Source organism: Dasypus novemcinctus, chromosome 1 (genome assembly GCF_030445035.2).
Source record: "Dasypus novemcinctus isolate mDasNov1 chromosome 1, mDasNov1.1.hap2, whole genome shotgun sequence".
Taxonomy (NCBI): Eukaryota; Metazoa; Chordata; class Mammalia; order Cingulata; family Dasypodidae; genus Dasypus; species Dasypus novemcinctus.
This window is the reverse complement of record NC_080673.1, coordinates 151,461,022-151,984,966: the sequence shown is the minus strand read 5'-3', so window position 1 is coordinate 151,984,966 and position 523,945 is coordinate 151,461,022. Positions and strand designations below refer to the sequence as shown.

Below are 523,945 nucleotides of genomic sequence, written 5' to 3'. Positions count from 1 at the left end.
AGCATCAGAGTAAACTCACCATCATATTAGATGACTAGACATCAGCAAAAAATTACAAGCTATACTGGGAAAATGGGAGAAATGGCTCAAACAAAGGAATATATCAAAAACCCAGTAGAACACAGGTTTTAAAGCAACTGATCAACAAGATTCATACAAATTTCCAAAATCATAATGATCTGAAAAACAATATGGCTAAAGAGATAAAGGACATAAAGAATACACTGAGCACAAAGAGGAATTTGAAAAGAAGAAAAGAAAAATAACAGAACACATAGGAATGAAAGACACAAATGAGATTTAAAAAAACAGAAGAATAAAACAGCAGACACAAAATGATAGAAGAAAAAGTAATACAGAAGACAGAACAGCTGAAATTGAAGAGAGAGAACAGAGTGGAAAAAATAGAGCAGGGCCTCCGGGAGTTGAAGGACAACATGAAACACAAGAACGTACATGTCATGGGAGTTCCAGAAGGAGAAGAGAAGGGAAAAGGGGAACAAAGCATTTTAAGAAATAATGGCTGAAAATTTTCCAACTCTCATGAAAGAAATGAATGTGTATGTCCAAGAAGCACAGCATACCCCAATGAGAATAAATCTGAATAGACCTACTCCAAGAAACATAGTATTCAGAATGTCAAACACCAAAGATAAAGGGAAAATTCTGAGAGCACAAAGGAAGAAGCAAACCATCACATACAAGGTATGCCCAGTAAGACTCAGTGCAGATTTCTCATAGAAACCGTGCAGGCAAGAAGACAGTGGTATACCATAATTAGCCTGTTGAAAGAGAAAAATTGCTAGCCAAGAATTCTTTATCTGGCAAAACTGTCTTTTTTTTTTTAAACTGTCCTTAAAATATGAAGGTGAGTTTAAAATATTCACTAATAAACACAAACTAAACTAAGTAAAAAAAAAAAATCTTTGCAGGAAGTATTAAAGGGATCCTTACACCTTAAACAAAAAGACAGGAGAGAGGGGCTTGTAGGAGAGTGTAGAATCAAGAATAGCAGAAAGGATAGGAGAGCAGATACAGCTCAGTGGTTGAGGACCTGCTTCCCATGTATGAGGTCCTAGGTTCAATCCCCAGTACCTCCTGAAAAAAAAACAGAGGAAAAGAATAGCAAAAAGGATAATCAAAAGAATAAAAAGACAGATGAAAATAAGATATGACATAGGAAAACAAAATAATAAAATGGTGGAAGTAAATAATACATTTATAGTAATATCATTGAGTGTGAATGGACTAAACTCCCCAATCAAAAGATACAGGCTTGGGAGTGGATGTGGCTCATGTAGTCGGGTGCCCACCTCCCACATGGGAGGTCCCAGGTTCGGTTTCCGGTGTCTCCTAAAGATGAGCAGAAACAACAAGCTGACAACACAAGCAGACACAAGAGGGAGCAGATGTGGTTCAAGCAATTGGGCACCCACCTTCCACATGGGAGGGCCCAGGTTTGGTTCCCAGTGACTCCTAAAAGAAGATGAGCAGACACAATAAGCAGAGACAATGAGCAGGCATATACTGCTTACAAGAAACTTGCCTTAGACCCAGGAATACAAACCAGCTGAAGGTGAAAGGTTGGCAAAAGATATTCCACACAAACTGAAACCAAAAAACAGCAGGGGTAGCCATATTAATATCAGATAAAATAGACTTTAAATGCATTATATATTAATAAAAGGCCATTATATATTAATAAAAGGGACAATCCATCAGGAAGAAATAACAGTCATAAGTATCTATATTCCTAAGCAGGGTGCCCCAAAATACATGAGGCAAACTCTGGCAAAACTGAAGGGAGAAATAGACATCTCTACAATAATAGTTGGAAACTTCAACACACCACTCACATTATTAGATAGAACACCTAGACAGAAGATCAACGTGGAAACAGAACTATAAATGAGTTAGAACTAATAGACATATATAGAAGTTTGCACTCAAACACAGCAGGTTATACATTCTTCTTGAGTGCTCATGGATCTACTCCCAGGCTAGACCACACGTTAGGTGACAATGCAGGTCTCAATAAATATAAAAAGACTGAAATACAAAGCACCTTCTCAGATCATAATGGAATGAACTGGAAATCAATAATAGACAGGAAAGAAGTAAATTCACGAACGTGTGCAGGCTAAACAACACACTCCTAAATAATCAGTGGGTCAAAGAAGGAATTCTAAGTAAAATTAGTAAGTATATTGAGACAAATGAAAATAAGAACACAACTTACCAAAACTTATGGGATACAGTGAAGGCAGTCTTGAGAGGGAAGTTTATAGCCCTAAACACCTATATTAAAAAAGAACTAACATCAAAGATCTACCTGAACAACAGGAGAAACTAGAAAAAGAATAGGAAATCATTCCCAAAGCAAGCAGAAGGAAAGAAATAATAAAGATTAGAGCAGAAATAAATGAAATTAAGAAAGAAAAAAAAAACAATAGAGAAAATTAACAAAACCAAAATCTGGTCTTTGAGAAGATCAATAAAGTTTTAAAAACCTTAGCTGGACAATAAAGAAACAAATGAGAGAAGATGTAAATAAATAAAATCAGAAAGAAATGGGGGGAAGTTACAACTGACCCCACAGAAATAAAAAGGATCATAAGAGGATATTATGCAAAACTGTATGCCAACAAATTAGACAACTAGATGAAATGGACAAATTCCTAGAAATGTAAAAACAACCTACATTGACTCTATAAGAAATACAAGAACTTAAACCAATCACATTTAAGGAGATTGAATTAGTCACCAAAAATCTTCCAAAAAAGAAAAGTCCAGAACCACATAGCTTGATAGGTAAATTCTACCAAGCATCTTGAGAAGAATTAACACCAATCCTGCTTAAACTCTTGAAAAAAAATTACCCAACACATTTTATGAAGTCAACATCACTCTAATACCAAAGCCAGATGAAGATACAACTAGAAAAGAAAATTACAGACCAATTTCTCTAATGAATATAGATGCAAAAATTCTCAACAAAATACTTGCAAATCAAAAACAACAGCATATCAAAGGACTTATACACCTGGACCAAGTGGGATTTATTCCTGGTATGCAAGGGTGGTTCAACATAAGAAAATCAATTAAATAATACACCACATTAATCAGTTGTGGTGGAGGCTGAACAATACACTCCTAAATAACCAAAGGGTCAAAGAAGAAACTGTAAGTGGAATTAGTAAATACATTAAGATGAATGAAAATGAGAAAACTGAAGGGGAAAGAAAAACATGATCATCTCAATCTATGCAGAAAAGGCATTCGACAAAACCCAGCATCCTTTCTCGGTAAAAACACTTTGAAAGATAGGAATAGAAGGAAAATTCCTCAACATAATAAAGGGCATATATGAAAAACCAACAGCCAACTTCGTACTCAATAAGAACAGGTTGAAAGATTTACTTTTAAGATCAGGAAAAAGACAAAGCTCCCCACTGTCACCACTGTTACACAACATTGTACCAGAAGTTCTAGCTAAAGTAATTAGACAAGGGGAAAGAAAGCATCCAAATAGGAAAAGAGGAAGTAAATCTCTTACTGTTCACAGATGACATCATCCTGTATGTAGAAAATCCTGAAGTGTCTATGACAAAGCTACTTGAGCTAATAAATGATTTCAGCAAAGTGGTAGGATACAAAATCAACACCCAAAGATCAGTAGTGTTTCTGTACACTAGTACTGAGCAATCTGAGGAAATTAGGGGAATAAATTCCATTTGCAATAGCAACAAGAAGACTCAAATACTGGAATCAATTTAACTGAAGACACACAGGACCTACATTCAGAAAACTACAAAGCAATGCTAAAAATCAAAGACGACCAAACAAATGGAAAGACATTCTGTGTTCATGGATTGGAAGTCACCTATGACTGAGCAATTCCACTCCTATGTACTCCCAGGTAGTAGACCGCAACACTAAGTGCACATTAGAATCACCTGGTATGCATGTAAAATACAGATGCTTGGGCTCCACCTTCAGGCATTAAATTTCAACTGGTCCACGGTGGGACCCAGGCATCTACAGTTTTACAAGCTCCCCAGTGATTCTGGTACCAGTGAGTACTGAAACCCAGTGCCATAGAGACTCATATACTTATGCAATAGGACAAATTCTTAAGAAAGAACTTTTCACTGATATTTGTAATAGCAAAATCTAAACAACCCAAATGTCCAGCAACAGCAGAACGGATAAATGAAGATATATTCATTGAATGGAATACAAATATTATAATGAGAATGAGTGAATTTCATGTATCCACAACAATGTTGATAAATTTCAGGAAATTTTCAGGTAGTATTCTATTCAGTATTCAGGAAATTTTCATATAGTATTCTATTAATATAAAAGTTCAAAAACCTGCAAAATCAAACCATATGTGGTTTAGGGTTACAAATTGGTAAAATAATGAAGCAAAGGGAATGATCACAAAATTCCAGAGAGTGACTGGGAGATAGGAATGGAAGGAGATGGTGTCTGGCAGAGACATACAAGATTTTAAAGGCATATTGTAATGTTTTTTATTTTGTTTTTCTTTTAAAGATTTATTTGTTTTTTATTTATTTCTCTCCCCTTCTTCCCCAAACCTGCCCCCCGCCCCCATTGTCTGCTGTCTGTGTCCCTTCACTGTGTGTTCGTCTGTGACCACTTCTATCCTTATCAGTGGCACCAGGAATCTGTGTTTCTTTTTGTTGCGTCATCTTGCTGTGTCAGCTCTCCGTGTGTGCGGCACCATTCCTGGGCAGGCTGCATTTTCTTTCACAGTGGGCGGCTCTCCTTATGGGGCGCACTCCCTGCGTGGCATGGCACTCCTTGTGCACATCAGTACTGCGCATGGGCCAGCTCCACACGGGTCAAGGAGGCCCAGGGTTTGAACCGCATGGTAGGTGGACACCCTATCCATTGGGCCAAGTCCGTTTCCCTGTAATGTTTTTTTACCTACACTGGGAAGTGGGTACATGGATTTCACTGTATCACGGCATTACATAACTTACACATACTTTATAAATCATATTGTATATTGATTCAACATTTAATTTAAAAACAAAATCAAATTCATGTGAGTATGTATATATCTTTATTGACATATAATAAAATATGGACATTATAGATAATGATCTGGAGCCAAAGGTTAGCCAATGACTTGATCAAGGTCCAAGCCAGGTATAGACCAAGCTGATGGTCCACATGTTAACGCTCTCAAAGTGCTGGATGTTTTGTTTCTTCTCTATTGATAGCAGGAAAGATACAGATATCTAAATATACATCACATCCAAGGCCCAAAACTGTCCACTATCAACATTAGCAGACAATGGTTAGTTTTAACTTAAAGAACACCTCCTGATGAAAAAGTACTGATGAGCACATGTGGCTCAAGCAGTTGGGCCCCCACCTCCCACATGGGAGGTCCCGTGCTCAGTTTCTGATCCCTCCTAAAGAAGATGAGCAGACACGGTGAGCAGATAGACAAAGGAGCTGTCTCAGGGGTGAGGGGGCTTTAAAAAATAGAAAAGAAAAAGTACTGAGAAGGTAAAACTAGTTAGGCCAGGAATGTTACATTAAGTAATATCAAAATGGTATCAAGGAAGTAATATGATTAATTTTCATAAACATAATTTTGGGGCTCCTCTGTCGGTGCCTCTCACACTTTAATGTGCATATGAAACAAATGAAAATCCTTTGAAATGCAGATTCTGATTCAGCAAGTCTTGGGTAGCCCCAAATCCTGCATTTCTTACATGTTCCCAAATAATATCAATGCTGCTGGCATGTTGCCCACAATTTGAATAGCAAGGCTTTACAAGTTAGAGTCTATATCAGTCATATGTCTGAACACATCAGGATTATTTGTTTTTTCTCCCCTGGGAGAAACTGACTTTTAACACTTGTGGTTAAAAAATGCTCTCAGGTTGTTATGTATGATGGTACTGAGATTCAAGGCTCACTTACCTAAATTCCTATAGTACTAACTAGCAGTACATAGAAGTAATTCACATTTCCTAGAGAGGACAGGGGTGTATGTCAAAAGACATTGGGGGAGAGAGAAAGGGAAAAGAGGAATATATGAAAATAGATGGGGAAAGGCAGATGTAGCAGTTTGATATTATTGATGAATTCCAAAAAGAAATATTGGATCATGTTTATAAACTGGCCTTTTCCTCTAGGCATATTAGAGTGTATTGGATTTAGAGGTTTTACTTTTACTTGATTAAATAATGATTAAAGCTTTGCTTGGGCCACATCAGTAGGACGTTGAGTCCCTGCCCCTTGATGGGCGGAGACTCGCAGAGAAACTGCACTGCAGAGAAGGGAGGTTGGAGTCTTGAGCTGGAGCCCGGGGAAGTAAGCACAGAGAGGAGCTTGGTGGTGAGGAAAGAGAGAAGGTCCAGGGTAGAGAAACAAGCCATTCACTTAATAATCTACAGTTGGCCTTGTTGCGGTAACAGAGCAGCTGAGCCCAGAGAGAGGCAAGCCCCGGGAAGAGAGGAACCCAGGAAGCCTGAACCCTTACAGACGTCAACAGCCATCTTGCCCCAACACGTGGCAATAAACTTTGGTGAGGGAAGTAACTTATGCTTTATGGCCTGGTATCTGTAAGCTCCTACCCCAAATAAAGACCCTTTATAAAAGCCAGCAGATTTCTGGTGTTTTGCACCAGTACCCCTTTGGCTGACTTATACAGTGGGATAAGAGATCATGGAGAATATGGGGCAAAGTGACAACAAGCCGTGAGCAAACTCCTTACCCAACAGTCTGGAGAAAGCTGCTTCTCTGAGATCAGCATCTCAGTCAGTTTCACTTGCCTATCTGAATGGTGGGTTTTTCTAGAAATAAAATATTTTGCCTAATTGATTAGAGGAGAGTGTAGTTAAGAAGAAATGAAGAGACTGAAGGAATGTGCTCTAATTTGAATGTTTTCAGTTGTTTCTATTTAATTTTAAACAGCTTAAATTACATTGCCCCTGTAATTCTCTCATAAGAACCTCTTATTTCCTTTCATGGCACTTATCATAATTTGAAATATATTGATTTGTCTTTTTACTGCTTCACCATTTTATGTTCCCCACTAGGTTGCAAGCCTTATGACTAGGATCAAAACTGTTCTGCCGACCAGTATATATTTAGTGTAGCGCCTAGTACATGTATGGACTTAATAAATATTAAGTTTAAAAAGTACAACTGGAGGGGGGGGGGAAGGGGAGAGAAATAAATAAATAAATACATCTTTTAAAAAAGTGGAAAGTGAACAGGTGAGACCTGAATTATTAACTCATGGAAGGAGGAAACTATGCCTCACATTTCTTTATTATTTCCCTAATATCTAAAACACAGCCATATTCTAGAATGTAATTTCCATTCGGGCAGAGGTTCTGCCTGCTCGCTCACTGCTTGAGCCAATGTCCAGTGTGCAGCCTTGCTGTAGGTGCTCAGTAACCAAATGGAGAATGACTAATACTCATTCTAGGTGCTGAATTACTGTAAGGACGAAGGCATTGTTAATAAGGAAATTGGCTCACAAGGTAAAGAAAAATTGTTCTCTGCTCCTGGTTTTTACTTCATACAGCACCCAGCACAGGGGCTTGCATGTACAAAAACTTGTTGAATTGAATTAAATTTAGGGAGGAACATACAGGAAGGATATCTTTTGTAGAATTCGGATATATTCTCTTTGGAAAAGGGTTTTCTAGATCTACTTTTATAAGTTCCACTGGTAGACACAGTGAGCTGGGGGATTGCCTTCTCTTCCTTGCTAACAGAACCGTACTTTTTAAGGGTAGGAATATGAACAAATTAAAGGAAGAATCGAGATTGACATACACCCTTGGTTCTCAACTTAAAGCATATTAACACCACTGGGGAGGGGTTTAAGAATACTGATATTTGCACTTCACCTCGGCTAAATAAACAGGAATCTCTGAAGGTGAGACTCAGATTTTTCACAAACTTCTCCCCAGGTGCTTGTTTTGGGCAGCCAAGGTCGCACTGGCTAAGTGGCCATGACAGTCCAGTTCTCCATTATCCTTGTTTGCTTTAGGAATGTGAATCTGTGTGACCCAATTCTGGTCAGTAAAATGTAAGAGAAAATCTGCTAAGGGACCCTAGAAAAGATTTTTTATGCTGATCAAAGAAGAACTCTATTAGACATACAGGGCCTTTTGCCTCCATCTCTTCTTCCTTCTTGGGATGTTGTGATATGAGAAGATAATTAAAGCTCAGCAGTTTTGATTCATGAGACATGGCCAAGCACACTGAGGCGGCAGGGCAAAAAAGCAGGAGTCTGCTGGAGGCTCAGTATGCCTCTAGCCTTTTTGTTATACGGGAGGATTCAACGTCTTTATTGTTTAAGCTGCTGGTAGACAGCTATTCTGTGACTTGCACTGCATATAACTCCTTTTCTCTTGCAACTTAAACTATAACCCTTTGTAAGGCAGGAAGCCCAGGGAGGTTGACTGAATGTTTCGATATTCCAAAGAAACCACATGGGAGGTCACCAGGAGGAGACACACCTTTAATACTTAGAGGACTCGTCGGCAGCCAGGAGGTGCTGCGCCACGCCTGGGGCGGGGGTGGGGGTGTAGGGGCTTATAAAGGTATTACAATGGTGGGGGGGGGGGGGGCGGGAGGCAGTTCCCAGAACAGCTACTGATATGCTAAGGAAATATGCTTGTGCTTCTGATTCTCAAACATTCTCACCATATCCTTGCTCTTATCTTCAAGGACAGGGCTGCTGGCAAGTTCAGCTCATCCTTTTCCTCAGTTCTAATCAACAGGAAGGAAGAGGGGAAGGGGCATTTACATCAACCCTTCACCCTTATTAGTCCTTTCCCCCCCACACCCTCATTTACTCCCTCCTCCAATTCCCTGTCACCTCTAATCTGCTCTCCATCTCCATGAATTTTCTATTTATTGTCATTTCTTATAAGTGATATCATATAACATTTGTCCTTACGTATCTTGCTTGTTCAATGAGCATAGGGTTCCCAACGTTTTTCCATATTGCAGCATATCTCATAACTTCATTCTTTCTTATGGCAGAATAATATTCCATTGTGTCTATGCACAACATTTTGTTTATCCATGGTTTTTCCACCTTTTGGCTATTGTGAACAATGCTCCTATGACATTGATGTGCAAGTATCTGTCTGAGATCCTGTTTTCATTTTCTTTGGGTATATACTTAGAACTGGAATTGCTGGGTCATATTTTAATTCTGTATTTAATTTTTTGAGGAAGTGCCATAGTGCTTTCCAGAGTGGCTACACGAGTTCACATTCCCACCAAGGGTACACTCAAATTCCAATTTCTCTGCATCCACTCCAACACTGATTATCTTCCATTTTCTTAATTAATAGCCATTCCTGTGGGTATAAAGTGATATCTCATTGTGCGGTTTTTTTTCATTTTTAAAGAAGCTTTAGATTACATAAATGTTGCATCAGAAATAGAGAGGGTTCTCATATAGTCCATCCCCTACCCCTCCCACCCTTTCCCCCCATTAACAGCATCTTTCATTAGTGGGGTACATTTGTTCCAATTGATGAGCACATATTAAAGCATTGCTACTAACCATGATCTATAGTTTACACACTTTGCATTGCACACTTTTATAGGTTTTGACAAGATGTATAATGGCCTTTATCCATCATTGCAATATCATGCTGTCATTGTAGTTTTGATTTGCATTTCCCTAATGGCTAATGATATTGAGCATTTTTGTGTGTTTAATGGCCATTTGTATATCTTCTTTGGAGAAATGTCTTATCAAGTCCTTTGCCCACTTTTATATTAGGCTCTTTGTCTTTTTGTTGATCTTTATAAAGTCTGAATATCAAGTCCTTCTCCAATACATGGTTTGCAACTACTTTCTCCCATTCTGTAGGTTATATTTTCACTTTCTTGATAATGACCTTTGATGCACAGACATTTTTAATTTTGATAAAGTGAAATTTATCTTTTGTTTCTTTGGTTGTTCATGCTTTTGGTGTCATAATAAGAATCCATTGCCGAATCCCAGGTCATGAAGATTTGCCCAAATGTTATCTTCTTAGAGCTCTATAGTTTTACCTCTTATATTTAGGTTCTTGATCGATTTTTTTTTTTGTACATGACTGTTCATAGTGGCTTTATTTGCAATAGCCAAAAACTGGAAATAACCAAAATGACATCAAAAGGCAAATGGCTATACTCACTGTAGCACATCCATACCATGTAATACTTAGTAACTAGAAGGAATAACCTTCTAGTTACATGTAATACATGTAACAAATTGGATGGATCACAAGGGCATTATGCTGAGGAAAACACGAATTTCAAAAGTCATATAATGTATGGTTTCATTTATAAAATATTCTCAAAATAACAAAAATTATAATAGAGATAGATGGAAAACAGATCACTGGTTGCCAGGCATTAGGATTGGTGGCTGGCAGAATCGGGAGCTAAGGTTAACTACAAAGAGTAGCACAAGGGAAATCTTCTTGGGGAAGGAGTGGTGCTGTACTCTGACTGTGGTGGTGGTTACAAGAATCTACACGTGATATATGGCACAGAATTATATACACATTTATACTGATGTCAAATTCTTGGTTTTGAGATTGTACTATAATTATATAGGATGGAACCACTAGAGAAAATTGGGTTTGGGTATATGGAACCTCTCTGTATTACCTTTGCAATTTCATGTGAATTTATAAATATTACAAAATAACTACTACAAAATAATTGACTATGATATGCAATAAAATGCTAATAAAGTTACTTGAAGAAAATAAGTCCATTGGTTCCATAATCTCTATCTTTTGATTTTGGGATGGAGAAAAGAGTCACTTTTTAAAACCAGGCTTTGAAAAACCCTTGCTGATGTTTTCAATCATCCATTTGAAAAATTTTGTTATTACTATCAGCACAATGTAAAAGTACTTTGGATTCCTTATGCAAAGTCACTTAAAAAGTTAAAAATTGGTATTTAAAATACACCTAGATTTTACTGCATACTGTCTTTCTTTGGAGATTTAATTACTTCCATGGCTAATTGAAGCTAAATTTAATTACATGTAAACTTAATTCTATCAAGCACATCTCTTCAAACTACTTAACATTATTAGCTTTCACATTTGATATAGAAAACATTTGCAGTAGCAACAAAATGGAAGCAAAAGTGAAATAGAGGCCATTTAAAATGAATAAAACATAATTCCTCAAAAATAGTTTAAATAGTCTTATGTGTTAACTGGAGATACTTCAATACCAGAAAAAAATTATACAAATACTAGCCGATATTTTTATAATCCACAAAACGAACATATATGTAAAAAGTGCTTTCATACCAATTACCACCTAAAATAATGCATCATATAGTTTTCATAACCTCTGCTTTGCTCCTTGTTAATGGTTCCACATTTTTCCTCACAAGCATTTTTCCTGGACTCTTCTGCTAATCGATGAACAAACAGTAAACAACTCAGATATACCAGTGTCTCCACTAGTCTCCGACGAGGCTGAGGCTTTTGCCGCTTGAAGACGCTTTAGGAAGGGCAGCGGGGGCTTTCCGTTTTACCTGTTTCCTCTGGGCACCGTGGTGGAGAGCGACACCCTCTCCCTCAAGCACCAGCTGCTACAACTGCCGAGATGCACTCGCGCTCGCGTGCGCTGGAGCACGCGGGTCTAACGACCCAGCCCCTTCGAGGTGTCTTCAGGCCTCCGGAAACCTGGCCCAACATTTGAATCCGCCTCTTGATCAATTTTGAGATGATTTTTATATGGTATAAGGGAGGGGTCTAACTTCATTCTTTTGCATGTGGATATCCAGTGTCCCCAACACTAATTATTTAGGAAACTGTTCTTACCCTGTTGCATGTACTTGGCACCCTTCTCGAAAATCAATTGGCCATGGATGTGTGGACCTATTTCTGGACATTCAATTCTGTTCCACCTTACTAATTAAATCCACACATGCATTAGTTGACCAAGTTGCATCCTGGTTAAGAGCAGGGGCTTTATAATCAGACAAATGTACGTATAAATCCTAATCCTACTTTTCTGTTACTAGCTACATATCTTTTTAATTGTTTCCTCTTCTGTAGAAACATTAGTGCTTATTTCAGAATTCTATTGGGAGAATTAAATGAAATAATAACATGGAAGGCACTTAGCACAGTGCCTGACACTGTACTCAATATTAGCCACTAGTATTGCGTGCCGGCTCCGTGCCAGGAATTTCACTTGTTCCTTTAAATAAAAATAACAAAAACTGGTTACCTACTCTGATGTTCGAGTCAATTTGATTATTAAATGCTATCTCAGGATTTTCTCCGGCATGATAATCATAATTAAAAATCATATTCACACATTATACTTTAGAATTTCCACATATGTCTCAAAGTATGAGATCAATGACTAGATAATGCTTTGTTTTCTAGATGCACTCTATGAAAAGAAAAATATTCTACCATCAGTATTCTGGCCCTAGCCATTTGAAATTAAAATTAAAAGGTGAGATGTGGTAGCAAATATTCTATTGTAGATTAGAAGACCAGTATTTTGTTTCATTAATTGTTTTGTAAAATTAATTTTACAACTCAAGGAAGTAACAAGTTCTTGCTTTCGAACTAAATGAACTAGCACATTAATTGTAAACCTATGTGCCTATTATTACTTATGAAGTACACATGAAGAAAACAAAAGATGTCACCTTGTTTGGAAAAGAAGGGGGAGCTAAAAAATTTTAGTGGATTAATATATGGATACCTTGTTGAACATTCTGAAGCAAGAGTTATTAGATTGCTTTCCACTCTTTGCATGTGTCCAATATGAGGAGATAGGAGAATTATATTGAGTAATCAAAAAATATAAATCTTAGAATGCTCTTTGTATATTAATAGCAAATAAGTGAAATGATATGAATATAAACAGTAGAGGGAGTAGGTGCAATTATTTAAAATTTTAGGGAATTGGGCTTAGTTTCTTTAATTGTTACAGAAATATTACTAGTAATCATGAGAGTTCGCTATTTAACATTCATTGAATAATGGATTAAATATAGGATGAAAAAATTTTTGTCCAAACTTTCACACTCATTTATTGGGTTACTTTAGGCAAGTGATTTAACATTTTGGGGTCTTGAGAAGCACAATCATGATCTTTTCATGTTCTGTAAGTGACTTACATAATAAAATATACAGAAATATTTGAGGGTCAAGAAATTTTACATTGCTTCATAAGAATTTAACGTATCAGGCATTTTCTATATTCTAAAAGAGGACTTTGGCGGCGGACTTGGCCCAGTGGTTAGGGTGTCTGTCTACCACATGGGAGGTACGCGGTTCAAACCCTGGGCCTCCTTAACTCGTGTGGAGCTGGCCCATGTGCAGTGCTGATGCGCCCAAGGAGTGCCCTGCCACAGAGGGGTGTCCCCTGCTCAAGGAGTGAGCCCCGTAAGAAGAGTCACCCAGCGCGAAACAAAGTGCAGCCTGCCCAGGAATGGCACCGCCCACATGGGGAACTGATGCAGCAAGATGACGCAACTAGAAGAGACACAGATTCCCGTGCCGCTGACAACAACAGAAGCGGACGAAGAAGATGCAGCAAATAGACACAGAGAACAGACAAGGGGGGGGGAATAAATAAATAAATAAATAAATAAATCTTTTTTAAAAAAATGAGGACTTTATTCTTGAGTAGTTTTCCTGGACCAACAGCTCTTATTAGTGTATCCCCCAGCTTTTGCCAAGCAGTAACTAAGCTAATATTGGTTATACTTCAGCTACTCTGAGGCCAGCACTAACCAATCAATTATTATAGCACTGAGGGAAGGGAACTTTCGAAAAGGATTTCTAAGTAGTAGGATAATATAATATTTAATCCAAAGCACCACATACTTTCATAAGAAAGCTTGTGGGCACTAAAATTTAATTTGAAAAATAATATTGGAGTAATTAGTATTAAAGTTTACTTATTATACCTTTACTCAGAATTTATAAACCAAGTATACTTTAACTATAGCTATAAATGTACTACTTCTAATCTGTACTCTTAAAAACTCATGTCCTTATTTGTTTATTTGGGAAGAGTAATCTGCTGTAAGATTGTTCAAACCATAAAGTTTATAACATTCAACAGTACTCTAGAAGAGAGAGGAGGGACAGTTAATGAGAGTATAATAGAATAACTACTTTGACTTTCGCTAATGAAGCCTGAAGTGATGTGTTCCTCCCTTGGCATAATTCTAAAAACTGAAATTTCATGATCCTTTGTCTTTTTTTTTTAATTAGAGAAATTGTAAGTTTGGAGAAAAATCATGTAAAAAATACAGTATTCCCATATGTCCCTGCTCACCATGATTAATACTTTGCATTAGTGTGGTGCTTTGGTTATAATTCATGAAAGAACATTTTTTAAAAGGTTTATTTATTTATTTATTCTGCCTCCCCCACACACACACACCCTGTTGTCTGTTCTCTGTATCCATTTACTGTGCATTCTTCTGTGTCTGCTTGTCTTCTCTTCAAGCAGCACTGGGAACTGATCCTGGGACCTTATGGACTGGGAAAGACGTGTTCTATCTCTTGTGCCTCCTCATCTCCCTGGTCTGCTGCATCTCTTATTATCTCTCCTCTGTGCCTCTTTTTGTTGCATCATTTTGCTGAGTCAGCTCTTCACTCTGGCCAGCTTGCCACACAGGTCATTCTTGCTTTACCAGGAGACCCCGGGAATCAAACCCTGGACCTCTGTAGCACTTTGATATTATTGATGAATTCCAAAACAGATATTGGATTATGTTTGTAATCTGATCTGTACCTGGGCATGATGGAGTTATGGGGTCCCCACCCCTTGATGGGTGGGGACTCACGATAAAAGGCATGGCAAAGAACAGAGTTGAGGGTTTCTGATGTTGGAGTTTTGATGTTGGAGTTTGATACTCAAGTCTTAAGCTGGAGCCCCAAGGAGAGAGACAGGGCCATTTACCTGATGGTCTACAGCTGACCTTGTGGAAAGAGGTAAAACCTAGAGAGCCTCATAGTCTACAACTGACCTTGTGGAAGAAACAGAGGAGCTGAGCCCAGAGGAACCCAGAAAGCCTGAACCCTCACAGATGTCAGCAGCCATCTTGCTCCAACATGTGAAAACAGACTTTGTTGAGGGAAGTAACTTATGCTTCATGGCCTGGTAAATGTAAGCTCCTATCCCAGATAAATACCCTTTATAACACCCAGCAGATTTCTGGCATTTGGCATCAGTACCCATTTGGTTGACTAATACAACCTCCCACATGGTAGATGGGAGCCCAATCACTTGAACTACATCTGTTTCCCACGAAAGAACTTTTTATACTTGACTATTAACTATAATCCATCATTTACAAAAGGTTTCACTATCTTATATATAGTCCACAGTTAGTTCTATCTTTTAATTTTTATTCTGGTAACATATATGACCTAAAATTTCCCCTTGTAACCAAATTTTACATATGTAATTCAACGCTGTTAATTACACTCACAATGTTATGCTGCCATTACCACCATCCATTTCAAAAACTTTACAACCAACCCAAATAGAAACTCTGTACAAATTAAGCATCAGCTCCCCATTCCTACCTACAACCCAGCCACTGGTAACCTATATTCTAGCTTTAACTCATTGAGTTTGCTTATTCTAGTTATTTCATGTCAGTGAGATCATAAAATATTTTTTGCATGTGTCTGGCTTATTTCACACAACATAATGTCTTCAAGGTTCATCCACATTATCACATGAACTAGAACTTCATTCATTTTTAATGCTGAATAATATTCTATTGCATATATCATTTTTTATTTATCCATTCATTGATTGATGGACACTTCGTGTGCTTCCGTCTTTTGGCAATTGTGAATAATGCCACCATGAACATCAGTGTGCAATATCCATTTGAGTCTTTGCTGTCACTTCTTTTGGATATATACCTAGTAGTAGGATTTATGGGTGATATCGTAATTCTTTATTTAAGTTCATGAGGAACTGCCAAACTGTCTTCCACAGAGGTTTGCACCATTTTGCTAGTCCCACTAGCAATGAATGAGTGTTCCTATTTCCCAACATCTTCTCCAACACTCGTAATTTTCTGTTTTTTTAATAGTAGCCATTCTGATGGCTGTGAAATGGTGTCTTGTTGTGGTTTTGATTTGAGGTTCCCTAATAGCTGATGATGTTGAGCATACTTTCATGTTTCTTTAGCCATTTGTATATCCTCTTTGGAGAAATGTCTATTCAAGTCTTCTACCAATTTTTTATAATTGGGTTGCTTTTTATGGTTGAGTTATACGATTTCTTAATATATTCTAGATACCAAACCCTTACTGAATATGTGGTTTCCAAATATTTTTTCCCATTGAGTAAGGTGTTTTTTCACTTTTGTCATAAAGTCCTATGATACAGAAAAATTTTAAATTTTGACGAAGTTCGATTTATCTATTTTTTATTTTGTTGCTTGTGCTTTTGGGTGTAAAGTCTAAGAAACCATTGCCTAACATAAGATCCTGAAGATGTTTGCTTACATTTTCTTCTAGGAGCTTTGTAGTCCTGGTTCTTATATTTAGGTTTTGATCCATTTTGAGTTAATTTTTTTATATGGTGTGAGATAGCAGTCCTGCCTACTTCTACTGTATATGGATATCCAATTCTAGCACCATTTGTTGAAGAGACAACAAATTGAGTGCACTTGGCATTGTTGTCAAAAATCAGTTGACCATAGATGTGAGGGGTTATTTCTGAGCTCTCAATTCAGTTCCTTTGGTCTATATGTCTATCCTTGTGCCAATACAATGCTGTATTGACCACTGTAGCTTTTTAAAAAGCTTTAAAATGAGGATACATGAGTTCTCCCACTTTCTCCTTTTTTTTCAAGATGGTTATGACTGTTCGAGGTCCCTTACCCTTCCAAATAAATTTGATAATTGGCTTTTCCATTTCTGGAAATTAGGGTGTTGGAATTTTTATTGGAATTACATTGAATCTGTAAATCATTTTGGGTAGAATTGGCATCTTAACAATATTTAGTCTTCGGATCCCATGAGCATGGAATGTCCTTCCATTTATTTAGACTTTCTTTGAGTTCTTTTAGGAAAGTTTTGTAGTTTTCCATGTATATGTCCTTTACATCCTTGTTTAAGTTTATTCCTACATATCTGACTCTTTAAGTTGCTACTGTGAATGGAATGTTTTTCTTAATTTCTCCCTCATATTGCTCATTAATTGTGTATAGAAACACTACTGATTTTGCATGTTGATCACTTTGCTGAATTTGTTTAATAGCTGTAATAGCTTTGTTGTAGATTTTTCAGAACTCTGTAAATATTGGATCATTTAATCTGCAAATAGTAAAAGTTTTACTTCTTGCTTTCCAATTTGGATGCCTTTAATTTCTTTTTTCTTAATTACTCTGAATAGAACTTTCAGCACAATGTTGAATAATAACGGTGACAGTAGGCATCCTTGTCTTGTTCCAGATCTTAGAGAGAAAACTTTCACTCTTTCACCACTGAATATGATAGTAGCTGTGAGTTTTTCATATATGCCCTTGTCATGCTGAGGAAGTTTCCTTCTATTCCTACTTGTCTGTTTTTATCAAGAAAGGATGCTAGATTTTGTCAAATATCTTTTCTGTATTAATTGACGTGATCATGTAGTTTCCCCACTTCATTTTGTTAATATGGTGTATTACATTACTTGTTTTTCTTGTGTTGAACCACCCTTGCAAATCTGGGATTAAACCCACTTAATCTTGGAGTGTAATTCTTTGAATGTACTGTTGGATTCAATTTACAAGTATTCATGGTTTTTTTCATCTATATTCATTAGAGAAATTTTCTTTTTTTAGTTATATCTTTATTTGGCTTTAATATTAGGGTGATATTGGCTTCATAAAATGTGTTAGGTAAATTTCCCTCCTCTTAAATTTTTTGGAAGAGTTTGAACTGGATTGGTGTTAATTCTTCTCAAATGCTTGGTAGAATTAACTACAAAATATCTGATCTTCTTTGGGAGATTTTTTATAGCTGATTCAATCTCTGTAAATGTGATTGGTTTGTTGAGTTCTTGTGTTTCTTGTAGAGTCAATGTACATTGTGCATTTCTATGAATTTGTCCATTTCATCTAGGTTGTCTAATTTGTTGGCATACAGTTTCTCATAATATCCTCTTATGATCCTTTTTATTTCTGTGGGATCAGTTGTAACATCCCCCCTCCCATTTCTGATTTTCTTTTATTTGCATATTTTTTCTTTTTTTCTTTGTTAGTCAACCTAGGGGTTTGTCAATTTTATTGATCTTCTCAAAGAACCAGCTTTTGGTTTTGTTCATTTTCTCTATTATTTTGTTGTTGTTGTTCTCAATTTCATTTATTTCTGCTCTAATCTTTATTGTTTCTTTCCTTCTGCTTGCTTTTGGGATTGGTTTGCTGTTCTTTTTCTAATTCCTCCAGGTGTGCAGTTAGAGCTTTGATTTTAGCTCTTTCTTCCTTTTTTTTTTTTAATTAAAAAAAAATTTATTTCCCCCCTCTTGCAGCTTGCTTGCTTCTGCTCTCTGTGTCAATTTGCTATACATTCTTCTGTTTTTGCTTGTCTCCCTTTGTTGCGTCATCTTGCTGTGCCAGTTCAGACCATCAGCTCTGCTCAGGCACTGCCGTCAGTTCTGCATGGGCGTGGGCCAGCCTGCCTTCACAAGGAGGCCCCAGGATGCAAACCCAGAGCCTCCCATATGGTAGATGGGAGCCCAGTCATTGAGCCACAGCCAGTACCCTCTTTATTCTTTTTTAATGGAAACATTTAGGGCTATAAATTCCCGCTCAGAACTGCCTTCACTACATCCTATAAATTTTGATATGTTGTGTTCTTGTTTTCATTTGTCTAAAGGTATTTACTAATTTCACTTGCAATTTCTTCTTAGACCTACTGATTGTTTAAGAGTATGTTATTTAACTTCCATATATTCGTGAATTTTCCAATTCTCTTCCTGTCATTGGTTTCCAGCTTCATTCTATCATGGTCAGAGACAATGCTTTGTATAATTTCTAACTTTTTAAAGTTATTGAGGCTTGTTTTGTGACCCAACATGTAGTCAATCCTGGAGAATGATACATGTGCACTTGAGAAGAATGTATATCCTGCTATACTGGGGTGCACAGGGACCAAGAAAAGAGAAGGCTCCAGAAGAAAGTGTGGTCAACAATACCAGTGGGCAAGACTCCAACAGTGGTTTAAACAAGACAAAGACTATAGGTGTCCACTGAATTTGGCCTTTGATTGATCACTGCTGACCTTGTTCAAGGCATTTCAGTGCTTCTGTAGCAGAGAGGGAGACTGATTTTGGTGGAATTAAGTGCAAATAGGAGATAAAGGAAAGAGTATGGCAAAGGAAGATTACTCTTTTCAGAAGCTTGTTTATGAAGAAAAGAGGGGAAGCTGGGTAGCAACCCAGAAAAATATTCACTGTCAAAGCCAATAAGTTATTAAAATGATCATGAGCTAGTATATTAGTCAGAGTTCAGTGCAGGAAGTAAAGGACATTCTAAGTTAAGAACTTTTTCAACCCCAGAAAATCATGTTCTTAATGTTAATCCATTTCTGTGGGTGTAAATCTATTATAAATAGGACCTTTTGAAAATTACTTCAGTTAAGGCATTGTCCAGGGTAGGTCTTAATTTTCCTGCTGGAGTCCTTTATAAATAGGAGGAATACTGAGAAAGAAATCCCTGGAATCAATAAGCTGAAAACAACAAAACCTGAAAGGAAAAGGAGAGAACAGCAGACACTGCCCTATGCCTTGCCATGTGACAGAGGAGTCTAGGATCATCAGCAGCTGATCTTTGGGAAGAGAGCATCACCTTTATGATGCCTTGATTTGAACATTTTCTCTACCTCAAAACTGTAAGCTTATAAATTCCCGTTGTTAAAAGTCAGACCATTTTATGGTAGCTCTTTGAGCAGCTTTATCAAAGTTAAACCTAACTATTTAGAAATTAAAGAGATCCTCCATTAATGTCTAAGAAGACACTTTAATCACAGACGCAGCATTTCTTACAAAAAATGTTTTACCAAAAAGTGACCCAGAAGTTTGAAGAAGTTCTCCACAAATATGATAATGTTTAATGACTGGACATTGAATTGTGGATTCTTTTCATTTTATGAATAATTTCTACAGCAGAATAAAAATTGTTATTGAAACTATTGCTGTTATTGTCAGCTATTAGTGGTCCAAGGATGGATTATCTAAGAAAGAAATAGTTAATACAGTTAAGTAATAGAAACAGTGCCACACTTTGTAACTAAATTATACCATGTATGCTTACACTACCATTATAACTTTTGAAATATATAGTGATTATACTATTTGCCTTATTGCTTTTTTTGTGGGGGGGAGGGGGATTTAATTCATGAAATGATGTGCTTAGAAAATCAAAGGCGTGACTGGAGATCCAGAAGTCAGAAAGCCATTACTGAACTTTTGGTTTCAAGATCATGTCACTACATCTGCAAGCCATAGCGTCTACTCTGTTGCTCCTGTTACTACCGCCACCAGAGCCTCCCCACTCCACATCTGAGACAGTGATGGGGAAACAACAGGTACTGGTTTGGATGACTGTAGATGTGGAAGCAGGAAGTGGAGGCCTGCTCCTTCTAGTAGCAACCCGAACATATACTGGCTAACAGAGCCCTTATTTCTAAATGGCCGGTAGTCTGAAGTTAACCTTGAGCATTATGTGCAAAGCACCATGGTTTTATTATCTAATGTGTATTATCTGGTATAATTCTTATAACAAGTCCATGGTATGGTGCTTAAAGACATTAAACAGATTTCCAAAGGTCATACTGCTAAATTGTGATGGAACCACAACTCAAACTCAAGTCTGTCTGACTTCAGGTGTATTTCCCTGCTGTAGTCACCAGAGCAGAAAAATTTGGTATGTACCCACTTGGGATATAGCACAGAATAAGGGTGTCTGTCCTCAATTGACCTTCAAAGAAATGGTTAGAATCCTCCAAAATGACCTAAGGAAGAGCCCGATTCACTAATCCTAGAAAATAGACATGATCTGAATCCTGTTTCTTATTCATATGCCAATAATCTATCCACTAGACTAGCATGTCTCTTCCCCATTTTGATCAGATTGCCAATGTTATGTCTTCTTTAATTGAAAAAAAAAAGAATCACATTATTACCTTTTAAAACACTGACAAATCCAATTGATCAATCATTAGTGCATTCCATTTTACTCTAGCACATTGGAAAACAGCAGGCTGCATTGGCTTTACTTTATAGCACATCAAAACTCAAATAGCCATAAAAGCTTCAGACATTACTGCCATGTTAGATAAACTACATAAAAACCTTAAAAGCTTTGATGAAATGCCTTGTCATAACTCCAATCTCCTCATTCTATTACTCTATATAAGAAGCACTTAAAAGAAAACGATAAATAAAGCCTAACAATTTAATCTCTGTTCTGTTTTTAATCAGATGCCATCCTATCAAGAAAGGTAAAAGAAAAAACTAGGTAGCATATTAATAACTTTATATAAAAGAACATTTTTTTCTTGAGGATACTTAATTTACTTTATATATTTGATAACTACAGTCATTCATTCATTTATCGAATCTTTTATGCATTCACCAAACATGTATTGATGGCCTGTGGGGCTATGGAAATAAGATCACTGACTACAAGAAGTTCATAGTGTAATGGGGGGATGAACAAGTGAAAAAATCCTATCAGAATGTTTTTAGTGGTTATCTTTAGGAAAAAGAAAATGGGGGCCCAGGAGGACTTTCACTTTGTAGCTTAATACTTTTATCTATATGATCTGGATTCCTCTACAAGCATATATTAGTTGACAGCCTTGAAATATACTAAAATGTGATCTTAGAAATGATTGATAGGGAAGCAGATTTGGCTCAACTTACAGAGCGTCCACCTACCATATGAGAGGTCCAGGGTTCAAACCCAGGGTCTCCTAAACTGTGTGGAGCTGGCCCACATGCAGTGCTGATGCGCGCAAGGAGAGCCTTGCCAAACAGGGGTGTCCCCCACGTAGTGGAGCCCCATGTGCAAGGAGGCACCCCACAAGGAGAGTCATCCCATGTGAAAAAAGCACAGCCTGCCCAGGAGTGGTGCTGCACACATGGAGAGCTGACGCAGCAAGATGACACAACAAAAAGAAACACAGATTCCCGGTGCGACTGACAAGAATGCAAGTGGACACAGAAGAACACACAATGAATGGACACAGAGAGCAGACAATGGGCAAAAGGGGAGAGAAATAAATAAATGAATCTTTTTTTAAAAAAAGAAATGATTGATATGATTTTTCTCTTTTATTTTTCCTTACATGTGGTATATTTTTCCTTGTCAGTCCAAGGCACCAATCTGTCTCAGAAGGAGATGAAGGTTTTTTAACAGAATGATGACATTTACTGCTTACTATTTGCCAGGCACTGTTATAAGTAATTTACATGTAATGCAAAGAGAAAGATAGAATTAATATTTAGCTTACAACTTTCAGAATAAGATCATGAAGCCACACAATAGCCTTGAAAACCAGAATGGTATATTGGGAAAGGCTTTTCCAAATTCCTTTCTTTTTTTTTAGGAGGTGCAGGAGATTGAACCCAGGACCTCATACATGGGAAGCAGGAGCTCAACCACTGAGCTATAGCCACTCTCCCCAAGTTCTTTGATTCATTTCATCCCCTATCCATTAGAAACTAAATCCGGAGGACTTAGCAATTAGAGTTCTCTCAGAGTACAGAGAAGACAAGTTCCTATCAGCAGCAGGGCCATGGGTCTAAGGCCTCTATGGTGGAAGGAAGATCCGTGCTAGCACCAAATAGGGGATTAGGAAACCATTCCCCTTCAGCCCTGGGATTGTGGGAAGTGGGGGGACGACAAAGCAGCGAGACCTGTCCTGACTGTGAATTAGGACTGGGAAAAACATCAAGGGCAGTGCCCGTTTGAGACTCTGGGAAGAGACCTCACTGCAGGCTGCCCCATTTGAGCCCCTAGTGGGGGCAGCATGGTCAAGCAGAGGGGAGGGCATGAGGTTTAACTTTCAGACCACCTATAATTTCCGCAGGGGACTGAGCCTGGTGACCCAGCAGTATCTGAGAATCTGGCTAGGAGTCCCTCGGCGAGGTAGATGAGGAACTACAAGATGGGCCAGGGTAAATGAGAGGCAGACCTCAGAGGGGTATGTGGGGTTAGGAGGAGCCCAGGGGAGGCAGACTGAGTCAGAGAGCACGGCCAGAGGGAGGCCAATACGGTGGCTAACACCAGCCACAGCCTTCAGCAGTGATACCAGCAATGCCGAGAGCACCTGTGTGGACAAGGTAGAAATGGGGAACACTGCCACGAGTCTCCCTCCACCACAAGGTCAGGCAACCCCACACCTACCCCCATTCATTCCCCCAGTTTCCATCTTGTTGCTGAAAGGGTGAGAAATTTGACAGACTGCACATTTATTTCCTGAGAGAAACTAACATTTCCTAAAGGGGGCTATTTAAACTATTGCATCAGACTAAGTTTAAACCAGATGGAATTTAAATATAAATTGTTTTGACTCCGAGCCAGCAGGTGAGGACCCAAGAAGGCTGGATTTATTAATAAAGGGGCTACATTATCTCCCTACTTTTGAGATGTGTGTTAAATTTACAATCCTACCAAACAAATTCAAAACTCCATTATAGATCCTTTTGTGGTCCATAAGCATGATGAATGGGTATTCACGTGTTTGTGTGAGATGTGCTTCTGTCAAACCTTGTTACAACGTCGGCACATGACCCGTCTGATGTGAAAAGAAAAATAAAACTCAATTACAATGCAGAGTAGTAAATGCTATGGAAAGAAGCAGAGGGTGTTATGGGAGTTCAACCCAGCAAAAGTACTTGCCATATTTGGGTGGGACCCACCGAGCATCCAGTACAGGATCTGGTCTTTGCAGTGAAGCCTGGGGACATGTGCTGAGGTCCCCCTCAGTGAGGGAGTGAGGGAGCCTGGCTGATCCAATTATGTCACCTGCTCCTTGAAATATGACTAGCTTTTCATAATATACCATTATGTATTAGGCATCTACTGATTTCTCCAACTCTCCTTGAACGTGTTTATACATTTGTACCACTTCTTGGAAGCTATAGGTCTTTGTAAAGAACATTTCTGAAAGCTCTGTTTACTATGGTTCCATTTTGGCAAGGTGGGAAGGGTGAGGTAAGGCTTTGTCTGTGTTCAGAATCTTCCTCTTCGGATTTTTTTTTTTTCTCTCTCTCTCCCTTTGAGGAAAAGCTGCATTTCTGTTCAAGGTTTAGATAGATAGTATGGTTTGACTCAGAATGACTGAGAAAATTAATTTTGTACTAGTTAACACAATTATTTCTTACCCTCACCACGGGATGAAAACTCAGGCTTCTCTCATGACTTTTCTGGTTTCTCTGAAGTAGAAAAAGTCCTTGGTCAGTAATGAAAATACCTCTTTCCTTGCCATCAGAAAAGCCTAAAACTTAGCTTAGCACTAAATCTTCTTACTCTCCCCCAGCTTGGGTCTGCTATAGGCAGAGAAGGAAAGGGAAGTGGTTGCTTGCTTTACTTCTTTGCCATTGACACTTCAACCCTTCCTCTCCCCAAATTGCAAATAGAGGGAGAAAAGGTAAAGGGGGGCAGAAAAATTCTTATTGGACTGGTTTGTTGTGAGCCAGAGCCTGTTCTCCAGCCCTGGCAGGTGTTTAAACCTCTTTCTTTTTTGTTGTGAGTTCTTTGGAAACCATCCTCCTTTCCCTGAGGATCTCTCACCTGCAACTCACTTGACAAGAGTAAGCACATCTGTATTTCCAGTGGTATCTTACTCCTTCCTCAGCCCCTGGGGATGGCACTGCCTTCAGCTTCTCTCAGAGACCTTTCTAGACAGGACTCTGCTGTAATTCTATAATTGTGGACAACAGAAACCTGTCAAATGTCCTAAACAGAAAGGGACTTACAGCCAGGTTGTAAGAGGCTCACAAAATTGTTTAGAAGGGCTGAAAGAACAGGCTCTAGGCAGAGCTTCCAGAAATAGCTCCCATCCCCAGGATCACACTTCCACTGTGGTCAAGAAAGCTTCCACCAAGGTTGCAGGAAGCTCCTCAAACTGTTTCTGTCACCACCCATCCCAGCCAAATGGATGCCCCACCTCCTGCCATTCTCCCTGCTCCATTCAGGTCCTCATTCAAGTCTTCTGTGAGTGCAGAAGGTGGTGGAACTTCAGCTGCAAAGGAGTCTGTGAATGCAATGTTTGGCTCTCCAGCCTCTCCCACAGGAAAGCACAGCAGGGGTGTGGCAGGAACCAATCTACAGGATCAGTTTCAAGAACTAACATTGTGTCTCCTGTGTAGCCCATACCTGGTTGTGGAAAAGATCATTTTGTCCTAACAAACTCAGGCAGGCATCCTCAACTCAGCATTCTCTCCTTCACTCAGGGGACACATATTAAGTCATCTCTTTAAATCTTCTCTCTGATAATTTGAAATGAAAAAGAAGTTCTCCAAATCTGGATCAGATTTTAATGTTCTATATCCTTGCTAACATAACTCTCATTTGGTCCGGGATAAATCTTAACTGATTCCAACCACCTTTGCCAGTGACTGCTCTAGGGTTGTGCACAGAACTCGGTTCTGGCCAACAAGGAGAACTCTACATATTTCTCCCTGGTGAGAAAGAGGCTTATGAGGCAAACTTTTTTTTTTTGATCACACAATCCTTGCCCCACCCCTTGTTTTGGTGGGTAGGGGTGTATGCAGGCCTATTTTGTTAGAGTTGTGACACCATCTTGTGGCCATGGAGCAAAAAGTCCGAGGCAAAAAGTCACCCACTGAGAGAGGTGGAAAGGATAGCGCCATTGAGCCAGCAGACCGACCTGGGACTAACCAATTATTTGTTAGGTATGCTGACACTAGGGGAGAAATGCACCTTGGCTAATACCCAGGCTGAGTCCCTGGAACCTGTGATGAGTGAGAAAAAGAGAGGAGAAGTCGGTCTAGGCCTGAGAAAAGGCTTGGATCAAGCCCGAGTCTGGAAGTCTTTTCATACTCCTGCAGTTGGGCCTTCTGAGCAAATTTTATTGAAACCTGGGTTACAGAACTGGCTTTGGTTGTTAAATTGTTACCAAATAAGGAGTGAGAGAACTCTGGAGAGATTTGCCTCCCCCAAGGTGTGCGCTTACATTTCAAAAGGGGGTAAAACCGGAACCATGGAGACATCCCAGGAATTGTAAATCCAGAGAGGCTTGTTCCTTATCTTCCTCATGGAGACATTTATTTATGTTCCAATAAGGTAAGAGACCCAGGGACTTTTCCCTTCTCTTTCCAAGGAAAATAAGTTTACACTAGAGCGCCAAGGTTTCTCTCCCTTACTCAGGAGAAAACCGCCCCTCTTAAATAAAAACTCCCAGATTTTTCTGGGGACCTGTCCGTATTTCCTCACTGGAGAATATATGACTCGGTCAGTCAAAAGGCTAATGTGATACAAGACTTTGTTGATGTACAATGAGTGGGCTGTACAGATGGAGCAAGAAAATTAAGTACTGAGCCCTGATGCTTTGCAGTCATTTCTGGGTATAATTGTTAACAAGAAACCTGCCCCCGAGCCCCCCACCCCATCCCCTCCCCCCAGATGGCTCCCTTTTCTGTTTGCTCTGTTTTTGCTCTTTTTCTGCTCATTGTCTATTTTGTCTTTAGGAGGCACTGGGAACCGAACCCAGGACCTCCCATGTGGAAGGTGGGCACTCAACTGCTTGAGCTACATCTACTCCCCCAACAAGAAATGTTATTAAGAAAACTAGTGTGTATCTAGGGAGAAAGCAATCAGATGAGTGATGGGCCTGGAAACCAGGTCGTTAGAGCAGACATTGAGGATCCGGGCTATTTAGTCCTAAGGGTCATCCCATGCATGCCAGAAAAGATTTGCTTTCTTTTGATTGTTTGGAACAAATTGCTCATATCCATGGAGGGGCAGATTTTAGCTTCATAAAAAGGAGAATATTTTTAACAAAGATTTTCAACAATGCAGTGAGCTTCTTTGAAAAGTAGTGAGTTCTCTTGTCATTGGAAATGTTTGGGTAGCAGCTGGAATGGTCATCTGTTGGAAAGGTTACACTAAAATCTGTGCTTTATGTGGGAAGTTGGTCTAATTGACCTTTTCTGTACCTGGCAACTCTCCAGTTCCACAAAATCTAATTTATCATATTCTGAATATTCCTTTTTTTTTGGTTATTGGCTGGTTGCACTCCCTTCCTTCGCAATTTTTGCCAAATTCACAGAGTTGTTCTTTACTTCCAGAGAGGAAATAGAGGCTCTATCACTTACTTTGTGACTTTTGGTGAGTTACTCAATCTCATCTGTAAAATGATGTACCAATACTTCCTACCGCATAGGGTTATTATGGCAGTTAAATAATACATGTAATGCATGTACTGTGTAAAACAGCACTTAGAACAGAACCTCACAGGTATGCAATACACAGTGGCTATTATTAGTTTATTAGTATCTTAGTTTATTGTTTTTTCCATCTTTCACTTGACTACTTAGCTCATTCTTCACATCTCAATTAGTTTTCACTTACATGCCTCTTATTTTCAGAGAGTTTGACTCTTGATCCTATGGGTAAGAGCCATCTGACAAATGATCTTTTCATTTCTTTGCCCATTTAAAATTTTTTCTAACATAGAATGTGGTTAAAATATGGAAAGCTGAGGTTTAATTTGTGCAAAGTTGATAAAAAGTTGTTTGTAACTGTTGGAAATGAATGGAAATTGTGAAAATAATCAGGATTTCTAACTAGTAGTGCTAACAAATGAGTATGATAGTGATTTGTTTTTTTGTTCTTTTTCTTTTCTTTTTTTTTTGCAGTAATAAAAATGCTCTAATATTGATTGAAGTGATGAATGCATAACTTGGTGATCATACCAAATGCTGTTGATCCGCACACTTTAGATAAATTATATGGTTTATGAACAAAAAAGTAATAGGGTGGGTTGGGGGAAAATACATCAAATGTATATGGGGTTTAGTTAGGAGTAATACTTTGACAATGCTCTTTCATAATTTGTTACAAATGTTTCACAACAATTTAAGGTATTTGTGGTGAGGTGATGTATGGGAACCCTGTATGATGTTATGCATTTTTGTTTTGTAAGGTCACAATTTTTACTGTACACTTATTATTTTTAGGTATGTTCATGTATGAATTATATACTTTAATAAATTGTTTTTAAAATGAAAAAACAAAAAAATTTCTATCATATATTATTTGTTAGTCTTTTTATTATCAATTTGTAGGAGTTCTTTATATATTAGGTCTATGATATGAGTTGCAGAATTTTTCCTAGTTTATTCTTTGTCTTTTTACCATAGTACTTTTTTTAATTTTAAAGAAGCTTTAGATTACATAAATGTTACATCAAAAATATAGGGGGATTCCAAAATACTCCACCCTTCCCCCTCCCATACTTTTTCCCATTAACAACATCTTTCTTTAGTGTGGTACATTTGTTACTATTGACGAACATATTGAACATATTGAAGCATTTCTACTAACTATGGTCTGTAGTTTACATTATATTTACACTTTGCACTGCACAATTTTATAGGTTTTGACAAAATGTATAATGGCCTGTATCTGTCATTGCAATGTCACATCCCAAAAATGCCCTATGTTATACCTATTTTTCCCTCTCCCTCCTCTCAGAACCTCTGGTGACTGCTGCCTTTATATCAATGTTACAAGTTCTTCCATTGCTAGAATAATAATAAGTCTACTTTAGTCCATAGTTGCATTTCCCGCTTATGTTTGTACATTCCTCAATCTTGAGGATATGGGGTTGGTGATTCACACTCTGTGTCTGATTGAGAGGGGATTAGATCCTACAGGGCAGATGGATGGAACTCTCTTGCTTGCTTGCAGTTGTAGATACTCTGTTTTTGGGGATGGGCATTGTCCATCATCATCCTTTTGTTAGTTGTTGTGGGCAAGTCCAATGAACTGGAGAGTAGGTGTTGCAACTCTGCTTAGATTCACAGCTCAACTGGCCTATGAACAGACCAAAGATTTAAGTCTTTGGGACATATATTCTACAAGCCTAGTGCTAAATATAGGTTCAAGAGGCAGAAGAACCATGTGAAGGGAAATTATAAATGAATCTACTCTGTTACATTGGGGAGCATATATTCCAAAGTAAGGTCCACTGACAGGGTGCAAAATTCCTGAGATTGTCTGCCCTGCCTGTAATGTCTGGGTGTCTCTAGATCCCTCAAGAGCCCCCTGCCTGAGGCACTATTTAGTGTGGTAGTCAATGAGATCCTCCTGAGACATGCATAAGCATAACCTCTGGAAAGACCTCCCAACTCACTTTGAAATCTCTTAGCCATAAAAACTCCTTTGTATTTAATATTTCCTTCTTTTAGCCAAGGTCTTTTTCCAAATGTATTGCTAGTTGGTTCTTGGCAATAATCCCTCAGTGCCAGGGAGTCCCAGGGATGAGAGTCATGTCCCATGCTAGGGGGATTGTAGCGAGTTTATATGCTGAGTTTGGCTTAGAGAGAAGCCACATTTGAGCAAAAAGGAGAATTTCAGGAGATAATTCCTAGGCAATATATAATACTAGGCTAAGTTTCAATTTCATAAGAACAAGGTTCACAAGTACAACATCAGTATTAAGAACCTGATGTATTGGTCTATTCTTCTTCTCTGGGCACTGCCCATATACTCTTGCTGCTGTGTAAGAGAATGTAGCAGGACTTCCAAAATGGGAATTCAGTATTCTTTCAGTTATTGTGTGGTTCTCCATCCACTGAGACAACACCCCATGACCACTTCACATTCACATCCCATAGAGGCATGTAGGTGTACCCCTCCCCAAACATCCCCCCATCACTATCACCCACACCAATGATCCTCCCTTGCCATAGTTGCAACCCTTCTGCAATCTAAACACTCTTAAAAACAAAGCCAAAAAATAAATAACAATAATAACAATAAAATACAAAAATTTTTAAAAAATTATCCCCTGTGTCTTTCATCAACATAAGGTATGTTATCTTTTACGTACAGTGACAATTTCTTCCACATGTTCCCCCAGTGTCTTATTTTTTTAATTTATTTTCTAAGTGTTAGGTTACATACAGATTAACCATGGTACTTTTGACATGTAGAAAGTTGCTTTTTTAAATGTAGTAGTGTTTATCAAAATTTTAATTTGTGCAGAGCCCCAACTCTTAATCTCTACTCTTATTGACTCCAAAAGTTGATTTAAAAATGTAATCCTTTGCACTAGCATTATGGAATGAGAATTCCTGATGTCTTCATAGACATGGAAAATAAACTGCTGTATCATCAAGATGCTTCAGCATTGTGCCTTTAAAGGTGACCCTTTCTTGTGAATAATTTTCCAATGTCTTTGCTACTAAATAATAGCTTCTATTAACCTCCAACCACTTACACAGCTTGATTGTCATTTGTAGGCAAGTCACTGTGGCTCGGGATAGCCTGGGACTATTGTGATCATGTTCCTTATCTGCCAGTAATCACCAATTGCTAACTAAACCATACAGCTGTGGCAATAAGAAAATTGAGTCCCTGCTGCTTAAATAAAAGGGGCTGCAAAGTGTTAACATTTTGGCCTCTTCTCTGGGCCAATCACTGTAGAGAAGCAACTATGCTATACTGGAGAGACTACTGGAGTTAGTGTTAGAAGGTCTGGTTCATTCAGTTCAATTTAACTCAATACAATTCGACTCAGTGAAACTGAACTCAATTCAACTCATCTCAGTTCATATTTCTTGACCTGTTAAGTCTCAGACATTCTGGTTTGTGTATGGGTACAAAGAACACATTAATCTTCTTTGTGTCTTACGAAGCTCACAGTCCAATGGGGAAAACAGGATAATCCATGATTACAATAGAGTTAACAACATCCAGATGTACAGAATATGTTCAGAAAATACAAAGGAGAAAAGGAACCTCAATATATCTCTTAAGTTTCTCCTGAACGTTACCTGCATACTCAGCTACTTTAGGACATTTTTGTAATATCACCTCAAGTATATTGCAAACTAGACATATCATTGACTGCCTTGTTCTTTCCTACCCCAGCACACTCCAAGCTGGATCTAGATTATGCTGTTTCAGTGTCTCTATGTCAGCACATTCTTCAGTCTCAAAACTTACTCAAAACTTGATATCTGCCTGGATTCTTTCCAATCCTTCACTCATAAAGTCTGGTCCATCACTAAGCCCTGCCCATTCATTCTTTGTAATATTTCTCACATCTTCCCTGAGGCTTTTATCACACCATTACAATAGTCTTCTAACTCTCGTCCTAGATAACATCATTATCTGCACAATTCCATCCTTCTGCTACCCAGATTAATTTTACCCAAACTAATTTCATCATATGACTTTCCAGTTTAAAATCTTTCAATGATTCTCCATTACTTATTGAATTAAAGTCAATCTCTGTAATCTAACATTTGATGAGTCCTTTATAAGCTGACTTCACTTTTCATTTCCAGTCTTTTTTTTAAGATTTATTTTATTTTTGTTATTTATTTATTTCTCCCCAACCCCTTGTTGTTTGCATGCACTGTGTCTGTTTATCTTCCTTGTTTCTTTAGGAGGCACTGGGATCTGAACCTGGGACCTCTTATGTGGGAGGGAGGGACCTAATCGTTTAAGCCACCTCCATTCCCTGCTTTGTTGTGTTTCTCATTATGTTTTTCCTTCAGTGTCTCTTGTATCATCTTGTTGTGTCAACTTGCCATGCCTGCCCTTTGTGCCATCTTGCTGTCTTCTTTAGGAGGCACTGGGAACAGAACCACAGACCTCCCATATGGTAGGCGGGAGCTCAATTACTTTGGCCACATCCACTTCCCTCATTTTCAGTCTTGTCATCATCTGTGCCACTCTGCTTGTCCCTGTCCTCATTAGACTGCTGTGTTTGTTATTACAACCAGGCTTCCTCATCAACATCTTTCCCATCATGTTATCTCCTCTCCTCTCTTTCCCCATCCCCAAATCTCTTTCTCCCTCTTCTACATGCATACAAACTTTAGTTTTTTCAAGGGCCAATCCCAACTCCCACCTGCTCCATGCAACTTTTAGTGCTTGCTCTCATCCTAGCATTTAAAATTTTTTTCTCATCTTCTGTGACATTTATTCTGGACCATCAGCTGGTACTTAAACATATATATGTAATCATACATAATGGAGTTACACCACACATGCATTTTACTAACCCAAATTCAGCAAAATGCTCTCAGCCAAGAAACAAAATAATAAGACAGGAGAAGGAAAAAAAAAAGAACTTGAATAATTTGGGTAGCTTTACCCAGTATTTTCCTCTCTGCCCCCTAGTTGAATTGAGATGGAAGATGTGATTCTGCTGTTCATGCAGTCACAATTTCCTTGTGCCTCTTGGAAAGTGATCATTTCTTCACACTGGATGTGATTCAGGTGTTTAAAAATACATATTTAAAAATACATTACATAGGTAATGTCTGTCTTAGAGGCTGAAGTTAGAATCTCACTCCCAATAAGAAACTATTTCATGGGCGGCGGACTTGGCCCAGTGATTAGGGCGTCCGTCTACCACATGGGAGGTCCGCGGTTCAAACCCCGGGCCTCCTTGACCCGTGTGGAGCTGGCCCATGTGCAGTGCTGATGCCCGCAAGGAGTGCCCGCCATGCAGGGGTGTCCCCGGCATAGGGGAGCCCCACGCGCAAGGAGTGCGCCCCATAAGGAGAGCCGCCCAGCGTGAAAGAAACCGCACACACGGAGAGCTGACAAAACAAGATGACGCAACAAAAAGAAACAGATTCCTGTGCTGCTGACAACAACAGAAGCGGACAAAGAAGATGCAGCAAATAGACACAGAGAACAGACAACCTGGGTGGGGAGTGGGGAGGGGAGAGGAGAAAAAAAATAGACACTATTTCATAATTCACTCTTCTGTTACACTGTACACCATGGCAAAATAATGCCTTTACACTTCATGAATTCTTTCACTTTTACCTCCACATCTTCCCCATCCCACCTCCACCCCTCTACCACAGCTAAATATATAAAGTCAGAAAATTACTGGTTTTTAAGAGAAATGAAAAAGGAAGGACAAGGAAAGAAGAAAAAGAGGAATGAAAAATCTTTCTGCAAGTATAAGGTTCTATAGGATATATGACACAGTCTGTTATCTTCCTGCTTCCCCAGACAAAATACGTGTCAAGAGCTGGGGAGGATGAGAAGCAGACTTGGTCCAGTGGTTAGGGCATCCATCTACCACATGGTAGATCCATGGTTCAAACCCCGGGTCTCCTTGACCCGTGTGGAGCTGGCCCATGTGCAGTGCTGACGCGTGCAAGGAGTGCCCTGCCACGCAGGGGTGCCCCCCGCATAGGGGAGCCCCCACGCGCAAGGAGTGCGCCCCGTATGGAGACCCGCCCAGCATGAAAGAAAGCACACACACGGAGACCTGACACAACAAGATGACGTAACAAAAAGAAACACAGATTCCCGTGCTGCTGATAAGGATAGAAGCAGTCACAGAAGAACACACAGCGAATGGACACAGAGAGCAGACAGCTGGGAGGAGGGGAGAGAAATTAACAACAACAACAAAAAAAGCTGAGGACGAAAGGTAGAGGAGGGGCCAGAGGGACTTAATGGAATCAGCATTGAAGTTCAGAGCCTAGGAATTCCCTGTTAACACTCCCTGCCCTGAGCAAGCAAGGTCAAGGAACCGCTGGGAAACAGGCCAGTCTGTGCTTTTATATCACCTGTGTCTAGGCGTTTTATCAGTTTTCTTTCTCATTACTGTCTGGAGAGACCCACATATGATAGCAGCCAGCAAACGGCTTGGTGATATCTAGCATGAATGAGGTCTGTCAGTGCCCAGAGAGTTTGCTTAGCCTGAAATTGATCCATCCAATGAATGGAATATTGCAGAGGACACCTGCAGAAATAGTGCAAGTGAGGAAGACTAACTTGAAACTAGATGGAACTAGCTCAAGATTTCCTACAGAACAGGATAGTGGGAAACACGCCTTCCAAAAACAACCCTCTTGCTTTTAGCCCCACATTCATTTTCCCTTCCAGAGGCACCTCATGCCAACTTCCTTGGCCTCTTGAGGTTTCTGCAGAGTAATTGTGTTGCTTCTTATTTTTGCTCACTTCTGGTTAGGGTTCAGAATTTTTAGGACTGAGAAGTCAGTTTCCAGATATCTAACCGCTTTTCAGCTCCCAAGTGACATTGTTTTCTCTTCCATTCTCTTTGTCCTAATGCCTTTTTAAAAGTACCTTAAATGGTAATGTAGAATGGTACAGCCACTGTGGAAGACTGTTTGGCAGTTCCTAAGGAAGTTGAATATAGACTTGCCATGTGACTGGGCAATATACCATTACTAGGTATATACCCAGAAGAACTGAGAGCAATGACACAAATGGACATCTGCATACCAATCGATGTTCATAGTCGCATTATTCATGATTGCCAAAAGTTGTAAACAACCCAGATGTCCATCAACTGATGAATGGATAAACAAATTGTGGTATATACACATGACAGAATATTATGCAGCTGTAAGAAGAAATGAAGTCATGAAGCATATGATAACATGGATGAACCTGGAGAACATTAGTTTGGTAAAGCAAGTCAGACACAAAAGGGCAAATACTATATGTTTGCGCTATTATAAACTAAATATATTAGGTACACTCATGGAATTAATAATTAGAATATAGGTCACTAGAAAATAGAATGAGGGTAGAGAATGGAAAACTGAGAGTTAATCTGTGCAGAATTGGTAAAAAGATTGTTTTTAAATATTTGGAAATGAATGGAAATGGTGAAAGCATATCATAGTGTTTGTAACTAGCAGAGCTATTATATGGTTATGACAGTAGCTGGAAGTTAAAGTCTAAGGTCATGTGTATTACTAGAAGGAAAGCTAAAAATGTAACATGGAATAGTATAACATAGTGAAACCTCAGGAAAATATGATTTTGCATACATTTACAAAGTATAAATACAAATATACTAGAGAGAAGGAAACAATAGCATCTATGTATGGAAGGAAAGCATAGAGAGATTTGAAAGATGATGAGTTTTGTTTATTTGGTTGGTTGGTTTTCGTTTTTCATTATTACTGGAATAATGAAAATGCTCTAAAAATCATTGCAGTGATGAATGTGCAATTATGTGATTATACTGAAAACCACTGATGGTACACCTTGGATGGTTTTATGTTTTATTATTATGTATCAATACAATTTGTCTTTTTTAAAAGTACCTTTAAAGGGTAGTGAATGTAGCTCAGTGGTTTGAGCACCTGTATCCCTTGTACAAGATCCTGGTTCCATCCACAGTACCTCCTAGAAAAAACAAACTTAAAAATCCCTTTTACCATCATTTTAGGGGGAGGGAGCAGAAGCTAATACATTTGCTCAACCGGCTATCTTTAGTTAAAATGATGCAAACTCTTTATCAAAATTTTTGTGCCTTGATTCAGTTCTGGAAAATGCTTAGATGTTCTCTCTTCAAACTTTGCTTCTCTGCTGTATTAGTTTTCTGTTGCTATGTAACAAATTACTCCAAAATTAGCATCTAAAAACAACATAAATATATTACCTCACAGGTCTGCAGGTGAAAAGTCCGGGTGGGTTCAACTGGTCCCTCTGTTCCTGGTCTCACAAGGCTGGTATCAAGGTGTCAGCCAGCCTGGAAACTTACCTGGACCTCTGGTTGTTGGCAGAATTAAGTTCCCTGCAGCTGTATGGTTGAGGTTCCTGTTTCCTTGCTGGCTGTTAACTGGGGAGCTCTCCAGGCATCTTTAGGACACCTGCTTTTTTCATCACACTGCCCCACTTTCAAACCAGCAACAGAGCCCTGAGTCCTCATGCCTCAAATCTCTCTGACTTCTGCTGTTGCATCTCTTCTGCCTCCAGTCAGAGAAAGTGCTTTTAAGGACCATGTAATTATATTGGGCTCACCTGGAAAATCCAGGGTATGCCCTCTATTTTAATATCTGATATCTTAGTTACCTCTGAAAAATCTCTTTTGCCATGTAAGATAACATTCACAGGCTTCAGGATTTGGAGTGTGGACATCTGTGGGATGCCATTCTGCCTAACATATGCTTTCTCCTCTAGTACTTTCTTGGAGCCCCTCAAGCTATTGTTTATATTTATTAATTGCTTTTTCATATATTTTATATCTTTGCACTGGGTTCTAAGTGAATTTTCTAATTCCTTTAACTGTGTCAAATCTACAGTTTATCTCATTTAATAATATTTTAAAATTGTGATGATTGTATTTTTAATGTATTTTTATTGAAGTATATCCTTCATACGTGAACATGAATAACCAATAAAACAATAAGTAAAGATTGTGAACTTACAAAATAGACACACGTAACATTATCCAGTGGTCTCACACATCATCCCTCCACCAACACTTTGCATTATTGTGAAACATTTGTTACAAACTATGCAAGAGCATCGTCAAATTATTACTATAAACTATAGTCCCTATCTTACATTTGGTGTATTTTCCCCCAACCCACTGTAGTTTTTAAAAACATATTTTTATTACAGAGGTTGTAAACTTGCAAAACAATCACGCACATGTCGAATTCCCATACAACAACCTTTCACCAACATACCATACCACGGTGGAACATTTGTTAAAGACTATGAGATAATATCATCAGACAATTACCACCAACCATGGACCATAGTGTATATTCAGCATACTTTTTCCATATGCCTTCATTATCAACACAGTACATCTTTAGCACTGATGCAAGAATATTATAGTATTGCCATTAACCACAGTCTATAGGTCAAACCAACTGTAGTTCCATGCTTCTCCACATTCCCACCACCATGCAATAGTGATGCACATCTACTCTAGCTCACAGAAGGACACTCTTACGTTTGTACCCTTAACCACAATTCTTATCCACCTTTGGGTTCACTGTGTTATTCAGTCCCTAGATTATTCTTTGGCTTTCTTTTCAATTGACATTTATTTCCCCAGACTACCCTGTTCAACCACAATCCCATTTATATACCAGTTGCTACTCACTGGAATGTGTTACCATCAACTCTATCTATCTCCACACTTTTAAAGTCAAGTTAATTAAAACTTCTACATACATTAAGCATCAGTAGTTCTTCTCAACCCTCCTATTATCTCCTAATAACCAATACTATAGGTTTTAAAACCATGTGTTTATTCTACGTATTTAGTTCATATTAATGAGACCATGCAATATTTGTCCTTTTGTGTCTGGCTTACTTCACTTAGTATAGTATCTTCAAGATTCATCCATGGTATCATATCTGGCCCAATTTCATTTCTGCTTACTTCAGCATAGTATTCTATCATATGTATATACCATATTTTGTTTATCCATTCATTAGTTGATGGACACTTGGGTTATTTCCATCTTTTGGCAATTGTGAATAATGCTGCTATGAACATCGGTGTGCAGATGTCTATTCATGTCATAGTTTTTAGTATTTCTGGATATATTCCTAGTAGAGGAATTACTGGATCATATGACAGTTCTATATTTAGCTTCTTGAGGAACTGCCAAACATTCTTCCACAGAGGCTGCACCATTGTACAATCCCACCAACAGTGAAGGAGTGTTCCTATTTCTCCATATCCTTTCCAGCACTTACTCTTGTCAGTTTTTTAAATAATGGCCATTCTATGTGGCATTAGATGATATCTCATTGTAGTTTTCATTTGCATTTTCCTAATAGCTAGTGATAAGGAACATGTTTTCAGGTGCTTTTTGAATATTTGAATTTCCTCTTTTGAGAAATGTCTATTTAAATCTTTTGCCCATTTTTTAAAATTTGGATTGTTTGCTCCTTTATTGTTGAGTTGTATGATCTCTTTATACAGAACAGAAATCAAACCCTTATCAGATATGTGGTTTCCAAATATTTTCTCCCATTAAGTGGGCTACCTTTTCACTTTCTTGATGAAGTCCTTTGAATCACAGAAGTGTTTAAGTTTGAGAAGGTCCCATTTATCCATGTTTTCTTTTGTTGCTCATGCTTTCAGTGTAAGGTTTAAGAATCCAGCACCTACCACCAGGTCTTGAAGATTTTTCCCTACATTTTCCTCTAGGAGCTTTATGGTACTTGCTTCTATATTTAGGTCTTTGATCCCTTTTGAGTTAATTTTTGTATAAGGTGTGAGATAGGGGTGTTCTTTCTTTCTTTTGGCTATGGATATCCAGTTCTCCTGGTACCATTTGTTGAATAGACTGTTCTGTCTGAACTGGGCAGGTTTGCCGACTTGTCAAAAATCGCTTGGCCATAGATGTAAGGGTCTGTTTCTGAACCATCACTTCAGTTTCATTGGTCTATGTGTCTATCTTTATGCCAGTATTATGATTTTTTTTCCCACTGTACCTAGGTTAAAGGATTTAAAGTCTGGAAGTGAGAATCCTCCAACTTCTTTTTTCCTTTTTAAGATGTTTCTGGCTATTCAGGGCCTCTTACCCTTCCAGATAAATTTGATAATTGTGTTTTCCATTTGTTTAAAAATGCTATGGAATTTTTATTGGGATTGCATTGAATCTGTATATCAATTTGGGTAGATTGACATCTTAATGATATTTAGTCTTCCTATCCATTTATTTAGGTCTTTTTAAAATTTCTTTTAGCAATGCATTATAGTTTTTTTAATACAAGTGCTTTACATCCTTGGTTAAGTTTATTCCTAAATATTTGATTCTTTTAATTGCTATAGTAAATAGAATTTTTTTTCCTGACTTCCTTTTCAGATTGCACATTACTAGTGTATAGAAACACCACTGAATTTTTGCATATTGATCTTGTATTCTGGCACTCTACTGAAATTGTTTATTAGCTCTAGCAGCTTTGTTGTAGATTTTTCGGGACTTTCTAGATACAGGAGCATATCATCTGTGAATAGTGAAAGTTTCACTTCTTCATTTCCAATTTGGAGGCCTTTTCTTTCTTTCTCTTGCCTTATTGCTCTAGCTAGAACCTCTAGAACTATATTGAACAATAGTGGTTGGGCATCTGTGTCTTGTCACTAATCTCAATGGGAAAACTTTCAGTCTTTCACCATTGAGTACAATTTTAGATGTGAGTTTTTCATATATGACCTTTATCACTTTGAGAAAGTTTCCTTCAATTCTTATCTCTTGAAGTATTTTTATCAAGAAAGGATGCTGTATTTTGTCAGGTGCTTTTTCTGCATCAATTTATAAGCTCACGAGATTTTTCTTCTTTGATTTATTAATGTGGTATATTACCCTGACTGATTTTCTTGTGTTGAACCACCCTGGCATGCCTGGTATAAAATCCACTTGATCATGAAGAATAATTCTTTTAATGTGTTGTTGAATTCAATTAGCAAGTATTTTATTGAGGATTTTTGCATTGGTATTCATTAGAGAAATAGACCTATAATTTTCTCTTTTCATGATATCTTTATCTGGCTTTGGTATTAGGGTGACATTGGCTTCATAGAATGAGTTTGGTAGTGTTTCTTCTTGTTCAGTTTTTTGGAAGAGCTTGAGTAAGATTGGTACTAAATCTTTTTTGAATGCTTGGTAGGACTCACCTGGAAACCACCTGGTCCTGGGCTTTTCATTTTGGGGAGCTGTCTGATGACTGTTATAATATCTTTACTTGTGATTGGTTTGTTGAGGTCTTCTATTTCTTCTAGAGTCAGTGTAGGTTATTTGTATGTTCCTCAAAATTTTTCCATTTCATCTACATTGTCTAGTTTTTTGGCATAAAGTTGTTCATAGTATCATCTTATGATCTCTTTTATTTCTGTGGAGTCAGTGGTAATGTTCCCACTTTCAGTTTTTTATTTCATTTATTTGCATCTTCTCTCTTTTTTCCTTAGTCAGTCTAGCTAAGGGTTTGTCAATTTTGTTAATCTTCTCAAAGAATCAACTTTTGGTTTTGTTAATTATCTCTATTGTTTTTTTTTGTACTCAATTTCATTTATTTTTGCTCTGATCTTTGTTATTTCATTCCTTCTACTTGTTTTGGGATTAGTTTGCTGTTCTTTTTCTAGTTCCTCCAGCTGTGTAGTTAGGTCATTGATTTTACCTCTTTCTTCTTTTTTAATGCAAGATTTGAGAGCTATAAATTTTCCTCTCAACACCACCTTTGCCACATCCTGTAGATTTTAAGTTGTATCTCATTGTCAGTCGTTTCAAGATATTTATTGATTTCTCTTGAAATTTCTTCTTTGACCTACTGATTATTTAAGCGTGTGTTGTTTAATCTCTGTGTATGTTAATTTTCCCTTTTCTGCCGCTTGTTGATTTCCAATTTTATTCCATTATGATCAGAGAAAGTGCTTTGCGTAATTTCAATTTTGTTGAACTTGTTGAGATCTGCTTTGTGACCCAACATATTGTCTATCCTGGAGAAAGATCCATGAGCACTTGAAAAGAATGTATATCCTGCCGTTGGGGGATGCAGTGTTCTGTATATGTCTATTAGGTTTAGTCCATTTATCATATTATTCAAGCTCTCTGTTTCTTTGTTAATCCTCTGCCCAGATGTTCTATCCAATGCTGAGAGTGGTGTATTGAAGTCTCCAACTATTATTGTAGAGATGTCTGTTGCTGCCTCCCTTCACCCCTCCTCCTAGCCCTTGTTATCTCCCTTTTCCAGCCGTTGCTATCCTTCCCGCCAGTCCCGCCCACTTAGCCAACTCATAATCTGCCCCCTTCCTTAGTCACCGCTTACCTCATAGCTGCCTGCACGGCTCCGCCTATCCACTACCGCCCCGTAGTTAATCCGCCCCAGCTCCTACCCCTCCCTTAACCCGACCCTATATAATCAAGTGTATTTCCGCAATAAAGTGGACTAGCTCACTCTCACAGGCTGTCTCCGTGGTTTTTACGCGCGTCCCCCACACCTGGAGAACCTAGGCCTACGCGCTGGCCTAGGGGCTCACCGCCGAGCCGTGGAAGCCCGCCCAGTCCTCGTGGGTTGCTAACTTAAAATAGCAAGCCCACAGCTGGGGGCTCGTCCGGGATCCTTTCCTTCCACCGCCCTCCGGCCCCTCTCTGCTGCTGCTGCTGCTGTCTACAGGCGACCATTTCAGCTCTCCAGGTAGGGACCCCATCGCCGTCTTTTCTTCTCCCACTATGGGCGCCTCTCTCTCCTCACACCATACCCCTCAGGTTCGGCTTTTAGCCGCCCTGCTTGATACCAATGGAGTCCGCGTTTCCCTGAAACAGCTCCAAAAATACTGGGACCTGCTACTCCCTCTTAATCCGTGGCTCGCCACCTGCCAGCTCTGGAGCCCAGACACATACTCTCGACTCATAGATCGAGTCACCTCCGCCATAGAGCATGAAGAGCGGTCTTTTCCGCCCGGCCTGCTGCCTGCTCTAGTAGCCATACGCGCCTGTCTCCTTGGTGCGCCATCAGAAGCCATCCGAGACAAATCAGTTAAGCAACCCAATGACTATGAGCCCGACGATCCTGGCGACACAAATTCTCTGTCTGACCAGCTTGCCGCCGCTCTCAAGCGCGAACCTCCCCGCCCGCGCTCCCCACAGCCCGCAGAAGCTGCTTCAGTAGCTCCTCAAAATAGCGGACTTTCTCCTTCTTCTTCCACCTCTGCCCAAAATGGCGCACTTCCGGCTTCTTCTTCACCTATATCCGAACCCGCCGGCGGGAACAAAGGCGCTTCCTCTCACCTTTACCCGCCCCTCCCTGTCCCATCATCTTCCGGCCCTGCCCCGGAAATAATGCAGCCGCCATCTTGGCCGGCGCCCGGAAATGACGCAACTTCACCGCCATCTTGGCCGGCGCCCGGAAATGACGTGACTTCGCCGCCATCTTGGCCGGCGCCCGGAAATGACGTGACTTCGCCGCCATCTTGGCCGGCGCCCGGAAATGACGTGACTTCGCCGCCATCTTGGCCGGCGCCCGGAAATGACGTGACTTCGCCGCCATCTTGGCAGGCGCCCGGAAATGACGTGACTACGCCGCCATCTTGGCAGGCGCCCGGAAGTGATGTAGCCGCTCCGCCATCTTGTCCAGCGCCCAAAAATATCCCGCCGCCAGTTTGTTGCCGCCTTGACGCTGCTAAGCCATCATTCTCTCATCTGTTTCCCGCTACCGTTCGTCCCTCGCCACCACCGTATGGCAGCCCCCCACCTGCTTCTAGCGAAGCACATTCTCCCGCCCCCCAGCTATACCCGCTCAACCCACTGCCCACGCAGCAATGCCCTCAAACTTGGCTTCCCTTCACAGCAGAAGAAGTTAAAACTCTTCGCAAAGCCGTTAAAGAAGACGGCATTGATAGCCCATATGTTCAACAACTAATAGAAGAGTTAGGGGTTCAGCTTGTCCTTCCTTATGATTGGATCTCTCTAGCCCGTTCCATCCTTCAGCCAGGCCAGTTCCTTGAATGGCGCGCTCACTATCAAGTGGCTGTTGATCAACAAGTAGTGGAAAATGTTCGAGCGGGTGTCCAAGATCCAGCTGATGCCTACACAGGGGTTAACAACTATGCTGACCCTCGTTCCTATGTGAACATAGACCCAGGGTTTTGGCTCCGAGTGAAAGTTCTCGTTCAGCGGTCATTCTCTTTAATTTCCACCAAACAATCCACCAAGTTCGTGCAAATGCTTCAAAACTCGCAAGAAACCTTTCCGGCATTTGTTGCCCGCGTTATCGAAGCATGCCAACGTAAAATTGCTAACGAAGATGCTCAGTTTGCGTTAGCAAAAGAACTCATTCTCGATGGGTGCCTCGCACCCTTCCGAGCTGTCATCCTTCCTATCCGCGACAAGCCGATGCACGAATGGGTCCTAGCTTGTCGAGACATTGACCCACAGACTAAAGCACTTACTGCTGCCTTCGCTTCCGCCATGGCTGTCTCATCTGCCTCCACTTCTGCCTGCTTTCGATGCGGTCAGCCCGGTCATTTTGTTCGTGAGTGCCCTCAACCGGCAGCTCCCCACCCTGCTGTAGCACTGCACAGACCAAGAGGTCCCCCCACGCCATGCCCGCGCTGTGGTAAAGGGTATCACTGGGCCCACGACTGCCGCTCAGCGCAACGTTTTTCTCAGCCTTTAAACTTCCAGTGGGGCAGGCCTCAGCCCCTCCCCCAAGAGGCCCTCCACAAAGCTCCAAAACCCTAATGTGGACCATGCCTATCAAACGTCACCAAAGACCTTCACTAGAACTTAAAATAGAGGGACAATGGCTTGACGGACTCTTGGACTCGGGTGCCGAAATCTCTTGTATTCCCTTCGAAATCGCCGCTTTTAATCACTGGCCCCTCGAAACTGGCCCTCAAGTCATCAGCGCCACGGGAGCTGCTACTTCTTGGAAAACATCTCAGCCTCTGCATTGGAGCGACCGAGAGGGTAATGAAGGTCAAATTCGTCCACTCGTCCTCTCTTCAGTCCAAACCATCCTGTGGGGAAGAGATGTACTCAGCCAGCTAAAAGCTCAAATCACTACAGAAGCCTTCTTAGCTGCGCCGCCCCCCCCCCCTTATAGGGGCCACTGCTCCCATTTCAAGACCTGACCCTATCCCTCTGGAATGGGACACAGAGGAGCCCATCTGGGTCGAGCAGTGGCCCTTGCCAACTCACAAACTACAAGCTCTCTCTGCCCTCATTGAAGAGCAACTACAGGCAGGGCATATTGAGCTGTCTACCAGTCCCTATAATTCGCCAGTTTTTGTCATCAACAAAAAGAACACAAGCAAGTTTCGCCTCCTCCACGACCTTCGAGAAATTAACAAGCATATTAAGCCAATGGGGTCACCTCAGCCTGGTTGCCCGCATCCCACTGCAGTCCCCCAGCATTTTTATGCAGCCACTATTGACATCAAAGATTGCTTTTTCTCCATTCCTCTTCACCCGCGAGACTGTCCACGGTTTGCGTTTACAGTCCCGCGTACCAACAATCAAGGAGCAGCACTCCGATTCCAATGGCGAGTACTACCACAAGGCATGTGGAACAGTCCAACTATATGTCAGCTCTATGTCAATCATGCCATTGAGCCGCTACGCTCTAAGTTCCATCCAGAGCACACATACATCATCCACTATATGGATGACCTTCTTTTAGCAGCAAGTTCTAACACACTTCTCAATGATTTACTCTCTGCAGTTATGACGAACCTCTCAAGTCTTGGATTAACAGTGCAACCTGACAAAGTTAACCCCCAGCCACCTTTCCAGTTCTTAGGCTTTCATTTTCATCAATATATTCGGCCCACCAACCCGCAAATCCATGTTTCTGATCACATGACGCTGACTGAGCTCCAACGGCTTTGCGGACAAATCAATTGGCTTCGATCAGCACTCCCTATCACAACAGCGCAAATGCAACCCCTTTTCGAGCTCCTGCAGACTAAGTGCAGTCCATCCGCTGCAGTCGTTCGCCCCATCACCATCACCCCAGCTGCCAAAGAAGCCATCCAACAAGTAAATGCTGCACTCCAGCAATGCCGCCTAGAGTGATTCTCTCCCGATCTCCCAATCCTTGCCTTAGTTTTGCCAACACCAGTCACCCCAACGGGTCTCCTATGGCAAGATGGTCCTCTTCTCTTTCTACACACGTCAAAAAGTAAACTCCCAAAAATCTGCCCATTTACAAGGGCTTGGATCACATTAGCCACTGACTTAGTACTTCTCTCCATACAAACGTACGGCGTCCCGCCACACACCATTGTTTGGCCCTTTGATGCAAAAGAAGTTACTTCCCTTATCATGAATAATGCTCAAATGCAGAGCCTGATAGAGTTCTTTCGTGGCTCCTTCGACAACCACTATCCTCATCATCCACTGCTGCAAGGTGTATCTCAATTAGCATTTTTCAACCCGTTCCGTCCGCTGCCCGCAAGAAAGCCAATCCCCTTTGCCATCACTGCTTTCACTGATGCCTCAAAAAGGGGCTTCGCTGCTGTCATATATGTGCCAGGAAAGCTTGAGCCACGACAGTTGATGTTTGCCAATCACCTTTCTGTTCAAGTGGGTGAACTCTTAGCTGTCGCTGCAGTCCTCAATCTTTACCCAGACCAGCCTCTCAACATCTTTACAGACAGCTTGTACACCTTACAGGTATGTCGCAGCCTCCCACTTGCTACCTTTCTACCCAGCGACTCATCTATAGATCAAGCACTCGCCTTTGTACAGCGACTGCTTGAAGAAAGGCAACAACCCTGGTTCATCGCTCATATCAGAAGTCACTCTGGCCTGCCAGGACCACTGACTCAAGGAAATGCCCTTGCTGACGCCTTAGCGTCCGGCCGCCATGTATACCCAGCTGCCATTCGAGAAGATTCCATTGACAAAACAAGACTAGGGGACTTCATCAACCAAGCCAAACTTTTACACTCTCAATTCCACTTCTCTGCGCGATCTATCCAGAAGCTCTTTCCAGACCTTCCCATCGAAACATGCAAACATCTTGTGCGTTCCTGTCGAACATGCGCACCTTTGCTACCCCTTGGACCCTTGCAGCCCCGCGGAGCTAATCCCCGCGGCCTGCGGCCTAACTCCCGCTGGCAACTAGACGTCACCCATGTTAGTGCTTTTGGGCGCCTTAAATATCTTCATGTTGCAGTTGATACCTTCTCGCACCTATGCTATGCCATGCCCCTCACAGGAGAGAGTGCCAAACATTGCATCAAAGCGCTTCGGCAAGCCATTCTATTCATGGGAATTCCCTGGGATCTCAAAACCGACAATGGACCAGCCTACCGCAGTGCCACCTTTGCCAGCTTTGTGCAGATGTACCACATCACACACCATTTCGGCATCCCCTACAACCCGCAAGGGCAAGGAATTGTTGAGCGCACTCACCAACAGCTCAAGCTACTCATTCAAAAAGAAAAAACTTCCTCTCCCCATAAAGCCCCTGCCGACATCATTACTGCTTGCCTTATCCATCACAATCTCCTGACCTTCGATGACAAAGGACTCTCCCCAACCCATAAACATTGGGGACCCATGTGGCAACCTTCGCAAGTTCCCCTTGTTCATTGGAAAGACCCTGCCACAAGCCTTTGGCAAGATCCAGCTCCCTTGCTAGCACAGGGGAGAGGTTTTGCTTGAGTCTTCCCAGACTCCGAGCCACAACCGCTCTGGGTTCCTGGGCGCTACATCAGGCCTGCCACCGACCCCAAAGTTCCACTGAATGACGAGTACACTGTGCCCTCCGTTAGAGACAACATTGACTGCGGAGGCCCAGATGTCGCCCCATTCGCTCAAATTCAACACCAACCAGCCCCTCCCTGAAATGTTTATATTTAAATAAGTACTCTCTCCAAGTTTCTTTCCACTGATTGTCCCTCCCCTATGAGGGCTCTCTTCTCCCTTCTTTGTCTTTACAGATTCCCCAAAAGACTCGACTCTGCACAATTTACAAGAAGAGCCTTATTGCCGCCTCTACAACCTGCTGCTGACAAGTGCCTGACCTCCACCGAAACGTGCCTTACAACTTATCAGAGAAGAACTCTCAGTGCAGATGCTCTTCCCACTCCCCTCGCACCCTCACCCACTTTTATACTTCTTTTTTATAGTCTTCATTTTTTTAACAATCTTTTCAGCTGTCTGTCTCGCGGCTACAGCCCCAGCAGATTGGAACCTCCGCCAACGCTTTCTCCTTGCTGTCGCCTTTCTACTTCTAATTGGCGTTTTCACCTCCCTCGTCGCCCTCCTCCCATGACCACCATGCGCCCCCAAGCAAATTCACTCGAGCCTACCTCTCCAACACCACCGTCCGCAAGAACCACACCAGCTCCTTCTCGCCGCGAACGACATCGACAACGCTTCCTTGCCCACCGCCTAAGCCGTCTTTCCCTTGAAGATGATGACCCCATCGAGCGCCAAGTTCTCCAGCTCCTCCGACAGGCCCGCTCTGTTCACACCCCCGCCTCCTGTTCCCCTACCCTTCCCTACCTCATCCATCTCCTCATTCTCATGTTGTCTCTAGCCTCCTCTGCCCAAAGCTCCTCATCCCATCAGCCATTCAACTGGACCTTGCAGACATTCCCGGAAAAGCGCATTCTCGCTTATAATGTTACTAGTGTCGCTCCCTCCTTTCTCACGCACGTCTGCCCTCTTGCTGGAATTTCCTTCCGTCCCGAATGCCAAGTAAGCAACATCAGAAAAGCGAAGGTAGGCCACCACTCCTCCTCATCCTGTCGAGGCGGGAATACAGCATGCCTGCTTTCTCGAAACAACCGTCTCCTTGGCCCTCAATTCAACCCTGTGTCTGGTTTTTACATCTGTCCTGCTAGTGCTCGAGGTTGTCATGACCCATCACACTTCTACTGCCCCTCTTGGGGATGTGTGACCATGGCCCATGGATGGTCCGGCGCCCCCAACAGAGACCCGTATCTCTCTCTCCAGGTAGCCAACAATTCCCGTTGGGACTTTATTTGGCTGACAGTAAAAAACCCAAACGATGATACATGGCTGGCCGCTCGCCCCTATGGACTCCGGTTGTATATGAGCAACTATGATCGTGGCGCTTTGTTTGAAATCCAAAAGCGTGTTGTCTCCACCCCACCCTCTGCTATTGGTCCCAACCACATCCTTAACCCTCCTCCCTCACCCATTGTTCACCTTCTTCCGTCCTCATCTACCCCCCTCAAAATCTCTTCCACCTCGGCCGCCGTCGTCCCTTCTACAAGCCCCACTCCCCCCCCCCCCCCGCTTCAGGTATACAACCACATCCTCTCATCCCCTCTAGTCCCTACTTCAAACTCCTAAACGCCTCCTATTCCTCTCTCAACGCCTCCCACCCCAACCTCACTCGCTCTTGCTGGTTGTGTCTTTCCCCCAGCCTCCCCCTCTATGATCCACTTGCTATCCCTTCACCACTCTTTACTTCCTCCACCGATGATTCCCCCTCTTCCTGCAATTGGAATCAATCTACTCATGTCCCACTCACTTTTACGCACATCTCTTCCAAAGGTTTATGCATTCACCCCCGTTCTTCCCACACTCCTAGCCTTACTGCCTATACCAACTATACCTCCCCAAACATCTCTGCCAAATACTTAGTTCCCCTAAACACCACCCAATGGCTCTGCTCTTCCACCGGACTTACCCCATGCTTATCTGTTGCCACACTTAACAAGACCAAAGAAACGTGTGTTCTCATCCTCCTCACGCCTCGAGTCATCTATCACACTCCTCTACATTTCTTTGAAGCCTTTGACCACACTCAAGAAGCTATTTACCTCCACAAACGCGAACCTATTACTGCTGTACTCACTGTCACTTCCCTCCTAGCTACAGCTGGAGCTGCCACTGGTGTTGCAGCCCTAGCCACACAAGCCTCCGCCCTCCAAAACCTCAGACAAGCAGTAGACTCTGATATCATCTACCTCCGAGAAGCAGTCAAGTATCTTAGAGACTCCCTCAATTCCCTTTCGGAAGTTGTCCTGCAAAACCGCCGAGGCCTTGACCTCCTCCTCCTCAAGGAAGGTGGCCTATGTGCAGCTCTGGGAGAAGAATGCTGCATCTATGCCAACTATACCGGTTTAGTAGACTCCAGCTTAAAGGAACTTGAAAAAGGTCTCAACCAACGCCGACTTGAACGAGCCCAAAATGCTGGTTCTTGGGGCTTCCTGCAGCCCCTCCTCCCCTATCTCCTCCCGTTACTAACCCCAGTTCTGTTCATCATCCTAGGTCTCACCGTTGGCCCTTGGGCCATTCGACGAATCATCCGCCTTGCCAAAGATCACGCTGACAGTGTATTTTCCTCGTTTGTTCAAATCCATTACCACCGTCTTGCTACCTCTGATCTCGCTCCTCAATCTCGCCCTTGTCCTCGCCCCCCTTCTCACCGTACTTCCCGCCTGTGAAGCTGCTTGCTGTGAAACTCCCTGACCTTAGCCGCCGGCACGGGTTTGTTTCCCTCGGCGTAAAGGGCTTGGGTGCACCCTCCGCCCCCCTTTATTGCTATACATCTGAGAGTCCTTCGCGGTTAAGCCAGCCACAGCGCTATCCACCCCAAAAAAGCGTGCGCAACATCATGTTAGATATTTCGTCTAGCACCGGCTCGCACCAACCCTAAGGGCTATGCATACATTCTGGCCAAATGATATGTCATTTGCCCATCGCCAGTCAACTCTACCCCTTTTTTCTCTCACCCTCCACAGCCCATCCCTCTACTCTCTCATGCCCCTTCTTTTTTTTTTTATAAAATAAAAGGAGCAATTGTTGCTGCCTCCCTTCACCCCTCCTCCTAGCCCTTGTTATCTCCCTTTTCCAGCCGTTGCTATCCTTCCCGCCAGTCCCGCCCACTTAGCCAACTCATAATCTGCCCCCTTCCTTAGTCACCGCTTACCTCATAGCTGCCTGCACGGCTCCGCCTATCCACTACCGCCCCGTAGTTAATCCGCCCCAGCTCCTACCCCTCCCTTAACCCGACCCTATATAATCAAGTGTATTTCCGCAATAAAGTGGACTAGCTCACTCTCACAGGCTGTCTCCGTGGTTTTTACCGCGCGTCCCCCACACCTGGAGAACCTAGGCCTACGCGTTGGCCTAGGGGCTCACCGCCGAGCCGTGGAAGCCCGCCCGGTCCTCGTGGGTTGCTAACTTAAAATAGCAAGCCCACAGATGTCTATTTCTCCCTTCAGTTTTTCAGTGTTTGTCTCATGTTTCTTGGGGCATCCAGGTTAGGTGCATATATATTTATGATTGTTATTTCTTCCTGGTGAATCATCCCTTTTATTAATATGTAATGTCCTTCCTTGTCTCTAATAACAGTTTTGCTTTTAAAGTCTATATCATCTGATATAATTATAGCTACCTCAGCCTTTTTTCGGTTACTGTATGCATGGAATATCTTTTCCCAATCCTTCACTTTCAATCACTTGGTAACTTTGGGCCTAAGATGAGTCTCTTGTAGACAGCATATAGATGGCTCATATTTTCTTATCCATTCCACCAGTCTGTGTCTTTTGATTGGGGAGTTTAATCCATTAACATTCAATGTTATTACCGCAAAGGCAGTTTTTTTTTCATCCATTTTGATCTTTGCGTTTTATCTGTCATTTTGTTTTTGATACTTTTAATTACCGTTACTGATACAGTCATCATTTCTAGACTTTCTTCAAGCCTCTCTCTCCAGGCTTTTCTTTTCAGGCTATAACATTCCCCTTAGTATTTCCTGGAAAGCTGGTCTTTTTGTTATAAACTCTCTCAGTTTCTGTTTATCTGTGAATATTCTAATCTCGCCCTCATTTTTGAAAGATAATCTTGCCAAATATGAAGTTCTTGGCTGGCAGTTTTTCTCTTGCAGTATCTTAAACATATCATACCACTGCCTTCTTGCTTCCATGGTTTCTGATGAGAAATCAGCACTTAATCTTATTGGGTATCCCTTATATGTTATGCATTGCTTTTCTCTTGCTGCTTTCAGAATTCTCTCTTTGTCATTGGCATTAACATTCTGATTAGTATGTTTCGGAGTTGTTCTATTCAGATTTATTTGGATGGGAGTACATCGTGCTTCTTGGGCACAGATATCTATGTCCTTCATTAGGGTTGAGAAATTTTCTATCATTGTTTCTTCAAATATTCCACCATTATTTCTTCAAATATTCCTTCTGCTTCTTCTCCTTTATCTTATTCTTCTGGGACACCCATGACACATATATTTGCATTTCCATTCTTTTCTTCATCTCCTCTTTTGTATATTTGCTTTCAGAGGCCATGTCTTTGAGCTCACTGAACCTCTCTTCTGCTTCCTCAAATCTGCTGTTATGCCTCCACTGTATTTTTTATTTCATTTATTGCACCTTTCATTCCATAAGGTCTGCTATTTTTCTATGTATGCTTTCAAATTCTCCTTTTTGCTCCCCCATTGTCTTCTTAATATCCTTAATCTCTTCAGCCATCTCATTGAATGTATTAAGGAGAATTGTTTGAACATCTATGATTAGTTGCCTCAAATTCTTTATATTATCTTCAGGCTTATCCTGTTCCTTTAACTGGGCCATATCTTCCTGTTTTACACTCCTTTCTCCCCTACCTTGGGTAAGATGGAAGTATAGTTGTGGGCAGCAATCTATGCCATGTGGGTCTAAAATGACCACAGTTGCCCAGGTAATCTGACATAGCCCCAGACATCCTCCCTGCTGGGGGTGGGAATGGACCCTCTGGAGTGCCCAACAGTCTAATCCATGTGGGCTGAATATGCCTGCAGTTGCCTGAGAGGCTGAGGGAGTACTATCCCTTCTGTGCTTTAGGGGTGGGAGTGGAACCACCAACACCCAACAGTTCAGTCCTCTTGGCCTGAAGTATTCACCATTACCTGGACAGGCTGAGGAAACACCAACTTCCTCCTATCCTATTGAGTGGTGGGGGTGGTTCAATGGGTGTCCAACAGTTCAGTCCCTTTAGGCCAAGAATACCTGCCATTGCCTGGAGAGGCTAAGGAAACACCAGCCCACTTCTATCCTATTAGGGCATGGGATTGGATCTTCAGGCACCCAAGTTGAGTCCCTGTAGGCTGAAAGTATCCATCATTGTCTGAAGAGGCTGTGGAAACACCAGACGCCTCCTATCCTATTGGGGGGGGCGGGGAGTGGATCCATAGATATCCAACAGTTCAGTCCATGCAGGCTAAAAATGTCTGCTGATGCCCAGAAAGGCTGTTGAAACATCAGCCCCCTCCTTGCCTATTGGGGGTAAGGGTGGATCCACAAATACCCACCAGTCTAGGCTATGTGGGCCCAAAGCAGTTACCCAGCGAGGCTGGCAAACATAGTCTATCTCTTGTCCTGATGGGGATGGGGATGGAGACACAGGTGCCCAGTGGTTGTGTTTGTGCAGGCCAAAAGCACCTGCAGTTACCCTGAGAGGCTGAGGGATCACCAGCCCCCTCCTATCCTATGGGGGGACAGAGGTGGAAATGGACTCGAAGGCATTCAACAAACCAGTTCGTGTGGGGTGAAAATGCCTGCCATTGCCAGGAGAAGCTGAGGATACCCAACTCCTCTCTTATCCCATTGGGGTGCAGGCATGTAGCCCCAGATGACCGACTATTCAGTCTGTGCCATAGGAGAGCACTTGCAGTTTCCTGGAGAGCCTGGTGCAGGTCCTGCCTGCTTCCTCTCTCCTGGAGGTGGGGTTGGAGCCTAGACAGGCTGATCTTGGTGGAAAGAAGCCAGTCCCTAACTTCACTGGGTTTTCAATCAGCCAGACTTCCCCTCATGCCGGGGGCAGAGACAAAATGGTGGCTACCAGGCTCTTTCCAAACTTGGACAGGCTCAAACCCTGGCTGTTTTCTAGGATTATACTTTAGCCTGCTAAATTTACTAATCAGTAGCTGAAGTTGGTGCCACACCATGTTTTCCTCCAGTTTTCTGGGAAATGGAACTTCCAACTCTAGCCACACAATAGTTCCCGAGGCAGCTTGCACCACTGGCACTGACTTCCAGGTGTGGAGTGCTCTACTCATGAATCCTCCCTGCTCTACTCACAAATCCTCTCTGCAGATGGGCAGTGTCCTCCTTCCATACTTTCAAGGATGTTGCAGGATACTCACCTGGTCTCCTGGGGCCCTCAAACACATGCTTTAGATAGCTCCGCGTGTTTACTAACTGCCCTGTAGCTGGAGCTGACTCCAGGAGCTCCTTACTCTGCTACAATCTTGGCTTCCCCTGATGATTATATTTTCAATTTCTAAGGTTTCTGACTGGTTCCCTTATATTCATCTGTTCATTAATAATTCTTGGGGGTTTTTGTTTTGGTTTGATTTTTGGTTTGTTGGGGTTTTTTTTACTTTCAACGATTTCTTTGCTCAGTCATTGTCCTTCCACACCAAAGAGTATCCAGAAAACACCCCCACATCCTTTGGCATTTAAAAACTGATACAGCTGACCAAAGTGCATGTGTTTTCCTCTGGCTCTATTAACATTCAACACTTTTTCTTCAAAAATAAAAAATTTTCTTTGTTTTTCCATCTCATCATTTGTACCATCAAAAGGAATATCTTCTCAATGGCAAATTAAAATTCTCCTCTAGTTTACTTTTCTGAGTCCTGACCAGAATTCTTCACAGGCACTTTGTGAGCCTTCCACACCATCAACACTAGGTTTCCCAGGCATGCTAAACCCAAATAAGGAAAGCTCCTTCACCCTCTCTAGAATATTCTTACTTTTGCATTTGTTGTAGATATGATGGCTATAAATCCAAAGTCACATGAGAATGATGTCTATTGACTGGGCTGGGCATCCTGTGGTGGTGGACGATGTGGTATCTCTGCTGACAAGCCAGAGGTATGTTCTCTAATCCATTCTGTGGCATTCAGTATACATCCAGTCTGCAACAATTCCTTTGCAGGTATGCGATCAGATCTCTGTTCAGTTGAGTCTACTGGGATCTACTTCATAATACAGCAAATTCAGGCAGAACTGCAGGGTATTTAAAAGGAAGAACAGGGAAACGGACTTTGGCCCAGTGGTTAGGGCGTCCGTCTACCATATGGGAGGTCCGCGGTTCAAACCCCGGGCCTCCTTGACCCGTGTGGAGCTGGCCATGCGCAGTGCTGATGCGCGCAAGGAGTGCCTTGCCACGCAAGGGTGTCCCCCGCGTGGGGGAGCCCCCACGCGCAAGGAGTGCGCCCGTGAGGAAAGCCGCCCAGCGTGAAAAAGAAAGTGCAGCCTGCCCAGGAATGGCGCCGCCCACACTTCCTGTGCCGCTGACGACAACAGAAGCGGACAAAAGAAACAAGACGCAGCAAATAGACACCAAGAACAGACAACCAGGGGAGGGGGGGAAATTAAATAAATAAATAAATCTTTAAAAAATAAAAAAATTAAAAAATAAAAATAAAAGGAAGAACAGGCCAGAGAAAACATCATCATTGCTTCCTCAGATACATCCAGGTTTATAATGACAGTAAAATAAACTTTTGAACATTGCCCCTCAGGATCCTCTTTTCAATAGCATTCAGTTCTGCTAAAACCAGCTGGTCATTCACTATGAATTGTTCTCACTTTTGATACCGCAAGTTTCTTCTCAAAGAGAATTTACTCTGTGAAATCAAACACCAGTATTTCACTCAGTGGTGTCTTCATAGTATTCTTTCTCATCTTCAGAAGATGCTACTCGGCAGCTACTGTATGTGAGCTTTATACATCATGCTTCCCTGGAGTTTTCTATTTAGTTTGATGCATCTCTTGGGTCATGGAGCTTTTATTGCAATATCCCCAAGTTTGTTTCCTGCACAGACAGCTCAGTACTTGATGTTGACCCAAAGCCTACAAATCGCTTCTGTGGGGTGGCCTCATAGAAGTGAGAAAGGGAGCTTCTGGCTTCAATTCTGGTTCTTTTTAATGGTAGTTAATCCTTCATCCATCTAGACAAGTAGTTCTCAACCTTGGTGGATTTTGGCCACTTCCCTAGTACATTTGGAAATGTCTAGAAACGTTTCTGCTTATTACAACTTGGGGCAGGAAGCAGATAAAACTCAAGTGATTGAATGCCTGCTTCTCATTACAAGATCCTGGGTTCGATCTCCGGTACTGAAGCAGGCTAGATAGGGAATCAATACATGGATCTGGAACCTGGCAAGAAGTCGACGTGTCATTCGGTACCCCCAAGATGGCTGCTGGAAGAGTCTCATGAGATTCTGCCATTAGGAATGAAATTTCCTCCAGAAGCCAGGAGAAGCCCTGGATATGCTACAGGGCTTTATCAATGAACTCTCCTGGGGGGTTAATGGATGAGTAATCAATAAAAACAGCAAACAGCTGCAATTCCTCCCCTGTCATTAGCAAAGGGGAGGAATAATTAATGATTTTAAATGTAAGCATAGGGAAACAGATGTGGCTCAACCAATTGGGCTCCCGTCTACCATATAGGAGGTCCAGGATTCAATGCCCAGGGCCTCCTGGTGAGGGCAAGCTGGCCCATGTGGAGTGCCAGCCCATGTGAGAATGCTGTCCAGCGTGGGAAAGCTGCCTCATGCAGGAGTGCCAGCCAACGCAGAGAGCTGGTGCAGCAAGATGACACAACTAGAGAGACAAAGGAGAGAATATAAGAAGACGTAGCAAAACAGGGAGCTGAGGTGGCACAAGACATTGACCGCCTCTCTTGCACTCCAGAAGGTCCCAGGATTGGTTCACAGAGCTGCCTAATGAGAACACAAGCAGACACAGAAGAACATACAGCAAATGGACACAGAGAGCAGACAACAGGGGGAACGAAGGGTGGGGGGAGAAATAAATTAAATAAATCTTAAAAAAAAAAAAAAGTAAGCACGAAGGCCTTTTGCTCTCTCTTGCCTTCGCCCTGTCCTGGTGCCTGTTTTTGCCTTATTCTGGCTTCTTCATCCCCACCTGGATCTATACGCAAGTAAAGTCAGAGATTTATAATCTATAATGGGAATTTATGTTCTATAAATCATCCCTCTTTATCACTCTTCAGCCCCGTCCTCTCTACCTGGGGCCCATGATCTGTTATTTTCTCCTATTTCTCTTCTCACCATTCCTTAATCAATTACTGACCTAACTAACTCAACATGCTCTTGAAATTCATTTCTTGTAGCATAGTCAAGAACCTAGACAAAATTCGGTTATAGTACCTCTTAAAAAGAAAACAAATAAATAATTTGGTATATATTGGGTAAAAGCCAGAGATGCTGTTCAACATTCTACAATGCACAGTACAGCCCCCCATAACAAAAAAAAAAAAAAAAAATTACCAGCACAAAATGCCAATAGAAGTTTAAGAAAATTTGATCTAGATCATCTTAAACATATTCATCTGTGGTTTAGTTTCCAAGGCTGCTTCAACATGTTTACCACAAAACGGGATGGCTTAAACAATGGAAATTTATTAGCTTACAATTTTGAGGTAGAAAAAATGTCAAAATTAAGGCATCATGGTGATGCTTTCTTCCCAAAGACTGGCTGCCAGTGACCTCTGCCACATGGAAAGGCACATGGTGGAGTCTGATGGTCTCACTCTTCTCTTCCGGGTTTTGTTGCTTTCAGCTTCTTGCTTTTCTGGCTTTCTCTCTCATTCTGAGTTCCATTCTCTTACAAAGGACTCTAGTAAGAGGTTTAGGACTCATTCTGATTGCATTGGGTCATACCTTAACTGAAGAAGCCTCATCTAAAGGTCTTACTTACAAAGGGGTTACATCCACAGGAACAAATTAAATTTAAGACCATGTTTGAAGCAGGGGTACATACAGCTTCAACCCACTACAATTTTAGAGCTTTTGTCAGATTCATTAATTTCCCCTGGAGAGAATTCATACTTTGATTGTTTATTTTGTTGACTATCTTTGCTAGCAATAGATTTCTTCATTGTTTTTGACATCTTGGGGTACAGGCTCATTTTCAATGAGAGGTTACTTCTTTGTTGTATATTTAGTTCTACCTCTTTTCTACTGTTTCAATTTTGAGGGCAGCCCCACAGGGACTTCCAACCCCCCACTCAAGAGCCAGGTCTCACAAGGGTACTTCCTGGCTCTTATCCCACGATGATATTGGAGTACTATGGACCCTGGACAGCTGGTTGCAAGACTGCATTGGTTTCCTGCTATCTCCCCAGCCCTAGGCCATGGGTGGTGGCCAGTTAACATTTTGTTTTGTTTTTCCTTCTCCAGCTCTTTCCTGTTTCAGGACTGTGATTCCAGGACTTGGAGTCCAGCAGTAAGCCTGACTCTGGTCTGCCATGAACTTGGAGCACTTAATGTTCCTTCATCCCACAGAAGACAAAAATTCTAGCTACATCATCTGCTTCTGATCAAGAGCAAAGCACACCTGTGACTTCAGTGCCACTCACCTTTTCACATTTCTTTCTTTTTTTTATTTTTTATTTTTATTTTTAAAATTTCTAATTCTGTGTTTGGAGCAAAGAGAAGTCAAGGAGTCATCTTAACTGAATGGCTGTTGCACAGCCATTTTGCTATGATCATTTTTTTATGGCTGCTGCTTTTCAAAAGAGATATTTGTTGTTTACCCCGAATATATGTTTCATTCGAAATGTGCAAGATATCGTACAAAAATCATCTACATAATCCAACTCACCGCATCCCAGAAATTCCATAAAACAACTCATTGTGCTTGCAAAACACTGACAGAGCACACGCAAAATGGAACGTTAAAGCAATACCCAAACTGATGCTAAGTAATTCACAGCCTAAAGAGCAATACATGATACACAAAGAGTAAGCTCATTTTCAGAGTGAAATAACTACTTGGAAGGGAGAGTTTTAGGAATTAAGCTTCTCTCTGATGATCTAAATTTTTGGGTTGTGTTCTGTTGGGTAATGGAATTCTAGCACTTGACCATGTGTTTGCTATATGTGAGCAAGATAACCAGTTTATTTCAATTTAACTCTATTCACAAATGTTTATCACATGGTATTGTGTTACAGAAACATCCCTGAGTAAAATGATCTCTGGCCCAAGTAATTCGCAAGTTACGGGTCGGTAGGGAGAGACACATAAATATATATAATACTGATGGGACAAGTTTTACAATATGGGCCTTCTCAGAGTGTTTGGGTACAAGGGTGTGGGGGCAACAATTAATTGTGTTGAGAGGTTCTCGGGGAAATTTGCATAGAGAACGTAATATTTAACCTAGGGATTACTGGTGAGTAGGCATTCACCTTGCAAATGAAGCCTTAACCGCTACAGGGAAGAGGACTGGGGGCAGCGGGATTTTTTGCCCCGCACACGGTACGTGAGCTTCCTGATAGGAGACACCCTCTCAGGTACCAGCTCAAGTTCGAGGTTGGCCTGCAGCGGGCCGGTCCGCCAGGAGGCGCCGTGGCCTCGCGACCTCCAAGCCGCTTCGCTTCCGGGCACCACGGCCCCGCGTAATCAGCGCCGCCCTCGCCGCGGTACACGTCCGGGCCGCGCGCCCGGAGTCCTCTGCCCTTCCGGTTACCGGGGCAACGGCGGCGCCTCCGCTGCGCCAGCCGGGTTTGTCTCTCCGCGCCATTTTCAAACTGCCCGAGTGCCGGGGCTGGCGTCCGGGGCGGAACGAGCCATCGAGGGAGGCGAGGTCCCGGTGGGAGATGCGGCCGTGGGCGGAGGGAGCGGCGGCCGGAGCTGCCCGTGAGTCCGGCGGCGGAGAGCGGGACGGCCGGGCGGCAGGTGGCGGCGGCTATGCCTTCTTCCGGGCGGCCCCCGCGGGCCGGGCCCGGGCGCTGCCGGAGGCCGCGCGGCTGCGGTAGGAAGTGGGGCTCAAGCCGGGGCCCTGGATCCCGGGCGGCGAAGCGGGGCGGGAGCGTGCGGGGAGGCAGGAGCCGAACGGGTGAGGCGCGGAAACTCCTTGCGTCAGACGCGCTTCCAAGACCCCCTTCCCTTCAATACCCGACTGGGAAGCGGCAAACCCGGAATTTCCCTGGGGTTGCCTATCTCCCTGACTTCTCCCTGCCCAGGTCGTCCCGGGGCGTCTGGGATGTCCGTGCGGACTGGGCTACTATAGATTGATTGAGTCACTTAAATTTTAAAATTCCCTCTTAGTATAATAATCACACTTTCCTTTTGTCAAAGCAAAAATGCCCTAAGTGTGGGACGATTGCCTTTGCTCAGCACCTTTGAGAACCCCGCGTCCGCCGCACCCTCTGCTATTTAAACTTCAGTAAGGAAACAGCAAATGTGGTTTTACGAGACCTTTTCTTCAATACCAGCATTATCATAATCTTCATGGCAGTTTTATTTTAAACTTCTTAGTTCATGTACAGTTCAGTTCTTAAAACTACCAAAGGACTACCACAACTATGGAATGGGCATAACCTCGTTTTAGGAAACTTTTCGTTCCATCAAGTCCAGAAACAGAGAGCAAGAAGGCTACCGTATTTTCTACTATTTTAACTTGTAATTTTAAAATTAGCTTTAGCGTTCTCTGTAGATAAAAGAAAGTATGAGCCAACATTTTAACGTTTAAAAAAAATCACCGAGTCTTCAGTTATCTTGAATGTGTTGTTTTGATTATTCTTTCTGTTTCATTGATTCCAGGAATAGTAATTCACTCTTTTCTGTGATCAGGTCCCCCACCCCCACCCAGATTTCACTATTGGGAGGTAACCCTAGTTAACGAATTTTTTTTTTCAACCCCCTGTGCATACATGCTGGTGGGATGTTTTTGTGAAAAGTGCTGACTTTTTCGGGTCAGACTCCAGAGTTAGACAGATGAATAATTGTAAATCTTTATGCGCTTGGGACCCGAAATCTAATCTTTATGTTGTGTTGCTAGAAATTTTTCCAGGAAGTTTGGGGAGCCATATATTCAATGGCCCATGGGTAGGGAAAGCATAATACAAGTATTGTCCTTCCCAGGAAGATTTTCATTTCTCTTAATGTGTTGAGGCCCAGACATGATTTTTTTAATTCTCTTTTTCTCAGAGCAGGATTCCCCACCCCCTCACCCTGGGTAACCAGTTGGTACCAGCAAAGAGGAGAAATGTTTGAGTCCTGCAGCCTCTGCTAGTTTTTGGTGTTCAGGTGCATATTTCTATTGTCTGCAGAAGTTTCTCTACAACACCCTGAGCCAGTCAGGTCCCTCTTATAGAAGGAACATAGAAAGTCCATGGGGAAGTCACTCAAAGAAAGGGTTAGCAAGAGCAGAGAGAAAATTTGTAGAAAGGAATACCCTTTTGACAGGAGAGATACTAATTAGAAGTGATAGGGTAAATTGAGGCGGCATGGTATGGAAACCAGGGTACAGGACCGTGACTCAGGCTTTCAGTGACTGCCCACCCACTTTGTGACCATGGGATTTGGGAAAAGTTACTCTTGGGGAAGAGCCTTTCCTCCTGTTAAATAGGGATGATAACATCAACTCCCATCTCCCTAACAGGGTAGTTGTAAGTTTAAATTTTGCATATATTCCTAGTTTATAAATTGTGAAGAAATGTAAAACAAACTTTTTATTCAGTTTAGAAATATGAATACTATCTTAGATTTCAGGGATGCTGTAACAAAGTACCACAGGTTGATTTAAACAAAAGAAATTTATTGTCTTATGGTTCTGGAGGCTAGAAGTCTACCAAATCAAGGCGTCGAGACCATGCTTCTGCTGAAGACTGGAGGGTTCTCATAGTGGCTTGCCGGCAGTCCATGACGTTGCTTGACTTGTGGCATAACCCCATCTCTGCCTATGTCAGACAGCTCTCTCTCTCAAATGCACAAATCTTAAGTGTACAATTTGAAGAGTTTTGATAAATGAATACACCCCTGTGTAACCACTACCCCAGTCAACATACATGTGTTCCTTACTCTAGAAAGTTCCCTCTTAAGTTTCAGTCAGTCTCTACCTCACAGGCCCTCTACCCTCACCTTCCGGCAACAGCGATTCTCATTTCTATCCCCACAGTTTAATTTTTTGTGTATGTGTGAAGGTACTGGGGATTGAACTCAGGGCCTTGTACATATGAAGAAGGTACTCGACCACTGAGCTATACCCACTCCGCCCCATAGTTAAATTTTGCCAGTTCTGGAACTTCATATAAATGGAATCATGTAGTATGTGCTCTTTTGTGCCTGGCTTCTTTTGATCATTAATAGTTTTGAAATTCATCCATGTTATTGGCCTGTTTGAGTAGTTCCTTTCCTTTTATTTCTTAATAGTGTTACATTTTATAAATATATCATAGTTTATCCTTTCTGGTGTTGATGGATATTTAGGTTGTTTACTGTTTGGGGCTATAATGAATAATGCTGGTATGAACATTCTTGTAAAGTCTTTTTGTGGAAATTTGTTTTCATTTCCTTGGTTAAATATCTAGAAGTAGAATTACTGAGTTAGGGGTAGAAGTGTGCTTAACTTTATGAGAAACTGCCAGACTTTTTCCAAAGTGATTTTACCCTCCTGTTAGCAATGCATGAAGATCCCAGTTGTTCAATATTCTTGCCAACATTTGGTCTTGCCAATCCTTTTAATTTTAGCCATTCTGGTAAGTTTGATATTGCACCTCATTGTGGTTTTAATTTGTATTTCCTTGGCAATTAAAAGTATCGACACCTTTTCATATGCTTATTCCCATTCAGATATCTTTTGCAAGGTGCCTGGTGAACTTTAGGCCATTTTCTGTTCATTTTATTGTGATTGCATTGTAAGAGTTCTTTATATATTCCGTATATGTTCTGAATATTTTCTCCCCCTCTTTGGTTTGCCTTTTTTTTTAATAGAATATTTTCATGAGCACATGTTTTAAATTTTGATGAAGTTCCAATTTATCAAATTTTTTCTATTATATTTAGTGGTTTTGAAAGAGGCCTCAAAAAAAAAAAGAGGACTTTCTAAGAATCTGCCTATCTCACAGTCAGGAAAATAAACTTCTAAAAGCTTTATTGATTTTGCTTCTACATTTAGGTTTATGAAGAGATACTTAATTTAATATAGCAACATGATTATCATAAGCACTGGATTTAAATTAGTCTTAATGTTCCAGAAGGCTGCCTATCTGAACAGAAACAAGAAATTGCCTTGTATTACAAAAATCTTTTCTTCTGATCATGAAACAACAATAATAGCTACAATAATATAATGATGTGTTATTCTTTTTTTTTAGGACTTTAATTTTTAGAAGTGAATAAAACTGGTTTTAGAAGACAAGATGACTACAGCTGCAGAGAGAAAGTATATTAATATTAGAAAAAGATTGGATCAGTTGGGATACCACCAAACTTTGACAGTGGAATGTTTACCTTTGGTAGAAAAACTTTTCAGGTAAAGATGAAAATACAGTTCTAAATATTCGTTCCTTAATCCCATTTATCTATTTTTTCACTGAACTTCATATTTCTGTAAAGAAATGGTTTGGTTTTTGAAAAGCTCTTAAATCACCTGAAGCTCATCTATTCTTTAGCTCCTACTCCCCTGTCAACAGTTCATGGTCTCCACATTGCAGAACTTAAAGGATCCCAATTAACTATACCATTAAAAGTAAATGTTTCTAGGAGTTTTCTCAGTGAATAAAACTACAGTGTTTTTTAATGTGGTTTTCTGATGTAGTTGAGAGATACTTTCGCCTTTCTTAAGTTCTGTGTGTGCTTCACTTTATTTTCTATAATATTAACAGTTCTCAATTTGTTGGTCATTATTTTTTTTTAAGATTTATTTTTATTTGTTTTATTTATTTCTCTACCCTTCCCCCCCCCCAGTTGTCTGCTCTGTGTGCATTCGCTGTGTGTTCTTCTGTGACGCTTCTATCCTTATCAGCGGCACCAAGAATCTTTATTTCTTTTTGTTGCATCATCTTGCTGTGTCAGCTCTCCGTGTGTGCGGTGCCATTCTTGTGCAGGCTGCACTTTCTTTTGCACTGGGCGGCTCTCCTTACAGGGGCTCCCCTTGCACGTGGGCTCCCCTATGCGGGGGACACCCCTGCGTGGCACGGCACTCGTTGCACGCATCAGCACTGCGCATGGGCCAGCTCCACATGGGTCAAGGAGGCCCGGGGTTTGAACTGGGGACCTCCCATGTGGTAGCGGATGCCCTATCCATTGGGCCAAGTCTGCTTCCTGGTCATTACTTTAGCTGTTACATTAACTTTATTTGTTTGTTTGTTCGTTTGTTTATTTTAGGAGCTTCCTTCCTTTCTTCCTTTCTCCCTCCCTCCCTCCTTTAGCATTAACATTTTATATGTTTACATTTCTTAAGGCTTTTTAGAAATCTATTTTTAGTTATTAGGAATTCAGTGAAATAATTTTGCTTTTACATTTCCCATTCTTTAATTTTAGTGACCTAGTTCATACAACAGAGAGCCTTAGGAAATCAAAATTATCTGCTGTGAAAGCTGAAAAGGAAAGTGCCAATTTTGATTTTGTTTTGGAGCCCTATAAAGTTGAAAATAAAAGATTGAACAGGGAAAATAATGAACTATACCTGGAATTAATGAGACTGAGAGAACACTCAGATCACCTTATTAAAGGTAAATGAAAATTTGGTAAATTTATTTAATGCTAAATATTTGCCCTTTTTGTTTTATATGTATGGAAAAGCTAAAGTCTAATTTTACACCTGTTATTTAGAAAATTTGGTCATCTTCCTGATAACATCTCCTGAACTGCTATAAGGTATGTTGAAGAATTCCTGAGAAGGAAAATAAATGTACATTCCATAGGTCTATTTATCCTCACTGTGGATTAAACTTTTAGAATTACATTTGTAATAGAGAATATTAAATGCTGAAATTGAAGAAGCATTTTTGAAATAAGTTTTATTTTTCCCTTATTTAATATAAGAATAAAAGTCAGATGAAAGCTAGGTATCACACTGAGTCTTTAACAACTGGTCTTTGAGTTGAAAAGTAAAATAAGATGAGTTCAGCGGTATTTAATTATATGACTATCTTATGCATAAATTCTTTTTAATATTCAGTAGAAAGCTCTGTCGAATACCTGGCATGAATTCCTAATCCTTTAGCTTCTACCCCATTTACTGAATTAAAAGCCACATTTTATATTAGGCTCATATAACAGCAGAAAAATATAATTCCGGGAGCAAGTATAGTTCAGTGGTTGAGCACCTCCTTCACATGTATGAGTTCCCGGGTTCATTCCCTCATACCTTGTTAAAGAACAAACAAAAACAAAAAACCGTTTATATATATATAATTCCCTTTTGTCAGTAGTGGCTTATTTACAATTTTGTTAATCATGGTAGAAAAGGTAAATAGGCTTTCAAACAAAGCAGGCATAAGAAAGGTACAACCTGTCCAGTTATTGTGCTTGTGTTTTATTAAATGTAAGAAGTTTTTAGATTTCTTGATCTCTAAAATAGCGCTGACTCTTTTTCATTTTAAGATTTGAAAACTACGTTGAAGAAGTGTGCACGTGAAACAGCTGATCTGAAATTTTTAAATAACCAATACGTTCACAAACTTAAACTTCTAGAGAAAGAGAGCAAAGCTAAGGATGAAAAAATTCAACACCTTCAAGAAAAAAATTTGCATGCAGTAGTACAAACTCCAGGTAAGTATTTCTTCTCAAAACACAATTTTCACATTTAATCTTTTAAAGCTATTAAAACTGTTGACTGACAACTATGGACTGTGAAGACCCCTGATGACTGTGTGTGTGGAGTTGCATATGCACCAGCCGAGGCCACTGCAGGATTTGAAACATGAATCCTTTCCTCTTTCTCACTGCCTTTTGCTTGGGATTAGTCTCAGCTGCTACAACATTTGATTCAAGTTTAGGTGCACAATGACATGAGTGGAAGGCAATGCACCAGAGACCATATGGCACAAATGAAAAAGGTTGGAGGGCAGTGTGGGAGAAGAATATGAAAAAGCTTGAACAACACAATCTGGAATATGCCCACGACATCACAACTTCATGATGGAAATAATGCCTTTGGTGACGTGACTGATGAAGAATTCAGGCAGGTGATGAATGGCTTTCGAAGCCAGCACTACAAGAAGGGGAAAATGTTCTATGAACCTCCATCTGTTTAGGTTCCCAAATCTGTGGATTGGCATAAGAAAAGGCATTGTGACTCCTTTGAAGGATCATGGTAGTTCTTACTGAACTTTCAGTGCAGCCAGTTTCCTTGAAGGACAGATATTTTGGAAAACTGGTAAACTTGTTTCAGTCAGTAAACAAAACCTGGTGGACTGCACTCAGGCTGAGGACAATGAAGGCTGCAATGGTGGCGTCATATGGACAATGCTTTCCAGTATATCCAGGATAGCAGAAACTTTCATTCAGAAGAATCCTGTCCATACATTGGAAGGGACACATACTGTCACTGCAAGCCTGAGTATTCCACTGCCAGTGACACCAGTTGGTGGACATCCGTCTGCAGGAGAAAGCACTGATGAAAGCATTGGCAACTGTCAGTCTCACCTGTGCTGCTATCAATGCAAGCCATGACTCCTTTCAGTTATATACATGAGGCATTTCCTGTGAACCAGACTGCAGCAGCAAAGACCTAGATCACAGAGTTCTCATGCTTGGCTTTGACTATGAAGGTATAGATTTCAGATAACAATGAATATTGGCTTGCCAAGAACAGCTGGGGTAAAGATGACCAGAGACCAGAGCACTTATTGTGGAATTGCCACATCAGCCATCTATCCCATTCTGTGACCTGAGGGATATGTGGTAAAAATGAAGGATTCGAAGACAGCATACCAGAGGAATTTTTTTTAAAAACTGACCTAGCCCTTGTTGTGTGGGATAAAATGCTTCAATCATAGAGGTTCCAAGTTGCAATTTAAAATTGTGACATTTTTACAATGGAAAAATGTTACCACTATTTAATTACTACTTTAAAGAGCTTTGAAATATTATAACTCATTGCTTAATGCTAAGATTTGAGTTTTCTTTTTTTTTTTTTTAAGGGGGTATAGTTTTACCTTTTTAAATAAAACATAATTTCATAAGTACAAAAAAAACCTGTTGACTGAAATAGGACTTTTGATTTTCAGGCTTAGAATTTAGTGTTTGCAAAGATATCTTTCATTAATTAGAAAAATTTCTTGGGGAAGCAAACTTGGCCCAATCGATAGGGTGTCCATCTACCACATGGAAGGTCCGCGGTTCAAACCCTGGGCCTCCTTGACCCGTGTGGAGCTGGCCCATATGCAGTGCTGACGTGCGCAAGGAGTGCCGTGCCACGCAGGTGTATACCCCGCATAGGGGAGCCCCATGTGCAAGGAATGTGCCCCATAAGGAGAGCCACCCAGTGCGAAAGAAAGTGCAACCTGCCCAAGAATGGCGCTGCACACACAGAGAGCTGACACAACAAGGTGACGCAACAAAAAGAAATACAGATTCCCGGTGCTGCTGATAAGGATAGAAGCAGTCACAGAAGAACACACAGCATATGGACACAGAGAGCAGACAACTGGGGGGGCGGGAGGGGAGAAGGGGAGAGAAGTAAATAAAAAATAAATCTTTAAAAAAAAAAGAAAGAGAAAATTTCTTGATTTATTTCTAAAAATCCAGAGAGTGTTTTTGACAGCACATGTGCTTGGAAACTTGTTTAATAATAGTTTCTTGGATACACAGAGTCTAACTTCAATGCCCAGAATTTAATTACCCTAATCATTATTTTTAATTATATTTTTCTCTTTTTATTAATAAAATTAGTTATAAAAGCAATCTATAATCATTAAAGAAAATTTAGATATTATGTGCTTTTTTAGTTTAGTTTACTATTTTTATGCTCAGCAGTTCTAGAGCTTGAGAAAAGAAATGATGGGGCACATCCTGAACTGGTGCTTGTACAGGCATAGATTACTAGAGTAATTTACAGTAATAACTGCAGTATCATTGAGAAGTCAGAACCATGCAGTCAAGATGATAAAAGTAAGTTTGGCAGAAGAGCCTGCTCCTTTATGAGACTAGTTAGGGACTGAGGGATTAAAGGGAATGTGAGGACTAAAAGTAATTTGTTGGGGAACGAAGATTGTGATCAGAATGGAATATCTGAGTAGTAATCTAGAAGCTGGCAGAATTCTGAGTGATCCAAAATCCAAAGCACAGTTATGCTATTGGGTGGCTGAAGCTGAGTGGAGAGGAAACTCATGGGAGTTGAGGGATTAGCACCTGAGAGGCTAGGGTGTGGGAAGAATCAGAGTTCATGATGGCAGCAAACGAGAGGGAGACGTAGATTCTGAGGTGAGGCAGAAAAACTGGAGGAAAGTGGAAGAAGATCTCAGAAGTAACTAGAAGATAATGGAAAAAAAGAATCAGGTTTATTGAGGACAGACTGAGACAGATTCAAGAAAAAATCAGGAGATGTCATCATTAGAATTTAGTTAACACAATGTGGTAGATTTGGGAAGTAGAAGAGTTCCCAGATTTCTGTTTCAAGTGAATGAGCAAGTAGATAATTGTACTGTTTCTCAAGGTAGAGAATATTAGAAGCAGAGCAGAGTCCACTTTTGGGTATTGTATTAGTCATAGGGGTGCTGATGCAAAATACCGGAAATTGGTTGGTTTTTATAAAGGGTATTTATTTGGGGTAGAAGTTTACAGTTACCAGGCCATAAAGCACAAGTTACCTCCCTAACAAAATGTATTGCCACATGTTGGAGCAAGATGACATCCCAACATCTGTAAGGGTTCAGGCTTCCTGGGTTGTTCTCTTCTGGGGCTTGCCTCTCTCCAGGCTCAGCTGCTCTCTTATCTCCAGAAGGCCAGCTGTAGACTATGAGGTGAACGACTTGTTTCTCTTCCCAGAGCCTTCTCTCTCTCCTCACCACCAAGCTCCTGTATGTGCTTACTTTCCAGGGCTCCAGTTCAAAACTCCAACCTCCCTTCTCTGCAGTGCAGTTTCTCTCTGAGTCCCCGCCCACCAAGGGGCAGGGACTCAAAATCCTCACGTAGCCCAATCAAAGCCTTAATCAGTATTTAATCAAGTAAAAGTAAAACCTCTGAATCCAATACACTCTACTGTGCCCAGAGGAAAAGATCAGTTTACAAACATAATCCAATATTTCTTTTTGAAATTCATCGGTAATATCAAACTGCTACAGGTGTGTTGAGTGTGCTAAACCCATGGGCCAATCACTTGGAGATTTCTCGTAAGCAGTGGGATGTGTAGATATATTCTCACTAGTTGCAGTTAGAGATTCAAATTTGGGAGTCATTGGAGTATCATGGTAATGGAAACTATGTGGTAGGAATCATCTAGCGAGGTTATATATACTGGGAGAGAGAAGAACCAAAGATGGACCCTAGGAAAATTCATAGTTAAGGGATTGGTGGAAGAAGAGGGGCTTTGAAAGAAGCTGAGAAGGAGCAACCAAAGATGAAAACCATGAGGTAGGGGAAGAAAAATCTTTGAGAAGGAAATGACTACATTTATTTATGTGTGTACAAGAAGGTCATTTGGATGCTTTCTACCTGTTTCTTCATCCTTAAAACGAGAGATAGTGTATGCAAAATTTGTTAGGATTCTATTGAAGGTAAAGTTGTGGGTTATTTTTGTTCTTCTTGAGGACCTATCAGTTTTTCAAGTACACTTCTAATCTTGGCCAGATGCTTATTCTTTCAGCTTGGGCCAAGATAGGATATATCTACCCTGCTACTTTTAAGGATGCTTTAAAAAACATTCCCTGTTTCAGGTTATAGCATGATCTTAGAGTACAGTTGACATACCATTATATACTACTTTTGCTCCTTAAAATTTCAGCTGTCTTTTGACACTGCTTAATAAACACGTGTATTTTAGTTCTCACTGCCTAAACCTCCACATTTGAGAGTTCTCTGTCAGTGATGATTTCTTGAACTCATAATAATGAACACCACAAGGCACACCCAGCTTTTAATCTTGCCAATGCCTGATCATTAGAGGGGCAGAGTAAATCTGAGCATATGTGCATTCAGGCAAATAAAACTTGTTTTATAACCATGTTGAAGTTTTCAGGAATGCATTTTTTAGTTAAAAATCAGAGTGGGTATTTACTTATAAGGGGAAAATATTTTATTGATATGTAATATGAGCCAGAGACACACTTTATAACAAAAATATTAGCGTTTTTACTTTGTTTCTTCTTGATTTTTTAATTTCAAATCACACTTGCTTTTTTAGGTGGCAAGAAAAGAAGTATTGCTTTCAGGCGTCAGCGTATGCAAATTGATGAGCCGGTCCCTCCCTCTGCTGTCCAGTCATATCCAGTCCCTCAGCCAGAGGACCCTTATATTGCAGACCTCCTGCAGGTGGCTGACAACAGGTGCATTAATAATGTTTTGTTGGCTTTAGATAAATGATCACTCAGTTAGCTTTAAGTGTCTTGATCATAGGGCTTTAGTCTGGTTAACTTTTGGGATCCCAGTGCTTAACAGCAATTTGAGAACCCTTGCACAGATACTCAATGAATACTTGCTGCATAATATAGAATATTCCCATTTATTTTGAAACTTTGATTTCAAATAGGTTGTATATCTGGTAGTTCTGCCCATATTTACTTTAAAATAATTGAGTACCATCTAGAACCTATTTTGGTAGAGTTGCTTTAATATTTAATTTTTTTACCAATTAAGAGTTATGGTTCAGAGGAATCTTTATTCAGTTTTACATCAAATGCCAGTTGAACATGGATAGATTTGGAACTGGCTTTGAAATGCTCCTTTGATGATTTTCTAGCCCTGTATGTTTGTATTTCCTTAAATTGGAATCATAAATTCCATTTAAGTAAAGCCTCATTAAGCCCCCATAGTAAAAGCACTAAGTAAGTGCTCTGGGGATATAAAGATGAGTAAGATGGTATTGCTGCTTTTGAGTAGTTTGCAATTCAGTAGTGAAGGTGAGATGAGAAATGCACAAATTGCCATTAAGAAAATGATAAGGGGAACAAAGGAGTGAGAAAACACTGGTGACTCTGGTCATAGCTAGAGAACATTTCAAAGTGAGAAATAGTGAAAATAGTTAATGCAGGTAATTTTTCATTAACTTTAAATTAAGCAGAGAGCATGGGGGAGTTTTTCCACTTTTTTGATCTCAATATAACAATCTAGAAAAGAACATTGGTTGAAGGTATTGATTAGAGTCCCTTCTCTTGGTTATTCTCACAATATTATGTACTTGTACATATATCTGACCTTATCTGTGAAATACTTTGTGTTTTGCTCTGTTAAAGTTATAATCTAGGACTTCTCAGACAATGTGTTAGTATTATATAAGAAGTTATTTGGCTCCATATGTATCATTTTCTCTTTTCTTTTCTACCAAACTATCAAAGGCAGTGGTCTCTATTTTTATTATTATTATTTTTTAGTGGTCTTTTTTAATTATCTCGTTCACTTTAGTTTGTACATGTGCATGTTGTTTATATTCAGAATCATTATGCATCTATATGGATATATGGGTGTAGTTGCATTTATACTCTTCTCCTAAGCCTAGATAACTAGAAAACTTTGATTCTAGTAGTAACAGGAATAAGCTGTGTCCAGCTTCATTTATTTCATCATGGGAAATATCTCTTAAGAACAGTCCTGACTTGAGACTTTATTTTGCAGTATGAAAATGGACTGTACCATTTTTTTTTTAAGATTTATTTATTTTATTTCTCCCCCTTCCCCCAACATTGTCTGTTTTCTCTGTCCATTTGCTGTGTGTTCTTCTGTGTCTGCTTGTATTCTCATTAGGCAGCTCTGGGAACCGATCCTGGGACCTTCCGGATTGAGAGAGAGGTGATCATTCTCTTGTGCCACCTCAGCTCCCTGTTCTGCTACATCTCTTTTGTCTCTCCTCTGTGTCCCTTTTTGTTGTGTCATCTTGCTGTACCAGCTCTTCTACGCCAGCCAGCACTCACGCGCGGGACAGCATTCCTGCGTGGGGTGGCACTCCCGTGCAGGGCGGCACTCCCACATGGGCCAGCACTCCACGTGGGCCATCTCACTGCACAGGCCAGCTTGCCTTCACCAGGAGGCCCTTAGTTTCAAACCCTGGGCCTTCTGTATGGTAGACGGGAACCCAACAACTGCTTGAGCCACGTCCGTTTCCCTGGACTGTGCCATTTGCACGTTAATGTTTAACAAACTTTGATGTCCTACAAATAGACTTAGGCAATTGTAAAATTCTGGCATTTTGGATAAAATCTTGATTCTCTTAGAATTAATTGGAGTTCAAGAAAGGACTAGATATTTTTGTGCTAGTTACTTGGAAAATTTGCATCATTTCTTGATGCTTTTCTTCTCAATCATGTTTATACAGTTTTGTTTTGTTTTTCGAGGGGGGTGGGGAAATACCTGGTAATTAGGGCCAGAAAACATATTTCAGTTCCTCATTTCTTTTAATAAAGTTGTGAATTTTGGTTTGACCTTCTGGGCCCTAAATTTCCCGGACCTAAAAATTGGCAGCAATACCTCAAAGAATTGGCCCAGGGATGAAGATGGTATAGTTGGTGTTTTATTGCATAATGTATCTGAGTTTCAAATTATCCATTCTTCTAAAATTAGCTTTCTAAGGTGACATACTGTATTTAAAATGTTGTGGCCTTCGAACTCTTGGGCAGAGCACGGCAAGGAGCAGAAAATACAGAGTTTATGAAATAACATTTAGTTTAATTTCTTATTATTTTCTATTACTTAACAAAATCATATTTACATGAGTTATGAATGTGTTTTAGGATTCAAGAGCTTCAGCAGGAAGTCCACCAGTTACAAGGAAAGTTAACAGTGATGGAAAATGGAGTGAGAGATTATAACAAACAGGTAGGATTTTTATGTACTTGCTTAGTAGAGACTGAGTTGGATAGGCTGTGACTGTGATAGAATTAAATTATATTTAATATTACTGACTCTGATTTTTATACAGCTTTATCTTTTCCTTAAGTTTGTTTATGTAAGTTAAAGAATTAGTAGCTGGAATGGCTTAGATGGCTTTAGGAACACCCTGGTGCATTCCCTTCATTATGCATTAAGGTAAATAGTAGGGGTCTTTTTTTTTGTAAGTAAATCACATATCTCCCCTAATATAATTTTACAACTATATTACTGTTTTACCCAGGAGCTATTTTACTGAATACTTTATAATAGTATTCCTTATAGTTTTAAACAAAATTCCTAACTGAATATATATTTTTGTCATCTTGAACATGTTCTTTTGAAAGCTAGTTTGCAATGTTGCCATATTTTTTTGCCCTTTCTATCATAAAACAGTTTTCTGAAGAAACAGGGGAATCAGGAGAAGTAGAATTAGTTCATAAGTCTAACAGGGTCTTTATTGTGTCTTGACTAAATTCTAATTTGGGTAATCATAAGCTTGCTTTCTTTATATGCTCACTGAAGTTTAAATTGGTTAGCACGTTTTGCTTTCTACATGAGTGGATTTTTTTGGGGGGTGGTGAATTTACTACATAAAAATACAGATGTAACATGTTGGTGTGATCATTAAGTTTATAAAGTATTTTGAAAATTTTTTTTGGATAAAAATGGAGTTAAAAGATTAGGAATAGTAATAATATCAACAAAAAATTTACTTTATGAAGAGATGTTGAAAGTATCAAATATGCAAATGGATTAAAAATAATTAGTATTTTTCAATTCATAATCACTTAAATCACTTTTTTTTTTCAGAGTACTTTATGAACATAAACTGATGGGTGGTCCTTGCCATCTCTTTGAGTTGGCTAAGGCATATGAAGAAAATTGTCTGACCATTTTGATTGAAACCACCAGTTCATAGTGGTTATTAATCTTAGTTTGAGCCCATCTGCTGCTTATCATTTATTTTTTACTTGAGCATATACTATTTTAGTTTTTGTTTCTGTCAACACATATTTCAAATTTTGCTGTGCTCTTTCCACAAGCTATAATACTTCCCTTCTTGAAATATTGCCTTGACTCACCTTCCTGTCACTACCTTTAAAATAAGCAGTATTTATACTCAGGTTCTCCTTAAGACTTAAAGGATAGGTAAGTTGTTGTTCTTCCTGTTTGAGACAAAGTCTTTCTTCCTGTGCTTAAGGCCCTGTTTCTTCTCTTCTCCTTAGGACCTTGCTTAAATCAAATATTCTTTCTTTAACAAACATTTATTATAGCCATTTTACAATTACTGACTCTTAATCCTCATCATATCCTATGAGGAGGTACTATTATTGTCATCCTTAAGAACTTTTTAAAAAATATTTTATCTACCTCTCCCTCTTGCAAAGGCTTTATCCTTCTCTCTTCATCCTCTGAAGACTTGTTCTTAATTAGTTTTTCCATTTCTTTGCGCCTTGTTCATTATTTAACCTGTTACAGTCTTGGCTTCTATCCTACCCTCATCCCCACCCCCACACATAAATTGTCCTAGATCATGCCCAGTGACATTAATTACTAGATCCACAGTCTTTATTTTCTTGACTTACCCTGTGGTATTTGACATTATTGATAATCTCTGAAACTCTTCCATAACTTGATTTTCTTTTGCCTTTTTTCCCCCATCTCTTATTTCTCTTGCTTTTCCCCCTTTACCTATTCCTTGAAATATTACTGTTTTCCAGGATTCTGTCTTTGATTCCTCCTTTCCCTATATATTTTCCACTCTCTTGGTTTAAATATTGTCTTTGTGTTGATGATTCCCAAATCTCTCTTCTGGCTGAAACCTCTCTGCTGAGCTCCAGATTGATTCACCCAACCTTACACTAGGCATTTCTACTGGATGAAGGCTCTTCTTACTCATATGTCTAGTACTAAACTTGTTAGTTCTGCCTCAATTCTGTTTTTAACTCCTATATTCTCTGCCTTGGTTGGCAACATCACCATCTACACGTGCCGACATTCTGGAGTCTATTGGACCTCATTCTCTTCCCTTCCCTTCACATACCACTGACCAAGGTTTGTCCATTTTCTTTCAAACTATGTCTCACATTGATTTCTTCTGTTCTACCCTATACTCTGTTTTATTTTAAACTGTAATCATCTCTGAAACAGATTCTTTCATTAGGTCTTCCTGCATCTGGTTTTATTCACATCAATAAATTTATCCTTTAGTCCATAGTAATTTTTCAGAACCTCAAATTGGATCATGTCATTTCTCCATTAAAAGGAAACCTCTTTGTTTCACGAAGTCTAAGTGCCTTAGTAAGGTATCCCATGCTTGTCATAATTAGTACCTCCCTAATTCTTCAGACTTATCTCTAACCACTAGTTGCACTTTATAATCCAGTTAGACTGAGGTTCCTCATACATACCATGTTGTTTACTGCTTTCTATATTACTTCCTGGAATATCTCCCTCCTTTCTTCTCATCGTGTGATTATTTATAACCTTTGGGGGTGTATTTCTTTGGTAAGGCCTTCCTTGATTTCCACAGGCACAACATACCTTGCAAAGAAAATCACTTTATTCCCTAAACTACTTTGGTGTCATGTTCTACCATTGAGCACCCTGATGTATAGTAATTACTGATTTACCTGCTACTTTGCCCCGCAAATCTGTGTCTTCCTAGAGGTCAGGTATACCATGTTTTAGTCATCTTTGTATCCCTAACACCTAGTAATTATTTGTTGAATTGAATGATTGGTTTTTGTTTTAAGTTTTTTGGTAAACATACCAAAAGTGAAAATGTGTGGGTTTTCCATATTCTTGCATGTGAATTAGTGTGAATTCATAGTTCATAGTAATCTTTTTTTATTATATATCTGTTATTTTCTAAATAATAGATAATTAAATTCACTCCAATTTCCTGTCTTTTTAATACTGAATTTCAGTAGTAATTCGCTTTTCTTAGTGTGATACAGTCATTCATTTATTTTGTATTTATTCTACCAGGCACTGAAGTAGTTGAGACTCAGTTCCAGTACCTGAGTATGTATGTTATCTGCTAGCAATAATTTCCTTTTATATAAACATTGTTAGTTTTAAAGGAGGAAAAAAACCTGCAAATTAAATTAAGAAGACTGTGGTCAATAAAAATACTTGTGGAAACTATGTTGACAATATTTGTGTTGGCATTTTCTGTGTTGTTTATTTTTGCTCTGTGCATATGCATTTCATAATCCCTTATATGTGTAGGTCTGTTTATGAATGTCAATCTCTTGTATAATTGTGGGACAAAAGAAAAAAATAGAAGTATATTCAAATAAATATTAGTCCAGTGTTAATCATTTGGATTCAAAACAAGATTTTTTTAATGATAGTGTGACTTTATGTCTTTAGATTGAACTAAGAGAACGAGAGATAGAACGACTGTCTATTGCTTTGGATGGTGGTCGCTCCCCTGATGTCCTCTCTCTGGAGACTAGGAATAAAACCAATGAGAAACTTATTGCTCATTTAAATATCCAGGTAATGGCTTTTATTTCACTGAGTATTTATAACTGTAGGTGTTTTAATGGTCTGTGGGTTTTAAAAGTAACAGGATTGTTCACTGAGGTGTTACTCACAGAGGGAAAAATTCGATTGAGCCAAAGAATCCAGAAATAGGAAAATTGTTACATGTTAGGTACAGTGATTGGAATATCTTGTTTTCAAAGAATATTTGATGAGCAAGAACATATATACATGTAATGTTAAATATTTAAAAGAGGGGAATAAACTGTACGCCAATGTGATTTTAAATTTGCTTCTTAAAAATGTATATAAGGGGAAGCAGATGTGGCTCAACTGATAGAGCATCCATCTACCATATGGAGGGTCCAGGGTTTGATCCCCAGGGCCTCCTGCTCCATGTGGTAAGCTGGCCCACACTCAGTGCTGCGGCACATAAGGAGTGCCGCACCACGCAGAAGCGTCCCCATATAGGGGAGCCCCGTGCTCAAGGAGAGCTGCCCTGCATGAAATAAGTACAGCCCACCCAATGACGCTGCACACACGGAGAGCTGACACAGCAAGATGATGCGATAAAAAGAGACTCAGTTTCCCAGTGCTGCCAGATAATGCAAGCAGATGCAGAAGAACGCACAGCAAATGGACACAGAGAGCAGACAAAGGGGTGTAGGGAGGGGGGGAAGGGGAGAGAAATAAATGAAAAAATAAATCTTTTTAAAAAAAGTATATAGGGAGCGGATGTGGCTCAAGCCATTGAGCACCCACCTCCCACATGAGAGGTCCCAGGCTCAGTTCCTGGTATTTCTTTAAAAAAAACAAACACAATGAGCAGAAATGAAAAAAAAATGAGCGCAAACAATGAGCAAACAGATGAGAGAGCCATGTCGGGAAAAATGTATGTGTATATTCAAAGAGAGAAAGTACTGGAAAAGAATACACAAAACACACCAACTAAGTTTATCTTTGGGTAATGGGGTAGTGTTCTTTTTGGCTTTCTTTATTTTAAAGTTTTTTATAAATATTTTATAATGGAAAAATAAGATGTTTTTAGAAATGTGAAAATTAAATACATAGCTATTTCTGCCCATGTAATGTATTTCCTTGCCACTCATTTGACCTAACAGTGGGGGAGCAAGGGAGCTCAAGAAAGCATGACTTAAGGACTTCAGAATTTAGGTATATCAGAGTTACCTAGGTTGCAGCCAGAATAGAGCATGTCAAAAATATCAGCTAGTAGTTCTAGAGCAGTGCTGTCCAATGGAAATATGATATGGTACATATATAAGTTAAAAATTTCTAATAGCCAGATTAAAAAAGTAAAAAATAGGTGAAATTAATTTTATTGATGTATTTCATTTACCCCAATTATCTCCAAACTATTATCATTTCAATGTGTAATCAGTATTTTAAAATATCATTTATATATTCTTTTTGTTTGTTTTATTAAATCTTTCATATCCTGTGTATATTTTACAGTTACATTATATCTCAATTTGGACTAGCCATATTCAAGTGCTCAGTAGCCACGTATGGTTGCTAATAGCTACTACCTTGGACAACACCGCCCAATATTATCATCATGCTGATATTCTGGTAGTATTTTTAGAACTTTTCAGAAAGAGTTCACACAAGGTTCTTTTTTTTTTTTTCAGATTTATTTATTTATTTCTCTCCACTTCCCCCCTCACCCCCTATTGACTGCTCTCTCTGTCCATTTACTGTGTGTGTTCTTCTGTGTCCGCTTGGATTCTTGTCAGTGGCACCAGGAATCTGTGTCTCATTTTGTTGCATCATCTTGCTGTGTCAGCTCTCAGTGTGTGCGACACCACTCCTGGTCAGGCTGTGCTTTTTTTGCGCGGGGAGGCTCTCCTTACAGGGCACACTCCTTGCGTGTGTGGCTCCCCTACATGGGGGACACCCCTGCATGGCAGGGCCCTCCTTGCACGCATCAGCGCTGTGTGTGGGCTAGCTCACTACATGTGTCAGGAGGCCCTGGGTTTGAACCCAGGACTTCTCATGTGGTAGGCAGATGCTAATCAGTTGAGGCAAGTCCACTTCCCCACACAAGGTTCTTATCCATTCTTCTATGCTTGAAAACAAGCCAGTGGGTGTATATTTTTATTGAACCTACACATTGACACTTTTGCAGAAAAGCTTGCGAATAATAAAATAGCTATGATTTTAATTGTTGATCAGTTCTTAAATGTAATCTTTTAAATTACATTAATTGTGGATCTGTATTTATTTATTTATTTTTTAAAGATTTATTTATTTATTTCTCTCCCCTCCCCCCACCCCAGTTGTCTGTTCTCTCTGTCTATTTGCTGCATGTTCTTCTTTGTCTGCTTCTGTTGTCAGCGGCACAGGAATCTGTGTTTCTTTTTGTTGCGTCATCTTGTTGGTGTCAGCTCTCCGTGTGTGCAGTGCCATTCCTGGGAAAGCTGCACTTTCTTTTGCACTGGGCGACTCTCCTTACGGGCTGCACTCCTTGTGCTTGGGGCTCCCCTACGTGGGGACGCCCTGCATGGCATGGCACTCCTTGCGTGCATCAGCACTGCACATGGGCCAGCTCCACACGGGTCAAGGAGGCCTGGGGTTTGAACTGCGGACCTCCCATGTACTAGACGGACACCCTAACCACTAGGCCAAGTCCGCTTCCTGTGGATCTGTATTTAAAATGTAAGATGTGCATTTCCTTTTTTAAAAAAGGGGTTATTATGGTTATATATAGATAGATAAGTATATGTATACACTTACACAAAATTAACATAAAACTTGCCATTTTAACTATTTTAGGTATACAATTCTGTGTCATTAATTGCATATAAAATGTTGTGCCACTATTGCTATCATCTATTACCAAAACTTTTTCATCACCCAAAACAGAAGCTGTATACCCCAAAAGTAGTAATTCCCCTTTCTCCTTTCTCCCAGTTTCTGGTAATCAATAATCTACTTTCTGTCTCAATGAATTTGCTTATTCTAGCTGAAATATTATTTTGAATTTTCAGCCTTTAGAATAATATTCCAATTCATGTATATTATGGATCATAAATTCTATTTATTTATTTATTTAGTGTATACTAATTCATTTTAGGTCGATTTTCTTCAGCAAGCTAATAAAGACCTGGAGAAGCAGATACAAGAGCTTTTGAAAACCAAGGAAACAGTGGCTACTGAAGTTGTTGATTTAAGTAACAAAAATGAAAAACTCTGCCAAGAATTAACTGAAATAGACCAGTTAGCACAGCAGTTGGAGCGGCATAAAGAACAAGTGCTGGAGACAGCTGATAAAGAACTTGGGGAAGCAAAGGTAATGATGTGTTAGGTTCTGTGAGATTCATTAATTCTCCTAGAACACAGTGAGCTTGAGCCCTTTGGAGTACTCAAGTCTTTTTTTTTTTTTTCCATTTTTCTTTTGTAATTCAGAGTTTTCTAAAGTGTTGTTTACACCCTTTAAATGATTGCATTTGTCCCAATTCTTTGGCTGTCTTTCTCAAGCACACCTATTCTTAGGTTGTATCTCCAGACTTTGTCCTCTTTCCCTTTAAGATTTTTATTTCTGTCCATTTATCTCTGCATTGTGCGAGAGCTTCTGAATTTTGTCCTCTATGTCATTTCATGCTCAAAAACCCTTTAAGACAGGGGTTCTTAACCAGGTGTAGTCCGTGGAAAGATTTTAGAGGGTCCATGAGCTTGAATTGAAAAAATCAATTTATTATCTTTATTTTTTCTGACCTTCAATCAATGTTTAGTGTCATAAAACTATCTTCCTCTACATTTTGAGAAGGGGTCTTTGATTTTCCCCTGACTAGCAAAGGGGTCCATGGGACAAAAAAAGGTTAAGAATCTCTGCTTTAAGGGAATTTTTTGAAGCTTTGTTTGTCCTTGCACATTTTTAGGTTGGTAGCTAATGTTTTTCCTCTTTAAGTTTAAATAGATGCAAAAGATATAATTTCCATGCTGTTGTAAATGTCCGTTTATCTTTAAAATAAAATTTATATTATTGTTTCATATATAGCAAATAGAATCTAAGTGCCATAGAAATTTGATACCTTTCATCATCCATATAGAACAATACATATCACTGAGTTGTGTCATAATATTCAGATATTTTACATTATTTCCCTGTCTCCTTGAAATCCTATTTCCATTTCACTCCCCCACAAAGTTTTATCTTATTGTAATCTGTTTTTATAATTGAACATCTCTTTTGATCAACCTATTAAAGGTCTTGCAATAAAAATATTTATCAGTTGAATTTCCTGTGATTATAAGGTTTCAAGTTTAAATTTTTCCTCTGAATAGGGTTGTCATTACAATTATTAGTAAACTATGGCTCAAAATATTAGTAAAATATGGCTCAAATGTTGATAAATGATTATTAAACTAAAAATTTTACTGGAAATTTATCTTCTAATGAGATAAAATGGAAGAAATTAGTGTTTCAATTAGAGACCTCTCTCAGCCCCAGCATTTCAGATTATCTCTTTTTTTCTGGTGCTACAAAAGTTTTTGTATCTCAAGACACTGTACCATTATGACATGAATGAGAAATATGCTTTTTTCTCTTGAATAGAGAGAGAAAGGTCATTGTGTAAGCAAGGTGGGAAAGGAGAACTCATGATACCTAGACTACAAAAATGTTCTCAGATAAATGATTTTTAAGAAGTGCTATAAATGCAAGTTAAGGATCCAGATAATGATTCCTTAAAACTGTGTGCAGCATATTATATCACTTGGGAAGTCTTCCTTTTATCCCAGAATAAGTATAGCCCAGTTTGAAGACTACTGCTCTGTATCACTGAAGTGATTTTTTGCAATGTTACCTCCACTAATTAGTACAATTTCAATTCTGATTTTGTGGGTTGACTTTCATTGCAATACTTCTTTATCTCCTCTCTCTCCTTTGCATCTTGGCCTGTCGTCTGTGCTTGTGTACATAAGCAACTGAACACACCCTGTTGACAGTACTCAGGAATGACAACTTGTCTTAATAAAAGATTTTTATTAAGTCATAATTTTTTTTTAAGATTTTATTTATTTCTCCCCCCTCCATTGCCTGCTCTCTGTGTCCATTCGCTGTGTGTTCTTCTGTGTCTGCTTGTATTCTCATTAGGCGAACTCAGGAACTGATCCTGGAACATTCCAGAGTGGGAGAGAGGTGATCATTCTCTTGCACCGTCTCAGCTCCCTGTTCTGCTGTGTCTCTTATCGTCTCTCCACTGTGTCTCTTTTTGTCGTGTATTCTTGCTGCACTAGCTCTCTGGTTGGGCCAGCACTCCACGCAGGCCAGCAGTGCACATGGGCCAGCTTGCCTTCACCAGGAGGCCCTGGGTATTGAACCCTGGACCTCCTGTATACTAGACAGGAGCCCAATTGCTTAAGCCACATCCACTTCCCAGGTCATAATATTTTAATCTTGGCATTTTGCTCTCTCAGTTGTAGTATAGTGGCTCTAGGTTGGTAATGGCAGTTAGGGAGAAAGCAAGTAGGATAGTAAAATCAGGAATCAACTGTGCCATAAGGTGTATCATAAAAATCAAGACTCCAGAAAAGTCCTAGAAGTAGCAGACCAAAAAAAAAGAATAAAAGATGATTGCCAAGTGGCCCTCTTACTTCAGGTATTACAAAAAGTTTCGTGGGAACATTTAGGGTACCAGGAGATTATAGAGATAAGCCTCATCTTTGCCTCCTTCTCATTGAACTTGAGTACTAGGGCTAAAGCCTAAGATCTCAGTAGTAAGAAGGAACATGAACTATTTGAAAAATTACTTGGTGTTACTTGCTTTGTGACTGAGTGATAAGTATTCTTAGACTTTTAGGTGTTTTCTAATAGACTCTTTATTCCTAGAAAGAGATTAAAAGAAAACTCTCTGAAATGAGAAATCTTGAAGAAACAATTGCAAAGCTTCAACTGGTAAGTAGATATGTTGAAATGCCAGCATTTTCAGTAAGAAATGTTTTATTTTATATATATATAAATATTATATATAGGTAAGGTATAATTTGTATATACCATAATATTCATCCTTTCAAAGTGTGTAGTTCAGTGGATTTTAATATATTCAAAGTTGTGCAATCATCACCATTACCTAATTCCAGAACATGTTCATCAGCCGCAAGGAACCTTGTACCCATTAGCAGTCAGTCTCCATTCCCTTCTCCCCCAGCCCCTAGCAACCACTAATCTACCTTCTGTTTCTATAGATTTTTCTATTCTAGACATTGCATATAAATGGAATCATAAAATTTGTGGCCTTTTGTGTCTGGCTTCTTTCACTTAACATAATGTTTTCAAGATTTAACCATGTTGTAGTATGAGTCAGTACTTCATTCCTGTTTATGGCTGAGTAATATTTCATTGTAGGGATATTCTTTTTAATATTTTTATAATCCTTTAATTTCATGTATAGTAGGTGTCAAGTAAAATTTAAATTTGGAGAACCTATTAAAAATTTTATATTCTTTTAAGAACTTTGTAACTTGTAAGTTTACCAACATAAAAATTAGAAATTGTTAATTACTTGATAAAGTTATTGATTATTAAGGAAAGTACTCAGCCTTCTTTCAGAACCTATGTTTGGCAATACAAACCATTATTCTAGTCAAATAGTTTGTTCTGGTATTCTTGAAATGAGAAAGATTTTAATTATCCCAGTATAAGCCTAAAGATAGCATATAGTCTTACAGTCTGAAACTGGCAGAAAGAACATCTTGCTTACAGATAGAAACTCCTGGTGATCACCCAAAAGATTATTGATATTTGCTGCTGTTTGGTTTTTCTATAGCCTGTTACATTGAACTTTCCTCTAAGGTTGTAAATGAAGGCTAATGTTAATTTGCAAGTTTCTTGTTACATATTCTTTTTATACAGCCTAGCTGTGATGTTCTGATGGTATAGAACAAATTAAAAAGAAAGCCATTGTGATATGCTGGCACATAGTAAGTGCTCACATACTTGTTGATTTTTCTATGCACACTATAAAAGGCAAAGCACATGGCTTCCTTTTCCTTCAACTGTTTTATTCAATATCACATAATTGAATTACCTAAACCTGCTGAGTGTTGTCTACTCATGAACTCATATATATGGTAAAATTCTCCCATGGGGTCAGTAACTGTAAAGTAAATGTTTTCATGAGAATGTAAGCTCCATGAGGACAAGAATTTTTGCTCTTCATTGACGTTGTTGACTGAAACATCACTAGAACCGTGCTTGGCACATAGTAGGTGCTCAGATATTTGTTACTGACTTTTGCATGCTCATATAAAAATTTGAATGTGATTCATAAGGCTTATCTCAGAGCCTTGTGACCAAGTTTCAGGATTCTTGGCTTTTAGTAAGATGTTGTTGCTGTGACTACTTTCTGATCTTTCCTATTTTTTCTATTGGCCCTATATTTTATGTATGTAAAACATATATTAAGTACTTATTATGTGCTGGGTACTGTGCTAAGTGTGTCACATCCATTGATTTGCGCACTGTGCAAGGTGAGACTCATGAATCCTCAGTGTCTAGGTACCAATGAATCATCTTCTATAGGAACCACTCTTATTTTCCCCAGTGTGCAGATAAGGCTGAGAGAATAACCAATGTAGTTAAAGGTACACATTGGTAATGTTAAGGCACTATATCTTACTCTTGCCATCTTTCAGAATTAAAAAGGATTTTACAATTTTTATTGCACATGTGCATATTCATTTAGGAAAAATATACAATATGCTAAACAAATTCAAAGAAAACAAAATCTAGTAATCCTACCACCCTGAAGGAGCACTATTGATATTTGGCTTTTATGGTGCTTTTAGCCATTGTCAGTAATTAACTTCTAATTAGAAGTGTGTGTGTGTATAAATATGTAAAATGTAGGTAAATTATTATATGGGTGCTTATGAAAATATCTATTTTATTTTTGTGTTATAATCTTTTATAAAGTTATTAGAAATCTTAACTAAAACATTAAATTCTGCAGGAATTAGACTTATGCCATAAGGAAAAGGAGAGACTGAATGATGAACTGCGTATAAAAACAGATCTTGAAACTGTTGTTCATCAGCTTGAACTAGAACGGCAAAGACTTACCAAAAAAGTTGAAAGTTTTGCAAATACCGGTAAGATGTAAAATGTTGATAAATTCAAAGTGATTGTGATTGTATCTTGATGTATTTTTTTTTAATTGGTGATCTTTTCATTCATTCAATAAGTATTTGTTTAGTGCTTGTTATGTGTGCTCATATACAATATCATGTGAGGCCCATAGATACAGTAGAAGTCTCAGTCTCTCAGGGAACTTATGGTATTCTTTTATATTTTGACTAGTTGCTACGTGGAATCCTCTTTGAATTATTTTTCAGTAGAAGTATATCCTTATTTGAAGTTGACTGATATAGAATTCATTAAGTCTAAGAGGAAGATCACTCTGAAATAGTGTAAAATCTGAAGTACAGAATAATCATTTTTTCAAAAATGCAGTTGTGTCACCTTAAAGTACACACACACACAATTGGAATAGGCTAATTATATTTTCTTCCAGGTTCAAGTCCTAAATGACTTGACTTAAGGAACATGTAAGAATTCATCGTGCACTCGTTTAATAAATGTTTATAAAATGCCTGTTGTGTGGCAGGCTCTGTTTTGGGTACTGGGATATATTTTGATAACCAAGATGCATAAAGTCCTCTCTTCTGGAGCATTTATGTCTAGTTAGGGAGACAAACAAGTAGCACGTAAGTGAACAAGTTAATATTAGATGGTTAGAGGTTATTAAGATAAAATAGGGGAGTGTGCTGAAGACTGATTGAAGGGCTCAGTGACAAAAGGACACCAGTTATATTAAAGTCGGAGTTTTCCAGGCCCAGGGAGTGGCAAGTGCAGAAACTTGGTGCCCTCAAACTTGGTGTGTCTTAGGAGGTGAAACAGGCTATTCTAGGCCCTTTAGAATTCATGTGAATTATCCTCTTGAACCCTTCACCACTTGCTAACAGTGAGACGTTGAGCAAGTTACTTAATCTCCCATTGCCTCAGTTTCCCTATCTAAAATGGTAATAATGATGGCACCTACTCCAAAAGGTAGTTATGAGGATTAAGTCAATTAATATATTAAAGTGCTTGGAACCATGTATAAAAGTTTGCTATTTACTTCCTTTCATACTATCTATGGCCTATTTTCTCAGCACAGTTTTTCAGATGTCTCAAGCCCCTTGTTTCTCAGAGCTTTGGGTACATCCCTCTGCTAAAACCCCAGCCATGGATGCACCAAATCATTTACCTTCTACATACTTTCATGTGGACAGCTAAGCATGAGAAGGTAGCAGACACATTGATAATACTGTAAATTATATGTCCCCAACCTCAGCAGACCTTCAATGTTGAGTTTTACTCTGTTTCTCCGGGTGCTCCATCTCCCACTCTGCAGGCAACGTTTCAGATATTTTCCATTTTCGTCATACCTATGACTCTCTTTCCTATGCTCATTCTGAGTGGATGATCCTGCCTCTAGTTGAGAGAATGGAAGCCATTGGGCAGCATTCCCTTGGTCTCCTGCCCTCAATTTTTAAACCTGCCTATTTGAACCTGCTCCATCCCTCCTGTTACAATGGAGGAGTGCCCCTCTTATGGAAGACCAGTGCCTCCATCTGGGTCCTGTTGCCTCTAATTTTAAGAATCTTACATATTGATTATCTCCTTTGCCTAATTTTAGTCTTAGTAGTTTTTCCCCCCATTAGCTTTCAAACATGTTGATTCTTCTCCCAATCTAAAACAAAAAACTCTGGCTCATTCCCCCTACAACCACCCTTTCCTCGTCTTCATAGCTTCAACATCTGAAAGGTCATCACGCTTGATATTCCTGTTTGTTTAACCACTATTCTTTGGCTCTTCAGTCCATTCCACTTTGACTCTGTCCCCACCTCACCACCAAAACTGCTCTTGTTAAGGTCATCAGTCACCTCCATTATGCTAAATACAGTGGAAATTTTTCATTCATTGCTTATTCAACCTCTTAGCATTGAACACAGTTTCCGTTTAGTTGGCTTCTATGATGTGAGCACCCTCTCCTCGTTTCCTCTTAAGATCTCTGGTCACTCCTGCTTGAGATGTATTTGCCAATTTATCCTCTAGTTTGCATTACGCACTGTTCTTTTTTAGCTTTTATCCTACAATTTGAAAGAATTGTTTGACCTTGGTTATGTTTTTCATACTGGTATCCTTAACAGTTTCAGGCATGTAAATGCCCAATAAGTACCTGTTGAATGGATGAAAGAAGAGTTGGAAATGAATTAGAATGTGTCTTGAATATCAGGCTATGTCTCAGAGTTGTAATGAGCGTCAGTTAAATTAGGCTGAACTATATGTATTTGCTGATATTTTACTGTTTTTGACCGATATGAAGGGAATTTTTATAGTACAAGCTAATAATTGTGATCTTTTGGAGAAAGACTTGAGTTGTTTGAGCTTTTATTTATATATTGTATTAAATTCAGGTTTAATGTAAAAAAATGTATAATAAACTATTCATAGATTTTTAAAAATCTGTTTGGCTAATTATACATTATATATGCAACAGTTTTTTAAGATTTGACCATTTTAATTTGCAGAAAGAGAGCTTACTTTGGAAGTTGAGAGGATGAGGATAGAACATGGAATAAAACGTCGAGACAGGTCACCTTCTCGTTTAGATACATTTCTGAAAGGTATAGAAGAAGAACGAGACTATTATAAGAAAGAGCTCGAAAGACTCCAACATATAATTCAGAGAAGATCTTGTTCTGCAAATAATTGTTTTGCACGTGAAAAATTTCCAATTTTTAGAACACCAGAGAAGGTAATATTTGTTTCTAAGAGTAACAAGGCAGAAGAATATCATAAACAAACTTTTCTGGTTTATTATTATAGTAAACACAACTTTATTCATATTTGCTTTTGAAAACTCTTTCTTAATTTTAATTTTTTTTTCTTCTATGACCTGTTCCTTGAACCTTTCAGTTTCCTATAGGAACACTGCATTAATTAGGAAAACCACTTAAGCACAAAGGGCAACATACTTAATGGGTTTCTGATAATTAAGGAAAGGTTGAACAGCTGAGTCACAGGAGGCACGCAGAAACCGGTATCTGGGCTTACAGAAACCGGAACCAGGAACTCATGCTGCTGGACATTTCCTTTTCTCTCTAACCTTTATTTCTTTCTGCTTGAGCTGCATTTTCTCTCTGGTAGCAGAGTGACTTATCCACATGGTGGGCAACATGGCTTCCTGCAACTTGGGCCAGTCAGGAAGGGCAGACACATTGTACTAACCAGGCATTTTCTATATTAACCATGTGTTGGGAGAAGGGTAGGAACTGGAAATAGGTGCTGGGCAGATCATTCCATTTGTCCACTACAACCACATTTGCAGGCTGGTAGTCTAAAAACCTTCATTTTGTGTGTCAGCCAATCACATCTTCCATCATGAGTATTATTTAACGTTAACCATGCTTCATGAGAGATTAGAAATATGTGCCTCAATTTTAGGTATTAATTATTTTCAGTGTTTCATGATTATCATTTGAATTCTTCACATTTTTCTCTTTTTTTAAGTTTTGGAGTTACAAGGGTCCACAGAGACACAGAAAGGCTTATTTGATCCTAGCATTTTACACATATTAAGTGAAATTGGGGGAAAAGTCATTAAAATGCAGAACATTTGATTTCAGACTTGTTTGAATTTACCAATCCATAATTTTCTCCCTGAAGATTGTGTCAATTGTCAAATAGGTTGAACTCTTTTTCTTATCTGAGTCTGATTTTTATTTGATTTACAGCTGTCAGTGTAAATATTATGCTATGTTATCTATTATAAACAGAATTAATAGGTGGAAAAATATAGTGTATGTTTCTTATATGTTTTTTTGTTGGTTTTTAAACTCTATATTTACTCAGGACTCAAGAAAAGTAAATCACTGAATGGATCATTTTCATTTTATTGAAAAATCTTCTACCTAATAGTTGATCAGTTTAATTGAGTATCAGGTGCACTGAGTAGAGAAATATCTCAAAACTTTTAACCTAAATATTTGATTCACTTGCTTTGTGTGTATTCACAGTAGAAAGACAAGTAAGAGATAGTGGTAAAATATTGGAGGAATTAGGCGAGGCTCTTCTTCACCTTCAATTTATTTACTCTCCTGAAATATTATAATTTTACATAGATAAGAAATCCATTTTCTAAAGCTCTGAAATTCCAAGTGTTCAACACATTTTAGGGACCCAGCAATAAAGTGCTTGTATGGTAGTGGGTTATAGGTGAGTAAATGAGTGAAATGGTGGGGCAAGACAATCATGAATGCTGGGAACTAGAGGGTTCCGTCTAAACTTAGGTATTTTAAACATGTTTAAAACACTGTGTTAGTTCCATCTAAGGATAGATTTGAAACAAGCTGTGAATTTTTCAACCCCCACTTTATAGTAAACCATTAGGCATAGTTTCTTGAGATTATAACAACTCAGAAAAAAAATTAACACTTTTAATATCAATTATCTTTACTACAAGACACCTATTGATCTGTCATCTGTCTAGAGAGGGCACAGTCTTCTTGCATCTAGTTCTCACTTTGGTTGCCACTGTGAGTTTTGAAAACAATCTGCTAGAAAGTGCTTTGGAGTTAGAGGCCTGGTACAAATTTCAACTCCACAGACTGGCTTTATGACATTGGAGAAGTTACCTAATTTCATGGAGCTCTGGTTTCCTCACCTACAAACAAGGGAAAGCAACTACAACCTCTTGCAAGGATTAAATAAGATCGTTTGTGTAAGGTCCCAGCACACCACCTGATGCCCAGTAAATGTGTTGTTTCCTTATTATTTGCTGGATCAAAACCATAAGGTCTAGGTAGTAAAGTTAGGTTCTATTCAACGGAGATATACTGAGGGCCTGCTAAGAATGAGGCACTGGGGATTCAGAGATAAAGAAGACATGGCTTCTACCCTCGTAACCTGCAGCATTGTGCATGTGTGTGTGTGCATGTGGCATGTGCTGGGAACAATGGGGTGGGAAAAGGGTGTTCAAAACAGTTACCAGTAACACTAATATAAATATCTACTTGCAAGATTGATTTAGAGAAGAGTCAGAGTTCTTAAAATCAATCAGATGTTCAGGGGATTCATACATTATACCAGATACTGCTAAGTACTGAAGTTGTAGTGAACAAGGCCAGATAACTACTCTGTCCCTCAAAGAACTTACATTTTTATGGTGAAGATGTACATTAAACACAATCATGTAAATAACTTTATAATTTCCTTTATGATAAGTAGTAAGGAGAAATACAGAAAAGATTCAGGATTTCATGAGAGTATATAAAAGGAGATCCAAATTCTGAAGGACTCCTTGGAGAAAGTGACATTTAAGCTGAGACCTAGACAGTAATGGAAATAGACTGTCAAATCCTTATTCATTGAGCTCTCCTTTATTTGATGCTGTGCAGACCACCTCCTTTCTGTAGGATATTTTTCTTTAGATAATGCTAATACTATTGCTTATGTGGAGTCTCTTTTATAGTTATGTAACCCTTGATTAAGTCCTCCAACAGTAATCTGCTTTTGTCCTTTAAGTTCTCTTACAGATAGCCAATTTCATCCTTTATGCCTTTATTTTGCTTGTTTTTCTAAGAGGATAACTTATTTCCAAGTGGGAGCTGAGGGGTACTTCACAGATACCTGCCATTTACCAACATTGCGTGGACATGATATATGCACAATACATATTGAATAACATAGGCCAAGATTCTTCATAGTGTATCAAATTATCAAAATATCCCTAGGTGGGGCTACTGCATTTAATTCTTCAACATTAAAATATCAGTAGAACCCAGGTCTACATTTACCATCTTTTTTTTCACAATCCAATCACTGTGATGATAATAGATCTCTTGAATTATATAGGAATAATAGATGTATTCTTATTTTAGAAGTTTTATTTTGGAGTTATTTGCTTATATGGTAAATGTCCTTGATGTACTTTAGCTGATTATAAAAATAGACCTTAGATTTGAAACTGGATGGTTGGGTTGGTGTGCCCAAGAAACTGATCTTAGATTCAGTCCCAGAAAGCACTAAGGAATGTGCTAGGCTTTTTTGTTACTTGCACCGGGAGAGCAGGCACACACATACCTGGTCCCTCCCCTGGTGAGGATTGTGAACTAGCACACCTCAAAGATTAGCATGCTTCAGAATCACCTGGAAGTCTTAATAAACCAGTTACTGGGCCCCACCCCCAAAGTTTGATTGCATAAGTCTGGGCTGGGTCCCATATTTTGCATATCTGTTGGGTTTCTTCATACTACTGGTCTGGGTACCACACTTTAAGTACCACTGGTATAAACAACTCTAGGAGAAGGACAGTTGGTGGCACCTGATGAGAAGTGATCAAGTGGTATCATTGACAGCTAGGTCCCTTCTCAGGAATGTGAGGGCCAGGAAACTGGCCCCAGTATTCCCAGTGTTCTTTTCTCTTACTGTCATTATAGATTTAAAAATTTTGTCTTCCTTAATTATACTAAAGGAACTTGAGTGTTTTTATCTGCTAGCATCTTCAGTCAGTCTCATAATTTTGACACCATGTGGTGATATTTATAACAAATGATAACATCTCTTTTTTCATTATGTTGCAGGGTGATTATAATTCAGAACTTCATCTGATCACAAGAGAAAGAGATGAACTTCAGTGTATGCTAGAAAGATTTGGAAAACATATGGAAGAAATACAGTCCAATGTTAAATTATTGACAGCAGAAAGAGATAAACTAAGTGTCTTATATAATCAAGTAAGAAATAGATTATAAATCAATTTTATAATTATATAGAATCAGTTAACACTAATGGAACTAGTATATATCCTTCAAATTGCATAATATATGTACCTGTTTCATAATTAGAATTATAAGTAGTAGTCTCTACTGTCATCTTGCTCACAAGCAGAGATTTCTTTTACTTTTCCATATTTATTGTTCTTCTTTTCTATCCATCCATGTAACAGGTCAGTTAGAGATAATCTCCTTAAACTCCCTGATAAAGCAGGTTTCAGCCCAACTCTGACACTTTGGATATATTAAATATTAAAAGCATAGCGTTTTTTGAAAGTAATCTTCTCTAGGGAAAATGAAATCGGTATAGATTGGCCCAGTTACAAAATCTTAGTTTTCAGTGACAGTCTGAGCAAAGCATGGTGTCTGCCACCTAAATAGGTTCCCATACCAGTCACCTACTATTTTGAAAGGGGGAGAAGGACATGCAAATTAAAGGTCAAATAACAAGAACTACTTTCTTCTTTTTGGGCATTTCTGGGGTTCTGCAATAAAATTGATCCACTTCTGGGCTTTTTCCATTGTTGACTTAGGTTTCAACTTTCATGGTTCTTCTTACTTAATTACTACTTGCTAATTTGTGTTTAGTTTCCAAATTTTGTGCCTGACACTTCCCTCAATCTCCTTGTATTTTTGGTTTTATTATTACTATTTTAAGCCTTTTACTCTCATTTTGTTGGGATTTGGCAAGAGAGCAAAGGTAGCATGTGTTCAATTTGTCTTTGATAATTGGGAGCAAATCCAAAGTATTTTTTATTTATGTCTTTTAAATCTTTAAGGCTCAGGAAGAACTATCTTCACTAAGACAGGAATCCACCCAAAGCACCATCTCCCATAATATTGTTAGTCTTCTGGAAAAAGAAAAAGAACTTGCATTATCTGATTTAAGAATAATTATGGTAGAAAAGGAAGCTTTAAGAGAAAAGTTGAAAGTAAGTACTTTTAAGATTCAGAAATTTTAATTTAAGAAGATTCACTTATTTATGAAAGGTCATTTATTGAGAAACAAAGAGGTCCTTGTGTATGTTCTTCTCTAAAGTTATTATTTAGAATGTATGCAACTAGGTCACAGGTGGACAAACTATGCCACATGAGTCAAATCTGGCCCCCTGCCTGGTTTTGTATGGCCCATGAGCTAAGAATGGTTTTTTACATTTTTAAATGGTGGGAAAATTTTTCAAAAGAAAAATAATATTTCATGACATGTGAAAATGATATGAAATTCAAATTTCAGTGTCCATTAATGAAGTGTTACTAGAATACTATGCTCATTCATTTGCATGTTGTCTGTGGCTTCTTTTGTGCTATACTGGAAGAGTTAAGCAGTTGTGACAGAGACTATAATGCCTGCAAAGCCTAAAATATTGATTATCTAGTTCTTCACAGCAGAAGTTGGCCAACCTCTGAACTCAGTAGAAAGTTCTTCATGTGTAGGGACATCATCGTTTTTTTAAAATAATAGCTTTATTAAGAAATAATTTGTATACTGTACAATTCACCCATGTAAAGTTTACATACAATTCAGTTATTGTTTTGAGTATATTCACAGGTATGTGCAACCATTTCCACAATCAATTTTAAAGCATTTGATCATCTCAAAAACAAACATTAGCAGTAACTTTGTATTTCCACCCAACTCCCTTAGCTCTAGGTAACCACTAATGTACTTTCTGTCTCTGGACATTTCATATAAAAGGAGTCATACAATATGTGGTCTTTTGTGGCTTACTTCTCTCACTTTCCATAATGTTTTCAAGGTTCATCCATGCTGTAGTATGTATCAGTACTTGATTCCTTTTTATTGCTAAATAATATTACTCTAGAAGGTATACATTTTTTTAATTCATTCATCAATTGATGGACATTTGGGTGGTTTATACTCTTTATTATGAATAATGCTGCTATGAGCAACTTTTTATATAGATGTTTGTTTTCATTTCTCTTGTGTATATACTAAGAATGGAATGTTAGGTTGTATCACCTTTTGTGTGTTTGCTTACTTTAGCAGGTAATAGTCAGTTCTATGTTTAACATTTTGAGGAACTGCTGATCTGTTTTCTAACATAACTATCATTTACATTTCCACCAGCAGTGTATGAGGGTTCCAGTTTCTCTGCATCCTCACCAACACTAGTTATTATCTGTCTTTTTTATTATAGCCATCCTGGTGTGAGTATAAATCTCTATAGTGTGAGTATAAATCTTATTGTGATTTTGATTTGCATTTTCCTAATGGCTAATAATGTTAAACCTATTTTCATGTGCTTATTGGCCATTTTAATATGCTCTTTGGAGAGTGTTTATTCAGATTCTTTGCCTCTTCTACCCACCCCCCTTTTTTTTAGTGCTTTTATAACCATCACATAGTTAACTTCTTAATACCATTTTGAACTAATTAGGACATTTGGGTTCATATAAGTACTCAAAAGGAATTTTCCTATTATGTCTTTTGTACTGGAAAGAGTATTAAAATGCTAATTTTTGAAGGTTGCCCAAATTTAACACAAAGGTAATATTTAACTCTCCAGTTCCATCTGACCTTTGTAAGTGAATAATGTGGTAAACTGAAAAGTGTATTATATTTGGAACAGAAGGGCCCATTTTGAACTTTGCACATTTTTAAATTGGGCTATCTTTTTAGTATTGAGTTGTAAAATTTATTTTATATTCTTAGTACAAGGTCCTTATCAAATATATGATTTGCAGAATTTTTTCGTATTTTGTGGGTTGTCTTTTACTTTCTTGATTGTATTGATGGTAGATAGAACGAACGTTTTTAATGAAGTCCTATTCATCTATATTTTCCTTTGCTTGTGGTTTTGGTGTCATAGATGGGGTAGTATTTTATATTTCCTTTTATAATATCCAAAGAAATAAACATGTTAATACATGTAAAGCTCTTACATGTTAATACATGTAAAGCACATTATAACTATCCAATAAACAGATATTTATTAGATAATATTATGCTATTTATTAGATAATATATTGCTATTATTATGGAGTCCATACAATAAGTATTTTGAATGAATGCTTTGAAATTAGTAGCTAAAATTAGAAATGAAAAACACTTAAGCATTATAAGTACTCTACATGTCATAAATTTAAGTTTTACTCTACAGTCCAGTTTAAGAATGTTTTTAATTAGGATCCTTTGGAATACTGCCTTCCAGAAATGTTTTTTCTTATAAAAATAAGTGTTAACATTTCCAAACAGAAAACTTCTGTATAATATGACAGCTTTTGGCACAGGCTACTGATTTATCCTCTTCCATATTTACTAAAATGTAAATAGGACAAAAAATATAGTACTACTGAAGTCTTAGGAAAAATGACATTTAAATTTCCAGAAGCCTTTTAGGTTGTGGGAGACTATTTCTTTTTTAAAAATGGGTCTTTGACTTGAAAATGGAACTGAATTATCTTGATCCTTAAGCCTCCTCCAGCACTGCATGTGGGCCAGCTCACCACATGGGCCAGGAGGCCCTGGGTTCAAACCCTGCAGCTCCTATATGGTATGCAGACACTATCAGTTGAGCCACATCCGCTGCCCTCATTACCTATCTTAAGTATAATTATAAAGTTCACGAAATTTAACATTGATATAAAACATACAGTCTCTATTCCAATATTTTCTATTTTCCCACTAATGTCCTCTTGGGCATTTTCTCCATTTTCAGATCCAGTCTAGGATATCCTGTATGGCATTTAATTGCCATTATCTCTTTAATCTTTTTTTTTTCCTTTAATTGTGGAAACATATACACCATGGACTTTTCTATCTCATCCACTCCCAAGTATACCGTTCAGTGGGATTAAGCACATTCACAGTATTGTGCTACCCTTACCATCATAACCAAAATGTTCCTATTCCCGCAAACAATAATTCTGTTCCCATTGTGCATTAACTCCCTATCCTACCCTCCAGCAACCCCTTGTAACCTGTACTCTATTTCATCTCTATGAATTTGCATATATTAGTTTTTTCATATAAGTGAAATCATGTAGTATGTCTCTGTTTCTGACTTATGTCTCTCAATATGATGTCTTCAAGGTTTATCTGTATAGTAGCTTGTATCATAATTTCATTACTTTTTAAGGCTGAATAATATTCCACTGTATGGATATGGCACAGTTTTGTTTATGCATTCATTTGCTGGTGGACATTTGGGTTGCTTGCATTTTGGCTATTGCAAATAATGCTGCTATGAACACTGCTGTACAAATATCTGAGTCCCTGATTGCAGTTTTGGGGGGAATATACTTAAAAGTGGGATTGCTAAATCATATGGTATTTCTATATTTAACTTTTTGAGGAGCTGTCAAACTCTTCCATAGAGAGAGGCTATACCATTTTACATTCCCATCAATGTACTAAGTTTCCTGTTTCTTAGCATCCTCACTGGCCTTTATTATTTTACGTTTTGTTAATAATAGCCATTTTAGTGGATGTGAAAGAGTATCTCACTATGGTTTTGATTGGTATTTCTCTAATGGCTAATAATGTTGAGTATCTTTTCATGTGCTTTTGGGCATTTGTATATCGTCTCTGAAGAAATGTCCATTTGGATCCTTCGCCCATTTATTAATTGGGTTGTCTTTTGTTGTTGAATTATAGGAGTTCTTTTTAACCTTCTGGATATTAAACCCTTATCAGATATATGACTTCCAAATATTTTCCCCCATTTTATTGGTTGTCTTTTCACTTTCTTGATAATGTCCTTTGCACAGAAGTTTTTTAGGTTTGAAGTACAATTTATCTATTGATGTATAAAAACACCACTGATTTTTATTTGTGTGTGTGTATCCTGATCTTGTACCTTAACAAGTTTCTGAATTCATTTATGAGCTCTAGTAGATTCTTCTAATAGAGTTCTATTTCTATGGGGTTTTTTTTGTTTGCTTGTTTTGGTATATTTTACAATTTAGATGCCTTTTATTTTCATTTCTTGCCTAATTGCTATGGCTCTTTCAGTGCAATGTGAATAGTAATGGTGCAGTGGGCATTCCTTTCACCACTGAGTATAGAGTAGCTATGGGGTTTTCATGTGCCCTTTTTCATATTAAGGAAGTTCCCTTCTATTCCTGGGTTTTCTAAGTGTTTTTATCAAGAAATGATGCTGAAATAAAAGAGATTAAAACATTCTTTTAAAGAGGGGGAAAAAAAAGAAATGGTGCTGAATGTTCTCAAATGCCTTTTCTGCGTAGTGAAGTTGTTTCCTTTCATTCTATTAATGTATTATATTACAATGATTGTTTATCTTATGTTGAACTACTCTTGCATTTCTGGGATAAATCCCACTTGATCATGTGTATAATCTTTTTAATGTTCAGTGAAATTTCGTTTGCAAGTGTTTTGTAGAGAATGTTCACATCTGTAGTCATAAGGAATATTCATCTGTGAATTTCTTTTCTTGTAATATCTCCGTCTGGGTTTGATGTTAGTGTGATGCTGCCATCAGACAGTAAAGCACAGGCATACACATACCACAGTATGTGCACAGTGGTTACTCTGCTCCCTTCAGAACTGGAAATGGGCTCACACTGGGAGTGCAGGCCAGTTCATGCCAAGCCAGTTAGGTGGGGGAAGTGTCAGTGAGGATGCCACAAGATCCTATTGTTTTTTTGTTTTTTTATCCCCCCCTTCCGACTTTTTTGTGTGCTGTCTTCTCTCTGTGTCCATTCGCTGTATGTTCTTCTATGTCTGTATTTATTTATTTTATTTCCCCTTTCCCCTTGAGACTTGCTATCTGCTCTCTGTGTCCATTTGCTGCGGACTCTTCTGTGTACTCATTTGTCTCCCTTCTTTTTGTTGCATCTCCTTGCTGACTTGGTGCTCTGTGGCGTCTGCAGGCCAGGCGGCACTCCACGGCGTAGGGGAGAGCCAGCCTTCACAAGGAGGCCCCAGGACATGAACCATGGCCCTCCCATATGGTAGACGGGAGCTCATTTGATTGAGCCACAGCCACTTCCCAGATCCTGCTGTTTCTAAGTTGTCTCTCTTGATTCAGCACTTACCCTCTTATTTCAAACCTTTAACTTTATTTTCCAGAGCTTTGAGAAAGATGGTTCTGCCAGCTCTTATTTGTTGCTTACAGCTCCTGTGGGGTGATGGAGCCATGGAGATCTCATTCGACCATCTCGATTACATCCCATCTGAAACTCTGATCTCTTTCATGACCCCGTAGTATTCTGTCCCTGAGTCTTTATGTTCTCTTCTCTCTTCTTCACCCTATTCCTCTTATGTCTCCTCCTATGAGGGCACATTCCTGAGTTTGTTGTTACTTAACCTTCTGTTTTTTCCCTCTACAGTTTTGCTGATGGATTGATCTTCATAAAAGAATCCATACCAATCTGTCTCTTCTGCAACAATCACACATGGAAGTAGAGGGTGCAAAAGATGACAACCTATTGTGCTTATTTTTAACCAAAAAAAAAATCATTTTCCTAAATGTCTAATGATTTTCCTTCTAAAACTATAGATTTATGTTCCTTACTTTGGTATATTTTGTTTTACTGTCTGATATAAATGAATATTTCTATAAAATTCTCTTTCAGAATATCCAGGAAACAAATCATTTGGGAAAAGCAGAATTAGAGAAAACAGTTGAACATTTGACATGTGTTAATCATCAGGTAATTTATCAAAGTGTTTTCAGAGCATATGTTATTGTATGAATAACTATTTCAATTACAGTTTTAATTTGCTGAATATTTTTTAAATTACACAGTAGTATGCTTTGGGAAATTGAATAACTGTGGTTAGAAGTTTGTACTCTGACAGTTTGGAACAATTCTTACCTCTGTCACATAGGACCTTTGGGCAAATTATTTGAATTTTCTGTCCCTCAGTTTCTTTATTTGTAAAATAGTACTTATTTCTTAGGATAATTTTGACAATTATGTTGAAAGTGCTCCTCAGAATTGTCTTTCCATGGAAAGGAAGACTAGGGCATTTCCCTACTCACTGTTACCAGACTTGTCACCAGGGACATTACTTCCCCGCATTCCTGATTGCCTGACTCTGCCTGACTTTGCTGAATTAGCTCTTTTGAAAAAAGCCAGGAGGCAACAAAATAGAATCAACACTCAACTGAGGTGGAAATTGATCAGCATACATTAGGCTGCTTGAAGTTGCCTACAATTTACTGGTACTCTGATCAGTTGTGGGTTTTTTTAATTTCTTTTTTTTCCTTCCAGTTTTTTCTCTCTCTGGGTTTCATCTTGGCTAGTTTCTGTTACTATATCTTCAAGTTAATTTTTTTTTTTGTTATAACATCTATTTTAAAAGATATAATTCACCCACTATTCATTTCATCCATTTAAGTGTAGAATTCAATTGTTTTTAGCATAATCAGAGTTTGCAACCATGTCTACAATCAATTTTAGAACATTCTCATCATCCCAAAAAGAAACCTGGTATTGATTAGCAGTTACTTCCCATTTCCTCTCAACCCCCAATCCCTCCTAAGCCCCAGCAAACAAGTTGACCTGAAGCTGAAAGGGAATATTAATAAAGTGGAAAATGTATCTGAAGAAAGTACTTCAAGTCACTGGAAAGAGACTAGAAGATAGAAAATATAAAACAAGTTAAAAACCTAGAGAACAGAGTGAGAAAGTCTAACATATATTTAATCAGAATTCCACAAGGGTATAATAGAAAGATGGAAAAGGCACTCTTTTAAGAGGTAATGACTGGTAATTTTCTAGATATAATAAAAACATAGTAAGCCTTTAATTTGGAATACACAGTGAATTCTGGAAGTATGGGAAATCCCAAGCAAGATAGATAAAAAGAAAATCTGTGTCTAAACATACCATAATAAAACTTCAGAACACCAAAGATAGAAGCTCTTAAAAGTATAGAAAAGACCATTAGGCTTATAGTGCTAGCTGGTTTCTTAATATTTGTGGTGCAGCGAGAAGATAGAGTAATAATTTCTTCATAATACTGGGAGGAAATAATTTACAGTTACGTTCCGAATGAAATTGTTTTAAGAAACCATTTGAAGCAGGCCTTTTCAGGCAAACAGAAGTAGAGTTTACAATCAACAGGTCTTCATTAAAGGAACTGTGCAACAGTTGAGGAAGAAGGAAAATAATTCTAGGATTAAAGTCTGAGATGCAAGAAGGAATCATGAGCAAAAAAGATCGGTAGACATGAAGATAGTATAAAAAGAAATTAATTGTATAAAGCGATAATAAAGTCTAACTGAGTCTTAAAAACACAGACAATATGGGACAGCATTGTCTTAGGAATTAAGAGGGGCATTGGAGTATTTTTAGATGTAGAGTAAATCTGTTATTAACTGTAGATATCAATAGTCTAACAGTGCATGCTAAAATTTCTAAAATAACTAATAAAAGAGTAGAAAATAGTGAGTCACTTCCTAACCAAGATAAGGAGTGAAAGAGAATGAGAAAGTATATAAAGAAGGCAAGAAAGAGATTGATTTTCTTTTTAATTTAGCTTTATACTGTTATGAGAGCTGAACTAAAATTTAAGGCTTCAGAAAAATTAAAAGTAAAAGAATATAGCAAAGACTAACCAAAAGAAAGGCTAGATTACCACGATAATTTAAAATAAAGTAAGCATTAATGCAAAAAACTTTACAAGTGAGAAATTTAATGCTAAAAGGTTGTTTATTTAACAAATACATAATACTGTGCACTAAAAACATTTTTCATCCTTTACAAATTTTAATTCACTTAAACCCTTGGTCTAAACAACCACATGTTGTAGGTATTTTATTATTTTATAGACATGTGTACAATAAGGCTCAACAAAATTAAGTTACTTGCTCAGGAATACATTGCTAGTTGTGAAGCTGGGATATGAATTCTGGCAGTCTATCTCTAATTTAGGTGGGTTACATAGAATAAGATAAAGAAAGTAGAAGGAAAGAGTAAAGCTAAGAACAGAAAATAATGAAATAGAAAACTGTAATGGAAGATCAATAAATTAAAAACTGGGAGTTTTGAGAAAACTAATAAAACTGATAAACCTTTAGCAAGATTGAGCAAAGAATAGAGATGACAGAAAATAAAGGGTATGAGAAGGGAGAGCAATTAAAGTGATAGCAGATTAAAAGCATATGTGATTAATATGAATGACTATGCCAGTTTACTGTCAGTAAACTTGATAACAGATTAAACCAGGTTTTTTTTAAACTTTGTTAACATTTTTGGTCCAAATAATTTGTTGTTGAAGGGGCCATTATGTATCCTTAATCTCTACCCAGTAGATAACAGTAGCATCTACCTAATTTTGACAACTGAAAATGTCTCCAGACATTGCTTGCTGGAGTACAGAATCAACCCCAGTAGATAACCACTGGATTAAATGGATGGATTCTTAGAAAAATGTAATTTGCCAAAAATGACTTAAGAAAGAAAACCAAGGAGAACTAAAACCACTAAGAAATTGAAGCTGTAGTTTAAAAATCTTCCCACAAAGAAAATGCCAGGACCAGATTTTTAGAGGCAGATTTTACCTTCATTGATAGGCCATATTACAATCTGGTGGCAAACTATTCCAGATAAAAAGAAAAAGAGGATCCATTTTCCAATATATTTTATGAGGCTAATATAACTTTAATAATACATAATATACTAGATCAGTGTTACATGAGATAGTATAGGACAGTCAGCTTCACAATAAATAAATAATCATAAACAATATACTAGCAAAGCAGACTAAATTCATCAATATGTAAAATAGATAAACCATTATGACCAAGTTGAGTTTGTGCCAGAATGCAAGTTTGATTTCATATCAGAAATGACACATTTACATTTAAGGCGAGAAACACTCTCATCTCAATAAATGGGAAAAAAGCATTTTTAATTCAACATTCAGTCTTGACTTAAAAGAAATACTCTTGGAAAATTTGGAGAAGTAAGGAACTTCTTAATTTGAATAAACCCTGGAACAAACATCATACTTAATGGTAAAGCATTAGCATTCCCTTTAAAATCAAGAGCAAGCAGGATAGCTGTTTGATCATTTTTATTTAGTGTTATATTAGATATCATAGCCAATGCAGTAAGAGGGCAGAGATTGACTAATGGTATATATGTGGATCAAAAGGGAAGACATTTCGTAGCAGATGCAGTTTTTATCTACATGGAAAATTAGAAAGAATCAACAAATTATTAGAAGTATATCACTTTTCAGGGCTGTTTGATGTAAAATCATTATGCAGTAACCAATTTTATTTCTATATGCCAGTATTGTTCAATAGAAATATTATGTGAGCCACATACATAATTTTAAAAATTTTAATAGCCACATTGTAAAGTAAAAAGAAACATATTGCAGTCAGGATTTAAACATAAAATATTATTTCAACATGTAATCAATATAAAAAATTACCAAGCTATTTTGCATTCTTTTTTGTACTAAGTCTTTGAAATCTAGTGTGTATACAGCACATTTCAATTTGGACTAGCCATTTTTTAAGTGTTCAGTAGCTACATGTGACTGTTGCCTACAGTATGAGACAGCGCAGCTATATACTGTCAATAAACATTTTTAAAAGCAATGATTTTAAAAAGATACCATTTTAATATTGAGAAACAATATAAGATACCTATAAATAAATTTGGAGGGCCTTTGTAGAAAACATTATACGTTACTGAAGGTAGACTTAAGTAAATGGAGAGATGCATCATGTTTATAAAAAAAGAACAGATAAATACTGATATTTCTCCAAACTGATCTATAGATTGATGTATTTCCAGCTATAATCCCAAGAAGGTGTGTGTGAGAGAGAAAGAAAAGCTTGGCAGTAGAGTCTAAATTTTGCATGGAAACAGAGCCAAGAATTGCAAAGGTTTTAAAGGTTTTATCTTGCCCTACCAGATATGAAGACTTCAGAGTCATAATAATTAATACAGTGTGGGATTACACAAGGATTAAGAGAACTCAATAGAACCCCTTAGAGAGTTTAGCAACAAACTCACAAATATATGGAAATTTGATAAGTAAAAGAACTCAGTACAATGGTGAAAGGAAGGATTATTCAGTAATTGTTTCTGGAAGAATTGGCTAGCCATATGAACAAAATTCAATTGAATCCTCTCTTACATATATCATACTCAAAATTCAATTCAGGATTACTTGCAACCTTGACTTTTGAAGATTTTATATACTTTAATATTTTTAACAGAAACTATAGGAGAAAGTCTTTTGACTTTGGAGAAATAATAGCAGTCATTTGTATGGCATTTAGTACATATCACGCACTTTCCCCAACATTTTATGTGTATCTTCTTAATTCTCACAACTGCATGAAGTAAAAGCTATTCTTATCCTCATTTTACAGGTAAAAATTGAGGCAGAAATGGGGTAACTTGCTAAGATCACACAGCTAGAATGTGTGTGATTCTAGAGTCATGATCCTAGTCACTAGTGTAAAGAGATAAAAAATGTTCATTCCCTAAAGAAAAACAGGTAAATAAATCTACAACAAGAAGAACATCTTTTTTTTAAAGTAGCCACTAAAAAAATTAAAAAGACAGCCATTAATTGTGTGAACAACTTGCTACACATTTAACCCAAAGAGAAAATGAGTGGAAGACGTGGATAGTCACTCCATTGAAGAAGAAATTAAAAAGTCTAATAAACATAAAAAGGTGATCTACCTTAATAATAAGGGAAATGCAAATTAAATTCACAGCCAAATATTTACATTCATTAAGTCATCAGAAATTAACATTCTACAATATGTTGTCAAGTATGTGTAACCCCTGAGAATATAAATTGATACCTCTGTGGAGAATTTTTTGGTATTATCTAGCAAAGGCATACCCTGTGAGCCAACCATTCCATTTCTGCATATGTACTCTAGATTGGGGATTAGCCAACTACAGCCATCAGGTCAAATGCAGTTTGTACCCTCTTTTTGTAAATAAAGATGTTATTGGAACATAGCCATACTCATTTGTTTATATATTGTCTTTGACTACTTTTGTGCTATAATGGAGTAGTGACAACAGACAATCATAGGCTCACAAAGCCTAAAATCTTTACTCTGGCCCTTTGCAGAAAAAATTTGCCAAACCTTGCATTAGACAAACATTTGACTATATATACCTAGAGATATGTACAAGAGCTGTGGTAGTGTGATGGGAATACTATTTAAACAGCAAAAAAGAAAATGGTGTCAGTTGTAAGAGGAACGGTCATATAGTGGTAATTCATACAATGGAGTATTATACAGCAGTCAAAATGAATGAACAAAGCTACAAGCATCAACATGCATGAATCCTAATATTTGTAAGACAAAACATACAGTATGATTCCATTTATATAATAAAGTTCAGAAACCTTTAAAAATTAGACAGTATATTATTATTTAGGGATTCATACATATATAATTCACTGAAGAAAAGCAAGGAATGAGAAATGGAAGATTCAAGAGAGTGGTTCTTGTGGACAGAGAATGGAGAATGGGGCTGAGGACTGCTCACAAGTAGTTTCAAAAATTCAGGAGATATTTTTGGTTAAACCAGATGATGTATATGCACAAAGTACACTTTTAAATTCTTTATACTATGTATGTCCTTTTATTGTACAAAATATACCTAATGAATTCTGAAGGAATTTTAATGCAAAGAAGTTTCCTTCTCTATCTCCATATTCCCAAAACTACTACCCTCAACTCTCTAGCTCATCTAAATAATGTACTGCTTTGTCTTACTTGTTGATTTAAGCATGATTTAGTGACTTTTCCATGATGGTAAATGATGGCCTTGCACTCCTCCTTTTCTTCCCTCATTACCTCAACACAGATTTATTACTTAATTTGCTTAGTTCAATAGTTAGTGTTACGTTTTCATGACCACTAACCCTTCACTGCCCAGCCAAGTGGCAGTGCTCTCCTACCTTTTTTCCTTATAGATCTTTTTCCTGGAGATAATAATTGCTTGTTTTTGTTGTTGTTTTTTAATTTTCCTGTTTTCATTGACCATTGCTAATTTTTGGCAAGGATACCAACATCTCTGCCTCATGCTTGTCAATATTTTTAATATATTCAAACATATCAGTTCCATTTTTTTCTGCTGCAGACCCCCACTTCCTGAGCTTTCCATCTTCCTGCTCCATTGTGAACTTGTGTCTCTCTGTAGCTGTCCTAAAACTTTCCTCTTTCCTATGTTGAATCCTATGTTTTCTCTGTATTGTTTTGTTCCTTCAGTCCAGTATAGCACCTTCTCAGTGGTTTCCTGAGAAATGGTATATGGGAAAAAGGTTTTGGGGTCCTTTATATCTCTGAAAATGTCTTTATTCAACTTCCATACTTAATACATGATTTGGTTGAGTATATGGAAATCTAGATTGGGAAATTATTTTCACTAAAACTTTTGATAATGTCTTCTATTGTCTCAACTTTTTTTGATATATCTGACGCTATTCTGTTTCTTAGTCCTTAATACATGACATGTTTTATTTATGAGAGAGCTTAGGATTTTTCTTTATACCTGTTTTCTGAAATTTCATTGAAATTGGCAAATCTTTTTTTAAACAAGTATGGACTCCTTCAACCTAAAGACTTGTGTTATTTCTGATAATTAAAAAAAAATTCTTGGATAATTTGTCTTCCCTTTTTAGAACTTTTTATTAATAATTTTAGACTTCCTGAAGAGATCCTGTGAGGTTCTTATACTCTCTCCTTTATTTTCTCTTTGTCTTTTTGTTCCACTTTCTGTAAGATTTCGTCAAATTTATCTCCTAACCCTTCTATTGCTTGTTTTTTTTCCTGTTGCTTTAAAAACATTTTTAAAGTTGTATTTCTAATTTCCAAAAGTACTTTGTAGAAGTTCTTCTGCCATTCTCCTTGTTTCAACTCTGCTTCTGACCCCTACCCTCAACCTCTTGCCTCTAAGTATTGAGCTCAGAGTAGATCAATTGCTTGTTTATTGTTATTCTTTATTGTGGTCACTGTAGATCAGTGGTTCTCAACTGGGTTGGTCACTTCTGCCCCTTATGGGACATTTTTGGTTATCCCTACTGGAGGGGAGGTACTACTGTCATCTAGTGGCTAAAAGCCAGGGAAGCTACAAAGACTACTACAATGCATAGGACAGCCACACTCACACACACACACACCCTCCACTGCAAAGAATTATTTGATCCAAACACCAGTAGTTCCTAGGTTGGAAAACCCTGATTTAGATAGTAATTTTTTTCCACAATGTTTTTTGTCTTTGACAAGTTATTGAAATTACTTTTCTACTCTTGGTTTCTTTCTTGTTCTCCCTGTCCTTATGAGTTTATGCCTTTTTCACTCCTTTACTGTCATTTTTGTGGTGTTTCCAGATGGAGGAAAGAATAAAATAAAAAGTGTGATTGGTCTACTGGTTATGGTTGTTTCTTTTTAAAGCGTTCATCCTTTTCTCACTTCCCTAAAATCCCTATCTTTTCTAAATTTACATCTGTACATCATGTTTTCTACTTTGATCAGCTTCATGTATTTGCATGACCATTTGCTTGTTTTTTTGTTTTGTTTTATTTTGAGGTACTAGGGCCAGTAATTGAACCTGGGACCTCCTGTGTGGGAAGCAGGTCCTTAAGCACTTGAGTCACATCCTCTCCCCAGCCATTTTTTTAATTATAGTAACTTTGTAGCTTGTTTTGATGTCCCATAAGGCAAGTCTACCTGTACTCTTGACCCCTTCTCAAAATTATTCCTGATTTTTCTTAGCTTTTTTCATATGAGCTTGGAATCAGTTTATCAAATCTAAGACATTCCATATTTTAAGTTATGTGGGATTTTTATTGGAATTTCATTAATTTTGTGATTATTTGGGGGAAGATTTGATATACTTATAATATTGTGTTTCCATCAAGAAAATATAGTGTGTCTTTACGTTGTCATTTCCTTCAGGGAAATTTTTGCAGTTTTTTTGTACAGACCTTGCCCATTTTGTGTTTGGGTTACAGTCCTTGCTGCTCAAGGTTTTCCGTCAATTCAGTCCTGTCTACTTACTGTTTTTTAAGAAATTCTTCACAATTTGGATCTGCTAATGCTTTCCCTTCCTGTTTTCATTGCTGTTATGAATATATTCTTTTCTTTTATTTCATTGATATCAAGGGAGGGAAATTAATATGTATGCCCATTTTGACATCTAGAACCTAATGGGTACACATAACCTTTAAAATATTTTTAAATAAGTTTGATTTATGTCTTTAGTTTTCTTCCAGAAATATTACTAAAGAGTGCCTAAGACAAAAAGCACTAAGATGCATACCTGTTAATTTTTTAAATTATAGCTGGAAAACGAAAAATGTGAATTAAAGTCTAAATTGTTAATGATGAAAGAAACAATAGAGTCATTGGAGAACAAATTAAAATTCCAAGCTCAAAAACTTGGCCATGCTGCTGGTGACTCATCTCATCAGAAAACAGAGATGAACTCACTCAGGTAAGTTTATTAAGATATTTCTTATTTCACTTCTGGGAACCTATTTGTGGTTATGTAAGATTCATAACTGTGACATTTTAGACTGGGCCTTTGAGCAGTGGTTCCCAAAGTTGGCCTTGCTTTAGAATCACCTGGGGAGCATTTGAAAAGTATAGATTTAAGAGGTCATCTCTAAAGGTTCTGAATCACTGGTAAATCTGGGCGGGTTTTGAATGGATGTTTTTGTGTGTTTTTTTAGAGAATTAGATTAATATGATTGCAGGCAAGTTTTTCTGCCTAACTCCTTCAAAAATCCCTCTTTAAAGATGCTTTAGATCATTTGTCCTCCATAGTGTAGGGCTGCTTAAAATTACATAATATTTTGCTACCTATATAATTTTCTTTCTCTTGCCTCTTTCAAAGAAATGTAAGATCAGTATTTTTTCCCCCAATTTTTAACCTTTTCTAATTAGACTTCCTCTCTCCCTTTACCCTCATCTCCTCCAAAACTATTCTCTGCTGCTTCCATTTTATCCTGCTTTCTTCATTTTCCTTTGTTGTTGCAAGGGTGTTTCTATTTAGTACTGTAATATAAATGCTTTACTTTCTTGTATTCCTAGGTGATTCTTTAGATATTTTGAATGTAAAGTAATTGCAGAAGATTGTTAAAGTGATGGTTTAAAATTAGTTGTAAGGAGAAGTTATGACACTGTAACTATGAAGGAGCCTTTTGATCAGATGTAATAAGTAGTTATGCATTTTTTCTTCTTGCCTTAGTCACACAAAATTTAATTTTGTTTTAGACACAATAACCAAGAGTTAATGTTTATTAATCATCAAATTCTTATAGAGTTATTACTCAGTGTCACAGACTGGGTATAGCCCACAGTAGAATAATAAAAATGAATAAGACAGACCCTGCCCTCAAGAGAGTCATGTCAGTTGTAACATGTAAATGGATATATCATAATCTACTAAATATTAAATGCTATTTCATATAAATGAATAAAATAGAGATGTTCAGGGAAATGGACTTGGCCCAGTGGTTAGGGCGTCCGTCTACCACATGGGAGGTCTGCGGTTCAAACCCCGGGCCTCCTTGACCCGTGTGGAGCTGGCCCATGCGCAGTGCTGATGCCCGCAAGGAGTGCCGTGCCACACAAGGGTGTCCCCTGCGTAGGGGAGCCCCACGCGCAAGGAGTGCGCCAGTGAAGAGAGCCGCCCAGCATGAAAAGAAAGTGCAGCCTGCCCAGGAATGGCGCCACCCACACTTCCCGTGCGGCTGACGACAACAGAAGCTGACAAAGAAACAAGACGCAGCAAATAGACACTGAGAACAGACAACCGGGGGAGGGGGGGATATTAAATAAATAAATAAATCTTTTTAAAAAAAATAGAGATGTACACTAGAAAGAGGAACTGATAATCTGACAGTTAGGGAAGTGTCACTTTGAAGGTAACGTTTAAGCTGGTTCGCTAGTGATATTCGGAATCCTCAAATGAAGGACGTTGGTAACTCCATTCTAGGAAGAAAGAACCTATGTGCAGGGTCTGAAAAGGTCTGATGTGTATGAAAAAAATGGTAAGGTCAGTATGGGAAAATGGGCCATATCTACAGGTTAGAGTCAAATTATGAAGAACTTTGAAGAGTGCCTGAATTTTACCTTACGAACATACTCAACAAACAAATTTTTAACCAAAGAAGTGAGTGACCTGAGTAGCATTAAAGAAGCTAATTCTAGTGGAAAACGTGAAAGATGGATATGAAATCTTAAGATATTAATGACTCACTGTCAATACTAAGGGTCTGGACTGAAACAATGGCAATGAACTTGGAGAAGAGATGCCAGATTTAGGAGACATTTCTTATATGAAATCTGAAGGACTGTATGACAAATAATATGGGCATGAGAGCAATACAGAACTTTTACCATAGGAGACTGGATTGTTTGTTAATCATGAATCAATTTAGAAAACAAAAGATCGAAGTAAAAAAAAAAAAGACAACAAAGTTAGTAGCAGACTGAGTAGCCGCCATAAGTAAAATGAAGGTCAGAGAAAGAGGATCACTCTGAAGAATCATAGGAAGTCTCTCTCTCAAAATTATATTTATAATAAGATTGAGGAAAAGAATTTAGGAGTGGGGCCTTACTCACTGAGAGTTTATGAAGATTTGGGACTTTTTCCTTAACATTACTAATGACATTTTGATTTTCATATCCAAAAGTTTCTTTTCAGTTCTCAGACTACTCACATTCATAATGGTAAGTGCAGAAAAACTGACTAGAAACTAGTAAAAGGATTAGTGAGCTTGTAAGTCGGAAATTATAAATTAGTACTGATATAAATGTGTATATTTGTGTTTTCTCTAGCATTATGCAGCAGGCTAAGAGCAGGAGCAATTCAAATGTATCTAAAATGACTATCCCTTTCATTCGTAGGTAATTTCACAACTCAGAGGGCCCTTTCTTCTGCACCCCTTTCCTATCAGATGTTACCACTCCATGGTTAATTAAGGAATGCTCTATTAGTGGCTCATAAGGCTTTTCCAATTTTTGCTCTTTTGCTACTCTTAACTACAAGTCTTGATAAGTTAGGTTTTAGAAAGAACTAAGGTAGAAGCTTCTTTTTCCCGGTTTTTTGCAAGCACTGTATATGCTCTGTTAAGGAGAGACAGTCCTTTTTTTCATGTCTAAATTCAGCTCCAAAGTACAGATACCATGGTATATTTCTGTTGCCCAGAATTATTAGACCTTTTCCCCTTTTGTTTCCAGCTGGCTGGATTTGTCATTTAATCCATTTTGCTTTTTCCTTCAAATTAAGCCACAACTCCTTTTTCTTTTCCCCAGAGGAAGCCATTCCAGTCATTAAGGCAGAGCTTTCAGTGCCGTCTCTTGGATCCCCTAGCCTACAGCTCCTATGGAGTTTCTTTCTTATACTAAGGTTCATTTCTATGGAGAGCTCAAGCTGCCACTTCACTCACCTGAGTATTTCAGTCACCATGCTATAAGAGAGGATTGTGAGGGTTTTTCTCTTCTCCCTACTTTGCATAACCTGGGGAAATTGCATGCTTTCACAACTTTGTTTTGCTCTGCCAGAAGAATATGACTTAACTTCACATTTTCCGTGTCAGTAAATGTGGGTAGAACCATGAGTGCCAGCCTTTGGGTCCAAATCCAAGATTACACCCAGGACAGACCATAATACCAAGCACCCTATGGAAGCAAAGCCACATTTTCCAAACCTCATGCAACTTTCAATATGGTTACTAGCTAGAGATCTTACTAACCCTTTAATCATACCATGTTTTCTTTCCCTTTTCCTGAAGACATTTAAGAGACTGATAGATAGATTGGGCATATGCTTCTTTCCGTCTACCTGATAGACCAATCTTCTCTTTTCCTCAGCAGAGTCAGGCATTTTTCACTATATTTCAGTGCCCCAAACAGTCTTTTCTATAACAAGCAGTCTCTTCAATCTGGTCTTTGACACAGAATCAGAAGACAAAATATAAAATTCCATTTTCTGACCACTCTAAAATTAAACTAATGGCAATTGTCTCCCTTGAATTGTAACACTTAATAAGACCTGGCATCAGAATTCCATAATGCTATAAAGAAACTTCTCTCTACCTAGGAAGATAGTCTGTCCCAGAACTTGCCAACCGGCTTCTAGAGTAGTTGGCAAACATTTTCTGTAAAGGGCTAGTTACTGTTTTAGACAATGCCAGCCAGTTTCCTTCACAGCCTCAACACTGCCTTTGTAACAAGAAAGCAAACATAAACAATATATAAGTCAGTTAAGTGCAGTTGTGTTCCAATACAACTTAATTATGGATATTGACATTTGAATTTCATGTAATTCTTATATGTCACAGATATTAATCTTCTTTTGACAACTTTCTTTTTTCATTTAAACTTGCAGAAAATATTCTTAGCTTTCAAGCCTTACAGAAACAGGCAGTGGACTATAGTTTGCAAACACCTCCTTGAAGTTAAATTGTTTTCATCCCAGTTAGACAACTAACTTTTCTCAATCAGCTCTATAGTTAACAGCCTTAATCCACACAACAGCTAGATATGAGACCCTTAAACAATTAGATTTCTGCAGCTGAAAATACTGTCAGAATGTTTTCAATTCATCTTAGTCTAAATCTTCAGTTATCTGTGTACCTTTTTCAAAACTAGAGGTTTATATACTGATCCAGGATCAAATAAATGCTTTAATAGGTATTTCCTGGATATGGCCCATGAACTCTATAGTTAGATTTATGATTATGGTAACAGATAATAGTTGTACTAGGATTTGTTTAGGTGTAGCCAGAAAACTAAATACAGCTGGTCTCCCTTGAAAAGTGTTTTTATTGTTAAGGAAATTGGGAATTGAGAACCATTTTAGCTGAAGAAAAGAAGACTCATAGAGCCCCTAGGATACCTAGGAGCCATCTACTGGGCATGCCGAACGTTATTTCTACCAAGACAGGGAGAGGAGCCAGGGCCCTAAGCCAGGACAGCTGAGCTCAGAGCTGGAGTTGAAAGGGCCAATGTACCTAGTCACAGGTACAAATCTTCATCCCTTTTCCTTTCAGAAAAGAAAAAAGAAAATATCTTAACCCCACTTGCCCTCTTTAGCTCATAGAGAAATTATTCTTGTTTTAATAGCCTTTCTCAGTAGCTGTGGGCCATAAGCATAGACTTTTGGTTGACATGTAAAATAAAACACCACCTTGGTTTCTCCCATAATAGGCACTGAAATTCCAAACCTGCTCTTCTAGATGGAGCTTCAGCACCATTTTAGAACTTGAATTTCTAATGAATGAAGTGTCCTTTAGGTAGTTGTCTTTCTTTACAATATACATGATCATGAAGAGAAATAAATACTTTTCTCCCTAAAATTAGAGCATGCATACCTCCATGTAAGGTAATATGACTGAGGAATGTGAGGCTCAGAGAAGTGGACCTACCCAGTCACATGGCTGATAAGTAGGGAGCTAGAATTTTGGTTCTAAGTTCAGATTTATTCCTCTTCTCTCTAATGGGAAGCCATCACTTCCCTTTGCTGTGTTTATAGCACTTTCTTATTTAATAAATTGGTTCATTTTCCTAACAACTTGACAACTTGAGTCTCAAAAGTTTCTCAGAGGAGATCAGTGGTTGCGCACCTGCTTCACATGTTCAATCCCTGGTACGTCGTTTTAAAAAAAATTTTTTTTTTTCAGAATTTCCTTTCAGAACAAATAATATGGTAGTCTCCCAACTACTATTCCTTAAAAACTTTTACACCTCAATTCTTTAATTTAGAAGACCTTTATCTTTGTAGCAATACTTCTGCCAGAAGGGTCTTTTCCAAGCTCTGGTGTACAATCCTTGTCCCCTTTCTTTACGATACTAAAATCCAATAAGGCAAAGCTATTTTTAGAACTTACCCAAGGACCTCTTTTAGTTGTGGCTTTACATATCAACTAAGATGATTTTCTGTCTTCCTTTACCAACCCTTTTTTCACTGGGAAATAACCCTAGTAATTATTGTTATAAAGATATTTTTATATTTCTTACTGGGATAAAAAGTATTTTCACCCACTCAGTGCCCTTCATTAGGCACTGCAGGCCATTCTGTTTGCTAGGTTTTGTTTTTATTTTTAATTTTGAAATACTTTCAGTCTTACAGGACAGTTAGAAAAATAATACAATCCTCATACAGAGAATTCCAACATATCCCCTATTCCTTCAGATAACCAGATCCACCAGTATTAACATTTTGCCACATTTGCTATATCATTCTATCTATCCTACAGTATATTAATCTGTCTGAATCCAATTGTCTGTCCATCTGTGCCTATGTATTTATCAATTCATTTTCTGGACACTTGAGTGGTTTTATATATCTTATTCCTTGAATATGTAAACTTCCATGTACATTTCCTAAGAACAAGAACATTCACTTAAGTATCCACCTTAAGTACAGCTATCAAGTTCAAGAAATTTAACACCAACATAAAACATATAGTCTCTCTTGCAAATTTTTCATATGTCCCAGTAATCTCCTTTGTGTATGTGTGTGTGTATGGGGGGAGAGGGCAACCAGCTCGTGTGTGATATTTTAGAATTGTACAATTGTTTTGACACCCTGCCTACTCTATACCCCACATTCAGTCTTTTAAAGGAAAAACAGTCACAGGTTGAACATGTTGAATAAGTTTCCCCTTTCAGTTCCTATTCATAGACCCCCGCATTCCTCCAAAGTACCAGACAGACATGGCAGTAGCCAACAGTAGATTTCAGACCCCTCAGATATTAAAAGCTTTGGTTCTCTGACCATTCTGTATTGCAGTGGCACTTGTCCAGAATTGGTACCTCCCTACCCTTGGGGAACATTAAAAGTACCAGTGAAAAAGTTTTTTCCACTTCAAGGAGAAGAGAGAAAATCACAGCAGATATAGCCAGGAGGTCCTTCCTCCTGTCCCCTTTCTTCAGGTGTTTTTTTTTCAGTGAAGCAAGAAACCCAAACCTAACCTAAGCTACAAGAAATGAGACAGTGATGGCTATAAAAAGAGTGACCAGGAGCAGCTCCTTTACCCCCACATTCAATGTATATGCTACACAGGAAAACAAAAATAACAAATCCACAATTTACAACAGCTAGATTTACAAAATCCATTCATCCAAGGATGGTGGAAGGCAGGAAGTAAAGGTAGGAGGGTCAATAAAATTCAGTTCAGCCCATGCACAGGGCTGGCACATACTAGATAATAGCTGCTGAAAACCCTGTAGTCCTCTCAGACTCAGGGTGGCGATAAAAATCCACATACGGGTATCAGGAGATTTGCCTTATGTGCACCAGAGACAAAAATTCCAAATCCTCAGAAAGAAGGGAATAAGCGGAGGGCCCTTGGCAGAGTGGGATCTGCCTCCCTGGGAAGAGGAAAGTGGAAAAGATCTCCCACAGCCTCCAATCCCACCACCCCCATTGGAGGACAGGAGATTCAGTGGCCTGCAGCAGCCTTTAGTTTGGCAGGTGATGGATGTGATGAAGAGAACTCTGCAGAATTTGAGTTACTCAGGGCAGACTGCAGATGGACTGTCTTGTGGAAGAATCTGTTGCTTAAAAAGACCACCAAGGAGAAGATGTGGAACTGGGAATATGTGCTTTGCTAGGGATCTTTGCTTCTTTGGTGCTGATAATGAATAAAGGAAAGAAGATAGAGAAGAGGCAGTTCCTGGTAATGCGTGATGACTGCATTCCTGTGAGAAAAGCCCAGGGCAAATCAAACCCAAAGTAGTAAGGCCAGTTCCTTCCTATATTTGACAACTGCTGGTGCACTTCAAATCCTTTACTGAACCAGGGATATTAGAAGCAGTAAAGTGAGTAGAGAAGGGACATGTGCAAGAGACAAACCAGCTGACCAACGAGCTAGATGGGATAGAGACCACAGACATCCTGGATGAGGAAAAGAGCCTGCAGCAGAAGGTTGAAGAGCATAATAGCAATTACTTTGCTGGCACTAGGGATTGGATGAGGCTTCCTCCCTGATATTCAAAGGCGAGATCAGCTGTATCTTGAAACCAAATGGCACTGACAACTCTGCTGAGCACAAACGGGGGAAGCACCCAACGAGCACTGGAAACTGACATGAGGAAGAATCCCAACCACAACCAAACATCTCCATGTGGTGATGGATCACCAATAATTTGTGCTGTTACTGACTGAAGCACAGGAATAAATATTCGATAAAACAAGGAGACTGAACTCCACCATTCCAAGTGCAGCCCTGGAAAATTCTACTAACGATACATGGGTTACTCTCCTGCTTCCAGCTCTGGGCTCTGTGCTGGGCCAACGCACAACTTTCTCTTCTCTGACACTGCTCCTGTTTTGCTGGATTCAAGCATCTAGCTTTAAGATGATACAAATAACCTAGATGGAATCCTTGATTCCCCTGCCAAGGTCCTAAGGAAAGGTTTTAATACTGTCAAAACCACCCAGACTATCAACTACACACAGGGAGAAGCATCCCAAAATATCTCATCATAAAGGACCTGGCAGCTATGCCATCAGGCCCCAGCCTGGCCCCTCGCCTGCTGTGGGCCCATTTGGCTGCTTGATGTGCAGCCACATGCTCTCCCAACGACCAGGTCTGCTCCACCCACACTGTGCTTGTGCAGGCTGCACTGGGCCACTGGGAAATCAGGCAGCCTGAGCCAAAGCCATGTGGGAGGGTGACGGGGGTGGAGCCTAAGAGCTGTGGTCCAATAATGTCCTTTTAAGCTTTCTTTTCTCCCTGTTAGATTTCTTCTAGGATCATGTATTGCCTTTAATTATCATTGTCAATTTAGTTGTTTTTCTTTCCCTTTTTTTTTTTTATTGTGAGAACATATACAAGATAAACATTCCCATCTCAGCCACTCCTAGGCATATCATTCAGTGGAATTAACCAAATTCATTATGTTGCAGTATCTCACCACCTTCCATTACTAAAACTTCCCTATTTCCCCAAACTATACCTATTTTCTATTAACTGCCCATTCCTTCTGCCCCCTACCCCTGACAACCTGTACTCTAACTTTTGTCTCTGAGCTTGCACGTTGTCCAATATTTTTTTGTAGGGGTTTAACTTCAATATCCTAATCTATAACAATTTTGTTTACTGTGATAACTTAACTTCAATAATATATTCAAACTATGTTTCTATATCCCTCTGCCCTCCCACTTTTATGTAGTTCTTATCACAAATTACATGTTCATACACTATGAATTCAAAACCATTGATTTATTATTATCCCAGGCATTTGTCTTATGGATCAGGTAGGAAGTGAAAAGTGGGATTACAAACCAAAAATACATTTATATTTATCCCTGTTGATACCCTTGCTGAAGATCTTCGTTTCTTCATGCAGCTTTGATCTGTTATCTAGTGTCCTTTCCTTTCAACCTGGAGTCTCTTGTCATATCTCATAGGGCAGGTGTAGTGGTGACAGATTCCCTCAGTTTGTTTATCTGGGAATGTCTTAATCTCGCTATCAATTTTGAAAGACAGTTTTGTGAGATAAAGAATTCTTGGCAGTTTTTTTGCTTTCATCACTTTAAATATGTCCTATTACTGCTTTCTTGCCTTTCGGATTTCTGATGAAAGATCAGCACTTAATCTTACTGAGCATCCCTTGTATGTAACATGCTCCTTCTGTCTTTCAGAATTTTCTCTCTATCTCTGACATTCGGCAGTTTGATTGTCATATGCCTCAGTGTATGTCTTTAAGTTCAGATTCATTCTTCCAGCTTCAATCTATTGTTGAATTCCTCTAGGGAATTTTTAATTTCTGATCCTGAATTTCCATATCTCTATTGATATTTTCTTTGTGCTCATCTGTTTTCCTGATTACCTTTAGTTCTTTGTCCCTGTTTTTCTTCAGCTCTTTGAGCATATGTAGGGCCATTTTATAAAAAGTCTTTGTCTGCTATATCCCAGTTCTGGTCCTCTCATTGATGGTTTTTAATGTTTTAATCTTCTCCTTTGCATGGGCCTTTGCTTCTTGTTTCTTTGACCTCACTGTACTCTTCATGGAAGGCAAAGCAGTGTAATAGAAGAACATTGATATCAGGTTAAACTAGCCTGGATTTACATATTTCCTTTGCCTTTTTACTAACTTTGTGACCATGAAGAAGTTATTTTTTCTGTGAAATTGAGATAATAGTTGTATTTATGGAATTGTTCTAGGATTATAAGACATAATGTACATAAAGCATCAAGATGATAAATGTAGTGTGCATTCAATATTCGCTATCTTCTTTTTCCATTCCCTATAGTTAAGCATCATAGAGTATTAGTTGTAGCTTTTAGGAACAGCTTGAATATTGTTGTTTGAAGTTAGTGTCCTGAGAATCTTTTTGGTTGTTCATGTCTAAAAATGTTAGTCTTAGTTTAACTTTCTTCCCTACGTCTCAGGCACTTGGTTTTTTTTTGGAATCGTCAGAATCATAACTTTTGTCTTTCAGAATATCTCATTGCAAATAATATAACTTGATTTCTTTGGAGATGTACTTCCTATTAGTGGCTTCAGATTCTTAATCTCCTTTCCATTAGACAGTTCTAAGTTAAGCCTCCTTAAGATCTTCTTCCTTGTATGTTCCTCACTTGAAACCTGATACGGAACCTGCAGATGTTCCTGATAAATACCCTTGTGTAAGAACACTGTCTTTCCAGTGAGGTAAGAGCTTCTTGGTCAGGGCTAAAAGTGTTCTGAAGACTCCATCATATGTCACGAGAGCAAATGCCTGCTTTCACAACTTCCAGGAACACTACTTCTGAAAAAATAACCTGTAAGCAGATTTCTCTGAAATTATCTGTTATTGTCCACCTAGCCTCTGTCTGTCCTTTTTTCTTTTTTCCATGAAACCCACCTTTAGTCTTAAATCCACATTGCACTACAAGAAATGCCTGCTTTCTCTACTTACTATGACATCTAATTTGACTATCCCCTCTCTCCCAAAGGAGTCAGAATAGAAAGCAAAATTAAAAGCTCACTGGTCTGGATTTATAGCTAATCATTTGAAGTGCCAAGCTTGTATGGTAGAAGTTTTAAGACTTTTCCTTTACCTCCACAATGGGAAGTAGATTTTAAGGGAATTGAATATTGGTTATTATAGAAAACTAAGGGCTTTGAAGATGCCCAGGAAACCTCTAGGAAAGATTTGATTTTTATACTTTATTTTGAAGAAATAATTATATGCAATATATGCCATGGATTACACTGGAAGAGCCTTGAGAGAACTATAAAAGTGAAAATATTTTTAAGATCTCATTTTTCAAAAATAATTTCTATCACAGATAAAAAATGACATTTGTATTTGTCCAATGGTTCTTTAGGATGGTAAATGAGCAGCTACAGCGATCACTTGATGATTATCAGCACCAACTTTCTGTAAAAAGAGGTGAACTTGAATCAGCCCAAGCACAGATTACAATACTGGAAGGAAAAATAGGTACAGTGTTTTTAATTTTGTTTTTGCTGATTCTAGTTTATTTTGTCTAACAAACATTTCTTTTTGTTTATAGATAAACTCAACCTTAAGGTGACTTCACAGGATGAAGAAGTTAATGTAATGAAAAATACCATTGGTGTTATTGATAAAGAAAAAGATGTTCTTCAGGAGACTGTAGATGAGAAGACAGAAAGGATTGCAAGCTTAGAAGAAAACCTTGCTAATAAAGTATGTGACTCTTAAATATCATTATCTGTTGCCTGAACGGATATTCTGTGTCATATGCAGTTCTAATCTACCAAGTAGAAGTTCTTAAGTTCCAAAACCATACCTTTTTTCATTTAAGAAACATTTATTGAAGTATATCATTCATACATGAGCATACATAAACAGTAAATGTATAGTAAAAGTTGTGAACTTACAAAACAAACATGCTTGTCATCATACCAGGCTCTCCATACACCAACACATTGAAGTATTATGAAACATTTGTTACAAACTATGAAATAGTTCATTATCAAGCTATTACTACTAACTTTGGTGTTTTTTTTCCCCCCAACTCACTCCAATTATTAACACCCTGTATTAGGATTATATTTGTTATAGTTCATAAGAGAATGTTCTCGTATTTGCTGTTAATCACAGCCAAGACCATATCTTTAAATATGTTCAATTTTATTTTATCCCAATAAATTTTATTTTCAATTTTCAAAAGTTCCTCCATTTCTAGAATATATTTTCATATAACAGTTCTTGATACAGCAAACATAAGGAAATATCGAGATCTTTGGGTAGGAGGAAATATACCAATATATGAAGTATAGCTGGTACATGGATGTATATTCACATGGAGCTTTCTTTTTTTTTTAAGATTTATTCTTCATTTATTTCTCTCCCCTTCCTCCCCCCACCACCCCTACCATCTGCTCTCTCTGTCCATTCGCTGTGTGTTCTTCTGTGTCCGCTTGCATTCTTGTCAGCTGCACTGGGAATGTGTGTCTCTTTTTGTTGCGTAATCTTGCTGCGTCAGCTCTCCGTGTTTGTGGTGCCATTCCTGGACAGGCTGCTCTTTCACACAGGGCGGCTCTCCTTGTGGGGCGCACTCCTTGTACATGGAGTTTCCCCTCACGGGCAACACCCCCGTGTGGCACAACACTCCCTGCGCACATCAGCACTGTGCATGGGCCAGCTCACCACACAGGTTGGGGAGGCCCTGGGTTTGAACCTTGAACCTCCCATGTGGTAGGCAGATGCTCTATCGATTGAGCCAAATCCTCTTCCCGGAGCTTTCTTTTATGGCATAATTTATATCGTTGGATTTGAGCTACATAAATGTAGTAAGTTGTATAAATTGAACTAAAGACACATCTGTATGAATGGTTTAGAATCTTATATAATTTTGTGATTTCTATAGGAAAAAGCTATTGTTCATATGAAGATAACAGTCTCAGAATATGAATCATCTGTCAAGTAAGTAATTAATGAAATAGCAACTACCTTTTTCAGAAGTTTTCATTGAATATAGATAGATCTATATATACATAAATAGTAGGTAGGCAGTAGGAAATTTCCTTTTTCAACTTCTCCATTTTTGCTAGTGGCAGCATCATTTTCTCAGTCTTGAATGTTGCTGGAAAATGTGCTATCCTCTTGAACTTTCTCCCTTTGTCTATCATCCACATCTAAACACTCAAGTCTTATTAATTCTTTTACATACCTCCTTGCTCTTTATTTCTTCTGGAAATCATTGACCTTGAGATTACTTTACTCAGTTTATTCTCCAGCTAAATGTATCTAGAACACTGGTATAAAATTTTACATTTATTTGTAGTCTCTCCAGAAAGATAGTAAGCTACTTCAAGATAAAATTCATTAATTATAATTATTTTGCATATACTTACAATGTTTTATATAATAGTGGGAACTTAAACACTTAATATATACTTGCTAATTGGATATTTTGTTCTACTCTTAGCACTTGAAAGGTTTCCATGGTTACTTAAGTTTTGAGATATTGCATTTATTTTATGGCTTGATTAACATAGAATGATTGTTAGGGGTCTTAATTATACAAATAACTTTACTTTTAAATAATTACTTAGTTTCTTAATGTTATACTTATACTTTCTTAGATTCTTTGTATTCTTAAATTAGAGTACAACAATTTTAATTTTTGTAAGATGAGCTATAGTTTTTTCAAAAAGCTCTGTTATTTACACATTACTCTAACAGCCAGGTAAAGGATACTTTAAATAACCAAGACCGTGAGATAAGTAGCCTACGGCGCCAACTTGATGCAACTCACAAAGAACTTGAAGATGTAGGAAGATCTAGAGAAATAGCCTTTAAGGAAAACAGAAGATTACAGGATGATCTGGCTATAATGGCAAGAGAAAACCAGGTATGAGCATAGTACATACATTTGGATAGTTTCACAGTAGCTTTACATGGTTTGCTAACTTTTAAATCTTAAAATATTTTTTCTAAAATTAATACAACTGTCAACAAACATGAGAAATAATTCTTTAAAGAGAATATTGTTTATCAGGGTATTTTTAAGTGTGGCTTAGAATGTTGCTATATATTACACGGTGTCCACTGTGTATATCTGTTGTCTCTTCAATGTTTTGGTCTTCACGACAAGGAAACTAAAAACTGGGAATATAGTGTTCTTTGTGACAGAAATCATTGTCGCCTTATTTAGTAAGGACCTTAGCATCACTCCCAAGGCAAGTTTCAGTATTGTAAAGACCCATAATAACTTAGTTTTTCATGCCTTCTTCCATTGGCTTACAGAGATATCTATAAATAAATTAAGAAAATCTTAGAGTAGAAAATACCAAAAGACATTGGTTTTATTTATGCTGATTTATAAAGGATTATACTAAGAAGTCCAATCATGTTCCTTTATTAAATATTTTACATTTTAAAAAAATTGTCTTCAATACTATTACTTTTAAAGTATATCGCTGATGTATAAATCAGAAATGTCAACCCCTGACTGTCTGGTATAACTAGCCTTTAATGTAAATGCCAGATAAATGGTCAGGTCTGTAGTGGAGGATGTGTGGTAAAGTTAGGTTAAAAAGTCAAGATTAGCTAGGAAAATTATGTAAAGTTAAAATTTGGGGAAGAGTTTTCCTCTTTTTTTTCTCCTCCCTTCCCCAAATTTCAAAGAAGCTATTTGAATATAAATAGGACCCATTAGGTGCTATGTTCATTTCAGTGTTATCTTTAATTTTGTGATTTATAGGAAATCTCATTGGAATTGGAAGCAGCAGTGCAAGAGAAAGAAGAAATGAAGAGTAGAGTTCATAATTACATAACTGAGGTGTCACGGTGGGAGAGCTTAATGGCTGCAAAGGTGAAAAATAACATTTTTTAGGTTGAATTTAAGATTGATTTTTGAAAAATCTTTTGAGTTGTATATTGTTCCTCTATTAGATATTAAACATTTGGGAGTGGAGAGCTTTCATACTGTCTTTTTATATTTCCTCAAAGATTTTCATATAGTGTCTGCACAGATATCTTATACTTCCCAAAGAACAAAAATGCCAATGTGTTTGTGTGTTTATGACATGTGTGTTCCAATGAGATTTACCAATTTATGAACGATTTCATTCTGTTTAAACCAGGAAAAAGAAAATGAAGATTTGTTGGGTAGATTTCAGATGCTGCATAGCCGTGCCGAAGACTGGGAGGTCAAAGCCCATCAAGCTGAGGGAGAAAGTAGCTCAGTACGACTTGAACTTCTTTCTATTGACACGGAGAGGAGACACCTTCGAGAAAGAGTAGAGCTGTTAGAAAAAGAAATTCAGGAGGTAATGCATTCGTAAAACATAAAATGTTCAAAGACACTTTATTGAAATAGTTGTAAGCATTGATAGAATCGAGTTCTGATGATAATTTTTTGTTATCAATTCTAATAATTTGTGTTTTTTAAGTTGTGGTAGAATATATGGAACATAGACTTTTCCATTTTAAACATTTTTAAGTGTATAATTCAGTGGCATTAATTGCATTCACAGTGTTTTGCAATCATCAACACTGTCTAGTTCCAAAATTTTCATCATCCCAAACAGAAATTCTGTACCCATTAAGCAATAACTCCTCATTCCTGCCTGCTTCCAGTCTCTGGTAACCTCCAGTCTACTTTCTGTCTCTATGTATTTGCCTATTCTGTATATTTTATTTAAGTGGACTTATAGTATATTTGTCCTTTTGTGTCTAGCTTATTTCACATAGCATGATATTTTCAGGGTTCATCCACATTGTAATAGGTATCAGAACTTTATTAATTTATAATTCATATAAAAGGGAATACATGTGTATGTTTTATTTTGTTTATCCATTCCACCCTTTGGCTATTATGAATAGTGCTGCTATGAGGATTGGCAAATAAATACATTTGAGTCCCTGTTTTCAATTCTTTTGGGGATATGCCTAAGAGTTAGTTGCAGAGTGATATGGTATTTCTAGGTTTCACTTTTTTTTTTAACTTTTTATTTAGAAATACTTTCAAACTTAGAAAAATAATACAAACCCTATATAGAGAACTCCAGCTGGTCCTATCCTCACAGATACTCAGCTCCACCAATATTAACATTTTGCCAGATTTCCCTATCATACAATCTACCTATTTGTCATCTGTCAGTCTGCCTATATATCTGTCCATCTATCTACCTATCTATGAACCTATATTCTGAATACTTGAGTGTAGTTTTTATACATTATGTTTCTTAAACCCTTAATACTTCCAAGTACATTTCCTTATGAATAAGGATATTCACTTATATATCTACCTTAAGTACATTTAGCAAGTTCAAGAAATTTAACATTGTTAAAAAGCTTACAGTCTATATTCCAATTTTTTCCATATGTTCCAGTAATGTGCCTTTGAGCCTTCTCTCCTCCCTTATTAGAGTCCATCCAGGATCATGCATTACATTTCATTGTCATTGTCTCTTTGGTTCCTCTTTCTTTTTTTTTTTTTAAATGTGGAAACATATGTATAACCTAAACTTTACTCCCTCAACCACCCCAAACATACCATTCACTGGGATTAATAACATTACAATGTTGTGATACCTTCACCACCTTCCATTACTAAAACTTGCCTGTGTCCCCAAATAGGAACCCAGCACCCATTATGCATTAACTCCCCGAATCCCCTTGACAACCTGCTGTCCACTTTCTTTCTCTTTGCGCTCACACATTCTCCGATGTTTTTTGTGTAGTTACCATGGGGCTTAAATATAACATCCTAAATAAAAAAATAACCTCTTTTTTATTTCATACCAGCTTAACTTCAATAGTATACACAAACAGTGTTCCTGTATCCCTCCAACCCCCCACCTTTATGTAGTTATTAACACAAATTACATGTTTAAACATTGTGTCCAAAGCCACTGATTTATCATTTCATTTTTTGCATTTGCCTTTTAGATTCTATAGGGAGTAAAATGTGGAGTTACAAACTAAAAATTCAATAGTTCTGTCATTTATATTTATCCAACTCATTAATTACCCTAACTAGAGATATATTTTTTTATTATAGTGAACTCCTTTTGCTTTTTTTTTTTTTCCCTGTTTGCTTTTATCTTTAAATGTTTAAATTTCTCTTTCATTCTTGCGGGATATAGAATTCTTGGTTGGTGTTTTTTCCTTTCATCACTTTAAAAATGTCATCCCACAAATTTGGGATTTGGACTCCATGGTGTCATGGAAAATTAGCCGCTGGTCTTGTATGTTACAAGTTTCTTCACTCTTGATACTTTTAAGTTTCTTTCTTTGTCTTTTTGTGTGTGTTTTTTTGTTTGTTTGTTTTCAGTTATTTTTTTCTCTGGTAGAGATACTGTGGTTTACAGAACAATCAGGCATAAAATATAGGATTCCCGTATTCCATCCTATTATTAACACCTTGCATTGATATGAACTGTCTTTGTGTTTTGATGATTTTACTAAAAAGTGTCTCTTCGTAGATCTCTTTGAGTTCGTCCTGCTTAAGAGTTTATTGAGCTTCTTGGATGTATAGATTCATCAAATTTGGGCAATTTTAAGCCATTATTCATTCAGATATTTGTTCTACCCCTTTCTCCCTCTTCCCCCTCAGGTACTTCTGTAATGTGTTTGTTAATCTACTTGATGGTGTCCCAGAGGTCCCTTAGGCTCTATTCAGTTTTCTTCATTCTTTTTTCTTTCTGTTCCTCAGACTGCATTATTTCAGTTCTCCTATCTTTAAGTTCACTGATTGTTTCTTCTGCTCAACACTGCTGTCAAACCCCTATAGTAAATTTTTCATTTCAGTTATTGTGTTGCCAGATTTTTTCTGGGTTCTTAGCTAAGCTACAAGAAACGAATTTTAAGAGCAAGCCAGGTTAGTTAGGCCAGTTATTTATTAAGTAAGGGAGGGAAGAGAGACAGGAGAAAATAACAGATCATTGGTCCCAGGTAGAGAGGAAGAGGCTAAAAAGTGATAAGGAAGCTTGATTTATAGACGACAATTCCCCATTACAGATTACAAATGCCCAGGTTTTACTAGCATGTTGTTCCAGGCAGGAGATAAGAAGGCAACACCAAAGAGATTTTTGCTTTTGTGCTTGCTTTTTAAACGCTTAATTATTTCACCCCTTTGCTAATGTAGGGGGAGGAGTCCCAGCTGTTCAGTGTTTTGATTGATTACTGTGCCCATCAAGCCCCCCCCCCCCCCCCGCCCCGCCTCCATCCCCCAGGAAGGCCCAATGATAAGGCCCTTGGCAAATATCTGGGGCTTCTCCTGGCTTCTGGAGAAAATCTTGTTCCGAATGGGAGTTCTCACAGGTTCTTCCAGTGGCCATCTTGGGGTACTGAAAGTCACGTATTCAATGGCGGAGATTTTTCTTCCAGGTTCCAGATCTGTCTCTTTATTCCTTAACTAACCTGCTTCAATTGTGTTCTACCTCACGATTCTATTTGGCTTCTTTTTATAATTTCTGTTTCTTTATTGATATTCTTATTTTGTTTATATGTTGTTCCTGATTTTCTTTGGTTCTTTGACTATACTTTTCTTCAGTTCTTTGAGCTTATTTAAGAATGTTAATTTAAAGCCTTTTTCTCTAGTAAGTCAAATGTCTGGGCTCCCTTCGAGATGGTTTCTATTTACTTTTTTCCTTTGAAAGGGTCAGACTTCCCTATTTCTTTGTGTGCCTTGTAATTGTTTGGAGGAAAACTGGACGCTTGAACATTATAATGTGGTCACTCTGGAATTCTCCCCTTTCCAAGTGTTTGCTGTTCTTGATTGTTGAAGGCTTAGCTTTTGTTCAGTCAGTGTTTTGACAGAGATTTCCTTCAATGCCAGGAACTTAGAAAAAAAGAAAAACACCTCCCCCAATCTTTGTGGATTAGCTCTGTGATTGTACTTCTTTAACCCTTTGCCAGGCCTTTTTCAACTTTCCCTCAGTCTTTACTTCCCGCTTGCTTTAAGCCTCAGTATCAGTCAGTGATGAAAGCTTGGAGTCTTTTCACGACTTTTTTGTGCAGGCATCCTCTGCTAGGCATGTGAGTGGCTTTCTAAATCACCAATAAACAATTTTAATTGCCCTAAGTTTCCAAAGACGCTCTTTCCCTGCTCTTTCTCCCAGAGCTTAGGTGGTCTGTTGTATTTCTCAACAATAATCTTTTGTCCCAGGTGGCTCAGGTGTTTTTATTTACCTTAAAATATATTTGAACAATGTCTGCTACTTTTCTGACCTGGCTGACTTCTAAAGTATATGAAACAGATACAAGTGCCTTGAAGCAGTCCTTCAGGTAGCCCCCAGACAAATTAGAATAGGTAATACGATAATTTACAAATAAGGTCTACTCCACTCTCTCCAGACCCAGGGACCCAGGGTCCCATCCTGAGAACACCTATGGACATCTGGAAGTCTGCTGCTGCCCCAAGGATAGGGCAGAGCAAGGACAAATAAGAACACCATAAAGCTTTCTTACTGTTCTTTCTTCCTATTTCTTATTTCTATTTCATTTATACCTAGCACACAGTAAATACTTGGTAAATATTTGTTGAATAAATAAATTAAGGAATGTAGGTTTCCACTGATTGCTTTGATAGCCCCTTAATATAATAAAGAGGCTAACAACAGAAGCAAAGAAGGAACAGGAGAAGTTGTGAAACAGAAGTGAGATTTTAAAGAGATTAAAGAGAAAATAAACCATTAGAAAATTATTTAAAATATTAATGTTTTCAAAGGAAGAAGTATAAAGAGTTTTTAAAAGAATAAAGTGAAAAGAAAAGACAGGAGAAAGAGGCCCGGAAAAGAGTCTAGAAATGGAGATTATATCAATAAAAATAACTAAAAGTATCAAAAAAAGTGGTGAAAATAAAATATAACAGATAAAAACTCAAATAGGAATAAACTTAACCAATGATGTACAGCACTTGTATTCAGAAAACTGTAACTCAATGTTAAAAGAAATAAAAAAAGCCCTAAATAACTGGAAGAACATTCCATATTCACGGATTGAAAGACTAAATATCATTAAAATGTCAATTCTGCTCGAATTGATATACAGATGCAATGCAGTCCCGATAAAAATTACATTAAAAAAAAAATGGAGAACACAATCATCAAATTTATTTGGAAGGGTAAGAGGTCCTGAACAGCCAGAAACATCATAAAAAGTAAAAGCAAACCCTCATCTCTAGACTTTAAATCATATTACCTAAATGTTGTGGTAAAAACAGCATGGTACTGGCATAAAGGCAGGTACATAAGCCAATGGAAGCAAATTTATGGTGCAGAAACAGACCCTCACAGGTATAGTCGAGTGAGTTTTGACTAGCATGTCAAACCCACACAACTGGGGCAGAACAGTCCATGCAAGAAAAGGTGCTGAAAGAATTGGATATCATAGCTGAAAGGAGGAAAGAGGATCCCTATCTCACACCTTATCCAAAAATTAACTCAAAATGGATCAAAACCTAAAAATAAAAGCAAGAACCATAAAACTTCTAGAAGAAATTGTAGGAAAACATCTTCAGGACCTGGTGGTAGATGGTGGATTCTTAAAGGAGATCAGAGGAGGACTGAGATGGACTACTGATGTTTAATGTATGTAGGAGTTTTTATTAGCTTTACTGTAAAAGTATGGAAATGTATGGAGTGGATGGTAACACATAGTAATAGCTAGTTTATAAATGGGAATGTGGCTGAAAATGGTAGTCTAGGTATGTAAATGCCAATTGACAGAATGATAGAGAATAATCTAGGAACTGAAAAGAACAGTAAACCAAGAGGTGGATAAAAAAAAAAAAAAAGGTGGATGAGAATTGCACTTGATGGTACAGATGCAAGACTGTCTTTTGTGAGCTAGAGCAAATGTACATCTTACTGCAGGGTGTTGGGAATGTGAAGAAGCATGGGAAAAATATACCTGAAGTGACCTATGGACTGTGGTTAGCAGTAATAATATAATATTCTTGCGTCTATATAAAAGATGCACTGTGTTGATAATGAAGCAGTATAGAAAATGTGAGCCAAATGTACACTATGGACATGGTAATAATCAGATCATATTATCTTATCTGTAGCAAATGTTCCACCACAGTGTGGTGTGTTGATGGAATGGTGTTGTTTGGAAATTCTGCACATGTGCATGATTGTTTTATAAGTATACAACTTCTGTCATAAAAAATATATTTAAAACATAATAATAGGGTCAGTTGGAGGAAAACACATCAAATGTAAGATAAGGACTATGATTAATAGTAAGATTTTGACTATTCTTTCATAATTTGTAACAAATATCCCATGACAATTCGAAGTGTAGGTGGAGGGTTGATGTATGGGACCCCTGTATGATGTTATGCATGTTTGCTTTGTAAGTTTACAACAATTACTATATACTTAGTTGTTTACGTATGTTCATATATAGATTATGTAAAGATAATAATAATAGGATTGGTTGCAGGGAAAATACTTTGGTTGGTAGTAATATTTTGACAATACTCTTTAATCATTAGTTAAAAAGGTTTAATAACAATGCAAGTTATTGGTGGGAGGGTGAATTATGAGAGTCCTGTATAATGTTATATATGTTTGTTTTGTAAGTTCACAATTATTATTATACCCTTATTGTTTATATATGTTTATATATGAGTGATATACTTTAATAAATTAATTTTGAAATAAAGAATAAAGACAGTTAGCACATGTCACAGTAAATCCTATATCTAGAAGTTACTTTAGAAGTAATCACATTCTCTTTAATTTTACCAGTGAGGACTCTAAGGTAAGATAATTAAATGATGTGCTCAAGTTCTCTGCTACTTGGTAGTAGAATGTATTTTCTCATTTATAAAACAAGAATCATTGTATGGTAGTAGCTACCTCATAGTTATTTTGAGTGATTACTGACTTAAATTCTTTTCCTTCTGAAAATTTTTAAGCTGGTAAGCAATATAAATTTACATATTTTAACATTTTTGAGCTGCTAATTAATGGCATAATAACATGTCACTGAATCAGATAAGTAACATTTGAAGAGGAAAAACATAATTAGCCTTTAAAAAGTGTTGTAAAATTCCTCTAGTCTAGCAAGTCACTTGTGTCTTGTCTTGTTTAATAGAATAAGTGGGTGTTTTTAAAGTGCTTTATAAGATTTCATTTACTCTGTGTACTAAAGTAGATTTCTTACATTTTTATTCTTAGAAGGGAGCTTAGAAGGGGTTCATTGAATAAATTTCTGAGAATCTTTTCAAAGCTGGGCCACCTATGTACCACCTAAATGATAATTAAGTGTGCACTGGCCTATATAACTAGGGCACTAGAACTCTTGGGAGCCTAGGTTTGATTAAAACCTTAGCATTCATTTATTTATTAGATAAATATTTATTTCCCTTTTCCCTTTTATATAAGAACTCTTCAAAAGCATCATCTCTACTTACTATTGCTACTCTTCCCATTTCTTTTTTTTTTAAGATTTATTTATTTATTTCTCTCCCCTTCCCCACCCCAGTTGTTCTCTGTGTCCATTTGCTGCGTGTTCTTCTTTTGTCTGCTTCTGTTGTTGTCAGCGGCATGGGAATCTGTGTTTCTTTTTGTTGCGTCATCTTGCTGTGTCAGCTCTCCGCGTGGGCGGCGCCATTCCTGGGCAGGCTGCACTTTCTTTCGCGCTGGGTGGCTCTCCTTATGGGGTGCACTCCTTGAGGGTGGGCTCCCCTGCGCATGAGCTCCCCTACGCGGTGGCACCCCTGCATGGCACGGCACTCTTTGCGCATATCAGCATTGGGCATGGGCCAGCTCCACGCGGGTCAAGGAGGCCCAGCGGTTGAACCGCGGACCTCCCATGTGGTAGACAGACGCCCTAACTACTGGGCCAAGTCCGCTTCCCTCCATTTCTTCTTGGACTCATTCCTATCTGGCTTTTGCCCCCAGCATTTCACCAAAATTCTTTTATCAATGTCATTAATGACCTCCATTTGCTAATTCAAATGGTCAGTTCCAGTCCTTTTTCTACCTTACACATCAACAGTGTTCAATACCATCGATTATTCTCTCTCCCTTGAAACACTTCTTAGCTTCTAAAACATATACTCTACTCCTTCCTCAGTGAATGTTCCTTCCAAGTTTGTTTTCCTGTTTCCTCCTGATGTCACAATTTAAAAACTTTGGAAATAGTCCTTGGATGAGTTCTCTACACTTAAGTCCCTTTGTAATTTCATTTGCCTCCTGGCTTTAAAGATCTACTCCTGATGGTTCCCTGAACTCAAGGCTCATATATCCAACTGTCTACAAGTTTACTTGGATGACTATATCTCAAACTTAACCTTGTCCCAAACCTGTACATTTTCCTTACAAATCTGCTCTTCTCAAAGACTTCCTAGCTCATGAAATGGTAACTTCATTCTTCAGTTTCTTTAGTCAGAAAACTTGGTGTAGCCTTTGACTTCTTTTTTTCTCTCATGGCGCACATCCATTCCATCAGCAAATCCTATTAGCGCTAAAATATGTCTTAACCTTGGTCCAGGATGCTATCATCTATTGCCTGGATTATTGCAGTAGCCTCTCCTAATTGATCTTTATGCTTCTACTGTCACCTTCTACAGATTGTTCTCTACACAGCAGGCAGAATGACCCTGTAGAAATGTAAGTCAGATAGTGGTTTCATATCTCACTTGCAATAAAGGTGAAGTACTTGTGATAGCTACACAATCAGATCCCCCTCTTCATTCCACCTACCCCACTCTACAGCTGTTTATTAAATTCCTTGCTGTTCTTCCCATCTTAGAACTTATTCTTTTGAACTTGGCTGTTCTCTGCCTGGGAGGTTTCTGTCTTGCCATACCTACATGGCTCACTCCCTGTACTCCCTCAGATCTTAGCTCAAATATCAGAGGGGTCCTTCAGCGACCACCCTATTTAAAATTCACCTTCTTATGGCCAGCCTTACCTATTCCTTCCTCTGCTTTATTTTTCTCTATAGCACTTACCACTACCTGACAAATGGTTCACTGATTTAGTTATTGTCTGTCTCCCTCCACTAGATTATACTCAGTTAACACAGAGATTTTTATGTTTTGTTCCTCTCTTGTTTTTCTTCCTAATGCCTAGAATTCTAAACATTTTAACATTGCCTACTAATCCATGGTATAGTAAAATCTCCATGAATTGGTATTTGTTGAGTGAATTTATTGAGCCTCTATGCTATAGGTGTTATGCAAAATAAAGAGTTTGGAATAAGACATACCTCCTCACAGAGTTTACAATCAAATCGAGAACCATTGACTTGTTAAACTATATCCCAGGAGAAAACAAAAGGATTGATTGCTAGATTTTAAAACTTGTTTGAAGTCTCTCCTAGATTTGGACTGTTAAAGATCAAATTAAGTGATGAAATTTATAGCCTTTTAACGATTCCTGGCATATTAATATAGAGCTTAATAAACTACAATGGCATATAAGCAAATCCTCAGGGTAATGGTTCCAAGTTGCCTCAGTAACACGTGTTAGGCCAATGCATGTCATGAAATCAGTTTAGTGGCATTTTTTAATATTTACTTTGGATCTTTTGCACATTACATAAATAATATGTTTGAGATTTATACTGTTATTTTATCACACATTGTAAAAAGTAAATGGTTTTATGAAACTGTGTGTAAATATAGACAGATGTATGTTTGTTCAGAGCTTTATAAAGTTTGTTTCTTAGTATTATTGCATATAAAATATTTTCTTTTCTGGGAAATCATGACATTGTTAATTCTCTTTTTAAAACAAGTTACTATGTTTATGATATCACAATATTATTTCATAATATAGTTTGCTTCTATTGAATATGTAAAGTTTGAGAATCATAAATAAAGCTTTTGTCATAAAGACAGTTTTTTAAAATCTTAATAAAAGTTGGAGTTTAAATATAAAGTATGGAGCTTTTCCCAAAGGCTAGAAGTAGAATGTATACCTGTTTATATTTATCACTCACAGTTGTCATTTAAAATGTGAATAATTTTAGAAAATTAACTTTTATGTGTATTTCAAATTTTGTTCATTGTTTCAAATTACTAAAATTTTATAAAGTTGTGTTTTTAGTAAGTTAAATTTAAATAGGACTTCAGCCATTTAGTTTTAAAGCAGGCCCTTTATAAAAAATCTGAATTTACACTAAAAACAATTGGGGAGTGATAAGTTATACATTGCTTTTTATTGAAAAGACTTTATTATAACAAAGAAAATTTATACAGGAAACATTTAATGTAACTTCAAAAGTCCCTGATATTCACATCACCATAACATATGAATTTTTCATCTTTGTGTCTTCCAAATACATAAATGAATGTATTTAGTTACTGTGATTATTAGACACAATTCTTTTTGTGCAAAGTATTACAACAGACTATCTTTAAATAGCAGGCAACTTGCCAAGAACATTTTAAAATGTGTAAAAGTTGGCTGTCATATTTTTATAAAGTGAAGTTGTACCTGCACAGATTCAAACCTTAAAATTATTTGATTATACTTTAATTTTTTTACCTGTCTCTTTCTCATTTCTCAGCACATAAATGCACATCATGCTTACGAATCTCAGATCTCGTCGATGGCAAAGGCCATGTCTAGATTAGAAGAAGAACTTAGACGTCAAGAAGATGAGAAGGCAGTAGTGTTAAATGATTTGTCATCTCTTAGAGAACTTTGCATTAAACTTGATTCAGGCAAAGATATTATGACTCAACAATTGAATTCTAAAAGCCTTGAGTTTGAGAGGGTAAGAACTAAATAAATATAGTCATGGCATATTTTATTAAGCCCTCCTTTATTTGTTTTGCTTTATCATTCACTACCCAACATATCTTTTCCGCTTTAGAGGAGTTACTTTTGACAGGACTTTAAATTTGGCTACTAGGTTCTTTGCCAAGATTTCTCTGGCAAACATGGTAATGAAATTAGGTGTTCCCTGTTTGAGGTAAATGGGTATTTAGGAGAATCTGAATATTCTAATTATAGATTATAAATTGGCACATATCATACATTTCTTTTTCTGTTTGAAAGTAAGACTGCAATGAAGGATTGAGCAGCTTATTGGTTCCTAAGTTGAATATTTTTCCTGATAAAAATCTCAAGAAGTTTAAATCTTGGATTTTAAACTTTTATTTAGACTTTTATTTTAAAAGTCTTAACTAACTAGAACCTCCCATTCCCAACTGAGGTGAATATGGGTGTTTTAAATTTTCACTCACCTAGTAGTATATTTATTTTTAATTACTGAGAGTAAAGTACTGACTCAACTATGTAATCAGAGTACAGATTTTTAATAGATCAGAGGGGACTCATTGCTGATAAATTTTAGGATTTCATTGTAAATGACCTTCTCTTGAAAAGGTGGCCTGAGTGAAAACTCCTTGAGGATTGGAGTAGGTCTCATTGCCAAATAAATCCTTAGGAAAAATAGTAAAAATTATTTTGAAGATAAGGTGCATTTCTTATAATGTAATAGTTCAAAATCTTTAACCAGTATCCAAAATGGAGCGACTGATAGGTATGTAGTGCTGCAGAATTAAAGGATAAAGAATTTTTTCAGAGTAACAAATTGTGCTGAAGTAATCTTACTCTGTTTTTCTTATAGGTTGCAGCAGAATTAGAAAATGTAAAGGCAGAAGCAGAACTGTTAAAAAAACAATTGTCAAGTGAGAGACATACAATTAAAAACCTGGAATCATTATTGGCTACAAATAGGGATAAAGAATTTCATTCTCATTTAACTTCCCATGAAAAGGATACAGAAATTCAGATACTTAAAGAGAAATTAACCCTTTCAGAAAGCAAACTGTAAGTGTATTAAACCAACCTATATGAAGAAAAGAGCTTGTCAGAAATATTTTCTTTTGGTTTTGCAAGGGAGTGGAGGGGGTGAACAAAACCAAAGTATTTGAGTTAAGTGTCTGCTTCTTTTGGAAATTCAGGGAAGTAGTTAGAGATATCATGTATGGAGATGTAGACTGGAAAGCTTCAACACTAGTAGTAGCCATGGGAGTGAATGAGAGGAGTGAACTTTAAAAAACTACCTAAGTTTAAGGGGTGAACAGAGGAGTCATTGAAAGAGTATTTCAGAAGGGATAGTAAACTGTGTCCCATGCTATAGATAAGAAAAAAGAACAGACTATGAGATTAGATCCTCATTAAGTGTATTATTACTTGTAAGAGTTTGATGATGGTGTTTTTAAGATGGAGAAGTTTGGGCGTATTTTTTAGAAGAGGGAAGAAAACCAGAGTACATATTACCAGTGGGGCAATTAGCTTTTAAAAGCAGTTAAAAATATTTCTCTTTATGACTCATGAGTCAACAAAGAATAGATGAAGATACTTTACATCTTGATTTTATAGTTCCTGTCTTCTTTAAATTAGTATCACCAGCATTGCTCCATTGCCTAGCATGTATCAAGAGCTCAATGAATGTTTGTTAAATGAACCAGGTGAATAAAAAAGAAAAATATAACAGAAGCCTAGAGGATTATTACTTAAATACCTTTTTTTTTTTTTAAGATATATTTATTTCTCTCCCCTTAACCCCTCCCCCTGTTGTCTGCTCTCTGTGTCCATTAACTGTGTATTCTTCTGTGACTTCTTCTGTCCTTATCAGCGGCACCAGGAATCTGTGATTCTTTTTGTTGCGTCATCTTCTTGTGTCAGCTCTCCGTGTGTTTGGCACCATTCTTGGGCAGGCTACACTTTCTTTCGCGCTGGGCGGCTCTCCTTATGGGGCGCACTTCTTGCACATGGGGCTCCCCTACGCGGGGGACACCCCTGCGTGGCAGGGCACTCCTTGCACACATCAGCACTGCGCATGGGCCAGCTCCACAGGAGTCAAGGAGGCCTGGGGTTTGAACCGTGGCCCTCCCATGTGGTAGGAGATGCCCTATCCATTGGGCCAAGTCCACTTCCCTTATTTAAATGTCTTGATCTTCTTCCATTCTTAAGCATAACCTCCATTTGTACTAATAACAAAAAGAAAAATCTATAGGACTTGATTCTGTGAAACAGTGTTACTAATTTCTTTGATTTTTGTTTGTTTTTAAGAGCTAGTCAAAGCCGGGAAAACACCCTACTGAGAACCAAAATGGCACAATTACAAACAGAATCTGATGTTATGAAAAGGCAAATTTCAACTGAAAGATATGAACGGTAAGGAAAATTTTTATCACTGGACAGTGTTTTTATATTTCCTGTTCTAATTCAAAAAAGATTTAATATGACTTGTAAATAGCAAACTCTTTTTTAGCAGTACTTAAGAGAAATTCCTTTGGTGAGTCTCCCTAAAAAGGCAAAAAGTGCAAGATGGTAGAGTAAGATGCTTCAGGGCTCCATCCTTCCATAGAAACTTTGAACAACTAGCAGGAATTGGCAGAAGCATGCTTCTCAGAACTCCAGGAAACATTTAACAGGGTGAGCGCTGCGTCAAGAAAAAGATTTCTTAAAAGCAATAGGGGGAAGTGGATGTGACTCAAGTGATTAGGCAGCACCTTCCCACATTGGAGATCCCGGGTTCAGTTCCCAGTGCCTCCTAAAGAAATAAGGAAGATGAACAGACACAGCAGATGCAAACAATGCAGGACCAGTGGGGAAATAAATAAATAAAATAAACCTTGGGGGGAAAAGCAGTAGGATCTCATGATGCCGTGGCTGGCCCCTCCACCATTCTTTACTTTCTTGGTGCAGAGCCAGCCCACACTCCCAGTGTGAGTCCCTGGTCCTGGTTCCAGAGGGAGCAGAATAGCTGTCATACACATACTGGGAGCATATATGACTGGTGGTGGCCTGAGGGATTTGCACTTAGAAGGCAGATCAAGGAACTCCTTTGGAATGCTGTGGAAAAGCAGTCAAGCTGTGCTGCCTGGGAGAAGGGATTGTTGAATGTGGGACATACGGTACAGTGCTCAGGACCATAAGAAACTTTCCTAGGGAAGAGGGGATATTCAGAGCCATTTTAACCATTTTAACTGGAGAATTCCTGTTAAATTGGCCACCAGAAACACATGCCCAAAACTAGAGGCATGCACAGAACCCCAATGCTTTGGCCCCAAGCTATTCTCCAAACTCATTTTACAGATTAGCCCTGAAGACAGCACTTGTACTGGTAAATGTGTAAACTAGGAAAGGGGTTTTCTTTTTTTCTTCTTTTTAAAAATTTTGTTAGCTTCTAGCATTCAAAGAAATTTCTGTCTTAATGCTAACTTCTGAGTCTAAATTCCAACAATAACACATTGAAATATGAAAATGTCTAGGTTTCAACAAAAGATTACAAAACATACAAAAAAATAAGAAGTGAAGGTCCTGGCAAAGGAGAAGATTAAAATATTAGAAACCATCAATGAGAGAACCTAGAGTTGGGACATACCAGATGAAAACTTTTAAAATACCATCCTAAATATGCTCAAAGAGCTCAAGGAAAATAGGGGCAAAGACTAAAGGAGGGAAACAGATTTGGCTCAACAGATAGAGTGTCTGCCTACCACATGGGAGGTCCAGGGTTCAAACCCAGGGCCTCCTGACCCGTGTGATGAGGTGGCCCATGCGCAGTGCTGATGCGCACAAGAAGTGTGCCCTATAAGGCAAACCACACAGCATGAAGAAAGTGCAGCCTGCCCAGGAGTGGCGCTGCATACACAGAGAGCTGACACATCAAGATGACCCAACAAAAAGAGACACAGATTCCAGGTACCACTGACAAGAATACAAGCGGACACAGAAGAACACACAGCAAATGGACACAGAGAGCAGACAACTGGAGGAGGGGAAGGGAAAGGTAGGGGAAAGAAATAAATAAACCTTTTAAAAAAAGAACTAAAGGAAATCAAGTAAACAATAGATGAATTTAACAAGAACTAAGGGAAATCGAGAAAATGATAGTTGAACACAAAGAGTATCAATAGAGAGGTAGAAATTATGAAAAGGAACCAAACAGCTCTGAAGACTACAGTATTAAATTAAAAATTCCTTGGATTCAACAGCAGGTTGGAGTTGGCAGAAAAAGAATCAGAGGACTTGAAGATAGGACAATTGAAATCATACCATCTGTGGAACAAAAGGAAGAATGAATGGGGAAAAGTTGAACAGAACCTGAGGAATCTGTGGGACACCATCCAGTGTACCAGTGTATGTATTGTGGGAGTCCCAGAAGGAGAAGGAGTCACTGAAAACATCCAAAATTTAGCAAAATACATTAATATACAATCTAGGATGCTCCACGCATTCCAAGCAGGTAAACCCAAATAGACCCACCCCATGGTGTATTATAATCAAATTATCAAATGCCAATGATAAAGAGAGAATTCTGAAAGACACAAGAGAGATGCAACATGCCATGTATAAGGGAGCCTCAAAAAGATAGTGTCACTTTCTCATAGGAAACCATAGAGGCAATAAGGCTGCGGAAGGACATATTTAAAGTGGTAAAAGCAAAAAATTGCCAACTAATAATTCTAAATTTAATGAATCTGCAAAACTGTCTTTCACAAATGAGAGAGAGATTAAATCATTAAATGAGATTAAATGAGAGAGATAAACAAAAACTGAGGAAATTCATCACTGCTAGATCGGTCCTCCAAGAGAGGCTAAAGACAATTCTGCAGGTTCAAAGGAAAGTAAAATGGGCAATAAAAAGAAGCCACATGAAGTAAGGTTAGTCATGGGTAAATGTAAATGCTAGTAGTTTTGTGCTTTTTATTTGTAACTCCACTTTTTACTTCCTCCAGAATCAAAAGGAATGCATTAAATGTAATGAGAAATTAGTGGTTTAGAATGCATACTGTATAAATATGTAATTTGTAACAAGAACTACATAAAGGTGGGGGGGTATGGAGGAGTACAGGAACATACTCTGTATATATTCCTTTTTTTCCCCTTCCCCTCTCCCACCTTGTTTTTGCTGTCTCTGTCATTTGCTGTGTCATCTTCTGTATCTCTTTCTCTTTTTTGTCTTCTCTCTCCTCTAGGATTCACCGGGATTCAATTCTGGGAACCTCTAATGTGGAGAGAGGTACCCTGTCAGTTGCACCACTTCAGTTCCTGGTCCCTGCTGCGTTTCACCTTGACTCTCCCCTTTTCTCTTTTTTGTTGCATCATCATCTTGCTGTGTGACTCACTTGCGTGGGAGTCACGCGGGCACTTGGCTTGCTGCATGGGCACTGGCTCACCACACAGGTACTGGCTCACCAGGCAAGCGTGCTTTCTTCTCTTCTTTTTTACCAGGAGGCCCCAGGGATTGAACCCAGGTCCTCCCATATGGTAGGCTGAGGCCTTATCACTTGAGCCACATCCACTTCCCTGTATATATTCAAGTTAAGTTGATGTCAAAGCACATGAGATGGTTATAGATTTAGAATGTTAAATTTAAGCCCCACAGTAACTACAAAGAAAATATCAGAATATATAAATTCATAGAGACAGAAATTGGTATAGATCACCAGGGGAGTGGACAGGGGAAATGGGGAATTAATGCTTAATGGGTATTGGATTCCTGTTTGGGGAGATGGGAAAGTTTTAGTAATGAAAGGTGGCGAAGATACCACAACATTGTAAATGTTATTAATCCCAGTGTAAGTTGTACTTGGGAGTGATTGAGATGGGAATATTTATGTTCTATATATGTTCCCACATTTTACAAACAAAGGAAAGAATAAGGAGACAGTGACCAGGGCAATACATGATCCTGGATGAAATCTAACAAGGGAGGAAAGAAGGCTCGAAAGGTCATTATTGGAACATATGAAAAAATTGAAATATAGAATGTAAGCTTTATATTGGTGTTAAATTTCTTGAACTGATAATCATACATAGATGGATACATAATGAAAATCCTTGTTCTTAGGAAATGTTCATGGCAGTATTAAGTGTTCAAGGACCATGATGTATACAACCTCCACTCAGGTGATGAGAAAATGGATTGATAAACAGATTGACAGACCCAAAGATAGATTGATGAAAAGATTGAATAATAGTATAAACGTTGCAAAATGTTAAAATAGGGTGTCTTCAGGGTGGGGAGGAATAAGGTTATATTGGAGTCTTCTGTATGGGGTTTACATTATTTTTGTAAATGTCCTATAAGTTTAGTATTTAAAATTTTTAAATTTAAAATTTTTAAAAATGAATAAGGCCACAAGTGTTGTGGAAGTTAACATCCCTGCTGTAAACAAAAAGTAGCAAATACTGCATTAATGTTTCCTATACCATTCCTCAAGACAAAATGGGGCATTATGTCAGAGTTTAGATAAAGAACCAACAAGCTAGTGGGGTTTCTACAGGGGCTTAAAATAATACAGTCCAAGTAGGAAGCTCTAAATACAAATCATCTGATTAATCCTCCCAACTCTTATTATGCCTGTATTACAGATAGAGAAACTGAGTTTTAGGACTGTAAATTCATTTGCCCATAGTCACACAAATAGTAAATGGAGAACCAAGACTGAAATCTCAGTTCTAAAGAACATGCTCTTAACTTTCTTAAATATATTCCCCATAGCTTACTTGTATTTCAGTTTATTTGCTTTATTGTGTTGAAAAATTTATTTCCCAGGTGATACAAACAGGAATGAGTCCTGTTTTAAGAGTTTAAATTGAAGTCTAACTTGCAAATGAAGTGTCAAGTTGCTTCTCTTACATTAGTATTTCCTACTATATAAACACATGGATAGCAACATTCCTGAGATTTCATTCTCAAATAGTGGTCAAATTGATTATTAGATCAATTTTTGAGTTCTCTTATTCTAATCCATCTGCATCACAAACTTTTGAGTGATGTGCTAGATTTGGGGTAGAGAGGGAATCTAAGAAAACCATCTTTGGAAAGTAGATGTGGCTCAAGTAATAGAACTTCTGCCTACTGTATGGGAGGACCTGGGTTCGATCCCTGGGGCTTCCTGGTGAAAAAGAAGAGAAAGCATGCCCGTGTGGCAAGCCAGTGCCCACTCGAGTGCCTGCGTGGTGAGCCAGTGCCTGCATGAGTGCCCATGTGGGTAAGTCAGTGCCCCATGCAGCAAGATGATGCATCGAAAGAGAGACGAGGGGAGAGTCAAGGTGAAGCGCAGCAGAAACCAGGAACTGGGGTGGCACAATTAACAGGGAACCTCTTTCCCCATCAGAGGTCTCCAGGATCAAATCCCAGTGAATCCTAGAGAAGACACAGACAGCAAAAACAGCAGGCCAGGAGGGAGGGGAAGGGGGGGGAATAAATAAATAAATCTTTTTTAAAAAAGAAAGAAAACCATCTTTATGCTTCCAAAGATAAATGAAGCCTGAGATTGCAGCAATGAAATAAAAGCAGTGTTTTTCATTTCTTATAATTTAGAAAATCTAATTTCTGCATTTGCTAAACTCTCTCCATTCAAAGGTCCTAAATCAAACTCTGTAGCTCAGGATTAGAGACCTCAGTAGTTCCTTACCTTTTTCCATGTCCCTAATCCCCAAAAAGCCTTCAGCCACCTTCAGACTATATCTTTTCTACTCCTTACCATCCAAGTAGGTCATGATTCTTAAAGTGGGTAATATCACTCCCACTCCAAGGGTACCAAATTGGTGCTGGGGAGGGGAGTCAAAGAAAATCTTAAAAGGTGTGAATATAAGCTCAAGCAGTTGGGCACCTGCTTCCCATGTACAAGGTCCCAGGTTTGATCCCTGGTACCTCCTAAAAACAAAACAAACCAATTCCCATTGGGGAGCAGAGATAGCTTAGTGGTTTGAGCACCTGCTTCCTATGTCTGAGGTCCTGGGTTCATTTCCTGATACCTTCTAAAAAATAAAACAACTTAGGATAGTACAGTGGGCTGTAGACTTATAAAGAGGCACAGTACATAAACAGATATCTAGTGTATCAGTAGTAATAAAATGCCACGAGGTCAGGGATAATGAGGGGGGAAATATCTAAAATGGCTCCTTTGGGGGATGACAATGTAATTAAATTGTGAAACACTGAGTCTAGTTAGAAATCCTAGATACTGATGAATGCAAGGCAGAAAAAAGCCTATACCGGAGTTTATGATTAGCCTAAAACAGAATGGCAGCACAGTCACTATGCTTTATGGGGGGAGACCCAGACACAGGAAAGAAACGTAATACAGAGAGAATGGACAATTTCATTTCTGGCATTGGGAATTTTGAGGTAGAAAGAAAGGCTAGATTTATAGGCAAGAGGCAATGGGAAAAGAAGGGATAAAGGAGAGAAACAACCAACCTGGAAAATCTTTTCATAGAATGGGGGTAAATATGGTCCTAGGGCATAAGTTAGAAGTTAGCTAAGTACAAATAACACATGATCTATCTACCTCCTATACTAAGTATAAGTGATTTTCTTTGAATTAATAGGAAGAAGGTTGCCATGAAAGAGTAGTCTGACAGTCTACAATACCAAAGAATAAATTGAATACATTTTATTACTTGTCCAATATTTCTAAATTCAGCTTAATATAAAAATGCAAAGAGCCTGTTGGTATTCTGTCTATACAATAATCTAAATATTACTGTTTTCATTATGGGCCAGGCACTATGCCAAGTATCAGGAATACCAAATCAAATGAGGTGCTTGTTTTAGTTTGCTAGGCTGCCTAAAGCACATACCATAAAATGGGTTGACTTTGAACAGTAGGAAGTTATTCGCTTACAAGCTTTCAGTTTTGATACTGAAGAAGAGGTTCAAATCAAGGCATCACCAGGCAACACTTTCTCCCTGAAGAATGAGTACCAGCAATCCTGGACTTCTCTGCTACATGGCAAGGCACATGGCAGCATCTGCTGATTTCTCCTTTCTCTCCTGGGTTTCATTGCTTTCAGCTTCTTGTTTCTGTGGCTTTCTCTCTCTCTCTCTCCGTATTCATCTCTTTTATAAAGGACTTCAGTAAAAGGATTAAAACCTACCCTGGGCCATGCCTTAACTGAGGTAAACCTAATTAAACAGTCTTGCTTATAATTGGTTTACACCCACAGGAATGGATTAGCTTTAAGAACATTTTTCTGGGGTATGTAAGTTTCAAACCACTACAGTACACAAATGAAAAATAGACTCCCAAGGCATCCAGTATAATGAGGAAGACATACATACAGACAATTTTAAAAGTTTTGAACTTCAGAAATGGAGATGGATGTATGATTTTATGGGAACACCAAAGAATGGATCCCAGTCTACCTGGAATCATTATAGAAAGGTCAATGTAGGGAATCTTAGATACCCAGTAGAAACTTATATTTGTATGTGTAGTACAGGACAGGACTGGAAAAGTAGATTTAGGAGAGTCATTGGCAAATAAAGCATGGGAGAAGCAAATGTAGACCTAGTTCTGGGGAATGCCAATGTTTAAAGTGTAGGTAGAAGAAAATAATTAAGTAAAAGAACCAAGAAATTATCATCTAAGATGGTAGAAAGACAACAACAGAGGGTAGTGTCATAGAAGCCAAGAGTAATTAACATTGTCACCTCCCACAAGAAAAGTCAAGTAGCTTAGGAATTTGCTTCCTAATGTACAGGCTGATAGGTTCATTGCAAATTTTTAAAGTATGAAAAAAATAAATTATTAAGTTCTGCTTTCTGTAAACACTATTAACGTTTTGGAGTTTAATGTCTAGTCTAGTATTTATATGTGAACCTGTGTGTATACTTACAATCCTGTTTTATCACATACTTTTTCACTAAATATATTATGAGCATTTTGCTTCTAATATAATATTTTGATGATTGCCTACTCTTCCAACATGGTTTACCATAATTGTTTAAAACAATTTCTTATGATACTTTTTCTATTTTAATTAAAGTCTTTTAACTACTCAATAAATTATACACAGATGTAGAATTTAAAATTAGAAATACTAATTAACTTAATAGAAAATAATTAGTAACAGGTTTTTCAGGATGCTTGCCATTAACTCTTTTGTTTGATCTTTATCAACAGAGAACGAGCAGTACAAGAAATGCATCGACATGGTCTTTCTACACCGCCCCTTAGTTCTACTCTGAAATCTCCTCCACAATCTCCTGAACATACAGATTCATAATTACCAGAAAGGTATGTATGTGTTTTAGTCTGTTAGGCTGCCAAAAGCAATATACCAGAAAGGTTTTTACAATGGGGATTTATTAGTTTAGAAGCTTACAGTTTTGAGGCTGTGAAAATGTCCACATCAAGGTATCATTAGGTGATTATTTCTCCCCAAAGACCAGCTGCTGGTGATCCTGGACTCCTCTGTCACCTGACAAAGCACATGGTGGTGGCTGCTGGTCTCTCCCTTCTCTTCCTGGTTTTGTGGCTTTCAGCTTCTGGCTGCCCTGGCTTTCCCTCTTTTCCTTTCCATATTCATCCCATTTATAAAGAGCTCCAGTAAAAGGATTAAGACTCACCCTGGGCCATGCCCCAACTGAAGTAATCTAATCAAAAGGCCCTATTTACAATAAATTTACACCCACAGGAATGGATTAGCTTTAAGAACACGATTTTTCTGGGGACCATACAGCACTTTTTTTTAAGATTTTTTTTCTCCCTCTCCACCCCCCCCCCCCCCCGCCCATTGTCTGTTCTCTGTGTCCATTCACTGTGTGTTCTTCTGTGTCTGCTTGCATTCTTGTAGTGGCACCAGGAATCTACATCTCTTTTTTGTTGTGTCACCTTGCTGCATCAGCTCTCCCTGTGTGCAGCATCACTCCTGGGTGAGCTGCACTTTTTTCGTGCCAGGCAGCTCTCCTTGCGAGGCGCACTCCTTGCACATGGGGCCCCCCTATGCTGGGGACACCCCTGCGTGGCACGGCAGCACTGCATATAGGCCAGCTTACCACACGGGTCAGGAGGCCCTGGGTATCAAACCCTGGACCCTCCATATAGTAGGCAGATACTCTATCCGTTGAGCCACAACCGCTTTCCAGAACCATATAGCATTTAAACCATCACAATATCAAATACCAACAACAGGCAAAACTAATTTAATTTTCTGATAAAATTCAGAAAATAATTTCCTTTGTTTCAGGAGAGGAAATTTGTAGGAAAGGTCTTCAGGGAAACTTTCTGGAAAAATAGAAATGTTCTTTATTTTGATGGTAGTGGTTACAGGGTATATACAATTATTCAAACTCATTAAACTAAACACTTAAGATCCAAGCTGTTTATTGTACGTAAATTATGCCTCAAATTGAAAAGAGAAGACATCTACATCAAAATGTTAAATAATGTAATGTTAAATTCAGAGTACAAATAATAGATGGGAAAGTGTGAACGGTGACATAGAAACAAGAATGCACGTGGCAAGGTATAGATCCAGTCTGACAGGAATGGTAGGTTACGGAGGAATAAGAAGAGGAACAAATTTGAAAGGTAGAGTGGGATATGTAGAATATATTGAATGTAAGGCTAAATTAGAGATTGTAGGCTTGTTCCTGTAAATCATGGGGAGCCATAGACAGTCCTCCTGAGAACATATTGGGTACAAGCTCAGGGTAAAGATGAAGCACCGTTTCTGGTGGATTAACGTCACAACTGTGTTTGGGGCTATACTGGGGAGGGTTAAAACCAGAGGTAGAGACCAGTAAGTTGTGTGAAGTGATGACAGTTTAGAATCAGTTTAATAATTATTGAAAGCTAGGACAGATTTTTAAAAATTAAATTATTATATACCTTCAGAAAAGTGCCATATCATAGGTATACAGTTCAGTGAAGTTTCACAAAATGAAGACACCTGCATAACCTGCACCCTTCTACTCAGGAGTCTACTCTAGAAATAACAGTTACCCGTGAAAGCATAGATTCCTTTGCCTGTTTTTGAACATTATATAAGTGAAATCATACATTCTGGCTTCCTTTCCCCAACAGTTAGGTTTATGGGATTCATCCATACTTGGGTATACTTGTAGATTGTCCAAACTTATTGCATTATAGCAATCCATTGTGTGAAAGATTGCTGATGAGCATTTGGTAGCTTCTAGTTTAGGCTATTGCAGAAAGCATCATGATGAACATTCTGTCACTTGTCTGAGGGTGAACAGTAGTATGTGTTTCTTTGGGATATATACCTAGGAGTGAGGTTGCTGGGTCACTGGATATGCCTATGTTGAAGCTTTAGTAGATATGGCAAAATAGTTTCCCAAAATGGTTATAAAAAACTGGGATAGATTTAACTGAGGAAGAGCTGAAGGAATGTGAAGACTCATAGGAACAAATTGGAAAGCATTAGTCAGACCCAAGGTTTGAAATGTGGGTGACTGAATTGCAGTATCATTGACAAAAGTTGTAAACTTAGTCTTTTAAAAAGTACACATTTCTATGCTCCTTTTAATAGAATTATACAGAAGATAATTAAACATTTCCTCAATGACTCAGAATCCTCACTTTGAATATTAATTGTATGCAATGCTTTAGCATTCTGATGCCCCAGAGTTTATTGGTGTCTGTAAAGTTTAGGTCTAAATGATTCCAGATTGTTTGTTTTGTTTTGTTTTTTAATGAAAATAAAAATATTTGTTTTCCTTTTTTACTGCGAAGACCACTTCTTAATGTTGGCTATCATCACTGTGTTCTCACAACTTCTCAGCTGCTGCATTATTTTGAACAGGATTAGGTGGAGGTTCAGTTTCTCATTATAAAGACTTTTAACAGTTGTGACACAACATTTTCTCATGCTTGGTTGACAGCTTCAGTTTAGATCACATGTTGGCTAACTCTAGCATCTAGGGGATAAATTGTAAATTAAGTTTTATTGTCATAAAACCACACACTTCCATTTACATGTTGTCCTATGCTGCTTTTGTTCTATGGTAACAGAGTTGAGTAGTTACTATAGAGACCATGTGCAAAGCCTAAATTTTTTTTTTTAAGATTTATTCCCTCCCCTCCCCCCCCCACCTCCACCCTCACCCTACTGTTTTTGCTGTCTGTGTCCATTCCCTGAGTGATCTTCTGTTTCTATTTCTCTTTTTTGTTTTTTCTTCTCATCTTTCTCCTCTAGGATTCAGAGGAATTCAATCCTGGGGGCCTCTGATGTGGAGAGAGGTTCCCTGTCAATTGCACCACCTCAGTTCCTGGTCTCTGCTGCGCTTCACTTTGACTCTCCCTTTCGTCTCTCTTTTGTTGCATCATCATCTTGCTGAGTGACTCACTTGCGTGGGCACTGGCTCACCACGCAGAAATTCACACAGGCAGTTGGCTCACCACGTAGGCACTGCTCATCACGCAGGCACGCTTTCTCTTCTTTTTTACCAAGCGGTCCCATATAGTAGGCGGAGTCCTTATCTCTTGAGCTACGTCCTCTTCCCAAGCCTAAATGATTTGCTACCTGTCCCTTCACATCATGTAGCCTCAACTGTACAGCCGTGAGAAAATGAAAGTGAAAAAGACAGATAACTCCTTAGCTTTATAGAAACAGGTTTACCTTGCAGAACCCCTCATAAGAACCACTGATGTAGAACACAGTAGATTGCAGTAATCTAAAACTATGATGGATTAGAAAACTGTTCCAACCATTAACAAATTCACAGAATATCCTACTAAGATTGTTAATTGATCAGCCATTTCCATTCATATTTTCTAAATACTATCACCAAGACTAATTTTAAGGGATTTCCCTACAATCACTCAGAAATGAATAGAGCCCAACTATGAAATAATTTCCTGGTTCTGAAACAATTATATTTACCTGTGAATTACAGTATCTCATGAAATAGTTAAAATATATAATCCAATTCTTTTATACGGAACATAAAAATTAAGTGCTTTTTAATTTTGTTTTTATTCTGATTGTTGTCTCTAATATGTGCTCATTGAAAAAAACGTAAAATACAGAAACATGAAGAGGGAAACCAAAAATCACTTTTAATCCTAAAACTCGGAGATAATAGCAATTACCATTTTGGTATTCTTCCTTCCATATTTGTTTAATTTCTAATAAACACATATATGCATGTGTATACATATATAGTACTAATAAGGATCATACTCAAACAGTTTTTATCCTGTTTTTTGTTTGTTTCGTTCTTTGCGTTTTACCCTTAGTATTGTTGTAAGCATTTATTCTCATCATTAAAAACATTTTCAAAAATGCCACTTTAAAATAGTGATCTAACAGTTCATCATGCAGATATTCCATGCTTTATTTATCATTCTTATTATTGGACATTAAGTCAGCCAATGAGGTGCTAATGCAAAATACCAGAAATTGGTTGGTTTTTATAAAGCGTATTTATTTGGGGTAGCTGCTGACAGATACCAGTCCATAAAGCATAAGTTACTTCCCTCACCAAAGTCTGTTTTCACATGTTGGAGCAAGGTGGCTGTCATCGTCTGCGAGGGTTTAGGCTTCCTGGGTTCCTCCCTTCCTGGGCCTTGTGTCTCTTTCCTCTGTGTGCTTACTTCCCAGGGTCCAGCTTAAGGCTTCAGCATCAAACTCCAACATCAAAAACCCGCAACTCTGTCCTTTGCCATGCCTTTTATCTGTGAATCCCCATCCACCAAAGGGTAGGGACTCAATGCTCTACTGGCACAAGAGGTTTACTTAATTACTTAATCAAGTAAACCTATGAATCCAATATAATTTCATATGCCCAGAGGAAAAGACCAGTTTACAAACATAATCCAATATTTCTTTTTGGAATTCATCAATATCAAACTGCTACAGATGTGTAGCTTGTTTCCTGTTTTCTCCTCTTGTAAATAATATTTTGCATCAGTATTTGATAACTTGTCTGATAATTCCTTTAGTATATCATCCTAGAGTGATATAATTTCTTAATGTTTCCTTTGTGGGGTTTTCTTATTTTAATGTGTATGTTGTAATTGGCTAAGGTATTAGGTAGCACATTTAAGATAATGTTATTAGTCAAAATATTTGATTATTAACATGCTATTTGAAGACTCAAAACAAAACCTACAGTACTTGTATAAATTACATTATACTCAGACATCATATTATTCCATCTTTTGTGTAGTTTTTCTCAATTAACATGCTGTATTATCCCATTCTTTTCACAATGTTTGTATCATTAGTCTTAATGTACTCTGAGATACTTTTGTTAAGGGGAATATCTTTTTGAAATATAGAACAGTACTTCTTAACTGCTAAATAGAACTTTGTTGTGGGCACAGAGTTTTACTGGTTAAGACTATAATTTCAGTCAAAACGTTAATGAATGGCAGTTTTTCATGATAGTAACTTTGTTTACTGTTTTTCTTTCCACCTCCCCATTTTCAGAAGAAAGTCTGTATGAGTTGGCTCTGTGAACAGTAATAGAAATATTTGAATTACTTTGTTCCTGAAAATCATGAACATTGACACAGATTCTACCTCTGTCAACTTTTCTTTAAATCAGTGAATATTTACGTTTTAATGTTTGGTTTAACAGAACTTAACATACATCTGTATATTTTCATATATGTGACAGCACAAACTATGTATTAGTGATAACTGATATTATATCTGAATTTTTATTATTCCTGACTTAAAGTATTCCTCAAAGTGTGTTTAAACTGTGAATTAATATAATGTATTGTACACATTTTGCTTTAATAACCTGAGCCATGATATATGTATGCAAATATTTTTGCAGTGTTTTTCATTTTCATGCCTGTGTTTTTTAACCCATATTTTTAATGCAGTCATAAGAATTATCAGCTTTAATGCAATGCCATCATGCTTAGCTTTTTTTCTTCTAAGTGTAAAATTAATGATTCACAGATTTAATGTCTGTCATCAAGGGGAATATATTTGAGTATAGTTATATTAAAATAGCAGAAGTCTTGATAAAATAATAATTACCAGATATAATGTGCTATTGTCAGTGAGAAGAACTGTAATGGGAGGGATACATTTATGTACTGTATACAATATTTTATTATTTTGGTTATCACATGGATTCTTTATATAATACAAATTCTGTCAAAATCAAACTAAAAGCTACATCAGAGTTTTGTAAAACAGTAGAACTGAAATTTGAGACTTTCTTTTCAATAAATAAAATTCCTCAGCATATTAATCTAAAATTTCAGAGTATCAAAGTATATGGGGTAAATATAGTAAAAACATTTTGTTAAAATTCCAAAATGCATTCAGTAATATCAGTTTTTTGCTTCTAAACCTGTATAATTTATCAGTCCTCCAAGATTATATGGAAATACTGAACCTGTGGCCTAGAAATAGAAAATAACTTTTTATAATTTATTTTCAAAATTGTAGTAGTAAAATTTTAGGTATTATACATATGTTAAGAAAAGAACAGAAGTACAAAATAGAATGTCACATACAGAAACTAATCGTGTTTGAGCCATTCACATGTGAAGAAAATCCTGTTCTTTACAGATTTCATTATGACTGAGAAAGAACTTTAATATAGGAAAGTGTAAGAAGAGTCAAACCAATTACTTTGATATATTTTTATTTTGTCCTGTAATTTAATAAAACTGCATTTCTGTGTATGTGTGTATGTGTGTGTGTGTGTGTGTATCTGGGGCAGTGCTTTTTCTAAAACTAATATCCTTACATGTTCTGGTTATGGCCTTTGCATTAAGTCAATATGTATTTGGATGTGATGTGACTTGCTTTTCCACCATCTTTGTAATTTTATGTATCCTATCTCCTTTGTGTGAATTCATGTATTATAGCAAATTACAAGAGAAATGGGACTGTTTGCGATATCATATGGAAAATATTTTATTAAACATATGTAAATAAAGTAAAAAATATCTGCCCCCACCTTTTCCCCCAAAGCAAACAGTAAGACTTATTTTGTTAGTTATTTTTAATGTTTACAGTGATTTTAAAATGTGTAGCTTGCCATCATTGTTATTTTCATAACCATGATACAATTTTTTAAAATTAGTTTTCTCTTAAATTACTGAACATTATGGCCTTTTATAGATGTTTTTAAATTTTGTTTTAAGTACTTTTTAAAATTATGGATTTGACATAGATTTCCCAATAAACTTTCCAGTCAATTTATTTTCTCTTTCTTATAGTTTTTTATGGATTTTATATTATAATATTCTTTAATTCTAAAATTAAGTAGAATTTATTCAAATCAAACTTTATTATGGTAGGATATGGAGAAATGTTTGGACTTAGATGCCAGGAACCTTTTTACTGATTTCTTTTTCCAGTAAGTTTAGAATGTAAGAAGTAGAGTGAAAGTTTTTGGTCATAATCCATCCATAAAATGGTTGAACAGGCTTGTGCATGTGTGTGGATGGAGGGATATACATTTTTCTCACTTGAAAATGCTTTCTGTGATAACATAATTACCATTAGACTATGTCACCTACTGCCCTACCTTATAATTCTCTATCCTACATCAAAGTGCACACACACCCTCCATCCAGTTCTTAGAAATTTTTAGCACCTGGGTTACTCTCTCTTTCTCTACCATTACTTCTATCCTCATTCTTTGTGTGTCAGTATCTTCTTAAACCAATGGTTATTGGCCATACCTGCACGTTGCACTTTCCTGGAGAATTTTTCTATGAAAACCTTATGTCTGAAATCTACACCAGCCCAATTAAATCAGTCTAAGGGTGAAGTGTGGGCTTGTTTTGTTTAGTTTTTTGGGGGGTTCTGTAGGTGATACTCATGTGCAGCTAGGATTAAAAATGCTAATTTACAAATTAACCCATCAAATAATTTCATGACCCACTAATGGAACACAACCTGCAGTTCGAAGAACTCTGCTCTGTATCTTATCATTGCCTCCAAAATCTCAATTTCTAACATCCATAGCACCTTTCCAGGTTACTTCATTTAATATACCTATTGGAACAGTTCTTTGACTTGACTTCCAGGATCTGCGGACAATTGATTCTACCACCTATTCCTTGTCTATATTTCCATTGCCCCTCAATTTCCTTGTCCTTCTGATATGAAATTGTCTATATTGTTTATATTCAACTACTCTGCACCTGTACCTAAGTAGCTGAACATGACTGCAGAGAAACACAACCATGTTGACTCTTTTCACTAAATTTGTCACCCTGAAGCTCAAGGGCCAACAGCACTGATTAGCAATCCTTCTATATTTCCTTGGTCAATTCACTCTTTATTCTCCCCAACAAGTAATTCACATCTTATCTCTCTGAAGACTTTCTAACCTCCCTTCCTTTTCACTCTCAGCTTTTTTTTTAACTGAAAAAATAGAAACAAGAAGAAAACTTTCTCACCCTCCAAATCTATTATCACATTTCCTCCTATTATAAGATGAACCATCTCTACCCTCTAGCCATTTCCCACCAATTGTGAGCCAGTATCCATCCCTTCTGCTCAAGTCTCCTGAAATTAACCCCACATTCCTGAGACATTTTTGCTCTATTGACTTTTTCCCACTTGTATATATACCTCCCATATTTAGTTGTGCATTTTAAAACCCTCCTATACTCACAGCTACCATTACATTTTTTATACCCCTTTATAACAAAACTTCCTTGAAAAGAGTTGTCTAATATTCACTTCCTCCTCCTTCCACCCAGCTTTCTTTTTTTTTTTTTTTTAAGATTTATTTATTTATTTAATTCCCCCCCCCCCCCTCCCCTGGATGTCTGTTCTTGGTGTCTATTTGCTGCGTCTTGTTTCTTTGTCCGCTTCTGTTGTCGTCAGCGGCACGGGAAGTGTGGGTGGCGCCATTCCTGGGCAGGCTGCTCTTTCTTTTCACGCTGGGCGGCTTTCCTCACGGGCACACTCCTTGCGCGTGGGGCTCCCCCACGCGGGGGACACCCTTGCATGGCAGGGCACTCCTTGCGCACGTCAGTGCTGCGCATGGCCAGCTCCACACGGGTCAAGGAGGCCCGGGGTTTGAACCGCGGACCTCCCATATGGTAGACGGACGCCCTAACCACTGGGCCAAAGTCTGTTTCCCTCCACCCAGCTTTCTTGAATTACTCCAACCATGTTTTAATACCCATTATTCCAATGAAACTATTGTCAAGATATCAACAGCCTCAATGTTGTGAAATGCAATGGATCGTCATCTGGCTTCATTTATTCCATCTCATAGCAGCATTTGACATACTTTTCCCCTCCTTTCTGAAACATTTCATTTTACATCCCCAGTATCAAATCATTTGGGTTTCTTCCCTGCCTGCTGCCACTCACTATTGTTTGCCCTTAACTAAAGCAATTTAATTGAAGATCCCTTTACTGAATCTAACCAAAAGTTACCAGATAAAATAGGCTTACATGTACAGAAATGGGTTAGCTTAAGAACATAATTTTCTGGGGTCCACAAAAGACTAAAACTAGGACATGTAGGAATGCCCTAGAGCTCAATTCATGTATATTTACTCCCTTGCTGATAACTTGAAATTTTTTTCTTCATCCCTGTCTTTTTTCTGAATTCTAGACACATACATTTAAATGCCTATGTACTCAAACTTGTCATAGTCACACTAAACATCTCAGGAAAGTAGACCATTCTTATTGATGAGGCCCTAGTCTCTTCTCCTACATACCCCACATCCAATATATCAGTGACTCATTCTAGCTCTACCATGAACATATATCTAGAATCTGAGAGCACATCTCCCCTCCTCCAGCACAATTCTCTGAAACTAAATCATCATCTCCCTCCTGGACTACTGTGATGCCTCCTAAATAGTCTCCCTTATTCCACCCTTTCCCCTATGGTCTATTCACAAAGCAACCAGAGGGATTCTCCTTCAATGTAAATTAGATTAAGTTGCTACTCTGCTCCTCTCTCATAATGGCTTCTGAACACAGAATAAAGTCCAAAATTTCTTTTATTTCCTACAGGCTATTCCAACCCTTTTTGTTTCCCAACACACTTTTCCTCTGACTACTCCACATATATTGGCCTCCTTATTCCTGGAACACACTGAACACAATCCCTCCTCAAAGGAAGATATGCTCAATATTAAAAACAATAAAAAAGAAGCAAGTGGAAATAGCACAGTAGACAGGATAAACAGTACACATAGCTTAAAAATAAATTTGTGCATTAGAAGATAAGATTGAGGAATTCTTCAAGAAGGCATCAAAAAAGTATAAAAGAAAAGCTAAGCAATATGGAGGATATAAGTGCCAAGGTTACATCCAGGTAACAATTTATCTTAGAAAAATACAAAAGAGAACAGAGAATACTTTAAGAAACTAAAGGAGACACAAGAAAAAATTAAAATACCAAACACAAGGAAAGAAGTTATAAGAACTTCCAGAAAGGAAGCAAATAACATAAAGAACCAGATTTGCATCAAACTTGTCAATAGCTACAGTAGAAATGAGAGCAAAGTAGTATTTTTAGAATACTGAAATAAATAATTTTGAACATATTATTTTTATAACTAGTAATTCAAATCTGATAGTGTAATAAAAATATTCTCAAACATGTAAAAACTCAAACTTTGTCAAGTGAAGATCCACATTGAAAACACTTGAAGTATTCAATTAGAGAAATAAATCTAAGGCTGCAAAAGATGCAGGAATTCAAGATAATCAAAGAGCTTGGTAAAGTCTGATGTACAAGAAAAAAGTTTAAAGAAAAGAAAAGGAGAGAGTATATTTATCATAACTCAGACAAAAATTCAAGAATCTAAATAAGACCTACATGGTGGATGGTAAGGAGGAGAGAAAGAACATAAGAGGGTACTTCCTGGAAGATGGCAGATTAGAAAGACACAGGACTCTTCTGTCTCAGAAAAATAGCTGGAGGACAGACTGAAATGGCCCGAAAGAAAATGTAGGGTTTAGGACACCAGAGAAAGACTGGACACCACCCAGAAGAGAGAGAGGCAATGGAAAGAATTGCAACAGCAAAGCCATGAGTTAAAACATGCAGCTGCAACTGCCGGCAAAATCTGAGGCCTTAGGGCTGTCAACTACAGACAAAGAGGGCTCCAGAGATGCACTTCCCCAGGAAAGGGGAGAGAGAGGGACACTGCCTTAGGCTGATTCGACTTTTGACCCCAAATTTGGTCGGTTGTGTCCCACAAGCCCTTCCAGGCCAGGAAGGCAGGGATGCACCATAGTTTGCCTTGCAAGGGACTAAAGAGGTCTGAGACTAAAGAGATTCGATTCTCTCAAACTCCCTTTCTATTGACCAGGACTGTTTGTTGAGGATGCAGAGGCAAGTGGAATTATTTCCTACCCAGGAAAAGAGAGGAGGTTGCCAGAAAAGACTGAAGAACTGCTGCTGAGAAAGTTTGAATTACAAGGCTCTTAACCTCCAGGCAGGTCCTCTATCACCATGATCCAGTCTGTGTGGCAGTACACACACTCCAACCAGGCGTTAAACTTAGAGGGCTGCCAGAGCATGCCATCTGCTGGCAGACCAAGGAAGTGCACGTGAGGAAATTTAAGAGGATTTTACAGCCTCCCTCCCCAGAGCCCTAAGAAGTGGGTCTGCAACCCATTACTGGGTCCAGGACACAGATTTGAGCAACTACCAGGACAATCCTAGAGACCCAGAACAAGTTGAAACAAGACTTAAAGAACAGCAGTAACATACAGACACCTGCCCCTAAATCCTTACAAAAGAGAGAGAAATTGGGCATCTGGGTAAACTCACCATCCTAGTCAGATGCCTAGACATCAGCAAAAAATTAGTCATACTAAAAATGAAAGAAATGACCAAAGACTCTATCAAAGTCCCAGAAGATGGGAAGTGGATGTGACTCAAGCAATTGGGCTCCCGTCTACCATATAGGAGGTCCAGGGTTTGATACCCAGGGCCTCCTGGTAAAGGCAAGCTGGCCCATGTGGCAAGCTGGCCCACACAGAGTCCTGATGCAGCAAGATGATGCAACAAAAAGAGACAGGAGAGACAATAAGAGACACCGCAGAACAGGGAACTGAGGTAGCACAAGAGAATGATTGCCTTTCTCCCACTCCAGAAGGTCCCAGGATTGGTTCCTGAAGCTGCCTAATGAGAATACAAGCAGACACAGAAGAACACACAGCAAATGGACACGGAGAGCAGACAATGGAGGGGGGGGGGGGGAAATAAATAAACCTTAAAAAAGTCCCAGAAGAGGCACAGGATTTGAAACAAATAATCAATGAAATGCACACAACTTTTCAAAATCAAATTAATGAGTTGAAAGACAATATGGCTAAAGAGATAAAGGACATTAAGAAGACACTTAGCAAGCACAAAGAATTTGAAAACATGAATAGAAAAGTAACAGTTCATAGGAACAAAAGACATGATAGGTGAAATCAAAAACCCATTAGGGGGAAATGGACTTGGCCCAGTGGTTAGGGCATCCGTCTACCACATGGGAGGACTGCGGTTCAAACCCCGGGCCTCCTTGACCTGTGTAGAGCTGGCCCGTGTGCAGTGCTGATGCTCGCAAGGAGTGCCCTGCCACGCAGGGGTGTCCCCCGCGTAGGGGAGCCCCACGCACAAGGAGTGCGCCCAGTAAGGAGAGCCGCCCAGCACAAAAGGAAGTGCAGCCTGCCTAGGAATGGCTCCGCCCACACTTCAGTGCTGCTGATGACAACAGAAGCGGACAAAGAAACAAGACGCAGCAAATAGACACAGAGAACAGACAACCGGGGGAGGGGGGGAGTTAAATAAATAAATCTTTTTAAAAAAAACCCATTAGGGGGAAACAGACTTGGCCCAGTGTTTAGGATGTCCGTCTACCACATGAGAGGTCCATGGTTCAAACCCCGGGCCTCCTTGACCCGTGAGGAGCTGGCCCAAATGCAGTGCTGATGCGCTCAAGGAGTGCCGTGCCATGCAGGGGTGTCCCCCGTGTAGGGGAGCCCCATGTGCAAGGAGTGCGCCCCATAAGGAGAGCCGCCCAGTGCCAAAGAAAGTGCAGCCTGCCCGAAAATGGCGTCGCACACACAAAGAGCTGACACAGCAAGATGATGCAACAAAAAGAAACACTGCCGCTGACAACAACAGAAGCGGACAAAGAAGACAAAGAAGAACATGCAGCAAATAGACACAAAACAGACAACACGGGGTGGGGGGAAGGGGAGAGAAATAAATAAATAAATAAATAAATTTTAAAAACCCATTAGGGAGAAGCAGCTGTGGCTCAATCAGTTGGGCTCCCATCTGCCATATGGGAGGCCCTGGGTTCACATTCCAGGGCCTCCTTGTGAAGGCAGCCTCACCCACATGCTGTGGACAGCTGCTGGCCTGCAAGCACCATGGAGAACCAACTCAGCTAGGTGATGCAACAAAAAGGGAGACAGACAAAAACGCAGAAGAATGCACAGCAAATGGACACAGAAAGCAAACAGCAAGCAAAAAGCCACAAGGGGGGGAGGAAATTTTAAAAAAACCATTAGGGAAGCAGATGTGGCTCAACTAGATGGGTGCCTATCTATCACATGGGAGGTCCCAGGTTTGGGTTCTGGTGCCTCCTAAAAGAAGACAAACGGACACTGTCCCCACCACCATGAGCTAGATGCCACCCCCACAGCAGGCAGATGCCACAAGCCAGCAGACAACACAGCCCATGGGAATCAGCTGTGGTTCAGGCCATCAGGCACTCACCTCACATGTGGGAGTTTCTGGGTTCAGGTTCCAGTGCCTCCTGGAGAAGGTGAGCAAACAATAAGCAGACAGACAAGAGAACCATCTGGGGAGGGGGAATAAATAAAGAAAACAAAGTAAATAAATCTTTTAAAAAAACCATTAGAGGTATACAACAGCAGACCCTAAATGATAGAAGAAAGAATAAGTGATACAGAAGACAGGACAGCTGAAATAGAAGAGAGGACAGAAAGAAAAAAAAAGGAAAAAAAATCTGAGCAGAGGCTGAGAGTTGAATGACAACACAAAATGCAACAATATACATGTCATGGGAGTTCCAGAAGAAGAGAAGGGAAAAGGGGCAGAAAGAGTATTTGTGGAAATAACTTGAAAATTTCCCAACTCTCACAAAATCCTATCAGCTTTACCCCAATCAGAATAAATGCGAATAGATCTACTCAATGATACATACTACTCAGAATGTCAAATGTCAAAGATAAAGAGAAAATTCTGAGAACAACAAGGGAGAAGAAACCCATCACATACAAGGGATGCCCATTAAGACTTAGTGTGGATTTCTCATCAGAAACCATGGCGGTGAGAAGACAGTGGTATGATACAATTAGGATGCTGAAAGAGAAAAACTGCCAGCTGAGAATTCTGTATCCAGCAAAATTGCCCTTCAAATAAGAAGGTAAGTTTAAAATATTCACAAATAGAAACTAAGAGAGTTCATAAAGAAGAATCCACCTTTGCAGGAAATATTAAAGGAAGGCTTAGACCCTGAAGACAGTAGAGAGAGGCTAGGAGGAGAGTATAGAAGGGAAAAAAATGGCAGAAAGGATAACCAAAAGAGTAAAAAGACAGATGAAAATAAGATATGACGTGAAAACCAAAGAATAAAATGGTGGAAGTAGGAAGCAGATGTGGCTCGAGCAGTTGAGCGCCTGCCTCCCACATGGGAGGTCCCAGGTTCGGTTGCCTGTACCTCCTAAAGAAAAACAAACAAACAACAAGCAATGAGCAAAAACAGTGAGCAGACAATGAGCAAATAAAACAAGCAGACAAGGAAGAAAACAGTGAGCAGACAGTGAGCAAAACAAAAAACACGCAGCAATGAGCAAACAATGAGCAAACAAATGAGGGAGCCAATTCGGGAGGGAAACGGTAGAAGTAAATAATGCATTTATAGCAATATCATTGCATGTGAATGGATTAAACTCCCCAATCAAAAGATACAGACTGACAGAATGAATTAAACAACAACATGAGCTATTCTTATGCTGCCTACAAGAGACTCATCTTAGACCCAGGGATAAAAACCAGCTGAAAGTGAAAGGTTGGAAAAAGATACTCCAAGCAAACAATAACCAAAAAGAGTGTGTAGCTATACTAATATCGTACAAAACAGACTTTAAATGCAAAAAAGTTTATAAGAATAACTGAAAGGCATTTGGTATTAATAAAAGGGACAATCCACCTGGAAGAAATAACAGTCATAAGTATCTATTCACCTAACCAGGGTGCCCCAAAATACATAAGGCGAACTCTGGCAAAACTGAAGAGAGAAACAGACATCTCTACAATAATTGTTGCAGACATCAACACACCACTTACATCATTAGACAGAACTAAACAGAAGATCAACAAGGAAACAGAGAATGGTAAAAAAGCTAGAACTAACAGACAGATACCGAATGTTGCACCCAAACTCAGGTTATACATTCTTCTCAAGTGTCCATGGATCTTCTCCAGGATAGACCATATGTTATGTCAGATGCAGGTCTCAATATATATTAAAAAATTCAAATTATTCAAAGCACCTTCTCAGATCATAATGGAATGAAGCTGGAAATCAATAATAGGCAGGAAAGAAGTAAATTTGCAAATGTGTAGGGACTGAAGAACACACTCTGAAATAATCAGTGGGTCAAAGAAGAAATTGTAAATGAAACAAGTAAATATATTAAGACAAATGAAAACGAGAAAATGACTTTCTAGACTTTATGGAATACACTGAAGGCGGTCCTGAGAGGGAAATTTATAGCCCTAAAAGCCTATATTAAAAAGGAAGAAGAAGGGAAAAAATCAAAGATCTAACTGAACAAGTGGGGAAACAAGAAAAAGAAAAGCAAGCAAAAGGGAAGAAATTATAAAGATTAGAGCAGAAATAAATGAAATTAAGACCAAAAAAAGAAAATCAACAAAACCAAAATCTGGTTCTTTGAGAAGATCAATAAAATTGACAAATCCCTAGCTTGACTAACAGAAAAAGAGAGAGAAGATGCAAATAAATACAATCAGAAATGAAATGGGGGAAGTTGCAACTGACTCCATAGAAATAAAAAGGATCATAAGAGGTTATTATGAGAAACTGTATGCCAAAAAACTAGACAACCTAGGCAAAATGGACAAATTCCTAGAAATGCACAACCTACACTGATGCTACAAGAAACACAAGAAGGGAAGCAGACTTGGCCTCCCGTCTACCACATGGGAGGTCCGTGGTTCAAACCCCCGGCCTCCTTGACCCGTGTGGAGCTGGCCCATTCACAGTGCTGATGCGCGCAAGGAGTGCCGTGCCATGCAGGGGTGTCCCCGCGTAAGGGAGCCCCACGCGCAAGGAGTGCGCCCCGTAAGGAGAACCGCCTAGTGCCAAAGAAAGTGCAGCCTGCCTAAGAATGGCACCACCCACACGGAGAAATGACACAACAAGATGACGCAGCAAAAAGAAACAGATTCCTGTGGCGCTGACAACAGAAGCGGACAAAGGAGCCGCAGCAAATAGACACAGAACAGACAACCGGGGTGGGGGGGGGGGAAGGGGAGAGAATAAATAAATCTTTAAAAAAAAAAAAAAGGAAACACAAGAACATGACAAACCCATCACATTTAAAGAGATTAAATCCATCATCAAAAATCTCTCAGCAACGGAAAGTACAGATAGATTCACAGGTGAATTCTACCAAGCATTTTTAAAAGAATTAACATCAAACTTGTTTAAAATTAAACATGCCCGAAGATGTACTCACCAGATGCAATGGATGTGACATGATGATGGGGGAGAGTGTTATTGTGGGGGAAGTGGTGGAGTGGGGGCGGTGGGGGCGAATGGGGACCTAATATTTTTTTAATGTAATATCTTTTAAAAAAATGAATAAATTGAGTAGAATTTGGAAAAAAAAAATTAAACTCTTCCAAAAAATTGAAGAGGAGGGAAAATTACCCAACACATAATATGAAGCCAACATCACCCTAAAACCAAAGTCAGATAAAGACACTACAAAATAAGAAAATTACAAATCAATCTCTCTAATGAGCATAGATGCAAAAATTCTCAGCAAAATACTTGTGAGTCTAATCCAACAGCATACCAGAAGACTTATACACCATGACCAAGTGGGATTTATTCCTGGTAGGCAAGGCTGGTTCAAAATTTTAAAAAATCATTTATTGTAATACACCACGTTAACAAATTGAAGGAAATATAAAACCACATGATCATCTTGAGTGATGCAGAAAGGGCATCCAACAAAATCCAGCACCCTTTCTTGGTAAAAATACTTCAAAAGATAGAAATAGAAAGAAAATTCCTCAGTATGATAAAAGACATATATGAAAAACCCACAGCCAACATCATACTCAATGGGAACAGGTTAAATGTTTTCCCTCTATGTTCAGGAACAAGACAAGGATGCTTACCATCACCATTGCTATTCAACATTGTGCTAGAAGTTCTAGCTAAAGCAATTAGACAGGGGGAAAAAAAGGCATCCAAATAGGAAAAAAGGAAGTAAAACTCTATTTGCAGATGACATGATCCTATTTTTAGAAAATTCTGAAATGTCTATGACAAAGCTACTTGAGCTAATAATAAATGAGGTCAGCAAAGTAGCAGGACTAAGATCAACAAGCAAAAATCAGTAATGTTTCTATACACTAGTATTGAAAAATCTGAGGAGGAAATCAGAGGAAAAATTCCATTTACAATAGCAACTAAAAGTCTCAGGTACTAGGAATCAATTTAACAGAAGAAGTACAGAATATATAGGCAGAAAACTAAAAAAAAATTTGCCAGAAGTCATCAATGAAGACCTAAAGAAAGGGAAAGACATTCCATGTTCATGGATTGGATGACTAAATATCATGAAGATGTCAATTCTACCCAAACTGATTTATAGATTCAATGCAATACCAATCAAAATCCTAACATCCTACTTTACAGAATTAGAAAAGGCAATTACCAAATTCATTTGGAAGTGAAATTTCACTGGAATAGTCAAAAGCATTTTAAAAAAGAAGAGCAATGTGGAAGGACTATCACTGCCTGACCTTGAAATATTTTACAAAGCTACAGTGGTCAAAACAACATTGTATTGGCATAAAAATAGACATATTGATCAATGGAATAGAATTGATAGTCCAGAAATCTCATTTTTATGGCTAACTGGTTTTCAACAAATCTAACAAAGCATGTTAATGGGACAAAACATTCTCTTCAACAAATAGGGCTGGGAGAAATGGATATCCATACCAAAAGAAGAGAGAGGACCCCTGTCTCACTCCCCATACAAGAATCATCTCAAAATGGATCATAAACCTAAATATAAAAGCCAGCACCATGAAACTACCAGAAGAAAATGTAGAGAAACATCTTAAAGACCTGGTAGGTAGTGGTTTCTTGGACATTATATCTAAAGCATGAGCAAGAAAAGAAAAAAATAGATAAATGGGACCTCCTCAAATTAAAGACTTTTGCACCTCAAAGAGCTTTGTCAAAAGGGTGAAGAGGCAGCTGACTCAATGGGAGAAAATATTTGGAAATCACATATCTGGCTGACAAAGGTTTAATATCCAGGATATACAAAAAAATGCTACAATTCAACAATAAAAAGACAACCCAATTAAAAAATGGGCAACAGAACAACAACAAAAACAAAAATGGGCAAAGACTTGATAAGACATTTATCCAAAGAAGAAATACAAACCACAAAAAACACTTCAAAAAACTTTTCATCTTCACTAGTGATTAAGGAAATGCAAATCAATGATCCAATGAGATATCATTTCACACCTATTAGAATGGCCACTATTATAAAGACAGTGAGGGGGAAGCAGATGTGGCTAAGCAATTGGGCTTCCACCTACCACAGGTTTTCGGTTCCTGGTGCCTCCTGGAGAAGGTGAGCTGGCATGGTGGGCAGGGATGGCAAGCTGACGCAACAAGATGATGCAACAAAAGAGACACAGAGAAAAGACAATGAGAGACACAACAAACCAGTGAGCTGAGGTGGCTCAGGTGATTGAGTGCCTCTCTTCCACATGGTGGTCCCAGGTTTGGTTCCCGGTACCTCCTGAAGACAATATGAACAGACACAGAGAATGCACAGCAAGTGGATGCAGAGAGCTGATGGCAAGCCCAAACAATGGGGGCAGGGGAATGAAATAAATAAATAAAGCAAATCTTTAAAAAAACACAAAAAACAGCGAACTACAAATTTTGGAGTGGATGTCATGAGATAGGAACATTTATTCTCTGTTGGTGGGAATGTAGAATGGTACAGCCACTGTAGAGGACTATTTGGCAATTCCTAAAGAAGTTGAATACAGATTTGCCACATGACCCGTCAATGCTAATACTGGCTAAATACTCAGAAGAACTGAGAACAGTGACACCAACAGACATCTGCACACTGGTGTTCTTAGAAGCATTATTCATGATTGTAAAAAGTTGGAAACAACCCAGGTATCCATCAACCACGTATGGATAAACAAATGTGGTATATTCACACAATGGGATATTATGCAGCAGTAAAAAGAAATGAAGTCATTAAGCATATGGCAGCATGGATGAAACTGGAGGATATTATGATGAATGAAGCAAGGATAAATACTATATGATCATGCTACTATAAAATAAATATATTGTGTAATCTCATGGACTTATTATAATAAGTTGAGTATGGGTCACCAGAAAGTAGAATGAGGTTAGAGAGTGCAAAGCTGTGGGTTAACTTGTGCAAAATTGGTAAAAAAGATGTTTGCTAATCTTTGAAATTGAATAAAAAAAGTGAAAGCCCAACAAAATGTTTGTAACTAACAGTACTATTATGTGGGTATGAAATTGGTTTAAAGGGAAAGTCTAAGGTTATGTATATTACTAAAAGGAAAGCTAAAATGTGTATCATGGGACAGTGTAGCAGTAAAACCACAAGTAAAATATGGATAAAACTGCATATATCAGACCGTCTTTCTTTGAAACTGAACATACACGTTAATGTTACAAGATGTTAATATCAAACAAAAAAACAACAAACCATAATGCTATGCAAAAGAAACCACATACTAAATGCTACATATTGCATGCTTCCATTTATATGAAATGTAAATATAAGCCAATTTATAAAGATGAAATTAGATTAGTGGTTACGTAGAATTAGGGCAGGACTACTAAGGGGAGTGGAGTTTTTCTTTTTGGAATAATGAAATTGTTCTAAAAATTTTTGTGGTGACAGATGCACAACATTGTGATTATACTAAAAGCCATTGATTATACACTTTGGATAGATCATATGGTATGTGAATATATCTCAGTAAAACTGTTGGATATATAAAGAAATAATTGTGCAAGAATAGCCAGAAATAGCAGCTATGCACAGCACTGGAAGCATAGCGAGATTGAAAGGTGAAGAATTTTCTTGTTTGTTTTACTGTTTTTTGTTTATTACTACTATTATTATTGAAATAATGAAAATGCTGTAATAATGAATGAATTGATGAATGTTCAAATATGTGATTTTACCAATTACCATTGGCTGTATACTTTGGATGAATTATATGCTTTATTAATATGTATAAATAAAATTGATTTATTTTAAAAAAGAACATGAGAGAAGGTAAAATACTTGTCTTCTTGGCGAAGAAACAAATATGCATATGTTTGACAAATCAACAGGAATAAATGGCACAGTCATCATAATGATATAAAAGCAAATACATACAAAACTTTATTCTTATGAGGCACTATTCTAAGAGTTTTATATATATTAACTCATTCAAATCTCACAACAACCATATGAGGTGTTGATACCTTTGTTCTCAGTTTACAGATGAGGCACAGGCAAGAGAGGTTAAATAACTTGCCCATGGACATATAACTAGTAAAGGTGGGGCCACTTTTAGACAATTTTTATAAGTGATTTAACACTCAAACCAGCTGATCTCCACAGTAGAAAGCAAGGAAAAGGAAAAGAAAGAAACAAAATGAAAGTAAATGGAAATGGAAAATACAAAACAAATGACAAATCTTTATGTAAGAATAACATAATAGGGAAACGGACTTGGCCCAGTAGTTAGGCCGTCCGTCTACCACATGGGAGGTCTGCGGTTCAAACCCCGGGTCTCCTTGACCCGTGTGGAGCTGGCCCACGCACAGTGCTGATGCGCGCAAGGAGTGCCAGTGCCACGCAGGGGTGTCCCCCGCGTAGGGGAGCCCCACGCACAAGGAGTGCGCCCAGTAAGGAGAGCCGCCCAGCGCGAAAGAAAGTGCAGCCTGCCCAGGAATGGCGCCGCCCACACTTCCCGTGCTGCTGACAACAGAAGCGGACAAAGAAACAAGACGCAGCAAACAGACACAGAGAACAGACAACCCGGGGGGGGGGGGGGGGGGGGGGGATTAAATAAACAAATAAATCTTTAAAAAAAAAAAGAATAACACAATAAATATAAGTGTATAAAACTGGTCAATTAAATGGCAGACAGACTGGATTAAAATATTCAACACTGGCAGTTACAGGAGAGACATACTTAAAATGAAAAGAGAAAGTTTAAAAGAATGGAAAAAGGATTACCAAGCAAATATAAGCCAACAGAGAGCTGGAGTACCAACCTTAATATCATTAAAAAAGAATTTAAGAGAAAAATTGTATAGAATTGAAAGGAACAATAAAGCAAAAAGATATAGCGATCATAAACATAATAGCTATGTATGTATATAGATATACAATGCTTCATAGCCAAGTAAGAATAAACACTTTTCAAGCACATCTCTAACATTTAAAAAATAGACTATATTTTAGTCCTTGGAGGAATACCTAATTAATTCAAAAGGATTAAATCAAATAAACCCTTTTCTCTGGGTATAATCCATAAAATTAGAAAAAAATAATTAAAGGATAGGGAAAAAAAACTTCAGTGTTTTTGGACTCTAAATATAATTTCTAAATTACCCTTGGGTAAAAATGGAAATCATAAAGGAAATGAAATATTTAAAACTGATAATTAAATAATAATAAAAGTACTAGAAGTCAGAATTGTGGGACATAGCTAGAGTAGAAGTAATATTGTGAATGTAATGAACACCACTGAATATTTGAGTTTAGTTAAAGGGGCTATTTTAGATTATTTATGTTACTAGAATAAAAATTTTCAAAATTTCTTTTAAAAAAACAGTGAACCCCAACATAAATGATGGACTATAGTTGATAGTACAGTTATAATAATATGCTTTGTACAATTATAATAATATTCTTTCATCTATTGTAGCACAGGTACTATGCTAATGCAAACTTAATACTAGGAAAAACTGTGTATGAGTAGGGGTGGATATATTGGAACTCTATTTTCAGCATGATTTTTCTGTAAGCCTACAACTTCTCTAATAAAAAAAGAAACATTTTAAAAAATGTGGTCAAGTATTTTCCACTAAAAAGATGCCTACCTAGTTGATTTCATGAGTTGACACTAATGAACTTTCAGGGAACCAAACAATTCCCACGTAATGAATGCAAGTGTTTCAGAACACGGAAAAAAAGAACGATTTCTCCAACCTGTAATCTGTATAAAATTGTAGTTTTTCCTGTTCCATCTTGGTGCACTACACATTCAGAGAACTTTCTCTAACAATGAACTACAGAAATGATCCTGGAAGTATATTCTTCACACTGAGACACTTCTGAGAGTAAAATAATTATGTCAGGGCAATAGCTGTAAACCAAGGCTGTCCTGCATGCACCAGAGAGTGCCATCCCTAACGTAAATAAGTTATTTAAAAGGAAGTTTTAATAGGTAAAGTTTAATTAAATACCTAATAAAATAGGTAAAATAGGTAAAGTTTTGTTACAAATTTCTAATTTATTGAATTTTGATCAAAGAATGTGACCTGTGTGGTTATTGCTTTTGGAGATTTATTAAGGATTTTTTTTTTTTTTTTGGCTTAAAACATTGTTAATATTGACTGTTCCAAGTAATTTTATACAGAATGAATATTCTATTTGCTGGGAACACATTTCTTCATATCCTTTAGATCAAGCTTGTTAATTCTCTGTATAATTATCTTTACCTATTTGATATTTTAACTTTTGAGAAATGTTAAAAGTCTACCACTATAAGAGTAGATTTCTTATTTTTCCTTTTATTTTGGTTTTTGCCTGAAATAATTCAAAAGCTTTTTTTTTTTTTGTTACATACATGAAGTTTCAGGGCCATATTTTCTTTTCTTTTTTTCTTAAAGATTCTTTTATATCCCATTTGTTGTTTCCGGTTGCTGTCTGCTCTCTGTGTCCATTTGCGATGTACTCTGTGTCTGCTCATCTTCTCTTTAGGAGGCACTGGGAACCAAACCCGGGACCTCCCATGTGGAAGAGAGGTGCTTAATCACCTGAGCTACCTCAGCTCCCTATTTGCTGTGTCTCTCATTGTCTTTCCTCTTTGCATATTTTTTGTTGCATCATCTTATTTCACCAGCTCACTGTGCCTGCCCATCGCACCAGTTCACCTTCTCCAGGAGGTGCTGGAACCGAATCCAGGATCTCCTATGTGGTAGGTGGGAGCCCAATCACTTGAGCCACATCCACTTCCCAAGGGCCATATTTTCTGGTTGGTTTATATATTTTAGCATTATGTACAAATTTCTTTTTGACCCATTTGATATTTTTAACTTGAAATCTCTATCAGATACTAAGATCACTATGCATGCTTTCTTTTCTTTTTCTTAACTTTACTTTTAACATCTTTCTTAAGATATAATTTACATACCATACAATTTACCCACTTAAAGAATATATACAGTTCAATGGATTTTGGTATATTCACAGACTTAAGCATTTTCATCATTCAAGAAAGAACCTCCTACCTGTCAGCAGTTAGTCTCCATTTCTCTCCAATCCCCCAAATCTACTTTTTAGGCAATCATGAATCTACCTTCTGCCCCTATAGATTTGTCTGTTCTAGACATTACATATAAATAGAATCATACAAAATGTCATCTTTTGTGACTGGTTTCTTTCACTTAACCTGAGGTTTCAAGGTTTATCCATGTTGTAGCTGGTATCACTGCACTATTCCATTTTATTGCCAAATAATATTCTCTTGTATGGATATAGTGGCTAGACCACATTTTGTTTGTTCATTCATTGGTTGATGGACATTTGACTGTTTCCACTTTTTGACTATTATGAATAATGCTGCTATAACATTTGTGTACAAATATTTGTGTGGACATATGTTTTCATTTCTCTTTGGTATGTAACTAGGAATGGAACTGCTGGGTCATATGGTAACTCTGTTTAACCCTTTAAAGAACAGTCAAATTGCATTTCAAAGCAGCTGTACATTTTATATTCCAACAAGCAATGCACAAGGGAAATTTCTCCACATTCTTATTGTATTTTTTATTATAGTCATTCCAGTAGGTATAAAATAGTATCTCATTGTGGTTTTTATTTGCTTTTTCTTGATGACTAGTGAAGTTGAGCATATTTCCATGTGCTTATTGGCCATTTGTGTATCTCCTTTGGAGATATGGCTATTCAAATATTTTACCCATTTGTTAATTGAGTTGTCTTCTTAATTACTGAGTTGTATGAGTTCTTTATTTATTCTGGATACCAGTCCCTTATCAGATGTTTGATTTGCAAATAATTTCTCCCCTTCTGTACATTGTATTTTCACTTTCTTGATGGTATAATTTGCTGCAAGAAAGTTTTAACTTTAATGTAGTCCAATTTTGTATATGTTTTGCTGATTGTGGTTTTAGCATCATATCTAAGAAACCATAGTCTAGCCCAAAGATTTAACTCCTATGTTTTCTTTGAAGAATTTTGTAATTTTAGCTCTTACATTTATATCTATGGTCTATTTTGAATTAATTTTGGCGAATGGTATGAGGTAGGGGTCCTAATTCATTCTTTTGTATGTGTAAATCCAGTTGTCCTCATAAACTTACTTTTTTTTGTATTTACCTAATATATCTTTTCCCATAACTTTATTTTTACTGCAGTCTAACTTCGTAATTTAGAAGAAACAAATGTGAGATAGAACAATGAGCCCCATTTTACAGATTGGAGGAATATCTGAAGTTAAAGTATTTACCATGGACCCCTGATTAGGTATAGAAAGTTAGTATTATGGATGGGATAGGCCTTCAGATTCTTGCCCCATCCCAGGAGTTACTACCTGCCCTTTAAATAAGCCCACCTCATTCGCCTTGACTCTGACAATTTACAGCAGCTTATGCCCTGGTTAGGCCAGGAGGCATTGCTAACCTTCTGTCAGATTAACAGAAGCTTTCAAAATGGTAGTCAACTTCAATTTTTTCACTTTGAAGGTCCATGCTGTTGGGATGATACAATGGGGTTCTGAAGAAGTTGCAAGGGATATTTAAGCTAATTCTGACACCACAATATTTCCACTGCTTAAGCTTTTCCTAAGCTTTTTCCTATTTTTTTTCTTTCTTTATTACCTATAGGACTAAAACAGATATTGTTTAGAATACATAAGACTGAACAACTAAATGACACCTGTACTCACAAAAATACACAACCATATTTTATGCTGGTATATAATTAAAATGTTTATCAAGAGAAGCCCAGTTGAATAAGGCAGCATGCACTAGATTTCCCCAGTATCACAGATGCTTTTTCTAAGTCATGCACCTGCATTAAAAATTCTAGTTCTATTTTAAGCATTGAGGCATCTGACTCAAAACCAAGTACATATTAAATTTGCCTTTCATCTTTGTTTTTTGCTTTATATTAATTTCCTATTTAAGGATATTCTTAATTATTTTTAATTCTTTTAAAGACATCATTGCATGCACAGGGAGCTAAAAGTTCATCAGAAACGCATTTCCAAATATTCCAATGAAGTAGTCATAGCAAAAATTGTGGGAAAAAAGTCTGTGTTTCCACTTAGTCCACAAAAGGAAAAGATGAATAATTATTTTCCTTAAAACACTCAGGTAATAGTTAATTTCATTATGACTGGGGAAAGTAATGTCCAATGTCATTACTTTCAGATGTATAGCAAGCAGCTCAGCAATGCAATTTCGACCATTTCTATTTCTGGGTGGCATCTTGTAACTCGTTGGGCTTTCAGTAGTCGCAGTGCTATTTCCCATGTTTCGGAGCTGTGCAGGGTGAAAGGTGAAACTCCCTCTGAGGTCCATGTTGTCTCCTTTTAGTCCCTGGCTCATCCAGGTACCAGGGCTCGGGTTTGCATTTCACTTCGGGTGTTGATTGGCAGCCTGGTTTTTTGTTTGTTTGTTTGCTTAAGACAAACCAAAACAATTTTATTTTTTTGAATAAACATGAAACCAGGATGTGATCAATCACAGGAAATCTGCCAGAGAGTGCAAGGATAAAATGAAATCTAACTCAACTATATAGCTGAGCAAACAGAGCCCCTGCATCCATGTTAGAGGACTTGGCACCATCTGTCACGTAGTCCACATTAAATTCACCTGGTGATGTCCCTATAAAACTATAGGATAGTTAGAATTTGGAGTCTGACCCAAGATAATCCCAATGAAATGAGAGAAAGGTGCTATCTTTCTTGATGTTTACATTTCAGAAATGTCTCACAGATCCTTGAGACATTCTTGGGTTGTAAATGTGGCAAAAAGGTTATTTACCTTTTAAAAAAACTTACATACATATCAAACGGGAAAAAATGACAATAAGTTCTGTATAAAAAAAAAAACTTTCCCCCTTTTTGCAACTTTTATCCTTCCACAACTGATCAATATGCTTGTCATTTCCCTGTAGATTTGGGTCTCAGATGTATTGAATAATGGATTGTAACAGGAACAAGTGCTAAATGCTTGATGTATGGCTAAATTAAATGGCAAAGCGGTACTATAATATTTCTCCCTACGTTCCCAGGTTATTTGGAATGGACTTGAATAAAATGACCCGCAGGGCGTCGACAGCACTAGGTGTGAAGAGACCTTACTTAGATATTGACCGCTGATGGGCGCTTCTGCAGCTTCTTTAAGACAAAAGGATGGGGTGAGGACTCACTACCTCAGGACCCATTTATCTACACAGTGGTCAGTTTTTAAACAGTCCAAATCATACAGACTCGGAAAGGCCCTTTACGCGGAGGTCTAAGTAACTAACGTGTGATGGAACTTGAGCTCTGGGGGATGACTTGGAATTTAGGGCAGGCATGGCAGCCCGGGTTCTTGCCCCAGGCAGGATGCCCCTCGTTTTGAGTCCATCACAGCGACGTCAGAACCGGGGCACTCAGCACCCGCTCCGGCCATCCCAGGAGGTCGCGGGAAGGGAAGGGAACTGACCAAGCCCACGCCCGGCCCAGGGGTCGGCTCTCCGCTTCTGGGAACTCGCGCGGAGGGCGGCCGCCTGGGGGCAGGCCGGGGCGCGCCCTTTCCGCGGCGTCCAGTTCGCGGCGGCGGCCGCCTCGCGCAGTCCGGGCGGCGAGGCCGGGCGGGGCCGCGGCGCGGGTCCGAGCGCCCGAGCGCCCGGCGGAGCATGTGACCGCGCGGCGCGGGGCCGGGCGCGCACTGCCGCCCAACGGCGGCGGCGGGGAGCGCAATGGAGGCCGCGGCCGCCTGAGGGGCGGGTGCGCTGCTGCGGGTGCTGCCGCCGCGACCCGCGCTGCCGCTGCGGAGGTTGCCGCGGGCTGTGCAGCCGCGTCCGCCGCCCGCCCGGGGCCGCCCGTCGCTGTCCAGCGGCCCTGCTAGCCGAGAGGCCGAGGCGGGGACCCCAGGTGAGCGCCTTCTCCGCCAGGGGCCGGAGCCAGACAATGGGGGCCGCGGGCGGGCTTCTCCCCTCTCCTCGCGACCCGCCCCGCGGAGCCCCCGCCCGGGATTTCCGATCGTGCCCTGGGGGCGTGGGTTCGACGCCGCGGGCCGGGGACTTCGGGGCGGTGCCCCCGCGCGCGGGGCGCGGACCCTCCCCGAGGAACCTGCGCTCGGGGTGCGCGGCTTTGGAGCCCTCGGAAGGAAACCTGCCGACCGACTGCGCCCGGGGAACTTGCTGAGAGCGTGGGACTTTCTAAGCCTTCTCGCCTTCCCGCTCCTCGGCGCCTCGTCCCGGGCTTGCACCCGCCCGGCTCCCGGCGGCCGCGGGAGCCAGAGAGACCTGGCTGTCTGGGACCTCGGTCGCTGACCGGGCTCAACCCTTTCTCCCCCCCTAGAGCTGCAATGCTTTGTTTAACCTCTGCCGAGCCGTTTAGCTCAAACTCTTGTTGCCCCAGTTCTGATGAGCCACCAGTTTGATGGCTGTGGCAAGACAAAGGTTTTCCCTGTTTCCCAAGGACTGGAGCCGGGAGATTGCACCCTTGCCAGTGGCGTAAAATGTGTATTCCTTATCTAGTCCCCAGGGGTTGTTGGATGGTTTTCCTGGCTCTATAAGGGTTCTTTCTTGCAGAGCTCTGTAGCGGCGAGATTGGACCTGCTAACCCTACAGATACGGTGGGTGGGGTATAGCTTTTATTCTGGGTTATCAGTAAACAGAAGAGCAGGCGTTAAAATTTTCTATTAGGCGTTCTCAGGGGTACCGCAATCGTTTTTCTGAATCCTGGACTTTAAGAGAGAAAAATACATTTGAAGAGGCGTTGATTCGGTGGAAGGGAAGAAAACCTAGTGACTACCACCATGTGTTGTGAAATTTTAATAAGGTTTTACACATAATGGTCTGGAAACTGATCTGATGTAGGTAGGGAGAGTGTGTGCTTGTTTGGAGGTGGTGGTGGAGAGAGAGTGGTTAGAATACAAAGGATAAGGCGATTGTAATAAAAGCTTCTTAATAAATAAGCTGTTGCAGATTTTCATTTCATTAAGTGGTTAGTTAAATCAATGTTGCCTGTAAAAATCAGCTATAGCAGTTGTTGAATTATATATAAAATGGCTAACAATTGGCATTTATGTGACTCAGGAGTCTGAATACAACAATCAATTTTGAGTAATTTTTAAAAAGTCAACAAAGGGAAAATACCTTGACTACTACCTCCTTTATTATATGAAAAAACTGAATTCTAGTTCAGTATGTTCAACCGAAAATTACTTGTAAGAAAATAATTTCAAAGGCAGGATTTGTAAGGATATACTTTTTAAAATGCATGTTTATATAGGTGATAAACTTGTATTATACATTACTTCAACTCAGCTCCTTTCCATTACTGATTATTTAAAATGTGTTTTATTCAAAAGCTCATTTTATAGTCACCTAACAAAGAGAAACTTTCACTCTAAATACTTAGTATTTATGGAGCACTGAATTTAGAGTCAGGAAGATAATTCCTTCTTTGACATCCTTTGATCATTGGTGTGAGAATCAAAAGCTGTCACATAGTTCTCTATAAACTGTTATAATAAATGGAAGTTATTATTGGTAGATGAGGAAGCTGTATTTTACTATTTTATCCTACTCAGTGTTGGGAGGATTTATCTTTAAAATTAATATGGAATTTTCTAGCAAGGGATCATCTTCTAGTCTTTTTTGCAGCCCACTTTTCTAATCTGGCACATAGTAGGTGTACAACAAATAGCTATGGAAAGAATTAATGAAAAATAAAATACAACTGGGATAAACCGTACACAGAATTGATTTACATCTTTTGGTTTGATAAACGTTTATTGAAGGCCTACTGTGTTCCAAGAACTGTGCAGTTTATTTTTGCATACAGTTTATGAAGGCCTGGTTACCTTGCTTTCATCATATTTACTATATGCTTCTGTGAAGAAAGGGCCTCTTGGCAGGTATTAATCTCATGTAACATGTGTAGCACCATACAACATTCACATGTTATCTGTGCATATATGTTTCTCACCATGGCCTGTGGGAAGGCAGGGCAGATATTATCATCCCGTTTTGTAGGTGAGGAAATCCAGATACAGCAAGATTAAATGACTTGCCAGTGCCACACCACTAAAGCAACAAAGCCAGGGGAAGAGGCTGGATCTCATGCCTAGTGCTTTTACCCTATCATCTCCAAAATGTGCCACACGCCCCAGAAAGTCACATTTGAATTAGGCCTCATGAAAAAGTTGACCTTTTGAATATCTTTTATGTAAATAAAAGTTACCATTTTACAACCTTGTAGTTACTAGAGTGATTAATCATACACATTTTGGAGTCAGGTGGCAGAATATGAACCCTGGCCTTACTGTTTACTAGTTCTGCATCCCTAAGGATTTAATCTCTCTCAGCCTCAGTTTCCTCATCTGTGAAGTAATAGTACCTACCTTCTATGATTTTTGTGGGGATCAAATGGAATAATGTATATATACGCTTAGTACAATGTCTAGCAAAAATATTGTCAGATATTATTTTTATTCTCATTTTATAATGTAAAGCAGTGGCTGTTGAACTTACTTTTTGCACAGCCAGAAATGCATTTTACATCATCACCCAGTATGCAAACACATTTCAAATATGTACAATTTTTAAAAAAATTCATGAAGCAATGCTTAGACTTCCTATGTGCAATTCCTCCTTACATGTTGTATTATATTTTTTTAATATGCCAGTTGAGATTCACTAAATGACTTCACAGCCCATTCATGTGTCAGTACCCAGTTTGAAAAGCACTAATGTAAAGGCTAATCAGGTTGAGTGCATTAAAGAAAGCTCTGTTATTGAGTTGTATCAGTTAGTATTTGAATATTAAATTTTGCTTAAAAATAGATTCTTAAGCATTTCGTAGTAATTACGATCATTTATTGAGTAATATGATCTAGGTACTGTTTTAAGAAGTGTATCAAAAATGTTATCTGCGTTCTCGAAACAGTTCTGTAAGTTGGCCTTATATTCCATTTGATAATTGAAATTAAGACTCAAAAAGGTCACAAAGTTAATAAGGGATGAAGCAAGGATTCAAACTGAGTTCTGTTTGACCCCAAGCCTATCTGCCCTTGTAACCCCTACAGTCTGTTCCGATGTTCTTTCACAGCGAATTCTGAGGATCTTTCATTCCTTCTTTAATATAGGTTTGAATGGCAATATTGAGACATTTCAAAGAAAGTTGATTATGGCACGTCTTTTGTAGTTTCCTTTGAAAGGACCCATTTGAAGAAAATTTTCAACTGTTATAAAACAAGCAAGCACACTGGTTAGGCTGGTAATTGAGTTTGGCTTTAGCAGGTCTTTGATTTAAATATTTTGGAATAGCTTCTCAGGTTTTTGTGATAGGGTCAATGACTTGGTCAGTTTTATTGAGCACCCAAAGGTTTAATATATCTTCAGAAGACACATGAAATAGCTTGTAACTATAAAAAGACTTCATTATGAATGAATGTCGGCTTTTGTTAAGACTCAAAATGAAGACAAGGAGCCACAAAGAGTATTTTATAGTATATTGATTGGTCTCAAAATCACAAGGCAGTAAAAGTATTTATTTTGTCAAGTACTTGTAAGAAGCTACCACCAACAGTCTTAACTATTCATTTTTAAAATTATTTCAGTTCTTTACAGATGTTTCTTAAAATTTTAGCAGGTTTTTAATTTTTATTTCTGGGACCTTCCTCCTTTTTGAAAAATATTAGCAGGATGGGAAGTGGATATAGCTCAGTGGTTTCAGTGTCTGTTTTCCATGTATAAGGTCCTGGGCTCAGTCTCCAGCACTGCCTATATTAGCAGAAAGAATTAAAGAATGTTTCAAGGAAATATTTTTTATAAATAATACTTAACATACACAAATAGATCATTTTAAATGATAATGCTAAGGCAAATTTCCCTGTTTTTTTTTTTCACACTTACATTTTCTAAATTCAAACTCTTGTGTGCCTGGTTTGCCTTATTGTTGTTTGTGTAGGAGTGTATTTTATAAATAAGATCATTACCAGGTGCTTAAACATTTATAAATATGCTCCTGTTTTGACCCTATGATTTTGGAAATTTCTTTCTGCATGGAACTTTAAACTTTTAACTGTATAGACAGACAGCATATTTGTTGAATAAGCTGTTAGTTTTACAGTTCAGAATTTGTGTAGAGTTGAGGAAGAACAGCAGTTTCATGTTTTATTGATGTGGTTTGAAAATTTATTTCTGTTCATTAGTCATCATTTTCTATTAAGATTAGATAAAAGTGAATATAAGTTTCAGTTACTGTTGGACGTCAGATTTCGTCCCTGAGATGGCATTCAAAAAATAGAAATTGTGTACAGTTGTAGTAAGCCTATGTTTTATACTTATTTTATTAGTTTGTTCCTTTTGTCAAAAATGTAACTCTTAATGGGTTGGTATAGTGTTTGTGATCATAAATAAGAACTATTCCAGTTGTTGAATGGTCACTGTAATTTGTATGTTCAGGCAACTGCTGAACTCCAGTTATCATTACATTTTGTGCCATTATTATTTTTTTCTTATATACGACATAACATTTCCCAATTTAATGACTTTCAGTTTAAAGACTTTGAAGTATATAGTTCAGTGGTGTTAATTACACTCACATGTTGTGCTACCTTCACCACCATCCATTACCAAAACTTTCCATCACCCCACACAGAAGCTCTTGTATCCATTAAGCATTAACTCCCCATTTCCCACCCCCACCCCCTTGGACCTTGTAATCTACTTTTTGTTCCTATGAATTTGTGTATTCTAGTTGTTTCATACAAGTGAGATCATAGAATATTTGTCCTTTTGTGCCTGGCTTATTTCATTCCACATGCTGTCTTCAAGGTGTGGACCTTAAATGGAAATTTCAATAAACTTGCATTATAGTAAATATTTTTAAATTTTTAAATTATTTTTTGGCTCCCTTGTCAGTTTGCTTGTTGTCTCTTTGTTGTTTGCTCATTATTTTTGCTTTGTCTGCTCATTTGTTTTTTTCTTTAGGAGGCATGGGGAACTGGGACCTCCCATGTGGGAGGCAGGTGCTCAACTGCTCGAGCCACCTCCACTCCTGACTATATTAAATATTAAGTGTTTGAGGAAAAGATACAAAAATTGCAACCTCGAAACACTTTGGAAAATAGTGAGATCAAAGTAAGTGCATAGCTCACTAGATATAGGTTGTTAGAAGAGAATTTTAGAGCAGGTAGCCACAGCTAAGAAGAATTAGTCTAAGTTACAACCTGCTATAAAGGTGTTGAGCTTCTTACCTGGGAAAGTAAGAACCTAGGTCCACTGGCCTTACACTGCTCACCTTGGTGAAGAATTGACTGAGACTGCAGGGAAGTAGAATGGCACGCAGGAAGGGAGTGAAACAGTTACCTGAAAACTTGGTTATTATTTAAATCTGGGATAAGCCAGATTCAATGACTAGTCTGTGAAAATTAGTCTATAACTGTTAACCCGTGGTCTCCTCGTTTGGGAGAAGTAAAAAGCAAAGGCCGTGTCCCAAGATCACTATTTTTGGAAGTAGAAACATCATTACTCCCAACCCCATTGCCAAGGCCATTTATTGTCTCAGCTGATGTGCTTTGGGATTTTCTTTGTGACAGATCCAGAAAACTGTTAAGACCCTGATGCCCTGCTGGTGAATTCCATGCTTCCCTAAATGATTGCATTCAGACTTTTCCCCCCATTTTGTAAAGCTCTTTTCTTCTTTTTTTTCTCCTTATCAGAGGAAGATAACATTTATTTTTCAAGGGTATAATGTAAAGTTAGCATTTTGGAGGATTGATGGCAGGTTGAAATTTTAGAAGTGAAATCCATTTCTGGTACTTTTTAATTTTTTAATTTTTAAAGAAGCTTTAGATTATGTAAATGTCACATAAAAAATTTAGGAGATTCCCATATGCTCCACCCCCTCCCTCCCCTCCCACACTTTCCCACATTAACAACATCCTTCATTTGTGTGGTACATTTGTTACAATTGATGAGCACATATTGGAGCATTGCTACCAATGGTGGCCTGTAGTTTACATCTGTCCCTCACAATTCTGTAGGTTCTGACAAAGTATATAATGGCCAGTATCCTTTGTTGCAATGTCATGCAGGACTTCCAAGGTCCTGAAAATGCCCGCAGATTACACCTATTCTTCCCTCTCCCTCCCCTCAGAACCTCTGGTGGCCACACTCTTTTTATCAATGATAAAAGTTCTTCCATTGCTAGACTAGTATTAAGTCTATAATAGAATAATATTAAGTCTGTTTCCCTGCCAGAGTCTCAATGTGACAGATGCAGTGAGCTTTCTTGGAATTATTTATGCTGCTGCTCAGGCATGTTTGTGATGGGTTAACTGTTTTCTAGACTTAATGAGGTCAGGGTCACAGGTTCAATTCCTGGGTAGGCCAGTTAGCTCTGCTTTGTTCTATGATCTCATGTTGTACTCTTAACCCAGACCAGCCATCTGGCAAAGGCAGATCATTGATCACAAAGGGACTAATAAGCAAGACAGTGTGGGAGGAGCAGCATGAATTTGTCTCAGTAGATGGTGAGTAATTAGAGAAACAATTCCAAAAGCATGTGCAAATTTGTGTTTCATAGCATTATCTTAATATGTGGAAGATCACATGGTTATCGAATATTTTTCTTTGTCATTTCTGTTGAATGAACTCTTTGTCTTTCTAGCAAATCTAGTTAGGTGTTTTTTTTTGAGAAGTTCCTTCTGGGAAGGCAATGGGCAAGGCCAAGAGTGAATCCTGTGAAATATAGGGCTTCCCTGCGGTTGGGGTATCTGACATTAAGTGGAGTTGAGAATGGTTATTCTTGCTTTTTCCCCCATGTTCCTTCCCAAAACTTTGCTGATACCCTCCAGGTTTTTTTTTTTTTTCAAATGATTTATTTATTTTATTTATTTAATTCCCCCCCCCTCCCCTGGTTGTCTGTTCTCTGTGTCTATTTGCTGCGTCTTGTTTCTTTTGTCTGCTTCTGTTGTCGTCAGTGGCACGGGAAGTGTGGGCGGCGCCATTCCTGGGCAGGCTGCACTCTCTTTCATGCTGGGCGGCTCTCCTTACGGGGGCGCACTCCTTGTGCGTGGGGCTCCCTTGTGCGGGGGACACCCCTGCGTGGCAGCGCGGCACTCCTTGCGTGCATTAGCACTGCGCATGGGCCAGCTCCACACGGGTCAAGGAGGCCCAGGGTTTGAACCTCGGACCCCCCATGTGGTAGACGGACGCCCTAACCACTGGGCCAAGTCCGTTTCCCCAGGTTTTTTTTTTTTTTTAAACTATCTCTATCCTCTTTGATTTAGCACAGGTATTCTGCCTCTTGGTGTTCACCTCCTTTTTTCTGTCATATTTACTTTTGTACTAATTGTACGTTTTGCCCCAGGTACAGTCCTGGTGTGCCCATTGCTCGTGCCCGTGAGACATAAATCGACCAGTGGCTTAGTGAATAACAGGAGATGCTTTCAATCTGGTTATTTCTTGTGGGGATAGGATTATGCATTACAATTCCAAGTACAAGATATTTATTATTATAAATCTTTTTTTTAAAAAGATTTATTTTTATTTATTTAATTCCCCTCCCCTCCCCCGGTTGTCTGTTTTCTGTGTCTTTTTGCTGCGTCTTGTTTCTTTGTCTGCTCCTGTTGTCGTGAGCGGCACGGGAAGTGTGGGCGACGCCATTCCTCGGCAGGCTGCTCCCTCCTTCGCGCTGGGCGGCTCTCCTTATGGGTGCACTCCTTGCGCGTGGGGCTCCCCTACGCAGGGGACACCCCTGCATGGCACGGCACTCCTTGCGCGCATCAGCGCTGCGCATGGGCCAGCTCCACACGGGTCAAGGAGGCCCGGGGCTTGAACCGCGGACCTCCCATGTGGTAGACGGACGCCCTAACCACTGGGCCAAAGTCCGTTTCCCTTATTATAAATCTTTTATTTGCAACTACTCTATCCAACTTTCTCAAGAAATTTGCCTTTTTGACTGTAAATGTTATTGTTTGATTAGCTGTGGTGATCTGATGATGGTTTTTATTGTCAAAATGAAGAAAACTCCCTTTACTACTGTATTAGTTAGCCAAAAGGGTACTGATGCAAAATACCAGAAATCTGTTGACTTTTATAAAGGGTATTTATTCGGGGTAGAAGCTTACAGTTACTAGATCATAAAGCATACATTACTTTCCTGACCAAAGTCTGTTGCCTTGTGTTGGAGCAAGATGGCTGCCAATATCTGCAAGGGTTCAGGCTTCCTCTTCCTCTTAAGGTTCTGTGGTCCCAGCTTCTTCCAATATCAGCTGTAGGCTGAGATAAGTCTCTCTCTGGGGGCTCATTCTTCTCTGATCTCAGCTGTTTTGTTCTCTCTGAAAGGTCAGCTGTAAACTGTCAGGAGAACAGCTTGTCTCTCATCCGGGGGCCTCGGCTGTGTCTAGTGGAGCCTTCTCTCTTTCCTCACATATCAGCTTCTCTGTGTATTTACTTCCTGGACCTCCAGCATTAAAAACTCCAACATCAAAACTCAAAACTCCACTCTTTGCTCTGCCCTGTGGTTTTCTCTGTGAGTCCCAGTTCTTGGTGGGTGAGGACTCAATGTCCTACTGTAATGGCCCACTCAAAGCCTTAATCATAATTTAATCACGTAAAAGTGAAACCTCTGAATCCAGTACAATCTAATATCCCCACAGGAACAGATCAGTTTACAAACATAATCCAATATCTATTTTTGGAATTCATAAATAATGCCAAACTGCTACAACTATCTTCCAAGGTGTGCTTAGGACAATTGGAAGGAAACAACAATGTATACTTATTGGCTCTCTCAATCTGGCAATGACTACTTTGCAGTAAAATGTGAAACTGATTCAGTAAGCAAAAAACATGCAATACAGATTTTCAGTAAATCGTCCTTACAAAGTGATAGATGAGAATAACAAGTTTTCAGTAAGTGCTTCCTCTTCTTTAATTCTAGTAAGTAAAATCAGAACACAAGAGAACAAAACAAATTCTCTAGGAGATGAGAGTTATTAGGAAGTTTAGAAATAGTGATGTTTCTTGACCTGTCTTAGTAGAGGTAGGAAGATAGGAGATGAAAGTCTAACTTTGATATTTCAATCTTTATGAACTATGTAAATGTACGTATTTATACAACCAAGATCCAGAGTTGAGCTATGAAGTTATCTCATCTCCACCCACCATTTTTTGTGCATGAGATGGACTCCATCTGTAGTGGGCTGTGGAATTAGTACTGATAAATAGGTTGATACCAAAGCAGGAATAGAGCTATTGATCACATCCTCATTCCACTCCCAGGATGCCATCCTGGCTCTCAAAAATGGATAAATTGCATAATCCCTTTGTTGCACAAAGAGGTTAGTCAGCCAACATATTACAGAATATTTGGGGGCATTTTTGTCTTCTTATAAGAAGAGCAAGAGTTATTCTCAGATCCAGTTGAACCTTCATTTTTAGTCAGTGAAATAACATCAAAACTGCTGTGTTTGTGTATATACACATTTATATATATATATATATGACTTTGTTCATTATGCAGTATTATTTTTAGGTCGTTTCTCAAAATATGGTATTTGTATTTGATTGGTTAGAGAGCCAGTGCCTTTAAAAAAAAAAACCAAGAAAACAAGTATTTCCTTAGAGGATATTTCAGAGTTTTACTGCACCAAATAATGTTTCAGTATAAAAGAAATGAGCCATTTCTGTACTTAGCCTCAGGTTAAAGAGTCTTGCAGTTCTTTTTGGCCTCCTTCCTTCAGCTACAACCAATATGTTAGCATCTGTCCCAGAGTTAAGAATAGTTTAATATAAATATCATACCTCCTACCATCCTTGCAACAAGAGAAGAAACAAAGACTTTTCTCTTCTGAATAAATTTAAAGTTTCAGACCCTGGTCTTAGCAGATCTGATTTCTTCCCACATCTCTAAATATTTCTTCATTGTGTAAAGGTAGAAACAACATATTTAGACAACCAGGATTCAGGATTGAACTATGAACTTATAGGCTTATCTCCATCTACCAGCAGAGCTGAACTGTGGATTTCTTGTTCTAAGCCCTTCAACTTGGACCTTCCTTCTGTAACCACAATCTTCTTATCTTTTAACCCCACCATTTACTCATAGTGATAGTTTTTCTTCTTTGCTTCTTCTTTTTTTTTTTTTAAGGTGGTACCAGGTATTGAACCTAGGATCTCATACAGGGAAGCAGGCACTCAACCACTGAGCTACATCTTCTCCCCAATGAGAGTTTGTTTTCTCCTTGGTTTGTTTGTTTAGAAGGTACCGGGGATTGAGCCCAAGACTTCATATTTGGGAATCAGGTGCTCAACCACTTGAGCTACATTCACTCCCCTTTTCTGTTTTCTTTATGAGCTTTTCTCTATTTCCCTCTTCCCATTTTCCCAATGAGTCAATCTCCTTCTAGCTTTACCTACCTTCATACGCAACTCAGGAGTATTCTTCAATATTCCCCTCCCTAGTACCGATCATCCCCACCAAGAACCCCAGCTATTGCTCACCAGCAATTCCAAACCCCGGAATACTTCCCTCTGCCCCCAATCTCTTCCCTGGCTCTAGTACACATTTATATAACCTGGTCTGACTAAACCATCATTATTTCTCAACTAAAATGTTTCCATTAACAAAGTAATTACAAATTGGAATGACTTTTTATCACACATGACTCCTTATCAAATTTTTCAAAGCAATTAATTCAGACCTCTTCCATATTCTTCAGATGCTCAAACAAGTCCCTCCTCCTTCACTCGTGGATACCGTAGCATCTGGCTTTTCTTGGGAAACTGAGTCCATTCAGCGTGAACTTGCCCATCCCTCTTCCTCTCCTTTCTCAAATGTTTTAGTTCCCATAACTGCCTCACCATTTCAGGTTTTCTTTTTATCTTAGTTATTTTACCAGCCATTTTTTTGAATGCCTGCCTTATTGACGTTAGGTTGGTGCAACGTATTAATAACTTAAATTGGAGTGGATCAGTAACTTGACAAGGCACTTTCATATACATTATCTGTTTTATCCACGTTCTCCTCCCCTGTGTTTCAGTGGGAAAATTTTACTTTTTCCAAGGTCAACCTTTCTACTTGTTTTCTTAACCTTGGTACCTCCTACCTTCTCAGAAAATTGGGCTTTAGGTGATCTCTGTTCTCCTCCCTGGTTCCTTTCTGTCTTAATGTAAATATCCTTAGGCCTTTCCTATCATTAAAAAAAGTACTCCCAGACCTTACTTCCTCTCTGAGACCTTATCCTGTCTTTTTTCTTCCACTCATTCACAGGCATTTTTCACAAGTGTACCCTCAAGTAATTTAAAAGTGTCCACTTATTTCTTACCACATGCATTCTGGCTTCCTAGTTGCATCTGGAATTGGGCCTACTTTTTACAGAGTCACCAAAAATTTCTACCAGATCTAGAAATGTGGTGCCCTTTTTGCAATCTGTGTCTGGATGCAGGCTGGTCACAAACATCAGAAGGGATTCTTCACCCTTGAAGATAACTGAAATTATCTGAGGTTTGAGATTGTGCCTTGGGAGGTCCAGCTGTGGTCACTGGGCAGTGGGTGAAAGGAGACAAGCCAAATTCAAGAGGACAATAGGAGCTTTCAGACTGGAACCTCTTGCTGTGAGGCTTTATGACCACATAGGTGACAGTGCCCATTATTTTCCATGACTCATCACCTTCCTTCTTTAGTTCTTTTTTGTGACATGAGGCCACCGGCAGGTATACTTTTCCTTCTCTCATACCTCTAGAGGTAAACCTCAACTGCTCTGAAATACCTACCATATCCAGTGAGATAAATTACAGTTCAGTTCTTTTTCAAGCGATGTGTGTGCTGCCCCAGTTTACCTTCTGGGTTCATGGCCAGCTAGTTTTGAAGGTGCCCTTAGGATGCCATACAGTGCAAAGCAGGGCTTGTGCTTCTCTGCAAACGCCAGAAGGCGGCCATGAAGCTTCTTAGTTTCGGATATCCCATCAAGAGATAAGAAATCTGATCATTGTATTATTTCCATTCTGAAATTTTCTTCTGAACATTGTTAAATACATATAAAAATTCCAAGGTCTAATTCTCCAGGGAATTTTCCATCTCAGTTGGGATCAGCTGCTTACCTATAATTTTTTTTTTTTAGATACTGGGGCCGCTCAACCACTGAGGTATACTGGCTCCCCCAAGTTGGTTTTTTCATTTGTTTGCTTGTTTGTTTTGTTTTTTGTTTTTAGGAGGTACCAGGGATCAAACCTGGGACTTAGTATGTGGGAAGCAGGCACTTAACCACTTGAGCTACATCTGCTCCCCACTACAATTTTAATTGAAGTTATCATTACTTCAAATGTGGGGAAAAGTAGAGGGTAGTGGATAGTGATGGTGACTCTCTCTAGTAAACAGGATTGTTGTGCTCTGGCCCTGGAACACACAGTAGAATATACAGGAAGGCCTGTAACAATGCTGTGAAGATTGAAAAGCCAAATAAATAGCTTGTTGTCTCAGTGCATGAAAGACTCAATGAACAAGTGAGGAATAGAAGTAACTACCGGGTATTAAATTGTGACCAGAAAACTGCGTAGAGAAGGGAAGGAGACACTGACAGGAAAAATAAAGAAAAGTAAATGGGTTAAGACAAAGAAGAGTAAAGATTAGAGCCAGATGCATTAAAAAAGATTTAATGAGGAATTTAAATTTAGCTGAAATGATGCAGATGGAATGTTGCAAAATAGAACGAGGATTGCCTGGACTGCAAAATGACTTAAGATGCTTGCCTTTTCAGGAAAGAATGGAAGTGTTCATTCAGGGGCCTTTATTTCTTATAGGATATTAGGGGTGGAAAATAGGAATTCAGAAGAGGAAAAAAGGATACATTTTTTTAAAAACTCAGATAAATGATTCTTCTCCAGAGAAAAGCCAGAATCAGGAGGGCAGTTTTATTGGAGATGGAAAAGATGAGATTAGGATTAGGAGCCAATTCCCTTCCCTCCCTGAGGACTATGGTGGGCTATTGGTATAACTTGGTTAGCTGAAGAATCTGGCACATCCAAAACATGCTTTGTAATATCTCAAATTCCCATAAATAGCTTCACTTCTTTGGATCTGGACATCTGCATCTAAAGGGTTTCTCTTAAATATGCAATATTTGCCTGGGAGGGGTCACCCACTATTCGCAAGGATTAATGTATTTAATTAGCATTATTCAACTTATAGAAAGACAGACCTGTGAATAAAGGTCTTTGGCTTCTCTAAGGAAGAATAAGGAAGTCACTGCAGTCAGTCCTAGCTAACGGAGAGGAGATTAGGAAAGTAGAATCAGACTGTGTAACCTTGTGGGCCATTAGAAGAACTTTGGCTTTTACTTAAAATGAAATCAAAGCCCCATAAGAGATGCAGGATTTTGGTACAGCTAATCAGTGAGATGCACACAAATTTTCAAAATCAAATTGATGAGTTGAAAGACAATATGGCTAAAGAGATAAAGGACATCAAGAAGACACTTAGCAAGCACAAAGAATTTGAAAACTAACAGAATTCATGGGAATGAAAGACACGTTAGGTGAGATAAAAAACCATTAGGGGAAAGTGGATGTGGTTCAAGCAATTGGGCTCCCTTCCACCATATAGGAGGTCCAGGGTTTGATACCCGGGACCTCCTGATGAAGGCATGCTGGCCCACGTGGCAAACTGACCCATGTGGAGTGCTGTCCCATGCAGGGGTGCTGCCTGCACAGGAGTGCTGTCCTGTGCAGGTTTGCTGGCCCTCGTGGAGTGCTGCCCTGTGCAGGAGTGCTGGCCCACGCAGAGAACTGGTGAAGCAGGATGATGCAACAAAAAGAGAAACAGAGGAGAGACAATAAGAGACACAGCAGACCATGGAGCTGAGGTGGCACAAGAGAATGATCACCTCTCTCCCAGTCCAAAAGGTTCTAGGACCGGTTCCCAGAGGTGCATAATGAAATACAAGCAGACACAGAAGAACACATAGTGAATGGACACAGAGAGCAGACAATGGAGGGAGGGGGGAGAAATTTTTAAAAAAGGAGTATTAAAGGTGAAAATAGCCTAAGACAGCTTTGGGACATCATCAAGCACACTAATATATGCATTATAGGGACCCAGAAGGAGAAGAAAGAGAGAAAGGGACAGAAAGAATATTCAAAGAAATAATGAGAGAGAACTTCCCAAACTTAACAAAAGACATGACTATGCATATCCAAGGAGCTCAGAGAACACCAAACAAGCTAAACTTGAAGAAAAAAATACCCCGTCATATATTGATTACAGTATCAAATGCAAAGGACAAGGAGAGAGTTCTGAAAGCTGTAATTGAAAAGTAACATGTTACATTGTAGAGAGTCCCAGTAAGATTTAGTGCCAGTTTCTCATCGGAAACCATGGAGGCAAGAAGCAGTGCGTTGAAATACTTAAAGTTCTAAAGGAAACCAAATTCAGCCAAGAATTTAATATCTGGTGAGACACTCTTTCAAAAATGAGGGAGAAATTAAGACATTCTGAGATAAATAAAAGATGAGGGAGTATATTACCACTAGACCTGCCTATAATCTATGTTAAAAGGTGTTCTTCAGACTGAAATGAAAGGACACTAGACAGTGGTTCAAAGCATCATAAAGAAATAAAGACCTACAGTAAAGGTAACTATTTGAGTAATTACAAATGCCAGCATTATTGCATTGTATTGTTTGGTATGTAACTCCCCTTCTTACTTCCTACATGTGTAAAAGGCAAGTGCATAAAAGTAATGAAAAAAATTTTAAAAAGTAATGGGAAATCTAAGTCTTTGGATATACAGTGTACAAAGATATAAATGGTAACCATACAAAAAAATGGTGGTGGGTGGGTACACAAGGATATAGGAAAAATTTATATGCTTTTGAAGTTAAGTTGGTTTTAAATCAAATATAATTGTTATACATTTAGAGTATTAAATTTTGATCTTGAGGTAACCACAATGAAAACAGATGAAAAATAAAGAAATAAGAAGTCACTTGATATAGTACAACACAAGAAAGCCAATAAATATAAAAGTAGGCTTTAACAGAAGTGAGGGACAAAAAAGGTATGACTTACAAAGACTAAATAGAAAAATGGCAGAAGAGAGTCGTATATTATTAGTAATGACTTTAAATGTAAATGGATTAAATTCTACAGTCAAAAGACAGAGATTGGCAGAATGGATAAAAAAGCATGACCTAACTATATGCTGTCTGCAAGAAATTCACCTTAAAGTCAACGATATAAGTAGGTTAAGTGTAGAAGGATAGGAAAAATATATATCATGTGTTTTAGTTTGTCAAGGGCTGCTGATGCAAAGTACTAGAGATGTGTTGGGTTTTTTTTTTTTTATCTCTCCCTCTCTTAAAGCTATTTATTTATTTATTTAGGAGATACTGGAAATTGAACTTGGGACTTTATACATGTGAAGTAGGGGCTCAACCACTGAGCTACGCCCGCTCTTAAAGCATGTTGGCTTTTATAAAGAGTATTTATTTGGAATAAAAGCTTACAGGGAAACGGGCTTTGGCCCAGTGGTTAGGGCGTCCGTCTACCATATGGGAGGTCCGCGGTTCAAACCCCGGGCCTCCTTGACCCGTGTGGAGCTGGCCATGCGCAGTGCTGATGTGCGCAAGGAGTGCCGTGCCACGCAAGGGTGTCCCCCACGTGGGGGAGCCCCACTCGCAAGGAGTGCGCCCGTGAGAAAAGCCGCCCAGCGTGAAAAGAAAGAGCAGCCTGCCCAGGAATGGCGCCGCCCACACTTCCCGTGCCGCTGACGACAACAGAAGCGGACAAAGAAACAAGATGCAGCAAATAGACACCAAGAACAGACAACCAGGGGAGGGGGGGAATTAAATAAATAAATAAATCTTTAAAAAAAAAAAAAAAAAAAAAGCTTACAGTTCCCAGACTGTGAAAAGTCCAAATCAAGCTTTCTCAGCCAAGGAGGTGTTTTCTCACCCAAGTCAGTGGCCATGTGTTGAAGCAAGATGGCGAGCAATCTCTGCCTGGTTTCTGCCCTTCCCTCTGCGTTTACCATTTCCTGGAGCTCACTTGATGGCAACCAGACATAGGGCCTAGCTCTTACTGGGTATCTTCTCTCAGGCCCAGCTGTTCTGCTTTCTTCCTGATTTCAGCTGCAAGTTTTTAGGCAAATGGCTCGTCTCTCCCCAGGGCCTTGGCTAGTTAAGCCTCTCCTTTCTGTCACATGGCAGGGTCAAAAATGGCAGAGCTCTACTTTCCGGTGTCTCCATTTTTTATCAGACCCAGCAAGAAGGTGGAGACTCAACGTGAGTCATGCCTCATTGACATCGTCCAATTGAAAAGGTTGCTCACACCCACAGGAGTGGACCAGCCCATAAACATAATCTTCCTTTTTGGGGGAATTTCAAACTGCAAGTAGTAATCAAAAAAGAGCTAGGGTGGTTATATTAATATTGGGTAAAATAGACTTTAAGTCTAAAACAGTTACGAGGTGCATACTGATAAAAGGAACAATTCATTGAGAACACATAATAACTATAAATATATATGCACCTAAGAGTGGAGCCCCAAAATATATGAAGCAAATACTGACAGATTTGAAGGGAGAAATAGACAGTTCTATATTAATAGTAGGAGACTTTAACGCACCACTCTCAATAACAGAATATCTAGTCAGAAGATCAGTAAGGAAGTACAGGACTTGAATGATACACTAAACCAACAGACCTAACAGACATATATGGAACACTGCATCCAACGAAAACAGAATACACATTCTCCTTGGGTGCCCATGGATCATTCTCCAGGATAGACCATATGCTGAGTTACAAAACAAGTCTCAATAAATTAAAAAATAATGAAATATGGGAAACGGACTTTGGCCCAGTGGTTAGGGCGTCCGTCTACCATATGGGAGGTCCGCGGTTCAAACCCCGGGCCTCTTTGACCCGTGTGGAGCTGGCCATGTGCAGTGCTGATGCGCGCAAGGAGTGCCGTGCCACGCAAGGGTGTCCCCCGCGTGGGGGAGCCCCACGCGCAAGGAGTGCGCCCGTGAGGAAAGCCGCCCAGCGCGAAAAGAAAGAGCAGCCTGCCCAGGAATGGCGCCACCCACACTTCCCGTGCCGCTGACGACAACAGAAGCGGACAAAGAAACAAGACGCAGCAAATAGACACCAAGAACAGACAACCAGGGGAGGGGGGGAAATTAAATAAATAAATCTTTAAAAAAAAAAAAAAGAAATATTACAATATGTATTCTTTGACCACAATGGAATGAAGCTAGAAATAATAATAGGGAGGAAGGGAAAATTCACAAATATGTGGAAATTAAACAACATAAACAACCAATGGGTTAAAGAGGAAATCAGAAGCAAAATTAGGAAATATCTTGATGCAAATGCAAATGAAAATACAAAATATCAAAACTTTTGGGATGCAGTGAAGGTAGTTCTGCCAGGGAAATGTATAGCTCTAAATGTTTACATTATAAAAGAGGAAAGACTTCAAATTAGAGACCTAGCCTAAAACTGGAGAACTAGGAGAAGAAGAGCAAGCTATACCCAAAGTGTGCAGAAGGAAGGAAATAATAAAGATTAGAGAGGAGATAAATGAAATAGAAAACATAAGACAATAGTATTGAGAAAATCAAAAGTTGGTTCTTGAAAGAGCAATAAAATCAACAAACCTTTAGCCAGACTGATAAAGAAAGAGAGGGGATCCAAATAATGCAAATAAAAATTGAAAAGGGGGCTATTACTACTGGTCCCACTGAAATAAAAAGGACTGTAAGTGAGTGCTATGAACAACTATATGCCAATACATTAGATAACTTACATGAAATGGTCAAATTCTTAGAAACTCACAAACTACTTACATTTACTTAAGAAGAAATAGAAGATCTCAGCATATCAATCTCAGAAAAGTGATTGAATCAGTAATCAAAAGCCCAACAAAGGGTAAGCGGATTTGGCCCAACGGATAGGGCATCCGCCTACCACATGGGAGGTCTAAGGTTCAAACCCAGGGCCTCCTGACCCATGTGATGAGCTGGCCCATGTGCAGTGCTGATGCACACAAGGAGTGCCATGCCATGCAGGGGTGTCCCCATGCAAGGAGTGCACCCTGTAAGGAGAGCCGCCCAGCATGTAAAAAGTGCAGCCTACCAGGAATGGCACCGCACACCTGGAGAGCTGACGCAGCAAGATGATGCAACAAAATGAGACACAGATTCTGGGGCCTGCTGACACAAGTGGACACAGAAGAACACACAGCGAATGGACACAGAGAGCAGACAACTCGCGGGGGGCGGAGAAGGGGAAAGAATTAAATAAAAAATAAATAAAATCTTAAAAAAAAAAAAAACCCAACAAAGGAAAACGCAGGAGGAAATGGCTTTGTAGGGGATTTCTACCAAGCATTCCAAGAAGACTTAAGTTCAGTTCTGCTCAAACTCTTCCAAAAAATTGAAGAGGAGGGCTCACTCCCTAACTCAGTCTATGAGGCCAACATCACCCTTGTACCAAGCCAGGTAAAGATACCACAGGAAAAGAATACCACAGACAAGTGTCTCTATGAATGTAAGTGCAAAAAAACAAAATACTAGCAAATCAAATCCAACAGCATATTAAAAGAATTATATACCATGATAGAGGGGGATTTGCCCCTGGTATGCAAGGTTGGTTCAACATAAGAGAATCAATTAATGTACTATCAACAGACTGAAGGGGAAAAAACCACATTATTATCTCATTCGATACAGAAAAGGCATTTGAAAATACATCAACCATTTTTTTGACAAAAGAACTTAGAATACTAGGAATAGAAGGAAACTTCCTCAAAATGATAAAGGGCATATATAAAAAACCCACAGCTATCATCCTACTTAATGGTGAAAGACTGAAAGCTTTTTCAGGAACAAGACAAGGAGGCCCACTGTCACACTGTCACGTTTTTCAACATTGTACTGGAAGTTGCCAGAGCAGTTAGACAAAAAAAAAAAAAAAAAAAGAAAAAGAAAAAAAAAGAAATAACAGGCATCCAAATTAAAAAGGAAGAATGAAAACTTTTCCTATTTGCTGATGATATGATCATATATACAGAAAATCTTGAAAAAATTCATAACAAAGCTCCTCAAATTAAATGAATTCAGCAAAATAGTAGGGTACAAGATCAACACTCCCAAATCAATAGTGTTTCTGTACACAAGCAATGAACAATTGGAAGAAGAAATCAAGAAAAAGATTCCCTTCTCAAAAGCAACTAAAAAAACAAATCTAGTATCTGGGAATAAATCTAACCAAGGCTATAAAGGATTTATGCAAAGGAAACTACAAAATATTGCTAAAAGAAATTAAGATCCAAATAAATGAAAGGATATTCTGCATTCATGGATTGGAAAACTATTGTTAGGAAGTCAATACTACACAAAGCAATTTATTGATTTGATGCAATCCTAATCAAAATTTTAATCACTTTCTTTGCAGAAATGGAGAAGCCAATCATCAAATTCATATGGAAGGATAAGGGCCCCCAAATAGCTAAATTTTGAAAAAGGCGAATGAAGTTGGAGGACTCACACTTCCAATCTTAAAACTTATTTCAAAGTCACAGTATTCAAAGCAACATGGAAAAAAGAAACAAACAGAAACAAACAAACCAGCATTGTACTGGCACAAGAACAAACATACTGAACTCCATTTCCTTACCCATGGCTCTTTTGGATGACCCCTCTGCTGGGTGCCTCTGATCTTCCTCTCCTCCGTGCACGCCATCTTTCCTTCCTAATTCTTTGCTTTGCCTGCCATCCCTTCTATTTCCTCTTTCCCTAACCTGGTCCTTGCCCATTTTTAGGACTCTTAACACCACCTGTGAATTCTTTCCTGACCTACCTGTCCACTTTACTGTCTTCCCCTTTGAAATTCTCTAGCATGATTTCCAGGACACTCTGGGTACTGTAGCTACTAAATGGATTGGGGCAGGTGTGGGGTTGGGGCTGGAGGATGAGGGCTGAGGAGGGTGGAGGTGGGGGTGGATGAAATGCCATTAGCTTCTAGTCCTCCCTCCACTGTAGACATTTTCTGCCTGTGTTGCAGCACAGAGCCTGCTGGGTAAATACGTAGGAACCAGCCAGCCCGGAGGCTGTGCAGGGTGTGTGTGTGTGTGTGTGTGTATGATGCCTACAGGCAGGTGTACCTTTGGATTCCCAGGGGGAGGAAGAGAATGCTTGTCTTTTTCACTTGGTAGCCGCCCTGTTGGAGCCCTGCTGACGAGGCTGTACATTGTATCTGGCATGGCCTGTATGACATTATGCCATACATGATGACATTTTACCTGGTTGTAAAAAGACCTTGTAAGGCTTTTATGGGTGGTAAGAATCATGAAATTTTAAAGTTGGATCCTCATAATATTTTTTGAATTAAGAATGGCTAGAATAACAACTCAGTTTGTACTGACAACTAAGAATCAAATAATGTACTTCTTTTCACGTGACTTTCATTCTCCTCAAGTTTTTGCGCTAGGATAATCTTTGATAACCCAGGAAAAGGGGAAACCTATTCCTTGCAGAAAGATGCCAATAACAGTGATGTCAACCTGCAGTAACCTGTCTTTTTAGGTGGACACTTTCTTGCAGAGAAACACCAGTTTCCTGTGGTGACAGTAATGGAGTGATGGCCCCTTGGTGTTTACCTTTGCTCTTCCATCTAAAATTGTATTTACCTTGTCAATAGAAGATCTCGGTTGTTTTCCTCTACCTTAGTATGTTGGGACATTAACAGTTACTGTTAGCGAAGGTCAAATTTCTTTCTTTTATATTTAGGAAAGTTTCAGTATTGGAATATCTGGGCTCAAAGTCTGAACCCTAGCTAAGGTTGAATAGTATGAGAAACATAAATTGTGCTTCTGTTTATACTTTCACTCTCATAAATTATTTTTTTCTTTATTTTCCTTTGTTTTTTCTTTTATTTTTATAAATTATTTTTATATAAGGCATTCTATCTTGTGTGCCATAGAAAGCCATTGAAATTTTGAGTGAATGGATGGATTCATAATTTTGTATCAGTTGATAGCCTACCACTATTATATCTCTTCATAGTTTTTAACTTGCAACTATTTCAGTTGCAGTTGTTAATGTTAGTAAAAGTTTATCTTAGAAATATGGAGACTCATTTGCTTTAATGTCAGTATTACTTCCTATCTGATAACTAGCAGGAATAGAGAAAAAAATTTGCTTCTGTTCCATCATGTAATTTCTGCTTCTCTCCTCTGTATTTTAAAAAATAATAGCTTGATTGGGATATAATTCATATAATATAAAATTCACCTTTTAAAAAGTATAAAATTCAGTGGTTATTAGTATATTCATAGAATTGTGAATCATCACTACTATCTTAATTCCAAAACATCTACATCACCTCAAAAAGAAACCTTGAACTCATTACCAGTGACTCTCCATTTCTTCTCAGTTCCCCAGTTCCAGGCAACACTGATCTATCTTTTTTTTTTAAATAGATTTATTTATTTATTCCCCCACCCCCACCCCTTGTTGTTTGTGCTCGCTCTTTCTGTCCATTCATTGTGCACTCCTCTTTAGGAGGGAAGTGAACCTGGGACCTCCCACGTGGGAGAGAGGTTCTCGGTTGTCTGAGCCACCTCCACTCCCTGCTTTGTGGTGTCTCTCATTGTGTTTCCTCTTTGTGTCTCCTTGCTGCATCATTTTGTTGTGGCAGCTCACCACGCCAGCCCGTTGTGCCAGCTTTCTTCTTTTTTTTTTTTTTTTCTCTTCCCTTCCCCACCCCCCAGTTGTCGGCTCTCTGTGTCCATTCACTGTGTGTTCTTCTGTGTCCACTTGTATTCTTGTCAGCAGCACCTGGAATCTGTGTCTCATTTTGTTGCATCATCTTGCTGCATTACATCTCCACATGTGCAGTGCCACTCCTGGGCAGGCTATTGCATGGGGTGGCTCTCCTTACAGGGCACACTCCTTGCACGTGGGGCTCCCCTACGCGGGGGACACCCCTGCGTGGCAGGGCACTCCTTGTGCGCATCAGCACTGCGCAGGGGCCAGGTCATCACACGGGTCAGGAGACCCTGGGTTTGAACCTTGGACCTCCCATGTGGTAGGTGGATGCCCTATCCATTGGGCCAAATCTGCTTCCCCCAGCTTGCTTTCTTGCTCTTCTCCAGGAGGCACCAGGAACCAAACTCGGGATCTCCCATGTGGTAGGTGGGTGCCCAAATGCTTGAGCCACATCCACTTCCCTAATCTACTTTTTTTTTTTTTTAAAGATTTATTTTATTTATTTCTCTCCCCTTCCCCTCACCCCTGCCAGTTGTCTGCTCTCTGTGTCCCTTTGCTGTATGTTCTTCTGTGTCTGCTTGTATTCTTGTCAGAGGCACTGGGGAACTGCATCTCTTTTTTGTTGCGTCATCTTGCTGTATCAACTTTCCGTGTGTTCAGTGCCACTCCTGGGCAGCCTGCGCTTTTTTTTGTGCAGGGTGTACTCCTTGCATATGGCACTCCCCTACGTGGGGGACACCCCTGTGTGGCATGGCATTCCTTGTGCGTATCAGCTCCGCACATGTCAGGAGGCTGTGGGTTTGAACCCTGGGCCTCCCATGTGGTAGGCAGACACTCTTATCAGTTGAGCCAAATCCGCTTCCCTCAACTTTCTATCTCTATGGGTTTGCCTATCCCAGATGTTTCAAAGAACAGAATCACACAATATGTAGTAACTTGTGACTGATGTTTTTCACTTAGCCTAATGTTTTCAAGATTCATCCATGTTGTAGTATGTATTAGTACTTCATTCTTTTTTATTACTGAATAAATATATATTCCATTGTATGGATATATATCACATTTTATTTATCCTTTCATCAGTTGATGGATATTTGGGCTGTTTTCATTTCTCTTGGGTAAAGACCTAGGGAATTGTTGGGTCAGGTAGTAAACTGTATATGTAACATTTTAAGGAACTGCCAGTCTGTTTTCCAAAGCGATGGCACCATTTTTCATTCCCACCAGCAGTATAGAGGGTTCTGATTTCTCCACATCCTTGATTTCTCAACAACATCCTTGCTATTATAAATATCTGTCTTTTTGATTATAGCTATGCTAGGGGGTGGTATCTCATTGTGGTTTTGATTTGCATTTCCCTGAAATGCCTTTGGTAACACCACTTGATGACTTTCCCACTGAGTTCTAAAAAGCTGCCTTCCACATGCAAATTCTGGAACAGCAAGACCCTCAGGCCACCGCCAGACAGATTGAGCCAAACAGCTGCTCCTGGCAAGTGCAGGGGGGCAGCTCTGCACCCCCTGGACTCTGGACCAGGGTCTGCACTGGACGCGGGAGACCAGCCCTCTGTTGAGCTGGTGAGGACACTTGGGGGATGGGGCAGCAGCCAGGGCGCTGCAAGATCCTACAGCTTTTAGGAAGCCTTTTCCTTGATTCTGTGCTCATCCTGTTGCTTCAGTCCTTCACCTCTTTTCTGGGGCCCTGAGAAAGATGTTTCTGGCAGTTCTTGCTGGTGGTTCAGCGTTTCTGTGGGTGTTGGAGCCCTGAGTTGTCCAGCGATGGGGTGGAGCTCCAGGGTTATGTAGATTTATAGCTATGTTTTCTTCTAAGTGTTTTATAATTTTAGCCCTTACCTTTAGGTCCTTGATCTATTTTGAGCTAATTTTTGTATGTGTTCTGAGGTAGGACTCCAACCTCATTCTTTTGCCTGTGATATCCAGTTGTTCCAGTACCATGCCCAGTACCAAGACTTCCTTCCCCATGTCGAAAATGAATTGACTATAAATGTGAGGGTTTATTTCTGGCTTAGCAATTCTACTCCATTAATTTATATATCTAACCTTATGTCAGTGGTATATTCTCTTGATTACTGTGGCTTTATTCCTCTTCTACTTTTAATAAATCATTACATGGGGTGGGAAGTGGGGTATATGGGAACTGCTTATGATTTTTATTTTTTTAATTTTTAAATTATTTTTATAAAGGAAACTTCCCAGCTTTTAAGTTAATTGATTAATTAATTAATTAATCGCCCGCTCCCCCCCCCCCCCCCCCGGTTGTCTGCTCTCTGTGTCCATTTGCTGTGTGTTCTTCTGTGACCACTTCTATCCTTATCAGCGGCACCGGGAATCTGGTTTCTCTTTGTTGCATCATCTTGCTGTGTCAGCTCTCCGTGTGTGGGCCGCGCCATTCCTGGGCAGGCTGCACTTTCTTTCGCGCTGGGTGGCTCTCCTTACGGGGCGCACTCCATGTGCGTGGGGCTCCCCTACATGGGGGACACCCCAGGGCACTCCTTGTGTGCATCAGCACTGCGCATGGGCCAGCTCCACACGCGTCAAGGAGGCCCGGGGTTTGAACTGCAGACCTCCCTTGTGGTAGGCGGATGCCCTATCCATTGGGCCAAGTCTGCTTCCCTGATTTTTAATGTAATGTTTTGCATGATCTTTTAACTTTAAAAAAAGGTAATTTCAAAAAATACCTCATTACAGAGTACGGAATTAAAATTGTGTGAAGTGGAGTATCTCTTACTGGGTTAGGTTAGCTACTAGGAAAGGCTCAAAACAAACACAGGTGAAATTATCACAGACTATCTTTAGAAAGTGCCATGTTGGAGAGTAAGCACCATTTTTCAATGGTGCAACACAGATTTTCACCTAGTTGTTTCTTTAGTTGTATATGAAGTAAAGGAGTTGGCTTCCTTTTAGTGTCTCTGCTATATGAAAAGTACGTATCTTTAAACAGTAAAATTTCAGGACACATGGGAATTGGGTGCAAAGCAAATTCCCATTTCTTTTCCCAAGTCCTCGTTGTGCATAAGGTCATTGACTGAATGGTGGATTATTTTCATGATTCATCTAAATTGTTCCTTTCTTCTCCTCTTCTACTCTCCTCACTTTTTCCTTTGTCTCCTGCCTCTATACTTCTCTCTCTCTTCTCTTTGCCTCTCTTCTCCCTTCTTTCTCCCCTTTTCCTCTCTTTCTTCTCTTTTCCCTCTTCCTCACTTTCACCTAGCCTTCTCTCCCCCTGGCACATTTTGATGAATTTTTGTATGACTTATTATAATCCCAAATAAAAATTTATGCAAAATGAACCAAACTGTCTCTCATAGTTTTGAGAGAGCAGTTAAAGAAACTATGTGGCATGCAGTTTTAGACCTGATTCTACGCTACAGAAAATACTTCTAAGGGTCTCAGCTCCTGCTGGGCTGTGGAGGTGATGCTTTAGCCCTCTGGTGCTATTAAGGAAATAAACCACACTTGTACATGCACAATTAGCCAGTGAAGGGTTGCCCTTCTCCAGTTCCACACACGTCACCCTTTTGGTGACTTCTTTCCCAGTTACCGGCCTTGTTTATTTATCTTGATTTCACCCCCATGGGGATCTTTTGCAAGGGTAGAGCAGGGGCAGGAGAGTGTTATACAGTGTGATCTCGTTCTCTCAACACAGCCCTGAGGAACAGCTAGTAAGCAATTTTCTATACTTTTAACAATTTTCTAAAGTTTAATTCTGTTGAGTCAACAGTTATTGTGCCTGGCATCAGGTTACAAAGATCTTGAAGATCATTTTCAAGTGGGGAGATGGATGAACAAATAGATGATTTAAAAAAACATTTTTTTAAATCAAAAGGATGTAATCTAATTGTAAAAATGTATAAAACTCAGAAAAATATTAATAAAAAAGGTCAAAATCATCCTATTAGTCCCACTGGAGCCACATTACATTTTAGTTAAGAATACTTTACTCTCTCATGCCCTTTAGCTAGAAGTTGTTCTGGTTCTTTATTATTATTATTTTTTTAGGAGTTACTGGGAATTAAACCCAGGACCTTGTTCATGGGAAGCAGGAGCTCAAACCACTAAACTACACCAGCTCCCTGTCTGTTTTGTGTGGGGTTTTTTTGTTTGTTTGTTTGTTTTTTAAGAGATACCATGGATTGAACCCAGGACCTAGTACATGGGAAGCAGGTGCCCAACCACTGAGCCACATGCACACCCTCTTTTTTTTTTTTTAAATGTAGAGGTGATTTTACCTCCAAGGGGCAAAAAAAGAATTCTTAAACAGTATAATGGTTTGTGGCCCATCAACAGACCACATAAACAATACATAAACAGATACAGGGTATATCTTTGGTATTTGCATTTCATGAGGGGACTGCAGTTAGGGAAAAAGTCATGTCTGTCACCACTGAATTTCCAGCATCTAGTTGAGTGCCAGGGATAGGTTTGGTTGAAAGGGTACATATACAGTATATACAATATATTATGTGTAAGAACTTGAAGTTAGACATTCCTTCTCACTATACAATACCGGTTCTCTAATAATTCATCTGAATTATTTGTCATAATGGACATGGTTTGTCTCTGAGTATAACCAGTTAGATGCACCATTTCCTAGCCCTTTCACCTTCTGTTGGTGTGGTATGTATGTATATGTTTCCCAGGTGATTGAATGCTACCTATCACATTGAAAAAGCCTCAGGCAAGTTCTGTTATAGCTTCCTGGTAGTTTCTTACTGGAGACTGTGATGCAAACATATTTCTTCGTCCTTCTAGCAGTTGCTAGACGTGGGTATTGAACAGTGTTTATCATATAATATGGAGTTAGCAAAGATGAGTCCAAAGAGTATGTACATTACAATCGTAATTGTTTCATTCCTTCTTTCCACATACGCTTGGCAGTTAGAAGTTAGGTCCTGTGGATATAAAGGTGAATAAAAACAGCCTCTGTTCTCATGGATCATATCATTTATTGGAGAACTGTCATGAAAACAGATAAATTCTATTATGGTAGGGCTAGTGCTACGGTAGAGATATGAACAGAATGCTGTGAGAGCCTTAAGAACTGAGCAACTGCTCTGCCTGGAGATATTTTGGGAAGGTGTCATATTTTAGCTGGAGGTTGAAAGGAGAGTTGGAATTTGCCACCTGAAAAGTAGGAAAGAAAATTCCAGGCTAAGGAATGCACAAAGGCACTGATTTATGAAAATAGCTGGCATAAAAATGATTATGTATAGTTGGTATGTTATGATTGTGGAATTATGTGTAGGTTTCTTTTTACTTTTTCAGAATTTTCTTTAATGCCACTGCTCTATTGTTTTTATAACTAAAAATAAAATGAAATAAACGCCTAGCCAGTACCTACTGGATCAGAGCATTACAACAAATTAATCTGTTTTTTTAATTGCTAGTATTTGTTCTTAGTTTAACATCCTGACTAAAACACTAGTATTGCCCAATTTGCTAAAGTGTTCTTAGGTTTAAGAGAGGGAACAGAAACAGGATGCCATTTGGTTCCTGTTTTGGTAAACAGATCCCAAGTTTCCCTTTTCCCTTGAGTTTTCATCATCTGGGTATCATCTGGGAGACCAGGACAGGCCTGGTGGGGATTATCTTTTCCTGAAGGGCATGGGGAAAGGGTGTGTTTTAGGCCCAGAGCTGAGAGAGCTTACCCGGGATGCAATTCATGAAGTGAATCAACCCAGGAGGAGGGCCAAAAGGGCTGGGAGGCATCTGGGTGAGACTTGATTATCTATCAACACAAAGTAGCAGGGGAAGAATCCACCAATGGAAACTGCAGGTCCGGAGAGTGGAGCAAGAGCAAGAAGCGCTGAGCATCTAAAGTTCAGCTACTCAGGAAACAAAGTCCGCAGACAGTTGGCTGGGGGTGGAGGTTGCTTTTCTGAGGAGTTCAGCCTGTCTTGCCTGGGCAGGGAGGCCATTCAAAGGCACCAAGCTTGTCAGACACAGCGTCTGGAGGTTTTCCCGAAACAACTTGAGAGTGAGGCTGAATTGGCTTTTTATTTTTTTATTTTTTTTATTTTTTTATTTTTTTTTTTTTTTTTTTTTTAAAGATTTATTTATTTATTTAATTTCCCCCCCTCCCCTGGTTGTCTGTTCTTGGTGTCTATTTGCTGCGTCTTGTTTCTTTGTCCGCTTCTGTTGTCGTCAGCGGCCGGGAAGTGTGGGCGGCGCCATTCCTGGGCAGGCTGCTCTTTCTTTTCACGCTGGGCGGCTTTCCTCACGGGCGCACTCCTTGCGCGTGGGGCTCCCGCACGCGGGGGACACCCTTGCGTGGCACGGCACTCCTTGCGCGCATCAGCACTGCGCATGGCCAGCTCCACACGGGTCAAGGAGGCCCGGGGTTTGAACCGCGGACCTCCCATATGGTAGACGGACGCCCTAACCACTGGGCCAAAGTCCGTTTCCCTGAATTGGCTTTTTAGTTCACTGTCTGAGGAAGGTTGTGACTGACTCTAAAGGTGTATATGTTAAAATGTTTCTTTTATGATTTTATTTGTGGAAGAAAGAAAAAAAAAAGATATTTAATTGCATCAGGTTTAAGTCTGAACACTGTAGTTTTCTCTTCAGAGGATGTTTTGCCTCATAATTGTTTATTTCATCCGGGTCAAAACCAAACTTAGTTCTAATATCCCCCAATATTTTTTTCTTTTAATCCACTCTCCTTTCTCTAAAATGTAAAACCTTCAATGTTAACTGTGCAATAATAGATTTATTCTTTTTCCCAACAATAAAAGGCAAGTGTAGGCTTACCATTTGAACAATTTAATAATTTGAAGCAGAATTTAGGCAACTTTCATTTTTCCTTCAATAAGGAAAATTGCAACTTAGAAACATTGTTTTTTTAATAGCTTATACTTTGTATTATCAACTCAGTATTTAAGATATTAAAACATCTTTCAGAACTATGTTAAAAGAAATGGTGGTTAAAAAAAACTACAAGGGATTCTCTCACAGTGGTAGCATTTGCTTGCTTCTAGAAATAGGATCATGCTTTCTGGACCATAAAATGCTATTATTTTCCCCCAGAGATAGTTTAAACAATTCTAAATTTAATGTCCAGAAATTATCTGACATTATTTGTAGGCAACCAAGTATACTGGATCAGATTTAAATTGCACCAGGTTTTCTCTTGTCTTAAGGGCATGTTATAGTGTAAGTCCAAAGTCAGATGTCACTTCTGCCTGGGAAGTACTATATAATTTTTAATTTTTTTACAGTCCTGTTATAGTCCACACAAATATGTTACTGCATGGGTGATTAAAACATACTTTCTTTGGTCGACCACATAATCTCTAATTATAAACTAAAGAGTGACTCCCAGTTTTATGGAACTTCCTTTGAACCTGATTATTGCATATGCTGTGGTGAATGGTGGAAGCTTGCCAACTCATTAGTAAGGTCAGTTTTCTAGAAGATATAGTTACAAAATAAAGGCCCCTCTCTCATCAACAGATGGTTTCAGTGGCAAAGCCAAGGTGACAACACTTAAAATATTTATTACTTTTAAAGATACTCACCCTTTAGTGACCAGCAACTAGGATACCATACCTTTATTGACAGAGGTGACTGGTAAGTTTAGAAAAACTGCACCCTTCTCTCTAAAAACAAAATTCCTAAGATTATTTCTCAATCTCCTGTCTAGTCATTTTCTCTCTTGCTCCAGTTATCTGACCCTAGATCAAATTAAACACCTGTCTTTTGTTCAAGTTTTTTTATAGTTGCCAGGACTTTATACTTAGTACTTTTTTTGCCTAAGGCTCACCTAGTGCTTGACAGTCGATTCTTGTTAAAATGGCAGATTTTTGGTGATGGCAACATCAAGAATTAATTGACTGTTTTCTGCAGAATTTAACACAAATAGTTTTATTTTTAATGACCTGGACATTTGTACAGCATGGCACCCAGAAATATAAGATCCCATTGAGGTTGAATGCTCAAGTACAAGGGCAAATTAATTTTCTGGTAAACAATTTTTATTCCTGATATTTCATTCAAACATAAGAGGTACACATTTGATAATTGTGGTTGATAACGAGCACATTATGAAAGGCTAAATAATATATTAAAACAATAGAATAAGTGATATTACAGGACATTAAGAGTCAAATTTATACTATGAAGTCATAAAGGAAAAATATGTAGGCAAGGGTGGTAAGGGAAAGTGCTGAGAAGATTTTTATTCATCCACTCATTTATCAAATGTTTATTGAGTACCTATTAAGTGCCTGGAAACCTTCTAGGATACTGGGTGTAGAGCACAGGATAAGACCAGTCTGCTCTCAAGGTGCCTACATTCTGCTGAAAGAAAAATCCAGTAATGGCTCTGAAGTACACTAATGTATAGGGTGTGATGATAAAGAGTGTCTGGAAAGGATCCTATAGATTGTTGGTCAGCATGGGCTGCTTTGAGGAGGTGACATGTAAGATGAGACCTGAATGACAAGAAGGAACGAGCTTTCCAGCTCTCTGGGCATTCCAGGCAGAGGCAGCAGCCTCGCACTCAGGCCCAAGGCAGGAAGGACCTTGACATGTTTGAGGAACACGAAGATGATATGGGAAAGATTGGCAGGGACGAGATCCTGTTGGACTTGTGGACTTTTTGTTAAGAAGTTTGGATTGAATGCTAATAGCAGTGGTAAGCCACAGGAGGATTTAAGCAGAGGAGGACCGTGAGCTGGTTTATGCTTTCAGATTTCATTCTGAACATTGTGTAAAGAATGGATTTAAGGGGAAGCAGTTGTGGCTCAACTGATAGAGCGTCTACCTACCATATGGAGGGTCCAGGGTTTGATACCCAGGGCCTCCTGACCCGCGTGGTGAGCTGGCCCATGTGAGATGCTATCGTGCACAAGGAGTGCCGTGCCACTCAGGGGTGTCCCCTGTGTAGGGGTGCCGCACATGCAAGGAGTGCCCCCCTCAAGGAGGGCCGCCGCATGTGTAAACAACGCAGCCTGCCCAGGAGTGGCGCCACACACGTGGAGAGCTGATGCAGCAAGATGACACAACAAAAAGAGACACAGATTCCTGGTGCCGCTGACAAGAATACAAGCAGACACAGAAGAACACACAACGAATGGACACAGAGAGCAGACAACAGTGGGGTAAGGGAAGAGAAATAAATAAAATAAATCTTTAAAAAAAAAGAATGGATTTAAGAAAGGCAATCGCAGAAGCAGGAATTTTAGGTGGGAAGTAACTGCAGAAACTGGAGCAAGGGGGATAGTAGGTGAGATGAGGTGAAGTGGACAGATTTGGGATATGTTTTGAGTATCAAATCTATAGTACCTCCTAATGGATTTGAAATGGGATGTGAGGGAAATAGGAATCAAAGATAACATTTAGGTTTCTGGCTTAAGCAAATGGGAGAATGATGGTGAACTTTGGGAAAGATGAAATTTGAAGAAAAGGAGCCAAGAATTTCAGTAATAGAGATAGGAATAGAATTGGTTTACAGGATAGGTTTTTAAGATTTGGTAAAATCAGAAGGCTTTTATTCAATCCTTCCAAGAAGAAAGAACATCAAATTCTATTCAATAAGTGAAAAGACATTATAAATGTATAGTTGTTTCTTCATGATAGCCTGTCAGGAGAAAAAGTGGAGCAGGAAGCTTAGGGGAGATGAAGGAGAGGGATATAGAAATAAGAGGATTAAACAAGTCAGAGAATGAGAAGGACAAATACCAAAAAGAGAAAAATTACACACAGGAAGTGACAGACACTTAAAATTAGAGGCAAAAAGGACAGCTGAAAGTGAAAGACAAGCTTATCCACAGAGTTCTACATTCTTCTGCATTCCATATTTATACCCGAAGAGAGATGCTAGAGGCAAGTTGTAAGGAGGTCAGAACGTTTTTTCTTTATTGTAATTAACTGCGGAAATGATATCAAGAGACCAACCAAAAGCAAATGGGACCAAATCATTTTCAGAAGTAGGAAAATTGCTTTTATTCCATTCCTTATTATTAACGAGTATTTTGGACCCTGAAGTGTTTACAGGATGAAAGTGATTTTTGCAATTTATTATTAGCCAAGTAGCATATAAATAATAACCTGAAAAATATGTCATTAGCAGTGAATAATTACTCACTTTTGTAAGAAAAGAGGTTCTCTCTATTTATTGAAGAAATTGAGAAATAAACTGTCAAGTAATAGGTTGAGTTGCTAGAATAAACAAATAAACCAATATAAAATAAATAAACACATACTATCCATACCATGCTCAACTGTACCCTTCCCTACCCTAAACCCACCTAAATTGTCAGGAATTTCTTGATGTAATAAATAAGCTCCATTTAAAAAACAAAAACTTTTAGAGTTTTTTTTGTTTGACTTTTGTGAGTAGACTCTATAGCCTTCCTAGGCCCATTGTCAGGTTTCTGAAAAATTAACTGTTGGTTAAAAATGTGTTGACTAGAAATCTCCAAGAACCTACAAATGAATTAACAGTGAGAGATGAGGAACAAGGTTGTAGGCAAGTGTACTTACTATTCGAGGACAAAGAAGCATACCAGGTATATGTAAGAGGAAACTTTATCAGGATCGCCATACTGTTTCATCCCAAAAGACCAGTGAATTCTGATGTCACAAATACAGATAACTAAGAGAGTACAAAAGCCTTGAAACTATATTGGACTGAAAAGTGGGGAACTACTTTGCTTGAGGATTTTTTTGTTTTTATTCTTTCTCCTTCCTGCCCTCCTTCCCATCTTCCCTTCTCTCCCTCATTCTCTTTTGTTTTTTTTCTTTTTAAATAACTATTTTGAAATAATTTCAAACTTAAAGGAAAGTTGCAAACATAATACAAAAATAATACAGAGAACTCCAATATGCCCCCTACCTAGATAGCCAGATCTGTATATTTCATTCTTTCTTTCTCTATCTATCTATCTATCTATCTATCTATCTATCTAATCTGTCATCTATTTTCTAAACATTTGTGAGTAGGTTACATATATCGTGCTCCTCCTTCACCATTTAATACTTCAGTGTATATCGTCTACAAACAAGGATGTTCACTTATGTAACCACATCAAGTATAATTATCAAGTTAAAGAAATTTCACAATGACACAAAACATACAGTATATACACCAATTTTTTCACTTGTCCCAATTAAGTCCTTTTGGGTATTTTCTCCTTCATTATTAGCTCAAGTCCAGGATCATTATTGCATCTAATTGTCACTGTCTCTTGAGTCTCTCTCTTTTTAAAAATTGTGGTAACATATATACAACATTAAATTTCCCATCTCAACCACTTCCAAGCATACCATTCAGTGGTAATCCTCATATTCACAGTGCTGTGCTGCCATCACCACCACTGCTACCAAAACTTTTCCATCACCTGAAATGAAAAAATAAAAACCTGCACCCACTAAGCGTTAATTCCCCTTCCCTAACCCATACTATACTTTCTGTCTCTATGAATTTGCATATTATAGTTACTTTATGTAAGTGGAATCATACAATATCTGTCCTTTTGTGTCTTGTTTACTTCACCCGACAAGATGTCTTCAAGGTTCATTAGTGTAGTAGTATGCATCAGAACTTCATTCCTTTTTATGGCTAACATTCCATTATTTATATATACTGCATTTTGTTTATCTGTTCACGTACTGATGGATATTTGGACTACTTTTGCCTTTTGGCTATTGTGAATAATGCTAATATGTATGTTGGTGTACAAATATCTGTTTGAATCCCTGCTTTCGATTCTTTTGGATATATGCCTGTAAGTGGGATTGCTGGGTCTTATAGTAGTTCTATATTTAACTTTTTGAGAAACCATCAAACAGTTTTCCACAACAACTACACCATTTTACATTCCCACCAGTGTTCTTTGCATTTTCTCCAGCACTTGTTATTTTCCATTTTTTAAATAATAGCCATTCTTGTGGATGTGAGGTGGTATGTCATAATGGTTTTCATGAGCATTTCCTTAATGGCTAATGATGTTGAACATCTTTACACATGTCTACTGGCCATTTGTATATCTTCTTTGGAGAAAGATCTATTAAAGTCCTTTACCCTTTCAAAATTTGGGTTGTTTTTTTGTTGTTGAGTTGTAGGAGTTTTTTATTTTATTTTTTATATTCTGAACATTAAACCCTGATATATATATATATCATCCAAATATTTTCTTCTATTCTGTTGGTTATCTTTTCACTTTTTTGATAATGTTCTTGGCACAGAAGTTTTTACGTTTGATAAAGTCCAGTTTATCTGTTTTTTCTGTTTTGCTCATGCATTTGGTATCGAGTCTAAGAATCCATTGCCTACTACAAAATCCTGAAAATATTTCCCTATATTTTCTTTTAGGAGTTTTGTAATTTTAGCTCTTATATTTAGGTCATTCATCCATTTTGAGTTAATTTTTGTGTATGGTGTGAGGTACAGGTCCACTTTCATTCTTTTGCATATGAATATCCAGTTTTTTTCAGGACCATTTGTTGATGAGACTATTCTTTCCCCATTGAGTGGCGTTGACACCTTTCAAAAATCATGGTCATAGATGCCTGGGTTTATTGTGAACTCTCAGTTCTATCCTGTTGGTCTATATATCTGTCCTTGTGCCAGCACCACAGTGGTTTGAATACTGTAGCTTTGTAATAAATTTAGAAATCAGGGAGTGTGACTCCTCCAACCTTGTTCTTTTTCAGTATGGTTTTGGGTATTCTGGGTCCCCTGAATACCTAAATTTGATGATTAACTTTTCCCTTTCTGTGAAGAAGGCTGCTGGAGTTTTGATTAGTATTGTATTGAATCTATAGATCACTTTGGGTAGCATTGACATCTTAATGATATTAAGTCTTGCAGTCAGTGAACCTCAAGTCTTCCCATTTATTTAGGTATTCTTTAATTTCTGTCAGTAATGATTTCTAGTCTTCCAGGTACAAGTCCTTCACATCTTGGTTAAATTTATTTCTAGGTATTTGATTCTTTTAGTTGCTATTGTAAGTGGAATTGTTTTCTTGATTTCCTTTTTGGATTGTTCATTACTGACATATAGAAACACTACTGATTACGATGTGTTGCTCTTGGACCCCACCACAGTGTTGAATTCAACTATTAGCTCTAGTAGCTTCCTTATATAATAGATTCTTTGGGATTTTCAATTTATAGGATCGTATCTGCAAATAGGGATAGTTTTACTTCTTCCTTTCCAATTTGGATGCCTTTTATTTCTTTTTCTTGCTCATTTGCTCTGGCTAGCACTTGCAGTACAATGTTGAATAGCTGCAGTGAGAGTGGGCTCCTTGTCTTTTTCCTGATCTTAGGGAGAAAACTTTCAGTCTTTCACTATTGATTATGTTGTTAGCTGTGGGTTTTTCATATATGCCCTGTAACATGATGAGGAAGTTTCCTTTTATTCCTAGTTTTCTGAGTGTTGTTATCAAGAAAGGTGTTGAATGTTGACAAATGCCTTTTCTGTGTTGGATGATCATGTGTTTCTCCCCGTTCATTCTATTAATAAGGTTTATTACATTGGTGGTTCTTACTTTTAATGTACTGTTTGATTGCTAGTATTTTGTTGAGGATTTTTCATCTATATTCATAAGGGGTATTGGTTTATAGTTTTCTTACCTTGTGTTATCTTTATCTCTCTTTGGTATTAGAGTGATGCTGGCCTCATAGGAAGTGTTAGGAAGTATTTCCTCCTCTTATTTTTTGGAGGTGTTTGAAAAGGATTGGTATTCTTTGAATGTTTGGTTAAATTTACCAGTGAAGCCATCTGGTCCTGGTCTTGTCCCTTTTGAGAAGTTTTTGTGTACAGATTCAATCTCTTTACTTGTTATTGGTCTACTGAAATCTTTTGTTTCTTTTTTGTCTAAAAAATTGGGGTGGTGGTGGATGTGGCTCAAGAGGTTGAGCTCCCACCTCCCACATGGGAGGTCCTGGGTTTGGTTTCTGGTACCTCCTGAAAAAACAAAAAAAATGAACAATAAGTAAAACAAACAAACAAAAAACAACTCTAGAAAGCCAGTATGGCTCAGTGGTTGAGCACTGGCTTAACACATGACAAGGCCCTGAGTTCAACGCCTGGCCCCTGGTACCTCAAAAATATGTTTTTTTAATTTAAGAAATTGTAGGTTTACAGAACAATCATGCATAAAATAAAGTTTCCACATACCACCCTATTGTAAACACCTGGCATTAGTGTGGTACATTTGTTACATTGATGAAAAAAGTTTTATAATTGTAGTATTAACTATGTATGACTTAACATTAGGGCCCACTGTGTTGTACAGTCCTATTTTTAAAAAATTTTTATTCTAATAATGTATATATACACAACCTAAGATTTACCCTTTTAATCACATTCAAATATATAATCCAGTCCTGTTAATTCTGTTTACATTTTGTGCTACCATCCACCATCCATGATCAAAACTGTTCCATCACTCGTTGTTTTTCTTCTTGAGTCAATTTGAGTAATTTGTGTGTTTCTTGGAATTCATTTCATCCAATTCACCCAATTTATTGCATACAATTATTCACAGTATCCCTCTATAACCCTTTCAATTTCTGTAAGGTTGGTAGTGATGTCTCCCCGTTCATTTCTGTTTGTTTTTTTTTTTGTCTAACTCCCCTCTTTTCATTTATTTTTAAATTCTAATATGAATTTTCCTTAAGAATACATGGGAAAGAACACTCAATTAAGACATTAGACCTAGGTTCTGTCATTTGTGGGGATGTCCCAGTGTCTCTGTGAAAAAAACTTCACTAGTTTTCCTAAATCTGTTAACATCCTAAATCATTTAACATTCCAAAATAATACTTAATATTAAATTTGCATTTATCTTATTGTTTGCTCATAATATTGTTCCCGTTAGGGTCTGCACTGGCCAACTGCAGTACAGAATCAGATCATGGGCAGGGGGAAGTATCTGATGAAATGTGTTCTGATTTTTAAAGACATATAAATTCTTGCCACTGTTTCATAGTGAATGATACTAAATATTTCGCACAATAGGATTTTTTTTTAAATTTTTATTTTTTATGGATAGCCATTCAAAACCAAAGCAAAAGTGGAAAATATTCTGGTTAGTGTGAAACTTTTTATGCAGGGGTTATTACCTATCTCAATGTTTTCCCTTTGAAATTTCAAAGTTAATTTTGATTGTTACATATAATTTCATCAAAGGGTAGATGAATGGATTACATAGGAACCTGCCTTAAATATTAAAAGGGAGAAAAATTTGACCAGTATTATCATTTAAATCCCATGAAAATATCCTTCAGGAAAAGCCTTAATTGTAGGAAGTGTGTTGAAGGCCTGTGTAGTTTCACATAGCTCCACAGCTTGGCTTTATGTATGTGAGTGTGGGTGGGGATGGGTGGAGAGTATAAATAGATTGTACTTCCTGGCATACCTTCTCTACCAACATTCTTATCCAGGTAACAGAGATTAGAAGAGATTTCATGGGGCACACCTTAAGCTTAAATAGTGAAAATAAAAAGAGAGTAAAATATTAGTAGAACTCTCATTTTACAGTTTATTTATGTGGCTTTTATAGAAACCATAAAGACTTCCCCTGTGACCTTCCAGTGAAAATTATTGCAAGTGTATGTTTGGCTATGTTTGGCTGACAGTCCTATCAGAATTATAGTGTGGGTGGGAAAGTGCCCTGGACTCGGGGTCAGGAGAAGGAGATTCTTTCTTGAGCTCTGCTTCTAAATTGCAGTGTGTCCTAAGAAAGTCTCTGTCTCGCCAGACACCAGAGTGTTCATCTGTATCAGGGGTTGGCAAACTTTTTCTGTAACATTTGGAGAGTAAAGGTTTTAGGCTTCTCAAGCCACATATACTCAGTGTTGCATAGTCTATGATTGTTTTAATTTTTTTGTTTTTGATTTTTCTTACAACCCTTAAAAAAATGTAAAAATTATTCTCACCTCCTAGGTCCTCCCAGAACAGATTGGGGGCTGGATTTGGCCCACTGGCTTTATCTATATAATGGAAGAGGAAGGAACAAAAGTAAAAAGGAGTTCATCTGAGCAGCTTTAGATCTAGGACTCTGATATATTTATTCACTCTCAGGAAGGAATACCAGGCTAAAGAGTCGGTTCTGGAGGCAAGGGTTTTTGTTTTCATTTTATTTTAAACATCTGTATTTAAATATTAGTCATGGTATAATTTCCCTTTTGTAGCTTCTTTAGTTTTGTATTTGATTTCAGGCCTTTCTCCTATTCTTCTTCCACTCTCCAAGCAGATTTCTATTTACCAATTTTAGCACTTCCCAAATTTCTTATTGCATTCAAATTGCTCTAAGAACCAAACTGGTCACAGGAATGTCTTCCTTTGCAGTTGGAGATGTCAAAAAAGGAAATGGCCCCTGGAGGTCTGAGCAAAGATTGGGAGACCTAAGCAGGCAGACCCCTCACCCTAAAACTCCCCAATTCTGGGAGGGAGTAGGGAGAGAGGAAGTGAATGTTAAGACCCCAATCCTTTCTTCGTGATAGAGTCGAATCCTTTTACTCACACTTAGCAACCAGTCTAAGATTAAATTTTAAGAGTCCCCTTAGCCTCGATTGGAATGCAGTGGAATTTTCTCCCTGCACGTCAGTAATGGAAGGATGAGGTCCAGAAGAGGGCACTGTGGAGCAAGTACCCCAAACTTCCCCACTTTCCCTTCACACCACCCTCCTTCTATTTTTTTCCTCTTTCCGGCCCCTCTTATCTAATTTCCTTGACAGCCAGGAACTGCCCAGCCGCATCACTTTTCCAAAGCTGTCCACTGAGTGCCTTCTCATCTTTCCTCGGCTGCTGCCCTTGGCTGCTGCACTTGGCTAATCAGGCCAGCCCCATTATTGCCATGTGGTCTAATTACTGACTTTGGGGCTTTGATCCCGGAACCACTTTGAACTACTTTCCTTTTATCCTCAGGCACACTTCTTGAAAAAGATGCCTATCGTCACTGCTCTATTTTTCACCATTTATTCACTTCTCTACCACAGTAATTTGGCTCTAGCCCCTACCGCTCCACAGAAAATGCTCTCTCTCCCTCTCTTTTCTTTTGGAGGGATCACTAGTGATTTTGGAATTGATAAATGGAATGGACACTTTTCAGTCCTAACTGAACGCCTTTGTTGCATTAAACATTGTTGACTATTGACTTCTTGAAGTGCTTTATTACCAGGGTTCTTGGATCCCTCTCATGCACACACTCCTTCTTGGGCAGTCTTCTCTCTGGACTCATTCTCCACTATCCCTTTAAAGTTGTAATTTCCCTGGGTCCTTTCCAAAACTCTTCTCTACATGTTCTCTTTTGTTGGTGTCATTCATAACCTGAGGTGTTAACTGTCACCTCTATATTTATGACAAATGTGCATCTCCATCCCAGTCTTCCCTCCTAACTTCACTCTTTTAGCCTGCTGGACAAAGCCAGTTATATGTCGCTCAGGCATCACAAAATTCAATACATGCAAAATCGACCTCAATACCTTCTGCCCCAAAACCTGAAACTCCTCTTTTTATTCCCTGTCTAGTTAGCCAGCTCATTCAAGACAGAAATGTGAAAGCCTTTCCCTTTTGTCTACTCCCTTCCCCAAATTCTGCTGATTTTATCTCAAAACTATTTCTCTTCCATATCCTTCCTTCTCCTGTTCTGCTACCACAAAATTAGTTCAAGCCACAACCACCCCCCACTCCTGCTCTCCTGTTTTTCTCCAGTTTTGTCCTTGGTAAGTCCATCCTTTCCTCTGTAGCCATATCTAAAATGCAAACCTGTACCATGTCACACTCCCTACAGTTTTTCCATGGCAACCCATCACTTACAGAATAAAGGAATAAAGCCCAAACTTCTTAACCTGGTCTCATGACTCTTCATGATCTGGCTCCTCCACCTCTCCAGGCTCAGTTTTTTACCTTTTTAAAAAATTTTTTTAATCTACTTTATGTTCTTGGAGTTCTTGAAGCAGTCCATGCTCATTCATGCCTCTGTGCTTTCCCTTGTGCTGTTCCTTTTGTCCTGGGCAGCCCCACCTGTGCTTTAAGATTTGGCTCAGATGTGTTCCCATACGGCGTGTATCCCTCTCTTGGACCATTTTTTAAAAAAATCTTTATTGAAATAGAGTTCATATGTCAACAATTCACCCATTAAAAATGTATAATTCAATGGCTTTTAGTATATTCACAGATATGTGCAATCATCACCACAGTCAATTTTAGAACACTTTCACCACCTCAAGAAGAAGCCCTGTAACCTTTTCGCTCTCTCCTCTCCCATCCTCTCCCCACCCCCGGCTCTAAGCACCCACTGATCTATATTCTATTTCTGTTGATGTCCCTGTTCTGGACATTTCACATGAATGGAATCATGTAATACATAGTCTTTTATGACTGGCTTCTTTGACCTACCATCATGTTTTCAAGGCTCATTTATATTGTAGCATGTATCAATACTTCATTCCTTTTTATGGCCAAATAATAGTACATTATATGTGGATATAACACATTTTGTTTATTCACTGACCAGTTGATGAACATTTCCACCTTTTGGCTGAAATGAATAATGCTATTGTAAACATTACTGTGCACCTTTTTGTATGGACCTGTGTTTACATTTCTCTTGGGTATATACCCAGGAGTGACTCTGTGGGCCATAGGGTAATTATGTTTAGTTTGAAAAATTGCCAGACTGTTTTCCAAAGTGGCCACACCATTTTACATTCCCACCAGCGGGGGCTGAGGTTCTTGAGCCACTTTTATTGAAGTTATTTATTATATGTTTGTCTCTCTTATGAACTCTGCAATTTTCACGTGGGGAGTCTTGTTTATTCCTCTTTGTATTCCTTAGGCTCCCTTTTATTTAACATTTAAGACAACCTTGTGTGGTTGACATTATTATACCCATTCTATGGATGAGGAAACTAAAGGTCAAAGAAGCTAAGAATCTTGCACAATATCACGGAGCTAGTGTAGTAGGAGAGCTGGGACTTTCTCTATATTTGCACATACTAATTATATATAGCAAATGAAATAATGACTTGCAGTAATTGCAAATGTAAGAAATGCTCACCTTTATCAAAATTACCTTGTGGTTCTGAGAAAGTAGAAAAAACAATGGATTTCGTATTGAAGACCTGTTGAATTGCTGTTTTTGCTACTTCTAGCTACTGACTCATGGCAAATTATTTACTCCTGCTCCTTTCTTTTCTTGAAAACAGGCATAATAATAATTGAACAAATGATATACTCTATGTACTATATGTGAAAATGCTATGTAAGGGTTATACATGTATGAGTTATTATTTTAGTCAGTTTTTCACTTGATTTTTCACATGCAGAGACAGTCCAGAGGCCAAATTCTGGCAAGCTATTTTGGTCTTAACAGCATTGTAACTCAGCTTCTTCACATGTATGAAAGGTACTTTACTTTAGGCTTAAGGGTTAAATTAATTAATATTCAATATTGCCAGCAGAAGTCTCACATGTAGAATTCCTTATAAAAGTTTGGAGTGTAAATTTACTCACCTTGAAAACTTCATACCATAACTTGAAGTAGAATTTCATGTGCCAGCTAAATTGGGTCACTTTCTAAGTGGAGGGAGCTTGTGTTGCCACAGTCATAGGACTTATCCTTCCTTTTGTTAAGCTGTAAACACGATGCTTTCCTCTTCCCTCATTGCTCCCTTGCTGCTTTTGTTACCCGAGGGTTCACTTTGCAGATTTTTTTCTGAGCCCTATCGCTTTTCTTGATAGAATGTGCACAGTTAAGCTGCAATGGCATTGCTTCCTGTGGGGCACCCCACTAGCGTTTGTACGGGAATCATCTGGACAAAGTAGTTTCGGTCTGGGTGTTTTAGGATTTTAAGGTCAGCAGTAGTGGATTTGCGATTGAATGCTCTAGGTGCCTACCTGTAGAGGAGGCGGCTTTATGTTATGGATTGATAGTTTCAACCATCATCAGTTTGTGTAAAAGCTTACCAGGTAGGAGCTTTACATTTACTATTTATCTTCCCCTTAAATTTTCCTTTTCAGTTGGTTTCATTTATGTCACAGACATTTATCGAGGGGCATCTTTGTGCCAGAAACTACTTCCCTGTGAGGGAATGAAGTGCAGAACCACAGAAACACTCATATTTTGCCTTCGTTGAGTTTATGGCTTCACAGGGAAGGCAAAACTTTAAACTGGTTGTTACACTCCCATGTGATGAATATAATGAAGAAAGAAAGACAGTGTTTAGGGGCACTGTTGTGGGATTGCCTTGGGGTTGCCTGCCTGGCACCCTTTATACTCAACCATCCACATGGTTATTGTCTGTCCTTCCCCAGGGATTTTTTTTTTTTTTTTTTTAAGATTTCTTTATTTGTTTTTCCCCCTTCCCCGCCTCCTCCCACTCTGCTGTTTTTGCTGTCTGTGTTGTCTTCTCTTCTCATTTTCTCTCCTCTAGGATTCACCAGGATTCGATCCTAGAGACCTCTGATGGGAAGAGAGGTTCCCTGTCAATTGTGCCACCTCAGTTCCTGGTTTCTGCTGCACTTCACCTTGACTCTCCCCTTGCTTCTTTTGTTCTGTCATCATCTTGCTGTGTGACTCACTTGTGTGGGCACTGGCTCACCACACGGGCACTCATGCTCACCATGTGGGCACTCGCGTGGCCGAAGCTCTATCACTTGAGACACATCTGCTTCCCTTCCCCAGGGATTTTTGAAATGTTTCAAAAGGAGGCCGGAAGGACAGGGAATTTCTGGTAAACAGTGATGTGTAAAGCCTTGAAGCGTGTTAGGAACTGTTAGTGGTCCTGTTTCTCCCCAAGAAGCCTGGTGGAGTGGTGGAGGTCCCAGTACAGAGAATGTGAGGAAAACAAACCCAATACTCAGTGGAGCAGACACCGCAGATGGAGAGAAAGTGCTGGCAGCATTTGGGTCTCTGGTTAGAGGTCTTCTTAAGATCTAGCCAGAGTACTCAGAATTCTAACAATAAGTTCCTCTATTTTTGGCTTAAGCTAGCATGGGTTGAATTTCTGTTGCTTGACACCAGAGCAGTGTTTTCTAACACAGACCTGTATAGCGTGGGACCTCACCCAAATTAAGGAATCAGGGAAGGCCACTTGAAATATATTTTTTACACAAGCAGTGTTGTAATTGTTGGTTAGATATCCAGGATAGTCCACTAATAGCGGGAATTGATTTAAATTCATTCCCACTGAAGGCCTACTGTGCTCCAGGGCTGCTTCTAGGTACTGGGGAAGTAAAAGTGATTGCAGTGTCCCGGGCCTTTCTGGAGATTTTACTCCAGTAGACCACTTGCTGTCATTGTCATATGCCCTCCTGTTTCCTCCCAGATTATTTCTGTGGTAAATGTATTTCCTAATTTGTGGAGAGGAGAATTTGCGCCCTTTGGCTATAGCAGTTCATTAATTCAACAAATATTTATGAATACTTTCTATGTGTCAAGCACCAATTCTACAATTTGAAGAAAGATACATCTTGGAGCTTAAATTTTAGTGAGGGAGATGGACAAAAAACAAGTAAACAAATAAATGAGTAAGATAATTTAGTTAGTGATATGTGTTATGAAGAAGACACTGTGGAGAAGGGTGAAAAGTTGATACTTTTTAAATGTGATTACTAGAAAACCTAAAATTACATATGTGGGGGAGCAGATGTGGCTCAAATGGTTGAGCAACTGCTTCCTACATGGGAGATCCCAGGTTTGGTTCCGGGTGCCTCTTAGAAACAAAGACAAACAACAAGCAAACGAGAAAGGAAACCAACTCAGAGGAACCAATGTGGCTTGGTGGTAGAGTACCATCTTTCCCCTTGCAGGGTCCCAGGTTTAATCTCCGGCCCCAGTACCCAAAAAAGAAATTTTTAAAAATTACATTTGTGACTTGTATTATGTTTCTGTTGAGTAGCACTGGTATAGATGAATTAGCAAGTGTTTTAGAATCAGACCATTGTGGGATTGAGTGCTATGCCACTACTTAGTGTTTTGGTTTAGTTTCTGGTTTTTTTTGGTTAGTTTCTGTTTTACTTTGGGCAATTTATTAAATTCTCCTTGGTCCTTTTCCCCTATCAAATGGGGCCAATAATACTACCTTGTGGGATTGCTCGGAGGATTAAATCAGATTTGGTAATGTGACTACTCTGTGTTAGGCACTGGGAGATCATGCTAGCCTATGATTAACAAATGTTAATTATGTGGCATAAGTTGGTCAAGCCTGCCTGTAGGTGCTTCCGAATTGTGTTTGAAACTCAGAGAGTTGCTGCTGAGGAATTTATGTGCAAGTTCATGACACTATATTAATTTTCAATTTTGCCTTTTTTTGCTCGAGGTTTCCAAGGTCTTTATTTTTGTTAAAAGTTTTATTAAAGTATATATTTGTACATGAATATACATAAATAGTTAAGTGTATGGTAAAAGTTATGAACTTAAAAAACAAATGTGCGTATCATCATACAGGGCTCCCATACATCACCCCACCACCAGCACCTTGCATTGTTGTGCCGAGGTCACTATTATATAATGAAAATGATTATTTCCCACCTTAAATATAAAGACATTGAATTAATAGTCAAATTGACCCTGTGGAATTCCCTAGGCACGCAGAGCCTGGCCTCATGTTTCCTGCAGTCAGGCTATCTTCCCGTCCCATAAATGCTCTTGTCTTTCTCTTCATGGGAGACCAGTTCTTCTACTGGAAGCCCTGAATAAGAAATCTGGTGCCAGAATCCATTTCAGCTCTTCAGTGCCAAAGTGATGCCTTATCTTCTGAGTGTTTTTGATACTCTTGTTTCTACAAAAGTGACAAAGGAAGGTGACAATATCAGAATCCTGAAGACCTTATTTATGCTTCAAGGGATTAGGTAACCAGAAGCCCTTCTGGCCCAAGGCCATTTTAGATAGCGATTGGCTGGAAGAACATGCTGCTGCCTTTTATTTTGGCAGAATTCACAAAGGCCTTTCCTTCCCAGGTGGTCTTTATTTCCCTTTCATTAATGTATGCACCTGGGCCCACAGTTTCTGAACTTCAAATTGGGACACTGGCTGCTGTGATAATTTGGTTTGTATAAGGAAACTTTAAAATGGTATCATTTGGAGGACTGAATTTGCCTCCTTATTATGATAGTCACTAGAAATCAATAGCATAAGATTGAAAGGTTTGTCTAAATTTTAGTTCAAGTAATATTTATTGAGTAACCAAGTATCTTGTGAATTCAATGTTGGAAAAATGATTTGCTGTTTTATTAAATACCTGAGGGACTTTTAAGTTATATTTGAAAAATAAAACAATACAATATAAACTGGATTGGTTTATATTTATATCTTTTTTCCCAATAAAAAAATTGTTTCTTTTGAATCCTGGCTACCTCAAGATGCTTAAGCCTTCTTCCCTAACAAGTCAGTTTTAATGTTTGTGACTTCTCCTCCATTGGCTATTGCAGTCTTTTTGTTGGAAATGTAGGCATAGGAAAATATAGAAGGAATTTATATAGAGCTTTATATACATTCATTCATATGTATTCCATATCTTCATATACATTCATTTGTATACATTTAACAGAATTATCTGTCAAAAATTTTACAAATTTTTATAAAATTTTTGTAATAAAAGCAAAGAAATGTAATTTTTAAATTTATAGAAACATTTTTACCCATGAGCTTACCAATTAGATTTAACAAATAACTTTTTGCAATATATGCTTCAGATCTTTTTTAAAAATTGTATTTAAAGTCCCTTTTATAAAAACAAACAAAAAACCTACAGGGAGTGGATGTGGCTCCTAAAGCAAAAACTAACAGCAAAAACAACTCAGGGAAGCCCATGTGGCTCAGTGGTTGAACGCCAGCTTCCCACATACGAGGTCCTGGGTTCAATCACTGGGCCTGGTACCTCAAAACAAAACGAAACAAAAACAACACAAAACAAATGAACAAAAAAACTATGACGAGACATGTTCCTGATGATATTATATATGAGTAGACTGATCTCACCATGATGAACTTTTCAGCTACACAACTCAATAAACCTTCCTTTTTGCTTAAAAAAAAAGTCCCTTATATATTTCCCAGCAATGCAGTTTACATCCTTCTTTGTAGTGGTAACCACTGTTTTAAAGTTGGTATATATGCTTTTTTCTTTTTTTTTGTTTTTGAATACTTTATGTACATGTAGCCATAGTAATATATAGTATTGTACACATTTAAGATTTACATAAATGATATCACACTCTCCAGATCCTTATTCATCTTTGTATATGAGAGTTTGGCTATGGTCAAATTGTTCTTTAAAGTGGTTGTATACGTATGAGTGGTGTATGAGTATAAAATGATTTTTTGTAATTGTTTTCTTCTACGTTTTCTGATCAGCAGTAAAGCAGAGCACCTTTTCTGAGGATGATCCTGTTGAGTTTCCTCTTCTGTGATTTGCAATTTTTGTTTCTTTTTAGAGAAATGGCATAAAGGCATATTGGTATAGAGAAGGATTCTTTAAACAAGACATTAACTATCATAAATAATAAATGAAAAGGTTGATAAAGTAGACTACATTAAGATTAGAAACATAGTATGACATATAGTTTAAATCACATAATATGCTCATTTTATTGCTCATTCATTCAACAAATATTTTTTCCCTACAATATGCCAAGAACTCTTTTGAGCTCTGAGGATATCGTAGTTAACAAAAATCCCTGCTCTCATGAACTTACGTTTTAGTAGTGGGAGTAAGTAAAAAAAATCAAGAACTTGCGGCGTTTATCAGTACTATCAGTGTTGCAATGCAAAGTATCAATGACTTCAATAGAGAAAAAGCAGGGAAAAGTAATAGGGAGTGTTGCAATTTAATAATGAGTTGTTTTAGGAAAGGCCTTATTCAGAAGGTGACATTTGAGCAATGATCTGAAGAAATTGAGGTGGTAGCATATGGCTATGGGGAAAGGTGAACTAGGCTGAGGAAAGAGCATGCGGAAAGTTTCAGAGGTGAGGTGTGTCTGGCTTGTTCAAGGAACAGCAAGACCAGTGTGGTTGGAGTGCAGTAAGTTGAGGGGAGAATGGTGGGAGATGAGGTAACCTCGTCCCTCATATAGAGTGCTGTAGGCCATTTTAAAGACTTTGGCTTTTACCTGAGAGGGATGGAAAATCCTTGGAGGATTCTGACAGAGGAATGATGACATGATCTGACTTATAAAGGTCACTCTGGTGGCTCTGTTGGGAATAGTCTATGGGGCACAAGACTGGATTGGAGACTCTTGCTCGTCCAGTTGAGATATGATGATGACTTGGATGAGGGTGATAGTGATGGAGCAGTGAGACACGGTCACATTTTAAATATGTTTTTATATATTTCATATTTTCAAAAGTAGAACCAACAAGATTTAATAATAGATTGGGTGTGGGAGGTGAAAAAGAGAAGGGTCAAGGATGATGCCCAAGTTTGTGGTCTGAGCCATTGGAAAGATGGCATTGCTGTTTTCTGAGGTGGGGAGGATTGTGGGAGAGGCAGTTTTAGAGGGGAAGATCAGGAGTTCAGTTTTTGGACATATTAAATTTGTGATGTCTACCTGACATTCAAATAGAGATTTACAAGAAGCAGAGGTATATATGAGATTGGAGTTCAGGAGAAGGATCTGAGCTGGAAATATATATTTGGGAAGCATCAACATTTAGTTGGTATTTAAAACCTTGAGGGCGGCAGACTTGGCCCAGTGGTTAGGGCGTCCGTCTACCACATGGAAGGTCTGTGGTTCAAACCCCGGGCCTCCTTGACCCATGTGGAGCTGGCCCATGCGCAGTGCTGATGCGCAAGGAGTGCCGTGCCACGCAGGGGTGTCCCCCATGTAGGGGTGTCCCCCGCATAGTAGTGTCCCCCACGTAGGGGAGCCCCACGCGCAAGGAGTGCGCCCCAGAAGGAGAGCCACCCAGTGGGAAAGAAAGTGCAGCCTGCCCAGGAATGGTGCCACACACACGGAGAGCTGACACAACAAGATGATGCAACAAAAAGAGACACAGATCCCCGTGCTGCTGACAACAACTGAAGCGGACAAAGAAGATGCAGCAAATAGACACAGAGAACAGACAACCAGGGTGGGGGGGAAATAAATAAATCTTAAAAAAAACCAAACAAACAAAACCTTGAGACCATGAATCTGGATGAAGTTCTCTAGACAGTGAGTATAAATCAAAAGAAGATGTTCAAGCCTGGGAGTCCTTCAAAGTTTCGAGACTTGGGACATGAGGAAGACTGAGCAAAAGCTGAGAAAGCGCATCCAGCGGGGGTAGTGATGATGATATTCTTGAGCCAAGAGAAGAAAGTATTTCAAGAAAGAGAAAAAGATTCACTGTGTCAGATATTGCTGAGAGGTCAGGTAAGATGAGGACTGAGAATTGAGCACTGGACTTAGCAGTTTGAGGTCATTGGTGACACTGATGGAGCAGTGGCAGACTGACTGGAATAGATTTAAGGGATAATAGAAGAGTTGAGTTGCAGAGACAATATATTTGAGTTCTGCTATAATATGGAGCTGAAAAATAGGACAGAAACAACAGAAGGGCAATGAGAGGTGAAGAGAGGTTTCTTTTTTAAAAATGGAAAGTATAATATGCTTATATGTTCACACATATGCCAATGGATGATTAAGTAGAGTGGGGAAATTAATGATGTAGAAGTGGGAAGAAGTGCTAGAGCCTTGCCCTTGCCCTTGAGTAGGCAAGAGTGGATGGGGTCTAATGCATAGAGTAGAGGGGGTGGCCTTAGACAGAGAAATGGACAACATCATCCACTGTAATAGGTGGAAGGCAGAATATAGTACACAGGCTCAGGTTGGTAAGCAGGTATAACAGACCTTGTATCTGCAGATATTTTTATAAGAGAGCTTGTAGAAGTTCACTTCTGATTGCCTCAGTTCCATCAGAGGAGAGTGAGGATGGAAAGAGGCCCTGTTGAAGGTTTGAGGAAAGCAGATGAGGTAGGAAATAGTTGTCTATGAGAGTGGGGTCACAAATAGTATGGTAATGTAGGATTGTCTGACTATGCTAAGCTCTCTGCTTTAGATGTGAGTTGAAAAATGCCACCTGTGTCTTTAGCCGTGTTTAAAAGCACTGGTGCAGGGAAATGGATGTAGCTCAAGTGATTGGGCTTCCATCTACCAGATAGAAGGTCCAGGGTTCGGTTCCCTTGTGGTGAGGTGGCCTGAGCAGAGAGCTGGCTTAAGCGTAGTGCTAGCTCACAGAGTGCTGGTCTGTGCAAGAGTGCTGGCCCACACAGAAAGCTGGCACAGCAAGATGACACAACAAAAAGAGACTCAGAGGAGAAACAATAAGAGAGATGCAGCAGACCAGGGAGCTGAGGTGGCACAAAGATTGAGTGCCTCTCTCCCACTCTGGAAGGTCCCAGGATCGGTTCCTGGTGCCGCTGAAAAAAGAAGACAAGCAGACACAGAAGAACTCACAGAGAGCAAACAGTAAGCAAGGGGGTGGGGATAAATAAATAAATAAATAAGTCTTTTAAATAAATAAATAAATAAAAGCACTGGTGCGGTTGTGGAAGAGGGAAGAATTGGGTTTAGCTAGGTGCAGTTTTTTTGCAGAGAATGAGATAGAATGAGAAGGTGTAGGTGGGTGAAGTGATAACTGTGATGGACTATGGATCTAAGCTGGCTAAGGAGAATTTAAGGACAAGAAAATAGTGATGGTGAGAAAAGGGGGAGTTCAGTGGATTGAAGGTCCCCACGGGATCAAGGAATTGTTGGACAGAGATATTTAGAGAGGGGAAAGGGAAGTAGTGGACAGAGGGGAAGATAGAGAGGTTGCTGTTACTGATAATTTTAGAGAAGTGGCATTTTCATTTTTGCTCTGGTCTTTAGTTGACAATTGCTTTGAAAAATTTCTCTTTGCCTAACCAATTTCCCCCCTCCCATCAGTTGTTAATATTCTATAAATCAACACTTAAATTTTCTCTAGAAGAACTTAAACTGAAAAAAAATTTTTTTTAATGTATGTTTAGTGTTCCAAAAAAAAGTTGTTTTAAAACTGTAAACTTTTGCTGGTCTCTTATCCTTTAAAATAGTTTTCAAAATACCTTTTGACAAATCCAGTGAACTTGCCTTTCCAGGTTGAAGTTCTGATATTTTAAGCTAGCTTTGTGCACTGACTTGAAAAGTATTTTTTGGTAGCACATGTAAGGCTCATAGTAAAGTTAGTTTGAAATTGAAGTCAAGTTAACTGGAACCAAAAGCATGGTGTGAAAAACAGGGAGGTCTTAACGTTTTCTGGTGAAGAAGAGTGATAGAATCTGCTGTGGGCAGGTTGTATATCTGCTTTGATTTTTCATTGGGTACATGATATTAAGGATGGAATAAGTTTAAATGTTAACTCTCTGTATATGCATATACTTAAGCTACTTTGGTAAAAAAATGTGAGTAAATATTATGATCTTGGATAATCCCACAAAGTGTGGTCAACTTAAAAAAGAATCAATTACTGAGGCTTCTTCTGACCTACTCTTTAAAAATACTTTTAGTGGTCGCAGATTTAGAGTGCTATTGCTTCATTTTTGATAACTGGTATAATTAATACTCCTTTCTCTTACTAATAACAAGAACTTAAGGTGTCAACAGGATAATTCCCAGGGGTCAACTGCTTGGTTTCCAGGAGACCTCCACATTTAAACTTGATGCAGTCACCAGTATCTATTCTTTACTGAGATAAACAGCTCTCTGCTGAATTTCCACCTGTTAATGATATTAGAAACAACATTTATATAGATTCAATGCCCATTCATTCAGGAATAGGTGGCTGTTTATATTACACTTGAAACTATAGGTAATTGTGAGGCTCCTGTGTGAAGTGTCGATCTGTTTTGGAAACTCGGACCTTCATCTTTCCAGAGTATTGTAGGTACTTTAGAGTCACGTGGAAGACTTTGTGTAAGCTAACCCTGAATCTGTCTGCTAGGGATGGCCTTATACAAGGACCATTTTGTAGGACCACGATCTGATATTAGTATTTGATGTTGTCTATTTCCTCTGTCTCCTTTAACTTTTCAAATGGAGGTGGACCTTACTACCTATTGTTTTGGGACATACTTTGATGATATTCGCACTGGTCTTTAGTATAAGGCTGTGCTAGCTACGACTTGGCTGAAACCACAATTTCCCCAAGTTAAAAATAGACATGTCTGTGGCTTAGAGGAGCAATATCTTTCAGCTGCTCACACTAGGGCATTTTGTGCTTTTGCCCAATTGCCTGATCCAAAATGGCCAGTTTCCATGATTCCTGGTGTCCTTTGATGGTTTTGCCCTAATGAGACCTGGCTCTCTTTCCAGTGACTTACAGACTCAAGAAACGAGGCTCTGTTGGGATTAGCAGGCATGAAGACATCCTCGGGCCAAGCCAACAGAGTTCAATTTGTCACTTGCTGGGCTAAATTTAATGAGCAACGTGCTAGAAGTGGACAGACTTGCCAACTGTAGATCATACAATGGCGTATGTGTTGCTACAGACTAGCTCTGAAACTACAATGTGTCTTGTTAGCAAAACCTACTGAAATAATACACTGGAAAATCATATGTATGTCCTTTTTGGCACCAGATGTTGGTCATTGGAAAGGAGTTGTATGGTATTTTTCCAATCAAATTATTCCTAGAAAAATGAATAAGCTTTTGTTAAAGGGTACTAGGATGAATTAACCTTGCTTGAATAGCCTACATAGCTAAATTTAATAAATTTATTCACTCCATTTTAAGTGACACTATGTACAAATTGTCCATAGGTTAGTTACAAAAAGTTTGGCATTTTAGTGACAAAAGAAGGCAGTTGTAGAATTAGAACAGATAACCAATTTAACTGTGTAATTCATAGTAACAAATGTTCCACACCAATGCAAGGTGTTGGTGGTGGGGTGGTGTATAGAAATCCTGTAGTTTATACATCAATCATTGATTTGTAAACTCACAACTTTTCTAATTAAAAAAATAACAACACAAGATTTCATAGATAAGTAAATGCAAGTTTAAAACCTCAATTTGGCTTAAAAATGAGGTGGGTGGGTGAATCATGCTTTCATCCTTCTGCTGCTAGGGCCAGCACCCAAACTGAATTGGGGAGAGGGGGAGTACAGTAGAAAACCTTTGAGATTTTAGATCAGCAAAGGGCCTTCACAATCACCTATTGCAGTCTCCTTATTTATGGAGGAGGAAGTGGACGCTTGGAGTGCTTCAGTGGCTTACCCAGCATCACAAGGTCAGTTATTGGTACATCTGTGCTCAGAAGTCAGGTTTCTTGCTTTTCTGGTTCAAGGCAGGTTACAACCCCCTTTCTTTCTATGTAATCAGATTTTGCTGTTTTGGCAAAATGGATTTAGAGAAGTAACCTGTGTTGCTTTTTCCTTCCTTCCTGTCCTTTCTTTTCTCATGAACTATTTCCCATGTGCCAAAAGGCCACAAAGAACATGATCATCACCTGTATGCCCACTACCCACTTTAAGCAATTAAAATATTACAAATGGAGTTGAAGCCCCTTTCCTGTTCATAGTTCCCTCCCTTCTCCTAGAGGTGATTTCTGTCTTGAATTTTATATTTTACATTTTTGTGCATATCTTTGTATGTATACTAAAAATGAATATAATACTTAACAATGCATAGAATCACTGGGCATGCATTAAACATTGTGTAAAGGTATTAAACATTGTATAGAAGATTGTGATGGCAAATGTACCATCCCATTTTTTTTTTATCACACTCAGGTTTGTTTATGAGATTTACCCTTGCTGCTATGTGTATTGCTCCATGTCATGCATTTTCATCACTATATAGTTTTCCATTTTAGGATTAAACTACATTTCTCTATTCTGCTGATAATTAGATTGTTTCTAGTTTGTCCCTATAAAAACTGATGCTATGACTATTCTTATATGTGTTTCCATACGCACATGTGTGTAAGTTTACTTAGGGTATGTATCTGTGGGTGGAATTGATAAGTTATAGGGTGTGTACATTTTCAGTCTTTCTAGATACTGCCAAATTGCTGTGAAAAGTGATTATACCAAGTTACACTCCTACTTAATAGTATGAATTCCCACACCCTTGCCAGCAAATTTTTAAAATCTATCTAATGCATTTTTATTTTCCTAATTGTGAATGAATATCAACATCTTTTTCATGTTTATTGACTACTTGTGTTTTTTTTAAGTGTCTTCCCCCCCCCCCCAAACGTGGTCTTAGTTACCACACTAGAGAAATGTAACTAGTTCAAGGTCCCCAAACAGATAAAAACCCATGTGCCATGACTACTGCCCCCGTGTTCCATCCTACTGAGCAGTCAAATCAGCCATTTAAACAATTTCCCCTTATGGTGTTGTTAAGAAGTCGGTTCATGGCTAAACTGACTGGACAGAAGAATTTAGTTAGTGGAGTACATATGTGACTTTCTTATATCTGAACTCTCTGGAAACCCAAGTCATCACCTTCTTGTTTATAACCCTTCAGGGCTTCCATTTGCTCACTAGAAAACTCAGTGCCTAACTCTGTCTACTAGAGTTGGCCCCTCCTGCCTCTTCTGACTCCTCTTGTACCCTCAATGTCTTTGCTCCAGCCATTCTGGCTTCCTTTTGGCTTCATACTTGCTTAGCAAGACTGCTCCGGTCTCTCTGCCTGGAGCCCTCTCCTTCCACCTCATCCTTAAGCTCTCAGTTCCAGCTGTCACTTCCTTAGAGACGCCTTCCTGGCTTACCCTACTAGGCCACGTGCCTACTTTATGGTCATGAACCCTGTATATCTTCCCTTCATAGCACTCTTCACTGTTGCCAATTTACATTTATGCTTGGATTATTTCTCAGTTCCTCTCTTCCCTACTAGTCTGTAAATCCCTTGCAGTCAGGTCCTGTGTCTGGTTCTGCTTGCCATTCTATCCCTAACTTTTAGCAGTGGACCTGGCATGTGGTTGGAACTCAATCAGTATTTGTGGAATGAGTGAATGAATAAATGTCTTTAAAAAGCCCATCTTGGGGAGCAAGTGTAGCTCAGTGGTAGAGTTCCTGCTTCCCATGTACGAGGTCCTGGCTTCAATCCCTGGTACCACCTTAAAAAAGGAAAAATCTTACCTAACTCCCTGGAGGCAGACACTGTCTCTAATTGGACAAACCCATATCCTTCCCAGCCTAGCCCCACAATTGTGCTCTTCTGGAAAATATTTATATTCATGGCTCAAAGGCTATGGCAAGGGGATAAGTAGATGCAAAAGAGGAGAAAAAAGAGAAAAAAAGAGGGTTCAACCTTGGGAGGAGGAGAGTTCCATCAATGTCTGCCTAATCAGGCAGCTCCCAGAATGGGTCATTTGAACTCCCCGTGAGGGTTTCCCGTGCAGCTAGCTGGCTGGCTGAACTCCAGATCTAAGGGGTCGGCTGGGCCACTCCTAGCCTGCAGTGGTAACTCCCTTGGTAACTCAGAGGGAAACGTCTCTGAATAGGTCTTAGCTGGGCATTTTCTTTTAAGAGTCTGGTTTGGACAATTCAAAATGAGGGTACAATATAGAATTAAAAAGCAGTTTTGTACCCCTCCTCAAGTGGTTACTTTTATTTGCACAAGACATGTGTGGGCTCTAAATGTGACTAATCTTTTGTTCCATTGCTCCTTAAAGACTAATGGGACTCCCTGGCATAATGAAAATAGTTGAGTCTCTGAGTAGAAATCTTGCTTTTAGTTATTAAATTTGCTATTCTACACCTTTTGTCAACCCCACTTGGCCTGTGATGGAAGGAGACAGCTTTACCTTTTCACAGAAGTGTCCAGGATTGTTGAGACATGAAATAGCTACAATTCTCCTATGTTGTGCTTGATTCACTATCCAAAGTAGTAAATTAACTCTGGATTGTTCACTTGGCATGAGGTAGTGGACACATATTTTCAAGATGGATGATAACGAATTGTCACATTTTCTGTTTAGCTTTGGCATCTGTTTCTCAGGCAGAGAGTTAAGTCTTCACTTTGCTCACAGCCTCAAAAACTTGGAGTTCTCAGCAAATCTCTCTCCCTGAGCTGTATATTTTCACTGTAAGCCAAGAATGAACACAGTGCTACCAGAGTCCTGAATAGGAAGCTTGAAGCTAATTAAATAAAACTACAGCCCCAAATTTGTGAAATGTCTTTTGCTGTAAAATAGAAGATATTTGTCTGTGGTGTATTATTGATCTTCCAAATGACTCTTTAGTTAGGAGAATCCAGTTATTTCTATTTTTGAGTAAAAATAACTAAAATTCAGTAAAGCTGAGTTGTTTAATCTGGTAGGAGGAAAGCACAAACTTGAATCTGTTTCCAGTTTTAATGAAATAAGAGGTTCTATTAATCTGTAACTAAAGGACCTACAACACATTTTTGTGTGCAAATTAAATGAGGTAATATAAGCAACAGGTTTAGAACTTACCTCCCCGATAATAAGCTCTATGTTAAATGTTGACTATTATTATATAGGTTATTGTTATTATTTTTATCTGATGCTTTTCAACATAGCAAACCCATGTTAGCTTTTCCAGTAAAGAGACAGCATCCTTTCCTTTTGAAAAAATTTTGTTTTTTGTCAAAATTCACTGAGTCCACAGGTCAGTGAGAATATGAAGAAAGGCCAGTCATGACTATAAATGCAGAATACTATGATGTTCGTTGGATGTTTATTACATACAGCCCTACTCCCTTCTTTCCACTCTTTCTGCTCTGCAAATCCATCCCTGTAAAATTTAATTGTTTCATCTTGAACTCTGGGCTAGATATTTGGCTTTTGACAAAATTGTGGAATAGGTGTGTGTTTTTTCTTCATGCCTCTAAGCTCTTTTTGTGATCTGACTTCTTAACTTCCTCCAGGATTCCTGTCCTACCCCTAAACTCTTGTCCCATTAAAACCTGCTTTGTGGAAAATTGCCGATGTGTACTTTCAGTCATTGCATTCTAGTTTGGCCTCCTGTCCAAGGACTTTCAGGCCCCATTGAAATGGTGTGTAAGATACTTTTCTGGGCAGTGCCCTTCCTAATATCCACTCAGGGGGCTCTACCTGCAAGCATGGGCTTCTGGTCCTTCCAAAGCTCCTTGTCATCTCATTTGTTCCAAGCCACACATCTTCACGCTGAGTCCTCTCTGCTCCTTTAGACCTCTGCATGGATTGGGAAAGGCTCTAGGGATTGTCAAGATTACAAACCGTAAACAACTGAAAGATCACAATATGAGGAGACATGAAGATCATGTCCCAAGAGTGGCTCTGTCTTTAAAAATTATAAAATTAAACTCTGGAGACCGCTCATGTTTAAAAGTACTCATCCTTATTGAAGGAGATTTGGCCGTTCTGACACTCTACACAGTGTATTTGGAAAGTTCCCAGGTTGGCAAGATTGATGTATTCCAATCTGCAAACCCTTTCCGTGTGGGCTGTGTGGAAATTTTCTCACCAGCCGTAAGAAAGCTGTTTTATAGTCAGAACTGGTCACATCATTCCCTAAAGCAAATAACAGACTGGCTTATCGGAACTTTGGGAGGGAAATCATTATTCTTTTTTCTCTTGGTTCCTATATAATAGTTTGGTCTTTAATAGTCAAATTTCATTTGGGTTGTATAAGAACATAGAAACATTTAATGAGAATTGTCGTAGTCATCTTGGTAGAAAACACAAATATATTTACTACAAAAGAACAAAGCATATTTAAAGCCCAGATCTCTGCTTTCATGGTAAGGCTGTATATTATCAGCCAAAGGGGTGCTGATGCAAAGTATCAGAAATCTGTTGGCTTTTATAAAGGGTATTTATTTGGGGTAAAAGCTTACATTACAAGGTCCTAAAGAATCCAACTCAAGGTTACTTCCTTACCAAACTCTGCTGCCACTTGTTGAGGCAAGATGACGGGTGATCTGCGAGGGTTCATCCTTCCTCTTCCTAAGGCTGCGTGGGTCCAGCTCTTCCCATCTCAACTGTAGCTGGCGTAGGGCTCGTCTCTTTTCCCAGGGGTTATTTTCTCTCCATGCTTAGCTGCTCTGGTCTCTTCACAAGACTAGCTACAAACTATCAGGCTAATGGCTCTTCCTTGGGCCTCTGCCATGTCTGTGGAGCTGTCTCTCTTCCTCTGTCTCTCTTTTCTGTGTATCTACTGTGTTCTTGATAGAGCACCCATTTATATAACCTCCCAAGTGGGTGAAGACTCAACCCTGTACACCCTAGTGATGTGGTCGAATCAAAGCCCTAATCTTGATTTAATCAAGTAAATGTAAAGCCTTTGAATTTAAATCAGTCAAAGGGTATCATCCCAGAGGAATAGACCAGTTTACAAACATAATATCTCTTTTTGCAATTCATAAATAATATCAAACTGCCACAGGCTACCAGAGATAGTTGGTGAAACTCACAAACCGTACACGTGAACTTCCAGTGGCAATGGTAGGCATAATGTTTCAAGAGAACTGTTGACCGGGTCACACTCACACTGCCTGTATTCAAATCCTGGGTTGGCTACTTCCTGTGTGACCTCTCTATTTTCCCTCATGTATAATTGGGCAGTCATAGTACCTACCTTAAAGGGTTGTTGTCGTATCTATAATGCACTTAAAACAGAGCCTGGCACTTACGTGCCTAATACATCTTAGCTACCTTTATTCCTTCTCTTCTCCTCTTTAGAACTTACCACTCTTTTCATCTCTTCTTTCCTTCTTTTTAGTTTTCCAGTTCTTTCGAACTTCTTTTTTCATTTCTTTAGCCTATGAACCTCCCAGGGGTGCACAGAACTGACAGTCTACCAGTCTCTTCAGGACGATGCTCTGTAGTGGAATTGAGGTGTCCTTTCTATTTATGAAGTTTCCGAATTAAGGCTTCCTCTTCAGATCATTGAACCTGGATGTTTATCGTCCCTGAGGGAAGGTGAACACACTCAGTTGTCCTTCTGGCTAAGAGGGGCATTTACTGCTAGGAGGCAGGAAAAGGACAGGTGGATTCTGATGGAGAAGATATTGAAGGTCATGGGGCTGACTCGTTTGTGTATGATTCCATTTGTCCTCAGGGAGGTACCTGCATTTGTGTCTAAGCTGCAGTTCAAACATTAGGCTCTTTCTAGTTGCTTACAGATTTTTCAGCCGTACTAAACAAAAGGGACCATAAACATAAATACTACGTATGTAGATCCCCAAACTCTGTTGAATGTGATGGTGCCAGGAGTCTTGGAGCCCTGGAGAATTCCTTATTTCAAGTTTTCGAGGGAAGAGAGCCCTTTCTGAAATGCTTGTTTTAGACGAGGGACACGAACAGCAGCGACTGGTTAATCCATGGCAGCTGCTTTAGGTCCACGTGGGCCTGTTAGCTTGGTGGCCAGTCTGCCTGTGTTTCTGCCTTCCCTTGCATCCTCTCTTCCTTCCTTTCTTCCCCGTCTTTCAATCCCAAGCTTTTTTAATGTGTTGAAATGTGGAAATGTGTACAGAACAATTGATTTAACATAAAGTAAACAGCTGAAAACTATCACCAGGTCAAGAAGCTGAGCATTGTCACACCCCAGCATCTCCCGCTCCTGTGCCTTCTCGTCCTTATTCCCTTCTCACCCTGGACAACCGCTATCATGGCTTTTACAGTAATAATTGTCCTGATTTTCTTAATAGTTTTACTACCTAAGCATATCCACCTGAGTACTTGTTTTGTCTATCTTACATGCTAGTTTTGCTTTTACGTACATGAAATTGTACTGTATATGTTCTTTTTTTTTTTTTTTTAAGATTTATTTTTATTTATTTATTTCCCCTCCCCTCCCCTCCCCCGGTTGTCTGTTTTCTGTGTCTTTTTGCTGCGTCTTGTTTCTTGTTTCTTTGTCCGCTTCTGTTGTCGGCAGCGGCACGGGAAGTGTGGGCGGCACCATTCCTGGGCAGGCTGCTCCCTCCTTCGCGCTGGGCGGCTCTCCTTATGGGTGCACTCCTTGCGCGTGGGGCTCCCCTACGCGGGGGACACCCTGCGTGGCGCGGCACTCCTTGCGCGCATCAGCACTGCGCATGGGCCAGCTCCACACGGGTCAAGGAGGCCCGGGGCTTGAACCACGGGCCTCCCATGTGGTAGATGGACGCCCTAACCACTGGGCCAAAGTCCGTTTCCCTGTATATGTTCTTTTATGCCTGGCTTCTTGTGTGCAATATTTGTGAGATTTATCCTATTGTTTCCTGTAGCTATAGTTTCTTCATTTTCATTGTTGCATAGTATTCCATTGAATGGTACACCACAGTCATTTATATATCTGTTCTGCTATTGCTGCATATTTAATTGTTCTTAGTCCTTGGTTATTACAAATAATGCTGCTATGAACATTCTTGAATTTGTGTCTTATTGAATACCTCCATTCTTATTGGATATATACCAAGGAGTGGACTTGCTGGGTCAAAGGGAATGCTTATTTGAATCTTTAGTAGATAATGCTAAACTATTTAAATAATAATAATTATATTAGTTTATATTCCCACCTGCAGTGTTTGAAGTTGCACTTCATCCTTGCCACCATTTATAAGACTATATAAGGAGAAAAGTTTGAAACTACTATCATTAATATCCCCAGGGTAATAAGAGAAGGCACTATTTATCCATAAAACAGGAATGAATGTGTCACAGACAAAATACTAAGAAAACAAGGAAAAACATAAGCAAATTAAATCAACATTCAGATACCATTTTTTTACCTATCAAACTGGCAAAAATTTAAAAACATAACAATGCATTTTACTGGCACTCTTGTGTCTGGTGGAAATTTAAATTGACATAAATATTTTGGAGGGAAATTTGCCAATATTTCCTCTTAGCAAAATTCTGCGTGGGGAGTGGATGTGGCTCAAGCAGTTGAGCACCGGCTTCCCACACGGGAGGTCCCGGGTTTGGTTCCTGATGCCTCCTAAAAACAAACAAACAAAAAAACAAAAAGCAAACAAATGAAAAACCAACTCACAGAAGCCAATGGGGCTCAGTAGTTCCAACATATGAGGTCCCAGGTTCAATCCCCAGCCCTGGTACCTCAAACATACAAACAAACAAAAACTATATGTGCTCTTTTACCTTTGTCTTCAAATTATATGTGCTTATTTGCCTTTTTGACCCAGCAGTCTCACTTCTAGGAATTTACTCTGATGGTCCACCTCCAATAATATGAAAATACATATGCATATGGTTATTTAACGCGGCATTGTTTAGCAATCACTAAATATTGGAATCATCTAAATTCTCATACATAACTATGGTTGAGTAAACTATGGTACATCCACGCAATGGAGTACTAAGCATCTGTGAAAAAGAATGAGGATGATCTCTGAACTAACTTGAAGTTATTTTCAGGGTATACTGTTAAGTTGAAAAAGCAAAGTGCAGAAGAGTATCTGTACAATATTACTTTTCATATAAGAATATAAGAAGGGCTTATCAGAAAATTCACAGGTATCTGCTCATTTGTGTTAAAGAAATACAGGAAGGATAAACCAGAAACTGTAGAGACTTGTTAACTATAAGGGACTGGTGGAAAAAGGAGGGATAAAAGCAGAGAATGAAAACAGGTTAGTAGGAACAAGGAGGGAGTGGCACTTCTCTGATTATACTTTTTAGAGCCTTAGTAATGTTTCACACAATCTTATCAATAAATTGTTAAAATTAACCAGGATGTGAGAGTAGCTCAAGATGGAATACAAATAGTAACAAATGGACCTAATCGTATTACAAATATATAACATGCCTATGCTGAAGGAGGTAGAGAAGAAAAGACATATCTTAAATAACCTTGGAAAACAAGATTTTGACTGCATATATTCAACATTTTGACCAGATACAAAAAGAAACTGTACAAAAATAATGTAATGTAGTTAGTAAATCTGTTTTTCACAGGAGAATACACTAACAATTCCATAACTACTCTATGTGTATAGAACAAATAAGTGAATATATTGAAGATGAGGAGAGCCGTTTTTTTCATGGTTGGAGGAGGAAGCTGTAGTTAAGAAAATGGAGAAGGTTAGAATGAATCTTGTGGTGTTGGGTTGGAATTAGGGATAGCAGGAGTGAAGTCATTGTTATATATATGAAGATTTGTGTGTGTGTCTATGTAAATATTGATGCTTAGAAGGACTAGGAGCAGAAACACTTCTGTAACCATAAGCAATGCTTAACGCCCAGCACTTGTTGTTTTTTTTAAAGATTTATTTATTTATTTATTTCCCCCCTTCCCCATCCCCCACCTCCCTGCTGGTTTTGCTATCTGTGTTCATTCGCTGTGTGATCTTCTGTATCTATTTCCCTTTTTGGTCTTCTCATTTTTTTCTCCTCTAGGATTCACTGGGATTTGATCTTGGGGACTCTGATGTGGAAAGAGATTCCCTGTCACTTGCACCACCTCCTGGTCTCCGTTGTGCTTCACCTTGACTCTCCCCTCCGTCTCTCTTTTGTTGCGTCATTATCTTGCTGCATGACTCACTTGTGTGGACACTGTCTCACTGCGTGGGCACTTGGCTCATGGTGTCGGCAATGGCTTGGTGCGTGGGCACTGGCTTGCCACACAGGCATGCTTTCTCTTCTTCTTTTTCACCAGGAGACCCCAGTGATTGAGCCCAGGTCCTCCCATATGTAGGTGGAATCCCTATCACTTGAACCACATCCGCTTCCTTAGCTCTTGGTTTTTAAGAACCATTATCCAATGAAAGAATAATGGTATTCATCCTTTTATTGGATAAAATTTTATTGAGAAAATTGTCACTCCCTGTGACTTTGAATATGTTACAATTTGCCAACTACGATGGTTATCAAAAATCTTTTGTTTTCTTTGAGGAAAAAAGGTATGTATGGGTTAAAATAGAAATTGTACCTAAACTATATTGCTTGAGGGAAGCAGATAATGGCTCAAGCAATTGGGCTCCTGTCTACCATATGGTTGGTCCCGGGTTCAATTCCCAGAGCCCCCTGGTGAGAGCTAGCAGGCCTGCAGGGTGAGCTGCTGGCTGCCCATGTGGAGAGCTGATGTAACAAGATGATGCAACAAAAGAGAGACACAGAGGAAGGAGACACTGAGAGACATAACAAACCAGGGAGCTGAGGTGGCAGGTGATTGAGTGCCTCTCTCCCACATTGGAAGTTCCTGGGATTGGTTCCTGGTGCTCCTAAAGAGAAGATGAGAAGACAAGCAGACACAGAAGAACATGCAACAAATGGACACAGAAAGCAGACAGCAAGCGCAAGTGGTGTGTGTGTGCGTGTGTGTGTGTGACAAATAAAATTAAAAAACAAATCTTTAAACTATATTGCTTGATATCTGTGTGCCCTTCCCTCTCCCAGACCTCCATTTCTTCAGGCTAAGTGGGGTTCAGGTATGGTTATTTGTATGGATTTTTAGGCTAGTTTCAGTATCATCAATTAGGCTCCATGAATTTTTGGTTTGTTTGAAAATATGGTCACTCTAAGTTAAGGTATTAAAAATCCCAGGTAGGAGCAGCGGCAGTCCGCCAGGGGCAACGGCAAGAACCAGGAAGGAAGGAGGGCCCAACAGTGGGTTCCTGATGCTAGTGGCTATGCTTTTGAGCCTATGCATCTGCAGTAAGAGCAGGGCCTAGGGTAGCACTGTGCCTGGGAGTTTCCTCCTGACAGCCTTCATGTTACTCAAATGTGGCCACTCTCACAGCCAAACTCAGCATGTAGATGCAGTGCATTCCCCCCAGCGTGGGACATGACACCCGGGGATGAGCCTCCCTGGCACCGAGGGATCACTGCCACATACCAGCTGAAGATGCAACTAGAGAATGACCTTGAATTAAAGGTTCAATACGGATCAGCAGAATATCCCTGTCTACATATAATAACATGACTTCAAAATGCTGTTTGACCTAATATAAGGGGGAAATGGAAAGGAGAAATGAGATTGTGGGGCTATGAGTCTCTAGAAAAGAGTCTGGAGGTTGTCAGAAGGAATGCCCTTATGCACAACTGAGCAGAGTTTAAGAGACAGATAAAGTAGATACAACCCCAGGTATTGGTTCTTCTGAGGGATAAAGAGACCCACGGGTTCTATGGTCATGGCAGATGGGATTCACTGCCATGGCAGATGGCCCTTCTTTGGAGCTGGTGTTTCTACATGATGGAATTGAACTTGGAGGGGATCTCTTCCCACAAGACTTGCATGCTACTTTATTGGAATTGTAGTTGGTGCTGGGGTTTAAGATATATCTGGGGGATTTGAATCTCTGGACTGATAATAAGACACCCAGGCCCAGAGCCTCAACAGACTTCAGCTCCTACACTTTGATTTATTGGACTGACCCCACTCAGCTAACATGGAGTTGGAGAGGGTCAACCACCACACCATGGAGCCTAGAGTGTCTACAGCTGAAGGCAGGAGGAGTGCATCCAGTATCCATGTGGAATCTAGGCCCCCACTTGACATAGATGTGCAATGGACACAGCCAATCCAATGTCCACAGAGAAAATGTGGAATGGGTGTGGGAAGGGTGGCCATGGTGGCTGCTGGGTTTGGGGAATGGGGGGAAGAGATGAGATGTGGAGGCATTTTCGGGACGTGGAGTTGTCCTGGGTGGTGCTTCACGGACAATTACGGGATGTTGTGGACCCCCCCAGGGCCCACTGGATGGAACGGGGGAGAGTGTGGGCTATGATGTGGACCATTGACTGTGGGGTGCAGTGATGTTCAGAGATGTGCTTGCTGGGTGCAATGGATGTCTCACGATGATGGGAGAGAGTGTTGCTGTGGGGGGAGGGGGGCTGGGGGCGGTGGGGTTGATTGGGACCTCGTATTTTTTGAATGTAATTCGTAAAAATAAATAATTTTAATTAAAAAAAAAATCCCAGGTAGATTTAAGTAGGAGTATCTGTTTATTTGTGAAAGAGTTTGCTTGTAATGTTAAACTACTGTATTGAGGTCAATGCAATTTTAATGAGTTTGCTTTAATAGTTTGATTTGTTTTACTTAGTCACTATTATGGATAAAGGTTCTTGTTTCTGATATATGTGTTGTTTTAAATTTTTGTCTTTATCTTTTTTTATGTGACAAAATTTCCCTTTTTTTTGGTTCTAATTCTAATCTATGTTGGTGAATAAAAATATTAGTTATCTTTACTTGTAGACCTTTTCAAAGTGCTAAAGTAGAAGTCAGTTAACACCTTCAATTGTGCCAATTTATCCAAGACAAAATAAATGTGATGGGAAATGACAAGCAGTAAGTCTTTTTTTCTAGTTTGCAAAATGCTATATGGAGATTTATTATAATCGAAAAAAAAAATAGTTCTTTTCCATGGGGCATTTTCAGTGATCCTCTGTGTGTTTCATTGGAGGCCATGAAAAGATAGTTCTCCACAATGTTCCATTTTTCAAATAATCTTTTACGTACATTTGTAGAAGGGAAACTAAGGGATTTGGATGATTGAGCAAATTTTGCTAGTTTTTTTTTTTGCCCATGATACTGAAAGGCACATATGTCCACTTTACTGCATCTTCTGTTCCTTTCTGGTGTTCCGATAGACCCCATCACAACATTTATGTCATTGTGTTCTGTGAGCCTGTTTACATCTTTACTTCTCCTACCAGACAGTAGCCTCTTGGGCATAACGATTGGGTTCTATCCTTTGAGGTATCCTCATTGACGAGCACTGTGCCTGGGGATGAAATTAGTGAATAAATGATTAAAATTTTTGCAGAGAAGATTCTTTTACATGGACCCATCACTGGAAGCATTTAACAAACTGGAGATCTCTAAAACCTTCCTTATATACATAAAAGCCTTTGAAGATCTCCAAAGTAAATTTCAGAAAAAACTCTTTCCCTTTAAAACCTTACTTCCTGCAGAGGATCAGAGTCCATGAATATTAATTGAGTATAGTATGAATCTAGAATAAATTCAGCTGTAACTAACCAGAAACTTACTTACAGCTAAACAAGTAAGGGATTTATTTGTCTCACCTAATAAGATGTCTGGGGTAGGCAGTCTGTGGCTGATCTGGTGGCTCAGCCTGCCACTGTGGACCCAGATTTATTCTGTTTTTCCAAGTCAGGATTTGTTCTCATGCTTGTCAGTAGGTGCCTGTTGCACCACATTTCAGGCAAGAAGGGAGAAAAGAGCAAGAGGCTAAAGGGGCGTGCCAGGAGAATCTGGCCCTTAAAATACTTTCCTAGAAGACTTATCCAGTGACTTCTGCTTACATTTCATTGGCCAGAAATGGGTTGTGACCATGCCTAACTACAAGGGAATCTGGGAAGGTAAGTATTTTGCTTTTGAGCGTCTATAGGGAGGGAAGAGATAAATAACTCTTCTGGAGCACTGCTTTTCAAACTAGGATGAGACTCATTAGAGGTTCATAAAATCAGTGTGTCTCTACTATTATTAAAAAGAATGAAATAGAGTAAAATAGAAAAGACTAGAAAATGTTAGAGTATCTCAATTAGGGAAAGTATTTTGTGAAACACTTGTTTCATTTATATATTTATAGTTATATGTAGTATATGTGTACTGGTCACAATGTAAAATATTTCTTACCTGTGCATTGCTGTAAAAAAAAAGTCAAAACCTTTGGTTTGGAGAATCATTGATTTTCAAGTATTTATTTTTTATTATAAGCAATTTGGGGGATATATGAAAATCTATAAACAAGGCAATAAAACCTATTCATAAATAATTATAGTACAGGGAAGAATTTTGTATTGCTATTTTAAAAACCAGTAAAGCGCTGTAGAAGGTCAGTTGGGTTAGATTTACAGTAATTCTGATCGGGTAGGAAGTGGGGTGAGCAGAGGCTCCAAAAGGTCATTGAGAAGAGTGGCATTTGAGCTGAGACTTGAAGAACCAGAAGGATCTTCCTTTTTTTCTACCCCTGTAATGTACCAGGCATTGTTTGAACTTGTGCCAAAACTGACCACGCCCACATCATAACCTGAAGTAAGTTACTTCACAACCAAATTGTTTTACAACTATGAAATATTAAAACTACCTTATTTTACTCTGGACCTATTAATTTTGCCTTTAAAAATGACTGCATTTTCTAAATCTCAGAATATTCAAGGGACTTTGGAAAAATCTTCATCTCCAGGTCTCAGTTTCCTCCGTTAGAAAATGGAGATAATGATCATATATGTACTCCTAAAAACAAAGCTATTATAGAAATGTAAGATTGGTAATGAAATGAAATTCATTTAAAAATTGAATCATAGACTCATTGAGCTTTATAGTTGGAAGATGATGCAGCCTTACCTAATTCCTGAGGAAATGGAGATTCAAAGAGGCTAAAGTAATGAAACTCAACCCAAGAGCCCAGCCAGGGTCATCAACTTCCCAGCCCGTTGCTGTTTTTACTCACTCAACCCAGGAGCTTGCTACTTCAGGATCTTCTATTCTTGCTAGAAACAAAATGATTTCACACCTTGCAAATTACTTATTGCTACTAAAGTTGGGGCTACCAAAGTTAATTGTTTGCCTCACTACCGCTCTGGTTCTCTTGTCAGCACTCTTCTGTTTTACCGACTGGATTCCACCGTCATTAGAATTCCGGGGTTACTGCCGAGGATACGGTGACCCATTTTCAGAATCAAAAAGATCAGCTAATCTGTCTCCTTGCCAGTCAGTGTTAGGTGTTTTCTGCTCCTTGTTTTCCTCTGCCAACACTCTTAAGTAATTGCTTTAACCATCGAGCTTAGTCTCTGTCTCTGTGTAGTGTGGAAGGTGAGAATAAATTATACTGTCCTATGCAGGAAGAGATTGTACTAAGTATTCTTTCTCTCCTGTGGGTATGTAGATTTTATCCAGTTTAGTGAGTGATACACTCCTCATTTTTGACTCAGCAAGGGTGTCACTGATGTTTTGATTTCATAATAGCATAGAGGAAAGGAAACTTTTGTAAGAAAAAATAATGGAGCACATTTTATCTAGAGCCTACACATGGAAGGACAGTCCTTTAACAATCAATGTGCGCATTATTGTCTTCTCTTTACAAGGTCAGAGTACGTAATGGAGCTGTAATTCAATTCGATCTAATTCTGTTTTGTACTTCACTGTGGCACTCATATAGGACATTATAATGGGATCTTTGCTTAATAGTATGTTCCTTTTTAAAGGACTGGCCTTGGTGCAGCAATTTCATTTCTCAGCAGTAAGTCTGTCAAACCTCTGCCCTATCTTTTATTTTTTTTTAGCCTCCTTATTATAAGAAAATTTATGCAATTTTAAAGTACCTCCTTTTTACTTTTTCCAAGGGACTGAATTCTGTTTTTTAAATTGTTGTTCCATCAAAATAGCAATACTTTATGAATATTGAAACCCCTCATAAAACAAAGCCAGCCCTTTATATCGTTTCTCTCTATACCACTGACAGACTCTCATCGTATAATTACGTTATAATGCCATTCTGAGGCAATACATCAACCCTAGGCTCTTCATGAGCTGAACCCGAGGGGACCTCAGAGGCCAACTGTCCCACCCTCCTTATTTTGCACAATCCAGATGATCCCTTTCCATGTCCTACATGTGTTTTGGCTCACTCATTTACTTGGGAACACTTACTGAGCACCTACTGTATGCTGAATACAGATTGGGTTGGGCTCCGAGGATTAATGATTAATATGATACGTTTTTTGGCTTCAAGATAACTCCAAATGCCTCCAAAAGTGTAGGACGAAACAGACTTCCAACTGCTAAGATAAGCGGGGAGGGTAATGGAGCCATAAACAGCGGGACCTTTGAGGCAACAGTGGTTAATACTGTCCAGATATCTCCATCCTTTGTTGTAGTGGATGATTATGAAATGTAAAGTTCGGGATTTTGTTTTGTTTTTGTTCATGAGGCTATTTAGAATGTTTAAAGACATGAAGGGTCAAAGGCAGTGGATCGTAACATCAACTGGTAAAAATACAAGAGCTCAATTTTATTTCAGTGCAATAATTTCCCAACCAAGTTATTTTATATAATTACAACTGTATTTACATAATCAGAGCAAACCCTCAGTCTATATTTATAACAGTGAATTATTTTTACTCAACAAAGTACTTTTTACTTGGGTCATCTGTTGAGAGGTGAAAACAGATTTTAAAAACATACGGAACAGGGAGTGGACATGGCTCAAGCAGTTGAGTGCCTGCCTCCCATATGGGAGGTCCCAGGCTTGGTTCCTGGTGCCTCCTAAAGAAAAAAAGAAACAAACAAACAACAAGCAGACAATGAGCGAAAAAACCAGCAAGCAAACAATAAGCAAAAACAAACGAGCAGGGAGCAGATGTGGCTTAGCAATTGAGCACCTGCCTCCCACATGGGACATTCTGGGTTTGATTCCTGGTGCCTCCTAAAGAAAACCAGACAGACAATGAGCAAAACAACAAACTAACAATGAGCAAAAGCAAAAGAAAAAGAAACAGCAACATATAGAACAACACTTCCTGGCTTTAATGCAGTGAGTTCCATGGTGGATGTGCCATTGTAATCATCATAGTACCTAACATTTATTGAGTGCTTTGTCTGTGCCAGACACTCTGCTAAGCACTTTACAGGCATCATCTCTTCTAATTCTCACAAAAAACGTATGTGATGATTTTTCTGGTTTCCCCATTTAGGAAACTGAAGCCCAGAGAGATTAGAGAACTTGCCCATGATCATCCAATTACTGAGTGGCAGAGTTAGGACTAAGTCTCCAGAGCTCGTGCTCTTAACCATTGTCCTGCATAAAAGAAGGAAAAGATAGGGACTTCTAGTTTAGGGAAGTTTATACTTTTTATGACAAAGTTTATGTTTAAAATTTTTAAAAAAACAATGCAGTCCTTGCCTCCATCCTGCGTTTTGGGTCCTCATCGATCCTTTCCACACTCACTCATCGGCCTGCCTCCAGAGCCAAATGCTGAAGCAGGTTGAGACCAGGGAAGATATTCAAGCGGCCTTAACAGTGCCGGAGATAAACTTGTGGTGGCTGATTTCTCAGCCACGTGGTGTGGGCCTTGCAAAATGGTCATGCTTTCTTTCATTCCCTCTCTGAATAGTGTAACAAGGTGGTGTTCCTGGAAGTAGAAGTGAATGGCTGTCAGGATGTTGCTGCAGACTATAAAGTCAAACGCACGCCACCATTTCAGTTTTTATTAAAAAGGGACAAAAGGTGGGTGAATTTTCTGGCACTGAAGAGGAAAAACTTGAAGCTGCCATTAATGAATTAAGCTAATCATGTTTTCTGAACACATAACCAGCTATCAGTTGTGTAAAACTTAACTTGTAATTTTCTTAAAAAAGATTTATTTTTTATTTATTTCTCCCCCCCCCACCCCCAGTTGTCTGCTCTCTGTGTCCATCCACTGTGTGTTCTTCTGTGACCGCTTCTATCATTATCAGCGGCACGGGAATCTGTGTTTCTTTTTGCTGCGTCATCTTGTTTTGTCAGCTCTCCCCGTGTGTGGTGCCATTCTTGGGCAGGCTGCACTTTCTTTCGCACTGGGCAGCTCTTCTTATGGGTCACCACTCCTGGACAGGCTGGACTTTGTTTCACACAGGGTGGCTCTCCTTATGGGGCACACTCCTTGCGTGTGGGAATTCCCTACGCGGGGGACCCCCCTGCCTGGCAGGGCACTCCTTGGGTACATCAGCACAGCATGTGGGCCAGCTCACCACACAGGTCAGGAGCCCTGGGTTTGAATCCTGGACATCCCATGTGGTAGGTAGATGCTCTATCCATTGAGCCAAGTCTGCTTCCCATTAGTTGATGACTTTTAACTGACAAGTCATACTGTCAGTTATGACAGTATGTCATATGACAGTTATGACAAACCATACGGACAAGCCTCACACCTCTCAGGCTCCAAACCTGCTTTTCCAGCTTTTCCTGGTCACCTGCATGTAGTTATCTCAGAGGCATTTCATACACTGTGTGTCTAAGGATAAACTTCGAGCTTCTCACTCATCTGCCCATCCTCCTCTGTTACATAATTTGCTAGTGATACCACTATCTGTGCTCTTCTCCAGACCACAAGCATCTGCTTCTCTTCCTTTCTTCCACCATCCCAAAGCTGATTCTCCTCTAGCCTACTGTTTTCATTGCCACCAGTCATTTATCTAAAACATTTTGATTTTAATGATTTTGTGATAACATTAATTAAATCTCATGAAGATAAACTAGTCAAAGTGATCAGACTCCTTGGATAGGAAGACAAAGTTGGTACCTTTAATTTGGTTACCTTTAATTCTGACGTGCGTGCCATAATTGTCTTGGTTTCAAAGTAGTTGAGGTTTGGTGCTTACTTTGAGCTTCTTCTTTCTGCCCCATAGCAGTTTGTATATATCTTTATTATCTTACTGACCACATTTTCATAAAAATTTGTTTTTCTTTGTTATTCCCTTGAATAGCAGAGACTCAGGCCCTATATATTGTTGAAGCCCAAGTGGCAAGAAGCAGCAGTGTGCCAGGCACAGAGCAAATGTCTACTAGTGTTTGTTGATTAAATGAACGATTCACATAATTTTATAATCTAAAATTAACTGCAAATATGTTAGAGGCATAACCTAATTTTCTAAGAAGTTACCAAATGACTCTCCATTAAAAACAGCCACTTGAAATTTTTAGAAAATCTTAGCCTTCTTCACAGAATAAATTTTTCTGCTTAAAAATCTTGAAATGGATCTCATTACCTACTAAGCAAGACAGTGGGATACCTGGAGCAGATCATTTTTTAACTCTCCCTCCTTTATAAAACAATGTTATTTTTGCTAAAAATCATTAACATCAGTAATAATCATTATTTTCTCAATTTGTTAATTTTAATATAAAGTCAATAATAAATTTTAAATTTAAAGATATTCAAGTTCAGTAAAATATTTCATGCAGGAAATAAAATGTGCTCTTAACTAAAAAATATTATGCCTTGCAGTTCATGATGTTTCATTACTTTAAATTTTAAATACAAATAAAACATTAAATGGTCACATAGATCGACAGAATTGAAGTGATTTGAATTCTATGTCTTCATATTTGCAATCACTGGGCTCTCATTGTTTATTTGAATCTGCTATTAAATGCAGCAATATGCAGCATCTCAGGGGTTGCACAAACTGTATGATCATAACCAGATTATGCTTACTAGACCATTACAAACATACTCTGAAAATGAGTCCAAAAACGTCATTCTCAGAATTGACTTCTGTGTAGAATAAATGTTCACTAGAGAGCCGAAATTTTAAAAGGTGCTAATTTGATGCCTGGGAAATGTATTAGTTTCCTAGCAGCTAAAACAAATACCGTAAATGGGTCGGCTTAAACAAGGGGGATTTATTGGCTCACGGTTTTGAGGCTGGAAGAAGTGCAAAATCAAGGTGTCAGCAAGACAGTGCTTTCTCCCTGAAGGCTGTCGCATTCCAGGCCTGGCTGCGTTGCTCCCTGGTCCTTGGCTTCTCTGTCACATGGCATGCACATGGTGGTGTCTGCTCCTTTCTCTTCCGTTTAGTTCCATTGTCTTCTAGCTTCTGGCTACTCCCTGTGGCTTCTCCTTCTGGGTCCTTTTCTTATAAGGACTTCTGCGGTATTGAATTAGGCTGACCCTCATTCAGTTTTGGGACACACCTTAACTAATTACCTCTTCAGAGGTCCTATTTGCGAAAGGGGTTTACACCTAGAAAACCAGGGCCTGGACCTGACCATGCCTCCTGTGGGGGACTTGATTCAGTCCCCAGCAGTGCATATAATGTTATTAAAACTCAACAGTGAACTGTAGTGATTGTTCGAAACTTACACCAAGAAAAAGACTTTTAGGGGGAGGAATAGTTGATCACTGACATGGTTTCACTTTGCCAGTGCATGGGGAACATAAAAACCTACTGACTTTTAGTCAGTTTATTAGTGTTTTAAAATTCTCTTAATGTGTATACATCCCTCTCATTGCGTTTACCTGGGACAGACTGCTCCCACTATCTTGCACTTGTTACGTCACTTAGAGTCTTGAGGGTTTTTTTTTTCTTTCTCCTTCATGTTTCCATGTATTGTAACCTACACTGATATACATTTATGCATTATGCATCTTCCTCAGTTGGATACTGACCTCTTTCCTGGATCCACTTATCTCCTGTGCCTCTAATAGAAATGTGACCTCCCTTTGCCCTACTTTTTTTTTAAATCAATTTTATTGAAATGTATTCATAAGTCATACACTCCATCCAAAGTGTACAATCCCTTTTCCCTTCTCTTCTGACCTTCATTATATCAGCAGTTTCATTAGACTCTCACTTTCAGATAAGAGGCCAGAGATGCTCCTTCTTTATTTTGAGTTAGCCTTTATAATAGTAGAAACAGTTATTGGTGAATTAGCTTGAGTTCTATTTTCCAATTCTGCTTGTGGTGGTGTGACCTTATCTCCACAGATGAATAGCAGTGATGTATTGCCTGAGGACAAAACACATTTCCAAATAAATTGATTCACCACAAGGCAGCTGGTGTGACTTCTTGATATTCTGTATCTTTGTATCTTTTTTTGTCAACTAATATGAAGGATCACAATGTTTCCTCAAACTGTTATAAGCACAGATGTGACACAGCCAAATGCCACATCTGAAAATTTTTAGGAAACCTGGAGCGGCATCAAAGTGTTCATTGGGGATTGAATCATATGCCCCACAAAAGGTCCATGTCCCAACCCCTGGTCCTCTGGGTGTCGACCCCTTTGAAAAGGGACCTTTAAAGATATTGTTAGTTAAGGCCCAACCCAAATGAGGGTGGGCCTTAATCTGATATGGCTGAGTCCTTATAAGCAAAGGAAATGGGACGAAGAAGAGGAAGCTGCAGGGAACAGCCAGAAGCTGGAAGGCAAGGGAACCCAGGAGAGAAAGGAGATGTTGCCATGTGACAGAAAAGCCAAGAACCAATGATTGCAAGAAGCTAGCCCCAGAATACGACAGTCTTCGGGGAGAAAGCATTGCCTTGCGGACACCTTGATTTTAAACCACCCTCTTCTGAATTTTTTTTTTTGTTTGCTTGTCAGTTTAATGTTTATTATTATTATTGAAATAATGAAAATGCTCTAATGATTGAAGTGATGGAAGCACAACTACGTGATTATAGCAAATGCCATTGATTGTACACTATGGATGAATTGTATGTTTATTAATATGTATCAATAAAATTGATTTGTTATAAAAAATAAAATTAAAAAATATATATAAAGGAAGGACTTCTTCTAGCTTCAAAACTGTGCCCCAAAAATTTCCATTGTTTAAGCCAATCCATTGTGTGTATTTATTTTAGCACCTAAGAAACTAAAACAGTGTTTAACAGCTAGTAAAATAAGACTGTTTTATAAGAGATTTTCAGTGGAGTATAAATCATAGATTTTTTTTTAAATTTATTTTATTTATTTATTTCTACCCCCACCTTGTTGTTTGTATTTGCTGTCTGCTCTCTGTGTCTATTGTGTGCTCTCTGTGTCTGCTCATCTTTTTTAGGAGGCACCAGAAACCAAACTCGGGACTTCCCATGGGGGAGGGAGGCACCCAACTGCTTGAGCCACATTTGCTTCCCTAGATTTATTTTTAATATGACCAACTGATGGGTAGTAATAATAATTAAAGCCAACATTTGTTGAGTGCTCACAATATGTGAGGTGTCGTTCTAAGTACTTCCCATGGATCCTCTGAAGTACGTACTCCTATTATTCCCATTTTATGGGTGAAGAAACTGAGACATAGAGAAATCAAGCAATTGGCCCCTAATTATACAACTAGTAGGAGCTGCTGGATTCCTTGTCTAGGCAAGATGGCGTCAAAAACCACACACTTTTTTTTTTTTTCCAAGGAGGTACTGGGAATTGAACCTAGGACCTTGTACATGAGAAGCAGGCACTCAACCACTTGAGCTACATCTGCTCCCCAAAACTACACACTCTTAACCACTGTACTCTCAATGAGACCTAAAAAGACCTTGGGTATGACTGAGTTCTAGAGATGCCTGAACCTAGCAGGCATTCAGTAAACATTTCCTGAAATAAAATCAGTTATACATAAATCCAGAATCTGAACAACTGCTCATCTCAAATAACAGGAAGTTGTCCATGGTTATAACTAGTAGGTCTTCCTTACTAAAAAATAAATTTATAATGATTGAAATTTCCAAACATACACAAGTGGAAAGATGATTACAAATGAATCCTTGTGAATCCAGCACCCAGATTCAACATTTATCAACACTTGACCAATCTTGTTTCAAAAACCACATTCCCCCACTACCAGCCCTGCTAGAATATTATAAATATTTCAGGCATTATATGATGTTATCTGTAAATTCTTCAGTATGTGTCCAAACATGTAAAGACTCTTAAAAATGTAATAAAAATCGTATTATCACACCTAAAAATTAACAATAATTTATTGATATCATCTAACATCTAGTCAGTGTTCATATTTTCCTATTTTATAAGTGTCTTTTTTATAGTTGGTTTGTTTGAATCATAATCCAAATAAGGTTCTAATATTGCATTGGTTGATATGATTCTCAAGTCTTTTTAAATCCATAAACGTTCTCTCTCTCCCGCTTTTCCTTTCTTACCATTTGTTGAAGAAACATGATAATTTGTCCTGTAGAATTGTCTATGTCCTCCTTCCTTACCTTTGTGTAAGTTACTTTTCATTTCCCTTAAGTCTAGGAAAAGACAGAACAACTGGACTCTACTAACTTTAAATTGAACCATGCCATGGGAAGCAGAGAGAGAGGGACCACAGCCAGTTTGACAGTCTATTAGTTGCTCTCCTATATGGAGCCTTTTTTTGTGTGTAGTGACCCTTTTTATGCTCCTACTACTAATAAAGAGACATAGGGTACAGAAGTATCTTCTAAATCATCAAATAATTATCAAATAGTGTTGAGTGTATAATAAATAATGTGTTTTAATTCTTTGAAAACTTTTAACTTTTATTGATCACTTTTTATTGATCACTTTTTATTGATCACTTTTAACTTTTATTGATCACAGATGATCAATAATGTTATTCCCAATTAAGCAGAATATCACTTAATTAGAAGATAGAATACTATTTTCATTCTAAAAATCTAGGCTTTGAAGATGGAAACCTTGGTAGTGAGGAATATGTTGTTCAATACTTTGACATCTTGTAGTATCTTAGTTCCCAGGAACCTTTCACCCAGTGATTGAAACATGATGTTATTACATGGGGGTTGCAAAATGGTTATTTTTCTAATTTTGTTGTTTCTTCTAAATTTGTTACTTGACTTTCTTCTGTAAAGTTGGTTTTTCTTTTCCTTTCTCTTATATACTTTCTGATTGTACTCTCATCATTTTGCTTGCTTGGGTTTTAAAAATTTAATGTTTATAATCTAATACTCCCATCATTTTTTTTTTTTAAGATTTATTTTATTTATTTATTTTCCCCCCATCCCATTGTTTGCACTCACTGTCTGGTCTCTGTATCTGTTTGTTGTGTGTTCATCTTCTTTTTAGGAAGCACCAGGAACTGAACCTGGGACCTCCCCTGTGGGAGGGAGGTGCCCAATGGCTTGAACCACTTTTGCTCCTGCTTGTTGTGTCTCTCATTTGTTTCCTCATTGTGTTTCTTCATTGCATCATCTCATTGTGTCATTTTATTGCGTCAGCTCACTGTCTTTTGCATCTTCTTTGGGTGGCACCAGGAACTAAACCTGGGACCTCCCATGTAGTAGGAGGGCACCCAACTGTTTAAGCCACATCCGTTTCCTCATCATTCTTCTTGATGCTCAAATTGTACCAAATTTTGCCAGTTGGAGCCCTGCTTTCAAGCTGGTTCCTGTGTACTTTTGATATGTTCCCATCAAACTTTGAGCACTTCCTTGCTTTCTGGCTCAACAAGAAGTCCTAGGTCGCCTTGTGCTTTCCTTATCCCAGACCAGACCTGAGTGGGAAATGGTAATTAAATACCAAGATACCAGGTGTGCTCATTGCTTCTTTCCATGCCCTTTTTGACATGGCCTAAGTCCTAGGCTGAGAGGGAGGGAAGATGTCAGTCCTTTCATACCTGATTAGGTTTATCTTCCAAAGACTCCTTAGGGATGTCAAAGGTTGAATGAACAGTATTTCTAGTTTCTCCAGTCTGTAAGTATGAAATTTGCAGGCTTCTTCTTTGTTTTTCTTTCAATTGATTTAAAAATTTAACCTGCTCTTGTTTTCCAAGAATCATAGAATTGTAGACCCTTGAGTTTACAACTTTGTAAAGTAAAGTGGCTCTTTACTTTCTTGAGTCTCAGTCCATTTTTGTTGTTGTTGATAAATTATTTATTGGTACAGGAATGAAAAATTAAATAAGGTGTTTTTTTTAAGTTTGTTTTTTTATTTTTAATGAAGCTTTTTTTTTTTTTTCTTTTTTTTTTTTTTATCTCCCCCCACCCCATTGTCTGCTCTCTGTGCCCATTTGCTGTGTGTTCCTCCTTGTCTGCTTGGATTCTTGTCAATGGCTCTGGGAATCTGTGTCTCTTTTTGTTGCGTCATCTTGCTGTGTCAGCTCTCCGTGTGTGCGGCGCCACACCTGCACAGGCTACACTTTTTTTCGCGCTAGGCGGCTCTCCTTATGGGGTGCACTCCTTGTGTGTGGGGCTCCCCTACGCGGGAGACACCCCTGCGTGGCAGGGCACTCCTTGTGCACATCAGCACTGAGCATGGGCCAGCTTACCACACAGGTCAGGAGGCCCTGGGTTTGAACCCTGGACCTCTCATTTCGTAGGCGGACACTCTACGCATTGAGCCAAATCTGCTTCCCTTTAACGAAGCTTTAGGTTACATGAATGTTACATCAGAAATATAGGGGCGTCCCATAGCCCCACCACCACCACTTTCCCACATTAACAACATCTTTTATTAGTGTGGTAATTTGTTACAATTGAAGAGCACATATTGAAGCATTGCTACTAACCATGGAATATAGTTTACATTGTATATAACACTCTGCCCTGCACAATTTTATAGGTTTTGACACAAGGTATAAGGGCATGTCATTGCAACATCATGAAGGACAATTCCAATATTCCGAAAATACCCCATGTTATACCTACTCTTCCCTCTTCCTCCATTCAGAACCACTGGTGGCCACTGCCTTTATATCAATGATATAAGTTCTTTCATTGCTGTAATAATGTCTATAACAGAATAATAATAAGTCTACTTTAGCCCATTGTTCATTCCCCAGTCTTGAGAATTTGGGGATGGTCATGACCATTCTGCTGCTGATTGAGAGGGGGCTTAGATCCCATGGGGCAGATGGATGGGACTAACTTGCTTGCAGTTGCAGACACTCTCTGCTCCTTGGGATGGGCGTTGTCCATCATCATTTCCTTTTTAGTTGTCCTGGGTGGGTCCAAAAAACTGGAGATTAGGTGTTGGAACTCTGCAGAGATTCAGGGCCCAACTGGTACATGAACCGACCAAAGATTTAAGTCTCTGGGACAGTTAACTTTAAAAAGTACAGTGCTAATTATAGTTCAAATAAAAGGGGCAGAAGAACCCTGTGTAGGAAAATTATAAATGAGTCTAACTGAGATGCGTTGGGGAGCGTGAATTCCAAAGTAAGGCCCACTGACAGGGCACCAAATTGCTGAGCCGTCGGCCCTGCTTGTAGTGTCTGAATCTGTCTAGAGCCCCCAGGAGCTCCGCTGTTTGAGTCAGTGTCAAGTCCATTTTGAAAATAGATTCTAGCCCTAGAAAAATGCTTGTGTACAAAACATTTTTACATACAATTTTATTGAATTCTTGGACTTGTAAAACACAATCATATCTATGAACCTCAGTTGATAATCCTCTGTTGTATTCCAACTTTGACGTTTTATGACTAAGAAAGCCTGTGATTAGTGAGGGTCTGGGTGACTTCCTGAAGGTTCCATACTAGCAGAATCAAGACTAATCCCTAGTTTTTGCTGTTTTTCTTTTTAATTCTGCTGAAAAATAACTTTTTTACCCTCATTTATATTTCACAATAGGTTCTGGGATGTGGAGAGAAAAGGACTTTCAAGTGAAAAAAAAAAATGGCCTTGCAGGACTGAGGAGAGGACAAGTAGATTTTTATCTTAAGAACAAGAGTCCATAGAAGCAGAGTACTTGTGTTTTCCAGTTTAAGAAAGCTCAAATTCTTTGTTACTGAAATTATTTTTTCCCAGAATTCCCTCTTCTCTTTCTTCCATCCCCCTAGTATTTAATATGAAAAAAAATGGCTAATGTTTTTTTGATGCAGAGGCCAAACAATGTTTCAGGAACTGAGTAGATTGTGGATCTTTTCTACCTCTGAACTGGAGTGTTTCCTAGTGTACAGCACCTGTTACCTTAGGGTCTCCTGAGATAGATATCTGGTGTGCATAGCTGTCTTTATGGAAAGCTCTCATAAGTCATCTGGCATCTTTTATTAGTGAGTCTCAGTTGTCAATGAGCCATATGCATTTCTTTCAGAGTAATGTATGGTCCTCTGCAGAGACTCTGTTATTCAACACACCATTGTGACCTTCAATCTGGAAAGCCTCATTAAATCTCGGCTTTGCTCCAGAAAGCCAAAGCCACCTCCAAGGCAGCACTTATTGGAGCTGTCGGTAGGCTTTACTTGCACAAGGAGACGCTTCTATTATATTGTCCTTCATATACAATAGGCTGAAGACAGAAATATTACTTTCTTTTCGTTAATGTTTTTTGTAGGAGAAGAGATAGAAGTACAGATGTTGGAATTTGAACGAAATAAGGTGGGAGTTGTGTGTGTGTGTGTGTGTGTGTGTGTGTGTGTGTGTGTGGTGGAGGGGCTGGAGGTTAAGGAGTACTGCCAGAAAAATACAAGCTTATTAAAATGTAGGTGAACCAAGAAATGATTTTGACCCAAACGGTCTAGACTGAGAGCCTATATAAAATAATGGATAGTTTTAATTTACTGCTTTTCAAAGAGTATAAAATGGTCTACAAAGGATGATTTGGAGACCTCTGAGAACACTGATGGCAAAGCTTTTTTCCAGGATAAAATAAAGTTCTTGTTTTTCTCTCTTTATATGTGAAGCAATCTGAATCATTGCTGATTTTGAAATTCCTTAGCCTGGTGTCTGGACTTTTAATTTATTTGTTTGCCGGACAGACTTTTCATTCCATGGCTGTAAATGCTTCTTGAGAAGAATGATTGGATCCTTTTCTGTTGTAACCAAACTGGAAATGCAACTAGGAAAGTGCTTCAATTTTGTTTTTTATTAAATGGAATAATCAATAATAATTCAAATAAGTTATAAATAAAAACATTCCTTAAGGTTTTGAACCTCCCACATAAAGTGCTTTCTTATACATTTGAAAAAATTAGAAACCTTATTCTGTGATAACTGGCAAAGAGCTAAAGATATTTTAAAATAAACTTGGCTATGCTGACTAAAATTGTTTGGACCAACAAGAAAAAAATATTTCTGCAGTAAAATTTCTTGGATTAGTATTTATTCTTCAGTAGTCTAGGAGATACCTCAAACACAATCATTTTTATTAAAATCTATTAAAATTTTTGTCTGAAAGGACTGCTGAATTGTTTTATCTATTCGTAAAACCTTTTTCCTTCCAGGTAATTAGTTATCTGATCGATTATGTGAAAACAATGACAAATGCAGTAGGACCATATATAAATTGGCTTTTGTTGTATGATTTAGATATTCTGTACAAGTAGGTTCCCTATTACTTTGTAGCTTGAGGCTTGTAAGACCAGTCCTCCAGACACTGTGCAATTCCTGGGTGATATACTGTCGTGTGGGGCTGCTGCCACCAGGTGGATGCTGGTGCTAGGTGATGGCTACATGGTCTAAACTGTTTAAAAAGCAGATACAATGAAAGAAATTGTATGTATCATTGCTGTGGAGACAGTGGCCACAGTAATTGCTGAGGGCAGGGAGAGGGAAGAAGAGAAGTGATGTGGGGGCATTTTTGGGACTTGGAGTTGTATTAAATGATATTGCAGGGACAGATGCTGGACATTACATATCCTGCCATAATCCACTGAATGTACTGGGGGAGAGTGTAAACTACAATGTAAACTATTATCCATATGTTGCAGCAGTGCTCCAAAATGTAGTCACCAAATGCAATGAATGTGCCACGATGATGAAAGAGGTTTGGACGTGGGAGGACTGGGTGGGGTATATGGGAACCTCCCTCACCTCCAGGTCTGTGTTCCCTCTCTCATCCTTTCTCCACACCTTTGCTGGCCAACTCATCCTTTAGGCCTAGGCTCAAACTTCTGGTATCCTTTCGAAGAAATTGAATCCCAGTCATGTCCTGAAAACCTATCCACTTCCTTCAAACTCACTTCCGTACTCCTGGTCTAAATAATCTTGCCTGGGCTATTCTAAAAATTCCGTAACTGGTTGGTCTGTTTATACTCTTGCCCCTCTGTGTAATCCATTTTCCACACATTCAAGCATTATCTCTTAAAAATATGTTGCATCGTGTCAGTCTTCTCTTTAAAACCCTCCAATGGGCTGGCATATAATTCAATCTTCTCCTCTCCTGGTTACAAGTCCACATGGTTAAGTAACTGCCCTTGCCTATCATACAGTTATATACTGGGCATCCAGGTGTTCCAGGATATGCTTATAGTATTTTTTTTAGAATGTTAGTAGAATAAAAATTAGGACTAAAATTCTTACAGAAAATTTTCAGACTTTTGAGGCATCCTCCCCTTTTAAGAAAACTTGGGGAATGGGTGTGTAGTTCAGTGGTAGAGCACCTGCTTTGCATGTATGAGGTCCCAGGTTCAATTCCTGGTACCACCTAAAAATAAATAAATAAAATAAAATTAATGAGGAAGGAAGGAAGGAAGGACAACCGGTGGAAACACTTGTTCAAACCTGCATCTGGAAAGTTTTTCCTAACACATTCTCCTACCTCACCTCTACCACTCTGTGTGATGAACCTCTTATCTGTTCTTCTTTCTTTGGGATTGTCATCTTGTAGGGTAATTGTCTGTAAGCTCGAGTGATTCCCCTGTGTGCTCCCTATTCACTACTCTATTGCTAGCCTCTAGTACAGTGCCCAGCTTATTAAATATTTCTTTGGCTGGTTGAAATGACATGACTCCCTACCCCCTATAATTGATGGTCTTTCCAAATCATAAGATTTTCCTCCACGTGGCTAATTTTTCTCTACCCTGGAAGACTGAGCATATATAATACCATAATTTGTATTATTCTCTCATCACAGCTTTTGTGTCATCTTTTCATATATTACTTTAGGTAAATTTTATCATAAAAGTAATAATACATGCTCATGTGGAAAATTTTTTAGTTTAAAGAAAGAAATTAAAATAAGTTATAGTCTTACTAATGTTATATATAAATATTTATACCTGGCAGCTGTTACCTACTAATACTAAGATTTGTTGAACTGAAGAAACTAAATTGAAAACCACTTTTATGAATTTGGCATATTTCTTTTTTATCTTTTTTCTACTCTTTTTTTTTTTTGATATCTAATGATCATGCTTTTATAGTATTTGGAATTCTAATTTTTAAAAACCTAATAAGTATTTCTCTATATTTCATAAATACAACTTTTAATGACTGCTTGCTTATTTCTATATGGACTAATTGCCATAATTATATATGTGTTCACAAAATGTTTAATGAGTATCTACTTGTGCCAGGGTCTAGAGTACTTTCAGCCTGGTGTGTAAGGAGAAAGACTAGTAAAGAGTCAGGTGCATTCCCATATTTTAGACATTAGCTTATTTCCAAAATTTCAGTATAAGGCTCTTGATATAAATTGACAAACTGCTTTCCAAGTGTTGACCCTCTTAGGACTGGAGTGAAAAAGGTCTGGGTTTCCAGGATAGCAGGATAGAGTTGGGACTCTTCAATTTTCATATGTGTGACTTTAGGCAAAATACTGAACCTTTCTGAGCCTGTTACTTTACCTCAATACAAGTGTGGATAAAAAATCTTATACAATAATACTGCTGTGAAGATCAGTAAGATCATGCAGTGGAAAGTGGATTTGGCATCTGATAGAGTGCCCGCCAACCATACGGGAGGTCCAGGGTTCAAACCCCGGGCCTCCTGACCCATGTGGTGAGCTGGCCCATGTGGAATGCTGATGCACACAAGAAGTGCTGTGCCATGCAAGGGTGTCCCCCGTGTAGGGGAACCCCACACTCAAGGAGTGCACCCTGCGAGGAGAACCGCCCCGCGCGAAAAAGTGCAGCCTGCCCAGGAGTGGCGCCACACACACGGAGAGCCGACACAGCAAGATGACACAACAAAAACAAACACAGATTCCCGGTGCCACTGACAAAGAATGCAAGCGAACACAGAAGAACACACAGTGAATGGACACAGAGAGCAGACAAGGGGGCAGGGGGGAGGAAGGGGAAAGAAATAAAAGAAAAAAGATCATATGGTGATCCTGTCACACATTAGACCAGTGCTGTCCAGTACAGTAGCCACTAGTCACATGTGGCTATTGATCACACAACACATGGCCAGTCTGAAGTGTGCTGTAAGTGTAAACAACACACTGGATTTTAACTGGTACCAAAAAAGAATGTAAAATAGCTTGTGAATAATTATCTATTGATTAATTATTAAAATGATAATATTTTTACTACATATTTAAGTATTACATTATTAAGTTGTTTTCATCTTTTTAAATCTGACTACTACATAATTTAAAATTACCTAAGTGGCTCACAATATATTTCTATTGGACAGTGCTGTTATAGACCAGGAATAAGTACGAGTTGAATCTCAGTGTGGTGCAGTTATCTACTTCTTTTTGTATCTTCTCCTTCTAAAGGGGACTCTTGCTTCTCAGTCTCTCTCCCCTTTCCCTCTGCTTTCAAGAAAAGATCTGGCGTCAGCCATTTGTCATTTCTTGAGGCTCAGCTTCTTCATATAAAATGGAGATAGTGATGCTTGTCTGAATGCCTCATAGACTTAGAGTACAGATTAAAAATAAAACAATGGTTGGAGAATGTTTTCTCAGCATAAAGTGGCACATCAATGAAATGTCTTATTATTATAATACTCTTGTGTCTAGACCTTAAGCCAATATATCATCACTTATTTAAATTTATATATTCTGAAGCCTGGCAATAGAATGAAAGATTTCATCTCCCAGTTGAGCGACAGGAAAATATAACCTAGGCTTTGGAGTCTGGTAGACTAGTCGATGTTACTTAACCTCCCTGAGCCTAGTTTCCTCATCTTAAATTAGGTGTTATAATAACCATTTTGCAAAATTGTGGAGCTTAAATGAGATGACCTACGGGCCTAGCAGAATGCTTACCTGACACATCACAGATGATTAATACGTTATTTTTTCCTTCTTTCCTTCTTTGTTAAAACCAGTGAGGGCCAAAGATTGTTTTTTGGTCAAGAGAAGCCTTGATATTGAATATATAAGACTGTTTTTTACAAAATATAAATACAAATATACGAGAGAGAACAAAAAATAGCAGCTATGTACAGCAGGGGAAGCACAGAAAGATTGAGAGATGATAGGTTTTGTTTGTTTGTTGTTTATTATTATTATTGGAATAATGAAAGTGCTCTAAGAATGACTGAAGTGATAAATGCACAACTGTGTGATTATATTGAATATCATTTTTTTGTCTTGTTTTTATTTTTTTAATTCATTTTTAAAATATTACATTCAAAAAATATGAGGTCCCCATATACCCCCCACCCCCCTCACCCCCATAGCAACATTCTCCTCCATCATCATGACACATTCATTGCATTTGGTGAGTACATCTCTGAGCATCGCTGCACCTCATGGCCTGTGGTCCACATCATAGCCACACTCTCCCACGTTCCACCCAGTGGGCCATGGGAGGACATAAACAATGTCCAGTAACTGTCCCTGCAGCACCACCCAGGACAACTCCACGTCCCGAAAACGCCCCCGCATCTCATCTCTTCCTCCCACTCCCCACACCCAGCAGCCACCATGGTATTGAATATCATTGATTGTAAACTTTGGATGGATTTATGCTGTATTAATATGTATCAATTAAATTGCTTTGTTAAAAATTTTTAAAAAGATGCTTCTGAAATCATATGAAAACACGTGTTAACTCATTTTTGCCCTTATTTATGCTCTCCTTCCCAACTGTAGTGTCAGACTCAAAACTGTATGTAATAAAGATTTAAACGCAGTCTGATGAGTTGAGGTTTGTACCTGTGTAGAGTAGAACTTTTAATAAATTCTGTTCTTGTAAGAAGAAATTCCAGGAGATTTTGAACATAATAGGCCTGGGAAGACACTGCCCCAAACTTTTCAAGTAGAAGGATTCCTTATTTTACTGAATAATAGTTTTTTCAAAGATATTTAATGTGTTTTTTTTTCACATTACAGAATAATTCATTGTAAAAAAATGAAATCAGAAACTTAGAATATGGACAGTGAAAACACCTCCATAATCCCACCTCCCAAAGTTAATACTATTAAAACTGTAATTCAAGTCAAGTACTAGATTTTCCTGTGCTTCTAAGTTCCTTATATATATTTTATATCTTAAAAATAGTATATATATCATTTATTTTTCTTTTATATAAATTTGATTAATATACACATATTAATATTTAATTTACCTTTCTTAACTGTATTTTCTGTACTTTAATCCATGTCAGTACATGGGAAACCTCTCTAACTTTCAACTTGGAGTAGTCCTAGATGACAGTAACAAAAAAAATGGCACTGAATTAAATAACATTTTAAAGGTATTGTTTTATTAAAGGCAATGGTCTTATCAACAATCTTCAAAAAACATATACATTTGAAAAATAATATCTTTGTGGGAAACACATAATTATTTGGTGTTCGATGTTTGGTGCTCATAGAAATTTACTGGGATCTTTGTAATAACTCCCTGTAGCCCACAAATTGGAAAACTGCTACACTAGAATACTAACTTAGCTATGGACCTTCTGTACAGACCACTCACCCAGGGGTGCCCAGTTTACTAGCAGTTGACATATTCCAGAAAAACTGCAGTTAAATAGGCATCATATAATTATGGTCATAACAAATGTACTCTTGAGTAGGTACCAACTGTGGGGTGCCCTGTTGCGACCTTCAGTGACTGCAGCAATTTCAGGGATTTTTCTAAAACAAGGATCTGCTCAGAAACCACTCAGAGAGTCTTCTTTAGGTCTGATTTTGAAATCCAGGTCTGTGGGACTCACAGGGAGAGCAATGGATTCTCATCAAGTCTAAGGGAGATCAGACTAAACATAGACTTCTGAAATATTGTCCTTGCAAATAGATTGTAACTCATGGAACTGACCCTCTTTCCTGACCTTCCCTATTCTTCTCTACCAATTTAAATCCTACATTTTTTCTTCCAAGGTTCAGCTCGTCCATGAGTCATTGCCTGTTCTGGCTGTTCCACAAAGTCTCACGCTTCTTATATTCTTTTTTGTATTGTTCTGTCATGGTTTCAATATAAATCAATCATTCTACAAGTTTCTGGAGAGCACCTGCTTTCTGTCCAAAGTACCCAGCATAAGACTGGATGTTCAGTAGTCACTTACTATTAATAGATACATGCTTCTCTGTTTAAGCTGCTAGGCACTCTTCTGGGGTTTCTTTTTCTCACCTCCTAATACATTAGCCAATAAATCATTTGGTAGTCACTGTATTGCAGCTATGTGCTAACTATTTAGAAAACTGGAGCATCTAAAATAAATAAATGCTACAGTGATACAGATCTGTTGGAGTAAAGTCAAGGGACTTACAGAAGACCAGGAGACACCACTTGCCATTTACCCTAGTCAGCAGAGAACTCTAATATCTGACCTATTTCAGTTGCAAACAACACAGCAGGAAGCTGTTGGAGGTCTCATTGCCCTTGCAGGTTGCACTCTTGCTGATTCACTCTTTCAGAACTCTGCTAAGATTGGTTGGATTCTGTTTCCAAGATTCCCTTATATCTGCAGTGTGAAAAACTAATTTTTCTTTAGAAATCAATGATTTAAAAACAGAGCAATCAATGAGGATGGGTATTGAATGACTACACTAAACAGCTTGTAATTTATAGGTATGACACTCTTAAAGGACTTAACATTAACTTTAAATGAAGTACCTGTTTGTTGTAGTTGATGTTATTGGAATTACATTTTTGTTTTAGTTAATTCTGAAATTAAATAAGATGACACTTATCAACAAGAAATGATTCCCTGCCCCATTGACCTTAAAATCTACATGAAAACAGTCAATAAATAATTACAAAGGTGATTCAGGTTAAATGTATATAAAAATTAAACTGATTTGGTTGATACAAGGATAAACATGAGGGAAGCGGATGTGGCTCAACTGCTAGAGTATCTGTCTACTATATAGGAGGTCCAGGGTTCAAACCTGGGGCCTCCTCACCCATGTGATGAGCTGGCCCATGCGCAGTGCTGCCGCACGCAAGGAGTGCCCTGCCATGCAGGGGTGTCCCTTACGTAGGGGAGCCCCACGTGCAAGGAGTGCTCCCCGCAAGGAGAGCTGTCCTGCTCAAAAAATCGCAGCCCACCCTGGAGTGGCGCCGCACACACAGAGAGCTGATGGAGCAAGATGAGGCAACAAAAAGAGACACAGAGGGAAGCGGACTTGGCCCAGTGGTTAGGGCATCCGTCTACCATGTGGGAGGTCCACGGTTCAAACCCTGAGCCTCCTTGACCCATGGGGAGCTGATGCGCACAAGGAGTGCCCTGCCACACAGGGGTGTCCCCCGTGTAGGGGAGCCCCACGTGCAAGGAGTGCACCCCATAAGGAGAGCCGCCTAGTATGAGAGAAATGCAGCCTGCCCAGGAATGGCGCCCACACACGGAGAGCTGACACAAGATGCTGCAACAAAAACAAACACAGATTCCTGTGTTTGTGGACAAAAGAAGAACACGCAGCAAAGAGACACAGAGAACAGACAACTGGGGTGGGGGGAGGGGAGAGAAATAATAAATAAATCTTTAAAAAAAAAAGAGGCACAGATTCTCGGTGCTGCTGAGAATGCAAGCAGACACAGAATAGCACACAGCAAATGGACACAAGAGAGCAGACAACTGCGGGGGGAAGGGAGAGAGATTAAAAATAAAAAAGATAAATATGATACAGCCCTTCTCTTAAAGGAGCTTAACATTTGTTGAAAGAGGGAAGCAGCTGTGGCTCAGTCAGCTGGACTCATGTCTACCATATGGGAGGCCCTGGGTTTGCATCCCAGGGCCTCTTTGTGAAGGCGGCTCGCCCGCCGTGGACTGCTGCATGCCCACAGGCACCGCGGAGAGCCGACTCAGCAAGACGACGCAACAAAAAGGGAGACAAGAAAAAAAAAAAAAAGCAGAGGAGGGGGGTAGTAAAAATACTAATACTACTTATAAATACAGAACAGAAGAACGCACAGCAAATGGACACAGAGCGCAGACAGCAAGCAAAAAAGCCGCAAGCTGGGGGCGGGGGCGGATAAAAAAAATTTGTTGAAAGAGAACTATACAATTTACTAGATGCCCAGCAGAACAAATATTTTAGAAGTGGTACAAAAGGAGCACTTTGGGGGAAACGGACTTTGGCCCAGTGGTTAGGGCGTCCGTCTACCATATGGGAGGTCCGCGGTTCAAACCCTGGGCCTCCTTGACCCGTGTGGAGCTGGCCATGCGCAGTGCTGATGCGCGCAAGGAGTGCCGTGCCACGCAAGGGTGTCCCCCGCGTGAGGGAGCCCCACGCGCAAGGAGTGCGCCCATGAGGAGAGCCGCCCAGCGTGAAAGGAAAGAGCAGCCTGCCCAGGAATGGCGCCGCCCACACTTCCCGTGCCGCTGACGACAACAGAAGCGGACAAAGAAACAAGACGCAGCAAACAGACACCAAGAACAGACAACCGGGGGCGGGGGGCGGGGGGGGGGAATTAAATAAATAAATAAATATTTAAAAAAAAAAAAAAAAGGAGCACTTTGGGGCAGAGACTAGAAAATGAATAATCGGACCTCAGGAATCGTGAAAGACTTCATGAAGAAGAAGTCAGTCTGGAAAGGTAGACATTTGGACCTGCAAGTAAAGGAAGGAAAGTTAGCCTGGATGTTGGTGGTACTAATTATTTAAAGCCCTTATCCACTCCTGATTTTTACAGCCAGTTGATGGTGGAGATTAAAATATATTATCAGCTGTATTGCTGACCAAGCTGCATTGAGGAATGTGGCTTGGACCCGAGGCCAAAATGTGGCCTACAACATTCCATCCTCCCCCTCAGTTTCATGTGTCTGCCCAGTCGGAGTCAGAACAGCTGGGGAACTGCAAGCTGACCTCAAAAGGAGGATGTGCTTGCTCATGGGCAAGGAGCTCTGCCTGAGAGAAGGGCTAGGAAGCAGCTGGGTTGTTCATGCATGAGCACTGACCTTCTCCCCAGTCAGATTATTTATATCTCTTCAGGGAAGGAAATAAGAGTAGTGAGAAGAAGAGGGAAAGCTTCTTCCTTACTACTACCCTAAGAGAGCAGGGCCGAAGTGCCCATATTGTAGGCTGAGCTAGAAACTTAGAGGAATAGAAGAAATTTCCCCATACAAGGTAAGAAAACAAGAATAATTGTAATGATAAATTGCATGAAATACAGAGAATTCTGTATAGATGGAAGTTAAGGGGAGAATGGAGGATAGCAAGTCCTAGAATGGTCAAGAAAGACTGGCCATATAGTGGAACTTGAGATCAGTCTTAAAAGTTTGCAGAGGGAAGCAGACTTGGCCCAGTGGTTAGGGCGTCCGTCTACTACATGGGAGGTCCGCAGTTCAAACCACAGGCCTCCTTGACCTGTGTAGAACTGGCGCATGTGCAGTGCTGATGCGCGCAAGGAGTGCCTTTCCACGCAGGGGTGTCCCTGCGTAGGGGAGCCCCACGTGCAAGGAGAACCCCATAAGGAGAGCCACCCAGCGCGAAAGAAAGTGCAGCCTGCCCAGGAACGACGCCGCACACATGGAGAGCTGACACAACAAGATGACACAACAAAAAGGAGCACAGATTCCCGTTCCGCTGGCAATAACAGAAGCGGACAAAGAACACGCAACAAATAGACCCAGAGAGTAGACAACCAGGGGGAAGGGGAGAGAAATAAATAAAATAAATCTTTAAAAAAAAATTTACGGATTCACACTGGTTTGTTTTGTTTTTTTTTTCTTTTGTGAATAGAATGTAGTACATCTATTAGAAAACAAGGTGAGTTAAGTTTCTGCTAAAAGCCATATAACAGCTCAAGCAGTTTCTTGGAACAGTGCATTGTTTGACAAATAAAGACTTGTTGACTTTGGGAGCTCCAAAGCAATTGACAGGTAAGGGTTAGCCCAGGTGGTAGGAAAAGGAACAAGGAAATGTGGAATGTCCATTTTCACTGCTCCCCCCACCCTCCAATTGGTGTTAATTAAGGATCTGCTCAGTTTTTTCCTGTCCCCTTCACCTCCACCTACATTTTTTGGTAGAGGAAAATAGATGTTTTATTTTAAAGAGTTTTTCATAAATGGATGCCAGCACTGTCAATTGAGACTCCTCATCCTCCTATAAAAAAAGTTTTAAGGGAAGCAGATGTGGCTCAAGCAATTGGGCTCCCATATACCATAAAGGAGGTCCAGGGTTTGATGCCCAGGGCCTCCTGATGAAGGCAAGCTGGCCTGTGTGGCAAGCTGCCCTGTGCAGAAGTGCTGGCTCATGCAGAGAGCTGGTGCAGCAAGATGATGCAACAAAAAGAGACACAGAGGAGAGATAATAAGAGACACAGCAGATCAGGGAGCTGAGGTGGTGCAAGAGAATGATAGCCTCTCTCCCACTCCAGAAGATCTTAGGATCGGTTCCTTAGAGCCGCCTAATGAGAATACAAGCAGAACAGAAGAACACACAGTGAATGGACAGAGAGAGTAGAAAACGGGGAGTGGGAGTAGAAATAAATAAATAAATAAATAAATAAATAAATAAATCTTTTTTTAAAAAAGGTTTTGATTGTTTCTGATATGAAATAATTATAACAAGCAAATTCCTAGAGTCAGAAATGAGAATACAGGCTACCAGGGGGTAGGGAAGGGGGAGTTAATGCTTAACTAGTACAGAGTTTCTGTTTACAGTGATAGAAAAATTTGGGGAATGGATGTTGGTGAAGATAGCACAACACTGTGAATGTAATTAATACCACTGAATTATATGTTTGTGGTTAAAGGGGGAATTTTAGGTTATATATATGTTACTAGAATAAAAGTTTAAAAAAGCATAGGGCTGTAGGAAAGTGGATTTGGCTCAACCGATGGAGCGTCCACTTACCATATGGAAGGTCCAGAGTTCAAACCCAGGGCCTCCTGACCCGTGTGGTAAGCTGGCCCATGGGCAGTGCTGATGTATGCAAGGAGTGCCGTGCCATGCAGGGGTGTCCCTGTGTAGGGGACCCCCACGTGGAGGGAGTGTGTCCCCGCAAGGAGAACCGCCCTACATGAAAAAAGTGCAGCCTGCCCAGCAGTGGCACCGCACACATGGAGCGCTGATGCAGGAAGATGATGCAACCAAAAAGAGACACGGGTTCCTAGTGCCACTAACAAGAATGCAAGCAGACACAATAGAACACACAGCAAATGGACACAGAGCAGACAATGGAGGTGGGAAGCAGAGAGAAATAAATAAAAAATAAATCTTTTTAAAAAAAGCATAGGGCTGTACAACACAGACAGTGGACCCTACTGTAAACCACTGGGGCTATTAAAATAAAGCTGCTGTGAACAATCATGTCTTTGTATGGACATACGCTCTCATTCTCATGGATACATATCTAGAAGTAGAGTGGCTGAGTTGTATAGTAAGTATATATTTACGTTTTTAAGAAACCGATAAACTGTTTTCCACAGTGGCTGTTTTATTTTGCATTCCCACCACCAGTATGTGAGAAGTACAATTGCTTCTTATCTTCACCAACACCTGGTGATGTGAGCCCTTTCAATTTTAGCTACTCTAGTGTGTGTGTAGCTCATTGTACTTTCAATTTGCCTTTCCCTGTTGACTAATGATTTTGAGCATCTTTTCATGTGCTTGCTTGCCATTGGTATCTTCTTTGGTAATGTTTCTTTTCAAATCTTTTATCAATTTTCTTATTAGATGGTTTGTTTTCTTATTATTGGGTTGAGCATTTTCTTTAGATATTCTGGATACAAGTATTTTGTTGGATATATATTTTACAAATATTTTCTCTCAGTCTATGGCTTGCCTTTCTGCTTTCCTAGGAGTGTCGTTTGAAGAACAAAGAATTTAAATTTTGATGAAGTCTATTGTGTTGATTATTTCTTTTATGGTTTGTGCTTTTTATGTTCTATGTAAGAAATAATTGACTGATCCAAGGTCAAAAAGATTTTTTCCCTTTGTTTTCTTACAGAAGTTTTACAGTTTGAAATTTTACATTTAGGTCTCTGAACCATTTCATGTTAAGTGTGTTTATGGTGTGAGGTAAGGATTGAACAATGTTTATTTATATTTTTGCTTAAACATATCCCCACTGAATTGCCCTCACAACATTGTTGAAAATCAGTTGGCTTTATGTATGGGTCTAATTATAGAAATTCTAGTCTGTTTCATTCACATATATGTCTATTTTTACAGACCATACTGTCGTGACTTGCACAGCTTTATGATTAGTATTGAAATCATGTTATTAAAGTTCTCCAACTTTATTCTTCTTTTTCGTAGTCATTTTAGCTATTGTAGGTCCTTTGAATTTTATATGAATTTTAGAATCAGTTTGTCATTTCTACAAAAAATTTTGTAGGGATTTTGTGGTGGGGGGGTGGGGCAGGATTACATTGAATCTCTAGATCAATGTGGGGAAAATTGATGTCTTAATATTGAATCTTCTGACCCATGAGCAATTCTCCATTTACTTAGATCTTCTTTAACAGTTAAGGATCACATATTGCATCTGATTGCCATTGTCTCCTTAATTGTTTTTTAAAAATTGTGTAAACATATATACAACATAAACTTTCTCATCTCATATACTCCCAAACATATTTTTCAGTGGGATTAATCATATTCACAATGTTGCACTACCCTAACCACCATTCATTATGAGAACTTTCCTATTATCCCAAACAGAAATCCTGCACCCATTATGTGTTAGCTCTCCTTCCCCCTCCCCTGGGTAAACTGTACTGTACTTTCTGTCTCTATGAGTTTGCATATTATAGTTATTTCATATAAGTGGAGTGATACAATATCCATCCTTTTGTATCTGACTTATTTAGCTCAACATGATGTCTTTTTTTTTTTAAAGATTTATTTTATTTTATTTATTGCCCCCACCACCATCTGTGCTCACTGTCTGCTCTCTGTGACCATTTGCTGCTTGTTCTGTGTCTGCTTGTCTTCTCATCTAGCCTTCTCTTTAGGAGGCACCAGGAACCAATCCTGGGACCCCCAGTGTGGGAGAGAGGAACCCAATTGCTTGAGCCACCTCAACTCCCTGGTTTGTTGTGCCTCTTACAGTCTTTCCTCTGTGTCTCTTTTTTTTTTTTTTTCAATCTTATTTTCTATTCTTTCTTTTTTTTTAAGATTTTAAAAAATTATTACTCTTCCTTTCCCACCCACCCCAGATGTCTGTCCTCTGTGTCCATTCACTTTATGTTCTTCTGTGTCTGCTTCTATTCTTGTCAGTGGCACCGAGAATCTGTGTCTCTTTTTGTTGCATCATCTTGCTGTGTCAGCTCTTCATGTGTGCAGCACCACTCCTGGGCAGGCTGGACTTTCTTTCACACTGGACAGCTCTCCTTGCAGGATGCGCTCCTTGCACGTGGGGCTCCCCTTCTCAGGGAAAAACCCTGCGTGGCACTGCACTGCTTGTGCGCATCAGCACTGTGTGTGGGCCAGCTCCACAGGGGTCAAAGAGGTTCTGGGTTTGAACCGTGGACCTCCCATGTGGTAGGCGGACTCTCTAACCATTGAGCCAAGTCCACTTCCCTGTGTCTCTTTTTTGTTGCATCAGTTTGCAGTGCAGGCCAGCTCTCTGCAGCACAGACCAACTTTGCCTTCACCAGGAGGGCCTGGGAACTGAACCTGGGACCCCCATGTGGTAGACAGCAGCCTAATCACTTGAGCTACAACTGCTTCCCAACATGATGTCTTCAGGGTTCATTAGGGCTGTAACATGTATCAGAATTTCATTCCTTTTTAGGGCTAAGTAATATTCCCTTGTACTTTTATACATTTGGTTTATCCATTTATCTACTGATGGACATTTGGATTAATTGTACCTTTTACCTATTGTGTATAATGATGATGTGAGCATTGGTGTACAAATATCTGTCCAAGTTCCTTCTTTCAATTCTTTTGGGTGTATACCTAGAAGTGAGTGAGATTGCTGGGACATATGATCATATTTATCACTTCCAGTGCTCTTCATGCTATTATATACATCCAAATTTCTATCTGGTATCACTCTTCAGCCTAAAGAACTTGTTTAAAATTCCTTTCTAATGATGGCTGCTTGCTGGTGATAAATTCTTTCAGTTTTTGTATGTCTGAAAACTTTTATTTCACCTTTTTTTTTAAAAAAAAAAAAGTCTGATCTTATTTATTTGCTACTCTTAGAAAAGTCTCATTTTTTGGCTGGTTTCAGACTTAGAGGTAGAAGTTTTCAGAGAGGCCAGTCTCTATCCCTTGGCAATCTGTTCCTGGAATTTTTCTCTGGCCTTTCATTCTCTTGGCCAAAATTTTAGTATATTCTGTAGCCTCTTCCTTATTTTTCTTAGTCCATTGTTTCTTCAGAGCAATACACTGATGTCTGTGTTGCAAGACATGTTAACAGGTGCTGAATCTTGCGTGCTTACCTTCTTCGTTCAGAGACTTTCTTATACTAGTGGACATAATCTTTAGAAAGATTGAAAAGTTTGCAGATTCTGCTAGCTCTTTCGTGCCCCAAGTTACAAGGCACAGTTATATTAGTCATTCCAGGAATATCCTTCAGTTGGTCATCCATTTATTTATTTATTTATTATTTAATTTTATTGTATTTTATTTTTTACAATAACCAAGTTGAGAACCTCAGATTAGCATCTACGATAAAACCCTGAACAGATTCGTGCTTTCTTTCTCAATTTCTCCTTGGTCTATAATAGCAATGCCCTTTACTCAGTAACAGGCAGACACAGCCATGGGTCAAGACACCCTGCTTCTTTTTTAAAAAAAAGATTTATTTATTTATTTATTTAATTTCTCTCCCCTACCTCCCCCCACTCCAGTTGTTCTCTGTGTCTATTTGCTGCGTCTTCTTTGTCCGCTTCTGTTGTTGTCAGTGGCACTGGAATCTGTGTTTCTTTTTGTTGCATCATCTTGTTGTGTCAGCTCTCCATGTGTGCAGCACCATTCCTGGGCAGGCTGCACTTTCTTTCGTGCTGGGCGGCTCTCCTTATGGGGCGCACTCCTTGCGCGTGGGGCTCCCCTACGCGGGGGAAACCCCTGTGTGGCAGGGCACTCCTTGCGTGCATCAGCACTGCGCATGGGCCAGCTCCACATGGGTCTAGGAGGCCTGGGGTTTGAACCGTGGACCTCCCATGTGGTAGATGGACGCTCTAACCACTGGGCCAAGTCCGCTGCCAAGACACCCTGCTTCATGGGGAAACCTTGTTTGTTGTTTCCAGCTCTGATTCAGGCAACATAACCCTTCCACTCCTCATCTAGGTTCTCAGCCATAACATCTGTGACCATATACTTCTCATGAGAGGTATGAAGTTTGTGTTCATCGTACTTCAATGAGCTTCTAGCAGCCGGTGGTTGTGAAGGAGATGTTCAGCTTCATCCTGAAGCAGCTGAGTGCCTTCAAGGTGCCATGAAAAAGAGTTCACCTTTGTTTTTGAAAGTTATTTTCACTGGTTGAAGAATTCTAGGTTAACATTTTTTTCTTTGAGATTTTATAGATATCTCACTACTGTTTCCTGGCTTCTCTTGAAGTCTGCAGTCATTCTTATCTTTATTCTTCTTATATAATGTTAGTCTTTTTTCTCAGCTTCTTCAAAGATTTTATCACTGGTTTTCAATACTTTGATTACGTTGTATTTTGGTATAGTTTTCTTCGTGTTTCTTTTGCCTGAGGATTTGTTGAGCTTCTTGAATATGAATTTATAGTTTCAGGAAATTGGGGAATTTTTCCAGCATTATTTCTTGAAATAATTTTCCTCTTCTCTCTTTCCCACCCCCTCACCACCTCTCTGAGATTCCAGTTATACTTACGTTAGTCCACTTGATGTCCCACAGCTCATTGTTGCACTGCTCTTTTCTGTTCAGTCATTTTCTCTTTGTGTTTCATTTTGGAGCATTTGCACTTCTATGTATTCCCATGTATTAATCTTTTCTTCTGTAATATCTTATCTACTATTAATCCCATTACTGTATTTTTCATTTCTGAAAGCTCAATTTGGTCTTGTTTATGTCTTCTATTTCTCTATCCTTGTTTTTCTCTACTTTCTTGAACATATGGAACATATTTATAATAGCTGTTTTAACACCTTTGTCTACTAAGTCTCTCATTTATGTCATTTTCAGATCTCTTTCTGTTGACTGATTTTTTTCTAACTATTGGTCGTATTGTTTTGCTTCTTTGCATGTCAGGAAATTTTGATTGGATGCCAGACATTGTGAATTTCGTGTTGTATTTGTGCGTGTGTGTTTTGTATCCCTTGAAAATTTTTTGAGTGTTAGAATAAAGATCTTAAAGTGATGATAACTAAAGTATTAGCTGAATTTTTAACTCTTTATCTTAGAAATATTTTATTAAGTTTATATCACTCTGGAGACCTAGTTATCCCAAAACACCATACATTTTCTACCTATGAATTTTGCTGCATACAGAATGTACCCTTTCCTCAGGAAATTGCTGTTTCATTTCTTTGTGTGCACTCTTTATTTAGAATATATAACAGCTCTGCAAAGAAACAGTTTATAAAAATGGGAACTTCTACACAGAAAATGTCCCCATTTTTGTGCCAACTCTGAATAGCAAGGGGGAAAATCTTATTCTATGGAGTATGTGTGAAAAGGTGTAAAGATTTTTTTGGAAGTTTTATTCATATTGTAGAACAACAAATACCATTTTTTTACAGTATTTTTTTATAAAGCTAATTATTTTGTGCCTTAAATTTGGTATATGTGTATTAGTGAAACATTGTGAAAGTGAACTTCTACCTCTGTATCTAACTGTATACTATGTAAAGTATACTTGTAAATTACCATGAACTATTATGATGTGATTGCTTTTTTTTTTTGACTGTCGTGTTTAAATAATGACCAATATTTGAGCCTATTAAAGTAAGCCAAAATTGGGAAGTTTTCTAAGGACTGATTAAATTTAAAGAACTAACTTGCAAACAGAAACAAACAAACAAAAAAATGGGTGACTGATTCTCTAGGAAACAGTTGATCATTCAGAGCTTCCATTTAACCTTTGTTAGGTGAGCTCATAACAGCCTTTAGTCAGTACTCATTTGGCCCCACTGCTAAGCATTGTACTTTGAGCATTGTACTTTGCCTATATGTTAGGTCTCTCCATTCTGGCTGGTGGGAAATGAACTACTCCTGGTCCTGTGTGAGTTCCAGTTGTTGTTCTCTCTTATCCACAATTTGGGTAGTTTCCTCACATATTGTTCTAATTATGCTTAGCTAATGGCTTAAGGAGAACTCTCTGCAGATTTCCAGAACTATTTTTACCTGTGGTTTTCTTCTTTTTGATATCCCGCTCCATGAATTCTAGCTGTATTGACCTCTCTGAACTCTTTATTTCCTCAGCTCATACTGACCACTGGGTTCTGCCTGAATTTCTCTCCTCTGTGCCATAACCTGGAAATTCTCTCCAGTTACTAGGCTGAGCAGTCATATACTTTCAACTCTTTTATTTTCCTTCTCTCTAGGATCACTGTCATGTACTGTCATTGTCTAGTGTCTGAAAATCATTTCTATCTATATTTTGTCCAGATTTTTAGTTGTTTAAGGTGAGCAAGCAAATCTGGTCCCTTTTACTCCCTCATGGCCAGAATTTGGGTAACTTTTTAAAAAATAAGGAAAAATTGAAGAAAGAGTGCGGATTTAAAAAGTCTTGTTATTTCAGAAATTCTGATCTTGTGGATTTAAGGGTGGAAATACAGAAGTAAGTAAAACACTTTTCTTCCCTGAACTTTGCATTAAGTCTACTTTAGCTCATTAGCCTTTCCTTTGTATTTATCCTCCCACAGGATTAGACACAGTAGTTAAGGTTAAGGTGATAGTGACCCCCAACTCCTACATTGGCCATGGTGATTTCCTCTGATGTTATGATCTAATAATGGTTTAAATCCTCAATCCAGGAGATAGATGAGGTCATGAAGTATGGTATTAAATCACTGACACTTTAGTTTTCTGATTCTATATTCAAACTTTATCCATTAACTCTTCTGTACCATGTGACTGCACTTGAACTCCCTGTATGTAAAGTAACAGTTTATCATCATCTATCAAACTAGTCTGAAATATCAGAGATTTTTAAAAGTTAGACCCTACTGAATACTAGAAGAAATGCCTCTTCTAATTTCAAACCTTCTGACCTAGAAAAATGAAAATCGCTTGCCCCTTTTAGTCAACCCAGAATGCATTTGATGAAATCCCTTTTCTATACTTTTCTGAAGATACCCTCTGTTTTCTCAGCAAATTTCAAGAAGCTCTGATTATTAGCACATCTGATGGTAAGTATAGCTTTAGTAGATTTCATAATTAGGCCAGTGTGTACAGTAATTCTTCTGATGAAAGGACTACTGATGAAATGAAGTGCTAATAAAATTGTTAAGGACGTTTTCATTTCAGTAGGCTCAATTAAAGCTAGAAATTTTTTTTGAAATTTGTTTTCATCAAATGTGTCTCCATATATTCAATTGCAAAATACCTGTAAGCAATACAATGTCTTTTCCTTATGGTACTTGACTTGTGACATTGCTTCAATATTTAATAATCATCATGCCATAATATTACTGTCATACCTCTAAAGCTTTTTTAAGAGTAAGAGAAAACCTTACTTCATGAACTCTTTTGACTGGAAGTGGAGTCTCTTTTCTTTCTCTCTCTCTCTCTCCCTGTATTAGTCAGCCAAAGGGGTGCTGATGCAAAATACCAGAAATTGGTTGGCTTTTGTAAAGGGTATTTATTTGGGGTAGGAGTTTACAGATTCCAGGCCATAAAGCATAAGTTACTTCCCTCACCAAAGTCTATTTCCATATGTTGGATCAAGATGGCTGCCAATGTCTGTGAAGGTTCAGGCTTCCTGGGTTCCTCTGGCCTCAGCTCCTCTGTTTTCTCCACAAGGTCAGCTGTAGACTATGAGGCTCTCTAGGCTTTGCCTCTCTCCTCAAGGTCAGCTGTAGACTCTCAGGTGAATGGCTCTGTCTGTCTCCCTGGGTTTTCTGCCTTGTCTAAGGAGCTGTCTCTATTCCTGTGTTCTTCTCCTGGCTCAGGTTCTCTCTTCCCCAGGCTTGCTTCTCTTTCCTCTGCATACTGACTTTCTGGGTCTCCAGTTTAAGACTTCAGCATCAAACTCCAACATCAATACTCCAACATCAGAAACCTCCAACTCTGTCCTTTGCCACGCCTTTTATCTGTGAGTCCCCACCCACCAATGGGTGGGGAATCAAGGCCCTAATGATGTGGCCCAATCAAAGCCCTAATCATAACTCAATCATGCCCAAGTACAGACCAGATTACAAACATAATCCAATATCTATTTTTGGAATTCATAACCACGTCAAACTGCTACACTCCCTTTTCTGCCCATCCTGCCCTTTCCTCCTCCTATCTCCTCCTACTCTCTCTCTCTTTTCTTTGCTATTGGGGAAAACTTTTTTGCATCCTTTTTAGTACAAACCCAGAGGCAAGGATATAAAGGAGAAAAGTGATCCACTTTAAACCTTGTAACTGGAAAAAGCTTAAGGGATTCCTTTGCTTTTGAATAGATAATGAAAGACGGAAGAGGTTCTAAAAGGAATGCTGAGGGAATGTTTGCTCAGTTTTCATTTTGCATCAGGCCCCCTGAATCTTCAACTACCTCAGAAGAAATGCTCGCAAATGAAGCAATGCCTGTGTGAGGAAGAGAAATGCTTCAAGATGCTGAGATGCCTGACAAATAGAGCATCGTTTTATGTCCCTGGTAATGCAATGAATGTGAAAATTCTTACATAAGACTAAAAAGACCTTTCTGCATTTGTGTGTGTGTGTGTGTGTGTGTGCAGGAGTATAACTACATTTATATAAACAAAGAAAAAAATGCCCACAACCCCCACACATAAATCTAAACTTTGACTTTTTCCTCTTCTCTTTCAATATTTGTCCATCTGCATAAATGATTTTGAAGTTAAATCATAAATACAATTTGGTATTGAGGTTTTTAAAATCTGCTTCACAATATACACATTTTGTATGTTTTCAACAAATTGTTTCTGGATTACCGTAAACCCCCTTTAGTTTTGCCTCTATGTGTGCCATAAAGGTATGGTTTCTAGAGGACAGAATCAATTTTTTTTTCTTTTCCTTTTTTTTTTTTTTGAAATGTAGATTTTAATCCCTTTTAACATCTTATGCCTCAGCTGACTTCCCTTATGTTCCTTCTTTCCACAGATATTCTCCAAAGTTTGTTTTAGCTAAGAAGATCTAGGAGAGCTGGAAATTTCTCAGGCACTATCTCTGTACATCAAACTTACCTTTTTGTTTGCTAGCCTGTGCTCTGGGTCATAGCAGGGGCTGTGAATGATTCTGAGTGGGTTTGGAAGGCGGTGCTTTGGCTCATCAATGCTGCATGGTCTTTTCACTACATGGTACCCCTTCTACTGTGGTTGTCCTTTGTTATTTGTGTATGTTTTGCTATTTTAATAACCTCAGTCTCTGAAGCATACATACACACATCAATACAAAATAGAGTCTTTCCTTGTTACGTTTGATTGATGTTTCTTCTCTATTATTGAATTTATGTTTTTCTTATTCCTAGTAGAATGGTATAGATATTCCTATATTATATAAGCACATGTGTACATCAACGAATCTAGCCTCTGAAAATGTGTATTTATAGTCCTAGATTAAGAAAAATAAATGAAAGACAATCCTAAAAAGCTTAGTCAGCTTTCATGGGGCTAGTCTTTAACACACCTACTTTTGCCTACCCATCACCTCTCTCCTCCTCGCTTTTACCCATCCTTCCATGCTAGATTACACTGTCTGTCCTAACAGCCACTGCCTTGGCAATATCCTGAACTTTCTTGTCCTTCCATAATGCAAACCCAGCAAAATTTGAATCCCAACTATCTGCTTTCTCTGTGCCTGTCTTAAGTTGAGCTGAGTTCATCTAGAAAAAAAATAAAAAGCCATTGAACTGATAATGACTGAACAAATAAATCAGAGAAAAGTACTGTTTGCCAGTATATGAACAAGTGAAAAGCTGTGGTATCCCAGAATTTAGAAGACTAGAAGTCAGAGAAAAAGATCACTGTGGACTGAGATCATCAGAGAAGGGATGAGATTTAATTTCTTTTCAGTTTCCTGCCTTTACTTCTGGTAACTGTCATCAAGAAGCATTTTATAAAGAGCCAAACCCAAGCATTTAACAACAAAACTAAAATTGTTTAAATCATACATAACAGAGATAAACACTAAACAGATTGTCTTAGTTTGTCACAGTAAAATACCAGAAATAGGTTGACTTTTATAATGGGAATTTTATTTGGGGTAAAAGCTTACAGTTCGGAGGCCATGGACTATCCAATCAAGTCATCAGCAGAGATGCTGTCTCACCAGAGTCAGCTACTGGTGACCCTGGCATCCAGCCACGTGGAGAACAGACATATGGCAGGTCTCACCTCCTCAGCTGCTTTTTGGGCCAGCCACTCAGGAAACCTCTTTCCATGCCTCTGTGCTCTGTTGGTTCCAGATTCCAGGACCCCTCTCAGCCTCTTGGATTTCTCTGCCTTTTCACAGGTATAGGCAAACGTGGAGTCCTCTCTCTCACATGACTGGGTCAAAATGGCAGCACTCCCTTTTCCTGTGTGTCCCTTTCTCTGTGTCTTAGTTTATATGAGGCCCAGCAAGAGGATGGAAACCCAACCTGTGCCACACTTCACTGACATGGTCCAATCAAAAGGGCCCCACACCCACAGGAATGGATTAGTTCAAAAACAATTTTTTATTTTTTATTTTTCTGGATTTGCCAAATTCAAACTGTCACACAAGTAATTTGAGTTTCCCACTACAGAAACAAAGACTTATACGACAGAAGGTTACATAGATACTGTGGGAAACTGAAAGATAAAGTGGGGCAGGTTGATGAAGATCTTAACATGCCAGATAGAGGGTTGTAAAACATATTGGAAATATTTTCTTATAGTCTCCCGTCATCTACAAGTGATTTACTACAACTTTCAAGAGATACTCCAAATCTTGGAATGAACCTCCCTGAAGCCAATCCTTTTTTAGTTTGGATATTTACTTTTACTTATGATATAACAATTTTCTACTTCTCTTTTGTTCTGATTGATTTTCTTTAATACCTTTCTCAAATTATGAAATTAATAGGTGTTCATTGGGGAAAAATCAGAATATGGGGAAGTTTTAAAGAAGAAAATAAAATCACCTATTTTTCTTTACTCAGAAATAACCATTGTTAGCATTTTATTGCCTATCTTTCTATACTTGTATATGTTTATGTGCTATACAGATTAGTTCTTAAATTTCTTTGCTTTGTAATATACCATAGATGTTCTTCCATATCAAGAAATCTAGGTCTATGTTATGGTATTTTATGGCTAGATAGTACTACATTGTATGACTATGTCTTAATTTTCTTAATTTACTTAACTACTTCTCTGATGATGGGTATTTCGGTTCACTCCATTTCTTTATATATTTGTTTGATGACATATTGCCAGAGTCCCTTACTGAAAGTTTATACTGTTTTTTACTATCAACCTTATAAGAAAAATATCCATTTCCCCATACCCTTGAGAAATCCGGGAATTATCACATATTTTCCCAATTAATTTTTTTTTTTACTTTATTTGTAAAATAAATTTTGTTTATTTTAAATTTTCTTTTAGTTATACCTACCATTCTTTTCTGTCATGTTTTCTGGCTTTGTTTTCTTGCTTATACAAGCCTACTTACTTCAGTATTGTAAGTTCTTCTTTTACTTGTCTAGTGAGTTTAAAAAGTATTTATGCTTTTAATCTACATGGTCTATATTTAGGTATAACTCATAAAGTAGTCGTCTATCTTAATTTCTCCCAAATGTTTAGTTGGTTGTCACAACAATTACTAAATCATCCATTCTTTCTTTGCTGGTTTTAAAGTCCAAATTTATACTACACTAAATGTCAATGTGTTTTATGTCTGTTCACGGATTCTGGAACTTGGCCCCATGATCATTTTTGTATATTCCTGTTCTGGAATTATTTAATTTTGTGGTTATATTCCATTTACCATCTGGTAGGGCAAACCCTTCTTCACTGATTTTCTCTTTCAGAATATTTTCACATTATTGTCAGCCACTTATTTTACCAGAATAATCTTAGAATTATCCAGGTCTAGAAATAAAAATTTTACTGTCTTGATTAGACTTCAGTTAAACTAGCGATTAATTTGGGAAATATTTCTTCATGCAAGTTCTGTACTTTTTTGTTGTTGTTAAGTTTATTTTCAGGAATTTAAGTTAATGTTGCTTTCATAAATTATATCTTTTTTCCATTATATTTTCTAACTAATTAATGTGGTCAAGTTGTTATCTTATAACTGGACAACTTACTAAAACTCATAATTTCTAAATAATCCTAGTAAATGTTCAAGGTAGACAGTAAGAGCTGATAATTTTCATCTTTATTTCCAATTTCTTTATTGTCCATTTTCTTGTCTTACTGCATTTTAGCTAAAATGTACAACACAATATTAAAAGTATTCACAGATCTTTTATCTTATTTCTGTTTTTGCCCTCTGTTGATTCACCATTAAGGATGATATTTTCCACTCCCTTTTTTAGGAGGTACTTGATATTGAACCTGGGACCTCGTATACTGGAAGCAGGAGCTCAGCCCCTGAGCAATACCTGCTCCCCTTTCCATTCCCTTTTGATAAATGTTTTATATAAAAGTAAAGAAATACCTTTCTCTTTTAAGATAACTGAATGGTTATCATGATGAATTTTTATTGCTGGCGATTGTTCATCTATCATAATGATTTATATTTTTTCTTCTTAGGATTCCTAATATTGCATCATCCTTGCATTTTTAAATAAAACCTTTTCTGACCATTCTATTCTATTCTTTTATTAGATTGCTGGATTTGACTTCTTAATTTATTTCCAATTTTACATTTATATTCATAAATGAGATTGGCTAACAGTTTTATTGTAGGTGCTTTTTTTTTCAACTTTGGGGTCAATATTATGCTGCATTCTTTTAGTAAACTTAAATTGAATTTATATTATGTGCAGGGATTGCTGTTAAGCATTGGGGATTAAGTAGTGAACAAAATGATAAAATCTCTGCCCTCTTGGAGCTTGTAGTCAATTGATGATAGAATTAAGAACGCAGGAAATTAAAATACAATGCAGTATATGCTACAATAGGGTGTTAGAAAAAAAAGGAAAAGCCTCTGTCACAGACTTTGGAACATGAGAAGATGCTTTCTAGAGGAAGTAATATTTAAACTATTTAAATCGAAATTGTCCATTCAGAAGTTAGTGGGGAGGGGAGAGGAAACTGTTCTAGGGAAATAGAAAAACTTGGGAGAAGACGTCAAGTGAGGGAGAACAAGGTGCTTCTGCGAAAATGAAAATTTTCTGCAGCACTGGAGCAAAAGTGGGAGGAGGAGAGAGTGGAGAATACAGGGCCTTTTAAAACATGTTCAGAAATTTGGACTTCTGTCCCAAGTGTAATGAGGAGCCATTTAAGGGGATTAAGTGGAGAAGTGATGTCAGATTTCTTTACATTTTTTTTAAGGATTTATTTTTTATTTATTTCTCTCCCCTTACCCCACCCCCAGTTGTCTGCTCTCTGTCCATTCGCTGTGTGTTCTTCTGTGACCACTTCTATCCATATCAGCAGCACCAGGAATCTGTGTTTCTCTTTGTTGCGTCATCTTGTTGTGTCAGCTCTCCATGTGTGCGGCACCATTCCTGGGCAGGCTATGCTTTCTTTCGCCCTGGGCAGCTCTCCTTACGGGGCGCACTCCTCGCGCCCTATGCAGGGGACACCCCTGTGTGAGCTGGCACTCCTAGTGCGCATCAGCACTGTGCATGGGCCAGCTCCACACGGGTCAAGGAGGCCCGGGGTTTGAACCCTGGACCTCCCATGTAGTAGGCGACGCCCTATCTATTGGGCCAAGTCCGCTTCCCATGATTTCTTTATTAGAGAACTCTCACTCATTGGATTGGAAGGGTGGCAAGTTTGGAGCTAAAGAGACCAGTTAGAAAGTTGTGTTAATCTTGTAGAGAGATAACAGTGGTAAGAACAAGGGTAACTGAATTCAGGAGAATTAGGAAACTCTTCAGTTCTTAGAAAGTTTAATAGATTTTTTACTGTAAAACTACCTGATCCAGGGGCTCTAATTGGGGTATTTATACATAAATTTAACATTTATTTCCTACTCATTTTTTACCTCTTTCTGAATAAATTTTGGTAATGTGTATTTTTACTGAAGAATAATCCATTTTGTTGTAATTTGAATGTTTAAGTATAAAGTTTACATATACTTCTGTTATCATTTTAATCTTACCCATAGCTGTGCTAAATCCTATTTCTCATTCCAAATGCTTCATATACATATTTTCTTTCTTTTTTTTTTTTGTTATACATACCAGAAATCTCCTTATAACAGGAACACTTCTAAAGAAGGATGATAAGTAGACGTGTTCATGCTGATAAAGCTTCTGAGATTGGATTACACATATTTAAAACAGTTGCATACTTTAGAACTTCAGTCTTTAATAAGCTGTTGTGCTTTGTGAATTCTTAAGAGGAAGATTTACTATGCAGAGTTTTTCAAATATATTTTGTACAAAATCTTTTTCTTCCCATAGAGCATATTAATATCTCCTGGAACTATTGTTTGGTGGAACACAATTTGGTGATTTCAGAGAACCAGCTCTTAGTTTTATTTATTAATTTTATTTGCTTTCTAGTAATTTCTGTCTTTATTTTTATTAATTAACCTCTCCTTGTTTCTTTTCTTTTATTCTTTATCTAATTTTCTGGAGTTAAATGCTTAATTTATTTATTAGCAGCTTTCAAGTTTATTTGAAAGAACATTTTATAGCTATTTTCTTCTCTGTGTAGCTTTGACTGCATCCGTATCCATTGTTTCATTATGTGCCCTTTCTTGCTAATGTCTGAATAATTTCTCATGTTAGTTTTGATTTCTGTTTTGACCCAGCAATTATTCAAAAGAGTGATTTTTAATATCCAGGCGATTCATGAGACTTTGCTCTGTGATTTAAATTTGCAAGTGATTAGATATAAATATATTTATTTTTTAATTATTCTTTTGTTATAAGTGTGAACAGAGAAGATTTCATCTAATACTAATATTAGATACTATTCTTTCTTACTTTTCCTTTTTGTATTTTTTCCAGTCCTTTATTTTTATAATTTTCTTGCAAAATTTATTTAATGAATTTCTTGTCACTATGATTTGAGAAGATTTTTAACCTCCACTGAGAATTTTACTCTTTAATAGAGAAATTTAACCCATTCACAATTTTTGACAATGTTCTTTTTTAAAACAGCTTTATTGAAATATAATTAACACACTATACAATTCACCTACTTAAAGTATACAACAGCTTTTAATTATAGTCACATAATTGCAAAACCATCAGCACAATAAATTTTAGAATATATTTTAATCACCTCCAAAATAAACCCTTATTAGCTATCACTTCCCACTTTTCCCCACCTTTTCCAGCTCTAGACATCCACTAATTCACTGTCTGTCGATTATTCTGGAAATTTCATATAAATGGTATTATACAATATGTGGTCTTTTGTGGCTGATTGGCTTCTTTCGTGTGGCATAATGTTTTCAAGTTTCATCGTGTTGTAGCATACAACAGTACTTCATCCTTTTTTATTGCCAAGCAATATGATGGACCACCTTTTGGTTATCAATTCATTTGTTGATAGACATTTGGGTTTTTCCACTTTTTGACTTTTATAAATGATGCTGCTATGAACGTTCATGTACAAATGTTTATGCGGATATATCTTTTCCTTTCTCTTTGGTATTTGCCAAGGAAAAGAATTGCTGGGTCATGTGGTAACTAGATGTTTAACCTTTTGTGGAACTGCCAGACCATTTTCTAATGCTGCACCATTTTACATTTCTACCATCAATGTGTGAGGGTTCCAAAATATGCACATCCTCACCAACACTTGTTATTGTCTATCCTTTTTATTATGGCCTTTTCAGTGGGTGTGAAAAGTATCTCACTGTAGGGTTGATTCGCATTTCCCTGATGACTAATGATAATGAGTATCTTTTTTATATTTCTTATTCTTGCATCTTTTATGTTTTCTGTTTAATATGCTTTCATGTTGTTCCTTTTATTTTCTTTCATATTTTTTGCTGAATTGATCACATTCATCAGTCAAATACTCTATTTCAATTCTAGTAATGTTTATCCTTAGATTTTAAAAATGTACTTACATGTATATTTTCTGCCCATTTCAAAAAAGAAACAGTGAGACTCTTAGCAATCTTTTCCTTTTCTCCAGTACCATTGTTGCCAGACCCCATCTTGTCCCCCAGCCAATAGTACCAATTAATCTTGACTCTATATTTAATGTCATTATAGCACTGATTAGAGTTACACAGGAGATGAAGCCTATTGCTATTCTAACTGTAGTCTTTCAAGAAGAAAAATAAAAATTTCCAACTCCTCACTTCCCGTGTTCATGATCAGTCAATGTTTAAAATGGAAAAAGAATTGAATCCAGTTGGGATTTTACCTTATAATGTCCCTTTTATTTTTTTTTAATTTTTAAAAATTTTTAAAAGATTTATTTATTTATTTCTCTTCCCTTCCTCCCCACCCCGGTTGTCTGTTCTATGTCTATTTGCTGAGTCTTTTTTGTCCGCTTCTATTGTGTCAGTGGCACGGGAATCTGTGTTTCTTTTGGTTGCATCATCTTGTGTCAGCTCTCCGTGTGGGCAGTGCCATTTTGAGGCAGGCTGCACTTTCTTTTGCGCTGGGCAGTTCTCCTTATGCAGCGCACTCCTTGCACGTGGGGCTCCCCTATGTGGGGGACACCCCTGCGTTGCACGGCACTCCTTGTGCACATCAGCACTGTGCATGGGCCAGCTCCACACGGGTCAAGGAGGCCTGGGGTTTGAACCGCAGACCTCCCATGTGGTAGATGGACGCCTTAACCACTGGGCCAAGTCCACCGCCCATAATATCCCTTTTCAGTGTACTTTGTGTGTGTACATTTGGAAATAAAATTCCTGAAAAAATGGAAAGTTGAAGGGATAATATTTGGGGTGAGAGGGATAGAGTATTTTAGGAAGAAGGATATTGCATAAGTTCAGAGACAAAAAAGAAAATCAAAAGCTATGATTTCTATGTTCAAAGTATAACATAGCAAAATTGGATCGGTAGACCTGGTCAAGCATAAATACCTGGTTTTCAGAGTTAGTTCAAATTATGACTATACATGGGATGCTATCTCAAGCACATTGACCTTATTGGGATTGCATCCATTCTTGCAGTCGTGGTCATGTAAATCTCTTGACTTTGACTTCAACATAAATGTTTTCTTAGTTTAAATAACTTTTTAAAGAATTCTGCCTTATAATTGAAAGCTCAATCTCTCAACATTGATTGAAGAACTGAAAAATAATCAGCATATTACATAATAAGTTGTTTGATTAGTCAATAATATTTATCAAGCTTCATTTGTAAAGCATTGTACTACATAAACTATGGGGACTTATAGAGGAATCCTTCAGGATGCCCAAATCCTAATAAATGAATTGAAAAATATGGAAAAATCTAAGTTGCATTTGAAAGCAGAACTTAGTGATTAAATTTGTAAGCTCTGGAATCAGCCTTAATGAACTTGTGTCCCCATTTATTAGAGCCATGACATTGGATATGTCACTAAGCATTAGTTTTGCACATATATAAGATAAATAAAATACTGATAGTAATGCCTCAAGGATTAAGAAGATTAAATAGGATAAAATGTGTATACATGTCCAATTCAGTACCACAATATAGTTGGCATCGAGTAAGCAATTAATATTATTTATTTTAAAATCATGAAATATTATATATATCCAGAATGTACACATATCATAAATGTGCAATTTATCAAATAATGATAAAATAAACACCCCTGGAACCACCACTCTGGTGGCAAATAATGGAATATTGCCAGCACACAGAAAACATACTATTCACTGTGCTTCTTCCCCCACATAACCCTTTCCCATCCTATCTCCACTATCTTGACTTTTGTGATAATCATTTCCTTAATTTACTTAAAGTTTTATCACCTAAACTGTACAGTTTAGTTTTGTCTATTTTTGAACTTTATTAAATGGCTGTACTTCTCTGCTTTCATTCAATATTGTGTGAGATCCTTACATGTTGATGATTTAAGAGATTCTCTAGGAGTGGAATTGCTGGGTCTTAGGGTACATGTATCTTCAATTTTAATTAATACTGGATGATGACATAGCTTACTCACATGGTTCTGGCATTCACTCCCCAGGTAGGTCATCTTCCCATGGGAGTGTCCTCCTCCCCTAAGGTTGACCATTCCCAAATTTATTGTTTGATCAGATCTCTCCTCTGAATTCCATCCCTCTTTATCTAATTACCTACCTGACATTTCCAGTTGGATATCTCACAAGTACCTTAAATTTTATTTGTCCAAAACAGAAGCCTGACTTCATCCATTGTTTAGTTCCTCCCCTGGTCACATCCATCTCATTAAATCTCATCACCATCCTCCTCCTTCCTGAAGCCAAAAACCCAGATGTCATCCTTTTTTCTTTTCTGTCTTCCCCACTACACCAAGTACATTGACAGATTTTATACATTTTACCTCTAAAATGCACCTCGTGTCTTTCTACTTTTCTGGACAGGTCCTCTGGGCTTACCTTTACCTTCCTGTTGGACCTCTGCAGTAGATTCTTCATTGGCTCCCTGCTTTTACTCTTGCTGTACTCTAGTCATTCACCACACATATTTCTTAATCCTGGTAACATATGTATAGCATAAAAATTGCCATTTCAGCCATTTTTAAGAATATAATTAAGTGGAATTAATTACATTTACAATATTATGTTGCAGTGACCACCATCTATTATCAAAACCTTTTCATCACTCAAGCAGAAACTCTGTACCCATTAAGCAATAACTTCCCCTTCTCCTTCCCCCACCCCAGCCCCTGGTAACCATTAATCTACTTTCTGTCTCCATGAATTTGCTTATTTTATATATTTTATAAGTGGGATCATACAATATATGTCCTCTTGTCAACACATCTTTTGTAACCGCAAATCAGATCATGTCACTTCCCTGTTTATAACCCTTCAGTGTCATCTCAGAATAAAATCCAAACACATTACCATGACCTATGAAACACCACATGAGCTGACTTATGCTTCACCCTCAAATCTCTCTTGCCCTCACCAAAATGTAGAGAGCAAAGAAAACACTTCTTTCTTTCAGTTCCTGAAACATTCTTAGCTCTTTTCCACCTCAAGGCCTCACCTGAGCATGTTTCCTGTTGCCCTTTAAATAGCCACACTTTCGAAAAGCAATCAATCAATCAATCAATCAGTCAGTCAGTAGCCACACTGTCCTCATCCTTCAGGTCTCGGCTTAATTGTTACCTAATCATTTTAACCATTTTAAATGTTAAAATGGTAATCTTCTCTGACTACCAAAATTAGGTTCACCTCACCTCATACCTCATTATTCTCTCTCAAAACATTTCATTTGTTTCCTTCATAGTGTTTCACATGATTTGCTGGTTGCTTACTTGCTTATTGTCTTAACTTCCCCATTAGACATCAAGCTCCAATGGAATATCAACGCAGGATAGCTTGCTGTTGGCAGTTGTCTCTCCTAGTGCCTAGCGCCATACCTGCCTCATGGCTGGCACTCAATAAATGTTTGTTGAATAAATGAATATAAACACTCAAATCACTCTACAAATTATGATGGGTGATAATGGGGTGTTAGAAGACAGGCACTAGTGGTTTAGTATTTATTGCTTCTAGGAATGAAAAGTGACTGCTGAAAAGAAGAAATGTACCCTTTTTGAGGTATAGAGAAAGGGATTAAATGTTGATGTAAGAGAATAACATGATTTTGAGAATCTAATTTTTCTAAAAACTATAAAAGACTGAGACTAATAAAACAGAATCAATGAAAATCTATTAATCAACCATAATGAAATCTGCACTAGTGAATTCCCGTGTTTTTAAAATGAAAACAAAACAAAACAATGACAAGCTTGCTTTACAGAGCCATAGAGTTCTTAAGAGAGTCCTCTGAAAGCCAGTCTCCCCACTTGCATTTTTAAAATCATGGTTCCCAAGGAGGACATATATGTAGAGTAGAAAAAATGAGCCCAGAGGAAATGCTTATCATCTATAAGGTTTTGTCAGGGGACATGGTTGCTAGGTAAGGAAAAAAGAAGCAGCAAGCAATAAAAAATAGGAACCCAATTACTCATCTTTCCAAGAGATATATCTAACAATTAGACGGCTCCAGATCCTGTATGACAAATGGGTGAAGATTTGGGATTTTTAACTAGTAAATTTTCAAAACAAAACTTTTTAAAGTTAAAATTGCAATTTAATACAATAATTGCTGTTGTTGTTGATGGCAATAATAATGAAATAGCTGTCAGTCATCTGTTTTGTAATAACAGGTAGCCCTCCAATCTCAGAGGTTTACAACAACGAGGTTTGTTTCTTGCCCACATGATGTGTCTGTAGTGGATGGACACTGGCTCTGTGCTTGCTCCATGTCTATTCATTCCAGGTGAAGGAGCAGCCCCTGTTTGAGACATGCTGTGCCCATGGTAGGCAAAGAGAGCCAGTGGAAGCATTCACTGACACTTCAAGCTTCTGTTCAGACATGGTGCATGCCATGGCTTCTTATATGCTGTTGACCGAGGCAAGTTACAGGGCCAAGCCCATTGTCAGCGGGTTGGGGGTAAATAATCCTCCCAAAGGAGGCTCTGCAAATCCCATGGTACCAGTGGAGCTATGTAATCCTTTCTACAGTATGGATATTTGAAAACGGTAGTACAGTTTAGCATTAGCAAACATTTATTAAGTGCTTTTCTCAAGGTACTGTTCTAACACACTGAGTCCTCCTAATTGCTCAGATAGGTAGGTATTATTATTGCTTCCATTTTACAGATGTGGAAACCCATGTTCACACAGCTAGTAAATGGCAGAGCCAGGCTTCAAATGAGGCATGTACTTTTTGGGAAGAACAATTCTGAAGAATGGCTAGAGTTACATTGTATTTGTTGTTACTCTTCTAGGGGTAGTACATCTTCAAGGAACTTAAATTTTAAAGGGATTCTAATTGTGATACCTAAGGGACCAATCTATTGATCTCTAAGGACCTATGTATTTTTGGCCCTTTGAATTTGCCTTTCACATCAGCATTCTGATTTGCGAACCTATGTAAATATTAATATATTTTGGCTCAAAATATTTTTGAGTTAATACTATTTTCCTGGCACTTTGGTTTTCTTGATTTAAATAGTCCCTTGACAATGTTGTAATTTTAAAATCTCACTCTTTCATTGAAAGGCACAGTTTGATGCCTAGTCCTCTGAGGGAAATGTTACTCGACACCGTAAGCTGAGTTTGCTGCTCCTGCCAGTCAGCTGCAGTAGAAAGAGCACTCTAGGACTTGCTGACCTTGTGACCTTGGGCAGTCTCATCATCTTCCTCTGACTAATGAGTATGAGAATACATACCTAGAGATTTCATATAAATGGAATCTTATAATATGTAGCCTTTGTGTCTGACTACTTTCACTTAGCACAGTGTTTTCAAGGTACATCCATGTTATAGCATGCATCAGTACTTCATTCCTTTTTATTGCTGAATAATATTCTACTGTGTAGATGAACGACCTTTTGTTTATCCAGTCATCAGTTGATGGGCATTTGACTTGTTCCTGCTTTTTGGCTATTATCAATAATGCTGATATGACCACTTGTATACAAGGTTTTACATGGAGGTATTCTTTCATTTCCCTTTGGTATGTAGCCAGTAATGAAATTTCTGGGCTGTGTGATAACTCTATGTTAACCTTTAGTGGAACTGCCAGACTCCTTTCAAAGTGGCTGTACCATTTTACATTTCCATCAGCAATGCAAGGATTCTAATTTCTCTACCTCCTTGTCAATACTTGTTATTATCTGTCTTTTTTATTATAGCCATCCTAGTGGGTGTGCAGTGGTAGGCCATTGTGGTGTTGATCTACATTTCCCTGATGACTAATGATGTTGAACATCTTTTCAGGTGCTTATTAGCCATTTGTATATTTTCTTTGGGGAAATGTCTATTCAAATCCTTTGCCCATTTTAAAATTGGATTATTTACCTTTCTGTTATTTAGTTATAAGAGTTTTTTGTTTATTTTGGATGCCAGGCCCTGGCAGATAAGATTTGCAAATATTTTCTCCTGTGGATTGTCTTTTCGTTTTCTTGATAGTGGGAGTTGTGATTTAATGTTTTGCCCTGTGTTTTTATATTGTGGTGGTTTTTTTAAAGGATGCTACAAAGAAAAATAAAACATGGAATCGCTACTGCATTTGCTATAGAAATGTTGAGGGTAGTGCCTACTCTCTTAATTCATTGCCCCCCAAAATGCTCCATTTGTGAATTTCCCTTTAAAATTCAGAGCTAGGAACATTGCTTTTCCTGAAGTGCTATATGTTTCCTTTCTACTAATCAGAATGATGTAACCAATTGTGCCTTCCTTTTCATTTTGACTACCTAGATTCCCAAAGTCAAATTTGAAGTACACTTATGGCATGCATATCTGTGTCTTTCATTTCAGTGGTCTTCAATTTCTGCTTTCACTTATATTTTCCCTGACATGATTTTTAAAAATTTCTGTTAATAATTTACTATTATTTGGTTATACACATACTTGCTAAAAGACACCTCAAATCCCTGTGTGATGAGGCAAAGTATAAATAAATACACATTCTTTCGTGCATTCTTACAGTCGTAAAAATAACACAGCTATTCATACAAAGGCCTCTAAACTTGGTTGCTGACACATAGTAGGAAAAATTTCTTTTCCATGGGTCAAGTAATAATAATACAGGCTCTGTTTCTCCATGCTGTCTGTGTAGTTCCTCCAGTATAAATGTGTTCTTTAAGATGATTGGGTCGTGTTGGTGCCGCTTTCTGAAAATGCATTTCACTTAAATAGTGCGTTTGCCTGAAAGTCTCTTGGCCTTTACAAACAAACCTGTAGACAAATTAATGTCAAAGATCATCCAATAAGTTCTTGCCTTCTCAGATAAAGTAGAACATGTGGTATTCTGCCATTAGCTCAGAAAAGGACATTTTTGAGGAGTTGTAATAATTTCAACTAAATTGAAACCATGTTATGAGTATTTTGTAGAAGATATAAAGTCTCTGCATAAGACCCACAAGTTGTCTACCTGATACTTAGACTTACTTTAGGGGAAAATAGTGCCTTATCCTTATGGCTGACTGTCACCTGTGTGATATGTCAACACAGAAAAAGAATATGTGTCACAAGATGACAGCAGCCTCACACATCCGTCAGGATGATGTCAGGGAGCTGGCACTGCCCTTGATCAGCTTTTTAAGAATTTGGGCTGAATTCTGAATTTACATATTTTGATTAAAGGTAGAGAATTATTTTAGGACAGATCTGAGAGCACAATGTCTCTTTCAGTACTGCTTTGTGAACTCCAGAGAAATAAGGGTTTGTACTCTTGTTCCCCTCGGCCTTTACAAATGCTGTTTTCTCCTGTCTTTTCTTGTTTCCCCATCAAGCAAAAATCCAGCTTTCTTCATATCTGGCCCAAAGTCATTTTGTCTGTGTAACATTTCCAATATCCCCATATGCAAACGTAGTTGCATGTTCTATGTTATGTAATAGCAGTTAATAATTTATAGATGTGCAATATCTTCCTTTCTGGGAAAGAAATCACTTTTAAAATCCTATTATAAAAGTAGTATGAAAAGCAAGTAAACATTATCATTGATATTCATGGTGGAAAAGCCCCTGGCAGTTGTCATAGCTGTAGTACACTTAACCAGTTTCTTGGAAGGTGGTCGCTTTAGCAAGACTATAAAAACTCTTTCCAAGAGTTGTCTCACATCTAGATCCTGTCTTCTCAACACCAGGGCCCTTTTCTGACCGCCTATAGCATGCAAGGCTAGGGTCCTTTCCTTGACTTTAAAATATTAAACTTGCAACTATTAAAAATATCTTCTTAGGGGAAGCAGATTTGACCCAACGGATAGGGCGTCCGCCTACCACATGGGAGGTCCAAGATTCAAACCCCGGGCCCCCTGACCCGTGTGGAGCTGGCCCATGCACAGTGCTGATGCGCACAAGGAGTGTCCTGCCACGCAGGGGTGTCCCCCGCGTAGGGGAGCCCCACGCGCAAGGAGTGCGCCCGGTAAGGAGAGCCACCCAGCGCGAAGGAAAGTCCAGCCTGACCAAGAATGGTGCCGCACACATGGAGAGCTGACGCAACAAAAAGAAACACAGATTCTGGGTGTGCTGACACAAGCAGACACAAAAGAACACACAGGGATGGACACAGAGAGCAGACAACTGGGGGGGGGGGGGAGCGGGGCAGAGGGGCGGAGAAGGGGAGAGAAATAAATAAAAAATAAATATTAAAAAAAATCTTCTTAAAACTTTTCTTCATACAAAAAGAATTGCATATTTGGAAATTCTAGTAAGAGCAGTCATACCAGAAAAATCATAACTAGGTCACTGCCAGATTCTGATATTTTAACCTCCCTGTCATTTGTACGCAGAAAGGGTTCGAACTGTTTTGCTACCTGCTTTATAAAGCAAAAGCTATCTGTAAAGTTCACATTAATATGAACAGCCTCTCATCTCCCATTTCCCGAAGATCGATGCTGCATCATTAAGGACACCAAATAAAAGGGACTGTGCGCTGATTCCAGGTTTGCGCCTTGTCAGCTAGGTGACCGTGACCAGCTGTCTAAACCTTCCACACCTCAATTACTTAAAGGAATTTCTTAAGATAGAGATAATGATGCCTCCCTTTCCCAGGAACAGTAGAAATGAAATGATTTGCCTTGTATACATGCACCTGCTACGTGGCCAGAGCTCAGTATGCTCACCTTGCCTTCCTGTCCAGCGCCACTTTCAGGTCCCTGGCACATGCTCCTGCCTTTCAGAACCTCCTGCACTTCCTCAAATGGACCAGGATAGCTTGTGCATATTTCCTCATTTTATCCTGAAACTGTTCACCAGCCCAGGAGGAAGAGTGTGTGATGATAAAATACTCCAGACAAAAGCTTTCTCTGGGTTTCTGGATATAGTAAGGAAACTTACTATATATTCCTCATCCTAAATAGGAACTGTGATTTCAAAACAAAACAAAACAAACCCACCTCATTAATGTCTATAAAGTAAATAATTAGCTGAAAAATGTTCATTATTCCCAATAACTAATAACTAGTTCTTAGTCTTTGGATTCGTAAGGGTAACTCAGCATGAGTTATTTGTTTATATAGGAAGATCACTCAATGAAGGTGAGTCTATCAGGAAAGACTAAAATAGCATTTTGCTTTTGCATAAATTTACATGTTTAGGCAATGTGTAAAATTAGGAGGGCCTGTAGAATGATCAGATCTTTCTATTTTTTTCTAGCATTTGGGAATTGGGGAAGAAAAAAGATCAAGACAGATTGATGTAATTTGGGGTGCAATTTTGTTACATATGCCCACCAGACCATTTGCATTTTTGGCAAATAAAATCTCTTCTTTTAAAACTGTTATCTGTGTTGTATTTAGGTGCCTTTCTGCTCATGTGTTCATTTAGCATATATTAACCACAATCCGACCATGGCAGGTGAAGCTATGAATGAATACCTACTTTATTAAAAAGCTCAAGTTTGGGTCAGTAGTGAGTAGGTTTATTTTTATTTTTAAATTTCAAGCTTAGATTTTTAAACTGTATAATTTAAATTTGACCCTCACAGTTCTTCTTGCCCTTTCATTTTGCCCTATGAAACAAGTAAGTAATAAGAACCAAAGCTAATATTTACGGATAAAATACCTTATACCAGCATTTGCTTTTTATTTAAGACATGTGAATTGCAGCCTGCCGTGAACTATGGGTAACTACAAAGATGAAGAATTCAAGACCCCATCTGTCAAGGAGTTTCAAATCTAGTAAATATTTACAATCTAGAAATAATCAACCAATTTCTTGGTCTTGGTAGTTTTGATTTTGTTTTTTTTTTTTTAAAGGAGGTACCAGGGATTGAACCCAGTACTTTGTACATGGGAGGCAGGTGCTCAAGCACTGAGCTACACCTACTTCCCTTGGGCTTGAATTTTAATGCCTCTGAGGCAACTACTCTTATGATTCCTATTTTACAAATTAAGAAACTGTTTTGGGTCAGTCTCTGATGCAACTACTCAACTTTCCTATTGCAGTGTGAAAGCAGCCCTGGATACCACTTATATGAAGAGTGTCTGTTTTCAATAAAACTTCATTTGCAAAAAACAGGTTGTGGGCTAGATTTGCTGACCCCTGCCCTAGGGCAAATGTGCTTATGCCCATGTTATGCTGCCTCATTCAGCCAGTCTGATATATTGAGCGTCTTCCCTGAACTAGGTGGACATAGTGCTGCAAAATGAATAAAATGAGGCTCTGCCCTCAAGAAGATGAGGAAAAAAAATTATGTGACTAAGACATTTAATTTAAACTCTGTCAATGAGTCCATTTTATAGCTACAAATATTGATGAATAATATTTTTCCTTGTACAACTCAGATGTTGTGAAAACTAATGAGACAGTTTATGTAAAGTATTTTGAATTACTCAGCTGAATGCCATTTTTAAATGTTAAATTAATGTTTGTTCCTAAGCAATCCCAAAGGAGATGAGTAAATAAATCTATCCTTTGCACATATGAAAGTTCCCTTATATTTATACACTAACAGTTTTTATCTAATTTGATTGCTATATTTTATTTTTATGAGGCACTATAAAAATTTACATTATAGTACTTTTTTAGTGGGGTCTAATAACTTTTAAAATTTTACTTCTTAACACAATGTGAAAGAAAAAAATCTGTGTAATTTAGAAACAATGCAGTATATACTCAGTAAGTTACAAATCCACAATGTCTTCATATTTATATTTTCTAAATTATAAAGCTTCTTTGTGTGTAGTGATGAAATAAACAATTTTTCAAAGAGGGTGATCTCACAGGCGTTTTAATACTCATCATGGTGCTTATATAAAAATAGGCATAAAAACTTACACATTCACTCTTAGGAAGTAGAGAATGTAATTTAAAAATTGCTCAAAAATTATGTGCTGAAAAGGGAATGAACTGCTGATACTTGCAGCAACATGAAGCTGGGCACAAAAGGCTGCATTATATGATTCTATTTATTTGATGTGGGAAAGGACAAAACTATAGGGACAGAAATCTGATTAGTGGTTGCCAGGGTTGGGGACAGGAGGAGGGGATTGACTGAGAAAGGCATGAGGGAACTTTCTGGAGTGGTGGAAACTTTCTGTACCTTTATTTTGATATGGTTATATGACTGTACATATGTCAAAACTATAACATAAAAAGGACGAATTTTACCATATTTAACTTATACCTCAATAAACCTGACCAAAACTGTTATGAAGGATTTCTCAGACAAAGATAAACAGAGAATAGGCCTAAAAAGTTCCAAAAAATTGCTCTTGAAGTTAAATTCTGAAAGGGAGGTAATGCTGTTGAGTTCAGTCAGGTGTACTCCAATTGTTTTCTCTCAAAGACAGACCCAGTGAGTGCTTTGGGGTGGCGCCTGGTTTCTGAAAGCAGGTGTGAGGAAGAGAGAACCAGCTTAGGCAGGTGGAATGTACTGACCCAGATGGCAGTTTCTGGCCACTCTTTACAGACTCCTGAGAAGCTCTTGTTTCACTGTGTTGAGGAAGTTGAGGTAAATGATACTATGTTCCGCTATATTCAGTCTGACCCACATCTTTACTTCAAACCTCAAACTGCCCGGGAAAATGGAAAGGATGTGTTGCAGACGTTTGAGCGATCACATTACTGCTTTGTTAATGTTTCTAGGGCGAGGCATTTCATGAATACCCACTTAGAGTCTCCCATCTGCTGGGCACCGATGGAGCAGCAAACAAGGCAGCCGTGTCTGCCCTCCTGGAGCTTACGTTGAGAGGATGGCTAACAGGTGCCATGTGGACTGACTCAGTTAATCCATATAACCACCCAGGGCAGAAGCTATTATTATCATTTCCCTTTAAAGATGAGGAAAGCGAAGCTGCAGGAGTTAAGTAACTTTCCCCAGGACGCACAGCTAGAAAGTAGCATTGCCTGGGTTTGAACCCAGGCAGACTCACTTCTGCACCCATGCTCTTAGCAGCAATGCCTCTCTGAGCAGGGCTCAGGTAGGCAGAAAGTTCTTGGTTATAGGATCCCAGAATATCAGATGCTTTAGAAAATAATTTTAGGACTAAACACAATCAGTGCTAGATTAATAAAGATTAAATTAATTGTGTTAGGCCTCATGAGATAAAAGGGCAAACAGAACTAAATAGACAATTACAATGAAAGAAATACTAATTAACATACATACAGGGAAGCGGACTTGGCCCAATGGATAGGGCTTCCACCTACCACATGGGAGGTCGGTGGTTCAAAGCCCGGGCCTCCTTGACCCACGTGGAGCTGGCCCACAAGGAGTGTGCCCCATAAGGAGAGCCGCCCAGCGCGAAAGAAAGTTCAGCCTGCACAGGAATGGCGCTGCACACATGGAGAGCTGACACAACAAGATGATACAACAAAAAGAAACACAGATTCCCAGTGCCGCTGATAAGGATAGAAGCAGTCACAGAAGAACACACAGGGAAACGGACTTGGCCCAGTGTTTAGGGCATCCGTCTACCCCATGGGAGGTCCGCGGTTCAAACCCTGGGCCTCCTTGACCCGTGTGGAGCTGGCCCACGCGCAGTGCTGATGCGCGCAGGGAGTGCCCTGCCACGCAGGGGTGTTCCCCGTGTAGGGGAGCCCCACGCGCAAGGAGTGCGCCCTGTAAGGAGAGACGCCCAGCGCAAAAGAAAGTGCAGCCTGCCCAGGAATGGCGTCGCCCACACTTCCGGTGCTGCTGAGGACAACAGAAGCAGACAAAGAAACAAGACGCAGCAAATAGACACAGAGAACAGACAGCCGGGGGGGGGGGGGGGGGGGAGGGATTAAATAAATAAATAAATCTTAAAAAAAAAAAAAAAAGAACACAGCGAATGGACACAGATCGGACAACTGGGGGGGGTGGCGATGGAAGGGGAGAGAAATAAAAGAATAAATAAATCTTTTAAAAAAAACCAAAAAACATACATACAGAAAAATGTTTACCTTACAATCAAAGAAAAAAAAACAATGTTCTTTTATCAATTGTGACTAATGCAAGGTGTTTATAATAGGGTAGTGTATTTTATGCTTGATTTTTCTGTAAACCTAAAACTTCTCTAATAAAAAATTTTAAAAAGGAAATAAAAATAAAATGAGATTAATGTTTTGCTTATTAAATTAAGCAAAGAGTCCAAATATGACAGCTAAGGCAAATGCATCACTAATGGAAATAAAAATCAATATAGTTTGGAAAGCTGTTTGTGTTATGAGCCATAAACACATTTAGGCCTTTTACTCTAGTTTTCCCACTTAAATTTTATCCATAGGAAGAAGTCCAAAATATTTTTAAAAGCTATGTTCAGCAAAGATGTTTGCTGTAGTGTTGTTATAAAAGTGAATGAAATGGAAAGATCCTAAATGTCAAACAACAGATGAAGGAAATTAAGAAGCACTCATTCAGTAGAGTATTATTCATACAATTAAATGGGTGATGGTGAGGTAGAAAACACCAAAAAATGTTAGTTGTTAAAAATTAAAGTGGAAATACAAAATTGCATGTAAACTTTAACTAAAACTGTATGTGTGTATGTTTAAGGCAGGGAAAAGGGTTTTTGAGTTGCAGTTTCAAAGTTCAACTTGTAAATCATGCAATACTAAGACCCCATACTAAATTCTGATCCAATAAATATGGGACAGTGCCCAGGAATCTTCATGCCTAACAGGTGCCCACAGTGATTCTGAGGAGAATGTGCCATCCACCAGACTTTAAGAACACTGTATTGAAAGAATTACAGCATGGTTTTAGTTGAATTGCAGATCAATTTTAACATTTCTCAATGTTTTTTGGTTGTTGTGGTTGTTTACTGCTTTTACTATGAAAAGGGAAGTTAAAATTTATCTTTTATAATTTATTAAAATATTGTGTTCAGTTAGTTTGCTTCTATTGTGCCTTAAACATTATTACCAAATTAATTCAGTAAATTCTGTTTGTATTGTTACCTCCTTCCTATAAAACATGTAATGACTCCCATTATTCATAGGATAAATTTCAAACTGAGCCTGGTGTTCAAGGCCTCCCACAACCTGGTCCAACTTTACTTATCCAAGCCTTTTCTATTAACTAACACCTACCAGCCCTTACCACAAATGTCTACACTGGACAAATCAGTGTCTTTGCCATCCACAAATATCCAAAAATGAGTCTCCATCCTAAGCCTCCCTTACCTTCATTGAGCAGCATAAAATAAACGAGATATTCCCTGGACCTTCCATTTACTATTCCACTACTAAGGTGATTCACGAATGCCCATCCCAGCAGAGCAGTACCACATGCGTGATCTCCATGACAAGGCTGCAGAGAAGCCCGTTCTTCAGAGCTCACTGGAGTCTACCAGGAACTATTATTACTCCACTCAAACCAGAAAGCACGCAATAGGCAGGGAATGACAAGCCAAGACGTGAAAGATCCTCTTCATTTGTAGTGTTGACATCAGGATGTTTTATAATAAAAGGTGGAGGAGGAAGAGGTGTAGGGGAAAAGGAGGTTTTTTTGTTCTATTGCTCAGGGAAAGACAAACAGAACCTGAGCATAGTAAACTGAACTCATTCAATTCTTTACAATAAAGTAACTCACCAGATAAGTACCTCTGTTGGTTTTTTGAATTACCGGTGAGTAAACTGATCTGCGTCTTTATTTTCAGCTTCTCAAAGGCAGCTGGCACATTTTTGAAAATAAACGGCATCTTCCTAATACTTGCTGGAAAATAAATGGCTATTAATCTCTTACCATCTGAAAGGAAAATCGAGGGGTTAAGCATGAGAGGATAAGCCTGCTATGGGATCAAGAATCTGTTGGCTTGTTCACCAGCTGTGGGAGGCAGAGCTTTGAGACGGTGGGCCAACGACCCTCTCCTCTTGAGAGTACTCTTCCCTAAGCCAGGTTCCTGATCAGATGATAACATTTATACTTTAGGACATTATTTCAATTCAGTTCATTTTATACATGATGCTAAGATGGGTTCTTAAATAGGGTCCGTGAGTTTGAATTGAGATTCAAAAAACATTATTCCTGTGGGGATGAGTTGGTGCAGGTGTGATATATTTATTAAATAATACACAGTATAGTGTGGTCTTAGTAAGGAGTCCATAGTTTTCACCTAATTGGCAAAGGGGTCTGTGGAACAAAAAAGGTTAAGAACCCCTGTGCTAAGACAACAGTCCTCAAGTAAGTAACCTTGAGAATTTCCATTCTCCTACTTTCATTTTCCTATCTCTTTGCCATCTCATTTTATCTTGTTAAATATTTTTTGACTCTACACAACTCTGGTCTCCTTTGCTGGCATTTAAGAGTACAGTATAGAACCTTCCCTGATTTAACAATAAAGAAACAACTTAATCCCCATTTGTTTTTTTCTCTAGTAATGGGAATAGACAGCAACTGATAAATCTATACGCTGGCCCTTGATGAATATTACCGGTCTCAGCAATGCTTTTATTCTGTGTTCTATTGACAGAGATTGCCTTTAACCTAAAAGGTAGAGTTTGTTGTATATATTGGTTTGTAAAGTCAGTCGTTGGAATGCTGATTGCCTTTCCCATAAAAACTATGTGATAAATGGTCATTAGGTTCCCAGGCTAGCCCTCACACCTCTTCACGCATAATCACTTTAGTGATATGAGAAGAAGCTGGAGTCTTTCTGTGTTCCTGAATCGCCTTGACCCCAAGGAAGGCAGGAGATAGATGGTTCCTATTTCTTCATTGTCTTTTCAGAGACCCTTTGCATATAACAACAATGAATGTATATGTTCCCAAAAGTCTCCCTCTCCTTTTTCCTACATTAAAGTCAGATACTATACACATTGTCCTGCATACTTCTGTTTTCCCTTAACAAGATACATAGGAGATAATTGCATATTAATACAATGTAGAGCTGCCATGTTCTTTTTTTTTTTTTTTAAAGATTTAATTTATTTCTCTCCCCTTCACCCCAATTGTCTGCTCTCTGTGTCCATTCACTGTGTATTCTTCTGTGTCTGCTTGAATTCTTGTCATGTGGCATTGAGAAACTGTCGCTTTTTTTTTGCATCATCTTGCTGTGTCAGTTCTTGTGTGCGGCACCACTCCTGGGTGGGCTACACTTTTTTCGCACAAGGTGGCTCTCCTTGTGGGGCGCACTCTGTGTGTGTAGTGCACCCCTTGCGTGTGGCACAGCACTCCTTGTGCACGGCAGCACTGCACATGGGCCAGCTCATCACACAGGTGAGGAGGCCCTGGGTACTGAACCCGGGACCCTCCATATGGTGGGCCAACATTCTATCAGTTAAGCCACAGCCGCTTCCCCCATGCTCTTCTTAATAGCTCTATGGTTATGGTTTCTCTGAGAGAAGAAATGCAGTTTTGTTTTTTTAAACTAACCTAGGTATGGAGAATGAAAGAGAAAGAAAAAGTAAAATGACAGGTGTTAGTCTTAGAAAAGTCATGTTGTCATTACAGCAGATAAAGAATAGATATGTGATTTCACTGTGAAGATTTACCAATGGAGAGGAGGAGTATGTAGAGGAGTAAAGGGAAACAGAAAGACATAGTGTTGTGGAAACTAAACAAACAGAAAATTTCAAGGAATAGTATCCAATTAACAGCATTACATGTTAGGGAGGCTGTAGACGGAAGAGTGTGGAGTGTCAATAAAAATGTGAAATGAGCCGGGACCTGTTTGGGATTCAGAGGTCATTGCTAACTCTCAGAAGTGCAATTTGAATAGAATAGTGAAATCAGGGTGATTAACCAGGTTATTGCGAGAACAACCAGGAGATGATGGAGATAACAGGTATAGACCATTTACCTCTGAAGTTTAAAAGTGAAAGGAAGAATAGAAATGAAAATTAATAGTAGCAGCTATCTTATAGATAACCAATATTTGTAGCTTGGTTAAGAAGTATCTTCTGTGCAGAGGAATAGCATAGAAAATGAGAAGAAAATTCCAACCCTTGAACCTGAAGTTCCTAGGGTACTGCACCTGTGAAGATGTTTCCATGTGCAAATGACTTTAGATTTTCCAACTTTATAGCTCCAACCACACAACTGTAGGTAGGTAGATCTTTTGTACCTAGGCATTCCCAGAAGTTCTGTTTAACTAGAGACTGGGAAGACAGGAGCCGAAGGAACAGAATTTTCTTCTACCTTCAGCTAGTGCATGGAGGTAGAGGAGAAATGGAAGGACTTCATTTATCTTTGTCTTTTTTTTTTTTTTTTTAAACTTCATTTTGTAATTTCATATCCAGCCAAGACTGGAATATGGGTCTCCTGGCCCAGAGTCCAGATCATTCCTGCTACACTCTAATGTAAGTTTGGGGCTTTAGAGGAGGAAAAGGAGGAATAATATACTCCTTGGATTCTTCTTTCCTTTGGAAGCCACCAAAATTGGTGTTGGCCAACATTGGGTTGGCCAGGAGCAGTGCCACCACAGCAGCCACCAGGACCATTGCACCAATGAACCACATCCCCATGGCTAAGAAACCTGTGCCTCACAAGCCCGCTGACGTGGCCATCACATGCTCTGCTCCGCATGCAGCGCTGCCAGCCTGGGGGGCAGGGGTGGGGTAGGGGTGGGGTGGCGTGTGGAATCCTCTGGGACCCCAGGGGTCCTAGGGTCTCAGGTGTGCGCCCCACATCTGCACGGCTTTGTCATATTTATCCCCCTGTCCTTGTTTTTGCACTTGCTGTCTACTCTCTGTATCCATTCATCTCCCTTTGTTGTTCATCTTGCTGTGACAGCTCTCGGCGGGCAGGGGCCATCAGCTCTTTGCAGCGTGGGCCAGCTTGCCTTCACAGGAATTCCAGAAATCAAACTCGGGGCCTCCAGTATGGTAGACAGGAGCCCAATTGCTTGAGCCACATCAGTTTCCCTATGTATATTTATTTTTGATCTACAAACTTAGCATTTCAATTGTTCTGCAGTTCTCCCTGAGACAAGAGAAAGGAAGTGAACAGAGATGGGGAGGGAGTTCCAAACCTAAGACATAAGTGGTCAACTGAGAACAAGTTGTAAATTGCTACTTTTTTAGGAAGCATTCCCAATTCAATCTGAGTTAGACACTCCTCCTGTGGGGTTCCATGGCATAGAGTTGCTAGGTAAAATGCAGGACAGCCAGTTAAACTTGAATAAGTGTGTCCTGAATGTTGCATCCTGTATTTTTTCTGGCAACTCTAGATACAAGCAAAGGATACCATCTCAGCAAAGGGATGCAGAATCAAGAACTATGTATGAGAAATAGCCAGCAATGAGATGTGACTGGAGCATAAACTTGGTAGAGTTTGAGTTAATTAGGGAGTAGGGAGGGGCAATGCTGCAGAGGAATGCTGTGGAGGACAGATTATAAGGGAGCTCTTATCATAATACATTACCTGATTTTTTTTCTGTCTCTGTCAATTCAGGTAAGATATGCTTTTTCTCACCTCTTTTTGCCCAGTCTGCAGCAGAGTGGCTTCCAAATTGTAAGTGTGGATTTACCTCCTCTATATGTTTATTTATTCATAAATGTGAATGTATGAATATTTCAAATATAAAACATTCACACATTGAAAATTGAAAAGATAAGATAAAGATAAAATATTAATTTTTAAAATTTTATTGCTTTACGGTAGGAAAATATTCCCTTTTCCTCCCTAAAAGCATGGCATTGAATATGTGTTTTTATTTTTTGTTTAGTTTGGTTTGTTTAACACTTTGTGATATGGACAATTTGATGGTGTAGCTATAAGTTCATTTTATTTTGTTACTTGCTTTTAATAGCTGAAAAAAAAAACTCATAAGAGATGTTGACCCAAATAGAAGAGGAGCATTTTGGGCTACACTTAATAAATCATGATATATATTTTTCAATCATATCCACCAGTTATGCAAAGGTTTTTCTTTAAGTTCAGCTAATAAATTTTTGTCTTCCCATATGTCATTTTGTTGTTATTGCAAATTAATAGAAAAGTATTACATTTTTATTTATTTATTTTTTTAAAGATTTATTTATTTATTTAACTCCTCCCCCCCCACCCGTTGTCTGTTCTTGGTGTCTATTTGCTGCGTCTTGTTTCTTTGTCCGCTTCTGTTGTCGTCAGCGGCACGGGAAGTGTGGGCGGCGCCATTCCTGGGCAGGCTGCTCTTTCTTTTCACGCTGGGCGGCTTTCCTCACGGGCGCACTCCTTGTGCGTGGGGCTCCCCTACGCGGGGGACACCCTTGCGTGGCAAGGCACTCCTTGCGCGCATCAGCACTGCGCATGGGCCAGCTCCACACAGGTCAAGGAGGTCCGGGGTTTGAACCGCGGACCTCCCATATGGTAGACGGACGCCCTAACCACTGGGCCAAAGTCCGTTTCCCTACATTTTTATATTTTTAACAAAGGGTCAAAACTTACCAAAACAGTTCATTTGGAAGATTTAAAAAATTCCATTTCCAGGTTTTTTCATTGTGCAGATCTTAAGGTTTTAATAGATTATTCATTTTTCATGAATTCAAAAATTCATGTATTGCTGATAGGCATTGTTGTAGGCTTTGAAAATACAAACAGTGAAAACACAACAGACAAAAAATTTCTGCCTTTATTCAGTAGGGGAGGAAGATAGACAATAAACAGAGAAATTAGTAAAATTAAAATCATTAGATGGTGATAAGTGTTAAGAAGGAAAATAAAGCAAGGAAGGAGGATGGGGACATGTTGAGAATGGCTGCTACCTAGAAAGGAAGGCCAGGAAAGGCATCCCGGAAATATTTAAGTAAAGGAGGTAAGGGAGGAAGGAGGCCAAGGGAAGAGCCATGCAAATATCTGGGAAGCAAATGTTCCAGACAAAGGGAACAGCCAGTATAATGACCCTGAAAAAGGAAGTGTGCCTGGCTTGTGTGAAGCATGGCAAATGAAGGTAACGGGAAATGAAGTTAGCGAGGTAATGGCCAATTACTTAGGGGCTTGGAGGGCTATTACAGGGAAGTTGACTTTTATACTGAGTGACACAAGAAACCATTGGAAGGAAGTGGATGTGGCTCAAGCAATTGGGCTCCTGTCTACCATATAGGAGGTCCAGGGTTCGATGCCCAGGGCCTCCTGGTAAAGACAAACTGGCCTGTGTGGTGAGCTGACCCACGTGGAGTACTGGTCCATGTGGAGTGCTGCCCCACACAGGAGTGCTGGTCCATGCAGAGAGCTGGCACAGCAAGATGACTCAACGAAAAGAGACACAGAGGAGAGAAAATAAGAGATGCGGCAGATCAGGGAGCTGAGGTGGCGCAAGAAAATGATCACCTCTCTCTCACTCCGGAAGGTCCCAGGATCAGTTCCCCGAGCCACCTAATGAGAATATAAGCAGACACAGAAAAACACACTGTGAATGAACACAGAGAGCAGACAATGAGGAAAAGGAAGGGGGAAGAAATAAATAAATAAAATCTTAAAAAAAAAACCATTGGAGGGCTTTGGGTAGATGGGGGGTGGACTGATCTAACTTAGGTAATTAAGAAGGTGATTCTAGGTGCTAAAAGCAGTGGTCAGGTAAGGCAAGTGGAGAAGTATAAGCAAGGAGATCAAGTAGGAAGTTGTTGCTATAATCTAGAAATTAGATGATAGTGGCTGCAAACCAACATGGCAGTATGGTTGGGATAGGAGGCGGTTGGAGTCTTAATATATTTTGAAGGTTGATTAAACAGGATTTGGAGACAATTAATTGTGAGAAGTGAGAGAGAACCCAAAGACAACTCCAGAAGGTAATGACTGACATAATTTTCAGCAACAACAAAATCACATAATAATGGAAGTTCCTTCAAGCATCCATTTTCAAGATGTACTTTCTGTAAAATGAGTTTCTTTGAAAAGTAATTATTTTATCACTCATTGTTAAAGCATCAACTTTATCAAGTAGGTGAATAACTGGTTACAAGCAGTATTGCTATTTAGAAAATATTTTTTGAAAAAAAAAGTAGGTTAAATGTATTCTTTTTCTTCAAAAATATCTATTATGAAACATACAGCTAATAGTCGATTGTTACTGTGATAATGGTCAGGATATCATAGAACATTTGCTTATTTGTAATATATATGTGGCATCCTAAAATTTGACAACTCTTTTTGGGGCTCTGGCAAGAAATAACCAAGGAACCACTGTGTAATACAAAAGATTTTCATGACCATTCCCCCATCTTATTACAAAGGTTTGTAATGATTCTATTAAATTAAATATGTCAGGAAGCGGATTTGGCTCAACTGATAGAGCATCTGCCTACCACATGGGAGGTCCAGGGTTCAAACCCAGGGCCTCCTGACCCGTGTGATGAGCTGGCCCACGCGCAGTGCTGATGCGCGGAAGGAGTGTCCTGCCATGCAGGGGTGCCCCCCACATAGGGGAGCCCCATGCTCAAGGAGAGCCGCCCTGCATGAAAATAGCACAGCCTGCCCAAGTGTGGCACTGCACATGTGGAGAGCTGACACCGCAACTTGACGCAACAAAAAGAGACACAGATTCCAGTGCTGCTGACAAGAATCCAAGCGGACACAGAAAAACACAGCAAATGGACATAGACAGTAGACAATGGAGGGTGGGGGTGGAGGGGTGGAAAGGTGGGGGGAAGGGGAACGAAATTCAAAAATAAATAAATAAATAAATCTTAAATTAACTATGTCAATGACATTCTGTAGCCCTTTTGCTCTCCTGGATGCAACTTCTTTTCTATTATAGTTCGCCTATGAAGGATGCAGAGAGGGCCTTTCATGTTTGTATTATCTGTTTTACCTGGAATCTTTTCTTCACTCCGGGCAAAGCAGCTACCTTGTCAGTGTGTGTGTGTGCTCACCATAAAATGTTGTTTAAAGATATCATTTGTTATTAGAAAATACATCTCTTCTGTGTATTTCTTTCTTTAGTGGTTCACTAAAAGAGTAGTTCTTTATGCATTTCATTATTGAAAGAGAAACATCTATACTTTGTATCACTAGTATGATACATTTTGCATGTTGAGTAATTTAAAAAATATTTATTAGTGCAAATCTCCAGCAACATTTTCTTTGACTATTAAAACTATAGGCGGCGGAACTTGGCCCAGTGGTTAGGGCATCCGTCTACCACATGGGAGGTCCGCGGTTCAAACCTTGGGCCTCCTTGACCTGTGTGCAGCTGGCCCATGCGCAGTGCTGATGCACTCAAGGAATGCCCTGCCATGCAGGGGTGTCCCCCTCATAGGGGAGCCCCATGCGCAAGGAGTGCGCCCCATCAGGAGAGCCGCCTGGTGCGAAAGAAAGTGCAGCCTGCCCAGGAATGGTGCCGCACACATGGAAAGCTGACACAAGAGGACGCAACAAAAAGAAACACAGATTCCCATGCTGCTGACGACAACAGAAGCGGACAAAGAAGACACAGCAAATAGACACAGAGAACAGACAACTGGGGTGGGGGGAAAGGAAAAAAGTAAATAAATCTTTAAAAAAAAAAAAAAACTATAGTCGCTCTCTAAAGAATAATTTTGTTTGGTTGCCAAATTTTTATTTGTGCATTACTTAATTATCAATAAATTACTAATACAAATGCTTGATTTTTGGGTATTATTTAAAACATTTTTATTGTGACAGGGAGAACATATATTTCGTTGGTGGTGTATGGCTTTTTGTCTTTTGCTTTAAAAATACATATCATTAAGAATTGGATTGAGTATCACAAAGACTTAACCTCAGTGCTAAGTATGTGGGGATTTGCATTCATGTTCTAGAGACTTTAAATATGCTGCATTGCTTTCTACTGTTATTTGTTGCCCTTTTAAGGAACATTATACAATTAGTATGAAGCCCACCCCTCATAACACTTGATGTGAATCGATAGTTCTAATAGTCTTATTGGCAGTTTCACATTTTGGGGACTGATGTCTTGTCAAATATTAGATCAACATTGTTTTAATATCATGATACTATTGACAAAGCGCTCAGATTCCAGTTTCTGAAACCTTTGCAAAGTATCCATGTTTATTTGTTGTTAGTCTTTGTTGCTCTGTAAAGAATAGCAAGCAAAGGAGACTCTGTGCTTGCTTGTCTTTGGAAACAACAAAAGGGAACTCAGGAGACTTACTCTGTGTGAAATCATTGTTGTGGAAGAGTAGAATCCTAGGTAATAGTGTTGGTGGCATCTGCTCTGAAGAGGAAAGGAAATTATGATGGGCCCCTAGGGCCTAATCCCAGGAAGATAAGCAGGGACAGAAGCTGATGTTCTGTTTTTAATATTCAATAGGTATCAGGGAGTTGTCTGATAATTAGAAAGACAGCCACGTCTTTGCTTGGATAGGGTAAAACAAGGAAAATGTATGAAATGAGAAGCTTATCGGTCTATGTCAAAGAACTAATTTTTGTTTTTGTTTATTTTTCTGCATTTTTTATTGTTTTCTATTTTCATTTCATTCTGTTTTTGTCTTTATTATTTTTTTCCTCCTTCTTTCTTCAGTGTATTTTTCTGTTCTTTTTCTGATTTCTTGAGATGGACACATAAATGGTTGATTTCCAACCTTTCTTCTTTCCTGATACAACTGCATTCCACAATTTCTAATTTATCATTTCATTGTTACTTAAGTTAAATGTTTTTCTAAGTTCCATCATGCTTTTTTTTTTTTTTTTGATCCAAGGGTATTTAGATGTGTGGTGCTTCATTTACAAATATTTGAGCATTCTCTGATTATCCTTTTTATCTTGATTTCCAGCTTAATTGCAAACACACTGTAATATACATGAATTAATCTTTTGTCAATGTGTTAGTCTCTCATAGCTGGAACGGGGAATCCTCTAAACTTACATGGTAAACTCCTCTTAAGGACCAGAAACCCAGTGACATCCAGAACTCCAGAGATTTGGAGTGAGTCCCACATTGTTGCCCAAAAATGTTGTCTTGGTTCACTGGACTTTGCAAAATCGTTTAAAATCTACAGTCATAATGTCATAGTTTTCATTCAGGCAGGTTGGGAAGGGATTGTACTTGCCCTACCCACAGTGAGCTCATTAACCTAGTTAACTTTGTGATTTGTATTTGAGTAAAAAAGGTGACTTCACTATCTCTGAGAGGGGAAATAATCTAATTATTGCCTTTACTTCTCCCCTAGTTTGAATTTGTGTCCTCTCGCTCCTTGAACTTTATCCTTCAACTAACATGAAGAAAAAATAAATGTGAGAAATCAGTATGTGAGAAGGATGGGAGTCTCAGTATTCATGGATATAATTCTTTCAGTCCTTTCAAAAGTGGAAACAATTTATAATAAATTCTTTTAAAGCCCTAGAACAAATTTAGGCTAAGGAATGCAAATTTAATATTACTAAACCTAATTGGAAGCCTCAGCAAAAAAAAAAAGAAAAGAAAAAATCCCTCTTTTGTACTGATTTCTGCCAAGGAATGAAAAAGAGATTCATTTTAAAGCCTTCTCTAAAAGGGATTGATGACAAAGTCGTTTTCCATGTTTTTATTTTTTCTCAACAGTTTGGAAGAGCAGTACTTCCTAGGCTTTCTCAGCAATGTACGCCACTTTCTGATACACTTAGCACTGAAGGTGGAATTCTTTTTATAAGACGAAAATTTTGGTGGAGAGCTACCCGACAACAAAAGGACGTGTGGCTGTTAAGAGAGGTAAGTCATTTGTTTAAAGGATGGCGAGGAAAGTAGGTTATGGAGAGAGTATACTAAAGAGGATTTCATTTATTGTGAGTAGGACTCTACAAATAATATGTATTTTACCAAGTTTCATGTTTAAAGATCCATGTCACTGATGATCTTCTAATTCTAGATTTAATTCTCAGCTCTTCTACTTACCATCTGAGTAAGCATGGGAAAATCTCTTAAATTCTCTGAGCCTCATCTATAAATTACTTATGAAAAAGCTTTGTAAATGGTGGAGTGTAGTATATAAAGGTCATTAGCACTATTGTTTTGTTGTTATAAAATTGTACAGAATAGTACACAAGTGATCTTGTGTCTCTTGGTGCATGTGACACCAAAGCTGTCTGGGTTTTCCCCCCCTAACTTTCTACAATGCACATGTATAGCTTCTATAATAATAAAATGATTAATTAAGAAAATAAATTTTAAAAAACTTTTTTGTGCATCTACTATGAACTAGATACTGTTCTAGAGGAACAAAACGGGAATATCTCTCGCTGCCCTCATGGAGCTTACAGTTCTAGCATGGAGGCAGACACAATAAACAATGCAAGAAATAAATAACCAGGCTAGGATGTTAAAAGCCAGTGAGAAGGTGCAGGGCAGAATATAGAGGATTGGGAGTGTTAGGTGGGGGTGGGAGTACAAGTTACACTGTCAAATAGACTGGCCAGAGGAGGCCTCGTTGAGCAAGATATGAACTCAGGAGTTAGCCCCGGGAGTATTTTAGGCAGTTGTAGCGGCTGTGAGAAGGGGGGTTCTTGACTTGGGCATTCAAGACTAGTCAGGAGGCCAGTGTGCTGTAGCAGAGCTGGGGGGAGGTGACGTCGGAGAGGTAAAGCCAGCTTTGGAGGAAATAATGCCCGTGGTTTAGATGCATGGGAGAAATTCGCTTATTTTCTACCTGTTTATCTGGTTTATTCTAAAGTGTGTTTCCTCTGCAACAACAACAAAAACCCGCTACAATCAATAAATAGACTTCTGTCACTTTAAATAATAAGTTTTTACTATCCCCACTTTACAAATGGAGACAGGCTCAGATAACTCTAATGACTTGGCCAAGGTCATAGACACCAAGTAGAGGAGGCAGGCCGGTCTGATTTTACCGTGCCCCAAGAGCTATGACGGTGGTGAGATTAGGGTGTAGGTGACAGAGGATGCCCTGACCTGGGACAAGAGTTACACACATGCAACATTCCCATCCTTATCCATGTCACCTAACCCAGAGAGAGCCCAAGGCTGATGGTTTATCCCAGCATTCCTGGCAAAGAGAAAATAGAGGCCCTGTTTTATTCTTGCCCTTCCATATTACACTCTCCATTTCATAATTCACCTCATAGATGACAAACAAAGAGAACAGATGCTCTTCCTCCTTGTAGGAAAATTTCCAGGAAATTCATTTCCGTGACTTGTAGAACATTATGTGACAGGACCACATGGATTCTTCTCACACAACATAGGAAAATATACAAATGCAGATATTTTTATGTAGTGAATTGCCATATTGCAATAGAATTAGGGGATTTTGAAAGCATTTAATGTTTTTTGCTTTCTCATTATTTTTAAAGAGTCTTATTATAAAGCTTGTGCTATTTGGGAGCCTGCATCAACACTAAAGCCTTATTTTAGGCTTAGTCTTTTTTTTTTTTTTTTTTTTTTGAGGTACCGGGTGCTGGAAATTGAACCTAGGACCTCATATGTGGGAAGCCAGCACTCAACCACTGAACTACATCAGCTTCCCTGAGTTGGTTTTTTGGTTTGTTTTGCTTGTTGTTTTTTGTTTTTTGTTTTTTCAGGAGGAACTGGGAACTAAATCCAGGACCTCCCATGTGGGAGGCAGGTGCTCAACCACTTGAGCCACATCTGTTCCCTATGCTTAGTCTTGAGGTATACACCTGAGCAAAGGAAGGCTACACCAAAACAGAACTGAGCACTTTTCCATTCTCTGTCTAGTTCCGACCACCTGTAGGGATTTGCACTGAGGAGTCACATCCTTGGGTTAGGCTGACTATGGACAAAGCGACTAAAGGCAGTATTCCCAGAGAAATGTCTAAATCTTGGTCAAGGAAAAAATGTTCAGATTTAAGTGTTATGTCTGGGAGGTAAGATTGAGCTGTAGGACGAGGAAAAAAGTCCTAACGTCAAAATTGGAAAGAGAAGAAATATCAAGTAAAGCAGGAGACAGATTGAATGGTTCAGAAAATGGTTTGTATGAGGGCTTAGGAGAGCTCTTTGTCCATGGCTCTGACTCAACGATGTGGGGATGAAAAGATGAAGGTGCTGGACAAAATGGGGTTGTGATAGTTTGAATTTGGTGAATCCCAAAAACAGACTATGTGTTTGAACCCATTCCTGTGGGTATGAGATCCTTTGGTTGCATTAGATTTGGCTAAGGGACCTTGATTAGATCACTTGATTAGATCGCTTTGGGTTAGACTGCATCAGTGAGGCTTGACTCAGGTTGAGTCTTTACCTTTTTACTGAGCCTTTTATAAATGGAAACACACACAGAAGGAAGACACGCAGAAAAGGGAGCTCTGCCATTTTGACCTAGCCATGTGAGAGAGAGGATTCATGGAAGGATTAATGGGTTGCTAGCAACCGAAGCTGAAGCATGAAGCCCCCAAGAGCCTGTGCCATGGAGCAGCTCAGGGCTGAAGAGATGAGCCCTATGTATGATTGCCCACACTTGGGCTCAGGCAGAAGGTGGAGCAACCAAGGCTGAGAGAGGAGACTGGGGAAGAGACAAGTCCAATGCCCCATCACCCACAGCTGAGGTCCTGGAGATGGTGATCCTTGAGGGGAAGGCAGGGACTGCAGCAGAAATCGGTGGCCATCTTGCCTCACCACGTGGCAGGACACCAGGATCAATAGTGCTGACTGGTGAGAAAGTATCTCTGGTACCTTGATCTGGACATTTTCACAGACTTGGAACTGTAAGCTTTTATCCCTAATAAATTTCCCATTATAAAAGCTAACCCATTTCTGGTACTGTGCATTGGCACCTTTGGCAAACTAAGACTGGGGTGGTCCCCCACCTGCTTTTCCTAAGTGATGTTGTTACCCATTTTTTGTTGTTGTTATGTGGTCTTGTAGTTTGTTTAATATTCTTTTTTTTTTTTTAAGGTCTGTTCTAAATATGTTTTTATTCCCCCTAAGCTCTTGGTCTTCTCTTTCCACTGAACAGCTGACAACTTCGTTTGAAGCCTATGTTCTTACTTAGTATTAGAAAACAAAAAAGAAAGAAAAGAAAACAGCTCCCTGCCTTCCAAAGATGATTTTACTCTTTAACACTTATTTCCTTTGATCCTGAAAGTATGTGCCAATTTCAGCACCTTCATATTCTTTTGACCCATAGTCTTTTTGTCAATGATGTTAACTGTTGCCATTTTGCTTCATTACTATCTCATCCCTCTATTTTCTTTTTGTTGCTCTAATCATACCTAACACTCCTTTATATATACTTATTTTGATTTGAAATTTTTTAATTCCAAAGGGTGGTTATATTTTATTTCATTCTCCCCAGGAAACTTCAGTTTAGATATTGCTTATTTCTCGAATCCTTTCTTAGTAAATGGAAAAAAGATTGAAAAATTTCCTTTACTACCTCTCTATCTTAACCTGAAACTCCCATTTCTTCTTTTCAAAAAATTTACTTATATTTTTGAACTGGTAATACCTTCATTTTACAAAGTTTTTCAAAATATCTATGAAATCTAAGTTTTCTTCCCACCGCTTCCAGCTATCCAGTTTCCACCCAGGAGGTAACCACTTTTTACCATTTTTAAAACTGTATTTTTCCTTTTTCAATACCACAAATAATAGAATACCCAATGTACTGTTCCATACCTTGTTTTTTTCAGTAAAAATATATTAAGAGAGACTTCATTTTATAACATTAAAAAGTGCCTTGTTTTATTTAATGACTGCATAATATTCTATTCTATGGACATACCATAATTTATTTAACCACAGTCTTTTAATAAATACTTAAGTTGTTTTCCATCTTTTTCTGTTACAAACAATGCTAGATTGCAGAGGTTCCCAAACTGTCTTTGTTTGCAGCACCCTTAGTGTCTCAGTAATTTTTTCAAGATACCCGTGGGTCAAAAGAAATAACCACAGTTGCTTTAAAAAAAAATGATTTCAGTGTTAAATAATTACAGTTACGTAATTAGCTGTTACGATTGTTATTACTAAGTTTGAAGCACTAGGGCTACTTAGATGAATAGCATACATTATGCTCATGGAGTGAGAAGCTTATGATTTAGAGCTATATAGTCTTCTACCTGTTTTTAAGCAACATGCTTAAAAAAATTCCACTACATTTACACAGACTTCCTATATATTAAGCAGATAAAGCTCCTGCTTGCATGACCTTTCGTTGGTTGTTGTCAGTGCCACTGATGTTGGGGCTTCCCAGAACAAAGCTAGATTACATGCCTCTGGTAGGGGTTTTAAGAGTCTAGTAAACTCAGGGCCACTCAACTGACTTTTGATGATCTCGCCAGCACTTTGTAATTGCAGATAAACAGTTGCTGCTGCTGCTGCTGCTTGCTGGTGCCGCTGATTGTCAAGTTAGACTACCTGGGCCAAGCAAATCAGGGGTCACTGGTTTCAATTACTTCCCTGCCACAAACATCCTGGGAAATACTAGACTTTTCCTAAGACAGGTCAAGGGGTGACAAATATTAGAATTTAGAGACTATCCAATCCATCTTATCATTACGGAATGGGAATAAAATTCTCCTTATTTTCCAGGAATGGTGAATTGCCGAGCAATGAGAAATAGTCAAGTCCTTAAATTATTAAAAAATATAATAATTATAAAACATTACTTTGAACTACAAAATACTTAATTTTCAGTCTTATTATGCTGGTAGAACCGAGATACTATTAGAGAATTAACATCTCTCTAATTAGTCCTTTCAAGAAGAAATTATCTTTAGGAATACCTGCCTCACTTTAGTTGCTGATGGACTGGCTTCTCTTTGTGGGACAAATAGCAGTTCAGAATTAAGCTACTTAATTTGGAAAATTCGATTTCCCTTTATTTCACTCATTCCTTCCCTCCCTCCCCCCCAGGTTATCTCATTGTTGAGTGGTCTGAAGTCCAATTTATCCCATCATCCAAATGAACCTGTAATTGATATTTTGGCATCAGGATAGCTAGAGATTATATTGCTAGCCTCAACAACAAAGCTTGTCTTTCCCAAGGGAATTAAAATGATACCAGCCGTTGAAGATGAAAATTTGAGGAATACTTTACACTGTCTTCTCTTGGGGAGGCCAGTTGCCCATCCCTCCTCCTTCTCTCCTCTGTGAATAGAGGCTGCCTCAGGGAGGACTCTGGGATGGAGATAGTGGGGACTTGAAACAGGATTCCGCTCTCCATCTGCCAAATGTAACCCAAGATAAGTTGCACAGATGAAGCTGGCAGAGAAATTGGGAACTAGATGACAAACAAAGTTCTGGGGTGACTGAAATTCTAGTTAAATCCTTTTGCAGTAGCAAAAGAGCATCCTGGCCTAATAATGCAGACCCCAAGAATTAAATTTAGCATTAGTGTAATACTAGTGGTTCAACAGATGCAATGTCTTTAAGTCTCTTCTCTGTAGACGTTCAGGGAGTATAGCATTATTTAACATGATCTGTGGGATGAGTTAAATACAGGACAAACTTTAATTTGTCTCCATCTAATAGTGTATTATGTGCTAAGTAGGAATGAATCCATCATCCATCTGCTCCCAAATCTCTCTTCGACCTTCAGAGTAACTAATGGGTTTGACAACAAGACAACAAACAGCAGAGTGGTGGTGGTTTCATTTTTGTTGATTTCTCCCTTCTTTCCTCCCTCCCATAACATGTCTGGAACATGTCTTGAACTTGTTATTTGCCATGTGCTCTGGGCCAAGGATATGAAATAAGACCCTGCTGTCCAGGGGTTCATGCTCACTTCTTCTTGCCTCTCTGCTGCCTTATGTTCTCCTGTGATTAAAGGATTGAATTTTTTATTTTAGGAGGTATAAGGGATTGAACCCAGGACCTCATGCATGGGAAGCAGGAGCTCAAACCACTGAGCTATGCCCACTCCTAGATGAGGACTTCTTTGTCTCAGTTATAAGAGGTAGCCTCTAAAGGCTGGAGTCCTGCCACCGATGCCTTGAATCTAGCAAAACGCCTAGGGCAGGGGAATGTGAACTGAACTTTATTGAAATATGTAAACAGATAATCTGATAAAATGTGATTAGCAACATCTGAAAGGGTTTTGCACAGAGTGCAGGGGAGTACAAAGGACAGAGTAAACAACTGCCAAAGGGAGCCAGAGGGCCTCCCAGAGGTGCCACTTGAGCTGGGCTTGAAAAATGAGAAGGTGTTTGACAAACAAAGGAGGCACACAATCTCTAGCAGTCACAACGTATGGGAATATACGGGAGGGACCCTTTGATCCTCCAAATCCTGCTTTTTCTTTCTTTAACGTAGCTCAGAAAATAACTACTTGATTTGCCCAAGGATAGTGTTGGTTTCTCTTCCAGAAAGTGGCAAGTAGAAAAACCATAGTATTGCTAGGGTGGTTTCAAAAACTGCTTCCAGTGCTCCCACTTAACTTTGAAAGAAACCATTCTCCTGAATAACAAATTATTTTCAGTCTCAAAATAAGGGGTCTTTTAGATTTGTATCCCATCAGCCTAGTCAGTGTTCATGAGTCTTATTTTTTTTAGGGGTTAAAAGTGAAAAACCAAAATCTTTGTATTGAATTCCTTATCCTTAAGATGACACCTGTTATTTTTAAAAATTTTATTGTGGTAACATATGTACAACACAAAATTTCCCATTTTAACCATTGCCATGTATACTATTCAGTGATATTAATTACATTCACAATATTGTGCTACCACCACCACCATCTATTACCAAATTTTTTTCATCACCCCAAACAGCAGCTCTGTTATCCTAAAACATTAATTCTCCACTTCTTTCCAACTCGGTGCCCCCTCCAGTCCCTGGTAACCTGTAATCTACTTTTGTCTATGTATTATATATTTGCTTACTTCAGGTATTTCATATACGTGAAATCACACACTATTTTGTCCCTTTTTTTTTTTTTTTAAAGATTTATTTATTTATTTAATTTCCCCCCTTCCCCTGGTTGTCTGTTCTTGGTGTCTATTTGCTGCGTCTTGTTTCTTTGTCCGCTTCTGTTGTCGTCAGCGGCACGGGAAGTGTGGGCGGCGCCGTTCCTGGGCAGGCTGCTCTTTCTTTTCACGCTGGGCGGCTTTTCCTCACGGGCGCACTCCTTGCGCGTGGGGCTCCCCCACGCGGGGGACACCCTTGCGTGGCACAGCACTCCTTGCGCGCATCAGCGCTGCGCATGGCCAGCTCCACACGGGTCAAGGAGGCCCAGGGTTTGAACCGCGGACCTCCCATATGGTAGACGGACGCCCTAACCACTGGGCCAAAGTCCGTTTTCCCTATTTTGTCCTTTTGTATCTTTTTTGTCCCTCAACATGATGTTTTTAAGGTTCTCCCATGTTGTGGTATGTATCAGAACTTCATTCTTTAAAACACTACCTATTTTTACTTTTTGTTTTTAATCTTTCTTTTCTTTTTTGAAATAAATAAATTTTTAATTTCCTTTTCTAAATTGCCTAAGTGGAGCCAAGATTTCACTTCCTCATGAACGTTTCACCATCTCAACAAACATATGTATGTGCCTTTCACATGAGGGGCCTTGTTCTGGATTCTAGGTTTTCAAAGAACAAACAGTAAAAAAGTAGTTTCTACTCCCAAGGAGACTAAAATTGACATGGAAAAGGAAGCTTAAGTCACCACGGAAATGATCCTCCTCTATTGTTCACATAATCTTGTTTATTTTTTTAAAGATTTTATTTCTTTCTCCTCCCTCCTTCCATTGTCTGCTCTCTATGTCCATTGGCTGTGTGTTCTTCTGTGTCTGCTTGTGTTTTCATTAGGCGGCTCTGGGAACCAATCCTGGGACCTTCCTGAGTGGGAGAGAGGCAATCATTCTCTTGCTCCATTTCAGCTCCCTGGTCTGCTGCGTCTTTTATTGTCTCTCTGTGTCTCTTTTTGTTGCATCATCTTGGCCCATCAGCTCTCTGCATGGGGCAGCACTCCTGCGTGGGGCAGCATTCCTTGCGTGGGACAGCACTCCCCGTGGGCCAGCTTGCCTCACGGTCCAGCTTGCCTTCACCAGCAGGCCTGGGATATCGAATCCTGGGCCTCCTATATGGTAGACGCGAGCCTAATTGCTTCCCCACTTAATCCTCTTCCCCACTTAATCTTTTGGTTACATCCATTCATGCAGAATTGAGATAGAAAAATTTTGAAATAGATGACTATTTCTGAATTGAAGTTCACAGGCCCAAGGAACAATGAGGAAGGCCTATATTTATCACTTGGAAGTTTTTTCTAGAAAAGGAAAAAGCATCTTTAGTTGAAACTTTACTGAGCACATATTTTAAGAAGCCTCAAAAAGTCCATCACATGCAGAAAATTACTCCCAAAGAAATATTTAAGATGTAACTTTTTAAAAGTATTTGGTTTTATATATATATATATACTTACGTATTTAAAAACCATACATCTATTGTTTTATTTTCACTTATTATGAAAATATTGGTGTTTTTGTGATAAATATTGTGATAAATGTTGGTGTTTTTGTGGGATTTAAGAAACTTCTAGAACTGAAACCACAATTTATATCACTCTGATTATTGCACAAATAAGGCTTTACTTGTTTCTCCATCTATAAACAAATTAGTTTTTTTTAAAGATTTATTTTTTATTTATTTCTCTCCCTTTCCCCCCACCCCCTGCCCCAGTTGTCTGTTCTCTGTGTCCATTTGCTGCTTGTTCTTCTTTTGTCCGCTTCTGTTGTTGTCAGTGGCATGGGAATCTGTGTCTCTTTTTATTGAGTCATCTTGCTGCATCAGCTCTCATTGTGTGTGGTGCCATTCTTGGGCAGGCTCCACTTTCTTTCGTGCTGGGCGGCTTTCCTTATGGGGCGCACTCCTTGCACATGGGGCTCCCCTATGCGGGGGACACCCTTGCGTGGTACAGCACTCCTTGCACGCATCAGCACTGCATGTGGGCCAGCTCCACACAGGTCATGGAGGCCCGGGATTTGAACCGTGGACCTCCCATGTGGTAGACGGACGCCCTATCCACTGGGCCAGGTCCACTTCCCAACAAATTAGTTTTCAACTTAGATAGCTTGCATTAATAGGTAGGATTGCTCACCTCATGCTTCTACCTGAGAATACTCTCCCTCTCTTCTCTCTCCTCCCATCAAAAATTTAGCCATCCTTAAAGTCTAAATTCAAATGCTAACTACTCAGTGACTCATTTCCTGAGCCCCACCCCCCCACACCAAAGGGATTCTTCTTTCCCCACTTACTCCCACAGTGCCTCGTCCATCTCTCTTTCTCTCTCTATGCCTCATAATGCACATACAGAACCTAATGTTTTCTCCCTGGTTTATAATTTATGATAAGTGTGTCATATCCCCTACTGGACGATAATCTCCTTGGAGTCAGTAATATTTTCCTTTATGCCATTTTATTTCATGCCCTCCTCCCTGATCCTAATATTTTGTGCAATGTTAGGTCATAGCAGGCACTTAATAATAATTCAGTCATTGACTCCAATGGATGGAATTTCAATCTAGATCATTTTATCCAAGAATGTCTTCATCAGGGGAGTGGATGTGGCTCAAGCAATTGAGTGCCTGCTTCCCACATGGGAGGTCCTGTGTTTGGTCCCTGGTGCTTCCTAAAAACAAAAAAACCAACAACAAACAAATGAAAAAACCAACTCAGGGGAGCTGATGTGGCTCAGTGGTTGAGCTCCAGCTTCTGACATCTAAGGTCCCAGAGTCCTGGCCCTGGTACCTTGAAAAAAAAACCGAGAGAGAATGTCTTCATCTTTTTTGTATTTCATCATTCATGGCGTAATTCCTTAAACTAATGTTTCCCAAAGTAGTTTGCATAAAACAGTAATTCTGAGGAAAATAAAAAATGTTTATGCAACTTACTTTTAGGAAACTCTGGTTTAAACAGTTAGACAGGATTCTTTATTGTAGGGCTTCTCAAATTGTGGCATTGAGAAGGAGATACAGTAAATAATGTTTCCCAAAATTATTTGACCATAGAACTTGATAACTTTTCTAGGGACATGTATTAGTTTCCTATTGCTGCTATAATAAATCACCACAAACTTAGTGTCTTAAAAGAATACAAATTTATTGTCTTGTATTTTCATTTTGCTACAAGCTGCTGGGAGCAATATACCAGAAATGGGTTGGCTAATTTAATGAGAATTTATTGGGTTGAAATCTTACAGTTCTGAGGCCTTGGAAGTGTTCACATCAAGGCATCATCGAGAGATGCTATCGCACCAAGTTGCAGCTGTGGGTGATCAAGCATATGGAAAGGCTTAAAAGCGGCTCTGCCAGTTTCTGCCTTCTCCAGCCTTTCTCCCTGAACTCAACTGTGGACAGTTGGCATGTGGCTTGTATTTCCCCTCTCTTCTGGGCCTTGTCTCTTCCAGCTTCTTGGGGGGCCTCTGTGACCCGCTGATCCCAGTCTCCGGCCTTCTAAAACCTCTCTCATAGCCTCTCGGGGTTCCTCTGTCTCTGCAGCTTTTCCCCTGTGTCTGCAACTCTTTAGTCCTCCATTTTTAAAGGACTCCAGTAAGAAGATTAAGACCCAGCCCTGGGTCCCACAATCTAACCAAAGGCCCTTAATGAAGTGATTAAATCAAAAGCTCCCTTAACTGAATTTAATCAAAAGCTCCCATCTACAGTGGGTTTACAGGCATAGCAATGGATTAGCTCTAAGGACACGATCTTCTGGAATCCACCCAGCTTCAAACTGCCACACTAGATTAGCAGAGCTGCATTCCTTTGGAGGCTCTAAGGGAGAATCTATTTCCTTGACTTTTATAACATCTACAGGTGCCCTATATTCTTTGGCAGGCAGCAAAGCATTTTCAAACCTCTCTCTTCCTGATCTCTATTTCTGTCATCATGTCACCTTTTCTGACTCTGACCCTTCTGTCCTCTCTGATAAGGACCCTTGTGATTGCTTTGGGTTCACTGAGATAATCCAGGATAATCGGCCCATCTCAAGATCCTTAGCTTAATCACATCTTTCAAAGCCCATTTTGCATCTGTCTTGGTTTGCCAAAGATGCGGTGACAAATACCACCCAGTGGGTTGGCTTAAAAAACAAGAGTTTATTGACTCACAGATTGGAGGCTAGAGGTCCAAAATCAAGATGTCAGCAAGGCTATGCCTTCTTCTGGAGTTGGTAGTATTCCATTGATGGCAGCCCTGCATCATATGGCAATCTCTTTTTCCTCTCTGGCATCTCCTACTTCTGGTTTCTGTGACTGCATGCAAATTTCCTCTCTTTATAAGGCCTCCATTCATAAGGATTAAGACCCACCCTGGTTCAGTTTGGCCATACCTTAACTATTAAAAACTTCCTCAAAGGTCCTATTTACAAATGGGTTCACACCCATAGGAGGCGGATTAAGACTTGAACATATCCTTTGTGGGGTTCATGACTCAACCCCCAATAGCTCACTTCGGAAGGCTAGTCTACCTTCTCCAGCACTGCTGGCTGCTGGGTATGGGTGGCAAATCACAGCATCCACCACAACCACCATGTATGACATTATTTCTGAAGGAAAATGAATTCCCAGTTGTGGTACAAAATGTACATCTGTACTACCCATGGAAAAATTGTGCACTTTGTATAGTAACCTTGGAAGTTACAACAATGAAGACCAATAAAAACCTTTCTGCACAGGAATTTGTTTATGTGCTTTTCTCTCACTGTCCCGAGTGTGCAACCTTTGTGTTCACAATACATCAGAGAGATTTTGTGATAGTACTGCCCAGTGGGATATTTTTCAAGGCCTTTTAAACTGCATATAAATGTAAACCTACTGTACATTGAAAGAAGGGCAAAACTCCAATCATTTTATGAATTTACTTTGTTCAGGAAGGTGTTCTGTGCTAAGAATCTTACTTTTAACCATGGCCTGCCCACTCCTTTGTAGATTTCACCAAAATAAATACTCTAGTCACTAAGTAGGGCATGAAACAAATGTTAAAATAGAAACATGGTATATAGGGAGGTTAATAACATGGAATAATGTGTAAGAATTTATTGAAGAGTAGAGAGTGAAATGAGAGATGAAAGGAAAGCAGACTGAGGCATAAAGAAACTACTTAATATCTAATACATGTCATGCGAAAATTGTTTTAAAAGGCTTTGGGAAAAAGCAAATATTGTCCTATGCAAAGGAAACCAGATAACCAAAGGAAGAAAATTGATTACAAGAACTGGAATGAGAAGACATTTTTTCCTGGTCTCAAAAAAGTGAACTTTGACTTACAAAATACAGGCATGAAAGATCATTGAAATTCCACATAAAAGATTTATATATCAGACTTTCAAGAGGAGTGGCATAAGATTAGTTAATTTTGGCTCTCTTTCACCCCCACATTGACAACACTAGGAGTTCAAGACTCTGAGTTCCCCCAGGGGAGAGACAGTGTCTGATAAATCTCTTTGAGTCCCAGCTCTAGCACATAGCTTGGCATATGGCCATGTTTGTTGACACCAAGTAAAATGGTTGCAGAGTTAGTCCTTTCCCATATGTCTTAGCATATGGACTATTTTAAAGAAATTGACAAGAGAAGTGATATATAAGAAAAGAAAAAGGTAAGTATTATATAAATTAAACTATTGAGATTTTCATAGAACATATTGAGAGATTTCCTTCATTTCCAAATACTTTATTTCACTACAGAATATACTTTGCTCCAGAAAACATATCCACTATGAATAGAGAACATTCAAGTGTATTGAGATTCAAGTGTTGATATTAGGTTATGAGAATCATTCTTCAACAACATTGCAAATTGCTACATGTTGTGTGCAGAATCTGGAGGAGTCACTTGTAAATAATCAAATAATCAAATTGAATATTAAACAATGCCTATAGGCTACTGTGTTTCATTTAGGAGATCAGGAAGAAGAGCTTCTACTTTTCATATTTTTGTACAGAAGCAGTCTTTATCCTGCCTCAGCTGAGATAGTGAACTTGCTGAGGGCAGATTATGATGTATGCTTCTTTTCCTGTCCCCCATTTACCTAGTTAAATATTGTGTGCTTGACAGGCATTCAGCAACTACTTGATGACTTGGATCAAATGGAAAAATAGTCCCATATGAGCATGTCAAAGGTATTGTAGCTAGGCATTAAATGACTAGAAGCACATTATCATGTACAGAAAGCTATACTGATATATTTTCCTAACTCTCTACTACCATTCCATGATTAGATGGGTTGATTAGAAAAGGCAGAGCCACAGATAATACTTTGCAATATACACTGGTGATAGATTCTGCAAAAGAAAACATGTAACTGGTTTCAGGCCTATTCAATAAAAGACATTTGTAAATCAGACCCTGCAAATTGCATTCACCAGCAATATTGGAAAAATGGTATCGCAAAAAACATTGGAGAAGCTTAAAAATATCCAATTCTTCAGGGATGATGGGATTTAAGATGAGCAAGTACAGAGTAATTAAGCTAAGGAAGCAGGTAAAAAATATAGAGAAGAAATAAAAATTGAATAAGGAACCATTAAATTTTTAGATTCTGTTTCAGAGGTAAGCAAAAGGAAAAGTGAAACCATTGGAAGCAGGAATGATTCTTTGAGAGAGGACTGACCTCATCCATTGGTTTGAACCTCTTGGATAGATCTGACCATGTCCAAATGTAGAGGTGGTATTTATGTTGTGACTATATTAAATGTCATAGCAGGAAATTCAATACTTTAAGAGAGGGATAGAAGAAATGAATTTAGGTCTTTTTAAAGACAGATTTTTTTGTTGTTGTAATATTAATAAAAAGTATAAGAAAATCATTAAGTTTCATCTTTTCTACTTGAGTTTTTATGGTGGGTGATGTGAGTCCTTTAAAAGAATAAGACCTTGTAAAGGAGCAGAGCATGAAAAAATGATAACTTTGCTTTTTAAGGAAATTCTTCACACTGTGATGGAAAGTAGACAGAGCATGTGGCTTGCTTAATACAACTACTGTTCCAGTGTATGAGAGTTTCGAGGTATAATGGGGAGGGCACCCAAAATATGGCTGTGAGTATATAGGAAAAAGATGCAAAAATACTTCATGGCAAAATGTTGTAAGAAACAGCTGATAAAAGCTATGCAAACTTCAAAGATCAAATGTTAAAAATATACTGAGGGCAGCGGTTGTGGTTCAACTGACAGAGCGTCCACCTACCATATGGAGGGTCCAAGGGTTCAATACCAAGGGCCTGGTGACTCATGGTGAGCTGGCCCACGCGCAGTGCTGCATGTGCAAGGAGTTCTGTGCCACACAGGGGTGTCCCCCAAGTAGGGGTGCCCCATGCTCAAGGAGTAAGCCCCGCAAGGAGAGCTGCCCAGTGTGAGAAAAGCACAGCCCGCCCAGGAGTGGCACCACACACACAGAGAGCGGACGCAGCAAGATGACACGACAAAAAAGTGACACTGTTTCCCAGTGCCCCCGACAAGAATGCAAGCAGACACAGAAGAACAAACAGCAAAAGGATGCAGAGAGCAGACAATGGGGTGGGGGAAGGGGAGAGAAATAAATAAAATAAAGCTTTAAAAATATACGTATGTATGGAAGTGCAGAGAAATGAATGCTGCAAAATATAATTGGTGTAAAATTGATATAAAAAATAAATTTTTAAATAAAAATTTTAAAATGTGGTTGATACTAAAAAAGTATAAGAAAGGGTACAAATAATATGACATCATGGAATTAAGACAATTTAGGTTATTACTCATACCAGGTAAGAAGAAGTGTGAAAAAAGGAAACTATAAACTGGAAAAGCACATCAAATTTAATTTCTGCAAAGAAGCAGACCTTAAATGGAAATATAACTGGCAGTGCAAGTGGCTAAAAATTGACCTTATATAAATTTCAGTGTTTTATTCAAAAATTATTTTTGCCTTTGTCAATCCAGGATATTTTTCCCTAATGAATAACCTCTCTGAAAATAAATATCCATGAAGAGTTTTGAGTTACTTGGAAAATAGTGCAGAATAATTGAAAACTATGATGACAATGATGATGATGATGATGTTTTATAAGCCTGTTTTCTTATTCTAAGTATCCTGTTATAACAGAATATAAATCTTTGGATATTAAAGTTCATTTTGAAACAGAATAGGTAAAATATGAGAGCATTATAAATTTGAAGATTAATTTTTCTTAGTTTTGGGGATTGTATAGTTTCATTCAGTATGAACTTTGACTCTTAATGCTAAAAAGGAAAGCATCCTTGAGCTAATCTTCCCTTTCCTTTTCAGCTATAAGAAATACAATAAATTTCTCCCTCAGGATAGAGGACAGCAATTTGATGGAGACTGTAACTCAGTGAACGTACACTTTTCTAGACTGAAAAGCAATCATAACTGTGGCATTTTATTACAGGTATCATTTTGTTTCTTCCATCCTTTCTATTTTATTAAATATTATATGCATCAACATGATAAAAGGTTATGTGCTTTCTTCCACCGAAGTAGAAGATGTAGGATGGAACTGATAAATGTGAGGCACTTTTTCCCCAATTTCATAAGCTTTGTGCTCATAGATTTGCATGCTGTACTTTTTATTCCAGTAACCTGTAACAAAATCATGGCGGCGGAGGAAATTAAACTTACACAGAATGTCCGTAATGAGGCTCTGAGTGCTGATGTTTCAGGTAGGGTACAAAGTGGCTACTTTGAATTGCAAATTAAAGAGACAGAAGCTATCTTTTCTCTGTTGCTTATACAGTACAAAAATACCTTGATTCATCTATAAATAACTTGTACAGTAACCTCAGTTGTCTGAGACACGGCAAAACAAGCCTCTGGGCAGCTAAAATAGATGCCATGCCCGCTCTGCACGAAACTCTTGGGAGAGCTTCTTGGTTCTTGCTTGACATCTAGTGCTCTTCTTGTTCCATATAAGTCTATCATGTTTGATTATCTGATTTCCCATCTCACAAGCACAAGAAGCAGTAAATTAGAAAGAGAAGCAATTATGAGAGTCAGTCTTAATAAGAAGTGACAGTTGGAAACTTGGAAGAAGGAGGAAGAAAACATTTTAAAATAGGCACAAAGATGGTGTAAGGCAGAAGGGCCATTTATAGGGATAGGCCATCTGTATACTTCATTTTCTCATCAGAAAATCATTATATTGGATCTTCTGTATCATAATGGCACTGAGTCATCAAGAACAATTTAATTCTACTCAGTGAATATAATCCATTATAGAAAATTTCCATTTGAAATGCTTTGATTTTTAAAAATTTTGATAGGGATAATATTTAGTTATTTAGTATTTAGCAATTCTATATAAATAAGAATTATCATCATATATTGCATTTTGAACAAATGCAAAAATATACCTATTTTTATTACTAGTGATCAGAACATCTTGATTTCATACTTCCTTTTTATACCTCTATTTATCTTTCCATTTCTTTAGCAAAAAAATTCTTCCACTGAGTTCCAGGAAAACTAGCAATGATTGGGTTTACCCCACCTTTCTTGGCAGAAATAGAAAGGTTATATATGTACTAGTTCCTTTTTGTTAGCTAATTTCCCATGTAATTATATGTTTTTGTTTTGTTTTATTTCATCAGGAGCAGAGTTTCTCTCTCCTTAAGAAATAGTAGATTGAAAATAGCATATTTGGATGTTCTACACTTTTCTCTTTAGGAAAGCAGAAATCAAAAAGGGTAAACTAGAGCTAGAGAAGACATTCTGCATTACATAGCACTAAACCCCATTTCCTCCCTCCCTCCCATCCCCAGCTCACACTCCCCCAACCCGCCCCAGCCACTATATAACTTTACAGTGTTTATGGAAGCCTGGCCCCAGTATAATTTTCTGTGACTCAGACAATGAAGATTTTACCACATGCCTAATGAGGTTACAAAGTCAATTAGACCTTCCTATTTTCCTTTTTGTGTAGAGTGATTTTTTTTTAGAAAAGTTATTTTTCTTGATTCAATGACTGCCTTGAGTACATTATTTCTTTCCCTTCTTCATTAGAAATCACAAATTTGCTTTGCTGTGTAATTCATCTGCAAATCTTACAGTTATTTGTTGTTATTTGGGACATAAAGGAATTAATTTTAAAGTGTCTCTTATTTAACCCCCAAAATAACCAGATATCATTTTTTATTAAAAAACAACATATGTGTGTGTGTGTGTGTGTGTGTGTGTATAAAGGTAGTACATCTGAGAAATTGTGTGGCCCACAGACATGAACCTAAAAAAGAAGATGAGAAGGTATTTTCTCCTCCGGGAATTTGTGATATCAAAGGTCTTTGATGTTACAAATTGGCTCAAGCATTTTTTCAGGGAAGACACAGACCCATATGATCTCATTCCTCCTTTCCCATAATACCATAAGGTATTTCCAACCATCTTTTCCTTGACTGGGGTGGGGGTTCGGGTTTACTATGAAAATAGAAGGAAACAGATTTAAAAAGAAAATAAAAGTATATATGCACTGAACTACTTAGTACCTTTGAAGAAGAAAAAGTGTAAAACCTTCAAGAAAATCTTCTTCTTCTCTAATTATGAGGGTTTTAATTACCTTTGGTATACCAGGCACTGTGCTCTATGCTACTTCAGAACTTGTTTTCAGCGTCCATCAGATGGAAAAAGAAAATTTTGTCCCTTCCCCATGCTGAATTGTTTTTAAAAGAGAGAGAGAGAATAAAAGACAATGCCCTTAAAGCTGAAGAGGAAAATAAATAGAAAAAAATGATAATATATTTTAAAATGACACCAAGGTATTATTAACCTTAGGTACTAGGATTGTTTTCGTGATTGGTAATTCAAATTTAGTACAATCTGAGCAACCATAAAATCGCCTAGTGTTCAGTAGCAAATTGCCCACGTTTTCATTCATCACATGGGCTCCCTTAAATGTTATTAGCTTCTGAATTTTTATTTATTTGGGTTTTTGTGGGACCTGCCTCACCTCTTCCAGAGCAAATTGGCCTTTTCTGAGTTAGGTCAGCCCCTAAAGTTTGATGCTTAACTGGCAAGACCACTCCCAAAGAGGGGTGAGACACTACCAAGTTACACAGCTTAGGAAGATGATCTGAAAGGGCAGCCGGTTCAAATCATGTTATAGCCAACAAAAACATTGTCAGGTAGCAAACTGAAAGTAGGAGAAATTCTGAAATTTTGTGGCAAATACTGTTTAAAGTTGGCCACTTACTCTGACTTGCAAATCTTTGGCTATACAGATATTTTCATCCTAATAGCACCCTTTTAATACCTTTAGCAAGTAAACTAATTTAGATGGGAGGAACAGACTTGGATTACAAAGAACATAAGATTTCTTTGTCCTTAGTTTCAGGTCTTACAAATATTACTGGGATATATGCCCCACTCCCTTAGAACTTTTGAATTGTCCTTCCAGAAAGAAGATTCTCTTCTTTGAGCTTTTGAGACCAGATGTTACAACACTGAAAGTTAATTTAAACTTTGAACAGTTAGGAGCCCAAGTTGGGAGTCATGACTTTTCCCATTGGCCATGCAAGCTGTAACACTGAAATGTTTTCTATTACTTTTTTTCCTATTCATTTTTTGGGGAATAAATATGGATTTTGTTTTTGTATTTTCTTTCCAAGAGTAGAAACTTTAAAACATTCAGAAGTCTACTTTTGCCAAACTTATCACAGTAAGAAAATTTTACTTTTTATCTTGATGCTCACTCTAGCTTCTTTTCTAGCATCCTAGATGTAGTACTCACGGCAAATTGTTGGTAGCCAGCCCACAGAGAGCTCTCATCCATTAGATTGCACTGATGATAAATGGGATTAATTTAGTTCATACTCTGTGGCTTTTTAATTAACCTAGAACTTAACTTTTTTATATGAAATTGTACAATGCAGTGAAATTTTCATTAATCATCCCTGGGGCCATAGAGGCTGAGCCAGAATAGAAAAAAAAGGAATAGATACAAAAGGGATGGATATCTCTAACTATATCCCAATATCTCTGTCTCCCAATATTAACTCAGTTATTTCTAACAGCAAAGCGTGAGCATTGATCGCTCTACACAGGGGTCTATAAGTTGCTCTAGGATAAAAGCCACCCCGAATTTTCCTAATACACTCACACTCACTTCACTGATACTTTAGAAAACCACTTTCAACTGTATGTTCCTCAGATTTCATTGCCAGGAACAATGGGCTGGAAAGAGGCTTGCCATGCTATGTCTTTTGTACATTTTACTACTTACCAGAGTTTTTCACATAGAATTAATATAAAATTAACAGAGTACAAAGTAGTATTTTCTTTAAAGTTTACTTTTTAAAAAAGAACAGCTTTGAGATGCAATTCACATACCATAAAATTCACCTTTTAAAAGTGTACAGTTAAGCGTTTTTAGCATACTCACAGAATTATGCAACCATCACCACTATCTAGTTTCAGAATTAAAATTTACTTTTGAAGAATAAAGTTAAAATACCATTTAGAGAGTTCAAAGAAAAAAAGAAAAACCCTCAGTCCCTAAACACATCATTCTCACCAAACTTTGTTTTTTTCTAATTGTTTTATATTACCGCAACAGAACAGTACAGAGAATGATCAGTACAAAACACGCCAATAGGGGAATGAGTGTAGCTCAGTGGTTGGCCGCCTGCTTTGCACATATGAGGTTTGGGGTTCAATCCCCAGTACCTCCTATATCAAACAAACAAACAAAAACCAATAAAGGTTCAGAGACCAAGGTGTTCCCTTAGCAAGGCTGAGGATTTCAGTCTCCGGTACTTGGAGTTTAGGCTGCAGTCCTTGTTTTTGGATGGGTCACTGGGTCAGTGGCACAGTCCATTTTTTAAGCAGCAGCTTTGCAGAGAAGGGCCACTTGGCCCGTTTAGAAATAGATGAAGTGCTTGGTTTCGTGTATCATGTAACAACAGCAGTTGCTCCCGCCACGCAGTGCCAGGTGGGGCTGAGCTTCTCATCAAACTCCCTCTTGATATGGGCGGCACTGCCCTCTATGTCGTATTCTCCAATGCTTGAGTGGCGCTCTGTACCCAGTCCTGCTAGGTCCACCCCACTGCGTCCGCTTCCTTAGATCACACCTCCGCCCAGGTCAAGGAGTTGGGATGTCAGCCGTGCCTCTGAAGTCGGCTCCTCACCCCCCATATCTCGTCCCACTTTTGTCTGTGCCTTTGATTTTAATATTTTTTAACATCAAGATATTTTTACATAGAATGATGATAGCGTTCTATGTCATTTTTTAAATCTCTTGTGAACTAGATGGCTCTGTCTCTTTAAAGCTGCTCACAGTGTGATGAGGTGTGCTGTGATTCTTACTGCTGTGCGTACACATGAAATTATTCAAGAGAAGACAATAACTTCATGGCCATGTATGCTGTGGTGTGATATTTTCCATTAGAGCGTCTCTCTTCATATTTGAGCTTTCCAGATCACGGTAAAACCTTTTAGGCCTTTGGTCATTAGGAGCCACCAGATGTCTTTTCTTCCTGCATACTGTGGTGTGAAAATAATAAAAGCATCAATTAATTAATAAAGCTGGTACATCTGTAGATGATGCCGTCTACTAAAATGAAGGACACCTTGGCACTGGGCATGCAAAGGAGTCATCTCAGCTAGCATCAACCGGGGGAATGGAGCAGTGAGTATATAAGTGAACAACAATAAAAAGTCCATGAAAACAGACAAATGGATATCAACACACTTACAGAAGAAGTCTTTCAAGCGGCCGAAAAATATATGCAAAGGTGCTCCGGGGAATGTGAATGAAAACGTTTTTCAGGAATCAGATTAGGTGGCAATTTTTAAATTGATATTGGTAAGCACAATAACGAATATGAGAAATGGGTACTCATATACTGTGAGGATGTAACTGATAGACCTTTAAGAGGCTAATTTAATAGTATATAATATTTAAAATTTCTATCCTCTAATTGATGCATACTACTCTTAAGAGTTTTGCAGAAGTAATATTTTATATAAATATATATGTACAAGGATATTTTTTGTTTGTTTTTTTTCTTTTTTTTTTAATTTTTTAATTTTTTATTGACTTTGTAATAATATTACATTAAAAATATATATGTGAGGTCCCATTCAACCCCACCCCCCCACCCCCCCTCTCCCCCCCCCCCCAACAACACTCGTTCCCATCATCATGACACATCCATTGGATTTGGTAAGTACATCTTTGGGCACCTCTGCACCTCATATACATTGGTTCACATCATGGCCCATACTCTCCTCTATTCCATCAAGTGGGCCCTGTGAGGATTTACAATGTCCGGTGATTACCTCTGAAGCACCATCCAGGGCAGCAAGGATATTTATTGAAGCTATATTTGCTATAGCAAAATAAATGGAAAAAACCTATTGTTCAACAATAGGAAAATTGACTAATGATACAGGCCGTGATTTAAAAGGATGAGGCACATATGTATGTACTGCTAAGTAAAGATGTTCGTGATATACTTTTTTCATGCTGTAATTTTACATAAAATAACTAGAAATATCATAATTCCCCCCTTTTTTATCATTTTTTGTACAAAATGTACAATCAGTGGTATTTGGTATAATCATAGTTGTGCATTCATCACTTCAGTTATTGTTAGAGCATTTTCATTATTTCAGTAATAATATTAATATAAACAAAAAACAGACAAGAAAATTCTTCACCTTTCTATGTTTCCCCTACTGTATTAATAGCTGCTACTTCTTGCTATACTTGCCCAGTTATTTTATTTTTTTAAAGATATAAAAAAAAAATTTATTCCCCCGCCTCTTCATCCCATTGTTTGCTCTCTGTGTCCATTTGCTGTTGTGTTCTTCTGTGTCTGCTTGTATTCTCATTAGGCGGTTCCAAGAACTGATCCTGGAACCTTCTGGGAGTGGGAGAGAGGCAATTACTCTCTTGGACCACCTCAACTCTGTGTTCTGCTACGTCGTCTTTTATTTTCTGTTCTCTGTGTCTCTTGTGTCATCTTGCTTCGCCAGTTCTCTGCATTGGCTGGCACTCCGGCATGGAGCTGCTTTCCTGCATGGGGCAGCCTTCCCACGCAGGGTGGCACTCCTGAGTCAGCACTCTGCATGGGCCAGCTCGCTGCATGGGCCAGCTTGCCTTCACTTCATCGAACCCTGGACCTCCTATGTGGTAGACCAGAGCCCAGTTGGTTAAGCCACATCCATTTCCCCACAGTTATTTTTTTATTCAGCAGTTTTAAGGAAATGTATTCACATACCATATGATCTATATAACGGGTATGGTCAACGGCTTTTAGTATAATCACAATGTTGTGTGTTCAACACCACAAAAAATTTTTAGAACTATTTCATTACTCCAAAAAGAAAAATTCCATAACCCTTAGCATACCTTCCCCAGCCCTATATAACCACCAATCGAATTTCATCTTTATAAATTGATTTATATTTACATTTCATATAAATGGAATCATACAATATGTTACATAATATATTTAGTTCATAGTAGCACAATCATACATTATTTATCCTTTTGTGTCTAGCCTGCTTCACTCAACATAATGTCCTCCAGGTTCATCCATGTTGTCATATGCTCCACGACTTCATTTCTTCTTACAGCTGCATAACATTCCATCATGTGAATACACCACAGTTTGTTTAATCATTCATTGGTTGCTGGACACCTGGGTTTCCAACTTTTGACAATTGTGAAAAACACCGCTATGAACATTAGTGTACTGATGTCTATTCATGTCACTGCTCTCAGTTCTTCTGGGTATATATCCAGTAGTGGTATTGCAGGGTTAAAATGGAAAATCTATATTCAACTTCTTTAGGAATTGCCAGACAGTCCTCCACAGTGGCTGTACCATTCTACATCACTACCAACAGTGAATAAGTGTACCTATCTCTCTACATCCTCTCCAACATTTGTAGCTCTCTGTCTTTTTAATAGTGGGCATCCATAGGTGTGAAATTATATCTAATTGTAGTTTTTTTAAAAGATTTATTTATTTATTTTTAAAAATTTATTTCTCTCCCCTTCTCCTCCCCCCCCCGCCGCCCCAGTTGTCTGTTCTCTGTGTCCATTTGCTGCGTGTTTTACTTTTGTCTGCTTCTGTTGTTGTCAGCGGCGTGGGAATCTTGTGTCTCTTTTTTTGTTGTTGTTGCGTCATCTTGCTGTGTCAGCTCTCCATGTGTGTGGCACCATTCTTGGGCAGGCTGAACTTTCTTTTGCGCTGGGTGGCTCTCCTTACGGGGTGCATTCCTTGTGCGTGGGGCTCGCCTACACGGGGGACACCCTGCGTGGCACGGTACTCCTTGTGCGCATCAGCACTGCGCATGGGCCAGCTGCACACGGGTCAAGGAGGCCCAGGGTTTGAACCGCGGACCTCCCATGTGGTAGACAGACACCCTATCCACTGGGCCAAGTCCGCTTCCCTAATTGTAATTTTGATTTGCATTTCCCTAATCATTAATGATGTTGAACATTTTTTCATGTTTTTTTTTTTCCATTTGTATTTCTTCTTTGTGCAAATGCCTATTCAAGTCTCTTGACCATTTGTCAATCAGGTCATTTGTCTTTTTATTGTTGAGTGGTAATCTCTTTATAAATCAGGGATATTAAACCCTTATTGAACATATAATTTCCAAATATTTTCCCCCTTTGAGTCTGCTGCCTTTTCACACTTTTGACAGAGTCCTGTGAGGTATTTATACAAGTGTTTAATTTTAAGGAGGTCCCATTTATCTATTCCTTTGTTGCATGTGCTTTGGGTTGTTAAGGTCCAAGAAACCACCACTGACCTCCACAAGGTCTTTAAGATGTTTCCCTACATTTTCTTCTAGTAGTTTTATGGTCCTTGCTTCTATATTTAGAACTCTGATCCATTTTGAGTTGATTCTTGGGTACAGAGTGAGATAGGAGTCCTTTCTTTCTTTTGTTTATAGATATCCAGTTCTCCCAGCACCATTTTTTGTCCCATTAACATGAACTTGGTAGGTTTGTCAAAAACCAGTTGACCATAGAGGTGAGGGTTTATTTCTGGACTTTCAATTCTATTCAACTGATTGATGTGTCTATCTTTGTGCCAGTACTATCCTGTTTTGACCACTGTAGCTTTGTAATATGTTTCAAGGTAAGGCAGTGAAATTCCTCCCATGTTGCTCTTCTTTTTTAGAAGGCTTTTGGCTATTCAGATGCACTTTCCCTTCCAAATAAATTTGGAAATTGCCTTTTCTATTTCTGTAAAGTAGTAGGCTGTTGAAATTTTCATTTTTTTGCATTGAATCTGTAAATCAGTTTGAATAGGATTGGCATCTTCACGATATTTAATCTTTCAAACCATGAACATGAAATGTCTTTCCATTTGTTTAGTTCTTCTTTGATTTCTTTTAGCATTGTTTTGTTGTTTTCTGCAACTAGGTCCTCTACATCTTTGATTAAATTGATTCCTAGGTATTTGAGTCTTTTTGTTGCTATTGTATTATAAATGGAATTTTTTCCTGATTTCCTCCTCAGATTGTTCAATACTACTGTACAGAAACATTACTGATTTTTTAAAAGGCGTATTTAATTTATTTATTTCTCCCTACCCTCTCATTGTTTCCATTTGCTGTGTCTGTCTGTTGTGTGCTGGTCTTCTTTTTTTTTCGGGAGGCCCGGGAACCAAACCTGGGACCTCCCATGTGGGAAGGAGGTGCCTAATTGCTGGAGCCACCTCTGCTCCCTGCTTTGTTGTGTCTCTCTTTATATTTTCCTCCCTGTGTCTCTTGTTGAGTCATCTTGTTGCATAACTTGCTGCACCAACTTGTTGCATCAGCTCGCTGTCTTGCTTGTCTTCTTTAGGAGGCACTGGGAACCACACCCAGACCTCCAGTATGGTAGGCAGGAGCTCAGTCACTTGAGCCACATCTGCTTCCCATACATTACTGATTTTTGTGTGTTGATCTTGTATCCTGCCACTTTGCTGAACTCATTTATTAGCTCAAACAGCTTTGTTGTAGACATTTCAGAATTTTCTAAATATAGAATCATACCATATGCAAATAGTGAGAATTTTACTTCCTCTTTTCCTATTTGGATGCCTTTACATTTTTTTTCTTGTCTAACTGCTCTAGCTAGAACTTCTTTCTAGTACAGTGTTGAATAACAATGGTGACAGTGGGCATCCTTGCCTTGTTCTCAGTCTTAGAGGGAAAGCTTTTAATCATTCCCCATTGAGTACGATGGTGGCTATGGGTTTTTCATATATGCCCTTATCATATTAACAAATTATCCTTCTATTCCTATCTTTTAGAGTGTTTTTATCAAGAAAGGATACTGGATTTTTTTGAATGCCTTTTTTTCATTGATTGAGATCATATGTGGCTTTTTCCTTCAGTTTGTTAAAGTGGTGAATTATGTTGCTTGATTTTCTTGTGTTGAACCACTCTTGCATATCAGGAATAAATCTTATTTGTCAGGATGTATAAGTCTTCTGATATGCTGTTGGATTCGACTTGCAAGTATTTTGTTGAGAATTTTTGCATCTATGTTCATTAGAGAGATTGATCTGTAATTTTCTTTTCTTGTAGTGTCTTTATCTGGCTTTGGTATTGGGGTGAGGTTGGCTTCATAAAATGTGTTAGGTAATTTTCCCTCCACTTCAATTTTTTGGAAGAGTTTAAACAGGACTGGTGTGAATTCTTTTCAAAATGTTTGGTAGAATTCACCTGTGAAGCCATCTGGTCCTGGACTTTTCTTTATTGGGAGATTTTTGATGACAGATTCAGTCTCTTTAAATGTGATCCGTTTGTTAAGTTCTTGTGTTTCTTGTAGCATCAGTGTAGGTTGTTTGTGCATTTCTAGGAATTTGTCCATTTCATCTAGGTTGTCTAATTTGTTGGCATACCGTTTCTCAGTATATCCTCTTATGATCCTTTTTATTTCTGTGGAGTCAGTCTCCCCTTTCATTTCTGATTGTATTAATATTTATTTGCATGTTCTCTCCTTTTTTCTTTGTTAGTCTTGCTAGGGGTTTATCAATTTTAGTGATCTTCTCAAGAACTAGCTTTTTGGTTTTGTAGATGTTCTCTATTGTTTTTATAGTCTCAATTTCATTTATTTCTGCTCTATTCTTTATTCTTTCCTTCTGCTTGCTTTGGGATTGTTCTGCTGTTCTTTTTATTGTTTCCCCAGTTGTTCCGTTAGATATTTGATTTTAGCTCTTTTTTTTTTTAATATATATATAGGCATTTGGGGCTATAAATTTCCCTCTACATTACAGCACACATGGGATTTGGTGATGTTTACATTATGCCCATAGGAAAGCTGTTTATCAAGAGGTTTACTGCTCTGGGAAGATTATAGTTTATGATACCATCTATGCGTTCCCTCCCCCCTGGGGAGGGTTGTTAACCTTTAACTTATGTGTAGGTCACACAGGTGGCTACATGCTGAGGACTTAGAGGGGCCAGGTCCCCACAATCTATCCCCATGTGGCAGCCTACGTTCACCATAAGACAAGTATTACATCCGTATTCTACAGCAGCAGTATAATAGACCATAGCTAAAGTCAATATGTGTCTTTCAGTGACAAATGCAGTTCCACCTAGCACAAAAAAGGCCAATAGGTAGAACCACCAGGGGGCGCACTTCACTCTATATCTAACCTTGAGACGGGTAACCACCCCACATCACGGGTTCCCTCTTGTCTTTCCATGTAGACAGGGGCAGTGCAATCTAGGGTGACAGATTTGGCTGTTAACCATCCTAAGCCATTATATAAAGCATATCCTAATAGAGGCCTGGGCTTATTCACCTGTTCCCTTATAAGGGAAAATATATAATTACGAGTTCCATTGAAAGACAACAGCTGAATCTCAGTCTTAAATGAGGTCTTGTTCCAAATTTGTCAGTGGGTCATATTCTGCCATGCCAGCAAGGTGTTCCATGTTGTCCAGTCTGCAGGAGTTATTACGGTCCAAAGGCCAGTAGCACCCAAAGATGGCAAGTTTGTGCAAATCCAACATTGGGTCTGATTGTGGCCATGAGTTGCTGCTGAAACCTACTGTAGAAAGGTATTGGCTTGGGCTCTATTGATGAAAAGAAAGATGTTTATGGGGAACAATAAGGGGCAGATCCTGCTGGCCTAACAGGATACAAGCAACATTTCCATTAGTGGATAAAAAGTAGTTTGGGGGAAATGGATGTGGCTCAACCAATTGGGCTCCCGTCTACCATATAGGATGTCCAGGGTTCAATGCCCAGGGCCTCCTGGTGAGGGCAAGCTGGCCCATGTGGTGAGCTAGCCCATGTGGAGTGCCAGCCCTAGCGGAAATGTTGCCCGGCACAGGAGTGCTGCCCTGCATGGGAATGCCACCCAGCATGGGAAAGCCGCCTCTTGAAGGAGTGCCAGCTGACACGAAGAGCTGACACAGCAAGGTGATGCAACAGAGACACAAAGGAGAGAAAATAAGAAAATGTAGCAGAACAGGGAGTTAAGATGGCACAAGAGAGTAATCACCTCTCTCCACTCCGGAAGGTCCCAGGATCGGTTCCCAGAACCCCCTAATGAGAATGCAAGCAGACACAGAAGAACACACAGTGAATGGACACAGAGAACAGACAACAAGGGGAATAGGGGGCAGGAGAAATAAATCTTAAAAAAAAAAGTAGTCTGGGACTTTCGAACCGGACCTTGTGACCAGAGTCTTTGGTGGACTTTATTCTGACCAGTCGCCTTCCCTGTTTCCTATACTAACCTGCCTTCACTCCCCCCTCAGAGAGTTCACACCTTTATTCTTAAGCAGGCGCTGAAGGGCAATGGCCATTCTTCTGTAGCTGCTTCCTGCTGGTTAAGGGCAGAAGTTCCCTACCTGACAGGTCTGAAACTCTGGCTCTTCTATTGAGGTTGGCACTGGGGTCAGAACTGGATGCAGTCCCCACGTGACTAATACCTTGTTCTGAAAGGCATTGATTCTGGAAGAAATAAACGTAGAATTTTGAAGATACATGGTCTCACTAAAAGGGTAAATGGTGTTAAGCAGCTCCAAAAAGGGGGCCAGCCATGACATACTGGACCATGGGAATGAGGCAGGCCAGGTGCCTCCAGAGGCTTCATCTTCCCCAGACTGATGGGCTTGATCTTAAAGGTTTCACATGCTGTCTAGGAAGCTGGCACCCCCAGTTCCCAAAGCAGTGGTTATACCTAGGACAGCTAGGAGAGGTGTGAGAGAGGCACTGTCCTAGACAAACTCACAGAGACAATATAGGCCACAAGATGAGCATATGGCAAGCCATAAAAAGATAATACTTAAGAAAGCCATTCTTTTATAGGCACATTCATTAATTACTTAGAAAATGGATTAAGTTTACAAAGACTGAACATGTTCAATATCCTGCATATAATCTAGAATAGAAGAGATAGTATATTCATCAGGTACGTGAATTTCTAATTACTTAGAAATTGAACTAAGTTTACAAAGACTTTTAATATGTTCAGTATCTTTCTGCATATGATCTAAAATAGAAGAGATACTATCATATTCATCAGGTATATAGGTACAGTATGTAATACTAATCAATGCACTAATTGATACACAAGTTCCTCTTTGAGCTTCTGGTTTTTTATTAACTTTATTGATACATTTAATAATTGGAAATATAAACAATTAAAAACTAAAAAGAAAACAGTTGAATAAAAACATTTCTCAATTAAATGAACTGGATACATATAAATTTATTTTTGAGTCATGCAATATGTTACATAATATATTTGGTTCATAGTAACACAATCATACAGTATTTGTCCTTTTGTGTCTGGCTTGCTTCACTCAACATAATGTCCTCCAGGTTCATCCATGTTGTCATATGCTTTATGACTTCATTTCTTCTTAGTGCTGCATAATATTCCATCATGTGAATACACCACAGTTTGATTATCCATTCTTCCGTTGATGGACACCTGGATTGTTTCCTACTTTTGACAACTGTGAATAATGCCACTATAACGTCTGTTCATATCACTTGAGCTGCTATTAATAGATCTAATAGATCTAATATTAATAGCTTTCTCCAGGTTTGCAATACCATACATGTTGTCTCTCCATGGGAGCAGGCCATAATGCCATTTGTGTCTTAGGTTCCACTCACATTCCTCTGGTAATTATTGCTCCACTTCATTTATCCTTCACACAGCCAGCATGCTGCAGCGTCATTGACCTTTGGAAGGAAACTCCAGTGTTTCACCAGCCTAGTGCATAGTGCCTTTCGGCACTATGAAACAGCCAGTCTGGAGGCAATGTCCATTGTAAATCTGGCCTTAATGAGCTATCACCAGCTGCTGCAGAAGTCTGAAACTGCAACAGGAGTTGTATATCCATAGCTGTGGTAGATCCTTTTATTATTTTAGTGGTCAAAGTGACCAACCAAGCCAATAACTCAAGTGGAGAGGCACCGTGCAGAGTACTAGATGCCTGGTTTAAATGCACAAGAGAGTTTGACAATACTGAAGTCTGTCTCTTAATTTATATACACTTTCTAAATACTTCCAGTGCAGTTTATAACATATTAAAATGGACAATTATTTTTAGTCCTTTACTTTTTACTTCTATACTTTTACCATGATTACATTAATTAACATGTATTTTACTTTAGCTGTACAGGAAAAACCACTTTCTCCATTATTTTATGAAAATCTAAGATTCCCAATGGAATCAAGATTATATTCCCCTGGCCACCACTTGTTATGTGATTGAGGTGGCCTTTGACAGTTTTCCCTGTTACAAAGTTACTTTTGTCATCAACATCAGTTTAAGTTTCTATTTAATAATGGCTTTCTGGAATTAGCCATTTAAATATTTCCATTTAGAAAATGCTTTTGCAAACTTCCTATAACCAACTGTAACCACATAAACTATAGTTACTTCATCTCAAGACAAATTTCAGCTTTACAGAACACGTTCCCTTATGTAATGCTACCCTCTACAATACCTTCTACAACTTGCTATATTAAATCAAGCCTTAACTTATGTATTTCACCCTGATTTTATGAAAACTAGCCATCTTAAACAAAGCACGTTCCCTTAAACTTATCAAACGTTAGTCAGCATTAACTGTGAATTCACTTCCACAAAACTTTTATTTCTTTCTATATCCATTTAAGTCTCATATCCCTCATTCTATTCTGTGGTAAACCAACCAACCAACCAATAAACAAAAAACCCTGTTCATTTCAATTTAGGTAAAAACAGTCTTTTAATAGAATTTTATAATAATTTCATTAACCAAAAACTTAGAACTTTCATCATCTTAAATATTTAACAGACTTAATACTACCTTATTTTATTAGTATCCATATAAATATAGGAAGAATACACCCAAGCTAAATAAAATTGGAACAATTACAGTTTAAGAAAGAAATATTCTGTTTTCTTCCTTCCTCCACAGGTTTAACTTAGAATTTTAATAAAATTCTAAAATTGTGAATAACCTTAAAAGCATACTAACTGCCAAGTTCTGGAATATATTATACTTGCTTAATTTTTTTTTTTAATCCCCCCACCGGTTGTCTGTTCTCTGTGTCCATTCACAGTGTGCTCTTCTGTGTCTGCTTGTATTCTCATTAGGCGGTTCCAGAAACTGATCCTGAGATCAGTGATCTCTTTCTTGTGCCACCTCAGCTCCCTGTTCTGCTACATCTTCTTTTCTCTCCTCTGTGTCTCTTGTTGCATCATCTTGCTGCGCCAGCTCTCCACATTGGCCGACATTCCTGAGTGAAGCAGCATTCCTTGGCAGGGCGATACTCCCACGTGGGGTGGCATTCCCACATGGGCTGGCAGTCCATATAGGCCAGCTTGCTGCGTGGGCCAGCTTGCCCTCACCAGGAGGCCCTGGGCATTGAACCCTGGACCTCCTGTATGGTAGACGGGAGCCCAATTGGTTCAGCCACATCCATTTCCCTTGTTTAATTTTTTAAAATCATTATTTAGAAAAATCCTTCCATAGCTTTCAAAGATTTTTTCTTTACTTACTGAAATCTGGCCATTAGATTATAAGTGTCGTCTCAAAAGCTGGTAAAATCTAGCTGGGTAATTATAGGACAGATTATGCAAAATTAGCTATATTCTATAATATTCCCTCCATCCTATCATTTTAATTTCCAGGCCTAGTAGGCAGAATTCTAGGCTAAATTAATATCTTTCCTGTCTTTCCACACCTGGCCCAACCCCTTAGTTTCCTAAACCAGTTTTACTGGAATTCAGTCACCGTTAGGAAAAGACCCTGGGCTACAGAAAGATTTGGGGAGAATTCAGGGTAAACTTTTAGTTTCTCTCCCTTTCTTTACTCAAATTTTATATGACTTTTTATCGTGTTTGGCTTTTCTAATTTGGGCTCCAAGAGTACTCATTTACCAGTATAACCACTTATTTAATTTTTGGCCATTTTAATAGAGCTCTTTTAAGAATTTTCATTTGTTAATTTGATAGAACCATATGGAGGTATGAAAATATACACTGAACAAACCGAAAAATACAAAAAGAGTTGACACACCAACAGAAACAAAATTCACTAATTGGACTCATATTCTCACTCCTTTGGTATGGCTGTGCCCAAGCTCTCCATCATTTCACATCTCTGGTTTATACTGCTTTTAAGATCTCCTCTGGAGTCAGTGTTGACTATAATATACAAGTTAATTCTTGGAAACACTTTTATTAGTAACCAGCAACCAATTAGGAATACTTGAGCAGTATAAATGGCAGTATAAATATAAGCACTAATTTAGCAGTTTAGACAGACAGACATTTAACACTTACATATTCTGGATTATTCCTCAGGAGTACACTTAGACTCAAAGTTCAGGAATAAGTTATTGATTCAAAACTGAAATTTCTTTCTAATACCTTGACAAAAATTCTGATCAGAATAAAATGTGAGTAAAACTTAAAACATTGTCAAAATAGCATCCCATTAAACTCTTCCAGTTTATAGTTTTGCAATATAACTGATCATCAGCTCGGTGCAAGTGATCGGTTAAGGAATATTTCATCTCTGCCTGTGCTAGTACTTATCCTTTTTTAACTTTAACGTTCCTTTTAAATAGCACGCAGAGGCCTTTGCTGCCTGTTCTGCCTCAGTAGTCACCTGCAAGTCTCCTAACAGGGGCCATACTATATAGCTGCTGCTATCTGGCAGTCTCCTTTTTCCCTATGTGAGCTGCTCTGCTATCTCCTGTAGCTTTTTCGGTGTCCCCATATTCTTTCAGCAGTCACCACTGGTCCTGGAGGGCAGCCACCCCTCCCCACTTGGACGTTATAGGTCAACCCAGTATTTCCCCCATGGATTCTCCTTTCCCTGATCTCATGCCCACTACTGCTGGTGGTCCTTCAGTCTCCTGGCTCATGGCTCACCAGTTGTTACACCCCGACTCCTGAAGGGCACAGGTTGGTGAGTCCACAAGACCAAAGAACATACCTGGCATTTAATCAGGCATAAGTGTTATTGGGACTTATGGACAGGAGAGAATCTTTCATGGCGGCTAGTCAAAGAATGAATGAAGTTAGTGCTCTGCAAAGAGATGGGAAAAGGAAAGATGATGTAAGGGGTAACAAGGACATTCCATAGGGTTATGAGAACAGAGTCCCTGCTAGAGTCCCATGATGCGCACATGGGGTTTGTTGATATTTACATTTGGTGATGTTTACCCTGCTAGGGTCCTATGACGGTGCTCATAGGAAGGATGTTTACCAAGGATGTACACTGCTGTGGGAAAATTATAGTTTTTGATACCATCTATGCATTCTCTCCCCTCTGGGGAGGGTTATTAACCTTTAACTTACGCTTATGTCAACACAGGCAGCTATGTGTTAAGGACTTGTAGCGGCCTGGGTCCCCAATAAGTGATATCTGCCCTGAGTGCAACACATAAGCAGTGACAGGTATTTGTTATCCTTAGTCTAAATCAGAGAACTCCTGCAGAGTCATAGATTTTATCACTGTAACAGGTTATTTTCTTTTTTCCCCAGTGATTCACTCCATTGGCACCAAGCAAGGATTTAAATTGGAGGGTGGAACTGTAAGCATTCTGGGAGGAGGGGGGAAGGCTCTGTGTAATGGAAATCATTACTTCTACTGTTATGGCAGAGAGAAGTCAGGTGATCATGGTATTGAAGGCCAGGACGCAAGAAATCTCTGAGAAGGAAGATTTATTAACAACTAGCCAAGCCCGGTGGACTTCTGGCCAAAAAACCAAGCCCTGAATTGGATTTCTAGGTCCCTTTTATATAGAGGATGTAGGAGTAGGGGGTCAAATAGTGCTTTTATGCAAGAAGGACTTTCTTTGTTAATTTCTTAGAGTTTTAAGAGTTTGCTTGGATACGAGGTAGGTTTGAATTAACATATCACTCACATTCCAGGTAAGCTTGAATTTGACATGTCGCTCACATTCCAGGTAAGCTTGAATTAACATATTGCCCACATTCTGTCTGGATGTAAGTTCAGATACACATTCAGTCTGCATCCTCCCTGAATATCCAAAGCCTATAGAGCCTGTATCACTTAAATTGGCTTTCTGGGAACTAGGCATACTTTGATATAGAATTAGATAAGTTTGAATTCACACAAGACCATATTACTTCCCCCCTCTGATGCCTGCTTATCATTGTTAAGCTTTGGCATCACTATTGTCAGAGTCTCTCTGGACTGACTGGTATGTGTATAGAGCCATGAGATGGGCAGCTGTCTGTGTTTTTAGTATACCATTTATTAGGGTATATATCCTGCTTACAATGAAAGGGAAGAGGCAAGGAAGTATGGTGCATCCTCCTACAAGGAAGGCTATTATTCCCACCAGAAGTTTGAAATTGTCTACTACTGACTGCCAATTTCCAAAGGGATTACTTAAATTCCAGCCATTCCGGGTTTGCACTGGAACATGAGCAGTTTTTACCATTTTGCTTATAATTTCATCGATAACCTTTCCAGTGCTGTCTAGTTCAAGGCAGCAATTAGAGAGATTGAACTTTCCACAAACTTCCCCTTCACCAGCAGGAGAATAGTCTAGGGCGAGATGGTTTTGATAGGTAGCGTTTCTGAATTTAGTTTGCCGTTGGACTAGTAAGTTTAGAGCATGGGCAGTTTCATTAGTTATTATTTCTACCATGGCTTGTAAGTGGATGATTCGGTTTAGCGTACAGATAGGGGTTTGATAACCCCACATGCCATCCTCTGCCCAAGTTTTTGGCCCATAGTACCGGACTATATGCTCAGGGGGCCATTCATCATCTCCCCAGGTGATGACAGCCCTTTTTTCTCTCATGTTTTGATATACTGGTTGGCTCAGCTCTTTCTCTTCTGCTAAGGGAATGAGGAAGAAGGAGGGTTTTATTGTACCGAGCATACAAGGACCACACCAATTTGGGGGAAATTCTTGGAATACAACTTTCCTACAAATTCAGTAACAGACCATTTGGGGCAGTAAAGGGCCCTTTGCGGTGGAGTTTCACACTGTGATTAATTTGGGGAAAGTATGATTTATGAAAATCAGGTCAGATTCATTCCATGTTCCCCAAGGCTCCATTGTATTGGTGGTATGATTTTGGAATCTTTCTGCCATACATGTTAGGTTTCCAATATGTGTAGAGTTTAGGCATACCCTTGAAGCACAATATTTTCCTATGACAGAAGTTTGCAAGGGCCACATACCATGTCGGGGGTTGGCCAGAAGGCCAGTTTCATTATATGGTTGGCTGTAATTGTATTCCCTGGTTTCCCAGGGCCATTGGTCTCCCTTATTAGTACCTCCACATACATAGCATGAGGAGACATTTAAGGCTGCCCCTACTTCCTCAGCTAGGTTTATAAGGAGGTTTTTTGCTACTTGCGGAATGGAAAAGGGTCTTTCCATTTCTTCATAGAAGGAGTAGAACACAGAGTGGGCTTTGTGAGTGGGTGCTCCTGATACCCAGCCCAGATGTAGGCTCCTGGGTCTATTCCTCTACCGTCAATGTAGAGGCCCATTTGGACTCCCTGGGTCTGCCAGGATTCAGGGTTTAGGATGGTGACTTTTAAGGGGTTACACTGACCACATGGACAGTTAGTTGGGGCCGTTCCTTTGGTGAGGACGGCTGTTTGTCTAGTTGTGTCTGTGGCCTAGTAGGGGCAGTAGTATGCACCTATGTATTTGCACCAGAAGCCCTGCCCCCCCTTGGGCTACACTTTTCCTTTCTGGAGCACACACATACTTTTTGTTATGAGTACAGTCGGTGTTCCATGGTATCCTAGAGTCTATGACCTGACTTCCATGAAATAGGAGGGACACTCGTTGGTTCCAGCTAGTAACTGGGGTGGAGTTAAGTAGCTCTCTGTCTTGATTAAATGCTCTTATTTTCCCATTTATGGGAGACTGTTGGGGACTTGGGGTCAAAGCAGGTTATTTGGCCAGATAGGTTCAAGACACTAAAGGAGATTCCCTGAAACTGGCAGGGGGTTGGTTATATGGCCCTTGCAGGTTGATATATTAATGTAGTATTGACATGGACCTCTTTTCGCACTTCTTGGATACATGGCTCACACTCTCGTGCCGATGTGGGACCAGGGAAGGGTCAGGGCTAGGAGTAGGGAAAATAACCAAAGGGACATTGTAACTGTAATTAAACTGGATTCCTACTCTTTGGCTATGCATAGACCAATCAGCTTCAGGGGTGTCATTGCAGCAGAGCTGGGTGTTCCGTCCTCAACCTTTGGCCGTGCATGGACCAGTCAGCTTCCAGGCTGTGACTGGAACAAGGCTTGGTGTTTTGTTCTTCTGCAAGATGAGTTTGGTTGAGTTGTGGGTGTCTGGAATCCAAGTCCAGGACTCTGGGGCAGCTCGCTTGACCTGGCTATGGTGTATCCCCGGGGTGATTTCAGCTACTTTAACTGCGTTGGGGGTGGATAAAATGACAAGATAGGGTCCTCACCATTGTGGGGTTAGTGGAGCTGATTTCCAGTCTTTGACCCAGACTGCATCTCCTGGTTTGTTGGGTGTATGGGGCTGCTTAAGCTAATGGGGGTCCTTTCTTGGACCCAGTGATGTAGGTTTTGTAGGGTTTTTCCTAAGCTGATCATCTGCTGAGCTATTGATAAGTTTCCTTTTTCTCTGAGATCCCTTTCTATATCTCGAGCCTCCCAAAGAGGATTTTATAAGGGGTTAGGTGTAGCTTTCAGCTTGGGCTGGCTCTCGGGAGTACTTGCACCAATGTTAGTCCAGTGTCTTGGAAAATCTTGGCAATGTATGCCTTCTTTGTACAGTCCATTCTCTCTGCTTTCCCTGAGCTTTGAGGATGGTAAATGGTGTGCACTTTCCACTGGCTGTGCAGTGCTTTGGCAATCTTTTGAATGATTTCAGAGAGGAAGGAAGGTCTGTTGTCGGAGCCAATTGAGAGGGATAGTCCATGTCAAGGAATGATTTCCCTGAGCAGAACTTTGGCTACTTCTTCAGTCTTTTTGGTCTGAGTAGGGAAGGCTTCCACCCAACCAGAAAAGGTGCAAACGGGGACTAGGAGATATTTGTAGACTCTGGATTGTGGCATTTCAGTGAAATCAACTGCTAGATCTTCGAGAGGCATATTGTTGATTTGTTGGGCTCCTAGGGCTTCCATGGGTCCCAGGTGAGGGTTATTATTTGCACATGTCATGCACCACTGGCACATGGCATGGGTGATAGCAGCTAGACTTGGGATGTAGGAGAATCTTTCTAACACTTCTTTAAAATGGATTTTTCCCAAGTGTGTGCTTTCATGGTAGTCCTGAACTACAGTTGTGGCTAATATTCGAGGCACAACTATTCTGTGATCAGGCAATGTCCACTACCTGTTTGCTCCTTGTGTCCTGCTCTCAGACAGTATCCACTCTCTTGGCTTGAGTATATTGCAGTTCCTGGTGATTCAGAGACTGCAGGATGAGAGCAGGCAGTGTGTACTAGAGTTTCTGACAATTAAGAGGTTGGGGAATGAGGGCAGCGGCTAGGTCCTTAGATAGGGATCCCTCTTGTGCAGCTCTTTTTGCTTCACCATCTGCCCTCCGATTTCCTTGAGTGACGGGGCTGTGGCTTGTCTGGTGTCGCTTGCAGTGCATCACGGCCACTTTGATGGGCTCCCAAACTGCTTCTAGTAGTTCCAGAATCTGTGTGCCATATTTAATGTCCTTTTTGTTTGTATAAGACTCCATATGCATGCAGGGTAAGGAAGGCATATTTGGAGTCTGTAGATGTTAACCCTGGCCTCAGGCACAAGTTGTAGGGCTTGGATGAGGGCAATGAGTTCAGCTTTTTATGCTGATGTATTTCCAGGAGACGCTGGGCTTCCACTGCGGTTTCGGAGGTCACCACAATGTATCCCGCTCGCCAGTCACTGCCCTGAACAAAACTACTCCCATCCATGAAGAACTCCATATCGGGATTTGGTGGTGGCTGATCTTGGAGGTCCAGCATACTGGAATACACCTCTGCAGTGTCTCCAGGCAGTCATGGGTTGACCTCTGGCTTGACAAGTAGCAGGGTAGCAGGATTCAGAGTTTTTATGAGTTCCCCTTGGACGGATGGATTTTCACATAATAGGGTCTGATATTTAACCAGGTGACTTTTAGTAAGCCAGTGTGTTCCTTTGGCTTCTAAGATTGTGACTACTGCATTCAGAACCCGAACAATCATAGGCTGCCCAAGAGTTAATTTTATGGCTTCTAGTGTTAGCATTGCTGCAGGTGCTACAGCTTGCAGGCATGAGGGCCATCCTGGGCTACAGTGTCCAGTTGCTTGGATAGATAGGCTACAGGTCTTTGCCAGGAACCCAGGTACTGAGTGAGTACTCCTACTGCGATGCCTTGTCGATTATGGATGTAGAGGTAGAACTGTTTACTGAGATCTGGAAGCCGAAGGCTCAGTGCTTCCATTAGAGCTTGTTTGAGAGCAGTGAAAGCATCTTTCTGTGGGCTTTCGCAGAGCAGGGGTTCATGATGTCCCCACTTTGTGGCTTCATACAAAGGGTGCAAGAGGACCCCAAAATTGGGGATCCAAATGCTGCAGAATCCAGCCATTCCTAGGAATTCTCACAGCTTTTGGTGAATGCTGGGCTCGGGGAGGCTACAGATTGCTTCTTTTCTTTCAGGTCCCAATTCACGTGCTATTGTATAACCTAGATATTTGACATGAGGTAGACAGATTTGGCTTTTTTTTTAAGCACCCAGTAACTTTTTTGTTGCAGCTGTTTTAAGAAGGCATGGGTTCCACTAACTCAGTCTTGGTAGGTCGGACTTCTGAGGATGAGGTCATCTACATATTGGAGGAGATAACAATTATGGCTTTCTGGTTTCAAGGACTTGAGATCACTGGCCAGGGCTTGTCCAAAAATAGTGGGTGCATTTTTGAATCCCTGAGGGAGCCGTGTCCAGGTTAGCTGTTGCTTTTCACCAGAGCTCAGATTGTCCCATGTAAAGGCAAAGATCGATTGACTCCAGGGTGCTATCCGAATGCAGAAGGCATCTTTGAGATCTAGACATGAAAAGTAGACTGCTGATGAGGGTATCAAGCTGAGGAGAGAGTAAGAGTTGGGGACTGCCAGGTATAGGGTCAACTCAGTGGTAGTGACCCTACAAGTCCTGGACCAGGCTATAATCCCTGTTGGTCCTTTTAACTGGGAAGAGTGGGGTACTCCATGGAGACTGACATGGCTTTAGTATGCCTTCACTCAGCAATCTCTGAATATGTAACTGGATTCTTTCTTGTGCTTCACGTGGAACTGGATATTACTTTATGCTCACTAGGCTGGCTGTGGGCTTTATTTCAACAATAGCTGGATGAATGTCATATACCATCCCCATTGAGTTGCACTCTGCCCATACTTCGGGCACATCTTCAAAGGGGAACTGTGCAGCCATAGATTGGCCAGCAAAGGGAGGGTTAACGCTACTGTCAGAGGCTTTGGTCCCAGTGTTAATGTGGATTGCCCCATGGCATCAAAGGTAATCTGAGCTTGTAGTTTAGACAGTAGGTCCCTACCCAGGAAGGGGACTGAGCATTCCAGGAGATACAGGAACTCATGAGTGACTTCTTTACCCTCAATGTTACAGGTCCTGGCTTGGAGGAAGGGCTGCTGGGTGCTTTTACCAGTTACCCCTACAATAGTGGCTTGTCTTTTTGATAATTGCCCGACTGGCCTTGTCATTACAGAATGTTGAGCCCCAGTATTGACCATCATATGTATGGTGCAGCCCCAATTTAGACTCTGACCATAGGCTCTGCGGGGCAGAGCGAATAGGAGCCTGGTCTGTCCTAACAGTCCTTATCAGAGCCCTCCATTCCTGCAAGTCCGATGAGCTGATTTGTAGGTTTTCCTTCCGAATTTTTGCTAACCCAGGGTTTAGTTTGTGATGCCCTATTTGCTCCTGGCTAATGCTTTGGCTGCCTTCTTGGGGGCAATGGGGTCAAGTGGTCTTTTGGGGCAGTCCTGCTTCCAGTGCCCTTCGTCCTTGCAGTACATGCACTGATTTCGCCCTAGGGGTGGCCCCCCCTCCATGGGGCAGGGACATCCCAGTTTACTTTTCCTTGACATGGGGTTACTTCTTTCAACTGTTGCTGCTTCGAGAAGGTCTGCTTTCATTTTCATTTTCCAGTTTTCCCCTCTCTTGTTTTCTACATCGCAGTTGACATAAACCTTGGTGGCTACCTCCATGAGTTGGGAAATGTTCATACCTGCGAACCCATCTAACTTCTGTAGCTTTCTTTGGTTGTCAGCCTGTGATTGGGCAATGAAAGCTGCATTGACCATTGTTTGACTTGCAGGAGCATCCTGGTTAAAGGGCATGCATACATGAAACGTCTCACACAGCCGCTCATAGTACTGAGCAGGACTTTCATTGAGAGTCTGTAGGACTTGGTGGTCTTCGCCATGTTTGCTGCCTTTCGGCTCCCAGCTCTGAACCCTTAGACTAAGGCTCTGTGGAAAGTTTCTAGTCAGCTGGGCCCGGTCATGTCATTGGGGTCCCACTGGGGGTCCTCGTCTGGGAACTGTGTGTGGGCATATTGGTCTCTGTCCAGGGTTCCCTCAGGTGGGTGCTCTTTGAGCCAGGTTAGAGCCCCTTATGTGATTCACGTCCTCTCCTCGAAGTTGAGTAAGGTCATGAGGAGTTGTTTACAGTCAGCCCAGGTGGGTTTGTGGGTCTGTGTGATGGACTGGAAGAGGTCCAGCATGGCCTGAGGCTTCTCCGAGTATGGTGGGATGTGACTTTTCCAGTTAAAGAGGTCAGTGGTAGTGAAGGATTGGTACAAGAATGCTTGGTTTCCTCCTTGAATCTGCCCATAGGTATTGTAATAAAGAGGTAGCTGTAGGACGGCCCTTCTCCCTGCTTCACCTGTCCCCAAGGCTCCCCGTGGTCTGAGTTGCCATTTTTCGGGGGCTTATTCCTGACTGATCACTGGCACTTGTACCTGGGAGCATGGTACTGTGCGGCCAGGGGCCAAGATTGGCAGAGAAAGCAGTTATGGGGGTGAAAAGGCTGCATTGCTTGGAGAAAACAGCTGTGGGAAAGGCAAAGTCACACTGCTCAGGGTGCACGCCAGCGGGTGCAGCTCTGGGAACACTGAGGTCATGCTGCTTGGGGGGCGCACCAGCAGGTGCAGCTCTGTGAACACCAAGGTCACACTGCTCAAAGGGTGCGCCGGCAGGTGTAGCTCATCCTCATTCCTCAGTACTGATGCAGTTGAAGCAATAAGGTGGTGGGAGATCATTTCATCTGGCCCTTCTAGAATGGGTGGGTCGGCACTAGATTTGGGCCTCACTTCCTCTGGACCCTTTGCAAGGTGCTTATTTGGCCTGGTTCCTTGGGCAGCACCTGGCTTCTTTAGTCATACATTTCCTTAACCAGGGTGGACTTTGACTCACAGTGCCCTGCCAGGCATTGATGTATGGGAACTGGTCAGGATGCCCTGGTTTTCCGGTTACCATGTCGTGGACTTTACAGATGATCTGGGGGTCAAAGGTGCCTTCTTGGTGCCAGGCCACACCAAAAGTCAGCCATTCTAATTCACAAAGCTTTCTAAGCTTTCCTGGCTGGAACTTTATGCCGTATACATCTCCATGGAGTTCTTGGGGAAAGTTTTTCAGCATACAACCTAATGGGGTCCTACTTTGTGTGTTCCCCATGTTTCCACCCTGTTTTGGCACTGCACAACACTTACTCAGCCTTTTGCTTCATCTGTCTCTGGCCGCATCCCTCATGGGAACTTACAGCACCTCTTAGCCTTAGCGGGTCAGTATAAACCCCCCGACTCAAAAGAGGGTCCCTTTGCAGGGAGGCCCTCCCAGACCATCCTTGATCAGATGAGGTCTCCAGGGGAACATGGACTGGGGCTCCACACTCGCCCCGCAGAAGTGTGTCTCTGTGTCTCACTCAGTCTCCACAACCAGATGTACACAACCACCCTCCTTCCTTTCCTTTCTCCAACCTAGAGAAGATAACTTCCTCCTTTCTCCTCAGAAGTAGTGGGGTCCTCTCGAGAGGTGATCAGGCTCCCCTCCTGACTTTTCAGAATTAGACTTTTCCTGCACTTTGCCCCCGGGGTCTTACCCATCTGGTGTGCAAAGCTCCTTGCTTCATTCTCAGGGTCTCTTTTGAACCCTCTGGTGCCCCCGGTTTCTTCCAGGAGGGCTCCGGTAGAGCCCACAGCCCCTTTCTGGACAAAAGAGGTCCGGGGACACCCAGGGCTAGGGTTCGCCTGGGCCCTCCTGGCCTTCTCAGAGGTGTCTGAGAGGGACAATCAACTGTTGCCATCTCTGGCCTCCTCAGCAATCCTGGACAAGCCCACAGAGATGTTATGGCAGAGAGAAGTCAGGTGATCACGGTATTGAAGGTCAGGACGCGAGAAATCTCTGAGAAGCAAGATTTATTAACAGCTGTCCGGGCCCGGCAGACTTCTGTTCAAAAAACAGCCCTGAAATGGATTTTGAGGTTCTTTTTATGCAAAAAAAGTCTTTCTTTGTTAGTTTCTTGGAGTTTTAAGGGTTTGTTTGGATACGAGGTAGGTTTGAATTAACATATCACACATATTCCAGGTAAGCTTGAATTAACATATCCCCCACATTCCAGGTAAGCTTGAATTAACATATCACCCATATTCCATCTGGATGTAAGTTTGAATACACATTCAGTCTGCATCCTCCCTGAATATCCAAAGCCTGTAGAGCCTGTATCACTTAACTGGCTTTCTGGGAACTAGGCATACTTAGATATAAAATTAGATAAGTTTCAATTCATGCACAGGTCATATATACTACCACTGACTGTGGAAAGGAAGGTTAATTTGAATGACCAGCTGAAATGAACTTACAGGAGATCACTCAGGTAAGCCTGAGAGATATAAGAAAACCACCATTATCTGTGATCAGGAAGAAAGGGTGAGAAACAGATTGGTAAGAATCAGGGTACTTTTCCCCCTTGGTCTGAATTCGTTTATGTAACTGAATTAGTAGTTTTTCATACCATATATGTGCATGGCCTTCCTTTGATTTTCTTTGAATATTTTCTTTGGAAACCTCCTTGTACTCTTCCACATGTCCTTGTTTTGCTGTACCTTGTTTTACTTTGTCTTTATGTGCTCGTCAATGAGATGGTGAGCTCTAGTCTAAATCTTATACCTCTCCATCCCTGACAGCGCAAGTGCAATAGATATTTTTTGATTGCTTGATTGAAATCATGTATGGTGACCTATTTAGCTGCTGCTTTTTTTTTTTTTTTTTTTTTTTGAATTCAAAGAGTTTGCTCACTGCATAAGCATCACCATCCTCATTTTACCTTTCAGGTCCTGAGGTGGAAGGTGACTAAGTAAATTGTACCATTCTTCTAGTGGTTCTAAATGTGTTATTGTTAGAAGGAGAATTAACTAGCGTAAGTGGCAGTGGAGGATTTTTCTTCCTTTCTTTTACCTTGTGTCATTTTGGTAGGAGAAGTACAGGACCATTTTCAAGCCTCCCAAATAGCTACATGATAAATAACTACTGGATACATTAATATGCTCATATAGATGAGAGCAAATAAGGGGCCAGATCTGGGTGTCCTGATTTTGTGTTCCTTGTTCAGCCTCCTGGCAGGAGTCGCGCTTGCTCTTGGTTGTAGCCCCAGCTCCTCCCTTGTTCCTTTCTAACTGTGGGTGAGTCATGGCAACCTTGCTGGGCCTCCTTTTTCCAAATTATAAAAGAGGGATGTTTTGCCGGTAGGTGATGTCTTAAAGTGCCTTCAACTCCTGGAATGGAAGCCCCTCTGGAAGCACAAAGCATTGTTGTCATAATAGATGGGCTATTTGCATGTTAACTAACTCATCTTCCTCCTTTTCCTCAACCAAATTTCCAGCTGAGGTAAGTGATATGGGTTGTTGTTTTTTCTCCCCTTCAGCTTTTAGTTCCTTTTGTGTCTGTCTGGCCATGTAAATGTGATGAATCAATGCTCTAATTATAACCCTTTTTGACAGCCCTGTAATTTAATTGTAATTCACTCTGCATCTTTTTGAGACAATGGTGGGTATTGAAGATGCAGCTGTTCCAATCTCATCTGCTAAACTGACAGGAATCAGTTGGAGTAATAGTCCTAGCAACTGTGGGAACTTGTGTTATTCAAGACCAAATACAGGGACGTGTGCGTGTGTGTGCATATGTGTCTATGAGCATTTTTTTCTGTGCAAAGTGACAGTGTGTTATTTGGAGACAAGTGTCATTTAAAATGATGCTGAAGTGGCTAATTGCATATTATTTGGATTTATTTTCTGTGTAACTAAGCTCTATACTGGTATTTCCTCTCTTGACCTGGCGGTGACCAACCCAGTGGTGATCAGCCTAGTGGTGATGCCTGGCAGCACTGGCTGCAGGTCCTTGGAGACTTCTGCTGCTCCTCAAATGCCCACTTTATTCTTCTTATGATAGGTGCAGATCGTTTATGCCTTAAAAGGCTTTTGGATGATTTCAGGAAGACTCTCACAGTAATTATTTATTTCATAACAATACTGTTCCTGCCTTTATTTTGGGCCGTAACGCAAAGCAATTAAATCTACCATCATTCCTGATATTTGTCCCAGTTGTGGCAGCGCCTGGTCTGCCTTTTTACTTCACCGCCCTGAATACAGCTTACTAAATGTGGGATGTTATGAAAGAATCAATAAGACTGGTCAACTCACAACTTTCTAACTGGTAGGAAGAAATGAAGACAAATAAGATGAGACTCTGCTTACACCTAGTTCTCCTCTTTCTCTCCCTTCTATTCCCTGAGGCAAGAAGAAATTTAATCTGGGATTGGGAAGTTCTTTCATTTGAGGACTGTGGTGCGCTAGACCACAGTTTGTTGTAACACAGAAATTTGGAGCTAATGTCAGATTTAGGAAATAAAATGAAAGGAATGGAGATTTTAGCTTGATATTCTAGAAATAGCCGTGAACCAGACATTAGGAAAACAGACTCTGGTCACTGTTCTGAAGTTAACTAATGTGATCTGGGGCAAGTAAACTCACCTTTCTTTTTCTCTTTACCACCTGTACAGTATGGGCTTTGGGTCATTAGAGGATCTCTCAGATACCTTTCCAGATCAAAGTTTTGTGATTCCAGGGTTACTGTATAATGTAGAAAAGTCAGGTAGCAGTGCTTCAGGTCAGCGCTCAGATTTATGGATTCAGTAAAGTAGTAAAATGTGTTGGGTAAGAGAGTCAACACAAACTATAAAAACAATGATTATTTGGTTCACTGAGGCTTATAGTATGATAACACTGCAAGGAGTTAGAATGAGGAAACTAATTGGGGAAATTAGATTTAAAGAGATATGAGAAAGGTGATCAAAGATTATATTTGAGTGCAAGAAAGAAAATGAGCGGAGCACTCAGAAACCTACCATTGAGCTGGGGGTGCTGATTACACTGCCTCCTCCACTCCAATGATTTGATCAATGCCACACCTATATCCTTATCACTGATAGAGTATATTTCTATGGTCAAACACACCTACTTTCCCCACGAGCTCAAATATCCCTAAACACAGGGATCTAATCAGGAGGACTTGTGAGTTCTAGTCTCTGCTTCTGTGACCAACTCTTGGCTCTCTGTAAATGAGCTATTTGACCTTCACTATGCTAACTTAGAAATGGGACATTGGGATTTTGGTTGATATATAGCTGAGAGTAACATGCTGTTATTTGAATCTTACCAGATTCAGATAGTCTGCTAAAGCCTGTTGGAAGAGGGTACAAGCCTCACTGCAGCTCCTGGTGTACTGTATAAATAATACAGAATGTTGATTTTATGGACCATCTGGAGTGAGAACAGGCCAATCAATTCATTTGAGTGGGCGGATACTTTTTTTGCAAGCCTAGCTTTGGATATTCTTTATGGAATCCTGGTTTTGAACTCAGGAGTCTGGGGGAAGAGATGGGGTTAGTATACAGTAACATGTACTATAGTATAGATTTGAACAAAGGACCCTATGAACATAGCATAAGGGGAAATTAGTTCTATTAGGGGAGCATGGTGTCTTGCAGTTCGGCATGGGGAAGTTAGTGCAGACTTCTTAAAGGATTTAGCACTTTAACTGGACCTTGAAAGACGGTAGGAAGTAAAAACTCACTAGATGGAGAAGTGAAAAGGAAGTTTCAGGCAGCAGTGAATCAAAGGTGTATTCAGAATCCAGGAAGCAGTCTAGTATGCTTGGGTTTAGATTTGTAGGGAGGAGGAATTAGGGCAAACACCTCGTTAGGTGTAGGTTAGGGCTAGATTATGAAAGGTGGTGAATGTTGTTGGAGTGGACCCTGTAGGTATAAGGGAGAAGCTGGATACTTTTTATGCATGATTGGATCTGTGTTTTAGAATGACCACCCCTTCAGCCACATGAAGTATGGATTGGAAGGTGTGGGACTGCCATATGGAAAATAAACTTTGAAACTATTGCAATAATCCAGATTTTAAAAATCAAGAACAATATGTCTGGCATATTTGTTAATCAGGTGGAAAACAGATTCAAATTTTCTTGTAAATGTCTGAAAAAAATTTCTGAACAGATTCACATAAAATGGCAAATGGACATGAGTAGGAAGAAGACTTCACTTTATTTCTTTTTAAACTTTTTGATTTTTAACCTATGTAAGTTCTTTACCTATTGAAAAATTAAGGAACCTATTAAATTTTTTAAAAAAGAAAAGCTTTAGCTGGCCAATAGAAGGAAGTTTCTGAAGAGAATGACAGCAGGTAAGAGATGAAGAGCACCTGGGCTAAGATAATGTGTCTTTACATCTCCTTTAATCCAGGGATTCCCTTCTATCTCTTTTTTATTTTTTCACTTTTTCATCTTTCTTCCTTTAAAAAAAAATACATCTATATAGAACACTGTGAGTTTGTCTTGGAGAATCTCCCACAGTCTGGATTTTGTTGATTGCATCCTTGCATGTAGGATTTTTTTTTTTGTAAAGATACATAAATCACACAAAATGTTACAATAAAAAATATAAGAGGTTCCCATATACCCCACTCCCCACACCCTGACTCCTCCCACTTCGACAACTTCTTTCATTAGTGTGGTACAGTCATCGCATTTGATGAGTACATTTTGGAGCATTGCTACACAGCATGGATTACAGTTATGTTGTAGTTTACACTATATCCCAGTCCATTCAGTGGGTTATGGCAGGATATATAATGTCCTACATCTGTCCCTATAATATTATTCAGGACAAAGCCAAGTCCCCAAAATGCCCCTATATCACACCTCTTTTTTTCCTTTCCCTGCTTCAGCAACTACTGTGGCCATTGTCTCCACATCAATGATATAATTTAATTTCTTCCTTTGCTAGAGTCACAATTCTGTAGTAGAATACCAGTAAGGCCACTCTAATCCATGTTTTATTCCTCCATCCTGAGGACCCTGGGATGGCAATGTCCACTCCACCTCTAAAGCAAGAGGGGGCTTAGATCCCACATGGCTGATGGATGGACTTCTACTGCTTGCAGCTATAGACTCTCTTGGTTCCCTGGTGTGGTGGTTGACCATCATCACCTCCCTGTTAGCTGACCTGGCTAAGTCCAATGAATTGGAGAGTATGTGTTGCAACTCTGCTGAGGCTCAGGGCCCAGCTGGTACATAGATAGCCCAGAGATTGAAGTTTCCTGAGCATGCACCAACCCCAGTACCAACCACAGGTTCAGTAAAAGTGACCAAAGAGGCATGTGTAGATAGGTCACATCTGAGTCCAACTCTGTCACACTCAGGAACACAAACTCCAAAGTAGGGAATCTGTAGAGCCATCTTTCATGACCATAATACCTGGGTGTCTCTGTAGCCATCAGGATCACCAGTACCTGGGGTCGTATCTACTTTGTCTCTGAGATGTGTATAAGCGCGACCCCTCTGATGACCTCCCGACTCATTTTGAAGTGTCTTAGCCATATAAACTCATTTGTCTTTATCATTTCCCCCTTTTATTCAAGGTCTTTTTCTAGTTGCATCACCAGCTGTTGCTCAGCAGTAATCCCTCAGTGCCAGGGAGGCTGATCGCTGGGAGTCATGTCCCATGCTGGGGGGAAGGTAATGCATTTATATTTTGAGTTTGGCTTAGAGGATGGCCACATATGAGCAACATGGAAGCTCTCAGGAGCTAACTCTTAGGCACCCTGCAGCTCTAGGCCTACTTGAAATTTCAAGCACATAGGCTCATAAGCATAGTTATCAGTATCAAGGGTCCATCATTGCAACATCCTTCTTTACTGTTTTATGCCCTTGCACTTGGGGGATTGTTGCTGCTCCATTGGGGAGTGTGACAGAGTTCCCTGGAATGGGAACTCAGCACTCTCTCAGTTGTCATGTGATACTCAATCCTCTATGTCAATACCCAACAAGCATCTGAACATATCTATATGCCTATATGCATGCCCTGGAGAACTCCCTCCCACCCATGAATCCCCCATCAATGACACCCACATCAGTGCTCCTCCCCTGCCATAATTGAACCCCTCTGTAATCCAAAACATCTTAAAAAATGAAGTCTAATATATCGCCCAATTCAATTAATAGAAGAATGAAATAGTAATGATAGGTTTAAAGATTATAAATAGAATACATAATAATTTAGAAAAACTAAAAGTAAAAAATAAATTGGGGTATTAAAAATATAATAAAAATTTTTTTTGACATTTTGCCTTTCGTCTGTGTAATAGGTGTTGCCCTGTATGTACAGTAGCAAGGCAATCTCTTCCATTTCTTCCTCAGTGTCTACAACCTTTTTTTTTATGTCTTCAAAAAAGTTTTAGGTCACAGTAAAGTCACATATAGAATATAGGAAACACGCATATACCCAACATCAAACCCCTTTCCCCCTTCCCTGGCAAAGATCTTTTTACATGTGGATGTTACATTTGCTGGAACTGATGTACAGATACTGAAACATAACTACTGGTCATGGTTCCATTATGGTTTCCATTATGGTTTCCATTTTAGACTATACACCTTTTTAAATTTTGGTGATATTTAACATGTCCTGTATCCATCATTGCAGGATCATGCAGAACACCTCCAATGCCCCCCAGTTACCCCCTCTTCCAACTATTTACCTCTCTCCCCTCTCCTCAGTGCCCACAGTGACAACCAAGCTTCACTGCTTGAAGGACAAGGTTCATAGATACTTGCAGCAATGCTGAGGGCTTGACACATTAGTCTGTCCTCCCCCACTGGGAGCCACCCATGCTCTTGAGGGACACCCACCCCTCTGTTTGAGAACATCATGCCTCCCCAGAATGGGGGCATAACACCTTCCTGCTCATTGTATGGGTCTCTACCCACTAATATAACACACTAAGACATGATGAGCACTCACACACTCCTTAGAAGCCTGCCCCAGGCCTGCGTGTAGTTTATATGTTCTTCCAACCTCTGTATTTTCTGTAAGTTGGTAGTTGGTTTGAGGCTAAATCAGATTTAGATTAGACTTTTTTCCCCCAAGACTACTTCACAGGTGGTATATACTTCCATGGGGGGCAGATAATGTCAAATTGTCTAAGTTTTTGTGGTTTCTTATACTTTTTTTTTCCGATTCATTCATTCATTCATTCATTCATTCATTCATTCATTCATTCATTCATTTCTCCCACCCCCACCTCACTGTTTTGTGCTCACTGTCTGCTTTCTGTGTCCATTCGCTGTGTGTTCTTCTGTGTCTGCTTGACTTCTCTTTAGGTGGCATCAGGAACCGATCCTGGAACCTTCTGGAGTGGGAGAGAGGCCATCATTCTCTTGAGCCACCACAGCCTGGTCTGCTGTGTCTCTATTGTCTCTCCTCTGTTTCTTTTTTTGTTGAGTCATCTTGCTGCATCAGCTCTCTGTGTGAGCCAGCACTCCTGCATGGGTCAGCACTCCTGTGCAGGACAGCATGAAGTGCAGGTCAGCACTCCATATGGGCCAGCTTTCCACTTGGGTCAGCTTGCCTTCATCAGGAGGCCCCAGGAATCAAACATTGGACCTCCTATATGGTAGGCAAGAGCCCAATTTCTTGAGCCACATCCACTTCCTGGTTTCTTTACTTCTATGGTTTTGTTTTTAACATTTTAATCCTTGCTCCATTTAGAGTTTATCCTGGTTTGAGTATGGTTCCAACTTTATCTTTCTCAGTTAGCTATCCAACTGTCCCAATACCATTTATTGAATGGTCCATATGTCTTCATTTTTATCATATATTAAATTCCCAAATGTATTTGGGTCTGTTTCTGATTTCCATTCTGTTCCATTTATCTGTTTATTCATGTAATAGTTTTGCACTGTTTTATTTATTGGAGATCTATAAAACGTCTTAATCTGGTAGATTACTTTCCCCATATTTCTTTTATTTCTCAGAGCTCTCCTCACTGTTCTTTTTTATTTAATTGTGTTTGACTTGTAGGTTAAGTTAGGGATAATAACGTCTTTGTGATGTTGAGTTTTCCTGTCCAAGATTGTGGCATGCCTTTCCTTTTGGTCACTTTTGTGTCCTTTAGGAACATCTTGATATGTTCTTCATATATCTCCTTTATACTTCTTATTAAGTTTACTCTGAATACTTCGTTGTTTTTGCTATTATAATTTTATCTTGTTTGTTTATGAAAGCCATTGATTCATACTCAATCAGACTTACTAAATTCTCTTCTGTAGTGGTAGTTTTTCAGTTGGTTCTCTTGGGTTTTTCATCAAATTATGTGTGAATAATGATGGCTTAACCTGCTTTATTTGGATTTTTTATTCCTCTAATTGGTTGCTATTGTGTTGGCTAAAACTTCTGCTTATTTAATTCTGTTAATTCTTCAGTTTCAAGGTCCATCTAATTACATATTCACTTTTGGCTTCAATCCAGCTTTTCCAGCACTAATCTCTAGTACATGGCTCCTGGCAGCTGATGCCGTGGCTTCTTTGTCCTGTAGCTGGGAAATCAGATGTAACCAATTGGTATCAGAAAGGGAGGCTTAAGGCAGTAATAAAGTTAACAACTTGGTGTTGGTCATTCCCCAGACTTCATGTTAGGCTTTTCACACCCTTATTCTTATGATGAGATTAGATGAAGACCTTGTCACTTGTGGTCTTCTTTCAACATTGTGATTTTGTGAATAAAGCCATCCTGATTTGAGATATTCCCTTTCCTCTTCTTTGTCTTTCTCATCTTGAAATTTTCTTTTCTCTTGCCTCCATCTCCCTCTGCCTCCCTGAACCTTTCTCTTCTACCTCTCTTTGGTTTATTTCTCCCTTCTTTTATCCTGCTTCCATCTTTCCCTTTCCCCATCATTCCTTGTTCTTTGTATTACATTTAACTTTGAGTCTTGGGGTGATTAAATTCTTCTTATAAGAGAAAAATCTCAGATTTTGGTTTACCATGTTTTATTAGGTTGAAATATTTAGGCCTCTTTTCAGTTTATTACTGTGAAACAGAAAGGAATGACATGTGCATCCAGCAGGGACATCATATTGAAATCTACTTAAAGTCCTCTGGGGCCTTTATGAAGTATTTCAAGATCAGAACATTAGTCACCTTTGAGATGTTACTGTATTATACAAAGAATTCTCTGTGTTTAGATAGAATGCATTATTGGAAACCACATCTTAAAGCTATTATTTGTAAGGCAAGGTCCTGGCTGTGGAAAGCATATGTTCTGACTGCTGATGGACTTTCTCCTTTTGTCTTGATAGCAAAGTAGCAAAATGTAGAATTATAAAAAGTGGGAACTTTGGGCCTTCTACCAAGGATAGACTTATGTTTCTTAGGGACAAAAACCATGTCCTACTAATCATTGAATCTAAGACTATACCTGGCCCAAAGTAGGCATGTTATAAATATTTGGTGAACTAAACTAGATCATCTCAGTATTATGAGCTCATATTTTTGGATCTGGGAATGAGATTGATGAAAAAGGGACTCAATTATTTAAACAATAGATTACCTTCTTTATTTTATTTATTTCTCCCCACTCCCTTGTTGTTTTGCACTTCTTGTTTCTTTCAGAGGCCCTGGGAGCCAAACCCAGGACCTCCGATGTGGGAGGGAGGTGCCTAATCACTTGAGCACCTCTACTTTCTGCTTTTGCTGTGTCTCTCATTATGTTTTTCTTCTTGTGTCTCTTGTTGCATCATCTTGTGGTGTCAGCTTGCCGCCCCTGCTGATCACGTCAGTTCAGTGTCTTCTTTAGGAGGCTCTGGCGAACCGAACCACAGGCCTCCCATCTTAGGTGGGAGCCCAATCTCTTGAGCCACATCTACTTCCCTAGATTACCTTCTAATACTGGTATTCCACTGTAGAATGACCGCTAGGGACAAATAAGGAGAAAAACAGATACAAGAACTATGGAATTCGTTTTCTAGGCTCTTTTGTGTTGGCTCAATTAGCCTTCATTTCTTGATATCCCCAGAGCAGTATGATACAACAAATTTCCTTCTGATAATTCTGATTAAGCAAAAACAGGTTAAATTATGTTCATGAAATCTATTTAAGAATGGATTTCATAAAAGTAGTAAACATTCTGTGAGGTACCTACTTCCGTTAATTAAAAAAATCCTCTATTCCCTAATAGGCAAGTTGAAATTATTTTTTAAATTGACTCTTGTTTAAATAATTGGTTCCTTTTTCTGCTCATAACATTTCTTATGAACATGAATATAAGGGAATAATCATGACAGACACAGAATGGGTAAAAAAAGTCTCAGCTTCACAAATTTTCACTAAGACTAGAGCAACGTATTGTTGGTAACAGAAGAAAACTTTCTGGACCTTTCTGAATCTACTGACAGCTTCTGTGTTTCACTTGCCAAAAACTGCTCTGTGATCTCCTTATAAGAAGTAGAACCAGATTTCAGAGCAGAGATCCTAAAACTTCTCTAAAGGGCCAGGTAGTAAATATTTTAGGCTTTGTGGTCTCTACAGACTCTACAACATCTACTTAACTCTGTCATTGTAGTGCAAAAGCAGCCATAGAAGATGCTTTAACAAACAGGCACGCCTGTATTCCCAAAAAACTTTATTTACAAAAACAGCCAGACAGATCCCATTTTAAAGAATTACCTGGATTTTTGACACAAATTCTATTTCCTCTAATCAGCAATATGTATGCACCATATGTATGAATTCTCTTAGAGAAGGTAACGTTTTCCAAGACACAGCCCACCACTGGTCTGCCTGGTCGCCACCTCTTCCTCTCCTTCTTCCCTTCCCTTCTACTTTCCTTCTTCTCTCTTAGAAGCTTCTGAATCTCCACCTGTAGTTCAGTCCTAGTCAAGTGTTGAAGCTAATCTTCTTTCTTAAGCAGTAGGTGTAAGACACATGTCAGTCTCCCTTGTTCTGCTTTCATTAGGTACCCAGTTTCAGCTTTTGGGCCCCTGCCCCATCCTGACTTAGAGTTCTCCTGGTTCCCCAGCTGCTTTAGACTAAAATTCTGCCTTATCCTCCCAACCCCAATCATTTCAGCGACTATGTCCTCATACGAAGTGAGGTACTCTATTAAAATAAAAACAGATTTTCTGACTTTTGTTATTGAGTCCTACTCTGTGCCAGATGGTGCTGGACACTGGTATATGTTCATGAATAAAAGTATGTGATGACACCCAAGAATGTGGTTTCCTTAAAGAAATAAGACTTCCCACTTGGGAAGTCCCAGGTTCGGTTCCCTAGCAGACACAATGCACAAACAGACGAGGGAGCCTTCCTGGGGGGGGGGAGTTGGTGGTAAATAAATAAGTTAATTAATTAATTAATTAATATTTAAAGAGGACAATAAGGGGCCTTTGATCCTATTTTATCTAGTTCAGTGGAAAGTAAGGTCTAGTAGAAGAATGATGGCCTGCAAATCAGAAGTTCAAGGTTCCTGTTTCAACTCTGCCACTTGTTAATTGTGAGACCTTGTAGTCATCACTTAAAATCCTTCAGTTTCCTATCCCCCTGAGCCTAGTTTCCTTTTCTGCCAAATGACAGAGGCGTCATGAGGATAACACGAGAAAATAAATGTGAAAATGTTTGGAAAGTCTTATACAACTGGAAGAAATTACAATAATTATGACTGTGGTGGTGCGGGATGGTTATGCTTATAGATATAAACAAAATGAATTGGAATGGAAGAAGCTAAGCAGAGAGAAACACACTCCTTTCAGTAGCACGTTCTTGAATGCAAGAGGGCTTCTATGATGCCGTGGCATGGATTACCAATTGAGAAATAACTTAAATAACAATGAAATATAACCTGATGCGTCTTTGCAGATACAAATGTCACCTCACAATCATCATTATAATCATCAATTCTAATAGTACTGTGCTATAGTTTCTGAATAAAGGGATGCTTACCTTTTTGTCAGCTCGGCCAAGGGACGAAGGCATGTACCCAAATTCGGGAGCTCGTTCTCACCCCCAGAGCTTCCATGGGTGTCCCCTACTCTGATATGACTGGGATTTCTCTCTGAAAGTCTCATTCTGTCCCTCCAGTACACAGTTCCTTTATAATGACGGGAAGGACAACCAAGTAGGGTAAAACCGTGCAAATATTACTGCCTACCAATAAAAATATCTTTGGAAAAAAGAAAAACGTCCTTGTGTTTGCTTCTGCACTGCGGATTTACTGCTTATTATTTCCTCTTGCCTTTTATCTTCTCATTAAAACTTGAAAATAGTCAGCTTCTCCCCCTCCCATGTGTTCAACACATTAATTGTTCTGGCAAGGAAGTTTTTCCCTCTAAGTCTTATTCCTGCTTTTGATTTTAAGTCCATTATATGACCAGCTGCTTTACTATTTAACCTTCTTAAGCTTCCTCTTATTGTTATTGGTCAATATCCTTGATGCCAGCTCCTGTATGGAGTCAAAATGACCCTTCGCTCCTTTTATGAAAGGTGTACATGGCTTTTTCTGCATATCATTAATCTAGGGTGGTGTTTTAGTTTGCCAAATGGCTGCCGATACAAAGTACCAGAAATGAGCTGGCTTTTGTAAAGGGGATGTATTTGGGGTAAAAGCTTACAGTTTCAAGGCCGTGAAAAGTCCAACTCAATGTACACAGGGTGCTTTCTCACCTAAGTCAGCTGCCACATGTTGAAGCAAGATGGCAGGCAATCTCTGCCTGGTCTCTGCCTTCCCTTCTGGGCTGTACTGTCTCCCACAGGTCAGCTAAGGACAACCAGGCATAGGGTTTGGCTCTTTCCAGCCTTCCTCTATCAGCCTTGGCTACTCTGCTGTCTTTCTGAGTTCAGCTGCAAGGTATCAGGCATATTATCTCGCCCTGGGTCTCAGCTCTCCTTTCCTTCACAGGGCAGCTTCCTTTATCTGTGTCAGGTGGCTCACACCTCACTGAAGAAGTACAATCAAAAACCCTAAATAGACCTTATCAAGTAATCTAATTAAAGCAGTTTGATATGGTTATGAATTACAAAAATAGATATTGGATTATGTTTCTAATCTGGTCTGTACCTGGGCGTGATTAAGTTATGATTAGGGTTTGATTGTGCCACGTCATTAGGGCATTAAAAGGCATGGCAAAGAATGGAGTTGGAAGGGTTTTTGATGTTGGAGTTTGATACTGAAGCCTTAAGCTGGAGCCTCGGGAAGTAAACTCACAGAGGAAAGAGAAGTCAGTCCCAGGAAGAGAGGAACCCTGAGCCCAGGAAGAAGCAAGCCCTGCGAAGAAAGGAAACTTGAACCCAGAGAGAAGAAGACCCTGGAAGGAAGAAACCCTGGAAGCCGGAACCCTTGCAGATGTTAGCCGCCATCTTGCTCCAACACGTGGAAAAAGGCTTTGGTGAGGGAAGTAACTTATGCTTTATGGGCTGGTATATGTAAGCTCCTTCCCCAACTAACTACCCTTTATAAAAACCAACCAATTTCTGGTATTTCGCATCGGCACCCTTTTGGCTGACTAATACACTAATCAAAGGACCCTCAAGGGAATTTAATGCAATCAAAGGGTATCACATCCACAGAAATAGATTACTTCAAAAACAATCTTTCTCTTTTTGGAATTTGGAAAATAATCTCAAACTACCACAGGGGTTAATCTGGCCTTTTTCTGTAGACCAGCAGGTATGTGTCAATTGTTCAATGACAAAAGCTGTATTAAGCACTGTTATACTGTATATCCGTGGCCTGCGTGGGAAACACAGGTATAGACATTGTTCATGTCCTTGGAGAGCAAAGTATCTATTTGAAAAGCATGGTATATTGGAAAAGATTAAACTCGGAGTCAAGTGATCCGCTTCTGCAGCTCACTTGCCTTGTGGCCTTGCTTTGGCTTCTCCTTCTAGAAAATGAATGGATGGAACTAGATCATTGGTTTCCTGACAGTGTTTCTTGGTACCTTAAAGAGATTCTTGGCACTTACAGCCTACCCCAGAGGGCTAAGCAGGTAGAGCTGTGGCTCCCAAGGACTTATCAAAATGCTCCACGTCTCTCACTCTTATATATTAGGTTTCCAAATAAAATTTTAAATAAAGACAGATTTCTAGAGCTAAAGATATTTGAAAGCATCTGTACTATGTGAGTCCTAACATCTCTTCCAATCTGACTTTTTCTAAATCTAAGACTTGGCAACAAAATATAAGAACACATGTAATAAGCATGTGCTAGGGTGTGTGATAAAGAATTCTGAAACAGTAATTTGACATTCACTGAATGCCTTGCAGGTCAGAGAACAGCATAGCTTATGTAGAAGACTATCCTTAGGTCATCCTGTAGATTCAGGTCAAAATGAATGTGAAAGTTAATGTGGTTGTTATTCCTAGAAGATATAGAAAAGTAGGTGTTTCAGTTTGCTAAAAGCTGCTGGGAGCAATATACCAGAAATGGGTTGGCTTTCACAATGGGGATTTATTAGGTTAAAAGATTATGGTTCTAAGGCTGTGAAAGTGTCCAAATCAGGGCATCATCAGGAGATCCTTTCTTCCCAGGCTGCAGCTGCGGGCGATCAGGCACATGGCGGCATCTGCTTGGCTCACGCCACTCCTCGGGGCCTCGCTGCCACTCAGCTTCCGGGTTCCTCTCTGTCTCTGCAGCTTTTTTCTGTATCTGTGGCCCCAGTAAGAGGGTTAAGACCCATGTCCTTAGAGCTAAATTACTTAAAGTAATTTAGCTCTAAGGACATGATTTTTCTAGGGTCCACAAAATCTTGCAACTGCCACAATAATTACTTATAGATCCTTCACTTGAAAACAACTACTGTTGGACTTTTGATATATTTTTCTTTCTAGGCTATTTTCAAAGTTTTTGTTTGTTTTTGTCTTGTTTAGTTTTTGCATAGGGATATCAAATTTTTCTAGTACCATTTGTTGAAAAGACTAACCTTTCTCCACTAAATTGCCTTTGCACCTTTGTTGGAAATCAGTTGTCCATATATGTGTGGTTCTGTTTCTGGACTCTATTTCTGTTCCAGTCTTCTGTTTCTTTATCTTTATGTCAGAACCACACTGTCTTGATTACTAGAACTTTATAGTAAGTCGTGAAATCAGGAAGTGTTAAACCTCCAATTTTGTCATGTTTAAAAACACCTTTAGGTTTTTTCGTTTCTTTGCATTTTCACATGAATTTCAGAATCAGTCAATTTGAACAAAAAGAGCCTGAGAATAATTTGATTGGGATTGTGTTGAAGCTATAGATCAGTTTGGGGAGAATTGACAACTTTAATTTCTTTTAACAATATTTTGTAGTTTTCAGTATATAGGTCTTAGCACCTTTTGTCAGATTTATCCCAAACTATGTTATATTTTGTGAATGGTATTGTCATTGTAATTTCTTTTTTTTAAAATTTCTCTCCCCTTCCCCTTACCCCTCCTCCACCACCCCTGTTGTCTGCTCTCTGTGTCCATTCGCTGTGTGTTCTTCTGTGTCCACTTGGATTCTTGTCAGCGGCACTGGGAATCTGTGTCTCTTTTTGTGGCATCATCTTGCTGTGTCAGCTCTCCATGTGTGCAGCGCCACTCCTGGGTAGGCTGAGCTTTTTTTCATGGGGCGGGCACATACTCCTTGCGGGGCACACTTCTTGCGTGTGGGGCTCCCCTATGCAGGGGACACCCTTGCATGGCACAGCACTCCTTGCACACATCAGCACTGAGCGTGGGCCAGCTTACCACTTGAGTTAGGAGGTCCTGGGTTTGAACCCTGGACCTCCTATATGGTAGGCAGACGCTCCATCAGTTGAGCCAAATCCACTTCCCTCATTGTAATTTCAACTTCCCATTGTTTGTCACGTTACATGGAAATACAATTGATTTTCTATATATTGATCTTGTGTTCTGCAATCTTGCTGAATTCACTTACTACTACTAGTAGTTAGTTTGCAGATCCCATCTTTTTTATAACAGCTTTTTTTGAGATATAATTATGTACTGTAAAAATTTTTTATTTTAACACATTTTTCAGTGTTTTCTAGTATATTCACTGTCATGCAGTCATTACCACTATCTAATTTTATAGTATTTTCATTACCCCAAAAGGAAATAGTATTCATTAATAGCCACTTCCTATTCCACCACCCTCCCGTTCACACCTTGCAACCACTGATCTACTTTCTGACTCTGGATTTACCTAGTCTGGACATTTCATATAAATGGAATTATGTAATATCTGCTCTTTTGTGATTAGCTTATTTCACTTATAATATTCTCAAGGTTCAGCCATGTTGTAGCGGGTGTCAGTACTTAATTCCTTTTTATGGCCCATTGTATGGATATATCACATTTTGTTTATTCATTCTTCAGTTCATGGGCATATGAATTGTCTCTACCTTTTGCTTTTATCAATCATGATACTGTGAGCATTCATGAACAAATTTTTATGTGGTAATTCCATTAATTTTTTTTTCCTGAGGTACCGGGGATTGAACCTGGGACCTTGTATGTGGGAAGCCAGTGTTCAACCACTGAGCCACATTGGCTCCCCCAAGAATTTTTAAATTAAACTTGTTACAGTAAAGGAAGTATTATGTTTTTGTAAAAAGAGAAAATAATGAAAGGAAAAAGAGCTTAGAGAAGAGAATGATCATGTTGAGATAGCATTGCCTCTAAAGATTTCATAGAGCAAGTAGGACTAAAAATGTGATGGGTAATGTTATACATAAACATGTAGGAGGAAAAATGAGGTTATTTTAGATGAAAGAAGAACATGAGGGACAAAAAGCAGAACGATTGGAGCCAAGCTTTGGTGCTGGGAAATGGCAGAAATTAAGTTTTATAAGTGGGTCAAGGGCAGATGATGAAGGCTCTTAAATGCCAAGCAGAGGCATCTGGACATGATTTGTCAAGCAGTAGGAAACTCCACAGGTCCTTAATTCAATGAGTAATGCTATAAAAGTGATGCTTTGGGGCTATATATCTTATAGCACTGTATAGAATATATTGAAATGTGGAAAGCTTCTAAGAGGAATACTAACAAGGAGGCAATTGTAACATTCATAAAGTGACTAGTGAAAGTAGAAAGGAAGGAATGAACACAAGTGCCATTGCCTTAAACATAATGGATGTGTGGTAATGTTTGTTGAATGAGTTCAACACGATTTGAAAGAGTGAAGGAAAGGCAGCAGTGAGGTGACTGACTTTAAGGTTTAAAGCGCTAGAGTTACCATTGACAGAAATTGGGAAATTGTGGGGGATGGTGGTAATCTGCTGTCATATGACATAATTGTATATGATGTGATTTTAAGTGGAAATCTTTCTGTAGACAACTAGAACTTAGGAGGAAGATTAAGGTTGAAAATACAGACTTGGAAATCAAAATAAAGGTAATATTAAATCCAAGGTAGTTCCTTGATTTCTTCCAAGCACTAGTTGGGAATTAAGCAAAATGCTATTGCCCTCTGCCCCACCCTCTAATCTCATTCATATTAGAGTCTTATTGTGTTTAAGGGTATGTTTTCAACTACTCGCTGGTATGTTTGTAGGCTTACCAGAATATGATAGACTTTTAAGATGTTTACAAACTGGGTATTTTAAGGGAAATAAAATGCTCCATCCCATTTTCATTGGATAGATAAAAACCCAAGGTTTTGTGCTTGAAAAGGTATAATGGGAGTAGAAGAAAGTGCAAGTCTCTTATTAACTCTGACCAAATGCATAAGGTAACAATTCTGTCAAAACTTTCATCAAAAACAGATAAAACCATCAATTTTTAAATATTAAAAACACAAAAACAGATAAAACATCTAAAGCTGGAGCTGCCTGGATTTGCATAACCTACTTAAGGGATCTATTTAGGATTGATGAAATATTATGGAACTTAGAATCTTATGTTTTGTGAAATGTCTATGAAAAGATTATTTTAATGGTTATTTTTATTTCCTTGGAGAAACAAGAAATAAATTAGTGTGTTCTATATTACAACAGACTCATTAAATACCAGCCTGTATCTTACTCAGTCAAGTTAAATTCTTTAAGGATGGAATTGTTCTTTTTGAACAAATGTATCAGACAAAATCCCTTGTGTAGAAGTCACAATCACACAAGTATACAGTCTGTCTGGGTAGCGGAAGCAAGGTACTAATTGAAGTTCATACTTCACATGCTCAGTGTAGAAAGGACAATGCTGTTGAGATTAGTCTATGCATCCATTGCTACAAATGCTAATCACAGGCAGTAAAGTCAGCCTTTAAAACAAAGGCTAGGGAGCGAGTGTAGCTCAGTGGTTGAGCTCTTGCTCCCCAATGCCTCCTAAAAAACCAAACAGACAAAAAAGGCTCAACAATCATAAAGGAAAATATTGATAGATTTGGCCATATAAAATTTAAACTTTTTTAATTTTAGGGGCTTGAACCCAAGACCTTGACATGGGAAGCAGGTGCTCAAACCACTGAGCTACCCCTGCTCCCCATGGGAAAAATGCCATGGGAAAAGTTAAAAGGCAAACAGAAAAAAATATTTGCAACATATAGTTAGTTAATATCCTAAATATAAACCTCGTGGGGAGAGAGGAGAAATAATATGTTGCTGGTGAAGATGCTACACATTGTTGGTGGAAAGATGAATTACTACAATCCTTTTGGAAAGTAATCTAGCAATGTGTGTTAAAATTTAAGAGGGAGTGGATGTATTAAAAGCTCAGTGGTTGAGTGCCTGCTTCCCACATACGTGGTCCTGGATTCAATCCCCTAGTACCCCCTAAAAAAAGAAAAAATAAGTGTATACTGATCTGACAACCCCACTTTTTGGAATTGATGCTACAGAAATTAAAGCATCAGTGTCTGAAAATATATGAATCAAAATATCTGGGCATTGTTTGTCATGATATAAAAGAAAATGCTGGGAAAATCTGAATGTCCATTAATAGGGCGAATAATTTATGCTACGGCTATTAGAAAGAATAAGTTAAATTCACACATCTGTGACCTGGAGCGATAACTTTGATGTATCATAAAATGAAGGGGAAAAAACAAATTGTAGAGTAATTTGTAGAGTATAATTCCTTTTTGTTAAAAAGAACAGAACAACTGATATGCATTACTAGCTTTATGTGAATAATAATTTAAAGAGAGCTGAGCACAAACTAATAATGAATTTGATTAATCTAGTTCTTTGCATCTAAGGTCTGTTTATTTGCACAGAAAGTTCTATAAAACATCACTAAGAAAAAATAGACTTTAGGTGCAAAGAATTGAATTAATTATAATTTCTGATTCATGACTCACCATCATGTCAGTAAATGCAACCTCACATCATCACTTTTTTGCGGCTGCCTAATAATCGTATTAATATAAAATAATATATTTGATCAGTTGCTTATTGCTGAACATTTTTGATTGTTTCAAAAATGCTTAGTTTTACAGATATTGCTATGTGGACTTGTCTTTTACACTTTCCCATGTATTTTCCTAGCACAAATTCCTAGAAGTAGAATTGCTAGGTTAAAAGACATCCATATCTATATATAATGTGGTGGATTGAATTGTGTACCCCAGTTTGGATATGTTCTTGGTCTTGGTCTGCATTCTGGTGGGTGTGGGCCCATTGTAAAGAAAGATCTCTTGAAGATGTTACTTCAGTTAAGGTGTGGCCCAAGTGGATCAGGTTGGGCTTTATTCCGAATTACTGGAGTGAAGGAACAGAGGAGCCAGGGCAAGGAGCCAGAAGCTGGAAGTCAGTGGAACCCAGAGGAGAAAGAAGACATCACCATGTACATGCCATGTGACAGAAAAGCCAAGGAACCCCAAGGATCGCTCTCAGCTGGCCCCAGAACGCCACAGTCTTCAGGGAGAAAGTATCACCTCAGTTTTGGACTTTTCCTAGCCTCAAAACCGTGAGCCCATAAACTCCTGTCATTAAGTCAACCGGTAGTATGGTATTTGTTTTAGCAGCTGGGAAACTGAAACATACAGATATCTAGATAATAGACGTAAACGACATTCTAGTTTCACGTATGAATCTGTGGCCTGTACAGGGCTCAACAAGGACAGTTTGTTTCTGCTCCACTCAGTACTGACTGAGGCTCGAAGGCTGGAGGCTAGCATCATCCGAAGGCTCTCTCACTCACGTGTAGGGTGCCAGGGTTGGGCAGAGTCAAATGGCTGGGGGCTGGAACATCGGGGGCTCATTGGGCTTCTTTATCTCTATGTGGTCTCCCTAGCATGTCGACCCCAGGGTAGCAGGACTTCTTACGTGGCAGCTTAGGGTTTCAAAGCCTTGTGTCCCACTAGAGCGCCAGGTTGCAGCTGTTGCCTTTTCTAAGGCAGACTTGGAAATAGTGAAGGATCACTATTACTTTAGTCACAGACCCAACGAGATTGAGGAGGGAACATAGACTCCCCACTCTTAATAGGCGAGTGCCAATGCCATATTGTAAAAAGAGCCTATGGGCTGATGGACTATATTGGTGTTGCCGTCTTTGGGAAATATAATCATTCAATTACCTTTATAAGACTTTTGATACACAATGCCAAATAGCCACTCCAAATAGTGTATGGTGATGAAAATGAGTTTTCCTGAAACTGCCAAAGATATTTTTCTTTTCCATCTTTTCCAGTCTAATAAAAATGGTGTCTCATTTTTTATGGTCTCCTTTTTTTTTTTTTTTTTTGGATATGAGTAAAGTTAGAAATATTCTTATCTATGTATATTAGCCATGTTTATTTCTTCTTCTGTGAGCTGCCTGTTAATGTCCTTTGCAGAAGCCATAAGACAGTGATAACATTTTGGAGTTAGAGTCTTAGGGAACAATTAGTTCAACCCCACTCCTGTTACTAAAGGGGAAACCAAGTCACAAAGAGTCCCAAGTTCAAAGTTCTATGAGGTCATGCAGAGCTTAGGTCAGATAATTCACCTCTTTGAACTGATACTGAACACTTGGGATATATGTGGCAGAGAGTGAAAATAATTTGCCATTTGGTACTATGATAGAGGGAAAATAACATTCTGGTAGAAACCTTGTAAAATGGAACCCTAAATCTGCAAAAAGGATGTTACGTATACAAAAGGTTTCAGTACTACTCCAGTTATTCACCAACAACAGGGTATATGTTTGGATCAAGGTGGCAGGGTGAGATACTTCAGGACTCTATCCTGTTCCCTACCTCCCAGAAGCATTAAACACCCAGCAAGAACTGGCAGAAACATCTTTCTTAAAGTTAAAAAAAAAAAAAGTTAAAGGATTGCAGTAATAAGGTCAGTGCCAAATCAAGAAAAAAGCTACTTAAAAGCTTTAGGGGGGAAACGGACTTGGCCCAATGGATAGGGAGTCCACCTACCACATGGGAGGTCCGCGGTTCAAACCCTGGGCCTCCTTGATCTGTGTGGAGCTGGCCCATGTGTATTGCTGATGCACGCAAGGAGTGCCGTGCCACACAGGGGTATCCCCCGTGTAGGGGAGCCCCACATGCAAAGAGTGTGCCCTGTAAGGAGAGCCGCCCAGCGTGAAAGAAAGTGCAGCCTGCCCAAGAATGGCGCTGCACACACGGAGAGCTGACACAACAAGATGATGCAACAGAAAGAAACACAGGTGCCGCTGATAAGGATAGAAGTGGTCACAGAAGAACACACAGCGAATGGACACAGAGAATAGATGGGGGGGGGGGATGAGAAAGAAATAAATAAATCTTTAAAAAAAAAATGCTTTAGGGAAAGGAAGTGGTTGTGGCTAAAGCGATTGGACTCCCATCTACCATATAGGAGGCCCAGGGTTCAATTCCTGGGGCCTCCTAGTGAAGGCAAGCTGGCCCAAGCAGAGAGCTGGCCCATGCAGAATGCTGGCACACATGGAGTGCTGGCACACACAGGAATGCTGGCCCGCACAGAGTGCTGGCCTACGCAGAGAGCTGGCCCACGCAGAAAGCTGGCACAGCAAGATGGTGGAACAAAAAGAGACACAGAGGAGAGACAATAAGAGACAAAGCAGACTAGGGAGCCGAGGTGGCTCAAGAGATTGAGCACCTCTCTCCCAGTCCAGAAGGTCGCAGAATCAGTTCCCAGTGCCGCCTAAAGAGAAGACAAGCAAACCCAGAAGAACACACAGTGAATGAACACAGGGAGCAGACAGCAAGTGCAAAACAAGGTGGGTGGGAGAAATAAATAAATCTTTAAAAAAAATAAATAGAACTTTAGGGGAAGTCGATGTGGCTCAAGTGATTGAGCTCCCACTTACCACATGGGAGGTCCCAGGTTTAATTCCTAGTTCCTCCTGGAGAAGACAAGCAAGACAGCCAGGTGTGGTAAGCTGATGCAACAAGATCATGGAACAACTAGGCACAAAGAGGAAAGACAATGAGAGATAGGAGCTAATGTGGCTCAAGCAATCGAGTGCCTCTGTTCTACATGGGAAGTCCCAGGTGGTTTCTGGTGCCTCCTAAAAAGATGAGAAACAGCATACAGTGAGCATAATCAGGGAGGGGAGAATAAATAAATAAAATAAATCTTTAAAAAATAGCTTTAGGAACTCATGGTGCCCTGGCTGGCCTCTCCCCCACCTCTCACGTGCCCATTGTGTAGCCTGCCCATGCTTCCAGTGTAGATCCCTGATGCTGGTTAAATATGTAACCCTCATGTACATCCTGGGAGCCTATATGTCTGGTACAATCTGTCTGGTGGTGGCCTCTATGTGTAGAAGACAGCTCAGAGAGCTCTCCTACAGAATGCTACAGGAGAGCCATCAAGGCATGCTGCCTGGAGCAGGGGATTGCTGGATGTGGGATATTCAGTGCACTGTCTGGAACCCTGAGGAAACTCTTTCCTAAGAAAGACTCTTAAATAAGGGTCACATATGCATACCTAACACAAAAATTTTCCCTATACTTTGACCTGGAGTTATTCTCCAAACTCATTGTATGGATAAGCCCTGAAGGGGAGAACTTGCACAGGTCAATCTGCAAAGACTGGGGAAGGTATTTTCTTTTGTTAGCTCCTGGTATTCAAGCAAAACTCTGTTATTACACTAGCTGTATACAACCTTAAGAAACAGAGGCCTCAGAGTTTGAATTGCAGGGATAACACATTAAAATATCAAAATGTCCAGGTTTCAACAAATGGTCACAAAACATAACAAGAAACAGAAAGCATCAGCTCAGGTAAAGAAGATTTAAAGCATCAGTGAGGACGACCTGGGACCTGGGACATACTAGACAAAGACTTTTTAAAAATGGTCTTAAATATACTCAAAGGGCTAAAGAAAACATGACCAAAGAACTTAAGGAAATTGATGAACACAGAATATCAATAGGGAGATGGAAATTATGAAAAGGAATCAAACAGAGCTGAGTAACAGAAATTAAACAGAATAACAGAAATTAAAAACTCCCTAGAGGAATTCTACAGTAGATTGGAGCTGGCAGAAGAAAGAATTAGAGAACTTGAAGATAAGAAATTTAAATCATTCACTCTGAAGAGCAGAAAGAAAAGAATAGAGAAAAGTGAACAGAGCCTGGGGACTTGTAGGATACCATCAAGCATACCAATAAATGCATTGGGGAGTCCAGTCTCTTCTCCTAGAAGGAGAAGAAAGAGATAAAGGGGCAGAGAGAATATTCAAAGAAATAATGGCTAAAAACTTTGCAAATTTAATGAAAGACATGAATATACACATCCAAGATGCTCAACAAACTCCAAATAGGATAAAGCCAAATAGACCAATGCCATGACATATTATAATAAAACTGACAAATGGCAAAGAAAAAGAGAGAATTCTGAAAGCTGCAAGAGAGAAGCAACAAGTTACATACAAGGGAACCTCAATAAGATTAAGTGCCGATTTCTCATTGGAAACCATGAAAGCAAAAAAGCAGTGGGAACACATTTAAAATGTGTAAAGCAAAAAATTGTCAACCAAGAATTTTTTATCAAGGAAAATCATCTTTCAAAAATGAGAGAAAGAATAAGACATTCCCAGATAAACAAAAGCTGAAGGAGTTTGTCATCTGTAGACAAGCACTTCAAGAGTTGCTAAAGAGAATTTTGCATTTTGAAAGGAAAGGACACTAGCCGATAGATTGAAACCACATGAATAAAAACAAATCTTCAGTGAGGCTAATGGCTTGGGTAAATATAAATGGCAGCACTACTGCAGTTTTGGTCTGTAACTCTACTCTTTACTCCCTACAGGATCTAAAAGGCAAATGTGTAAAATATAATGAGAACTAGGTGCTTTGGAACTCCTACAGTATAAACATTTAATAATTTGTGACAAGACCTACATAAAGATGGTATATAGAAATACAGTTTGTATATACTACTGAAGATAATTTGGAATCAAAGCAAACAAGATTGTTATAGATTTAGGATATTAAGTTTAAGCCCCATGGTAACTACAAAGAAAATATTGGAGAATATTCAGCATACAGAGATAAAAAATTAGAGTACAGGTTGCCAGGGGTGGGGAGCAGAGGAAATGAGAAGTTAATGTATAATGGGTATAGATTTCTGTTGGAGAGATAGGGAAGTTTTAGTAAAGGAAGGTGGTGAGGGTACCACTGTATTGTGAACGTGATTAATCCCATTAAATTGTATGCTTGGGAGTGGTTGAGAAGAAGACTATTTTGTATATATGTTTCCACAATTAAAAGGTAAGAGAGAGAAAGGAAGGAGGGAGGGAGGAAGGAAGGAAAGAGAGAGAGAGAAGGAGGGTGGGTGGGAAACTAAAGAGATAGTGACAATTAAATGCTGTATATGATCCTGGATGGGACCTAGCAAGGGAAGAGGAAAGTCTCAAAGGAACATTTTGGTACACATGAAAAAGTAGAAATATAGACTATAATCTTTATATCAATGTTAATTTTCTTAAAAGATTTATTATTTATTTATTTCTCTCCCCTTCCCCACCCCCACCCCCCATCCCCCAGTTGTCTGCTCTCTATGTCCATTCATGTGTGTGTTCTTCTATGTCCGTTTGTATTCTTGTCAGTGGCACCGGGAATTTGTGTTTCTTTTTGTTGCATCATCTTGCTGCGTCATCTCTCTGTGTGTGCAGTGCCACCCTGGGCAGGTTGCACTTTTCTCGCGCTGGCCAGCATTCCTTATAGGGCACACTCTTTGCACGTAGCGATCCCCTACATGGGGAACACCCCTGCGAGGCACCGCACTCCTTGCGCGCATCAGCACTGCACGTGGGCCAGCTCATCACACAGGTCAGGAGGCCCTGGGTTTGAACCCTGGACCTCCCATGTGGTAGGTGGATGCTCTACCCATTGAGCCAAGTCCGCTTCCCAATGTTAAATTTATTGAACTTGATAACTGCACTTAAGGTAGTTATGGAAGTGAGACATTATTAAGTGTTCAAAGTACATAATGTATACAACCTACACTCAAGTTTTCAGAAAATGGATAGATGATGATAGGTAGATAGGTAGGTAGGTAGATAGATAGATAGATAGATAGATAGATAGATAGATAGATAGATAGATAGATAGATAGATAGATAGATATGATAGAATGATACGGAAATGTAGCATAATATTAAAATTGGATATAGGTGTCTGGGAGGTGAGGTATGGGTATGTTTTCTGGGATTTATAATCTTTTTTTTACTGTCCTATAAGTTTGAAACTATTACATAATAAAAAGTTTAAAATAAGCATTTGATTAACAAATGCCTTTTTGCTTTCCCTCACTCAGCAATGAGTCAAGCACTGTGTTGGACATTGACTATCCAGTGGTATGCAAAACAGATAGACTCTGCTCTCATAGAACTTTTTCTCTACTGGTAGAGATGGACGTGAAACTAAATAGAGATGGACGTGAAAAAAGAAATACAAAATTGCAACGTTGCAATGAGTATTAAATAAAAGTTCAGGGTGCATTACACACAGAGCACAGAGTAAGAGGTGCTTTAAATTGAAACCTGAAAGTTGAGTAGCCAGGTAAGAATTAGAGGAAGAGTTTACAACGAGGAGACAAAGTCCCAAAGAAAGGAGAGAGCTTGGTATGTTTGAAGAACCGCAGGAAAACATTGTACCAGAGGGGAATGAGCCCAAGATGAGGCTGGAGGGCAGGCAAAACCAGATCAGGTGAGCCAATAATTTGATCTATGTTGTTAAAAGAGCCCCCTGGATATACAGAGAAAGGGGTGGAGGTAAGTAAGCATGGAAATGGATTACAGTCATCCAGCAAAAATTACAGTGCTGATCGTGGATGTTCAAGAGACAGACAAATTGTTATTTCCCATTTCAGTACTGTCTTTGATTCACTGTGTGCCTCAGGACCCTGGAGTGTTTAGCCTTAATTGAGCAGCATCTCCTCCTAAATTAATCCGAAATGTGTCCAGACTTTGGTGGGTTCACATCATGCTGTGGCTTCCATTTCTTCAGAGTAAACTGTGGTTTTTTAATTCGATGTTCCAGCAGGCAATGGGGGGGGGGGGGAAGATGACCTCTGACATGCATCCCAGCTCCTTCATGGCTTCTAATCATTCCCAGAAGCAAAGGAGAAATAACATGACTAAGGCCCAGGGTTTCTCAAAAGAATAGAATCTGAGTGAGGTTTGAGCAGGCTAGAGTAAAATGGGAAAGACATTTAGGACTTACATATTTCAGAGAAACTGTTTATGTTTCTTATTGGTTTATCAAAATTTAGTGTCTATGCTGTAATCCCCTAAGAGATTATTTATAAGAAGAGTTGCCTTCTATGAGGAAAAAATAGATAGAACCATCTCCAGGCTAGAATCCTTATTAAATTGACTGAGATTCCACAAACACGTACTAAGAACCTACAAGGGACCAGGTGAAACCTATACCATCCCATTTAGCGCTCGGCTTCACATTGTGAGATGGATGTCATTGTGTTCAATTTACAGGTGCGGAAATTGACATTAATGTAAAATGTCAACATCTGCTCTCTGTTTTCATCTAAGAAGGATAAAGAAATCCATAAAACAAACAAACAAACAAAAAACACTTTCCCCAAGGTTAGCCAAACTGAGCAGTGGCCTGGGTTATATCAGCCATCTAAGTGCATTTAAGAATTAGTGAACTTAGAGCAAATTCAGGTTGTCTTTGTGCCTGAAAAAAAAAAAAGTGTGTAAAATTGGATGGATGTTGTCAGGTTCAATCCACCTTTATAAAAACAAAGTTGATCACCATCAGTCAATTAGCATTCAACTTCAGGATTTCCTGGACTCCACCCACAATCCTCCCCAGTCTCCTCTGTGTTAAGAACATCAGACCAAAGTAAAAAGCCTTATCTTATAATTACTTCAAAACATATCAACTTCTGGAATATGAACACTATAAAGGGCAGACAGATGTCTGCTCTGCCTGATGTTTGTGTGAAATGAATCACTTGGAAATTAAGAAAAATTATTAAACCTCTGACCCTTACTACAGGACTTTAAAAATGAGTTAAGTCCCAAATATTTTAAATTAATTCATTCTCTTTTTTATTTTTCATCCATCTCATATGATCCAGGCACATACTGGGCGTACAGAGCTATAAGGCATGAGGTTCACTGACTAAATATGTCTACCCTTCCTCATCCCAAAAGGTCTCTGACATGGATTGTAACAAAAGACATTGTTCCCAACCTCAAGAAGTAAGAAAGGTTGACAAGGACACAGACAATAAATATCCTGATACAGATATGCCGGATATCTAATGTAGCACCCTGACAGGGGCTAGAGCAGGTCCAGAGGGACTCCCGAGAGATATAAATAAACTGCACAAATCCATCTACATGGGATGTACGGTTCACGATTTACCTTGCTTGCCTCTTTCCTGACCAATTTCATCCTAAAAGACCAATCAGAATTTTAAGCAGGGCAAAGGAAGCTGGTCTCAGTCACAGAGTTGCTCTTCGGTTTAGCCAACTGCACGTCTGATCTTTAGAAAGTAGGTTCCAGGAAACTAATGTGACTCAAGTGGTTGAGCACCTGCTTTCCAGATGGACCCAGGTTCGATCTCTGGTGCCTCCTTAAAACAAAGACAGACAATAAGCAAACAAACAAAAAAACCTACTCAAGGGAGCTGATGTGGCTCAGTGATTGAGCATCGGCTCCCCACATACGAGGTCTTGGGTTCAAACCCCAGCCCTGGTACCTCAAAAAAAAAAAAAAAAGTAGGTTCCAAGTTCTGTCTTCTGCTACTTTAGGCCATTCCTCTACCTCTCATGAACTTGTTCATAAGTATAGGCCTGTTTCACTGTCTTGTTCTCCCAAGAGTTCCACTAGTGCAGCTGTGACTCAGTCAGCCCACACCTCCACCATGTTTCAGGTGACACCCTGTCACAGTGTCAGCCTGAAGGCCGGGCCTGCATCCAGGTGGCTGCAATGTTCACGCGGTGGAGGAGCTCAGCTACCTCAGCCAGCCATTCAGCCCACAAGTCAGTGTCACAGTAGTTGCCATTTTCTTCCATGTACCTAGTTGACATATGGAAAGGGTGGGCTGTAGCCCAAAGTGTTCACGAAAGCTGAAAGTAATTTTCATTTCCTAGGCGGCTCTTCTCTTTAAGGTGGCTGCTGCTTCTAGGGCTTTTGTGCTTTCTGGGTCCACTGACCCCCTTTTTAACTTGAGTGGATTTCTGTTCATGGCAACCAAAGAGCCTTGACTAAAGCAAATACTCAAAGCACAAGTTTATGCATCTTTTTTTTTTTTTAAAGATTTATTTTTATTTATTTAATTCCCCTCCCCTCCCCCGGTTGTCTGTTTTTTGTGTCTTTTTGCTGTGTCTTGTTTCTTTGTCCGCTTCTGTTGTCGTCAGCGGCACAGGAAGTGTGGGCGGCGCCATTCCTGGGCAGGCTGCTCCCTCCTTCGCGCTGGGCGGCTCTCCTTATGGGTGCACTCCTTGCGCGTGGGGCTCCCCTACGCGGGGGACACCCCTGTGTGGCAGGGCACTCCTTGCGCGCATCAGCACTGCGCATGGGCCAGCTCCAGACGGGTCAAAGAGGCCCGGGGTTTGAACCGCGGACCTCCCATGTGGTAGACTGACGCCCTAACCACTGGGCCAAAGTCCGTTTCCCCATCTTTTTATTTGACCAGCAATCCTAGCTTAACTCTCCCAGGTAAAATTCTGTTTCTGAAATTTTATTTAATTGGGTCTTATAGAAGTTTTCCATATTGGGCTCAGTCAATGCTGAAGAACTGAGAGAATGAGTGAATAAAAGGACCCAAGCCAAATTATTCCTTCCAATTGTTCTACCCTTAATTTCATTGAGTAACTTTTATTCCCAACTGGAAACTAGAATTTCATTCATTCATTATTCATTCAATAAATGAATACTGAATGAGTAACTACTATGTACCAGGCATGGTTTATTGATACTGAGAACATAAAGATAAATAAGACATGGACTCTGCCTTGCAGGAGCTTACAGATTAGTGGGGGAGACCAACAAACAAACCAGTGATTATAATATAGTAAGTATGATTTGAGAATAGCACCAGGTACTATGGAAACATGCAGGTGCAGCACCTGATGAGCTTGTGGCTGAGGGGAGGTGACCAAAAAAAGCTTGTTGTAGGAGCTGACACCTGAGATGAGTCTTTTTTTTAATGTATTTTATTTATTTATTTTTAAGGAGGTAATATGGATTGAACCCAGGACTTCGTATATGGGAAACAGGTGCTCAACCACTGAGCTGCATCCGCTCCCCCTGAGAAGAGTCTTGAGGAAGAGTAGGAGTTAGCCAGAGGAAGATGCTGAAGAGGTGTCCCATGTAAATGGCCTAATATGCATAAAAATATGGAGGTGAAAGAGAGTACAGTTCTTTCATGCCAAAACATAAGTAAGTTTTATTCTCCAAAATTACTTTTCAGAATAAAGGGAATTGCCCTTTATTCAAGGCTTTTAAAATCTTTTGTATGACAGGGCACTCTCTTGGTCACTTTATTTTGAACCACATAGAATCATTTAGGAAAGACAATAGTCTTAAACTACCTCTAACACTGCTGGTTTGTAGAGGTCATTTGACAGGGGAAGCAAAGAAATTCAATATAGGTTTAGTAATTATTTGGGAGGGAGGGCGATGACTTCACAATTCCAGTCTTGGATATCATTACAAATAAGCCTTTTAAAGATCACTTTAAAATGAAACACAATTAGTGGTTACTTTGTGGAGTCCATGAGTATGCACCCACAGGATGAACGGAAAAATAAAACTGTCCATATTTTAGGCAAATGGGTGTCTGTGGCTTGAGATAAAATTTCCAGTGATAGCATCATATATAGATGAAATATATATAGATACATATTTCCAGTTTCAAGGTGGTAGAGTAAAGCAATTTCCACCTCATTCTCTCCTTTTCCAAATCCTCTAAATAATAAGAGAACACTAAACATATGCAACTTCCATCTTTGATGAAACTAGGAGATAATGTAACTCTGAATTAGAATTTAGGAAGACTGAAAAGAGAAGGACAAATGGTAAGAGAGCAGGAAGGTCAAATATCTTCCTGGGGGTGGACATCCAAAGAACTCCTGAAAAGCTCAGAAATTAAAGCATCGATGACCACAGAAGACACGGAAAGTGGGAGACTGAGAACAGGAATTTTAGGAGAAAGTGTCTATAGAGCAGTTGGACGCAATTCCCCACCCCAGTTCCACAGAGACAGGTAACCAGGCCTCCTCTGCCCCCATGGGAAATCAGAAGTTTATTCTATGGACAAGCTAAACCAGAGTCACCAGAAATCACCAGGCTCTGAGATACCAGGCACAGAGGTGGCAGGTAGGAGTGAGGAGCCCTAGTGAAAATGGGGACTAGATGAAAGTTCATACATTTAACAGTGAATACCAGCACCTGGCTTTTATAGTCCATTAAGAGTTTGGAGGCTCACCTCCACAGAAAATGAGCCACCCCAGGGAAAAACCCTACAAATACTGACATTTGAGAGCCCCCAATTTGGGGAAGACCTCTGTGTCCCCCCAGTATCCATTCTTCCCTTACCCTTTTTAGTAACAGAACTTCACCCAAGTTTTGGCAAAGAACATGGCTGCGGGATAAAAACCTTTATAATCGGTTGTGGCCACTGACTAGATCCATATCAGTGATGTAAGCAGCTTCTACTTCATGTTCTCCAAAGAAATACGCTTGTCATTTCCTTTTTCTTGCTCCCTTCAAGTTTAGAATATAGATGTAGTGCTGGTGAGGCATCCTCAACCATGCGGATAAGGGGTAGTGAAGCAACAAAACAAAGAATAGAAAGCAGCAGCATCTACCTGTGCTGCACCACCCATCAACTATGGAGCATTAAAAGAGAGAAATAAGTCCTAACTTGTTTGTATTGTGGGGCCACTTTGTTGCAGCAACTTAGCCTTAATTCAACTGTGATGGTTTGATGTATGAAACCCAGAAAAGTACATTTGTAAAGTTAATCCATTCCTGTGGGTGTGGACCCATTTTAAGTAGGATATTTTGGTGAGTAGGATCTTAACTTAAGATGTGACCCACCGCTTTAGGGTGGGTCTTAATCTTCTTACTGGAGTCTTTTGTAAGAGAATGAAATTCAGACAGAGAGAAAGCCATGGAAGCAAGAAGCTGGAACTCAGAAGAGAGACCAGCACATGCTGCCATGTGCCTTGGCATGTGGCAGAGGAGCCAAGGTTGACTGGCAGCCAGTCTTCAGGAAGAAAGTACTGCCTTGATGATGCCTTGATTTGGACATTTTCACAGCTTCAGAACTGGAATTTATTAGCTTGTAAGCTAATAAATTTCCATTGTAAATGCCAACCCATTTCTGGTATATCGCTTTCGACAGCCTACAAACTAGAACACCAACTAATACACTTTTTTTAAACTAGTCTTTTGCCCATTTACTCTATAGTGAAGCCTCCCAGTTCATCAGCCCCATCCATATGCTAGCTAATAATCAGGTTTTTAGTGCTTCATTAGTCAATGTGAATCACCTGACATTGGATTAAAGCATTCTAACATGACAGGTAGAAACCAGAGTGGAGAAACAGGAAAGAGAACTCAAAGGAACCAAAACAATGTTTCTGCTTCAGAAAACAGAAGAAATGTCAAAATATAATCAAGTCCTTAGAGGGTAAAAGAGGTTCTGAATACATTAAAAAAAAGAATAGGATATTGTAAAAAGGAATATTGAGAGAATAAGGAAGGGCTCTTGAAAATTAAACATATAAGAAGCAGAAAATTTCATAGAGGAGTTGGAAGATGACGTTGAGGAAAACTCCTAGAAAGTAAAACAAGAAAACAAAGGGATGGGCAGTAGGAAGAAAATAAGTCCAATGTATTACTAATAGAAGTTTCAGAAAGATTGAAAAGAGAAAATAGTGAGGGAATTATCAAATGATTAAAACCAATATTATTTATTCATGAAAGGTGAGCATTGAAGAAAGCAATATTTCTACATTAATATATTTAACTAAATATATAGACAATATAAAAAATTTTTTAAAGACTTTTTAAAAATTTATTTCTCTCCCCTTCCCCGCCACCCCCCCGCCCAGTTGTCTGCTCTCTGTGTCCATTCGCTGTGTGTTCTTCTGTAACCACTTCTGTCTTTATCAGCAGCACCGGGAATCTGTGTTTCTTATTGTTGTGTCATCTTATTGTGTCAGTTCTCCATGTGTGTGGCGCCATTCTTGGTCAGGTTGCACTTTCTTTTGCACTGGGCGACTCTCCTTACGGGGCACACTCCTTGCGCGTGGGACTCCCCTATGCGGGGGGCACACCTGCATAGCACGGTACTCCTTACGCACATCAGCACTGCATGTGGGCCAGCTCATCACAGGATTCAGGAGGCCCTAGGTTTGAACCTTGGACCGCCCATGTGGTAGGCAGACGCCCTTTCCATTGGGCCAAATCTGCTTCCCAATATAAAATTTTAAGAACACATTTGACCGTTTCATCTATATCCTTAAAATATTATATATTCAAGTCAATCAGAGTCTTGGCAGGGGGTGGGGTATAGCCTTATTGGGAAATGGAAGTATGCCTGAGATTCAGGATTGCCTTATTTTAGGTCATACCCGATATGTCATGGAAACTTTACAAGACTCTGAGAGCAGATGCATAGAGTGTGAAACATGAGTAGCCCTGCCTCCCATTAAAATTCACTTAATGATGGTTGCCCAAAATTAGGAAGGGGATTCATAAGCTGGTAAATGATGTTATAGACTTGATAATGACTCCTAGGTTTCGGCATGAGCATCTGAGAGGCTTGTAGTACCATTTCCTGAAATAATTATAAGATGTTATATGATTAAGAAAGAATATGATGCATTTAAACATACTGTATCTGAAGTATCTATGGGATGCCCAGTAGAGGTTCAGGCTAAAAAGGAAAGCATTTACTGGCTGTTTTTTTTTTTTTGAGGTATCAGGGATTGAACCCAGGACCTCATACATGAGAAGAAGGCACTCAGCCACCAAGTTACATCCGCTCCCTAATGATACTAAGTTTTTCCATTTGTTTTTAGGAGGTATCGAGGATCAAACCTGGGACCTCATATATGGGAAGCAGGTGCTCAATCACTTGAGCTACATTCACCCCTCCCCTCCCCCCATTTACTGGCTTTTGGTGTTTATTTTTCACCTTAGGGCTGAAATTCACCTGGTATAAATCAGTGTGGCTGTATTAGTTGCTAAAATACTGAAATATTGCATACTCATTGGTAAGTGGTCACACCCCCAAATCCCAAAGTGCCTCCCCCAGCTGCCCTGCCTTTCCTTGGACTGCCATAGCACCGCACAATCCGTCAACTAAAGGTTAATACCTGGCACAGAAGTGGACCTCCAAGACACTGCCCCAGCACAGTAGTGTCTCCTCTCTGCTCCAGTTGTTAAAGTTTTACGTATAACTCCTGCTTACAGATCATGAAGGCTGAACACGTTTTGCACTCATCTGTGGTCCTTAGCCTATGTCATGACTTTCCACAACCTGGTCCCGAACTGCCCTTCCAGTCTGAGTACCTCCTCTTCTTTTCTCTGCTTCAGGCAATCTGAACTACTTACTGCTCCCTGACACCTTAACAATTTCTCATCTTCATTTCTGTGTAATCGTTACTCAGAAAGACTTTCCTATGTTCTCTGCACATTCTATGTTTTATTCATCTTTCAAGGCCAGTTCATTTTCTCCTTCTACCAGAAAGCCCCCACCATCTAGAAGTGATCACTCCCAACTTAAAATAACCATCCCCCTCTAATGAAACATATCACTTCCTTTCTTATATCAGGGATATCTTAGTACTTTCTATAAAAGCTTCATTCCCAGAAAGCAGATTTCCATCTGGGTTTTCTGTTTATCTTCCACAATGCCTGGCACTGAATCTTTCTTATAGTGGATAGAAAATAAATAATTGTTGAATAAATGAAAGTATGAATCTAAATTAAAGGACTTTACCAATTATTTTTGGTTTATAGTTGCTAACAGTTTAATCAAGCTTTGGAATGTCTAGAAAAATATCATACTCAAATGAAAATCTCCGAGTCTTATATCTATAATATTTTATTTCATGCCAAAAAAAAAAACCCACAACAAAACAACACACAACTCCTCCCCAATAAAAGGCAGAAATATTTGCTGACTTTGAGTACTAACGCATTTGGTACTTTCAGTTGTGTTTTGGTCATCTTCCTTAATGTAAAATGGTAATGGCAATGCACCATTATCTGCACTGGCTTCAATTAATCTTTCAGAAATGCTAGGGAAACGGACTTGGCCCAGTGGTTGGGGCGTCCGTCTACCACATGGGAGGTCCGTGGTTCAGACCCCAGGCCTCCTTGACCCGTGTGCAGCTGGCCCATGCGCAGTGCTGATGCGCGCAAGGAGTGCCCTGCCATGCAGGGGTGTCCCCTGCGTACGGGAGCCCCACGCGCAAGGAGTGCGCCGCATAGGGAGAGCCGCCCAGCACGAAAGAAGGTGCAGCCTGCCGAGGAGTGGCGCCGCCCACACTTCCCATGCTGCTGATGACAACAGAAGCAGACAAAGAAACAAGACCCAGCAAATGGACACAGAACAGACAATTGGGGGGGGGGGGAAATTAAATAAATAAATAAATCTTTTAAAAAAAAAATGCAAGAGCAGAGCTTTTCTTGTAAGGAGTGTTGCACGATTTCCTCTACTGCAGCAAATCAAGCTTCTGTTGTAACACTGGCAGCATAGAATGAGTCACTGCTTTGTTGCTTTGGCCGGGACAAAGTGTTTCCTGAAGTCAGATACAAGTGCCGAATGCCTAATGGAACCCTGGTGTCTATAACCTCTCTAAAAAATTCGCTATCCTAATGCCTTTGGTAGATGTAAAGTGAAAACCAAACTTCCACTGTTTGATTGAGGTAGCACACAATTTGCATGTAAGATCATTGGTATGTAGACGTATTCCTTTCTTAGCATAGACCTCATTGCTTTTGTCTCTGTTCTTTTAAATAAGATTCGGACAAAATATAGGCTCAGCCTTCATCTGCTGTGCCAAGAAGTAACGTCTGGCATTTGCCCTGGGTAGACACTGGAGGAGAGACGCTTGGGCGAGAGGCAGTGCTGAGACCTGCAGGGTACCTATGGTTGTGGTTGCCAGCCCCAACCTGCTGACCTGGACACCCAGCGCAAGCTCATCCTCTGCATTGCAGTGCTCAGTGAGTCTTGATTTTGTCAGAAATAGGGGGTATGAATCTTCCCAGAGATACTATTTTCCTCTCCTCCAAAACTAGGAAATGCTGAATGGAGCAAACATATCTAATCTCCCCTCTCTCATCTCCTCTCTTTTTCATTGAAATCTTTTTAATGAAAAGATTATGTATCTTCACCTAGGGCCATAAGCAGAAGGTGAATATCAATGAAATTAGTTGATGCGTAACTTCAGGGTGGGGAAAGAAAGCCTGCACAGCAGCACGGCACCAGGTGGCAGCTATGCTGTTGTGCAGTGTTTCTCAGAGCAACTGTCAGAAACAGAATTCTAGATTGGATACTCCATTGGCTGTTTTCTCCTTACTGGAATTAGAACTATGTCAAAAGCGAACCCAACGGTATCTGTGCCTAACCTGTCTCAGACTATAGAAGTTTTTTATCATATACCAAATGCTCTGCTGAGCTCGTTGAGTGGGACATGCCCACCCCATATTGCAGGGTCTCTGGCTGGGATAATTTACCAGACAGAAAAATCTCATCTGCCTGATGGGAAAGCTTTCGACTTCAGTGAGCCCAGAAGGTAAGTGTACTGAATTTGAAGGAAAGGGCGTGGATTTGCCCCCTGAAATTGGGAGCAGTTTTCTACAGTAGTATATCCCCCAAATGCTCTGTTATTATTAGTAAAGAACCTAAGTACTAAAAAAGGTTAGAGTGCACTCAGGGTTGGTCCTTCGTAAATCACCGTCACTTACCTCCATTTTAATAGGCTGTGTTAAATATAAGAGAAAGGGCAAGAGAGTTGCACATAATCCAAACTTTGTGCTCTTGTCACCCTCCTCTATCACATGGAGAGTGGGAGCGGTAAGGCTGAAAACCACTGTTGTACAAAGTACATCCTCTCTCTGCCTCACAAGCCCAGGTGTAGATAGCATCTTGTGAAGCTCTTAAGTCTTTCTTGCTAGCTCAGTCCTACTCTATGAATCACTGTCCTCTTGATAGCCTTTTCCTGTGTTATGAGTAATCGATAATAAATATGTTAGCCCCTTTTCTTGCTTTGTGGTCTGGCAGTTGTTGAGAGACAGCTGACTGTAACTTGGAACTCTAAAGAAAAGCCTATTTTAGCTTTCAGAGTTACATGAGGGATCTCAACTCCTACCCCCTTTCCCCATATTTGGAAGCCTTACAGTTGATAACCAGGAGTGGAAAACTTACCTAGAGAGTCCTGTTGTTAAGCCTGGAGAAGATTTTACATGGGATGCCTCAGCTTACAACATCCCACAGTGTTTTATCAAGATAAATATTGTAGGAGAGTGGATTCTCAAGGCTGAGGAGTCTATATGCTATACCACCCAAATAAGTAAATGAAAAAAAAATCGCAGAAGTGCCAGAATGAGAATTAGTCTTTCAAGTGGCAGTACTGTGGGATCCCACTAGAGAACACTCAGCTTATCATCTTGGTACAGGCTGTTGCAGACAACCCAGGAGCATTATTTGTTTCCCACTGGAAAGTCAAGATCATTGTGGAGGACTGTACAGTGCAGTTTGTTTTCAGGGAGCTGCCTTCATTCAAATTATTAGAAAATAGTTCTCAAAATAACTCTTGCTCTGAGTTAGAGCAGGCATCTGACTAGGAAAAATGCACATTTGAGGAACCTAGCCTTGCCCGTACATTGACGGCTCTGTGCTCTAAACTTTAGCAATGAATCTGCTCATGTTTGGAGGGCTAGAACTACAATTCAGTACTGTATTTCTTAAATGCCTACTTTGTTCCCACCACAACTAGGTAGGTCACTTGAGGCGTACAAAGAAGCAGAGGACACAAACCCTGCTCTCATGAAGCTTACAGTCTGCTTGGAAAGGTAACATAAACATGGAATTTTTAAAAAGCAAGACACAAACAAGGCTCAAGGCATTATTTAAAGGCAATAAATTTTACTGTAATATCAGGTACCTACCTTGGCAGTTGTCTTTCAGAGACTGCTAAAGCCTCCATCTCTGCAAAGTCCTCTTGGATCATTTTGGAGGTCGGAGGACACCTCTTCTGAATGTGCATATTTGCTCTTAACTCTAGAGCTCTTAACACCGTACCTGTGGAGTTTAGTGCTATTACTAGGATACAGGTTGGTTTTTAACCCAATGAGGAAAAAACACAATGCCTTATCTCATGGTTCTTTAAATGCTAGTTTTAAGTTATATATATGCCTATTATTTCCTATGTATCTGATATATTACAAAGATTACTAGATTATTAGCTTGCCTAGGCATGTAGCAACTTGAAGGCAGGGTTAACATAATATTTTCACTACCCAAAACACTACCATATGCCAGTGAGATTTAACATATTCTGGGATTGGAGTGAAATGAGGTAAAAGAAACTATTAATGGAAACAGATGTGGCTCAACCAATTGGGCTCCCTTCTACCATATAGGAGGTCCCGGGTTTGATGCCCAGGGCCTTCTGGTGAGGGCAACCTGGCCCACCTGGAGTGCTGGCCCACACAGGAATGAAGCCCCACACAGGAGTGCCACCCTGTGTGGGAAGGCTGCCCCGTGTGGGAAAGCCGCCCCATGCAGGAGTGCCAACCAACACAGAAAGCTGGTGCAACAAGAGGACACAACAAGAGATACAGAGGAGAGAAAATAAAATGTAGCAGAACAGGGAGCTGAGGTGGCACAAGAGAGTAATTGCCTCTCTCCCACTCTGGAAGGTCCCAGGATTGGTTCCTGGAGCCGCCTAATGAGAATACAAGCAGACACAGAAGAACACACAGCGAATGGACACAGAGAGCAGACAACAGGGGGAATGGGGGAGGAGGGATAAATAAAATAAATCTTTAAAAAAAAGAAACCATTAATATTTTCTATTTCCTAAGTATTTTTCCTTTTTTTCTTTCTTCCATTTTTCTGTTCTGTTTCCTTATATCCTGCTCTTCTCTTCCTCATCACCTTTTCCCTTTTCATACTTAGAAATGCCATATAATGGTCAGATACATCCATTCATTAATTCAACAAATTTTTAAATATTATCTAGTACTATAATGGTTAATATTTTTGAGTCCTTACTATGTACCATTCTGCTAAGTGCTTTATATGCAATATCTAATTTATCCTTATAAGTGAAAGGTATGTATTATTATATCCCTATTTTACAGTCAAGAAAACAGAAATTTAAGAGATTATGGAATTTGCCCAAGTCTCATGGTAAGAGAATTGAGACAAACTCAGTGTCTGACTTCAGAGCTCATATGCCTTACCTATAGTGAGGGCCAGTCTAGCTGGCTTGACACATTTTTTTATAACGGAACAAAATGGTTAAAAGCATGGTCTTGCGAATTAGACAGAGTTGGTTTAAATCTCAGCACTGCTGCTTATTAACTGTGTAATACTGGGCAAACAATTTAGTCTCCCTGAACCTCAGTTTCCTTGTGTATAATAAATATATGGGAGTGTATAAAATATGGGCATTGTGAAAATTAAATGAAATATTACATGTAAAACTTTGTGACATAGCCAAAGTTTAGCAAAGTTTACTATTACTATTATTATTTATTGGATAAATTCCCCCCCCTTGGTAATCAACCTCATTTGATTACAAAAAATTCTGATAAGTCTTGAACTGTCCGTGGTAACTATTGGGAATTTATTATGAAAGAATATATCTAAAGATTCCTTGAATCCATTTATATCATCATCCTCTGTAACTTCTGAGGGTTAGTAACAAGTTCTAAAGTTTCCTACATGATGTGTAAAGGAGCATAATACAGTTCTTACCTCTAATGGTTCCAGAATGATCTTCATCAATCTTTCATCTGAAATCCTGGTGCTTATTAAATATTTTGGATATTGGTCTAGGAAATGAATCCTTGAAAAACTGATGGAGAGGAATACAATTTCCCTTAACAGTCTAGGTCTTCTGACTTGAGCCCCTACCTGGTCTTGTGGTTCTCAGAGTTGAGAGACCTGGTTTCCTTGCTCACTGACCTAACTGAGCTAGCTTAACTTCTCTAGTCTGTTGTGGAAGTTAAGTAGGCACTCTTTACCATCACTCACAACTACTTGAAGTTGTTATGAGAAAGTCACTCTGAAAATATCAAGTGATGCAATTCAGCAGAAATGAATCTGGTACACGCAGATTTGATTTCCCTTTACCCAGCAGGAATTTTATATTAAAGGTAAAGTATATATACAAAAGGTAAAGAATAATACTTTTTAAAAGTTTTGCTCCAAATTATGAGTTTTTGACTGAGGCTTAAAACCAAAATCAGCAGCCACTAAGGCTCAAGTTTAATAAAGCTTTCTTCCTTAAGTAAGAAATGGAAGATTTTGTTTAACTCTGAGATAGAGTTTTGGTACTTGAGAAGCAAATTATCAAAGCCAATGTGGGGATTACAACAGCATGAGCATCATTTCTGGCTTTGGCAGTGTCAAAGAGCTTATTTAATCACTTTGGCAGCTTCAGGCTTTGGAATGCTTTCTCATCTTCAATTAGTCAAAGTGACTGCCATGTATGCAGTGGGTTTGTGTAGATAAAAATTGGTTTTGTTGCATCTAAATGTCTAACTTGCTGGGAAGTGTGGTAATTTTTCTTGATCAGTGTTTCTCAAATACTTTACTTGAACCAGAGCAAGAAATATGTTTTATATCAGAAATATGCATATACGAGGTTGTGTGTGGGTAGTGGGTATAAATCAGTAGTTTGAGGGCCTGCTTTCCACCATGCACAAGGTCCTGGGTTCAGTCCAAAAAGGAACACACACAAATTGGAAACAAATGTTTAATGAAGTACTGCTCACTCTTGAACCTGTAATTCACTCTATTTCTATTCCTCTCCTCTTTTCTTATTTAATTTTAAAAGAATGCTGGTCATGATCCACTAACTTAATTGCAGGATCCACTAAATGAGCTATAACCCACTATTTGAAAAACAATGATCTTAAGGATCCCCCTTAGTCCAAAGGCTACCTCACCTCCCTGGGCTTCACATGCCTTCAAGAGTAGGTTTTACACCCTCTCTTCAGTTTATCCATAATACTCACACTTATCACCATTACTACCATCGCTCCTACCACTGAACTCTTTGGACCCTTGGGTAGAGAGAGTCTCATCAGCTGCTGCCAGGGTTTTTTCCCCTAGCAAGACTCCAACTTTTTCTCACAATGCTTGAAAAACCTAGTGAATTTTGAAAAATAACTTTTCTTTTTCTAAGTTTTTGATTGTTAGCTGAAGTCAGGAACTCAGGGATTTCTGCAGTATGCCAATTCTACCTCAATGCTCTGTACATAATGGGACACAGATTATAGTCACTGTTTGGTTGTGGTCTCAGATCTGAGCACAATGTAAATAGAGCTCTTGCAGAAGTAGTGCTGACCTACGGTAGACAGAATATCTCTGGGTCTCCGTAGATGGCCTGAGTTCAGTATAAACGATATAAATTTGGAGGGTTATTAGTACAGCCAGAGCCTAGGCAGGGCAGGTATTCTTGAAGCAGGGACATTCAAGACACCAAGGAAAGCAGACAGGAACTTTCAGGGTCAGCAGAATTTGGGTGGACTTTTGATGCCTATAGCAGTCTGCATTTGTGTCATTGGCCCAGAAGACATGGTGTCTGAGGCCCAACTGGCTTTGCTCCTAAGAAAAGAGCCTCAGGACTCTTAAGGAACCCTCAGTGGTTAATGTAATCCCTGATCTCTTAGTGTTGGGTCTGAAGGCAGGTCTGCATATTTTGTCCAGATATGAGACTCGCACATTAGTTCAGAAAACTTCACTGGGTGGCGGTGGGATGATGAGGTTTGGGGATTCAGATTCCAGGACTGTGCCACTATTCTTTCTTTGTCAGTATTTTCATTCCCTGGGGTAGGGACTTTGATCCTGACTTGAAGAGGCAGATGGATTTGCTTCTTTGACACTTGAAGACTAAGTTATTGCCTTCTCCCAAAATTGGAAGGTCATTTATTTTGCTAAATAGACACAATAGTAACAAAACAAGCATAGAGCATAGAGATAAACCAGGAAATGGAGAAAGCATAACAAATGTAATAAACAGATAATTTAAGAAAAGATTTGTAAATCATCTGTACCAGAATATATTCTAAATTTACCTGGTTTGTTAAAGAAAATGCTATACTTAGGAGCTCAGTCCTGAAATTACAACCTTTAAAAGTCACTATCTTTAACAAGTAGAATAATGATTCTCCAACATGCAGAATATCTTAATATCTGAAGCTTGGTTTATTCTGATGATATGTTTTGTTCTATAATGAAACTGGTCTGACCTTGGTATTGTTTTCTGTCCAACAGTCAAAATCATTCTGAGTCAGAGTCCTAAATAGTTCCTTACTGATTTAAATTTTAGATGAATACACTATTAGTTAACAATTTTTAAAATCCTATTATACATCTTTAAGGATTCTGTTATTGATAATCAATTTCTCTTTGTTTTTGAGATCCACTAATACAATAATATGCCATCTGTATTAGTCAGGATAGGCCAACCTGTGCTGCTGTAATAAAATATGAATTTCAAAATATCAGTTACATAAAACAATAAAAGTTAATTTCACACTTACACAGATAATTTCACAGATACAATAGGTCTTCTAGGGGTGTGTGTGTGTGTCTGTGTATCTGTGTCTGTTTTCCAAGTAGTGATTTAGGAATCCAGGCTCCTTCTTACCTGTGTCCCTGTCCTCCTGGAGTTCTTGCTTCCAGCCACAGGGAAGAAAGTAGAGGTGGGGAAGAAAAAGAGGAAGAGACTATGAAAGATCACAGAGGACTTTTAAAGGACCAGGTCTGGAAGTGACATACCTCACTCCTACTTACATCCAATGGCCAGAATTTGTTGACTTGCAATCTTCCCCTGTGTTCATGAGGAAAATGGAAACAGTCTGGTGACTATAATCATTGACTCTACACCACACTCTAATATACCCCAAATAAAATGTTTATCAGTTCTTTTTAAAATGTCCAATATAAACTGGAATTGGGATGCTTGGGCTTAAGGGTGTGTCTCTCACTCATTTTTAAATTATAATTTTATTGAGGGATAATTTCCATAAAATAAACAGCAGTCACTTAAGGTGTAAAATTTCAAGTGTGTACACCCAAGAAACCACCACCAGAGTCAAAATACATTACATCGTCATTATCCCCCAACATTTCCTTGTTCCCCTTTGCAATCATCCCTCCCTCCGTCTCCTGCCCCAGCCAACCAATAATGTTTTCTTTCAGTTAACTTTTGAGATAGAGTAGTGCGTATGAATATCGTTTAAGTAAGAAGTATTACTGAAGATAAACATATGAAATTGAAATAGCAGTTAATGATATGGGAATTATAATTTCAAGGTTATAATTTGTGAATGTCCACAAAATCTGTGGTTTTGGAGTATTTGTCATTATTGTTTGTAATCATCAAAAACTTGGTGAATCTAATTTGCTAGCTAAAATTTCATTCTCTTCATTAAAACTTGTTATATTTGCTTTTCTTGCCTATAACATCTCTTTAGCCCCCTGAAACAGTTCATAAATTTTTAGAGTTTGAAGGGACCTTAGACAGTACCTAGATCAGTTACCTCAATTTACAGATGTGGAAAGTAAATTACTGAGAACCTAGAAAATGGCAAAGTTGATTTTACCCGAATCTCCAAAAATTCTGAGACTTGTTTCCCCATATTACACTGTTTCTTGAAGTAAAGAACATTTCTCCTAGTAATTAAGAAATACTAAATGAAAATGTGATAGTTTCAGCCACTGTTCATGAATGCAGTGATGCTAAAAATAATAATAATAATGAAAATAGAGCAAAATAAAATAAATCCCTCCGAGATATGTCCCAAGGGGGTTCATTTAGGTAACAAAATTTGAGCCATAATGTGTATGGTTCAAGGGACCTGACTTGAGGGTACCCGTGTTAGTTGTGGAGCTTCTTGGCTCTCCCCAAGGGCTTTGGACAATGAGTTATGTGTAAAGCTGTGCATTTCTAAGATACCTGTCAACACAGTATCTACAGTGCCTCACAAAAATGATTCCTGAACACAAAAAGATAAAAGACTGCTTCGATTTATTTATTTTTTTCTTATTCTGGCATTGTAGGAGCCCTGAGGTGAACAGTCAAAGAAGTAACATGTTCAAGATACAGGCAGGAATTTAAATCATTGACCTCAGACCTTTAAAATTGGAAACCTATCTATTCCACCTATATCTGGAACACAAATTAATTGAAAGGTTCTACAAAACAGGTAGCAGCGGTATCTTTTTTTTTTCCCTAGAATGGGATAATGCCAGAGCTAATCCATTACAAGTCTGAGCTGTTGCCTAGGAGTTAGTCTGGGAGAGAAATCTAGTTGGAGGACAGTGATTCTCAAAGGAATGCCTCGTCTGAGTGTAAAGGCTGTCCAATGAGAAAAGAAGAAGGAACCACAAGAAAAAAACTTAGCGCAGGAGAATAGGGTTAGAATCAAGGAAAAATAGGCGGACAAACCTGACTGACACAGTCTGGAATACCGAGACATATGACAAAATTTCATTTGAAAATCTTTTAAAACAGGGTGGGTTTGTTGTTGTTGTTGTTGTTGTTGTTTTTCCTAATTCTCAGAAATGATTTCAGTGTAACATTACCTACAAATAGGCCCAGAAGACCAGGTAACTTCTTATTCCTTTCCTAATCCATCTAAACAGCAAGGGCTCCATTTGCTTCCACTTGGGTCTCTATTTCATGAACTCCTCTATTCAATAAGCAAAAAAGCACTTTGCCAGATGGACCTAAGAAATGATAGTGTCACTTTAACCCTGGTTTACCTCCCACTGGTATAATCTAGAATTCCTGCTAAATTCTTCAAGAATCTGATGCTCACATGGTAGAACAAGTGACTTTTGCCCTTTTTCTCTAAGAATTCTTTTATACTTAGGCATGGTTTAAGAATTTGACCTGAAACTTACCTTTAACCCAGTGAGAACTAAGATTACATCTGCCTCTAGGTTAAAAAGAAGAAGAAGAGAGGGAGGGGCAAGATGGCAGCAGAGTTAGGAGCTTCAAGAGTCGCTTGTCCTACAGGGCAGTTAGTAATCACCCATAGCTATCTAAAGCACCTGTTCAGGGAGCCCAAGAGATCAGAAGAACATCCTGAATATCCTTGAAAGTATGGAAGGAAGAGACTGCCCATCTGCAATGAAGTTGTGTGAGTAGAGCCCTCCATACCCAGAGGCTGGTGCCAGTCATCCACTGGTGGTGCAAACTACCTCAGGAGATATTCCATGGCTGGAGTTGGAAGTTCCATTTCCCAAAAACAGGGATGGAAAATGGTTGAGCAGCGACTTGAGCTACTGATTAGGAAATGTGGTAGGGTGAAGTATAATCCTAAGAACAGCTAAAGTTTGAACATGTCCAAGTCAGAATGAGTCTAGTAACCACCATTTTGACTCTGCCCTGGCTTGAGGGGAAGCAGGGCTTATTGAAAATCACAGTGATGATAAGGACTGGCTTCTTTCCACCCAGACTGGATTGCAACCCTAGCCTAGGCCCCAGCACCACCTCCAATAGGGAGGAAGCTGTCGGAACCTGCACCACCTTCTGGCAACTGCACACACTTTTGACCTACATGATAACTGGACTGTTGGGCTCCTGTGGATCCACCCCCACCCCCAATAAGACAAGAGGAAGCCAGTATTTCCCTAGCCTCTCTAGCACCTACAGGCTCTTTCGACTCACATGTACTGGTTAATAGAGTGCCTTCAGTTCCATCCCTACCCCTCTCCCATAAAATAGAAGGGAAACTGTGTTTCCTCAGCCTCTTTGGACAAATACAGGTGCTTTTGGCCCACACAGTCTGGTTTGTTGAGTGCCTGGGACTATACCACCGCCTCCACACCTCCCACACATACACACCCATAGCATAGGAGAGGGCTGGTTGTTTTTGCATTGTCTCTGGGCAACTGCGTGCGCTTTTGGCCCATACAGACTGGTTTGTCAAGTGCCTTAGATTACATTTCCTCCAACCCTCCATAGGATAGGAGGGGGTTGGTGTTTTCCCAGCCTCTCTGGGCAGCTATAGGTGCTTTTGGCCCACATGAACTAGTTTGTTGGACACCTGTGGTTCCATCCTCATCTTCAGCCTTATAGGCACTTATGGCCCAGATGTTACATTTTGGGGCACTCTGGAGAGTCCATCACCCACCCCTGGCATGGAAGGATGGGGGCCAGAGCTATGTTAATATACCTGGTCAACTGCTGTCAGTTTTGACCTGCAATGCTTAATTTGCTGCCCACACCTACAGCTCAATCCCAGCCCAGGCAAGGAAGGAAGGGGTGTAAAGCTTCATCATTCTTTCTGGGCAACTAAAGTTAGCCTTGGCCTGCACAGCCTAGATTACTATGTAGAGCTCTGCATCTGTCCCTACCTCTGGCAGAGGAGAAAGGTAGGAGAAGCTTCATCAGTTCCTGGGGCAAAATGGGCAGCTTCAGCCTCCATGGCTTACAGTGCCAACTACATCCTTGGCTCCTACTACACAATCAGCAAGGGAGAAAGGATTAGAAAGCCTTAACCTAAAGAGAGAAACTGCACCCAGAATAAATACATCTAGTAAGCCAGAGGCCAAGACACCAACAAAAAACTACAATCATACCAAGAAACAGGATGATATGGCCCAGACAAAGGAAAAACGTAAGCTTCCAGATGACATAAAGGAGCTGGAGACAACTAATCATAGATGTTCAAACAAATCTCCTTAATAAATTAAGTGAGATGGCTAAAGAGATGAGGACATTAAGAAGACACTGGGTGGATATTACGTACATCCAGTGAGTAGCTGGCGGTCTTCAGTCTTGCCGGTTTGTGTGTTCTGAGAGGGTCGAGACCGCCGCCATTGGAGCAGCCCCTGGGCCACTCGGAGAATGAGGCTCACCAACGAGAGTGAATTGCCCATGGCCCTGAAGCTTCCAAGTGTGAGCTCTCGAACCAGGCCTAGGGGCTGCTTATCCAGAACTCCCCCACTTCAGGTAGTAAGCATTAATAATGTCTTTCATCTTTGAATGGATCTACAGTGGCTTTGGCAGTGTGCTCCAGTTCCTAGGACTCTACAAGAAATCTGGAAAACTTGTATTCTTGGGTTTGGACAATGCGGGCAAAACCACTCTTCTACCCATGCTCAAAGATGACAGATTGGGCCAACATATTCCAATGCTACATCCAACTTCAGAAGAGTTGACAATTGCTGGAATGACTTTTACAACTTTTGATCTTGGTGGGCATGAGCAAGCACATTGGGTTTGGAAAAATTACCTCCCAGCAATTAATGGGATTGTCTTTCTGGTGGACTGTGCAGATCATTCTTGCCTCATGGAATCCAAAGTTGAGCTTAACGCTTTAATGACTGATGAAACAATATACAATGTGCCAATCTTATACTTGGGTAACAAAATTAACAGAACAGATGCAATTAGTGAAGAAAAACTCCGTGAGATATTTGGGCTTTATGGACAGACCACAGGAGAGGGGAATGTGACCCTGAAGGAACTGAATGCCCGCCCCATGGAAGTCTTCATGTGCAGGTTGCTCAAGAGGCAAGGCTACGGCGAGGGTTTCCTCTGGCTTTCCCGGTATATTGACTGATGTTTGGACAGTGAAAATGAAAGAGTTTTACTTCTCTGGAAAAAAAAGAAAGAAGACAATGACGACGACACTGGATGAGTACAAAGAAAAATTTGAAAGCATGCTCAGAAAACCAGCAGATCTTAAGGAAATGAAAGGCACAATAAATGAGATTAAAAATACAATGTAGTCATGTAACAGCAGATTTAGGGAGGCAGAAGTGAGCTTGAAGACATGGCCTCTGGAAAAAAAAAAAACATACAAAAGAACAGATAAAGAAAAAATGGAAAAAATTTAGTCTCAGAGAGCTAAATGACAGCAAGAGACGTGCAAGCATACATGTCTCATGGGTGTCCCAGAAAAAGAGGAGAAGGGAAAAGGGGCAAAAGGAGTATCTGAAGAACTAATTGTAGAAAATTTCCCAACCCATTTGAAGGACAAAGCTATCCATGTCCAAGAAGAACAATGTACTCCCATCCAAATAAATAGGAATAGACCTATTCTGAGACACATACTGGTGAGAATGTCAAATACCAAAGACAGAATTCTGAAAGCAGCGAGAGAAAAGCAATGCTTCACATACAAGGGACACCCAATAAGATTAAGTGCTGATTTTTCATCAGAAACCATGGAGACAAGAAGGCAGTGGTATGACATATTTAAGATACTACAAGAGAAAAACGACCAGCCAAGAATCTCATATCTGGAAAGATTGTCTTTCAAAAATGAGGGTGCAGTAAGCAGATGTGGCTCAAGCAATTGGGCTCTCATCTACCACATACGAGGTCCAGGGTTTGACACCCAGGGCCTCCTGGTGAAGGCACACTTGCCCAAGTAGTGAGCTGGCCCACATGGAGTGCCATCCCATGAAGGAGTGCTGCCCTGCCCAGGAGTGCTGGCCCATCGGGGAGCTGGCACACCAAGAAGACACAACAGGAAGAGACATGGAGGAGAGACAGTAAGAGACATGGGAGACCAGGGAGTTGAGGTGGCACAAGAGAATGGTAACCTCTCTCCCACTCCAGAAAGTCCCAGGATCTGTTCCCAGAGCCACCTAATGAGAATACAAGCAGACACAGAAGAACATACAGCAAATGGACACAGCAAGCAGACAATGGAGGGAGGGGGGAGAAAGAAATAAATCTCTCTTTTTTTAATTAGGGTAAGTTTAGAATATTCACAGATAAACAGAAATTTATAGTGTTTGTAACCAAGACATTGGCTTTGCAGGAAATACTTGTAGCAGTTTGATATTATCAGTGAATTCCAAAAAGAAATATTGGATTATGTTTGTAACTGATCTTTTCCTCTGGGCATATTAGATTATACTGGATTCATAGGTTTACTTGATTAAGTAATTACATAAACCTCTTGTGCCAGTAAGGCATTGAGTCCCTATCCTTTGGTGGGTGGGGACTCACAGATAAAAGGCATAACAAAGGAAAGAGCTGAGGGTTTTTGATGTCGGAATTTTGATGTTGGAGTTTGATGCTGAAGCCTTAAGCTGGAACCCCAGGAAGTAAGCACGCAAAGGAAAGAGAAGCAAGCCCCAGGAAGGGAGGTACCCAGGAAGCCTGAACCCTTGCAGATGTTGGCAGCTATCTTGCTCCAACATGTGAAAATAGACTTTGGTGAGGGAAGTCATTTATGCTTTATGACCTGGTATCTGTAAGCTCCTACCCCAAATAAATGCCCTTTTTAAAAACCAACCAATTTCTGGTATTTTATATCAGCACCCCTTTGGCTGACTAATACAATACTAAAGGGAGTGCTATAGTCCGAAAAGAAAAGACAGGAGAGAGAGGCTTGGAAGAGAGTCTAGAAATGAAGATGATATCAGTAAAAGTAATTAAAAGTATAAAAAGAGTTGTGAAAATAAAATATGACAGATAAAAGGCAAAGGTCAAAAGGAGTCAATTAAGAACTAAACTCCCCAATCAAAAGACACAGACTGGGAAGCAGATGTGGCTAAAGTGATTGAGTGCCTGCTTCTCACATGGGAGTTTCCAGGTTTGGTTCCTGGTTCCTCCCGAAAATAAAAAAAAAACAACAAGCAAAACAAACAAAAAACTAACTTGGGAACTGATGTGCCTCAGTGGTTGATCTCCAGTTTCCCACATACAAGATCCGGAGTTCAATCCCCATCCCCTAGTACCTCAAGGGAAAAAAAAAAAGACAGACTAGAAGAATGGATATGAAAATATGAGCCAGCTATATGCTGTCTACAAGAGACTCACCTTAGACCCAAAAATACCAATAGATTGAAAGTGAAAGGCTGGAAAAAGATATTCCATGAAGGTAGTAACAAAAAAACAACAACAACAAAAAACCCTGGCTTAGCTATGCTTATATTGGATGAAATCAATTTTAAAAGCAAAACTTTTTAGAGACAAGGAAAGACATTATATATTAATAAAAGGAAAAATTCACCAGGAAGAAATAACAATCATACATGTATATGCACCTAAACAGGATGCCCCAAATTCACCAGGAAGAAATAACAATCATACATGTATATGCACCTAAACAGGATGCCCCAAATTACATGAGGCAAACACTGGCAAAACAGAAAGGAGAAATAGATGTATCTACAATAATAGTTGGAGACTTCAATACACCAGTCTCAGTTATGAGCAGAACATCTGGGAAGAGAATCAAAGAAACAGAGAACTTGAATAATATGATAAATGGACTAAACCTAATAGACATATAAAGAACATTGCACCCTAAAACAGCAGGATATTACATTCTTCTCAAGTGCTCGTGGATCTTTCTCCATGATAGACCATATGATTGGTCTCAAAGCAGATCTCAGTAAATTCAACAAGATCAAAATTATACAAAACACTTTCTCTGATCATATGGATTAAAGTTGGAAATCAACAAGAGGCAGGAAAAGGAAAAATTCACAAATACATAGAGATTAAACAACACACTCTTAAATAATTAGTGGGTCAGAGAAGAAATTGTGAGAGAAATCAATAAATGTCTCAAGATGAATGAAAACAAGAACTCAACATATCAGAACCTATGGAATGCAGCAAAGGCAGTGCTGAGATTGAAATTTACAGCCCTCAGTGCTTAAAAAAAAAGAAGAAAGAGCTAAAATCATTGACCTAACTACACAGCTGGAGGAACTAGAAAAAAGAACTGAAAACTATTCCTAAAGCAGCAGAAGAAACAAAATAATAAACATCAGGCAGAAATAAATGAAACTGAGAACAAAAACAACAGTAGAGGAAATTAGCAAAACCAAAAATTGGTTCTTTAAAAAGACTAATAAAATTGACAAACCCTTAGCTAGACTGACCAAGAAAAAAAGAGAAGATGCAAAGAAATAAAATAAAAAATGAAAATGCAGACATTACTACTGACCCCACAGAAATAGAAGAGCTCATAAGAGGATACTATGAACACCTGTACACCAACAAACTAGACAATGTAGATAAAATGAAAAAATTCCTAGGAATGTACAAACAACCTACCCTGACCCCAGAAGAAATGGAAGACTTCTACAAACCAATCACAACTAAAGAGATTTTAACAGTCATCAGACAGTTCCCCAAAATGAAAGCCCAGGACCAGGTGGTTTCACTGATGAATTCTACCAAGCATTCAAAGAAAATTTAATACCAATCTTACTCAAACTCTTCTAAAAACTGAACAATAAGAAATGCTACCAAACCCATTCTATGAAACCAATGTCACCTCAATACCAAAACCAAATAAAGATAGCATGAAAAAAGAAAATTACAGACCCATTTCCCTAATGAATACAGATGCAAAAATCCTCAACAAAATACTTGTTAATCAAATCCAACAACACATTAAAGGAATTATTCATCATGTCAAGTGAATTTTATACCAGGCATGCAAGGGTGGTTCAGCACAAGAAAATTAATCAGTATAATACACCACAATAATAAACCAAAGAAGAAAAATCACATGATCCTATCAGTTGACATAGAAAAGGTATTTGAGAAAATACAGCATATTTTCTTGATAAAAATACTGTAAAACCATTGTCTATGAGGTGCAGAGGTGCCCAAAGATGTACTTACCAAATCCAATGGATGTGTCATGATGATGGCAACGAGTGTTGTTGGGGGGGGAGAGGGGGGGTGGGGGGGTGGGGTTGAATGGGACCTCACATATATATTTTTAATGTAATATTATTACAAAGTCAATAAAAAAAAAAAAGGAAAAAAAAAAAAGGAAAAAAAAATACTGTAAAAGATAAGAATTGAAGGAAACTTTCTCAAAGTAATAAAGACCATATATGAAAAACCCACAGCTAACATTGTAATCAATGGTGAAGACTGAAAGCTTTCCCATTGAGATTGGGAACAAGACAAGGATGCCTACTGTCACTGCTCTTGCTCTAGTACTAGAGGTTCTAGCAATAGCAATCAGGCAAGAAAAAGAAATAAAAAGTATCTAGATTCGAAAGGAAGAAGTAAAACTTTTGCTATTCAAAGATATGATCCTATGCCTAGAAGTCCTCAAAAATCTGCAACAAAACTGCTAGAGCTAATAAACGATTTCAGCAGAGTGTCAGGATATAAGATTAATATGCAAAAAATTCAGTGATGTTTCTATATACTAGTAATGAGCATTCTGAGGAGGAAGTCGGGGAAAAATTCCATTTACAATAGCAATTAAAAGAATCAAAAGAAAGGACCTAACTGAGGATGTAAAGCACTTGTCAGAAAACTACAATGCATTGATTAAAGAAATAGTTTAAAAACTTAAATAAATGAGTTGGAAGACTAAATATCATTAAGATGTGAATTCTACCCAGATTGATATACAGATTCAATGCAATTCTAATAAAAACTCCACCAGTATTTTTTTAAAGAATTGGAAAACACAATTATCAAATTCATTTGTAAGGATAAGAGGTCTTGAGTAGCCAGAAACATCTTAAAAAGGAAGACCAAAGTTGGAGGACTATCATGTCCAGACTTTAAATCATATTACCTAGCTACAGTGGTAAAAACAGCATGGTACTGGCATTAAGATAGACACATAGACCAATGGAACTGAATTGATGGTTCAGAAACAGACCCTCACATCAAGTGATTTTTGACCAGCTTGTCAGACACACCCTGCTGGTGCAGAAAAGTCTGTTCAACAAATGGTACTGGGAGAATTGGATAGCCATATTCAAAAGAAAGAAAGAAGACCCTTACCTAACACCATACACAAAAATTAACTCAAAATGGATGAAAGACATATATATAAAAACTAGAACCATAAAGCGCCTAGAAGAAAATGTAAGGAAACATCTTCAAGTCCTGGTGGTAGGTGGTAGATTCTTAAACCTTACACCAAAAGCATGAACAACGAAAGAAAACATGGATAAATGGGACCTCAAACTTAAACATTTCTGTAATCCAAAGGACTTTGTCAAGAAGATGAAAACACAGCCCACTCAATGGGAGAAAATATTTAGAAATGACATATCTAATAAGGTTTTGATTTCCATTCTATATAAAGGGATCATACAACTCAACAATAAAAGAGCAAGCAATCCAACTAAAACATGGGCAAAAGACTTAAATAGACATTTCTCCAAAGTGGAAATACAAATGGCCAAAAAGCACATGAAAAAATGTTCACTATCACTAGCTATTAGAGAAATGCAAATCAAACTGACAATGAGATATCATCTCACACTGCATAGAAAGGCCATTATTTTAAAAAACAGAAAATAATAAGTGCTGGAGAGATGGGAACACTCCTTCACTGTTGGTGGGAATGTAAAATGGTGTAGGCCCTGTGGAAGGTAATTTGGTGGTTCCTCTGGAAACTAAATATAGGACCGATCCAGCAATTCCTCTACTAGGAATTGATCCAGCAATTCCTCTACTAGGAATATATCCAGAAAAACATGAACAGACATCTGCACATTGGTGTTCATAGCATCATTATTTACATTTGCAAAAGATGGAAACAACCCAAGTGTCCATCAATCAATGAATGGATAAATAAAATGTGGTATATACATACAATGGAATACTATGCTACTGTAAGAAGAAATGAAATTGGAACACATTTGATAACATAGATGAAACTTGAAACATTATGCTAAGTGAAATAAGCCAGGCACAAAAGGACAAATATTTCATGATCTCAATAATATGAACTAAGTAGGAAGAATAAACACAAGGAGTTAAAACCTAGAGTATAGATTATTAAGAGATAAGAGAAGGACTGAGAAGGGGTACTGATGCTTAATGTGTGTAGAAGTTTTAATTAACTTTACTGTAAAAGTGTGGAAATGGATAGTTGATGGTAACACCTTATAGTGAGTCGAATGCTGTTGATTCATAAATGGAACTGTGACTGAAAAGGTTAGTCTAGGGATATAAATATCAACTGAAAGAAAGCTAGAGAATAATCTAGGTACTGAGTAACATAGTGAACCCAGAGGTGGATGAAAATTGTGGTTAATAGTGAAAATGCAAGAATGTCCTTCTGTGAACTAGGACAAATGTATATCATTAGTGCAAGGTGGTAAGAATGTGGAGAAGCATGGGAAAAATAAAATTAACCTATGGACTATAGTCAACAGCAATACTATAATATTCTTGCATCAATGCCAAAGATGTACTGTGTTAATAATAGGGGGTATGCAAAATACCTCCCAATGTATGCTATAGACCATAGTTAGTGTTAGTAGTGTTAGTGTTAATAGTCTGATGATACTATCTCATAATCAAATATTCTACAACAATGTAGTATACTGGTAGAGGGGTGCCATATGGGAATTGCATACATGTGCATGATTCTTTTGTAAGTTCACAACTTCTCTAATAAAAATATAAGAAAGAAGAAAAGAAAATATATGTGTGTGTCAAACTGAAATCTGTAACAGAACAATTATTTCACTGACCTTTGTGTGTCTCAGTATAACCAGTAATCACTACAGTTTTTCTCATGATTTCTAGCTGTGTAACCACTTAGCTCATTTACAGCTAAGACAGTTGTAGCCACAAAAGTTAGTAAATATCCACTATACAATTATTCTCAATAAGCATTATATTCTTCAGGGATCATTTCTGGTTTATCAATCCCAATCAATTTTCAATTTAATGAATGCACCAATATAGGGGGAGATAAGTTACAAAGACTTTGAAATCATCAATAGTTCAAGATTGAGAGAGAAAGTACCAAACTGAGACCCTGAATCTTCTAAATATCAGTTTGCTTGTTTTTCAAAAGAAATCAGTAATGCAGCAATAATATAACAGAGGCTACAAACTTGGACATACACTGATTGGACCTGTTAAGCAGGAAGTAGCAACTGTGGTACACATATTGGCAAGATATTTGCATGCCAGACAACGGGAAATAAACCCCACTAAAATTCAGTGGTCTCCTACCTCAGTGAAACTTCTAAAGGTCCAATGATCTGAGCATGTTAAGATGTCACTTTGGGGAAACGGATGTGGCTCAACCAATTGGGCTCCCATCTACCATATAGGAGGTCCAGGGTTCGATGCCCAGGGCCTCCTGGTGAGGGCAAGCCGGCCCACACGCAGTGGCAGCCCATGCTGGAAGGCCGCCCCATGCAGGAGTGCCCCACTGCGTGAGAGTTACCCCTGCATGGGAATGCCACCCAGCACAGGAAAGCCTCCCTGCACAGGAGTGCTGGCTAACACTGAGAGCTGGTGCAGCAAGATGATGCAACAAGAGACACAGAGGAGAGAAAATAAAATGTAGTGGAAAAGGGAGCTGAGGTGGTGCAGGAAAGTAATCATCTTTCTCCCACTCTGGAACATCCCAGGATCAGTTCCTGGAGCCACCTACTGAGAATACAAGCAGACACAGAAGAACACACAGCAAATAGACACAGAGAGCAGACACCAGGGTTAACGGGGGGTGGGGGTGGGGGTGGGGGGGGAGAAATAAAATAAGCCTTAAAAAAAAAAAAGATGTCCCTTCGATGGTGAAGGATAAGTTGTTGCATCTGGCCCCTTCTACCCACAAAAAAGAGGGAGCCTCTTTGGAAGTTGGAGGCAACATATTCCTCATTTGGTTTTGCTACTCTGGCCATTTACCAAACCACCTAAAAAGCTGCTAGTTTTGAGTGGAAACCAGAACAAGAGAAGGGTCTGTAACAGGTGCACGCTGCCATTCAAACTCTCTGCCCCTTGGGCCATATGATCCAGCAAATCCAGTGGTGCTTGAAATGTCAGTGACAGATATAGATGTTGTGTGTACATTTTGTAAGGCCCCTATGGTGACTCATAGTACAGACTCTTAGGATTTGAGGGCAAAGTCCTGCCATCTTCTGCGGATAATTTATTTCCTTTTGAGAAGCAGCTTTTGGCTTTTTTACTGGGCTTAGTAGAGACTGAACACTTACCTGTGGGCTACAAACTTACCATGCAACCTGAGCTGCCCATTATGAACTGGGTCTTGTTTGACCCTTCAAGCTGTAAAGTTGGCCATGCAGCACTCTGTAATCAAATGGACACAGTCTAGACAGACTTAGATCAGTCTAGACAGACTTAGATCAGGCTTGAGCAGGAACTTAAAGCACAAATAAATTACACGAGGAACTGGCCTAAATGCCCATGGCCCTCACTTCTACCAAATTACCATTGTCTCTCAGACTACACCTATGCCCTCATGGGGAGTTTCCTGTCATCAGTTGAGTGAGAAAGAGACAAACCTGGATGTGGTTTCAGTTGGTTCTGCACAATAGGCAGGTACCATCTGACAGTGGACAGCTGCAGCAAATACTACCCCATTCTGGAACATCCCTGAGAGACACTGGTGAAGGAAATCCCCTCAATGGGCAAGACTTCAAGTTTTACATCTGGTTGTTAATTTTGCCTGGAAGAAGAAAGGGCCAGAAGTATGAGTCTATCACTTCATGGACTTGTGGCCAATGGTTTGGCTGGTGGTCAAGGACTTGGAGGAAACGCAATTGAAAAGTTGATGACAAGCGCTATCTGGGGAAGAAGTATGTGATAAACACCTCTGAATGGACAGAGTGGACAAAGAAAATATTTGTGTCTAATTTGAATGTTCACCGAAGGATGAGCAGAGAAGTATTGTAATGACTGAAATGATAGGATGACACATTCTGTAGACACCAGCCACCCTCTTTCCCCAGCCACTCCTATCATTACCCAATGAGTTTGTGAATAAAGTGGCCATGGTGGTATGGGGGTCATGCATGAGCTCAGCAACATGGACTTCCACTCACCAAGGCTGATCTGTCCTGATCACTGCTGAGTATTCAATCTGCCAGCAGCATAGACCAACACTGAGTCCCTGATATGTTGGCATTCCATGGCATGACCAGCCAGCTAATTTGTGACAGGTTCATTACATTGGATCATTTTCATCATGGAAGGGTAAGTGCCTTGCTCTTACTAAAATAGACACATATGGATTTACCTTCCTTGCCTGCAATGCTGCCAAAGCTATCATCCATGGACCTACAGAATGCCTTATCAACAGTTAAGGGTTGAATTTTATCCCCCAAAAAGATACGTTAAAGTCCTAACCTCCAGTACCTCTGAATGTGACCTCATTTGGAAATAAGACGTAATTAGTTCAGGTCATTTTGGAGAAGGGTGAATCCTTAGTCTAATATTACATGTGTCCTTATAAGAACAAGAGAAGAGACCAAGGACAGAGACACACAGGGTTGAAGGCTCTTACTCTTGAAAATGGAGGCAGAGACAGGGGTTATGCAGCCATGAAAGACCAATGATTGCTGTCCACCACCAGAAGGTAGGAAGAGACAAAGAAGGCTTCTTCGCTAGTACCATTGGAGAGAGGACAGCCCTGCTGACACCTTGATTTTGGACTTCTAGACTATAGCACTGTGAGTCAATGAATTTCTGTTGTTTTAAAAATGTCAAATTTGTAGTACCTTATTATGGGAGCCCTAGGAAATTAAGATATCACCATCATTTTATTGCACACAGCATCGCTTCTGATCAAGGAACTTCACAGCAAATGAAGTGTGGCAATGGACTCATAGTCATAGGAGTCAGTGGTTTTGTTTTGTTTTGTTTTTTAAAGATTTTTTTTTTTAATTTCTCTCCCCTTACTCCTCTCCCCCCAGTTGTCCGCTGTCTGTGTCCTTTCACTGTGTGTTCTTCTGTGACTGCGTATACCCTTATCAGCTGCACCGGGAATCTGTGTTTATTTTTGTTGCGTCATCTTGTTGCATCAGCTCTCCGTGTGTGCGGCACCATTCTTGGGCAGGCTGCAGTTTCTTTCGCGCTGGGCAGCTCTCCTTATGGGGCTCACTGCTTGCGAGTGGGGCTTCCCTACACAGGGACAACCCTGCGTGGCATGGCACTCCTTGCACGCATCAGCACTGCACATGGGCCAGCTCCACACAGGTCAAGGAGGCCCCGGGTTTGAACTGCGGACCTCCCATGTGGTAGACGGATGCCCTATCCATTGGGCCAAGTCCGTTTCCCAGGATTCAGTGGTTTTTACCATGTTCTACATCATTCTGAAGCAATTGGTTTGATAGAATGATGGCAATGGCCTTTTGAAGCCTCCAGTTAAGTGACAGTACATTGCAGAGCTGAGACTGTTCTACGGGAAGTTGTACATGCTCTAAATCAGCATCCACTATATAGTGTTGTTCACTCTCATATCCAGGACTCACAAGTTGAGGAATCAAGGGGTGGAAACAGGAGTGGCTCCATTCACTATAACCCATAGTAATTCACTAGCAAAAATTTTTGCTTCCCATCCTCTTGACCTTAGCTTCTGCTGGTAGAGAGATCTTAGTTCCAAAGGAAGGAACATTTCTACCAGAAGACAACATTGATTCCACTGAACTGAAAACCCAACCTGTTACCCAGCCACTTTGGGCTGCCCATACCTCTGAATCAACAGACAAAAAAAGGCCTGGAGTGATTGATTCTGATTAGCAAGGGAAATTGGATTGCTCCTATACAAGGCAGGTAGGAAGAGTGTGTCTGGAATATAGGAGATGCCCTGTGATTAGAGTTGGTGGAAAACTGCAACAATCCAATCTAAGCACGACTACTAATGACTCGGATTTTTCTGGAATGAAGGTTCAGGTCATCCTACCAGGCAAAGAATCATGACCAGATGAGTTGCATGCTGCAGGCAAAGTGAATATGGAATGGGTGTTGGAACAAGGTGGTTATAAATACAAGCTACAACCAAGTGACCAGTTACAGAAACAAGGATTATAATAACTTAAGTATTTATTTTTTATTTTGATATGAATGTTTGTGAATATATATATATCAAATATTTTTGTTTTCTTCACTTTTCTATTGGCTAAAATAAGATTTATTCCTAATAGTTAATGTTATATTTTAGTATTTACATTACAGGATATTGAAGGAGAAGAGTGAACATCACACAAAGATTTTCCGTCCTTTTCTCAGTGTACATAGATATTTGTATCATATTAGGTGAAGTTTGACTTTATTTGGAGATTAAGTGTGGTTTAAGGACATGTGTATGGGTGTCAAGTTGATACAGGGTATACTGTGATGGTCTCTCTAATGTGTCCACTTAGAAGTCCATCTTCCTTAGTAATTTAATCAAAAACTGTTAGATTAATGTGTTTCTGTGAAGGTATTTTGTAGATGTGGTTCAAGTCCATAATCAGTTGACTTTAAGTAAGAGAGGCTATCCAAAATAATCTGAATGGGCTGGATTCAATCAGTTGAAGGAGAGACCTTAAAAATGGGACTGAGGCTTCCCAGAGAGAAGAAATTCCACCTGTGGGTAGCAGCTTTAGCCTGAGCCTATGAGTTCCAACCTGCCCTTCCTGACAGCTTGCCCTAGAGATTTTCAAGTTGCTTTGTGAGGCCCCATATCAAATAAACCAATTCCTTACAACAAGTCTCAACAACACATACACACACACGCATGATATACATATATCACACATATGTATATATCTTATATATCATATGTATTTTATGTAGCTCACACATACATCTTAAGTGTAAGCTATGTATGTCACATCTCTGATTCTGTTCCTAATACAGACTCAGATGTCCTTGAAAGCTGTGTCTTATCCATTAGTATTAACTCCTGGGTCCAACACATGATCCCACAGGCGGTGGGTGTTTAATAATTCCTGTTGAATTGGAATGAATTTAATGTGTTCAGCCCTGTTGGTAGGTATCCTTTGTTGAGGTAGTTGGGACTGCACTAAATATGCAGGACAAGGAAAAGTAGGCAGTTCCACCTGCCCACATCTTCCACTCAATGTTGTTCTAGATTCTCTGCCCCTGTGAAACTCAGCTGGCAGAAACTGGAAGCGAAAGGAACCAACCCCCCACATCTTCTAGTATGTGGGAGAAATGTGGCCAAACACTGAGGCTTCACATTAAAAACTGTATCTGCTTCTATTACTATTTCTAAATATTTTTTGATTTATCTTGTCAATTGTTGTGGAACATATGTAAAAGGGCATTCTGACAGACCAATGAGAAAAAGCAGAAAAATTGAAAAATTGGATGTGGTTTTGAGATATGGGGGAGGAGAGCAAGAAATAGCCAGATAATTGTCATTTTAATTAAATGCTTCCTTACTCAAACCTAAGTAAACAACAAATGTATTTCAGCAGATTCTGCTCAGGCATATATAGTCAGTTCTGCTATACTGTGACATATGCAGTCTTAAAAATCATTGTGCTATGCAAAACTATGAAATGAAAACCATGGAAAGTGAGATAGGTGCACAGCTATTAAAAATCTGTCAGTGACATGTTAAAAAATAATGTATAGGGACCTGATTTTAAAAAAACAAAATAATGAAGCACAGTTTTATACTTGCTAAATGGCTATTAAATATATAAATTCTGCCATAAATATAGTGCTTTACCTTGAAAATGGCCTGAGATGTGTTTTGTGAACTGGGACATTGGAAGGGTTGTAGCCTCTGTGTTATTGTGAGGTGGTGGAGGGAGGGTTATCTGAAATCACACAGAAATCTGTAGCATCTCATGTGGATTGGAGTATCTTATAACACAGATGGTGAGCTCAGGTAATTGGTGCATGTTGTGTATTCCTACATGCCTCAGTTCTGCTGGGTGCAATTTTCTGCATTCACCTAGTTTTTCTTATGGATGAGATGGCATATATCAATCACATTGCAACAAATACACATTTTTGAAACAAGTGCTATAGCAGGACTGTACATCATAAAGAGACCATCATCCTTTATCTGTATTTTCAAAATCCCAAAAACTCTGGAATCTAACTGTTCTTTTTAAGTTTGGTACAGACTTATTTGCTAGCAAAACTTAGTGTGAATATTGATCTTTTTTTAAAAAATATTGTATTATAAAGTACTATAGCAGATTTCACTGGGGGTACTAAATATACCTTTATAACGTTTTTAAAATTCTGATTTCTAAACACACCCAGCCTAAGAGGGGAAGGAAGAGTAGATACGTGTTTATTGAGTGTCTGCTTTGTGTCAGGCATCATGGTGGGCACTGAAGGTGCAGAGAGAAAAAAGGCCCAGTCCCTGACCAAGAGAAGCCACTGTCTAGGAAGGAACTCCTGCACGTTCTGTGGTGTTAAACTAGATGTCTATACGGTGCACAGACACAGAACAGAGGAAGGAAGCATTCTTTCTGGACAGGATGTACCAGGAAGGCTTCCCAGAGAATGTGGCCCCTGGACTGAGTTTGGGGCAGGTAGTTAGGAGTCCTCTGGACAGAGGGAGAAAGGCGTTCCAGGCAGAAGCACCTGTATAATGGTGTGAAGGCACAGTTACCAAGCAGCAGGTTCAAGGCATCTCCTTGATGACACAAACCTGTAGAGTGGCGTGGCACAGGGGAGGTACGAGCAAAGTACAGGGGAGCCCGGAGGAAGGTGGGCTTCATTTTCACTGCAGTCGGGGACTTGGGGAAAGCTTCGAGGACATGGGTCTTAAAGAAATAGAATTTTGTTACACAGAGAACAAAGCAAATCCAGCTTTCCCCCTGCCCTAGAGGTCCACCACCCATACCAGAGCCGGTGAACCCAAATGTCCAGGCCCGCCATTCCCCAGCATGGCCTGGTCACCACCTTATCTGCCTACAGCCTCTGGCTTGTGAAAGCCACTGTTCACAACCACCGCTGACTCTCACATCACTTGTTCCAGGGACCCCCCCGTCCTTCTAAAAGAATGTTGACCTCGTTTCTTCATTTTCTGAATCAGCACTGCCGCAAATACCTTCCTTCCCAGGAAAAAACAGTTCTTCCTTCCCCTCCTGAAATTTGGCAGGCTGCCACACTACCCCATCTTATCCCCAGGAATTAAAATCTCAGTCCTTTGTCTTGGCATCATGGGTCATGACCCTTCTGCCATGTTGCCAACTCCTTAGTGGTAACCAAAGTGAGCTGGTATCATGGGGTCTGGGGAAAAGGCGATAGCCACGGAGTGTTTGTACCTCACAATGTACTGCTGGTAATATTTTTTAACTCAACAATTTCTTCTCAAAAGTATTCATATATTCCAGAGCTTTAAAAAATAAAGTTTGCAAAATTCCTCTTAAATTAGTAAAATTATAGGATTCAGGCAATTGCTGTGTACAGCATCCTAATATATGCTATTTACATGCATGTTTGAAATTGGATTTTGGTGTAAAACATTAGCTTTATTTAACCAATGAAGCCCAAAAATGTTTCTGCCAACTTACCACTCATGTTTACCAAGCAGTATGCTCCAGAGTTTAGGGTGTATGTGTATGAAATATATGGTACCTAAGGAAATGAAATGATGTTTGAAAGAAATAATGAAGACGTAGCTTTGCAGAGTATGTTCAGAAGAATGATAGTCATGGTAGATGTTCCAGAAAGCCAAGTTTCCATGGTCAAACAAGTTTGGGAAGCACCATATATTCTCTGCCTCTATCTCAATAATGATATCAGCATTTTAAAGACTCTAACAGGTCCCATACTAAAGAAACATATTTCACTTTATTTAACCTGGATTCTCAAATGTCCTGGACTTTGAATAAGCACATTCAGAGAAACCTCAGACTAAGACAATTCTGATGTTTAAAATCAGGTTTTAATGTTTCTCATTTGGAAGTGTACCATATAAATCTAATGCAGAGGTATCATATGCATATACTATTTTAGGTTTAGGAGTGAAAAATGTAAGGATACATCCTTATGACAAATGGAAAATGATGAACCAGATTTGCTTGACTTGCCCAATGTTTCAAATTTTTAGAATGTCTTTTATAAACTAGTAATTATGATGATGCAGCCATCAAATGGCATATAATTATATCCATGAAATAATGGATCATGAGCACTTTTTTAAATGAAAAAAAAAAATTCCCCAAAGTAATTACTGAATGATGAAAATAAATTAATTCAAATTCGAAGCTTGAAGAGTGAAAATGACTGTGATCACTGAAGCAATGTACATGCATATATAGGGTCTTTCTTGTGAAAAACTGAAACAGAAAAATGCTGAAATATTAAAAATATATGGCACCCACTGCCTTTTCTCCTATAAATTCAATCTTACCACTTAAGATGGTAAATATAAAGAGAGGCAGATAAACAGATGTTTCATGGCTAGTGGGAGATGGGATTAGGATTCCAGCCAAGTAATTTTATCTCTACAGCCCACACACTTAACCCCTACCTAGAGGTGAGTCCAGTAAAAAAAAAAATTTAGTAACAATGATATTTCTTCCTCGACCCTCATTTCTTTCCCCACTTCCCTAACCACCCAACAAAAGTAAATTTTATGTTGTAAAATTCTAAAATGCAATCTAATGTTGGAGAAAACTTTTCTAAACTATATTCCTTTTATATATGGCAGTTGTATTTTGGAATATTTCACATTAGCATTTCAGAAGGGCTCCATTTTATTACAGTGTTAAAATTGCTTTGATCTTTTAGGCTTCATCTGCGAAAATATTCGCACTGAACCACATTTTTTCCTTGTCAAGAAAATAGCTGCTGCTGCTGACCATGCACTAATCCAGTTAATTCTTTGGAGACACAGCTAATACAACCCCCAGATCATAAGTCAATCAGAAATAGTTTATTTAGTGGATTATCATAGACATATGCTCAAATTTTCTTAATGGTTCTTGTTGGCATAGGAATGTAATATTTTATGAAATTTAAGTACTTGCTTTTTAAAATCAGTTTTATTAATACATATTCATAAAACATACAGTCCATCCAAGGTATACAATCAAGGTATTTGGTATAATCACAGAGTTATGCATTCATCACTTCAAACAATATTAGAGTGTTTTCATTACTTCAATAATAATAATAATAAACAAAAAAAACAAACAAAAAACTCTACCCCTTAATAATCACCTCTCAATCTCTCTGTCTTTCCCTGCCATACATTGCTGCTATGCTGTTTCCATCTCCCTAATTTATTTGTATTTATATTTTGTATTGATGGAGTTAAACAATACGTAGTACCTTTTGTCTCGTTTCTTTCATTTCTTTTTTTTTAACTCTTAATGGAAGATTATTAATATATTGCTATACATTGCTGTATAGTTTTCCTTTAGGAAACTATTTTCACCTGATATTAACATCTTGTAGGTACTCACTTTTTAAAAAATTTTTATATTTTTTTATTTTTGAGGTACTAGGGCCAGTCAGGGATTGAAACTGGGACCTCATATGTGAGAAGCCTGTGTTCAACCACTGAGCCACATCAGCTCCCCTGAGTTGATTTTTTTGTTTGTTTGCTTGTTTATTTGTTTTTAGGAGGCACCAGGGACCAAACCTGGGACCTCCCATGTGAAAAGCAGGAGCTCAACTGCTTGAGTCACATCCACTCCACTGTACTTGCTTTTCAGTATGAGAGATGTTATATGAACTTTGGGAATAAAAGCAAAGAATCAAATAAGCAAAAGGGAAAAAATCTTTCAATGATTTATAAAATTTTTTATCCCCCCATTGTGGCTTTTTGTGTGCTGTCTGCTCTCTGTGTCCACTTGCTGTGCGTTCTTCTGTGTCAGTATTTATTTTCCCCTCCCCCTTAGCATCTTGCTTCCTGTCTGCTCTCTGTGTCCATTCGCTGAGTGCTCTTCTGTGTTTTTTTTTTGCTTGTCTCTCTTTTTTGCCGCATCACCTTGCTGAGTCAGCTTTCTGTGGCATTTGTGGGGCCAGTCTGCCTTCATAAGGAGGCCATGGAACATGAACCCAGGGCCTCCCATATGGTAGATGGGAGCCCAACTGATTGAGCCACAGCTGCTTCCCCCTGATTTATAAAATTTTATTCCCTATTGTTGTCACTTAATCAAGTTAAATGTAGCATGGGACTAAACATAACTTCTATTTTTTTTTATTTTTTATTTTTTGTCTTTCTATTTTGGATATTACATTTAAAAAAATGAGGTCCCCATATACCCCCACCCCCCTCACCGCACTCATCCCCCCATAGCAACAATCTCCTCCATCATCATGAGACATTCATTGCATTTGGTGAATACATCTCTGAGCACCACTGCACATCATGGTCAATGGTCCACATCATAGCCCACACTCTCCCACGTTCCACTCAGTGGGCCATGGGAGGACATACAGTGTCCGGTAACTGTCCCTGCAGCATCACCCAGGACAACTCCAAGTCCCGAAAACACCTCCACATCTCATCTCTTCCTCCCATTCCCCACCCCCAGCAGCCACCATGACCACTTTCTCCACACCAATGCCACATTTTCTTCGATTACTAATCACAATAGTTCATGAATAGAATATCAGTAAGTCCACTCTAATTCATATTCTATTCCTCCATCCTGTGGACCTTGGAATGTTTGTGTCCACTCCACATCTATATCAAGAGGGGGCTTAGATTCCACATGGATACTGGATGCAATCCTCTTGCTTTCAGTTGTAGGCACTCTTGGCTCCATGGTGTGGTGGTTGACCTTCTTCAACTCCATGTTAGCTGAGTGGGGTAAGTCCAATAAACCAGAATGTAGGAGCTGAAGTCTGTTGAGGCTCAGGGCCTGGCTATCATATGGTCAGTCCAGAGATTCAGGTCCCCTGGGTATATATTAAATCCCAGCACCAACTACAGTTCTGGTAAAAGTAACAGGAGAGGCTTGCGAACAAAGATCCCATCTGAGTCCAGCTCCATCACACAGAAACACAAACCCAAAGAAAGGCCAACTGGCATGGCACTGAACTCCATCTGCCATGTCCGTAGAACCTGTGGGTCTCTGTAGCCCTCAGAAGAACCAATACCTGGGGTTGTATCTACTTTATCTGTCTCTGGGACTCTGCTGAGGTGTGCATAAGGGCAACCCCTCTGATAACCTCCTGGCTCCTTTTGGAGACTCATAGCCATATAAACTCATTTGTCCTTTCCATTTCCCCCTTGATTTAGGTCAAAAAGCATTTTTAACTCCTGGTATTATATGTAGACTGAGATATTCTGCTGGTCTGAGTTGACCCTTTTATTCAAGGTCATTTTCTGGTTACATCATCAGCTGGTACTTGGTAGTAATCCCTCAGCACCAGGGAGGCTCATCCCCGGGAGTCATGTCCCACGCTGGGGGGAAGGCAACGCATTTACATGCTGAGTTTGGCTTCAAGACTGGCCACATTTGAGCAACATGGAGGCTCTCAGGAGTTAACTCTTAGGCACCCTGCAGCTCTAGGCCTTGTTCTTATTTCAGGTGCACAGGCTCACAAGCATAGTCATTAGTATCAAGGGCTCATTGTGGGACCTTCATTCTTTTTTGGTCTTTGCCGTTGCACTTGGGGGATTGTTACTGTTCCTTTAGGGACTTTGATAGAGTTCCCTTGGCTAGGAACTCAGCACTCACTCAGTTGTTGTTTTTAATTGTATCCACTATGAAAATATCCAAACATTTGTATGTTCCCTGGATATATGCCCTGGAGAACTCCCTGCCAACCATGTGTCCCCTGTCAATAACATCCCACACCAGTATTCCTCTGCTGTCATTGTTCAACCTCTCTGTGATCCAAAACTTCCTGAAAAGTGAAGCGAAATATATTGGCAGGTTCCATTAATAGTAAAATGGAATATAGCAATGAGTTTAAAGGTTACATATAGAATACATATTAATTTGGAAAAATATGGTAAAAATAAATTGGGGTATCAAAAAATTTTTAAATGAAAAAGATTTGTTTTTGATGTTTTGCCTTCCATCACTGCAATAAGTGTTGCCCTGTATGCAAATTGGCAAGGCATCTACTTTCATCTTTTCCTCAGTGTCTACGTCCTATCTTTTCCTTTTCTTTTTTCTAATTATTAAGCTTATCTTCACAAGAGTTTTAGATCACAGTAATTCATATATACCATATACAGTACTCCCACATATCCAACATAAAACCTTTTCCCTTCCACAGCAATAATCTTTTTACATATTCATACTATATTTACGGAAACTGATGTACAGATATTGAAACAATAGCTTTCAAACAAGGTAACATTTGTGTTTACATTGTGGTTTATATTTTAGACTATACTATTTTCTAAATTTTTAGTTATCTTATGTTTAACATTATGATTTACATTTTAACCTATCAGCCCCTATATATTTTTGGTGTAATTTTACATGTCTTATATCCATCCTTGCGTACTCTTGTGGAACACTTCTATTGCCCACACAGTTACATTGGTTCCATCTATTCAATACCTCTTTCCCCCTCCCCTTAGGGCCCACAGTGACAGTCAATCTTCATTGCTTGAAGGGCCATGTTCAGAGATACTTGCAACAGTGTCGAGGGCTTGACATGGTCAACTGCCCTCATGCACTGGGAGCCACCATTTCTCTTGAGAGATACAATTCCCTCTATTTGAGGGCATAAGTCCTCCCCAGGATGTAGGTATACCTTCACTCTCATTATATACGTCTCTATCCAATGATATAAACCACTATGGCAAAGTGAGCATTCACATATTCCCTAGGGGCCTGTCCTGCATCAGATTATCCCCTTTAAGCATCTTAAACAGGTAACTTTCCTTATTATATTTTTGAAAAGGTTTTCTCAGCATTATACTCTCAACCAAATACCTGACAATCTCCTATGTTCGTATGTTGCCCCACCCTCCCCCCAATTTCTTGGGCAATATTACCCATCCTCCCATCCCTAGCCCCCCTCAAGCCTGCAAAGCCCCACCCAAAGGTAACCCTATGCCCCCAATTTATATCTTATACAAATACTTACCTCCAGCTTATCATAGATTTCACCCATGTAGGTGTCAGCTTACATCCTTCCTCTACCCCCCAATTTCCTGTAAGCCTATCATCCAGTCTCTAGCTCTCTGAGGCAGCTTGGTTTACTTATTTCATATCATTGAGGTCATGTAGTATTTGTCCTTCAATGCCTGGGTTGCTTCACTCAACATAAGGTTCTCAAGATTCATCCATGTTATCACGTGTGTTTGTAGTGTGTTTGTTCTTAAAGCCGAGTAGTATTCCATTGTATGTATATACCACATTTTATTTATCCATTCCTCTGTTGATGGGCATTTGGGTTGATTCCAACTTTTGGCAATAGTGAACAATGCTGCATTTATCAGTTTGTGTCCTTGTTTTCGGTTCTATTGGGTATATACCCAGCAGTGGAACTGCTGGGTCATATGGCAAATCTATGGCTAGTGTTTTGAGAAACCACCAAACTGTCCTCCAGAATGGCTGGATCCTTCTGCATTCCCACCAACAGTGGATGAGTGTTCCCATTCCTCCACATCCTCTCCAGCATTTGTATTCTTCTGTTTTTTTCATAGCTGCCAATCTTATGGGAGTAAGATGGTATCTCATTGTAGTTTTGATTTGCATTTCCCTGATAGCTAAAGATTTGGAGCATTTTTTCATGTGCTTTTTAGCCATTTGTATTTCTTCTTTGGAGAAATTTCTGTTTAAATCTTTTTCCCGTTTTTTAAATGGGTTGTTTATCTTTTTATTTTCAAGACATAGGAGTTCTTTATATATGCAGGTTATAAGTCTCCTATCAGATATATGGTTACCAAATACTTTCTCCCATTGTGTAGGCTCTCTTTTCACTTTCTTGACAAACTCCTTTGAGGTGCAGAAGGCTTTAATTTTGAGGAAGTCCCATTTATCTATTTGTTCTTTTGCTGCTCGTGCTTTTGGTGTGAAGTTCATGAAGCCATTTCCTATTACACGGTCTTGTATATCCTTCTCACACTGCTTTCCAAAGTCTTTATGGTCTTGGCTCTTACATTTAGGTCTTTGATCTATCTTGAGTTGATTTTTGTATAATGTGTGAGGTGGTAATCCTCTTCCATTCGTTTCCATATGGATATAAACATAAAGTTCATTCTAGAAAATTAACCATTTTACCATAAATAGTCAATAATTAAAAAAAAATTATCATAGACCATAAATTTTTATGTTAATATAAACTTAATTTAAAAGTTCTGACAGGAAATATATTTTTAATTTTGGAAATGAAGAAGGCAAGAATATTTTTCATGTTTGTTACATCACCAAAAACTAAGACTTTGGAATGGACAGCTATTGAAAACTTCCATGTCCTAAGAACTCCTCTGAAGAGAGATTCATGTTTTTAGAACTTAGAATCTTTGGTGTCTCATGGTAAGAAGGGCTGGTTGTTAAATGAGAGTTCAGTAGGTTTTAGTGCTCTTTTACTTTCCTGGTAATTACTGAGGCATTGCTGAAACAGCATTCCTCATGAGCACTACCTGATGTTCGGACTTTGGCCTGTCTTCCAGGATAGTGTGTAGGTACTCATGCCAAGTTATTGCCCATATAAAGTGCAGTCCTCCTGTGCAGCACAAAGTGCTAAAGCAGCATTGTCAGGTGCAATCTTCAAATGGGCCGACGCTACAGACAGATAGCTAAGGCTGCTATGTCCAGGAGACCTCCCCATGTTCCTCTTGTTCCTGATTTTGTATCTGTTCAACTCCTCCCAGGTTCTATTCACTTTTTGTCTCTCCCAACAATACGGCCATTGCAGCAAACATTTCAGTGGTGGCTGCCACCGTTCTGGGCACTGAGACACCACAAGGGAATGGGTCGACATTCTTTACTTAGCACACAGACCAAGTCACCTGTTAGTTAAATACACAAATAACCTGTTCAAGAAATGTAATTTGGTTTTTAAATTATGGTTAACTCCCTTGGTTCCAGCTATACTGAACATCACAAAACCACCATGACTTTCAGTAAATTCTCAATATAATCCAAAATACTCTGTTTGGCTTAAAGTGATATCTTAAAATGTGATGTAAAACAATGTCCTTTGCGAAAGCTTGAAGGTCTGTTTACACCTGTTATAACCATCCCAGGCTGTTGACTTTTTATACTAGGTGATTATTCTGTCCGCTTACTCCATTGTGTAGGGTGAAGTGGTTTGAAACTCATCTTCCTCACTTCACATTTTCTATCAACTCTTAGTAACAGTAAAGGCAGAAGATTGCTGGAGAAAATAAGGTAATTAGTTTGTTCCATCATTTACCTCATTTTTATTCCATGATCTCTCAGTAGATTCCAACCAGCAGAGGTTCAGTCATTCTGCTACTCACCTGGGGCCCCAGGCTTACGTGTTTTTTGCAGGTATTTTCCCTTAACACATTGTGAACGTTTCTCTTTCCTTCTCCCTCCAAACTCTTAACTTCAGCTTCAAAGGTGTGTTTCCCATGACACAGGCAAGTTATTTAACCTCTCTGTGCTTTAGGTTCCTCATCTATCAAATGCAGATAGTCACAGTACCTATCTTCTTAGAGCTGTGTTAGGTATGTGGTAAGGATCAAATCATTTTTTAAAAAAACAAACAAAAAGAAAGCAGGATTGTCTGACCACTGGATGAGTGTCTCCTTAAGGTTCTTGAAAAAAAAAAGAAAGCTCTGAGGAAAGCTCTGATAAGATGCTTATTCTGATAGAGGGTGATCTACACTTCCTTTTCTGAGGCAGGAGTGGAGTGACAGTGAAGGAATTTGTCTCTAAAGCAGAACTGAGTTGTTGCCTAAATACCTAAAGCAAATGCTGGCAGTGAGCCTAGATCCTGACTAGAGGAAATAATATATGGGCAGATGTTCATAGCAACTCCTTAGGCGCTCCTTCAGATAGATTTTTTAAGGAGATAAGATAAACGGGAAATTTATGGAGATGGAGGGAATTGGGGCAAAGCTCATGCCAAGAGTTAGCAGTTATCTTCTGTATGTAATAAAGGCCAAAAATATGAGTCTGAAAGGTATGTGTGTTTGTATTTTTTTCCCCCTAGACACCTGTGTGACTTGTGTCTTCTCAGTTTCTTCCATGGAGGCCATGGGCCACCTGCTTTGTTCAAGAAAGCAGGGACCACCTTTGTGTCGGCCACCATGAGGCTTGGGACCTCCTCCCCCTGGTGCTTCTTTGGCACCCGGGGGACAGAAGCCTTCCCGTGCCGCTGGCTTGTACTCCGCCCGCCGAGCAGGGGCACCTGGGGACTGGCCTTGACGTTGCCAGCGCAGGGCTTGGTTGCTGGTTCGGGCGATGGCTGCCCTTTGCCCCAGCTCCCTTGGCCGGAGGCAACTCAGTTGTAATACCTTCTGTCTCCATGGTGCCTCTCTGTCGAACTGCAGTGTATGTTTATCTTGTACTTCACAGACAAGAAGAGAGGAGGCAAGTTCCAGCCTTTTAAGAAGTTGTTTGGCAAAAAGAAAAAGAAAGACACTTCGTTGTCCCAGGAGGAAACCGTGGGGAAGAAGAGTTTCTCTCAACAGAGTGTCAGCAATGGGACCTTCTCTTCAGATGAGGAGACCCCAGATGGCAACCTAAGGTAATTACTTACACTCTCTTCTGGGATCTTTGGCAGAGTCCCCAGGCGGGGAATGGAATTCCAAGGGAGACAGGTGCTGTTTTTGGTTTCAGCCAGCAGGAGCAGAATCGTAAATATGTTTCATCCCAGGGAAGGTGGAAGACTTGGGGCAAACTGGTGGCAGTTGATGCATTCTGTGTGGGGAAGTCACTTGGAGTGATAGCCAAAGGTGTGACCTGATTTTCCGAGAGTGCACAGCAACCCAGGTTTCATTTCCCTGCCCTCAGCAGTGGCAGAAGGAAGCACCTCACTGGCTTGGCTCAGTTGCAGAAGATTGCTTACCCATGTTCTATTGGTTGGCAAAGAGAAAAGAAAATCATATTCTAGATTTTACTCCCCGTATATAGGAAGCAATACTCAAGCACCCACCCATCATCCTTCATGGGAATGGAACTTTCTTGGGCCAAGTTCACACCCCTGAGCTTCTCTAGCAGCTTCTGGGACCTGTCTGCTACGGAGCTTTTACCTTCTGCTCTTTCCCCCCCCCCCCCCCCCCCCTGTGTTTTTCTGTCCTTTCTTTTCTTCCCTGTCTTAGAACATGGGCACTAAATCTGGCTGTGACAGTGTCGAGAACTCAGTACTTTGTCACCTGAGTGCTGGAATTGAAGTCAGAGTCAGAGATGGTTAAGCTTTGATACTGACAGCCTAGAAATTAGCTCCTCCAAGAAGCCAATCTGATCTGTCTGTCCTTGCCTGTGTTCCCGTGGCATTGGGTGCCTGGTTCCAGTAAAGAACTTAGCACTTTCTATGGAGATTATTGATTTACTTGTCTGTCTCTCTTACTAAACTGTCAGCCTCCTATTAGGTGCTCGAAAAATATTTCCTGTGAATGCCTAGCACTGCAGAAGTTACCCTATTACTTATTGAAGGGATAGTTGATATAACCTGTGGTATAATCTGTGCATACTGTCTTTCAAGGACAAAGACAAAAACATCCTTTGTTGTGTGTGTCAGTAAGTGTGCTAATATATATTACTGCTGTGCCAAAATCCTTGGATGATCAGTGCAATGAAGCTTCACAGTGCTCGCTGACAGCCATTTGTTAGTCCTATCTAATACCGACCCTTTTCCTAGACAGCCCTTTATTTGTTTCCCAGTGTCTATACCCTTTACAGCAGGGTTCTTAACCAGGGGGTTAAGATTTCAGGAGGTCTGTGAGCTTGAAATGAAAAAAATCTACTTGCTATCTTTATTTTCTCTGACCTCTAACTAAAATCTAACATTTCCTTCCCTTATGAATGTATACAATAAATTACAGTAATATTCATTTCATATCACATTACAGTTGCTGCATATCTCGAAAAATCACCTATGCTCATCCATACTTCGAAATTACGGTCATTGTTAGACCTGATGCTAGTTTAGTGTCATAAAACTATCTGCCGCTACATTCTGAGAAGGGGTCTCTGGTTTTCACCTGACTGACAAAGAAGTCCGTGGAACAAAAAAGATTAAGAACCCCTGCTTTAGAGTAAGGAAATTGTCCAGTTGAACTGAAGGAAGGGATTTAACAAAAGGGAGGGCACAGCTGGCAGTGAACTAACAGTTGTTGGAGCGTCAATACTGAGAGATGGTGATGGTGTTCATTATGAATATCCGTTTTGATTTCACTTCAGTCTCTTCATTTGTAAAATAAGAATACGGACTACTTTTTTTTTTCACTATATCAGAAGGAGGTACAGCTACTAAAAAGTGATTAAGTGGCAGTTTAGTGCGAAATGAAAGCAAGTCTGAGAAGGTCTCCTTTGAAAGGATTTTCTTGTGCAAATACAACCCATGCATTTTTTTTTAAGATTTATTTATTTATTATTTAAACCTACCCCTCCCCATCCTTGAGATGACTCCCTCGTCTGTCTGCTCGCTGTATCAACTCATCTTCTCTAGGAGGCACCAGGAACTGAACTTGGTATCTCCTACATGGGAGGCAAATAACCAACCTCCTGAGCCACATCCGCTCCCACTGTCCGTGTCATCTGCTGGCTGCAGCCTCTGCTTGTTGCGGCATCTGCCATTACCGTGTCTGCTTGTTGCAGTGGTTGCGGTGTGTGCTGGTTGAGGCATCTGCTGGTTGTGGCATCTGCTCATTGCAGTGGTGTCTGCTCGTTGCAGTGTCTGCTTGTTGCAATGGTTGCAGTGTCTGCTGGTTGCAGTGTCTGCTCGCTGTAGCATCTGCTCATTGCAGTGTCTGCTGGTTGTGGTGTCTGGTGCTTGTGGCATCTGCTGGTTGTGACATCTACTCGTTGTAGCAGTTGCAGTGTCTGCTCATTGCAGGATCTACTTGTTGCAGCATCTGCTCATATTCTTTAGGAGGTATGGGAACTGAACCCAGGACCTCCCATATGGGAGGCGGGTGCCCAACTGCTTGAGCCACAACTGCTCCCCAACCCACACTTTTTATATTAGGCTGTGTTTTTGCCCTGTACCTGGTTTTTTGTTTGTTTGTTTGTTTTGAGGTACCAGAGCCAGGGACTGAACCCAAGACCTTGTATATGGGAAGCCGGTGCTCACCCATGGAACCACATCAGCTCCCCTGAGTTGGTTTTTCCATTTGTTTGCTTGTTGTTTGTTTTTGTTTTTTTAGGAGGCACGGCGAACCAAACCTGGGACCTCCCATGTGGGAAGCAGGCGCCCAACTGCTTGAGCCACATCTGCTCCTCCTGATTTCTTATTGAATCATGTCAGACTCTTAGAGGGGCATGGACTCTGGTGGATCCCTTCCCATCTAATACTACTCCATTTACATCTTGGGGTTCTCTTTAAGGTTTTAAGTTCTATAAAGCCTTGGTAAAACTCATTGTATCTAACAGCTACATTTCTATAAAATATTGGTAATGTTACTTGTTCTCATTTTTTATTCTTGCACATAAACCTACATTTATGACATACACTATATTTTAATTATTTAACACTTTTATAATAAACTCAATAAATAAAGAAGACAGAAGGATATGCTTTGGGCTGTGAGATTTTAAACGTCTCTTTAAATATTTTTTAAATTAAGCTAGAAAAATGGGAAAGTATGTATTTCCCTTTTCCTACAGAAATAGACAACTGCAAAATGATTCCACATTCCACAGAGGAAATAGTACATGCATTGATTACAGTATAGCTGAACTTCTAATTATAAGCCCTACTTGCGCATGGAAAAAATGAAAAATGTTTTTTCCAACAATTCTTGATTTTGATTCACTTCTCAATTAACTAGGCATGTTACTTTACATTGTGTAAATTGTTCCAAAAATGTCCTGTACATTCTCTTTGCTATCTACAAAATGGACTGTTCTCACTAAAACACAAAATTCAAAGTTCCATTAACATGACCTCGGTAGAGGTGACAAGGAGGCAGATTTCAATCCAACATGAGGGAGAATTTTCTGATAACTAGGACTGCTGGGTATGTGCCAACAGGGGTCGCGGGCTGATGAAGTCAGAATTTCTGTACTGGGTGGAAATCTAAAGGAGGTGAACTTTAACATGCGATTGAATTCCAAGAATCAATGAGTTTACAAATGTCTCTGTGACCAAAAATATCTCCTTATTGATCTGTTCCTTCTGCCTGATGTTTTCCTTTGCCTTTGGGCTTTTAAAGCCTTTGGTTCTTCTCTAAGTTAGAAACCTTTATCTCTCCTAGGCTGCTGCTTTTATTAATAAATTACACATACGTCTGGGAAAAACCAAGCAATGAAACATGATCAGGTTTTAACAATTTCATGAGACTTTCTTTATTCGATAAATACAACTCATGTTGTGTTTCCAAAAGTGTATAAAATTGTAAAAGAGGGGGAGGATCATCTTGGCCAAAGAGATTTGGGGGATCTGGATCAAAACAAATTAAATAGGAATCCTTACTGTAGGAATTTTCAGAACTCTTCCTATGTTAATGGGCCCTCTGAATCTCCAAGAGGAGGAATATAGTATGGAGCATGTCCAGAATTTCTTTGACCATGGACCCTTTTTTCACAGAGCATGTCCAGGGATGTGTATTAAAGCTACCACTTATTGAACTTAATGCAATGTGTTTTGCATAAATAAACTCATTTAACGTTTACCGCCAACTCTCTGAGATTGACATTATTATCTCCATTTCAAAGATGAGAAAATTAAGGCTAGAGAGTGACTTGCCTAAAGTCATACAGTAGGTAAATTACTGAACCACTGTTCAGTTGGTAAAGAATGCTTTTTTAAAAAGAAGCTTTAGATTACATAAATGTTATATCAAAATATAGCTAATTCCTATATACCCCCTTCCCCCCACACACTTTCCCACATTAACATCTTTCATTAATGTGATACATTTGTTACAATTGATGAATACATATTAAAGCATTGCTACATGCTCTATAGTTCACATTATAGTTTACACTCTGTCCTGCAAAATTTTATAGGTTTTGACAGAATGTATAATGGCCTGTATCTGTCATTGCGTGTGTCATGCAGGACAATTCCAATGTCCCAAAAATGCCCCACGTTATACCTATTCTTCCCTCTCCCTCCCCTCAGAACCTCTGGAGGCCACTGCCTTTATATCAATGGTACAAATTCTTCCATTGCTAGTATAATAACAAGTCTACTTTAGTCCATAGTTGCATTCCCCCCTTATGTTTATTTATTCATCAGTCTTGAGTATTTGGAGATGATGATGCCCCCTCTGTTTCTGATGGAGAGGGGGCTTAAATCCCAATGGGGCAGATGGATAGAACTGTCTTGCTTGCAGTTGTAGATACTCTGTTTTTTGGGATGGGTGTTGTTAACCATCCATTCCACTGCCTCTCAACGGGACCAGGGACCTAGTCACATAACCTTTTTTTTTAACAGATCAATCTTTTGATACATATTAATAAAGCCTAAATCCATCCAACATGTTCAATCAATGGTATTCAGTATAAACATTTAGTTGTGCATTTATCACTTCAGTCATTTTTTTTAGCATTTTCATTATTCCAGTAATAATAATAATACTAAAAAAACAAAAACAAAACAAACAAAACTCATCATCTCTCAGTCTCTCTATACTTCTCCTGCCATACTTAGCTGTCTATTAGGTTTCTTTCTCTCTAGTTTATTTCTATTTTATAAAAAACAGTCTTATATATGCAATATCACCCATATTTGTGTTCTACATGAGGCTTTACTATCTTATACAGTCCCATGTTACACTTTTTAGCTTTCCTTCTATTAATATACATGTCCTTAGACTTTCTCTTTCCACCACTGTCATATCCATATAATAGTACTGCTAGTCGCAAACACCATGATGTGCTCTTACCATTTCCATTCATTTCCAAAGATTTACAAACAACTTTTAAATCAATTCTGCACAGATTAGTCATCAGCTTTCCATTCTCTGCCCTCACTCTAGTTTCTGGTGACCCATATTCTAATTATTAATTCCATGATACATAAAGTTTTTAGTTCATAATAGCGCAATCATACAGTATTTGTCCTTTTGTGTCTGGCTTGCTTCATTCAACATAATATCCTCCAGGTTCATCCATGTTGTCATATGCTTCCCGACTTCATTTCTTCTTACCACTGCATAATATTCCATCATGTGTATACACCACAGTTGGTTTATCTGTTCATCAGTTGATGGATTCGTGGGTTGTTTGCAACTTTTGGCAATCAGGAATAATGGTAGCATTCTTAATGATCCACTTCTCTGCCTCACAAGGGTGCCAGGGAGCTAGTCACATAACCATGAGTTACCCCACTGGTCCCGCTTCACCAGGCTCAGGTGTCTTTCTGCTCTCAGCTGCCTGACTGAAGTTCTGCTACGCACTGCAACTCCATTTGTCCTGTTTCCAGTTTCTACCTAATACCCAGAAACTGCTTTATAATGCATAGCTACAGCACTTTATAGTAAGTGCCAGCACAGTGAGAACTGAAGGGACTCCAGGGAGGTTGAGCTCACTCTGGAGCTGGAACAGTCAGGAAAACGTTCAGGAACAAAGAGCCTTCAGCTGGGTCCTAACAATGGGCAGGATTTGGGTGACCAAAAAGAAAGGCATAAACATATTTCATCTGAAGCATGGCATGAGCAGAGATGTTCAGGCAGGAATGAGTGTGACAGATGTAATAAGAGGGAATACTTTCCAACTCATGCTATGAGGCCAGTGTCACCCTGATACCTAAACCAGGCAAAGACATCTCAAGAAAAGAAAACTACAGGCCAATACCCTTTATGATGATAGATGCAAAAATCCTCAGCAATATACCAGCAAACCAAATCTAGCAACATATAAAAAGGGTTATACACAATTACGAAGGGGAATTTATCCCAGGAAATGCAATTTGGTTTAACAGATAAAAATCAATCAGTGTGATCACCATATTCACAGAATGAAAGACAAAAACTACATGATTATCTTGATGGGTACAGAAAATTTTGGCAAAATCCAGCACACTTTCATGAAAGAAAAACACTGTGGTAGGCGGACGCCCTATCCGTTGGGCCAAGTCCGCTTCCCCCTATAAAATTCTTTTTATATGAAATTCCAGAATCAGCAAATCCATAGTGACAGAAAGTAGATTGACAGTTGCCAGCCACTGAGAGGAGGGGAAATGGATCCAGACTTTCTTTTTGGGTAGATAAAAATATTCTGGAATTAGATTATGGCAATGATGCACAACTCTGTGAATGTACTTTGTTTTGTTTTTGTTTTAAAGATTTACTTTTATTTATTTCTCTCCCCTTCCCACCCCACCCCCCCAGTTGTCTGTTCTCTGTGTCCATTTGCTGCGTGTTCTTTGTCCACTTCTGTTGTTGTTAGTGGCACAGGAATCTGTTTTTCTTTTTGTTGCGTCATCTTGTTGTGTCAGCTCTCCACCTGTGCGGCGCCATTCCTGGGCAGGCTGCACTTTCTTTCGTGCTGGGCGGCTCTCCTTACGGGGTGCACTCCTTGTGCGGGGGGCTCCCATATGCAGGGGGCACCCCTGCGTGGCATGGCATTCCTTGCGCACATCAGCACTGTGCATGGGCCAGCTCCACATGGGTCAGGGAAGCCCGGGGTTTGAACCCTGGACCTTCCATGTGGTAGATGGATGCTCTGTCAGTTGAGCCTGTCCACTTCCCTAAATGAATAATTACTGAGTGCCTCTATGTGCCACGTGCAAGGAGTGTGCCCCATAAGGAGAGCTGCCCCGTGCAAAAGAAAGTCCAGCCTACCCAGGAGTGGCACCGCACACACGGAGAGCTGGTGCAGCAAGATGACACAACAAAAAGAAACACAGATTCCCAGTGCCACTGATAAGAATAGAAGCAGACATAAAAGAACACACAGCAAATGGACACAAAGAGCAGACAACTTCAATTATTTTTCATTTAATGAATGAATACATGAATATTGCTCTTTTTACCATCTAGACTCTTACCATTGTCCAAGTCAATCTTCATCTAATTCATACTCATTTCCCATCTCTGACCCATTGGAAAAGTGAAATTACATAATTAGTGTAATGAGACTAAATGTCACTGATGTAATTACAATTAAGCTTTTGTTCCCCAATTGCCACTATGTGGCTTAGGTAACTTGACCTTGCTGCTTTCCAGAAAACAAAGTCAGAAAGACTTATTTTACTTCATCATTTATCCTCTATCCATTGGAACCTAGAATATGCTGAAATTGAACTGGGAATAGAGAAGAGGTAAAAAATAAAATAAAATAAAAAGTAAAAGAATAAAATTCAGGGACTAAGCAGGAGAATTAATGGAACTGGACTAAATTAGGGAAAAGACGGTTGTTGAGTCACTTATAGCAATTATATGAAATATAGTATGTAGAGAGACAACAGGCTAGGGGTCAGGTTCTCTTGAAACCAGATATTTTCACCCCCAAGCTGTGTGAACTTAACCAGGCCAGCCTGTCACTGGTTGAATATGCTATCGCCCAAGATTATTAAAATAAAAAATGTCTGTGACAGCACACTATTTGCTATAAAGCATTTTATAAATGCAGGGTAATATTAATGAGGAAAAAGAGGATGTCGGTGACTAGTTATCTATTTCCATGGCCTCACTCAAGGAGGAATGACTCCAATGACAGAGGTTATGAAAAGACCTTTCTCCAAGCGGCAGAGTGGGCAACGGAGGAGTGGAATGGATAGCATGAAGGCTGCAAAGTCCCTGACCCTACAGAGTTTTGAAGCAGATTAGACGTTCGCTCATCCTACATAACGTAGCTGCAGGACTGAGCCGAGAGGCTGGAGTAGATGATCCTTTCACTCCCATTTCCAAGATTCCAAATTTTCCTCGTTTTCCTTGAATTTTGTATTACACATCCTTTTTCTTCTGCAGCTGACAGGTAATCTGGTACTCCATAGCCTATTGGGTGTCAAATATTTTCATAGAATACCAAAGCCCAGGATGAGCCTCTCAGATGTCACCCAAAATATAATCTGATTCCGGTTTCTCCCAGCAATTCTAGTTTGTGTGATAAGGATATTTCATTGCTGTTTAGCATTTAATTTGAGTGAGATTCACAGATCTGTTTAGGAAGAAAACTGCTGATCAATTGCAATTGCCCCTGTTGTCATAGAAACAAGTTGAAATGTGACTATAATTATATTTCCTTATTCCTGACGTGAATCCCTAATCATTGCCATAGTAATTACCCAATATCTATGGTCCCAAATTACATGATACTTGTCCAGAAAAGACAAAGGATAAGGAGTAGGAGGGCTGGCCTTAGGCACATGTTAACCATGCAGCTGCATAAAGTCTCCCCTCTTTAAGAAGGGGAATTTCCCTCTGCAGGCTCACACGCTGAGCTTAGATGGTGCCGCTGGTTCTGAGGATGTGCTCAGTGTGTAGCCGAGTGGCTAGAAGGCTATATTGGATAGGATTATTTCAATTGTAGCAGGAAATGCAACTACTGGTATCTTCAACAGTAACGAAATGTATTATCTGGTGCACCTGAAAGTCTGGAGGACTTTTTTTTTTTTTAAGATTTATTTTTACTTATTTATTCCCCACCCCTCACCCCCGTTGTTTTTGCACTCGCTGTCTGCTGTCTGTGTCCATTCCCTGTGTGTTCTTCTGTGCCTGCTTGTCTTCTCTTTAGGCAACACAGGAACAAATCCTGGGACCATCTAGAGTGGGAGAGAAGTATTCAATCTTCTGTACCCTTGTCTGCTGCGTCTCTTATTGTCTCTCCTCTGTGTCTCTTTTTTTAATTAATTAATTAATTAATTTTTTTGTTGATGTATATCATTCATACATGAACACACATAAACAATAAGTGTATAGTAAAGATTGCGAACCTACAAAATAAACATACATAACATCACACAGGGGTCACATACATCACCCCTCCACCAACTCTTTGCATTGGTATGAAATATTTGTTACAAACTATGCAAAAACATTGTCAAAATATTACTACCAACTATATTCCTTATCTTACATTTGGTGTATTTTTCCCCCAACCCATACTATTTTTTTAATGTATTTTTGTTACAGATATTGTGAACTTGCAAAAGAATCATACAGATGTATAGATTTCCCATACAACTCCACACCCTGGTGGAATATTTGTTACAGATTATGAGATAATATCATCAGACTATTACCACCAATGATGGTTCATAGCATACATTTGGCACACTCTTTCCATACACCTCCATTATCAACACAGTATAGCTTGGCATTAATGCAAGAATATTATAGTATTGCTGTTAACCACAGTCTATAGGTCAAACCAACTGTAGTTTTCCCATGCTTCTCCACATTCCCACTACCATGCAATCGTGAGGCACATCTGCTCTAGCTCACAGAAGGACACTCTTACATTTGTACCCTTAACCACAATTCTTATCCACCTCTGGGTTCACTGTATTATACAGTCCCTAGATTATTTTTTTACTTTCTTTTCAAATGACATTTATTTCCCCACACTACCCTTTTCAACCACAATCCCATTTATATACCAATTGCTACTCACTGTAATGTGTTACCATCAACTCTATTTCCACACTTTTACAGTCAAGTTAATTAAAACTTCTTCGTACATTAAGCATCAGTATTTCTTCTCAACCCTCCTATTATCTCCTAATAACTAATACTATAGGTTTTAAATCCATGTGTTTATTCTATGTATTTAGTTCATATTAATGAGACCATGCAATATTTGTCCTTTTTTGTCTGGCTTACTTCACTTAGTATAGTATCTTCAAGACTCATCCATGTTATCATATCTGTCCTAATTTCATTTCTGCTTATTGCAGCATAGTATTCTATCGTATATATATACCATATTTTGTTTATCCATTCATTAGTTGATGGACGCTTGGGTTGTTTCCATCTTTTGGCAATTGTGAACAACACTGCTATGAACATTGGTGTGCAGATGTCTGTTCTTGTCATAGTTTTTAGTTCTTTGTCTCTTTTTATTGCATCATCTTCCTGCACCAGCTCCCCGTGTGGGCCGGCACCCCTGCGTGGACCAGCTCTCTGCACAGGCCAGCTTGCCTTCACCAGGAGGCCCCAGGAATCAAACCCTGGACCTCCTATATGTTAGACAGGAGCCCAGTCGCGTGAGCCATATCCACTTCCCAATGGAGGATTTTTTCATTGGTTATAAAACAGCCCAGCCATATCATCAAGATCCAGTCTGATTCCCATTTTTCTCTGGCATCCTCAGGAATGGGCTCTTGTCCTCAAGCTTGTCCCCTCATAGGCACAAGATGACTGCCACAGCACAGGTATTACAAGCAGATTGGTAAAGACCAGGAACAGAAAAGGGACCATCTATCTTGTGTCATTTTTTGTGAATGAGGAAACTGTACCACATTCTCTTACACCAGTAACTTCTCTCACTTTTCATTATTCCTTTCACACCAGATCTCACTGTAAGCAGTAATTCCAGAGAGAACAGAACTTAAAATGGAGATGGCCCTTCCTGCTTTCTTTGGCACTAAGAACATAGTGGGTGAGGAATGGAGTAGCATAACTACTGTGCCAGCTAAGTTTGTTTTGTTTTCCTTCTCACCTCTCTCTGCTCTGACCTTCTAGTGCCCTCAATCTTCAGGCCAAAAGCCCATCATGCACCCTCTGTCTGATTTCTTCCAGGGTCCAGATAAGCATGGGTACTGGGCAGCAGGCCTGGGTTTGGACATCCTGGTAGCACGGGGTGCAGCAGTGTTTGCTCTCAGGCAGCAGCAAGTGCCACCAAGAAAGTAAGGTAGCATCCTTTTATTTTTTTTTAACTTTTATTTGCATTTATTGTAGCTGAAGTTATTCCCAGCCATAAGTTTTTGTGACTCGGATATCTTTTTCTTCTGTGCAACCTCCTCTTCTGGTTTAGGAACAATTTGTTCTTTTTCAGTAAGGATCATCTCGATGTGGCAAGGGAGCTCATGTATGGGCTAATCCTACCACGAGCTCTGTAAGTATGCCGGCACATTTGGGGGCTTTGGTCACCTGGATGTGCTCAATGACCAGAGAATACACATCTAAACCCTTAAGTTCAGCATTACTCTCTGCATTTTTAAGCATGTGCAACAAAAATTTAGCACTCTTTTTGGGCCACCTGTGTCCAGCCCCACTGTTTTTTTTTTTTTTTTTTTTTTTTTAAGATTTATTTATTTATTTATTTAATTTCCCCCCTCCCCTGGTTGTCTGTTCTTGGTGTCTATTTGTTGCGTCTTGTTTCTTTGTCTGCTTTTGTTTCTTTGTCCGCTTCTGTTGTCGTCAGCGGCACAGGAAGTGTGGGCGGCGCCATTCCTGGGCAGGCTGCACTTTTCTTTTCACGCTGGGCAGCTTTCCTCACGGGCGCACTCCTTGCGCGTGGGGGCTCCCCCACGCGGGGGACACCCTTGCGTGGCACGGCACTCCTTGCGCGCATCAGCACTGCGCATGGCCAGCTCCACACGGGTCGAGGAGGCCCGGGGTTTGAACCGCGGACCTCCCATATGGTAGACGGACACCCTAACCACTGGGCCAAAGTCCGTTTCCCCCAGCCCCACTGTTTAGCCTGGGTACACCTACCAACACCACCATTGTAATGACAGAATGGCACACCTTGCTTCTGTAAAGTGGCATCTTTCAGATACTTGTTGGCTTTTTGAATATGCATACCCTTGATGTCCTGGGCAATTTCTCTGGTGTTCTTAAAGTGAACACAAAGATTTGAACCTCCTGATTTGCATGATTTTGTGCAGTTTTCTGGGTCAAGGGAGTAGTGAACCCTTTTCAGAGATCACCTTGGGTGACTTACGGGAAAGGTAGCATCTTGAGAGTAGAATCAAAGTGCCAGACAGCTGCACAAATGAATCATCCATCTATATGGGCCAGACCAGAAGGAGAATCAAAGCGCAAATCTAAAAGCGTAGCATGGTAAATATTTTGGGGAAGTTAGTTCTCAGCATCTGGTTCCCCTTCTCAGCTGCACCCGAATTTCCTTTCCGAGACCTTGGCCTCATTGTGTATAGCCGGATAGGGCATAGTGCCTGCCAAAAGGGCCAGATCTTCCAGCTCCACACCCATTGCAGCCTGCAGGAAGGTACGGCCTAGCTTGGCTAACCAAACCTCCTTTCCTAGGGCTCTGACTGGCAGGTGGGTCAAGGAGTGGGGTGCACAGGTGTGTCTGCTGCGGTCACTCCTGATGCCTGGCCCTCTAGTGCTCTCTTAACTCCTGTCCTGGACCCTAGCTTCTTTTGTTCTGTGAGCCCCTACTGCTCATGAATTCTCTTTTCCTTGTATTAAAGCCTGTTTCTGCTGCTTGCAACTTAGAACTGTGACAGAGATAGAAACCAGGGAAACTAAGTAGAAAGAGGTTTGAAATAGAGGGTGGGAAACAAAACCTGGAGCACTTCCCTGATTTCAGCTGAAAAGAAATCCGTGAACAAATAATCATATGGAAAGATGCACTCCATGTTGTCAATCATTAAGGACATAGAAGCTAAAATCACAGAGATGCCAGTAAGAATGGAAAAAACAATAGAAACCTGGCAGTACCAAATGCTGGCAAGGATGTGAAGCAACTGAAATTCTCCTATATTGCTGATGGGAATGTAATTTAGAAAACAGTGTGGCAGTTTCCTATAAAAGTAAACATACTCAGGGAAGCAGATTTGGCCCAACGGATAGGGTGTTTCCCTACCACATGGGAAGTCCAATGTTCAAACCCAGGGCCTCCTGACCCGTGTGATGAGCTGGCCCACGCGCGGTGCTGGGCGCAAGGAGTGCCATGCAGGGGTGCCCCCCGCGTAGGGGAGCCCCATGCGCAAGAAGTGCACCCCGTAAGGAGAGCCGCCCAGCGTGAAAAAAGTGCAGCCTGCCCAGGAATGGCACCGCCCACCCGGAGAGCTGATGCAGCAAGATGACGCAACAAAAAGAGACACAGATTCCAGATGCTGCTGACAAGAATCCAAGCAGACACAGAAGAACACACAGCGAATGGACACAGAGAACAGACAACTGGGGGGAGGGGAAGGCGGGGAAAGGGAGAGAAATTAAAAAAAAAAAAAGTAAACATTTTCCTACTATTCAATTCAGCAGTTCCACACCAAGGTCTTTACTCAAGAGCAATTAAAACATATTCACAAAAAACCCGTACATAGTTATTTATAGATACGTAATTCATAATTCCCCAAACTAGAAACACCCAAAATGTACAACTGGTAAACGGATAAACAAACTATGATGCATACATGGATATAATGGAATACTACTCAGCAATAGAAGGAAAGGCACTACTGATACACAGAGAATTATGATTAAATTTCAAATGCATTACGCCAGGTAAAAGGAGGCAGTCACAAAAGGCCATATACTGTATGATCCCATTTATGTGACATTCTGGAAAAGGCAAAACTAAGGACAGAAAACAGAGCGATGGTGACTGGCATTGGGGGAGGGGAAGGAATGACTACAAAGAGGCATGAGGGAACTTTTTGGGGTGATAGAAATGTTTCTATCTTGAGTGCTCTGATTGGTAACAAGGCTGCATGCATTTGTCAAGATCCACAGAATTGTACATTTTTTAAAGTTGAGTTTTATATACATAAAACTACACCTCAGTAAATTTGACTAAAAATTTTTTTTCAATTAAAAAAAAAAAAGAAGGCCCGAGGAACATTTAAAGGTCTCAAACATCCTTCTGACTTGCTCACCTCTTGGTTTCTCAGAGCTTTCCTCAATGAACTCCTACACAGGCCAGCCCTACCTGAAAAATATTAATGATCTGAAAATAGTCCCTCTTCCAGTCAAGGTGTTTACATCAAAGTGTTTGCTGTTGCCACTCCCTCAGGGATATCTTTACAGGAAACCCTTCTCATAAACTAACTCACCCTACAGTATTAATCATTAACTCACTCATTTTAAAATTTTACTCACCAATTGTATTGCGTAGGGCACTGTGAAAGAAACAGAGTAATGGATGTGACCCCTGTCCTCAGGTAACTCAGTACTGTGGGAGAGATAAAAATGCCATTATCATTATCACAATGCTATCTGCATAGTGCTTAACAGTATGCAAAACACTTGTATTTTCCCCTCTCATTTAAGACTTGATTACAGTAACCATAATTAGCAAGCAATACATGCCAATGGCATTAGGAGGGAGAAAAGATCCCTTTCTTCCAGAGGGAACAGGAAAGGCTGTGTGGGGTAGATATGATTTGAGCTAGACTCTGAAGGATGGGCAGTACCTGAAATGAGAGCAACAGAGCCCAGTGAGGCTATCTGGGAAACAGTGAGAGGTCAGGTTTACTTGAATTAGGGCAGCATTTGATAATAATAACTAGCACTTACTTGAGGGCTGACACCATGCTAACTGCTTTTTATTTCAAAATGCATTTCTTTAATCCTAAGAAAAACTATGAGGTAGGTTCTATTATCATTCCCATTTTACAGATAAGGAAACTGGGCCACCTCAAGACTTAATGACTTGCTCAAGGTGACACACATGGAAAGTGACAGATCGAGATTTCAGAGCCAGGCACTCTGGCTCAAGTTGGAGTGCTAAATCACCACATTACATGACCTCCGTTTCATAGAGGTGGAGTTATTTAGGGACCTTTCATGAAGAACCTTAATTGCCAAGCAACCATTGTCACTCCATCTGGAAGAATTTTGGCAAAAGGAAACCACTGGAGGTTTCTGAGCTGGTGAAATCACTTCTTTAAGATTATGTAGGGGGAAGTGGACTTGGCCCAATGGATAGGGCGTCCGCCTACCACATGGGAGGTCCACAGTTCAAACCCCTGGGCCTCCTTGACCCGTATTGAGCTGGCCCACGTGCAGTGCTGATGCGTGCAAGTAGTGCCATGCCACACAGGAGTGTCCCCCGCATAGGGGAGCTCCACGCACAAAGATTGCTTCCCGTAAGGAGAGCTGCCCAGCGTGAAAGAAAGTGCAGCCTGCCCAAGAATGGTGCCGCACACACAGAGAGCTGACACAACAAGATGACGCAACAAAAAGAAACACAGATTCCCGGTGCCGCCGATAAGGATGGAAGCAGTCACAGAACACACAGCGAATGGACACAGAGAGCAGACAGCTGCGGGGGAGGGGGGGAAGTGGAGAGAAATAAAAAAATAATTAAAAAAAAAAAAGATTATGTAGGGTTTGAGAGAAAGCAAAATTAGAGGACCTAAGTTGGAGATCATTTACAGATGCCAATCATATTACCATAGCGTGGAGGTAAAACCAGGACAACAGTAACCATTGGGCATTTATCGGCTCTTCAAATGTCCTCAGTGGTTCCTCTATTTATTTCTGAGGGTTCCCACACCTGTCCCCTTGGTGTTCAAGAACAAGTTCCCTGTGCCTCCGTTGTCTGACCAGGTCAGGGGTAGTGGAGTATCACTTCAGAAACTTACTCTTAAGGAGTCCAGGAAAACAAAAGTCCTTTAAACTATACTTGCAGTGTCTCTGTAAGTCCGAAATTGTTTCAGAATAAAAAATAATAATAATAAAAAGCTCACATGAGCAAAGGTGAAAAATACGGAATTTCTATTGCGATTGGCATGGTTTATTAGCATAATAGTCCATATATTGCATCAGAGTGGAGTAACTCAAATCAGGCCTCAGTTGAGTTTCCTGAAACCTTTCACACTTTAGTGCAGAAATGGGCCCTTCAAAACTGTCCTGATATTTTTGTCTGTGTGCCGCCAACGTGATCCCCAGAGTACTGTATTATTAATTCTGAAGTGGCCTCTTAGAGCCTGTAGGTAGAATCATGACAGTCAATCCAGCTGACTCCAGGTAAGAGAAGGGAGAGTAAGGGAGAGACAGTGATATCCCTTTCCTTCTGGCTCTCCAGACCCATAATGACTTCGATCAAAGGACTGAAATGTTTTAGGATATAAGTAGACTAGGACTCCCTACGCCATTCTAACTTTGTCTTCGTGCTAATACCACATGCCTTCCCTCAGAGTAGATGCAGCCTGTTAGAAACCTCTGGTCTACCTTTAATGGGAACTGGAATGCATTCGTGTTTAAACCAGAACCAGCTGGTCTCCTGGGTTGAAAGGGGTGGGGATGGAGCTCTAGGAGCTCTTGCTCTATGCATCCGATGCCAGGATCAGCTTTTCAAGTGATTCAGCTCAAATTTCTCTTATGATTTTAGGCAAATGTCAAGGATTTCTCCTTTTCCTCTTTTTCTTCTTCCTCCTTCTCATTCTCTTTTTTTTTTCTTTCCTCTACAAAATCCATTAATCGTAATTTACAGATTGTGATTCTATCTTATAGTAAATATGAAAAAATTCAGCTTATGCTGGCATTCCATTTGGTGTTAACAGATGTGGTGTTTAAGAAGTAAAACTGTTTTACCTTATGAATTAGTCTGCCAAAGGGGTGCTGATGCAAAGTACCAGTATTCTGTTGACTGTTATAAAGGGTATTTATTTGGGGTAAAGGCTTACAGTTACAAGGCCCTAAAAAGTCCAACTCAAGGTTGCTTTCTCACCAAAGTCAGTTGCCACATCCTGAAACAAGATGGTCGCCAATCTCTGCCTAGTTTCTCCCTCCTGGGCTTCTCTATCTCTTAGGCTCAGTGGGCCCAGCTTCTTCCTGATTTCAGCTTAGGCAGGCATAGGGCTGTCTCTCAGGGCTTCCTGTATTAGCTGCAGACTATCAGGCAAATGGCGCTCTCTCTACCCATGTATCTTCCTGAGTGAACGTCCTTTTATATAGCCCACCAGTGGGCTGGGGACTCAATCTGAGTCATGCCTTACTGATTGGTCGAATCAAAAGCCCCAAATTGACTTTATTAAGTAAACTTAAATCCTTAAAATTTTTTTATTCCAACCCCCTCCCTTGCAGCTTGCTTGCTGTCTGCTCTCTGTGTCCATTCACTTTGTGTTCTTCTGTATGTCTGTATTTTATTTTTATTTATTCCCACCCTCCTTGCGGCTTGCTTGTTGTCTGTTCTCTGTGTCCATTCGCTGCACACTCTTCTATGTTTTTACTTGTCTCCCTTTTTGTTGCATCACCTTACTAAATCGGCTCTCCATGGCGCTTGCAGGCCAGGCAGCTCTACGTGGCATGCGGGCAAGCCTGCCTTCACAAGGAGGCCCCAGGACATGAACCCAGGGCCTCCCATATGGTAGACGGGAGCCCAACTGATTGAGCCACAGCCGCTTCCCAATCCTTTAATTTTAATACAATTAAAGGGCATCACACCCAGAGGAATAGATTAGTTTACAAACATAATCTTTCTCTTTTTGGGATTCATAAATAATCTCAATCTGCCACACCTTCCTTTGTACAAGTTTGCAATTGTGGGTTAACTGGGACTCTTAATTAATGCTACTGTCTTGTAGTGGTCCAGCAGCCACTGCTTCTACAGCTTCTTTTGTTCCAGAAGAAATCTAAACATCTGAAAACACTAGATTACAATGATAAGCTCAGTCAGCTGTGAGTCAGGAGCCTGAGTTCTGATTTCAGTTGTCTAGATCAAGTCTTCCTCATCACCATCCTGGGCCTCAGTTTCTTTATCCATCAAGGTTCAAGCTATGGACTCTGTGATCACAGAGGACCATTTCAGCAATGACCTTTGTCTTTGTGAAGACTGGCATCTGTCATAGCTGAAGTAGGGTTAGCAGCTCCCACATTTGCTGCTGGTTTACTTATAGAAAGACTCAGAAGAGATGTGGAAAATAGCAATTCGAGCCTGAAAACACAATTGTAAAGGCATTTGGGAGGCAGAAATGGAGTGCAGGTTTGAGGAGTGTGGGAGCTCAGGATTTTCATTCCTACTTATTGATCTCTATATTGTTTTTGAAGGCTTTCCAAATGTGAAAGGACAAATAATGATAACTGTTAAGGTCTTTTGCACTGTATCTCTCCCCTAATATAGATCTGACCTTACTTATCAAATATCTAGCACAGAGCCTGGGCAATGATGGTAACAAAGAAATAGGAAAGAGAGGAGTTTTACGATACATATCAATGAGTTTGCTTTTGTTCATGATGAGTTGCAGTGATAGTGGGCTAACCAAGAAGTGGGGTTTACTGTGCAGCTGTAGACACGTGGCTGGATGAAGAGAGTTTGGTATGGGAATTGGGCAGAAAGTCTTATTAAAGGTGATTGTTAAAACCAGAAGAGTAGCCTCAGACTGTTCTACTATATTCACTTTGGGAAAAATAACCATAAGAGTCAATGAAGAGTAGAAGGGAGAGACCAATAGTCTCTTTGGGCTGATTAGAAGGCTCTAATTGGATGTTTGGAAGCGGAGTCTTTCTACCAATAATAATATCAGTAACAACAACAACAAAGCCAAGAAAGAAATATAGAAATGACAATTAGGCTATCTCAGCCCTGTTCCTTTCTGCCAATAGGAGACCTGACTATTTCTAGGACCCCCAGGAACTTCTGCAGAAGCCCACCTTGAAATACAAGAGGACTATTTTTCTGACCTCAGCGAACCAAACTTGTGATTCTCTGAGGTTATTAAAACTGCTTTTCAGACACCAGTGTTCTGCTGGACTTCCCAAGTGAGCCTTTTGTCCTTTCCTTCTAGAGTTTGCTTTTACCAGAAACTCTTTGCATTCAGCTTCAGGTCTTGTATAAATTAAAATGACTCTTAAGTGACTGTATTGAAAATTCTCCAGTTAGAGGTTAAAGTCGATGGGATTTTAGAGGCCTGTTATAAATCTCTTGTCATGGTGAAAAGGCTGCTTGCTCTGTGTTCTCTGCATCAGAAGAGAAGGTTCCTGCATTTGAGCAGAAAGAGCCTGAGGGAAAGCTGCAGCAATTAGAGGCTTAGAGGCCCCTTACCCTCTTGGCTCACTCATAATAAAAGGAAAAAGGGATTGGCCAGTTTAGAAATCAATTGTGAAAGATCTTTAAATGCCAAGAATAAAGAAGTCTAGATGAACTTTGCTAAGGTACAATTTGTGGTAAATTGCCCCTCCACCTACCAATCATGTAATTCTTACTTCCCAGCTGGTTAAGGACAATGATTCCACCAAGCTCTTTGTTCATTAGAACGTAGTTTCAAGCTGAGATCTCCACACTTGGGTAATTCAGTTTCAATTCCAGCCCTGCCACAAACTCTGGAACTTTGGGCAACATTTTTCACCCACTCTTTGACTTAGCTTCCCCTTCAGAGAAGAGGAAATATTCTTCTACATTCTAGAGTTGTTTAGAGCCAGAACTGGTGAGCATGATTACTAAATATTTATTATTAGACAAATTGCCAAAGATTTAAAGTTAATTTGCATTATTTAAACTGAATTAGTTTTGAGACTGTTCATTCATGTAACTAATATATCAATTACCATTCTCCTCCAGTGTTTTTCTCATAGCTTTATAATGGGACAAAAACCACATATAAGAAGGAAAAAAAATGTTCTTTTTTTTTTTCAATGGCCACATCAGTGAATAGGTTCTGACATGTTTGTCAAGTGGTAGAAACTTATTAAATATTAAAAAGTTATTTCATTACTTCCTTTTCTGGCTGTGAAGAAGTAGCTTGTGGCAAATCAGTATTCCCAACAAGGACACAGATAGACTATTAAAACAAAAACATTTCTTTGAAGGCATCAGGCAGTTGCTGAGATACCAGAACTTGAGCAATGAGAACCTAGAGAGAAGGGAAGTCCATTGAGATGAGGCCCAACTTCCTGCTTGTTGCTTCTGTCTGCTGAGGATTAGTTGGCTTTTGGTATAGAACAAGAGACCAAAGTGCCTGGCAGAGGATGGCTATCTAGAGGAGGGGCAGGCAGCAGAGCTATAGCAATGTTATGAGAGCTAGAAACACAAAAATTGGCGTTTGAGGCTGCCAAGGCAGCCACAACTTGAGAGACCAAGACCTCCAAAGAAGAGAAGTCCAAAGGAATGAACCCAAAACTAGGCAACAGCTTTCCTTTTGCGGCATTTGCTGATAAAGCTGCACAGGAAAGAGACTGAAGTACAAGGCAGAGTTTTTGGCAGTCTTGAGGTGCTAGAAAAACAAAAATTAGGACTTTGGACTTCCCAAGGAAGGGGGAATCTTAGTGAATGAATAACCCAACTTTCAGTTGAGACTCCAGGGGGACTATACCCTAGAAATGGGCCCAAAGCAGGGGTGGAGTGAGCCTTACAAAGATCACAAACCAGCCATAAATCAGTCCAGTCCCTGATTGGACTGAGATGATCTACTCCTGTGCTGCCTGCTAAAGGATCCAGTGAATCTGCTCTGGAAGGAAAGAACCAGGCATCTTTAGTTTTTCATGCACCATGTGTGGAGTTTAGTAGAAAATTACCAGGTATCTACAAAACAGATCAAGAGAGAAAACAAAATAACAGATACAGGCCCAAAGGTGACTAAGATTTTGGAATTTCAGACAGAGACTATTAAATAATTTTTAAAAGTTGACAAGATAGAGAATTTCACCAAAGAACTGGAATTGATTAAAAATAATCAAATGGAAATTCTAGGTCTGAAAAATATAGAACTTAAGAACTCAATAGATGGTTTTAATAGCAGATTGGGCACCACTAAAGAGAGGATTAGCAACCTGGAAACTAGGTCCATATAAAAATCCAGACTGAATCATATTAAGCAAAAAGAATGGCAGGTACAGAAAAGAACAAAAAAGACATTTCTCATGGTAAAAAGGTCTAACATTGGAGGATCCTGGGGCAGGGGGGTGGGGGTTACAGGAAAAATGGAACAGGAACATTATTTGAAGTGATAATGGTTAAGAATTTTCTGAAAACTGATAAAAGATACCAAGCCATAGATTTAAGAATCACTATGTACCCCAAGCTGAAAAAATTAAGACAAATTCACACCTAACCACATGAGAGTAAAAGGCTGAAAACCAAAGACAGAGAAACATCTTAAAAGTAACTATAATTAAAAGATAGATTGTCTCTCTTTTCAAAGAAGCATTAATGTAAGCATATCTACAAATGTCCTTGATTAACATGATACTTAATGGGAAAATATTAAATTATTTCTTCCTGTGTTTGGGAAGAATCCATTATCACTTGTATTTACTTTTATATGGAGATTCTAGCTAATGCAGAATGGCTGGGGGGCGGGGAGAAAGAAAGATATCTTGGGGGGAAGAAAAGGAATTATTTTTTTAAAAATCTTTCAGTAAGGGTAGAAAGTGAGGTGATGAGTTTGGGCTTGGTTTTTGTCTGTTTTTTATTATTACTATTATTATTATTATTGGATTAATGGAAATGCTCTAATAATTGTTGAATTGATGAGTGCACAACTATGTGAGTATGCTACGTACTATTGCTTGTACACTTTGGAAGGATTGTATGCTTTATTAATATGCATCAATAATACTGATTTGTTTAAAAATTTTTAATCATATTTCATAGAAATGTCAAATAAAACAAAATCACTAATATAATCAGAGCTGTGGGTTTACAGAAGGAGAAACTGTTCCAGTAGTAATATCTCAAATGGAAGGAGTTGGAATAAGTTTCAATAGCCTTCTGGTCATAGCCATTCATGAAGGCCCTGAGAGGATTTCCAAGTGGAAATCACAATGACTGGCTGACATCTTCTTATTGATTTCTTATTACATGGGAGGGTCTTACCCAACGGGTTAGTGTGATGTATCTATCTATTTCTTTTTTGTTTTTAAGATTTTATTTTTTATTTATTTCCCTCCCCTTCCCTGCCCGCCCCCCCCAACTGTCTGCTCTCTGTGCCCATTTGCTGTGTGTTCTTCTGTGTCCGCTTCTATTCTTGTCAGCGGCACCTGGAATCTGTGTCTCGTTTTGTTGCATCATCTTGCTGCGTCAGTTCTCCATGTGTGCAGCGCCACTCCTGGGCAGGCTGCACTTTTTTCACACTGGGCGGCTCTCCTTATGGGGCGCACTCCTTGTCCATGGGGCTCCCCTACATGGGGGAATACCCTTGCGTGGCACTCCTTGCGCACATCAGCATTGCGCATGGGCCAGCTCCACACGGGTCAAGGAGACCCACGGTTTGAACTTTGGACCTCCGTGTGACAGGCGGACGCCCTATCCGTTGGGCCAAATCTGCATCCCTCTATTTCTATTAGCCTATCTCTATAGGACTGAAACAGGTTTATTACTAAGTATCTAAGTATTGCTCAAAATGCAATTTTATCAGGTTTCAGAGGGCCCCATCCCTGTGATCAATTGTTTTGTCTTTTAGAAAGCCCTGTCATTTCTCAGAAAGGGTCATTCCTGGCAATGGCCGATGCAGTAGCCATTTGATTTTACTGAAATATTTTGTATCATACTCAGTTGCCTTATTAAAATAAACTCTTTTGGAGTTACTCAGCTTTCTCCGAGTGACTCAAGATCACCTTTGTTGAGATCAGTAGAGCCCTCATGGGTAGAGAGGGTATTCTCTGTGGTTTGTCTCTTCACTTGGTTACCGTCAGTTATCTCTCTCAGTGAAACTCATTAAGACAGTCTTCTCAATACCCACCCTCATCCCCACCATTCCCTCTTCCTTGTCAGAAATAACTTATCTGTTGACAGCAAACATTAGTGATCCTAATTTTACACACATTTCTTAGTTGGTCGGCTCTGCCCTGAGGGTGGTTATCTGGATGTCCTTTGGAATAGAATGCTATTGGAAGCTTTTTCATCCTGCCTGGACTGGCCTTTCCTGGATAAATCTAACCGCTATCTTACAGTAACACAGTATCAGTTAACATTTTAGGAAACAAAGTTTATAAATAGGATTGGACCAACTTTCCTTTATTTTGTCCCTGCATTTGGATGATAAGCTTTGAAATGTAGAATAATCCAAACTTTACCAAAGAGAATAGATGGAAGGCAATTATATGTTCCCATCCATAAAACCCCAGAATGATTAGAGCCAACTTTGTGCTCAGCATCCCCTGACCTCAACCCCTACCTTATTTCTAATGTGTGTTAATGTGTGTATCTTCCTAAGAATGGGACTTGAACTGTAAGTATGCGAGATTGAATATTAAGTTCTGCATGGTCTTAAACATGAGAAGAAGATAGAGGACCTGCAGTAGGGTCAAGTTAACATGGATAACCTGATTTTATCCTCACAGCAGTCTTAAGACTTTTACAAGGGAGGTAGTACTAGCTCCATTTTATAGATCAGGAAACTAAGAATCAGAAGGCTTAGTGGCTTTAGAAAAGCAATGTAGCAAAGAAGTACAAATTCTCTTGGGTGTGAAAATAAACACTCATTTTGTAATGTAGGTCACAGAGATAATCACCTATACTTAATATCCCCTCATAGTACCTAAAACGAATGCCTTGTATCTCAGAAAGCGGGTCGCTGCTCAGTGGTGTCCTGTGTTATTTAGCTGAAGACCTGCACATCATATCCCTATTAGTATCTTCAACCTTCCCATATACCCAACCAGATGGCACTTGCCCCCTGACTCCTTCTCCCCGTGACCTACCATATCCTGTTTCCTTCGTTAGTGGGAATACTCTAAGACCTCCCACCGCTTTAAAATACTTCAGCTGGCTGTTCTATTCAGCAAATCTGAGTTGTTTCCCACTCTGTTTCTGTTTGGATGACTTTAAAGTTACTTTACCCCCTGAGTTTCATCTGTTAACAAGGATTGTAATATCCACCTAATAGGGTAGTGATGAAGATTAAAAGAAATAATGAAAGTAAAACTCTGGCCACAGCATTTTCATCACTGTAAGTATTGGTTATTATTGTTGTTGTCTAAGATCACACAGCTGGGAGGCTCAAATCCAAGTCTTCTTTTTCTGAACCTCATATTCTTTTTACCACACTGCAAATTAGATGATATAATTTGGTAATCAGTTTTCCCAAATAAGTCCAGACTTGGACAAATAACAAGTACAGCTGCCTTTGGACCCTGTCCATTGCATTTTTCTGATTAAGTTCAGAGGCACCAGCTGGAGACCACTCCCACGCAGTGCTGGCTGTTCTCTCATGCATTTGGCCACTTATAAAACCTCCAGTTGGAACCTTTTCTTTGGGGCAAAGGAGATTTGGTGCTCTCTCACTCCTGGGAAAGGGTGGTCTCTCCCCTTGTCTTCCTGGCACCATGGAACTGTACCTGCCTTTCCTTATGGAGAATGTTCAATTCTGCCTGCCCCTTGACAGGAGCTAGCAGCCCAATGTTATTCTTTCCCAGAGATAAGTTACTTTCCAGGATCAGGTAAGGAACAGTTTGCTTTGGCTAGTTTCTTTCTGCAATTCCTGTGGTTCCTTTTGTTTATATCTCACTGTCAGGTAGAAGTTCCAGACTTCCTAGAAGTCCATTCGTTCAACTAACAAGTACTTAATGCTGGATACCTACCATCTATAAGATGCTCAGCATGTATGAAGCCCATCAAAGTAGTCCAAACACAAATTTCTCTACCTTTCTTCAAATTCATAAGGCATTTGTAGTCCATATCAGCAATTCCAGTCCCCTTCTTTTAGACATATATATCTTTATTCCAATTTGGCTATAATCTGAAAGAAACAAACTCTTGCATCATCTTCTAGAGCTGCATGTTACTTAATAGATAGTGGTGGGCATGACCTACTGGGGTAAAACTGATAGTGACAGGTCATCTGGGAGAAAAAGGCTCCTCCAATTAAAATTTCCTGGGTGTGCTACAAATAAATGTCTTTATGAGTTTTCTCAGATAGTGGCTCTGAACCAAGCTTGTATGAGAGGCATGATGCTTCTTTATTCCTGTGGGACCCTTTTGTCCACCCAACTACTTGGCTGACCCCCGGTGGAAAAGGACACAATCTTGGGAATGCTTTCTGAATGAGGCAACAAAGTGGGTGGAGTCCCTCAAATCAGCAAGAACAAGAAACTGAACTGCCAAAAAAAAATTTTATCATCCTAATAAAACGAAGCACATGATTTGCATTCCAGGTCCTTCAACTATAGTATGGGAACTCGGGCGTTTTCTCATGACAGTATATTTATCCCTGATGGGGGAGCAGAAAGTGAGCAGACAATTCAAGCAATATCGCAGGACAACATCCTGGGCAAAGTCAAAACTCTTCAGGTAAGACAGCATGAGTTCGGAAGGTCAGAGTCATAGGAGGGGATACCCACAATGGAGGAAGGGGGAAAGTCCCTAGATTGGCCTTGAGTAAAGGACTGGAGATCTGGGGGTAGCTCCTGTGAGAATTTTTGCTTTCTTCACTCTGACTCAGTTCTCTGGAAGCCTTCTGTCCCCTTGTAAGTGGTACATTGTCACTACTGTACCAACCTGCCTTTCCTCTCATATCATGCCTTTATCTTTAACTGGACATCATGAGAACAGGTGCCCACGAGAAGCTGCAAGAGTTTGATGGAGGAAAGAGTTCCTAACCCTTAAATGTTGACATATTCCTTGTGTACAGGGTCCACTGTCAGCTGGGAGTATTCACAGGAAGCATTCACTTTCCACATCCCCTAATTGGATGGTGAACAGTGAGACTCTCAATTCTTCTGGCTGTCCCGAGCCACCTTGTCTGAGAGGAAGACCACAAAACCCTTGAACCCCCCTGAGCATAAAAATAATAACCTCACCCTGCAGTTTTTCTATGTAAAATAAAGTCAATGGTAACTCCTTAATAATGCAAATGTAATAAAAATACATCTCCACTAAATGTGATTGAAATAATGGGGAATCCCCAAGAAAAGAAGAGGAGCAAAGAAGCTTAGGATCTGACTGCATAGGTTTGTCCAATTGCTTGGTAGCATTCACTCACCCTGGGAGCATGCCTAAACAAGCACTTCTCTGAGATGGGAGTGCTAGGAGGCTACCCAGATTGTGAACAGAGGGTTCTGGTTCGCTAATATCCATCTGTCTGTAAGTCCACAACAATGAATGAATAAATGAAGGAAGGAAGGAAGGTGCAACACCAAAAAGTAACAGTTGGCTGAGTGGATCTCCTCATATGATGAAGCATTGCATTTAAAGAAAATTTTCTATTTCCTTGAAAGGTTTTTGTTTCTATTGAGCACTAGCTATGCACTTTTTTATTGTGTTTTTTTCCCATAACCTGCACACACTCAGCTGAATACAGCCTATAGCAAATGAGGAAATCACCGACACCCTGGAACCTACCCAAAACTGGACTACATCTTATCCCTACTATCCCCACCGCCCAGGACTATAGGCCTGCCCTCAGAGCTAACCCAGGCACTTCCTTCAAAATCCAGCGTTTCTTAACAGGGTTTTTTCCTTGGTTCTAGCAGCCTGTGCTGTTAACTTTTTATAGTCCCTGAAGGAAAAGCACGCTGTCATTTGCCAGAAGTTGAAGAAGAGGAAAGGATAGTGGTGACCAAAGAAAACCTTGACCAACTCCTCCTTACCTTTACTCCTTGGAGTCTTTTGAGTCCTGGGAATATTATAATTAAGATGTTTTGAATTCCTGACACGTAATATCCTCTTTCCAAGAGGAAAACTTAGAGATTTCACTCCATCCATGTTTTTATGTATTTTATAAGGGCTTTCTAGGAGGTCTTTAAAAATAAGGTTAAAGAATCTTTAAAAATAAGATTGCCAACTGTCTTAAATGATAGTATCTGCTCTGTAACATCAGAACGTAAGCCACTGTCCCCCTAAGAAGTGTATTTGGGGCTGTCAAAATATATAATTCTACAATATTGAAAATAGGTCAGTAAAAAATATGTGATTGATATTTCTCTTAGCACTAAGGCACGACTTTAAAGAATCTGATCTCATAATTAATAAAATGTAAACCGTGGCCAACTTCCCTGAAGTAAAACTTCTATTAACACAGGAAGAAAAATGTGAGTAAAGCAGAATACCTCTCTAATTTGAATTTTCTTACTTTGACCATATCTATTCATGTGTGATCTGCCTGATTTTACATTCTGCTGCATGGATTCACAAGCTCCCTTCTAGCTCCGTGGCTATATTTTTTAAAATATAAAACGAAATACTTTGCTCTTTGAGTAGGGAAATGGGGACCATTATCATAGAAAATGTTATTTTTGGAGTGACTTACGATTTATAACTGTATCACCCCCAAAAGACTGTGCTTTATTTTTCAGTCGACTAAGCAGTATGTTCCTGGTAAGTCATAGAAATAGTAGTAACTTTATTAACTTGCATGAATGCTTTGCATTTTTCCCTGACAAGGTTATGCTGGTGTTGATGTTTAGTAAGCAGCATACAGACCACCCCCTCCTAGACTCCAGCATGGAATGAGGGAGTTTGCTGATGTCAGAGGCATGTATGTTTTTTTTATGTCTCAAATTGTCTTTGTCTATGTGTGAATGTTGATTCAAAAAAAGAAGAGAGAGCGAGAAATCATAGATAACACCTATTTGACAGTAATTGCCCTGGCAAGCTGATTTGCCATCATTAAGACATTCTTTTGAAATGAGATTTCTCCTGGAATGCCAAAAAAAAAAAAAAAAAAAAAAGGGAGGGGCGAGCCATTTTTTCTGTGGTTGAAGAAACTTCCCAGCCTTAGACAGGCACAGGGAAAGCATCTGTGGGGACTGCGTTTGGAAAGGCTGCCCTCTAGTGTCTGCACACGTGCGTCCTCGCCTAAAAACGGTCGCGTGTTGCACACAAGGCCAGTGTTTCTGTGCTGAGTCTACTATAACCGAATACTGATTTAATAAGCCTGTTTTCCTGAAGAACGTGAGTTCTTCCAGTATTTCTATGGCAAGTGACTGAACATTTTAAAAGGAAAATCACTGCTTATATTTCCCCCCTGAGTATAAAAATAATCCATGTTCATGGTGAGAACAAATTTTAATATTTGTTCTAACGACACAACACGGGAGTCCTTTTTGAGGGCTCTCTGCAGAATGAAGTCAGTTGCCCTGTGGCCTGTAGAAGGGATACCGTTTGGATGAGCGAGACCGCACAGTGAAATAAAAGGAGCGCACCAGGTCTCTACACCCACCCGGCTGTGTGGCTGTGGGTGAAGTCATTTACTCTCTCTGAATTTCACAGCCCCCCATGCATGTGATGACCTGCAAGGCCCCTCCAGTTCTTAAAATCTGCCATCCATAAGGAACCACTTTTCACGAGTTGAGTGCAGAGCAGATTTGTAAGCTTTGCACTTTGTTGCACTTGGACTGGAATGACCTTCACGCTACCTACAGCTGCTCAGAAGCAGGGATCAGGGAGGGTGCCAGTTTGTTTGAGATCAGACCAGGCTGCGAGGTACACCACCCAACTGACGCTAAAACTCAGAGTGTCGAAGTCTGCGCCTGCAGGTAATTTTTAAGAGCTCCACTACTCCTTAGCTAGGGAATGTTTAGTTTATTTATGTCACAGACTATTTGACTTAGGAGAGAAAACCTCCATCCTGGGTGGCTAATACCTTCTGCCAAGCTGGAATTCACTTAAAAATGGCAAAATCATACGTTTGAGGATTTTTACATCTAAAGCAGCTGTCTAGGATGCAACGAATTTGTCCTTAGCCACTTCTTCATGGAGCAGATGTCTTCAAATCAGTATGTTGCTGCTTTTTCTTTTTTTTAAAATTGTTTGACCTATGAGAATATCTGTAGTTTGCTCAAGAAGACAGCAATTTTATTTTTCTTTGGCTTAATTCTTGCAGCCATGATCTGAAGAAGAGCTGCGAAAAATCTGGAAAAATCTAAACACTGGCAGTGAGAAAACTGCAGAACATGATTGCTAGGAATTTCCACACCATAAAAAAATCCTCATAAATATGGATGTACATTCCTATACCATCATTTCCTGGCATTCCATGTTACAACGAAATGGCCCAGTTTGAATGAATAAAATATAGTTCCCTTTAGCTCACATTCCAATCTCAACAGTAACTCCATTCATAGCTGTAAGCAACCCTGACTCTCAGTATAGGCACAAATCCCCACTCTCCCCTCTGGTCATAATTGCAATGTGAATAATGTGAAAGCCCGTGGGTTCTAAAAACGAAGGCGGGAGAGTGGTTGTTTATCTCTCTGGAAACTCCAAGGCAAGCTCATCTTAACAGTCTGGTCTTCACTGGTTGCTTACACACAATTCCTTTCATGACAATGCCTGGAAAGTGGGCAGAAATTACAGCAGCAAAAGGTCACATCTGTCTACATAGTCACACAACACCTGAGATGGCCAAATAGGTTTTAGCAGGAAGCTTTGAATCGTCAGTAAGTCACAGAGATACTCGCAACAGCCTTTGGAGCAGGACCTGCAGGGGTGGGAAAGCAATTTGGAGTAAGAGTCCTCTGGTGCCTGAGCACGGGCCACCAGAGCCTTGTTGGGCCTGACTCCTGCCTGGTCCTGGTTCGGGGCCTTGTCCCACACAGCTGCAGGGCGGGTGTGGGAGGCTGCTGCCATGGCTTCTTTGATGACCTAGGGGTCGTCCTCCGCTCCATCCTGGTTCCTCTCCCTAAACTCTCTGGCCTCCTGCCTGAATTTATTTTCTCTGGGGGATTTTAAATCAGCTCCTTTGCTAAGAAGGGCGTCTTCCGTTCTATGTTTCTTTTGTTGGTTAATGTTTCTGTGACATAAATCAACCCTTTTACAGACACACACCGTCACCCCCACCCCGCCTCCTGCTACCTGTCATAGCTGCAATCCGGGACTGCAGCTCTTCCCGGCCCTTCTATGCATTTCCTCCACCCTCTGCCCCTTCCTCTCAATTTGCCTCATTTCTTTAACTCTGCCTCATTTCTTCACATGACTCGTTCCATTTCCTAACTTTGTTCCACATACCTTAAGTTTTCTCTTCTTACCCCACCCGACCCCCATTTTCTCTTTTCTTCTCCGTCTTTGGAGTTCATTTCAACCTAGACTGTGCTTATGTTTTGTCATATTTTTTTTTTGTCTCTTAATCATCAGGATGGCCCAACATCAGTATTCTAAACAAGGCCGTAATGAACTAAAGTAGTAGCATGTGCATTCTTTGTTTTGTCACTTGGTGAAAATCCCAGTTAAATGGCATTAGAGGGTTAGGCCTTGGAAGTGCACCGAGGATGGTTCTTTCCCTTTGTAAGGAGAGGTACCGCACATCAGTCATTCCGGGCTGCTGGCAAATGGCAGCCCTGGCCTCAGGAAGTGTGCTGTCCAAGAGGGTTTAGAACTGTGTCCTGGGGAAGGGAGAAACCACCCGAAGGCTGGGCTGGGAGTCCCCAGGGGCCTTCCTGTGAGGCTTTCCCCCTCTTCTGCCCAGCTTCCCCCCCCGTCCCGCCACAGCAACAGTGAGATGGGCCCCTGACTTCGTTGCTCCATGTCCTCCTGTCTGATTCCATTGGCTGCCCTAACTGTGCTTGCTTACGGACCTGCTTCGAGTAGATACTAACTGCCGCTTCCTGCTAGACTTGTTTTCAGAAGACGCCCGTCTTCAGACTTCTCCCCGCAACCCTTTCAGGCTGCTCAAGCTGTACTTCTCTGGCTGACCCCAGGCTTTGACGTGCGCTCCTTCCCCTGGCGCAGGGGGCGCCTGGCTCAGGCTGAAGCAGCAGCGGGCCAGTAACGAGTCCTTGCCTTCCCGTGCTCGCCACCCGGCATGCTGCGGTGCCCGAGGGTGCACGGCGGGGCTCCTATCCTTGGTGCCTGCAGTCTCACTGTCCTCCGTGCAAGGCTGAGGGGTAAAAGGGTAGAAGTGGGTGGATTTTGCTCTGTTGAGTTCAGAGGGAGAGGGGCATTTCCCTTGAACGATTCCTCTGCCTGGGAACTAAGGAAGGCGTTAAAGGTGTTTGCAGCATCTCTTTATTGCTGCCCCTGTAAGAAGGAAGAATGATGCCAAATTTATGAGAACCAGTGGCGTACAGGGGAGAATCGTGCCGAATGTGGTTTTGGAAGACCTGGGTTCAAGTTCCTTTTGGCCCATTCATTCTGTCCATAAGCTTGGGCCAGACGCCTCTTCTCACAGCACTTCTGGCTTTTTTTGTCAAGTGAGGGGGTTGAACTAAATGTTTACAAAGGCTCTTTGCAGTCTCCTTGGGATTAAATATTAGCCAAATTAAAGACAAATACCAGAGAATGTATTCTCTCTCTCTTTTGAAGTATAAAAAGGCTCTGAAACCCAAATACCTGGCTCTAGATCAGTAGTTCTCAACAGGGGCAGTTTTACCCGCCAGGGGACATTGGGCAATGTCTGGAGACGTTTTTGGTTGTCACTACTGGGAGAAAGGGAATTGCTCCTGGCATCCAGCGGGCAGAGGCCAGGAATGCTGCTAAAAACATCCTGCGATGCACAGGACAACAACCCACCCTCCTCCAAAAAAGAATGATCCGATCCAAAGTGTCACTGGTGCCACTGAGAAACCCTGACCAAGATAAGGGCAGTAGTTTGTATGACTGTGAATATGTTCTTTCAGATATCATGTCACACCTCTTTTTCTTCCTGAATGTCATTTATTTTCTCTACCACAGTCCATTAACTACTTCGCCCCTTCTCCCTTAGCTGGTGTGTGTGTGTGTGTATATATATATATATATATATTTTTTTTTTTTTTCTTCAGGAAATATTCTTCCTTTTCTAATCTGGCCTATTATCCCAAATAACATTTTTTTTTTATCTTCCTAATATCACCCCTTGTTTTTCCCTTTTAGCTATCTTCTTAGGTCCTTCGTTGTCCCTTTTTTCCTGTCCACATCTCTGTCCCTTCCCTGCTTGGTTCTTTCTGTCTCCTATTTCACAGTGACTGTAGCAAGGCAAAGAGGAAGTCTTAGTGGCAGGACAAAATTACTCCTATCCTTTCCCTGATTTCAGCATTGCTCATGGAAAAGCTTGCTGACCACTGAGACATTCTACTTGGTAGTGACACCCACTGTGACCAAAGTCCGATTTTCTTGGGTCCCAGAGAGATCAGGGCTCAAGAATGAGAACAAGGACCCTCTCTGGGATGAGGTCTCAAACTAGGGTCTGGTGAGGAAGGTTGTTGAAGTATAAATATTCCAGGGGAATATGTCCAAAGGGGGATGGAGTGTCCCCTTGTTGCAGCTACTAGAGGGTCTTGATTTTCTCCAGTGGTTCCTGTATTTATAAAATGTTTGTATTTTTCAAAAGATTTTAAATTTTGGTTCAAAAATATGATCTCTGTACCCACTGGAAAATGTTGACATCTCCATGAAAGGGGTGACTGGATGAGAAAGTTTACAACTCAAAGTTGGGAAGCAAAAAAAGAAAAGAAGCTAGAAAACAAATGAGCTTATTACAGGACTGCTTCGTTGTTTTTACTGGCATGGTGTTTGATCTAGACATCAGATGTATACAGAATACACCTCAGTATTTAGTAGATACGCTGGGGAACCTGATAGCAGTTGCTGTGGACTACTTCACTGCTTCAGAATGTCCTTCATTTGTTTCTCTCCAGCAACAGTTGGGCAAGAACATCAAGTTTGGGCAGCCACCACCTAGTGCTATTCCCATGAAGAAGGCAGACGGTGTGGAGTCTGGCTTGGAAGAGGATCTGTTCCTGACCAGTCCAATGGACATTGTGACACAGCAGGACATCGTCCTTTCAGATACTGAGAACAAAGTAAGTCTCCAGGGAATGTCCTGATTGCTAATAAGCCAATGGAGAACGTTGGCAGCGGACAGGGTAGCCCAGTGGGGTGAATAAGGTGGAGACGCTTTTCTGATGAGTAGCACAGGACTGGAGGGCCCAACAGGATTCTTTGGCAGCTGCTCTGATCTTCAGTTGGGCCAACATGGAGTGAGGGGGTGGGGGAGGAGGAAGAAGAGACATGGCCACCACATGCTCTTCCCAGGGTCTTCTGGTTTCCCTCCTACACTCTGGCCTCTTCTGCAAGCTGCATTATCTGTTCTGTTCCTTCGTTGTGCATCCTTAACACTTGTTATATATTCATGCCCTGTCAGTTATCTCTGTCCACATAAATGTTTTCTCTCCATTTCTAAACCCTGAGGACAAACTGGATCTTACCTGTCTGTGAAGAACTGAATAATTATGAGTTGTCTTGGGCTAATTTGATGGGAAATGAGAAAAGAAAGTAGGGAAGGGCTCAATGGGGCAAACTTGAAGGCTCCTTAGTCCAGACAGTCACATTCCAGCATTGTCCTGTCCAAATTTGGTCTCTTGGCATTTTAAGGCAATCCTCTCAGCATGTCCGGAAGTGAGGGTCATTCTGCCGCAAAAGTTGGCCCCTGCAGGCCTCCTATGAAAAAAGGAACAGACGTCCTCCCAATCGGTAGAGCAGTTCACTAGGTGCATTGGGTCCTCATGTCTTCAAAAAAGAAAGCATTTTCTCTGCTCTGCTTATCATGATGCCTGAAATTACCTTGGGTGTTATTAAATGGCACACCCCAGAAGAAGCCGTGCTTGTTACCAGTGAGTAGTCTTGAGAGTGGTAAGAAAGAGAAGCAATTTGCAGAGGAAAGTGAAGGAGAGCAGGCATCCCCTGTTGCCCTTCTCTGCCCCACCCTGGCCCTGGTGTCTGTAGGTGCCACACATGTTGACACCTTTGTGTGGATCATCCCTCCAGCTTGGTCTAAAGATGCTTCCCCGAGCTCTCCAAAGCTAGGAAGCAGCAAAACCCTCAGGGGAGGCGGATGTGACTCAGGCAACTGGGCTCCCACCTATCACATGGGAGGTCTGTGGTTCAGTTCCTGGTGCCTCCTAAAGAAGAAAGCAAGCTGGCGTGATGGGCAGGTATGGCAAGCTGACACAACAAGAGACATAAGAAGATAAACATAATGAGAGATGACAAAGCAGGGTGCAGAGGTTCCCAGTGCCTCCTAAAAAAAACAAGCAAGGCAGTGAGCTGACACGATGGGCAGGCATGGCAAGCTGATGAAACAAAATAATGCAACAAGAGACACAAGAAGAAAAAGCATAAGGAGAGAGACAACAAAGCAGGGAATGGTGGTGGCTCAAGTGATTAGGTGCCTCCCTCCCATATCAGAGGCTCTAGCTTCAGTTCCCAGTGCCTCCTAAAAGACACAGTATAAAGCAAGTGCAAACAACAAGGGGGTGGGGAGATATAAATAAATCTTAAAAAAAAAAAAATCCTCGCCTGATTGCAGGAATTTCCTGAGGAATGAAGCAAATGTCCTCACCATGAACGATTACCTAATCAGTGCAAGGCATTGTGACCCAGGGGGAGAAGGAGGATCATTCGTTCAACAGGACCTATTACAGATGTGGGTGTTAGGGCAAGGAGCAAGACATGCCCGCATGCAGTTTACATTATAGTAAGAGGGGGCTCAGACTACAAACAAGTTTACTAATAGTTAAGTAGATTAATTTCAGATCAAGAAAAATACAGCATAGAAAATAAAACAGGGTAATGGAAAAGTGAGTAGCATGGTCAGGGAGAGGTTGGGCTTCCTCAGATAATAAGGAGGTCAGGGAAGCCATGAACAGACCTGGAGGCACCTGGTCCACGTAGCGGGAACAGCCAGTACAAAGGCCTTGAGGTGAGCTTGTCCTGAAAGAGGAGCAGAAAGCAATGGGGCAAGCAGACAGGGGAGTGTGATACTGAGGCCAGACATAAAAAAAGAACAGAGTGAATTCTATTCTAAAGGCACTAGGAGGCTTCTTAGTAGTTTTGTGGGTTTTTTTTTTAACTTTTAATCTTGAAATCTCAAACATACAGGACAGTTGTAAAAATAATATAAAAAAATAATATAAAACCCATCTGTCATACTTCTCCCCCACCCCAGATACCCAGATCCACCTACTTTTTACCATTTTGCCACTTTTGCCATATTATTCTGTTTACCCATCTGTCTTTTCATCCATCTATCCATCTGTCTATCTACTGTTTATCCATTTTCCAAACATCTGACAGTAGGCTATATACATCATACTCCTTGAACACTTATTACTTCTTCTGTCCATTTCCTAAGAATAAGGATATTCACCTATGTAACCACCATAAGTACAGTTAGCAAGTTCAAGAAATTTAACATGGTTATAAAGCTTACAATCTGGATTCTAAGTTTTTCCTATGTCCCAATTTTGTCTTTTTGGGGCCTTTCTCCTCCATTATTAAATCCAGCCCAGGATCATATAGTACATTTAATTGTTATTGTGTCTTTGGTTTCTCTCTCGTTTTTAAATTATGGAACCATATTTCCCATCTCAACAACTCCCAAGCATACATTTCAGTGGGATTAATCATGTTCACAATCTTGTGCTATCTCACCACCCATTATGAGTAGTTTTGTTTTGTTTTTTTAAAGATTTATTTATTTATTCCCCCCCCCTCCCCCGGCCCCCGGTTGTCTGTTTCTGTGTCTATTTGTTGCAAATTGCTTCTTTGTCTGCTTCTGTTGTTGTCAGCGGCACGGGAATCTGTGTCTCTCTTCTTGTCTCACCGTCTTGTTATGTCAGCTCTCTGTGTGTGCGGTGCCATTCTTGGGCAGGCTGCACTTTCTTTCACGCTGGGCGGCTCTCCTTACGGGGCGCACTCCTTGCGTGTGGGGCTCCCCTATGCAGGGGCACCCCTGCGTGACATGGCACTCCTTGCGCGCATCAGCACTGCGCATGGGCCAGCTCCACACGGGTCAAGGAGGCCCGGGGTTTGAACTGCAGACCTCCGTGTGGTAGATGGACGCCCTAACCACTGGGCCAAGTCCGCCGCCTTATGAGTAGTTTTAAGCAGGGCAGTAACATGATCTGATTTGTGTCTTGAAAAGATCCTTCTGGGTGGAGTGTGGAGAATGGGCTAAGGTAGGCAAAGCAGACACCGTTGCACTAGATGGAAAGAGAAGTCCTTTTTTTAAAAAAATGGTAATATAAGAGAAAAATTATCACATTCCACCAGAGAGGTACAGATTGCCGACGATGTGCTGGGGGTGTTCCAAGGGTGGCTGGGGTGTGAGCCTTTTTCTTAGGTTTCACCTCTTCCCCACTCTTTCAGCTTCTCAGCTCAGCCCTTTGTATTTGGCATTGGTGGCTTTCTTTTCTTCTTGCCCATTGCTTAGAGGTGAGAAGTCCCACAAGTGAAGGGCGTGGGAGGCACCCAGCAAAGCTGAAAGCTCTGAGTTTGGAGTCATGTATACAGCAGCCCCATACCCAGGCAAGGCAATCACGGAGCTGCGCCTCAGAGTCTCTTGGGCGATAGAGAAACATCGCTAGGATCAAGGTTGGAAACTGCCCAGATGGGAAACTGTTGAACTTGAGAAGAAGGACTGGCCCCACTAGGTGCCTCCAGTAGTCCTGTAGGTGTCGTCCGAACGTCAGCAGAGTCCCCACCATGACTCCCACTGACTCTTTGAAGCAGATTGCACCTTCGTGTGGAGAAGGGGGTGGACCTACCCAGTCATGGACAGTGTCTGATTATTTGCCAGAGTGACCTAGACCTTCCTGTTCCAATGTTTGACTTGAGTGCTCTCTTTACTGTTTCAGTCCAGTGATACGCCAAGTTCTCTAAGCCCTTTGAATCTGCCTGGAGCCAGAAGTGAAATGGAGGAGAAGGTAAGATGATTTGAACCTATTTATTTAGCTTCCTTACTTTAACTTCCTTTTTTTTTTTATTTGCAACCTACTGCCTCTCTTTTCCACTCATGAATGCTGCATTCATACATGTAAGTTCCTTCAAAACGCCACTGTGTGGGACAGTGGTAGATGATGGAGCATCTGCTTCCATGGCAATGCAACTATTAGAACTAAACTCACTCTGCAGAAAGCCATACTCCCAGCATGCTTATGTTTAGAGTCTTAAGGGTTGATAGTTTTCCTAAATGTATCACGTATTTCAAGACATTGTTAAGCCATTGAAAAAGGCATTCCAGAGCATCTAAAGGTACACAAATCTCTAAGGAAAAGAGTTCCTTCTATTTAGAGGTGCTGCCCCCCCATAAAAGGACCTAGTATTTTTCTTACCTCTTTTTTTTAAGTCGTCTGCATTCCTTTTAGATCTGGGGCTTCACCAGCCGGAGTCTAGGGAGCCTCGTGGAGGCTCTTGTGCCCCTCACTTGTAGAGGCTGTTCTGCTCCTATGAGAACTTTACATCTGCACAGGCATGCAGGCATCTTTCCACTGTCTGGTAGACAGTACAGTGAGCAGGGTCTGCCCCAGGTCTCCCGAAGAGATTTCTCAAGATGGTACACTGCTCAGACAGTAACAAGATCCAGCTGGAATAACTCAGAAAGGAAGCATTGCATTTAAATCTCAGCTTTAAGTGCTTATCTCTGTCCTCAATCTGTCACATCTGGCTTTAACTCTTTTTTATTCATACATCTATTAAAGGATGGAAATAAATGTTTAATTCATCTCTCTTTCAACCATAGTTCAGAATTTAACACCTATTATAAAGATAACCACACAAAAATTAAAACTAGAAGACCAAAGTCTGGGATTATTTTCCCATACTCTCCTGTTTATTATATATAAATTAATATTTACCAGGCATCTGTTTTGCTCTTGGGGCTAGCTCAGTCTGTTATTACAATATGTAAACCCTTCAGCTAAACCTCATTGGTCCACTCTGATAGAACAAGCTCAGGCAAGCAGATGAACCCTGGCCACACCTATGCGACCCTCGGGCCTGGTGGAACTGCTGGTGTAGGCAGATAGGGCTGGGAGCGCCCTCTCCCACACGAAGGCCTAGTGTGGCCAGGACCCCCTTCTTTGCTTCTTGCCAGTAGATTCTCTGTAGGTAGGCCTGGCTTCTGGCCATCTTACTGTGGCCTCTGGGTTCAAGACTAAGCACGGCCTCTCTGACTTCACTAACTCTGTACACTTGAGGGTCTGAGACTGTAGTTCCCTAGTGATTGCAGGCTGCTTGGTGATTCATCCTTTGAATTGCTCTCGCCCACGTGGCACACTTTTTGCCTTGGTTTATTTACCAGGGCCCTCTTTTTTAGCCTTTTGGTGGACTCACTACTCTGACATGGGAGTGATTATGCTAAAGCATTTTTATTAGAAGTTTCATATGCTAGTCAGAGCTATTATACTTCATTGTTCCTTCATTCCTTCAATGAATATTTACTGAGCACTTACTGAATGAGATTTGCTACTTGGGCATAAAGGGAACTGATATAAAGATAAAAATCAGGGAAGCAGATTTGGCTTTGCCTACCATATAGGAAGTCCAAGGGTTCAAAACCCAGGGCCTTCTGACCCGTGTGGTGAGCTGGCCCACACGCAGTGCTGCTGCACGCAAGGAGTGCCATGCCACGCAGGGATGCCCCTGCCTAAGGGGGCCCCCCATGCAAGGAACGGCCCCTGTGCAGAGAGAGCCACCCCGCGTGAAACCATACCCTGTCCAGGAGTGGATGATTCAACAAAGAGACACAGATCCCCAGTGCCACCTGATGAGCGTACAAGCGAACACAGAAGAACAAACATGAATGGGCAGAGAACAGACAATGGGGGGGGGGGGCAGGGCGGGGCAGAGAGAAATAAATAAATAAATCTTTTTTTAAAAAAAGATAAAAATCGAAAACAAATTCCCTGCTTTAAGGGACCAAAGTCCTGTGTAGGAGATAACCATGTTATGCACAGTGTGTGAGTGGTGGGGAAGGCTCTTAGAATGATAGGGTTCTCAGCATAGGGATAAGACAGTCCAGGGGTCAGTAAACTACTAAATATTTCCAGCTTTGTGGGCCATAAATTTATAACCACACAACTACTCAATTCTGCTGTTGTAACTCAAAAGCAGCCAAGGGCAAACGTGCTGCTACCAGGATTTGGCTCCCTGGCTATAATTAGTGAACTCCTGATCTTTTCTAATTCCCTTATAATTCCATGTAGGAAACTTGGGGCCTGAACGGTTAAAGGATCTTTACAAGTTAGTGCAAGTAATCATTAGCAAAAAAAAATTCAACTTATTCTGTTGATTCCAGGGCCAGTTCTCAATTCCTTGTACACCATGAGCCCCCTGTGCTGTCCCACATGCCCTGGGCCAGGCTGGACCAGGCACAGGCTTGAACAAGTGCTATCATTCTAGGATTCCCTGCAGCTTGTTTTCTGATCACCATGACTGTATGTGTATTTTTTTTTTTTTTTTTTTTTTGAGGTACCAGGGCCTGGGGATTGAACCTAGGACCTTGTCGCAGGAAGCCGACACTCAACCACTGAGCCACATCAGCTGCCCTGAGTTGCTTTTCTCGTTTGTTTTGCTTGTTCATTTTTTTTGTTATTTCAGGAGGCACCAGAAACCAAACCTGGGACCTCCTGTGTGGGAGGCAGGAGCTCAACTGCTTGAACCACATCCATTCCCCTCTATATTTTAATCTCCACTCCAGGTTGCTCCAGTTAAACCATCTCGGCCAAAAAGGCACCTCTCTTCTGCTGGCACCATCGAAAGTGTTGACCTAGATGCCATCCCCCTGGCCATTGCTCGCCTGGATAACAGTGCCGCCAAGCACAAACTGGCCGTTAAGCCAAAAAACCAGAGGGTGTCAAAGAAGCACAGGCACCTTGCCCAGGTATGTACAGCCCATCCCAGCTGGCCAAGCAGTTGGCCTTGCTTCCCAAACACTAATTGTACCTGAGTGGGTTGGTAGTGTAGTGGACTCCCAGAAGGAATTAGATCTCTCCCCATTAGGAACCTGCATGTGTTCGGCTACAAGGGTAGGCGACCCGTTTACTTTCCATGGCTCTTTCTGACATGTTGCCCTTTGGGGGCTCTGGTAGACCACAGAGAGTGAGGCTACCTTTGAGGGACTCCTGATACTTTCTGTTTGCTCTGCAGCAGAAAAATGGTCCAGCTTCCCTCTGCCATGGCTTGGCCAAAGGTCCTTCAGTTAGATTAGGGTGCACTTCTAAGCCCCAAGTTTTAGAGGACATTGATGAAATCCAAATCTTAATTTCTCCCATCTTCTTGATGCTGGGTTTTGGTTTCCATTTGTATTAAGAAAAAGGAATTTGGGAATATTGAATAAAGGGGCTTGAAGGTAAAACAAAGCTTAAGTTCTTTCCTCCATTCCCACACCTTGCTTTTGTCACTATACTTAGGAACAGCCATCCCTTCCTTTGAGAGTAAGAGAGCCACCTACATTGTGACTAGGATGAGTAATGGTTGCCTGCAGAAAAAGTCAAAGGCTAATTGTGTTCCCTTCCCAATGTCAGGATCAACGCAGTCAGCAAGGTGGCCTTGAGAGTCAGCCGTCCCTGGACCAGAATGGCCATCCTGGAGAAGACAAGCCAATGTGGCACGAAGAGGAACCAGAACCTCTGGATCCAGAGGAAGAGAAAAGGCGCCAAGAAGAATATTGGCGAGAACTTGAGGCCAAGTGCAAAAGGCAAAAGGCCGAAGCAGCAGAAAAGAGACGCCTGGAAGAGCAGAGGCTCCAGGCACTGGAGAGGAGGCTCTGGGAAGAGAACCGGAGGCAACAGCTCCTGGAGAAGGAAGAAGAAGAGGGGGGAAAGGAGGAAGAACCACAGCTAGAGGCAGAAACGGAGCAGCAAGAAGAGGAGAGGGAGACACTGGAGGGGGGAGTTTGCCAAGACCGAGAGTGGAGGGAGCTGGAGGCGGAAGAACAGAAGCATTTGGAGGCTCAGCGGCTGGAGGAAGAGCTAGAGGCACAGAGAAGGCAGGAGGCCGAGAGGCAGCGGCAAGAAGAAGAGAGACAGTTGAAGGAACGCAGACAGCTGGAGGAACTGGAGGAGCAGAGAAGGCAGGAGGCGGAAAGGAGGCTGGAGGAGCTCAGGCAGCAGGAGGAAGAGGAGCAGCGACGACGGGAGGAGGATGAAAAGTGGATGAAGGAGCTCAAAAGGCAAGAGGACCTGGAGGAGCAGAGACGGCAGGAGGCGGCGGCCAAGCAGCTCCAGGAGGAGGAGGAAGAGGCCCAGAGAAGGGAAGAACTCAGAAAACAGGAAATGAAGGAGAAGAGGAGGCAGGAGGAGCAGCTTCAGGAGGAGGAGGAGGCAGGGTGGGAGCGCCATGTCAAAAAGCAGGAGGAAATGGAGCTGCGGAGGTGGCAGGAAGCGAAAAAGGAACACAAGGAGGTGCTACAGAGACCAAAAGAAGAGAGTCAGCTGGAAAGAGAAGAAAAAAGGGGCTTGCGGGGTCCACTTCAGAATGACGTTGAAGAGAAACCAGAAGAACAAGAAAACGTGACACCCAAAACACAAAGAGAAAGCTCTCAGCTTTACAAGAAACAAAACCAAGAGGTCACGGCATTAGGAGCGCATTGTGAGGAGGATCATCCCCTAGTTCAGGAAAAGAGGGAACACACTAAAACAGAACCTCCTTCCCAGAAGAAAGAGGGACAAGCGGAAGAAACGCCCACTCCGGTGGAGAAGAAAGAAGCTGTCGCTCCAAAAACAGACAGAAAGGTGGAGGAGCTCAGGTGGCAGGAAGTGGATGAGAGGCAGACCATGCCCAGACCCTATACTTTCCAGGTGTCCTCAGGAGGGAAGCAAATTCTCTTCCCCAAAGTCAACCTGAGCCCCGTGACCCCCGCGAGAGACGCGGGCCCCGCCTCGGCGGCCCCCGAGCCGCAGGCCCCCCGCGCCAGCCCCGCCGCCCCCGCGCTCGCGTCCTCCCTGAGCGTCCCGCACACGGCCATTCTCGTCACCGGAGCGCAGCTCTGCGGCCCGGCCGTCAACCTCAGCCAGATCAAGGACACGGCGTGCAAGTCCCTCTTGGGCTTGTCAGAAGAAAAGAAGCAGGTGGAGCCCCCCGCCCTGGAGACCCCACCCCGATCCCCCAGCGACGCCCGGGCGGGCCCCGGGAAGGCCAGGCCTGCCCCCGAGGCCTCGAGCAGCGCCGCCGCCCTGGCCGAGTGGGCCTCCATCCGCTCCCGAATCCTGCGGACCGCCGAGGGCGAGCAGCGCGGCGACGGGGACCTGGGGCGGCCCGGGGAGGAGCACGCCCCGCGGGGCCGGTGTGACTCTCGCGGGAACCCCCGGAAGACGCCGCCAATGAGCGCCAAGTTCTCCATTATGCCTGCCTGGCAGAAATTCTCCGATGGCGGCGTGGAGCCCTCCAAGCAGAGCACAGAAGCAGAAGGCATCCGAAAAAGAGCCGCGCCAGGACCCAGTGCAGGGGCAGAGCCCCAGCCTGTGGCTGCTGGGACGAATGAGCTCCGGAAGAGTCCAGAGAAAGCGGGGGTGCACCAGGCGCCGGCGGACACCAGCGAGGGATGCAAATTTGCCAAAGACCTTCCGTCTTTCCTTGTTCCAAGCCTTCCTTACCCTCCTCAGAGAGCAGGGACGCAATCCGAGTCCTCGGCCCTCTCGGAAAGCGAGACCCCAAGTGGCACGGGAAAGCCAGACCACGTGGCACCAGGTGGGGAGGAAAAAGCCTCGCCTTTTGGAATAAAATTGAGAAGGACCAACTACTCCTTGCGCTTCCACTGTGACCAACAGAAGAAGAAAAGACACAGCAGCACAGGAGACGGTGCTGATGGGGGGGCGCCCGCACCGGGCAGCACAAATGGAGAGAAGGAGACAGGGGGTCTGGCCCTCAAGCCTGGCCGCCCGCGCACCCCAGAGAGGAAGCCCGCCCCGTCGGAAAGCCCCTGCAGCCTCTCTGCTCCCGCGCCTCAGCCCGCGCCCCCGCCACCCAGCGGCCAGGCTCCAGCCCCGGATCACGACAAGGCAGCAAGTAAAATGCCGTTGGCGCCGAAGCCAGCCCTGGCCCCCAAGCCCACCGGCCAGACGCCGCCCCCGTCCCCGCTCTGCAAGCTGAGCCGGCCCTACTTGGTGGAGCTGCTGGCGCGTCGAGCGGGGAAGCCCGACGCCGAGCCGAGCGAAAGGGCCAAGGAGAGCCAGCAGAGCGACGCGGCCCCGCCGCCCTCGCCACCAGCCCCCGAGGAAAGGAAGGGACAGAAGAGGGATGAGGAGGAAGAGGCAACGGAGAGGAAGCCCCCTTCCCCGGCTGTGTCTGCCACTCGGCAGGAGAAGCCCACCCAGACCTTGGAGGCTGGGAGGAAAGGTACGGACCTGTAGATTGAGCAGAAACCTCCGCTTCTGTCCAGCCCCTTGTCTAAGTCACAGCTGAAGCCAGAACTGCCCAGAGGCAGAAGTAGCCAGTGGAACTGGTGCTGGGAGCACCTTGATAAATTAGCAGCCAGTTTGCCCTTCCCAAAGTTACCGTGAGAAGTGTTTACTTTTCTATTCATTCTTTTTTTTTTTAATCATTGCAAAAACTTTTCAATGATTCTTTACGGATATTTGTTTCATTTATCCATAAAAGAAAATATAAAATTGTAGATAAAAACATTTAAATGAAAGAAACAGAGAAAACTATTAGGATTTTATCAGGACTCTAGGGAATAAATATCAATGGATCTACATAATCAAGTATGCATCAGAATACCTAGGCGAGTATATCTACATATGAATATAAATTTAAACATAACCGAAGAGTTGGTACAATGTAAAGTCATAATCATACAATAATATATCCAGAAGTTTAGCCCTGGCCTTTTTAAGACTTTCACTTGTATCTACAATTGGACAGTGATAACTTTCCTCGCAAACAGTTATGCAGATGTCTCAGGTAGTAACAAATTAATTCTAAAAGAAATATGGTGTTATCAGTTACTAAAATATTGAAAATATAGGAAGATATTTTAGGCATTGAAGAACAATGCACACATTTAAGATTTTACTAGGATTATCACTTTTTAAACTGTTTATTTCAAAATACTTTCAAACTTGCAAGACAGTTAACAAAAACACACATCCCATAGACAGAATTCCAAACATATCCCCATCCCCCTGGTCCTGCATGTCCATCAGTTTTAACATTTTGTTGCATTTTCTGTATCATCTATATATCTATTAATATATCATCCCCCTCTCTCTCCATTTATCCATTTACCATTCATTTTTCTATTCATTCTTTAAACTTATTTGGAAATACTGACTGCTGTGTGTATGCCGTTCACACCACTTAATGAAACTTACACAAGAACCCAAGGTGCTGGCACTTAAAGCTAATACATTTTTGGTTAACAGTAGAAGTGAAAGTATAGTTCTATGTAGTAAATATGATCATTACAAGCGATCAAGGCTGGAGCTTCCCAGTACTGCATTCGGGTTCCACCTCTAGACAAGCAGCAGCCACACCAGGGTGGGAGCTCAGGAGACTTTGGCCAGACATCTCCATCCGGCCTCCCCGACCCCCACTCTTACCCCTATCCCACCAGCTGGCCGCTCGGAGGCCCTTCTATAAAGAAGGCTTAAAGGGACCTTTGCCTCTGGCTGACCCTGATGTGTCTTCATAGGAAAGTTTTGAGAACCTTCAAAATCTTTCCTTTTACTTTGCAGATAGCAGGAGGTTATAAGTGTGGGGCAATAGCACAGGAAGTTACATTTCTCAGAGAGACCTGAGGATTCTTTTTTTTAAAGGGAGGGATCATTTTCTCTTTTGTTTAATAGTTTGAGTTTGGGGTGGTTTATGCAGAGATAAGAGTTGTTTCCCGAGGTGTCTTGGTTTGGGTGCTCACCTTACCAAAGACACTAGTGCCCTTACCTGTTCAGCCTGCCCTGCTTGCTTTCCTGGACACACAGGTCGATCAGCAGTCCAGACCGCTTCTCCACGAGCCAGGTTTTCTATTTGTCCTGCATCATGAGGGGCGCATTTTTAGTTTTGACTTCAGCTTTTGCAAATTATTGTGCTAGGTTTATTTTCTTTGGCCAACTTCTTATGAAATCTGGTTTTTCATAAAGTGAGTGGCACAGAGCTTTTACCAGGTGTAAGACAAATGTCAGCTCTGCCACTTTTTTATGCTTGTATTATTAGTGCGATATTAAATCTATGTGAGTTTTTTTCTTTTTTTGCAGAAATGTCTTTAAACTGTTAGGCCATTTTGTAAGGGAACATTTAGCTAAAAGGAGATACGATGTTCCACAAATTGAACTAACTGCAGAACCTCAAAATATGCTAAAAGCAAAAAACAAAGTGAGGGTACCATTGCCAGACTTCTCACCCCTGCCAGGTGGCACTCCCAGTTTCCCTAAGAACTCTTTATACATACCATTTGTTATACATGACATTCTGTGATATGTGGACTGAATGTGTCAGTGCCAGCCCGTGTTAAGTATTAGAAAAGCTTAATTTAGTTTTTATTTTTAGATCAAAATATATATAGATGGAAATTCTAATATACCCTTCCTTTCATCTCATAGAATTGCCTTGCACATCTCCTAAGGCACACATACACTTTTCTGAATTGCCCTGTTTAGAAGTTTGCATTCCCCAAGACTTAGGCCAGCAAGGACCAAAAGAGGGTATTGGCTCCCAGTCTGCCCCAGTGGGTATTAAAATAGCAATGAAAAAAAACAGTAAAATAACCGTATGTGTTTGTACTGTAAATACTCATTACAGGTATCTCATTCTGAAATGGTGAGTAGGACAGAGATTTAAGTACCTTTAGCTCCAAGAAATGTTTGGGAGTCATGACAATTACCCTATAATCCTAGGAAACGCTTTAAGAACTGTAAGAAGTGATCTTGAGGGAAGGAGTGGCTATAGATCTTGTCCACTGAGTTTGGAATGAGAATAGGTTTAAACTGAGCAAAATAATTTTTAATTAGGTATTTTGACACCCACCCCCCTCCATAAAGGATTATGCGATTAAGAAATCATTATCCCTGATTTTGAAAACCTATTATCCTTCCATTCTTGGATGATTTCAGCAACAGTCATCCTTTGATCTTTTTTTTTTTAAACAACACACTTTTTTTTTTGCTTTTTTTTTTTTAAGATTAATTTTTCCCCCTTCCCCTCCTCCTGCCCTGCTCTTTTTGCTGTTTGTGTTGTCTTTTCTTCTCATTTTCTTTCCTCTAGGATTCATCAGGATTCGATCCCGGAGACCTCTGATATGGAGAGAGGTTCCCTGTCAATTGCACCACCTCAGTTCCTGGTTTCTGCTGCGCTTCACCTTGACTTTCCCCTTGTCTCTGTTTTGATGTGTCATCATCTTGCTGCCTGACTTGCTTGCGCAGGCACTGGCTCACCACGCGGGCACTCGTGTGCGTACTGGCTTGCCACACAGGGATGCTTTCTCTTCTTCTTTTTCACCAGGAGACCCCAGGGATCAAACCCAGGTCCTCCCATATGGTAGGCGGAAGCTCTGTCACTTGAGCCACATCTGCTTCCCAATCCTTTGGCCTTAATCTTTTACAGAGTGCTTTTACTTATACGGTCTCATTGGATGCTCACAGCACATCTATAGCTCTTGTCTCCATACAGATGAAGAAAGCAGCATCTTAAAAATTTGGGATGTGGAAATAGGTGAACACCCAAATGAGAACAAACAAAGGCTATTTATTCAGAGCTTGCTTTTGCAAGGGAGTGGCCACCATCACTTATATTTGGCAGAAACTTAAAGACAAACAGAGTAGGAGGTTGTGAGCAGGGGAAGCTGGAGTCGGGCCATCCAGAAGTGGAGCATCTTGTGTGATTGTTTGGAGCAGCATTTTTGGCTTTCTCCCATTGGTCCTAACTTAGAAGCAGGGACAAAAATTAGGGAAGCTGTCAGTTACTGATCAAGCCCTGCCTATTTTGGGTCGACTGTGATTTGATGTCTTGGGATGGTTGCTGTGGAAAATGACCAGCTTTCTGGACTGATGGTTGTATGTAGTGTGGGCCAGAGTTTCCTGGTTTGGTTGCTGCCCATAGTGGGTCAAGGTTTCCTGGTCATTGTCCATTTTTATCTGGAGTCCCTCAGGCAACTTGCCTGCTCTCCACAGAGGTAACGCCAGGAAGTGGAGGAGTTCTTACCCCAAGTTGAATGCCCTCTCCATTACCCTAGGGCTGGCTCTAGTAATTCCCACCTGGCATTTATAAAATGCTGCAAGGCTTTCCTTCAATGCTTGTGCTTACAAGGCTTGATAAGCGCTTTTACGTAAATGGCCTTACGTTACTGAATGAGCCCTAGTCATATATTTGTTTTAAAAAAAAGATTTAATAGGATTTAGCAAAAACTGTTTTCTTTTTTTCTCACGATTGCTTTAAACCTGATCTGTAATTCTCATTTTCCCCATCTCTTGAATAATTATCTCGGGCATAGTTCTTTCAGTTACTTTTTGATAGTTTAACAAGTCCTCTAGGCATTTTCAGTAACAACAACAGTCTCATGTTAGTAATTTATGTGCCCCCCCCCCCCTCCAGTGTAATAATCAAAACTGCAAATGCTATTTGAAATACCAGTGGAAAGGCAGGTGGGGTCGACTTTCGCCTTCCTCCCAGCCTGGAAACCCACTCCAGAGCTGGAGTGTAGGAAAGGAGAGAATTCTTGTTGCTCTCTGGTCTTGGTGATGCACAGCGCTGCTTCTTCTGTGGGATCCTCAAAGTCACCCGTCACCACGGCTCTCTCTCCTGCAATTCCCTTAATGTGGATGGTACCGCCGCCTCTTCTTGCTGCCACCCCTCCATCCTTAGTTTCCGCTCCTGGCTGCCTCTTGCTGCCACATGGCCACATTTGAACCTCATGCTGCACTCACGCCTCCTTTGTCCCAGCAATCCAGGAGGCCAGTGTCTTCCCAGTACACGCTCCTCCTCTCCCTCTTCTGTCAAGTCCTTGGCCAGTCACAGCCTCTTGCCGTTGGTCTTTTCCAGATATGAGCACAGCTCCAAAGTCTGTGCCCCACACACTCCAGGAAACCCAGCTCACGCTGCCTAAGAGATGTCATTGTGGGCCCTTGCACTTGGCCCAGCTCCCTTTCCCTCCCCTCAGGGGGTTAGAACACACAGCAACAATCCAAAAAGACCCAACAATCTTTTCCAAAGAAATTCTCCACCCTGGCTTCTTCAGCCTCAACCCTAGTTTTTCTGTGCCCTTGAGGTGTCTATTTCGGCCACCTCATCAGCCAGGCCCTAGTAGGTGGTCCAGTGCCTCACTTTGGAATGTGGGAGTATGTGTCATTGATTATTTTGTTACAGGCCTTTGGGGCATCCTCACGTTGATTGAGTCCCGGACCTGATGGGAATGTACATATACTGTGTTAGCACCTCTTTTAAAGTCTTGTCCATGACTCCTGAGTCTCAGTTCAGTTGACAGTTCTAAGGAAATAAAAATCTGACCAGAGATTTCTCTTTTCAGACTATTTTAGTCAATTGTGGATTTGGTCATTTATACCTTAAAGGCATTTTGATTCTCCTGATAAACATCAGTCATACTTGTCAGCAGAAAACTGGTTAGTTGCTTTAATGACCTGACAAGAACTTTCAGTTTTAGTCCAGTATTTTCTTTTGCATAATAGATTTCGATGGAGATTGTTTACATATTACCAATTTGGTTTTTAGAGATTTTACAAAAAAGTTTAACACAGCACTCGAGTAAAAAGCAGGAACTCATTTAAATTAGTTCAGATGTATGTAAAGCATCTCAGTGAACCAAAATACTTGGGATGGTAAATTCTTTTTAATTTTCTTCCTAACTAAAGAGTAATCAAAACCTCCTTCAATTTCACTTGTTTTAAAAAACACACAATTTCTGAAACATATGTTTTCTTCCTATATAAGTCATAACTTGATCTTTATTTGATAATTACAGATATTGCAGTGCCCATGGCTCATTGTAAATATGAATTCTCTTTGTACAGCATTACAGATACAAGGTATATAAAATATTCAGCAGAATTTTTTTTCCTTTTGCTTGAATTCCCAACTTGAACCTATTTCCTTCTTTTTTTTAACATACTGGAGCTGGGGATTGAACCGGGGAACTCGTATGTGGGAAACTGGCACTCAACGACTGAGCCACATAGGCTCCCCTGCGTTGGTTTTTTTGTTCTTTGCTTGTTGTTTGTTTTTGTTTTTAGGAGGCACCAGGGACTGAACCCAGGACCTCCCATGTGGGAAGCAGGAACTCAACTGCTTGAGCCACGTCTGTCCCTGAACCTATTCTCTTCTCTTTTTAAAAAAAAAATTTATCCTCCCCCGCCCCTCCCCCCCGACCCTCGCTGTCTTTTCTCTATGTCCATTTGCTGTGTGTTCTTTTGTGTCTGCTTATCTTCTCTTCAGGCAGCACCAGGAACCAATCCTGGGACCTTCCAGAGCGCTCAGTCTCTTATGACACCTCAGCATCCTGGTCTGCTGCATCTTAATGTCTCTCCTCTGTGTCTCTTTGCATTGTGTCATCTTGCTGTGCCAGCTCTCTGTGTGGACCAGCACTCCATGCGGGCCAGCTCTCCTGCGTGGGCCAGCTCTCCACTCAAGCCAGCTTGCCACGCAGGCCAGCTTGCCTTCACCAGGAGGCCCAGGGAAGCAAATCCTGGACCTCCTGTAGGGTGGACAGGAGCCCAATCTCTTGAGCCACATCTGCCTCCCCTATTTTCTTTTGATTTCATTTTCTTCTCATCTGGAGTACCAATGTAAAGTCCAGTTGATTGAGGGTCCATTTGGTAAGGTTCTGGATAATCAAGGCATCAACTGGATTTCAAAAGACAGGACTAGTGTGAATCCTTTTCCTTTGAGATAGGAAAGGATTCAGTACCAGAATGATTATCTCTAAAAGTAAGTAATCTTTACTTGAGGGAGGAAAAGCAGGGGATCATCTTCTCATTGATATAAATAATAACAGCTAACCTTTGTCTAGTGATTTCAGTGCCAAGCACTGGTCTAAATGTTCTTTTTTTCTCTCCCCTATCTCATACTTTTATTTTTTATTTATTTTTTAAATATTTGTCCTTTAAAAAAAAAAAAAAAAAAGATGGTCTAAATGTTCTTATATCTAGGATCTCTGCTAATCTTCAGGGCAGCCTGATGAGGCATGGACCATTATCATATCTATTTCATAGATAAGAAATCGCAATTTTAGAGAGGTTAATTAGCTTTTCTAAAGTCACATATGGTCAGCTTCAGGTCTACTGGATTCCAGAGCCCAATTACTCAACCTTTAATGCCTACCACCTTTGAAGTGTGTTTACCCTGGCTGCATAGGCAAGACAGTAAAGGGCAAGTAAAGCACAGACTGGAAGTCAGAACACCTGGGTTCAAGCTTCAGGCCATGTCCTCACTGCTGAGTGGCCTTGGGCTAGTTGCTTGATTGCTTTGAGACCTAGTACCCACATCTTTCGTAAGAGGGCATCCACCAAATTCCTAGGTTTCCCACCTGGTTTCCTTAGAGCCCTGCTGCCCTCACCAGCCCCATCCCTTTTTTGCTCTCATACATTGGGGTTCCATGTAGGGTATGGTTTGGGGGGAGGGTGAGAGGTTCCATTGCTAAAAATAAATTTTAAAAAGCAATGAATTTCTTAAAATGCTATGTGAATATACCTCAATAAACCTGCTTCAAAAAAGTTTTGAGAGGAGAAAAAAAAAATTTATAATGGAAAAAATGTAAAGAATCAAATAACTGCCCAGGTCCCCTGTAAGCCTGAGACTTTATGACCTGGAAATATATTTTTTTCTTACATAGTTGATGCATAGCTTCCATTTTGGGGAAAGAGAGAGGCCCTGTTTTTTCTCTTGATCGAAAGTATTATCTTCCCAACCCACGTCACTCAGGCATTAAGCACAGAGCCTGTGTCAGGAAAGGACAGGTGAAGATTTCATGGGCTTATTAAAATGTCACAAGTTTATTTAGTGAAGGATCAAGATAAGTGAGCGGTTAGTTTCACAGCAAGCCTGCTTTTGTGTTTTTCCCACAGAAAAGCCCATGCTTCAGAGCAGGCACTCTTTAGATGGCACCAAACTTATGGAGAAAGTTGAAACTGCACAGCCACTGTGGATTACATTAGCCCTGCAAAAGCAAAGGGGGTTTCGGGAGCAGCAAGCGACTCGAGAGGAGAGGAAGCAAGCCAGGGAAGCCAAACAGGCAGAAAAGCTCTCCAAAGAAAATGTGAGTACCTGGTCTTCAACTTTAATTTTGCCTTCCTGAGGCTGGCTCTTTTAGGTCACAAGGATTAAAAAGTGAAGGGTATCTAGGGGTGGTAGAGTAAAGCAATAAATTGACCACTGTTAAACCAAGAAAGTATTTTCAGTATGAAATTTGATTGTTTCATTATGCTCTCAGATTAGCCTGTTGGAATCCATGATGGATTTAGTAGCAGTGATAAACACACACACAGTTTTATGAGAAGTATGAAAATGATTTTGAACAATGAATCGAGGAAATCAGGAGTCTTGCTATGTGGTGCTAATTTTATGGTTGGTTAGATGTGGCTCTTATAGGAAAAGAACTTGCCCTTTTTGGTATATTAGCACTGAGCTGCTGTATCATTTGGGCAGTGGGCAGTGAGGTGTGTGTGTGTGTGTGTGTGTGTGTGTGTGTACATGCATGGTGGGCACACACTGTTCAAAAGTGAAGTCCAGCTCCACCTTGGGACGGTGGAAGGTTGGGAGGGCTGGCAGATGGAAGTCCTGAAGCCTGCAAGGTCAGTCATTTCAGGCCTGGAGGTTGAAAACATGCTTTACCTGACTTTCTCTGCCTACCAGGTCACTGTTACCTCACAGCCTGGAAGTAGCAGTGTCAGCAGAGCTGGTTCCCTGCACAAATCTACTCCTCAGCTGGAAGAGAAGAAGCCTGAGTCAGCAGTGTCTAGGCTTGAGCGCAGAGAACAACTGAAAAAGGCCAACACTCTTCCCACATCTGTGACAGGTAGAGAGCGGGTCCATTTCTAGTTGACCATAGTTGTGGGTCTCTGCATAGAGCATGCTTTATTTCCTACAGGTTATTAACTAGCACAGCATTTTAGGCATTTGGAAGCCAGCTGTCTCCTATCATGTTCACAAACTGTGACACTGATAAAGCTCATCTGATAAACTCACCCACCATCAGTAGTGTGATGGTCAATGTTCAACCATCAGTTCTTGAGGGTGGGACGACCTCTGATTTGCACATTTTTTATTTTCCATGGTGCAGATACGCACCCACCATGGGCAATTTCAAGCTATTGTGACCATGACTGACTTGCTAAATTCCTGAATATTTAACAAGTTGGTATACGCCACTTCCAACGCCCAACACCCCACTGCTTGTAGTCTTACAAAGTTGTTTATTAACTTGCTGCAGCCAGGGAGATCACATATGAGAGGAACCTTCTAAACAAAGGAAGAGTCAAGATTTGGGGGCAAGGGTGGCGTTGAGATAAAACTTAAATGGAGGGGAGTAGGTGTAGCTCAGTGGTTTGATTGCTTGCTTTCCATGTACAAGGTACTGGGCTCAATCCTCGGTATCTCCTAAAAAAAAAATTAATGGAGCAGTGTTTTAATAGGTATATTAGTCAGCCAAAGGAGTGCTGATGCAGAGTACCAGAAATCTGTTGGTTTTTATAAAGGGCATTTATTTGGGGTAGAAGCTTACAGTTACAATCCCTAAAGCATCCAACTCAAGGTACCATAAGAGGTACTTTCTCACCAAATATGGTTGCCAGTGTCTGAGAGGGTTCAGCCTTCCTTCTTCCTCTCAAGGCCCCATGGTCCCAGGTTCTTCTCATCTCAGCTGTAGGCTGGATAGGGCTGTCTCTCTTCCCGGGGCTTTCTCAGTTCTGCAAACACTCACGCAAATGGCTCATCTCTTTCCTGGGGCCTCTGTCTCCTCTTCCGTGTCTATGGAGCGTCTCTCTCTTTTTTCTCACTTATTTGCTTCTGTGATCCCCTTAAGTGAGTGCCCGTTTCTGTAGACCTCCAAGGGGGTGGGGACTCAACCCTGCATGGCCTAATGGCTGGTCTAATCAAGCTCCTAATCTTAACATAATCAAGCAAACATACAACCTTTGAATTTAATACAAAGGGTATCATGTCCAGATACCAGTTTACAAACATAATCAATATATATTTTTGGAATTCATAAATAATATCAACCTGCTACAATAGGCTCACATCAGGCCTGAGCAGAAAAGTGGACTCAGGGTCTTGTTTCCTTTAGAACTACAAAGGTAAAATAAACATGTTGGGTGTTGTATCTGAAAACCACTCACCTGGAAGTCTGCATCTAAAAAACCAAAGCTGCTTCTCACTCCCAGGGCTCATTTACTCCAGCCAGAGTAGGTGTTCCATTCTCGCTGATGTGTTTCAAACAGCTTTGAGATTCTGACAGTTTGAGATTCTAGAAAACAAGATTCCCAGCACTTTGTCCTTGAATTAAATTAATAATTCTTTTTATATGCTTATTACATGGAGGAGACACACACTGCTCTATTTTTAAAATTCTCTTTTCAGTTAAAACGCAAAATGAGCCAATGTTTCCCATGGTTTCCTTATACTAAATCACTTGGCAGATGGGAGAATCTGACGAGCTTCTTGCAGGGCTCATTGAACCTTCTTTTGTCCCCCAGACAACACTTTCCCAAAGGAGGACACCCAACCGCCAGACCCAGGTTTTTCTCTACTCTGGTTACCTAATGACTGAGGTCTGGAACTCTAAAGAGGTCTCACTGTAAAGCTTTATTTACTTTTTTTTAAAAGAGTTTATTTATTCCCCCCACGTCTTGTTGTCTGCACTCGCTGCCTACTCTCCGTGTCCATTCGTTGTGTGCTGTCTGCTTGTCTTCTTTTAGGAGACACCGGGAACCGAACTTGGTACCTCATATGGAAGAGAGGCACTGAATTGCTTGAGCCACCTCCATCCCCTGCTTTGTTGTCTCTCTCACATCATGTTTCCTCTTTATGTCTCCTTGTTACGTCATGTTGTTGCATCAGCTCACTGTGCTAGCCCATCGTGCCAGCTCACGGTCTTGTTCGTCTTCTCCAGGAGGCACTGGGAACCAAACCCAGGATCTCCCATGTAGTAAGCAGGAGCTCAATCGCTTGAGCCACATCTGCTTCCCTATATTTACTATTTTGTGAGAAAAGAAAAAAAAATCTGATTATTCAAAATGTGGTTCTGACTTACTCCCTTCTCCTTTTCCTTCCAAACAAAATCCAGTGGAGATCTCTGATTCAGCTCCCCCAGCGCCACTGGTGAAAGAAGTCACAAAGAGGTTCTCCACTCCAGATGCTGCCCCTGTGTCAACAGAACCGGCCTGGCTGGCTTTGGCCAAAAGGAAAGCAAAGGCCTGGAGCGACTGCCCACAGATTATTAAGTAAAGAGTGACTCATCCATTCCTACAACCAGTTATTGGCTCCTCTCTTGCCCTTTTAATTTATTTTTTTTTATATGAGGTAAAGTTACCAAGCTAGGAAAAAAGAAGCATGTCTTGTAGGCTCTAAAATAATGTTTAGAAACTGAACTGGTAGTGTTCATTGCACAAATCTAGGCCCTGGTGCCTTGTGCTTAGTTCTAAAGAGAAACTCCTCTAAAAGGGAATACATGACGCAAAATCTCCACACTCAGAACTTCTCACAAGAGCCTGCCATGCCCATTCTATGGCCCTTTCCCACAGATATGCCCACATATAATTCCAAACATGTACTTTTGCCAATCTTTGTGATGGTGTTTTGATTCACTGCTCTAATTTCTTTTATCCAAAACATTTACCTACCAGGTGTTTGGGAAGTTCTCTCCTTTTCTACAGTAATGGTGAGAGGATCATGTATATATATGAACAAGAATGCCCATTCTCCTGACTGTAGTGAGTAATCGGAGACTGGCAGATCAGTTGGGCTCCACACTCTTGCCCCGTCTGGTTTTCATGGATTTTCCCCATCCTGAAGCTGTATACCGAAGGCCAGTCCAGCCACACTTTCCACCACACTGCTGCCCACAGGCTCCATTACACCATACCAGTACCTCCTTAAAGACTTGTTGAACATTAGGTCTGATTGGCTCTTAGGGAACATTTTCTTTTCTTTCTTTTGGGGAACATTTTTATTTAATATAAAATTGTATATCAGAGTTACAGATTCTCTTAATGTCTCTGAGAAATCCCATTCTAGTTTAGTGACTCTTAAGATATTCAGGTTCCATCCCAGTCCTACTGAATCAGATCTTCCAAGAACTGGGCCAGGAATTCTAATAAAATCTCTTCAGATGAGTTTTTATATATCCCAGAGGTTGAGGACCACTGATCTAATGTAATCTAGTTTTACAAACTCGGAAGAAGGTGGCTCATTTCCCACAAAGAAGCAAAAGTAAGACAAAAAATAATAAAATAACCCTCCAAACTAGCCATTTATGATAAGATAAGAGAGGCTACTGACATAACATGCCTCCGAAAATATTCTTAGGTCTTTAGGGAAAGTAATAAGATTTGGCACTAAGGACTTCCTGGAAGAAGTTTTTTTCTTTACCATTCATATTTAGAGTCAAATTTTCAATAGTATATATAATTTAGAGCATTTACCTTGCTACCTTAAAAAAAAAACTCAGATGTTTAAGTGACCTTCTTATTGTCATTCACATGTCCATACAAAGGGACATGGCAGTTTAAAATCTGCAGATTTACTTTTATTTCCCTAATTGTGCTTTACATGATAGACATACCAGCAAACCCACATTTTTGCTCCTACTAACTTTATATTTCATGGTATTGATATAATCCCCTTTTCTTAGATTCTGATTCCAAAATATATGTACAAATCCTTTGCCAGGGGCAGGGGGAATTACATCCTTTTTCCTCTTCTACAAAAACACATTTTATTATTAATCATCACTTTTTTTCATGCTCACTCAATATGCAATGTGCTGTTATTCTACCATTATACCCTTAAGGAAGGATGATAGCAAAGTTATTTATACCATAAAGAATTTTCTGGGACCCACAGCTCAGCTTCACTGTAGCAGCTGACATTTGTGGTCACATGGGTAGTTGTACTCTTGAAAAATGGATTTACTGTTATATATACTGGATCTTCAGACTGTTAAGAATCAATGTAACTCTCTTCTTTTTATTGCTATAGAAAGTAATTAATGTTTCACTGCATGTTTTCCACACTGATGTTCATTTATAAATCTTGTATGTAGGTATTTGTTAGTTACAATGGCTTCCTCACTACTATAACACTCTTTAATGGGAATCTTCCCAGCTAGAGCCCTGGACTTACAGTGCTACAGAAATTCCTCTGAACTGACTTCTTTCATCTTATAAAACTTCGGATAATACCACAGTAATGGCAGAGGTAAGGGAATCTAATCATTAAGAAAGAACAATAGATCTGTCAACTCTGAACTGGCTCATCTCCCACTGATCCCATACAAAGTAGGGAAATACCTCAGTGAAACATTTTACATCAAAATCTTTAAAAGATTATAAATATGAGTACACTGAGGGGGGGAAAGTATACTGAGGAAAGGGCAGCCACCGAACTTACTTCCAAACAACTTCTAAAGGGTACATGTTTAACATTTCATCTGAAAATCACCCAAATTTACACTAAATACCAATGAAGTGTTATTTTGCTTTTGTTGTATTGCATACTTTCCTGATCAGCAAGCAATGGGGAAATTCTGTAAAAACAAAAAATTCACAATTTTTTTTTAATGAATGATTGCTATGTTAAATCACAAGCATAAAAAAAGCTTAAGCTTTTTTTTTTGAGACATATACTTCTCCTGGGAAGGTTATAGATGAATAAACTCTGTTCATAGACTTATATATAAAATTAGAGGTTTTTTTGTTTACGTTTTTTTAAATTTTCAAGTGCAATTGTTTCTTACAGACATTAATTAAATTATAATTTTAGCCAGTTATCAGCAAATGTATAGTATGTATTGTCTCTTCTTGTGACGTTTCGTTTAATTGCTTATTTTAAAGCAGAAATATTAGAGTTACAAGTGTCTTGCAATATTTTTACCAACAATAAAATAAATAGAGACTTAAAATGAAAATAATTTAGTGTGATTTTAATGTTATTTTGAGATTTGGGGTTGTATAAAGTTTTAATGTAAAACGTTCATTATTGAAGGGAAAAGATCTTTGAATAAAAAATAACCACAAGCTCTTCAGCACTGATGGAATTTCCTTTTCAGTTTTTTTTTTCTAATTTCAATGACCATCTACAAAAAATCATTATATTTACAAAGCTTTTGTTGAACACGAAAAATTTCAAGGCATTTTCTATGGTGCTTTATATTTCTCACTAGTTTTTTACCAAGAAAAATGATGACAGTGGCAAATAAAACTTACCTCTACCCTAAATTGGAATTGAATGATCTGGGTTTCAGTCAAAATGATCCTAAAGCCTTCTTACTCAAAGTGTAAAAGACCATAAAACAGGAGCATTTGTATCAACCGGGAGCATGTCAGAAACGCAGTTTAGAGCCCCACCATAGTACTACTGAATCATCACAGGATGGGGATTAGAGTGGTGTGTGGTGACTGCCTTTCTGGCCTCAGGTGCCAAAAAAAAACAACACAGTAATTAAATATTTTGATGCAATATTATAAAAATCAAAATACCAAAAAACCCATGAAAAACAAAATAAAGGCTTATTAGCATTACTATTTCCTTTTGCCTCACTGTTACTGATCACTGGCCTCACCCTCCTCCTGACCCTGCTGAAAAGAATGTGCACTTATTTTAGCAAGCGCTCTGGGAGATTCAGGTTTGAGCGGCACTGTTCTAAAGAAATTAAAGAAAACTTGGCGGAAGATGTGTCATTCCTTTTGGCTAAAAATCTCAGTCCCCTTTTTATGGTTCAGAAATTCTCCAACTCATGGGTCTCGGTGGGAGGTAGCACCCACCTCACACACAGATCAAATGCCTTATATGTGCTTTGCTAGGCCCAGGATCTGAGTTTCACTTTGAATTGGAGGAGACTGAATTGGAAACAACTGACCAAAGGGTAGGGAAACTGCCAGGAACTTTGGCAGTGGCAGCAGCAGCTGCAGTACACTCCATTTGCTGGGATCTCAGCAGCAGTGATGCTAACGGTGGAGAGAACCACCCTGTTCTATTAGTATCAGATATAAGTTGAGTGTTTAGAACTTCAAGACAGTGGCTGTGTCTCCCCCAGGCCAAAATTATACGGCAATTTCAGGTATGCATTGTTTCTGACTATACTATGCCTAGTCCTCTTCAATTGCGAGCCACTCCATATTATCTTTAAAAAGAATTCATTTCTGCTTTAAACAGGCTAAGTTGACATCAGTTGCTTACAACCAAGAACTCAGGCATGCTTGATAGTTGAAGCTTTCCCTATGGGTTAAGTGGACAAACTACTACAGTTGATTGTACAGATGAAGGAGAAAGGTCCGCAATAGCTTACATTTTTGTTACTTTAAGTTCTTATCACAGTGTATAGGATGTAATGTGCCTTAAATAGTTATTATTATTACTACTATTAGTAGCTAAATTCATAAGCGTGATACCAAGAACCCTGTGCTATCACATCACAGAACTTCAAGCAAAATTATATTTATTATATATAATAAATGTCAGTGATTCTAGCACAAGTGACATGGAAAAGAATAAGACCCAACCTCTGTTTCAGTTATCTATTGTTGCATACTACTCCAAACTTAGAAATTAGCCCAAAATTTAGCATCTTAAAATGACCATCATTTTATTATTTCTCATAAGGTAGGTCAAGAATTAAGTTGGGGACCACAGCAAGGTGGCTCAAATCACTAAGGGTTGCCTGGAATGGCTCAACTGGGGCCACCTATGTGAGGCCACAGTGGTCACTGTTAACTGGGTTCCTCAGTTCTCTAAGCTCAGGGTCCCTCCCTTGCCACAAGGCCTCTCCAGCAGTCTTCTTATATGGCAGCTCAGGGCTCCCAAGGCCACAAGACGCTAAAGCTGCCCAGCCCTGTAAGACTCAGCTCAAAAGTGGCAGTGTCACCTCCACTACATGTTCTGTGGGTTAAAGCAAATCATAGGCCAAGCACAGGTACAAGGGAAGGGGACTACATAAAGAGTTTCACGACCTGAAGGTATAGTTCTTTTTGGGTCACCAATTTAACAAACTCCCACAACCCCTAATACCAAAGAGTTATAATCTTACGGGGAAGACAATACTGGGCAAATGGAAGGATATGCAAAGTATCATGGGATTGAAGAGGAAGCAATTAAACATTCAGAGATACCATTATACTTAAAAGTATAGCATGTTTTTCCTTTTCTTTCCTGGTTTTTGTGTGCTCCTGCCAAGCCACTGAAAAAAAGATATTGCAACACCAAAATCTAATAAATTGAAAATATAGCTGCCATCAAAGTTCAGATATCAAAAATTAGAACTGTACAGTATATATATTTTATTCTACACTGGTATCCTATTTTGAAATACTTGAGGAACCTAATTCAATAAATAGATCCACAGTAGTCTTTAAAAGAACATATGGGGAAGCGGATGTGACTCAACTAGTTCAGCATCCGCCTACCACATGGGAGGTCCCAGGTTCGGATCCCCATGCCTCCTAAAGAAGACGAGCAGAGACCACACCTGCCACAATGAGGTAGATGCCACACCTGCAGAAATGAGCTAGATGCCACACCGCTGCAATGAGCTAGACACTGCACCTGCCGCAATGAGCAGAAGTCTAACGAGCAGATCTACAAGCCAACAGACACCATAGCCCATGGGGAGTGCATGTGGCTCAGGCCATTGGGCACTACATCCCATGAAGGAGGTCCCAGGTTTGGGACCTGGAGAAGGCGAGCAAGCAAGCAGAGAGATAAGGGAACTATTGGGGGGGGGGGGCGGGGGGGGGTAATTAAAAAAATAAATAAAAATAAATAGAAGAGAATCACATTTTTTTTTTAAATTAAAAACTTAAAAGAAAAGGATGAATATTTTGTCTGTTCCAAGTAGAAAATTAGAATATCTCTAGCCTAATTAAAAGTGCTACAAAATTGATGTATTTTGTTCTCAAAATAACTTCTTTTAAGAACTTCTGTTGCTCCTAGAGGAAGTAAAATATGACTTTCTCCAATAAAGTACAGTAGACAAGTTTCTTAACCAAAATATAATTTTTAACATAAAACAAGGCTACATAGCTTTATAATTGTTAAATAATATTTCCAAACATCACTAAGAAACATGCTAGCAGAAACTGCACCTGATTATTTTTGATTGCTCTCCAATAAGTCCAGACAATAAACATAATTATTTCTACATCCAATAACAAGCATTGATTCCCAGACCACAGGAGAAGAGAACACTTCTCCAGGAAGTTCAAATACGCTTTGCAATTGTCCACTCTTAGATTCCAAGATCCAGAGTTTTCCATCAGTAGATGCTGCTGCCAGCAACATTTCATTGCTACAGACGAAGTTACGGAATGCAAATGGTGTTGCATATACCCTTGAAGTAGCTTCAAATTTCCACTGGAGATGACCTTTCATGTTACAACAATAGATAAAGCAGTCATGGGAACCAAAAAATATCTCTTCCTCTGATGCTGAGGTACATGGAGATGAAAAGATTGGTCCACTGGTAGAGAACTTCCAAACCTGAAAAGGGTAATAAAAGCAAGGATAATTCATGTAATTGAAAGAATTCTCCCTTAGATTAAAGCTGTAAGAGGCTCTTAATGAAAATGTAAGAGATGTGTGCACAGAGAAAGTAATGGCTTTAAAAGTAGCAACTTCACATTCGACCTCTGTCCAAGTGGTAAAAATCCAAGAGAAAACACACTGGAACATTATACATGATATACGCTATGCACAATATTATTATTAGAAAGTAATTTTGAAACACTGAGCTCAAAAATAAAACTGCATGAGTTTTCAATGTGTCTTATTAATACTTGCATCTTACGCTTTCCTCCTGATGTGGGGATAAGGAAGTAAGTGGATTGAAAGGCAGAATTTGCATGTAATATTTTAAATTAGAACTTTAACCAAATCTATGAGTTGTGTATCTGCCCTGTAGATATCTAATATTTGCTGATTACAAAGGTACTAATGATGAACCTTTGGCCAACTTTTTGAAGAAAAGACAGGAAAGGGAAAGAAAAGACAAAATTCTAAGGTAGTATTTACAAATGCATAGTAATAGCCATGTAATGAACAAAAAACAGAACAATGGGCATATTCACAAAATATGACTTATGAAAATTTTCTGATTTATATAAACCAACTCTAATCTTTCAATGTCTAATCCAAAAAAACAGGAGTGATAGCATCTGCCTCTTCTCATGAATCTAGAACTGAGAATATATTCAAACTACTTCATAAATAAAAATATTAGGTGAATATAATAAAAGACTTCATCACAAGGAAACTGTCACATGGAGCAAAAGGAATAGCTAAGGCTACGAGGGGTTAATGTGGAATAAAATGTAACCAGGCTGACTGAACCAAAACCCTGGCTGGCTATCAATGGACCACCTTACATGGGAGTTATTAGCACACTCTCAAGTCTACAAAATAACCCACAAAATCCAGCACATGCCTGAAGTTGTAGCATAAGTGATAGTCAATTGTAGGTACTTGAAAGAAATAGAGATTAAAGTTCCAAGTAAAGTTCTAAAATCCCAGAAGGTCCATGCGCAGTGCTGATGCGCGCAAGGAGTGCCATGCCATGCAGGGGTGTCTCCCACCTAGGGGAGCCCCACGCGCAAGGAGTGTGCCCCATAAGGAGAGCCGCCCAGAGCGAAAGAAAGTGCAGCATGCCCAGGAATGGTGCTGCACACACGGAGCTGACACAACAAAAAGAAACAGATTCCCGTGCTGCTGACAACAGAAGTGGACAAAGATGACGCAGGAAATAAGACACAGAGAACAGACAACCGGGGGGGGGGGGGGGAGTAAATAAATAAATAAATAAATCTTAAAAAAAAAACCCAGAAGGAGCCTATCCTGTCAATCATGAAGTTGAGTGTTGGAAACCCTACACAACAGAAATTTGGTTACATGACAGATTTAGATTTTCACATTAAAAAGCAAGGGCTTCTTTAAACTTTCATAATCTCAATTGATGTTATGCAAAACTGGCTAAAACAGGTAAAATTTTAAGAATTGCAGAGGGGAATGCAAAGTAGAACAATGTTTGGGTAGAAAGCTTTTAAACCCAGAGAGTAGCATTTAAAAATTTAAAAACCCATGGCTTAACAATTAAAAGAGAACTAACTAGTAGTTTCCTACACATAGCCTCGAATAAAGATGTTTAAAAATTTTACTTCAGTTCTCACCTATTACTTTACCTTTGAGAAAGATACATTAAACAGAACTAGAAATTTTCACCTGTTCTCCAAAATGAGTAAAGCAGAGTAAATTCCCATCTACACAACCAATACAAATATACTGTAGACAACACCGTGGAGAAGAGAAGAGTGGTTTTCCACAAGAGTATTTCCAAATTCTGTTCCCAGTGGTCTGTCAAAAGCAAAAGGCATTGCGTAGCATTTAGAATCATTCTACTAATCAATTATCCTTTATAAATCAAACTCATATCAACCAGAGGCAGAGCTGTAAACATCAGAATATGCTACAATGGCATGGTGACATTGAAAATGAAGCTAGTACACACAGACCCAACTACAAAATTAATAAGTGCTATTAAGATTTATGAGAGGATAAAAACCTGCGATAAAAGCAGCAAAGAAAAAAAAAACCAGCAAAGAAATCACTCACTCACAAGATCTACCCTTAGAATGAACATTAAGTTCTTAATATGATTTGATTGCGAAAATTTTGCCATTTAAAAAAATAGAAGACACATGTAGGAATTTAGATTTTCTCATCCTTTTAGATGGCATGTCAATCATTTTAAATGAATTCTTGTTCAGTGATATCTGGAAGATATGTAATTGAAAACTACTCAAGCTTTCCGTATCCCAAACCAAAACTAAAAGAATATTAGAAAAAAGACAGAAAAGAAAATCAATACATATTATTTTATGCCTACAGGATTTATAGCCAGCAAAAGTCCTCCCAGTGTAGCAAAATACAAGTGGTGTGGATTCAGGCTCAAACAAGGGGAAGAAAAGACAGTTGCTCCACATTTTAACTTCCAAGCACATGTCTTTTTCTGCAAATGAGAAAGGAAATGAATTGGTTTTTTGTTTTTATATTAATCAAAATATTTACTCATATCCCCTTTGTTTTAGATATCTACTTTATGATTACCCAAAGGCAATTATTACATTTCTTCTCAGACTCCTGAAAATTTTCAATTTAAGAAATTCCATTACATATCATATTTTCAAATCGTCAACAGAGGCATCCTTAAGTTGCCTCTATGCTCCCAAATATTAAGCTAACAGCAGCCTATGCTTCAACTACCCATCCTCCTCCAGCAAAGCTGGTGAGATTCATTCAAGTTCTGCCAAGCTCAGGAAGGCCGCGTACCCCTGCCCCATACAACCATGGTCGGCCATGCTGCCACCTGCCCCAAGCCTTCCACCATTCTCAAATCTCCAGCGCAGTACATTATCTCTGGAGTGTGACAAAATGAACTGGTTTTCACTAACGGATAACAAATCTATATATTCTATTCCTCATGATGTTATGTCTATACAATCCACTGATGTCAATTTACATACAGCATAACTTTTAATTTTTAGTATACTTTATAATAAAAGTAATACATGCCCATTGTGGAGAACAATGTATATAGAAGACAAAAGCTTAGTATAAAAATGACCCAGAGAAAATACTGTTAACATTTTAGCCATTTCCCTCTGATCTTCCCAGTATATGTAAACATGATTTAATATAGTTGAGATCATTCTGAATATACCAACTGATATCTTGTTTTGCTCACTTATTTTGTAAAACAATCTAAATATAATTTTAATGTACACTATATCTCAAATGAACAGAAGATAATTTCTCTCCCTTATTGAACATCATTTGGAACTCATTTCTTAGTATTAAAAATAACTTGGAAATGGACATTTTAGTGCATAAATTTGTCCGTTTTCTGATTATTTTTGCCAGGATAAATTCCTAGACAAATTTTACTGGATCAAAGGTATAAAAAATGTTATCTATTGCCAAGTAATTTTCCTTAGAGGCTCCACCAGTTATAACCTCCCACCACTTTCAACAGCATTCAATATTATCACTTTAATATTTTTTCTAATCTAAAACCATTTATTTGTCTATCTCATAGTTCTTGATTACTAAGGGTATGAAACATTTAAATATATTTACGAGTCATTCTTCTTTAGGGACCTGTGCACTTTAAGTCCCTTTTTTATTTTTATATCAGGTTTCATATATGTATTATTTTTTATGTTTTGTTTGAAGACGACTGGCAGCATTACTATTTAGTGATACTGCTAATTACCCTTCAACTATTTGAATAGTACATAAGAAATAACACTGCTCACACAAAAGAAAGCAAGTCAATGAAATGTGCTATGATATTTTTCTTATTAATTTGTATTTGCTTTTTATTATACTTTATAAATATAAGTGCATTTTAACTATCACATTTGTTTCAAATATTTTTCCCAACTTGTTTCATTTAGTTTTGTATTCCTGTCATATATAAATTTTTTTTATATCATCAAGTCTAATTGATATTTTCCTTTGTGATTTTTTTTTCTTTTCTCAAGATGATAATACTAAGATCTTGACATTTCAAAGCACTAAGTAGCTAATTTATTTATGGAAAATTTGGTAAGGAAGTTAAAAATGTCTAAGATATGAACTGTTTCCAGTCTACAATGCTAAACTTAGGATGTGGTTAACACCTGCTCTCAGACTCAACAACACACCCCAGTTCCATATTCTTCCATGCTTATAGTGTGGGAGACTGAGGAAGTGACTTCTCACATAAATATCCAAAGCGTATGCATGCTGGTCATGAGAGCCAATGTAAAGGAGTCCTGTGCTTGGATCCATGGTTGCAGAGCTTTTGACAGCATCCTGAGTGGCAAACATCCAGTGTTTTTCTCCACTATTACTTTTCAGAACATAAACTAACCCATTGTAACAGCCTGTAGGGAAATAAAATATAAAACATGAGATTTAGATATGTCACTGGAAAATAATTCTTAAGCCTAAATCATGATTTATATTTGTTCTCTCTGGTTGTGTATTTGGGCTCTATATTCAGCTCATCTGATTTAAATCTCAGCAATGTAAAACAGAAACAACAACAACCACTTGTGTAGAACACTTAAGGACTCAGCTGGGTTATGAAAAATTCTTTCAGTTCAATTAAAAAACTCTACTGCTCAAAGAAAATCTTTGTGACTTTGATTAGGCAACAATTTCTTAGCATGATCCATAAAAGTAAAAGTGATAAATTGGACTTCACTGAAATTAAGAACTATTATTTAAAAGACACTGTGTTAAGGAATAAAAAGACAAGGCACAGACTGGGAGAAAACAATATGCAAAACATATTATCTGATAAAGGATTTGTAGCCAGAATACATAAAAAGCTCTCAGAACTCTGTAATAAGAAATTAAGAACAAAAATTTTTTAAGTGGGAAAAATATCTGAACAAATATTTCATGAAAGAAAATATATGATGCTTAACATCATTAGTCATTAGGGAAAGGCAAATTAAAACCACAGTGAAATACTACTTCATACCTAGTTGAATAACTAAAATTAAAAAAAAAAATTTAAAACTGGCAATAGCAAGTACTGCCAAGAATGTGGAGCAACTAGACCCCTCATATATATTGATGATGGGAATGCAACATGGTTCAGTCACTTTGAAAAACAAAGTGGCTGTTAAACTTTAACTCCATACTACCCAGCAATTTCTATCCTAGATATTTACCTAAGAGAAATAAAAACATGTTCACACAAAAGCCTCTTCATGAATATTTTCTTGTAATAGGCTTATTCAAAAACTGGAAACAGTGTAAAAGTGAACAGATAAACAAATTGTGGTATATCCACACAATGGAATACTCAGCAATAAAAAGAAAATTAACTACTAACACATGCAACAATGTGGATGAATCCCAAATTTAAGTTCTATGAGGTTCAGCAATTTGCTGAAGACCATAGAGCTGGCAATAACCATGGCACTTGGCTCCAATCCAGGGGCTCTGACCCACAGGCCTACAATGTTGATCACCATGCTATAGTGACCCATGAGGTTTAACCATTATTCTCTAACAGCAACGAAATCACCATACATTGGATTTTTTATTTAACTAAGTTCTCCCAGAATTATTATATGGTAATTCAGTCTAGCCTTGTAAACTTAAAATTCAGAAACTTACCCACTATAATAAAGTTCCCACAATTAGATATACATGCTGAAGATTCAATTCGATCTCCCAAAATCTGTTCCCATTTCACCTTCCCAGAGTAAAGATCAACTGCCTTGATTCTATGAGAATGGGAGCCAATATACACAGTTGCAAATGACTTATCAACAGCTGGTATTATAACCAGAGGTGAAGCATCTACACATTTGCCTGTGTCTGAACTCCACCTCACACGTAACTCCAGTTTCTCAGCCCCTACGTTAGGTTTCTCCTCTTCAGAATCTTCTGCAATACAGGACAGCTCCTCTGACTTTCCAATAAGAGTTGCAGGATTTGAGTTTTTCACATTTTGAATATTAGCCGGGGAAATTAAACTTGAAGAACAGGCCAAAGGGCAATGTTCCAATTTAGTTAAAAACCTAGTAGCATTCAGAGACAAAATCTGATTCCCTCTGCTTAGTGCAGTACAAGCATTTATCTCAATGTCATAATTTAAGGGCATGCCAGATTTATGATATAAAGATTTTTCACTGGTTTCTCCTTGACTAATATCACTGAATTTTCTTTTTGTGGCATAACTCTTGCTGAGCAGCAGGTCTTCATCAGGAAATACCATTTGAAGGATGTGATTATAAATTTCTAAAATGGAACTGCTGAGAATAATTTCCAGTAGCCCAGGTACAGATGTGCCAATCAGATTTTCAATCTCATTGAGGAGCCGAATGGATTTTAAGGAATCTCCACCACTATTTAAGAATAGTGACTCCTTGGGAATCTTCAAATGATCTTCTGAAAGACTGAGAATAGACTACAAATGAGAGAGAGAGAGCTACGGTGACGTTAGAAGCCTAAAACCAAGAGACTTCAACATTTGCAGGTAATATGTAGAGGTGGTAGTACCTACATTAATGACATGAAAATAAGTTGTACAAAACAAATATATTTATTAACTTTTTTATTAATAATTAAAATTTTTAAGTATTTTTTTTGATACAAAAGTAGACCAATACTATGCTACAGATTTTGCCATACTAATTTCTATAACTGCAAAATATATCTCCATCTGGAGCAGGAAACATTCGATTTACTAATTATACAGCCTACAAAACACTAATATATTAAATTTTCTAAGATATGGGGGTAATATTTATCTTCATATAAATAAAAATTACTTCAAAATCATCTAAAATGAAGTGGATAAAATTTTTATCTAAATATCCTCCATTTTCAAATAAGACTAAACAATTATACCCTCTTTTGAGAATCCTTTAGAAAAGGATCCACATTTTGTCTAAGAAAACATGTTGACGCGTGGTAGTAATAAATTTTTTCCCTTAGAGAAAATATAAATACATTTTTCACTTTACAGATTATCTTTGAAAAAAAGAACAATTTAGTATGCCAATCTAACCTCCCTTTTGGCATATACTTTTAAAATAGGTCCAAAATTAAATTCAATTTATTTCTCTAACTACAAAAGCTGACTGTTATTACCACAGGAATTAGTCTAGTCAGTTTATGAAAAATTCTGGGAAGTGGTGAGAAAACAGACTTTGAAATGCTGGAAAGCTGAAGGCAGAGATATGTTCATGGATACCTGAGTATTACTTTACTTTCTCTCCTCCAAATGAGGGATGTGGCCTTGCCAATAAAGAGAACAGGAGAGCCCAATGGTTATGAATATTGCTTTAAAAGGAAGTACACAGTATTAATGAAAGTTCTTCCAGAATAATATTGTAAGCCCTGAATATAACACACTGTGGTACAGCAAGATTTAGCTATTCTCTCAGCTCTGACAAGACCGCCATTGTACTCTACTGCTCTTCTTTGGGAAAGCTATGTTGTAAGTGGCTTTGTTTGCTTTTATGACCACCTCACTTCTACTAAATTTCTTTATTCATAGCTGAATCTAATCTTATAAGAACGAACCTAATCCTTATTTTAATACCAACTGAATAAATGAAGCTATATGCCTACCATCTAGAAAGCAACAGCATTCTTAGAAAAATCATGAAACTTATTAGGATGCTTTTCTTCCCTAAAGATTATCAAATGCCTTTTTTTTTTTTTTTTTTAAGGTTTGGGGCCAGGGATTGAACCTGGGACCTCATAAGTGGGAAGCTGGGACTCAACAACTGAGCCAAACTGGCTCCCCGAGTTGGTTATTTCATTTGTTTGCTTTTACGTTTTTAGGAGGTACTAGGGATAGAACCCAGGATGTCCCATGTGGGAAGCAGGCATTCAACTGTGAGCCACATCTACTCCCCCAAATGCCCTTTTTATAGTAACAAATTTGTATCTTAAGAGCTGTACCTTCCACAAATGCTGTAATTTCTCCCAAAGTTCCTCTTTTCCACTGAGTTTACTATGAGACTTCAGGTTTATGTAGTCTAAATAAATCTTGTTTAACTCAGAAACATCAATTTTGCCTTAATAAAGAAGAGAAATAACTTGATCGAAGCCTTTATATCTTCATGAGACCCAAGAATACACATAATTTTCATTTTAAAGCTTAGAAATCCTATGGAATTAAGTGCTTGTCATAAATAATCAATTCTAAAGAAAAGAGTCCATACTACCAAAAATATATTATGTAATAAGTCAGCAAAAAGGGAAGAAGAAGCTAACATAATCTAATTTAAAATACTAAAGAAATGGTACCGTTAACTGAAATACTAATATATTTAAGAGTACAAATTAAAGATGAAAATGGCAAGGCAATAAAATATGATGATTAAGAGCATAAGTTTTGAAGTCAGTCAGTTCTAGATAGAATTTCAATGCTATCACCTCACTAACTAGTGATGTGATTTTGGGAAAGTTACTTGACCTCTTAACCTTATTTTCCTCATCTATAAATGGGAATATACTATTTACTAATAGGACTTTTTGAAGATAAATGAATTAACTATATAATATATTTAACAGAGGATCTACCATAAATGCTAGTATCATCATATAATAATAAAGATTTAAGTGGCATTAAACTAGTTATGGATATAATTAGTTTTCTTTGGCACTGAAACATATCTTTTTAAATTATTTTACCATGCGATGTAAATGGTAGAGTATGAATCAATACAAGCTCATCTGGGATCGCGTGTCTTGGGAGATATTTCTGAAGTTCTTTAAAGATGAAATCCTTTACTAACTCTTCTTTGGACACCACGAACAGAATTAATTTTTCCTGATTATGCCATATAACTGCACAAGATTCCACTTGTTGAAGTCCTTCAGCAACCTATAAAAAAGATTATCCCAATTTGCCAATGAGGACATTTGAATACAAACTTCCTAAATGCTCAAACTTATCATGCCTGAAATCAATACAGTCAAATTAAATTTTGGGATTTACTAGGGATTTTTTTTTTTAATGTTTACTATAGTTACTATTACTGTCACACAGTGTTCTTAATATTTTTCAAAAATAAGTCAATTTATTTTTTGAGTCCATTTTGAGTCATTTATTTTAAAAAAAACAACAATACACATCTTTTCACACTGGAAATAAAGGGTACCCTGAAATTATCCATACCCTTTACTGGACTTCAGCATTATTACAAAAACCTTAGGTTTCAATAGCACTGATAGAGATCTATGGCACAAAAAATTGGTGGTGGTTGCCTCTAACACCTAAATATATTAAAAGATATTTAATATTTATATAGTTCTACCTGTTGCACATGCTCAATGTTAAGACGTTTGCCATGACGCTTGATCTGATTGTCCTTTCGTCCCAAGAAAAACATCTCTCCGTCTTTCACAGTTACAAAGTCACCTGTGGCTCGCAATGTTCCAAGTGATACAGTCATTTCATCATCAAGAAAACACACTCGGTTTCTGCCACCTTTACAAGATAAAAACACCAATGTAATTTTTTAAATCCACTGAAAATGTATTAAAAAAACATCAAATCAAAAACATCAGCAAAAGAATTAGAAAACAAAATCTGCAAAAGTTCAGTCCTATGACAAAAAAACATCAAGACCAAGTTTCAAAATTTTAATATTTCTCTTCAAATGGCAGTTCCCTTTTACTTGTTATCTGATAAAAATAGATGCTATAACCTCAGTAAATAAGCAAAGAACTGAAACAAAATTTATTTTTAGTATATGTTTTTTTAAAAAATTCTTACAATACTGACTTCATTGATTTTTTGCTATCAATGCTATCATTGCTATCAATGTAAATGTACAAGTTAGATTTTAAATTACTTTTCTCTTCCCTTAGAGTGTCAGACATTATCATCTGAAATAATCATGGTAACTTACTTAATGTTTCATTACTATGAGAATGAAATTAAAACTTATCATCACTGAAAAGAATATTGGACTTAAGAGAAATCAGGAAAAGAATAAAAGTAATTCATCAGATACCTTTTTCTTGAAAAACAAAAAAATTTACTCCCAATTAACAAATATAAACAACCTAAAAATACTTGGCCATTGCCTTCTTGAACTGTGAAACCATTAGTGTCTCTAACTTCAACTATTGTTCCAAGCAGTGGAAATCCCAGTTGTACAGGTAATTCGGATCTATGAAAAAAAAAAAAAAAAACAGATTTACAGATTTTCATTTGGATAGAATATTTTTCAGTGTATTTAAATCACATTATACCAAATAAAAGAAAAAAAAGTTTTTGTTATCCTATAATTCAAAGATGGACAAGAGGGAAATGGTTATATGGAAAGGTTTTCATATATGCTATTCATCACTGTTTAGTCAAAAAAGTTCTAGCAGGATCTATAGCACCTAGCCATCAACTGTAATAAGAAAGGTTCTGGATTCCCAGCTGCAAATACTAGATTAAATAGTGTCCCTGAAATCATTACTCCAGTGCTTACAAAACCATTATTAGTTTAAAGATCTGGGAAAGATATGCTTTCTGTCCATTACTTAACATAATTAAAATCCTTACTTCAAAGCGGAGTTAAGAATCTTCTCTGGAATCCTGTAAAAGGTTGCCCAACTTGATACCTCTGTGATACCATAAATATTAAATATTTTCGTTTTATTGCCTTCTCCTCTCCAGCTTCTGAAAACAGTCAATGATGGAAATGCTTCACCACCAAGGGCTAATATTCGAAGAGAAGTACTGGATGATAAAACAGTTGACTTGATCAGTTCAGATCCAAATCTTCTAAGCAATGTTGGTGTTGCCTGTAGATACATTAAAAATAACATTTCTTTCCTCTCACTTTTTTAAAAAGGAAAGCACAGCAATTATTAGCTCAAAATTTAAGCCCACATGGAATTATTAAGGCTGTGCTTATTAACTGTGAAGTCATTATTTGGAAAATTACTGGGGCAGCATTACCTTCTTAATGTGGATACTGATTTTGCTTTAGAAAAAACTTAAGAAAAAATATTAGTAATGTTTCATTATATAACTTTAACAATATGGCTTAAAGATAGAAAGGACAAAATCTATAAAAAATCAATTCCTATTTCCTAACCCTTTAGCTCTATGTGGAAAAAGTACATGACAGCATTTAAAAAATGAGACTAAGTAAAACAGCATGAATAAAGAGTTTAAAAAGTTTTACTGAAATATAACTGACGTAATTAACTACACATATTTAAGGTATACAATTTTTTAATTTTGATATATGAATATGCTAACAAAACCATTACCATAATCAGAATCATAAATATATCTATTACCCCCTTATATTATATTGTGCCCCTTTGTAACTCTTCCCTCCCCCTCACTAGAAACCACAAGTCTATTTCCTGTCACTTAGATTAGTTTGTATTTTCTTTTAGATCAGGCTTTGGTGTTAGAACTATAACCAATTCAAAGTCACAAAAATATTCTCCTCTATTTTTTTCTAGAGTTTTATAGTTTAGGCCAATGATCTTTTTAAAGTTAATTTTTGTATATAGTGTAAGCAGCCAAGTTCATTTTCTTTTTTTTCAATTATATTAATAAACCTTTATTAGACAAAATTATTAGTAAGCAAAATAAAAAGTTCACATAGTTGTTTGGTAAACTCACTGAAATCCTAGTTCTGAATTCCTCTAGATGCTTCAACTATACCTTGCATATAAGGTTCTCTTTAGGCAGATAAAACAATATCCTGAAGGCAAAGCTGTCTTAAAGTCCTGTATTAGGCAGTTAATATTAATAATAGTTATATATTAAATACAGTTAATAGTTAATTAAATATAGTTAAATAGTTAATAGTTAAATATTAAATATTTGATAGAATTTACCACTGAAGCCATATGGTACTGGGAAGATTATTTTTACTTCTAATAAATTTCTTTACTTGTTGTGACAGTCTGAAGTTATTTTATGAATCCCAAAAAGAAAAATATCATGTTCTTAAACTAATCCATTCCTGTGGTGTGAGATCCTTCTGACTGGACTACATCACCGAGGAGTGACTCAGGTTGAGTCTCGGTCCTCTTACTGGGTCTAATATAAACAGAGAGAGAAAGGAAGCTGCCATCTTTATCTTGCCACGTGTGAGAGAGGGCCCAAGGTTCACCAGCAGCCAAAGCTGAAGCACACAGCCCCAAGAGACTGGGCCCAGGCCCAAGGTATAGCTCAAGCCTAAAGAGATGAGATCCAGGAGCTGGGCTCCAAGAGACAGTGAGCCCAGAGGGACAGGCAGGGACCTTGGCAGGGAGTGCCCACCACATTGCTTCACCACAATGCAGCGTGCCAGGATCACCAACAGCTGACATTGGTGAGAAAGCATCTCCGATGGTACCTTGATCTGCATACTTTACAGCCTCAAAACTGTACATTTTTACCCCAAATAATTTTCCATTATAAAAGCCAACACATTTCTGTACCTTGCGCTGGCAACCCTTTGCTAAATTAAGACACTTTATTTAGGCTTATCAGTTTTTCTATTTCTGATTTAGTTTTGGTAATTCATGCCTTTCTAGAAATTTGCCCATTTCATCTAAGTTGTCTAATTTGTTAGCAGAAAGTTGTTCACAGTATTCCCTTACAAAGCTTTTAATATCTGTAGTCAATAGTGATGTCCTTTCATTCCTGGTTTTGGCAATTTGCATCTTCTCTTTTTAAACTGGTCCACGTCTTGCTAAAAGTTTGACAACTTTGTTGACCTTTTCAAAGAACCAACTCTTGGTTTTGATTTTCTCTATTTTACTGATTTCTACTTTAATCTTTATTATTTCCTTTCTCCTGCTTGATCTGGGCTTGATTTGTTCTTTTACTAATTTCATAAGATAGAGGCTTAGGTTATTAAGTGAAGATCTTTTTTCCTTTTTTCCCTAAGTGTTTTAAGTTACATAAACTTCTTCTCTAAGTACTGCTTTATTGGCGTCCCATGAATTTTGATATCTTGTGTTTTAGTTTTTGGTCATTTAAAAATATTTTCTAATTTCCAGATATTTAGGGATTTCCAGATATCTTTCTGGTTTTGATTTCTAAGTTGTGTTGTGGTAAAAAAAAATAAATACTTTGTATGATTTATATTGATGCTCCTCTACACGATGAATTGTTTTTCTCATTTTCAAGATTTTCTCCTTGTCTTTGCCTTTTAACAATTTCAATATTATGTGTCTACAGATGGATCTCTTTGTGTCTATGCTATTTGGAGTATGTTAAGCTTCTGATGTGCAGATTAATGTTTTTCATCAAATTTAGGAAGTTTTCAGGCATTATTTAAATTTTTTCATCTTCTTTTACTCTCTCTTCTTCTAAGATTCCCATTACATATATGATACAATTGATGCTATTTCACAGGCCTCTGATCATTTTCTTCCATTTTTTCCTAATTGTTTTCTTCACATTGGTTAATTTCTATTGTTCTTTTTTCAGGGTAATTGATTATTTCTTCTGTCATCTTGAATCTATCATTGAGCCTTTCTAGTTAATTTTTCATTTCAGTTTTTTATTTTTCAACCCCACAATATCCATTTAATTCATACTCCTTCTTGAGAATCTCTATTGATTCATTACTATACTATTTCCTGCTTGACCCGCCTAAACATGGTTTCTTTAGTTCATTGGACATATTTCTATTAGCTGCTTTTAAGTCTTTGACTGCTAGCTCCAACATCTGGGAACACTCAGAGACAGTTTCTATTGACTTTTTTCCCTAAGTATGGATTACATATTCCCATTTCTTTCATATTTTGTAAATTTTTGTTAAAACTGGGTATTTTAGAAAATATATCCTAACAACTTTGGATTCTGATTTTTCCCCCCCGAAGGTCTTTATTGTTCTGTGCTTTTTTTGCATACTTATTCATTTCTCTATTTAGTAACTTGTGTGGGTTAAATCTGTGAAATCTTTCTCTTGCAAAACCTTTCTCCTTGCCACTTTTACAAGCAGCAGTGGCCACTAGTTGTCACTGCTCAGTTTTGTTTTTAAGTATGACTTCCTCAGGTTCATTCTTATGTCTGCACAGCTTAATGATTAACAATGATTGGACAGACTATCCACATACAGATGGCTGTGTGTAGTAAGAAAGTTTATTCAAAGCAAAGGCCATTTTCAAGCCTGCCCCGTTTTGATTTCCACTGAGTCCTTTTATATTTCTTAGGTATATGCATGTAGCCTCATGGGCAGCCAGGAATGTGCCTGTCCTTACCCCTACCAGCCCACCCTGCTCACCTACCTACAAGATCATCATTTCCACTGACAATGATGCTGGGCATGGGAATTACCTACCATTCTAATTTAAGTGAGTAGTATCCTTCAAGCCCAGGCACTGTCAGACTTCTGCACTGATTGGGCTGATAGGAGATATGTGGGATCAGCCTCAGGGTGGGATCTGCCTCAGGCCAGAACGTCATAGAGTCCCACCGTTTTTACTCCAAATTCAGTTTTTAAAACATCAAAACATTCTTAGATCACTGTATGCTTTTGATTGATGTCCAAAGTGATGAAATAGTTGTTTTTGTCAATTCTGTCCACCTTATAATTGCTTTTTTGGGGGAGGATTTAGCAAGCTCCTTACTTTGCCATAGCAAAGTCATTCTGTATGACCATTCATATTCATAAGATTATGGTTTTTGGTCATAAATTATAAAGGTCACCCTATTTATTAGGCATCCTAAATCAGAACTTTAGCTTTTACACCAAGAGTTTTACCTTAAGATAGGGAAAACCTCTTGTCAAAATGAAAACTGTAATAATCCTTTTCTCCATTTTCACTAAAGCAATTTGAAATGTTCTGGCCCAGTCCCTCATGTTAAGAATAATTTCAGTTATAGACTCCACAAATAGACACGTCTATGAATATTCAGCAGGATAAAGTACAGTGATATTTTCCAGATATTCAAAAACTGAAAGGACAAATTTAGTGGCAGAATGCAATCAACATCCTTTGCTACTAAATCATCCTAGGTATACTGAAATAGGACTTAGCAAATTACAAGAAAAAGTAATAGGAATATTAAAGTTTCTTCCTAATTTTCTAAGGAAAAATTCATGTATAAAAAATTAAAAAAACGATTATGATAGCATAATTAAGCTTTTGCACTAATTAAAACGTTTCATCTTTAAAGGGTATCAAGCCTAATTAATACACTATACTATTACCTAGAGCACACAAATATAAAATACCAATATATAGTTTAGATTTAAAAGAAACTAAAAATGGGGTCCCTTCTTTCCCAAGAAGAGAAACTCCTTACTCCTGAGAGAAAAGAAAAGGTCCTTAATTTCTTCGACCATTTATTCCATTTCATTTGGGAGCCTTTTTATAACTCAAAATGTTCTATTCTTCCCAATTTTCAAAAACTTCGGTAGCATGTGCTCTTTTTGACAGATTTTAAGATCCTTGCTTCATATCAGATTAGGTTTGGATAGGGATATTGTTTGTAAATAAAATCTGCTTAGGAAACTTTTACAAAAATTGTGAACATTAACACGGAAATCCTTGATGACATATATCATTTAAGAAAGTTGAAATGATGGGAAAAGATGAACCCTGACAACAAAGCTGAAATTCAGTATAAGAAAAGACATGTGTCTTACATAAAGGAAAAGATAGCCTGTCAGCTTCTGTACTTCTTTATTCAAACCAATTAAAACATGATCTACTGATAACATTCCAAAGAAGTATTGTGAATTAAGTAAAATCACGATGAAACTGGATGCAAATTTTTCTGTTTTCTAGGAAGAGAGTTAGGAAATTTATATCAGCTTCTCAGAAGTATCAATGACCCCAAAAAGTTTAAGAACTGCTGCTAAAGTAATTTATCTGAGATTGGGCTAACTACATTAAGCAAGGGATCAGATTTAAAGAGGGCTAATTCACTGGCCTGATATATAAGTGAAGTTTCCAAGTCTCCTTCTCATTAAAAACTGTCACTCTGATTGAAGTGATGAATGTAAAACTATGTGATTATACCAAATACCATTGTATTGTATGCTTTGGATGTACTGTATGCTTTATTAATATGTATCAATAAAATTGATTTAAAAAAATAAAAAAACGAAACAGAACTATCATTTATTATTAAGGTACTTCGCAAATGTTCCCTGTAACATAAGCTCCTTGAATCTTATAGAAAAATATAACTTATATTAGAAATCTTGCCCAGGGGAGCAGATGTAGCTCAAGTGGTTGAGTGAAGCTTCCCATGTATAAGGTCCTGGGTTCGATCCCCAGTATCTCTTAAAAACAAAAACAAAATAAATGAAAAGAGCCAACTCTCATTGGGGAACAGATGTGGTTCAGTGGCTGAGCACCTGCTTCCCATGTACAAGGTTCTGGGATCAATACCTGGTACTTGAAAAAAAAAATGCATTGTTTTCCAGTAAAAACTAGTTTAAGTAATTTAAATTACAATTGAGAGAAGAGGATGTGGCTCAAGTGATAGAGTATCCGTCTACCATATGGAGGGCCCAGGGTTCAATCCCCAGGGCCTCCTGACCTGTGCGGTAAACTGGCCCACGCACAGTGCTGTTCACGCAAAGAGAGGCATGCCTTGCAGGGGTATCCCCCCTATAGGGGTATCCCACGTGCAAGGAGTGCGCCCCACAAAGAGAGCTGTCCAGTGTGAAAACAGTGTGGCCCACCCAGGAGTGGCACTGCACACACGGAGAGCTGACCCAGCAAGATGACACAAAAAAGAGACGCAGTTTCCCAGTGCACTGGATAATGCAAGCAGACACAGAAGAACACCCAGCAAATGGACAAAGAGCAGACAACGGGGGGTGGGGGTGGGGGGAGAGAAATAAATAAATCTTAAAAAAAAAATTACAATTGAGTTAGAAATTTAGATTTAAAATTTTTTTATATAATTGTAAGATTTAAATGAGATACTGTAGGATAATCCTGGTAGGTATATGTGCATACACATGTGTGTATCTTACCTATTAGTTAACTATTTTAAGAAAAAGTATCGGGTTTATCTACTGTACTTATTCTTAAGAGAATGTTAAACTTCTGCTCCAAACATAAAATTTGAAATAAAAACTTTGTTTTTAGGCAGTATGTTTTTCCTTCAAAAAAAAAAAAAAGGACAAGTATAATAAGAGTGTGGCTTGCTGGGTACCAATGGATATAAACACTCATTTGTTGGTGCACTGTTCTGTCATCTGGGCAAGATTTTTTTTTGAGGTGGAATTGGAGATTGAACCCAGGTCCTCATGCATGGGAAGCTCATCCACTGAGCTACATCTGCTCCACAATGAGAGTTGGTTTTTTCCAGTTGTTTGTTTGTTTGTTTTTAGGAAGTACCAGGGATCAAACCCAAGACCTCATATATGGGAAGTAGGTACTTAATCATTTGAGCTACATCCACTCCCTCATTTTTTTTTTTTACTTTTAAATTTTAAGACAGAAGAGACAGCATATTCCAACAGATATGAATTAAGTTCTCTAGTTATAGTATGAATATGAAAGAAAAACAGGAAAAGGTTTTCTAGAAAAAAATTAAATTTTCCATTTTCAAACAAAATGATGTAATGAGGCAGCCCTTGATAATCTAATGATATCTAATGATTATCTAATGATAATTAGATTATCATTAATCCATTGTAAAGAACTAGAATATAAAATATGCTCTATACCACTTAAAATCTTGAATAATTAAAGACAAAACATTTCATTTTCTCCTAAGATGTACCTGCAAAACAGTCACTCTGTGGTCAGAAAAGAGAACAGCAGCTAATTTTGATGGGAGCATTTTGACTGAAGTTGGTACAATAAGCAGAGATGCACCACTTGATAAAGCAACAAATATTTCCACAACAGAAGGATCAAAAGTCAGAGGTGAAGCCAGAAACAAAACATCTTCTTGTGTGATCTCAAAAAGTATCCTAAGGTAAAAGAGAATATAGTTATAAGAAATGTACAACATTTTATAAAACACATATCCTAAAAAAGACTGTTTATAACCATTAAGTTTCTGTATATTGGCCCAACTTTATTCTACTCTTCTAGAATTTGCTGTTAATTCAAAAACTCTTCTTATAAACACAAGGATTATAAGCCATTTAAAGCGACATATTTTATCACCTATGATGGCTTTCTAAAGAGTCCAGTTGGCTAGGTCAAACAATCATCCCCAGAATTCTCTTTCTTGGGAACTGGACCTGGCCCAATGGACAGAGTGTCCACCTACCACATGGAAGGTCCGCAGTTCAAACCCCAGGCCTCCCTGACCTGTGTGGAGCTGCCCCATGCGCAGTGCCGATGCACAGAGAGTGCCCTGCCACACAGGGGTGTCCCCTGCATAGGGGAGCCCCATGCACAATAAGTGTGCCCTGTAAGGAGAGCTGCCCAGTGCAAAAGAAAAGTGCAGCCTGCCCAGGAATGGCGCCACACACACCGAGAGCTGACGCAGCAAAAAGAAACACAGATTCCCATGCCACTGACAACAGAAGTGGACAAAGAACACGCAGCAAATGGACAGAGAACAGATGGGGAGAAATTAAAAAAAAAAAAAGAATTCCCTTTCTTGTATGTTTCCCATTAGGGTGGACTGCAAGGGTTATTGTCTCATCAGAGTAAGAGGGTAGAAGGGAGGCAATGGCAATTTTTAGCATGTAACACTTTCTCTCAGTTATGCAATTAAATACTAATCTAGGTGATGCTGCAAAGGGATTTTGCAGATGTGATTAATCATCTAATGTGATTAATCAACTAATCAGTTGATTCTAAGTTAATCAAAAGGGATATTATCCCAAGTTGACATGAATCATTCAATTGGAAGACCTTTAAAAGAGGGTTTAGGCCTTCTCTATGAAGAATTCCAAACACTAGATGGTTCTGCAGTCACTCTCCCTTCCCTCTAGGACCTTCTTTCCTGACTTTGCCTATGGGCAAGCTTCAGCTCCTGTCCATGTGGTTTCAGCCTGTTCATGATCTTTCCCTCCTTAATGCCTATCGTACTGACTTTGGACATGCTTAGCCAGCCATCACAATTATGTGAGTCAATTTCTTGCAATACATTCCTTAAATGTATGTACACATCCTCCTGGTTTTGCTTCTTGGATAGAACACTTACTTTTTTTTTAAAAAAAGACTTATTTATTTTATTTCTCTCCCCTGCCCCAGTTGTCTGCTCTCTGTGTCCATTCACTGTATGTTCTCTGTGACCGCTGCTATTCTTATCAGCGGCACCAGGAATCTGTGTTTATTTTTGTTGTGTCATCTTGTTGTGTCAGCTCTCTGTGTGTGCGGCGCCATTCCTGGGCAGGCTGCACTTTCTTTCGCACTGGGCATCTCTCCTTATGGGGCGCACTCCTTGTGCTCTCCTACACAGGGGACATCCCTGCGTGGCATGGCTCTCCTTGTACACATTGGCACTGCGCATGGGCCAGCTCCACACAGGTCAAGGAGGCCCGGGGTTTGAACCGTGGAACTCCCATGTGGTGGGCAGATGCCCTATCCACTGGGCCAAGTCCACTTCCCAACACTGACTTATTCTATCCTACTTATTCAATGATGCTTAATAGAGACCTGAAAAGAAAGATTTTCAGAATCTAATGACAATGTGGTAGATTGAATCACGTCCCCCACAAAGACAAATTCAAGTCATAACCTCTGGTCCTGAGGGTGTGGACTCATTTATAAATAGGATCTTTGAAGATGTGGGATGAGGCCAAACTGAATCAGGGTGGACATTAATCAAATATGACAAGTCCTTATAAGAAAGGAAATTTGGGTATGAAAGGAAAAGGAACAAGAGGAGACAAAAGGGACAGACGGCCATGTAACAGGTAAGAATGAATAATCGATTGCCAACAAACCACCACAAAGAATACTACAGATTTCAGAGAAAGCATGTCAAGTCAATACCCTGATTTTGGAATTCTAGCCTCCAAAACTGAGAGACAATAAATTCCCACTGTTTAATTCAACCAATCTGTGGTATTTTGTTATAGCAGACCTAGTAAACTAAGATATATTACTTAAGTGTTTCAGATAAGATAAAACTTCAGTATGTGTTAAAGACTATACTTGATCTTCAACTTTTAAATAAAATATTCTTCAAAAATATTGTATGACTTCCCAGTTAGTTATTCAGGGAAAAACAAACTTTGTAGCAGGTTTCCAATAAAGCGTAAACCCTGAAAACAAAATTTAATGTCTCAATTCTATGAACAAAAAGGGCAATGCTAAGCATTCAGGGAGAATCTGGCAGTCAATTTCAAGAAAGGAGTATAAGAAGTGGATACAAGAAAAGTTAAGAAAGATAAGAAACAGATTTTAAAAGAAGAAAAAAGATGAAAAGGAACAAACATTTGCTGAACTTACTACTCGTGAGATTTAGTGCTTGGTACATTGTTTCTCATTTTCCCAACCACCCTATGAAGCAATTATGGTTATTACCTCCATTAAAAAATGTAGAAATATGATGTTTGGGGCAGGGGGGCTATATAACTTGTATAAAGTCATAAATATCAATTAATATTTAAATATCATTCTTTAAAGATTTAAAATTTTACCTTCCTTTTAAAACTTAAAATAATACTTACAGTATGTGATATCAGAAAAGATATCCACCTAAATTTCTTTTAAAAATTTAAAAATGGTCAATTTAGAAGAGAATTCACAAGAAAAATAAATGCAGTTCTCTTCAACGTACACAATTATAAAAGTGTATTTAACACGATTAATAATCTAAACCAATATATAGAGAGATATGGTTTGGTAGATATTCTTTTAAATTACTGTATTAAAAGGTATCAAGTTGCAGAAGTCAAAGAGAAAGAAAAGAAAGGGAAAAACCAAAATCATTGAAAGAAATATTTTATTACTATTCTTTCCTTCCCTGATTTCCTTTTCTTATCCTGAAATAAAAGGAGTTGTAAATTTCCATTTCATTTCTGACTTTTGTGGCCACTGTCCATAAAAAACAAATTATTTCCTTAAAACTTAAAGCCCAGGAAAGCAGATGTGGCTCAGGCAACCAGACCCCACCTACCACACAGAAGTCTGGGTTCAGTTCCCAGTACCTCCTAAAGAAGAGGCCTATGACAATGAGCTGGCGCAACAAGCTGGCACAGAGAGCTGATACAACAAGATGATGCAACCAAAAGAGACAGAAGAGGAAATACAATGAGAAAGATACAACAAGGCAAGGGGTGGAGGTGGCTCAGGTAATTAGGCACCTCCCTCCCACAGGGGAGGTCCTGGTACCGTTCCTGGTGCCTCCTAAAAAGAGAAGACCAGCACACACTAAACAGACACAGCAAATGCAAACAACGAGGGGGTGGGGGGAAGTAAATAAAAATTTTTAAAAAACGAAATAAAAACTTAAAGCCCAGGATTGTGGGAAGATGGCAATGGAACACCAGGCAGAGCTGAATGTACTCATAAAAACAACAGAGAAAGAGCTAAAAGCTGTCTAAGGGACCTGCTTTGGAGGTCAGCGTACTAGGGCAGTGCTATACAACTAACTACCAGGAGGGTAAGGGATAGAGACAAAGAAGCCGAAACAACAAACCTGAGTTACCAAGGTCCCATGGAGGCTGGGAAGGGCTCTCCTCCCTCATCCCTGCAGTATTAAGCTGGGGTAAAACCCCTGGCTCACTGCAGCCAACTGAGCAAGGAAGAGACATCTTCCTCCCTGTCAGCAGCTTCAAGGGAAAAGGGAGAGAAAGGAGGGGTACTTTTCTTCAGTGAATTCAGCCGGCAGAGCCCACTTTGAATCTCCAAACTGGAAATTCAACACAGGAACACAGGAAAGCCAAGACTGAAACAACTCAGCAGAAAGCCACATGAGGAGAACCATCGGCTGGTCAGTCTGGAATGTGCATGGACAAAAACTGTTCATATCCTCTGTATCTAACACCGGGAGAAAATTTGCACCCCACTATTGAGTCCCTGGCCCAATTTTGAAAAATTAAGCTGGGCAATTTTAAAGACTGAGAGTAAGTCGAACCCAATATCCAAGAAGAGCTGTGGAAAAAACAATAGTCAAGAGAGAGAAATTAGCCATCAGAGTAAATTCACCAACATATTCAGATACAAAACATTACAAGCCATATTTGGAAACAGGAAGAGATGGCCCAGCCAAAAGAAAAAACCACATATACTGAAGATTAGTGATTATTAATCGCTCTCCTAATCTCTTTAAAGAATTTAGAGAAACTATGGCTAAAGAAATAAAGGATATTAAGACACTAGGAGAGCATAAAGAACAATCTGAAAGCATACAAAGAACAGTAATAGACCTTATGAGAATGAAAGACATGATGGATGAGATTAAAAATGCATTAGAGGTACATAAGAGCAGATTTGAATTGCTCAAATACAGAATTGGTGATTTTGAAGATAGAACACCTGAACTGGAAAAGACAGGAGAACAGAAAGAAGAGAATGGGAAAAATGGAACAGAGTCTCAGGGAACTGAATGACAACACAAAACACACAAACATTTGCATTATTTGTGTCTCAGAAGGAGAAGAGAATGAAAACGAGACAGAAAGAATATTTGAGGAAATAATGACCAAAAAATTCCCAACTCTTATGAAGGACATAAATATCAATATCCAAGAAGTACAACGGACCCAAAACAGAACAAATCTGAGTAGACCTACCCCGAGACACCTACTATGCAGAATGACGAATAACAGAGATAAACAGAGGATTCTGAAAGCAGCAAGAGAAAAGAAAAGGAAATTCAGTAAGATTAAGTGCCCAACTTCTCATCAGAAACCATGGAGAGAAGAAGGTGGTCTGATGATTTAAGGTACTGAAAGAGAAAAATGGTGAGCCAAGAATTCTGTATCTGGCAAAACTGTCCTTAAAAAACAAGGGTGAGGGAAGCAGACTTGGCCCAGCAGTTAGGGCGTCCACCTACCACATGGGAGGTCCGTGGTTCAAACCCTGGGCCTCCTTGACCCGTGTGGAGCTGGCCCACGTGCAGTGCTGATGTGCGCAAGGAGTGCTGTGCCACGCAGGGATGTCCCCGTGTAGGGGAGCCCCATGCGCAAGGCGTGTGCCCGGTAAGGAGAGCCGCCCAGCGCGAAAGAAAGTGCAGCCTGCCCAGGAATGGCACTGCATGCATGGAGAGCCGACGCAACAAGATGAGGCAACAAAAAGAAACACAGATTCCCATGCCGCTGACAACAACAGAAGCAGACAAAGAAGAACACGCAGCAAACAGACACAGAGAACAAACAACTGGGGCGGGGGGGAGGGGAGAGAAATAAATACAATAAATCTTTAAAAAAAAAAAAAAACAAGGGTGAGTTCAAAGTCTTCAAAGACAGCAAAAACTGACAGAGTATGTTATCCAAAGACCAGATTTGCAAGAGATACTAAAGGGGGTGCTGCAGCCTGAAAGGAAAAAACATGGCGAGATGTGCAGAAGAATTTAGAAATGAATATTATTAGGAAGGGTAAACTAAAGGATAAGAAGAAAGACAACAGAATGATATGACAACAGAGAGCGGAAGGACAAAATGGATGAAGTAATGCCTTTTCAGTAATAACACTGAATGTTAGTGGATGAACTTCCCAATCAAAAGACATAGACTGATACAATGTTTTAAAAAAAATAGAAGCTGTCTATATGTTGTCTACAAGAGACCTACCTCAGACATATGGACACAACCAGATTAAAAGCAAAAGGTTGGAAAAAGGTATTCCATGCAAAATAGTAACCAAAAAAGATCTAGAGGAGACCAGATAAATGTAAAATAATATTATAGCACACAAGCAATAATTTCTCAGAGCAACTGGCAAATTGCTCCTGTGATGAGTACTGTAATTTTTTTCATACAAAATAAACACTTGCTTTTAATTGAGGAGGGCTGGAGAAGAGACATATTTTTGGATACGTCATTTTTCTTTAACCCTTTTTTACTCATATTCTTTAAAATAATTTATCTGGATCAATAATGATTCAGCATGACTACTGCTGAACAAGACTTTTGAGTTTTTCTGCCTCATGAAATTATGAGTTGACAAATTGTTATCTGCTGTAATTCATTCCAATAAATGTGAAGAAATCCCCCCCCAAAAATTTGATTATTTAGAAAGAATTCTGGCCTAAATGGAAATAACTAAGTCAATAATTTATTTTATTCTTAGAGAGTAAGCCCAATAGAGCTGTAATATACAATTTAGAATTACGTTATAAGTTATTTTTATTATATTTGAGTTATTTACATTTATAAAGGTTTGCTGCTATGCTATCTTTTCTTTATAATTGATTATATTAAATCTAATCTGGCCTTGCACTCTCTTTTTTTTTTTTTTAAGATTTTTATTTTTATTTCTCTCCCCCCCACCTTGTCTACTCTCTGTGTCCATTTGCTGTGTGTTCTTCTGTGTCTGCTTGTATTCTTGTCAGCAGCACCTGGAATCTGTGTCTCTTTTTTTGTTGTGTCATCTTGCTGCGTCAGCTCTCCACGTGTGCAGTGCCACTCCTGGGCAGGCTGCACTTTTTTGTGTGTGGGGTTCCCCACGTGTGGGACACCCCTGCATGGCAGGGCACTCCTTGCGTGCATCAGCACTGGCATGAACCAGCTCACCATATGGGTCAGGAAGCCCTGGGTTTGAACCCTGGACCTCCCATATGGTAGGTGGACACTCTATCAATTGAGCCAAATCAGCTTCCCCGCACTCTCTTTTAAAATTTGTAATTTCTTTCAATCTATTTTTCATTTTACAATTTTATAACAAAGGACTTTTTAACAGCTAAAATAAAGCCACTGATTATACACTTTGGATAGATCATATGGTATGTGACAACATCTCAAAAAACTGCTTAATAAACAAATTTTAAAATAACTTAAAGTTTCATAAATGCTGACATAATTAAAGACTCTGCATATATTGATGTACTACTATCAAAGAACAACATTTCAGCTTTTTTTTTTTTTGTACAATCTAGAAAGATTGGAAAATATTTCAAAGTCAGGCCAATTCCACACTATCAATACAGAAGACGCACCATATCTGTCTTTGTAAAATAAATGCCATGATCTCTGGGCATTAGCAACATGATTCTTATGGCTTCTCATGTATTCTTAAAACAATAAGTAAGGTAAAACAGAAAAAAAAAAACAACAACCAGAAAAAAAGGAAATCAAATTCCCATAATCTGCTTTCAGAGAGAGACAGTACCATAGTTATCAACTATAGTTAATAACAAAAACAGTCTACCCCACATACCTTACTGTCTACATTAGCAGTAATGTTACTATGCCATTGTTTTCATTAGTATAACTTAATTCCAGAAGACTTCAAACCAAGAAAATAAAAATTGCATAAAACTTTATTGTTCATTACTGAAAGTCCAATCAACTCTACTAGGAAGCATCAAGAGTTTATATTCCAAGACTCCCTGAACTTCTCTTCAAAATCTTCATCTTGCTGTTTCTACCTATTCTAAACTATTATATCATGATCCTCACCTAATCTTTAAATTAATCATATACATTGAAATGTCCACCTTAAACTAGACTTCAAAGTCTCAATAAATCAGACTTTGCCCTTCCCTCTTCTAGTAAATCACATTCGGTAAAGGGAGCATTATGATTTATGAAGGTAAGCAATAAAACTCAGCTATGCCTTTTCAACAAGTTATTCTGGTATTGTTTGGAAAGTCAGCAACAGAAATAAGATTGTTCTAAGACTTCTGTGAAATTTAAATCCAAAATAAATAAAAAATTTAACATTATTGTTTTAATTTCTGTACTGGATATCGTAGCAATTCATCTCTTCAGAATCTAATTATTTATTATCACCTACTTGAGACTCCGAAAGTAAATCAAAAAGGGATTTTTAACAGCAAATAGATTTCACTAAGTTCAATCACAAAATGGTGTTTGTTTTTAAACTGAAAACATTGCTTTAATTGGAAAACAAGTTTGTCTTAAAGATTTTTAGCCACTGATACAATTTAGGAAATAGATTTTGTGGAATAGATTCCATTTTAGGAAAAGGCCTAAAAATCGTCTCTAGAAGTAAAAATTTTCCCTAAAATTGAATTTAGGTAGACTTTCTCTCATGGTTCTACTTACAAAAATCATTTAGAGACCTAACAGTACTTTCAAGCAGTTTTTTGCAAGTTTCAAAAACACTGTTTTGCAAAAATATTTCATATTATAGTCTCTCAACCTTATAACTCAAAATAGTTTAAGCACAAAAAAAATGTATGTACTTTACTAATAAATCAGTCCCTCAACCCCCGATGAGCACCTATTCCCTCCCACTTTATAGGCAATTCCTGCTTCTGCCAGGCTTAGTGCCTTTTAGTCAGGCATCTCCCACCTCCCACATTGGCTACTCCTAATCTTTACTTTCTTCAAGTTCCTTATATCACCACACCCACCTCACCTCCTACTGTACTGAAATACCCTGGCAAGGCCAAGTCTTCCTTTCTCCCATACCTCACCTCTGCAGGTACCATTGCCAAGAATACTTTTCCTCCCTTCTTACTAATGGTTAAGAAATAAAGCAGGGAAGCAATTGTGGCTCAACTGACAGAGCATCCGCCTACCACATGGAGGGTCCAGGGTTTGATACCAGGGCCTCCTGACCCGTGTGGTGAGCTGGCTCATGCACAGTGCTGCTCTGCGCAATGAGTGCCGTGCCACACAGAGTGTACCCTGCATAGGGGTGCCCCATGCACAAGGAGTACGCCCTGCAAGAAGAGCTGCCCCATGCAAAAAAAAAAAAAGCACAGCCAGCTCAATAGTGGCGCCACACACATGGAGAGCTTACTTACGCAGTAAGATGATGCAACAAAAAAAGCGAGTTTCCTGGTGCTGCAGACAAGAATGCAAGTGGACACAGAGGTACACATAGTAAATGGACACAGACAGCAGACAACGGGGGGGGGAGGGGTAAGGGGAGAGAAATAAATTAATCTTTAAAAAAAAGAAATAAAGCAAAGCTCCAACCATATCATTTGTTTGTTCTGTATTTGGCTCCAGGCCTGGATCAAACAGGCAAAGCCCTAGTATAAAGAGAACAGAAGTTCAGATATAACTGATACAAAAGAGAACTTAGAATTTAGGACTATCAATTTTGGAACAAGAGTTATAAAGAAAAAAATCTCTTTTAATTCAAGAAAAATACAAGTTCTGAAGAAAGATTCTAAGGAAGTAACTTACCGAAAATGCTGGATATTTGGTACTATACATGCATGAGGCACTCTGACAATCTTAGGTACCCCTGTAGTCCCTGATGTATGAAGAACATAAGCTAAGCAACACTTTAGCCTCACATCCATGCATTCTTCTGATTTTTCTTCATTGCTGCTCCCAGAACCCATAGTATTTTCCATTTTTTCTTTTTCATATTTCTCTCTTCTATCACTTGGCATCAAGGTCATCTGAACGTTCTTCCAATGAAGTGTGAAGAGTACTAGGTCATTATGTTCTACTATAAATGTGCTATAGTTCAGTGTTTCATGGGAAGATTTGAACTTCTATTTGAGATGGAAAAAAAGTTTACAGTATTAATATGCTAAAAAAAACAAATCCTTTTTTTATATAGAAGTAGTATGAAATAACCAATTATTCATTCGACAAGGATTCTAGGGGGTACTAGCTATGTATCCTGGGATAAAAAGATAAATAAGAACCTCTAAGAGTTAAGGTGTTTTCCTTACTTTTTTTTTTTCCCTCTTTTTTTTTCCCCCTCTTTTTTTTTTTAAATTATTTTTTTATTTTTAAAAATTACATTCAAAAAATATGAGGTCCCATTCAACCCCACCGCCCCCATGTTTTCCTTACTTTCAAACACACCTTAGAATAAACAGGCAGATAAAAATGCACAATTGCAATGCAATGTACTAAGTGTGATAATGAAATATGTTTGAAATGTTAACAGAGGAGGCTGACCTTAACTCTGCCTTGAAGGGCAGAGATTACTTCATAAGCAGTTTCATACGCAGTTTTTGAGGTAGGTCTAAAAGTGTAAGTGGCTATTCTACAAATAAAGAAGGGCAGTTTCAGGCAAAGAAAACTGCCAATACAGTTCTTTGTTGTGGGGGACTTTCTTGTGTACTGTAGTAGGTTTAGCAACATCCCTGGCCTCTACCCACCAGAGGCCAGTAGCAAACCTTCCCCCCATCATAATATAAAAGCATCTCCAGATATTGTCATATGACCCCCAAGCAGCCAAAACCGTCCCTGGTTGGGAACTAGAGAACCACTACTCTAGTGGATGCTGAGCATATAGCAGATGCTCAGTAAATACCAACTTACTGCTGCTGTGTAAAGTGAAGAAAGGACACTAATACCACCATCAAAATCATGGAATAGGAAGCAAGGGACTTTCTATGGGATTGTGCTATGTGCCTAACTCCCTACTGTACATTGTGGTGGTGAAGAATACTTTGATATTAAAACCTAATTCTCACAACTCTTTTATAAAACTTTCATCAAGGTTTTAAGAAAAACGAATGTCATATCCTCATTTTCCCTTATGCTTACTATCAGCAACAAAAGAATAACCAATTTGAGGAGTAGAAGATAGGAGAAAACTTTGGCTAGACAATATGTTTACTCCAAAATTATTTATTAACCAAATTAATACTTTAGTTACACTTTTTAGAGGCCTTATTCTACTACCCATGATTCTCTAGGAAGTCCCCCATATATTTCAAGCTTTTGAAACTTCTTTTAGCTATAGATAGAGATAGAAAGATGGATGGATAGATGTAGATGCTTACACACACACACACATCCAGGTGGAATGCATTTAAGTTATCCCAAAAGGTACATCAGTTCATATAGGAAATAGGTAAAAATGGGCTAAACTAAACTTACTTTTTGTAATGCTCTTCCTTTCTCTTCAGTAAAACCATATTTTATAAATCAAAAGTAAAGAAACAATTATGAAATATAAACTACATCTCACTGAACATATAATACCAACTCTTACCCTTATAACAGTGTTTCTGACTAGATCCCTGGTTGGCAGTCACTTAAAAATAAAAAGAGAATAAATCTAGTTTTCCAGAAAGGTCTGGTCTAGTAGGGCACCAGTCTCTTTTTCAAGATCGAATGTTAGCTATAACTATTTTTTGTTTTTGTTGTTGTCTTGAGGTACCAGGGCTGGGGGTTGAACCTGGCACCTTATATGTGGGAACCCAGCGCTCAACCACTGAGCTACATTGGCTCTCCCTATAATTTTTTAAAGTTGCTGACTAACGTAATTGTCATAAATATAGAAAGGTAAAATGTTTCAAGTATTATAAAATTTTCCAAGCATAGGAAATACTTGGAAAAAAAAAAAGGAAATTTAACACAATGCACAATACATTATAAGGCTAGAAGACAATTTCATGCCACGGAGCAGTGGTTCTCAGTGGGGTAGGGGGTTGGAGGCCTCAGTGGACATCTGGAAATTCCTGGAGACATTTTTTATTATAACTGGGGTGCCATCTAGTGAGTGGAGGTCAAGGGCGTTGCTAAACATTCTACAATGCACAAGACACTCCTTATAGCAATTACCTGACCCGAAATGTCAATAATGCTGAGGTTGAGAAAACCTATAAATTTAGAAATCAACCAGTAGGGAAAAAATCTTCAATTGAAAGATAAATGTTAACACACACAAAAACAATTTAAACACAGACTTACATCAACTAGCTTTTTTTCAACCAGGATATACTTTAAGTTACATTTTTTCATAAAATAAGTTGATAATGCTGGTGATGAGTCTGGATCAATAGGTGCATAAGCAGCAGGGACTTGGAGAATTCTAAAAAAACAAAGTAGAGTCATCAAAAAATATCTGTTGAAAACAATCTTGCTTTAAGCATGTTTATTTCTCTATTTACATTACTATTTACGTTATCAGGAATTCCCAGTGCTTTCATTGACAAATCTCTATGAATATTGTCATTTTATCTTGCTCTTAAGATTGAATATCTTCAGTATTTCCTATATAAAACGTTCATTACTTAATATAGAGAAATCCAAGATTTTTTTAAACTTAATGTATTACAGAATATTATACTTGGTTAACTTTTTACTACTAAAATACAAATCATGTTGCAGAGTCTAATTCCCTCATTTGTCTATATGGATAAGATAAGCTACACATCCATATGCAACTTTCATTATTAGAATCTACGCACTATAAAAGATATATTTCACCAAAAATAGGAGACCGAAAGGGAAAAAAAACCTTTAAATTTTCAAATTTTTGTCAATGATTGAATGAAAGTACATTTTTAAACATTTTTTTCATTTAATACTTATAAAATTACTCTTAAGATAAATTATGGGATGAATAGCAACTTCTCAAATTAATTCATAGCCTTCATTTACTATAGAACCTAGTACAGAAATCCCTATATATAAGGATAAGAGTCTAGAACAATTTAAATGATTGAACATTCTGTAAATATTAGTTTGAATTAGTATCTTCTTACATTTACATCTCAATTATTATAAACCATTATATAAAACTTACATTCATTCATTCCCTTAAACCCAAGTACCTAAAAATTTAGGTTATTTCTGAAATACTCATTTTCTCTGAATTAACAACAGAATTTAAGATTGTTTTCCAGGAAGCGGATGTGGCTCAACTGATAGAGCATCCGCCTACCATATGGAAGGTCCAGGGTTCGATACCCAGGGCCTCCTGGCCCATGTGGTGAGCTGGTCCACATGCAGTGCTGCCACTTGCAAGGAGTGCCCTGCCATGCAGGGGCGCCCCCTGCATAGGGGTGCCCCATGCGCAATGAGTGTGCCCCACAAGGAGAGCCGCCCTGTGCAAAAAAAAAGCACAGTCCACTCAGGAGTGGTGCCACACACAGGGAGAGCTGACGCAGCAAGATGACGCAACAAAAAGAGACACAGATTCCCAGTGCCGTCTGACAAGAATGCAAGCAGACACATAAGAACACACAGCAAATGGACAGAGAGAACAGACAACGGGAGGGAAGAGGAGAGAAATGAATTAAAAAATCTTAAAAAAAAAAGATTGTTTTCCTTTCACAGAAAAACTAATCTTTTATATTTTGGAGAACATCTATTTAAATGGTCTGCTATTTGTTAAAACCTCTAGCTTCAACTAATTAATTTAAACAATTAAAAATAATGCCAGATGGGAAGCGGATTGGGTTCAATGGATAGGGCGTCTGCCTACCGCATGAGAAGTTCAGGGTTCAAACCCAGGGCCTCCTGACCCATGTGACGAGCTGGCCCACACGGAGTGCCCTGCCACGCAGAGGTGTCTCCCATGTAGGGGAGCCCCACGTGCAAGGAGTGTGCCCCGTAAGGAGAGCTGCCCAGTGCGAAAAAAGCGCAGCCCACCCAGGAATGGCACCATACACAGAAAGCTGAGGCAGCAAGATGACGCAACAAAACGAGACACAGATTCCAGGTGCCGCTGACAAGAATACAAGTGGACACAGAAGAACACACAGCAAATGGACACAGAGAACAGACAACTGGGGCGGGGTGGGGAGATGGGGAAGGGAAGAGAAATAAATAAAGAATTAATCTTTAAAAAAAAAAGAAAAAGAATGCCAGGGGAAATACAAACGCCTTTAACCTATCCAGAAACGACCATTTAACACGGAAAAGTCCAACAGTAAAGAGAACAATAACTTATGATATAGTCTATGTATTAAAGAACTATAAATTAGCTTAAAATAATATCAAATTTATAGTTATTAAAAAAAATTACCCTAATATCCAAGAGATTACGTTTATCCCAGGATGACAGTAGAGACCAATTTCCCAAATTCCTTGAAAATCACAGTGTAACAGCAAAAAATTTGATAATTCTGAAGCAGCATTAATCACTGTCTTATAGGTGTAATAAACTGGAGACTGGTTGTTACATTCATCAAAACATACGGCTATTTTATCCAAATGGAGGGAGGCAGTCTGATGCACCAATTCCTGAAGAGTCATTTCACTGAAGATCTAAATATCTTTGATAGCTGAGAACACTGCATATTCACAGAAACAGAAGGAAGAGAATGAGTTTTAGGGAACTTGGAAGGGGTGAAAGGGAGAAAGAGAAAAAACTTCTATACAATTACTTCTCACAAAAGTAACCATATCAAAGATACATAACTGAAGAATCTCCAAATATATGAATTGTCTGTGGTAATTTTGCCGGGAATGAAAAAGTTAATTAAATTAATCTAGTATAATTAACTTAGCTGAGTCAGTGCTGGAAGAAAATTTGGGAGGTGGGTGATACACACGGATGAGGCTAGAACAGGTAGAAATTCAGACTTCTCTTTCAACTGACCATAATATAAAAAATAAATACATAAAAAATAAACAAAGCCAAATTTATAACATCACATGCTCAATTTTTCTGTTTTTCTTGTCACTGTTACAGACGGATTAAGATAAAGTGTTTAAAACCCTGCATGCTGCCTTTTAAAATGCTAATGCAAGGAAGTGGATTTGGCCCAATGGATAGGGCATCCACCTACCACATGGGAGGTCCAAGGTTCAAACCCAGGGCTTCCTGACCCATGTGATGAGTTGGTCCACACACAACGAGTGCACACCGTCAGGAGAGCCGCCCAGCGCAAAAAAAGTGCAGCCTGCCCAGGAATGGTACTGCACACATGGAGAGCTGACACAAGATGACGCAACAAAAAGAGACACAGATTCACAGTACCGCTGACAAGAATACAAGTGGACACAGAAGAACACACAGCAAATGGAAACAGAGAGCAGACGACTGGGGGAGGAGAGGGAAAGGAGAGAGAAATTTTTTTTAAATGCTAATGCAAATAAAGACCGCTTTTAAATTCTTACAGGAACTGAACTTAGAAAAAAGCAAAATCAATCCCTGATAGAACAAAACAAAAAAGTCTACCTCCTTACCCATGCAGTTTTAAGCATTATATATAAAAATTGGGCTTTTCATTATTTATTATAAGACTTTACAGAGGTCACATCAAGTCATTTTTATAATTAATCTCTTCATATCATACCACGGATTGATTTTTAACTGCAAATAAATTCATTCAAATTTGGACATCTAATATAGTATTACAACTCAAAACATCACCTCAATACAATGTTCTCTGGCTTCTCAATGGCATAAAGAGAAGATTTGAAACAGTATTTCATCAATGAAACTTTAGGGGTCAATAATAAAAAAAAAACTCAAAGTGTTAGTGTTTCCTTTAAGATAAAGGTGATCCCCCCTTCACCACTGACCCCATGAACCCTATTTTCGACATTTAAAGCAAATAAATTTAACAAATACCCTGTTTCAATTGTTCATTTTTTTATTTATTCAGACTTATTTGAACTGCTTTCCTTACTAATTAAAAGTAAAATTTCAGGAGTGGAGGTGGCTCAAGTGATTGGGTGCCTCCCTCCCACATGGGTGGTCCCCAGTTTGGTTCCAGGTGCCTCCTAAAAAGATAAGCAGGGGGAAGCGGCCATGGTTCAACTGTTAGAGCGCCCACCTACCATAGAAGGTCCAGGGTTTGGTACCCAGGGCTTCCTGGCCCGTTTGGTGAGCTGGCCCACGTGAAGTGCTGCCACGTGCAAGGAGTGCTGTGCCCCAGGGGTGCCCCCTGTGTAGGGGTGCCCCACACTCAAGGAGTGCGCCCTGCAAGGGCAGATGCCCCGCGTGAAAAACACAGCCCCCCTAGGAGTGGTGCCACACACACAGAGGGCTGACACAGCAAGATGACTCAAGAAAAAGGGACACAGATTCCCAGTGACAACTGATAAGAATGCAAGTATACACAGAAGAACACACAGCGAATGGACAGAGAGAGCAGACAATGGGGCGGGGGTGGGAAAAGAAGAGACATAAAATTAAATATTAAGGGAAGCAGACTTGTCCCAGTGGATAGGGCGTCCGTCTACCAAATGGGAGGCCCATGGTTCAAACCCCGGGCCTCTGTGACCCGTGTGGAGCTGGCCCATGCACAGTGCTGATACATGCAAGGAATGCTGTGCCACTTAGGGGTGTCCCCCGCGTAGATGAGCCCCACGCGCAAGGAGTGCATTCCGTAAGGAGAGCCGCCTAGCGCGAAAGAAAGTGCAGCCTGCCCAGGAATGGCAGCGCACACATGGAGAGTTGATGCAACAAGATGATACAATAAAAAGGAAACAGATTCCTGTGCCGCTGACAACAGAAGCGGACAAAAAGAAGAACACACAGCAAATGGACACAGAACAGACAACTGGGGTGGGGGGGGGGAAGAGAAGAGAAATAAATAAATCTTTAAAAAAAATTTTTTTTAAATTATTTTAAAAGACAAGCAGGAAAGAGGATGTGACTCAAGCAACTGGGCTCCCATCTACCACGTGGGAGGTCCAGGGTTCGATTCCCAGGGACTCCTGGTGAAGGCAAGCCGGCCCACATGGTGAGCTGGCCCAAGCAGAGAGCTGGCCCACGCAGGAGTGCTACCCCACGGACAGAGCTGGCACAAGATGGTGCAATAGAAAGAGACACAGAGGAGAGACAATACGAGACACAGCAGACCAGGGAGTTGAGGTGGCACAAGAGACTGAGTACCTCTCTCCCACTCTGGAAGGTCCCAAGATTGGTTTCTGGTGCTGCCTAAAGAGAACACAAGCAGACACAGAAGAACGCACAGAGAATGGACAGAGAGAACAGACAATGGGGGATGGAGATAAATAAATAAATCTTAAAAATAAAAAGACAAGACACAGAGAGCAGACAGTGAGTACAAACAAGGGGGGGTAGAAGGGGAGAAATAAATAAATAAAATAAATCTTGAAAAAAATAAAATTTATTTTCATCCATGTCATTTAATTAACATCAATTAGGAAAAAAAATCTTCCCTAAAATGAAGGAAATAAACCAACAACTGCTGAGACCCACAAGGTGTGAAAATGTTTTGATATCTAAATATAAAGTTTAAAAGTACAAGACAGCCTTAGTATTTACAATATCTCTTTTTAGCAAACATTTCTATTAATGCTAGTTTTTTGTGATTTACAAAATATAATTTTTAAGCTTCCGTCAGACACACAAATGATTATATAAAAACAATGAAACCTTCCCTTGGCATACACTAAAACTGTTAGAAATGAGTTTTTATCACAACCATACAGTAAGTGGAGAAGTTAGAATACCATCTGGTACTTTCTCCTGCATAAGAATACCAAATTACCTACATTATGTACAGTATCATAGAGGCATTTTTACAAAACTTTATAGTCTATAGTCAAAAGATGCTCTTTTCCCTTCAGTGTAAGAACTGGTACAGCATTCATTTTCCACATTAGGACAATCTAATGAATATATTATATACCATTTAAAATTACTTGACACCACGATAAGGGGCAAGATTATAAAAAGAAACTCTTACAAAGAAAATGGCATTTTTAATGACAAATTACAACTAACCACACACATCTATATAACAAAGAATATGTTTTTCTATTTTTATTTGCCAGTTTCTCAGTTGGGTGCTACAGAGACTTAAGGCAAAACCCACTGTTGTCGTCTAAGGTTTTCATTTCTAATTGAATCATAAACACATGATTCACTCCAATAGAAAATATTATACTTACTGGATGCCCAAACATATCTGAGACCTTATAGGGGAAAAAAGCAAAATCTGGTAAGCTTATTTTACATGTAATAAAATTTTTAAGTTTATTTGCTACTTTACTTACAACTGTAGGGACTGCTATTAGTCACCAGAGGCCTTCAGATTATCAACAAATTCTTTTCCTTTTGGGACTCTAGGTTCTGGGGTATTTTAAAAACTGGTGAATCATCTAGAAACTTTATTTTCCCATATTAACCTACTTCGTAACATATTATTCAACTGTGTTTACTAATAATGCACTTATAGCTTCCAAAACATTCTTTCATTTGCACTTCACAACCATAACGGGAGGGGAGCAGAACGGCGTATTTCCACTTGAATCAAGTGGTAGAGAGTCGGGTCGGAGGCAGGGCGATTCGAGAGGGGTCACATACCAGGTTAAGTCTTTGCAACGCACCAGCGTGCCAGACCCCACCGAGTCAAACCCGAGGCCTGGTGGTGGTCTTAAAAAATGAACAACCTGTACCGGGCCAGACTTTCCTTCCTCCACACAGGTCTCGCCGAACATCGCCTCCTGCCGCAACTTACTCAGAAGGCCTCCGGAGAGGTTCGCACGCATCTGAGGCAGGACAGAGGGACCCGAATCTTCCTTCATTCACCCACTACAACTTGGGAGTTACCCAGAAGTCGTAAAGCCGCCCTGCCGCGCGACCCTTCGGGAAGCGGAGTGGCGCGAACTTTTACGTCATTGTCCGCGTCGATGCCATAACGTCGCAAGGTCTAGCCCTCTTTGTCCGCGCCGGGCGGTGAGAAGCTAACGTGTGGGAAGAGCTTGCGGTTTGTTTAGCAGACGGCTTTCTCCACTGAAGGGTCTTGACTCTTGCGCCCGCTCTGGCCGCGTAGTTCGTATCCGATCTTACAACAGCTTTGGAGTTTACCAGTGTGGGGCCTCACCCTTTCATACTAGCCAAGGAACTCTGGTCACAATCTTGACTTCAGAGCCAGTCTCCTGGTTCATCAGGTGGGAAGGAAGCTATCGCCGGGGATGATGGGAAGTTTTCTAAGAACTTGCCCAGGATGTGTAAGAGCTGCACTGGGTGAAGGCTGCAAACGAAGCCACTGTCATAATCACGCTGACATTTTAATTAGAAAGAAACATTTAAATGATAACTAAGAAAATTTCAACTTTGTAATAAATAGGAGTATGAGGAAAATAGGCTGGGAGTCAGTTACGTAAGCTATATGCTTGAATGAAAGTTTCTGCCTTTATTATAGTCGGGAGTGGCGGATATGTAAATTGTAACTAATTAGGGGCAATAGTTGTGTTTTTGTTTTTGCTTTTGTTTTTGGCGAGGGGAGGGTCTATAAGGCCGGTCTAGCATCAAGATCAAACTGTGAAAAAGCATAGAATGCTCTTGGATCCTCAAATGTTTGTGGCGAGAAACTATAGTATAGTAATCCAAGCAAGCAAGCTACATCTCTGTTTGCCAAACGGACTTTTCCACGAGAATGTACCACAGGCTACTCAAACTAGCATGGCCATTTTTTGTATTTATTTTTGTTCTCAAACCCATATCTTGCCTTTGTTTCTGTATTAGAAATGACTGCATCATCTTCCCAGCCAGCTCATCAAGAAAATTTTTTTTTCCCTCCTATACCCAGTTAGACTTTATGTCCGCCAGTCCTCAATCCCTATACCATGCCCAATTTGCTACATCAGAATCACCTGGGATGGTTAAAAACAAAAAACAAAACAATTCCAGGTTCCCCTTATTCTGAAACAGTTCTCTAGTGAGGTTCCTAGAAATTGCATTCTTTTAATGTCATCTCCATCTACTACTAATTGCTGCCTTAGTTCAGGTCTTCTCAATCAGTCAACCTTTTCTGGATTATTTTCCTAAACCTTTCCTGTTCTGTTTGAGGCCAGCTGACTGAATTTGTTAACAGACTTACCTCTTTCATTAATGCAATATCTTTAAACTCTCTGACTTCTATGGTAGTTTTTTTAAAGACTTTTTCCCTTGCAGTCTGTTTCCCTCAAGTTAATTTCTTGCATTCTTTCTTTTTTTATTAAATCCTGTTGATTTTAGGCTCTTTTATGTTTGAGGCTTTCCCCAGGTGTCTGGTAATCCTTGATTATCTGCTCATATTTACAAGTAAGGCTTTTAAAAGTTGATTTGAAGCTTTGAGTTCATGGGTAAGAATTGTTGGAAATCAAGTGAAGGCAGTTGCCTCAGAATTTATGATATAATTTTTTACTTAATTCTTCTATTTTAGGTACCTAGTGTCCTCCCATCCAAACTGCTCTTTTACTCTCAAAAAAAATGAGACTAAGGGGTAGATGGGAGGAGGGTGGCATAAGGATATAGCTCATTCTTTTTTTTATCTTTTTTTAAAGATACATAAATCACACAAAGTATTACATTAATAACTCAATCTTAAATGGACTTTTAGTATTTTTATATTTACCCTCTTCACACCTACTTCCAGTAGCCAGTTCTGAGCTTCTTAGGGAGTTCTGTGCTATAAATGGAATTGCCTGTTGGTTTTGCTCATTGTTGGTTTATTTATTTTTAAGATTTGTTTTTTATTTATTTCTCTCCCCTTCTGTGCACACCCCCCCCCCCCCAGTTGTCTGCCCTCTCTGTCCATTTGCTGTGTGTTCTGTGTCTGCTTGAATTCTTGTCAGCGGCACTAGGAATCTGTCTCTTTCTGTTGTGTCATCTTGTGTCAGCTCTCCGGGTGTGCGGTGCCACTTCTGGGCAGGCTGCATTTTTTTTGCGCTGGGCGGCTCTCCTTATGGGGTGCACTCCTTGCGCATGGGGCTCCCCTACATGGGGAACACCCCAGCATGGCACGGCACTCCTTGCATGCATCAGCACTGTACATCACACGGGTCAGGAGGCTCGGGGTTTGAACCGTGGACCTCCCATGTGGTAGGCAGATGCTCTATCCATTGATCCAAATCTGCTTCTCTCACTGTTGGTTTAGAATTCAACTTTTCCAGAATCTGCTTTCCAGATTCCAAAATTTTGTTTCTGTCAATTATCCCTTTTCCTCTATCCTTGAAGGTTTATGACTTTTTAAAATCTACCATCATTTTCAGGGGAATCTTAGGAGGGAACAAATATAGATTATGATCAATACACCATTTTTATCTGGTAACCAAATGATCATTCTAAAACATAGCACCAGATCAGGCATAAAATTCTGCTTAAGACCCTTCAGTGCCCACCCCCCTCCCCTTAGTCTGGTTGCCTGCATAATGCTTAGACTCCTAGCAAGGCAAAGGAGGTAAGTTCTATTCTATGACCTTTCTGGCCTGATCTCTCAGCCTGGCCACTGCTCCCGCTCCTCCTTTCCTATTCCCTGCATCTGGTATTGCAAGCTATAGCCATAATGACAGGCAGGTAAGTCTTGCGAGTGTACCAGACTCTTGTTTTCATACCTATGCTTTAGCAGGCCTCAGGCTGAAATAACCTTCTCTCCCATGCCTGCTTAATGAACATTTACTCCTCTTGTGAAGAAAACACAGTTTAAACATCACCTCCTCAATGATGCCTTTCTGCAGACCCTGCATGAAAAATTAACTGCCCCTTCTCCAAACCCCTTACCATGAGCCCAGCATACAATCTGCCAAGGTTCAGAGTCTCTTTGCAAGTGTTTGCTAGGTATGCCAGGAATTCAAGAAATTGCTCTTTATCTGGGTCATTTTCCAGGGTTGTTTGAGTTGCTCAACCTAATGATATTAGGTAATATTTCCCCTAGACAAAAAGCAGGCTTGCTTTCACTTACTGAAAAAGTGGTGACTCCCCCATTCAGCATTCCTCTCATGTAAAGCAACCCACTATGTTTTAGTTTACTAAAAGCTGCTGGAAGCAGAGTACCAGAAATAAGTTATCTTCTATAATGGAATTTATTAACATGTAACATATAATGGGATTTATTAACATGTATTAACATGTAACTCTTCTATAATGGGATTTATTAACATACAGCTCCTAGGCTAGGAAAAAGGTCCAAATCAAGGCATCAGGCAAAGTTCTCAGTGAAGTCAGCTACTGGTGATCCTGGACTCCTGCCACATGGCAAGGCTCCATGGCGGCTCTGCTAATTAGCTCTGCTAATTACCTTCTCCAGGCTGCATTGCTTTCAACTTCTTGCTCTATTGGCGTTCTCTCTGTTTACTAGGTTCCTCTGTTCTGAGGCTTTTTTTTTCTTTGCATATTTTTATTCCTCTGTTTATGAAGGGCTCCAGTAAGATTTAAGACCCAGCCTGGGCCATGCAATCTAATCAAAGGCCCTTAACTGAGGTAATTTAATCAAAAGTTCCCATCTACAATAGATGTACATGCACAGGAAGGGACAAATTTTAAGAACAGGATTTTCTGGGATCCACCAGTTCTAAACTGTCACATTGCATATGTAAGCATCCATCTGGGCCCACCCTCCTGGGTCTTGGGGGACATGGGTAACTGGCACAAATATGAAGGACTCACTAATGGTTTTGCCATAATAAAGTCCTTTGTTTTTGACCCAGGTTTCCCATTTCTACAACAACAAAACAGTGAGTGGCTTATTAGCTTGTAAGTAAAGACAAATCTCAGAATCTTCCCAGACCAAGACATTTAATTCTAATGTAGAACTGATAAAGGTGGCATTATTTCTAAGTCTGACTTATTAACCTAAATAATGTATTATTTTTTTAATTTTAAATTTTTAGAAAATAATCATACATACCATACAGGATTCCCATGTTACGCCAAAAACAATACCTTATATTGTTGTAACACATTTCTTACAAAGGAAGAAACATTGTCACAATATTACTGCTATCTATAGTCCATATCTTCTATTTGATATATTTTGCCCACAACTCATACCATTATTAACAACATATATTACTATTGTATATTTGTAATAGTTCATGAGAAAACGTTCTCATATTTGTACTGTTAATCACAGCCCATCTAGGGGGCTAACTGTATTATATGGTCCCCTGACTTGTACAGTCCAAAGTGTACACTCATTGGGTCTCAGTTTCATCACAAAGTTGTGCTGTCATCAGCTCAGTACACTTAGAATGTTTTCATTATTTCAAAAGGAAAAATATCATCCATTTATGCCCCACCATTATTGACTCTTAGCACTGATATAGTGCATTCTTTGCCATTGTTGTAAAAATATCACAATGTTATTAACTATCATCTCTATGTTACATTAGTTGTATTTTCCCCATGTATCTCTATATTTTAACATCTTGTAATAGAGGAACATTCTTTTATTTGTAATATTAGCCACAGTCATCATCCATCACTAAAATCACTACATTGTACAGTCCCTAGATTGTTCTCTAGCTTTCTTTCAATAGGCATTCACCTCCCTAGACTACCTTTTTCAGCCACATTCACATTTATATATCAGCAGTGTTAGTTTTACTCACTATGATGTGTGACTATCAATTCTATTCATTTCCATATGTTTACAATAGCATTTTACATACATTCAGCATCAGCTCCACCTTCTCAACCCATATTCTATCTCCTAGTAACCTATACTCTATAATTTAATTTCAAGAGTTTACCCATTATATTTAGCTCATATTAGTGAGACCACACAATATTTGGCCTTTTGTGTCTGGCTTATTTCACTCTACATAATGTCCTCACGGTTCATCAATGTTGTCATATGCCTTCTGACTTTATTTCCTTTTGCATCTGGATAGTATTCTGTCGTATGTATATACCATATTTTGTTTATCCATTTGTTGGTTGATGAACACTTGGGTTATTTCCATCTTTTAGCATAACGTCTCTATGAACATTGGTGTGCAAATGTTTGTTTGCATCTTTGTTTCATTTCTTCTGAATATATTCCTAGCAGCAGATTGCTAGTTCTATATTTAGCTTTCTGAGGAACTGCCAAACTGTCTTCCACAGAAGGTGTACCATTTTACATTCCCACCAACACTGAAAGAATGATCCTATTTCTCTGCATCCTGTCTAGCACTTGTAGTTTTCTGTTTATTTGTTTTACATAATGGTCATTCTATAAGGAGTGAAATTAAATTTCATTGTAGATTTGACCTGCCTTTACCTAATAGCTAGTGATATTGATTATCTTTTCATATACTTTTTGGCCATTTGTATTTCCTCTTTGGAAAACTGTCTAAGTATTTGCAAAAAAGTTAAAATAGATATAAAAGGCATTAAATATTAATAAAAGGGACAATCCACCAGGAAGATATAACAGTCATAAATATCTATGCATCTAACCAGGGTGCCCCAAAATACATCAGACAAACTCTGGCAAAACTGAAGTGAGAAATAGACATCTCTATAATAATCATTGGAGACTTCAACACCCCACTGACATCATTAGATAGAACAACTAGATAGAAGATCAACAAGGAAGCAGAGAACTTGAACAATGTGATAAACGAGTTAGACCTAATAGATATAAAATGCTGCATTGAAACTCAGCAGGTTATACATTCTTCTCAAGTGCACATGGAATTTTCTCTAGGGTACACTACATGTTAGGGCACAATGCAGTTTTCAGTGAATATAAAAAGATTGAAATTATACAAAGCAACTTCCCAGTTCATAATGGTATAAAACTGGAAAACAATAATAGGAAAAAAGTAAATTCACAAATGTATGGAGGCTGAATAATCAGTGGGTCAAAGAAATTGCAAGTGAAATCAGTAAATATATTGAAACAAATGAAAATGAGAACACAACTTATCAAAACTTATGGGATACAGTGAAGGAAGATTTAAATGAACAACTAGAGAAACTAGAAAAAGAATAGCAAACCAATCCCAAACAAGCAGAAGAAAAGAAATAATAAAGATTAGAGTAGAAATAAATGAAATCGTGAAGAAAAACGAGAGAAAATCAACAAGAATGAAAGCTGGTTCTTTGAGAAGATTGATAAATTTGATAAACCTCTAATTAGACTAACAAAAAAAGAGAAGATACAAATAAATACAATCAGAAATAAAAGGAGGGGGGCAGTGGATGTGGCTCAAGTGATAGAACTTCCACCTACCATATGGGAGGACCCAGTTTGATCCTTGGGGCCTCCTGGTGAAAAAGAAGAGAAAGCATGCCTGCATGGCAAGCCAGTGCCTGTGTGAGTGCCCATGTGGCAAGCCAGGGCCCAAGCCAGTACCCATGTGGTGAGCTAGTGCCCACACACCATGCAGCAAGATGATAACACATCAAAGCAGAGACAAGGGGAGAGTCAAGGTAAAGTGCAGCAGAAACCAGGAACTGAGGTGGCGCAATTGACAGATAACCTCTCTCCCCATCAGGGGTCTCCAGGATCGAATTCCAGGGAATCCTAGAGGAGAGAAAATGAGAAGACAATACAACAGCAAAAAAACAGCAGGGCGGGAGGAGGGGAAGGGAAGGGGGTAATAAATAAGTCATTAAAAAAAATAAATAAAAGGGGGGAAGTGATGATGATCCCACAGAAATAAAAAGGATCATGAGAGGACATTATGAGAAACTGTATGCCTACAAACTAGACCACCTAGATGAAATGGACAAATACCTAGAAATGCACAAACAACCTACACTGTTGCTCCAAGAAATACAAGAAATGAACAAACCAGTCACATTAAGGAGATTGAATCCATCATCAAAAATCTCCCAACAAAGAAAAGTCCAGGACCAGATAGCTTCACAGGTGAATTCTACCAAGCATTTCAAATAGAATTAACACCAATCCTGTTTAAACTCTTCCAAAAAAAGTAAAGAGGAGGGGAAATTACCCAACACATTTTATGACACCAACATCATCCTAATACCAAAGCCAAATAAAGATACTACAAGAAAAAAAAATTACAGACCAATCTCTCTAATGAGTATAGATGCAAAGATTCTCAACAAAATACTTGAAAATAGAATCCAACAGCATATAAAAACTTATACATCAAAGTGGGACTTCTTCCTGGTATGCAAGGCCAGTTTAACATAAAAAAATCAATCAATGTAAAACACCACATTGACAAACTGAAGGAAAAACAACACATGATTGTCTCAATCAATGCAGAAAAGGCATTTGACAAAATTCAGCATCCCTTTTTGATAAAAACACATGAAAAGATAGGAATAGAAAGAATATTCCTTAATATGATAAAAGGCATATATGTAAAACCCACAGTCAACAAATCACACAAACACATGAAAAAATGCTCAACAGCACTAATGATTAGGGAAATGCAAATCAAAACTACAATGAGAAAGATTTCACACCTATCAGAATGGCCACTATTAAAAAGACAGAGAACTGTAATATAAGAGTTGAAGAGGCTGTGTAGAGACAGGAACACTTACTGCTGGTGGAAATGCAGAATGGTACAGCCACTGTGGAGGCCTGTTTGGCAGTTCCTAAAGAAGTTGAATGTAGACTTGCCATGTAACCCTGCCATACCACTACTGAGTATATACTCAGAAGAAATGAGAGCAGTGACACAGATAGACACTGGCACACCTATGTTCATAGCGGTGTTATTCGCAATTGCCAAAAGTTGGAAACAACCCATGTCTGTCAACTGATGCATGGATAAACAACTGTGTTGTATTCACATGGTGAAATAATATGCAGCTGTAAGAAGAAATTAAGCTGTAAACCATATGACAACATGGATGAACCCAGAGGACATTATGTTGAGCAAAGCAAGCCAGACACAAAAGGACAAATACTGTATGATTGCATTACTATGAACCAAATATATTGTGTAAAATATTGTATGATTTAAAATTTTTATATGTATCCAGTACATTTAAGTGAGAAATGTATGTTTTTATTCAACTGTTTTCTTATTTTAAATTGTTATTTATATTTCCAATTATAAATGTATAAAATAAAGTTAAAAATTAAAATAAAAATAAAAAAGGCCAACATCAAAAAATAAAAGAATTCTTGATTGGCAGTTTTCTCTTTGTCTCCTCATTTTATCATACCACTCTCTCTTCACCTTCATGGTTTCTGAAGAGAAATCCACACTAAGTCTTACTGAATGTCCCTTGTATGTGATGGTTTGCTTCCCCCTTGTTACTCTCAGAATTTTCTCTTTATGTTTGATATTTGACATTCTAAATAGTATGTGTCTTGGAGTAGGTCTATTTGGATTTATTCTGATTGGCATACAGAGTGCTTCTTGGACATGTAAGTTCATTTCTTTTATGAGAGTTGCAAAATTTTCAGCTATTATTTCCTCAAATACTCTTTCTGCCCCTTTTGCCTTCCTTCTTCTGGAACTCCTAGGACACATATGTGATTATTTTTTGTGTTGTCATTCAACTCTCTGAGCCCCTGCTCAATTTTTTTCTGTTCTTTTCTCTCTTCAGTTTCAGCTTTCTTTTTTTTTCTAAAGATTTATTTTATTTCTCTCCCCTTCCCGCCCCCCCCCCCCCCCCGCCCCAGTTGTCTGTTGTCTGTGTCCATTTGCTGCGTGTTCTTACTTGCCCGATTCTGTTGTCAGTGGCATGGGAATCTGTGTTTCTTTTCGTTGCATCATCTTGCTGCGTCAACTCTCGTGTGTGCGGTGCCATTCCTGGGCAGGCTGCACTTTCTTTCGCGCTGGGCAGCTCTCCTTATGGGGCACACTCCTTGCGCGTGGGGCTACCCTACACGGGGGACACCCCTGCGTGGCACGACACTCCTTGCACGCCTCAGCACTGTGCATGGGCCAGCTCCACACGGGTCAAGGAGGCTCAGGGTTTGAACCGCGGACCTCCCATGTGGTAGATGGATGCCCTAACCACTGGGCCAAGCCCGCTTCCCTCTTGTTTTGTTTCACATTATTCTCTCTTCTATCATTTTCAGTCTGCTGTTGTATGCCTCTGATGTTTTTTTTTAAGATTTATTTTATTTTTTTTCTCCCACCCCCTTGTTTTTGTACTTGCTGTGTCTGTTCGTCTTCCTTGCTTCTTTAGGAGGCACCAGGAACTGAACCCAGGGCCTCCAATGTGGGAGGGAGGCACCTAATCTCTTTGGCCACTTCCATTCCCTGTATGTTGTATCTCTTATTATGTTTTTCCTCTTGTGTCTTTTGTTATGTCATCTTATGCATCAAATTGCCACACCTGCCCGTCATTTGTGCATTTTCCCTTTTCTGCCTGTTCTTAACTTTCAGTTTTATTCCATTTTATTCCACCATTCCATTTATTCCATTGTGATCACAGAAAGTGCTTTGTATAATTTCAATCTTTTAAAATTTATTGAGGTCTGAATTATGACCTAACATATGGTCTATCCTGGAGGAAGATACATAAGCAATTGAGAATATATATACTTCTGTTTTGGGATGGAATGTTCTATAAATGTCAGTTAGATTTAGTTAACTTATATTATTCAAGGTGTTTCCTTATTTATCTTCTATTCAGATGTCCTATGCAATGCTGAGAGTTGCATGTTGAAGTCCCCATGTATTATTATAGAGGCGTCTATTTTTTCCTCCAGTTTTCCCAGTGTGTGCCTCATGTATTTTGGGGTACTTAGGTTTGGTGCATAAACATTTAGTATGGTTATTTCTTCTTTGTGAATTTTCCCTTTTATTAATGTATAGTGACCTTCTTCATCTCTAATAACAGTTTTGCATTTAAAATCTTTTGTCCTATATTAGTATTGCTACTCCAGATCTTTTTTGATTACTATTTGTGTGGAATATTTTTTCCAACTTTTCACTTTCAGCCTGATTGTGTCCTTGCATGAGTCTCTTGTAGACAACAAATAGATGGCACATATACATATATTCCATTCTATTTTGATTGGGGAGGTCAATCCATTGACATTCAATATTACTGTAAAGGCATTATTTCGTCCATTTTATCCCTTGGCTTTTTATTGTCCGATTGCACTATTGTCCGTTTTTATTAATGCTTTTAGTTACTGTTACTTAAAACTTTTTTTTAAAAAAAATTATTTCTTTATGTTACTTACAATTTTCATTTCTGCAATCTTCTCCAAGTCTCTCACCCTTGCATTTTCCTTTTGGGATGTAGCACACCCTTTAGTATCTCTCATAATTCCAGTCTCAGTGACAAATTCACTCCATTTTTGTTCATTTCTGAAGGACAGCTTTGCTGGAAAAATAATTCTTGGCTGGCTGTTTTTCTCTTTTAGTACATTAAATATATTATATCTCTGCCTTCTTGCCTCCATGGCTTCTGGTGAGAGACTGGCATTTAGTCTCATTGAGGTTCCCTTTTAAGTGATATATTGCTTTTCCCTTGCTGCTCTTAGGTGTATCAAATCTCAGAATGTCAAATATCTCTGGTATTTGACATTCTAATAGTAGGATCTTAGAGTAGGTCTATTGAGATTTATTCTGTTTGGGATATGTTATTCTTAAATATTGATATTCATCTTTCATTAGGGTTGGGGAATTTGGGGTCTCTTTCTTAAACAAATTTTATAGATACATATTAATAAAACATACAATCTGTCCCTTCCGTTCTGGATGATGTGCAGCAGTCTTCTGGTCAGCAGATCCCCAAAGCTGCTCCCTAGGACAGCTTTTTGCCCTTTCTTTAATGTTTTTCTAAGAAAGTTGAGCCCTGCCGACCTACTCTGTTGCCATCTTCCCATAAATCCCCCCTAAATAATATCTTGAGAGCAGGGACTCATGTTTTATGCACCTATTTCCCCTACTATCTAGCTTGTGGGTAGCCTATTTAAAAAGTTTGAAACTCAGCATATTAATGCTACATAACCAATTACCACAAATATAGCAGCTTGAAACAACACATTTGTTGTCTCACAGTTGGGTAGTTCATAAGTCTGTGCACTCTGTGACTGTATCCTCTGCTCATGATCTCACAAGTCTAAAATTGAGATGTCAGATGGGTTGCATTCATTTATTGACCTTGAGGTCCACTTTCAAATCCCAATGTTTGTTGGAAGAATTCAGGTCCTTGAAGTTGCAGGCCTGAAGCCCCCATTATCTTGCTGGCTCTTAGCTTAGCTCCTAGAGGCACACACAGTTCCTTTTTATATTCAACCTCTCCCTCTCCACAGGCCCTATTGTGCTTTAGATTTCTCTGACTTCAGAACAGCCCAGTGCATTTATGCATTTGTGTACTTATATACACACACATAAAATCTGCCATTTAAACCATTTTTACATGGACAATTCAGTAGCATTAATTATATTCACAATATTGTACTACCATCACCGCTACCCATTACCAAAACTTTTTCATCACCACAGAAAAAGTCTACCTACTAAACAATAACTCATTTTCTCTCCTTTGCCCTTGGTAACCTATAATTTTTTTGTCTATGAATTTGCATATTCTAGTTATTTCATATAAGTGAAATCATACAATATTTGCCCTTTTGTATCTGGCTTATTTCACTCAAAAAGATACCTTCAAGTTTCATCCATGTTTAGCATATATCAGAATTTCATTCCTTTTTGTGGCTGAATAATATTCCATTACACGTTGATACCACATTTTGTTTATCCATTTATCTGCTGACGGGTACCTAGGCTGCTTCCAACTTTTGGCTTTTGTGAATAATGCTGCTATGAGCATAGATGTACAAAGATGTTTGATTTTCTGCTTTCAATTTTTCTGTGTATATTCATAGAAGTGGGATTGTCTGTTTTAACTTTTTGAGGAATGGCTAAACTGTTTACCACAGGGCTCCACTATTTTACATTCCCACCAACAATGTACAAGGGGTCTTATTTCTCTTCATTTTTGACAACATAATAGTCATTCTAGAGGGTTTCAAGTGCTATCTTATTGTAGTTGCAATTTGCAATTTCTAAATTAGGTTGTCTTTGCTGTGGCATTGTGGAGTTTTAAAAAATATATTCTGCCCTTTAAACCTTTATCAGATATATGATCTGCAACTATTCTCTCCCATTCTGTATGTTGTCTTTTCACCTAATAATATCCTCTGATACACAAGTTTTTAATTTTGATGAAGTACAAAAAAAAATACAAATTTTTTCTTTTGTTGCTTATGCTTTTCCTATCTAAATATCAATGGCCAAATCCAAGATCATGAAGATTTTCCTATTTTCTTCAGAGTTTTATGGCTTTAGCTTTTGTTTAGATCCTTGATCCTGAGTTAATTTTTGTGTGGTCTGAGTTAGGGGCCCAGTTTCATCTTTTGTATTTGGATATAGTTTTCCCAGCAGTGATTGCTGTAGAGACTGTTCTTTCCCCATTGTGTGGACTTGGGACCCTTATTGAAAATTGATGGACCACAGATGTGAGGGTTTATTTCTGGAGTCTCAATTCTATTCCACTGGTCTTTACATCTATCCTTGTCAGTACCACACTCTTTTCAATACTTCGTAATCAATTTTGAAATTGGAAAGTGTGATTCCTCCAACATTGTTGGCCCAGTGCTTTTTTTTTTTAAAAAAAAAGATTTATTCCTCCCCCCTTCCCCTCCTCCTGCCCTCCTGTTTTTGCTGTGTGTTGTCTTCTCATATTCTCTCCTCTAGGATTCATCAAGGTTCGATCCTGGAGACCTCTGATGGGGAGAAAGTTTCCCTGTCAATTGCACTACCTCAGTTCCTGGTTTCTGCTGTGCTTCACCTTGACTCTCCCCTTGCCTCTCTTTTTTTTTTTAAGATTTATTTTTTATTTATTTCTCTCTCCTTCCCCCCGCCCCCCACAGTTGTCTGTTCTCTGTGCCTATTTGCTGCGTGTTCTTCTTTGTCTGCTTCTGTTGTTGTCAGTGGCACGGAAATCTGTTTCTTTTTTTGTTGCGTCTTTTTTTTTTTTTAAGATTTATTTATTTATTTGTTTCCCCTCCCCCCCCCCCCACCCCGGTTGTCAGTTCTCTGTGTCTATTTGCTGCGTCTTCTTTGTCCACTTCTGTTGTTGTCAGTGGCATGGGAATCTGTGTTTCTTTTGGTTGCGTCATCTTGTTGTGTCAGCTCTCCATGTGTGCAGCGCCATTCCTGGGCAGGCTGCACTTACTTACGCACTGGGCGGCTCTCCTAACGGGGCACACTCCTTGCGCGTGGGGCTCCCCTACGCAGGGGACACCCCTGTGTGGCAGGGCACTCCTTGCACGCATCAGCACTGCACGTGGGCCAGCTGCACATGGGTCAAGGAGGCCCGGGGTTTGAACCGCAGACCTCCCGTGTGGTAGATGGATGCCCTAACCACTGGGCCAAGTCCGCCACCCTGTTGCGTCATCTTGTTGTGTCAGCTCTTCGTGTGTGCGCCACCATTCCTGGGCAGGCTGCACCTTCTTTCGGCTGGGTGGCTCTCCTTACGGGGCACACTCCTTGCGTGTGGGGCTCCCCTATGTGGGGGCACCCCTGTGTGGCACAGCACTCCTTGCGTGCCTCAGCACTGTGCATGGGCCAGCTCCACACAGGTCAAGGAGGCCAGGGGTTTGAACCGCGGACCTCCCATGTGGTAGACAGACTCCCTAAGCACTGGGCCAAGTCCGCTTCCCACTTGCCTCTCTTTTAATGCATCATCATCTTGCTGCGTGACTCACTTGCACAGGGCACTGGCTCACTGCACGAGCACTCATGCTCACCACGTGGGCACTGGCTTGCCACGCAGGCACACTTTCTCTTCTTTTTCACCAGGAGGCCCTAGAGATCGAATCCAGGTCCTCCCATATAGTAGGAGGAAGCTCTATCACTTGAGCCACATCTGCTTCCCAGCCCAGTGAATTTTATTACAGGTTCTTCTGATTTGGTCACACTCAACCAAATCTCCCTTTTGATAAATTCAACTTAAATAGGACTTTGATTCCATCTTCAAACTCTTTTGCTATATGAAAAAAATTTCATGAATGGTATCTCAACATAATCACAGGTTCTGCCCACCCTCAAAGGAAGATTATACAAGGATGAGAGTCATTGGGGATCATTTTAGAATCCTGCCTACTACACTGAGAATGAAGGAATAAATAAGGACTTAAACTAAAGCAAGGACAGTGAAGCTAGAAGATTTGAGTTATTTAAAAATATAACTTCACAAACTTGAAAATGGTGACCTTATCTGTTAAATACAAGAGTTTGAACAGATTACTCCTTTGCAAAGTAAAGGTTTGTTTGGGATAGGGGAAGTGGCCAAGATGCAGGTCAGATAGGTGGAAATCTCAACTCTTTCTTAACCATAGTAGTGTTTAGATGGTTTTTCAAGTTCAGTAGGAGTGTAACATGTTATGTGAAAATTTAACTGGGATTAGTTGTGTTGTGTTAAAGAGGAAGGCTTTCCAAGATGGCTTTTGTTATGGATCAAATCATGTATCCCCTCCCCTTCCCATGCACACACAAAGACATGTTTAAGTCTTCTTTTTCCAAAGATTTATTTATTTCTCTCCCCTTCTCCCTCCCGCCCCAGTAGTCTGCTCTCTGTGTCTGTTTGCTGCATGTTACTTGTCCGCTTCTGTTATTGTCAGCGGCACGGGAATCCGTTTCTTCTTGCTGCATCATCTTGTTGTGTCAGCTCTCCGTGTGTGCGGCGCCATTCCCGAGCAGGCTGAACTTTCTTTTGCACTGGGTGGCTCTCCTTACGGGGCACACTCCTTGCGCGTGGGTCTCCCCTGCGCAGGGAAACCCCTGCGTGGCACGGCACTCCTTGCGCGCATCAGCACTGTGCATGGGCCAGCTCCATACGGGTCAAGGAGGCCCTGGGGTTTGAGTCGTGGACCTCCCATGTGGTAGACAGACGCCCAAACCACTGAGCCAAGTCCGCTTCCCGTTTAAGTCTTAATTCCTGGTCTAGTGGATGTGAACTCACTTGTAAATTGTATCTTTGAAGATGTTATTAATAAAGTGAGGCCAAACTGAATCAGGGCAAAACTTAATCCAAATTTCCAGTGTATCCAGAAGTTCCTTGCTTGGGGTTCTCTCATGAAGTTGCATTCAAGCTATGGCTTTCAGTCTGGGAAGTCACCGTGTATCCAAAGGGTTGACTTCTAAAGTGTATCCACTTCTAAAATAGCTCACTCCCATGGCTGTTGGCTGGAGGCCTCAGTTCCCCCCTCCCCCATGGAGCTCTACATAGGCCTGAGTAGATGACTTCTTTCAGAGTGAATGATCC

The 523,945-nt window shown here is 39.4% G+C and overlaps 3 protein-coding genes, 2 non-coding genes and 6 pseudogenes across 26 annotated transcripts; 5 read left to right on the top strand and 6 right to left on the bottom strand.

Moving 5' to 3' along the window:
- The first annotated feature begins 23,733 nt into the window (after positions 1 to 23,733).
- Positions 23,734 to 23,837, top strand: LOC111764673 (small nucleolar RNA U13). The gene has a single exon (XR_002797232.1). It is a non-coding gene; the product is annotated as a small nucleolar RNA U13 (small nucleolar RNA).
- Positions 23,838 to 52,880: 29,043 nt separating this feature from the next.
- LOC139438044 (RWD domain-containing protein 2B pseudogene) lies at positions 52,881 to 54,667 on the bottom strand (annotated as a pseudogene).
- A 3,189-nt stretch (positions 54,668 to 57,856) lies between these two features.
- Positions 57,857 to 147,412, top strand: CEP135 (centrosomal protein 135). 13 transcript variants are annotated; one of them, XM_071216506.1, is made up of 28 exons: positions 57,982 to 58,157; positions 61,619 to 61,776; positions 62,787 to 62,977; positions 63,078 to 63,122; positions 63,852 to 64,019; positions 68,593 to 68,734; positions 71,132 to 71,216; positions 74,649 to 74,777; positions 77,857 to 78,072; positions 80,614 to 80,679; positions 82,736 to 82,874; positions 85,359 to 85,585; positions 89,412 to 89,564; positions 90,383 to 90,535; positions 96,162 to 96,239; positions 104,878 to 105,029; positions 115,870 to 115,985; positions 116,059 to 116,213; positions 117,400 to 117,455; positions 118,218 to 118,386; positions 119,239 to 119,349; positions 119,621 to 119,806; positions 130,017 to 130,226; positions 131,085 to 131,287; positions 132,536 to 132,640; positions 134,467 to 134,717; positions 140,395 to 140,508; positions 145,670 to 146,889. In XM_071216506.1, the coding sequence occupies exons 6-27, from the start codon at positions 68,631 to 68,633 to the stop codon at positions 140,457 to 140,459; spliced, it is 3,129 nt and encodes a 1,042-aa protein (XP_071072607.1). In that variant the 5' UTR covers positions 57,982 to 58,157; positions 61,619 to 61,776; positions 62,787 to 62,977; positions 63,078 to 63,122; positions 63,852 to 64,019; positions 68,593 to 68,630; the 3' UTR covers positions 140,460 to 140,508; positions 145,670 to 146,889. The 13 variants fall into 13 exon arrangements, with proteins under 13 accessions (XP_058154083.1, XP_071072601.1, XP_058154109.1 ...); XM_058298100.2 differs by lacking the exon at positions 63,078 to 63,122 and having other exon boundaries at positions 57,857 to 58,157; XM_071216500.1 differs by lacking the exon at positions 63,078 to 63,122 and having other exon boundaries at positions 57,857 to 58,157; positions 143,432 to 146,013.
- LOC101422417 (procathepsin L pseudogene) lies at positions 64,065 to 65,266 on the top strand (annotated as a pseudogene).
- Positions 111,991 to 114,273, bottom strand: LOC139438650 (etoposide-induced protein 2.4 homolog pseudogene; annotated as a pseudogene).
- A 15,284-nt stretch (positions 147,413 to 162,696) lies between the features above and the next one.
- On the bottom strand, positions 162,697 to 162,840 carry LOC111764675 (small nucleolar RNA U3; annotated as a pseudogene).
- A 4,860-nt stretch (positions 162,841 to 167,700) lies between these two features.
- CRACD (capping protein inhibiting regulator of actin dynamics) lies at positions 167,701 to 468,881 on the top strand. Of its 6 annotated transcripts, XM_071216493.1 has the most exons (12): positions 167,725 to 167,909; positions 298,811 to 298,957; positions 411,677 to 411,848; positions 437,155 to 437,290; positions 439,294 to 439,315; positions 444,553 to 444,717; positions 448,552 to 448,620; positions 451,395 to 451,577; positions 452,221 to 455,032; positions 462,703 to 462,893; positions 463,490 to 463,652; positions 465,921 to 468,881. In XM_071216493.1, the coding sequence occupies exons 4-12, from the start codon at positions 437,193 to 437,195 to the stop codon at positions 466,079 to 466,081; spliced, it is 3,864 nt and encodes a 1,287-aa protein (XP_071072594.1). In that variant the 5' UTR covers positions 167,725 to 167,909; positions 298,811 to 298,957; positions 411,677 to 411,848; positions 437,155 to 437,192; the 3' UTR covers positions 466,082 to 468,881. The 6 variants fall into 6 exon arrangements, with proteins under 6 accessions (XP_058154048.1, XP_071072594.1, XP_058154050.1 ...); XM_058298065.2 differs by lacking the exon at positions 439,294 to 439,315 and having other exon boundaries at positions 167,701 to 167,909; XM_058298067.2 differs by lacking the exons at positions 437,155 to 437,290; positions 439,294 to 439,315 and having other exon boundaries at positions 167,734 to 167,909.
- Positions 261,251 to 262,461, bottom strand: LOC131279797 (small ribosomal subunit protein eS6-like; annotated as a pseudogene).
- Positions 387,494 to 389,435, top strand: LOC101420079 (small COPII coat GTPase SAR1A pseudogene; annotated as a pseudogene).
- A 2,944-nt stretch (positions 468,882 to 471,825) lies between the features above and the next one.
- On the bottom strand, positions 471,826 to 508,775 carry AASDH (aminoadipate-semialdehyde dehydrogenase). 5 transcript variants are annotated; one of them, XM_058298068.2, is made up of 15 exons: positions 508,328 to 508,775; positions 504,065 to 504,332; positions 502,003 to 502,123; positions 499,525 to 499,841; positions 490,071 to 490,263; positions 482,922 to 483,163; positions 482,432 to 482,538; positions 481,678 to 481,850; positions 481,052 to 481,244; positions 480,317 to 480,432; positions 478,016 to 478,811; positions 476,603 to 476,766; positions 474,726 to 474,848; positions 474,062 to 474,193; positions 471,826 to 472,327 (listed from the first exon to the last, which is right to left on the bottom strand). In XM_058298068.2, the coding sequence occupies exons 2-15, from the start codon at positions 504,292 to 504,294 to the stop codon at positions 471,938 to 471,940; spliced, it is 3,297 nt and encodes a 1,098-aa protein (XP_058154051.1). In that variant the 5' UTR covers positions 504,295 to 504,332; positions 508,328 to 508,775; the 3' UTR covers positions 471,826 to 471,937. The 5 variants fall into 5 exon arrangements, with proteins under 5 accessions (XP_058154051.1, XP_058154069.1, XP_058154053.1 ...); XM_058298086.2 differs by having other exon boundaries at positions 476,545 to 476,766; positions 508,482 to 508,637; XM_058298070.2 differs by having other exon boundaries at positions 508,482 to 508,637.
- LOC111764670 (small nucleolar RNA SNORA19) lies at positions 476,060 to 476,185 on the bottom strand. The gene has a single exon (XR_002797229.1). It is a non-coding gene; the product is annotated as a small nucleolar RNA SNORA19 (small nucleolar RNA).
- Positions 508,776 to 523,945: the final 15,170 nt, after the last annotated feature.

Coding starts and splice junctions, on each gene's coding strand:
- CEP135 (XM_058298100.2), top strand. CDS start 61,664: ATGACTACAGCTGCAGAGAGAAAGTATATTAATATTAGAAAAAGATTG. Junction 119,350..119,620: donor AGAGCTTAATGGCTGCAAAG/GTGAAAAATAAC, acceptor TGTTTAAACCAG/GAAAAAGAAAATGAAGATTT. Junction 130,227..131,084: donor AAAGCCTTGAGTTTGAGAGG/GTAAGAACTAAA, acceptor TTTTTCTTATAG/GTTGCAGCAGAATTAGAAAA.
- CRACD (XM_023589430.3), top strand. CDS start 377,069: ATGGGAAAGCTTTCGACTTCAGTGAGCCCAGAAG. Junction 437,291..444,552: donor GCAAAGTCAAAACTCTTCAG/GTAAGACAGCAT, acceptor GTTTCTCTCCAG/CAACAGTTGGGCAAGAACAT. Junction 462,894..463,489: donor AAAAGCTCTCCAAAGAAAAT/GTGAGTACCTGG, acceptor TCTGCCTACCAG/GTCACTGTTACCTCACAGCC.
- AASDH (XM_058298068.2), bottom strand. CDS start 504,294: ATGACTCTTCAGGAATTGGTGCATCAGACTGCCTCCCTCCATTTGGAT. Junction 490,264..499,524: donor CCAAATATCCAGCATTTTCG/GTAAGTTACTTC, acceptor CTTTTACCTTAG/GATACTTTTTGAGATCACAC. Junction 481,851..482,431: donor CAATGGCCAAGTATTTTTAG/GTTGTTTATATT, acceptor TATCTTGTAAAG/GTGGCAGAAACCGAGTGTGT.